The following is a 576,716-nucleotide window of genomic DNA, read 5'->3' as shown; positions in this document are numbered from 1 at the left end:
GATAGATAGATAGATAGATAGATAGATAGATAGATAGATAGATAGATAGATAGATAGATAGATAGATAGATAGATAGATAGATAGATAGATAGATAGATAGATAGATAGATATGGCATAGATAGGCAGGGGCGGCCACAAGCACCGTAGCGGAGGACTCCGGGCTGATTCTGATCACTCGGGTTTCAAAAGCGTACAACCAACGCGGTGCGCGCACATTTATGAATTTGGCCCCTCGCCTCACCAAGCTGTGGCCACCAGGAACGGGAATCGAACCGGTGACCTCGTGCTTAGCAGCAATACGCCACAGTCACCAAGCCTTCGCGGGGTCATCTAAAGAAAACATTTCGGCGTTCTATATTTACTATGCTGACACAGTAATCGATATTGGTCCCGAGCTAAACCGGTCGCTGTAAACGTACAGCGCATAACGCTGAAACAAAGTAACGTACGCTTCGCAGCTCCTGGTACTTGCTCGTCGATGCGACTTGTATAGTTGGCACGCGAAACATGTGCCTGTGGCAAGGCCTAAATGAAGAACTTGGCGGTTGAGCTATGCGGTCAGCCGAAAGGTTAGGCTAGTAAAATACTCTCGACCCGTAGGCTTCTTCTTCTTCTTCCCCGGCTCGTGAAAACCAGATATTATCGAGTGCGCCACCTTTGCATGACAGTCATGATGATGATAACAGCCACGACCATTTCAAAGGCTGTAGGGCAAACTCATTTCCTGGAATTCGCCGTTAATCAGGCGGCGATCGAAGCTCATTGGGCGGAACAACTAATAAAGCCATATTAACGAAAATTTTGGCAGAAACCATAGATGATTGTCAAAGCTGGTAATAGCTTTGTTACTTGAACTCCTGGGTCCAAACCATCCCACGGTTCACAGAAAGCATCACGCGCGCAATTTGATTATAGAAGTGTGTTTCGTTAGGGAATCGGGTGACGAAAATAAAGAAACTTACATAATATCGGCACGTCGAGCAATAGCTGGATAACATTTATTTTGAAAGCCATTGTTTGTCCAGGGAAACTTTGAATAAAAATGATAGCTTACTGCTTTTGCTTGATCCAAATCTAGAACAAACCTTCGAAGATCACAAAGAAACGTTCATGGGTTAACTGCTGCACTATTACGTTTGAATTTAAATGTGCCAATATGCGAAAGAGAGCAATCGAAAACTCCAGGGCGAAGCTAAACACTTAGAAATAGATATAAACTGTTGACACAAAAGAGCGCCTAACTGGGCGCTCTTTTGTGTCAAACACTTGGCTTAAACCGAGCGATGCGCTGTCTTCACGCAGATATTCCAGGCACGCAGGAGTTACGGCCGTATCCGTCGTCGAAAGGCACTGATGCTCCTCAACGTCCACCTTGGGGACGTCAGGAAGAAATGCGGCTCCGACGCTTTCAACATCCTCAAGCGGGTCTGTCAGGACACTTGACACATTCGCCTAACTGTGTGCATGTGCAACACATTTTCAGTGGCAGTAACCCGCTGCCAAATGTGTAACGCTATCTTTGGACGGTGATTCTCCGATGGGAATATGTTCACTTGACGGGTGTTGGCGTGCATCATCGGATCGCGCAGTGCTCTGTTGGGTCCAGTGTTCAATTAAAAGAAGACGCCGGCCTAATTCCACGTGCGCTTTATTGCGTTTTGTGTTTAAGGTTCACCAGCACATCAGCTCGGTAAATCGACGATGAGCAGGCCAACGGCGTCACTACCACCACGGCGTAGAACATTTCCCTCCCCCCTACTCCAGGACCCCGCTCCTTAAACAATCATTCTAAACTAATCACGTACTGTACAACAACAACACAAAATATCAGGGGCGATTTAGCGGTAAATGCAAGAAACGCTTCAGTATTACGCCTCGCCTCTTTGAGGTCCGGCATTCATGATTTAAAGTACGCTCGCCACATGGCTAAGCGTTGTGCAGGAGCTCAAATGACAGCGTCCTACCTCCTCGAGGAGCGAAGTGGAAGTGACGATGGTACAGAGCAGACCACCTTCACACACACACACACACACACGCACACACATATATATATATATATATATATATATATATATATATATATATGTATATATATATAGTCGCACCATGATGTACACTTTTCACCAGGTTCCCTTGTACTCCTTGGTACCCTTCCCGTCGAGTGGGGCTGTCGGAAAATTCCTTCCTTGCTACAAGGGCACTTACCGCGTCTTACGTCAAGCCACCGACGCCGCCTATGAGATCGTCCCCATCAGCTCCACCATGTCATCTGGCCTCACCTCACCTGATGTCTTTCATAACGCACGGCTAATACCTTACCACGCTCTTCCTGACGGTCCCGCTTGACACCCCAGGACGGAGCTTTTTTCGCCGGGGGTAGTGTTACGATGAGGCGAAGAATAGAATGACGACGTTCCTGAAGACGACGAAAAGTGGACACAGCCTGGCTGGACTCTTCTGCCTCGGCGAGCGCTTGCTCTTCGAAATATATTGAAGACAGTTTTATACGCGCTGACACGGAGGTCGCAGGGAACAAAGAGGCGGACAGGATATATCTCAAGAGTGCACTAATTACCGAGCGTCCGACGTCGACAGCCTTGAGGAACCCACGCCTGTAGACCGAAAGTACTCGGTCATTTTAGACAATTTCACAGGCAGCAGGAAGCAGTACCCCCCGCCGCACAAGTGCCTTAGCAGGTGTTAGAGAAAATACGGGAAAATACGAGAGAAAGACGGGAATGCGGGAGATGAAAATTCAAGACGATGAGCAAAACGTGAACAAGGTCAATGCAGGAGCCTGAGTGGCCTAACACCTGCAGGAGCAGGTGTTAGGCCGCTCATCTCTCGAACATGCAGAATGGGCGGTGTAAGGCTCTATGATTGTTTAGTACATACTTTCGCAGTGCCGTGAGTTTCCCACGTGTTTTATGAATAGGGAGGCGATCCGCCGTGGTTGCTCAGTGGCTATGGTGTTAGGCTGCTGAGCACGAGGTCGCGGGATCGAATCCCGGCCACGGCGGCCGCATTTCGATGGGGGCGAAATGCGAAAACACCCGTGTACTTAGATTTAGGTGCACGTTAAAGAACCCCAGGTGGCCGAAATTTCCGGAGTCCCCCACTACGGCGTGCCTCATAATCAGAAAGTGGTTTTGGCACGTAAAACCCCATAATTTAATGAATAGGGAGGCGTCCACTCCCCAGCGCGTTCGGGCGGCAATCGTTTCTGCATTTGAGGGGTCGGACGGCCCGCGTGGGTCCCGGCGCACATCGGCTTACCGGGCAACGAGGCGCCCGACGCCCTCGCTAAGGAGGCTCACTCCGATCCCTTCCCCATCGCCACCTCCGTCACCCCTTTCGACGTGGCCAAGACGACGATTCTGCGCACCCTCCGCGCGCAGCACCCGGACCCGCGCGTTGCGGCAGGTACGCCCCCTCGCCTCCTCCCCCGTGCCGACTCTCCCGCGAGGACCGCTCGTTCATCCTTCCCCTTAGGGCACATTCACACCGGCGACTTGAGGAGGTCGCGCGACCATTTGCGACTCGCAATCAAAAAGCGACCGAAGGCGACTGATGTTCACACCGGCAAGCCCGGCTGAGCGCGACCCGCAAGTCGCAATCCCGGAGATTATCGTTCGCAGCGAGAACTCTCGGAATCTACGCGGAATTTGAATGCGACGCCGGAGGAGGCCGGATGTAGACACACGAAAGATCACTTCCGGTGCGCCGCTGATTGGTTTAGCAGTTTTGCGACCACGGTCGCGCGACTGAAAAATCGCGCAGAGAGCGACTCGCCCAAAATGGTCGCTTTTCGAGAAAGGCGACCGTTTGCGACCATTTGCGACTGGTCGCAAAGCGACCAACTTGGTCGCGCGACCTCCTCAAGTCGCCGGTGTGAATGTGCCCTTAGTGTCGGATGCTACATGACGGCCGCCAGACTACACACTCTGCAGGGAAAATGCAGTCCCGTGTGCATCAACTGCGCCGATGTGGAGACGCTCGGGCACCTCCTACCTCACTGTCCTGCTTTCAGTGTGGAGCGCACGGACTTGTGTTTCTCATATCGGCGTTTGTGACTGCCTTGCGACAAGACCAACGCGCCGCTTTTTCATGTAGCCCACTCGTCTATCGTCAAGAGTGCGCTTGCAGCCCACAGCACGCCTTCTCCTTTCCTCTCTCTTCATCTTTTTCTCCCGACACCCCTTTCCCCGTGCAGTGTTGTTGAGGTGTCCTTTTGTGAGAGACAGTTACGGCACTGCACTTATCTCTTCCATTCTCTTTAACGGTCACTTCCCACACACACTTGTGTAACATGGCGCTCGTCCGCTACGCGAGATTTACGAAAGGGCCTGTGGCTAGGTTAACATTATAGACAAATATTTATGGGAAAAGCAAGCCATGGTAACGAAGAACCTCTGCATATTGAAATAAACTAAGTTTGTTGAGACGGTTCTCTACCAGCGCCCGTTTTTTGTGCCGAGTCTCTGTAGTGGGTCGAGCCGTTTGCCACAGCTAAACCAACTGGCACTGCCAGTGGGATCCAGCCGACACACCAACCAATTGGAGTGGACCAGGCAAACAATTGCGACGCACCAACCAATCATCTAGAACGAACCAGCCTATTGGAACGAAGCCGGCTGACCAACACGAACCGATCAAGCAGCTAACCGTCCCTCAGTTGCTCCTGTTATTCGACTCGGACGGTCATCGCTTCTCTGTCCTCTCAACTCTTGAGCTCATAGCCCTGACCCATCCAGCCCTCTTCAGCGCCCGCGTCCCAGCCTCACAAGGTGAGAATGCGCGTCCCATCGAGCTGTGCGGGACGCGCTTGCGTTGAGGAGACCTCGCAGAGGAAGATTCATACGCTGTGGTCGCCCACGAATCCAGATCCGCCGGCGGATCTAGGCCTACGGTCTAGATTCGCCGCGGTTCACCAATAATAGTGAACCGCGGCGCGTGCCTTTTTCCGGCGTATGAAATCCTCACAAGCGACTCCATGTTGTGCTTTATTTCCTTTTTTCCCCCGATGTTCCCGTCACGCTGCCAGCCACCACGGCTCGGAGAGCAGCAGTGCGAGGTTTGCTGAGCGCGACTAATGGCGGAGCACTTTCGCATTCGGCGGGCACGACCATACTGAGTTACGTCGGCATAGCGTGGAAGCGCGCAGCACGTTTTTTTTCCCCCAGCTAGCTGTTGATTCTTTCAGCGCGTTACAATGGCTGATGATATGTCCACCCGCCGGACAAGGCAGCAAGTCCCATGCTGCCTTGTCCCTTGTGGCAAGCAGTGCGGAATAAATTTATAGGCAGGAAGGGAAGACGGACACATCAGCCTTTCTTCCCTTTCGTATTTCCTGCGCGCGGCCTCAAGAATGGAATACGGGCTGGCCCAACGAAACGGCCTTCCATTTCTTTGCAGCTTTCTCGCCGACCAGCTGCGAAGGTTTAAAGCTGCTTCACTCGCTTCTCGTCGAGAGCACCGGACTGTTTCGGCTCAACCATGGGCGGTAAGTTCGTATAACTTGCTAAAACGAGTGTCTCTTGCGCGTGCATCACGTGATCACCACGCAAATTCGCGAGAGGACGACACCTTGCATACCTACTGGTTAGGATAGGCGCACAATTGCTAGAAATAGTTTGGGTTATTAAATGGGCCCCGTACAATTTTCCATCCAGGCCGAGCAATTTGCAATTAAAATAGGCTATTTCAGAAATGCTTACCGCGAACGAAAAGTACTTCATTGCTTTCAGCAGAAGCGGCGTTATTGGCGATCAAATATTGCCCATGATCCCCCATCGCGCTGCGCCCGCTCCTTCTTCAATACCCTGCACTCCGAAAGCTACGGCCGGGGCGGGGCTTGTTACCCACAATGCTATACGCCTACTGACGGTCACCGTGGCGCGCAGTTCAAATGTGATTTTACGCCTTACGGGATTTTGCGTGCCAAAGCCACTCACTGATTGTGAGGCCCGCCGTAGTGGAGGACTACGAAAAATTTCGAGCGCCTGGGGTTCTTTAACGTGCGCCTAAATCTAAATGCAAGGGTGTTTTCGCATTTCGCCCCCATCGAAATGCGGCCGCCGTGGCCGTGGTCGATCCCGCGGCTTCTTGCTCAGTAGCCCAACACCGTAGCGACTGCCACGGCGGGTTGCACTTACAAGCCTGTCCAGTACTTAACCTGATTTTCTTGCGTATCTTAGTCTTTCTGCTGGCATGAGGCGGAGGCTAGTTACATTTGTGACAAGCTGGTATGAAATAATCTGATGTTCGCGTTCCCGTGAAAACTGAACACGACTCCGACTCCCGCACTCAACGGCAAGATCCAATGGACAGCGGTGGGATTGTCCTCCAGACCCAATAGTAGTAACACCCGCCGAACTCTTTAGGCATCATTCAGTATGTGAAGCGTATACGATGCCTCTTTTATGTTTTTTTCTGCTAGTTTTACACACCTCAAAATGAATGTTCGTTAATACGTGCAATGTGCCTATAACAAAGAACAAGTCATTTGATCCGGTGAAAGTATATAACACAAGGACAGGGCAGCATGTATGAAGATTTCCCGCTAATTAACCCTGGCCAAGCGTTAGTACGAAATCAGGGTAAGTGCTTTCTTGCTAACGTATCTATCCGTACTATATATATATATATATATATATATATATATATATATATTCAGTTTTCACGGGAACGCGAACATCAAGATTATTACCTACCAGCTTCTCACAAATGTAACTAGCTTCCGCGTCATGCCAGCAGAAAGACTAAGATATGAAAGAAAATGAGGTTAAGTACTGGGCAGGCTTGTAAGTGCACCGGTGTTTTCGTTTGCACCCCCCACTACACAGTGTTAAATGTATAGACGCGGAAATATTCACGAAGCTCCCTTTCGTGATGGGAGCGAAAACCAGACTCAAGTATCGTTGCTCAACTTTTTATCGAATGACTGACCTGGCATTGTTGTCACCTTTTGTTATGGGTAGCTGGGAAAGTGTTGTGACGTGAGACGTGGTTATTGAACCGCGTTCCAAGCTATGCGTCTGTCTGTGCAATAAATTGCATGCTACGCAGCGCTCCCTTGAAGAATTTATTCGCATAATATTTAAAATTTCCACTGACTGTTTGCAGAACTGCATACTTTAGTTTCTAGCGCTCACTTATTAAAAAATAAGTGAAAATGTGATTTTTTTCAAGTATACTGACAGTGGTTGCTTTCAATTTTCAGAAGAATCGATGATGGAGTCCAGCGTCTCCAGCTCAATAGAGGGTAAGTCTTTACCGATATGCTGTTGCATAGAAAGTCCAGAAACATGTCCTAGCCATACGAGATAAACAATGTCATTCCGTAATAAGGATATCCAAATATTTCCGAACAGAACGGATAATTTTCTTTGGAAATTTCACATTGCATATGCGAATACAATGGGCGTAGGCTGTTCCATTAGTAGCCACTGGCTGCAGAGTGCGTTGCAGTCCGGGCTGGCAATCGCATTACTCTCTATGCATGGGATGTAGGGTTCTTTCACGCCTGCTAACGTTCTGCACACGGACAATGAAGCACCTAATGTGATAATTACGCGTTAAAGAGGAACATTGTTATCCACTCGACAGTACGTAACCGAACCTAGATAGGAATTGTATACAGGTGTCTACGAATACTAAACTCCGTGGTCGAAGAAAAATTCTAAATTCTCGCGGATCGAACCCAGGGCAAACGCCTTTCTGTGCGGCGACTCACCCAACCGAGGTAACTAGGATGCTAGGCGGTCATTGAGTTAACCAAGAAAGGCCGAGTCCTGGGCTCGAACCCCGACCAAGACGAATTTCTTTCTTTTTTCGACTGCAAGCTTTATGCTTTTTTTGTTATGAAACCATTCCGGTTTATTTCAAAAATTGGAGGACGCTTAAGCGCGATAGCGTCCAAACATCCCCGAGTGGCTCCCACGCTTCCCGGCAACTGCAGCTTATGTAACCGTAATGTTCGCCGGGAAAGGCTGGCGGCGAACGCTATGCACAAACGCGAGCTTTCTGGTTCTCTTCTTTTGGGGGGGGGGGGGGGGGTAGGGTGGTGGTGTGCAAGGAACCGAGGGGGCTGCGCCGCTCCTACTAAAACAGGCTTCGAAAGGCACCTGGGAAACTCCATCGCATTAAAAGGGCTTCGCGTTTAGTTTCCGCGTAACGGAATTGTTTTCTCCTATATTCAAAATACAATCCGACGCCATTATGTCTGTAGGCCGTATTTTCGGCGGCGGGCTCCCTAACGCTCTCTCGTTAAAATGTCGGTGTTTCTCTTCAGCTTTGGCAGCTGTCGGGAGGATGAGAAATTTTTCCGTTTTCTTGATTCTTGCTCCATGTATGCTGCAGGCTTCAGCAAAAGCGATTTGCAAGATTTCAATATTTAACATACTTGGTTTAAGGGGTTAAAATATTCTAGTGACAAACACTCGTTCTCTGACCATCGCCGTACTACGATCACTAGTGAACTATAGCTTCGCCGTGTAACCGCAGTCCATATGTACATAATTTGCGTTTTCGTGCCTTTCGTTTTTCAATGACAGAATCCACCCAAGTTGGTAAGTACGCCATCGGAGACGGCATCAGTTGCGAATCCCGGCGTAGAGAGCTGTCCGATCTGAGCATTGCAACGCCTCGTCAGCATTCGAGCGCATGTACCACAGCAGCTTCAATTTATAACAAGGGCATAGCGAACTATAGTCAGAGAACATTATGGCGGGTTACACATTTTCTTCTGCATATCACAACTAGAGCAAACGTTTTCGCGCTCACTACCCGTGCTCAAGTTTAGGTACGTGGCCACTTTCTTTTATGCGAAGCATATTACGAGGGCTCAACCCAGCTCCTCAGGCGCGGCGGTGACCATGAAATCACGTGACACCGTGACGTCACGACAGAGGAGAAGTGGCTTTGGCTCAACGCTTGCAAGACGGGCTGGGTGGGAATCGAACCAGGGTCTCCGGAGTGTGGGACGGAGACGCTACCACTGAGCCACGAGTACAACGCTTCAAAGCGGTACAAAAGCGCCTCTAGTGAATGCGGTGTTGCCTTAGAAACGCGCTGTTTCTAAGGCGTGCGTCTCTTGCTCAGGCGCACATTTCGTTGCCGCGCCGAACGCTGCTTTGCTCGACGCTCACCGCGTCCAATGCGGGGCGCGTAGTCGCTGCCCTGTAGCCCATTGTCTTACACCCCTTGGCGGGTCGACGGGAACGCTGTCGCGTTCCACTCTTGAAGGCGAAGAAGTAATGCATGAGTTGTTTCTTCGTCTAGCCGAACCAAATATAGCCAAGCAACAGCAGTTCACCAGGCTAAACAGTGGTTCAACAACTAAAATAAAGGCTAGTATGCTTCGCATCCTGGGCTTAACCTTACCTAAGCCACAGCCATTTTTTTGTCTACATTCTTCAAAATACCATTTTCTTTAGTTGCTTGCCCATACTACGTCTCGCAAGTCTTTTGAAACGAAGAGTGTGTGTGTGTGTGGGGGGGGGGGGGGGGTGGCTAGTTGCTAAGACATTTTTTTTTGTGAACTTAAACTGCGCTGAGGACGAGAAACCGAGGTAGATGAAGACAGGACGAACGCACGCTCACAACTGGTTTATTGAAATGACACGACGCTGCGTCTTCGAACTATGCGCATGCCCAAGCCAGAGCATGACCACGTGACCATGGAACACACCCTTTGAAGCGCCGCCGAATGTACGAGGCGTACGCAGGCGACATCCTTGCGCAACTGAATAAAGTTCTGGGTGTAACTATAGGATTAATGACGGGTTTAGATAGCTTTCTTTGGCTCGGTACACCATACTTTACAGTGATACGTGACATATTAATACCCTCGCGCGTAAGCTCGTATACCGTGAATTCAGCAGCCGCTGAGCAGAAGACGCGGCGCGGATCTCGGAGGGCATACAGCGTCCCCACGGGCTAAGGAGTCTTGCAGCTCCCACAGTGCTGGAAACGACTTGCGAGATGCAATGTAGATTGACCGAAAGAAAAAAAAAGTAGGTTTGACAAGTGCACACGTCGCACAAGAGAGAATGGAGCAGACAGAAGACAAGGGTAAGTATTATGTTCGGCATGTTAGTGCATAGTTTCTTGGCGCAAAAGCTCAGTAAAGGTATGAAGGACAAGGTCAGGAAGAGCGCCAATTTGACCTTTTCTTTATTTCCTTTACTGACTTTTTTACGGAACAGACAGACAGACAAGGCTTGTGCTTACTCGAAACTAAAGTTTATTTTTTAGCGCAGAAACGGTTTTTTCTCGACGCTTGCCACAAACTCGGGGACGCAACAGAAATAACGTCATCGTCAGAAATCACGACAGGGCGGGATCTAGCCCACTTCAGGCTAAACTACTATCCGCTTCTAACCCGACTGCTGGGCTAAGTGAATGGTGTAAGACTTTCGCTGAGCGTACGCTTAAGCGTTATCTCGAAGGTCTTCTTGCGATCGGTTCTCGATATTGAGCGATGAACACACAGTCCGTGGTCACACACCGGCAGCTCGCGATCTTTCCGCGATGGAACGGTGGCGCCATCTGTCGCCACTACGTCGAAAAAAGAAAAATGCACGCCCTAACACGGCGCGTGATGACAGATGACACCACAGATTCAATCAATAAATCAACCAATGAATGAATGAATCAATGAACAATCAATCCAATCCATCAATTAATCAATCAGTAATTGTTTATTCGTTTTCTTCTATAAGAAACTGAGGTTGGCGAGAGGAAAATCAGTCATAACGACTTCTAGACAAACCTCACCAACCCTAAGAGGAAAAACAAGGACAAAACATTGTTGGCAGCATGTAAACGATTGGTTAGAGTAGATTAAAAACTTTGTCACATTGTTACGCAAGTTTCAGATGAGTATTAGCAATGTGAAAGCTTGCGCATACACCATAAATATAACAAACAAATTGGATTAGCATAACAGACGCTAAATAGTTTAACACATAGGCATAGTAGCATGACACAGTTCACATGTTTCTACGTAAACACCAGAATCAGAATTAACACACAGTTTTGAGTGCACTCAGGTGGCAAGATATGCCGCAAGAAGCTGTAGTACAAGTTATTGCCCAGTTTTATAATGTTCGTGATTTTAAAGCAGTGACCAGATGTCGCCGTACGTACAATATAAACATACGCAACAATATACGCAACATGTAAGTTAGTGAAACAGAAGAAAACTAACAGGCTATGGTAGCATATTCTACTCAACAGTTATCCTGCGCAGTGCAGAAGGCACTCTTGATAGAACGGCAGCGCACTTAATGAAACATACACGAACCCTAAAGCTCACAGACCCACGGGGTCTGCGAGTTTTAATGTTTTCAAAAAATGTTTCAACCAATGTTTTTATCGATACTTTCAACTAGTTTCCAATAAAGTTTATTCTCCTAACGTCCTTCTGCATCTCATTACGTGCGCTGCCATTCAGTCAATAATGTCCCCAACCGCTAATTCCGCCAATTCCTCCTAAGCAGAAAAAAGTAATTCATGTTTATTGTTGATATAGGAAAGTATTGACATTTAGGCGGTACATAATTGTTCTTTTTTGTTGCACTGAATAAGATGTTTGGTGTAAAAGCAAACTGTAATTTTGTATTATTGTGCTTCTTTAAAAGCACGCAAATATGTCCTCAAACAAATCGTGTACAGGTACAATTTCATTATGTAAGCGTTTGGGACGAATTGGGATAACAGAGCCACATTTGTAACTGCGCGAATCGTTTTCTTTTGTATTATGGAAAAGTTTCTGGGTGTTAGATGCTGTATTTGTCACCCATCGTAAAGAACAGTAACTTAAATTAGAGTAAATAATTGGACACTCACATTGGTTTTGGTAGATAGGATATAACTTTTGAGATTTATGATGGCCGACAATTCTTGAGAGGATATCGCATAGTTTACTCTTATAATTGCTCCAAGATATGGTAGTGGTAAAGGTTACTCCAAGGGGCATAAATGTTTTAAGATATTCTATATTAGTCCTATTCGTTGCAGTGAAATCGGCACATCTTGAGCCGACACCCACTTTGCGTATTGCATTGAGTTGGCGCTGCTTCCGGCAGCCTACGCCAGCGTGTATGATGCACTCGATCGTGTATCAACGCTCAGACGTATCAAATTAGATTTTTAGACGTTTCATTAATTCCTAACGCATTGAAAATGCGGGAACGTCTTGTGGCCAAGACGTTCCAAGATGATCTAGGTTTGTACTTTAATGTTGGAACTTTTTTAAACTTTATTTCTGAAAGTTTATTCATTTGTGTATATCGCGAGTGATGGCTTCATCGACGGCAAATAATTCAGGGAGCACTCTAGACTGCACCGCCAGAGAAAACGTGGGACTGACAATCCAATAGGGGGGGCGGGGGGGGGGGCTTAGAAATGAGCACGGACGAACCAAGAATCTCTCGACGAGTCTAGTCTTTCTGCGCAGCCAGTGTTCTATTTCCGGCGCGTTGCCTTTCCCGTATTGTGGTTCTCGGAGAACTCACGTTTCTGGCATTATTGTTTTTTTTTTTGCAGCAGGGGGCCAGGCGTAAGTATTGCATTAACACTGCACTTTTTACCCAAGATTCAAAGTTAGTAATTGCTGCACACCGATCTTGATCAACGCCTCGGTGATCCCCGTATTAGCTACGTTCGACGCTGACCGGCATCTTGAAGTCCAGGCTGGCGCGCGCCTGATGTCACCGGTCAGACCATTGAGATGGACATGCAGGACAGTAGAGAGAGCCTGAAAGTGACTGATGCACCAAAACACGCGCAAGATGAATAACCTCTCGAAGAGCTTGCCAACCGGCTTAATGTGGCTCTACTGGGCCGCTTTGTTTCAAATCAAGTCAACTTTTATTTTCCAGCAACAGCTGCTGCATAGATTTCTGGGCTAAAAGCTGCAATCAGCAGCTGGACGAAAGCCCAGGAGTGACGGTACATGACAGCTGCAAGAAGAAAAGCATACTAGTTTTCTTCAAACATTTACCAATCCAGCCCAAGTTAGCACGTTAATAAAGAAAAGCATTGTGTTTGAAAGATTAGCCACGCTAAGTTCACACCGATAAAGAAATGAGAGAGAGAGAGGGGGAACATTAATGAGCACCAGCAGTTCAGTAGGCTAGGCCTAGGCCTCCCACGATCATAAAGAAATGAGCACAATATCTTTTCCACGAAATTTAACGCAGTGACGTACAAAGTATCCAAATAAAAAGTGGCAAATGCGTCACTTTGATTCAGTAGTTTAAAAGAAAAAGAAACAATGTCTAACGGTAAGTGGCAAAATACTCTGGTTACAACGAAGATTCCATCCGAAGAGAACCTACAAATGTAGAATACTCAAGCAGCATACAAATTTTGCGTCTAATGCTGGCAGAAAGAAATCGGTTGTTACGAAGAAGTGCATCAAACGGGGGCATACAACAATAGCACACCCATTTTACATAATCATAATTGAAAAATATAATCTGTAGCTGAGCGAAATAGATTCATATTTTTCTTTTGGGGCGAGGAGGGGCATACCCACTGTCTCGAAATTTATTAAGTGCAACTGCCAGATTATGTTTAAGACAACGCATTTTGTATTGAGTACGAAAACGTGGAAGAAACCACGCTTCAGGGTTTCGACTTACAAAATCACTAACACGCAGTTGCAGGAATGCTTTCAGGTACTATCCATCCCTTACGGTCCCGGACTGTGCTCTCATTGGCTGGCAGCACAGTGTCGAGCAGTTCAGGTCTGTCAGGGACGAATAATCGAAGAGGCCCCACTGGTGACGTAGAATCGATGTCGCATTGAGTGCTGTCAGGAAGCATTTGGTTTGTGAAGCGCCTACTAAAACACACGCGCACAAAGACACACAGACCATCGAGTTAATGTATCAAACTTTAAACGCACATCTCCCCATAACGCCCATGCTTTGAAATCGGTAACCCCAAAGGCGCCGCCATTTTTCTACGCTGTGCGTGCAGCGCTCAGCTACACTGTAAGATAATTTACACCCTGAAAAGTGAAAAAGGGTGTAAATGTGTCTATAACTCACACCCTCCGGGTGTTATCTATATAATAAACACCCTAAGGGTGTGAGTTTCGACACATTTGCACCCATTTTCACATTTTAGGGTGTAATTTATTTTACAGTGTAGGGTGGCTAGAATGGGGAGGTGTGCAGAGTGACGGGCCCCAAAAACGCGTTCCTGTCACGTGACGGGGCTGTCGGCACGGGCGCCGTTCACGGCGCCGCGAAAATCCGTGACCTGTACGATGGTACCAAAAAAAAAAAAAAAATGGCCGACGGCGCAGTGTAAAACGCGTCAAACGATCCTCTTGTCGATGTCAAATTTCTTAGCAAGCTTCCTTTAGACAAGGTAAATTAATGGCCTTCAAAAGGAAACTTGTTACCTTTCGGTTCTGGAGGGAATCGAACCCGGGCCTCCGGGTGCGAGGCGACCGATCACGCTTCTCCGACGCCACCTGTAGCTCCCCGGATTCCGGCTGACCGGAATCGGGGGAGCTGATTCCGGTCGGGTGATTCCGGTCAGCTGATTCCGATATGCCTGTAGAGCGTGCACCATTGCACATGTAACGTCGCAGCCATCTGGCTGACGACACGTGTTGCATATTGCGTGCGTCATTGGTCACGTGACAACGCCGGTTAATGGGGAGCAGGTGGCGCCACGTGATGACTGTATAAAATCAGCGTGTTGATGACGTTCCGAAGTCTATACAAACAATATGATGCTTTCTCATTCCCACGCGTAAGCAGTCTCTGCCGAATGCACAGTCACAGCCGTACGCCTGCGCTGTGCTAAAACTTTCGGGTGGTTGTTGGGTATAGGGTGTCCCGTTGATGATGACGGCGGATCCGGATCATGAGAAGGAAATAATCAGAAGAATAAGAATGGGCTGGGGAGCATTTGGCAGGCATTCTCAGATCATGAACAGCAGGTTGCCATTATCCCTCAAGAGAAAAGTATATAATAGCTGTGTCTTACCAGTACTCACCTACGGGGCAGAAACGTGGAGGCTGACGAAAAGGGTTCTACTCAAATTGAGGACGACGCAACGAGCTATGGAAAGAAGAATGATAGGTGTAACGTTAAGGGATAAGAAAAGAGCAGATTGGGTGAGGGAACAAACGCGAATTAATGACATCTTAGTTGAAATCAAGAAAAAGAAATGGGCATGGGCAGGACATGTAATGAGGAGGGAAGATAACCGACGGTCACTAAGGCTTACGGACTGGATCCCAAGAGAAGGGAAGCATAGCAGGGGGCGGCAGAAAGTTAGGTGGGCGGATGAGATTAAGAAGTTTGCAGGCACGGCATGGACACAATTAGTACATGACCGGGGTTGTTGGAGAAGTATGGGAGAGGCCTTTGCCCTGCAGTGGGCGTAACCAGGCTGATGATGATGATGATTGATGATCGTCATGGCAATAAACGCCTCGCAGGGGCTCCAGCAACAAGAAAATGTACGCGGTCATCGGCCTGTGTCTACTGCTGTCGGCTGCAATCGGCGTTATCGTTCTCGTCACGTCCGGGTCGTCAGCCCACGGTGAGCATATCTGAACAATGAATCTCGGTAATCAAGCTTGCATAGTGCCATGCAAGTTCCGTCACGTTCTGACGGTCCGTCGTGGTCGTCGTACGCTGTGTCGCGCTCCGTGTCCTACCATAAGCCGTTCAAATGCTATGCCTACTCCTACCAGCAAAAGCATCCAGCTAATTTAGAACCGGTCTTGAAAGGAGCAACAAGCTTCCAATACGACGTAATACGTGGCATTCCAACTATCATGGACGAGCATAAAGAAGAAAATGTACCATTTTACGCCAACAAAGCCGAGTGCGTTTCACTCAGTTATATATAGTTATAACTAACCAATCATTAATTCCTGTCTTAAACTAAAGGTGCCCATAACAGACCAACTGCAACTGAAGTCTGTATCGCGTAAAAAGCCGTTTCGAATAATTCAGACATTCAGTAGTCTGTGCAGGAAATCGTACGAATCAAATGCGAATAGGTTCGTCGGAAAAGGCTCGCAAAAGTCTATGTTTTTCATGGCCAAACTGTACAAAAGAAAATCGCCGCCATAACAACTCGACGGAAGTGACGTATCTTATACTGTAGAGAACCAGCGCCATGGTCGTCTGCTTCTAGCTTGCTTGCACACCGTTGCAGTGTATATCAGGGAACAGGTCCCGCACGTCTGCTAGCTAAACAGCTAGTATACACTCTACAAGCTGCTTCGTGCGCTCTGCCCCCGCCGTTGCACGCCCGTGAGGTTTATTTAATGCGAAGTTCTCTTGAGTCAAGCCGGTTTCCTGTATATATGCGGTGGTCTGCGTGTGACGAGCAGAGGCCTCGATGCGTTCTGTCACCGCTCGGAGAAGAGCGCATTGGGATGACCAAGCTGTAAACGGCGCCAGTATATACTCCGTCGTTGCGACACGATTCGCGTACGGCGCAGTTACGTTACGTCGACGAAATTTGGTCACTATATACAGTCTGGCGTGGCAATATAACATGTCCTATATATTTCGCATCGGAACCGCTGGAGCAGAGTTCATGACGAGCTAGCTTGGCTGACCATGCAGCATGTTGGCACATATACAGTTAGGAATTCACTTAGACAAGCGTGTTGGAGTTTGCGCCTTCGACAAACAACAAAGCGATCGCTTTCCGCGCGCTTGCACTGCGGTCACAGCTGATCGCCGCACTGTTGTGGGTCACGTGTAACTCGCGCGCGGTGAAATTTTAGGGATCTTGTCGCGTCCGCGGCATGACGTATCCGACTTCACCGGCCGCGCTGCCTGGCACGCTGTTAACAAGCGGACTCGTAGACCGATCAGGACTACTACCGCCATCTATCGTAAAAGCATGACAAGCAGTTAAGGCTCGGTCCCCCTAGCCCGGCCGCGGGATCGGTGCAAAGCGCGCATAAAGGCACGGCCGGACAGGCAGGACATTGTTTCGGCAAGTTTCTCGCGGTATTTCGGCCGTTTCGCTGTAGTGGTATCGCAATGCTGCATGGCTCGCCACCTCATCTACACACCGACGGCCGCCAGGTCACATTTTCCTTCGTGACAAATGCGGCATGCGTTCCGTGCTGACAGCGTTTCTGGTGCTGTGTGTCAGAAAGGCTGTCGGTCGTCTACGACGCGTCCGATGTAGAGGCGCTAGAAATTTCTCTATGCACCACCGAAAATGATCGCTCCAGAATGTCGCCCATGAACGCACTTTGCGTTTAGGGCACCACCGCGGCTTGCACTACTTCTAGTCATGCCGAGAAAGCGTTTGGCAAGCAGATCTTGCGTGGGCGCCCTAAAAGAATGTGCTCGTTAAATGTATACCCTGTGCATATTCAAGTGCAGTATGCGCGCTTTGTGCGCTGGCTGGTCCATGTTGCACTTGGTGCACGCTTCGGTTCTGAAAGCTGTCACGGGAAAGATGTGTTCGGCCTTCCTTTAAGCAGCGTTGCGTGCTAGGGTGGATTCTGTAAGAGTCCACCTAGTGGACATGTCCATTTCGTCTGCTACTGAAGTGCCTGCCTCTTTCTGACGTGTAACTCAGCTCAGCCAATCAGCACTTGAGCAGCAGGAGAAACGGACATGTCCACTAGATGGACTCTTACAGAATCTCTGCCCCGCTTCACCCCCCCCCCCCCTTGCAGTCATCGCTCGTGTTCAGGTACGTGTGCGAGCTCCGGGCGGCCAATCAACGAGCAGGCGTTCTCACAACACCTCCGATCATGACCAACGAGAAAGCACGCCGAGAGAGACACCCATGTTAACTTGCAAATGTTACGCCCAGGCGCAAGTGAGAGATGAGCAGTCGTGTACGGTTTCGAAACTTTTCGGCATATCCGCATCACTTCCGCCCATCGCCAGATGTACGCGTCGTCTGCTTGGGCGCTGGTTAAAGGCTGTTCATAAGAAAATTAAAATATTACCAGCCCAGGGGTTTTGTCGAGGTTACATTGATAACATATTGTTAGCGTTTATACGCAATTGAGCCCTAGTGAAATTCCGTTGCAGTTGGCCTTTTAAGAGGTTGCAGATGAGTATCAGAAAAATCAAACTGGGATGTTTTCACAAAGATACTATTTGAGTGTTAGTTCTTTTCGACTAGAAGATATCCCCTGAATCATGACAAACGCCACGTGAACACTCTCGCAGTCACACCATAAAAAGCCCCCTCTGTCTCTTTGTCCGTATGTCACAAGTATTCGAAGGACATCCCTACCGAAAAATGTGGCCAACGCTTTCCCTTACCGGAAAATTGGGGTAAGCGAAGCTTGTCCTGCTTGCACCTGACCTTCGTCGCGGTTAAGTAACCTACAGGTCGAGGTCGCGGGATCAAATGCCGGCCACGGCGGCCGCGTTTCGATGGGGGCGAAATGCGAAAAACACCCGTGTGCTTAGACTTAGCTGCACGTTAAAGAATGCCAGGCGGTCGAAATTTCCGGAGTCCTCCACTACGGCGTGCCTCATAATCAGAAAGTGGGTTTGGCACATAAAACCCCATAATTTAATTTTTTAAAGTAACCTACAGGTAACGGTGTCGGATTCCTTCGGTCCCGCGCTCCCTCAGCTTGGGATGGTCTTCTCGTTGCTGTCGGACTGCCTGGCCTCGGGCAGCTCTAAAGGCTGGATCGGCGCGCCGACGTCAAGCCCTTTGACGCACGCGTTCTGGCCTTCGCTCGTCGAACGCTGCCCGTTCCTCGGGGGAACCCACAGCGTGTGGGCGTCCCATCTGTTAGCCAAGGCTGAACTGAACGGAAACGAAGCCGGCGCGGCACGCGCGAAGCTCTTTCATGCAGTTTCCCTCCCCAGCGGCAGCGAAACGGCTCTGATTGGTTGGGCGCGTAGCGTGAGCGCGCGCCTATGCAGCTGGAATCCTTGCTAATGACTCACGCTCAGGCGCCGGCGAAGCTGTCAACTTATCAAACCGCCCTTGTCCGCAGCTGCGCTGCTCTGGGAGCAACTGGATTTTTGCATGACCACGACAACGCCACTTGTGAGCCAATAGAAGTCTCGCTTGAAAAAAGAAAAAAAGAAAACGTGTGCCCCATAGCTACCATATGAAATAATCCGGTATGAAACCTAGGGATCCCGCGTAAAAACCCGTTTCTCCTCCATGTAAGATGCTGTTATTTGTTGTCGGGGGGTTTTCAGTAGGTATGGTTATGGCGCCGAACAGCTTATTCCAATTTCCATGTCGTCACCTTGCAGACACAGCCGATGAAGGTGGCGACTCTGGTAGTGGCGGCGGCGGCAGCGGCGACGGCGACAGCAGCGGCAGCAGCGGTCCTTCGTCCTCTTCCTTTTCGTCGAAGTATCAAACCTCGCCACCGCGGACTACCAAGCCGACTACCAAGCCGACTACCAAGCCGACTACCAAGCCGACTACCAAGCCAACTACCAAGCCGACTACCAAGCCGACTACTAAGCCGACAACTAGTAAGTCCCTACATCGTTTTCAAGTGCACGTGGAATCCGTGATCCGTCACACATGCCTCGAAAGGCGCCTGCAATCACGTAGGTGGTGACGCTGTACTGCCGGACACCTCGCGGAATGAGCACGCTCGTGCTGGCCGGCGTTCGCGCCCCGGGCTTTATTGTCTCAGTTTATTTAGTAGCGCTATTTTCGTATCTGCTGCAACGCGCCCGTAGTTGAATGCCATTTGACAGCAAGAAAACGAGAGCTGTTGTTCGAGAAATAAGTGCGTGTGTACAAGTTTAATATGCCTTCAATCATAGTGCAGCGCGAATTACAACAGCGCTTGCTGATGTCAGTGCCTACAGTGGGTGAGGCAATTTGTCGTATACATCCACAGGGCAGAAAAAAATGCATATTTTTTTCTTCCTACAAGTCAGCTGTTGTTCAATGTCGCTCAAGGGAATTCGAATTGTGGTTGTGCATGTTGGCTTGTACTTGGAGAAGCCGTCGCAGCGCAGAAATTTGAGGGCTGTCGGTGAGATTCGTGCGACAGTAACGCGCGCAGAATTTATACTGTTTTGCCCTTTTTGAGCGGAATCGTAAGACGTGCTGGGCTCATCGTCTCACAACCTGGACATTCTTCCTTCGACGCTCTTGTGCAGGACCACTCGCACCACTCGTAGAAGGCGCGTTACCTTTATACACGAAACACTAACACAGCCGCTGACGCGACTGTCTGAACGCACGACATTAGTCCGGACTTCCCAGGGAGCAAAGTGCATCTACTGATGACCCAGCGCCTGATGTGCCGACGCCCCCTTTTCTTTTTCATTGGATCTGCACCAGGTGGAGCGCCACTCGCCTGAGTCCTAGTGTCCCTGTATTTGTTCCTAAAGAAAGCAGAGTTGTGCATATCTTTTCCTTTGTGCGCTCGCGCCGCTAGTCGCTGAGCGCAATCACGTGGACTAAAACGACGGCAAATGTTCCGCCGCGCTCCAGAGAAGCCAACTTCGCGGAAGCCGCATCACGTTTGAGCTCGCATCGCAGCCGACGGAGCCGCTACAGCGTATTTTCTTCTTTGTGTATGGTTACGTCGAGGAGCGACAATAACGGCAGCAAAATATTGCCGCTTGATTGTGAGCGCAGAAGCGCCGTCAGTTCTGGCTTTGAAGTGAGAAGGCTTGGCCACGATATCGGCGCCGTCGATCAGAGCCGGCTTTGCCATAGTGGCTCGAAAGCTGATGGGCCACGTTTCTCTACGGCTGCTGCACAAATGGGTCCCCGATACCATCCTCTGTACGGCGGCACGCCGTTACCGCATGTCTGTATACCGACGAAGTGTGTGTGTCAGCGCACGTCACTGGCATCTCCAGAATGGAGCACCTGATAGAGCACAGCATGCGTTGTGCGTACAAATGCATTGAGTTTTTTTCTTTCTTTCCTGAGAAGCAATTTACAGGGTGAGTGGGTTTGTTTGTGTTTGCAAGCTTGGCTGTACATGATGGCACTCAAGCGTTGTCGTAGGCACCACGGACAAAAATTCTGAAAGTCGAGTAATTACTTGCGCGTATAATGGATATCGTTCATTAATTTCAACGCGTGGCTCGTCATATATATTCCGCCTATTAATTTCGCGGAATTTTCTCTCGAATAGGCCTATATATAGTGCTGCCAGTGTGTGTAGTTCAATATGCAAGGCATATATACTTCAAAGTATTTAGGCTTGCGTTTCCGCGTCGCTTCACTCGATGACGTGGAGGCAAACATGGACGTGCAGTGGGAGTAAATGTTGTCGTTCGCCTTCCCGTTGCTCTCTTTCAGACCAGGGACTAAACACTTAATTTCCGAAATTTGCACACGGCACGCACATTCATGTATTTAATCCTTTGAGTGACGACAGCGCCCTTTTTAGGACTAACGGCCCAGTTACTCCCGCTTTCCCCGGAATTTTTCCTAGAGTGCACGAGATGACATGCATGACACGAATGACATGCATGTATCACATGGCACGCATGACATGTCATGGCAGGAACATTAATGACGCGTATGGAATGTGTGCATGACAAGCATAAGTAACTTTCGCAGGCTCAGTACATTGTCTGCGTTGCCCCGAATACCCTTCTGCGAATGCTTTTTTTTCCTTTCTCGCAAAGTGCACCAAGCGATGTCACAGTGATAATCTCATGTTCTTGCAGCGAGATAGAAATTTCTTTTCGTGGGCAGTGTGCACTTAAAAGACGTGCGCGTTGATTGTGCGACTTTTTTTCCAAGACAGCAGCATTCACCTTGCACTAGGACTGAGGGAAATTTGACGGCACATGTGACGGAGATGCAGAATTCAATGACGTCTCATTGCCAATGAAGGGTAGGCTACAGAATTTTCTGGCACGCTGGTCGCTTCCATTCAGTTCTATCAGGATTCTAACGCAAGTTGTAAGCATGACTTGGAGACGCGCGCTTGCAGGCGATTCGATGCCTACAAACACTCACTGTGTGCGGCACAGACTTCTTATCCACCGCTTTCGCTGGTCGCAGACGTACGCTCGCGTTCAGAGACGAAAGATAAAAAAATTGTTCCCAGTGGACAGTTGAAAGAATTGTTCGAGCATCCGACAACTTGGTATGCATTTCGAATCTGCGAATTAAGCACGCGCTCTGCTTCGCTGTGTGGGCAACAACATTCACGAGGGATGTCGTCGCGCCGCCCCGCATGGTGGCGTCACCATCTACTTGCACGTAAAGCCTCTTAAACTTCGTAAAGTAGTGCCATGCTTTGAAGAATGCCGCCTCCTCCTCGCGCGCTCTGGCCGAGGCCGGCGCCGCGCCGGTATTGGCCTAATAGCATCACGTGGGCCCTCGCGCCGTGCATCAGCGCCATTTTTGCTCGAGGAGCGTCTACGGAGTGGCGAGGATCGCATGTTGGCGCCGTTGCTAGCGCGAGCACTGTAGGTGCCGCCACGGTCGAGGAGGAAGCGTGAAAGAGAGGAGAAACGAGGAGGAGTGAAGGCGGAGGAGGAGAGTGTTGCTGCTTTACGAAGTCTTAGGGGTTCTACTTGCACGTAGGGCCCCTCGATACCAAGCCAGGTTTTCAGGATGGGGACACGGTCTTTGCCGGCGCCATATTGGTTCTCATCTCAGTCGGGCCTCCTTTGAGCGTTTACGAAAGCCTTCGTGATTCCGCTGAAGTCGTTCGCACTTGCCTGGGAAAATACACTTGGCATTTCGTAAAAGGAATTGTGTTCGGTTTCGTGATATATTCGCAAGAAAGCTGTAAACATAAAAGTAGCCATCTAAAAGGAAGATTAATGCATCAGCGCCTATCTAAATACACTTGAACGGAGAACTCATTTTTCTCGGCAGCTCCAGCGTCAATCTTGGAAGAGGTATGTTGCATGTAAAGCAAACTCTACCGACATTATAAATACTTATACACTCACACTTACGCAGGCGCACAGAAACACGTTGACAAACACACACACATGCTCACACATATGCACGTACACACAAACATACACATGCACGAACCTGCTCGAATCCAGCATCTTGTCAAGGAAGGGGGTCTCACTTGATTTGGTGATTGATGATGATGATAACTGCGCGTATGCTTACAAGCAATAATGATATAGTAATGCTAGGTTTGTTGGCGTTCCTGTGAGCGTCTACTAAGCGTTGTCACTCAACCATGCTGCTTTACTTCTGTGCTGATCCCGACGCATCTGACTCCATAATGCATGCAGAGACAGTAATAATGCAGGTCTGTAAATTTTGACTGTACGTAAAAGCAACAAAAATATTTAAGTTCAGAACGTTTTAAGGGTCCCTGAAACTGTTTACACAAATTTTGTATACACGTAGGGGTAAGCTACAGTAAGGGCTCATTCACACCGGTGACTTGAGGAGGTCGCGCAACCATTTGCGACTCGCAATCAAAATGCGACCGAAGGCGACGGATGTTCACACCGGCAAGCGCGGCTGAGCGCGACCCGCAAGTCGCAATCCCGGTGATTATCGTTCTCAGCGAGAACTCTCGGAATCTACGCGGAATTTGAACGCGACGCCGGAGGAGGCCGGATGTAGACACACGAAAGATCACTTCCGGTGCGCCGCTGATTGGTTTATCAGTTTTGCGACCACGGTCGCGCGACTGAAAAATCGCGCAGAGAGCGACTGGCCCAAAATGGTCGCGTTTCAAGAAAGGCGACCGTTTGCGACCATTTGCGACTGGTCGCATTGCGACCAACTTGGTCGCGCGACCACTGTCAGTCGCCGGTGTGAATGTGCCCTAAAACATTAGCGCCAAAATTTAAGTGAAGCGACCCATATTAAAAGAGCTACGGATGATTGCAAGTTATCCTCCTCCCTAGCCTAGCTTTTTCTCCTTAACTCGTTTGCCGAGTGACCCGGGCAAACTCCTCCTTCACTCGCTTTGCGTCATGATGTGACGTCATATCGTCTATTTCCGGTTGTTTTGGAGCCAGCGTACAAATCCTCTCCAACCTCTCCGCTAGATAAGGTGGAAGCTTGGGCGAGTTGGTGATTCAATATCGACCAGTTGCAGAGTGCAAAAAACACCCAGCCGCATGCGAGCTGGGCGTTTTGACGGATGGGTGGAGGCGTAAACTAAAGCTCCTCCATACTAATACCGCTGTAATGATGATGTGTAAACGCAAGCGACCTTATCGCCTTAAAGCCCCTTAAACTCTGTAACGTAGTGACACTCTCGTCCTCCGCCTTCCCCCCTCCTCGTTTCTCCTCTCTTTTACGCTCCCTCCTCGACCGTGGCGTCGCCTACAGTGCTCAAGCGTAGCAACGGAGCCAACATGCGCTCCTCGCCACTCCGTAGATGCTTCTCGAGCAAAAATGGCGCTGATGCATGGCGCGAGGGCCCACGTGATGCTATCGGGCCAATAGCGACGCGGCGTCGGCCTCGGCCAGAGCGCGCGAGGAGGAGGCGGCATTCTTCAAAGCGTGGCACTAGTTTACGAAGTTTAAGGGGCTTTAGATCGCCCTGCATGCTGCAGCCATACGGTGGCACAGAGCTTAACCAGCCTAACACAGAGCTACTATTGCTACAACCAAGTGTAAAACCTTTTTAAACATTGATAAAGGACAACGTGTTCGCGATTATGCTCCTGCCAAAAAGTTACACCAGCACCAAAGTAGAATACACTTGGTTACTACAGTATTGTCTGGTTGAGCTTTGTTTCACTAGGTGGCTGCACCATGCAGGACGTTCACGTGTGGGCCTCCGCTCATCCGGTAAAACGCCCAGTCCGTTTGCGCTCGCTTGACCCGAATACCGGACACGCTAAAACTCTATTGTAGTCGTAATCCTCTAGCGTGTAGGCCGCAAACACGTAGATGCTGGCACTGATGGAATACGACAGTGCAGTGTGCTGCAGCCACTCCTCCATTCGAATGTTGCCTTGCAGGGGGGGACACGATGTTGCAGCTTTACATGTCCCCGATCGCTAGATTTGCAGCACACAACGTAACAAGTGGTCGTGAAATGAAAGGTCGAGACCTACACTGACCGCGCAGCTCGGGTCAACGCGGAGAACAGAGAATACATCCAGACGACACTTTCTGTGTGCCGGAAATACTTGAATGTAATGATAAATTGTCGTTGTGTTTCCGCTTTCTGTCTCTTTTTTTATAGAAACAAATTAACCGACATTCCAACTAATACCCCAAAAAATTATCCATGACGTGGCCCTGGTAGCCAATAGGATAGCTCGTCCAACTGACGTCAGTTGGGCTAACAACGTCTATAGGGAGGGAGCGGCTGAAGAATGAAAGGAGAAGCGCCGCTTCGATCAGTGGCGGCGCACATTTTTAAAACACCGTAATAAATTACACGCTTAACGCGGAATTCTTGAACGCGTCGCTTAACGAATTATCAGAAGGGCGGATCCTAACGACGCAGTACCTTTCTAGAAGACAGCCAGATTCGTCTCAGGTCATAGCGTCCCTGACATTGGCAGAAAAGAAACTTCGGTTTTTGGACGCGTAATGAGCGCAGTGAGCATGTCAAGTGTCACGTGTTTAAGCATATACAAGTGACGACTTCACTGTTCAACAAAAAGTTGAAAGTTGCGATACGTGTCTCCTCTTTGCCTATCGTCCATGTCTTAGCGCATCTACGTCATGGGCTCTAGCAGCAACCGCGACTGCCCGCGGCACACTGTAAAAAACTGGAGGACGCTTAAGCTTCGCCTTCAAGAGTGGAACGCGACAGCGTTCCCGTCGACCCGCCAAGGGATGTGAGACAATGGGCTTCGGTGCAGCGACTACGCGCCCCGCATCGGACGCGGTGAGCGTCGAGCAACGCAGCGTTCGGCGCGGCAACGAAATGTGCGCCTGAGCAAGCGACGCACGCCTGAGCCTTAGAAGAGCTCGTTTCTAAGGCAACACCGCATTCACTAGAGGTGCGTTTGTACGGCTTTGAAGCATGGAACTCGTGGCTCAGTGGTAGCGCCTCCGTCTCACACTCCGGAGACCCTGGTTCGATTCCCACCCAGCCCATCTTGCAAGTTGTTTTTTATTCATGAAGGGCCTGCTGGGATTTATCGCTCACGGCCAACGCCGCCGACGCCGACACCGATGCCGACGACACCGGCTTTTCTGCGACACGAGCTCCTTAACGCTATTGCGTTAAAATCTCGGAGATTTCCTAGTCAAACGCGCTCCCTGCAAGGTGCGCGCGCCGTCGTATAAGTGTTGTGTTGAAGCCTCTAATAAAAAGAAGAGACAACATGCCTAGAAATGTTCATCCTGTCCACAACAAGGGCAGAAGGGAGGCCAGGGCCAAATGCATTCTGGGTAATCTGCACCAACAACAAAGCTCAGCTCTTTTTGTCGATGCAACTAGTTATGGATCGGGCAACCGCTACGCTATGGCCGTAGTCGATGAGATCGCTAAATTAATAAGCGCGTCGTCACTAAGAACGAGCTCCATTCATGCCGCCGAAGAAGCAAGCATAGCACCTGCAATTACAATGAAGAGAGGCTCCACGATTTCCTCCGATTCCCGTACACCTATTGGGAATTACTCAGCCGGCTTCATCTTAATGGAAACACGCAAGTTACTTATACACAGTCTTAATACTCATAATTACGAGCAACTGGATAGCTCACACATAGTCTGGTTTCCGGCTCATCAGGGCCACTCGGTCAGCCCCGATGGCTGCAATCCTAACGAGCAAGCTCACTCTGCTGTGCGAGATCTCACATGCCGCGCATCAGATCAAGAACTGCTCCAGGATGACTGCGGCTCCTATAAAGGCCCACTTACTACTTTTCGCGAGATCACCTCACACTACAGAAGCTCAACCGAGCTCAGACAGTCACATTAAGAATGATTCAAACTAAATCTTATCCCACACATTTTGTGCTTAACAAAATTGACCAGGATTTTCCCGCGGAATGTAAAAGTTGTGGACACACTCCGCGCCTACTTGGTCATATGTTCTGGCTGTGCCCCAATCAAAGGGATTCGGATTTCAACAGTGAGGAGGACTGGAGTCGGTGCATATCCCGCGAAGTCCTCCAAGATCAACTCCTGGCAGTCCGGAGAGCTCACAACATCGTGAATGCCTTTGGCCTACCGGTGCCTACGTGGGCGGAGCCACCGACTCAGCCTGGGGGCTTGTGCCCTCGGGCCCTAGTTTCCCTGGACCAAGATAATGTTCTTGACATGAAATGCCAATGACCAGCAATGCCGATTTGCTGAAACTGCTTCAAGAGCGTTTGCTAATAATTTAAAACCTTTTCAACCAAACTGGAATTCCTTTGCAGTAAGTTTCTAACATAAGGCCAACCATGGACGAAGGAGTGGAGATTGGCTGCACCAACTCGTTTCAGCCGTTCTGAATGCTTACTGCGAGGAGTCTACGCGCTCCCGCTCTTGTTGCCTGCGCAGCTCGTATAGGCTGCCTGGAACGGCCATGTCTTTGTAACATAAAATAGTGCATGGTGCGCACGCATTAGATGCCAGCAAAACAGAAACAAACGCGATGTACTAGCGATATGTACGATATGTACTAGCGTGGACATTTGTCCGAGAGCGACGTTAGACGCGCCGCTGCATTTTAGACAAATACTGCCTGTCAAAGGGTTAATTTTAATTCAACGTTAAGAACAAAGCGGAAGAAAATCGGCGCCCGTGTATTCGTACCTTCTTTGTCGCCTGCAAATTATGTCTCTTCCTGCCCCATCGCTTACAGGCATGTAGCGTGTCAATGGATTCCAATGTTTTCAGAAATCTTCTGCTTCGCGGTGGTACTGACGATTGCGTGTCCGCGTCTTCCTTACAGAGCTCGCGCCGGTGCCTCCGCGTACGATGACGCATGCGATGAAGCCTGCGATGACGCGTAAGATGAAGCCTGCGATGACGCCTCACATGCCGACCACGCTGGGGCCAAAAGGTAAGCGACAGACAGCCACTGCAATAATGCGTGAAGTGGGCTTTGGCTTGCGAGCAGGTTGTCTAAACAGCGGTGACTCGTAAGCTTACTTCATGAAATGCCGAAGGAAGTGACAAACTGTCAATAGAAGACTGCATATTCTTAGAAAAAAAAATGTCGTTGTAGTTGCTAAACTTCGGCTAAATGTTTGCTACAACTTTGACTACACGGTAACATATGCAGGTCATGACAATATATAGTGGTGGTAACTGTAATACTGAAAAATAGGTAGTAACCGTTACGAATGTGCTTGCTCACTTACCAACTACAAAACGTAGTAACCGCTACTAAGATAACTGCACTATAGTTACCAGCCAAATAGATAAAGTTATTTGGTTTATAAGCGCCATTTCGGTGGTGATATTAGGTGAATGGCATTATGAAAACACATCAAGGCAAACAAATGAAAAACGAGAAGTGTATTCTTTTGGTGCATTCATTTTTCATGGTACCTAATGGTTAAACTTACCAGGGAGATACAACTTTGGGCAACTATGCGCGGAAAGTCATTAACGAGTGATAAACAAGAACAGTCCACATACAGAACAACACATTTACTACGCGACATGTATGCATAGTTCAAGAAAGATTTTAGGAGTACATATAGCAGTACCCGGGGGGAGCACCTATGAATTTCGGGCCTAAATTTCATAGCTAACTGTCTGTATATATGTGCGCGACAACATACCACGTAACTGTTAATCAACATAATACGAAAAATTAAACAATGCCCATATTTTGCGTTAAACTGTCACTATTCGGCATATTAGACAGCGACCAAGACGAGGTGGTAGGACTTCGCTAACCTAGCCTCTATGCACCTGCATAGATTATTTGTGTTAGTGTATTTGCAGTAAAAATTAATAAATGTCGGACGGAAATAGTGACAGCCGCGGTTACTAACATTTTACTACCGTTTCTCTGAGAGCGTAGCTATGGGTCAATTCTTGGGCTGCTAAGCAGGAGGTCACGGGATCGAATCCCGGCCGCGACGGCCGCATTTCGATGGGGCCGAAATGCGAAAAACATCCGTGTACTTAGATCTAGTTGCACGTTAAAGAACCCCAACCGGTACAAATTTCCGGACTTCCCCACAACGGCATGCCGCAAGATCAGATAGCAGTTTTCGCACGTAAGACCCCATAATTTTTATGGGTCAGTTGCGATTTCCCTATTGACATGCACGCGGAACGCAGGCGGGCTCCCGACATAGGCCACCAAATGACCGATTCGAATGAAATTTCGTGCGTCAAATAGGGCAAGTCATACACAACTGGCAGTTTAGGCGGACCAGCTTTTCTGTTTGTGCTATATATATATATATATATATATATATATATATATATATATATATATATATATATATATATATATATATATATATATATAAGGAGTCCCACATAACTTGAGCCAGGAATTTCAAAATGAAAGGCGCGTCGGACGCGAATTGAGCCAAACGCATACTGTTTGCAATAGCCTATCGTATTTCGGAGAATTTTTTTTTTTGATTTCCCCATAACTCACTAATTACGTTTATTTACCCAGATATTTAGTTATTGGCTGAGGACCCCAAGTATGGCACTCAGATTTGCAGAGCACCTTCAGAAACCACTGATCGAGTTGTTTCCTTTGCGATGCGTCTCACGTGGTCATTTTTTCCGGGTTGCAAAAGAAAGGCCACGAAATATGAAAAAAAAAAAACGCCCCGCGACGGAGCGTTTGCGCAGTGGTATTGTGCTGCTATCAAGCGTGCGTTCGGTGAGCGAGCCCGGCTGCATCGTGTCTGGCGACGAACAAGCGGCAGGGCGTTGAATATCTCACCGAGAGCGCTGGGCCAGCAGCATGAATTTTCGCCGTCATCCGACCGTGTACTGTTCAGAGATGCAGCATGCGTGTCCCCGCATCGATAGATAGATTATGAGGTTTTACGTGCCAAAACCATTTTCTGATTATGAGGCACGCCGTAGTGGAGGACTCCGGGAATTTTGACCACCTGGGGTTCTTTAATGTGCACCTAAACCTAAATACACGGGTGTTTTCGCATTTCGCCCCCATCTAAATGCGGCCGCCGTGGCCGGGATTCCATCCCGCGACCTCGTGCTCAGCAGCCCAACACCATAGCCACTGAGCAAGCACGGCGGCTTGTCCCCGCATCGTAATAAACCGGAATAAGTTTCACTGGAGCACAGTCGCGATAATGTACACAGATAATAATAGGTCCAAAAGGTTACGAGCTTTTATAAACCTATATTGCATGAACACTTAATACATACATATATACCTTTTATAAGGTACACATGATGCCGGCTATCATTATACCTCTGATATAAGGCTGCGCCCGCCCCAGCTCACTGCAAGATAACGGAACTGGGGCTTCCATAAAAGCCGCAGCCGCCATCTGCACTCGTCGCCGTGTGCTTAGGTGCTGTTTAAAGGCTACTAACACTAAAACTATACCATTGCTAGCACTGTGGCGTTCCCAAGATCGCTAGTGGTATACACTGCTCATTTGTAAGATATTTAGCCATAATGAAATTTTGTTGCAGGTAGCCTTTTGACATTGTTAATGGCAGGAGTGTCTGAAGCAATGATCCAAATAAGACTTACGGCTACCTGGAGTACTGTTGTGTCAAACAGTTTATCACGTGCACTTAAAGACTAAAAAAATAAACATCCCATTATGAGACACCGTTGTGTGTGCGATATTTTGCAATCATGCCAAGTACATAGTTAACCGCAAGATGTTTCTAAACTTATTCAACTATAGCTGCAGCCCAACTGGAGCTAAGGCGCGCTTGACGTTAAAATAGACTGTTTAGGAAATACATTGCACGAAAAAGTACTTCGATGCGTTCAGCAGAAGCGGTGTTATTGGCAATCAAAGGTCGCCTTGATGCCATCCGCGGTGCTTCCGGTCCTTCTTCTATGCCTTTCGCTGCGAAAGACTACGGTGGAGCGAATGGTTCCAACGCCTCGTAGATAGCTCAAGACCTGTGCACTTCGATCCGTGACGTCATTCCAGCTCGCCCGACTATAACATGCCATAGAATCTAATGGCGATGCTCTCGAATAAGCTGCAGTGATATTGACGTCGCCGCTTTCGTCTCGCCGGCCCCGCCAGTGGAAATTTCGGCCCAAGCAGCACGACGTCATTAGGGCAGTGTGCACAGGCGTGCTATCTAGGAGGCGTTGCTGGTGCCCACAACGTAGCAGGTGTCTGTCGTCTGGTGAACGGCACCGTATCCCGCAGTTCAAATTTTATTTTTGGATGTTCACACAGACGCCACTGCTTCTGATTTTGGCGCCCTACGACACGCCGAAATCGGATGCTGTGCGTCAGTTTAAAGTTTAAGTTCGCGTGTTCAGTTTAGTTCGCGTTTTGTAGTGTACTAGATAGATATACGCGCGGGTATTCTGGCCCCGAGTGACGTGAGCAGCAAATTTCCTTTCGCACTTCCTTCCACGGCAATCAAACAATTTTCGGAAGTTCGAACGAAGTTCAGCACACACGTCGGCTCAGCGATGAATGCTGCAGTCCGGACTCGCGTTAAAAGGATTCCTTACGCAACGAGCTGCGACCAAGATGGCGGCCCACGTCGAGGATGTGCAACTCGGGAAGCAGACGACCATGTTCGTCAGATGTTTTGGCTCTCGGGCGTTGAGTCACGTCACCGTTCAGATACTGATCAGAGCACGTTGTTGTCCTCGGCGAGCTGCAGCGAGCTCAGCCACAACATGCCACTGTAGTGGGTGACTATGTGCGCACTAGTCCTTACGTGCTCCGGTCTAGGCGCGCTATGTAGTGCGGAACAGCCCTATGCTCAGTGGCGTACCTAGGTCGTCTGGTACCCGGGGCCCATAGGTCTTCTGTCACCCCCCTCCCCGGGTGTAGCCGGCGAAAAGAGGGGTGTCTTCAGACGTATATGACACCCCCCCCCTCCCTCGCTGGCTCCTTGCACCCGGGGCCCACGGCCCCCCGGCACCCCCTGTTGCTACGCTACTGCCTATGCTGCACCAGTTTGACCGCGATGGATAGTATAGCCATATCCAAATTGCGCATACTTGCGCAGTGGCTTATCAACACGAAGCGAAGTCTGCCAAGACATATCAAGCCAGGAGCGACCACGAGTCAGCGCCGCGCTGGCAAGCGTACTGTTACAGTGAACCAGAAGGCTTTCTGTAGTATACAGCTATTCCGACCAGAAGTTTTGCGTGTTTCGAGGCTAGTTGAATGTCGAGTCGACACTGATAAGCAGCGTGGCGAAAGTTGCATCCCTTCGGCGGCGGGTGGGGCTGCGTGTCTCAGCCTGTTTAATGAACTACGTCGATAATAACACAGTAACAGCGAGAATGAGTGCAGTGATGTAGACACCTTTCTTGATTGATGTCAGCTATGGATGGCAGCCGCGTTACACCTGCTACGTGACGAAACGTGGCAGTCGCGAAAAGAGTGAGCAGAAGGCGTCTCCTGAAAAGACAGTCTTCGTGAAAAAAAAAGAAATGTGACTTCGCACTGCGACTTCGAGCTACACGAGGCGCGCTCGACTGCAAAATTTGGCTGAGACGTTCGCAGCAGCGTATGCTATCCCCAGATCGCGTTTTGTTTTTCGCCAATCCTTAGGAGAGGTTCAGGACCCCTTCAAGAGAATGGGGCTGCACGAAAAAAAACAAAAAGCTATTGCGCAAAACAACCCATGTCGCAGAATCATGATAATGAAAAGAATCATGCGAGTCAGTCGTAGTCTAACTACCAAGCAACACGAGCCATGCTTCCCGGTTGTGTCATGTCGATCGGCTACCATGCCGTATGTATATGCACAATATTTAACGACTAGGCTTTGCAGCAGCCTCATTAGCATATGTTCACAGTGACAACAGCGACTAAATATGATCCTCGCTCTATATGGTATATACGCGTACAATGTGATGTTACTTCTGCATTTCGATTCCAGTGAGGACAGTCCTCTGCACCGTGGGAAGGGCCGCTGTCTTGCCAGTCATGTACCCGAAGGGGATTGCCTGCAATTACCTGTTCTACTGTGACGTAATCATCGTCAACAAAAAGATACGCGGCGCTGAGTTACAGACCAGCTGGATCACCTTCCAGATGATGGCCAATAACTACACGCAGGTTCTGCCCGGCATTTCCTTCGACTACCGGTGAGTCGATATATGCCGTATTTACTCGATGCTAAGCACCCCCTTTTTTTCACGATCGCGACGCCCAAAGTGAGGGGCGGGGGGTGCTTAGATCCGAAAAATCTAGAATGACCCCCCCCCCCTCCCTCTTTTCGCTGCGACATCACGACGACACGGGTGCGAGAAATAACATTTTATTTTGCAAACATTCAAAAGAAAAATCGGTGCACACAGTGAACCCACCGCTTGTGTCGGATGCTCAGTTACTATCACTGCCAATCGAGTTCATCGCACCGCTTGAACCGCCGCTCTCGGTATCCCACAGCAGGTCGTCTTCTGTTCCGTCGAAGTGTTGAAGTAAAACCAAGGACACCGACCAACATAGAAGTGCTAAAAAATGAAAAAATCTAAAAGACGTTTCGGCTTCGCTACGGAAGCCTTGTTCACAATGGGATGACGGAAGGTTCAAGGAAGCTTATGTATGCTTTAGAACGTGACGTAAGCAGCGCGTGTATGACGGTGGGAGGGTTCCCTCATTTCGATTAAGCGTGTGACGTGTTTTTTTTTTTGCTTACGTCACGTTCTAAAGCATACATAAGCTTCCTTGAACCTTCCGTCATCCCGTTGTGAACAAGGTTTCCGTAGCGAAGCCGAAACGTCTTTTAGATTTTTTCATTTTTCAGCACTTCTATGTTGGTCGGTGTCCTTGGTTTTACTTCTTCAATGCTTCATCCCGACCAGACGGGCTTCCGTCGAACCCTCGATTTCTTCCGTCGATGTGGTTTGTGATCGAACAGTTCTTAAATGATTTGACCACAACGTCCACTTGGACCCGCTTCCAAGCCGCCGAAATCCTCTTTGCTATGGTTGATGGGGACGCTTTATGTAGCTTTTGCCACACATCCGTACACAGTCAGGCTGTACGGCGCACTGGCGCCGCGGACGCCGTGCCACCTCGGGACTCCGATGGCTCCGGCTCGATGACACAGTGAGCAAGCGCCCTGAGGCCTTGGATACGCGCGCTTCCCGACAAATAGGGGGGGTGCTTAGATTCGCATGCAAACTTTTTTCCCATTTCTTTCGCGAAAATAGAGGGGGGGGGGGTGCTTAGAATCGGGGGGTGCTTAGAATCGCGAAAATACGGTAGGTTGCGAGCAATGCCACAACACATGCCATGGCTGCGCAGCCATGCCTGCTGCACGTCATACCTGCTGCACGTCATAGTGCTGCTGCAGATTCCACGGAGCCCGCAGGGAGCTCGAGATTTGTACGGCACCTTCCGCTACAGCCTTTCTGATGACCCCAGCGTTGCCTTGAAACGTTAGACCTCATTATTCAATCCTTATAGATGACGAACTTGTGCGAACAAGAAAACGGACCGAAAACGTATCGTTGTCGCTTTCGGAAGTAAATGTAAAAATATTGTCGGACGCTTAAGCTTCGCCTTCGAGAGTGGAACGCCTTAAGCCTCGCCTTCGAGAAAGGTTTCTGTTATTGTTTCGCACTTTTAATATTTTCAGTCTTAGAATATTTAGCTTAAGAGGCGTGCTCTGTCTGTGTGTTGTTTCATGGCATTTGTTTGTGGTCTGTCATTCTCCAATTCCAAGGAATAACTTTGTCGAGAAAGTAAGACAAGATATGAGCAACCATTTAGGGATAGAAGGGTGGTGCAGCTGCATAACCCGCATTTACCGCGTGTCGTATAGCGACGTGCGGCATCGGATTTCTTGCAACACGGGGCCCTTAGCGCTATCGCGTTAAAATCACCATGCAGCATGCACGCTGACACACACACACACACACACACACACACACAAAAAAAAAAATCTATAAATCTTTCTTTAATCCCATTTGCAAGGCATCGAAACGCACTTGGCCGTAAAGAGAATGTGACGTTGGTTTCACCATGTGAATCGAGTTTTACCCAGCTACCAATAACCACTTTTTTTTAAAATCGTTGGTTCAAGCCACGTGAAACACCCTGTTTAACTTAGAATAGGCATAGGGCGGCAAGGAATGCATGCATACATAGCATGATTGACAGTCATGACATCAATGACATCACATATGTGGGTGGCATGACATGTATGTCATGACATTATTACTATAAATTACATGATGTCGTTGCGATCGTTTCTTTTAACTCATTCAATGACAATATATGTCTGGATGTGAATGAAATGCATGCATAACCTCACACGCATGACATCACACGAGAAATGTCATGACTAATTGTATGAATGACATGATGATGTGGTGGTCGTTTCTTTAACCCGAGATGTACCTGGGTGTGAATGACGTTATATGACCATCATCACATGAATGCCATCCGTGTTAAAACCTGAATGCCATAAATGGTATGACATGATATTCATGATAAGACATGAGCATATCATTGGTGTCATGTCATGCACGCATGCCTCGCCGCACTTATTCTGATCCATATCGGGTGAAAAAAATTACCACGACGCCATAACTTAGTCAGTCAGTGAAAATTAACATGGTCTTTGCTTGTAGCGCTAAGTGAACATGGACACAGAAAGGAGCAGACAGGACGAGCGCTCGTCCTGTCTGCTCCTTTCTGTGTCCGTATTCATTTCGCGCTACAAGCCAAGACCATGTTACCGTACCAACTCGCCCAACTGTCTATCCTTTCGCAGTGAAAATTATTCAGTTATCACCTCCAGTCATTTATGTCTTTCATGACAATCCCTTCATGACATGCATGTGACGTCATTCATGTGATGCATGTCATGTCCTTCCATTCATGTCGTAGATATCATGATATTTGACTTGTTAGAAAGTGGAAGTGACATGAATGACATATCATGACATGAATGTCATAAATGAGATGCCTGTAATGGAGTGAATGACATGACAATCATTTCATTAAATTAGTGCATTCAAGATATGCGTGACATTCACGTATAACATTATCGACATGTCATGCCATGTATGTCATAAAATGATTAGCATGTGGATACCATGGTCTGTATTTCAAGTCATGACATGATTCCCATGAATTTCACGACCTGCAGGCACGCATTCGCGGCACGACGTTGTCCCGTGACAAAAGCCTACGCCGGCCTAGTGAAGACCAACTCGTTAACCAGTTTGGGCCGATGACTATACGCTCGTGTTGGTGATGCCGTGATGGTAGCTGTATCATAACTGCAGCTTCAGAATCCGACTCTCACTAGAACAAAGTGACACGCGTCACACGATCCCGGCATCTCAGCAGCAGAGCACCGGACAGTGGTTCCACCCGCTGCGACAGCGATTGAAAAGTTCGGCAGCATGTTGCACGCCTGTAACACGTGAATGAGAAAGTCTGCCGCACACTTGTTAATGCCTGAAGTTATACGAGCAGAGGGGTCAGGCTTGTAGCGAGACATAACAAGCCACAACGTGAAGTTACACCTGTGGTTGATCCCGTCAACGACACATGGGAGCGCTTAATGCACTACGTAAAGGTGCAACATGTTTGCCGCCAATAAGTGTTGCACACGTGTAACGCAAGTCGAACACAATTACGTTGCATCATCTCAGCAGGGCAAAGCAGCACTCGCGGTCCAACGCATTGCTCCCACCGCTTCGCACGTCGCACCTCGTTTCTCACTTGGCGTGCATCCTCGGCGGTCGGGTACTTCCGAGGCCTACCGCTCAATCCGTTATGCCCGGGGTCAGCCTCCTCCATCGCCGTCTCTCTCGCTTCGCAGTCGACTGTCGCCACAACCGCCGCCGCGTGACGTCAGCGACGCAACACGTGTTTTTCTCTCTGCGCACGCCGCTCGTTCTGATCTCCCTCAGCCGCTCGCGTGGAGAAGGCCACGTGGTTTTAAAGTGAAAGCTTTACTGGGCGCGAGCTTGCGATTTTGCCGTGGCCGTCCTCCGAGGAGGCACGTGACGTCACATCGCGTTCCTCGTCGTTGCGCTCGCCTCCGCTCGCTTTGCCAGCTGCGTCGCATGCCTGATAACATGTCGGAGGATTGAAAAGGAGAGCTCTTGTGCGCCGCAACCGCACTTGAGGTGGCAGTATGGACGGCGACAATTCTGATAAGCAGGAGGAGGTCTGGAATCGACATCGGAACGAGATGAAGAGGAAACGAATCGCCCAGGAAACAGACGAACAGCGCGCTGATCCACTGGCTAAACGTCTCAGCACAGCTAGACAACCAGACTAACCCGGACTTGCAATCAAGATTAACCAAGGCTAACCATGCTATGCCTTAGCTTTCGCTACATGTAGGCTAGCATAACCGAGCTAAGCCACTGCCATTTTTTGTACCACTCGACTAGACGCCGTGTTTTTTTTTGAAGGTCATCGCGCAGCGAGCCACTTAAGGCTTTGGAAAGTCTCCCACGAGCGTTGATTTCTGAGCACCGACGCACCGCCTCCTCCTATCGCCTGAAGGTCATACCGGACTTTCACGGCCCATCTGCTTTTTACAGGCCACATAATCAAACAAGGCCTGCTCTTTCCTGCCTGGTGCACGTAGTGTCCGAGTACGGCAACGCTGCATCGAATTCCACAGTGGCAGTGTGAAGACGGCTAGGCCAAGGAGAGCAGCCGCACGATGCCACTTGCTCGAATCGATGTAAAATGGCACATGTACTTCTATAGCGATGCTATAAAAGTACACGTGTCCTGTGCACGTATAGACGTGGTTGCGCTTCAGTTTTGCCGTCAAGTCACCCGCGTGTGTCTTACAAGTGATACCACGTGCTTCCGTCTATGAACATTTACTTTCCCCGTTTCTAGCCCGTCTCGCACATCTCTGGGCTGGCTCGCATCAGTTTTTCCGTTCTATAAAGTCGTGCGATCGTCGGTAGCGTCTTCGACATCTGGCTGTGGTCACACACTTACACACTGGCGTTAATTTTAGTACACTGCACTCGAGTAACAAACAAATACTGCACCTACACAAATATATGTCAACCTGGTAACGCTTTACAGAAACCCAAGACAACGCGGCATAGCCAGCTTCATGCAAAATGTTGCGCATAACGTCGATTTTTGCAGTGCGTGAGATGCACGCAATTTTTTTTCCAGCGAAAGTTGTATTGGCTCGCTATTGACGTGGTCCTGATCACGCAAAAAAAAAAGACTTGCTTCCAGAGCAGAGCACCTGTGGAGAAGGGTGGCTTGATGAGTTGACAGCTGCGCTGGCGCTGGAGCGTGATTCATTAGCAAGGATTCCAGCTGCATAGGCGCGCGCTCACGCTACGTGCGCAACCAATCAGAGCCGTTTGGCTTCCGCCGGGGAGGGGAAAGGCTATCACGCGCCCTGCGCCGGCTTCGTGTCCGTTCAGTTCAGTCTTGGAAAATGAATGGGACGGCCACGCGCTGTGCGTTCCCTCGAGGAAAGGGTAGTGTTCGATTAAGGGCGGCGTGATGTCGCCCGTGAAAGGGCTCGCGCCCGCGGCGCGCCGATCCAGCCGTTAGAGCCACCCGAGCCCAGGCGATGTGACAGCAACGAAAAAGTCCCAAGCTAAGGGAGCGCGAGGCCGAAGCAATCCGGCACCATTAACTGAGAGTTACTTAACCGTGACGAAGATCAGGTGCACGCAGGAGAAGGTGCGCTTACCCCCACTTTCCGGTAGGGGAAACGGTTGTCATTTTTTGTTGCTACTTTAGTGATCGAGGTAGATTGTCCCTGCTGCTGCTCTCCTGCCGAATAGCTCTCATCTACGACGACACTACCATCATTACTCTCCTTAGTAGTGTCCTGGTTGTCGGCATAAGTTTATAAAGAATTTAAAACAAGAATTACATTGCAAAAAATGCACGTAATCAAGAGAACCATTTCTTAAGGAAATCAAACCTTTGTATGACTACACTCGCCGGGTATTGGGTTTGGTTCAGCTACCGTGGTCACTCTTTCGCAGAGCTTATAAATACAGCTTAGTATTTCGCTATCGCCGGGATTGGCCCACTCTGTAGTGTCGCCTGGACTGCGGGTGCCGTCTTATGTAGGAAAGGGGATCGATTCCGGAGACAGCATAATGTGCAAGCACGGGACGAGGACATTCGCGTTTTGGACGTCTTCAAGGACAGGCACATAATCTCTATGGCGCAAGACACTGCGAACAATATAGTCAAGTGCATGACATTGCGTTAACCACTTCAATAGTATATATGTTTATCTTGAGCACGGACGATTGAAAGACGAGTGCATTGTTTTCGCCGAGGCTTACCAGTGGCTATTGCATTGCCCTACTGTTCTCGAGGTCACACGTTCGGATCCGGCCGCGGGGGCCACCCTCCTGTGGCGCCGGAATGAAAAATGAAATGAAAAAAAAAGCTGGTATACCGGGCATAGGGTGCACGTTAAAGAGCCACAGGTGGCTAAAGTTTCCAAGAGCCCCTCACTATATATACAGCGTACATTGTAATCACATCGCAATTTTGGAACTTAAAACCCCATAAATGTCACCGTTTAATCAATGCCCTTGGCCGCGTTGAGACGTAACAACGTCGTTAGTGCACTTCTGCCGAGCCCGCGAATGCCAAATATCTGGCGACGTAGCTCTCACAAGACTTCATTTATCCGTAATTTGACACTTCAGCTGAATTATTTTTCGGGATAGGGCTCACATCTGCTCGAATGCACTAGTAGCCTGAGATAAATTAATCGAAATTTCGTTAATTTGACTCCGCAGACTACGCACACAAATGTGCCAACTTCCACGACCTATCAAGCATCTCGGAGGTGCTTCTAAACATTATAGGTGTCTCGTCTGTTCAGTCCTTTCTTGCCTTGTCACCCTCTCTCAGTTCTTGCAATCACTTGCATCTAGAACACGTGCAACACCGACGACTCTTGAACGAGTTGTGCCGCCGGCCCGCACGGATCGGCAGCCATCCTACCGCTTTGGAGACAACGATGATGACTGCGGTGCTTGCAGTGCCGCGTCTCTCTCAGCATTGGCTTGTTTGACGGCGTGTCCACTACCTAGTATTACAGACTTTTAGCGTGCCCGCTGTTTTGGCAAACGGGGGCGGATTGCCGGATAGTCGGGGGCATAAATGTGAGCGGCCGGAGCGGTGCAGCCCTTTGGTGGTGTAGCGCTACACCATAAACCGTAATCGTGTTCAATCGTGTTCACAACCGCTTCCGAAAATTTACACCCCAGCGAAGGAGAATATAGCAATAGGCTCTGTGTTTGTGTGGTTGAGCTTTGCACCACCAACCGACGCCACCAATCTGGCCACTCACGTTGACGCCCCCGCTCATCCGGCAAAACCCCCCCGCGTTTGCCGGAGTACCGGACGCACTAAAATTATTTTGGCATGCATGCTACCGTAGAATGTGCAATATCGCTCACCCAAACTGGCTTTGGAGGATGTCTGGTAACGCTGCCTTACGCGCGAGCTTAACCTTTGTCTCGTTCGTCTGCAGGTACGTCACTGAATGGAAATTGAAGTCGGCCGAGGCTCACCTCAACGAGCTGCAGAAGAGCGGTAACATTAGGAGCTACGGCATTCTGAACCACATCACGAAACCGGATGAAGTGAAAAATGTGCATTCACAAAAAGAAGCTTTAATGGTGAGTGCGAAACTCGCTGAGTGGGCGCCGACACCGCACCACCCATCTCAAGCCAAAGTGGGACTGGGCTTTGGCTTTGGTCAGCACGCAGTTGCTAAGCTTGCCATAGCCGGAAGTTTCAGCAGTTCGGAGCAATAACGTATTCTTTTGAAACCGTGTGTTCTTTAATTTCGCGGTAATATGTTCGTTATAAAAAAGAAATTGAAAGTTGAACTTCCTAGTTTGTTTCTTTTGTTTTTCGCGCCTAATTGTCAACGCTTGACGCGAGTGGCGTCAGGCAGGTTAATGTGTATTGCCGTAGTTCAACTGGTTGCGCAGTAAAAAATTTGTTTAGCTTTTAAATACAGCGTAGCCTACTTTAACCGATAACCAGTTATCCAGGCCCGAGCAGACAGCGCCGAAGGTAATCACGTCACGATGTGCTGGTGTGGGAAAAAACAGGAAGGTGGCTTTTTCACCCATCTCTCGCTCCCGCGCGTTTTCTTTCTGACATTCCGAGCCGCTTCTCACAGAAAGAGTGGCGTATGTTTTTTTTGTATTGCAGAGGCATAACTTACTACTCCTACTAAAACTCTCTCTCTCTTTAGCGCGCCTTTGCACTCTGGCCATGCCGATTGACCAAATGCACGTACAACCGCGCTGTGGGCGTCATTACACGTGTACAGTCCTGGGGCTTGTGCACCGCCATGTCACGCCAGGATAACAATGTTCAACGAGGACAGTGTGTTATCAAACAATATACGATATAAATTTGGGTACAGCTTGTAATAAAGTGTGTTACATATGTAAAAAAAAAGAAAAACGACAGTAATCGTAGCTGAAATACACGAAAGCAACGCGACAAAAGGAAAATATACAATTGAGAACCTCAAGTCGGGAATTGCGCTAAATGACCATCCAGTTTTTTCCAGATTGATGGATACTGTACCATCGGGTAGGGAATTTCAGAAGGCTTTAGCGCCAGCGATAAAAAAAGAAGGGGGGGGGGAATTATAAGAGCTGATGCTCGGCCGCGGAGGCCTCGATTTCGTCATCATCATCAGCAGGGTATTTTTACGTACGCTGCGGAACGAGAGCGTCTCCCGGCGATCTCCAATTACCCGTCTCTTGCACATTCCGACTAGCACTTTTCTATCGTCCGCGACTGCGCTTGGTACGCATTCTGTGACTCTAATGCTGCATCGGTTACCTGCCCTACGCGTGATATAGTCTGCCCAGCTCCATTTTAGAGAGCAGCTTGAATGGGGCCGTTCCTGCTGCGAGTGTCGGCGGCATTGGCGGCAGTGGCGCAAACTATTTTAACGTTACGCCTGGCATCTTTCGTTCCATCGCTTTTAGCGCGTTCCTCAATTTGTTCTCGAGCTTAGTTGTCAACATACAAGTTTTTATCCCATATGCTAGCACCGATATAGTGCAACGGTATTACACTTTAGTTTTCAACAGCAGTGGTAAGCTTCCATTCCGCATTTGGAAATGCCTGCCGTATGTACTCCAAGCCATTTTTCTTCTTCTATAAATTTTGTTGTTATGCTAAGGGCCCTCTGTGAGTAATTGATCCAGACAAACGTACTCCTGCACAGGCTCTAGAGGCTCACTGGTGATCATGAATTTTGGTTCCCTTGCCCGACTTTTAAACATTACCTTTGTCCTCGGCATATTAATGTTCAACCGACCATTCACGGTTTCGGTTAAGGTCCTCAATCACCGTAATTCATCCCAAGTGTTGTTCAACAGCACAGTGTCATCTGCAAACCGAACGTTGTTGAGATATTTGCCGTTGATCCTCACTCCTAAGCTTTCCTAGTTTAACAGCTTGAATACTTTCGATAAACGAAGGGTCATTAAAATTAAAATGAAGGGGCATTAAACGGTAGGGGAAGGGTGACCAGCTTGTGCAGAGTAGAGCGGTCAGTAATGTCAATAATAACTGTTGCGGGGCCCCACGTAGCACGGTAATGTTGTGCAGAGAAGGTGCTCGACGTCAGAGGCGCAACGGAAACACCGAACACAGCACAGTAAACCCGGTACCGCTGCTGCGCAGAGAGCTAGGGGTTTCCGGCGAACAGGGCGAAAATCTATGGGCACTTCGCTGAGCTAAACCGCGATAGGCGAAAGCCTATCTATGACTGCCTCTGTTGCTGTTGTCTGAACTGTTCTGCGAACGGACGCCGCCGTGGCCGCGAGCATGGGATGCAATCACAGCCGTACGGCTGCAAGGTTTGTCGCCGATGTGCGCGCACCCCCAGGCGTATGTAAAGCCCCTTAAACGTCGTAAAGTGCTGCCGCGCTTTGAAGAATGCCGCCTCCTCCTCGAGCGCTCTGGCCGTGGCCGACACCGCGTCGCTATTGGCCTAATAGCATCACGTGGGCCCTCGCGCCGTGCATCAGCGCAATTTTTGCTCGAGAAGCGTCTACGGAGTGGCGAGGAGCGCATGTTGGCGCCGTTGCTACGCTCGAGCAATGTAGGCGGCGCCACGGTCGAGGAGGGACGTGAAAGAGAGGAGAAACGAGGAGGAGCGAAGGCGGAGGAGGAGAGTTTCACTACTTTACGGAGTTTCAGGGGTTTTAGGCGTATGTATGTGCGCACTCTCCCACGTGCCCCCTCGCACAGCGCTTCTGGCACGGCGCCTCCTCTCCTTGCTCCTCTCGCCGGTGATCACCGCTTTCCTGCGTCCACCGTGCACGTGCACTCCTTAAATTGCATAAAGCGCGCCCGTGGACGTCGCTGCGGGAGCATCGCTCCCCGATGCACGCAACTAAGGGGAAAATGTCCGCGCGGCTGTGCGTCGTAGTCTCGCGATTGCCTGTCTAGCGGATTACTAGTCTCCGGAGAAGTTGTATATATGAATGAGCGAGTATGAATGAAACTTGCAGGAAACGAAAATTGAAGGCCTAATCCACTCCGTGCAGGTGGCTTGCCAGCGGAGCTCTTACCATCCACTTAACCTATTCTATCTATATAGGCTAAGGAATGAAATGAGTACGTCGTAAAATGCAGTGTATAACTATTTACTGCACAACGACATTCACGACGGCTTTATTATCGCTGTGGTGAACACTGAGGTTCACCACGAAAGGCTCGTCTGTTGGTAGAGGTAAACAGCTTCGCTGTAAAAAACTTGCAAGTAAGGGCAATATCCTTCGGGTTGAGCTTTCTCGGAAGCGCGGCTAGGCGTACACTGTCAAATAATTTATGCTCTTAAAAGATGAAAAGGGTGCAATGTGTCTACATCTCGCACCCTTAGGGTGTCAGTCACATGAATCACCCCCTCAGGGTGGGAGTTACAGACACGTTTGCACCCTTTTCGCTTCTAAGGGTGTAAATTAGTTTACAGTGCTACACTGCAATCGCGATGGAAAGCCACGGGTACCGCTATCTAACTTAACCTTCAGAAATGACCAACACACCACAGGATACGTGTTAGCCGTAGGTACAAGGCGCCGCAGACTGGCTCCATTCCTGAGAGACTTAATTCAATGTGACTTGCTTAGACACTCCAGGCGTATTGCCGCCGTTGTCGTCCACGTCCAAAAGCGATAACATGGCCGCCGCGCGCCGTGTACTGTATGCGCGAGTGAAACCTTGCGAGGGTGAGCTGACGATGACGGCCCAAGCCAACGTGCGGATGGGAGCAAAGCGGGGTCGAAGTGCGCCTTATAACATCGGGTGTAAATAATCGGGGGGGAGGGAAGGGAGCGGCGGGCGCTCCACTCCGGCAGCTGCTGTGTATGGCACGGCCGCGCGGGCCGTATCTTGAAAGCGACCTGCGATGGGGACACAGTGCGCCGAGTGCTGATAGCTTCGTGTGCACTGTCTTTTTTTGCCCGCATACGTCGCGTTGAAGCGAAAGGCAGCACGAAGGTCATTTCGCTCGCTGCTGCTACCGCGCTTCCTCACTCCAGCGACCTGATAGTGACTTTTCCGCCGTCATCGAGTGAGATGTGTTCATCTTTGCAAGTTAGAGAGGTAACGAATGCTTACAAATTTACACGGCCGATAAAACCTCTATACTACAAGTTCGCCCTAACCTTTTGTTTCAATAAAATGCATCACGGAGATGCTACCTGCACTACAGTTGGAATAGCATGCACGAACTGCCAGATACGGCTCTAAAGTAGTCCTTAAATCACTATTTCTCTTCGATGGTAAACGTTAATAATATCGCTGGAATGGACTGTGAAATAACGAATTCATGCCGCGTTGCGTCGTTTCTGTAAATGTTGCTATCTCTATCATTTCCGTGCTTAAAATCCGACCTCACTCAGGAGTAACCCTGCTGCATGGAAGAAACGCGGCCTCTGCCGACGCAATCTTCACGCCCGCACGGTCAGCGTTTTGACAACCGACGATCTCCGCACCTTTTACTTCCAGCCGGCTGCTTTCGTTAGCAAAACGCGTAGTGTAATGCAACTTGCGCAATGCGTGGTAAAGCTATCTTCCGCATGTAACCAAAAGTTACATTCTTGGGTTCTGCACGCCAATAGCCATGATCTGATTGTGGGGTACGCCTTTCTGGGGTGAATGTGGTTTAACTTTTCGAGCACCGCTTGCGCGCAACCTTAGTATAAGTACACGGGCGTTTCTGCATTTCGCTCCCCCCTATTTCTTCCATCACGACACGGTTGCCATGGATCGGTATAGCTCGATCTCAGCAGTGTAACAGTACACATGATGCGCCAAGCATTCAGCGTGGGTACCCTGCGTTACCCTTCCCTACGCAAGGCCACGGGGGGTTTAGCGGCGCTCATCGGACAGGCTGATTTCTGTGGCACAAACTTCAGGCACTTGGTGTCACTGGTGCGAACTGTAGGAATATACGAGCTCATGTTGAAGTTGAATTTATTTTCAAACACAAGTGAAGTATGAATGCACAATCGTGGTTCCTGGAGTGAAAACTGCCAAGGGGGGTGGGAGGATGGGGGAGGAGGACCTCCTAGCAGGCAACAAATGGGAGTCAGTACAATTGTGGCAAAGCTCACTCTGTTTTGTCCTGTTCCCACAGGAACTGTCGAAAAGGACCTCGCATGACCCAGAGCGCATTGTCGTTCTCGCATTTGGATCCAGCGACTACAGCGGAGTGAATTTGCATAACTTCAAGAAAGAGTTCCAGAAAGTTGTCAAGTGGGTCAATGGCTTTCTTCCACGCAATGCGGAGCTAGACTTTTTTTAAACACATAACACCAGGTGCTCGTATATCAGGTGTTTATTTGTAGTGGTACGAGCACCGAGCGACATTCTTGTTTCTTGCACAGCACTGGCCGTTCACTTCCCGAAACGACCGTGGATGAAATTCAAGATAAACCAGACAAAAAATGAGAAAACGAAATAGAACACTATAGTACAGCGCAAAATTCGTGGGTTTCGCTATATACATGATATCGGAGTATAAGTTGAGATAACAGTTGAGATAACAGTTGAGTTACTGAAGTCTAAAAAAAATTATTTAGAAATCACTCATTACCGCACACCAAAGCACAGTATCTTAGACTTCAGAGACCTGCCGCGTGAGAACGACTTGCGCGAAATTCCGGGAAACTCGGAAGTAGAAGGCTGTATTAATGACGTCACTAATAACGTCACACACAAAGTGGTGGCATTACATTTAACCGTTTACTTGATGGAAAGCAGTTGCCTCCGAGCTCGGTTGGTGCGCTGCGTTATCCTAAAGGTGACCTAAACAACACCAGCGCCGAGGTGCAAGAGCCACTAAGAGACACCTAAGTCAAAGATTAGGGTCGCCTGCCGTTTTGTTTTCTTTGATACCTAACAGAATTAAAAGCAAAATTGAATTAAGCACCTGCGGCCGAGAACACAATTCTGATTCGTGATCTGGATTTCTCGAAGAGGTGGACGTTATTTTCATGAGAAATGTGGAATTCGCTAAAACACGAAATTAAATACATCTGTTGCGTTGTTCATTATTGACACACATTGCAATTTACGAATTGCAGCCGGCGAGCTTGCGTAGCAAATTGACGTGCAAGAAACGCTGCGGACACCGCTGGTTTCGAGATATGCGGCATCAAACGCGCCGCAAAAATGTCCGCAAGTTCGGTTTTTAATGCGAGAGCGTTAAGGAGCTCGTGTCGCAGAAAAGCCGGTGTCGTCGGTGTCGTTGGCCGTGAGCGATAAATCCCAGCAGGCACTTCATGATTAAAAAACAACTTGCAAGAAGGGCTGGGTGGGAATCGAACCAGGGTCTCCGGAGTGGGAGACGGACACGCTACCACTGAGCCACGAATTCGTTGCTTCGAAGCGGTGCGGTGTTGTCTTAGAAACGAGCTGTTTCTAAGGCTCAGGCGTGCGTCGCTTGCTCGGGAGCACATTTCGTTGCCGCGCCGAACGCTGCGTTGCTCGACGCTCACCGCGTCCGATGCGGGGCGCGTAGTCGCTGCGCCGTAGCCCATTGTCTTACACCCCTTGGCGGGTCGACGGGAACGCTGTCGCGTTCCACTCTTGAAGGCGAAGCTTAAGCGTCCTCCAATTTTTTACTTTTCTTAACGAAGCGCCGTTCCATACAATGATGCAACGCATCAAACGTTAGCTCAAGCTCTGTATCTCATCCAAATTACCCGCGGAAAAGGCGCATAAAAAATTTTTATTTTATTGTTTCAGCTCTTCGTTTTCAGTGCGAACCGCTTTCTGCCTCCGAAGCACAGAAAAAAAAAAGCTCTGGCGTTCGGAAATGGATTTCCTCACACACACACTGAGGATGATTTTCTCGAAACCAGTGCCGTACTCAGATGTCGCTCCTAGTTGATATGCATTAAAGCTCGCCGACTACAATTCGCAAATCGCAGTATGTGTTGCAAGCATTGAATCTGGAACGTTAGAAGTGAAATTTGCTTAAATGTTTGTTGCTCATCTTCTTTTCTCGTGTAAGTGCCGCCTCGTTCAATCCAGATCGAAGACTATAAGGCTTGTGTTGTCCGTCGCATGCGGTTGTTTAAAATTCTGTATGGTCTAATAGAGAAAAAGCCGGGCATACTTATCTGCGGTCGTCAACAGTGCGGTCATCTAGACGCTCAATGGTTTGTCGTAATTAACTTCAAACGAGTGTATGATTGTTAGGCACCGCAGTATCACCCGCACTTCTATCGACGGTGTACATACGTGCAACTCTTATCATAAAGGTAGCTAGCGAAGGCAGCGCCACCGCAGTTTCGTAGTTTTGTGTGTTCTACTAGCCGCATAGGCTATTGGTCCTATTTTTGTACGCATTCATTGAATTATTTAAATAAAGCTCACTTATAGATTGATTGATTGATTGATTGATTGAACCTTTGTGACGTTACGCTCTGCAGTTGGTCCGTGTTACGAGTGGGGCGCATAACGAAATTTTTTTTACGATGGTGCCTCAGCGTTTATAACTGTTTACCGTGCGAGGTTGGTTTGCGTATACGATACCAGAGCATCTGCACTGTTACCGGGATCAGAACAAGCTTTTAATGGGGCTTGTATTTCTACCTTCGTTGAGCGTTAGCTAGTCCAGGCGAGCCAACTTATTCTGACGCCTCCCCCGCCATCCTTAGACAAGGGGGAATGAAGGAGACAGCATTGTTTGATACGACTGAAACCAAACGTATCGTCCGATTTTAGTATCTACGACAGCCGAACAAGTGCGGAAGGGGTAAAAACTACAGGGAACCAAGCACACAGCCTAACCAAACCTAACCTGACCTAACGTATCATCGCCAAACCAGGCCGATTCTCGGGGGTCACGTCTTTGGAAGACAAGGCGAACTAAATAGCTAACTCAGTGGCCTCAGGGAGAGTTCGCTTGGTAAATGCTAGGTACATGACGTAATGCTCTATGCTAGTTTTTTTATTGCCTTACTCCAAGTCCTTAGCGGCTTACTGAGCGTCAGCGCTTGGAAAGCAGGTCCTCAATGGTTAACGGGCCTTTCAGCTAATTGCTTGGTTTCTGGTAGCATTTAGTGACACCCGCGTCACCATCGGCTCCCCCCATTCGCTCTCTGCTATGGTGTCCCCCATATATGCTCCATCGGTGGCTAGGAATTACCGCTTTCCCATCTCTGCGTGCGGGCGTACCCTCCTATGAGCTTTTATTTTGCACTTTTTATGGCCTGGCTCTAAAATTACCGCGTGACGCACCCTCCTCGTGTCGTTCTTTCCTCTGTGTTTGTGCTCGCCCTTTGATTACGTAGACGATGCAATGGCGATGAACGTTGGCGTGTTTCCTCTGCAGCGAGTTCGACGTTGACATTGTGATCGCCATAACCTCGGTGAGTAGGATGGAAGACAGTGACTCCTGCCACGCAGTACCGCCAAATGCCCTCCATACCCAGAACTATAAGTACCCAGACCTGGTGAGTTTTCGCCACGCAAAACGAACGCATTCACGCGCGATACGAAGTTGAATGGCGAGCGTCGACTGCTTCAGTGACAAAGCCGTAGCGAGGGCGTTTTCTGCGCGTCGGCGACGAGACAGCAGCTACCCAAAGTAGTGCGGTCTTGAAAGTGTAGCGTGATAGCTTTTCATTTTTTTTTAATGACAACGCTTTCAGTGGAATGACTGCTGCTTAATGTATTGCAACTAGTTGCGCACGGAAGGGCGTGGATTTATGCCTTACTCGCGCTCCTTTTATGCGAAGCATATTATGAGAGCTCAACCCAGCTCCTCAGGCGCGGCGGTGTCGCCTTCAATACCACGTGACACTGTGACGTCACGACAGAGGAGAAGTGGCTTTGGCTCAACTTTTGCAAGATGGGCTGGGTGGGAATCGAACCAGGGTCTCCGGAGTGTGAGACGGAGACGCTACCATTGAGCCACGAGTACCATGCTTCAAAGCGGTACAAAAGCGCCTCTAGTGAAGGCGGTGTTGCCTTGGAAACGAGCTGTTTCTAAGGCTCAGGCGTGCGTCGCTTGCTCAGGCGCACATTTCGTTGCCGCGCCGAACGCTGCGTTGCTCGACGCTCACCGCGTCCAATGCGGGGCGCGTAGTCGCTGCGCCGTAGCCCATTGTCTTACACCCCTTGGCGGGTCGACGGGAACGCTGTCGCGTTCCACTCTTGAAGGCGAAGCAGAGTAACGCATGAGTTGTTTCTTCGTCTAGCCGAACCAAATATAGCCAAGCAACAGCAGTTCATCAGGCTAAACAGTGCTGCAACAACTAAAATAAAGGCTAGTATGCTTCGCATCCTGGGCTTAACCTTAGCTAAGCCACAGCCATTTTTGAGCATCCAATAGGCGAGGTACACAAACAACTTCATTTGTCGAGAGGGCGTCAAGTGATGCGTTGTGGCCGCACGACCGTGTCACCGAAATCGTCTGGTGATAAATAGTTTCCCGTTGTGGACGCGTTTGATGTAATAATGGTGTCCTGTATTGCGACACCTGGGTATACGAGACGTCGTGCCAGATCGAGTTACGCGACGCGTACCACTTTCCTGCACATGTGACGAAATATATTCGTGATTAGTAAGGACAGTTCTCTCTAGCGTTCATACATCGTTGCCTTGTATCTATGACAAGGTGTATATCAAGACCAGCGGGGGTATTTTGTTGTTCCTGCTTTGTTCACACCGGAATAGCCGCACCTACGCTCAGCCGGGATGCAGACGCTATTGTCCGTATACCCCCCCCCCCCCTTTTTTTTTATCCGCGAAGCTGGTTACCTCTAGCCCCTGTGTGCATCCCCCGCACGCGTTCCCAATGGGGTCAGGGAGTGGGGGGGGGGTGGGGGGGAGGGCTGACTTAACGTCCGTATAGGTGACAGGAATGTGTGCGCTGATCCCGGAGATAGTGATAGTGCAACACCGTGCCGACCCGCGGCGGAGGGGAAGCAGGCTTCAAGCACTCCACCTACTTCCAAAAATAATGTAATATTTTGGTTGCAAATAGAGAAACAATATGTATATTACAAAATGTACTTAGTGTAGCCAGTTGTCCTTGCTGTTTGTTTTAAACGCTGTCGTACGAATAATGAGAGAGGAAAGCAGTGGCCACGGTGCCTGTGCGCGTTGCTTGCGCTTATGGGGTTATGACGTCACGCACGTCGGAGGTGCCGGCGTGGCTGCGGCAGCGGTTGCGGCAGATGCACGGGAGGTGCGCTGACCGCGGTGGCACTTTTGTCGCTGTGGTGTGGGGCCGTATAAAAGAAAACTATGATTTCAATATGTATGCCGCCCACATGCGCACCACAGTCAGCTTCGCTGGCAGTCCGTCCCCGTATGAACGTTGCGGCCCCACGATTCTTTATTTTTGTGCTAGAATATTTTTTTTTACTACCGCCAGGAAGTGTGGCAGCGCATTTTCTTTAAAGCACTTAGCAGCGGTTGCATCTCCTTAAATTACGTACGTGCAAACATTGGCGGAGTCGTAACGGTGTCTCCAAAATATTTCGAATCCGTCTCGGCGAAAGCGCAGGCCGCTGAAAGAAAGAGCAGATCGGTATGGCAGGAACCGCTAGTCTCGCCATATCTCGCGTCCCGGTAGTACCTCGAAAACGCCATTCGACGACATGGTCGCCCTAGCGGTCAATGCTGGCGTTGTGGTGCTTTACTCTACACAGCCTTTTAGTGCAACGCCTTTCGCTGTAAATATAAAATGCGAACTGGAGACTCGATCCTTTTGGAGAGCCGCTGGAAAGTATCCTGCTGTTTCCATCTTTGGCTTAGTTCTTCTAGAGCTCGCTGCGACCCTTTGTGAATTACGTTCGCGCTGCTGTGATAGGCGAACAGTACGCGCTGATAACAGAAAATGACAGCGAACGTGCTGCTCTGTGAAACGCGGTGACCGAGTGAGCGATGCGCAGTTATGTATGGGAAATAATTTTTTTTTCTTGTCTAGGGGTGTGCGAGTGTTCTAAATTTCGAGCGCGAATAGAATAGCGATTGCAATTAGATCCCTATGCGATATGAGTATATGTTATTTGTACATGTAAAGTCTTCGTTTGCGTCCCAAAATTCGGACTCCGAACCCTTCGGGCTTTTCCGAGGATGCAAGACCGATCCACGTGATGGCTGTGCCAAACAGTTTCGCTGCGAGAGAGCCGCTGCTGCAGCGCGTATAATAAACATCGGTTTCTCGCATTTCGCCCCCATCGAAATACGGCCGCCGTGTCCGGGATTCGACCCCGCGACCTCGTGCTCAGCAGCCGAACACCCCATAGCCACTGAGCAACCACGGCGGGTACATCAGTTTCTGTGCGGACGTGCAGGGCCGACAACTTGTGCTGAATAATGTGCAGTCATTCGATGAAAATGATCGTTCTACGAATAGAATGGTTGCTGCTATTCGGTCTGAATTGGTATGAACATATGGAGTCCTGCGGGGAAAACCGTGCTCCCTTGTATATTTTGGGGGCGTACCCCGTACAATACAGGACTATAGAACGCGTTTGCATTTCACGCAAGCTTCGCGACCGCCTGATACGCGTCGCTTTGGAATATAATGGCGGCATGCAGTGGCGTTATATCAACGGAATTCACAAAGCAAGCTGGGCGAGTTCGTACAAAGGCAGTACACGATACGTATCGTGTACTTCCTTTTGTCCTTCATCCCGGATGCGCTGCCGAACTCCTAGGAATACGTTATATCAACGCAACCTGACAAAAAGAAGCTGCGATTTTTCATTGCATAGGTGGCCTCTATCACGGGTCCTCCTTTCATGAGCAGCCCGTTTCAAAGTCTAGCTTGTCCGCAGTTTTCCCCACTTCACGAACGTAGGACTGTAACAGCGTGCGCTGACGCGACGTTTAGTAACCGAGTGTTTAGCGTTTAAGCCTTAGCGACGATTCGTTCGTAGTCGTCTATGTGACGGCCGTTGTCCCTCGGCGTGCTATGTGAAGCCGGTAGCACGCACGCGAGCCGCCTTTCTTGCCGCAGAGCAAGGACTTTCTTAGAAAGTAAGAAACTACGCTTTTGCCGAAGGTTAAGCACTTTGTCCACTTCCAACCGGCAACAGACAATCCTTAACAATGAGTGAAAAAACAAGTAGAACTTCGAGAAAATACGAAGAATTCGCTGGTCGCTTTTACGCGTCTGGCACACGGAAGCTGCCCGGCGCCACCCTCACGTCAAACTCTGCCACCAGGGGAAAGCAGGGCGCTGCGTGTTCCTCTGACGAGGGCTTCTTCTTTCTCGTATTTGCTCCCCCCTCCTCCTCGCGTCAAAGCGCGTCTTCCTCCGTAGTATATTATATATATACTACGGAGGAAGTAGTATATATCCGTAGTATATATATATATATATATATATATATATATATATATATATATATATATATATATATATATATATATATATTACGCAGATTTCTATCGCGACACGCGCATGCGCGCAAGAGTCCGCGCAGATAAGAGAGAGCCGCTCTCGAGTGTCCCTATATGCATGGCTCCCTGCAGCTATTAAACACTTCCGGAAACGTTCATTCGCGCAATGAACAGACGTGGTGCACGCACGCTGTAAAGCCGTAACGTTACCAGGGGGCGCTGCCGGCTTAGAAAACGACGGAAGCGCCACCTGAAAGCGTTACGGGGAAGAGAAAAATTCCTGTTCCCCTATCGCTGCAGACAGCGGCCTTTTCCCTATCTATTCAAAGGTTGCATATTGAGTAATGTACTTCTGCATGGTACACTCATAAGCCGTTCGTTCATGGTTTATCCAGTGGCCTGGTCGTAACAGTTGTACGCTCTCTTTATGCTACCTTTTTGTACAACTTTGCGCGTCGGTCTATGGTTTCGTGCAGGCGAACCATTGGGAACTGATAATCACCAAAAAGTCGTACAAGTACAAAGCGACGGTGGGCCTCTCTTTCGAGATGGGAACGATGTTGTACGAGCTCAAAGCCAATGTTACCAAAATCAACGAGAGCCTCTACGCACCGTGCAAACATTGGGGCATGGTTTTAAGATCGGCGGTAAGTAATTTCTCCTCCGGTATTTTGTCAATCGTGCAAGTGGGCGTGACTTCAGAAACGATAAATGCACAATGGTGAGCAATAATTATTCATTCCGAAACAACCTCCTCCCAATGTGAAATGGGTGCCCGTATGCAGCCGGCTTTGTAATGTCACAGAAGATGCGATACCGTCAGGACGACAGTTGCGCAACCTTGATAAGTTTCCTGCATCAGCTCGCCAGGGCGTCACTGATATTATAGCGTTTGCCGAAATTGATAAGAAGATTCAGAGTTCACGCAAACGACTCTTGATGCCCAAAGGTGCATTTGCACACAGAAAGCGCCCTGCCCTTCTCGAGTTATTTTCCCTCCCTGTCGTCCTTTTGCGTTACCTTTTGCGTCTTTCGTACGCCCGTAGGTTCGGGTACCAAAACTTTGGGTACACAAAATATAATACTCCCCATTGTTACGCGGTGCTTCTAAGCCGTGTTATATATGACCTACGCTGGTCACAAGCATTATTGTTTAGTTCTTATTTCCGTCGCGATATCATTTATGCTTATCGAAAAGTGCGCTGAGCGAAAGGAAGAAATGTTAGGAAAAAGAAAACAGGAGAGCCATACAGGACCGAGAGCACAGGCGTTTATTCGTTCCCAGCGTATGTGTGACCATGCACAATGTTTAGATAAGTTTGATGAGAAGCATTCGAGAATCTTTGATGCAATGCGCAGGCTTCTGCATGCTTTATGAATACCTCTAAGCTTGGCCTCCTGCTTATAGAATTTGTGGAGGGATCAAATACATTAATTAGTGCATTGCCATTGCCAAATATGCGACAGACGGGGCACATTATTTAAAAGTAGTCTCCATGAGCATTTAGACGCCTGTCCCACTGGGTACCGATTCACGTGATTCCCGTCTCATGAAACTCCTTGGGTTGCCGCATCGAAAATTCTGTAAGTGCCTCTTCCACGTCATCGTCTTCCCCTAATCTGGTTCCCTTGAGCTGTTTTTTTTTTCAGATGCACCAAAATGTGGAAGTCACAAGGCGACAGGTCTGGGCAGTATGGCGGATATTGCAGCGTTTCCCACTTGAACTTTGCCAGTTTTTTTTGTTAACCACATCAACGACGTGGGAACGGGCATTGTCGTGGTGTAAGGGAACCCTATTGCACAATTTTCCACGGGGTTTGCTTCTACAAGGCCCACACAGTCGCCACGCGATTTATTGGACGTTTTGGTCGAGGGAACCGCCGCTATTGCGCTTATTGATACTGGGGCTGCAGTTTCTGTTATCGACGAAAAGCTTTGTCGTAACCTCCACAAGGTCACAACGCCCTTGTCTAATATGCTTCTACGCACCGCGTCTGCGCAGCATATAGCCCCGCTTGCTCAATGTACTGCAAGGGTGGTCACAGAGGGCATTGTCTATGTTGTTGAATTTTTCGTGCTGTCTCCATGTTCACATGACATAATTCTCGGCTGGGACTTCTTGTCTCACCATCGTGCCATCATCGACTGTGCCCGGGCCGAAGTGGCCCTTTTCCCGCTTGCCGATTCCCCGCTGCCTGATCCTTCTGAAGACAAAGCCTCCAAGCTCACCGTTGTATCCGATAGGGACATACCGCCCGAACTGTCTGTGCTTGTGCCCGTTTCTTGCTCTATCGTGCCAAACGCTACAGTACTTTTTACACCATCGCCTATTTTTCTGCGTCGCAAGGCCCTACCTCTCCCGTTTGCTGTCCTCACCACTGTATCTAGATTATCCTCTATGCTTGTGTGTAACCCGTCTCACTACCCTGTGACCTTACTGCACGGCGAATCACTAGGTCGTTCGTGTTCAGCCCCTTGACGCGCTTCACATTCTCGACGCTTCCGACGACACGGCCTGTTGTGAGCTCGACGTCCTCACTGTCATCATCATCATTGTCGTCGTCATCGTCAGACGTTCTTGAATCTGTCGTAGACGCTGATATGCAACCTCCGTATCGCCGCCAAGCCGTCGCGCTTCTTCAGAATTTTCGCTCGTCGTTTGATTGTGAACAACCATCTCTGAGGCGTACGGCAACCGTCACTCACAGTGTCCACACTGGTTCCCATCTCCTTTACGCCAGCGACCATACCGCGTGTCGGCAGCCGAGCGACAGATCATTAACGAGCAGGTCGACGATATGCTGCACCGTGGCGTCATTCGCCCTTCCCACAGTCCTTGGGCGTTTCCTATAGTATTAGTACGCAAGAAGGACAAGTGAATACGCTTCTCTATGGATTACCGTCGACTCAATAAGGTCACTCGTAAAGATGTCTATCCGCTGCCTCACATAGATGACGCCCTCGAATCGGCTGTCCTCGTTAAAGGATGCATCAGGTCGCCTAGGCCGATGGGTACTTCACTTACAAGAATACGACATCCGCCTTGTCTACCGATCTGGCACAAAGCACGCTGACGCTGATGCGCTTTCCCGATCACCGCTGCCTTATGATGTGGCTTCAGTGTCTCCGCTCTTCGCATCCATGTCAGCCTTCAGCGTCGCTGATATGCCAGACGAGCAGCGTAAGGATCCCCTGCTTTCAGCTATGCTGAATTTCCTCCACGACCCATCTGCCACACCCTCTTCTCGAACACTTCGTCGCCAAGCCGCTCACTGTACTGTACGCTACAACGTCGTTTACCGCAGAAATTATTTGCCTGATGGTCGCAAATGGCTCCTCGTGATACCACGACACATGCGTTCTGACTTATGCGCTTATTTTCATGCTGCTCCTCACAATGGCCACGCCGGCGTTCCGAAAACGTATACTCGGCTAAGGCGGCGTTTCTACTGGCACGGCTTGTATCACTTCGTCCGCCAGTGCGCACGCGCTTGCACGCCGTGCCATGACGTAAAATTCCACAGCGCCCTCATGGTGAGCTACAGCCGCTGCCCTGCCCGTCTCGGCCTTTCGACCGCGTCGACATAGACCTATGCGGGCCACTTCCCTGCAGCTCCTCGGGTAACCGTTGGATAATTGTAGGGGTCGACCACTTGACGCGCTACGCCGAGACTGCCACGCTCCCGGCAGCCTCTGTGCGCGAAGTTGCGTTTTTCATATTGCAGAACTTCGTGCTTCGACATGGCGCACCACGCGAGCTGCTCAGCGACAGGGGACGTGTCTTCTTCTCCGAAGTAATCCAAGCCCTTCTCGCTGCATGCAGCATCGTTCACCGCAAGTCTACAGCCTACCACCGGCAAACGAACGGCTTGAAAAAGAGGTTCAACCGCACACTCGGTGACATGTTGACTATGTACGTCGCCTCGGACCACAGTAACTGGGACACTGTTTTGCCGTTCGTCACGTATGCCTATAATACGGCCACACAAGCTACCACTGGCTTTTCGCCCTTTCTTCTGCTGTATGGACGAGAGCCCTCGTGTACTATGGACGCACTGCTACCATACCGACCCGACGCTTCCGAATGCACGCCTGTGTCTGAAGCCGCCAAATACGCCGAGGACTGTGGGCAGCTCGCGCGAATCCTTACGACCGCTGCTCAAGGTCGTCAAAAGCTGCGGCATGACAGTGGCGCGCTTATACCACTTTTTCCGACTGGTTCCCTTGTTTGGTTGTGGGTCCCACCTCATAGCCCTGGCCTTTCAACTAAACTCCTTGCACGCTATGAGGGCCCCTACCGCGTCATAGACCGTACCTCCGCTGTCACCTACGTTGTAGAACCTGTGACGCCCTCACCCGGCCTTAGGCATCGCGGGCGTGACACGGTTCATGTCAACCGACTTAAGCCGCACCATGAGCCGCTCACCTTACCCACGTCGTAAGTCGCCAGGATGGTTCCTCTTCTCTCCCCAGAGGTCATTGTAGTCAAGAGGAGGACGAAGAAGACGGCTCTTGTGGTGCTGTGCGCGCGATCGGCGTTCGTGGACTGCCGGTGCAACTAGACTGTGCCTAATGTCTCGTCATATATCCACATATTACACATGGAACATTTCATGGAACATAACATTTCGTCCTCCTCGGGCCACACCGGCAAATCCATGCGTGTAAGATTTGTGTACATTAGCAGGATGCTTCGTTGGGCAAGTTGGTTCATTGTATTTGGAAACAATGGATGCGCTTTGTAGACAATCACAAGGAAGAAGACGGGACAGGCGCAAACTAACAACTGAGATTTATGCGAGGGAAACTCTTAAATATCAGTTCACGCCAGCGCAGGTACATTAGGGTATGAGCAGCACATAAGAGGAGAAAAAACACAAAATCAGAAAAAACCCGATGGCGGGGCTCAGCTGATCATATCTTCAAGGAAACGTGCCTCTCTGTTGTAAAGTATGATCAATGTGTCACTGATGCATACTTGCTCCTTCTTTTTTATATGGTATGTCTCTAGACGTTCCCGTAATTTTTCGTTACTGCACTTGCGGAGGATCTTAACCTGGTTGAGCAGAGGCCTGCATTTATGATCTAGGCAATGCATGGGTAAATTATGTTGCTACCGGTTTTTCATAGACCTTCCGTGTTCACGGATTCGCACGTTCAAAGAACGGCCCGTCTGGCTTATGTAGGTTTTGCCACATGTCAGGGGAATCTGATAAATAACGCCATCTTGGCTTCTACATGGGAGTTCTGGTGCTTCACGCCACAGCCACCTTGCTTCTTTCTGGCGTGAGGTCTCCCAATGCGGGCGCAGAGGTGGCTCAGCTTGCAGGGAACAGAAAAATGAGTAGGTCACTGTGCTTGGTTGCTATCTTCTTCAGATTGTGTGCAGTTCTATGAACATACGGGATTACGACTGGCTTGGTAGCTTTGTTGGCAAAATCAGTGTTTACTTTTTGAGGCGCTTTTAGCCTCTTTTAGAGCGATTCGACAGCTGCCAGCAAAACAACATCAAAGGAAGCCAGCCTCTTTCAGCCTAGAAATTTGTATGTCGAAGTTGGCCTGCATAGCACGTGTACATGACTTTTTCAGAGATTGCTCGATATTCTGTTTAGAAATCGCCCTTTTGGTGATTTTGGAGGGAGTTGAGTCATAGGGTAACAGTTTCTTTTGTCTGCGGGGGCAGAAACAGCAACAAACGCGCTATTTACCAAAGGTAAATTTGAAGTCAAGGAACTGCAGAATCTTATCGACAGGGAGCTCATGTGTAAAGGTTAGACCTAAGGAATTATGCTCAAAAAGATTTAAAATGTCTGCAATGGCATTGTCATACATAGAATCATTTCGTTCCTTCAGCAACGCACGAAAATCGTCAACATACCTAAATACATGTACTACTTTGTGTTTGCCAATTGCACGAAGCAAGGTGCGGTCAATACTCGATAAAAAGATATTGCATAAAACTGGCGCCACACACGACCCAATACACACTCCCTGTCACTGCAAAAGGGTTTGGTTGCCAAAGGTGATCAAAGTAGCACTGAGATAAAATTCCAAAAGAGCCAGGAAACTGTCTACCGAGATGCCTGCTGAGTTTTAGAAACGTATGACATTGTTAGCTTCAATGCAGCTGCGCACTGATTCAAAAAGTGGCTGGTGAGGTACGGAGTAGAATAAATCTTCGACATCAACGGAGAACCCAAATCCGATCGAGTCAACTGCCTACAGAAGCGAAATAACATCTTCAGAATTCTTAGTGGCAAGGGATCATCAATTCGCAACATGTTCAAGTGCTTCTGCAGAAAGATTTCGTGTTGCCATGTGCCTTTCTCGCTAACCATCGATCCGATAGAGTCAACTGTCTGCAGAAGCGAAATAACATCTTCAGAATTGCTGGAAAGGGATCATCAATTCGCAACATGTTCAAGTGCTTCTGCAGAAAGAATTTCGTGTTGCCATGTGGCTTTCTCGCAACCATGGCTCTAAAGGGCACACCAACCTTGATACCGCTTTCAAGTGGTACAATAAGCAATTCGCTGCGGTTGGCTTCAACTTACTTCCGCACAATAAATTATGTGCTCACATCAGACATAACCACCCGATCGGGCCAAGTATGAAGTCCTCACCGCTCTCGGTTTACTCATGCTCCTTTCAAGGATTGCGTATTACTGCTGCAGGGGCGTAGCCAGTATAGGGGGGGGGGGGTATTGGGCCTTAGCCTCCCCCCAGAAGTCTTAGCCTCCCCCCTTAGCCTCCCCCCAGAATGAAAAAAATTAGGGGGAGGCTAAGGGCCCATAACAACCCCCCCCCCCCTAAATTTTTTCATTCTGGGATGCGCAGCTCACCAAAACAACCCCCGCGGCCGGAAGTCATGCTGCATTATGTCTAGAATGTTTTTTTTCACGCTCGCAACGATATTTCAGCGCGAACATTGCAAAATTGGGCTGGATATCGCGGCAACGCCCATGCACCGGGAGTCGCATATCGAAACGCAGGGAGCCCCTTCCGAGCTCAATGTTTCAAGGGCGTATTGATCTTTGTTTCAAGGGATGTCATGGCCTTTACTTTTTTCAAATCAGCGCCATGCACTACTTCACTCCTTTCAAACTGATATAGTTCTAAAGTTCATTTGATATTTTATTTACTAATTAGGCTGACAGAAAACATGGAAGCATTGATATAGGCTATTTCGGGTAGAATTTTCGAGACATACTAGTATATTATTTTACGAAAAAAAATTACACATTTTACTTCTCTTGACAGTGCGTAGCGTTCAAGAATTCGTTTGCAGCATCTTTGGCAATGGCAATGTAGTTATTATTAATGTATTTGATCCCACGACAAGCTCGATAAGGAGGCGCTCTGTTCCTTAAACTGGCCGGCTCGGCTTGTTTCTTCCACTGTATGTTGCGCTGTACCAGTTTTAGAATGCAATAACGACTCGCCCAATCGTCAACCCTAGTGATAAGGAGGAGGTAGAGCTGCAAAGTGAGAACCCCCCCCCGAAACGATATATCTAGCTATGCGACTACACCGCTGTACCGCGCTTTAAATAACTGCATAAACACACGCACTTTAATGACCTTTTATAACCCACGCTCATCAGCCATGGCCGATTCTCTCATAAACGACGTTCTGTTTCAGGTCTGTGGCGTAAAGCAGAGGCCTGAGTGGATATATGATCCCCCCGTGATGATTTACGGGTCATTCGCCTCCAACGTCACAAAGTCGAGGATCGTCTTGGGTGAATATCTCGGATCAATCAGAGAGAAGGTAGGCAAAATTTGGAGGACTCATACGCTTCGCCCTTTAAGAGTGAAATTATATAGCATTCAAAGGTATCTGAGTGCTCCTTACGCTTCCTGGCAGCTACAGCGTATGTAACCGTAATGCTTACCGCGAAACGCTGGTGGCGAACGTTACGCACGAAGGCGGCCATTCTGGTCGAGACTCGGCCTCTTGAGTGGGCCGCGATGCGGTGGTAGGGAGCACCATCTGGACTTGCTGCAAGTAATTGGGCGCGTGCCGCTCCATGGCTTCCAAGATATTGTTACGTGAAGGAAGATGCGTACGGTGTACCCACGGATGGCTTTTAATGGCGGAGCCAACAAGCGTAGAGGAGCGATAAAACTAAGCTCTTCTTCGTCGCCTCGAAGGCCACCATCAGCGTCCTCTTCTTCCCACTTTACAGACTGTGTCATCACCCCCATCGGAAAAAGCACCTTATTGGTTCTAGAAAAACTGGCCAACCTGTATACGCAATGCCTCATGACTTCGAGCGTACCGGAATCTTAAGTTATGGGGTTTCACGTGCCAAAACCACTTTCTGATGATGAGGCACGCCGTAGTGGAGGACTCCGGAAATTTCGACCACCTGCGGTTCTTTAACGTACACCTAAATATAAGTACACGGGTGTTTTCGCATTTCGCCCCCTTTGAAATGCGACCGCCCTTTCCGGGATTCGATCCCGCGACCTCGTGCTCAGCAGCCCAACACCATAGCCACTGAGCAACCACGGCGGGTTACCGGAATCTTGGAAGAACGCTAACATAATCCGAATTCATGAGAGAGGGGACGCCAAAGACTTGAAAAATTATAGACCGATCAGCTTACTGCCCGTTGCCTACAAAGTATTTACTAAGGTAATTGCAAATAGAATCAGGAACACCTTACACTTCCGTCAACCAAAGGACCAAGCAGGATTCCGTAAAGGCTGCTATAGACCATATTCACACTATCAATCAGGTGATAGAGAAATGTGCGGAATATAACCAACCCTTATATATAGCTTTCATTGATTACGAGAAAGCGTTTGATTCAGTCCAAACCTCAGCAGTCATGGAGGCATTACGGAATCAGGGTGTAGACGAGCCATATGTAAAAATACTGAGATATATATAGCGGCTCCACAGCCACCGTAGTTCTCCATAAAGAAATCAACAAAATCCCAATAAAGAAAGGCGCCAGGCAGGGAGATACGATCTCTCCAATGATATTCACAGCGTGTTTAAAGGAGGTATTCAGAGACCTGGATTGGGAAGAATTGGGGATAAAAGTTAATGGAGAGTACTCTAGTAACTTGCGATTCGCTGGTGATATTGCCTTGCTTAGTAACGCAGGGGACCAGTTGCAATGCATGCTCACGGACCTGGAGAGGCAAAGCAGAAGATTGGTTCTAAAAATTAATCTCCAGAAAACTAAAGTAATGTATAACAGTCTCGGAAGAGAACAGCAATTTACAATAGGCAGCGAGGCACTGGAATTCGTAAGGGAATACATCTACTTAGGGCAGGTAGTGACTGCGGATCCGGATCATGAGACGGAAATAATCAGAAGAATAAGAATGGGCTGGGGTGCGTTTGGCAGGCATTCTCAGATCATGAACAGCAGGTTGCCATTATCCCTCAAGAGAAAAGTGTATAATGGCTGTGCCTTACCAGTGCTCACCTACGGGGCAGAAACCTGGAGGCTTACGAAAAGGGTTCTACTCAAATTGAGGACGACGCAACGAGCTATGGAAAGAAGAATGATAGGTGTAACGTTGAGGGATAAGAAAAGAGCAGATTGGGTGAGGGAACAAACGCGAGTTAATGGCATCTTAGTTGAAATCAAGAAAACGAAATGGGCATGGGCAGGACATGTAATGAGGAGGGAAGATAACCGATGGTCATTAAGGGTTACGGACTGGATTCCAAGGGAAGGAAAGCGTAGCAGGGGGTGGCAGAACTTAGGTGGGCGCATGCGATCAAGAAGTTTGCAGGGACAACATGGCCACAATTAGTACATGACGGGGGTAGTTAGAGAAGTATAGGAGAGGTCTTTGCGCTGCAGTGGACGTAACCAGGATGATGATGATGGTGCGGCTCATCGGTCTGAGAAAGGTATGGTTTGAGACGGCTGGCGTGGCTGGTGTCAGAGAGAGATGAAGGCACGGTGGCATCCAGTGGAGACACTTCACATGTGACAGGGGTCAACTGGCGAAGGATGCGGTAAGGGCCATAGTATCGCGAGAGGAGTTTCTCCGAAAGAACAACACGCCGAGTTGGAGACCAAAGTAGCGCAAGTGCACCTGCTTCGCACTCCACGTCGTGATGACGCTAGTCGTAACGGCATTTATGCGTGTCTGTGAAGCAGAATGACGAATGCAGGCCATGTGGCGTGCTTGGGTCGCTGTGGCTGTCACATCCCGAGTGACCTCTGTCGGCAAGTCGAGTGTGGTCGAAAGGTGAGCCTCGAAAGGCAAAGTCGGCTCTTGGCCGAAGAGGAGGTAGAAGGGTAAGTAGCCAGCTGTGTCGTGGAGCGAGGAATTGTAAGCGAACGTGACAAATGGTAGAGCAGTGTCCCACTCGCGATGATCGTAGGTAGCATACATTGCTAGCATGCCACTGTTCAGGCGTTTGTTTGAGAACGGTAAGCGATAGTAAGCTTGTGCTCAGTAGCACATGATCGAAGTAAGTGTTGTATAACTTCAGCAAGAATGCATCTTCTGCGATCTGCCAGAAGTTGACGAGGTGCACCGGGGTGTAAGATAACGTCGTGAAGCAAGAAGTCAGCGACGTCTGTCGCGCAACTGGTCGGTAGGCCTCTAGTAATGGCATAGTGGGTTGCTTAGTCCGTAGCGACGGCAATCCACTTATTTCCGTCATTTGGCTTAGGGAATGGTCCGAGAAGATCAACGCCAACGCAGAAGAAAGGGTCGGTCGGTATATCGAAAAGCTGTGGCAGACCAGTAGGATGCATAGCTGGCATTTTCCGGCGTTGACACGACTCACACGCTGCAACATAGCGTCGGACGGAGCGCTTTAGACGGGGCCAAAAACACTGTCTCAGAATTCGGTCAAAGGTGCGAGGGGCGCCAAGGTGTCCAGCGGTGGGAATGTCGTGCAGCTGCTGGAGTAGAATATGTCTAACATGAGACGGAATGAGGGTTAGGAGCTCAGGCTCATCGGGGTGCATGTTGCGGCGATACAGGATGCCATTTTGTAGCATAAACATGTGAAGGGATAGGCCAGATGGATCAGAGAGCAGGCGTTTGATAATGGGCCTTAATGATTCATCACGTCATTGTTCAGCGCCAATGTCTTTCAAAGCGGAGAGCGAAAGAAGGCACATCGGTGCGACATCCACTAAGCCGTCTGGTGCATCGACGGGATGACGAGACAGCCAGTCGGCGCGCTGATTCAGACTACCCGACTTGTAGACCACACTGTATGTGTATTCCTGCAGCAGTAGGGCCCAGCGACCGAGGCGTCCGGTGGCATCCTTCAGGGAAGAAAGCCAACAAAGCGCGTGGTTGATCGGTTGTGACTGTAAATGGTCAACCATACATGTAGGGTCGGGACTTGCGCAACGTTCAAATGAGGGGCGAGACACTCGCACTCTGTAATCGAGCAATTGCGCTCGGCTGGAGAGAGGAGGCGGCTGGGGTTGGCGATAACGTTGTTGTGCCCACATTGCGTTGAGTTAAAATTGTGCCTGCGGCGTAGCCACTGGTGTCAAAGCGGATTTCTGTCGGAGCGGAGGCATAAAAATGGGCGAGAACAGGGGGTGTGGTGAGCAGGGTGATGAGCTACGAGAGAGCCGACGCTTGTTCAGAGCCCCAGCAGAAAGAAACGTCTTTCTTGAGGAGGTCATTGGGGGGATGGGGAACATGAGCGAAATTTTCCAGAAACCTGCATAGGAAGACAAAGAGCAATGCAGTTTCAAACGTCTTTGACACAAGCTGGTACGAGGAAGTTCTGCACAGCATGAATTTTATCGGGGCCGGGACGAATTTATCAGGGCCGGGACGAGTGGACGAGATGTCTGAGTATGGCTATTTGACGATGACCGAAGTCACACTTGCACGAGTTGAGCTGCAAGCCATCGTTGCAAAAATACAAAGCACAGATGAAAGTATTTCATGATAGGTCGCAAAAGTTGGAGAGAATACGATGACTTGATCCAACTGGGACAGACAGATGGACAAGTTCAAGCCACGCAAGAGCATGCCCACCATCACTTCAAAGGTCGCCGAGCCATTGCACAGGGCCAAAAGGCATTACCCGGAACTGGTATAAGCCATCTGTAGTGACGAACGCGGACTTTTCACGGTTCATTTCATTCACGGCAATTTGCCGATATCCAGAGCGAAGGTCTATCGATGAAAAATACGTGGTACCGTGGAGACAATCCAGAGCACCGTTTGCGCGGGAAAGTGAATATACATTTTTCTTCGTGATCGTGTTTATATGACGATAGTCAACGCATAATCGCCAGTTGTTATCCTTTTGGACACCGGTATGGGTGTTGGCGAACAGGTGCTGCATCGCCGGCATTTATATGATGCTTCACGGCCGTAGTTTGAGCCGAAGGGCGATCGTTCAAGTCGAAAATGTCGGAGTAGGACTCCAGGAGGCCACGGAGCTCGGTGGCCTGTTGGGTTGAGAGGTCCGGTGCAATCATCTTTGTAAAGTCATCGGGCGGGGCAGAGGCAGAAGGCGCAGAATGAGCACTGGTCGAAGACGGCACAACAGATAGAGCGGAAATGTGGCACTCGTGCGACGGTGACTACGTGGCAAGAGACGTGCCTCGAGGAAGCGCCTGTGGGCACTGTTCGACATTTAGGACAGGAAGACATGTCTGATTGTCCCCTACAGAAACGATGGTGTGCGGGAAGGAGCCATTGTGAGATTCCAGCTCTGAAGTCGCGGGAGTAAGGACTCCGTCTCTATCAGGTGCAGGTGGGCAGAGTAAAATAGTGATGCAGGTTGGTGCTAGCGACGGAAGGCGAATAAACCAGGAAGGTCAACGGTAAGGTGTAGATGAAGTTGTGCAACACCGGCTGAATAGTCAATCAGGGCGTAATGGGTGGTCAAAAATGACACTAAACAAAACGGAAGTGTGGCAGCCGGCGACACTCACACGTGCAGCTCACATTCCAAGCACAGCCGGAGTTCACCGTCGGTTACCTGAAGCAGTCGAGTCGGAGCAGGAGTAAGTGCTTTCTTCGAGAGGCTTCGACGCTCCGCACTCACGATGGAAATTACCGCTCCAGTGTCGACGAGTGCTGTAACGGGCAAACCATCCACGTCCACGTCCAGAAGGTTCCGATCAGTAAGCAGGATCAGTAGAGAAATTTCAGGCCGAGGTTCTAGAGCACCGTCACCTTCGGGAGCTGCCCCAGTTAGCGTCACGTTGGAGAGCGGTGACAACAAGCTGGGGACGGGGAGCGACGCAGCTGAGGCGAACGGGAGCGGCGACTCTGTGGTGATGGCGAGCGGCTAGTCGCGATGGCTCGGGCGTTGTCATGTGCGCCTTCAACCTCGGTGGGGAGGGATGGCGGGCGAGCATTTAGTTGGGAGCGGCAGTAGGCGGGAAAGTTTCGTCCACAGTGTCGACAGGAATTTTGACAGTGGTGAGAGATCTGGCCCACACGACCACAGTAAGGGCAGATGGGTCTTTCATCATGTGTGCGCCATTCGGCCGGGTTGCGATAGCTCGGATATGAACCGCATTGGCTCCTGTGAACAAGGGCAGAAGCAGCAGACGCAGCAAAGTCAGCATGGTTGGCGGAGCAGATGGACTGATGAACCACATTGTCAAGTTCTTGGCGAATGACCGACTAAACGAGAGAAAGGTTCGAGCGGCCGGGAATTTCCAAAACACTTCGTCACTGGCGTGGCAGGAGACGCTGGTTCGAATTCTCGCCGGACGATACGTACGATGTTCTGCGGTGGGCTCACGCGTGGGACGAATGTCTTCGTACGTCGATGAAGCTGCGGTATTGGGTAGACGCGTAAACTGCTGAACTATGCGGCTGCTCTTCGCGTATTCAAAGCGGCGACATTCATTGGTGATCGTATTGACCGTTGTTGTGTTCTTGTAAACAAGCAGGTTAAACGCGTTGTCCGCGATGCCTTATAAAACGCGGCTGACCTTGTCTGCCTCTGCCGTATTATTATCCACATTGCGGCAAAGAGCCAGGACGACCTGGATGTACACCATGCAAGATTCAGTGGTTGAACGAAAAAACCAGTCAAAAACACAAAGGACAAGAGGAGAGGTTCACACCACAACGACTGGTTCAAGTATGTACCAACTGGCCCAGATTTCAACCCTTCTGCAAAGATTCATTGGACGTCTGTGTATTGGTCCAAGGTCCTTCTTAGCAGCATGTTGACGGCGGACGGGCTTGCCGAACAAATCTCTAAGTTTCTACTTGCACTGGTCCCAACTTGTAATATCTTCTTCGTGCGTCTCGAACAAAACTCGGGCTGTTTTCTTTCGGTAGAATATTATATTAGCCAGCATAAGCGTGTTATCCCACCTGTTGTGTGAGCTGACCCGTTTGCAATTCTGCAACCAGTCATTAACGTCAATGTTGTCAATCCCGGAAAACATACCAGGGTCGCGAGGCTGGGCCAGGATGAGCGTCGGTGGCGACGACTAGGCCGTGGTTGAAGACGGTCCTTCGCCTGACATGGCGGCCAGGTTACGTCCGATGCGGGGCTCCGTCTTGCGCAAGTGATTACTCAGTAACTCCACCAGTGATGTTACGGGAAGGAAGAAGCGTACGTCTATCCACAGATGGCTTTTAATGGCGGAGCTTACAAGCGTAGAGGAGCGATAAAACTAAGCTCTTCTCCATCGTCTCCAATGCCACCATCAGCGTCCTCTTCTTCCCACATGAGACTGCGATTATATTCCCGCGCAAATGGCCCACGACGCGACCGGTCTATGAATGGTAGGAACGCTGCAAAATGGGTTTGTTTGTGTTTTCGGGTAACAGCATTTCCGTTGTCTCGTATATTGAAATCGCAATACTACACTATCATGTCTGTAGGTTGTGTGTAAGCGCTATTTCAAGATTTTTCTACGTATTTTAGCTTAAGAGATTGAATTATTTCAGTAACTTCCTTGCGCACCATGGAGGGCCTGGGTAAGGGTGGTTCGAAAATCTCCTTGGAACGACGTCCGACCCTGGACGCCGGATTTTCTGTGACACTGTATGTGCCTGCCTTGAGTAAGACATTTGCGATGTGCACGATATGCACCTCCCGTCTTTCGTTAGTGGTTAGGCTTATATGTAACGTGGGCTGTGGTGTGAGGGCTCGTGTTTCATATGCTTTTGCCGCGGAGCTGTTTGACCTACAAGCCTCGAGGGCTTGTAGGTCGAGGGCTGTTTGACCCTTGCCGCCTTTAGTGTTACATAAGTACTTAGGCTTACCCGCAGCACATGGTTCTCTGACTTGTCCCACTGGCTTCTGTGGCGGAATTTTCCAAGTGTCCGTCTTAGAGCGAGGCCTGGTGTCGGCACAATCACTCTACCACGCATGCGCCCTCCATTAGTGCTTAGACTTACATAAACAATGCAGCGCTTATCCGCACGTATTTCTATAGCTGTGAAGCTTACAGAACACATGAGCTTCTGCCGCGAAATGGAATGTCCACCTTGAGCAAAGCGGTGATCGGGACGAAAAGTAACGGATGCACCCCGCTGTACCCCGACTGACTACTAAGGGACCTCGGGATTGCGTTTGCTAACTCGGCGCGGGGCTGGAAATGTGAAGTGGAGGCAAGGCTAGAGCACAGTGTGGGGTGGCTGTATATTAAACAATATTGCTCCCACTGGAGGTAGTAAAAATGTCACTCACACTGGACGAAGAGAACCAGAAAACTGTCTTGTAAATTACGCTAACATTGTGGACAGCGTCCGCGAAATTACTGGTAAAAGTGACTTCAGAAACGCGGTATAACAGTGTATGGCGATAGGAGCATTGGAGAGAAACATGGCTTTAGTAAATATAAAAAAAAAGTATAATAAAGGAAGGCGCCGTTCCGCCCGGAAATCGGAGCTTCGACTACGATAGCAAATTAGTAGCCAGCTATACGAAGTCTAGTACTTTTAGCGGTTGTATAAACTTGTAAAGGCGCGCTTACTAACTAAATTGACGAGCACGGTGCTACGCGAGCACAGGTAAACATGGACACATGTTTACTCCCTGACCACGGAAACTCGCTGCGGTAACGTTGGAGTGAGGAAACGCGGCAGTAGCAGCGAGCGATTTGACCTGCGTAGCTGCGTCTCGCTTCAACGCGAACCAAGCGTCGAAGGCACAGCGCATACGAAGCTACTAGCATTGGGCGCACTTTTTCCACTTCGCAGATCGCTTTAAAGATCACGGCACACTAGCGTGCCGATCTTCCGAGCCGGAAGATTGGCACGTTGGAAAGCGCTATCGCCATCGCCATCGCTATCGCCATCGCTATCGCCATCGCTATCGCCATCGCTATCGCCATTGCTATCGCCATTGCTATCGCCATCGCGTGTCGCGCCGCCAGTTCGCCGGCCTATAGCAGAGCCATCGTTGCTGCTGCTGTGTTTATGGCTGGCGCTTGACGAGTCCGATAAACCGTCGCCACAATGAACATATACATCTACCTACCTTAATTGTTACCGGCGTCTCATACGTCAGACACGCATTTATTTGACACTCCTAGTGCGTACTTATTAAAAGACTGAAGGCTAACCAAGAATAGTGACGAGACAGCTATTAGCGGTATTTGGCGCTCTGCAACTGTACTTTGCGCCACTTCAGGATTTCGCAGTTGAGCTTGCAGCGAACCTCGTTGCCGCAGCATCGGCTGCAGTTGCGCGTATCGTCGAAGGAAGGGTGCAGACGAAAATTAACCTACCTAATTATTTAAATATCTATTTAACTTTTAGCTTTTGGTGAGTCTGGTTAAGCTTGCACCATAGGGAACGGTAGCGAGCGAGGTCTTTGCAATGAAGCCACTCTGTATAACTAAGGAATTTCGCCCTCACAAGCGCTTAGTTAACCAAGCATTGGAATGTACTATGGTGATGAGTAATATTCTATACTAGCGGACAACATTATCTGGCGTTGAAGCGAAAGCTATACGCAGCGAAATCGCGCACAAGTGAGAGAGCTTCTGAAGAGTTTCATGTTCTCATCCACGTTAGCTTAGCCTGGGGAAGAGAAAACACGAACACCTTATTCGCAACAGGTAAAGAAGGTAATACACATCACTGAATGTAAAAGATTAATTATTTTGCTGCTTTTCCGCGTCTGAGCAAACTCGATACCGTTGCACGTGAGGCTGCGGAGACTCAGCGTATGTTCCGAGCTGCCAAAAGCCCTGTTAACACTGCCAGACTACTTGGCGCCGTAACACATGTGTAGCCGCCACGCCCCTGTAGCCTTTCCTTGATTTGCACAGAAAGTTGTCCGCGAATATAGTTGGCTGCCATTTCAAAGTCTACGATCGACATACGAGGACGCCAGTGTAGAAAAAAAAGGATTTTAATGCTCGGCTTTTTGTCCAACAATGCGTCGCAAGATGTTCGTGCCAGCGTTCATGTCAAATCGCTGGCACGAAACCTAATGAAAAATTATTTAACCAACCGGCTACAGTACACATACATTTGTCATTACAAATCAGCAACGGGTGAAATCAAATACGCTGTTCCGCAGGGGTCCATCCTAGGGCCACTTCTTTTTTTATTATACATTAATGACATCACAAACGTGCCTCTAACACCTGACATAATCATGTATGCTGATGACACCCATATCTTCTTTTCTGATGGAAACTTGCTTACTATCTAGCAAGAAGCAAATATTTGGCTCAGTAATCTTTCAGGCTGGCTTGGAGCAAATAAATAGGAATGACACACTAAAAAGACAAATACATTATTTTTTTGGCTTCGTAACAAGGGTATTGATGATAGCTTAGTATTAAAATTCCGTGATGAAATCATTATACTTTCTACGTCCCAGATGTTCTTTGGTGTTACGTTTGAAGAAAACTTAAACTGGTCCAGTCATGTCGGCAACATTAAAACCAGGGTTATTAAAACCGGTGTTATTAATAAATTAAAACGTATATTACCTTCTAGGTTAAATAAAAAAATTTTACTACAGCGTAGTGCATTCGCGCTTCCGATATTGTTTATCTGTCTGGGGTACCACGACGAAAGCCAACATCCATAGTTTACTAACCTTGCAGAAACGCATGATTCGGGTAATTGAGAATGCGCCGTATAGAAGCCACTCCACTCCCATTTTCAAGAAGAATTGTATTTTAACATTAGAAAACCTTATTAACAAAAAAAACAACCATTGCAATATTTAAAGACGTAAGATTCAATGGAAGCGCCTTTTTTAAAGCATACCTCCCGAACGAACATAAATACAACACAAGGCAATAAACCTACACCAAAGGCAAGATCCGTACCAATTACGGCATGCAAAAGCAGGCATTCATAGTTGAAGATTTTCTGAATCATCACCCTAGTTTACTCACTATAATAAATGAATCACCCTCCCTGAGCACTTAAAAAAAACTGAACATGTATTTGCTGTCGCTTCTGGTATGACGTATGAATGAACTGAATGCAAATGAATGAACAGTACTGTTCATTCATTTGCACGCAAATCGCATTCAGTATTTCTGTTACGTATTTCATGTACTTCATTTTTTTGTGTATGTATCCACTTTGTGTACCATGCTTGCCCTGTGTGCTTGAGTGTTTTGTGCACTGGCAACGGGTCAGGGAAGGGAACTGACATTAGTCAGACATTCGTGCCTTTTTGTCAGCCTCTTTAACAGAGATTCTCCATTTTTTTCTGTCAACATGATCATTCATTCATTCATTCATTCATTCATTCATTCATTCATTCATTCATTCATTCATTCATTCATTCATTCATTCATTCAAATGATAAAATCAAGAGTTCGACGAAAACTCGCCTGGTCGGGATTTCTCATAGTCAAGGGTCGCTAACCAAAAGTTTTGGTCGCCAACCAAAAATAATCAGATACCAAGACGTTTCGGCTCCCATACGGGGGCCTTGTTCACTATGTTTTGAATGTCTGATAGAGATATTAATGATCATTAGAGTGTGTAACTTCACTAATGCGGACGTACATGTGTTTCTTGCACACAGTGGAGGAAGTTCCGCACAGCTCGCGAAAAACTAGGCGAGATACTTCGGCGCCGTCTGGCGATGCTGCTCTACAATGTGCACCTAGATGACTTCGAGAGGATTTGCTACGCTCTCCCTTTCACAATCCTTCAGCAAACCTGTGCGGAGTTTACGGATCGCGAAAGAAAGTGCTTAGAATAGGCACCTGACTCGACGGCATCCTTCAGCCGCATGTAGCGGGCGATACGGAAGATGGAATTGTCATTAAAATATTTGGGCATGGTCTCGTACTCTTTCTTAAGACATCTTTTTAGACGATTTCGACGGATATAGCGCGTCTGGTAGCTGGTTGTCTTGTAACGACTTCTAGAATGAAACGGTCGATTATGTGACTTGTCTCGTATGATTATAACAGTGGCACGAAATGATAACTCGCTCGATGCTGTGAATGCGTAGCAAGTGTCAGCAGCCAAGGATAAAACATTTCGCAGCTTCGCCAGATAAGGCGAAGCATCGTATGCCATAGAAAATTATTAGCTATTCGAAATGAGGGTAGCAGTTTAATCAGTCGTATAAGCTTTTAAACATTCGTTAGGTTAACAGGCGCGGTGCCTTGCACACACAGGCGAAGATCTGTATGTGACCGTGGGCACTCGCTGTCAAAATCCTGGCGCGAGGAAAAGCGGCAGCAGCAGCTAGCGAATTGCCCTTCGTGTTGCCTGTCGCTTCAACGCCAACGAACGAGAACAAAGTGCACATGGAAGCATCAGTCTTCGGCGTGCCTAGACTCTGTACCGAACGCAGACGGCTTCCAAGATAGGGCCCGCAGGGCTTCGCTCAGCAGCGCCATACGCAGCGTCACCGCATAGTGAAACGCCCGCTCCACCCCCCCCCCCCCCCCCCCCCACCGTTCTCTAGCGCGCGACGGAAGACAGCTAGAGCGCTTCCTCCCCGCTTTCCTCCCCATCATAAGCGAAGGCGAGCGGCATGCAATAAGGGAAAAAAAAACTGAAATGACGCCCTATCCCTTCCGCGCGCCATGCGGAAAGTGTGGAGGAAATCACGTGGTATTTTTTGCTGTAGCGGCCATGTTGTCGGGGGCACAATGGCGGTTTTGTTATGGTGGTGTATGCACATGCGCTGGCTGCCCCGCAGGGCTTGTACCGTGAAAGTTGTCGCGTGCGCAGCATTGCTTTAGTCTCCGTATTTTGTTCCGCTGGGATATCACGACCGTGCTCTCCGGGCTGTTGTGTTCAGGTTGGGGTGGAAGACGTTGAAAGCGTGAAAACAGCCCGCTAGCAATGCCCTGCACCACGTACCATGCTACAGACGACCTGGGAATAAGTTCGCCGTCATCGGCGCATTCGTCCTAACGTTTCAGCGAATACTGAGACCTCTGAGCTTTAGAATATGTGCGATAAACGTCTTGCAGATCAGTGGCAACTGATAGCGGACTATCAGTGATTGATAGCGGACGATGCATTTGGAGAACGTAAAACTGCCATGTGTCTGTCTGTCTGAAAAACATTTATTTAGATAGGTTTTGCATCAACACTAGGTGGGCTCCCCCTTACGGGAGCCCGTTGGCGTCGGCCGCCGCCCGGGCCCGCCCGACCAAGGCCCGTTGGGCCGTCAGGTCAGAGCAGCCGAGCAGGGCTGCCTCCCAGTCTTCCCGGGAAGGGTTGGGTAGGGGGGTTAGAATTGGGGTTTTTTGACATGCCCATACCATGTGGAAAATGTCTGAGGACTTTTCCCCACAGTGCGGGCACTCCCCCGTGCAAGCGGGGTCAAAGTATTTTAAGGCTGCCGGGTACAGCAGAGTTTTGGTATAAAGGCGAAGGAGTATGCGCTCCTCCGCCTTTGTGAGGCCCTTACAGGGCTTGGGATAGATGGCATGGCCAGATTGGTAGAGCTGAACGATAGCATGGGAAAGAAGCGACTGCAGTGAACAATTAAGGCACTAACCCTCCTTACAGCAGATGTCGTTCCGCTCGAGTGTCGCAGAGAAGTGAAGGTCGGCGGAGGCGGTGCAAGAGTGAAGAAGGTGCGGCAGAAGAACGTGCGCCTTGGCGCATACCAAAGGGCTGATTTTCGCACGTAGGCCCGATCGAGACCCTATCCGCACGCATGCGCGCTCACTGGCCAGCAATATAGAACTTTGTTTCCGTGAAGCTTCATTTACCGGAAGAATCGTATTCCTCAGGCCACAGTCTGTGTACTTAGGCGCGTAATGCCTTCTCCTTTCCTGGCCTCTTTGTCGGCGCACTGTGGCATCGTCAAATCTCCGCGGTGCAGGGCTCTCCCGTAACTTAAGTGTTCAATAAAGCAGAAGGATTCTTATAAAACCACGACCAGCACGCGTGCTTGTTCTCATAAACTGCAGGTGGGCTGCAGCTATACGTCGTGATGTGCATAAAGTGTGCTGCCCGTCGTCGCCTGTGCAGTCTTGCGGCGCAGCGAGCATGCACATACATATTTTCAGCAACGCTGCCAAAAGTAGCGTAGGATTCGCCTCGCAGTCTAGCTCGCAGAATTTATTATAAAGTACTTTCAACGCTGGAGCACAATATTCGGACAAAATTACTTAAGCAAGGGTAACGCGATGTTACACACCGGTATTGGATCCGCTGGTCGGATCACTACGGCGTGTGCACGTCCGCGCATACGCGGTTTGCTTGCGCGCCGAAGGTGAGAAATGTAAACGGGAGAGGAGAATCTGCCCCGACAAGATGGCGGATCGACCACAACTTCCGGCGCCACCGAGCTCCACAAAGAAGGACTTTCCCTTAGTCTTTCCTTGCATGGCGAGCCACCGTGCTTCTCTGCATAATGGCTCGCCGCGCACGCTGGCACATCGCGACGTATGGATAGCCCATCTCGCACGCTTTCACTCGTACCCACAGCGTAACGGAACGGGGCCGCGATCGTAGAGATCCGATGAACGGATCCAATCGCAATGTACCAATATATTATGGGGTTTTACGTGCCGAAACCACTTTCTGATTATGAGGCACGCCGTAGTGCAGGACTTCGGAAATTTCGACCGCCCGGGGTTCTTTAACGTGCACCTAAACCAGAGTACACGGGTGTTTTGCCGTGTCGCCCCCATCGAAATATACGGCCGCCGTTACTGGAATTCGACCCCGCGACCTCGTGCTCAGCAGCCCAATACCATAGCCACTGAGCAACCACGGCGTGCCTGCTATGTACTATCGCGATATCGTTTCTAAAGTCATGTCGTCTGAGTATTGTGCTCTAGCACTGAAAGAAGATTCGTAATGAACTCCGCTACTTAGACCACGAGGCCGTTCTCCGCTACTTTTGCCGACTTTTGTGAATATAAATCTACGCTTTCATATTGTAAGGCAAGGGGAACCAGGCGATGACCTGCAGCACAGTTCACGTATGCGTGGATCACGACACATCTGTCTATGGCTAGCCCACCTGCAGTTTAGGAGAACAATCATGTGTGCCATTCGTGGCCAGCCGTGGCTTTTTTGCTTTTGAATGCGTAAACATTTCTATGCCTGCCCAACGAGACATTTTCCCTTCACGGAAGACAACGAATGCAACCAGAAACTGCAATGGCTTGTACCTACGTAAGGTGGAGGCAATTATTATTATTATTATTATTATTATTATTATTATTATTATTATTATTATTATTATAATTATAATTATTATTATTATTATTATTATTATTATTATTATTATTATTATTATTATTATTATTATTATTATTATTATTATTATTATTATTTGAAAACACATGGCAGAAAAAATAAAGCGAGGGCAGGCTGGCAACTGCCACCGGAAGGTGCCCAACGCCTGCCTACTCTTCAGAAAGGAGAAGACAAACATAGTAATGGAAGATAGGAAGGAGGGGAGCAAAGAGGAAAGAAAGAGAAAGATGACAACTCTCACAAATGAAGCGCTGATCACATACAGCACAGGTCACACACTGTACAGGTCACACACAGTAGGGCCAGTCACTGCAAGTCACGCTACAACAAAATATTAAAATGGAATACCGTCCGAGGTGCTGTCATTAAAAATAATAGAAGTATGCTGCAAACGCGACCCTAAGAACAGTGCTTAAATTATTTGAAATCGCTCACACAACACACACAACCGCATACGTTTCAGTCACGAACAGTTCAAAGCAAGCCTTCAGAAGCATGAATACAGCATTGCATATACCCACGTCAACAGATGTAGCGGTGGTTTTGCAACAGCGTCGCTAAATTAATCCTAATTCACCCGAACACCAAATGTCGAACTGTGTTTCCTAGAGTTCAGAGAAGTGCCAGGAGAAGTGCATCTGAGTGCGCATGAGCGCGCATATGCGAAAGGGGCACACCGCGGTCTCGCCGATGTCTACTCTGTGACCGGACTTAGCGCAGCACGCCATCCCATCTCAGAGGCCCATTTTCACTTTGTCAACGGCTGCAAAGCGTAAGTACGCAAATAAATAGAAACAAACGTCACTCACTATACGCACGCATTCGAGTATAGCTAGCAAACAGCTCCCACAGTAATGCTTCCAAAAAAAAAAAACATTAAAACTAAGAATCAAGTATACCTTCGAATTATTCTTGCAAACACCGGTTACGATAGCAGCGCCACCAAGAAAAGGAAAAAAAAAGCACAATGGACTTTCAATGGTAACTTAACAATTATTCAACAGTGAAGTACCCAATGGTGTTTCAATTAAATTTCAGTGGCCAATATTCAAAAGTCCTCAACACTCAACCCAACAATTCTCCAACAATCTCTCAATAATTCCTCAATAAAGAACTGAACATTGACCAACTATATTTGAATGCCTTCTCAATAATTTTTTGTACGGGTTATAGTGCGGCTTGTGACGATGACTAATCCTGAAGACCGTCTAACGCCGCAGTGCCAACACGCGTCATAGCCTTAACCAATAGAACCAACCATGAAGTGTCCCCTAGAAGCATACTTCAGCAGACACACCTGGAAAAAAATCTCGAGAACATCACGTGATGGTTTCATTCCAATTTACGCTAGTTGCCCATGTCCTTGATAATTCCTTCTTTTTTTCTTAAAAGAAAAAAAAGAATGTTCAGGGAAATTACTATAGACACGCTTCTAAACCAAGCTCTCTTACTAATTTTGTAATTTTTCTTTCTATTTACATTTACAACGAAATAAGTATTTTCATGCTGCCTACTTTTCATTATTGCTATAAATTTATTTTCGAACGTCGCTTTGGAACATCTAGCTGTACTTGCCGATCTCCCATAGTGTGCAACACCCACACGCTTAACAATAATAATATTTGATTGCACTTTATTCTTCCTAAAAATTATCTTTATATTTTGACCCCCCCTAGGACGTAATCTCCATTCGTAGCCCCACATTGGATTGCGTCCATTTGAGGTTCAACAAACTAACACGCCCTTTCTGTAGGCAAGAGCGAGCGCCTGCAACGTGCATGCGAGAATGTTCTGCTTGGGTGGCTACACAGCGGTAACGTTCAACCAATCTCCGCGAGCGGGTATCGTATGGCATGAATAACTTTATTTAGGTCCTGAGGGATCAGTCTGGGACTGATGCGGGCCGCTCCCACGTCGGTACAGAGAGGCCGAGCCCCTCTGCCGTCACACGGGCCCTCTGGACAGCCGAGTTGAGTTGGTCCGCCAGCACTTCACTGTGCAGCATCCCCTGCCACCACTGTTCGCCTCGAGAACCACCACCGGCCAACGCCAAGCAGCGCCGAAGCATGTGTCCTAAATCGAGCGAACCCCCACACTTGCTACAATAGAGTGAAACCCCGCAGTCCGGATTAATTTTGTTCATGATGACCGGGTTAGGGTACATACGTGTCCGCAGAAGCCTTAATGTAACCGCCTGTGGCCTATTTAATTTAGAATGTGGCAGTGGGAATGCCCTGCGCCCTAGGTAATAGTGCTTGGTGATTTCGTTGTAGGTAAATAGCTGGTCCCTGTACTCAGGAGCGGGAGATCCAGCCCGTCAGCGGGTATGTGCTCAAGACATTAACATCATTATCATCATCGTAATCGTCGGCTCGGCGGGTGATCGCTCCCACCTGCAGCCCCGCCCTGTATACCTCCTCGTCTCCTACCCTGCCGTGGCATCCTGCCTACCACGAAGTTCGGCTACCGCCCTCCGGGAAACATCGGTGTCAGTCCCTACGCCTCCTTGGGCAAGTCCCTTTGTCGCAACTCTGCTTGGTATAGACCCTGTTGGCTGCTTCATGCCCGCGGGTGCTGTTAGGCCTAACGTCGAAAGAACTGCGACCTGTCTCTTGAGCGGCAGCTGTTTAGCAACCCATCTCTGATAATACAGAATTTGCATCACATCTCTCAACATAGGCTCCGTTCAGATCGTAAGGCTAGCGAATGGCGTACACTGATGAAAATGTATCGTGCGTCCGGTTTTGAAACAGGGCATGTGTCATTTTGAAGCCTCACATGATATGGAAGATAATAAAGTGAAAATCGGTTCGGAAGCTATTCGCTTTACATGTAAGCGCCACGATAGACACTTCGCCTTTCTCCCAATCTCTGTCCCACAGAATGTCTGAAATTTATCGACAACTGTGTATGGTTAACGCGCAACGCTGCTCATCTTTTGCATTGCGTCAAGTTTTCTAAAGCTTCATCGACAAGAACTCTTCAGCCTTTTGAGTACAGCGCCTATCTATGCCAAAGCTGCTTCGATTTAATTATGCGATCTCCCTGACGCGCTACCGAATGTCGGAATAAATATCCCCAATGCTAGGTATTCGTCCCTAAAACGACTTGCGTGTGGGTGAATGAGATGAACAGCCAGATTCGCAGAAATTCGCTAAAGGCGACGCGTCTTAAAGCGTCGTCCCTGGGAGCCTAGCGCGCGACGAAAGACGGCGCGCTCCCTCCTCGCTTTCCTCCCTTCCGTGCGTGAGACGGAGTCGCGTTCGCCGGTTTAGCTTCGCACACACATCATACGGCACGCGGCATATTATATATATATATATATATATATATATATATATATATCCTCTCTCTCTCTATATATATATACATATACATATATATATATATATATATATATATAGAGAGAGAGAGAGGATACATATATATATATATATATATATATATATATATATATATATATATATATATATATATATATATATATATATATATATATATACACGGAACCTCACGGCGACGGCAAAATGCACCTGGAGTGTCCCTAATATTTCTATCGCAATTAAAGTCTCACGTATGCTGCTGTCTAGCTTCCGGCAGCGTTTCGCTTTGCCGCCTGCCTCGTGTTTTTGAATGAGGTAGCGTCACCACACCGTCGAAAATGAACAGCCGATTTGGCACTGATTAAAAGGGGGGGGGGGGGAGGAAGGGGAGAATTTTCGGCCAACTCGAAGTCTGGCGAGGCGAAACCTGGCCACATCTCCGTCTCACAGGTAAGCCGTCGGACAGCGCAGCAGCGGCGGTAAAAGCGGCCGCCTAAATCCGGACGTCTAGTCAGGTACAGTCGCGCCTTAGGGGCCATTCGTGCTGAGGTCGACCCAACGGAGAACGGACTGGCGGGTTTCGTCTGCGGGGGCGTCTGGCGAAGTCTTTCGAGCAGTCTTTATTCTTCTGTGTATATGAATTTCCATTGGGACAACAGTTTGGAGATATTGTTTCCCAAAGTGGTGGGACGAAATACATGGGCGTTCCAGTTACTTTCGTGCTCCAATGCCTAAAGGAGCGTTTTGCTAAAAAAGTAAGTGCAACCACAGTGTATCTTTAGGGGCAAGTTGATGGCGCATATCTCCAAAGTGGCGTCATTCTAAAAATTCCTTTCAACACCCCCTTCAAACTCACAGGCTACAATTTGTAAATTGCAACGCGTGCCGTAAAGTAAATAATTCAAATAATAATTGGTGGATTCCTGTTAGTATAATATGTGATTTGATTTCTCATGCAAGTAATGCCCGCCTCTCTGAATAATCCTGCTCATGGACTAGAGTAGTGTTATCTGGAACAAAGTATATTTTTTTAATTCCGTAAAACGGAAATATGATTACCGCGAAGATATCTGGATCAAAGCCAAATTTAGCAGAGTAAATTTTGGAAGGAACATACTTTTGCGTACGAACACCATAGGTAGCGACACATATCAGTTGAACTACGTTACTGCGCAGATTACATTTATGCTTTACCTGAGCTACTACGGAAGTCAATATAGCTAAATTTCCCAGTGCTTAGAGCAGCATGCTTAGGATAAAACGGACAAAAGTAGAGACACGCACGAGCGCTACTTGAGACAAAACGGACTTCTATCCCTTCAAATTTCTGCTCTGAGCACTAGATAAAAAAATGCACCGACAAGGCCGATACCCCATATTTGCAACGATTACTGTAGCTTTCTTCGTGGCACCTGAAGGGCTCAGATTCAGTCGTCGGTGTTTGGTGCATGGTTGGGGTCGGAATGTGGAGAGGAAGCGTGAGCATGCAGCTAGGAGGGACAAAGGAGCGGCGCTGAAAGATGGGAGGTGTGAGCAGAACTAGTAACGCACGCCGGTTGGGTGGAGCGAGGGATGACGTCATCAGGCAATGGCGGTACAGTGCAGACAGCACGCGCGCCATTGGTGACACGGTGCACCTACGCTAGGTTGGTCCCGGCTGTGGAGTGGACGCAAGTTCTTCGTTCACGTCGGTTCCCAGAGCACCATAAGTGCTTGCGATTTGTTTTTCTAAGCATATCGTTTGCATTCAGGAGACCGATATATTCAGACGACCTTGCGTGACACAAAGCACAAGGCTGCAAGCGAACTCGATGGTCCCTCCTGGAATTCTAGAGGTGTGCCTTCACCTTGAAATGCAAAGTTCTCGATTGGCAGCGTCAGCCACCATACAGCAGTCCTTATGGCGGTAGATTGCATTCTCTTTTTTTTTTCTTCGCTGCCCTACGACGTGACGCAGCACTGCTGTGTCGGCTGTGGGTAGGAGTAGCATTCGCCAACTCCTACATCTATCGTATTGGAATGGCCGATTCACCAATGTGCGCTAAGTGCAAGTGTGAAGAGACCATCAGTCACCTTCTGTGCCACTGTTCTCGCTTCGATAATCAACGTGAGACTCTCCAGTGTGCCCTAAATAGACTGGATGACAGGCCATTTACGGAAGCGAAGATCTTGGGAGCCTGGCCTCACAGTTCATTGGCCCAGAAAGCAGTTCGAGCGCTTTTTCGCTACCTGAGGGCAACAGACTTGAGTGCCTGACTATAGGCATCCTTCACCTAAGTTCTCTCTCTCTCGCCCTCTTTCACTCCCCATTCCCCTCCCCACGTGTAGGGTAGCAAACTGGACTCAGTCTGGTTAACCTCCCTGCCTTTCCGTCTTCCCTTCTCTCTCTCTCTTCGCTGCCCTCTTGGCAGCCGCGACGAAGTGAAGTCGGGCCAGCGTAGCTCCAAGTTTCGGAGACCCGAAGTTATTCCGATGATTGACCGGTGCACCTCAGATTGTTACTTTTTTTCTTTGCTCGTCGTTTGTTTTTCATAATTGAGAATACCGGTGAAACATCCTCGAAACTGCTGTGCTGCCCCTGCCCCGCAGAACCTCACAACCGCGGCTTTCACCCTCGACGGCGAATCCGAAAGCTCACAGAAGCCGCGGGGCCGATCTCGGCCCACGAAGTTCTGAAACCGTGCCTTACAAGCAGAGCTCCGTAATGGAGTCCACTGCGCCGTTGACAGAGTTGGATCCGCCGTTGACAGAGTTGGATCGTCCGGGGTCCCTTGCAGACGACGTTCCCCAGTCCCCAGAGCAGCCCATTGAGTTTATATCTCCAGGTACGTTACATCAGTCACGTGGTGAACCTTGACGCAACCCTAACTTTCATTTCTGCTTTTCTTTCAGAGGCTGGCCCCGAGTAAGTATCGCCTAGATTCCGCAGACACAGCTAACGCCGGTTCAAATATCGCGATGATATCCGTGATTTTTTGCGAACATTGCGGCCGCATGTAAACAAGTGTTTTGTTCCGTGGGCCTCCGAGATCAGCGAGTGGGTGCGTGGTCTCGGAGGAGAAGGTCACGTGTGCCCTTAACGTTTACTTTTCAAATCACTGAACCGAAATATGGCTCTGTTGCCATTCAGCTACAATCGCTATGACGCGTCACAAGTATATCCCTCCCCCCCCCCCAAAAAAAAATATAAGAAGCCTACTAGAGGGAGCTTTGCCGCTGTGATCGCCTGACCAAGGAAACTACGGTAGCTCACGAATTTGTCTAATCTTATTTCTGGCTTCGGGCCTCCTCCCGGCGTTATTTTTTACAATCGATACTTCTAAAATCAATCACAGTTTTCTGAAGACGGCAATATGATAAGCATAGGCGCACATACGCAATCACTGCGAACTTTTGTACTGATAAGACAATGTTCAAATGATGTTCAATGTGTAATGTTCAAAAGATAATGATCAAATTGCAAAGCGCCAACGCTGTTCGAGGCCACGAGGCCGATGTCTCCACCAATCCGTGTATTCTTCCTAATTCCCGTGCAGGCTGAACTGCCATAATTGTAGCTCATGGAAACTGTGATAGGCACAGTGCACATTAATTTTACTTCGGTTTGGCATGGCTTCATTAGTGAAGCAATTGCGTTTTTTTTTCTTTCTTTCTTTGTGGTTCATCCGTGTGTCACACTTGCAGTGGGCAGTCTATATATATCCTTCTTTGTAGTTGATTTGTGTTGCATGCATGTAGCTCATTTCCTAAGGAGCGCGGGGCGTTTTACGTTGTCTTATATACTTCGTTATGATATGCGATTTTGACTGCGTATAATTAAGTCGCTGCACTGTCGAGTGTGCACGCCGTTATACAATAATGGTTTCTGGACAGAGGCAGCTGCAATGGACGACCACTTCAGGCATTCAAAGGAATCTTTCTACGTGCACTCAAACGGGTTGTGTTGCTGTGTTCGATAGTTCAACTGGTTTACTGCGGAGGTCACTTAACCTTTCCTTTACATCACTTAACGGGTTTCCATTCCGTCGTGTTGGCGGTGGATTGATTGTAGGAAGAGAAATTACAGGAGGAGAGAGGGCGGCCCCGAGAGGAGTAGGGCGTGAGAAGTAGCAAAGCGCGCCGATTGGTCGGCGCAACTAAGCGATGACGTCATCAGGCGGCAGCGACGGTGTGAAGAGAGTATGCGCACCGGCAGAGACGTTATGCACAGGCTAACACGCGGGGGCAGAGGGGACTCGGAAACTTCGCTTACACTGATTTTCACACTGCCGGGGATGTGGATGGTTTTGAGCAAGTGAAAGGTTAAATGGTTCACATGTGAAGGTAACTGAAGCCAATCATCGATATACAACACACTTAATATGTCACCGTTAGGTTAAAACAAGAAACTAGAAGTTTTGTTCGAAGCCAGAATGATGAAGCTCGGACAAACGTTGCCCATCATTCCCTTGCTGCATGACCCACTGTAACTGCGGTATGGCGTAGACAATAGCGCCTGATTTCCCTCTTTATTTTGCTATGAAAGTCTATGCAGGCGCCCAGTTTAGGCGACAGATGACGTCATTGCGGTCGGCGCTCCTTCCTCTTTGCGCGAGTGTGGGCGCTCCTTCTGAACCAAAACACGCAGGGCACAACGACGACGCCGTGTTTGTTCCGGCGTTTGGCGCATGCTGTCTCCCGTGTGGCATTCTCCCCCGTACTCTTGGGACAAAGAAACGACAACACAGTAGTGCAAACAATCACAAGAGCATTTATGGCACCTTTCATAGATCAATGCCTCCTAGCCGAGTTGCTATCCCCAAAACATGCCGATGGGCGCGCGACAGCTGGCGGAAGTCCGACTCACTGCGACCGGATAGCGAGCGAATATGTTCGCCCCATGCCGGATCCCAACGTCTGGTCGTTCGCGCGTACGGTCACCCGAATGGTGGCGCGTTCGAACGAGGCCTCACGAGATGGTCTCGCAGACCATGGATCGGCGCAAGCGCGGAGCGTCCGCGCCGCTTGACGATTTCGAACCAAAGAGAGAGCGCCTTGTCTAACGCGCACCCAAGTAACCCGGCCGTGAGGCGGCGTTAGCAGCGCAACACTCGCGCCATCTGTCGCACTGCGCTTCAACCACTCCGACCGCCGCGGGCCCCAGGCCACGCGGCGAAGCCGTACTGCAGGAGACAGGAGCTGTGCGGGAAAACAAGATATCAGGGGACGCGTGAGAGTCACGCATCCCCACACACGTCAAGACGTACGGCTGAAAAAACCCCGCTCTCCATGCGTAAACTTTTTCTTTCCTGACTGGCGTTTGCAACAGCAGGCTCGCCCTAGCATTGGCAGGCGCACGAGCGCTGAATAAGACGCATGCGCAGCGCCGTGTCTCGACCCCAGACGCCTAACTGCTTCGTCACAGGGCGCAAGAATGCAGTTTAGTGCGCGCTCGCAGATGGTGCCAAAATTTTATCCTCGCCATTACACAGTGCCACCGTGTCCCATTTTGCATGCTGTAACGCGGCCACTCTACACCACTATCGGTGCCGCATTTAGAAATTGTTCACACTTCTAAACAGTCCCGCGATTGGTGAAAGCTTTAGGCCTCGCAACACGTTGTTTCATATTACCTTTATTTGGGCTAAACTATCTATCCTTACCCCCGTATATGTAAATGCATCTCAACTTGAAGCCCTTGCTTGACTTCATTTAACACCTGTCGTGGTTGCTCAGTGGCTATGATGCTGTGCTGCTGAGCACAAGGTCGCGGGATCGAATCCCGGCCGCGGCGGCCGCATTTCGATGGGGACGAAACGCGAAAACACCCGTGTTACTTAGTTTAGGTGCACGTTTCAAAAGCCCAGCTGGTCGAAATTTCCGGAGTCCTCCACTACGGCGTGCCTCATAATCAGAAAGTGGTTTTGGCACCTTAAACCCCATAATATCATTATTAACTTCATTTAAGTGACGCCTGTCGTGAACGCGCCGAAGGAAACGCGCTGGGCGTCTTGAGCACGCTCACGCCAGGCGTCATGTAAATCAAGTCAACCATGGGCTTCAAGTTGAGATGCATTCATGAACACGGAGGTTAAGGTGCGTTTTTTGGCGCTATTTAGGCCAAGAAGTGTCGTTCACTTACAAAGGCTTGAAAGTGCGTTCATTTGTAAATGTTACGGCGTCTACTTCGCGAACAAATTTACGGTTTAGTATCTCTGCACACCGTGAACAGGGCCTGCAATGCACGAAGTAGTATTACAAATGGAGTTACCACGTGGTTCAGGAACTCGCACATGGGACTCACGCGAAGTAGATTGCCAGAACACTATTTGTTTTTAGACTGTCCAGGGTGACACAACTCACCCGCTTGGGGCAAACTCTGTGTACTGTTGTCCTGTTCCCTATACGTTTGGCGCCTCCCGTGTGTGCGAGTATCGCTGAAAAAGTAACTTGCTTGTAAGCTGAAACGTTTACATTGCAGGCGAGCGGATCAAGCCGCCACGGCGGCCCTGTTCATCTCCCTGCTCATTCTCTGTGTTGGTCTAGCCATGCTTATCATCGTCGTCTGGGCTGGAGCGGACGGTGAGCTCAATTGTCGATGTAACGAGAATTGAGACAGACAGACAGACAGACAGACAGACAGACAGACAGACAGACAGACAGACAGACAGACAGACAGACAGACAGACAGACAGACAGACAGACAGACAGACAGACAGACAGACAGACAGACAGACAGACAGACAGACAGACAGACAGACAGACAGACAGACAGACAGACAGACAGACAGACAGACAGACAGACAGACAGACAGACAGACAGACAGACAGACAGACAGACAGACAGACAGACAGACAGACAGACAGACAGACAGACAGACAGACAGACAGACAGACAGACAGACAGACAGACAGACAGACAGACAGACAGACAGACAGACAGACAGACAGACAGACAGACAGACAGACAGACAGACAGACAGACAGACAGACAGACAGACAGACAGACAGACAGACAGACAGACAGACAGACAGACAGACAGACAGACAGACAGACAGACAGACAGACAGACAGACAGACAGACAGACAGACAGACAGACAGACAGACAGACAGACAGACAGACAGACAGACAGACAGACAGACAGACAGACAGACAGACAGACAGACAGACAGACAGACAGACAGACAGACAGACAGACAGACAGACAGACAGACAGACAGACAGACAGACAGACAGACAGACAGACAGACAGACAGACAGACAGACAGACAGACAGACAGACAGACAGACAGACAGACAGACAGACAGACAGGTCAGTCCACTAGGTGGGCTCTTACCGAATTACCCCCAGGTTTGTAAGACAGTGTATGAAGGTCGTAGTGAAGACGACCGCGACCAGTACAGGGCTCAGTTCGCAAGGTGCGCGGAGTGGCTGCTTCCAGAACACACGATGACCGAGCTTTGTTGTTGTTGTTGCTGCTGTTGCCTTAAAACGTCCGCTCTGTCTTGGCGCCGTGCAGATACCGACGACGACTTTGGAGACGTTGAAGGTGGCGGGAAAAAGAACGACGCAGACACCGAGCTGCCGAAACAGGTCTTCGTCCCCCGCTACGAAAATGACACTCCCGGAAGTACCACGGTGGCGCCCCAAGCGGCTGCCGTGCCAACCACTCAGCGTGCCTCAACCACTCAGCGTGCCTCCACGCGTGTCGGTAAGCATACGAAACCATCAGCGGGAAACACAATGAACCAGGCTTTGACGTTGTTTGCAGACTGGAACGGGTCCCTGAACACAACTGCCCTCCGTTGCATACATAGCAAGAAGCGCTTACGCCAAAGCTGGCGAGAATTTTCTCACTGCCAGCATTCACCACCAAAAAAAACACAGCGCGTCGCACATTAAAGAAGCGAAATTCGGTGCACCATCGAGTGTTTCGTGACGTTGCAAAAAAGATACGGTGCGATTATCATGCGCGGTAGGCCGTCGCAGATCCGCTTCTAAATACAACCGAACGAGCGGAATGGCAAGCTTACGCAACCGGCGTCCAAATTGGGCTACTTGCGCTCGCGACAAACACGCGGTAGGTCGCATACTGGATGCTCAGAGGTGATCAAAGAGCACGTGGTTTGACGTACCCTCACGTCGTCAAGTTGTAGTTGTAGTATGCGAAGCAGTTATTCTGGAGAAAGCGTCAGACATGAAAACTGTATACGCTGTAACGCGCGCGTATTGAGACTGCTGTGACCACCACGATAAGTTACCGGTGACAAGTTTTCAAGCGGGTCACTATATTGCAGTGTGTGAGCAGATCTCTCTTGTAGCGAGACCAGGAGCCATTCAAGCCGTATGTCGCAGGTCTGTCTGTGCACGCGGGACAATGTGCTCGTTAATTTATTAGTAAGCGAATGTCTAGTGCAATTTATACCGATGACAAAACCACCAACCTTACTTCGTGTACTTGTCTAATGTTTTACTAATGCGATCATTTTATCGCCCTTCGGGCGAAATTACAGCCTTCTTTTTTTCTTCATCCTTTTTTGTGTCTGTCGCATGATTCGGCGGCACTCAGCTACGTCATGCTTGTCACTGGCTGATTTGGCAATGCGTCCAGTCGAGTGAATTCCGCGGCCTTACGCTCGTATTATGCAAAAAAAAGGACATCGCTGGTTCGGTCCACAAGCGAGCGTGACGCAACTGAGTTGCACCGAATTCACCGCGAGTAGATTGCGAGCAGCACCCCTTACGTGCAGCGTAGTTCGGTGGCCTCACCGATCCATCTCACGCTCGTCCCCCGGAGTGAATCAGGAATAGGTTCCGTCGCGTGAACCCAACTTTATCAACAACGACTGATCGTAGATTTCCAGGGAGAAAGCGAATCCCTTACAACGACGCTGTCGCTTACACCGGCCCACTCGAAATCTTTGCGCCAGGTAACGACGTTCGCTTAGACAAAGCGACTTGCCTCGCCGGGGCCTCGTAGCGTGCATGACAAGTCTTTTTTGTTGAAGCGTTGGCTCCAGGATGAGGCAGTTCTTTTACTCGGCCGCGGTTTATCACCTCGAGTCTGCATCTTCCTGCGAACATCTTTCATGTCTGAGTTTCTTTTTTTTCGATGAAAACATTGATTCATCGGTAAATTTACGCAGAATAGCCTGGCGCTGAGCTATAGCCGAAGATCACTAAAGCAAACAATTCGCTGTCGTTTACTTGAGCGCTGCTGGCGACATCTTTTGTCACACTGATCAAATGGTGAGGACAGAGCACGTCGCCGCGTCACGGAAATCTTCTCTTCGAAAGCAATAACGCGCTTGTGATGATTATTTCCGCGCAAGCGTGCAAGGCCCATGACCAGCCCCCTACTCACAACCTAAATACGCCCCTAGTCGCCACCAGTGCTGCAGACCCATGTTGGCCGTTAGGGCGCCTTTTGATGTGCTCGCGTACGCGTTCAGCTGAGTCACCATGGCTGTGCTGAAGCCTTGTGTTATCGTGGGTGCTCACGTCTCGCTTTGTCTGCTGCGTTTGCAGCGCCACCACGTAAGGCCACTCTGCCGGCCCGAACAAGTGCCCCAGCGACGATTACAACAAGAACGAAATCAACTACTACTAGGACGCCACCACGTAAAGCCACTCGGCCGGCCCGAACAAGTGCCCCAGCGACGACTACAACAAGAACGAAATCAATTACTACTAGGACGAATACTAGTGCTACCACCACGACTACCCCCACCACCGCCACCTCGACTACCACCACCACCACTACCACCACCACCACCACCACCACAACCACAACCACAACCACAACCACCACCACAACCACCACCACAACCACCACCACTACCACCACCACCACCACCACCACTACTACTACTACTACTACTACTACTACTACTACTACTACTACTACTACTACTACTACTACTACCACGACTACTACTACGACGACGACTACTACAAGTACGACTACTACAACTACGTCTACGACTACTACAACTACGACTACGCCATTCCCTGACGGTAAGTGACAAACGACTAGCACGCTCTACGTTTCCAGTATTTCGTAATGGTACGCATGTATGGGAACGAGTTAAAAATGTTGTGCAGAAACCGTCTACAATGATTGTCACTATAACCGAATAGCCGACCGCTTCGAGAAACGTATTCGCTTTATGAAAGCGACAAATAACGGCAAATAACGCGCCAAATACAAGTCAAGCTCAAGGGATAGATTAATATTCGAAAACATCCGAGGCGCCAATATTATCGAGAGGCGAGCTTTATTGAGCTACGAAGTCAGGTAATGTAAGGCTATTTGAGACTCTGGCGGGATATTCTACGACTTAGCCAAATGACGTCGTAACCATTCTTTACACCAGGTGTTTCAGCGACGAACACTTTCAAAAATGTTTAAAGGTTGCCTGTGGCAGATAACACGATTCTAGTGCATGAGCTGGTCTACTCGATGAGGCGGCATGCACAAAAAAAATCTAAATGCACAATCGACTAATTAATCAAAATGGACTAATTAAACGTTTACCTAATTGCTCGCAAGGCGCATCCACTTGGAAGGATTCTCAGGACGACACCAGCTTAGAGATATTAATTCCCGCGGTTTGCGGAGAAATGCATTGGCGTTACAGTCACTTTTGCGCTTCAGTGCATGAAACGACGTTTTGCTTAGAAAGCGCCAAACCTGTGTGTGTCGTCTGCGTTCTTCTTCTGTCCTGTTTCTGATGCGATACGCCTTTTGCCTCTACACTGTTAAGTAATTTACACCTTTAAAAGCGAGAAAGGGTGTAAATGTGTCTATAACTCACACCCTTAGGGTGTGAGTTAGACACATTTAGTTATAGACACATTGAGTTATAGATACATCAATAACTCACACCCTTAGGGTGTGAGTTATAGACACATTTACACCCTTTCTCGCTTTTAAAGGTGAAAATTACTTTATAGTGCAGAGGCAAAAGGCGTATCGCATCAGAAACAGGACAGAAGAAGAACGCAGACGACACATTTACACTCCTTTTCCATTTCAAGGGTCTGAATTACTTTACAGTGTATTAGTGTGATGGTTCCAGCAGGTATGTACGCGAGCACAAGAAAGAAGAAACGCACGTGACAACGCTGCACTTACAGCGAAAGTATATTGCGAACAAATTCTGTAGAGGATGGGGCGTTGCGCTACTAAGCCCTAGGTCGCGGGATCGACTCCCGGCCGCGGCAGCCGCATTTCCATGGGGTGAAATGCAAGAACACCCTTGTATACCATGCAGTGGGTGCAGGTTAAAGAGCCCCAGGTGATCCAAATTAATTCGGAGTCGCTCACTACGGCATGCCTCATAATCAAATCGTGGTTTCGGCACGTAAAACCCCAAATTAGAAAAAAAAAGCCGTTTTACTCACTGACGGTGTACCGCAAAAGCAACGATGACGTCTGCAGCGTCACGCCACCTCACTCGTGGCGGGAAATTTGACGAGGGTTGCAATGTGGGCTTGTTGCTAATGCATATTCAAGGGGTGTACGGTGTCCCTGTGTGTCTTCTTTTGTCAGGTTTTTTAATCGCGCCACCGTACACCCCCTAGGGAAATTTGAATTGCGGTAGAGGAATGGGCTCTCTTCGGTCGCGGTCTTCTCTGCATGGAACTGTGTTTTCTTGGTAGGAGGCAAGTTCTGCGAGACTTCCGGAATGTATTTCCTCTCCCGCCGCAGGAGTCATTCTCCTACAGGACCAACAACACCTTATATGACGCAGCCCCGCAGCCGCGGGAAAGGGGGGGGGGGGGTAGGGAGAGCGGAAGGAGAAGACGGCTTTCCTTGCAAAGCGCCGCACCGCAGCATGTATACCTTCGGATGCCAACAAGGCTCTCGTGCAAGAACCTCATAACGCTATAACACTGGGCGGTCGGGAAGAAACATTCCCCGGACTGGTTGCGCCTTTGTATCGGCGACGAGTTTCTGACCACCGCGAATGATCGGGCAAAAAGGAAGCCAAAGACAGCCATTCGCTTTAAAAGCTCTCTCTCTTGTCCGGAGCCTCACAAATTTCGAGAAGCACCACTTACTACGCTAAAATTCGGGAGAGACAGAGAATGTGTAAAGTGTTTTTCTTTCATGGGGGTCGACCTGACTAGTTTTGTTCTGTTTCAGCGAAGGAAATACTGTGCACAGTGGGCCATACTGCCGTCACGTCTACTATGTACCCGCCCAAAGGGCCGTGCCAGTACGTCTATTACACGGACGTCGTCATCGTGGAAAGCCAAATACGCGCCTCGCTCGTTCAAGCCAGCTGGGAGATGTTCCAGACGATGGCCAAGAACTATACCACGGTCAAGCCGGGAGTCGCTTTCGACCACCGGTGAGTGGACCGAAACCTGTGAGGAACATCTGTGTAGAACAGTGCTCACAGAGTCCGTGAGTCCGTACAATTGTTCGACCATCGCGAGAATATGCAGCCTCGGCTTAGCGCATGCAACGGCCTTGCGCACTCGTTCGAGCAGCGCATTGACGGCTGCGCATGCTCACCTAGGAACCTATTAAAGTGTGAACCTGACGCGTTGAGTGCGCATACGCATGCACCTATTGCCTGCTGGCGCGCTTTGCAGCCTCTCGCGAAGCGCTCTCGCGAGATCCCGTTACCGGTACCGAGCGTCAGTGAGACCTTGCACATTGGTGGGCTCCAGGGTTGGCGATGCATGCGGTGGCGGTGACTGCGTAGTTTCGTTTTATCGTGATTCTAGAGCGCTTCACAAGATGGCGCTGAGGAACGCCGCTAGATCACCACAGAAAACCCTTGAGTGTTGACCGAATTGTAGCGCATACAGAAGGCGCTACTAAATGTGATCTGTAGAAACACACCTGTGTACGCAGCAGCTGCGACTGCTAAACCGAAACTTTGCAATCATGGGTACAGTGCAAGAATATTTATATGATTTGGCATTGCTTCACTGATAGAAAACGAACTGTGGTTTATTCCTTGTGGATCAGCTGTGTTCCGGACCGTTATTGCCTCAGGGCGTTTGTGCAGAGCAGTTGGGGGCTGTACGCTCAGAATTACGCCGTTCTATCACTTAATTATTTTATTAATTTTATTTGTACATACTGCAGCCCCATAGGAGGGCTGTTGCAGGAGTGGGTAAAAACAGTGTTGAACAAAAATAAAGTGAAATCAACAATGACTCTTACAACATCGTTACAATACAACATCTTACAAATTCTTTGCATCGATTCATAAAAAGCAACGACACAGCAATCCGCACACATAAAGTATAAACTAAAGCTGAGTTAAGTAGTTACACATACTGGTTTTCATGTAGAGTACTTTCGAATTCGCCTATCGGGAATGAACGAAGGCAGCCAGGTAAGGAATTCCCTACTTCTATTGTGCGGGGAAAGAAGCTCTACTTGAAAGTATTTGTACGGGCACAGAGAGGGTTAAGATTAAGCTCGTGGAAATTACGCGTGCAAGAAGGCTTCGTGAAAGATGTGCAAGCTGTGTTTGAAGTGTGATAGGACTTGTTAATTATGTTGTGCAAAAATTTTAATAATTCCACATCACGACGTAATGAAAGTAACGTTAGTTTCAGCGTAGGGAGGGCAGACGAGGGTGAAAAAATAGCGGTCACACCGGTGTAAAATGAAACGGACGGCTTTTTTTTGAACTGCTTCTAGTTTGATTATGCGGTTTTGGTTATGTGGTGACCAGACTGTTTCGGCATAATCGATAACAGGGCGAACAAGAGTTTTATAGATGTAAAAGTTTAATTGCTTTCGGAGCCTTTTGCATAGTACGACGTAGGTATCCAAGTTGTTTTAGTGCCTTTGAACATGTTTGGTTAATGTGTGTAGTCCATGAGAGATCGTGAGTAAATGTTTCGCCAAGGTATTTGTATTGTCGAAATCTGGTTAAAGCTGACCCATTCAAGGAATATGTCGCAATTACAGGTGCTGCTCTTTTCGTGAAGGACAAAACAACCGTTTTTTTTTATGTTCATTTTCCATTTTTCACACCAAGCAGTGAAAGAGACAAAGGAATCGCTTAATCGCTTAGAACTATTCGCACAGTCAGTCACGTCGTATAAGACGCAATCGTCAGCATAAAGACGAATATTGGAGGAAACAAGTTTTGGGAGGTCATTGACATAAATTAAATACAATAAAGGGCCCAGGACGGATCCTTGAGGAAACCCGTAGCCTACTTCAAGTAAGGATGACCTTGCAGAACTAATGTCGACGTATTGGGACCGGTTAGAAAGGAAACTAGCAATCCAATCGACCAGACGGGAATATTTTAGTATTGCATTTAATTTTTGCAAGAGGTGAGAATGAAGTAGTGAATCAAAAACTTTACAAAAATCAATGAAGATAGCATCAATCTGTTTACCGATATCCAGTTGATAAGCGATGTCATGGGTGAAGTCTGTTAACTGCGTGACAGTACTGAAACCACGTCTAAAGCCGTGCTGAACATTAGTTAGAATGTTGTTCGACTCAAGAAAATATATTATGTGTTTGTAAATAATATGTTCCAGCATTTTGCACGATGGGGAAGTTAAAGAAATTGGTCTCTAATTCGTTACATCTGTCTTCTTGCCTGATTTATACAAGGGTATTACTCTTGCAAGTGTCCATGATGAAGGAACGATTCCTGTATCTAGAGACTTATTGAATATAATTTCAAGATAGCGTGATGTCCATTGTGAATAGCGAAGTAAAAACGGATTCGGAATGTTCTCGGAGCCACTAGACTTTTTCGTGTCTAGATTTAAAATCAAATTAAGAACGACATTAACGTCAACTGAAATGTCGGAAATAGAAAAATCCTAATCATTATCAAAAGCAGGGTAGACATGAGAATCGTTTGCGTACACCGAATGGAAAGATTCATTGGATGCATTGGAGACGCGTGCAGGATCGTTTATAGTTTCATCACTGATAGTCAATGAAGGTGAAGAATCAGTAGTAGGCATGACAAAACGTCAGAACTTCCGAGGATAATTTCTTAGAAATCCTGGCAGCTCGACATGAAAGAAAAAAATCGTTGGCCGCATTCATATTCAAATCTATTTCCTCTTTGGCAGAGGTGAATCTAGCAATTGCATCAGTGTCATTACTGCGTTTTGAGCGTCTCAGTCTTCTAACGCGGCGTAATAATTGCAAAATTTATCTAATCATCCAAGCAAGGGAAGGCACAATTTCTTTTCTTACTTTTTAACGGAACAAAGCGTTGAATACACAACTTTGTAATGTTTTCAAATTCGCGAACCATTACCAGCTTTTCAAGAACGCCTTAGCTAATATTGTATGAGTAGACACACTTGATAACTTTGATTGCAATACTCCTATTCCTTGTATCACATTTCCTGTTTTCCTTGTTTTGTATGCCTGTAACCACTATTCACGTATTCACGTCACAATTATGAGAGCATTTTTAAGGGTTCGCCAGCACTTGTCATCATGCATACCACTAGGTCTATAGTAGATGACTATTGGACAGTATCATCAACCATGAGGGGTTGTTTTTCTATTTATACTGTTCTTTATTTGTAATGCTCCAAGGACACCGATGGAGCATGTGTGAATTAGAGGCTAAGTGACGATAATCATTCCCGTAAGACAAATTTGCAATGGGAGACTGTGTTAAAAAATAGCGATCAGGGGACGCCATTGTGCACGCCGTGAAATTCCGCCGTGTCGTTGAATTACGTCATGTCGGTATTTCGAGGCAAGGAAAGAAGCCCGTCAACCAATCAGACATCGGGACGAGAGGGCTAATTCAACAATACGACAGAATTTTGACTTCGTCCTGAATAGCACAAGTAACAGAAGGCTGCGTCAAGCCAAACGGACAAAATTTGCATAAGTCGACGTGTTATATGCCCACCACTGGCATGCTGGAGGAAACGCGTGTACACAACGTCGCCCGATAGCCCTTAGGCGGCCTTACTACGAAATTCTTCTAGCGGCCTCCGTATGATATTCTTAGCGACTGTAGCTTGCAAGGCTATTGTTCGCTTCATTCGCTCGGTTCGCTTCATTCTTTCCAACTATAACAGGACCGCTAGCATATCTTCAATGAAATCAAGCCTTAATCTACCATCCCTAGCCTCACGTCGCAAAGCGTTTCGTATCTGTCTGTTCCATAAGATGTTTCATCACCCACACCTGCGTAGCGAATTAATCCCTCCCCCACGTCACCTATCATCTCGATTAGATCATGCCTACAAGGTCGGTGTTCCATTTTGTAGAACTAACGCTTTCTTCCAGTCATTTATACCTCGTACAGCAGTAGAGTGGAATCACCTTCCCGCACTGACAGCCACCATCAAAGATTACCAGCTTTTCAAGAACGCCTTAGCTAATATTGTATGAGTAGACACACTTGATAACTTTGATTGCAATACTCCTATTCCTTGTATCACATTTCCTGTTTTCCTTGTTTTGTATGCCTGTAACCACTACCCTCTCCAATGCCAATGGCCCTGAGGGTACATGAAATAAATAAATAAATAAATAAATAAATAAATAAATAAATAAATAAATAAATAAATAAATAAATAAATAAATAAATAGCTTTTCTAAATAGACATCCTAGAGGGAAACCACTCACAGCGGTATACTGTATACGGACATTTCTCCAGAGATGGTTCAGTCACTCCATGAATGCTGGCGGTGTAGTCAGCGTAAAAAGTTTGCGGATCGTCGAATCAGAATTTCCGAGAAGGGGCGGTGGGAGGGGGGGGGGGGGTTGAGGCGTCCGGCGTACCCCTCTGGCTACGCCCCTGTCAACCTAGTGCCCATGCTCAACAGGTCAAGGTCGACGCAATTGCCCGTGAAATACAATAAGAATAAGTAAGAAATCAGTGAATAATGAACTTGAAAAGGAGACGCAATAGAGACGTACAGTCGACATTGAATCATCAAAATTTGGGCCACCATGTATGTCGACCCTGTCTTCTTTGGCGTGGACACTTGGTTTACACTTTTTCTTTTCTGTCGACAATAGTAATGGATCACAACATGCGACGATTTCCATCGTTACGACAGCAAAATTTTTTTTTGTTCCCCTTGCCAACTCGGAATCCACAATCCACCATCGCGCAAGACTGGCCAACTAGCTTGTTGCGGCACGCATGGCCTAGACAGTGGTGCCAACTTTTCTTCCTCGGCCAAAATTACGCATTTCATCCCATAGCATTCGCGGTCTTTTGTTCCAGTTACATCGCCGTGGAGCAGATACTTGCTGCCAGGCCGGCACTCGCCGCACTGGCCGAGAACAACATCCAACAGTACGGCTTGCTCAATATCGTCACAAAACCTAGTGAACTGCACACAATAGTGGCGGCCATGAAGCTAATTATCAAGGTGAGTGAGCGGTGTTGCGAATACGCTGTCCACAGCTTTGTATTAGTACGATGCAGTGAACAGTTGGTCCATGTACACATGCTTACTAGAGAAGTAAGTGTAGAAATTTCGAGTGGCAGCAGCCTGTGGAAAGCAGAAGCGCTTGTAGCGACATCCTTTGACGCTTTCTCCATTTAAACGGGGCGTTAGCGTGACCTTCGTGATTGCGACCGCCGTCACAATCTCGGAGGCCTCAGCGGTAGAAACGTTTATTATGTTGTTTGACACAGTACTCGCTGGAAAAATAAAAAAAAACAATTGCTTAGTGATTATGTTGTCATAAAAACAATTATGCCGGAAGGCAGAACATAGTCGTGGCGACGAAAGCCCCGTCAGGTCATGCGCTGGATCACATCTCGCAAGACGGCGGCCGCGTGTCTCTACCATTCCAGTGAATTCTGGAACGTAAGCATATTTATCGCGGGGTTTCTCGCTATATTACCTATAGAGGAAAACGTGGCGTCACCGTTTATGCGAGTTTTTTTTTTCTTCTAACGATTGCTGTGCTTTCATGGGGGTAACATAACTTCGACGGGGTGGCCGGACGGGAGACCTGCGGTATGAGGCCTAACGGCAGGGACTCGAAGCGCCGCAAAAGAAGAGCCAGGCTGCTGGAGTCGGGGACCAGACAAAGAATCCGTTTATTCCGAAGAGGGGAAAGGAAATACATCAGGGCACACTTACAGCGTTAGGCGCGCAACGGCGCCTGCGATCATAACCATTCAAAACCGAAACTGGATACCGAAACTGGATATTACAGTGGGGACGACGGCATATGGGTGTGGGGCGGGGAGGGGGAGGGGGGGGCTTGTGTTGGCCTGTATTGAGCGAGGCTACACCTAAAATGCGAACATGACTGCACAGACACGATGTGTTCTAAGAAATCAAATCTTTATAAAATGTGTTTCATTCACCCGTATTACGTCGTTTAATGAAGCTTATTCTCACCAGCTGCAGTGTGTAACCCAGTGAAGAAAAGCTGAAACAGATGAAAAGACTGAAAAGCGAACGCGGACCTTGTCGCCTGTCCGCCAACTTTAGTGGCCCGCCGATACTATTCAAGTTTCCTATAAATTGTACATCCAAGCACAAGTCCTGACGATCGAAAAAAAATGGCTGTGGCTTAGGTAAGGTTAAGCCCAGGATGCGAAGCATACTAGCCTTTATTTTAGTTGTTGAACCACTGTTTAGCCTGGTGAACTGCTGTTGCTTGGCTATATTTGGTTCGGTTAGACGAAGAAACAACTCATGCATTACTGCTTCGCCTTCAAGAGTGGAACGCGACAGCGTTCCCGTCGACCCGCCAAGGGGTGTAAGACAAAATGGGCTACAGGGCAGCGACTACGCGCCCCGCATTGGACGCGGTGAGCGTCGAGCAAAGCAGCGTTCGGCGCGGCAACGAAATGTGCGCCTGAGCAAGAGACGCACGCCTTAGAAACAGCTCGTTTCTAAGGCAACACCGCATTCACTAGAGGCGCTTTTGTACCGCTTTGAAGCATCGTACTCGTGGCTCAGTGGTAGCGTCTCCGTCCCACACTCCGGAGACCCTGGTTCGATTCCCACCCAGCCCGTCTTGTGTCTTGTGCACGTCACGGTGTCACGTGGTTTCAAGGCGACACCGCCGCGCCTGAGGAGCTGGGTTGAGCTCTCGTAATATGCTTCGCATAAAACCACGTTGTTGCGTGAGAGTAAAGTTAAAACATCTCTTTACGTGCTGTTTTAGTAGAAAGTAAACCATACTGGCAGACGGAACGTAGTCAGCCAGACGCGTCTTCGAGGTGCCCTGGCTGTCCAAGAACAATGCCGATTCGAAGACGCCATATCGTAGCATTCCGGTACATACGACGACAGAGCAGTGCCAGATGACCCTCCAGGTGTCCTAGCCAGAGACTATATGATAGGTGCGCACACAGGCTGAAGTAGTATTCATAACGTAACAATATATGCCTTATTATAGGTTCCCATTTCAACCACGTATCCATTCACAATGAGAAATAGCGCGTCTGTGCGACCTTGGGCAGTCGACGGGCACAACAACTGCACACGATGACCTGATTAACAGTAGCAACCCTCTTGAAAGCACCATAATATATACATGAGCACACGTGAGCAAGAAACGTAGGGAAGGGAACGAACGCTTTTTTTTTCCTCTCGCGTCAGGCACTCAAGGACATCCAGGGCGCCGATCCAGATAAGAAGACCGCCATTGCGATTGGATCGCTCGACTACAGCCCGATGGGTTTTATGCACGACTACCACCAGATCATCAAGAGTGTCGTCAAGTAAGCTCGACACGACAGGCACATCTAATTGACTTTGACTGATCCTTTAAGTGTCTTATAACCAGTCTCAGAGTGAATAACCAGTTAGTTTTTACAACTCCACCGTCTAAGCCAATGATAACTTAGCAGCTCAATCATGGCATCCTCCGTCGCGAATGGCATGTTGACGTGAAAATGACCTGCTTGTCTTCAATGCGCTGCTTAGTTTATTGCCTGGTTTAATCTCTTACAGCCCGAGTTGAGTGGCTCGAGAAAAAAAGAATTGAACTGCACCTACAAACAGCTAAAAAATCATTCCGCGTGTAGATAATTGCATAAACAGGCCTGGAGTGCCACCTCATCCCGGTGACCAGAACCGGTAACTCACTCCCTCACCAGAGCAGGATTGGCCACTTTGGTGCAGTACTTGGCCACAACCTCCTGTATGAATAAAACAATAAAACCCCGCCCTTAGTCCCCAGCAGCTGCGAAGCAACTGATCACGGCGGTGGTCAGACCTGTGACGACTCCGAGAGTGCTAAGAATCTCTGGGTCCGAACAGGCCGCCATTGGAATCTGAACCTGGCAACATTCAACCCTAGAACATTATCTAGTGAAGCGAGTCTAGCAGTGCTATTGGAAGAATTAGCGGGCAGTAAATGGGATATACTGGGGCTCAGTGATGTTAGGAGGACAAAAGCATATACAGTGCTCAAAAGCGCACACGTCCTGTGTTACCGGGGCTTAGCGCAGAGACAAAAACTAGGAGTCGGATTCATGATTATTATAGTCATAGCTGGTAACATACAGACATTCTATAGCATTAACGAGATTGTGGCAGGTCTTGTTGTGACACTTAATAAGAGGTACAAATTGAAGCTCGTACAGGTCTACGCCCCTACATACAGTCATGATGACCAGGAGGTCGAAGGCTTCTATGAAGACGTGGAATCGGCGATGGCTAAAGTAAAAACAAAATACACTATACTGATGGGCGACTTCAATCCCAGGGTAGGCAAGAAGCAGGCTGGAGACAAGTCAGTGGGGGAATATGGGTCTAGGAATAGCAGGGGGGAGTTATTAGTAGAGTTTGCAGAACGGAATAATATGCGGATAATGAATACCTTCTTCCGCAAGCGGGATAGCCGAAAGTGGACGTAGAGGAGCCCAAATGGCGAGACTAAAAATGAATAAACTTGATACTCTGCGATAACCCTGGCATCATAGAAGATGTGGACGTGCTCAGCAAGGCGCGCTGCAGTGACCATAGGATGGTAAGAACTCGAATTAGCCTAGACTTGAGGAAACTGGTACATAAGAAGCTGATCAATGAGTTAACGATTAGAGGGAAAATAGTGGAATTCCTAATCAAGCTACAGAAGAGGTATTCGGCTTTAACTCTGGAAAAGGACCTTAGTGTTGAAGCAATGAACGACAATCTTATGGGCATCATTAATGAGTGTGAAATAGACGTCGGTGGTAACTTCGTTAGACAGCATACCAGTAAGCTGTCACAGGACACGAAAGATCTGATTAAGAAACGCCAATGTATGAAAGCCTCTAATCCTACAGCTAGAATACAACTGGCAGAACTTTCGAAGTTAATCAACGTAAGACAGTTGACAAAAGGAAGTATAATATGGATAGATTTAAACATGCTCTCAGGAACGGAGGAAGCCTGAAAGCAGTGAAGAAGAAACTAGGAATAGGCAAGAATCAGATGTTTGCGTTACGAGACAAAGCCGGCAATATCATTACTAATATGGATGAAATAGTTCTAGTGGCTGAGGAGTTCTACAGATATTTATGCAGCACCAGTGACATCCACGACGATAATGGAAGAGGGGATAGTCTAGAGGAATTTGACATGCCAGAAGTAACGCCGGAAGAACTAAAGGAAGCCTTGGGAGATATGCAAAGGGGGAAGGTAGCTTGGGAGCATCAGGCAACAGCAGATTTGTTGAAGGATGGTGGGCAAATTGTTCTAGAAAAACTGGCCACTTTATGTACGCAAATTTCCTCATGACCTCGAGCGTACCGAAATCTTGGAAGAACACCAACATAATCTTAATCCATAAGAAAGGAGATGCCAAAGACTTGAAAAATTATAGACCGATCAGCTTACTGTCAGTTGTCTACAAATTATTTACTGAGGTTATCGCAAATAGAATCGGAAACACCTTAGACTTCTGTCAACCAAAGGACCAAGCAGGATTTCGTAAATGCTACTCACTAATAGATCATATTCACACTATCAATCAGGTGATAGAGAAATGTGCGGAATATAACCAACCCTTATATATAGCTTTCGTTGATTACGAAAAAGCATTTGATTCACTCGACACCTCAGCAGTCTTGGAGGCATTACGGAATCAAGGTGTAGACGAGCCGTATGTAAAAATACCGATATCTATAGCGGCTCCACAGCCTCCGTTGTCCTCCATAAACAAAGCAACGAAATCCCAATAAACAGGGGCATCAGGAAGGGAGATGCGATCTCTCCAATGCTATTCACGGCGTGTTTACAGGAGATATTCAGGGACCTGGATTGGGAAGAAATGGGGATATGAGTTAATGGACAATACCTTAGTAACTTGCGATTCGCTGATGATATTGCCTTGCTTAGTAACTCAGGGGACCAATTGCAATAAATACTCACCGACCTGGAGAGGCAAAGCAGAAGGAGGGGTCTAAAAATTATTCTGCAGAAAACTAAGGTAATATTTAACAGTCTCGAAAGAGAACAGCAGTTTACGATAGGTAGCGAGGCACTCGAAGTAGTAAGGAAATACATTCACTTAGGGCAGGTAGTGACCGCGCATCCGGTTAATGAGAAGGAAATAATCAGAAGAATAAGAATGGGCTGGGGTGCGTGTGGCAGGCATTCTCAGACCATGAACATTGCCACTATCCCTCAAAGGAAAAGTGTGTAACAGCTGTGTCTTACCAGTACGCACCTACGGGGCAGTAAGCTGGCGGCTTACGAAAAGGGTTCTACTTAAATTGAGTACGGCGCAACGAGCTATGGAAAGAAGAATGAGGAGTGTAACGTTAAGGGATAAGAAAAGAGCAGAGTGGATGAGGGAACAAACGCGAGGTGATGACATCTTATTTCAAATCAAGAAAAAGAAATGGGCATGGGCAGGACATGTAATGAGGAGAGAAGATAGCCGAAGGCCATTTAGTGTTTCGGACTGGACTCCAAGAGAAGGGAAGCGTATCAGGGGGCGGCAGAAAGTTAGGTGGGAGGATGAGATTAAGAAGTTTGCAGGGATAGCATAGCCACAATTAGCAAATGACCGGGGTAGTTAGAGAAATATGGGAGAGGCCTTTGCCCTGCAGTGGGCGTAGTCAGGATGATGATGATGATGCAAACAGCTTTCATGTGAGACAAACACGGATACTATTAGTGCATCATTTCCTAGCTCAGGGTAAAATGTGTGCGCTTTAATTACGAGAACCTGAAAATGCGTGTCTATATCACGAAAGAATTCCTGTATGTCAGCACACATTCGTAATGCGCGAGATTTGAATCGGCAGGCCAACCTAATGGCGGCAGCATGTGAAATAGTTTAGTTTTCGCACCTGAATGGAAGCAACCGCGGGAGTTTATTGTTCATCCTCGCTGGCAAACCCTGTATGCAGACTGCAGAGCATTATCTTCTAAGTCAGGGATGGGGACTCGCCGACATTTTCCTTTTATCTCTGTTTCACACCACATCAAAATGAGGCTCCTTAGCTGTCGCTTTTCTAATCGTCCCGTTGGAATTCATTTAGACGCTTAGATGTGGAAGCGGCCCGAGCAAGAACAGGTTGGGTTAGGTTAGGCTGGGTTAGGTTAGGTAAGGTAAGCTAAGGTAAGGTAAGCTAAGGTTATATTAGGTTAGCGAAGACAGGTTAAGGAAACCGTGAATAACATCTGTTGTTGTACGTGGTCGCGCTCTGCTGTCTCGTTGCAGCACTTTCGAGGTCGACATTGTCATCGCCATATCCTCGGTTAGCGCAATGGAGGGCGGCGACAACTGCTACGCCGCGCCACCCAATGTTGTCAGCGCACCGATGGCTAGGTTTCCGAGCTTCGTGAGTATTGTTCGACTTGTGCATCGTCACAAGTCGCATCGCGCAGCAATTTCCGAGAAGCCGAAGGACGCAAATTCGTGAACGTGTGGCAGAGTAGGCAAAGCTTGGTGCTGCGGAGATTCAGCCAAATCATATCATTGAATCCCATACACTGATTAACGATATGTTCCGAAGTACGCAGGTCAACAATGCGGGTCACAAAAGATTAAAGCGTGGGCAGAAAACAGTAAGGCAATGGGAGAGGTATAGAACGGTGACAAACAATCCGGTGTATGGACGATAACCTATTTGTTCAATTGGAGTTTGTATGCATATAGAAAGAGAAGAAAAAGATATTTTTACATAGCCTTCGTAGATATTTGTGACAGGTATGGCACGAAAACGTTGCGCACGTCCTTAAAAAATTGGTGTATGGTTGACGTCAGTATGACGTTACTAAAAAAAACTACTCGATAATAATAATAAACTGCTGATAGCACGTGATTGAAAAAAAAAAAACTGTCTGAGAGAGATCAGCGCTTGAGAAAACCTTGCTCTATAATTGCCATTTGTTGCCGTTGCTATTTATGAAATACTTGATACGCATAGGAACCAATAGAAGCAAATGATTTAAGTTAAATATGAACGGCATAAAGATTTATCTGAGGTATCATGAACACTAGACGAAGAGAACACACAATGGAAGTAGTTATTTAATTGCTGGACAAAAGGTTGCGTTGGTGAAGCAATTTCTAACAGGTTTAATGTATGCCCTCGACATTGTTTTGTTAGCGGAAAGCGAAAGAGATATTAGGCTTGTGCGGCGGGTATTCAGTGCAGAAGAGGGCGCAATTATGCTATAAATCTGACGGAGAAAAATCAGCATTGATGGCATTTATGGCACTTCTGATCAGGAAAGTGGAACTATCAGATTTAAGTTAAATGTTGAGAAATCACAATTGACGCCTCTTATCTCACCTATTATCATACCACGATTCGCCACGTTATCATGCCTATTTAGGTGTGATAACGTGGCACATTAAGAGCGAAGGTAAACAGCCACGTTTATTCAAGACAAATATCTAGGACTCTGTATCATATATTGAAAGAAATGCACAGAAGAAAACATGAACTACTCAAGGATAAGAGCAAGAGAAACTCTGGTTTAATAAAAGATTGAACGCAATGAGGGCATAACATGTGTGATTGACCGCGAGGCGGATGGAAAGTAGTCATGGTTCACGGGCTTAGGCACGGGAACTGGGTGTTGCGTTTAAACGGAAGTGGTCTAGAGACTTATCAAAGGATGGTTGGAAGGCCAGCTTAAGGTACGCATCAGGAAAGAATTACAATCGTGGCAGCACATGGAGACACAGAACGGGCGTCCTTCAAAATTCAGGAGACGCGAAGCAAAACATCCTAGAATATAACGATGCGTGAACACGAAGTAAAGTGGATGGGCACGTTTCTTTTTTTCTACTCGGGTTAACGTTAAGCATATGAAAAACATGAGCTCACGGTGCACAAAGAGTTGCCGGGTAACTAACCAGCAAACATGACCTAACGGACTGAGACAACGGCAGAGAAGAAAAGTCTGGCTAAACAATACGTCAGATATGCCGAAACACAATACTGGATCGGTACATCCCGCACGCAGGAGACCCACTGGCCGTTGGTGCGCCGGAACGCGACGTACGCGAACGAGAAGACGTTGGTGGGACTCTCGTTCGAGATGGGAACCATGGTCTACGTCTTGGAGAAGGACGCGTCCAGTCTGAACGAAAGCGCCTACTCCAAATGCACGGGCGTTGGCATGACGAGCCGCGACGCGGTAAGTTGGAACTACTACTGGGACCACCACTACTACTACTACTACTACTACTACTACTACCACTACTACTACGCAGTTCCCGCCCCTTCGTCGTCAACTGAGCCTGACTGGGGCAGAGGAGTACCGGGATAGCGGGACGCGCGAGAGAAACATTGAATCCACTTAGACTGGCGAAGTATTTTCCTGAAACGTCCGCTGTATCGGAGCAGCGGCGTTGCGCCGCCAAGCACGAGGTCACTGGTTCGATTCCCTGCCGCGGTGGCCGCAGTCTGGTGGAGGAGCAGGAATGAAAGAACTCGTGTATCGTGTTTTGGGGAGCACGTTAAAGAGGCCCAGATGTTCAAAGCTAATCCGCAGCACTCCACTACGGCCGTCCCTCGTAACCCACTGAATTTTCGGGACGTTAAACCTAACAATTATTTTTACTACCTTAAACTTTTTGCTTAATTCCTTTTGGTTTAGGAACAAAAACTGTCAATTACTGGAGGACGTAGCGCATTTCAGGAGACTAGTGGCTAGGAGACTAGTGGCACAGGAAGGGTACCACATTTCTAGAAACTGTGCTGAATGAACGATGTGGAGAGACGCCATAAGAAAGTACTATTACGTGTATGACGTTTCTATTATCCGTGGTTGACACTACTTACAGCTTATAAACGCAACTGGTTAAAAAAAGACTCTGCTCTATTGAAAGACACACTATGGAAATCGTGGGGATGTAGAGTGTCGCTTGCCTTTACGTAAGCATGCCATTGTATTTAGTGTACCTTTCAGATACGATGGCCAATTTGGAAGATTTCTTATTTAGTATCCGCATCCTCTAATTATGAACGACGTTAGGTCTATACAGCGCAAGCGCATCGCACTCGTATTAACAAATATGTCCACGCTTTCCTTTACTATACGCACTAGTCTAGCGCTATCGTTGTTGAGGCGTTTTTTAAAGTAGCCATGAAATGTGAATGTAGTAAACACGCGCAGCTGAATCTACAGCATGTATCAAGGTTTGCGGCGTCAAGCACTACATGTGGCTCCGTCCTCTGCTCTTTTTTTTGCCTTTGTTTTCCGTGCGTTACGTATCTGCAGCACGTTACGTATGCACGTTACGTTACGTTACGTTACGTTACGTTACGTTACGTATGCAGCATATGCTGCATGAATAGACGGGCTACTTGCGTTTTCGTGTTTTATAACTTCCACTCAGTATAAGCGAGCGAGATGGGAGCGCATAGTCGACCGGCGTTTGTTTCAGATCTGTGGCAACAGGTCGCGCGCCAAACCCGCAGAGCAACTCCTGAAGGAGCCGTACATCATATACGGGACGTTCTTAACCAACGACAACAAAACAACTCACGTCGCCTTCGCGGAGTACCACACCACGGGTCGAGACAAGGTGAGCACGTTCCGTTGCCTCAGAGATTCGTTCTCCGGTTGTGCTGCCTTCCAGATCCGATCTCGGAAGCCACGCCGCGATTCCGCCCGATCTCCGAGGCTGCCTTCATGCCATATGTGTACCTCAGAAGCTTTCCTTCGAGTGGTCTATAGTTTTAGAAGCTGTTTTAGAAGCTGCCGCCTCACCACCTTCTGCTGGAATCTACAGACATGACCTCCGAGATCGGGCGCTCGCCGCCGGATCCCGGAGGTCATGCTACAGTCAGAGAGTTTGTTTTAAGAAATTCTACAGGGAACTCTGGCACTATAGTGTCGACGTGAGCTTCAAGCATCGCGGTTCAGCCAGCATGGGAATGACGGTTATTGAGTGCATGAACTTGCCTAAATCTATGGCTTCAAGCGGTTTCATGACTTTGAAAAGTCGTCATTTTAATCGAGGTATTGCATTATATATGCAGGAATTCAGAGTGATTATCCATGGTCGGAACACCTTATCGCCTTCGGTGTTTAGAAAAACAGGATTGCTTCGAAATTTGGACCATTACAGGTAGACAGAGCGTAGTGAAATAAAGCCAGAAGAACGTCTGAAGCCGCAAGCACGAAGTTCAGACAAATCCATACACTAATCATCGATCGTCTTGCACCAGATACCCTTTTTATTATCTCTTAGAGGAAGATCTGCGGCTGTAGTCGTCCCTTTCCACTTGGTTTTCACCTCTGTGTATTGAGCGGGCAGACGGGCTGCAGTGCCCATGCACCCACTGAATTTATTTCGTTATTTTGAATACACTAAAGGCCCTGAAAGGCCTTTAGGGTATTCATAGGGGGGGGGGGATACAATTCACACATGATATATGTACCGCACCTAGTTCTTTGTCCATGGGCCTTTCCGTTAACGATTTTTCCTTCCCCTGCAATCTTTTCTAATAAATCAGTCGTTAGGAGCCCTTGCTCGTGTTTTTTGTTGTTGTCGTTGTTGTGTGTATGGCATAACACCGCGACTCTAGTATTTAATTACCCTTCATAACCCACTCTGCACTTGCAGGGGCTTTAAACCCGACATTTTATTTCTTATATGAAATTTAAATTCTGGAGTTAGATCTACGTGCCGAAACCACGATATTATTACGAGGCTCCCTCTCGTGGGGGACTCCGAATAATTTGGCTGACCTGGGGTTCTTTAACGCTCGGCCGATGGTCGGTGCATGAGTGTTTTTGCATATCGCCCTCGTCGAAATGCGGCTGCCACAGTCCAGGTTTGAACCCGCACCCTCGGTTTCACCAGCATAACACCCAAGTTACTGCACCACCACGGCGGCATTTCTCTCTTATCTTTTTTGTAAGTTGCCTTAACCACTTAGTGCCCCGAACGCAGTTACACATGGAGGAAAATAAAACTTGCTCACCCTTATTTCTGGCCACGGAGAATGCATTTCTAAAAAGAAAAAAGAAAAATAATTAAGTGTTATTTAAGTTATGACGTATTTAGGAGAGTACTTAAGGGCCCCTGAAACGGTTCGGACAAATTTTGTAGGCGCGTAGGGTACAGCTTAAGTAGAACATTCGCACCACAATTTAAGTGAAGCGTTACGTATTAATGGAGCTGCAAGCGATTAGAAGTTACCCTCCTCCCTAGCTATGCTTTTCCTCCTCAACTCGCTCGCCGAGCGAGCGGCGCTAAGCTCCGCCTTCACTGGTTCAGCGTCACGATGCGACGTCATATCGCTCACTTCCGGTTGTTTAGGAGCACGCCCCCTCCCGCGCGAGACCTCTCCGCTAGCCGCTTGGCCGTCGACCGAGAGCTATCGAAGCAGCGTCCGTTGCGAGCATTCTGTCGTAGCGCCGAACGTGTCCGGTACTCCGCTAAAAACAGGCAAGCTGGTCATTTCGGCAAATGACTGGAGGCATAAACTCAAGCTGATGAAGGAACTTTAGCGTAGACGTACGTGAGCAGCCTGATCGGTCTGCACGGTCCAGACACTTGCTGGCGCAGCGCTTAACCAGTCAAACAAAGCGCTAATATTGCTCTAACCAAGTGTAAAGCATTTTAAACATTTATAAATCAACGTGTTGATGATTACACTCCTGCGAAAAATACACACCAGCAGCAAAGAATACATTTCGTTGCTGCTACTGTGTATGGTTGAGCTCTGTGCCACCAGGTGGCTGCACTGTGCAGACCGTTCACATTTGCCCTTCTGCTCATCTCGTGGCTCATCCCGGCACAGTCAAGCGGCCAGACCCTGTCCCCTTGCGCTTGCGTTTGCCCTAATACTGGACTCGCGGTTTGCAGGTCGCTAGGTTTGCAGTCCACAAGGCAACAAAGTCGAATCATAGTGCTCGCGAAAAGACTGAGACCGACTCTGACCGCGGAGCTCTCGTCAAAATGGAGTACGTTGAGTACACAAGCAGACGACACTTGCTGTGTGCCGGAAGTGCTGAAGTGTACTAAAAAACTATTCTTGTGTATTCTCTTTAAGTTATTTTCTTTTTACAAAAACAAAGTAACTAACATTCCAACTATTACGAGCATCATTTGTTCACCATAAAGTTGGAAAAATTATCGACCACGCGCCCTGGTCAGCCAATCAGATAGCTCGCCCATGTGACGTAATATGGGTTATTTGCATCATATGGGTAGGGGCGGCTTAAAATTCCGCCGAGCAGTGCGCTGCGATCGGCAGCGATGTGTATTTTTAAAACCTTATAATAAATTACACGCTTTACGCAGAGCACTTAGATGCATCAATTAATGATCAGAAGAACCTACTCTAACGACTCAGTACGTTTGTAGAAAATCGTCAAAATCGTTTCAGGGTCCCTTTAATTCGTAGTCAGTTCACCATGTTAGCCACAACTCAGAACTCGCTCCGACATGCCGAAACGCCGACGTAGCCTATGTGTGGAATTCCCATGGCCTACGTTAGAATTTGGGGATATCTGTAGATTGCTTAAGCTTTGCAGAGTTATTATAACGAGAACTTGCTTTACGTTACCGTACAATCCCATCCTATATTTTCCTTAGAACTTTCATTGCAACTTTCCTTTCGCCTCAATAATCTGTGCCGAACTCCTAAGTTAAACTAGTATTACTTTACCTCGCATCGCTGTATGTTGATATGCATGCAAACTTATATTGCGTTTGGTCTCAACTTGCAACAACTGATACGTTCACTTTTGGCTTCTGCTTAGGTTACCATGATACCAGGTGTGTTAGCAAGCCGGGTTAGACCCCAGTCACGCGGGACAAGCTTTCCCTCATCTGCCCGACACAATTTGTCCACTACAGTACTTCCCACGTAAAGCACTTGGTGTAAATGCTGTGCGATTTTTTTTTTTTGTTGTTGAAGAGTTTGAACATAACCGAGTGAGACTCACGCTTTGGCACGCAGTACGTCAAGGCCCGTAGGAAGTACGGCTCTATACGACGCCGGGCGGCTTGGCTGCTCTTCAACGTCCACCTGGGAGACGTGAGAAAAAAATGCGGCTCCGACGCCTTCGGCATAGTGAAATTCATCTGCCAGGACATTCGGGGTTCCAAGAAGTGTGACTGATAGGGGACGCCCTTTGGATTCGGCCGGGCGGCCCAAACTACTGCGCCTGCATGGGCTCCGTCAACGTGCTATATACCGTGGTGGACATTTTGCTGAACGAAGATAAATAATTTGCGCTTCTTTATTTCCGCCATATTTCCCCGCGTTCTCTGTTTCACGCGAATGCACGCTGGGAAAGATGCCGAGGGGCGTCGTGGAATTAAAAGCCCTGAACGGGAAAGCCACAGAACCGCGATGAGTTGTTGCTCTGGCTTGCTGTGAAGCAGACACACACCTGCACCTGCACGCCGATCTCGCTTAGTTATAAAGTCCTCGATAAAGGTGCAAGCAACTACAGAAGATTCGTGGGAGGCCCAGCTGACAAGAGCAAGTCCTGATAGACAGCTACGGCTGGTGGACAGGCCTATAGACTATCAGCACAGAGCCACAGCTACCTGCAGCAGGGTGGCTGCCCACCTTCGGGCATGAGCAGCTTTGTCCCCGAAATAAAGCTTATTCACTCGCTCGCCCGTAGTTAACTGCCAAGTTTAGCCTTCTTAAATGTCCTGTCACCCTCGGCAGATGAGAAAGAGTGCCTGGGATCTTCTGTATGCACCGGCGTGCCTTATAAACTGCTCCTTTCCAAGATAAGTTGTAGCACAAGCATCAGTGGCACAATAAGGAAGGAAGGAAATCAACTTTATTCGAGGTCCTGCAGCCCGCGAGAGCTTTGGGCTCTCATGGAGTGGGCGTCTCCCACGACGGAACCGGGAGGTTGAGTTTCCTGGCGGCGTCAATAAACCTTAAATGTAATTACGTATGCCTCTTACTGCGCTGTGCATGCACATGTCATCAATATTCTTCCCTCGACAAGAGAAATACAATTTTTAATGGAAGAAAGTTGGAGAGGTTGAACCGAGTGAAGCATCGCCAGCCTGCTATTCCGCTGTCTGGAAAAGAATTGGGGGGATAAGAGGGATAGGGTGTGCAGGCAAAGGAAGCTGTTGTTGTTGTGAAGAATATGATAATGATGACGGTTGCACAGCGTATACCGTTTCTGTGCAACGCGTACGTACACACTTCACAGCGTAGCACAGTCCTCATCGCGGGCTGAGGCTACTCTAGGCTACTGCCACGTATACATAGGAGACTGTGTACAGCATGAAAGCGTTTGCATCTGTTAACGCCACTTGCGTATAAAAACCAGACAGTAGCAGCCGCGGGGCGTCGATTACTTGTCGATCGCCGCGGGGCTTTGATAACAGAGTCCGATGGTAATTTTTCGGTACGCTGTAGTTGCTCGCGCTGACACGTCAAGGCCCATGTGCGCGGTGGCAAGCGTGGCCCTACATGCGATTTCGGGCTTGCGCTTCTTGCTTGAAGCAGTGGCCAGGAAAAATTCGTCGATGCCGTTTCAACTTCCTTCTTCAGGACCTGCGACATCGGAGCCAGGAAGCTCTCGATTGGACCTACAGCTTGTCAAGTTCGGCAACGCCATCGCTCTAAACGGCGACAGCGTCAAAACTGACGCTGCCGCCTCTTCATGTGACATGATTTTCTTGCTCATTTGGTTCACTATTTTCATATCCCTTTTCTGTTTGAGGATGTGCTAGTGTCGTCTGCTACTGCTGCTACCTCGCTAACTCATACGGGTTTTGCGACATTTAGACATTGCGTTGCATCTCCGCGTTTTTAAAGTGAGACCGCCAATGACAATAGTAAAGGGGGAGTAAAATTTATAATAAATCCACTCGAACAACGTTGTCTACCATCTTTTTCCTACTTTGTTGGTGGTTGTCTTACAGAGTATATATACAACAACTGGGGTCATTGTATGTATGTTCCACTGGATATATGTTTAAATATATCACTTGAGTCATTGAGAATGTGTATAAGTGGGCATGTGCCATTGTGAACATTCTTGGCCAATCCCGTAGAGTGGGCATCTTCCGTTGGCTTAGGTGCCCGAATAGACAAGCAGAATTAATTAATTAATTAATTAATTAATTAATTAATTAATTCATTAATGAAACATTTCATTTTCACGAAGGAGGTATCGCGGCAAAGGTGGAGCCCTCAGTCCAGGGGCCCTGTGGCCTTTGCCATCTTGCGCGCTCTGTCGGTCAGCTACAGGCGGCTGCAAGTGCAGTCGGCATCGCAGAATGGAGAGGTTCGCAACACATAAGTGAAGAACTGGGCAGTGGAAGTAGCCGAGTGACGGAGACAGCTAGAAGACAAGTGTACAAAATGGAACCAGAGCCGCATTGGGCGAGGGGCACAGAGCTCCATAGAAGTGAAGATGTGGAGGTGAAGACATTTCAGTAAACATCAAAGGAAGCTTAGCTTTTAACCGCTTCAACCATATGCATGGGATCCACCCATTTCATCTCTCCTCGTTATTGTTGCGGTCTCCTTCAGCAGTGGTTCGCAATAGAAACAAAATATTAGGTCCTTCCTTCCCGTTAACATAGTGGTTCCAGTGCCCGCTCATCGGCGTATCGTTCGCTCTGTGTACGTGCTAATCATCGGAGTAATCATCGCCAACAAATAAACACGTGCTCTGCTCAACTTTAGTCATCCGGTAGTGGGTATATGTGAATTTTCTTTGAAATGAAGAAAGCACTACGCTCGGCATAGCGGTTACCTCTCGGTTTATCCATATTGAATCACGCGTACAAGAAGGTTTGCAATGCACATAAATCTTTACTTGTGACTACCGCTGACTGAACTGTTATCATTCCTTCGTTTTCTTCATCTCATTTTGTTCATTTAGAACACGGAAGCTACTTCGTTCTCATCTGACTTTCAAACTCATGTTATGCGGCTAGATTCATTTATTGGGCTTCAAAATCCAATTAATGGTTTCTTAAGTGCACCACTAGGTTCTTGGACAACATCTCCCTAAGAGGAATGCACTTTCATTTTATGATAATCGTCATTATAGTAGCAGTTGCGCGCTGACCCTGCTGTGACCTCTGTCCAGGCTCGTTTAACGTTTACGTCCAGACCTCGCAAGGCACGTACACATTTTGCCATACAAAGTCGAGCCATGGCAAACGTTCGCTCTGCGACGTAAGATGGCTGTAAAGCCACTGAATCTGTCTCCCAGGAGTCGTGTTTAGCTAGCTGCGTTGAAAGGACGAAACAGAAGAAGGCTGAATGATTACAATGGATTGACCACAGCGTGACGGCGACGGCGTGAAGATGATGGTGTGACGTCCACGGAAGGACGACGACGTCATTATGACGTCAGTGTGCGAATGACGACGTCAGCGTACGACGACAACGACGACAGAGGGATTAGGACAGCGCGACGGCGAAGTCGCTGGCGCAACGCCGACGAGCATGATACGACGAAGAAATGACCAAGACGACACCATAACAGAGGAGCATATTATTGGGGCGCGCGCCGTGAAGGCGAAATGTTACGGAAGCCGGGCGTTGTTGTTGCCCACCGAACGTGCAAGTCATAATCACTAGGGGGATTGGCCAATTAAGAAATGGGTGGAATATTGCAAGTTACAATAAAGAACACATTTTCAGGACTGCCGTGGAGCTAGTGCTGTTCCAAACACTGAACTACGGGTTGAAATAAAGCAATAACAACGGGAAACACCAATAATCAATAACTGAAAGGTAAACAAAGAAGACAGAAAAGGACACACATTTAACAAGGCGTTTGGTTCGCTTCCATAAGAAATTCCCGCAAAGCGGAGCAACATCCCTGTAGCTGAATCCCAGAGTAGAGGCCCCAAAACGAAAGAATAACAGGCACTGGTATGTCCAGGACAAATCTTCGAAGAGTTAGTTCCAATGCTTTATTTCTTGCCGCATCAGAGTGGCCACGAGATCGCAGGAAGCCATGAATCGTTTCTTTCTGATTACAAAAAGCGCAGAGAAGGGAGCGCACCAAACCTGATCTGTGTAAGAAAAAGTTTAGGGAGGGATTGCGGCAACATAATTTTGTGAGGCGCATGGCTGAAGGCGACTTCCAACCAGAACCTTCTCCAGCCCAGTACACATACGTCGCATCTATACCCCGAACCGTACCCAGATGACTTGTGTAAACTATGTAGGACAGAACACACCACCCTAGAACACATTCTTTGCTGGCCATAATTACCAACGGGCAATGAAACCCAATATGTCAATACTGCACAAATCAAACATGGGCTACCCGAAATCACATTCTTTGGGGACGCGAGGGCTTACCCCTTCCCAGGTCGCTCCTGCCAGCTCCATCACAACAGACTTGGGAGGAGCTGCTCAGAACGCCGGATCAAAAACTGCAAAAAGCCCTCGTTGTCTGTGCCGAAAGGGTCGCTCCTCGTGAGGGGCCATCCTAGGGCTCGGACCTGCCAGATCATAACTGAACAGAATCTTAACAAAGTTGTTACCACCACCACCTATGGGAATGCGCACATGTACAGGGTAAAAATTCAGTCTCTTCAGAAAAGCTAGGGGCGCGGTGGAAAGCCGCGCTGATCAGCTCAGGTCTGCAAGACCAACTATATGGGCCATCCAGGAAGCTCGAGAGGTGGCTGGGAGACAGGGACTCTCTGCCTCACCTGGCACGGCCTAGGCCCCAGGCCTCAATCAGCTGGTTTCTTCAATAAAGTTGCTTCACGCACTCACTCACACTTCAAGCATCGTTGTGTTGCAGAACTCGCTACGCCGTGGGAGTGCCAGGTGCTTATAATCTGGAGAAGCCGTGAGTACTTGGTCTTGTAAAGCTGCTGTATTTGAACGCATCCGGAATCTAGCCGCCGTGATGGATGCTGTCATGATTGCACTGACCCAGAAAACGTGTCAACGAGCGTTGCTTGCTAGCTAGTTTGCTCTTTACACACAATGGCACTTTCTCTCTGCGAGGGATTGGCCAAGAAGCCTGTGGTTAAAAGAGGAGTGGATATAAAATTTAAAGAGGAAAGTAAAGCAATATAACGGCGAACACCTACATATCGAAACAAACCAATTTTATGGAGACGGTTCTCGACGACCTGCCAATTCTAGGAGTATTAATACTCCTACCATACACACGCGCGTATACGCACGTGTGTATGGTAAAAACAGCCTTTTCCAATGTTTTCCTGTGGGAATCCAGCGCGTTTAGTTGACACCGGATTGCACTGTGGACGCTGGCGTTCGCTGGGAGTCAATGGCACACCGGTGAGGCCGCTGGAAAAGAGCTGGGTCACACTGGACGAGACGCTGGTATTACTATATTATGGGGCACACTGGTACGCGCGGTAAACGCGCTGGTTCTCGCTGGAGTTCGCCTGCGCACAGTGGAAGTTGCACTGATTGCGTTTCTGCCGCAACGGTTACATTGCGTATGGAGTAGGCGCTGTTGAATAATGAATACTTGATGCAGTTTTATCAGGAGATAAGGGTATACCTTGAGGCCAGCAGTGCATGTTTCGTGTGGCAGCGTGGAAAAAAAATGTGCGTGGGCTGTTCTGTTTGTAAATGCATATATGTGACAATGAGAAAAAGAGAGAGAGAGTTAGAGAGCCCTTATTTCAAGCATCGAGGTGATTGCTTGTGGCACTGAAGACAACTTTTTTTCAAGTCTATTTTGCCGCATTTCGATGGGAGCGAAGTGCAAAAACACCCGTGTATACATAGATTTAGGTGCACGTTAAAGAACCGCAGCTGGTCCGAATTGCCAAGAGTTTCCCAATACTGCTTGCCCCATAATGAGATCGTGGTTATGGCACGTAAAACCCCCTAATTTAATTTCAATTTGCTAATCTCTCTTTTGACTGTGCGGATAGCTATGCTCTTGGACGAAACCGCGCAAGCGCAGGTGAGGAGCCTGGTCGGCATTTGTTGATTTTCCGTGTTACGCCCGCAGTCTATAACAAGTATTGTTGCGTAGATTTGAGTATTTGCATGCTGGAAAACCCGCATTCGCTTGTGTACGTGGTATTGGTTCAAATTTATTCTTTAGTGCCCATCATCAAGCAAATTGAGAATTTTCATTTTCGCTAGCCGCCTTAAATAATTCTGAAGTTTTACGTGCAAAAATCATGATCTGATTACGAGGGATCCACATTTGCGTCCAACTTCTTTAATCATGCATGGTTACTGACGCAGTTGCTACGAGGGTGGCCCGGTCGTTACGAAGTTTTACACACGCAGCAATGCAAATTAGCCCGTTCCTTCAGCATGTCCTTTATGCATGCCAAAAAGTATATTCACGATAACGGTGGTAGTAAAGGAATAGCGTGCTAATTAAACTTATGTGATTCGATGCGATGACCTAAAACTATATCGGGCGATTGTTTCGGGGTCGCCTACGAGAAGACTGAACAGAGAGGACGCGAGAGTGTGCAGATGCACCCAGGGTGCGAAAACTAAAGAGATGTAGAACATGTGCAAGAAGAAAGTTTTACTGGCATGGTAAAATGTAGGAAAATACCCGAGAAGGGTCGAAATTCGGCCTTGTTGGTACGACATAGTGCAAGTGAGCGCATAAAACACAGACGACGGGGGACAGTAGCGCGTGTGTTGTATGCACTGTTTGCCCCTGAGTTTCGCGCTTCCCTTGCGAAAGGAAAATGCTGATATGCATTCCAACAGAGTACTAGACCACGCTTCGCTGTCAATTCATGGCACACGACTAGGTGATCGAAGCGTTTTTCGCACACATATATTCTGTCGGCTGAAGGGATCGAAACTTCCTCGGGATCGCACACACTGGTCAGGCGATCATCGTCTTTTGGGGAAAAAAAAAAAAACAAGAGCTTAGCTTTGCAGGACTTGTACCCCGTATTAGAATGCGGGACCAAGCAGTTTCTTTTTCGTTATGCGCCAAAATACTCGACACATTGCTGAGAAAGCGCGCGCAAACGGACCATGTGACCTCATTTTCCCCTTCCCCTCGAGGACCCGAACTACTCGTGCCTTTTACAGGCTGAGCGCCGGAGATGATCTCTCCACGGCGCCACCGCCCAGTTCATGCACATCTCACATTATTCCACCGTGGGCGCGAACACTGGCGAGCAGGCAGGCGGCAAACCTCTGCGCATGTTGTCCATGCTCTAAAGAAAAAATAATTAAGGCCACCTGGTGTTGGCGCCGTAGACTACTGGCAGCAATGGATTCGGAGCAACTGCGTGGGCATCGCAAATACAAGCGGATGTGGCATGGCCATATTTTCGAATCTCGGAAGCCATGGCTAAGTGGAGCGCTCTTTGAGGAACAGCCGGCAGATGACAAGAGTGGTCTGCGGCGTCGACAGGATGGATGGATGTTATGAGCGCCCCCTTTGGAACGGGGCGGTGGGTTGCGCCACCAAGCTCTTGCTATTATACTGCTTAATGTCCTACCTAAGTTAAAAAAATAATAATAATAAACACTATGAATTTCCACATCCAAATTTTCTGATCGCCTATTGCTAACTGTGCTTGCTAACTGTACGCCGCCAAACAGAGAGGACGCCCATGCGCATGGGATAAATATTATGAAGCCGAAAAGAGCTACGTCGACGCACTGCGTCACGCTAAACACTCCTTTTATCACAATAATCTACCAAACCTGTTAATCAATAACCCGAGGCAATTTTGGAGAGTTTCAAACGATAGCGAAACGCGCACTATTAAGATAACTAACGAATCGAACGAAATTATTAATGATTCCGATTGCGCCGAGGTGTACAATTCGGCCTTTGCTTCTGTGTTCACAAACGAATCTAATGCGCCTCCCATTTCGTCATCGCTTAGTATAAACTCGTTAATGCCAGCCATTGCTTTCAATGCAGACGGTATTTGTGCAATCATTGACAAAATCAAGTGTTCATATCTTCCGCCATAGACGAGATTAACCCAAAAAGTTTAAAATACTTATAAGCTTATTTCTGCAGCCTATTTGTCCTTGATATTTGCCCAGTCTCTTTCTTCAGGTTTCATTACAGATGACTGGAAAATTGGGAAGGTCGTTCCAGTTCACAAATCAGGTAACAGAAACTCGCCTCTTAACTACCGCCCCATCTCCCTAACAAGTGTCCCCTGCAAAATCATGGAACATGTCATCTACTCTCTTATCATGAATTTTCTTGACTTGAATCACTTTTTCCATCCCGCCCAGCACGGATTCCGCAAAGGTTTCTCCTGTGAAACTCAGCTGGCCATTTTCCTGCACGATGTTCACACTAACCTTGACAGTAACATACAGAATGACGCAATTTTCCTGGATTTCTCTAAGGCCTTCGATAAGGTTCCTCATCAACGGCGAATATTGAAACTGACAAGACTTAATTTGCATCCTGATATTTTGAATTGGATCATCGAGTTTCTTAGCAACCGCTCCCAATCTGTCATTATAAATAATCACCTATCTAACCCTGTGCCGGTAACATCAGGCGTCCCTCAAGGATCGGTTCTTGGCCCTCTATTATTTTTCATATATATATTAATGACTTACCTTCACGTGTGTCCTGTAATATCGGAATGTTCGCCGATGATTGTGTCATTTATCGAACTGTACGTAACACCAGCAATCAAACAGCCCTGCAGAAAGACCTCACCAACATACTAACATGGTGTGACGATTGGTTAATGAAACTTAATGCACAAAAATGTAAAGTTATGTCTTTCATTCGTAGCAGTAATCCCCTGGTATTTCCCTACCAAATTAGAAGCATGCCTCTCGAACTAGCAGAGTCCTATAAATACCTAGGTGTCACTGTATGCAATGATCTGTCTTGGCATAAACATATTTCTAACATCATATCATGTGCTAATAAAACACTAGGTTTTTTAAAACGTAATCTCCGCCAGTCACCTCAAAACGTAAAACTGCTTGCCTACAAGTCCCTTGTTCGGGCAAAACTTGAATATGCATCTGCCATTTGGAGCCCGCACCAAACATATCTCATCACCTCACTTGAATCTGTTCAGAACCACGCTACAAGGTTCATTCACTCACAACATTCATATGATGTCAGTATTTCCGCACGTAAAACACAATCCGGACTATCTAATCGCCGACGCATTGCAAGTCTTGAGCTCTATCACAAGTTCTTTTTCAGTACCCTTCATCATGCGCCATACATCGTTCCTGCGGCACGCTTCTCTCACCGCACCAGTCATCCGCAGCAAGTCGCACGGCCACGTGCCCGAACCACTCATCTTTCCGCCTCATTTATTCCTCCAGCAGCTAAAGACTGGAACGGCATTCCTGCTGACATTGTTAGCATCACTTGCCTGTCTTCATTCCTACAGCGTGTGCTTAATCACTTTGAATATAACTTTATGAAGTGTACCAAATGTGGAACTTATGTTAAACCCACCCCTTATGTAATAACATCATATTGCGAAAATTGCCATAGCACACTAGACGTACATCACTTGCTCTGGCCGTGTGGTCGGACCCACACAAACAAGGATCAAGACTCCGCCAGGCTACAAGAAGCATTACGCAGCACGGACCTGGCGGAGCAGCTATGGGCCGTCCAGCGAGCCCATGATGCGGCCAGGGAGTTACAACTCCCGGTCCTAACGTGGGAGTAGCCCGCTCTATGGGACCTTGCGTCCCGTAGCTCGCAGGACCTCTCATTAAAGTTATTCATTCCAAAAAATTATGTAATACCCCCTCCGGAGGTCTTTAAGGACAATAAACTGAACTGAACTGAATACCACGACACCTTATTTTCTTACACTAAATTTAAAAACTAAATTGTTGCCTTACTGTTTACAGATATTAGCCAGACGTTGCAAATCAGGACGCCTTGACAACAGCGCCGCAGTTCAAACGGAGAGAAGCGGTAGTATCGAGGCATCCTAGCGGCGCGTATAGACAGTAGACTTTGACGTTGCCTTCGGCTCCAAGCTCGGCGTCCTCAGCTTGTGGTTAGGGCGGGCTAGTGCCCTTCTAGTAAGTGCCGGCAGGTGGCCAAGGATGACGAGCTCCAAGCTTCAAGCGTTACGGCGCCGGGGGAGGCACGGTGCGGAAACTGTGGCATCCAGCTTGTGCAAGCAGAAAGTGGCCTTAAACAGCACGGCTCGCAGGACTGCCGGGGTTCACAGTCCTCGAAGTGTTGCCTCTGGGCTCCGTGACGTTAGAACGGCTGGCCGGGCATATTCAACGGTTCTGGGAACGGTGGTTTTAGGAGTATCACTCCCTAGCTCCGGGGAAACGTCACTCCCATCACATTGAATCAGAGCTTTTCGAGAATTTTGGGACCACCAGCACGGGCTTTCGTACCAAATTTCGAACACGGTGACCTTAACGCTGTCGCGTTAAAAGACAATGAGTCACGCCACAGTGAAGCGCAGAAATTGATTTTTTTTTGTTACATTTTTATCTTGCTCCTTTCAAATCGCCTGCGTTGTATCAGCATCCCTGGCCTGACGGAAGAAATGCTTTGCAGAAATTATCTTCGAGCTCGAAAGGCTCGAGACCGCCGCATGTCTTTCCCGTGTCTTCCAGGTGCACGTTGAACAACATCCATGCCACTCGACTGCGAAGGTTGTCGCTGCCAGTTCCGCCACTTACGTTCAAGAACTGCAAAAAAAAAAGACAAGGCATGCCGTGCGCTCCGCAAAGCGTGTACTCTTGAAAGCCGACTGTGACAAAATTTTTGGAATGCGTAGTATATTATGCCTAGTGTGAGATAGTGTCGATGTCGAGGAACCTCCGTGCAAAATTTGACGTTTGAAATACGAACAGTAGTGTCATGCAAAGCTCTAAAAAAAAAAATAGCCGCTTCCGATACCGAAACTGAAAAAAAAAAAGCCATCCATCACCACTTGCCATAAGTGACGGATAGCCTACAACTCGCTGCTTATCAGCGTGACCTCCGAGATTCGGGGCCGGCCGCGGCGGCCCGCGGTTTCCTGGGAAAATATCTGAGGCGGCTAGCTAGGATATACGTCGTAGTGGCAACTACACCAGCAGCACGCCCCGTCTGCTTGGGTGCTGTTTAGAGGCTGATAAGAAAAATGTAAATTGCCCTTTTTTGCGTTACAAAAGCACAATAATCCACCCTGAGCTCTTAAAATTCTTATGGAGTAGTAGCTGCGTGCCAGTCTACAATGAACATACAGCCGCAATAATATTTCTAAATGTGTTGGGGTAGTAGAAAAGATACAGGGATTTGGTGAACGACTGTACATGTCCGCCGCGGTTTCTGACTACACCGCAGTCAGTTTTAGGTGACAATTTTAGCTTGTCCGTAAATGTCATTACCGTTTGCGGTATACCGGGTTACCAGGGTGGTGTACGGCCGCATCAATGCCGGTACCGCGTTACGCAGAGTTTAACCAGATAGCGCACAAAGCTAATACTTCACTGACCTACTGTACTGTACACAAGTGCTGTTTTAAAGCGTTGGTAGCGGAAAATTCCGTAACGAGCGCCCCCTTTATGATTTTTTATCACCGAGAACACTCACGCGATACAAGAACAGTTCGCATTGTAGTTGAGCAAAGTGTCCCGCGATGTCGCAATCAGCATTGACGTTGTCGTCCACGGCTGCGGTAGCCCGGTAATCCGTAAGCGAAGAGAAGTTTTCGGACAAGCAAAAGCTTTGCAATATTAGAGAGCTTTAGCTTGCCTTGGAAAATTCTTAATGTTTGCGGTTTATCGGGTTACCGGTAAAGTGCGCAGACGCAAGAACGCTGGTAGCGACATCTACTGATGCTTCAGTTAACCTCAACACCTTAGACACGTGTCCGCGTAAGATGAGTTACTGAAAAAAATTGACTCGCCATTCCGCCTCTCCGAGAGTGAATGTCCAGCGAAGCTTTTGAATATCACCACTACAGCAGGTGAGGCTGGTGCAGTGCTTTATTGATGGCTCGGATGCTTGTTTTGTTTGAGCTTGTTCTTTGTTGAAATGTATGCTGTTCTCTTTGTTGTATGGGTGATATCAGTGACTGCACGCACTGTTCGCTTCACTTTGCTGAGGGATGGTGTCCTCTGCCTTACGGGGGTGCGAGCCATTGCATTTTTTGCGTGCTCACGGGGGGTATGATCAATTGCTGCTTACGATAGGTGCTTGTTTAGAGCTTGCTCTTCAGTGAAACGCTCGCTGTTCGGTACTTGTATGCATGATTAGACAATGTACGCAAGGTTCGCTACACTTTGCTGTGTGCTTGTAGCCTCTGCAATACGGGGGCGGGGGTGGGATGAGCGATTGCATTTTTGCTTGCTTAGGGGGTTATGCAGACTACCCAGAGGCTAACAGCTCCGCTGTAAAAAAAAGAGATAAAAAACATATGTTCACGATTATGCCGCTGGCGAAAATTTACACCACCTGCAATGCAGAGAAGTTACCTGGCTAGTGCAATAATTATTCTGTTCTTGTTTGAATAAGTTCTGCGCCACCAGTTGGCGCCGCCAACCGGGTCATCTTCTGTGTAACCCGGTAATCCGCAAAGGGTAAAATGTTTGCGGAAAAAAATTTATCCAGACGAATGACGACCTCACGCTTACGCTGCTATGTACTGACCCTTTCAGTGGCAGTGTGCAGGTAGTCCGTGAAGATGACTCTCCTCTTGTTACCGGCAGTCGGGAACACACCGTACGTGAGGTGCGGTGCGGCCAACTTTTGCTTGTCTTTGTCGACGACCTTCGCCGATCCGCAGAGCTAGAACGGAACGCCAGCAGTCGACGGCGAATCAGTACCCTCGAAGCCCATTAGAAAGCAAGAAGGCAGGTGCAGATCCGATGCACATGATGACATTTAATGTGAGGCGAAAGTTTTAATTGTAGCGGTTCGATAAATGCTGACGGTGTGCCAACATTTGAAACATTCCAATAACGAATCGAATGTTCCCCTATTCGACTGCGTCTTCCAATCGAATAGTCGCTATCCGCAATTACGAAGGCCTTTCGAGTAGTTTCCGAATATTTGAAATCGCCAACTGTACGGGATCAAGCATAACAGTGAACGAAAAGTGCAATAAATTTCATCCATGACTACAGATACATACGAGAATTTAGATGCAATGGAGAAGACTACGTCGCCCAGGTAACCAGAATTTTCCTGCTAAACCGCTGTCACACACACTCACCAATGAATCCTAAGCGTGCGAATAAACTGCCCATTCGTTCGGAATGCTCAACTGGCGCTTTTAATATAGAACGATTCATAATGCGCCATATTATGACAATCTTGCTAACGTTGATCTTATAGTAGTACGTGAAGCGCTGTTTATAGTAACGGTCAAAATGACCTGCTCAATATTCGGAAATTATTCGACATTAGACTCACTTCGCTTCTGGCACTTTTCGATTTGTATTCAATTTGGTTTCCAAACTTCCCCTTCGCGTACACTTCCATTACGCGCTATGTGCAACCAAATTCGATGCTTGCAATAATATTTATCGTCGATGCAGCGACGAAGTGAGGACCATAAGGTGATGTATGATGGTTGTCGAGGGCTGAATGGTGATGAGAGGTGTGTACAGAAGAAAAGTACGATAGGTACTACTCCTACCGTATACACAGATAATGATTAGAGGGGTATCTCAAACGGACAAATGTGCTAAATGAAATGTGTAAATTTTCCGTGGTATTTGTAAGGGTTTTGTAAAGGTCTTACGCACATAAAGTAGCGTATTTAAAGCAGTGTATATTCCATCAATTTTGTCCGTTTTAGCAGCGGTGTTAGATGTATGTGACTTAGTGTTGATCTTTATTGCTGGGTTACAGAGCTGTGAAGTTGGTATATTCGTTCTTGAAATTTAGCTATTTTCCCAAATATTTAGTAAGAAATTGACGGCATAAATGGCAACTCTGCTTCCTATAATTACTTTAATTCGACTTATTTTAAATGGAACAATTATCTCATAAAATTCGGCGTGGTGATTAGCGATAAAATATATTTCTCTGTTCCTATATATTTAGGTAGCAACCCCTGAGCAAAAGCTTCAAACAGGAAATACTGAGCACTTTCTCCTATTCTTTTCTTCTTCTCTCAGTATTTGCTGTTTCCCTTTAGGAGCTGAAAATGCGTGAAACGTCAAAATTTCAAGCAGTCCCCGCTCTCAGCCATGTCTGCCTGGCGGCAGGCATAGCATGCTCCTCCAGATGGGATATAATGAAAAAAAAAATGAAATGATATGTACAGTACACGACACACACCCAACCTATACAAAACGCAGGATTAATGTCGTGAGTGGATATTCAGTAGGATAAAAGGTACTGCTTGTTTGTGGTTCATTACTATACTGATACGGGAATTACGCGGACATCGAAGAAAAGGGAATGTGTTTATTTGCATACCATCTACAATGAGATGAAGCGGCCAAGCTGATTGCCAGCTCGTGCAGCGCTTCTTGACGATCGCGTTCAAGGAACCGCTGGAGCGTTCATGCGCAATAGCTGCGTTAAGAGAATTCTACTGCGTCCGGTATTCCAGCAAGCCCGGGCGGTTCGCCGGTTGAGCGGGGGCGTAAACCTGAGGGGCCAAATTGGCGTCGCCAGCTTCTGGTTCAAGGCTCAACCACACAAACACAGAGCCAGATAATATATTCTGCTTAGATGCTAGTGTGAATTTTCGACCGCAGCGCAATCGTATTCACAATTACGCCGCCGCCGAAAATTTGCACAAGCAGCGAAGCAGAATACAGCAGGTTACTGCAATTTCAGCTGCGTGTTTGTCTGAAGTTTATGCCACCAGGCGGCTCCACCGCTCCGGTGTCACCGGCGTCACGGCAGCCGCTGAGTTTGTGCGGCATTGGCGGAGTGATAAGGCTTCAGCCGTGGCACATACACCACGTCAATGGGTAGTGAAGTAGGAGACGATGCTTTAGGATAGAGCGGAGTGTTCACGCAGTTCACGGCGCTAATCTTGGGAATAACGTTGTATGGTCCCGTGTAGCGGTCGATGAGCTTCTCGCACAGGCTATGGACGTCGACAGGGCAACCTGAGCTAACACAGAGTTCCAGGAGGATAGTCCACGTCGCGGTGCCGGTTGTTGCAGCCTGCTTTCTGGGACACTTGCGAAGCACAGAGCAGCGCGTGAGCGACCTGTAGAGCCATTAGGCTCGCGCGACAATGACGTCGCGGAGATATGCAGCAGGAACGGAACGCAGGGAGCTGTATGTAGCTGTGTGTCGAATGGCAACACCGGGTGGCGGCGATATAAAAGGAAGAACCGCGAATAGACGGCGGCGTCATGGCGGGACGAAACGTACCAAACGTGAAGGCAGGCATAGGTTGGTGTCGCAGTCGCGGCGTTCAAGATATGCAGATGTGGACAGCAAATCGGTTGGGCCGTCTGCTATGGCCATTTGTTGGCGGATAGTACGCGGTCGGCAGCTCATGCATTGCAGAGCAAATGCGAAGAATGCCTTCGACAACTTTGGACACGAATGAGCGGCCACGATCCGTAACCAGCTGGTGCGAAGCACCCTGCTGAAGGATTGTGTCGTTAGAAAGCATGGCGACGTCTATTGCGCAGCTACTTGGGAGCGCGCACGATGATAGGAAATTTGATCGCGTAGTTGGTCGCGACGGCAATCCATTTATTGCCGAAGACGGATGTGGGAAAGGCCCCAGCTGACCAAGGCGGACACGAAAGAATGCCTCTGGTGAGATGTCTACTCGCTGCAGCTGACCAGCAGGTGCAAGAGAAGGACGTCTGCGGCTCTGACAGCGGCAGCAGGCGGCGATGCAGTCGTGCACGCAACGGTAAAGGTCAAGCCAAAAGAGCCGCCGTCTCACGCCGTCGTATGTGTTGGAGACGCTGAGATGCCTAGCTATCGGTACATCACGAATATCATGTAGAAGGGTAGAATATGCAAGCGCCGCGAAAGAAGTAGCAAATATTCAGGGCCACGTGGCAGAAGATTGCGGCGGTACAGAGTGCCACCGCGTATTGAACAGAGCGGCGGAGAGAATGGTCGGAATGACCAGAGCAGAGACTGTTCATGATGAATTTTGAGGAAACACTGCGGTGCTGTTCGGTGTCTATATTGTCCAAATAGGAGATAGCCAGTGCACAAGTATCGGCATCATGTTGAGGAGAGCCAGTCCTGTCCATCGGGTGACGTAAGAGACAGTCTGCGTCTTGGTGCATTCGGCCAGATGTGCATATTACAACAAACGAATACTCTTGGAGCTGAAGAGCTCAACGACAAATGCGGCTGCTCGGGTCTTTTAGAGAAGACAGCCGGCAAATGTCCTGGTGGACAGTAACGACTGAGAATTGACGGCGGTACGTGTACGGACGGAATCTTGTGACCGCCCAGACTACGACTAGTTTCGTTCCGGAGTATAAAGGTGGCGACTGACATATCATATGACTCCTTCCTGGTTATGCTGATGCTGGGCGAGGACAGCTCCTTCGTCATGTTCACTAGCATTGGTAAGAACTTCAGTGGGCACTGATGGCTGAAAATGGGCCAGTATAAGTGGTGAGGTCTGCCAGTCGATCAGCGCGGAGAACGCGGTGGCTTGTTAGTGCCCTCAAACCGCAATGGTGGCTCAGTGGCTATGGTGTTGGGCTGCTGAGCACGACGTCGCGGGATCGAATCCCGGCAACGGCGGCCGCATTTCGATGGGGGCGAAATGCGAAAACACCCGTGTGCTTTTATTTAGATGCACGTTAAAGAACCCCAGGTAGTCGAAATTTCCGGAGTCCTCCACTACGGCGTGCCTCATAATGAGAAAGTGGTTTTGGCATGTAAAACCCCATAATTTAATTTTAATGTGTTTGTTCGTGCCCTCATGAGAAATGCACGCCCTTCTTAAAAAGACCCATAAGAGGACGAGCGCTGTTTGCAAAATTTTGTACGAACATAATCTAACGAAACTCTGAACATAGTTAGCGGAACACAGTATTGGGAAGTTCTTCGGCGCACGAATCTTGTCAGGGTGGGGCTGGACGCCGTTGATATTTACAAGATGGGGGACGATTGTTATTATTTGCCGTCTGCCGATAATTACACCGGGACGAGTTCATTGAAAGGGCAGCTCAACCAAAGACAGAATAGCTGATGGACGGATAAGGGGACTCTCGAACATTGCGGAAAACACAATGACGAGGTCGCGGTAACAAAGGGAGATTGATCATCTATAGACTCGAAATAAATAGTCGATCATCCTTTCGAACGTAGCTGGGGCATCACAGAGTCCTAAAGGCATAACCTTAAATTGATAGATCCCGTCTGGTGTAATAAGCGCTGTTTCCTCGCGTCCATGTCGTCGACAGAAATCTGCCAGTATCGAGAGCGTAGATGTATAGTCGCGAAGTATTTGGCTTCGTGAAGACAGTCAGGGGCGTCATCAACGCGTGGCAGCGGGTACACGCGCTTGTGAGTTATCTTGTTCAAAGAACGATAGTCGACGCAAAATCTACAGCTTCCTTTCTTCTTCTTGATCAGGGCCACAAGAGAGATCCATGTAGTGGAGGACGCATCTATGACGCCTTTGGCAAACATTTTACCTACTTCACGCTGAATTACTTGACGTTCAGAATGACACACATGATAGGGATATCCTGCGATACAGGGCCCGATACAAAACAATGGTGGGCGGATCCCGGCGCCACTTTCATGTTCCTGTGCTGCCCTCTGACGCACGCCGCTGGAAACATTTTGGAAACGTGCCGCGGGTATCGCCAGTTGATTCGTGTACCAGCGCTCGTGTTCAGTGTGCGTCGGTTGTGCGTTTCATGGATCGCGATTAATTGTTAATGATTTCTCCGGGGCAGCATGGCGTTGACCCATCAACTGTTCTGGGTGAATAGGCCCGAGTGCGCTGTTGTGGTCACAGCGCGGTCAAAAAAGTCACGCTGAGTTCCGTCTGCCAACGCGGCTGCCTTGGAGTTCGTTGTCGCTGACGTCTGTGCTTGCACATTGCTTTTTGTATTCCTTTTAGGCATTCACTAAACTTTTTGCGTATTCAAGAAGCCTTCGAGCACATCCTTCCAAGTCGGATTGGCCAAAGCGATGCATTTGTTTACATGTACATCTCCAGCTTCAGATCGTTGTTAGCTTCGGATATTGTGGAAACGACGCATCGCTGATGTGAAATGATCTCAAAACGTAGCAAAACATAGATATCTGCACATATGAGCCGCTTTGTTCCTCCCCGAGATGAGTCAACATGAGCGGCCGAGCCACTTAAACAACTGCAACTGTGATCCAGACGCATATATATTACGGGCTGTTGCCACTGATTCTCGCTTTTCTTTAACTTCATCATACTTACATTTTGCGTGTGCCATAAAGTATGATTAGAGAAAACTGTGCTTGGCATAAGCCCCCACTTGTAGGGCGTGCAGTTCTCTCGCGAAAACGAGGATGTCATCGCTGACACCGTTGGTTACTGAGCGAGTTTATGCTGCTGTACCGAATGCACTCTCTCTTCTTTGCCGTTTGATGCAGAGGTAAACTGTGCTTCTGTGGAATTAAGAAATGTGTCAGCATATGAACACACACAGACCCACCATCTACGGGAATGCGACCGGCAGCGTTGGGGAACGGTGACCAAAGTGCAAGATGTTGGCACAGCGCTGTTTCGCCGCTTGCCGCTTATGTGCAAGTGCCGTGGGAAGTGAAGAGTAGTTATCAAATCGCCATGGGGCCACAACTGAACTATAAGAGTGGTTTCCGTCGTCCTGACCGCTTATTCTTTAGGTTCAGATCCATCGGTAGCGAATGCACGAACTCTACGGGGTCAGATCTAACCCAACCTTCGATATAAACAGGATAAACATTGACTCACACTTCACGTGCACGGCTTGAAAGGCCTGATGCTCGTGCATTTCAACTTCGAAGGCATGTCGGCGCATTTTGAGCGCGAATAATTATATTTACAACTTAATGAGCTGCAGCTATCGCGTTGCCGGTTCGACTGCGGATCGCGTAGGTTTCGATCGAACGATCACGGTCCGAACGCTGATTTTGTCGGTGCCGTCGTCGACAAGAAAGCCGGTCGCGCTATACGACAGTCGGCCTATAACGATCAAATGGTCTCAGTGACACAGTGCTGAATAGTAGGCCAATCGTCGGCGTCAGCGTCTTGTTGGTCTCGTATCGACCCAGTGTTACCACGCCTTAAACGAGTACGCGAAGTCAGGGACGCGCTGCCACCACCAGCAAGAGTGGGCCGATGCTGCAAGAAGACTGCGTCAGCAACGTGTTTTATGCGAAGCATATTACTAGGGCTCAACCCAGCTCCTCAGGCGCGGCGGTGTCGCCTTCAATACCACGTGACACCGTGACGTCACGACAGAGGAGAAACGGGGCTCCAACTCGCGCCGTCGCTCGCGGCGTCGCCTTCAAGGCTGACCACGTGACACCGTGACGTCACGAAAGAGGAGAAACGGGGCTCCAACTCGCGCCGTCGCTCGCGGCGTCGCGGCGGTATATAAGCAGCTGCGCTTGCCTCTGCTAGACACTCACGAGGTGAGATGCCTCCTGGAGACAGAGCTGCTCGTTGGAATGCGAAGCGGAGGTTGCGGCGAGCTACAGAGACTGTTTCTAGGTGGCTTTGCTACGGCGCAGCGACTACGCGCCCCGCATCGAACGCGGTGAGCGTCGAGCAACGCAGCGTTCGGCGCGACAACGAAATGTGCGCCTGAGCAAGTGCCGCACGCCTGAGCCGACGCCGACGACACCGGCTTTTCTGCGACACGAGCTCCTTAACGCTGTCGCGTTAAAATGAAGGCTAGTATGCTTCGCATCCTGGGCTTAACCTTAGCTAAGCCACAGCCTTTTTGAAGTGTCGCCCAAGTGTAACGTAGTGGTTTAGCGATAAACTTGACAGCCGTCAACGCAAGGCGGCAACTACGTGGCTCACGGCGCGGTCCGGACGGAGCCGTGGCCCTTTTCTGTTTTGGAGTTGCAGTCTTACGCTACGCACGTTTTCGGCACCGAACCGGCGTCGAGCTACCAGTAGAGTTTCAACGCGTTACACGACACAAGTGTTCGCTGCAGTGAGGGTACGCGCGCATTTTTTTTTTTTCGGGGTACTTTCCCCCGATATCCATGGCCGCGTGGCCGCGCGCGCGTCCCTTCCAAAACGTTTCGCGACTAATCCGCTAGGGAAGGGCGCATGCGCCGTCGCGCCGTGGAAGAAAGGCGGATTCAGGTCAGAGCGATGGTTCATACCGCCGTAAGGCCTACGCTACAAGCAGTGACTCATCAATGGCTCATACCCCACAAAAAGCGATTTGAGATTGAGTTTTCGCGTAAAAGAAATATGTTTTATCATGCGTTCAAATTATTTTCTCGCATATTCAAATTACAGTCCGACGCTATCATGTCTGTAGGTTGTGTGTAAGTCGGACTTTACGAATTTTCTGACGCATTTTTATGCGAAGCATATTACGAGGGCTCAACCCAGCTCCTCAGGCGCGGCGGTGACCATGAAATCACGTGACACCGTGACGTCACGACAGAGGAGAAGTGGCTTTGGCTCAACTCTTGCAAGACGGGCTGGGTGGGAATCGAACCAGGGTCTCCGGAGTGTGGGACGGAGACGCTACCACTGAGCCACGAGTACAACGCTTCAAAGCGGTACAAAAGCGCCTCTAGTGAATGCGGTGTTGCCTTAGAAACGCGCTGTTTCTAAGGCGTGCGTCTCTTGCTCAGGCGCACATTTCGTTGCCGCGCCGAACGCTGCTTTGCTCGACGCTCACCGCGTCCAATGCGGGACGCGTAGTCGCTGCCCTGTAGCCCATTGTCTTACACCCCTTGGCGGGTCGACGGGAACGCTGTCGCGTTCCACTCTTGAAGGCGAAGAAGTAATGCATGAGTTGTTTCTTCGTCTAGCCGAACCAAATATAGCCAAGCAACAGCAGTTCACCAGGCTAAACAGTGGTTCAACAACTAAAATAAAGGCTAGTATGCTTCGCATCCTGGGCTTAACCTTACCTAAGCCACAGCCATTTTTTTTTTTTTAGAAATTCAATTAGTTCGGTAACTGCGCCGCGCGGAGGGCCTGTGTGGCTGTTGTTCGGGATGATTTTTTTTTCTGACGGACAACGTCGCTGACGGCGGGCGCTGACGCTAGGTATTCTGCGGCACGGCGCCCTTAATGCTATCGCGTTAAAACTCGAAGTCGCAGGTACCGACACTTTTTCGAGGCGGCGGCGAAGTGGAGCACTCATTATAAGGAAATGCGGATACCAGCGTCGACAAGTGCAGGCACAGTTGTACCGTCGAACTTCAGCGAAGCTTCGTCATGTCGGCAATGCAAGTACCGAAATCGTGTCATGCATTTACCTCAGTCTCTCGCTTATACGAAAGCTCTGTTCGCGATTATATTGACGCCTTAGACGTTCTAGAGCATTGCTTTATCACCTGAACTCCACTTCATAGTAACCCTTAGTGTCCCTTCAAGCCACCGCTGTCGCATATATGCGCGAACTCCAAGCAACGACCGTGCGAGGAAGGCAAGACGGGCATGATGAGACGCTGGAACACTCCTTGACGTTTTATGTTGCTCGCGCTGACCATTTACCACAATAGAGACGTTTAGCGTTTCCGGTATTCGGGCAAGCGCGGGCGGTTTTCCGGTTTAGCGGGGGCGCCAACCTGAGCGGCCAGATTGGTGGCGCCAGCTGGTGGCGCAAAGCTCAACCACACAAACACAGAGCTAATTACTATAATCTGCTTAGCTGCTGGCGTAAATTTTCGACAGTGGCGTAATCGTGTTCACAATTACGCCGCTGCCAAAATTTTGCACGGCTGGCGAAGCAGGATATGGTGAGTTACTGCAGTTTTAGCTCTGCGTTTGTCTGGTTGAGCTCTACAACACCAGGCGGCTTCACCGCTCACGTTTACGCCCCGACCATCCGGTAATCCGCCCAAACCGCTCCCGTTTACCGGAATAGCGTACAAGCTAAAAGTCTCTAATATGTGTGTCGGATGCGCCCCCAAGACTGTGCACAGCTAAAAAAAAAAGCTCTCGTTCGCAGGCTGCTTGCCTCGATCCCTGCGAAGAAGATCACCCGCGCCGCCTCCCACCACTCACAGAGAGGAAGAGCGAACAGAAAGGCTTTCTGAGAATTACTCCAAACGTTTCATGTCGCCCCTAGGGTCGCCGCATATTCTCTATGAGCGCCCCTCCCCCCCTTCCCCTCATCTAGGCACCGAGCGGGAACCTATTGCTGTCATTCAGAAGGTTTTACTTCCGCCAACCCTCGCGAAATTGATTGGCTTGCCAGTGGTAAAGGCGGAACTTTGAAACTGCCATTACTTTGTTCGTCTAGTCTGTGGTCGAGAAATGTGTTCGATTCGAAAACGCCTTCGTCGTGCCTTCGCAGATTATTTTTGTCAACTGTTCCGTTAATAATGGTCTCTAGGTAAAAACACATAAAACACACACTTTAGTTTTCTTTATACATGTGCAACACTTTGGGGATACACGTAATAGCGGTACGGCTAATCGGCCACTTAAAGCATAACACTTGTCTAGTTGGGACCTGTCGTATGGCACTTGAAACTCGCATTTTAATGTAACGAAATCGCCGCTTTTGTAAGTAGGTCACATGGATAGTCAGATCACAGAAACGCTAGAAACAGAGAGAGAGAGAGATTGGGAAGAGGAAGGGGCTCTATTTTAACGCGATAGCGTTAAGGAGCTCGTGTCGCAGAAAAGCCGGTGTCGTCGGTGTCGGCGTTTGCGGCGTTGACCGTGAGCGATAAATCACGGCAGGCGCTTCATAAAAAAAGCAACTTCCAAGATTGGCCCGGTGGGAATCGAACCAGGGTCTCCGGAGTGTGAGACGGAGACGCTACCACTCAGCCACGAGTTCGATGCTTCCAAGCGGTGCAAACGCGCCTCTAGTGAATGCGGTGTTGCCTTCGAAACGAGCCGTGGAAAGTTATACTGCGGTGTATATCGGTAATTATGAACATGTAACGTACAGAAGTCACAATTACACGAGTTGCGAAGTGCGTTTCCGCTGCATTTCTTCTGCGCTTTCCGCACACGCAGAGCCATCTTGCGGCAAACACAGAAGACCCCCTCCTCTCAATGTACGGCGCTGCCCCGACAGGAGGCGCGCAGCGCGCGCATTGGGACCGCTGCCAGGCGCGTCGCGGGACTCCCTCTCCCCTGACGACGCTTCGCCGTGCTCCCGGTTTAGATTACTATCTATCTCTCTGCCCGTGCCGAAGGCGACGTTTGGCTGGCGTAGATCGTTTCCCCTCCGAGACACCGAGTTCTTTGGTTCGTTTCGTTCGCTCAGGCGCACGTTTCGTTGCCGCGCCTAACGCTGCGTTGCTCGACGCTCACCGCGTGATAGGTGGGCGCTAAGTCCGATGCGGGGCGCATCGTAAGTGATCGCTGTGCCGTAGCGCATTGTCTTATACCCCTTGGCGGGTCGACGGGAACGCTGTCGCGTCCCACTCTTGAAGGCGAAGCTTAAGCGTCCTCCAATTTTTCTGCAACCGTTTAGGGAGCATGGCGTAGCGCCTGAAATGCTAAGCCCGTACGACCCGTGCGGCCCATACGAAGTCAGCAAAGAAGTCCTTGTCTTCGAAAACTCACCGCTTCCCTGCTTGTCAGGGAAGTTGCGTTGCATTTAGCGTAGATGGCGCTAGCCAGATTGGTGTAGTCGCTGGTCAGCTCGTAGATCAGCGTGCCCATCTCGAACGAAAGTCCCAGCGTTGTGGTCTGTCTGTCAGTGGCGTTCCTTTTCAGCAGAGGCCACAGCTTGACCTGCAGACAGTTCCGCGCGCGTTCGAATATTGCTACGCAGTACGATTCCATCCGCTGACTACGCTCTGTTGCGGTAGTTCCGTGCAGCAGCGCCAAAGCTACGCCACCCGCGTGTGCAGATTCTTGCGCGGCGAGATGTAGTGCCACAGTTCGGTGTCCGTTGGACGGCTTAAACGGCCTTGACAAGTAGTCTCGTCAGCATGTGTTTACTGGCAATATTCTGTACAGGTTGCAGGGTGGTTTGTTGCGCGATTTCACTTATACGTTTTTAAGAAAAATATGTACTCAGGCTCTGCGATATCGAAAATAACGTCCTGCTCTTGTTCGAATGAAAACGCGCAGAGAAAAAGAAATTACTGAAATGTTGCCATACCGACATTAATTTGCATTCAAAAAGGACGAGTAATCGTTTCATTTGACACTGGTCGAATTTATACGTGTAGCCGGCACAGCCACAACACTGTGGACGACTCCCTTCTGCTTAGTGCTTCGTTCTTGGCGAAAATTGCGGCCATAGACTTGCTTGTCTCGTATCGTTCCAAGCTGCTGTTGTGCGCGAAAGGAAAAAATCGGCGTTGAACATCCTTGGAATAGTGCGGAAGGTGTGCAGTAAACGTGCACTAGTTCTGATTAAGAAAAAGGCTACACTTACGAATTAGGGATGGTCGATTAACTTTTTAAATTCCATTAACGATTAATCACTGATCATTTCAGCCTTTAGTTGGTTAATCACTTTCTATGCAGGATTTTTTTATCGGCTAATTGATTATTGGAGATTAATCGAGATACAAGATGAACTTCGTCTATACAACTACCAGCTACGCTCATCACGGCGGCTCAGCGGGGCGGCGCAAAGTGGCGGCGCCTAAATTAAGGTGAGGGAGGAATGCAGAAACACTTGTTACCGTGCTTTAGGAACGCTGTAACAGAAACAAATATATTTATTTATTCCATTTCAATATTTACTTTTAATTTTTTTTTACGAGCACTGGTTTCTGCCGCTCCTTCTATTATCTCTTTCAGCGACTCAATGGCCCACGACCACCAGACACGCCGGCTGACACACGGTTGTTGACACGAGATTGACAGACGGCCGTGTACCTGGCCTTGTGCACAGCAGTCCTTTATTCTCAATTCGACACCCTCGACGCTAACACACCTTCGCTCGTTGCCGCAACCACCCGCCTTACGCCTTATCCCCTTTAGAAGAACCCCACCTATATATACTGTGGCGAGGAATGGGTAAGTCGCCTTGAAGAAAAGTCCACTTCTCGAAACGTTGGTTCCTGCTTTCACCTTGTTCTCGTTTTGCTCATCACCTTGAATTTCCATCTCCCGCCTTCCCCCTGTTTTCCCTGGACCGAGATTAACGTATTACTGTGCAGACTGTAGAGGCTGACTGTCGATCTTGAATTCTTGTTTCCTTGCCAGGCTATTTAACATTACCTTTGTCTTGTGCATAATAATCATAAACTCCACTCTTACAGATTTAAGTTTAGGACCCTCAATCATTTGTTGTAATTCGTCCTGCTGAACAGGACAATCTGGCATGCAAAACGAAGGTTGCAGCAATATTCGCCGTTGATCCTGACTCCTAAGCCTTCCCAGTCTAATAGATTGAATACTTCTAAGCATGCAGTGAACAGGATTGAAGGGATTGTCTCGCCTTATCTGACCCCTTTCCTGATAGATAATTTTCTACTTTTCTTGTGCAAAACCAAGATAGCTGTGTAATCTTTGTAGACATTTCCCAATCTTTTCATGTATACCTCCTGTATTCCTTGATTACGCCATGCCTCCATTACTGCTGGCATATCTACTGAATCAAATGCATTTTCATAATTTACGAAAGCCATATAGAGAGGTTGATTGTACACCGCGGATTTCTCACTTACCTGATTGATAAAATAGGTGTAATTCACTGTAGAATTTCTGTTCCTGAAGCTGCTTGTTTTTTTTTGTTGATTGAAGTGTTGCCCTGATTCTATTGGAAGTTATTTTGGTGAATATTTAATGCAATACTGAAAGCTGGCTAGAATGGACCTATATTTATTTAATTAATTGACGTGACCCTTCTTATCTAATAGATAAGTATTATGATGGCATTCTTCCCGCTCTCTACACTACAAGGCAGCAAGCTTTTCAAGGATAATAACTCCCCCATCTTTCATTAAATTCTTTATTGTTCCATTGTCTCCTGCCGCTTTTCTCAAGGGACATGTCTTGCAAGGCCCTTCTAACTTCATCGCTAGTAAAAGAAAGAGCATTACTTCTAATGTAAGTTGCCTTGGTGCCTCACCTTCCACTTCAATTGCTGCTTCGAAAATGAGCCTAGTTATGGTTTCATCCTTTTCCTCTCTGTTATCTCCACTTTCCCGTTCGAAATCTGTATGTTCGTTTATGAGTACCAGCCCGAAATCACTTGCTTTTACCCTTACTGCGCCCAGGTTCTGTTTCATCTTCGCTGATTTTGAATAAATCTGTCAATGAACCTCGCACTTCATAGCTACCTGGGTCAGTGTATTCCTGGAAATGTAAATACTCTTTAGCACCCTTCACGTGGTTGGCCTTGGCCGTCGCCTCCCAAAGGAAGGAGGTCATTACGACCCACACGGTTGAGACCTGCCGTGGCTTATGCTTGCAAAATGTGATTATAGATGAACTCGACCCCAGGACGTAAATCGAAATTGTAGAGGTTGAAGCAAACGTACCAAGCTCGGGTCTTTCCCCTGTGGCGAACTTAGGAGAACGTTCGGAGGCACGGCGCGGCAGCTCTCTCTACTCTCCATCGAGCTCACTGAAGCTATGGCGATAACCGTGTCCACGGCGAATGAACTGCGGGCAACAGAGCGCAGGAAATCCATATTTCGCATCCTCCTTGTGAAGAGAGCAACCATGCCTTCACTCTTTAAAACCGTTTACGCCCTTTGGGGCTTTTTTCGCAACAATAACCGTCATCTGCCTTGCTTGCGTTTCTTTGAAACTCAGCGCTCGCTACTCGTGACCTGGAAGTACTCGTGACCTGGAAGTATTCGTGACCTGGAAGCACTGGAAGCCGCTCGTGACCTGGAAGTACCGGGCTCGCCGCGTTAAAGGAAATGCGGGCAAGACAGATGAAGATTATTGTTGCGTTACAAAATACGACTCAGAATGCGTAATCCTTTTTTTTAAGTGTTCCACTAAGGTACTGTTCGTGACGCCCTTCTTTACGGAAGTAACTGCACACAAATCCATTTTCGGTTTTGAGAGCAATACACTCTTAAACCTGTTTCAACCCTTTGGGGCTTATGTTGTGGCACAACAGTAATCGTCATCTACCTTTCTTGGGTTTCCTTTCATGAAAGCTCTGCGCTACTTTCCTGTCGAGAATGCTGTGTCACGCTGATAACGCGCAAGCCGTTCTTGACTTGGAAGTACCGGGCTCGCCGGTTTAAAGAAAGCAAATGCGGGCAAGACAGATGACGATTATTGTTCTGGGAAGAGATGAGACCCAAAGGATGCAAAGTGTTTTTAAGAGTGTAGTACTGTTCAATAGAGGAAAGTCGCCAGCAATGTCCTTCAGAAAGGGAATACTGGTGACGCCTTTCTTTGTGTAGTAGTAACTGCACGCATGTCCGTTTTATTTTTTATTCTTGAGGGCTTCGTACTTCGGCCGCATTATGATGGAGGATGAATGGAAAATTACAGCAGAAACTCCCTAGTGCGACTTCTCAGATAGCGAATCGGCATTATATCCAGTTGGTCTCGTTGCACTCATGCAACGAATGAGTGACTTAGTGACTGAGTTATGCACACCGCGGGTGACGCAACGCATAGGCGCCAAATACGGGGGTCAGGAGGGTCTCCGGGGCCTGAGCCTCCTCCACAGTTTACCGCGGAAAGGGGCAGCCTTCCCCCCCCCCCCTCCCATCGGCAATGTCGAAGCCTACACCCCCCTCCTAAAATGTCGTTACGAGAGTTTCGATACCCCCATCATTTGAGGGTACTTTTTAGTTGCCTATACCTTTTCAGTTAAAATATTATTGCGCCTAAATGCTTACTGCATCGTAGTTGGCGCAGACGTGCACGGTTAGTGATTCATACTACAGCTTTACTGCTGCACATCCTGACAATAGGAAGACAAGCGCATTAGGAGCAACAGTTAAGAAAAAATTATGCTGTGAACACCATGCACAGACACAATATATTTAAATATATACACAGGACTAAGCTTATTACATTTCTTTAAAAGAAACAGTTTGCCAACTAACAAAACTTTCTATTGGAAGGGATAGCCTGTGCCTAGAAAATGAATATCTTGCTGCATGTTCACCTTACTTCAAATTTGTTGTCGCGTTTTTACGATCCTGAAAAAAAATCTGCAGACATCAGTGACCCCTTCGGCAGAGTCTTTTATCAGCGGCCTGTGAAATGTGCGTGAATGATACGTGCCTCACTATTACTTCTTATTCCAGTAGGCAGCGCTAAAGATTCATGATCGCAAAAAAAAAACCTCTTCTAATAATTGAAAACATTTATTAGGAATGGAAACATTGCCACTTGAATGCAGAGGTAATAAATATATGTAGTTCACTCAGTAACCAAAATGCGGCCAAGCTGGGTTCAATAGAAATCGGAATCAATAGTAGTAAAAAAAATAAATTATGGGGTTTTACGTGCCAAAACCACTTTCTGATTATGAGGCACGCCGTAGTGGAAGACTCCGCAAATTCCGACCACCTGGGGTTCTTTAACGTGCACCTAAATCTAAGTACACGGGTGCTTTCACCCCCATCGAAATGCGGCCGCCGTGGCCGGGATTCAATCCCGCGATCTCGTGCTCAGCAGCCTAACACCATAGCCACTGAGCAACCACGGCGGTTATCAATAGTAGTCACCCGAAGCAGTACTAATGATTGCGAAGTGATACCCTCCTATAGGGTACTCTCTTTCACAGAAGGGAGTACCCGTGACTCCTGGCAGGCGTAACTGCCATGCACGGCAGTTACTGACCCATTCGAATCTGCCGTCATCTCTTTGAAACTTGCCATAATGCACGCCGAATCGTATACCGCGGGTCCCTTGCCCTTACAGTCGTATTCACAGATGGGCATTTGCTCCAGCGTTCCTGGACTGTGCACAGCAGTAGTCGTGTACATGAACCCAATGCAGCGGAGCCATGATTGCGCGACGGCTTTTCGCGTGCCTATCAGGCGCTTGCTTACTCGCTTAGCGCAATCACGTGGCCAAAAATTGGCTCCCTTGCGCTGCGCAGAAGCTTCGTTATCGGATGCGAGACCAACGCTCGGAAAGATTCGGCCGAATAAGCGCCTTAGACGTCGACTTCCGTAAGGAGCCATATACAATGCTAAACGAAGAGCAGCGCCACAGCGCGACTGAAAGATGCACTGTTAGATGTACCCTTGCCATGCACCGCACCGGCATGCACACGATACTTACTCTACAGCCAGCTTGACCGCCTGTTTGAAGCTGACCATGCTCGGAAGACTGTAGTCACGCACTCCGATCGCAATGACATTGTGCGAGCCATTATGGTTCTTCTTGATCTCCTGCAAGAAGAAAAAAAAAGAGTGCTCGCTCAACGTGGTGGGGACACATTTTGAAGAATGAAACCTGAGGACTCCGACATCCGTTTGAAAAGGTGCATTGGCTTTAGTTACGTGCTTAGCGTTTACAAGTCAACAAAAATGCACTTCCTTAACAAGCGACGTCTCTTTATTGTGTCCTGTTTCTTAAGCTTCTGTCGCCAACAGTTCAGGCAGATTTGTTTACCATTACTGTATCCGCAACCCAACCCTTATGAAAATGACTGTTGAAATGCTGATGGCAAATTGTTGATAACTTGTTGACTCAGTAGCCTTTCAGCAATACCTCAATAATTATTTAATCCACAGAGCAATAATTAAACAGTAAAATTGTTGGGTAGTTCAAAACAAATAAGTCACCTAAATTCTGTTGATATATTGTTGAATACTATAAAGTATTATTGAGCCAATGTTGAGTAGTTTCCAACAATAAAGTCGTTGACTAAAGTTTGTTGATATATTGTTGAATTGTATTGAGTATTATTGACCTATTGTTGAGCGTTCACAACAAACCACGCGCACATGTGTATGTGTGCGTCCTTTGCGCATATATGTATATATATATATATATATATATATATATATATATATATATATATTGTTTTACTGATCAGATGATCATCATTGTATATATGCAGGGTGTTCTTTCACGTTACATGAACCACAGACGTGTCTACCGAGTGACGAGAGAGACAGTGACCCCTGCCCAACATGTAGTTACGGCTATAGTTCACATTACATGACTTGGCCTCTCCCCCACTTCAGAGAGCGGGCGAGGGGATGAGCCCCATTCACTGTACTGGTTGGCGCCCCCTGTTCACTAAGTAGATACTTCTGTGGTTTAAGTTACGTGAAAGGCCCTGCACGTTTCTACACACACACAAACACCCACACATATGTGTGAATAAGACTTCATGAGAGAGGCATCTATGGCTGCCGCAAAGTTTTATTTGAAATGTTGATGCACTTCTTGAAAAACTCTCGGCCATGCACACGCGTTTTCTTTGCCGGGTGTCCCAGCTAACTTCAGCTAGAGCTTAAAGATATGGGAATGCAATGTAGCTGGATAGAACCAAGGTCATCTTGTTTGCCGTCGCTTGATGATACGCAAATTCTTTTTTCATTCAGCCTAATTGGAGAATTATTACTAACTAAATGTCTGGCTTTTCAAATATGATTAGATTAAAACTGTCAATGAGAAAACTGTGTAGCGACATGAAAAACCTCCCGATACAGCTTTCTGTTGCTCAACACGTGCTACCTAAAAGTTTTTCCTAGCGTGAAAGTATGCCGCAAATGCACGCATAGTTGCCGCACGACTGGCCGCTCTAGGCAGTTTCGTGTATGCGCGGGCTTCTTTCACGCTCGGAAAAGTACTTTTATGTGGCACGCATTGAGCAACACAAAGCTGTATCGGGAGCTTTTCATTTCGCTGTACCGTTTTCTCATTGACATGTCAAGTTACATAAGACACCCTGCGCGGCCACACACGCACACACCCACTCACACTCACACACACACAAACACACACACATATGTATGAATATGAGTTCAGGATAGAGGCAAGTATGGTTGCCGCAAGGTTCTATGTGAAAAGTCGATACACTTCTTGGAAAACAACTTTCTCTCTTTCACACGCATTCTTTCTCATAGCGGGTGTTTCAGCTAACTTTCCTAAGAGTTAAAAAATATGTCGATGCACTCTAAGACGACTCGACCAAATGCATATTGTTCACTGTCCTATGTTTCACGCTATTCTTTATTTATCTTAATTAGTTGATTAGACAAGAAAATTAGCCATTGTGAAGCAGCAAAGTAAGGCAAAAAATTCCTATTAGAAAGTTCTAGAGGACATTGTAAGACGTCCGATTAAGCAATTTCCAACTTTCTATCTATTAAGTGTTGGTGTTTTTCAGGTTACTGCGGATGCCCGCGAAATACAAAAAGAATTTCACGTGACATACCCGCTTGCGCGCCGTGCTTGCAGCGCTCCCAAACGAACATAGCATCTAGCAGGCTGTTCTGCCGCTTAGAAGGCGACAGGGCAGTGACGAAGGCGTTGGCTGTAGTATTGACGATAGCGATGTGCTTCCCTCGCGGCGGTTCATGATGGCGATAAGCAGACGGGTGGTCACACCGGTTAAATTAATGCTGTGTTCGTTAATAGCCTAATAGACGCTGGCGCGAGTTCCACACCACGTGACGCTCGTGCCTATTAGGAACACAGCAGCAGCCACGGGCAGGTAAAAGTGAAACTCATTATCTCCAAACATTGTGTAAAAAATATCAATAAATCAATCAATCATTCGGCAGTGTCCAATTGAACGACCCAGCAATGGCTCCGACCTAGTAACAGAAACCAATCTTGAAGGCTATGCTTTTGCTGGCTGTACGCGCCGGAAGCTACTGCAGAGGCGGAAACTCACCATGATCCATGAACGCCATGTTTTGGAATCTACCCACAGGCAAGTCGCAGCTATTAGCGCCGCCCCAGCTGAAGGGAAACATTATGTTGAGTAGTAGCGGGGAAGCTGTACATTACGCTCTTGGAATGTCTGTAGGTATATTTTTTTCAGAATTTGCTGCGAGACGGTGTTCACTGAAAACAGTCGCACTTACTCCGATGCGTTCTCACTTTTCAAAAAAAAAAAATAACAGAACCGCTGTTATAGGGTACTTTAAAAGGCCCCTGAAATACTCTCGTAGTAATCATAGCGTGGCCTCACTTTTAAAGGACAGTGGAGTTACCGCACCGATACCCGTTTGTTTTTTTTTATTTTCGTCTCCACTAGCGTGCTGGCAGTTGCACAACGGAGAAGCCAAGAGGGCAAAGACCCGGCTAAAAGTTGAGTATCGCCGTGGTGAAAGCACTCGTCGGGGCACCCCATGGTGGCCGCGGTAAACTACGCTTCACACCACATAATAGTTTCCTACAATAATCACCACAGGCAACTCTGGCGCTAGTGTCTGCGTGTGCTGCGAGCAGGGTGGTTCAGCACGCGTGGGCACGATGGGCAGTACACGGACTGGCCTAAACTTCGTCGTTCTGGCTTTCAGTGGCTTCGTGACAGTGTAAAGTTTTCATTGTTAATAAAGTTCTGCGTTGTAAATAATTAAAAGGACATTATTTAATCTGTCCGACGGCAGGATTCGAGCACAGGACCTTGAAGACGGGAGCCCGATATTGGAAGTCGTCATGTTACGAACCCATGGAAAAGCAGCAATCATGCAAATTTGTACCATCTTATTACCTTCTGCATTAAAAAAATTACGAATTGCATTGAAAATTAGAATAATTTCTGCCCAGATAAAGTGTAATAGACCTAGCGAGAAGAACGCCTGAAGTCCCAAGCACGAAGTTAAGACAAATCCATGTACTACCCACCATTGCCAAGCTGGCTGAAGGGTAGCAGCGCGCGAGTTCTTTCTGTGACGTAGTAAGTATGACGCAGCAAGCCATTGCCACCTCGGAGTCCACGCGCAGCTGACGCAGCTACGCGCAATGCAAACATGACGTGATAACATGGTTTTTCGGTCTTTTCGAGATCGCAAACATATTGTTGCATTTTAATTCCCATGCACTGTAAAATAATTTACACCCCTAAGGGTTTTTTTCGGTGTCTAACTAACCCCCTAGCACCCTTGAAAAAGCTGGGTTTTATAGGGAATTACACCCTTATGATGGTTATTTTATATTCCAATAACACCCTATCCCTTGAGGGTGTTTTGAACAACATATTACCCTTCGACCCATGGGGTGTATGGGTGTGATCAGGAATATATTACCCCTTCACCTATCGGGTGTAATGAGCAATATAATAGCCCTTGAAGTACGGCATGTGGAAGCGGGTACATATGCACTTCATTGTTTGTTTCTAAGTCTACAGTTAGGCTAGCACACAGAAATGTTATGTATGGTGTGCATACAATAGGTAATGTGTTTACAAATGCACTGCATAGCAACTTTGAGAGAAAACACATCATCACTTGTGAGTGTTCTGCGTGAAATGGTCCCATTTATCACAGATACAGAGTGACTGCATGGTGGGTCATTTATTCTAGCCTCCTGTACAATATTTTGAGCTTGCACTATGCCTTGTGGTGACAAGTCTTGCGGCCGTTCTACATTGAAGAACAGTCTCATTCAAACCAAAGTTCCAGGACACAGGCGAGGATGATGATGCCTTTTTGCAGCTCCATTCCAATGTCCTAAGGCGAGCCATCATAGATGAAGCCATTTCTTCATTGATCACTGTAGCCATCTGCTTCTTTTCTACCTGCAAAATGATTTGTTGCAATTTAATGTCAGGAAAAGTACACGAAACATGACTAGCAGCGCTTCCCTGCATCATTCACTTTAATATTTCAAGATCACATGAAGAGCAGGTTAAAGAAAACAAGCACAGATAGTGCTTACTTCCAGGAAATCGTTATTTCGAAAGAATAAGGCATTTAATCTGCCACATCATGAATGTAGGAGAGACAGGCTACACAACTATATGAGGGCAATTCAGAAATTATTGCCTCCAAGCCCACTACTTTGCCAATATTACAGCAAACATTTTGAACTTTTTATCATTGATGCACTTATGCTTAAGCTATCGAATGTCACATGCCTCGCCTTCCTATCTCTTCTCGTTCCAGAGTAATCGAGCAATTCATGGCATCCAGTGGTGACGTCCAGTTCAAACAACAGGCTGTAATTGAATTTCTGACTGTGGAAGGTTGTGCGCATATCAACATTCATGGCCATTTGACTGCAGTTTACAGGAATGCCTGTGTTGACGTCAGCACTGTGCAGAGGTGGGCAAAGACTGTGAAAGACCAAAATCCTACCACATCAAATCTCCCGGATCAGCACCGAAATGGATGGCCCACAATGGCTTCTGATGAGGGTCATGAACAACAGCAGATGAGTTGACTCGGTGCAATCGCAGGATCAAGCAACACCAGATTGCAACACTCGCCATTTCCATTGCCTCAGTGAACCACGTCATTAAAGACCTGCGTTACAAGAAGACTTGCGCTTGTTGGGTGTCACGGTAACTGACGACTGACATGAAAAAGTCGAAGCATAGCCAACAAGTTCAATTCTTGTAACCCAAGAGGTTTTTAATTATGTGGTTCACTGAACCAATGGAAATAGCGAGTGTTGCTGCAATGTGGTGTTGCTTGATCTTACGATTGACCCGATTCAACTCTGCCTGATGTTGATGATCCTCATAAGAAGCCATTGTTGGCTGTCCAGTTCGGTGCTGATCCTGGACATTTGATGCGGCTGGATTTTGATGTTTCTCAGTACTTGCCCACCTACACACAGTGCTGATTTCAACACAGGCATCCCCGTAAACTGCTTTCAGATGGCAATGAATGTTGAAGGGCGCAGAACCATCCGCAGTGAGAAATTCAATTACAGCCCACTGTTTCAACCGGACATCACCACTCGATGCCATGCATTGCTCGATTACTTTGGAACGTGAAGAGGAAGGAAGATGGGGCAAGTGACATTCTATAGCTTAAACATCAGTGCATTAAAGATAAAGAGCCAAAATGTTTTCAGTACTACTGGTGAAGTAGTGGGTTGTGCATCAGTGCACAACCCACTTTTGTGCCTCAGTGTATAAAAGAACATTTTGTTAAAAAAGTAAGTGGAACAACAGTGCATTTTTCTGGCAAGTTTGATGGTGCATATCTCCAAACTGACGCCATTCTGGAAATCAATTCCAAGTAGATACACCTTGTAATCTCACTGGCTATGATTCGTAAATTACAATATGTGCCCCAGATATGTGGTGGCGCTGGCAAACACTCCCAGCGTTCTACTAGGAAGCATAAATACCCAAGAAAGTGATGGGGAAACGGCGCCCGCAGTAGCTCAATTGGTAAAGCATCTAACGCGTAATGCAAAGACGTGGGTTCGTTCCCCACCTGCAGCAAGCTGTTTTTTCATCCACTTTCATTTCCATTAATTTATCATTTCTTTATTTCATTTGTTAATCACAAGTAATTTACCCTAACTTGTCCTTGGTGTCAGTGTTTGCTGGCTTCTTAGGATATGATTAATAAACATCGGGTTTCTTGGTTAAGCCCCTTTCTTTTCGGTTATATTAGCTATAATGTAATTCATTCGAAAGATAATAAATTTTTTTAATTAGTTTAATATGTTTCGATTTCTTGTGCTAGATATATCTGCGTGTTTGAATATTCCTGCTCAAGGACTAGAATTATGCTATATGCAACAGGACTATATTTAAAAATTCCACAAGACTGAAAATCATCGCCCTGCATAAAAACAGTGTGAATTTAAAAACAAGCTTCAGTGAACCTTATTGAATCAGCAAATGGCCAGTGTAACTAGTCTGATCATCCTGGAAATCTTTTGTAGCTTATAAGCATAGTGAATTTCAATTCCACATTTAGGAGTGCAAATTTTTCTAGAAGTCAGCTTTTTCTTTTTAACAGCTAGCATCCCTGCCAGTTTGCTTAAACATAATGTTGCATGACTTCAACAGTACTGCACAATCACTTTTTTCTGCTCACAGTGTCTAGTGATGTGTCTTTAGCATCTGAGATAATTAATGTTCATGCAGATAAACATCAGAAAACATTGCAATAACTGCCAAGGAAATGCAATCATGCGTTTTGTTTACAAAAGAGCATGTGCTCTACCTTCTGCCAGGTTTGTTTTCCGTGTCAGGCTAGAACGGAACTTGCACAAGAGGCACCTTTTGCATCCATGAAGATATTTTATGAGGTTATGGTGGTGTCGAAACATGACATCAACCATAACACTTTAAACTATTTTATGAAACAGGTATTTGTACAAAGATAGAAAAGGCACCAATTTTGAATTTATCACATTTGGTTTAGAGTACCATAGTATAAATGGCTCAACTAGTACAGGTACGCAAACGGGCTAGTTGGTATTGGTCGATGACGTTAGACAATGTGAACTCGACAAAGGATGGAGAAAGAGGCGATAGCATTTGTTCCATTTCTCGCCACTTTTGACGTCCCTTGTACAAGTCTGCGCTGTCTGTCGAACATCATGGATCAACTAGTACAGCCTGAAAAAAATATGTCATGAAAGAAAACTTGACTTTCAACCTCGACAATTCTGCCTGTTAGGTATTATGGTTTCTTTAGAACTTATTTCTTTATACAAAGTCAGACCCATCAAGTAAAGCTTACTGAGAAAGAAATGAAGAACAACGTCAACACCTCTCAAGGCACATGCATCAAAGGAGTCAGAGCATCATACACATTACCTTTAGGTGCAAGAGTATTCTCTTTCTTAGGCAAACTGCATTTCTAGTTTCTTAAAGCCTATATATTTATTTGCCACAGCTATGGAAAAGATGTGTTGGTGCAATTTCAACTATTATGTACAACAGCAAAAGGTAAAGCACAGGAAGTCTCACTGCTCCTCTGTCTAAATGACATTCAGTTTCATTTCTCATGTCCACTCCTATCCTGATGGCAGCAGAAACAGTAAGACAGCAACGTGGTTCAGAAAGTAGATGAAGGAGCTGATATCGTAGCTGACATAAAGAGTAAAAAAAGGGAGCTGGTCAGGCCATGTAGTGCAGACGTGAGACATCATTAACTAGCGCGAAAAAGACAACGGACGACAGCTAGAAGCACACAGGACAGAACTCTAGGCTTCAACTGAAATTTTGGCTACACAGAAACATAGGATTCAGGGGATGCGACCTCAACGCATGGAAGCAACATTTATCTTTCCTTTTCCCTGCCTGACACAGAAGGTATTGGAGCCAATCGATGGGCAGGTTCATTTCGAGATACGAACACTCTTTTTTGGCGAGAGCAAGGGAGGGGTGCTTACACACTTATCACCCGCTTTTCGATGCAAAGTGCTTCGAATATTTTCTTGTCGACCTGCCTCTAGAGCCGCGTGGGCAGATGAGTGCTTTGAAACTGCTCAGTGCATGAGCACTTACAGCAATGATTGGCCAGATGGCCACCAGCCATGACAGATGCCCTATCTTTGTTACCCCAAGCGGTCGTTTAAACACCAACCTGTTTTGCTTGAGGGCACATAGGGCAGCTTTGAGTGCCTTGGTGGCTGGTGGCCACATGGCCAATCATTGCCATATGTGCTCATGCACCAAGCAGTTTCAAAGCAATCGTGTGCTCAGGCAGCTCCAGAAGCAGGTACATAGGGAAATATACGAACCACTTTGCATCAAAAAAGTGGGGAATAGGTGTGTAAGCACCCGTCTTTGGCTCTTACCAAGAATGTTCGTAAGTGAAATTAACCTGTTCATAAATTTGTTCCGATAGCTCCTGTGTTGTTTCTGTCCGTCGACATTCTGTGCATTCCATGTTTCTGTGTAGCAAAAATTTCAGTTGAAGTCTAGACTTCTTTCTTATGTGCTTCTTGATGTTGTCTTTTTCACGCTAGTTATTGATGTCTCAAGTCTGCAATGAGCACCAACTAGCCCAAGTGCCTTCTTCAACCATGTAATGCATAGGGCAGATAACCGGTGGCACATTTACAGAATGGATGCCAAGAGAAGAGAAGGGTAGTCAAGGACGGTAGAGAAGTAGACTATGATGAAGTCAGAAAATTTTGCAGGCCTCACTTCGAATCAGCTAGCGCAAGACAGGGGTAATTGGAGCTCACTGGGGGAGGTCTTCATCCTCCGGTGAAAAAAATATGTAGGCCAATTGTGATGAAAAAAGTATACCTGTCGGGTCAGACGTCTTCACTGTCTTTTCAGCAACATGTAGGCCCAAGACAGCCAGTCGGTTCCCATGCAATTGCTTCATGCTGACTGCAACTGCATGGGCACAAGAAAACAACCCACCATTAATACCATTCGAGATTGACGACTCAATAAAAGAACCTCTCAAAACTGCAAATACAATTAAGCATTTACCAGCTTAATAAATACATATATAAAGGCCAAGAACAGTTACAATAACCAGACACTTTATAACTAGACATTAAAATAAGGTAGTGAAGCGTACAATAACCGTAGGACGCTAAGTGCAATTCATTTCAGAAATACTGTTGACAACTGACAGGACGCCTTAGGCAGGGTTCAGTCACACAACAAGAAAACAAATAGTAGTAATAATAAGCACGCCTGCGTGAAACCAAGAAACGAGTACAAGAACGAGAAAAAAATTGATTAGGCTCGGTGTGCTTATTTACACAAAAAGATAAATTTATAAACAAATAGCGCAACCACGCATTCATCCGCAACAGCACGACAGCTTCTATAACAAACGAGCACAACTTAAAGCGATTGATAAGTACGTAGCCGGGACGGTCGTGGTTCTTTTGTTTTGCATTAGTTCTAGTCATGAAACCACAAGCATTGCAAGCTGCCTGCGCCATTACCTACCACGGGACCTCCGACAAAAAAAATAAATAATAACAATTGAGTGAAAGTACACAAGCGACATTTAATACGGTTGTCACACTGCACACTGTTGGCCGCGATCGATCCTGACTGGAATCGAATTTCTGGACGCGTTTGGCCTCGTTGCACAATCGGTGGACGGGAGCCAATCGCGGTCGAAAATTTCGATCCAGAACGCGCTCAATCGTGCTCAAAAGTGGCCGTGTGACACCGGTATAAGTCTGTGCCCATCTTTGGTAACAGAAAGAACCAATTAGTCAAACCAAAGTATTACTTCCCTGCCTGCGCCGAATACTGACGCGTAGCAGTACTTAATTCTCTACAACTCTAGTTGAGGACACGTGAACAATGAAACATTCATTTTTTTTTTCTGTTTCACATTCGGTGCCCATAGGCTACGCCTGGAGTACATATACTACACTCGCATCCAACACACCTTGCGCTGTCCTTTAAATAAATTACGCGAAAATTACTACCACAATGACGCACCATAAAAAAAGCGACGCTGAACGTGGCTACGTACGTACCTTTTATATGAGCAGTTCATGCGCCTTGCAAAAGGTTTGAAGGCGGAGCGCTGTCACGATCTGTACTCTGGGCACGCCGTTTCGTTTACGTAGTGGATGGACCATGTTGACGATGCATTCCGCCGAAAAACAAAACGTCCACTTCATCACTGTTGAGGCCGAATGGAAGATGTTTTCTCCTTCGCCACGAATGACGGCCGTCGTAGGCGTAGTAAACACACTGTCACAAAGAAACACCGATGTCGTAGGCCACTGGTGCTCTTCTTTCTCACGCATAATCGCGTCGCCTTCACTCCGGACGCTCACTTCGCGTCGATGAGCACAAAAGTACACGAAAACAACGAGGTGGTACAACCTAAACGCAGCAAAAAACAATCTAATTACTCACAACTTCAAGAATGTCACGGAGGACACACACATGTGCTCCCGGCGGCCCGCCGCGAGACGCAGGAAATGACGCAGCGGCGACAGCGGCGACACCCGTCGGGGGAAGTTATTTCAATTTCGGTTTCGTTTTCAAGGCATAAAAACAAATATTCTTTTAAACTATGTGTGTGTATTACTTTCAAAGCTATTTATTTTATGCTACCTCTAAGCCATTTTCTGTGTTTACGGGTAGTTTCACTGGAAATTTATTTCCAGAAACATGAGCTGATATCAAATCAAATGGGGCAAAGGTGGGCTGGTAACTGCGTGTAAGTGAATTGATTTGTCGATGCTTTCTTTTTTGTTTGTTTGCTTGGACGTTCATTTGTAAAGAGACGTGGCCCTTCCTGATTGTATAAGATACAGAGGTACTTGCGAGTCTGTCTTTTCTTTTATGCACAGAGAAACAGAGAGAAAAAAAAAGCTTTAATTGGCATTTTCAAGAAGTTCACAATGCTCATATTTCTGAACTGGAGTGTTCACTCAAATTTTAAATAGCTTGGATTAACGGCAGATATAAAAGTACTTGCATAATAGCTTTCTACACGTATAGGCGACACCACGAAATTTCACATGTGCAGAATTACACGAAAACCTTAAGTTTCCAAGTACGAAAAGTCTTTCTTTGCCTGCTGTCGTGTAAGTGCAACCGAAGCGAATCCAGATCTCGGGGTTTTTTTTTCTTTGTTTTTATGAGCGGATGAGCGAGTGGGGCCTATGACCGCTCAAAAGAAAGAACAAATATAACAACGATTCCCCTCTGGTGGACAGCACCGTGAGTTGTCGTTGTCATAATCTGATGTCGGTCTTTGTCTTACTGCAGTTGCTTATAATAGCAGTTTGACGGGTAATGAGGAAGATGTACTCAAAATCGAGGTATTTTGTGCATGCGGTAGACAAGTCATTTTCGACCCAACTACGCTCGCCCTCAAACTACCACGAGCAGAGCCATTTAGTATTGTTCCCATTCAATAGCTGTGCCTATACCATCGCCGAACCCCTTTGCTCGGCGAGGGTGCAGCTGTGGTAAAGGCTATTGAATGACAACAACAATTTCCTGGCAAAGTGTGGGAACTGTGATGACATTTCGTCTGGGTGTTGGCTTTAAGCATTCTCTTGTCTCCCCTTAGTACCATACTGTCTCTCCTCTGCGCTGTTTCATGTGAGTACAAAAAAGTAAGTGCTGCAGCTTCTGCACTACTTTTGCGGTGGGTGGGGGTGGGCAGAAGGGGGCTAACGCGTAATTAGTCTTCCAGAGGGCATTGTGTCGATGGCCAGAGTGTTTCAGTGGGCATTGTGACGGCCAAAGAGGTCCAAAGAGCATTGTAGCGATGCCCATGAAGTTCTCGCTAAAAGGACTCGCACACGCCTTCCCCACGTCCCTCTCATGTTCATTATGCACGCTCTCAAACCACCCACCGACGCGGCTGGCAAGCCAGTGACAGCAGCAGCAGCAGAATTGGAAAAAGTGAGGGAGGAGGCATAGAAAGCTTCGCTTTAAAATCTGGCAGAGCGCCCCTGTGCACGCTGTAACCTGCAATCCAGAGCTCTGGTGTTTTGACAAAATTCAATTTCATTCTGCAAAGTATTTCTTTCCCGTATTCAGCATGTGCACCTGTCCTACCCGTCTCGCGAGGGGAGACGGGCGAGTCTCGCGCAGGTCTACATATGCCAAGACATCGCGAACGTACTTGGCAGGTGGGCAGTAGCGCGCACACTTGAAAAATGCCTCACCACTGTTCCGTGAACAAAGATTGGTCTGCAAATGCCCCGCCAATTTATGGAATCTTGTTATATCTACAATGATTGGCTTGATATCCTATTCATGCATTCAATAATACTGTCTCCAATTTGGGAGGGGAAATATTTCAGTAAATACCGTTGTTAGTCGGTGTTGTAAATACTTTATGCATCGCAAGTTGTACGTTGGTTCTCTATACTTTCTTAGATTATTCTCCCTTTCTTTTTGAGCACTCCGTTCAGGCAGCTGTTTGTAAGCCAGTAGAACGTTCCTTTACTATACAACTACAAACTTAATAGTTTTTTTTGTACAGCCAGCTTATTGACGCAGACGCGAAGCCATGAGCGTTTTGCACGGCTCTTTCTGCAGATGCTGCTTGAGCAAAGCATTGTGGTGGGTGAGAAGGCTCAAGTTTGCGAACGAACCTACCTTGTTTATAAACTTGAGAGAAGCAGAACGAATTGGGGTTATTGATTCGGCGAAAGAAGGTCAGGTGGGGTCAAAGCTTCTCGAATCGGCGTATCTTTTGTCCGCGTATGGTTCGTCGCACCCTTTTCTGCCTGTTTTGTCATGCTTGAAAGAAACCTAGACGACCGCACTGCTTTAGAGCAATTGTGGCGCGTCCAGCTGCATGCTGTCACGTGGCCTATTCATTTTGCTAGATTCCTGGCGTCCCAAAAGCAAGAGCTGCACTAGTTCTGCCTTGCTGAAAACATTTTGAACATTTTTCTTTTGGTTAAGTATTCAATACTAAAAAAAAGTAGGTGCGCGCTTTTGGATTCCGCGGAATTTGTGCGTGATGACATTTAGGAACTGTGTGCCACCTAGAACACTGTGACATAATAGATAGTAGTGCTCCAGCAACAGGTTTTTCCCAGGACATATTTAAAATGGCTTATCAAAACAGACAGTGAAACGGAGGGGGACTCTCTTCAGGAGTTTTGTCGGCTTTGAAAGCCCGACATGAGGGGGGAAGGGCTTGGGGTAAGGCAGGGCCCATTTCTGGACCCTCCACTGGTTTTTAGTGCCGTGGGACACGCCGTCTCTTCGTGCAATTGTATGTTTGTGAATGTGATAAAAACAAACAAAAACACCCTTGCACCCACCCCCAATATTCTTAGTCAGTGCACCCTTTCGGTGGGTAAAAGGGTGTTATGGCATCTAGAACTGCCCTATGCTTCGCAAAAAGTGATGATGATGGGATGTTTCTTGAATGAAAACACTCTTCAAGGGTGTTATGATTCGCAATTCTCACCATCAAGGGTGTAAATTATTTTACTGTGTGAGCAATTATGTATGGCCGAGAACGGTCTTCGCACTGACGAAATTAGCCAACAGCGTTCGTGGGCCAGCTCCTTGCCATGAAGTTGCATGACGGCATAACAGAAGCGAGAGGAAGTAAACTTTTACTGTCACCGGCACGCGAGTGTATATCCCCTGTTGCATGCCATGCACTAATAGTTGGTTGACACGTTCAGAGCAGCCTCAGCGACCGAGTGGCAACATTTTCTTATTCTGTCCAAAAGGTGTTTAAAGGCCCCTTTATCACGCAGGCGGCATGTATAGAAAGTGGCTTAACGGGGCGCGATATTGTAGCGATGCCTTATCTGAAAGTACTACCTTTTGGCGCTTTTCGCGTTCGTGAAGTGTCAAGAGCTGCTCTGCCTTGGATGGGGCGTCGAACGCAGCTACTCACGAACGCGAAAAGCGCCGAAAGGCTTTAGCGTCGACATAGATAGATAGATAGATAGATAGATAGATAGATAGATAGATAGATAGATAGATAGATAGATAGATAGATAGATAGATACACTTTATTAAAATAATAATAAACAAAAGACAGCTAATGGTAGGGGCCCTTAGTCCAGGGCTCCGCTGGCTTTTGCCATCTTCTCAGCTCTCTTTATCAGCTTGAGCTGGTCGTCGAGGGCCGAGCTGGACAGCAGTGCCTCCCATTGCTCCCTCGTGGTGTTCGTGTCTGGGTGTTCTATGTTGTGTAGTGCGCACTCCCACGTAATGTGGTATAGGGTTGGTGTGGCACCACACCATGGGCATTCGTCCCTGTAGGCTGTGGGGTGTATCCTATGTAATATGTGTAAGTTCGTGTAAGTGCCTGTCTGGAGCCTACGCCAGGCAGCGGCATCCTCTGTGTTTAGATTTCGATGGGGTGGTGGATATAGCAGACGACGCCCTCTGTGGTAGTTGACGATTGCTGGATACTCGAGGTCGACAGGGTCCAGGTCTTCTGCAGCCGGCGTGTTGAGTGCTCGGTTATGTACAAATTCTCGAGCTGCTCTGTCGGCCTGCAGGTTGCCCGTGATGCCTGTGTGGCCCGGTATCCAGATGATGGTTTGGATGGCGAAGTCCTCAGGATCCTCCTTGAGTATTCCGGCTAGGACTTGTGCAGCATGTCTTCCAATTCTTCCCTGTAGGAAGTTGCGGCAGGCCTGCTGGTAATCCGTGAGGATCGTCAGTGGTTGGTTTGCGTGTAGGCCCTCACGGATGGCTAACGCGATGGCCAGCTCCTCGGCTTCCGTAATCGTGCAGGGGCGGGTCGATGCAGCGGAGGTAACGTGGCCTCGGTAGTCGCATGCCACCGCAACTGCGCCCTTGTTGTTCGTGCCATACATGGCAGCGTCCGTAAAACGGGCCGTGGTATTGAATCTGAACACTTTCTCCATGTACTGGGCCCTTGCTCTCCTCCTGCCGGAGTGTAGGTTAGCGTCCATGTTGCGCGGTATCGGGGCAACGTGAAACCTGTCCTGAACGTGACGAGGTATGTAACAGGTTTCTTGGGTTCGTGTTGTTATTTCTGGGAACCCCAAGGTTTCTAGGACCTGCCGGCCCGTGCGAGTCCGCGCAAGTCTCTGTTGTTGCGAGACGTTAAGGGCTTCTGACAGTTCGCTGAGGGTGTTGTGCAACCCTAGCGCCGACAAAAGGCATCGCTATGGATTCGCGGCACAAGTGACCATTCTTCATGCCACATCTACATCACCGTACGCTGCCACAATGCATCGAAGCTGCCAAAGCCGAGACCTTTCGCCTCCTCGTAAGATCCAGTGACAAGGAACAAGTTTGCGACGGATTTTCGGCGTCGGCCGGCTTTCTCGTACGGGTGCAGGCGCTGTGGTACGGCACGGGCTAGGGTGGGTCGATATTCTCCACGCCAGAGTTGACACAACCGCGCTTTCTACAATGGCGTTGGGCGCGCGAATGGCGGACGCCGTAGTGTGTGTGTGTAGTGTGCGGCACTCGTGTGTATCCCCCATTCACGTGCCCGACGCCGCAGTAGACGCCCAGGTTGTCTCCACTCTGCACGGAGCGTCGCGCTCGGCGTCGCAAGGTTCTGCACGTGGTCAGCCAACGTCCCCTGACGCCCGGCAGGCGCGTCAACGCCAAAGATGCACCGCAAGCTTCTTCATTCTGGTTAAGGCGTTATTCCTATCGCTCTGTGCCAGTGTGTGTCTGCACAGAGCAGCAGCGGTACAAGTTTGCGAGGTACAACTGCGATTATGCGTAATGCCGCGGAAATGCGCGGGGCGCATCGGACGCACTCGGTGGCGCGTAGAGAACCGACGGGCCCCCGTACGTGGCATCGTTAACTGAGGGCAGAAGCCGACGGAATTTAGATTTGCGCAGCGATTACTCACGTCAAAAACCGGTCGCATGGACTCCACTTCTTTGACAATGTCACCGGACTTCGTGAGGACATTGAGCACAGCGAAGTGCCGAATTTTCTCATTGGACAGCTTGGCCAAAGCACCGGCGGCATTTTTTATCTTGGCCGCGGTGATGTACCTGAAACGGAAGCAAGACGGATCACGGGGTGGCGGCGCGGAAGCAACCGAAGGCCGCATGGACGATGGAATGTCAAAAATTACGGTATGAGAGCTCATGGAACGTTGTTTGCGATGCATTCGCCGTGTCGCCTGATGGAGATGATGGTACGAGCATTCCCTTTTAAATGCGGAGGCAGCGTGTTCTACCGATCTCGCTCTCTTGACCTCTACATGGTGTATCTTAAAGGCTTTATTCTCGCACCCCTTTATGAGGATCGTGCTAACATTTAAAATATGTAATAGGAATCTAATGAAATTTCATACTGGATGCATATTCAGTTCGAGGATTAAATACTCAATAGTGTCAAATATTATTTTCTCTTATGGTTTCTCGAGGAAGGAAAACCGACGAAAGGGGGGCTCGTTTTGTAGAACAACGGGCATACCATGTGTTCCACCTAACTAATGCAAGAATTTTATAATATGTTAAGTGCCCCGTATGTGGAGGAAAGCAATGTAACGCCGTTCGCCGTCGCGCTGTGGAAGTCAGGCTATTCTTTGTATTCCGCCTAGTTACCTAATTAGTTACTTTTAATTTTTCGACATGTCAAATGTAACAGTCGGAGGAAATTGTCGTCGATATAATTGTAGAAGATCCGGAAAAATTCCTCATCCAGCTTTCTGGTACTCAATACGTGCTACATATAAGTTTTCTTTGCGACGCCTTAAAGGAAGTGCGTGAAATACAAGAAAAAAAAAGGTGCCACGCAGAGTCGTGTCGAGGTCGTGTGGGTCGTTCCCACACAGGCTACATCGCACGTGGTTTCCCAATGCAGCTCTGAGGTGGGAATGCTTTCGGCTGGGCAAAAACACCCCATTTAGATCCGAGCGTTCAGGTCCCGTAACGGTCGACCACCTCCCTGGTTGTGAGGGCGCTTGTATTTATTTTACCGGCGGGCGCCCTGCGACAGCTCTAATACCCCTGTCATACGGGCACCCACGAACTCCGCTGAGCGTGAAACTCCCTAACGAAAATTGACGGCAGTGGAGTGTCGGCCGTGATACAAGGCACAGTGCGAGCTTTCGACGGACGCCGCACGGGGTAAAAACGGCGCTGCTGCGCTTATGTCCTCGTGCAACTCTTCACATAAACGGTCGCTGTTAAAGTAATTAATATAGGTTATTTTCTCAAAACAGTACGTATTAATACAAAATCACAGCGAGAAACTGTGCGGTACGTTAAGGCAAGACTTGTTTTCCAAGCATAGCGAAGTTGCAAGCGATGCTGGCCACACTGCGCTCTTGCTTTCGTGCGTGGGCAGTGCGGGTCACGTTGTTGGGCAGCTGCGCTTCGAGTTGGGATTCCGCTGTGTAATCGTGCGTGTCTGTGTGTTCGCGATGAACTCAACTGCTTCTAGATGAGTGACGAAACTCGGTTAGAACGACACATGCGGCTCGCGTGCGTATAAAAGCAAACGAAACGGCGGAACGACGTTTCCCGATGCGGCTTGGCGAAGTATTCGTGTAGAGGGTACAGGCACCGATGCCCTTAAAAAGAAATGAAAACTTCCAATAGGTGGCACACACTCCAAGGCAAAACGAAATAATGCTCAAATTTCTAAATGAACCAGTTACGACGATTTACAAGCATGGTTTTCTGCGGAACTGTAGCTACCTAGGAACGAGAGTACTCCATCCATCCATAATGGTCATTGCCCAACTCCCTTCGGCCTAAATCTCCATTTTACTTCCTTGGCGCAATGGATCGAGACCGTGTGACACGGAGCGCAACTCCATTGGTGTAAAGACGAAGAAGTTCAATGGAGTTCGCGGGTGCCCGTGTGACGGGGGCATAAGTCTGCACGTCACAGCCGCGTGGAAATGCTTGCCACCAAGGCCGTGTGGTGGGACAAGGGCCCACCCAGAGATCGCGCACACAACCACACAGACCTACTCCCCCCGCATTTTTCTTTTTTGTGGCGATGCGAATCCCCTCAAGTAGCCGAACAAAAGGATGGAGTGGGATTGGAAGGGGGCATCTCTACCCAATAAAAGGTAAAAAAGAAACTGCGTGTTTCCGGCGGCTTTGCGATATTAGCACCGTACTTCCGATGTACAACACGGACGCTCTATCACTGGGTCATTGCCGAGATCATCGGGCTACCTACATGGAATGCTGTACATCGATGACCGAGTCCTGCGGGCTAAACCTCAGGCTCGCTCGATAACTAAAAAAAAAAGATACCCGAGGCAATGCGAACGATCCAGCCTCTAAACGCAGCGTGTGTACGATCAATTTGCAGCTGCTGCAGTTGTGACTAATGCAAAGCACGCCTAACACCATGAACCGAAAGGAAAAGCAATATGTTCGTCGTCGTCGTCGTCATCATCATCGTAATCATCGTCAACCTGAAACCTAGCTCAGCCTTAGGCTTAGTCGTCATCGCCCTTCAATCGGTTTTAACGTGGCAGCTGAAGCCTTTCTCACCATCGCTCCTGCCTCTGGTTTCCACGCTGTTACTCGTAGCCTGCATCTCCATTCGTCGTCGCAATAATCGCATCATCACCACGATCGATTCTCTTCAGAGTGGTAGGCGTAGTCTGCGTTATCACAACCGCATCATGCAAGCCTCCCCTAGATAACTTTAGGCCTCATAATTGTAATCAGCGCCCTCTTCTGGTACGAGGTCGTGGTCCAGTGCGTGGTGGCATCATCATCGTCATCATCCGGTTCAAGGTGTTAGGCGTAGTCTGCGCCAACAGCGATTGAAGCGGAAGGTTACTCGTAGCATTAGCAGCCTTTCAAAGCACATGCTCCTCACCTGTGGTCGAAGGAGACTCCCATCTTGACGTGGCGGTATGACAAAGCCATGTACTTGTAACGCCACCAGCTTTCCTCCATTTTGGCGGCGTATATTTCGTTCCCGTCGATGATCACGTGTGTGTAGTACAAGTACGCACACATCCTGTCTGGAGGGTACATGGACTTTATGAATGCGCTGTCGCCCACTGTACACAGAAGCTCCCGGTCTGGGTAAAAAAAAAAAAAGAGAGGTTCTGAGATATTAAGCGCCAAAATCGCATTATGATTACGGGGCACGTGTTATTGTGGGACACAACGGATGATTACTGACCACACGGGGTTCTTTAGATTGTATTATAATCCGAAGTGTTCTTTCCCAAATTCCATTTTCGTTAGCTTAGTGGTAATGAGGTTGGTTATATTAGAAGAGGAAATGGCAGCCTATCTTCAATTTTTCGAATTCCTTGTCGAAACGAATTCGGCCCGCTGTGGTTCAGCAAACGTTCATGGAACTTTTGCTGTTGTGTATTCAGGCCCCTTTTTAGAGCACACTGCAACGTATATTAAAGCCCATAAAGAATTTAACTAAGCCTAAGCAGACGCTGTCCGAAATCCATGACGTGGCGACTAGCATGGTGCGGGAACTTAACAGTGACCGTCGCCACCAGTCTTTGGTTTTCACACCGAGGAGTGTTTTGGACATTTACCCTGCAGGCATCTGCCGAATTTCATGGCGTGGCATTTTGACAATACGAGTATATTTCAAAACGTCGCCCAAATTTCAAAAATTTTCAGCTAGCAACGACGCGAGGGCACGCGCCCTTCTGATAACACGCGGGTTTGAGGCACTTATTCCTAACTATATGCTGCTGCGGTGTATCAGTGTTTTAATCCTGGCCAAACAGACCATTGCTATAACGCATAAATGACGACGTTACGATTAAGTGTCGTAAATAAGCCATGTAATTAGGAGGGATGATCCGTAGTCGAAATTCGGGCGGCCTTCTGAAATTTCATTTACCTTAAAATGCTGCCTTTAATTTAGACTGGTGCACTGCGGTTAAGTTTTACAGATGACCGAAAGGTAAATGTAGAAAATTTCCTGACCTATGTGCGTGTTCAGGCTTGCCAAGCTTGGCACCATGGAAATAGTGGTTTTCTTGCTATTGCAAAATGTTATTTACTAGTATAGCTCGAGCGGTTATTTTCTCTCCCTTTAGTTTAAGCGACGGCAACTGGAGGGCCCATTCAGATGCACTTTTTGAGATGATCAGTGCAACTACCAACAATGCAGAAAAATACATTTATAACAGCATACGGGGCTTTTTTACTTCATAACCAAGGCGTTTACCTAATGCTTCAGTAAACATGACCTATAGGGTTACTGCCGCGACAGACTGTGTTCTCTATTTCTACGTCACACTGCCTACAGTTGTCTTCTTGGGATAGCACCGCAAGATTTATCAATAAAGAAATGATACGTGTCAACAATAGTCTCTAAGGTGACCATCGATAGAATAGGCGACCATATTTTGAGCCAAACAGGATAACAGGGTAAGTGAACGTCGACATTAATTACGTGCATTTCGTAATGCTAAATGTTACGTGCAAGCACAGTGATAGAGAAAAATAAGCAGTCGGTACATTTGTTCCAGTTACTCTCAGCACTTGCATCTGCAAATTTATTCGAGCGCTAAAAGCTGCTCGTATGAGCAGAACACACCGGTCAAATCGGTGGCAGGTCAACGAAGCAGAGTTCTCATGAAAGAACCGAGTCCAGCCATTTCTGACCCCGGGTCACTTAGCGTTCGGGGCAAGGCCGAACGTTAATCATTGTGCGAACGCTTTTTGTGCTTCCAAATTTACCTTGACCCCATACATGCAGGCTATCTTCTTCTTCAGGCTTGAACTTGTGTCTCGTTCACACTGGGACCGCCGGCGCCTCTATAGCGGCGCGGAATCTGTTTCCGCCGAAATACCGCGTCGTTCATATCACTCGCATTTCGTGAACACCGCGAAACACCGCGAAAGGTAGAAAAAGAAGAACAAAAAAGCACGTCTTATTTTACTACTAGCGTAATCTGCCAAGCATGAGCTTTATCTTGCACTCCCCCTTTCCAGCCACGGCCAGCCCCATTCCCACCCTCCCTAACACGTCCCCCTACACTGTCCTGCGCTAGCGTAACGTTCGCGCTTTCATAACTTTTCGCGCGAGGTCGTATTTCTCGGCATTGTGCTTGTGCTTGGCGTGGCGCTTGCCGTACAGAACCGAGCAATATTCTCGAAGCCTCCGTGAACTTCTTCACTTGCGCGCCAGCTGACGCGGCCTTTCGAGACAGATTGTGAGAAGACGAGATCAAACGCGATCAATGATTTGCGGAGTGGCGCCAGGCGAAGCATGGCGCGTCGTAACCAGGGCAATGCACACCGGGTACGAAAGTGATCAGTCCAATTTTACATGTAGCAGGGATCATCATCATCAGGAGTAGCAGCCTATATTTATGCCCACTGGCGGGGGGCTGTAGACGAATACCTCTCCCAGCGATCTCCAATTACCCTAGCCTTGCGGTAGGTGATTCCAGTTTGCGCCTGCAAATCTCCCAATTTCATCACCCCACCTAATTTTTTTCCATCACCGACTGCGCTTCCCTTCCCCTGGAACCCATTCTGTAAAACTACTGGCCCTCCAGTTGCCTGTCTTGCGCATAACATGCCTCCCTGCAGCTCCACTTGTTCTTTCAATGTTGAACCTGAATTTTTCGCTGTCGCCGTTTGTTCTCTGATCCACACCGCTCTCTTCTGTCTCTTAACGTTATCCCTGAGAATACCGACGTGTGACAACAAGCACTTCCCTCTCTTTTCTCCCGCTAGAAATAAATAAATGAAAATAAACAAAATAAAGAAACAAGGAAATTCCTGGCTACGTAACTCGCAAGGCATGAATCAGTCGCTGAGTCCAGTTCTCATTGGTCCACGCGACGAGAGACTCGGGTGGGGGCAGGAGCGGCGGAAATCGCTACATATAACACCGATCGGTGCGGCATTAGGATCCGCGCCCCTCCGAACGACGGTCGCCTCAGTGTGAACGAGTCATTTCGGGCGCTTTAGACCTACAAGAAGAAAAGTTTATCCACGCATTTCTATTTATCGAACGTGGCGGCGACTATTGCTTACATTTCGGCAGCTGCGTCGTCGTCGTCGGTGTCGTCGTCGGTGTCGTCGTCGGTGTCGTCGTCGGTGTCGTCGTCGGTGTCGGTGTCGGCTTCGGCTTCGCGGTCGCTGCGGGCGGGAAAAATCACATTGTGTCGCGTGTCGTCAAAACCGAGCCATTGTGAACGAGGTAAGGTACACGCTTAGAACGACAGAAAGTTGAGCTCGTTGGTGGGGATTCACAATGCAAAGAATGGATAAGACGTGCGGACACGGACAGAGGAGAAGTGGACAACCCGAATGCGGCGTTCGCGTTGTCCACTTCTCTTGTGTCCGTGTCTGCACGCCTTACCCTTTCTTTGCAATGTACACGCGTTGAGCGCGAAATGCGTCAGGCAATTCACCGTACACGACTCAGTCGTAACGAACAACCTAAATCCATTATTTAATGCGAAAGCGTTATTTGCCCCATTGAGCGAAAATATGTCGGCGTGACTGAAAGACAGTGCCAAAAAGTGTCCGTGCGACTGCACGGTTCTGGTTGACGAAACGTGTGCCGAGTTCATGCGTCATTGGTCACGTGAAGGCGTAGCGAATGGTGAGCAAATGGCGCCACGTCATGTGTGTATCAAATAAAAAAAAACCATTAATGCCCGATTGAACGCCGCTGAGTGGCCCTTCGAGCTATGAACTCATCGTGAGCAAGCGGGCTCGTTAAGACAGGGCGCATTTCGATTTGGCGCTACCGAGGCCGAATGTCTCTCTCGCCTTCGTTAGAACGAAGGCGAGAGATTGCGCCTATAAGGAACGCGTGAAGCAAAAAAGATTTCCCCAGAGGGACTGTATAATGCTTTCGCATTCCCTCACGTAGGCAGCCCTTAGTGCAGCTGCCGAATTTATGTTATCGAATGTTCCAGTACTACAGAAGCAGACATCGTTTCCAACTCATCGTACTCTGCGGATCGGACGGTTTTCTGGCTCGCTTGTCAAGTAGGAAGCGCATAAGCACGACAGCGGAGTGGGATCCGCGGGCGTACGAGATGTCGTACCGACAACAGCTAATCAAAGAAATTTTTTTCCCTGCAAGTTCTGACTGAGCATCGAGTCGGATCCGACGCGCGAGTCAGTTGAATAATGCCCACACCGGAACCTTGTTCTTGGCCGTTGGAATCTGTCGAAGACATGTTAGAGGCGGCTGTCGGTGTACGTGCGACAGGTCTTCCGTACGATTGCGCGCTGAGTCGTAAAAACACCTCCGTAGACGCTCTTACCCAGGTTCTGCGCAGGTTCGGCTGAATGAGTAAAACATTTTCTTCTTTTTTTTGGAGACACGTTAAACGTGCTTAGTGGAACCTTAGTGGAACGAGTTACGCACGGTACGACAGGTCATCCGTTTGTGGGATCGGCTATCGTCTGTCGGAATAATTAGGCAATTCTTCATTTGGATGTGTTGCGCAAGTAATATCTGGCTCTTATACAAATGCATTTCAAGATTTGGCGACTGTGCTAGCTGCCATGGGCAAATTTTTAAAATTTCTGCACAATAAAGAACAGTCTGCTGGTATGTCAGAACAATATGATGTCGAATATATATGCCTCTTCTCGAAAGTGGCGGCCAGTAACCACGTCAGCGACATGATCGAAAGCAACGGTACGAAGACATGTCGAAGTGCAGGCAGTCAGCGCAACAACGATCTAAGCGAAGTGGCCAGTGTGGCTAGGATATTTGTTCTTCACTACCGACGGCGTCGACAAAACTAATTGTGTTCGCTGATATGTGCTTATCAGAGTATCTCATACACCAAATACGCTGTATACAGGGAATTGCGTGTTTCTCTTAAAACCGCTGAAAAAAAAATCTTTTCGCCCTTAAAAAATTTATGTTGCTGCCTAAATTTCTGTATATATGGCATTTGACGGCCTGGATCGTTCGGTATGACACTTGGCATAGGCTTACATGCCTGGCTAGTCGCGAAAACGAACTTTGAATTTGCGTTCCCGCACGCCCCTGGCACTCTGCGATGATTAAAACATGGCGGCTCTAACTTCCGTCGTCTGCAATACGACAAAACGTGGCCTAAGAGTCTGGCTTCTGTTAATCCCTCAAGAACGCATCCAAAACGCAGACAAAGGCAACTTGGCAGCTCTTTTTTTTTTCCTTAGAAACCAGACAAGTAACATTGACCAAGTGCCACACTGAACAATCCTCACATTACAATATCTTTCTGCGAAATCGATCAAGATCATCTTTCTGTACTATTGTAAGACCAAAACGCACATTCCAGTACTAAAGGGAGCTATCAAACCTTCCCGAAACCCAACAACATGCCACTACGTCCGGTGTTACTGGACGTATCCGAAGCATGACGTCAACGACGTGTTTTCGGCTCCCGCGTCGCTTGCGGCGAATGCAGCGAGAGAAAGCATGCCTCCGAGATCCGAGGCAACCATCGGTGGAGCGAGGATTTGGACACAGCTCCTATTCGTTTGGTATGCCTGACTCTTCGGACGCTTCATCACATCCTCGTGAAACCGGAAGGCAACGTTCACACTTGGGAAGCGGAGAGCGGGCGGAAAGGCCAAAGCGGGCGGAAAATCTTTTCCGCGCGGGTCCAAGATGTTCACATTCGTTTCGCCACTGCAGCGCAAACCACGGCCGCTTTCGCCCACATCCATCTAGCCTTCGTAAGTTTGTCCGCGTGGTGGCGCTGTTCATCACACCACTTCAAGCAGTGTGTTAATTCATTGACTTATGAGTTACTGAAAGCTACCATTTCACACAACAACACAGCATCCGGTGACGCCGACCGGCTTTCCGCTTCCCCATGGCCAAAAAATCGGTCCGAGAACGATCCGACTGACCGCCTGGTTTTCCGCTCGTTTTGCCGTCTAAGCGGCCGGATATTGTGAAGTTTTTGCCGCTTTCGCCTCGTCCGATACCATGTGTGAAGGTAGCCGAAGACACCGCCAGAATATAATTGCTAATCAAGTCAGCTTGTTGTTACCAACTAATATGTTACGAACGTGAAACAAGAAGTGTTTTTTTTTTGTTTGAAGGCCAGGGTTATATGAAGATAACAGTATGTCTTCTTACATGTACAAACGGTCTTCTCATGTATGTTGTCACAGAAACAGATTTTCTTTGCCAAACTAAAAAAAAAATAAGAGTGTTACATTGTGCGGTGGATTGGAAAAGTGACGTTGCATCCTGGATTTTCAGCTCCTCTCAGAGTATTGGAAACGCATTTCGCGAGCCTACCAATTTTGACGTAGTTGGTGATGACTCAGTGGTCTCAATCGAAACAGTGCCAACTACTTCAGAAGCTGTTGGCAGTGATATCTATAAACCACTTGCACACAGTTTTCCATGCGTTCGACTTCATATATGCGGTGTCGTAAGTTTTGGTTTATCGAGGGTTGTATCTTCAGTTACGTCACAGAGGGCTCGTCTATTTGGCGATGTTAGGAAGTGTACGTGATGTCACCAGTGCTTTCACCCACGAATGTCAGCAATGCTTTCGAGAACACCAATATGCTATGCTTGCTGTCCCATCCGAGCCAGTTCTTGTCGTCAGCGATACGACTACGAAATTAGTTCAGATTTAGTTTTATAAAGGACTGACCTCAATGTGAAATTATTGTACAAGAGGTCTCAGGAGGATAGCCAAGCTTAGTATACTTCCAGCGCTATATCAGACTCATAATTATGTTTGCTTCGCCGCCTCTAAAAGAAGTTTGTAAGACGAGTTTCACATGACGAGCTGCGGCAAGGGACTTAGCGACGTCTACTGCGGGTCCGACGGCCATCGAGCTAGTCTTATTAACTACAGTGTTAGAATCAGTGGCTGTCAACGACGCTCGCAAAACGCGGCCCGCTCGTCGCTGCGTGGTACCCGTGTGTCTGCCAATGGCAAGCATGCACGCGCTTCAGTGATGCGGTTTGTACCGCAGCGAAGGAGCGTTGCGCGCAGTTGATTGGTTTGTAGTTTTCGACGGAAGAAAAGTATATGCGCAGGCATAGTGCGGCGCGAAATGTGCCTGCGGGGATACTGGACAAGAGTGGTCGTATGCCTGTACGAGTGCTCCGCATCTTCGTACACCGGCTGAATCCCTTCGTCCGATGACGTGTACAGTCGACGAATCGTACCGTTAATTGCACCATGTGTCTGCCGTGATCAAAAATTTATGAACGCGGAAAAAAAATGAATCAAGTGCTCACTCGGTGGCGCCGGTGGAGGAGATGGTCGCGTTGGTGAGGGAGTTGGTCCTACCGGTGGAGGAAGTGGTCTTGCAGGTGGAGGTACTGGTCGCCCAGGTGGAGATAGAGGTCCCCCAGATGACGGAACAGGGCCCCCAGATGGCGGCGCTGGTCCCCCTTGTGGCGAACCCGGTCCCCCAGATGGCGGCGCTGGTCCCCCTTGGGGCGCACCTGGCCCCCCAGATTGGGGAGCTGGTCCCTCTTGCGGAACCGGTCCCCCAGATGGAGGTACCGGTCCTCCCGGTACACTTCCTGGTACTACTAATGGAGGAGAGGTCGTCGAGGCTGGCGTTTTAGCTTCTATAATGACTGGTACCGGAGGAGGGAGGCTGCTACCGCCACCACCGCCACCACCGCCACCACCGCCACCTCCGCCACCACCGCCAACGCCGCTGTTGCCGAAGTCATCTTGTCCGTCTTCTACGGGTCACAAGGGCAAGAATGTGTCGTCATACAAATGCTTCTCTGACAGAGTATAAGAATGACGCAGAAGCTGCGCCTATATTGGCTTACAATTTTTTTCAGTTTTGCAGACACCTTAAAAATCGGCTGATGCTCTTGACGCAATTCTAGACCTTCAACAAGGTTATTGAGAAAAGTGGGCATTACTAGCACGCGAAATCGAAAAACACATTCAACTAAGTAACAGGCAGTCGCGAATTAACTTCTTGATTTACGGCACATGTGGCACTTTACAAATTGTAGCGGTTGCGTCTTCGTGACGTGTCTAACTCGATTTGATTTGGAGAATGACACCAGCTTGGAGATATCAGCCAATAATGTCACCACAAAAATGCACGGTTGGTCCACTCACCTTTTAACAAAACGTTCTTTTATGCATTGAATCACAACGCTAACTTGAATGCACGGTTGCAACAGCAACATCGCTTTTGTGGGTGACGGGATAAATTAGCGAGCAGGTCGGTCAGACTTGTACGTAACTAAAATACTGTACTCAAGTTACGCTATCTTAAACAATTTTCATAATATTTTGGTGTCTTGGAAATACATTGAGAGAGGAGTATTTCTGCCGTAACCTAAATGCGCTTCAAGGTTTCCTGTACAGAAGAAAGGCACAACACTGCCTTCCACAGAAACTTGTTCCACCACGCACCCACGTAGGTGTACCCCCTGGCTCTTATGTTCGTCTTTGATTCATGAAAGAATTTAACTACCCCGCAGGTGGGGAGCGATCACACAACCTTATGCAAAGGTTGTGGGATCGTTCCCCACCTTTTCCAGTAATTTATCGTTTATTTCACTTATTAAGCACAAGTAGTTTTCCCTATGTTGTCCTTGGTGTGTCAATGTTTGTTGGCTCCCCATGATTGGACTAATAAAACTGGGGCCCCTCAGTAACCTCCTTTCTTCTCGTGTGCGTATATATATATCGAAAAGAAAGAAAATACAGGCGCACCAAAAAGATTCTGGAACCATGGACGGTCATCCGCAGCTTCAAGTAAAAATTTTCTAATAGTTATAAGGGAGCCAAACTGTAACGTCTGCGATGGAGACCACGAGCTGCCGTACATCAAAGATGTCATTAGGGATAACTTGGACAAGAAAGAAAGCGTAGTACAGCCCCAAACAGGTGCAGGAACAGAGAAGCCTTAGAGACCAAAATGTATCGCAGAAAACAAGAGGACATGGACGACGATTTCGTGGAGCTGTTGAGGTACATACCTAGAGACAAAGGATTACAAATTGTAAAGGAAGGCCGGAAATACAATCACGTTGCGGCAACTCACTAAGCACTGATGCAAGGGTCTCATCTGTCTCCAATATTGTTCACGATTCATGCCACGGGCGTAGGAATACGACTGGAAATTAGTAAATTAGATTTTGATCTCTCACATCCATGATGGGCTAAAGGTGGAGCAGGATGTGGCTGGGCTGATGCATTCGGAGGACGTAGTGCTACCAGCGAGCAATGCGAGTTATTTACAGAAACTTGCTAATATGAGTGACAGTGCAGCGACGAATCTAGGCCTGATGTTAACGCAGATAAATCGGGGATTATGAACTTTGATAAAGAGACAAGTGATAACGTGGCACCAGCTCAACGTATAGTCAAGCAATATGTATAGCTCGGTGTATACATAAATGAATGAAAGGCCTACTCAAGCATTTACCAAAAATAAAAATATATGAAAGGGTAGCGGAATGCAGCAATAACAAAACATAGAGTGCTGTGACGCTACAAAAAACAGGAGGTGATCCGGGGAATTCGGAAAAAAGTAACCGTGCCAGAGCTAACGTTCGCAAAAGGAATCCTGTGCTGTAATCAGAAATCTTGCCGGTGTTGAAGATTAAACAGACGGTGGTGGGCCGACTGAATTTGGGGGTCTACGGTAAATCCCCACCTACAAAAAAAAAGCAGTGCAAGGTGGCTCGGGTTCGGCTTCTTTTGTACTTAGGGAAGCGCAGAGCAAGATTCGTTTTGAAAAAAGGCGAAGGAACAGGGATCACAAGAAATGGTCAGCTCAAGTGCACAAACATCTGTGCATCAAAAGCACGGACACGGAATTACGGAAAAGGTCAAGGAAGTCGGTAATGCAGTACACTGTAACTAAAAGCATAAATATACCAAAGGAGGTCGTGGAAAAACGTGAGAAACAGAAACAGTAAATTCGATGCGATGTACGGTAACAGACACGAAGACGGAGATTTACGGAAACGGCGCCAAATAAGCCAGGAGAGACAAATCTGTATGAGAACGCATAGATAAGTGCCTTGCTATTTAAGGCCCCAGCTGGCTGCCTCAACAAAAAATATACCGGAGCAGATATGCGTCACAGAATTAGGCATGAGTGGGCAGCAAAAAACGACTCCGCCCATGGTTATGGAATGCCAAGGTATCCACCCAACGAGACCCGTAAGGAGTGTCCACCTTCGAGAAGCGTTGGTGTTCAAAGAATACGGAAGAATTAAGTGGTCAGCAGGCGAGATAAGTAAGGGACGATTAAACTGTTATGTAAAGTACAATCAGGGAGAGGATTGATAGAACCGGAGTCAGGGCAAACGCTGGTAAAGTTAAGATCGAGATCAGATATAGACAAGAAGGTTAGATAGCCAGAGATGAACTAAAGTATGATGAAATCAAGCAAGCTATGGGACCACTTGCCCCCTCCCCGTTTCAAAAGGGATACTGATAAATGGCATCATCATCATCATCATCATCATCATCATCATCATCACCACCACCACCACCATCATGGACACATTTATCCCATCTGATGTTGTAGGTTACTCCATGTTCACAGCACCTCTGTTGTCACGCCTGACATGCACTCTTCGAGTCTTTGCATTGCCGGCCGTGCAGCTACCGGAGTATTGGGCCGAAGTAGCGCTCCCGACGGCAGATCATGTGACCCAGCAACATCGACGGTCCTCGGCTACTATCAGTAGTGAGTGATACTGCTGATGCATTTGTGCGCGGCGCCACAGCCGGAAGAGTAGTATGGGAGAGAACAACCATGTATGACATTTTAGGTACGGTATTGCCATGCCAGTTCTTGCAGGAGAGCCAGTCATCTATCTCACGACCCATTGTAGTGCAGCGGGTATTCGTTCACGCCGGAAGCCAAGCGAGCGAATGCCGTTGGGATCACACGCATCCACTTTATTCTCATCTGGTGACGTAAATGCGTTGCCCCTTGCCACTCCCGACACTTGCACACTGGCCATTGCAGCGAATAGAATTCGGCTAAAAAGAAATTCGGCATAAATTATTTCCGCTTAAGCAAGCGTTGTCGGGCGTTCATTGACGCCGAACTGAGATGGCTGTCCACTAGGGTCGGCCTTGTCGGAGCACATGCCATTGCCATGGAGCCTCATGTGGCACTCATACAGACCAGGATTATACGGTGCAGGAAATCTGTATAACCACCGACATTCGCCGTTTTGTTTCCCTGACAACGCGAGTGGCAGCTTTTAATGGACACCTTCACTTTAACCGGGCTTGCAAAAGGAGGAGTCTCATCCCTCGTTCTCTGCGACTGAACTGGCCTGTACCTTCCAAGTTTGGCCTGAGCGTCGCCGCAAAGGCAGAAAGGCTGTTGTGCAAGCAAGGAGACTGGACTGCCGGAACACAGTTCAGAAACTTGAAAGCGAGACGTTCTTTGCCCGATGTCGCCTTGAGTTCCGCTGTGCGGACCACTTTGCTGGCATCCAGCTACACGCAAATCATGAGGCCAATATACGGATACGCCATGCCGAGTTTACGCACGAAGTCAAACTTCACAGACTCTCGGACACAGCCAAACTCCATCGTCCACAGGGCGGGACTGCGGCGTTACATAATCTGTCTTCGCACAGACTTTTATCTTTCTGACGTCTCCGTTCTTGAGCTAGGCTGGAACTTCAATGTTGGTCTTGCCCTGGACGTGAGAAAGGTGGCTTGCACTGTGGAGAACGCCGTCATCCAAGTTCATCAGTCCCACCGGGATGAGGCCTGCACCCGCGTTATCGGTGTCCTCTCTCGGTTGCAGCAGCGGAAATTTGCTTCGCAACTTTCTGCTGAGGAACGCGGTGCTGTCTAGAGGCTTCATGACAACTCTGAGATCGCGGTTCCCGCTGCAGAAAAGGGGCATGCCACAGTTCTACTGGACACGGCCACGTACAAAAGAAAAATGCTGGACCTGCTTGACGATCAGAGCGCTTATGTCCAGCTCACCCGGGACCCTACCTTGAAGGTACAGTGAGAACTAATGAAACTCCAAGTGGAGGTGCTCCACTTTGTTTCTCCCAAGGACAAGTACCTCTGCTACTCGATTCTTTGCCGTAATGGTGCGCGCCCTGCGCTTTATGGCTTACCAAAGATTCGCAAACCTGGTGTCCCTTTGCGACCCATACTGTACTTTACCCGTTGCCCCCTGTACAAGCTATCCGGCTTTCTGCCCATAATTTTGTCCTCTCCAGACGGAAAAGGCACAACACATTTGCGCAACTCCACCGATTTCGTTGAAAAAGTTCGGGATCTTGTCCTCGACGACGACGACGAGGTGATGGTTTCGTTTGACGTTGTGTGTCTGTTTACTTCCATTCACACTGACATGGCCGAGGAAGTTTGCTGCTACTCTCGACGCAGATCCGGCTCTACCAGAACGGTTGCCATTTGGTGTCCCCGACCTGAAGAGTGTCCTCAGTTTTTGCCTGGGCAAGACCTACTGCTGTTTCGGTAAGACCGCCTAATAGCAAATGCACAGCGCACCAAAGGTTGCCTTAGTCTCGGTGACCGCTGCGAACCTGACGATGGCATGGCTCGAAAGTCGTCCGCTCATTTCTTTCAGCCCAACGACAAGAATTTGTCTACGCTACGTTTATGATTGTTTTTGCGTAGTCAAGTGCTGCGGTTTGGAAGCTTTCACCAGGCATCTAAACAATCAAGCAGATTCCATTCAGTTCACGGATAAGATGGAGACGGACCACAAACTGCCTTTTTTGGACGTATTGGTGAAAAGAAGCAATGGTGCGCTTTCTTTAACGTTTTCAGAAAGAGTAGACACACTGGCCGGTACCTGTACTTCTTGTCCGCGCACCCTGAAGCTCACGAGAGGTCAGTAGTTGCCTCCCTGTATGGCTGTGCGAGCCGCATTTGCACGAAACCCGAAGACATAAATTCCGCCCGCCGTGGTTGGTCAGTGGCTATGGTGTTGGGCTGCTGAGCACGAGGTCGCGGGATCGAATCCCGGCCACGGCGGCCACATTTCAATGGGGGTGAAATGCGAAAACACCCGTGTACTTAACACCAGGTGCAAGTTAATGAACCTCAGGTGGTCGGAATTTTCGGAGTCCTCCACTACGGCGTGCCTCACAATCATAAAGTGGTTTTGGCACGCAAAGCTCTATAATGTAATTTGTTTTTAAAGACTCAAATTCCGACGTGCGGATAATCCGGAAAGATCTTTCGTCAAGCGGTTACCCCCCTGGGTTAATGAATGCCGTGGAGCACCGTTTGTTTGAAGAAACGTTGGGCACTGCCGACTTGAACCCTTTCCAAGCCGGCATTGGCCGTTCGAAGAAACGAGGTTCCATTCTTTACATTCAGATAAGTTTTGCTTGGTTGGTGTACATCTTTCTTTGTGACGTCTCATCCCTACCAGACGGGCTTCCGTCAAGCTCTCTATTACAGCTTCTTAGAAACCTTCGATACGCTTGCTTTAGAAAAAGTTAGTAAATTCAATTTATTTCGTTTTGTGAAAGCAAAGAGTCGACTCATCCATAATTTCTGTCCTTACCGGAATCACTCGATCCAACGAGGAGGAAGATCACCAGGCCGGCTATCCCCAGGAATATCAGGCAGAGTACAGCAGCCACATATATGCTCCGGTTCTCGTCCTCCCTGGAAGGTATTTCGCACGTCTTCAATACTAGCGAAACAGTTTTACGCTTCGGCAGGAGATCATTGTGATCAGGTAAGAAGTAATGTCCCTTTCAATCAATCAATAATAAATAATAAATAAATAAATCGATGAATCAAATTTATTCCTGCATCAATTAAAATACAGGGGTAAAAAAAGTCGCAGTTTCTCGCCCTAAAGGCGAAGCACCGATTGCGATGGCAAATCAGTCAATAGCTGCGCGAAGTAAGGATGGTAGTTTTATCAGGCGTATAAACTTGTAAACATTCGCTGACTAACTAAATTAACAATGATATCATGCGTAAGCGTGAATGAACGAGGACGCAGAAAGGAACAGACACACAGAGAGTGTCTGTTTCTTTTTACGTCCTCGTTCAGTCGCGCTTACACACGCTATCATGTATCTAAACCAGCTAGCTCAGCAACGTGTTTTAACTAAATTAGCAAGCATGGTGTCATGCGCGCACAGGTAAGTGATGAACCCATCTAGCTCTATGAGTGCGGAAAATCACGGTCAGAATGTTGGAGTGAGGAATCGCGGCAGCAGCAGGGAATGAATCGACCGTGATACATCTCTCGCTTCAACTTGAACGAAACGTCGAAAGCACAACACACACGAAGCTACCGGCACTAAGCGCTCTCTGCAAACCTTGCAGGCCGCTTTGAAGATAGGCCCGCGCGGGAGCGCACTTCGACCACGTCGCAGCTCGCGTTCAAGATGCGGTGCCCGCTCGGCTGCGCTGCGAGCAGCATCCGCCGAGAAAAGAACGCCCCTCCACCACCCTCTCTCGCCTCACCCTCGTGCCTCGCCTGCGACTGGAGACGGCGCGCTTCCGGTCCTAAAAACCCTTAAGCTTCATGAAGTAGTGCCACGCTTTGAACAAAGCCGCCTCCTCCTCGCGCACTCTGGCCGAGGCCGAGGCCGCGTCGCTATTGGCCTAATAGCATCACGTGGGCCCTCGCGCCGTGCATCAGCGCCATGTTTGCTCGAGAAGCGTCTACGGAGTGGCGAGGAGCGCATGTTGGCGCCGTTGCTACGCTCGAGCAATGTAGGCGGCGCCACGGTCGAGGAGTGAGCGTGAAAGAGAGGAGAAACGAGGAGGAGGGAAGGCGGAGGAGGAGAGTGTCACTGCTTTACGAAGTTTGAGGGTCTTTATCCGGTTCGCCCTTCCTCGCTTGCACACGCGAGACTGAGCCGCGTTTGCCAACGCACCCTCGCGCGCTTTTACTCGCACATACAGAATGCGGCGCGCGGCGACGATTTTATCGCCCTTCGACTTTATACGTAACCTCACGGCGACGGCGACGGCAGAAATGCGCCTGGATTGTCCATACAATTGCTATGGCAGCAAAGAAAATGACGTGCCGATCAGGCACCTCGAGTGGTTCTCACCTCCGTGCGTTTGAGTAGCGACATTTCAGAGTACGCGAATTAGTAGGTATATAACATATAACGAACGCCATCGACAGAAATAAAAGTGCCACTCTTACCATTGGGCCCTTTGTTCCAACCATCTGACCCATGCGGGGAGCTTATTGACCGCTTCTTATTGTGGACCGAGAACTTACTATTCCTTTAGATGGCTACGACCTTAGCCAGTCGTTCCATAGCTCACGCGCCGCTTGCGCCTAGCTGTCGTTGATGATAATGGTTTCCATGATCTTTTACTTTATATATTTTATGACTATAGGCTTTAATATTGGGAGACGAAGCTCCCTCGTATTCTTTTTCCTTCCTCGATAGCCTGGAACCATGCGTCCAACCAAGTGCTGTCAGTGTGAAAGGAGAAATCGTTTGTCTAGCTGGACCGGGCCCCGCAGATGGTATTTATTTTAAAGAAGTGAAATGGGTTGCCCTGGAACACTTACAAAATTATATTAAGGGGTTTTACGTGCCAAAATAGCGACATGAGTATGAGATTATGTGGAATAATTTTGACCACACCTCGAGTTGTTTAACGTGCCCCCGATGCACGAGACACGGATGTTCTTGCATTTCGCCTCCATCGAAATGCGACCGCCGCAGCTGGGATTATAATGCCCTCGTTCTTCGCGCTTATCGTTTTCTGCTCATTTTTTGCATTATTTCCACATTAGCTCACCAGCAACGAGTTAGTGCTTGGAATGCTCAGCGGGCGTCAGGGGCCCTTCACAGGCCCATGGCAACCACTGGTTACCTCTTTCTGTTTAGTAAGAACCACCGCATCTTTCACCTTGCTCTTAATCTTGTTCATTCAAGGGTGGTCTGATAGGCGATTCCACTCGACACGGCGTGCGAGTGCTGCTACCTGACGGCGTCTTCGAGCACTGACTCTCTCTTACTAAGGGAGAGGTATAGTATTTATTCCTTGCAAGTGTCAATGCGTCTAGTAGTGGGACTTAATAAGCCTCCTGAACAGCTGAATCCGCATTACAGTAGACAAGGGATACGCTCGTACATGATCGTCCCCATGTAGCATCGAAATCAGGAACAGTACTGAGCTAACGTTATCCACTGTAGAGCTTATATATGCATAACTTGCATACTGCATAATATGCATAATATGCATATTATGCATAATATGCATATTGCATAACATGCGTAAGTTGGGTTAAGAGACACACGTGCCGAGCAAGGTGTCACGTAATGCTCATGGCGTTTTACGTTCCAAAATTTGAAAAAAAAAACATCAGCAATACATTTGGGATTATCGGAGCTACTACGTAGATCTTTAGGGATGGCACGCTATAGCCGTATTGATGGAGCGTCTAGGATCCGGAAACGGCAAGGGACCTCGATGTACGCGGACGGTGCAAGAGTCCTGATATGGTATCTGCCCGATCAGTAATGACTGTACGATTGCACAAGTCTCTGGTAAAACAACGTCACTAGGGCAACTCGCATAGGCAGATCACGCAATACTCTTGCGACAACTCCGTATTACGGCTTACCCAGGTTCCACAGCTAAAAGAATGGTGAAGAAAGGAGGGGAGAGAAAGGATACGGTATTTCAGAACGACAATATAGTGCGAAAGTAGGTAATTTTGAGCAAGATAAATTATTCCAACACCATGTTTTTCTTGATGACAAGGCAGGCGTTTGAAATGATGTACTGAACAGCTCGACACACACAACACAGTAAACATATACACAGCTTTCTTCTGGGGTGAGCTTTGAATGACTGACCGAGCCGCAACACCGTTGCTGTTCGTACTTCACGGAATGCAGCAGGGAATAGGAAGGTCGATTGCAATCGAAAGTGCACATTACAATTACAAATACCAACGCTTTTGCCTATTGAACCAGTGACAATAATTATCAGGGAGAAAGTGCGCAACCAACAATCGCAACACGTAGGGGCATATCAAACGTGCAGTCAATGACAGCCAGACAGCTGGGTCGTTATTGTTAGTGTTGTAAAGCAGGAAGCTCGTCAATAAAGATTTAGTCTTTGAATTGTTGAACATTCGCTCGTTTAACACGGAGGACATACGATCGGTACGAGGTGCCGTAATTTGTACGTGATGATTTGTTTGTGTAAGTATTTATTCCTGCCGAGTATCAATGCGTTTAGTGGCGGGTCTTAATAAACCCCTGCGGGGATAAAGTCTCATTACACCTATATAATTTCCTACACAAGCCATCCATACGCATCCTTTTCAACCTACTAAGTAGAATCAAAGCACCTACGGTTGACATGTCTGTTGAAACGTTAGTAACCGGTAGCCTATACTGGAAGAGTAATGACGAAAGTGGACCCGAATGTGAAATAGCAGTTCAGATGTAACCGTTGCTATGAAACCAGTGACTGCCTCACTAAGGATTTCTCAGAAAGAACAGAGCGCAGTATCCCCTTTTGGGGTCGGAAATGCGCGTCAATGTTTATGAAAGAATTTCCATGCTCTGCAGACAAAAAAAAAAAAAGAGACGGTAAAGCATTGTGACTGCTCTCTCTAGGAATCGCAATTCGAAACTCGATGCCTGGCGACATCCTGTATTTACACTTGGAAAATATCACTCAGTGCTTGTAGGGCGGTCCGTGATGTGTGCTCTAATCTGCCTTGTTTGTTCAATGAGAACCAGCTTTCTATTTTTGTCTTTACTATACCCAGCCCGGTCGTGTTATCGGCAAAAGTAAATTAATAAATTAACAAGCTACAATACTTACTCGACATGTCGCTGAGACCAATGCCTAAATGAAAATGGAGGAGAAATAATTAAGTGTCAAGGGATGGTGTGCGCTAGTATCAACATATCGATACGTTGCGTATCGAACCGAATTTATGGTACGAAGGCTCCACCCTTAAATAAAGAAAAATTATTAAATGGAGCTCTCGCCATATGAGAGCACGCTCTGAAGACTAATATCAATAAAAACAAATTAAAAACGCATCAGGCAGGGCGAAATGTCTTAGGCTTGCAGGACTTTCGCAAAGTAAACCTGCTCTTGTCAGTGGCTGCCCTGTGATTCTTGACAGACGACAGAACTGACACTGACAGAGAGACTGATCAAGACTCTAGATAGTGGAATGATGTTGCATGGAACCGAAGATAATCAAGCGGAGGTACTGGACAGCTGGCCCGCATTTAGTGCCACCTTTTGCAGATCTCCAGCGACACCACGTGACGACGTTCCACCTGGTAAATAAAAGTAGCACGGCAAGACTGACAGGGCCGCTTCTGTCGAGGATGGCGTTTGCATGAAAACATCGGCCAGCCTATCTGAGATGGCTAAACCTGATCGACATCCATTAGCAGCGAACAGTTGACTTCGTCAGACTCGGTGCTAATCTTGTCCGCGCCTGCCAAGGTTGCCGAGTTGCTATGGCGACCTGCTGCTGAGCGCGAGGTCGCGGGTGCGGCTCCCTGTCGCGGCGATCACTTTGCGATCTGAACGAAACGTGCGAGACGTTAAAGTCAGGAGAATTCGGCGCACGGTGAAGAGCCAACAGGCGGTCAAGATTATTCCGAAGCGCTTTACTCTATATGGCATTCCCCATGACTGACTGCGCGGTTTCGAAAACGTCATGGTGTAATGCTATCTTAAATGATATCCGGTTCGGATATAGTTCGCCGCGTGTCATCAGACGCGTATGTCGGTACAGATAACGATCAGTTAAAAGGGAAAATGAGACATCCACTTAATCGTAGCAATTGCTATGATGGAAACCTTTGTAGCAATTGGGTTTCCTTTGTAGCAATTGCTACGATTAGGTGGACATGTCATTTTCCCTTACTTCTCTCCACCTTGCTGGTTTCCGCAGAGCGATTGCATCAAACCCTTGCTTTTGCCTTGAGTTGACAAATTCGACTACGGCCTGCTATCTGCTAGCGGCATGTCTAGCTCAGATGATAGAGCGGCTGCCCCAGAAAGGCGGTGGTCCCGGGTTCAAGTCCCGGACCAGGACGAATTTTCCTTTAACTGTGAGGCTTTTCTTTCGAGGAAGCCGTTTGGGTTTCCTTCGTAGTGATTGGTACGATTAGGTGGATGTCTCGTTTTCCCTTAATTACTTCTCTCCACCTTGCGGGTTTCCGCAGAACGATTACGTGAGATAACGATCAGCCACTCATATCACAGTTCCTTCTGAACGTAATTCCAGTTTCCGAAATGAACGTCACGCTTACCCGACATCGCTGTACTATCCACAGTGCTTGACATGGCAGACTGGGAATACTCGATCCTAGAAAAATCTCCTGGAAACCAAAGAGAAGCGGGCAGCTCAGTGATGGTATACTTCGTGTAAATCGACGTAACATTAAACCTACCCATTGTTCAGCGTTCCTGGACGGACGTTCGTTGGGTGACGAAGAGTGGGCGCGGCTGTGAAATTAGTCGACAGCCCGTGGTCAGGCGACGTCGACTTCCGACAGATGCTCAACAACGGAGTGCTGCACAAATGGTGCGTTACTGATAACCCGCAATGTGTTAGGGACGCCACGTGCTAATTTTTAGCGGAGCGGTTGCATGCCTTAGCTGCGATGGCCACAGTGCGTGTGTACTTTGTTTGTAGCGTATGCTGGAAATAAGCCCGAAGCGAGCCGAGAACGGGACGATATGTAGTCGGTGATGGGATGAAGGTCGTGTACTACACATGCGAGATTAGCCGCGTTTGCAGGAATTAGACGGTGGCACATCGCACCACCTTTCTAACGAATCGAATTCGTGTGGAAGAGGACCGTGCTTTGGGGAAGACACGTCGCTCTAGTCGCCTTTGGGGAATTTGGCAACACCCGCTTTTGATGTCCTTCACCGCAACGTAAGTCGTTTCCGGGACAAACATTATTACGCCGGGACAATTTATTCCCAACGTTCAATAGCGCGAAGGAGCGACGCTATACGATAACTTTTTTTCTTGGGCGAGTTGATGTTTGCTGAACGACACGATATTGTAGCGCTGAAAATCCGGAGAAGATTCTAAGAGACAGACAAAAGAGAAGGTGTGAGAAGATGCGAGATGAAGAGAAGGTGTAGGGCCGTCTTCCCTTCTGTCTGTCTCTTAGAATTGTTCTTTCCCGGTTTTTCGCGCTACACTATGATGTCGCTGAGCTATGCTACATTTACACCAAATCGTTACAGGCGTTAAGTCGGTGCGATACTTGAAAGGCTGGAAATTTCTAGTCAGCAAAGTATCAGCTTCTTTGCTTGCACTGCGAAGATGAGCAGCGTTGCATATTAGCTACGCAGTTGTCAAGGAACTTGAGACGCTGTGTGCACTAGATATCGAGAGAAGAGGAGAGTGTCTAGTGTGGCGCAGACCTGTGCATCGAATAGCTTCTAAACCGATCTTATCTTCTTGACGTCTGATTTCATCCGCAAGGTTGCAAATGATAGACCTGCTTGTTTAAAACAGGACAACCTACACGTTCTTGTGAGTGCGCTAATTTCGTAACCTCGCGAGCCGAACGGAGCCTAAGTTCTGATACGTGACGCGTGTTCCGTACGATCAGCGATGTGTAGCTAAGCAGCTGTCGCTTGAGAGACGCGTCGGAGTTCCCTTGGCATATCGGCTTATCAGCGCCCACGGGTCAAGAAGCCGAGAACAGGGCCTGCAAAAGGACCGTCTCCATAAAGAAAGGACCCACCCTGAAAGCCACTGGGGCTCACGCTGACGTGTCCCGGTGGGTGGCAGCCGAATTTCTGCGCCGAGAGGGCACGACTGCAAGGGCGATAGCCGACGAGACCGGGTGGCAGGACTGGGCACGGGACCAGAGAGAAGGACTGCCGAGGTGCGTGACCGTTGCCGGACAGTAAGGGCCCAAACAGAACGCTTTCGCGTGCCTGTCTGCAGGTGCTCGCTCGTGCTAACGGAAAACGGCCCTGTGGGTTTCTTGGACCCCGGACGAAATGACGCAACCCAGTGAGGAAAGTTTACCATGAATCGCGGTTACTTTTAGGAGAGATATATTTTTTCTAAAGAATAATAAAACTCGACAAGCTGACGTAGTTGTTGGTGGTGTTGAGTCTGTGGGTCGCGCCCACTATGGCAGTTTGCAAATAAACAGTTGACGTTTGAAAGTGACAGTCGAAATGAAGAGAACCTACAATAAAACTATAACAACGGCCCTTCAATGCCCAAACGCAGTTCCCCACCAGGGAGAATTAGAAGAATTGGTTCATCTACGTTTCTGGATATGGGGAATGGGTCTGTATGAAAAACATAACTAAGTGGCATTTGAATTAAACATATTTGATATAGTAAGTAACTTTAGTAACTAGTGCGCTGAACTATCCACACCTGAGTATCTTCAGCGCATCAAAACGCCGTGGTATATGCTATAGATAACATTTTCCGTGCTTATAAATCGTAATGTTTAGTGTGTGCAATGTAGTGTAGCATATACGATGCATGGTCATTACAGTGGACAGCTTACAAATGCTTAGTTTTCCTGTTTCCCCGTGCATATTACGAAGAGGAGGAGGAGTAAAAATAAACTTTAATTTAGGACAGCAGATGCGAGATCTAGGCCTCTCTACCTAGGTGGCAGCTTCGAGCCCTTGGGCCCTGGCGGCATCTTCGGCCAGCTGAATTGCCTTAAGGTGGTCTTCGGGTGCACAGCTGAGCAACGCGGTCTCCCACTGCTCTCTGGCCTTGTGTATGTTGTTCTGTGTGGGTGTCGGAGGACAAGCCCAAACCATATGGCGTAGGTCCACCCCTTCTTGACAGACTCTACATCTATCCGTGTGAAAGTCCGGCTAGCAGCGGCGGTAGGCCACCGTGTTCCGATATGTATCTGTTTGTAAGAAGTGCCATATGCCGTCGCTTCCTGTCTACTTAGCGAGGAGTGTCCCTCGACGTAGCGAGTTCTGCAACACAACGATGCTTGAAGTGTGAGTGAGTGCGGGATGCAAACTTTATTGAAGAAACCAGCTGATTGAGGCCTGGGCCTAGGCCGTGCCAGGTGAGGCAGAGAGTCCCTGTCTCCCAGCCACTTCTCGAGCCTGCTGGATGGCCCATATAGTTGGTCTTGCAGATCTGAGCTGATCAGCGTGGCTTTCCACCACGCCCCTAGCTCTTCTGAAGAGACTGCATTTTTATCCTGTACATGCGCTCATTCCCATAGGTGGTGGCGGTAACAACTTTGTTGAGATTCTGCTCAGTTATGATCTGGCAGGCCCGAGCCCTAGGATGGCCCCTCACGAGGAGCGACCCTTTCGGCCCAGACAACGAGGGCTTTTTGTAGTTTTTTATCCGGCGTTCTGAGCAGCTCCTCCCACGTCGGTTATGAGGGAACTGGCAGGAGCGACTTGGCAGAGGGTAAGCCCTCGCATCCCCAAAGAATATGATTTTGTGTAGCCCATGTTTGATTTGTGAAGTTTTGACATATTGGGTTTCATTGTCCGTTGGTAAATATGGCCAGCATAGAATGTGTTCTAGGGTGGTGTGTTCTGTCCTACATAGTTTACACAAGTCATCTGGGCACGGTTCGGGATATGGAACATGGAGTATTGGCTGGAGAAGGTTCTGGTTGGAAGTTGCCTCCAGCCAGCCGCCTCACAAAATTATGTTGCCGCAATCCCTCCCTGAACGTTTTCTTACACAGATCAGGTTTGGTGCGCTCCTTTCTCTGCGCTTTTTGTAATCAGAAAGAAACGATTCATGGCTTCCTTCGATCTCGTGGCCACCCTGACGCGGCAAGAAATAGAGCATTGGAACTATCTCTTCGAAGATTTGGCCTGGACTTAACAGAGCCTGTTATTCTTTCGTTTTGGGGCCTCTACTCTGGGATTGAGCTACAGAGATGTGTGCTCCGCTTTGCCGGAATTTCTTATGGAAGCAAACCAAACGCCTCGTTAAATGTGCGTACTTTTCTGTCTTCTTTCTTTGCTTTTCAGTTATTGATGATTGGTGCTTCCCGTTGTTATTGCTTTATTTCAACCCGTAGTTCAGTCTTTTGAGCAGCACTTGCTCCACAGCATTCCTGAAAATTTGCTCTTTATTGTAACCTGGAATAATCCACCCATTTCTTAATTGGCCAATCCCCCTAGTGATTATGACTTGCACGTTCGGTGGGCAACAACAACGCCCGGCTTCCGTAACATTTCGCCTTCACGGCGCGAGCCCCAATAATATACTCCTCTGTTATTGTGTCGTCTTGGACATTTCTTCGTCACATCATGCTCGTCGGCGGTGCACCACCGACTTCGTCGTCGCGCTGTCCTAATCTCTCTGTCGTCGTGTCGTCGTACGCTGACGTCGTCATTCGTACACTGACGTCATAATGACGTCGTCGTCATTCCGCGGACGTCACACCATCATCTTCACGCCTTCGCCGTCACGCTGGGGTCAATCCATTGTAATCATTCAGCCTTCTTCTTTAGCCTCCTTTCAACGCAGCTAGCTAAACACGACTCCTAGGAGAGAGATTCAGTGGCTTTACAGCCCTCTTACGTCGCAGAGCGAACGCTTCCCATGGCTCGACATAGTGTACCAAACTGTGTACGTGCCTTGCGAGGTCTGGACGTAAACGTTAAACGAGCCTGGACAGAGGTTACATCAGGGCCAGCGCGCGACTGCTACTATTACGACGATTATCGTAAAATCAAAGTGCATTCCTCTTAGGGAGATATTGTCTAAGAATCTAGTGGCGCACTCATGAAACCATTAATTAAATAATCTTTTCAAGCCCAATGAATGAATCTAACCGCATAAAATGAGTTCGATTCAAGTCAGATGAGAATGAAATAGTTTATGTGTTCTAAATGAACAAAATGAGATGAAGAAAATGAAGTAACGATAACAGTTCAGCCAGCGGTAGTCACAAGTAAAGATTTATGTGGCATTGCAAACCTTCTTGTGCGTGTGCCCGAGTATGGATAAACCGAGAGGTAACCGCTATGCCGAGCGTAGTGTTTCCTTTATTTCAAAGAAAATTCACATATAGGCACTACTGGATTACTAAACTTGAGCAGAGCACGTGTTCTATTTGTTGGCGATGATTACTCCGATGAATGGCACGTACACAGAGCGACGGATATGCCGATGAGCGGGCACTGGAACCGCCATGTTAACGGGAAGGAAGGACCTAATATTTTGTTTCTATTGCGAACCATTACCAACGCCCCTCATGTGCCCGTGCCATATGCTGAAGGAGACAGCAACAGTAACGAGGAGAGAAGAAATGGATGGATCCCATGCATATGGTTGAAGCGGTTAAAAAAAAACGCTTCCGTTGATGTTTACTGAAACGTCTTCACCTCCACATCCTCGCTTCTATGGAGCTCTGTGCCCCTCGCCCAATGCGGCTCTGGTTCCATTTTGTACACTTCACTTCTTACTGTCTCCGTTACTCGGCTACTTCCACTGCCCAGTTCTTCACTTATGTGTCGGGAACTTCTCCATTCTGCGTTGCCGACTGCGCTTGCAGCCTGCTGTAGCTGATCGACAGAGCGCGCAAGATGGCAAAGGCCGCAGGGACCCTGGACTGAGGGCTCCACCTTCGCCTGGATACGTCCTTTGTGAAAATAAAGTTTTTCATTCATTCATTCATTCTGCTCGTCTATTCGGGCACCTAAGCCAACAGAATATGCCCACTCTAGATGATTCTCCACGACCTCCTAATTGTAGGAGTATTCCCTGTGGAACGTAGTGCCATTTGACTAGGATAAACCGAATAGACAACTAGTGGGAACCAATATCTTGTATAGCACAGTCCCGCGACATCAATGCGTTAGTGTTTACGTTTACGCTAACGACATTGTGCTTTTTTGCCTCTACTACTGACCTTCACTATCTTTTTCCAGAGTTTCCAGGCATACTTTGGTAGTCTTGAATCCTGGTTGTATTATTTGTACGTGACCTTCAATGTTCCTAAATGTTGGGTTCGCGGTACGCGTCCGTAACAAAAATCTCCACCGCGTTTCTTGTCACTTCGTTGGTCGTCACATCGTTGGTCGTCACGCTGTGAAGGATGACCCAGCTTTACCGAGATGACCAAACACTATAAATATGGAAGGGCTCATTCGCCCCCCGCCCCCCCCCCGTCACACTACTCGCTAAGTAGACGGCAAGCGACGGCATATGGCGCCTCTTACAAACAGATACATGTCGGAACCCGGTGGCCTACCACCGCTGCTAGCCGGACTTTTACACGGATAGATGTAGATTCTGTCAAGAAAGGGTGGACGTACAACATATGGTTTGGGCTTGTCCTCCGACACCCACAGAGAACAAAATACACAAGACCAGAGAGCAGTGGGAGACCGCGTTGCTCAGCTGTGCACCCGAAGACCACCTTAAAGCAATCCAGCTGGCCGAAGATGCCGCCAGGGCCCAAGCGCTCGAAGCCGTCACCTAGGTAGAGAAGCCTAAATCTCACATCTTCTGTCCTAAAATAAAGTTTATTTTTCCTTCTCCTCCTCCTCTTCGTAATTTGCACGCGAAAACAGGCAAACTAAGCATTTGTAAGAGTTCTACTGTAATGACTATGCATCGTATATGCTACACTAAATTGCGTATACTAAACGTTACGATTTATAAGCACGGAAAATGTTAGCCATAGCATATAGCCGGGCGTTTTGAAGCGCTGAAGATTCTCAGTTGTGGATAGTTCAGCGCACGGGGCCCTGGACTAGGGGCAGTTACTTACCATACCAAATATGTTTAATTTAGTTATATTTTTCATACAGATCTATTCCCCATATCCAGAAACATACATGAACCAAATCTTCTAATTCTGGGGAACTGCGTTTGGGCATTAAAGGACCGTTGTTATAGTTTTATTGTGTGTTTTCTTCATTTCGACTGTCACTTTCAAACGTCAAGCTGTGTATTTGCAAACTCCCATAGTGGGCACGACCCACAGACTTAATACCACCTACAAGCACGTCAGCTTGTCGAGTTTTATTATCCTTTAAAAAAATGTGTCTCTCCTAAAATTAACGCCGATTCATGTCAAACTGTCCTCACTGGGTTGCGTCATTTGGTCGGGGGTCCAAGAAACCAATAGGGCCGTTTTCCGTTAGCACGAGCGAGCACCTGCAGACAGGCACGCGAAAGCGTTCTGTTCGAGCCCTTACTGTCCGGCAACGGTCACGCAGCTCGGCGGGCCTTCGCTCTGGTCCTGTGCCCAGTCCTACCACTCGGTCTCGTCGGCTCTCGCCCTTGCAGTCGTGCCCTCTCGGCGCAGAAATTCGGCTGCCGCCCACCGGGACACGTCAGCATGAGGACCGGTGGCTCTCAGGGTGGGTGCTTTCTTTATGGAGACGCTCCTTGAGCAGGTCCTGTTCTCGGCTTCTTGTCCCGCGGGGGCCAATAAGCCGATATGTCAAGGGAACTCCGACGCGTTTCTCAAGCGGCAGCTGCTTAGCAATACATCTCTGATCGTCCGGAACACGCGTCACGTAGCAGAACTTAGGCTCCGTTCGGCTCGCGGGGTTACGAAATTAGCGCGCTCACAAGAACGTGTAGTTTGTCCTGTTTTAAAAAAGCAGGTCTATCATTTGCAACCGTGTGCATGAAATCAGACGTCAAGAAGATAAGATCGGTTTAGAAGCTATTCGATTTTCATGTCTGCGCCACAGGAGAGAATTTCCCCCTCCCTCGATATCTAGAGCACCCAGCGCCTCAAGTTCCTTGACAACTGCGTAGCTAATATGCAACGCTGCTCATCTTCGCAGTGTAAGCAAAGAAGCTGATACTTGGCTGACTAGAAATTTCCAGCCTTTCAAGTATCACGCCGACTTTGCGCCTGCAGTGATTTGGTCTAAATGTAGCATAGCTCAGCGACATTATAGTGTAGCGCGAAAAACCGGGAAAGAACAATTCTAAGAGACAGACAGAAGGGAAGACGGCCCTACACCTTCTCTTCATCTCGCATCTTCTCACACCTTCTCTTTTGTCTGTCTCTTAGAATCTTCTCCGGTTTTTGAGCGCTACCATATCGGGTCGTTCAGCAAACACCAACTCGCCCAAGAAAAAAGTGATTGTATAGCGTCGCTCCTTCGCTCTATTACCCGCCGTGGTTGCTCAGTGGCTATGGTGTTGGGCTGCTGAGCACGAGGTCGCGGGATCGAATCCCGGCCACGGCGGCCGCATTTCGATGGGGGCGAAATGCGAAAACACCCGTGTGCTTAGATTTAGGTGCACGTTAAAGAACCCCAGGTGGTCTAAATTTCCGGAGTCCTCCACTACGGCGTGCCTCATAATCAGAAAGTGGTTTTGGCACGTAAAACCCCAAATATTATTATTATTATCATTCGCTCTATTGAACATTGGAAATACATTGTCGTGGCGTAAGCATGTTTGTCCCGGAAACGACTTACGCTGGGGTGAAGGGCATCAAAAGCGGGATTTCCCATATTGGCCAACGGTGATTACAGCGACGTGTCTCCCCCAAAGCATGGTGATTGTCCGCACGAAGTAGATTCGTTAGAAAGATGATGCGATGTGCCACCGTCTAATTCGTGCAAACTTGGCTAATCTCGCATGTGTAGTACACGACCTTCATCCCATCACCGACTACATATCGTCCCGTTTTCTGCTCGCTTCGGGCTTATTTCCAGCATACGCTACAAACAAAGTACACACGCACTGTGGCCATCGCAGCTAAGGCATGCAACCGCTCGGCTAAAATCTAGCACGCGACGTCCCTAACACATTGCGGGTTATCAGAAACGCACTGTTTGTGCAGCACTCCGTTGTTGAACATCTGTCGGAAGTCGACGTCGCCTGACCACGGGCTGTCGACTAATTTCACAGCCTCGCCTACTCTTCGTTACCCAACGACCGTCCGTCCAGGAACGCTGAACAATGGGTAGGTCTAATGTTGCGTCTTTTTGCACGAAGTATACCATCACTGAGCTGCCCGCTTTACTTGGTTTCCAGGAGAGTGGCCTACGTACGATCCGTCCCAGTATGCTGTGCCAAGCACTGTGGAAAGTCCAGCGGTTTCGAGTAAGCGTGACCTTCATTTCGGAAACTGCAATTACGTACAGAAGGAACTGTGATATGAGTGGCTGATCGTTATCGCACCTAATCGTTCTGCGGAAACCCGCAAGGTGGAGAGAAGTAATTAGGGGGAAATGAGACATCCACCTAATCGTACCAATCACTACGAAGGAAACCCAAACGGGTTCCTCGAAAGAAAAGCATCACAGTAAAAGGAAAATTCGTCCTGGTCTGGGACTCGAACCCGGGACCACCGCCTTTCTGGGGCAGCCGCTCTACCATCTGAGCTAGCCATGCCGCTTGGAAATAGAAGGCCGTAGTCGAATTTCACAACAACTCGCAGCAAAGGGAAGGGTTTGGCGTAATCGCTCTGCGAAAACCCGCAAGGTGGAGAGAAGTAAAGGAAAATGAGATATCCACCTAATCGCAGCAATTGCTACAAAGGAAAAGCAATTGCTAAAAAGGTTTCCATCGTAGCCATTTCTGCGATTAAGTGGATGTGTCATTTCCCGCTAACTAATCGTTATCTGTATCGACATACGTGTCTGGTGACACGCGGCGAACCATATCCGAACCGGATATCATTTAAGATTACATTACACCATGACGTTTTCGAAACCGCGAAGTCAGTCATGAGGGATGGCATATATAGTAAAGCGCTTCGGAATAATCTTGACCGCCTGTTGGCTCTTCACCGCGCACCGAATTCTCCTGACGTTAACCTCTCTCACGTTTCGTTCACATCGCAAAGTGATCGCCACTGCAGGGAGCCGCACCCGCGACCTCGCGCTCAGCAGCAGGTCGCCATAGCAACTCGGCAACCGTGGACAGGCGCGGACAAGCTCAGCACCGACTCTGACAAAGCCAACTGTTCGCTGCTAATGGATATCGATCAGGGTTAGCCATCACGGATAGGCTGGCCGACGTTTTCATGCAAACGCCATCATCGACCGAAACGGCCCTGTCAGTCTTGCCGGGCTATCTTATAAACCAGGTGGAATGTCATCACGTGGTGTCGCTGGAAATCTGCAAAAGGTGGCACTGAATGGGGGCCAGCTGTCCAGTACCTCCTCTTGATTATATTCGGTGCCATGCAACATAATTCCACTATCTAGAATCTTGATCAGTCTCTCTGTCAGTCTCAGTTCTGTCGTTTGTCAAGAATCACAGGGCAGACACTGACAACTATAAGTTCAGTTTGCGAAAGTCCTGCCAGCCTATCTAAGGCATTTCGCAATGCCTGATGCGTTTTTAATTTGTTTTTATTGATATTAGTCTTCTTAGCGCGTTCTCATATGGCGACACCTCCATTTATTATTTCTTTTTTATTTAAGGGTGGAACCTTCTTACCATAAAGTCGGTTCGATATGTGACGTATCGAGATGTTGATACATGCGCACACCATCTCTTGCAATTGAATTGTTTCTCCTCCGTTTTCATTTAGGCGTTGATTACAGTAAGACGGCGAGTAAGTATTGCAGATTGTTTTTTTATTTTTTTTTGCCGATACGATCACAAGGGTGGGTATAGTAAAGAACAAAAATAGAAAGAAAGCTGGTTCTCACTGAACAAACAGGGCAGGTTAGACTCCAAAGCACGACAGCCCTATAAGCATTGAGTAATATTTTCCCAAGTGTTAATAAATGATGTCTCCAGGCATCGAGTTTCGAATTGCGATCGCTCGAAAGAGCAGTCACAATGCTTTAACGTCTTTCTTTTTTTCTGCAGAGCATGCAAATTCCTTCATAAACATTGACACGCGCATTTCCGACCCCGAAAAGAGATACTGCTCTCTGTTCTTTCTGAGAAATCCTTGCATTCACTGGTTTTCTCGCAACGGTTACATCTGAACGGTTATTTCACATTCGGGGACACGTTCGTGATTACTCTTCCACTATAGGCTACTTGTAAAAAATGTTTGAACAGACATGTCAACCGTAAGTGCTTTGATTCTACTTAGTATCTTGAATAGGATACGTATGCATCGCTTGTGTAGAAAATTATGTAGGTGTAATGCGAATTTAGCTGTGCAGGGGGTTTAGTAAACCCGCTAGACGCATTGATACTTGCCAGGAATAAATACTCACACAAACAAACCATCGCGAACAAATTACCGCACTTCTTACCGATCAAATGTCCTTGTTGGTAAACCAGCGAATCTTCAGCAACTCAAAAACTTAATCCTCATTAATGAGCGTCCGGCTGCACAACGCTAAGAATAACGATGCGCCTGTCTGGCTGTCATTGACTGCACGCTTGGTATGTCCCTCTGTTTTACGGTTATTGGTTACACGCTTTCTCCCTGATAATTATTGCCACTGGTTCAACAGCCAAAAGCGTTGGTATCTGTACTTGAAGTGTGCATTTTCGATTGCACTCTACCTTCATTTTTCCTGCTGCATTTCATGAAGTGAGAACAGCAATGGTGTTGCGGCTCGGCCAGCTCTTCAGCGCTCACCCTAGAAGAAAGCTGTGTAAAACTTTTTTTGTGTTGTGTACTTTGTTTACTGTGTTGTTCAATACATCATTTCGAACGCCTACCTTCTCATTACAAAAAAAAAAAGAAAAAACATGGCGTTGTAATAATTTCTCTTACTGAAAGTACTTTTTCACTTATTGTCGTTTTCGAATACCATATGCTTTCTCACCCCTCCTTTCTTTATTATCTTTTAGGTACTGTCGCTGGGTAAGCCTTAATACGGAGTCGTCGCAAGATTATTGCGTCTGCTTATGCGGGTGACCTTTGTGACGTCATAGCAGAGCCTTGTGCAATCGTACAGTCAATAATCATCGGGCAGGGTTTGCGACAGTTTCTGCTTGAGCTAGTTGGCCCGACGTACTAGTTAAAGTATTATTAGTTAACAAAACGAAAACGAAGTAACTTGCACTGGCAGGACGAACGACACCTACCGATTGATTTTATTCCCCGAGGAAGACGAACATTTATAACCACGATCATAAACGCCGAAGCTCCCCTCCCCCACCCCCCGGCGATACCAAAGCCTACCTCCCCACCCCCACGCCTAAAATGTCATTGCCAGAGTTTTGTCATTCACATCATTTTAGGTTTCTTTTGAGTTGCCTAGACCTTTCCACTTAAAATTTTATTGAGGCTAATAGCTTACTAGATCGTTGTTGGCGCGGACAAGCACGGCTCTTCATTCCTACTTTCGCTTTCTGCAAATCCTGGCAATAGGAGGGCGAGCGCATTAGAAGCACTTGCAGCCTGATCCGCATTTTCTCACTTCAGCGTTGTTCGAAATTTCCACTGTAACCACCACGCACATACACAATATATTTAGGTACACACACAGCACAGAGTTTATTATATTTCTGAAAGAGAAAGCGGTAGCCAATTAAAAATTATTTCTCGAAGTATGGATAGCCTATGCCTAGAGAATGAATATGTTGCTGTATGTTCATTTCATTTCGAATGGTTTTGCGCGCTTTTTTGACCTAGGATAAAACCTGCAGACATCAGTGACCCCTTTGGCAGGGTTTTATCAACGGCGTATGAAATGCACATGAATGATATGTGTCAGTATTGCCTTTCTTTACAGTAAGCAATCCTTACTACTCATAAAAAAATTCTAATTCACAGCATTTGTTAGGCATGGAAACATCGTAATTAACCCGCAGAGGTCATAAATATATCGAGGGTGTCCAGATTAACCATCGTGCACCCAGATTTTTAAAAGAGAGCAATTACATTACTGAAAAAAAAAAGCCTACTGCATGTTTTTTTTCCCGTTCACATACTTTAAGGGCGCTTTACGGGCACAACATAGGGGGAAAAAACCCAATAATGTGATCATATTGCGTGACACAGTGAAACTTCAGCAAAGCATTAACAAACATGTGCTCAGGAAAACAGGGAACATATCTGGATAAAAAAGTGTTTGAGAACACGCACACACGTGGACCACGATGCTCAAGACAATTTAAGAAAGAATACACTTCTGGTAATAATCTATTAAGGACCAGCACAGAGCATTCTTTTCTACAGTGGAGTAGCTGCCAGTAATTTTTTTCATTACTCAGATTTAATTAGCCACTTGCAATGATTTATCTAAATCGAAACGTACAATCCTAATTATCAAAGTGTCATTGAGGCATTCGTAGGCACAGCCAAGGGGCATCTAATTGCCGGATTTTCAACGACGTAATAATTGCGCACGTAACTTTGCGCGACTGATAACTGAACACCGCGAAATATGAAAAATACCACGTGACTGCGCTCCCGCTCACATCATAAGACGGAACCCTCGAACAAGCTCCCTCTGAGTCAGCCAGAACGGAATAATGGAAATAAAGAGAAACGTCGTGATCGAGCGTGTTCCTTATCTGCCGTGTCCCTGCTAAAGTAACAGGTTGCGTTTGGTGCTAGTTGGAAGCAAGTGGTGATAGCTGTTTTCTTAGCGTAGAGAAGGTGCAAGAATGTTTTTTTTTATGCGAAGCATATTACTAGAGCTCAACCCAGCTCCTTAGGCGCGGCGGTGTCGCCTTCAATACCACGTGACACCATGACGTCACGACAGAGGAGAAACGGGGCTCCAACTCGCGCCGTCGCTCGCGGCGTCGCCTTCAAGGCTGACCACGTGACACCATGACGTCACGACAGAGGAGAAACGGGGCTCCAACTCGCGCCGTCGCTCGCGGCGTCGCCTTCAAGGCTGACCACGTGACACCATGACGTCACGACAGAGGAGAAACGGGGCTCCAACTCGCGCCGTCGCTCGCGGCGTCGCCTTCAAGGCTGACCACGTGACACCGTGACGTCACGACAGAGGAGAAACGGGGCTCCAACTCGCGCCGTCGCTCGCGGCGTCGCGGCGGTATATAAGCAGCTGCGCTTGCCTCTGCTAGACACTCACGAGGTGAGATGCCTCCTGGAGAGAGAGCTGCTCGTTGGAATGAGAAGCGAAGGTTGCGGCGTGCTACAGAGACTGTTTCTAGGTGGCTTTGCTAGGGCGCAGCGACTACGCGCCCCGCATCGGACGCGGTGAGCGTCGAGCAACGCAGCGTTCGGCGCGACAACGAAATGTGCGCGTGAGCAAGCGCGGCACGCCTGAGCCGACGCCGACACACCGGCTTTTCTGCGACACGAGCTCCTTAACGCTGTCGCGTTAAAATAAAGGCTAGTATGCTTCGCATCCTGGGCTTAACCTTAGCTAAGCCACAGCCAGTTTTTTTTTTCTTTTTCACAAAACCTATCACCGCAAAAGCTAATCGACAACGTCAGGGCGAAGGTTTACAGGTGCACTTGTTTCGTCCCAGTCGCCATGTCTTTCTCCAATGAGCAGAAAGAAAACATTATCCTTTGCCTAGGGAGCTGCAATTGGCAAAAAGAGGAAAGCCGCACATACATGTCAGTAATGGAAGTGGGACGGTAGACCAAACGCATCGACTATCATCAGAAATTATGAAAACCTGAGACCGACCGGCAGCTTCCAGAAACAGAGGCGGCGGATTCCATCTTTGAGTCCCACAGCCTACGCACGTATTTTCTAGCATTCATGGCCTCAAACACCCATGCTAGCTAGCTGGACGTGGCCGCCCAGGTACCAGTTTCCAAGTCATCAGTTTGGATGATTCTAAATGACGCGGCCTTTCAGGCGTACCACGTTAACCTGCACCAGTGCTTCGAAGTAGGGACCTGCAGAAACGTCTAGATCTCTCGAGTTCAGTCATCGCAATGCCGATGAGTTACCGGACTTCTTGGGCGACATCATGAGCCCAGATGAAGCCAATTTTCGCAGAAACGACCATGTACATTTGCATAATTAACACTACTCGAGCGACTCCACTCCGTACTGAGTAAAGCGTACTCGGCACGAGTACCAGTGGCTGTTCATTGTGTGATTCGGAATTCACGCCGGTGCTGTAATCGGTCCCATCTTCTTCGATCGCACGCTGAACTGTAACACGCCACGTGAACGAAAACCATGTAGGAGTGGCGAATGGTCTCTCAGCGAAGGTTCGCTTTCACGTCTTCCACCTCTGTGGTATCAGCAAAGTGGGGCACCAGCACACAGCAACAGCCAAGCACTAAACTGGCTGCAAGCGAATTTTCATGCGCAATGTATTGGAAGGCACGGGCCTGTAAATTGGCCGTCGGGGTCACCTGACATGTCTGCTCTCCATTTCTTTCATTGGGGTTATGTGCAAGATCGTGCTTATATGATAGAGACGGACGTCAAATGAGCTCAAGGCGACGATAACGGACGTATGACGTATAGAATTACCACGTCGGTCATCAAGAAAGCGACCGAAGATGTGATAAAGCGGACTCATTACTGCTGTTAGGGTTGGCGTCTGGCACCATGTGCAGAAAGAAATTTCATCCGACCATCTTCGTCGAAATGAGGCGTGACTTCTCCTGCGTTGGTTGGCGTCCCGCACCACGTACAGAAAGAACTTTCTCTCACCCGACCTACTTTCACCAGTCCTCATCGAAATGAAGCGTGACTTCCTAATTCGCCATGTGTGTGTGTGTGTGTGCGTGTGCGTGTGCGTGTGCGTGTGTGTGTGTGTGTGTGTGTGTGTGTGTGCGTGCGTGTGTGTGTGTGTGTGTGTGTGCGCGTGTGTGTGTGTGTGTGTGTGTGTGTGTGTGTGTGTGTGTGTGTGCCGGCACGTTAAAGAACTCCACGTTGTCAAAATTATTCCCCAGTTCCCCACTACGACGTGCCTCATAATCATGTCGCGATTTCGGCACGTGAAACACCATAATACAATTTTGTACGTGTTCCAGGGCAATCCATTTGACTGCTTTCAAATAAACATCATCTGCGTGGTCGGGGCGAGGAAAACAAACTATTTCTCCTTTCACATTGACCTCGTTCGGCTGGATGCATTGTTCCAGTCCATGGACAACAAACAAAGAATACTAGGGCGCTTCATCTCCCGATAATAAAGCCTATAGTCATAAGATATATCAACTAAAAGCTCATGGAAACCATTATCCTCAACGACAGCTAGGCGCGAGCGGAGCGTGAGCTATGGAACGACTGGCTAAGGTCGTAGCCGCCTAAAGGACTAGTAGGTTCTCGCTCCTCAATAAGTGACCGTCAATAAGCTCCCCTAACGTGTCAAATGGTTGGGTCAAAGGGCCAAAAGGTAAGAGTGACACTTGTAGTTTCTGTCGACGGCGTTCGTTATTTGTTATATACCTACTAATTCGTGGGCTCTGAAATGTCGCTACTCAAACGCACGGAGTTGAGAACCACTCGAGGTGCCTGATCGGCAGGTAATTTTCTTTGCTGCCATAGCAATTGTATGGACACTCCAGGCGCGTTTCTGCCGTCGCCGTCGCCGTGAAGTTCTGTATAAGGTCGAAGGGCGACAACATCGTCGCCGCGCGCCGCATTCTCTGTGTGCGAGTGAAAGCGCGCGAGGGTGAGTTGGCAAACGCGGCTCAGTCTTGCGTGTGCAAGCGAGGAAGGGCGAACCGGATCATCATCATCATCAGCCTGGTTACGCCCACTGCAGGGCAAAGGCCTCTCTCATATTTCTCCAACAACCCCGGTCATGTACTAATTGTGGCCATGCCGTCCCTGCAAATTTCTTAATCTCATCCGCACACCTAACTTTCTGCCGTCCCCTGCTACGCTTCCCTTCCCTTGGAATCCAGTCCGCAACCCTCAATGACCATCTGTTATCTTCCCTCCTCATTACATGTCCTGCCCATGCCCATTTCTTTTTCTTGATTTCAACAAAGATGTCATTAACTCGCGTTTGTTCCCTCACCCAATCGCGAACCGGATAAAGACCCTTAAACTTCGTAAAGTAGCGACACTCTCCTCCTCCGCCTTCCCTCGTCCTCGTTTCTCCTCTCTTTCACACTCACTCCTCGCGACCGTGGCGCCGCCCACATTGCTCGAGCGTAGCATCGGCGCCGACATGCGCTCCTTGCCACTCCGTAGACGCTTCTCGAGCAAACATGGCGCTGATGCACGGCGCCAGGGCCCACGTGATGCTATTAGGCCAATAGCCACGCGGCGTCGGCCTCTGCCAGAGCGCGCGAGGAGGAGGCGGCTTTCTTCAAAGCGTGGCACTACTTTACGAAGTTTAACGGGTTTTAGGACCGGAAGCGCGCGTCTCCAGTAGCAGGCGAGTCATGAGGGTGAGGCGAGGGAGGGTGGGGGAGGGAGTTTCTTTTTCGGCGGATGCTGCTCACGGCGCAGCTGTGCGGGCACCGTATTTTGAAAGCGAGCTGCGAAGTGGTCGAAGTGCGCTCCCACGCGGGCCTATCTTCAAAGCGGCCTGCAAGGTTTGCAGAGTGCAGTGCCGGTAGCTTTGTATGCGTTGTGCTTTCGACGTTTCGTTCGCGTTGAAGCGAGAGATGCATCACGGTCGATTCATCCGCTGCTGCTGCCACGATTCCTCATTCCCCCACTCATAGAGCTATATGGTTTCATCACTTTACCTGTGCGCGCATGACACCATGCTTGGTAATTTAGTTAAGACACGTTGGTGAGCTAGCTGGTTTGAATACATGATAGAATGTGTAAGCGCGACTGAACGAGGACGTAAAAAACAGACATTCTCTGTGCGTCCGTTCCTTTCTGCGTCCTCTTCCATTCACGCTTACGCATGATATCATTGTCAATTTAGTTAGTGAGCGAATGTCTACAAGTTTATACGCCTGATAAAACTACCATCCTTACTTCGCGCAGCTATTGACTAATTTGCCATCGCAATCGGTTCTTTGCCTTTCGGGCGAGAAACTGCGACTTTTTTTACCCCTGTATGTTCGTTGATACACGAATAAATTTGATTAATCGATTTATCTATTATTTATTTATTTATTGAAAGGGAGATTCTTTCTTAACTTATCACAATGATCTCCTGCCGAAGCGTAAAAATGTCTCGCTATTATTGAAGACGTGCGAAATACCTTCCAGGGAGCCCGAGAACCGGAGCATATTTGGGGCTGTTGTACTCTGCCTGATGTTCCTGGGGATAGTCGCCCTGGTGATCTTCCTCCTCGTTGGATCGATCAATTCCGGTAAGGACAGACATTATGAATGAGTCGACTCTTTCATTTCACAAAAGCAAATAAATTCAAATTTACTAACTTTTTCTAAAGCAAGCGTATCGAAGGCTTCTAAGAAACTGTAATGGAGAGTTAGACGGAAGCCCGTGTGGTCGGGATGAGACGTGACAAAGGAAGACGTACACCGACCAAGCAAAACCTACCTGAAAGACAAGACGTTTCGGCTTCCATACGGATGCCTTGTTCACAATGGGGCGAAAAATGTTAAAGTGCCTGTTTAGATAGGCTTTAGCATGTGGCGCAAAAACCCCGCGAAAGATGGGGAGAGGGTTCCTTCGTTTTGATTGGACATGTGTTCTGTAGATTGTACCTCGAGAGACCCCAGGTACAGACGTGACTTCTAGTCTCTTTCCTGGCCCATTAGACTAGATTTCATTCCCTCAATATAGCGCGTAGTCGTTGCTGCGTGCTCTGCCAAAGCATTTGAAGTCAGTCTTCTTTTATCCACATCGTTTTGGTGTTGGCGTAGCCGCTGTTTAATGTCGCCCGCCTCCTCTATATGTAGACGCAATCGCAATCCGCACAGGGGATCTTGTAAGCAACGCCAGCAAAGGCGTCCTTCGGCACCTTGTCCTTTCCACTAACGAGTACGTGCCTGAGTTTGCGCACAGGCAAGTTAGCCACCTCGACGTCATATTTACGCAGCATGCGTGATAAGGTCTCGCTTATTCCGGGCACGTCAAGAATGGAAGCGCGTTTCTTCGAACGGCCACTGCTGGCTTGGAAACCCTTGGAAAGGGTTCAAGCCGGCAGTGCCCAACGTTGCTCCAAACAAACGGTGCTCCACGGCATTCATGAACGCGGAGGGGTAACCCCTCGACGAAAGATCTTTCCGGATTATCTGCAGGTCAGAATTTAAGTCTTCAGGTTTCGTGCAAATGCGGCTCGCACGGCCCAACAGGGAGGCAACTACTGACCTCTCGTGAGATTCAGGGTGCGCAGACAAGAGGTACAGGTACCGGCCAGTGTGTGTACTCTTTCTGAAAACGTTGAAAGAAAGCGCACCATTGCTTCTTTTCACCGATACGTCCAAAAACAGGCAGTTTCTAGTCCGTCTCCATCTTATCCGTGAACTGAATGGAATCTGTTTGATTGTGTAGATGCCTGCTGAAAGCTTCCAAAGCGCAGCACTTGATTAGGCAAAAACGATCGTCAACGTAGCGTAGAAAAATTCTTGTCGTTGCGCTGAAAGAAGCGAGCGCACGACTTTCCAGCCATGCCGTCATCAGGTTCGCAGCGCTCACCGAGACTGAGGCAACCATTGGTGCGCTGTGGATTTGCTATTAGACGGTCTTATCGAAACAGCAGTAGGTCTTGCCCAGGCAAAAACTGAGGAGACTCTTCAAGTCGGGGACATCAAATGGCGACCGTTATGGTGGAGCTGGGTCGGCATCGAGATCAGCAGAACACCCTTCCTCGGCCATGTCAGTGTGGATGGAAGTAAACAGACACACAACGTCAAACGAAACCATCACCTCGTCGTCGTCATCGAGGACAAGATCCCGAACTTTTTCAACAAAATCTGTGGAGTTGCGCACATGCGTTGTGCCTTTTCCGACTGGAGCAGACAAAATTTTGTGCTGAAAGCCGGACAGCTTGTACAGGGGGGAATGGGTAAAGTACAGTATGGGTCGCAAAGGGACATCAGGTTTGTGAATCTTTGGTAAGCCATAAACCGCAGGGGGGCGCATCATTACGGTGGAGAAGCGAGTAGCAGATGGACTTGTGCTCGGGAGAAACAAAGTGGAACACCTCAGCTAGGAGTTTTAGTAGTTCTCTCTGTACCTTCAAGGTAGGGTCCCGGGTAAGCCGGACATAAGTGTTCTGATCGTCAAGCAGGTCCAGCATTTTTTCTTCTGTACATGGCCGTATCCAGCAGAACTGTGGCATTCCCCTTTTCATCAGGGAGAATGGCGTTCTCAGAGTTGTCACGAAGCCACTCGAAAGCACCGCGTTCCTCAGCACGAAGTGGCGAAGCAAATTTCCGCTGCTGCAACCGAGAGAGGACGCCGATAACGCGGGTGCGGGCCTCATCCCGGTGGGACTGATGAACTCGGATGACGGCGTGCTCCACAGCACAAGCCAAATTTCTCACGTCCAGGGCAAGACCAACATTGAAGTTCAGGCTTAGCTCAAGAACCAGAATCCAGGAGAACTGTGCCATTCCCCTTTTCAGCAGAGAGAATGGCGATCTCAGAGTTGTCATAAAGCCTCTAGACTGATGAACTTGGATGACGGTGAGCTCCACAGTGCAAACAACCTTTCTCACGTCCAGGGCAGGACCAACATTGAAGTTCCGGCCTAGCTCAAGAACGTAGCCATCAGAAAGATCAAGTCTGTGCGAAGACAGATTATGTAACGCCGCAGTCGCGCAGTGTGGACGATGGGGTTTGACTGTGTCCGAGAGTCTGTGAAGTTTGACTTCGTGCGTAAACTCGGCATGGCGTATCCGTATATTGGCCTCATGATTTGCGTGTAGCTGGATGCCAGCAAAGTGGTCCGCACAGCTGAACTCAAGGCGACATCGGGCAAAGAACGTCTCGTTTTCAAGTTTCTGAACTGTGTTCCGGCAGTCCAGTCTCCTTGCTTGCAGCAACAGCCTCTCTGCCTTTGCGACGATGCTCAGGCCAAACTTGGAAGGTACAGGCCGGTTCAGTCGCAGACAAGAAAGAATGAGTCCCCACCTTTCGCAAGCCAGGTTAAAGTGAAGGTGTCCATCAAAAGCTGCCACTCGCGTTGTCAGGCAAACAAAACGGCGAATGTCGGTGGTTACAGCTTTCCTGCACCGTATAATCCTGGTCTGTATGAGTGCCGCATGAGGCTTCATGGCAATGACATGTGCTTCGACAAGGCCGACCCTAGTGGACAGCCATCTCAATTCGGCATCAATAAACACCCGCCAAAGCTTGCTTAAGCGGAAGTAACTTATGCCGAATTTCTTTTTAGCCGAATTCTATTCGCTGCAATGGCCAGTGTGCATTTGTCGGGAGTGGAAAGGGGCAGCTCATTTACGTCACCAGATGAGAAATAAGAGGATGCGTGTGATCCCAACGGCATTCGCTCGCTTGACTTCCGGCGTGAACAAATACCTGCTGCACCACAATGGGTCTTGAGAGAGATGACTGGCTCTCCTGCAACAATACCAGCAATACCGTACCTAAAATGTCATACTACTGTTCTGGCTGTGGCGCCGCGCACAAATGAATCAGCAATATCACTCACTACTGATAGTAGCCGAGGGCCATCGATGTTGCCGGGTCACATGATCTGCCGTCGGGAGCGCTACTTCCGCCCAATACTCCGGTAGCTGCACGGCCCGCAACGCAAAGACTCGAAGAGAGTGTGTCGGGCGTGACAACAGAGGTGCTGAGAACATGGAGTAACCTAGAACATCACATGGGATAAATGTGTCCATTGATGATGATGATGATGATGATGATGATGATGACATTTATCGATATCCCTTTTGAAACGGGGCGGGGACAAATGGTCCCGTGGCTTGCTTGATTTAAACAGATTTTACTGCATATCTCGCTATGTAATTTTTCTCTATATCTGATCTCTGTCTTAACTTACCAGCGTTTGACCTGACTCCGGTTCTATCAGTCCCCTTCCTGATTTATTTTTACATCAGTAGTCTAATAGTCCTTTACTTATCTCGCCTGCTGACCACTTAATTCTTGCATATTCTTTGAACACCAACGCTTCTCGAAGCTGGACACTCTTTACGGGTCTCGTTGATTGGATATCCTCGCATTCTATTACGATGGCCGGAGTCGTTTTCGCTGACCACCCATGCCTAATCCTATGGCGCCTATTTGCTCCGGTACATTTTTTGTTCAGGCAGCCAGCTCGGGCCTTAAATAGCAAGGCATGTCTCTGCGCGATATTATACAGATTTGTCTCTCCAGTCTTAATTCACGCCGTTTCCGTAAATCTCCATGTTCGTTTATGTTTCCATACTTCGCATCGAATTTACTGTTTCTGTTTCCTGTGGTATATTTATGCTTTCAGTTACAGTGCACTTGATTACTGACTTCCTTGACGTTTTTCGTCATTCCGTGTCCGCGGTTTGATGCACCTGTGTTTGCACCTGTGTTTGCAGCCGACCATTTCTTTTCATCCATGTTCCGTCGTCTTTCTTCAAAAGGAATCGTGCTCTGCGATTACCTAAGTACAAAAGAACCAGAACCCGAGTCACCTTGCAGCACTGCCTTTTTATTGGGAGGGGGGGGGGGGTTTACCGTAGCCCCCCAAATTCAGTCGACGCACCACCGTCTGCTTCATCTGCAACCCCGACAAGATTTCTGTTTATAGTACAGAATTCTTTTGCGAACGTCAGCTTTGGCACCGTTACTTTTTTCCGAATTCCACAGATCACCTCGCGTTTATTGTAGCCTCAAAGCCCTCTATGTTTTGTTATTGCTTCATTTGGATTGTTCGCTAGTAGCACTATGTCGTCCGAATACATCAGCCCAGCCACATCCTGTCGCACCTTTTGCCCAACATGGATGTGAGAGATCAAAATCTAATTTACTAATTTCCGGTCGTCTTCCTACGCCCTTGACATGAACCGGGAACAATATTGGAGACAGATGGCACCCTTGCATCAGTGCTTAGTGAGTTTCCGCAACGTGATTGTATCTCCGGCCTTCCTTTACAATTTGTACTCCTTTGTGTCTAGGTATGTACCTCAACAGCTCCACGAAATCTTCATCCATGTCCTCTTGCTTGAGAATATTCCATTACAATTATTTGTCTACGTTGTCGTAAGCTCCTTCAGTATGTTGAAATGCTATCCATAAAGTTCTAATCTGAGCTACTGAAATATGTAGGCCCACCTTAGCACAAAAATATTCCCTGCTAAGTATCGATCTGACCAGAACCCATTGTGTATTTCCAGAACTACTGACCAGAACTACCACTGTGTAGTTCAAGTAGTTGTTTATAGTTTCTACATCCATTTGGACAGCTATGATGTTATGGCTTTCATTTTCATTCTGTATATCACCCAGGTTACTGTAACTATCCTGTACGAGCTCCTCTGACCCGTATCCCGTTTTCCCTTATACATAAGGTTCATCCTGCTTTCCTGCCACCCAAATGGATTTCGCTTCTTTCTAATCACTTTGCTGCATGACATTAGTCAGCAGTGCCTTGCTTGTCGGACCCTAATGTTTGCTTAGCTGTATTGTGGTTTCATCGGATCCTGTGGCCGTGTTATTAGGTTCATTTTCTCCCCCTTTTTTTCTTAGTAAAAGCTTTCTACGATACATTTTGATCTCTAAGGCTTCCTTGTTCCTACATCTGTTTGTGGCTGTACTACGCTTTCTCTCTTGTCCAAGTTATCCCTAATGACATCTCTGATGTACGGCAGCTCATCGTCTCCATCGCAGACGTTAAAGTTTCGATCCCTTATAGCAATTAGCAAACTTTAACTTGAAGAACCGGAAGACCTTCCGTGGTTCCAGAATCTTTTTGGCGCGCATGTATTTTCTTTCTTTTTTGGTATATATATATAAACGAGAAGAAAGGGGGTTACTGAGGGGCCCCATTTCCATCAGTCATATCATGAGAAGCCAACAAACACTTGCACCAAGGACAACATAGGGAAAATTACGTGTGCTTAATAAATGAAATAAACGATAAATTACTGGAAATGAAACTGGATAAAGAAACAACTTGTCGCTGGTGGGTAACGATCCCACAACTTTTGCATAAGGTTGTGTGATCACTCCCCACGTGTGGGGTCGTTACGTTTTTTCATGAGCCAAAGACGAACTTAAGAGGAACGGGCGACATGTACGTGGGTTCTTCGTGGAACAAGTTTCTGTGGAAGGCAGTGTTGTGCCCTTCTTCTGTGCAGGATACCTTGAAGCGCATTTAGGTTACCGCAGAAATACTTCTCTCTCAATGTATTTCCAAGATACCAAAATATTATAAAAGTTATTTAAGATAGCGTAACTTGAGCAGAGTATTTCAGTTACGTACAAGTCTGACCTACCTGCTCGCTAATTTATCCCGTCACACACAAAAGCGCTGTCGCTGTCACAACCGTACATTCCACTTACCGTTGTGCTTCAACGCATAAAAGATCGTTTTGTTAAAAAGTGAGAGGACCAACCATACGTTTACGTGGTGACATTATTGGCTGATACCTCCAAACTGCTGTCATTGTGCAAATCAAATCGAATTAGGCCACTAACACGCAACCGCTACAACTTGTAAAGTGCCATATGTGCCATAAAGTACTTAAGAAGTTAATTCGCGACTGCCTGTTACTTAGTTGAATGTGTGTTTCGATTTCTCGTGCTAGTAATGCCCACTTTTCTCAATAACCTTGTTGAAGGTCTAGAATTGCGTCAAGAGCATCAGCCGATTTTTAAGGTGTCTGTAAAGCTGAAAAAATTGTAACGCAATAGAGGCGCAGCTTCTGCGTCATTCTTATACTCTGTCAGAGAAGCATTTGTATGACGACGCATTCTTGCCCTTGTGACCCGTAGACGACGGACAAGATGACTTCGGCAACAGCGATGGTGGCGGCGTTGGCGGAGGTGGCGGAAATGGCGGTGGTGGCGGAGGTGGCGGAAATGGCGGCGGTGGCGGAGGTGGCGGTGGTGGCGGTAGCAGCCTCCCTCCTCCGGTACCAATCGTTATAATAGTTGGAACGCCAGCCTCGACAACCACGCCTCCATCAGTAGTACCAGCAAGTGGACCGAGACAACCGGTACTTCCATCTGGTGGCCCTGTTCCGCAATCTGGGGGACCTCCATCTCCACCTGGGGGACCAGTACCTCCACCGGTAAGACGAGCTCCCTCACCAACGGGACCGGCGCCACCAGGTGAGCACCTGTTTCTTTTTTTTTCTGCGTTCATAAGTTTTTCATAACGACAGACACGTGGTGCAATTAACGGTACGATTCGTCGACTGCACACGTCATCGGACGAAGGGATTCACCCGGTGTACGAAGATGCGGAGCACTCGTACAGGCATACGACCACTCTTGTCCAATATCCCCGCAAGGCACATTTCGCGCCGCACTATGCCTGCGCATTTAATTTTCTTCCGCCGAAAACAACAAACCAATGAACTGCGCGCAACGCTCATTCGCTGCGTTACAAACCGCATCACTGAAGCGCGTGCATGCTTGCCATTGGCAGACACACGGGTACCCCACAACGACGAGCGGGCCGCGTTTTGTGGGCGTCGTTGACAGCCACTGATTGTAACACTGTAGTTAATAAGGCTAGCACGATGGCCGTCGGACCCGCAGTAGACGTCGCTACGCGCCTTGCCGCAGCTCGTCATGTGAAACTCGTCTTACAAACTTCTTTTAGAGGCGGCGAACCAAACAGAATTATGAGTCTGATATAGCGCTGCAAATATACTAAGCTTGGCTATCCTCCTGAGACCCCTTGTACAATAATTGTACATTGACGTCAGTCCTTTATAAAATTAACTCTGAACTAATTTCGTAGTCGTATCGCCGACGACAAGAACTGATTCGGAAAGAACTGCAAGGAGAGTATATTGGTGATGTCAAAAGCATTGCTGACATTCGTGGGTGAAAGCACTGGTGACGTCACGTACACTTCCTAACATCGCCAAATAGACGAGCCCTCTATGAAGTATCCGAAGACACAGCCCGCGGAAAACCGAAACTCACGTCACCACATATAGGAAGTCAAACGGATGCAAAGCTGTGTGCAAGTGGTTTATAGATATCACTGCCAACAGCTTCTGAAGTAATGGGCACTGTTTCGATTGAGACCGCTGAGTCATCACGAACAACGTCAAAATCGGTAGGCTCGCGAAATGCGTTTCCAACACTCTGAGAGGAGCTGAAAATCCAGGATGCAATGTCACTTTTCCAATCCACAGCACAATCTAACACTCTCATTTTTTTTTTTGTTTGGCAAAGAAAATCTTTTTCTGCGGCAACATAGATAAGAAGACCGTTTGTTTATGCACGATGAGATACTGGTATTTTCATATAAACCTGGTCCTCAAGCAAAACAAAAAACCCTTCTTGTTTCACGTTCGTAACGTATTAGTTGGTAACAACAAACTGACTTGATAAGCAATTATATTCTGGCGGTGCCTTCGGCTACGTTCACACATGGTATCGGAGAAGGCGGAAGCAGCAAAAATTTCAGAAAATCCGGCCGCCGAGGCGGCACAACGACCGGAAAACCAGACGTTGAGTCAGATCGGTCTCAGACCGATATTTTCGCCATGGCGAAGCGGAAAGCCGTTCCTCTTCACCGGGTGCTGCACTAGCATCTAAACATCCGGTCGTAAAATTTAACATCTTGCGTTGTTCATTGTTCACTCTTCCAGGAACTAAACAAAACTATCAGAACTATGTCTTCTTCCTCTTCTACGGTAGACGAAAGTTGATGACGACACGGGCAGTTGTGTGAAATGGTAGCTTTCAGTAACTGATAAGTCAATGAATTAACAAACTGCTTGAAGTGGTGTGATGAACAGCGCCACCACGCGGACAAACTTACGCAGCCTCGATGGACGTGGACGAAAGCGGCCGTGGTTTGCGCTGCAGTGGCGAAACGAATGTGAACATCTTGGACACGCGCGGAAAAGATTTTCCGCCCGCTTTGGCCTTTCCGCCCCCTCGCCACTTCCCAAGTGTGAACGTTGCCTTCCGGTTTCACGAGGATGTGATGAAGCGTTCGAAGAGTCAAGCATACCAAACGAATAGGCGCTGTGTCCAAATCCTCGCTCCCACGATGGTTGCCTCGGATCCCGGAGGCATGCTTTTTATCGCTGCACGTTTAACGTGCCTCCGAAAAAAAAAAAGAAAATGTTTTACTTATTCAGCCGAACCTGCGCAGAACGTGGGTAAGAGCGTCTGCGGAGGTGTTTTTACGACTCAGCGCGCGATCGTACGGACGACCTGTCGCACGTATACTGACAGCCGCCTCTAACATGTTTTCGACAGATTCCAACGGCCAAGAACAAGGTTCCAGTGTGAGCATATTTCAAATGATTCGCGCGTCGGATCCGACTCGATGCTCAGTCGGAACTTGCAGGGAAAAAAATTCTTTTGATTAGCTGTTGTCGGTACGACATTTCGTACGCCCGCGGGTCCCACTCCGCTGTCGTGCTTATGCGCTTCCTACTTGGCAAGCGAGCCAGAAAACCGTCCGATCCGCAGGGTACGATGAGTTGGAAACGATGTCTGCTTCGCTAATACTGGAACATTCGATAAAATAAATTCGGCAGCTGCACTAAAGACTGCCTACGTGAGGGAATGCGAAAGCATTATACAGTCCCTCTGGTGAAATCTTTTCTTCGCGCGTTCCTTATAGGCGCAATCTCTCGCCTTCGTTCTAACGAGGAGGAGGAGGAGGAGGTGCAACATTTATTAAAAAGAAAGGACAAGGAGGTGTTTTTCTGCTTGTGCGGGAGGCGCGCTTAGTCCAGGGCACCTGCGGCTCTTGCTGTCTCCCGGGCCCGCCGCACCAGTTGCTGCTGGTTACGAGGGTCCGAAGTAGTCAGCACGGCCTCCCACTGCTCGGGTGTGGGGTTGGGTATTTGCGGGGCCGCCTTCACGTTGGGGCACGCCCATGTGGTGTGATATAGGGAGGCGTATTCATTACAAAGGGGACATTTGTATGAATATAGTGCAGGGTGTATTGCGTGTAGTCTGCTTAAATGGGCGTATGTGTTGGTTTGTAGATGTCGCCATGTTACGGAATCTTCACGTGAGAGGGTCTAGTGTGGAGGCGGGTATTGTCGTCTGTTCAATCTGTAGTGTTGTAGTATGGCGTTGTATTGTAAAGGTACGGGCTCCATGGATGCGGCCGTGTCCCTCTCTTGTGGCGCCCGGGAGGCATGAACGAAGGCAGGAGAGACATCCGGCCTCGGTAACGCCAAATCAAAATGCGCCCTGTCATAACGCGCCCGCTTGCTCACGAAGAGTTCATAGCCCGAAGGGCCGCTCAGCAGTGTTTAATCGGGCATGAATGTTGTTCTTTTTTATTTGATACACTCATGACGTGGCGCCATTTGCTCACCGTTCACTACGCCGTCACGTGACCAATGACGCACGGACTCGGCACACGTTTCGTGAACCAGAACCGTGTAGCCGCACGGACACTTTTTGTCCCTGTCTTTCAGCCACGCCGACATATTTTCGCTCGATGGGGCAAATAACGCTTTCGCATTAAATAATGGATTTAGGTTGTTCGTTACGACTGAGTCGGTGAATTGCCTGGCGCATTTCGCGCTCAACGCGTGTACATTGCAAAGGAAGGATAAGGCGTGCAGACACGGACACAAGAGAGGTGGACAACACGAACGCCGCATTCGTGTTGTCCACTTCTCCTCTGTCCGTGTCTGCCCGTCTTATCCATTGTTTGCGTTATGAATCCTTACCAACGAGCTCAACTTTCTGTCGTTCTGAGCGTGTACCTTACCTCTTTCACAATGGCTCGGTTTTGACGACACGTGACTCATTCTGATTTTTCCCGCCCGCAGCGACTTCGAAGCCGAAGCCGACACCGACGACGAAGACGCAGCTGCCGAAATGTAAGCAATAGTCGCCGCCACTTTCGATAAACAGAAATGCGCGGATAAGCTTTTTTCTCTGGTAGGTCTAAAGCGCCAGAAATGACTCGTTCACACTGAGGCGACCGTCGTTCGGAGGTGCGCGGATCCAAATCGGCGGCGGCGCATTCCGCCGCACCGATCGGTATTGTTTATAGCGATTTCCGCCGCTCCTGCCGCCACCTGAGTCTCTCGTCGCGTGGACCAATCATTACTCGACTCAACGACTGATTCATGCCTTTGCGAGTTACGTAGCCAGCAATTTCCTTGTCTCTTTTCTTTCTTTTTTTTTTGCCGCGGTAAAGAGAGGCAAGTGCTTAGTGTTGCACGTCGGAATTCTCAGGGATAAGGTTAAGAGACAGAAAGAGAGCGGTGTGGAACAGAGAAGAAACGGCGACAGCGAAAAATTCTCGTTTAACATTGAAAGAAAAAGTGGAGCTCGGGAGGGCATGTTATGCGCAAGACAGGCAACCGGAGGGCCATTAGTGTTAGCCAATGGGTTCCAGGAGAAGAGAAGCGTAGTCGGGGATGGAAAAAAAAATTTGGTGGGGTGATGCAATTAGGAGATTTGCAGGCGCAAACTGGAATCGGCTAGCGCAAGACTGGGGCATAATTGGAGATCGCTGGGAGAGGTCTTCGTCTACAACCCCCCCCCCCTTCCCCCCGCCAGTGGGCTTAAATATAGGCTGCTGCTCCTGATGATGATGATCCCTGCTACATGTAAAATTGCATTGGTCACGTTCGTACCCGGTGTGCATCGCCCTGGTTACGACGCGCCATGCTTCGCCTGGCGGCACTCCGCAAATCATTGATCGCGTTTGATCTCGTCTTCTCACGATCTGTTTCGACAGGCTGCGTCAGCTGGCGCGCAAGTGAAGAAGTTCACGGAGGCGTTGAGAATATTGCCCGGTTCTGTACGGCAATCGCCACGCCAACCAAGCACAAGTATAATGTCGAGAAATACGACCTCGCAAGAAAAGTTATAAAAGCGCGAACCTTACGCTAGCGCAGGACAGTGTAGGGGGAAGTATTAGGGAGGGTGGGAATGGGGCTGGGCGGGTCCGGAAAGGGGGAGTGCAAGATAAAGTTCATGCTTGGCAGATTACGCTAGTAGTAAATTAAGACGTGCTTTTTTTTTTGTTCTTCTTTTTCTACCTTTCGCGGTGTTTCGCGGTGTTCACGAAATGCGAATGATGTGAACGACGCGGTATTTCGGCGGAAAGAGATTCCGCGCCGCTGTATACGCGCCGACGGTCCCAGTGTGAACGAGACACAAGTTCAAGCCTGAAGAAGAAGATAGCCTGCATGTATGGGGTCAAGGTACATTTGGAAGCGCAAAAAGCGTTCGCACAATATGCCAGCTTCCAGATTGGGCCTTGCCACGAACGCTAAATGACCCGGGGTTAGAAATCGCTGGGCACGGTTCTTTCATAACAACTGTTCTTCGTTGACCGGCCACCGATTTGACCGGTGTGTTCTGCTCATGAGAGCAGATTTAGTGCTCGAATTAATTTGCAGATACAAGTACTGAGAGTAGTAACTGGAACAAATGTACCAACTGCTTATTTTTCTCTATCACTATGCTTGCACGTAACATTTTGCCTTAGGAAATGCGCGTCATAAATGCGGACGTTCACTTGTTCTATTACCCTGTTTGGCTCAAAATATGGTCGCTTATTCTATCGATGGTTACCCGAGAGACTATTGTTGACACGTATCATTTCTTTATTGACAAATCTTGCGGTGCTTTACCAAGCAGACAAGTGTAGGCAGTGTGACGTAGAAATACAGAACACAGTCTATCGCGGCAGTAAACCTATAGGTCATGTGCACTGTAGCATTAGGTAAAGTCCTTGGTTATGAATTAAAAGAGCCCCGTATTCCGTTATAACTGTATTTTTCTGCATCGTTGGCAGTAGCACTTATCATATCAAAAAATGCATCTGAAGGGGCCCTCCACTTACCGTTGCTCAAACTAAAGGGAGAGAAAATAAATGCTCGAGCTATACTAGTAAATTAACATTTTGCAATAGCAAGAAAACCACTCTTACCGTGGTGCCAAGCTTGGTAAGCCTGAACACGCACATAGATGAAGAAATTTTGTCCATATGTCTTTCCGTCATCTGTAAAACTTAACCGCAGCGCACCAGCCTAAATCAAAGGCAGCATTTTAAGGTATACGAAATTTCAGAAGGCCGCCCAAATTTCGACTACGCAACATCCCTTTTACTTACATGTCGTATTTACGACACTTGATCGTAACGTCGTCGTTTATGCATTATAGCAACGCTTTATTTGGCCAAGATTAAAACACTGATACACCGCAGCAGCATAGTTAAGAATAAGTGCCTCAAACCCGCGTGTTATCAGAAGGGCACGCGCCCTTTGGACGTTGCTAACTGAAAGTTGTTGAAATTTGGGAGACGTTTTGAAATATCATTTTGTTGTCAAAATGCCACGCGATAAAATTCGGCAGATGCCTGCTGGGTAAATGTCCAAAACACTCTTCGGTCCGAAAACCAGACAGGTGGTGACGGTCACTGTTAAGTTCCCGCACCATGCTAGTCGTGACGTCATGGATTTCGGACAGCATCTGCTTAGGCTTAGTTAAATTCTTTATGGGCTTTAATATACTTTGCAGTGTGTTCTAAAACAGGAGGCTGAATACAGAACTGCAAAAGTTCCGAGAACGTTTGCTGAACCACAGCGGCCGGAATGCGTTCGACACGGAATTCGCAAAATTGAACATTGGCTTCCATTTTCTCTTCTAATATAATCAACCTCATTACCACCAAATTAACGAAAATGGAATTTCGGAAAGAACACTTCGGATTATAATACACTCTAAAGAACCCCGTGTGGTCAGCAATCATCCGTTGTGCCCCACCATAACACGTGCACCGTAATCATAACGTGTTTTTGGCGCGTAATATCTCACAACCTTTCTTTTTTTTTTAACCCAGACCGGGAGCTTCTGTGTACAGTGGGCGAATCCGCAGTCATAAAGTCCATGTACCCTCCAGACAGGATGTGTACGTACTTGTACTACACACACGTGGTCATCCTGGGAGACCGCATACACGCCGCCAAAGTGGAGAACAGCTGGTCGAGTTTCAAGTATGAGCCCTTGAAATACGGCAACGTCGACATGGGAGCCTCCTTCGACTACCGGTGAGGAACACGTGCTTTAACAGGCAGCTACTGCTACGTGTCACCTTTCGCTTCAATCGCTGTTGGCGCAGACTACGCCTAACACCTTGAAACGGATGATGATGATGATGATGATGGTTATGATGATGATGCCACCACACACTGGACCATGACCTCGTACCGGAAGAGGGTGCTGATTATAACTATGACGCCTAAATTTATCTAGATGCGGCTGGCACGATACGGTTGTGATAACGCAGACTACGCCTACCACTTTGAAGAGAATCGATCGTGATGATGATGCGATTATTGCGACGACGAATGGAGATGCAGGCTACGAGTAACAGCGCGAAAACCAGAAGCAGGAGCGATGGTGAGGAAGGCTTCAGCTGCCACGTTAAAACCGATTGAAGGACGATGACGACTAAGCCTAAGGCTGAGCTAGGTTTCAGGATGACGATGATTACGATGATGATGACGACGATGACGACGAACATATTGCTTTTCTTTTCGGTTCATGGTGTTAGGCGTGCTTTGCATTAGTCACAGCAGCAGCAGCTGCAAATTGATCGTACACAGGCTGCGTTTAGAGGCTGGATCGTTCGCATTGCCTCGAGTATCTTTTTTTTTAGTTATCGAGCGAGCCTGAGGTTTAGACCGCAGGACTCGGTCATCGATGTACCGCATTCCATGTAGGTAGCCCGATGATCTCGGCAATGACCCAGTGATAGAGCGTCCGTGTCGTATGCGGGAAGTACGGTGTTAAAATCTCAGAGCCGGCGGAAACACGCAGTCTTTTTTTAATACCTTTTATTGGGTAGAGATGCCCCCTTCCAATCCCACTCCATCCTTTTGTTCGGCTACGTGAGGGGATTGCATGGAAAGCGTATAAAACAGCTCTCCACCTCCCAAGGAACACATCCAACGACAAACTCATGCAACTTGGAATCAGCAACACTTTTGAAGAACTAAGGGAATGCCAGCTCAACGCACAAGTACGAAGACTCAGCATTACAACGACGGGAAGGGCGCTCCTGACAAAGCTAGGTCGGGAAGTAGAAAAACCACAAAGTAGCAGGGCCAATATACCAGACCCACTAAGAAAGAAACTACGCATACAACCTATCCCTCGCAACATGGACCCAAACCTCCATGCGAGTAGGAGACAGGCTAGGGCAGAGTTTTACGAAAAGACGACGGGACATCGGGACAATACAGTCTATACCGATGCATCCCTATACTCACACGCACACAAAAACAACGCGGCAGCGGTGGTAGTAAATAATCAAGGAGAATTAATCACAGGACTCACGGCCGAGGTAGCTAACATAACCGAGGCAGAGGAAATTGCTGTCGCACTGGCAGCGGAAGAAGGTTATAGAACAGGAATATCGCTCAATATTCTAACAGTGTCACAAGAGGCGTGCCGGAGCTACATAAGAGGCAGAATAAGGAACACGGCGCTCAAGATCCTCAGCAGAGTTCCAATCGCTGAGGGACAACCCACACATAACATTATCTGGATACCAAGCCACGCAGGGATCAGGGGCAACGAAGGGGCGGACTGCCTAGCTCGAGGGATGACCAGCCGAGCAGGAACGTTATACCACATTACATGGGAGTGTACAAGAAACCAGGCATTCCACAAACACAAAACACCAAGTGCGGAGCAATGGCAGAGCTGGCTCACCAGCCGCGAGCTAGAGACTCAAAGAGCTCTAATAGCGCACGCGTGCGAGGCGGCCCGGCTCAGTGGAGCCCTGGACTAGGGGCCCACCCATGGCTGAAGAGGACTCAAGCTTCAAGAATGAAGACTTCGGCTTCGACCCGCTAAAACCTTTAAAGAGTGAATAAAGTTTTCCATTCCATTCCATTTGCATCGCCACAAGAAAGAAAAATGCGGGGGGAGTAGGTCTGTGTGGTTGTGTGCGCAATCTCTCGGTGGGCCCTTGTCCCACCACACGGCCTTGGTGGCAAGCATTCCACGCGGCTGTGACGTGCAGACTTATACCCCTGTCACACGGGTACCCGCGAACTCCATTGAACTTCTTCGTCTTTACGCCAATTGATTTGCGCTCCGTGTCACACGGTCTCCATTGCGCCAAGGAAGTAAAATGGAGATTTAGGCCGAAGGGAGTTCGGCAATGACCATTATGGATGGATGGAGTACTCTCGTTCCTAGGTAGCTACAGTTCCGCAGAAAACCATGCTTGTAAATCGTCGTAACTGGATCATTTACAAATTTTAGCGTTATTTCGTTTTACCTTGGGGTGTGTGCCACATAATGGAAGTTTTCATTTGTTTTTAAGGGCATCAGTGCCTGTAGCCACTACACCAATACTTCGCCATGCCGCATCGGGAAACGTCGTTCCGCCATTTCATTTGCTTTTATATGCACGCGAGCCGCATGTGTCGTTTAAGCCGAGTTTCGTCACTCATCTAGAAGCAGTTGAGTTCACCGCGAACGCACAGACACGCACGATTACACAGCGGAATCCCAACTCGAAGCGCACCTGCCCAACAACGTGACCCGCGCTGCCCACGCACGAAAACAAGAGCGCAGTGTGGCCAGCATCGCTTGCAACTTCGCTATGCTTGCAAAACGAATCTTCCCTTAACGTACTGCAAAGTTTCTCGCTGTGATTTTGTCTTAATATGTACTGTTTTAAGAAAATACACCTATATTAATTACTTTAACGGCGACCGTATATGTGAAGAGTTGCACGCGGAAGTGAGCGCAGCAGCTCCGTTTCTACCCCGTGCGGCGTCCGTCGAAAGCTCGCACTGCGCCTTGTATCACGGCCGACACTCCATTGCCGTCAATTTCCGTTAGGGAGTTTCACGCTCAACGGAGTTCGTGGGTGGCCGTATGGCAGGGGTATTAGAGCTGTCGCTGGGCGCCCACCGGTAAAATAAATACAAGCGCCCTCACAACCAGGGAGGTGGTCGACCGTTACGGGACCTGAACGCTCGGATTTAAATGGGGTGTTTGTCCCCAGCCGAGAGCGTCCCCACCAAAGAGATGCATTGGGACACCACGTGCGATATGGCCTCCGTGGCAACGACCCACACGACCTCCACGCGACTCTGCGTGGCACCTTTTTTTTTTCTTCTATTTCACGGACTTCCTTTAAGGCTTCGAAAAAAAACTTACATGTAGCACGTATTGAGTAGCAGAAATCGGGATGAGGAATTTTTCCGGATCTTCAACTATATCGATGACAATTTGCTCCGACTGTAACATTTGAGATGTCGAAAAATTAATAGTAACTAATTAGGTAACTAGGCGAAATACAAAGAATAGCCTGACTTGCACAGAGCGATGGCGAACGGCGTTACTTTGCTTTCGTCCACATACCGGGCACTTAACATATTATAAGCTTCTTGCATTAGTTAGGTGGAACACATGGGCCCATTGTTCTACAAGACGAGTCCCCGCTTGCGTCGGTTTCCCTTCCTCGAGAAACCATAAGAAAAAACATTTGACAATATTGATTATTTAATCCTCGAACTGAATATGCATCCCATATGAAGTTTCCTTAGATTTCTATTACATATTTGAACTGTTCGCTCTAGCCTCATAAAGGGGTACGAGAATAAAGCCTCTAAAAATACACCACGTAGAGGTTGAGAGAACGAGATCGGTAGAACGTGCTGCCTCCCCATTTAAAGGGGAATGCTCATACCATCATCACCATCACCATATATGCCGCGAATGCATCGGAAATAACGTTCCATGAGCTTGCGTACCGTGATTTTTGACATTCCATCGTCCATGCGCCCTTCGATTGCTTCCACGCCGCCACCCGGTGAACCCTCCTGCTTCCGTTTCAGGTACGTCACGGTGGACAAGATACGAGGTGCCACCCGTGCTATGACCGAGCTGTACGGTTACAACCGCATTCGGAACTTCGGCGTGCTCAATGTCGTCGCGAAGGCCGGTGACATTCTCAAAGCAGTGCAGTCCATGAAACCAGTTTTTGACGTGAGTAATCGCTGCGCAAATCGAAATTCCGTCGGCTTCTGCCCTCAATTAACGGTGCCACGCACGGGGGCCCGTCGGTTCTCTACGCGCCATCGAGTGCGTCCGATGCGGCACGCGCATTTCCGCAGCTATATGCATAATCGCAGTTGTACCTCGCAAACTTGTACCGCTGCTACTCTGCGCAGACACACACTCGCACAGAGCGAGAGGAATAACGCCTTAACCAGAATGAAGAAGCATGCGGTGTATTTCTGGCCTTGACGCGCCTGCTGGGCGTCAGGCGGCGTCGGCTGACCACGTGCACAACCTCGCGACGCCGAACGCGACGCTCCGTGCAGAATGGAGACAACCTGGGCGTCTGCTGCGGCGTCGGGCACGCGAATGGCGGATACACACGAGCGCCGCCAAAGCGTCCGTACTATGGCGTCCGCCATTCGCGCGCCCAACGCCGTTGTAGAAGGCGCGGTTGTCTCCACTCGGGCGTGGAGAACATCGAGCCACCCTATAGCCCGTACCGTACCACAGCGCCCGCACCCGTACGAGAAAGCCGGCCGACGCCGAAAATCCGTCGCAAACTTGTTCCTTGTCACTGGGTGTTACCAGGAGGCGAAAGGTCTCGGCTTTGGCAGCTTCGATGCATTGTGGCAGCGCACGGGGATGTAGATGCGCCATGAAGAGTGGTCGCCTTTGCCGCGAACTTATAGCGATGTCTTTTGTCGACGCTAAAGCCTTTCGGCGCTTTTCGCGTTTGTGAGTAGCTGCGTTCGACTCTTTATCCAAGGAATCTAGAGCCCCTCTTGACCCCTCACGAACGCGAAAAGCCCCAAAAGGCAGTACTGTAGGAAAAGTCATCGCTACAATATCGCGGCCCTGCTCCTTAAACCACTTTCTATATATGTCGCCTGCGTGTTAAAGGGGCTTTTAGACACCTTTTGGACAGAATTAGAAAACGTTGCCACTCGGTTGCTGAGGCTGCTCTGAACGTGTCAACCAACTATTAATGCATGGCATGCAGCAGGGGATATACAATCTCGTGTCGGAAACACTCAAAGTTCGCTTCCTCTCGCTTCTGCTATGCCGTCATGCAACTTCATGGCAAGGAGCTGGATTGCATTCCCATATTTTTAAACTCTGGCTGAAGTTAGCTGGGACACCCGGCAAAGAAAACGCGTGTGCATGGCCGAGAGTTTTTCAAGAAGTGCATCAACTTTTCAAATAAAACTTTGCGGCAGCCATAGATGCCACTATCATGAAGTCTTATTCATACATATGTGTGTGGGTTTGTGTGTGTGTGAGTGTGGAAAGGTGCAGGGCCTTTCACGTAACTTAAACCACAGACGTATCTACTGGATCGACAGGGGGCGCCAACCAGTACAGTGAATGGGGATCATCCCCTGGCCCGCTCTCTGAAGTGGGAGAGGGTCCAAGTCACGTAATTTGATCAATAGCCGTATCTACATGGTGGGCAGGAGTCACTGTCTCCCTGGTCACTCGGTAGATACGTCTATGGTTCAAGTAACGTGAAAGAACACCCTGTATATATGCAATGGTGATCAGTAAAACAATATGTGCAAAAGACGCACACATACACATGTGCGTGTGGTTTTCACATATGCTTCCAAACTCAATATTGCTCAAGAAGACAATGTTATTGAACAATATATCAGCAGAATTTAGTCAACGACTTTATTGTTGGAAACTACTCAACAGTGGCTCAATAATACTTAATACCATTCAACAATATATACACAAAATTTAGTCGACTTATTTGTTCTGAACTACCCAACAACATTACTGTTGAATTATTGCTCTGTGGTTCAAATAATTATTGAGGTATTGTTGAAAGGCAAGTGAGTCAACAATTCATCAACAATTTGCCAACAACATTCCAACATTCATTTTCATAAAGGTTGGGTTGCGGATACAGTAATGGTAAACAAATCTGCCTGAACTGTTTGCGACACAAGCTTAAGAAACAGGACACAATAAAGAGACGTCGCTTGTTAGGGAAGTAAATTTTTGTTGGCTTGTAAACGCAAAACACGTAACTAAAGCCAATGCACCTTTTCAAACGGGTGTCGGAGTCCTCAGATTTCATTCTTCAAGGTCTGTCCCAACCACGTTTAGCGAGCAATCTTTTTTTTCTTTTTGCAGGAGATCTTTAAGCACTTTAATGGCTCGCACAATGTCATTGCGATCGGAGTGCGTGACTACAGTAGTCCGAGCATGGTCAGCTTCGAACAGGCGGTCAAGCTGGCTCTAGAGTAAGTATCGTGTGCATGCCGGTGCGGTGCATGGCAAGGGTACATCTAACAGTGCATCTTTCCGTCGCGGTGTAACGCTGCGCTTCGTTTGGCATTTTATATGGCTCCTTACGGGAGTCGACGTCTATGGCACTTATTCGGCCGAATCTTTTCGAGCATTGGTCTCGCATCCCATAACGAAGCTTCTGCGCAGCGCAGGGGAGCCCATTTTTTGGCCACGTGATTGCGCTAAGCGAGTAAGCAAGCGCCTCATAGGCACGCGAAAAGCCGTCGCACAATCATCGCTCAGCTGCATTGGGTTCATGTACACGACTACTGCTGTGCACAGTCCAGGAACGCTGGAGCAAATGGCCATCTGTGAATACGACTGTAAGGGCAAGGGACACGCGGTATACGATTCGGCGAGCAACCTGGCAAGTTTCAAAGAGATGACGTCAGATTCGAATGGGTCAGTAACTGCTATGCATGGCAGTTACTCCTGCCAGGAGTCAGCGGTACTCCCTTCTTTGAAAGATAGTGCCGGCGATATTACTTCATGGAACGGTACAACATCTCTTACAAAGAAGAGTTCAATATGGGCCGCGAGTTGCAGCTACTCGCGCAGTAATATGAGCCACTAGCGCTCCAACTGTAACAGACGGAGCTAACGACCACAATCCGTTGATAAATACGAAACTCGAACGCAAATTCTGGGATTTCACCTGCCAAAAGCACGATCTGTTTATGATGCAAGGGAGACTCCGGATTAATTTGGACCACCTGCAGTTCTTTAACGTGCACTCAATGCACAGTACACAAGCGTTTTTAACGCGTAAGCATTCTGGGGCCACTTCCCATGGCAATCTGTCCATCCGTCCGTCTGTCTGTAACATGTGTCACGACGCCCTAGTTAGGTATACATGGAGTCCTACGGGGATATTTATGAGAAGGCTAGATGACTGCCCATGACTACTAGATTTGTGGTTATGACTACATATAGTGAGTACTAAAGAAGTATTGAAGGGTTGTTGAAGGAAAATACTAAGTCGACTTGGACAATTCGATACCAGTGCGGAAACTTCGCAACGCTTGTTTCGTGCCAAGAAAAGATTGCTTACCAAAAAATTGCGTCTGGAGAGTCCACATATGTTTAGCGCAAGTCAAATCGCTTGCCCCGGAGCGGGAAGAACGTGACGTTGCGTATGCCATCACTGCCCTTCAATGCCGTCGGTGAGTAAAACGGCGCTCGACAGGGGGCGCTACGGTTCTCTGCGCAAAACGCAAACGCGCGGCCATAGGGAAACCGAGCCAACAGAGCGTTCGATTCGCCGCTGCATCTGCTCTTGGTCACGTGGCGTCGGACCATTCGGGAATCCCGAGACATCGCACGGACGCGGCAATCTCTGCTACTCGCAGGTTGTGCGAGTTTCGGGAGCCGTCAAAGATTGCACTACGCGATAACGCAACTACTCGAACACGAAAGCGCGGGCGGCGAGGAGAGGAGGAAACGCAATCTTTCGGCCGCCCGCGCCGGTGTCAAGGGTGACGTCAATGAGTTGTTCTTCTCTTTCCTGAACAATCAAACTGAACCGGACAAATACCATTTTCTGTCGACTTATAATGCACATCAACGATCTTTCATTAGCGAGGGCTGAGCACTAGTAACGTAATTACAATGAGGAGTGCATTCACCATAGGGCTATTACTTTAATGTCCCGAGGGAGTGTCGACTCCAATCCTGCATTTATTTCAATTTCCCAATTACTTTAGACCTTCTTGAGCACCAATCTTTCGCTTTAGCTTAACCTAATATTTGCTTTTACTGTTCTTTTAGGAGTAATTAGGGCTAATAACACACTAATAAGGTTAGCTATAATGACATTATGTAAGCCTTAATAATGCTCCTTGAGACTAGTGAAGAGCAACGAAGCGTATCGGAGATTAAAATGAAATTACTTAAGCGTAATGACGGGTAACTAAGAATAGTGATGCTAATCAAAATGATTTAGGTTATATAACTACTTAAGCTTAATCAAGATTATTTGAGGCTACTTTAGATTGAACAAGTCTGAAAGATTAAGAATAAGATCAACATTAAATGTACGAAAAGTAATCCGGGTTAATTAAGCCGACTTAAGTCTAACGAGCGACTGAAGCCCTGTCATGATAAATAAGCTTAATGGACGTCAATTCATATACATTGCTTAACCCTAATTCCGATTATCTACAATGACATTATTACGACCAATAAAGTTATTTCCGAGTATAATTAGGTTCACCAATTATATAACTGCATCAGGTATTTCGCAATACTTCCAGCACATTGTGTCATTCTCGATACATTGCGTCATAGGCAGAAAGTTTTCATCTTTCCGGGAGGCGGGGAAGTACTTACTAGCCATGCACGTCCGCGCCAACAACGATGCAGTAAGCATTTAGACGCAATAATATTTTTACTGAAAAGTAATAGGCAACTAAAAAGCAGCCTCAAATGATGGGGGTAACGAAACTCTCGTAACGACATTTGAGGAGGGGGGTGTAGGCTTCGGCATTGCCGAAGGGGGGGGAGGGGGCTGCCCCTTTCCACGGTAAACTGTGGAGGAGGCTCAGGCCCCGGCAGCCCTCCTGCCCCCCGTATTTGTCGCCTATGCGTTGCGTCTACCGCAGTCTGCATAACTCAGCGACCAAGTCAATCATTCGTTGCATGAGTGCAACGAGACCAACAGGTTATAATGCCTACGCGCTATCTGAAAAGTCGCACTAGGAAGTTTCTGCTGTAATTTTGCATTCCTCCTCCATCATAATGCGGCCCAAGTACGAAGCCCTCAAAAATAAAAATAAAAACGGACATGCGTGCAGTTACTACTACACAAAGAAAGGCGTCACCAGTATTCCCTTTGTGAAGGACATTGCTGGCGACTTTCCTTTATTGAACAGTACTACACTCTTAAAAACACTTTGCATCCTTTGGGGCTCATCTCATCCCAGAACAATAATCGTGATCTGTCTTGCCCACATTTGCTTTCTTTAAACCGGCGATCCCGGTACTTCCAAGTCAAGAACGGCTTGCGCGTTACCAGCGTGACGCAGCATTCTCGACAGGAAAGTAGCGCAGAGCTTTCATGAAAGGAACCCCCAAAAACGTAGATGACGATTAGTGTTGTGCCACAACATAACGCCCAAAGGGTTGAAAAAGGTTTATGAGTGTATTGCTCTCGAAAGCGAAAATGGATTTGCGTGCACTTACTCCCATAAAGAAGGGCGTCACGAGCACTACCTTAGTGGAACACTTAAAAAAAAAGGCTTACGCATTCTGAGTCGTATTTTGTCCCGCAACAATAATCTTCATCTCTCTTGCCCGCATTTCCTTTAACGCGGCGAGCCCGGTACTTCCAGGTCACGAGCGGCTTCCAGTGCTTCCAGGTCACGGCTGCTTCCAGGTCACGACTGCTTCCAGGTCACGAGTAACGAGCGCTGAGTTTTAAAGAAACGCAAGCAAGGCACATGACGGTTATTGTTGCGAACAACGCCCCACAGGGCGTAAACGTATTCAAAGTGTGAAGGCGTGGTTACTCTCTTCTCAAGGAGGATGCAAAATATGGATTTCCCGCGCTCTGTTGCCCGCAGTTCATTGGCCGTGGACACGGTTATCGCCATATCTTCAGCGATCTCGGCGGAGAGTAGAGCCGACTGCCGCGCCGTGCCACCGAACATCCTGTACAGTTCGGCAGAGGATAAAAACCCGAGCTTGGTACGTTTGCTTCAACCTGTACAATTTCTAATTACGTCCTGGGGTCGAGTTCATCTATAATCACATTTTGAAAGCATAAGCCACGGCCGGTCTCAACCGTATGGGCCGTAATCACCTGCTTCCTTTGGGAGGCGACGGCCAAGGCCAACCACGTGAAGGGTGCTAAAGAGTATTTACCATTCCAGGAAGAAACTGAGCCAGGTAGCTATTAAGTGCGAGGTTCATTGACAGATTTATTCAAAATTAGCGAAGATGAAACAGAACCTGGACGCATTAAGGGTAAAAGCAAGCGAATTGAGCCTGGTACTCATAAACGAACATACAGCTTTCGAACAGGAAAGGGAAGATAAGAGAGAGGTGAAGGATGAAACCATAACTAGGCTCATCTCCGAAGCGGCAATTGAAGTGGAAGGTAAGGCACCAAGGCAACCTACGTTGGAAGTAATACTGTTCCTATTAATAGCGACGAAGTTAAAAGGGCCTTGCAAGACATGTCCCCAGAGAAAATCTGCTGGAGACAATGGAACAATAGAGAATTAATTCAAAGTTGGGGGAGATATTATGCTTAAAAATCTTGCTGCCTTGTAGTGTAGAAAGCGGGAAGAATGCCATCATAATACTAACCTATAAGAAGGGTCACGTCAAAGAAATAAATATAGGTCCATTCTAGCTATCTTTCAGCATTGCATTAAATATTCACCAAGATAATTTCCAATAGAATCAGGGAACACTTCAATCAACCAAAAAAACAGGCAGCTTCAGGCACAAATATTCTACAGTGATATTCTACAATACAGCTATTCTACAATGTCCCGGAATAACGATCGTGGCAGTAGATATACAAGCAACACTTTTTTGCAGAAAAAAAAAACAAATCGCACGAAAGTTTTCTTTTTCTTTGCCAAACGACGTCCACTTCGATGGCGCCGCAGATGGGAGGGCCACTCACAGTGACGTCACACTGTTTCCACACACTGGGCGGTCTATTCGAGGCACACTATAGTCAAGCCAGTAATGTTTCGTCATGGCACTCCCGGTTCGCAACTGAGCGCCATGAGCAACATGAGCGCAACATGAGCGCCAGTTTGATGCATTTATCTGGCTTAGCGATGGTGTTCATGTCGATTGCAGAAAGTCTATGGCGTCCGAGCATCTACTTTCGCCGGACTGGTTGTGTGGCCATTCAAACAAGGCGTTGGCTTCCCCTTGAAGTCCCAGCCAACTGTCATTCCTTCGCGCTGTAGCACACATTCTCTGGTTCAAAATCGCAAACGTGTAATTTTCTTTTGCTTGGTGCATAATGCACATTTCTTGCACATTTCAGTGGGACTTCACATTTGAACACCTGACGTTTTCCTTATTTCTTGTTTAACTCTACTGTACAGAGATTCACTAGTGCCGTGCATCTTATTTAATTCTGCACGAAGTGCCACTTTAGAACGTACTTTGTTTGTCTTCTCGGAGGCCAGCAGTGCCAACTATTAAAGTTAAATATCATCCTTTATGAAACCTTTATACGCTTGTGTTTCAAAATTGCTGCTACCTCTCAAACAATGAAATAGGGTCCTGCAAGAGTAGACAAATGTGTTTTAACGTTTTTAAACGTGCCCGACAAAAATTACTATTAATCACTTCGACAATAAAAAAAATCCTGCATCGAAAGCGATTAATCCACTAAAGGCTGAAATGATCAGTGATTAATCGTTAACTGAATAAAAAAATTAATCGACCATCCCTAATTCGTAAGTGTAGCCTTTTTCTTATTTAGAACTCGTGCACCTTTACCGCACACCTTCCACACTATTCAAAGGATGTTCAATGCCAATTCATTTGTTCCTTTCGCGCAAAACAGCAGCTTGGAACGATACGAGACAAGCAAGTCTATGGCCGCAATTTTCGCCAAGAACGAAGCACTAAGCAGAAGGGAGTCGTCCGCGGTGTTGTGGCTATGCCGGCTACACGTATAAATTCGGCCAGTGTCAAATGAAACAATTGCTTGTCCTTTTTAAATGCAAATTAATGTCGGTATGGCAGCATTTCAGTAGTTTCTTTTTCTCTGCGCGTTTTCATTCGAACAAGAGCAGAACGTTATCTCAGACATCGCAGCTAGAGCCTGAGTAAATATTTTACTCAAAAACTTAAGCGAAATCGCGCAACAAACCACTCTGCAACCTGTACAGAAGCTCGCTAGTAAACACATGCTGACGAGACTACTTTTCAAAGCCGTTTAAGCCGTCCAACGGACACCGAACTGTGGCACTACATCTCGCCGCGCAAGAATCTGCACTCGCGGGTCGCGTAGCTTTGGCTCTGCTGCACGGAACTACCGCAACAGAGCGTAGCCAGCGGATGGAATCGTACTGCGTAGTGATATTTGAACGCGCGCAACTGTCTGCAGGTCAAGCTATGGCCCCTGCTGAAAAGGAACGCCACTGACAAACAGACCACAACGCTCGGACTTTCGTTCGAAATGGGCACGCTGATTTACGAGCTGACCAGCGACCAAAACGACCTGGCTAGCGCCATCAACGCTAAATGCTACAGAGGTTCCCTGACAGGCAGGGAAGCGGTGAGTTTTCGAAGACAAGGACTTCTTTGCTGACTTCGCACGAATCGTACGGGCTTAGCATTTCACGCGCTAAGCCAGGCTCCCTAAACGGTTGCAGAAAATAGTGCCCCTTCCCCGTCACAATCTCTCTCTCTCTCTCTCTCTCTCTCTGTTTCTAGCGTTTCTGAGATCTGACTATCCATGTGACCTACTTACAAAAGCGGCGATTTCGTTACATTAAAATGCGAGTTTTCCAAATGCCATAAGACAGGTGCCAACTGGACAAGTGTTATGCTTTAAGTGGCCGAGTAGCCGTTCCGCAATTACGTGTATCTCCAAAGTGTTGCACGTATATAAAGAAAACTAAAGTGTGTGTTTTATGTGTTTTTATCTAGAGGCCATTATCAACCGAATAGTTGACAAAAATAATCTTCGAAGGCGCGACGAAGGCGTTTTCGAATCGAACACTTCTCTCGACCACAGACTAGACGAACAAAGTATTGGGCACTTTCAAAAGTTCCGCCTTAGCCACTGGCAAGCCAATCAATTTTGCGAGGGTTGGCGCAAGCAAAACCTTCTGAATGACAGCAATAGGTTCCCTCTCGGTGCTCAGATGAGGGCAAGGGGGGAGGGGCGCTCATAGAGAATATGCGGCGACCCTAAGGGCGACATGAAAAGTTCGGAGTAATTCTCACAAAGCCTTACTGTTCGCCCTTCCTCTCTGCGAGTGGTGGGAGGCGGCGCGGGTGATCCTCCTCACAGGAATCGAGGCAAGCAGCCTGCGAACGAGAGCTTTCTTTTTTAGCTACAAACAGCCTTGGGGGGTGGGGTGGGGGGGCATCCGACACACAGATTGCGGTAAATGGTCAGCGCGAGGAACATAAAACGTCAAGGAGTGTTCCAGCGTCTCATCATGCCCGTCTTGCCTTCCTCGCATGGTCGTTGCGCGGAGTTCGCGCATATATGCGACAGCGGTGCCTTAAAGGGACGCTAAATGTTACTATGAAGTGGAGTTAAAGTGGTAGAGCAATGTTCTAGAACGTCTAAGGCGTCAATATAATCGCGAACAGAGCTTTCGTAACCGAGAAATTGAGGTAAATGCATAACACGATTTGAGACCCCGCCGCGACATTCCGATACTAGCCCCATGATACTAGCCCGATGATGGCTAGTATAGGAGGGCTAGTATCGGCTAGTATAAATTATGATGAGCTCTGCTCATCATATTTTATGTCACTAGTACTCAACTACACGTATTAAAAAAATCATTTCATCAGGTTATAAGACGGAAGAAAATGCTACTTGTCTACTTCTGTACGATTCGAAGAAAAAAATAACATTTTGACGTTACCCTCTAGTAGTATGGGCGGACGAAATGGTTTCGTTTTGAACTTTGAACTTTATTTGTATATATACAACGTACAGATAGCAGGGGCACAGACAAAAAGCCATAAAATCGGCTTGACTAGGTCTGTGTCCCTTGTTGGTTTCTTTGGCATCACGTAGCAATGCGTGCACAAGTACAAGATGAACAATAAAAAATATAAACAATACGTGGATAAATGGGACTATTTATACAAAGTTACTTCACACTGCGGCTGAAAAATTGACATGAATGCAGAAATAGTATTGTCATACAAGTTACTAAAAACACGAACAGGAAAACAACAATATGCAGACATTATGAATCCCTTTTCATTTACGGGTAACATTCACAGAAATACAAAACTAAATAGGTCACTGTGCAATTACAGCTTAGAACACATATACATCAGAACAAAACACAAAGACTCTGCTCGACTCTGCGCCGCTTGCCTCTGCACCGGGCGCGCTTTGGAGTTTCAGTTGTTTCGTTACCGTGTCGTGCTGCCCTGGTCCTGCTGGCTCGCGAAACTTGCATTTTTTTTCATAATATCCCATTTGGAGGAACCTGCTATTCCTGCCGCCAGGCAGTCATGGCTGAGAGTGGGGACTTCTTATGATTTAGACGTTTGACGCATTTACAGCACCTAAAGGGAAACAGCAAATACTGAGAGAAGAAGAAAACAATAGGAGAAAGTGCTCAGTATTTCCTGTTTGAAACTTTTGCTCAGGGGTTGCTACCTAAATATATGTTAACAGAGAAATATATTTTATCGCTACTCAGCGTGTATCGCAGCAGTTTAGCAGGAAAATTCTGGTTACCTGGGCAACGTAGTCTTCTCCACTGCATCTAAATTCTCGTATTTTTCTGCAGACATGGATGAAATTTAGTGCACTTTTAGTTCATTGTTATGCTTGATCCCGTACAGTTGGCGATTTCAAATATTCGGAAGCTACTCAAAAGGCCGTTCGTATTTACGAATAGCGACTATTCGATTGGAAGACGCAGTCGAATAGGGGAACATTCGATTCGTTATTCGAAAGTTTCAAATGTTGGCACACCGTCAGCATTTATCGAACCGCTACAATTAAACTTTCGCGTCACATTGACTTTCATCATGTGCATCGAATCTGCACCTGCCTTTCTGCTTACTAATGGGCGTCGAGGGTTCTGATTCGACGTCGACTGCTGGCGTTCCGTTCTAGCTCTGCGGAACGGCAAAGGACGTCGACAAAGGCAAGCAGACGTTGGCCGCACCGTACCTCACGTACGGTGGATTCCCGACTTCCGGTAACAAGAAGAGAGTCGTCTTCACGGACTACCAGCACTCTGCCACTGAAAGGGTCAGTACAAAGCAGCACAAGCGTGAGGTCGTAATTCGTCTGGGTAAATTTTTCCCGCAAACATTTTACCGTCTGCGGATTAACGGGTTGTATACAGAAGACGGCCGGGTTGGTGGCGCCAACTGGTGGCGCAGAACTTATTCAAACAAGAACAGAATAATTATTGCAATTGCCAAGTAACTTCTCTACATCGCAGCTGGTGTAAATTTTCGCCAGCGTCATAATCGGGAACACGTTTTTTGTTTCTTTTTGTTTGTTTTTTTACACCGGAGCTGTTAGCCTTTCGGTAGTCGGCATTTTTCGTGTCTGTCCGTGAACAAAAATTATCGTGGTCACCAATGGCTCATAACCCCCAAGGCAAGCAAAAATGCAACGGCTCATCCCCTCCCCTCCCTCCCCCCCCCCGAAATGCAGAGGCTGCAAGCGCTCAGCAAAATGCAGCGAACCGTGCGTACATTGTCTAATCATGCATACAAGTACAGAACAGCGAGCGTTTCACTGAACAACAAGCTCTAAACAAGCACCTATCATCAGCAGCAATTGATCATACCCCCCGTGAGCACGCCAAAAATGCAATGGCTCGCACCCCCGTAAGGCAGAGGATACCAGCCCTCAGCAAAGTGAAGCGAACAGTGCGTGCACTCACTGATACCACTCATGCAACACAGAGAACAGCATACATTTCAACAAAGCACAAGCTCAAACAAAACAAGCATCCGAGCCATCAATAAAGCAATGCATCAGCCTCAGCTGTTGTAGTGGCGATATTCAAAAACTTCGCTGGACATCCGCTTTCGGAGAGCCGGAATGGCAAGTGAATGACGAGAATGACGCGGACACGTGTCTAAGGGGTTGAGGTTAAGCGAAGCGTCAGGAGATGTCGCTACCAGCGTTTTTGGTTCGGCGCACTTCTCCGGTAACCCGATATACCGCAAACATTAAGAAGCTTCCAAGGGAAGCTAAAGCTCTCTAATATTGCAAAGCTCTGGTGTGTCCGTAAACTTCTCTTCGCTTACGGATTACCGGGTTACCGCAGCCGTGTACGACAGCGTCAATGCTGATTGCGACATCGCGTGACACTTTGCTCAACTACAATGTGAACTGTTCTTGTATCGCGTGAGTGTTCTCGGTGATAAAAAATGATAAAGGGGGCGCTCGTGAAGGAGTTTTCCGCTACCAAAGCTATAAAACAGCAGTTATGTAGAGTACAGTAGGTCAGTGAAGTGTTAGCTTTGCGCGCGATCTGGTTAAACTCTCCGTAACGCGGTGCCGGCATTGATGCGGCCGTACGCCACCCTGGTAACCCGGTATACCGCAAACGGTAATGACGTTTACGGACAAACAAAAATTCTCATCGGAAACTGACCGCTGTGCAGTCAGAAACCGCGGCGGACATGTACAGTCGTTCACCGAATGCCTGTATCTTTTCTACTACCCCAACACATTTAGAAATATTATTGCGGCTGTGTGTTCATCGTAGACTGGCACACAGCTACTACTCCATAAAAATTTTAAGAGCTCAGGGTGGATTATTGTGCTTTTGTAACGCAAAAAAAACGGTAATTTATATTTTTTTCATCAGCGTCTAAACAGCACCCAAGCAGACGAAGCGTGCTGCTGGTGTAGTTGCCGCTACGACGTAGATCCTAGCTAGCCGCCTCCGATATTTTCCCAGGAGGCCGCGGGCCGCCGCGGCCGGCCCCGAATCTCGGATGTCACGCTGATAAGCAGCGAGTTGTAGGCTATCTGTCACTTATGGCAAGTGGTGATGGATGGCTTTTTTTTTTCCAGTTTCGGTATCAGAAAAGGCTATTTTCTTTAGCTTTACATGACGCTACTGTTCGTATATAAAACGTAAAGTTTTGCACGGAGGTTCCTCGACATCGACACTATCTCATACTAGGCATATATACTACGCATTCCAAAAATTTTGTCACAGTCGGCTTTCAAGAGTAAACGTGTTGCGGAGCGCACGGCGCACCTTGTCTTTTTTTTTGCAGTTCTTGAACGTCAGTGGCGGAACTGGCAGCGACAACCTTCGCAGTCGAGTGGCCTGGATGCTGTTCAACGTGCACCTGGAAGACACGGCAAAGACATGCGGCGGTATCGAGCCTTTCGAGCTCGAAAATAGTTTCTGCAAAGCATTTCTTCCGTCAGGCGAGGGATGCTGAAACAACGCAGGCGATTTGAAAGGAGCAAGATAAACATGTAAAAAAATCAATTTCTGCGCTTCACTGTGGCGTGACTCATTGTCCTTTAACGCGACAGCGTTAAGGTCACCGTGTTCGAAATTTGGTACGAACGCCCGTGCTGGTGGTCCCAAAATTCTTCAAAAGCTCTGATACAATGTGATGGGAGTGACGTTTCCCTGGAGCTAGGGAGTGATACTCCTAATGCCACCGTGCCCAGAACCGTTGAAGATGCGCGGCCAGCCGTTCTAACGTCACGGATCCCAGAGGCAACATTTCGAGGAGTGTGAACCCCGGCAGCCCGGCGTGCCGTGCTGTTTACGGCCACTTTCTGCTGGCACAAGCTGGATGCCCCAGTTTCCGCCGTGCCTCCCCCGGCACCGTAACGCTCGAAGCTTGGAGCTCGTCATCCTTGGCCACCTGCCGGCACCTACCAGAAGTGCACTAGCCTTCCCTAATCCCAAATTGAGGACGCCGAGCTTGGAGCCGAAGGCAACGTCAAATTCTAGTGTCTATGCGCGCCGCTAGGATGCCTCGATAGTACCGCTCCTCTCCGTTTGAACTGCGGCGCTGTTGTCAAGGCGTCCTGATTTGCAACGTCTGGCTAATATCTGTGGACAGGAAGGCAACAATTTAGGTTTTAAGTTTGGTGTAAGAAAATCAGGTGTTATGGTATTCAACGAAAACAGTGAAGAGACTGCGGAGGTACAGGGCCAGGAAATACCTCGGGTAACAGAATATAAATACCTTGGTATATGGATAAACGAGGGCAATAGATAAATGGAAACACAGGAAAAAATAAGACTCAAGGGGAAGAGAAATGCAGCCATAATGAAACAAAGAGCGCTATGGGGATACAATAGGTACGAAGTCCTCGGAGGTATGTGGAAAGGTACGTGTATTGGTTCCAGGACTTACTTTTGGAAATGCGGTTGTTTGCTTTAAATCAGAGGTACAATCAGGACTCGATGGGAAGCAAAGGTCGGTGGGTCGCCTCGCATTGGGCGCTCACGGGAAGACTACAAATGAAGCTGTGCAGGGTGATATGGGCTGGACTAGTTTTGAAGTGAGGGAAGCGCGCAGTAAAATTGATTATGAAGAACGCCTGAGGAATATGGAAGAAAGTAAATCGGCTAGGAGAGTGTTCAGGTACAGGAAAAACACCGATTCACAGTGGAGGAAAAGAACTAGGAAGCTTTCCAGCATGTATGTACCCTGTCGAGTGGGCAACAGAGCAACAAAGACGGTCAAGCGGAAAGTCAGAGAGGCTGAAATAGTCACATGGGTGGCGCCAATGGAAAGGAACAGACACACAGACAAAGAACTTTATTAATGGTCCTGAGGAACCGGCGTTAGGGTACCTCCCTTTTCAGGGAGTCCCCGTAGCCGTCGCGGGCCGCACCCACGTCGGGGTCGGAAGATCGTGGTACTCCGCCCTGTCGCAGGCCCTCTGGACAGCCCGTAGTTGCTCTGAGAGGTCGCCGCTCTTAAGGGCTGCCTCCCAGTCGGTTAGAGTGGTTAGCGATGAGCTGCGTAACGCAGGTCATTGCCAGAGCATATGGGACAAGGAGCAGTACGCCTCCCCACAGTCTGGACAGTGGGGTTCTACATTAGGCGAGAAGTGACTGAATCTGCCCCTGGAGGGAAATGACCCCGTTTGAAGCATGCGAAACGCCGACACCTGCCATGAGTAAATACTTAAGAGGAAAACACGAAATCAGGAAAGAAACAATTCATGATAGCTCAAAGGGAAGCTCATTACTTTCCGAAGCGAGATCGGGATGCCTTAGAACATGCACCTATAAATCGACATATAAGAAGGAACAAGAAGCATGTGCTTGCTGCGGTAAAGCTAGGGAAACTATGGAGCATGTTTTATTAGAATGTGAAGACGTCTACCCAGCGGTCGATTTAGGCACCACTGGCCTCCTTGAAACCCTTGGGTTCAGCGGGAGCAGTGGAAAAGTAAACAGGTCCGCAATAGGCATTAGTAAGATGCGATAGGAGGGCGAAAAGTAGGGAAACGACAAAAAACGGAGACGTACAAAACCCCAGTTAGCAATAGGGGATCAGAAAATTTGGATGTGGAAGTTCGTAGTGTTTATCTTTTTTATTTTTTTATTGTTTAACTTCGGTAGGACGTTAAGCAGTATAATAGGAAGAGCTTGGTGGCGCAACCCACCACCCCGTTCCAAAGGGGGCGCTCATAACATCCATCCATCCATCCATCCTGTCGACGCCGCAGATCACTCTTGCCATCTGCCGGCTTTTCCTCAAAGAGCGCTCCACTTAGCCATGGCTTCCGAGATTCGAAAATATGGCCATGCCACATCCGCTTGTATTTTAGATGCCCGTGCAGTTGCTCCGAATTCCATTGCAGCCAGTAGTCTACGGCGCCAACACCAGGTGGCCTTAATTAATTTTTCTTTAGAGTATGGACAACTTGCGCAGGGGTCTGCTGCCTGCCAGCTCGCCAGTGTTTGCGCCCACGGTGGAATAATGTGAGATGTGCATGAAGTGGGCGGTGGCGCCGTGGAGAGATCATCTCCGGCGCTCAGCCTGTAAAAGGCACGAGTAGTTCGGGTCCTCCAGGGGGAGGTGGAAATGAGGTCACATGGTCCGTTTGCGCGCGTTTTCTCAACAACGTGTCGAGTATTTTAATCAAACTGCTTGGTCCCGCATTCTAATACGGGGTACAAGTCCTGCAAAGCTAAGTTCTTGTTTTACGACCGGGTCACCCTCGTAGAAACTGCGTCAGTAACCATGCAAGATTAAAGAAGTTGGACGCAAATGTGGATCCCTGATAATAAGATCATGATTTTAGCACGTAAAAATTCAGAATTATTTAAGGCGGCTAGCGAAAATGAAAATTCTCAATTTTCTTGATGATGGGCACTAAAGAATAAATTTGAACCAATGCCACGTACAAAAGTGAATGCGGGTTTTCTAGCATGCAAGTACTCAAATCTACGCAACAATACTTCTTATAGACTGCGGGCGTAATACGGAAAATCAACAAATGCCGACCAGGCTCCTCAGCTGCGCTTGCGCGGTTTCGTCCAAGAACATAGCTATCCGCACAGTCAAAAGAGGGATTCGCGAATTAACAATAAACTAAGCAGTTTTACGTGCCATAACCACGATCTCATTATGGGGCAAGACGTAGCGGGAGACTCTTGGCAATTCGGACCAGCTGGGGTTCTTTAACGTGCACCTAAATCTAGGTACACGGGTGTTTTCGCACTTTGCCCCCATCGAAATGCGGCAAAAAGGAGTTGAAAAAAGTGCTCGTCAGTGCCACAAGCAACCACCTTGATGCTTGAAATAAGTGCTCTCTAACTCTATCTCTATTTTTCTCAGTGTCACATATATGTATTTACAAAAGGAACAGCCCACGCACATTTTTTTCCAAGCGGCCACACGAAACATACACTTGTGACCTTAGGATATACCGTTATCTCCTGATAAAACTGTATCAAGTATATAATATTAAACAACGCCTACTCCTTACGCAATGTAACCATTGCGGCAAAATGCGACCATTGCGGCATTGCGAAAAGCTTAAGGCAATCCAGCTGGCCGACGATGCCGCCAGGGCCCAAGGGCTCGAAGCCGTCACCTAGGTAGAGAGTCCTAGATCTCACATCTGGTGTCCTAAAATAAAGTTTACTTTTCCTCCTCCTCCTCCTCCTGTTGGTAATTTGCCCGCGAAAACAGGCAAACTAAGCCTTTGTAAGCTGTCTGCTCTAATGACCATGCATCGTATATGCTACACTAAATTGCATATACTAAACGTTACGATTTGTAAGCACGGAAGAAGTTATCCATAGCATATAGCACGGCGCTTTGATGCGCTGAAGATTCTCACTTGTGGATAGTTCAGCACACCATTTACTAAAGTTACTTACTATACCAAATATGTTTAATTCAAATGCCACTTAGTTATTTTTTTCATACAGATCCATTCCCCATATCCAGAAACATAGATTAACCAAATCTTCTAATTCTCCCTGGTGGGGAACTGCGTTCGGGTATTGAAGGACCATTGTTGTAAGTTTTCTTCATTTCGACTGTCACTTTCAAACGTCAAACTGTGTATTTGCAAACTCCCATAGTGGGCACGACCCACAGACTTAATACCACCAACAACCACGTCAACTTATCGAGTTTTATTATCCTTAAAAAAAGATGTATCTCTCCTAAATGTAACCCATTTTCATGGTAAACTGTCCTCATTGCGTTGCGTCATTTCGTCGGGGGTCCAAGAAACCAACAGTGCCGTTTCCGCTAGCACGAGCGAGCACCTGCAGACAGGCACGCGGAAGCGTTCTATTTGGCCCGTTACTGTCCGGCAACGGTCACGCAGCTCGGCGGGCCTTCGCTCTGGTCCCGTGCCCAGTCCTACCACCCGGTCTCATCGGCTATCGTCCTTGCAGTCTTGCCCTCTCGGCGCAGAAATTCGGCTGCCGCCCACCGGGACACGTCAGCGTGAGCCCCGGTGGCTCTCAGGGTGGGTCCTTTCTTTATGGAGACGCTCCTTTTGCAGGCCCTGTTATCGGCTTCTTGCCTCGCGGCCGCTGATAAGCCGATATGCCAAGGGAACTCCGACGCGTCTCAACACATCTCTGATCGTACGCAACACACGTCACGTATCAGAACTTCGGCTCCGTTCGGCTCGTGAGGTTACGAAATTAGCGGACTCACAATAACGTATAGTTTCTCCTGTTTTAAAAAAGCAGGTCCACCATTTGGAACCCTGCGCATGAAATCAGACGCCATGAAGATAAGATCACTTCAAAAGCTATTCGTTTTGCATGTCTGCGCAACAGTAGAGACTTGCCTCTTCTCTCGATATCTAGTGCACACAGCGTCTCAGTTCCTTGACAATTGCATAGCTAATATTCAACGCTGCCCATCTTCACAGTGCTAGCAGAGAAGCTGATACTTCACTGACTAGAAATTTCCAGCCTTTCAAGTATCGCGCCGACATTACGCCTGCAGTGATTTGGTCTAAATGTAGCATAGCTCTGCGACATGATAGTGTAGCGCGAAAAACCGGGAAACAACGATTGTAAGGGACAGACAGAAACGAAGACGGCGCTATACATCTTCTCTTCATCTCGCATGTTCTCACACCTTCTCTTCTTTCTGTCTCTTAGAATCTTCTGTTGTTTAGCCCTATAATATCGTGTCGTTCAGCAAACACCAACTCACCCAAGAAAAAAAGTTATTGTATAGCGTCGCTCCTTCGCTCTATTGAATGTTGGAAATAAATTGTCCCTACGTAGGCATGTTTGTCCCGGAAACGACTTACGTTGGGGTGAAACACATCAAAAGCAGGATTTTTCAAATTCGCCAAAGGTGAATAGAGCGACGTGTCTTCCCCAAAGCATGGTCCTTGCCCGCACGAATTAGATTCGTTAGAAAGATGATGCAATGTGCCACCGTCTAATTCGTGCAAACGCGGCTAATCTCGCATGTGTAGTACATGTTCTACATCCCATCACCGACTACATATCGTCCAGATCTCAGCTCGCTTCGGCTTCGTTTCCAGCGAATGCTACAAAAACGTACGCACGCACCGTGGCCATCACAGCTAAGGCATGCAACCGCTCGGCTAAAATTGAGCACGCGGCGTCCCTAACACATTGCGGGTTATCAGAAACGCACTGTTTGCGCAGCGCTCCGTTCTTGATCATCTGTTGAAAATCGACTTCGCCTGACCACGGGCTGTCGGCTCATTTCACAGCCTCGCCCACTCTTCGTCACCCAACGAACGTCCAAGAACGCTAAACAATGGGTAGGTTAATGTTACGTCGATTTGCACGGACTGTGCCATCTCTGAGCTGCCCGCTTCTTTTGGTTTCCAGAAGATTCGTCTGGGTTCGAGTCGTCCCCGTCTGCTATGTCAAGCACTGTGGAAAGTGCAGCGATGTCGGGTAAGCGTGACGTTTATTTCTCCAACTGGAATTACGTTCAGAAAGAACTGTGATATGAGTAGCTGATGGTTATCTCACGTAATCGTTATCTCACCTAATCGTTCTGCGAAAACCCGCAAAGTGGAGAGGAGTAATCAAGGGGAAATGAGACATCCACCTAATCGTACCAATGACTACGAAGGAAGCCCAAACGGTTTCCTCGAAAGAATAACCTCACAACTGAAGGAAAATTCGTCCTGGTCCGGGACTCGAGCCCGGGACTATCGCCATTCCGGGGCAGCCGCGCTACCATATGAGCTAGCCATGCCGCTAGCAGAAAGCAGGCCGTAGTCGAATTTGACAACAACTTGAACCAAAGGCTAGGGTTTACGTACTCGCTCCGCGGAAACCCGCAAGGTGGAGAGAAGTAAGGGAAAATGAGATATCCACCTAATCGTAGCAATTGCTACACAGGAAACCCAATTGCTACAAAGGTTTCCATCATAGCAATTGCTACGATTAAGTAAATGTCTCATTTTCCCTTAACTGATCGTTATCTGTATCGACATACGTGTCTGATGACACGCGGCGAACCATATCCGAACCGGATATCATTTAAGATTACATTACATCATGACGTCTTCCAAACCGCGCAGTCAGTCATGAGGGATGCCATATATAGTAAAGTGTTCCGTAATAATCTTGACCGCCTGTTGGCTCTTCACCATGCACCGAATTCTCCTGACATTATCATCTCTCACGTTTCGTTCACATCGCAAAGTAATCGCCACGACAGGGAGCCGCACCCGCGACCTCGCGCTCAGCAGCAGGTCGCCATAGCAACTCGGCAACCGTGGCAGGCGCGGACAAGATTAGCACCGAGTCTGACAAAGCCAATTTGTTCGCTGCTAATGGATATCGATCAGGGTTAGCCATCTCGGATAGGCTGGCCGACGTTTTCATGCAAACGCCATCCTCGACTAAAGCGGCCCTGTCAGTCTTGCCGTGCAACTTTTATGAACCAGGTGGAACGTCGTCACATGGTGTCGCTGGAAATCTGCAAAGGTGGCATTGAATGCTGGCCAGCTGTCCAGTACCTCCACTTCATTATCTTCGGTGCGATGTAACATCATTCCACTATCTAGAGTCTAGATCAGTCTCTTTGTCAGTGTCAGTTCTGTCGTTTGTCGAGAATCACAGGGCAGCCACTGACAAGTATAAGTTTACTTCACGAAAGTCCTGCCAGCCTGTCTAAGACATTTCGCCGTGCCTGATGCGTTTTCAATTTGTTTTTATTGACATTAATCTTCATAGCGTGCTCTCATACGGCGAAAGCTCCATTCATTAATTTTTTTTATTTAAGGGTGGAGCCTTCTTACCATAAATTCGTTTCGATATGCAACGCATCGAGATGTTCATGCATGCGCACACCATCCCTTGCAATTGAATTATTTCTCCTCCGTTTTCATTTAGGCATTGGTTTCAGCGAGATGTCGAGTAAGTATTGTAGCTTGTTTATTTATTCATATATTTTTGCTGATAAAACCACCGGGCTGCGTATAGTAAAGAACAAAAATAGGAAGAAATCTGGTTGTTATTGAACAAACAAGGCAGATTAGAGCACAAACCACGGACAGCCCTACAAGCATTGAGTGATATTTTCCGAGTGTAAATACAGGATGTCGCCAGGCATCGAGTTTCGAATTGCTTTTCCTAGAAAGAGCAATCACAATGCTTTACCATCTGTTTCTTCTTTTTTTTTTTGTCTGCAGAGGATCCAAATTCTTTCACAAACATTGACGCGCATTTCCCACCCGAGAAGGAGATACTGCGCCCTGTTCTTTCTGACAAATCCTTATTGAGGCATTCACTGATTTCATAGCAACGGTTAGATCTGAACTGCTATTTCACATTCCGGTGCACTTTCGTCATTACTCTTCCAGTATAGGCTAGCGGTTAAAAACGTTTCAACAGACATGTCAACCGTAAGTGCTTTGATTCTACTTAGTATGTTTAAAAGGATACGTATGAATCGCTTGTGTAGGAAATTATATAGGTGTAATGAGACTTCATCTGCGCAGGGGGTTTATTCAGACCCGCCGCCCGGCAGAAATAAATACCTACACAAACAAATCATCACGTACAAATTACGGCACTTCGTACCGATCGAATGTCCTTCGTGTTAAACCAGCGAATCTTCAAGAATTCAAAGACTAAATCCTTAATGATGAGCTTCTTGCTTCACAACACTAACAATAACGACCCACCTGTCTGGTTGTCATTGACTGCACGCTTGATATGTCCCGACGTGCTGCGATTGTTGGTTGCGCACTTTCTCCCTGATGATTATTGTCACTGGTTCAATAGGCAAAAGCGTTGGTATTTGTAATTGAAATGTGCACTTTCGATTGCAATCGACCTTCCTATTCCCTGCTGCATTCCGTGAAGTAAGAACAACAACGGTGTTGCGGCTCGGCCAGTCGTACAACGCTCAACCCAGAAGAAAGCTGTGTATATCTTTACTGTGTTGTGTGTGTCGAGCTGTTCAATACATCATTTCAAACGCCTGCCTTTTCACCAAGACAAAACATGGTGTTGGGTTAATTTCTCTTGCTCAAACTTACGTACTTGCTCACTATATTGTCCTTCTCAAGTACCATATCCTTTCTCACCCCTCCTTTCTTTACCATTTCTTTAGGTGTGGATCCTGGGTAAGGCGTAATACGGAGTTGTCGCAAGAGTATTGCGTGATCTGCCAATGCGAGTTGCCCTAGTGACGTTGTTTTACCAGAGACTTGTGCAATCGTGCAGTCATTAGTGATCCGGCAGTTAGCATATCAGGACTCTCGCACCCATCGCGCACATCGAGGTCGCTTGCCGTTTCCGGATCCTAAACGCTCCATCAATACGGCTATAGCGTGCCATCCCTAAAGATCTACGTAGTAGCTCCGATAATCCCAAATGTATTGCTGATGTAATTTTTTTTTCAAATTTTGGAACGTAAAACGCCGTGAATATTACGTGACACCTTGCTCGGCACGTGTGTCTCTTAAACCAGCTTATGCATATATTGGCTCTACATTGCATAACGTTAGCTCAGCTAGCCTTTAACGTTAGCCCTCCTTTCGATGCTACATGGGGACGATCATGTACGAGCGTATCCCTTGTCTAGTGTAATGCGGATTCAGCTGTTCAGAAGGCTTATTAAGTCCCACCACTAGACTCACTGACACTTGCAAGCAATAAATACTATACCTCTCCGTTACTAAGAGATAGTCAGTGCTCGAAGACGCCGCCAGGTAGCAGCACTCGCACGCCGTGTCGAGCGGAATTGCCTATCAAAACACCCTTGAACGAACAAGAGCAAGAGCAAGGTGAAAGATGCGTTGGTTCTTACTAAACAGAAAGAGGTAACCAGTGGTTGCCGTGGCCTTTGAAGGCCCCCTGACACCTGCTGAACATTCGAAGCACTAACTCGTTGCGGCCGAGCTAATGTGGAAATAACGCGAAAAATGAACAGAAAAAGATGAGCACGAAGAACCAGAACAATATAATCCTAGCCGCGGAGGCCGCATTTCGCTGGAGGCGTAATGCAAGAACACCCGTGCCTCGTGCATCGGGGCACGTTAAAGAACATGAGGTGGTCAAAATTATTCCACATAATCTCATAATCATGTCGCCGTTTTGGCACGTAAAACCGCATAATATAATTTTGTAAGTGTTCCAGGGTAATCCCTTTCACTTATTTCAAATAAATACCACCTGCGTGGCCCGGTCGAGGCAGACAAACGATTTCTCCTTTCACACAGACAGCGCTCGGTTGGATGCATTGTTTCAGGTCATGCAGGAAGGAAAACGAATACGAGGGAGCTTCGGCTCCCAATATTAAAGCCTATTATCATAAAATATATAAAGTAATTGTGCATGGAAACCATTATTATCAACGACAGCTAGGCGCGACCGGCGAGTGAGCTATGGAACGACTGGCTAAGGTCGTAGCCGTCTGAAGGAATAGTAAGTTCTCGGTCCTCAATAAGAAGCCGTCAATAAGCTCCCCGTACGGGTCATATGGTTGAGACAGAGGGCCAAATGGTAAGAGTGACACTTTTATTTCTGTCGATGGCGTTTGTTATTTGTTACATACCTACGAATTTGTGTACTCTGAAATGTTGCTACTCAAACGCATGGAGGTGAGAACCACTCAAGGTGCCTGATCGGCCGGTAATTTTCTTTACTGCGATAGCAATTGTATGGGCAATCCAGGCGCATTTCTGCCGTCGCCGTGATGTTCCGTATAAATTCGAAGGGCGATAAAATCGTCGCGGCGCGCCGCATTCTGTATGTGCGAGTGAAAGCGAGCGAGGGTGAGCCGGAAAACGCGGCCCAGTCTCGCGTGTGCAAGCGAGGAAGGGCGAACCGGATAAAGACCCTTCAACTTCGTAAAGTAGCGACGCTCTCCTCCTCCGCCTTCCCTCCTCCTCGTTTCTCCTCTCTTTCACGCTCACTCCTCGACCGTGGCGCCGCCTACATTGCTCGAGCGTAGCAACGGCGCCGACATGCGCTCCTTGCCACTCCGCAGACGCTTCTCGAGCAAAAATGGCGCTGATGCACGGCGTGGGGGCCCACGTGATGCTATTAGGCCAATAGCGCCGCGGCGCGGCTTCGGCCAGATTGCGCGAGGAGGAGGCGGCTTTGTTCAAAGCGTGGCACTACTTCATGAAGCTTAAGGGTTTTTAGGACCGGAAGCGTGCCGTGTCCAGTCGCAGGCGAGGCACGAGGGTGAGGCGAGAGAGGGTGGTGGAGGGGCGCTCTTTTCCGGCGGATGCTGCTCACAGCGCAGCCGGGCGGGCACCGTATCTCGAACGCGAGCTGCGACGTGGTCGAAGTGCGCTCCCGCGCGGGCCTATCTTCAAAGCGGCCTGCAAGGTTTGCAGAGTGCGCGAAGTGCCGGTAGCTTCGTATGTGTCATGCTTTTCACTTTTCGTTCAAGTTGAAGCGAGAGATGCATCACGGTCGATTCATCCGCTTCTGCTGCCGCGATTCCTCACTCCAACATTCTGACCGTGATTTTCCGCACTCATAGAGCTAGATGGGTTCATCCCTTACCTGTGCGCGCATGACACCATGCTTGCTAATTTAGTTAAAACACGTTGGTGAGCTAGCTGGTTTGAACACGTGATAGCATGTGTAAGCGCGACTGAACGAGGACGTAAAAAGAAACAGACACACTCTGTGTGTCTGTCCCTTTCTGCGTCCTCGTTCATTCCCGATTACGCATAATATCATTGTTTATTTAGTTAGTCAGCGAATGTTTACAAGCTAATACGCCTGATAAAACTACCATCCTTACTTCGCGCAGCTATTGACTAATTTGCTATCGCAATCCGTGCTTCGCCTTTCGGGCGAAAGTGCAACATTTTTTTACCCCTGTATTTTATTTGACGCACGAATAAATTTGGTTCATCGATTTATTAAATTATTATTTATTATTGATTGATTGAAAGGGACATTACTTCTTACCTTATCACAACGATCTCCTGCCGAAGCGTAAAACTATTTCGCTATTATTGAAGACGTGCGAAATACCTTGCAGGGAGGACGAGAACCGGAGCATATATGTGGCTGCTGTACTCTGCCTGATATCCCTGGGGATAGCCTGCCTGGTGATCTTTCTCCTCGTTGGAACGAGTGATTCCGGTAAGCACTGAAATTATGGATGAGTCGACTCTTTCCTTTCACAAAACGAAATAAATTGAATTTTACTAACTTTTTCTAAAGGAAGCGTATCGAAGGCTTCTAAGAAGCTGTAATAGAGAGCTTGACGGAAGCCCCTCTGGTAGGGATGAGACGTCACAAAGAAAGATGTACACCAACCAAGCAAAACTTATCTGAATGTAATGAATGGAACCTAGTTTCTTCAAACGGCCAATGCCGGCTTGGAAACGGTTCAAGTCGGGAGTGCCCAACGTTTCTCCAAACAAACGGTGCTCCACGGCATTCATGAACCCAGGGTGGTAACCGCTTGACGAAAGATCTTTCCGGATTATCTGCACGTCGGAATTTGAGTCTTTAAAAATAAATTAAATTATAGAGCTTTGCGTGCCAAAGCGACTTTCTGATTGTGAGGCACGCCGTAGTGAAGGACTCCGGAAATTCCGACCACCTGGGGTTCTATAACTTGCACCGGGTGTTAAGTACACGGGTGTTTTCGCATATCACCCCCATTGAAATGCGGCCGCCGTGGCCTGGATTCGATCCCGCGACCTGGTGCTCAGCAGCCCAACGCCATAGCCACTGAGCAACCACGGCGGGTGGAATTTATGTCTTCGGGTTTCGTGCAAATGCGGCTCGCACGGCCACACAGGGAGGCAACTACTGACCTCTCGTGAGCTTCAGGGTGCGCGGACAAGAAGTACAGGTACCGGCCAGTGTGTCTACTCTTTCTGAACACGTTAAAGAAAGCGTACCATTGCTTCTTTTCACCAATACGTCCAAAAAAAGGCAGTTTGTGGTCCGTCTCCATCTCATCCGTGAACTGAATGGAATCTGCTTGATTGTTTAGATGCCTGGTGAAAGCTTCCAAACCGCAGCACTTGACTGCGCAAAAACAATCATCAACGTAGCGTAGACAAATTCTTGTCGTTGGGCTGAAAGAAGTGAGCGCACGACTTTCCAGCCATGCCATTGTCAGGTTCGCGTCGGTCACCGAGACCAAGGCAACCATTGGTGCGCTGGGCATTTGCTATTAGGCGGTCTTATCGAAACAGCAGTAGGTCTTGCCCAGGCAAAAAGTGAGGAGACTCTTCAGGTCGGGGACATCAAATGGCGACCGTTCTGGTAGAGCCGGATCTGCGTCGAGAGCAGCAGCAAACTTCCACGGCCATGTCAGTGTGAGTGGAAGTAAACTGACACACAACGTCAAACGAAACCATCACCTCGTCGTCGTCGTTGAGGACAAGATCCCGAACTTTTGCAACGAAATCGGTGGAGTTGCGCAAATGCGTTGTGCCTTATCCGACTGGAGAGGACTAAATTCTGTGCAGAAAGCTGGATACCTTTCACAGGGGGGAACGCGTAAATTCGAGTATAAGTCGCAAAGGGACATCAGGTTTGTGAATCTTTGGTAAGCCATAAAGCGCAGGGGTCGGACCATTACGGCAAAGAAGCGAGTTGCAGAGGGACTTACGCTTGCAAGAAACAAAGTGAAACACCTCCACTAGGAGTTTCAGTAGCTCTCACTGTACCTTCAAGGTAGGGTTCCGGGTGAGCCGGACATAACTGTTCTGATCGTCAAGCAGGTCCAGCATTTTTCTTTTCTACATGGTCGTGTCCAGGAGAACTGTAGCATTCCCCTTTTCAGCAGGGAGAATGGCGATCTCAGAGTTGTCATAAAGCCTCTAGACTGATGAACTTGGATGACGGTGTGCTCCACACTGCAAACCACCTTTCTCATGTCCAGGGCAGGACCAACATTAAAGTTCCGGCCTAGCTCAAGAACGGAGGCATCAGAAAGTTCAAGTCTGTGCGAAGACAGGTTATGTAACGCCGCAGTCCCGCCCTGTGGACGATGGGGTTTGGCTGTGTCCGAGAGTCTGTGCAGTTTGACTTCGTGCGTAAACTCGGCATGGCGCACCCGTATATTGGCCTCATGATTGGCGTGTAGCTGGATGCCAGCAAAGTAGTCCGCACAGCGGAACTCAAGGCGACATCGGGCAAAGAACGTCTCGTTATCAAGTTTCTGAGCTGTGTTCCGGCAGTCCAGTCTCCTTGCTTGGAGAACAGCCTTTCTGCCTTTGCGACGACGCTCAGGCCAAACTTGGAAGGTACAGGCCGGTTCAGTCGCAGAGAACGAGGGATGAGTCCCCTACTTTTGCAAGCCCGGTTAAAGTGAAGGTGTCTATGGAAAGCTGCCACTCGCGTTGTGAGGCAAACAAAACGGCGAATGTCGGTGGTTACAGCTTTCCTGCACCGTATAATCCTGGTCTGTATGAGTGCCGCGTGAGGATTCATGGCAATGACATGTGCTTTGACAAGGCCGACCCTAGTGGACAGCCATCTCAGTTCGGCGTCAATAAACGCCCGCCAACGCTTGCTTAAGGGGAAGTAATTTATGCCGAATTTCTTTTTAGCCGAATTCTATTCGCTGCAATGGCCAGTGTGCAAGTGTCGGGAGTGGCAAGGGGCAACGCATTTACGTCACCAGATGAGAATAAAGAGGATGCGTGTGATCCCAACGGCATTCGCTCGCTTGGCTTCCGGCGTGAACGAATACCCGCTGCACTACAATGGGTCGTGAGAGAGATGACTGGCTTTCCTGCAACAACTGCCATGGCACTACCGTACCTAAAATGTCATGCTTGGTTGTTCTCTCCCATACTACTCTTCTGGCTGTGGCGCCCCGCACAAACGCATCAGCAGTATCACTCACTACTGATAGTAGCCGAGGACCATCGATGTTGCCGGGTCACATGATCTGCCGTCGGGAGCGCTTCTTCTGCCCAATACTCCCGTAGCTGCACGGCCGGCAATGCAGACTCGAAGAGTGCATGTCCAGCGTGACAACAGAGGTGCTGTGAACATGGAGTAACCTAGAACATCAGATGGGATAAATGTGTCTATGATGATGATGATGATGATGATGATGATGATGATGATGCCATTTATCGGTATCCCTTTTGAAACGTGGCGGGGACAAGTGGTACCGTAGCTTGCTTGATTTCATCATATTTTAGTTCATCTCTCGCTATCTAACCTTTTTGTCTATATCTGATCTCTATCTTAACTTACCAGCGTTTCCCTGACTGCGGTTCTATTCAGTCCTCTCCCTGATTGTTTTTACATCAACAGTCTAATCGTCCCTTACTTTTCTCGCCTGCTGACCACCTAATTCTTCCGTATTCTTTGAACACCAACGCTTCTCCAAGGTGGACACTCCTTACGGGTCTCGTTGGTTGGATACCTTGGCATTCCATAACGATTGGCGGAGTCGTTTTTTGCTGCCCACTCATGCCTAATCCTGTGACGCATATCTGCTCCGGTATAGTTTTTGTTCAGGCAGCCAGCTCGGGCCTTAAATAGCAAGGCACTTATCTATGCGTTACCATACAGATTTGTCTCTCCTGGCTTATTTGGCGCCGTCTCCGTAAATCTCCGTCTTCGTGTCTGTTAGCGTACATCGCATCGAATTTACTGTTTCTGTTTCTCACGTTTTTTCACGACCTCCTTTGGTATATTTATGCTTTCAGTTACTGTGTACTGGATTACCGACTTCATTGACCTTTTCCGTCATTCCCTGTGCGTGCTTTTGATGCACAGATGTTTGTGCAGTTGAGCTGACCATTTCTTTTGATCCATGTTCCTTCGCCTTTTTTCAAAACGAATCTTGCTCTGCGCTTCCCCAAGTACACAAGAGGCCGAACCCGAGCCACCTTGCACTGCTTTTTTTTGTAGGTGGGGATTCACCGTAGACCCCCAAATTCAGTCGGCCCAGCACCGTCTGTTTAATCTGCAACGCCGGCACGATTTCTGATTTATAGCACAGAATTCCTTTTGCGAACGTTAGCTCTGGCACGGTTACTTTTTTCCGAATTCCTCGGATCACCTCGTGTTTTTTGTAGCCTCACAGCACTCTATGTTTTGGTATTGCTGCATTCCGCTACCCTTTCATATTTTTTTTTATTTTTGGTAAATGCTTGAGTAGGCCTTTCATTCATTTATGTATACACCGAGGTATACATATTGCTTGACTATACGTTGAGCTGGTGCCACGTTATCACTCGTCTCTTTATTAAAGATCATAATCCCCGATTTATCTGCGTTAACATCAGGCCTAGATTCTTCGCTGCACTGTCACTCATATTAGCAAGTTTCTGTAAATAACTCGCATTGCTCGCTGGTACACTATGTCCTCCGAATACGTCAGCCCAGCCACATCCTGCTCCACCTTTTGCCCATCATGGATGTGAGTGATCAAAATCTAATTTACTAATTTCCAGTCGTCTTCCTACGCCCTTGACATGAATCGTGAACAATATTGGAGACAGATGGCACCCTTGCATCAGTGCTTAGTGAGTTGCCGCAACCTGATTGTATTTCCGGCCTTCCTTTACAATTTGTAATCCTTTGTCTCGAGGTATGTACCTCAACAGCTCCACGAAATCGTCGTCCATGTCCTCTTGTTTTCTACGATACATTTTGGTCTCTAAGGCTTCTCTGTTCCTGCACCTGTTTATGGCTGTACTGCGCTTTCTTTCTTGTCCAAGTTACCCCTAATGACATCTTTGATGTACGGCAGCTCGTCGTCTCCATCGCAGACGTTACAGTTTGGCTCCCTTATAACCATTAGAAAATTTTTACTTGAAGCTGCGGATGACCGTCCATGGTTCCAGAATCTTTTTGGTGCGCCTGTATTTTCTTTCTTTTCGATATATATACACACACGAGAAGAAAGGGGGTTACTGAGGGGCCCCATTTTTATTAGTCCTATCATGGGGAGCCAACAAACACTGACACACCAAGGACAACATAGGGAAAACTACTTGTGCTTAATAAGTGAAATAAACGATAAATTACTGGAGAAGGTGGGGAACGATACCACAACCTTTGCATAAGGTTGTGTGATCGCTCCCCACCTGCGGGGTAGTTAAATTCTTTCATGAATCAAAGACGAACATAAGAGCAACGGGGTACACCTACGTGGGTGCTTGGTGGAACAAGTTTCTGTGGAAGGCAGTGTTGTGCCTTTCTTCTGTACAGGAAACCTTGAAGCGCATTTAGGTTACGGCAGAAATACTCCTCTCTCAATGTATTTCCAAGACACCAAAATATTATGAAAATTGTTTAAGATAGCGTAACTTGAGTGCAGTATTTTAGTTACGTACAAGTCTGACCGACCTGCTCGCTAATTTATCCCGTCACCCACAAAAGCGATGTTGCTGTTGCAACCGTGCATTCAAGTTAGCGTTGTGATTCAATGCATGAAAGAACGTTTTGTTAAAAGGTGAGTGGAACAACCATGAATTTTCGTGGTGACATTATTGGCTGATATGTCCAAGGTGGTGTCATTCTGCAAATTAAATCGAGTTAGACACGTCACGAAGACGCAACCGCTACAATTTGTAAAGTGCCACATGTGCCGTATGGTACATAATCAAGAAGTTAATTCGCGACTGCCTGTTACTTAGTTGAATGTGTGTTTCGATTTCTCGTGCTAGTAATGCCCACTTTTCTCAATAACCTTGTTGAAGGTCTAGAATTGCGTCAAGAGCATCAGCCGATTTTTAAGGTGTCTGCAAAACTGAAAAAAATTGTAAGCCAATATAGGCGCAGCTTCTGCGTCATTCGTATACTCTGTCAGAGAAGCATTTGTATGACGACACATTCTTGCCCTTGTGACCCGTAGAAGACGGACAAGATGACTTCGGCAACAGCGGCGTTGGCGGTGGTGGCGGAGGTGGCGGTGGTGGCGGTGGTGGTGGTGGTGGCGGTAGCAGCCTCCCTCCTCCGGTACCAGTCATTATAGAAGCTAAAACGCCAGCCTCGACGACCTCTCCTCCATCAGTAGTACCAGGAAGTGTACCGGGAGGACCGGTACCTCCATCTGGGGGACCGGTTCCGCAACAAGAGGGACCAGCTCCCCAATCTGGGGGGCCAGGCGCGCCCCAAGGGGGACCAGCGCCGCCATCTGGGGGACCGGGTTCACCACAAGGGGGACGAGCTCCTCCATCTGGGGGACCAGGTGTGCCCCAAGGGGGACCAGCGCCGCCATCTGGGGGACCAGGTGTGCCCCAAGGGGGACCAGCGCCGCCATCTGGGGGACCGGGTTCGCCACAAGGGGGACCAGCGCCGCCATCTGGGGGCCCTGTTCCGCCATCTGGGGGACCTCTATCTCCACCTGGGGGACCAGTACCTCCACCGGCAAGACCACTTCCTCCACCGGTAGGACCAGCTCCCTCACCAACGCGACCATCTTCTCCACCGGCGCAACCGAGTGAGCACTTGTTTCTTTTTTTTTCCGCGTTCATAAATTTTTGATCACGGCAGACACATGGTGCAATTAACGGTACCATTCGTCGACTGTACACGTCATCGGACGAAGGGATTCAGCCTGTGCGCGAAGATGCGGAGCACTCGTACAGGCATACGACCACTCTTGTCCAATATCTCCGCAGGCACATTTCGCGCCGCACTATGCCTGCGCATATACTTTTCTTCCGCCGAAAACTACAAACCAATCAACTGCGCGCAACGCTCCTTCGCTGCGGTACAAACCGCATCACTTAAGTGCGTGCATGCTTACCATTGGAAGACACTCGGGTACCCCGCAATGACGAGCGGGCCGCGTTTTGTGGGCTTCGTTGACAGCCACTGACTGTAACACTGTAGTTAATAAGGCTAGCACGATGGCCGTCGGACCCGCAGTAGACGTCGCTACGTCCCTTGTCGCAGCTCGTCATGTGAAACTAGTCTAACAAACTTCTTTTATCGGCGGCGAAGCAAACAGAATTATGAGTCTGATATAACGCTGGAAGTATACTAAGCTTGGCTATCCTCCTGAGACCCCTTGTACAATAATTGCACATTGCGGTCAGTCCTTTATAAAATTAACTCTGAACTAATTTAGTAGTCGTATCACTGACGACAAGAACTGACTCGGATGGGACTGCAAGGAGTGTATATTGGTGATGTCAAAAGCATTGCTCACATTCGTGGGTGAAAGCACTGGTGACATCACGTACACTTCCTAACATCGCCAAATAGACGAGCCCTCTGTGACGTAACTGAAGACACAACCCGCGGTAAACCAAAACTTACGACACCACATATATGAAGTCAAACGCATGCAATACTGGGTGCAAGTGGTTTATAGATATCACTGCCAACAGCTTCTGAAGTAGTTGGCACTGTTTCGATTGAGACCACTGAGTCATCACCAACTACGCAAAATTGGTAGGCTCGCGAAATGCGTTTCCAATACTCTGAGAGGAGCTGAAAATCCAGGATGCGACGTCACATTTTCAATCCACCGCACAATGTAACACTCTCATTTTTTTTTAGTTTGGCAAAAAAAATCTGTTTCTGCGACAACATACATGAGAAAACCGTTTGTGTATGTAAGAAGAGATACTGTTATCTTCATATAACCCTGGTCTTCAAACAAAAAAAAAACACTTCTTGTTTCACATTCGTAGCATATTAGTTGCTAACAACAAGCTGACTTGATAAGCAATTATATTCTGGCGGTGTCTTCGGCTACGCTCACACGTGGTATCGGACGAGGCGGAGGCGGCAGAAAGTTCACAAAATCCGGCCGTTTACGGCGAAACGAGCGGAAAACCAGGCGGTCAGTCGGATCGTTCTCGGACCGATTTTTTGGCCATGGGGAAGCGGAAAGCCGGTCGGCGTCACCGGATGCTGTGTTGTTGTGTGAAATGGTAGCTTTCAGTAACTCATAAGTCAATGAATTAACACACTGCTTGAAGTGGTGTGATGAACAGCGCCACCACGCGGACAAACTTACATAGGCTAGATGGATGTGGGCGAAAGCGGCCGTGATTTGCGCCGCTGTGGCGAAACGAATGTGAACATCTTGGACCCGCGCGGAAAAGATTTTCCGCCCGCTTTGCCCTTTCCGCCCGCTCGCCGCTTCCCAAGTGTGAACGTTGCCTTCCGGTTTCACGAGGATGTGATGAAGCGTTCGAAGAGTCAGGCACACCAAACGAATAGGAGCTGTGTCCAAATCCTCGCTCCACCGATGGTTGCCTCGGATCTCGGAGGCATGCTTTCTCTCGCTGCATGCGCCGCAAGCGACGCGGGAGCCGAAAACACGTCGTGGACGTCATGCTTCGGATACGTCCAGTAACACCGGACGTAGTGGCATGTTGTTGGGTTTCGGGAAGGTATGATAACTCCCATTACGTACTGGAATGTGCGTTTTTGTCTTACAATAGCACACAAAGATGATCGTGCTCGATTTCGCAGAAAGATATGATTATATTGTGCGGATTGTTCAGTGTGGCACTTGGTCAATATTACTTGTCTGGTTTTTAAGGAAAAAAAAAAGAGCTGCCAAGTTGCCTTTGTCTGCGTTTTGGATGCGTTCTTGAGGGATTAACAGAAGGCAGACTGTTAGGCCACGTCTTGTCGTATTACAGACGACGGAAGTTACAGAGTCGCCATGTTTTAATCATCGCAGAGTGCCAGGGACGCGCGGAAACGCAAATGCAAAGTTGGTTTTCGCGACTAGCCAGGCATGTAAGCCTATGCCAAGTGTCATACCGAACGATCCAGGCCGTCAAATGCCATATCTACAGAAATTTAGGCAGCAACATAAATTTTTTAAGGGCGAAAAGATTTTTTTTCAGCGGTTTTAAGAGAAACACGCAATTCCCTATATACAGCGTATTTGGTGTATGAGATACTCTGACAAGCACATATCAGCGAACACAATTAGTTTTGTCGACGCCGTCGGTAGCGAAGAACAAATATCCAAGCCATACTAACCACGTCGCTTACATCGTCGTTGCGCTGACTGCCTGCACTTCGAGATGTCTTCGTACCGTTGCTTTCGATCATGTCGCTGACGTGGTCGCTGGCCGCCACTTTCGAGAAGAGGCATATATATTACACATCATATTGTTCTGACATACCAGCAGACTGTTCTTTATTGTGCAGAAATTTTAAAAATTTGCCCATGGCAGCTAGCACAGTAGCGAAATCTTGAAATGTATTTGTATAAGAGCCAGATATTACTTGCGCAACACATCCAAATGAATAATTGCCTAATTATTCCGACAGACGACAGCCGATCCCACAAACGGATGACCTGTCGTACCGTGCCTAAATCGCTCCACTAAGGTTCCACTAAGCACGTTTAACGTGTCTCCAAAAAAAAAAAAAGAAAATGTTTTACTCATTCAGCCGAATCTGCGCAGAACGTGGGTAAGAGCGTCTACGGAGGTGTTTTTACGACTCAGCGCGCGGTCGTACGGACGACCCTTCGCACGTATACCGACAGTCGCCTCTAACATGTTTTCGACAGATTCCAACGGCCAAGAACAAGGTTCCGGTGTGGGCATTTTTCAAATGACTCGCGCGTCGGATCCGACTCGATGCTCAGTCAGAACTTGCTGGGAAAATTTTTTTTCTGATTAGCTGTTGTCGGTACGACATCTCGTACGCCCGCGGATCCCACTCCGCTGTCGTGTTTATGCGCTTGCAACTTGGCAAGCGAGCCAGAAAACCGTCCGATCCGCAGAGTACGATGTGTTGGAAACGATGTCTGCTTCTGTAGTACTGGAACATTCGATAACATAGATTGGGCAGCTGCACGAAGGGCTGCCTATGTGAGGGAATGCGAAATCATAAATACAGTCCTTCTGGGGAAGTCTTCTTTGCTTCGCGCGTTCCTTATAGGCGCAATCTCTCGCCTTCGTTCTAACGAAGGCGAGAGAGAAATTCGGCCTCGGTAACCCCAAATCAAAATGCGCCCTGTCATAACGAGCCCGCTTGCTCACGAAGAGTTCATAGCTCGAAGGGCCACTCAGCGGCGTTCAATAGGGCATTAATGGTTTTTTTTTATTTGATACACTCATGACGTGGCGCCATTTGCTCACCGTTCGCTACGCCGTCACGTGACCAATGACGCACGACCTCGGCACACGCTTCGTCAACCAGAACCGTGTCGCCGCACGCACACTTTTTGGCCCTGTCTTTCAGTCACGCCGACATATTTTCCGCTCAATGGGGCAAATAACGCTTTCGCATTAAATAATGGATTTAGGCTGTTCGTTACGACTGAGTCGTGTACGGTGAATTGCCTGACGCATTTTGCGCTCAACGCGTGTACAACGCAGAGAATGGTAAGGCGTGCAGACACGGACACAAGAGAAGTGGACAACACGAACGCCGCATTCGGGTTGTCCACTTCTCCTCTGTCCGTGTCCGCACGTCTTATCCATTCTTTGCATTATGAATCCCTACCAACGAGCTCAACTTTCTGTCATTCTAAGCGTGTACCTTACCTCGTTCACAATGGCTCGGTTTTGACGACACGCGGCACATTGTGATTTTTCCCGCCCGCAGCGACCGCGAAGCCGAAGCCGACACCGACACCGACGACGACACCGACGACGATACCGACGACGATACCGACGACGACACCGACGACCACACCGACGACGACACCGACGACCACACCGACGACGACACCGACGACGACACCGACGACGAAGACGCAGCTGCCGATATGTAAGCGATAGTCGCCGCCACGTTCGATAAATAGAAATGCGCGGATAAGCTTTTTTTTTCTGGTAGGTCTAAAGCGCCCGAAATGACTCGTTCACACTGAGGCGACCGTCGTTCGGAGGTGCGCGGATCCAAATCGGCGGCGGCGCATTCCGCCGCACCGATCGGTATTGTTTATAGCGATTTCCGCCGCTCCTGCCGCCGCCCGAGTCTGTCGTCGCGTGGACCAATCGGAACTCGACTCAGCGACTGATTCATGCCTTGCGAGTTACGTAGCTAGCAATTTCCTTGTCTCTCTTTTTTTTTGCCGTGGTAAACAGAGGCAAGTGCTTAGTGTTGCACGTCGGTATTCTCAGGGATAAGGTTAAGAGACAGAAAGAGAGCGGTGTGGAACAGAGAAGAAACGGCGACAGCGAAAAATTCTGGTTTAACATTGAAAGAACAAGTGGAGCTGGGGAGGGCATGTTATGCGCAAGACAGGCAACCGGAGGGCCATTAGTGTTAGCGAGTGGGTTCCAGGGGAAGAGAAGCGGTTGGATAAAAAATTAGGTGGGGTGATGAAATTGGGAGATTTGCAGGCGCAAACTGGAATCAGCTAGCGCAGGACTGGGGTATAATTGCAAATCGCTGGGAGAGGTCTTCGTCTGCACCCCCCCCCCGCCAGTGGGCATAAATATAGGCTGCTGCTCCTGATGATGGTGATCCCTGCTTCATGTAAAATTGGACTGATCACGTTCGTACCCGGTGTGCATCACCCTGGTTACGAAGCGCCATGCTGCGCCTGGCGGCACTCCGCAAATCATTGATCGCGTTTGATTTCGTCTTCTCACGATCTGTCTAGACAGGCTGCGTCAGCTGGCGCGCAAGTGAAGAAGTTCACGGAGCCTTTGAGAATATTGCCCGGTTCTGTACGGCAAGCGCCACGCCAAGCACAAGCACAATGTCGAGAAATACGACCTCGCGCGAAAAGTTATAAAAGCGCGAACCTTACGCTAGCGCAGGACAGTATAGACCTTTTTCATGCTTACACAAACAGTTCCCAGAAGACTTCCGGTTAAGCCGTCAGCAGCAGCAGAAGTTACACTAGCCTATAAACTTACAGGACCCTCCAGCAGGCACCAGCTTTGTTGGGGAGTTGGAGTATTTGACAATGAATTGTATAGTTAAGTGCAACAACAACAAAAAAAGCCCGCGCCTGAATACGACGCATTGCGTACGTTCTTTTATCTGAAAGCATGAAGAATATGTGCCTGCAGTGTAGTATGCGGCAAAATACTTCTTTTTTTCTTGGCTAACTTGACTCTCGTAAATGACTGACCGGAAGTTCTCTGGGGTCATGAACGCTGTGCTGCCACATCGCGGATGAAAAAGGTCTATAGGGGGACGTGGTAGGGAGGGTGTGAATGGGGCTAAGCGTCGCTGGAAAGGGGGAGTGCAAGATAAACTTCATGCTTGGCAGATTGCGCTAGTAGTAAAATAAGACGTGCTTTTTTTTGTTCTTCTTTTTCTACCTTTCGCGGTGTTTCGCGGTGTTCACGAAATGCGAATGATGTGAACGACGCGGTATTTCGGCGGAGAGAGATTCCGCGCCGCTGTAGACGCGCCGACGGTACCAGTGTGAACAAGACACAAGTTCAAGCCTGAAGAAGAAGACAGCCTGCATGTATGGGGTCAATGTAAATTTGGAAGCGTAAAAAGCGTTCGCACAATATGCCAGCTTCCAGATTGGGCCTTGCCACGAACGCTAAATGACCCGGGGTTAGAAATCGCTGGGCCCGGTTCTTTCATAACAACTGTTCTTCGTTGACCGGCCACCGATTTGACCGGTGTGTTCTGCTCATGCGAGCAGATTTAGTGCTCGAATTAATTTGCAGATACAAGTGCTGAGAGTAGAAACTGGAACAAATGTACCAACTGCTTATTTTTCTCTATCACTATGCTTGCACGTAACATTTAGCCTTAGGAAATGCGCGTCATAAATGCGGACGTTCACTTATTCTATTACCCTGTTTGGCTCAAAATATGGTCGCTTATTCTATCGATGGTCACCTGAGAGACTATTGTTGACGCGTATCATTTCTTTATTGATAAATCTTGCGGTGCTTTACCAAACAGACAAGTGTAGGCAGTGTGACGTAGAAATACAGAACACAGTCTATCGCGGCAGTAACCCTGTAGGTCATGTGCACTGTAGCATTAGGTAAAGTCCTTGGTTATGAATTAAAAGAGCCCGGTATTCCGTTATAACTGTATTTTTCTGCATTGTTGGTAGTAGCACTGATCATCTCAAAAAGTGCATCTGAAGGGGCCCTCCAGTTACCATTGCTCAAACTAAAGGGAGAGAAAATAAATGCTCGAGCTATACTAGTAAATTAACATTTTGCAATAGCAAGAAAACCACTCTTACCGTGGTGCCAAGCTTGGTAAGCCTGAACACGCACATAGATGAAGAAATTTTGTCCATATGCCTTTCGGTCATCTGTAAAACTTAACCGCAGCGCACCAGTCTAAATCAGAGGCAGCATTTTAAGGTATACGAAATTTCAGAAGGCCGCCCAAATTTCGACTACGCAACATCCCTTTTACTTACATGGCGTATTTGCGACACTTGATCGTAACTTCGTCGTTTATGCGTTATAGCAACGCTTTATTTGGCCAAGATTAAAACACTGATACACCGCAGCAGCATAGTTAAGAATAAGTGCCTCAAACCCGCGTGTTATTAGAAGGGCGCGCGCCCTTTGGACGTTGCTAACTGAAAGTTGTTGAAATTTGGGAGACGTTTTGAAATATCATTTTGTTGTCAAAATGCCACGCGATGAAATTCGGCAGATGCCTGCTGGGTAAATGTCCAAAACACTCCTCGGTCCGAAAACCAGACTGGAGGTGACGGTCACTGTTAAGTTCCCGCACCATGCTAGTCGAGACGTCATGAGTTTCGGACAGCATCTGCTTAGGCTTAGTTAAATTCTTTATGGGCTTTAAGATACTTTGCAGTGTGTTCTAAAACAGGAGGCTGAATACAGAACTGCAAAAGTTCCGAGAACGTTTGCTGAACCACAGCGGCCGGAATGCGTTCGACACGGAATTCGCAAAATTGAACATTGGCTTCCATTTTCTCTTCTAATATAACCAACCTCATTACCACCAAATTAACGAAAATGGAATTTCGGAAAGAACACTTCGGATTATAATACACTCTAAAGAACCCCGTGTGGTCAGCAATCATCCGTTGTGCCCCACCATAACACGTGCACCGTAATCATAACGTGTTTTTGGCGCGTAATATCTCACAACCTTTCTTTTTTTTTTAACCCAGACCGGGAGCTTCTGTGTACAGTGGGCGAATCCGCAGTCATAAAGTCCATGTACCCTCCAGACAGGATGTGTACGTACTTGTACTACACACACGTGGTCATCCTGGGAGACCGCATACACGCCGCCAAAGTGGAGAACAGCTGGTCGAGTTTCAAGTATGAGCCCTTGAAATACGGCAACGTCGAGATGGGAGCCTCCTTCGACTACCGGTGAGGAACACGTGCTTTAAAAGGCAGCTACTGCTACGTGTCACCTTTCGCTTCAATCGCTGTTGGCGCAGACTACGCCTAACACCTTGAAACGGATGATGATGATGATGATGATGATGATGGTGATGATGATGATGCCACCACACACTGGACCATGACCTCGTACCGGAAGAGGGTGCTGATTATAACTATGACGCCTAAATTTATCTAGATGCGGCTGGCACGATACGGTTGTGATAACGCAGACTACGCCTACCACTTTGAAGAGAATCGATCGTGATGATGATGCGATTATTGCGACGACGAATGGAGATGCAGGCTACGAGTAACAGCGCGAAAACCAGAAGCAGGAGCGATGGTGAGGAAGGCTTCAGCTGCCACGTTAAAACCGATTGAAGGACGATGACGACTAAGCCTAAGGCTGAGCTAGGTTTCAGGATGACGATGATTACGATGATGATGACGACGATGACGACGAACATATTGCTTTTCTTTTCGGTTCATGGTGTTAGGCGTGCTTTGCATTAGTCACAGCAGCAGCAGCTGCAAATTGATCGTACACAGGCTGCGTTTAGAGGCTGGATCGTTCGCATTGCCTCGAGTATCTTTTTTTTTTAGTTATCGAGCGAGCCTGAGGTTTAGACCGCAGGACTCGGTCATCGATGTACCGCATTCCATGTAGGTAGCCCGATGATCTCGGCAATGACCCAGTGATAGAGCGTCCGTGTCGTATGCGGGAAGTACGGTGTTAAAATCTCAGAGCCGGCGGAAACACGCAGTCTTTTTTTAATACCTTTTATTGGGTAGAGATGCCCCCTTCCAATCCCACTCCATCCTTTTGTTCGGCTACGTGAGGGGATTGCATGGAAAGCGTATAAAACAGCTCTCCACCTCCCAAGGAACACATCCAACGACAAACTCATGCAACTTGGAATCAGCAACACTTTTGAAGAACTAAGGGAATGCCAGCTCAACGCACAAGTACGAAGACTCAGCATTACAACGACGGGAAGGGCGCTCCTGACAAAGCTAGGTCGGGAAGTAGAAAAACCACAAAGTAGCAGGGCCAATATACCAGACCCACTAAGAAAGAAACTACGCATACAACCTATCCCTCGCAACATGGACCCAAACCTCCATGCGAGTAGGAGACAGGCTAGGGCAGAGTTTTACGAAAAGACGACGGGACATCGGGACAATACAGTCTATACCGATGCATCCCTATACTCACACGCACACAAAAACAACGCGGTAGCGGTGGTAGTAAATAATCAAGGAGAATTAATCACAGGACTCACGGCCGAGGTAGCTAACATAACCGAGGCAGAGGAAATTGCTGTCGCACTGGCAGCGGAAGAAGGTTATAGAACAGGAATATCGCTCAATATTCTAACAGTGTCACAAGAGGCGCGCCGGAGCTACATAAGAGGCAGAATAAGGAACACGGCGCTCAAGATCCTCAGCAGAGTTCCAATCGCTGAGGGACAACCCACACATAACATTATCTGGATACCAAGCCACGCAGGGATCAGGGGCAACGAAGGGGCGGACTGCCTAGCTCGAGGGATGACCAGCCGAGCAGGAACGTTATACCACATTACATGGGAGTGTACAAGAAACCAGGCATTCCACAAACACAAAACACCAAGTGCGGAGCAATGGCAGAGCTGGCTCACCAGCCGCGAGCTAGAGACTCAAAGAGCTCTAATAGCGCACGCGTGCGAGGCGGCCCGGCTCAGTGGAGCCCTGGACTAGGGGCCCAGCCATGGCTGAAGAGGACTCAAGCTTCAAGAATGAAGACTTCGGCTTCGACCCGCTAAAACCTTTAAAGAGTGAATAAAGTTTTCCATTCCATTCCATTCGCATCGCCACAAGAAAGAAAAATGCGGGGGGAGTAGGTCTGTGTGGTTGTGTGCGCGATCTCTCGGTGGGCCCTTGTCCCACCACACGGCCTTGGTGGCAAGCATTCCACGCGGCTGTGACGTGCAGACTTATACCCCTGTCACACGGGTACCCGCGAACTCCATTGAACTTCTTCGTCTTTACGCCAATTGATTTGCGCTCCGTGTCACACGGTCTCCATTGCGCCAAGGAAGTAAAATGGAGATTTAGGCCGAAGGGAGTTCGGCAATGACCATTATGGATGGATGGAGTACTCTCGTTCCTAGGTAGCTACAGTTCCGCAGAAAACCATGCTTGTAAATCGTCGTAACTGGATCATTTACAAATTTTAGCGTTATTTCGTTTTACCTTGGGGTGTGTGCCACATAATGGAAGTTTTCATTTGTTTTTAAGGGCATCAGTGCCTGTAGCCACTACACCAATACTTCGCCATGCCGCATCGGGAAACGTCGTTCCGCCATTTCATTTGCTTTTATATGCACGCGAGCCGCATGTGTCGTTCTAACCGAGTTTCGTCACTCATCTAGAAGCAGTTGAGTTCACCGCGAACACACAGACACGCACGATTACACAGCGGAATCCCAACTCGAAGCGCACCTGCCCAACAACGTGACCCGCGCTGTCCACGCACGAAAACAAGAGCGCAGTGTGGCCAGCATCGCTTGCAACTTCGCTATGCTTGCAAAACAAATCTTCCCTTAACGTACTGCAAAGTTTCTCGCTGTGATTTTGTCTTAATATGTACTGTTTTAAGAAAATACACCTATATTAATTACTTTAACGGCGACCGTATATGTGAAGAGTTGCACGCGGAAGTGAGCGCAGCAGCTCCGTTTCTACCCCGTGCGGCGTCCGTCGAAAGCTCGCACTGCGCCTTGTATCACGGCCGACACTCCATTGCCGTCAATTTCCGTTAGGGAGTTTCACGCTCAACGGAGTTCGTGGGTGGCCGTATGGCAGGGGTATTAGAGCTGTCGCTGGGCGCCCACCGGTAAACCACCTTTTGTCGACGCTAAACAAGCGCCCTCACAACCAGGGAGGTGGTCGACCGTTACGGGACCTGAACGCTCGGATTTAAATGGGGTGTTTGTCCCCAGCCGAGGGCGTCCCCACCAAAGAGATGCATTGGGACACCACGTGCGATATGGCCTCCGTGGCAACGACCCACACGACCTCCACGCGACTCTGCGTGGCACCTTTTTTTTTTTTCTTCTATTTCACGGACTTCCTTTAAGGCTTCGAAAAAAACTTACATGTAGCACGTATTGAGTAGCAGAAATCGGGATGAGGAATTTTTCCGGATCTTCAACTATATCGATGACAATTTGCTCCGACTGTAACATTTGAGATGTCGAAAAATTAATAGTAACTAATTAGGTAACTAGGCGAAATACAAAGAATAGCCTGACTTGCACAGAGCGATGGCGAACGGCGTTACTTTGCTTTCGTCCACATACCGGGCACTTGACATATTATAAGCTTCTTGCATTAGTTAGGTGGAACACATGGGCCCATTGTTCTACAAGACGAGTCCCCGCTTGCGTCGGTTTCCCTTCCTCGAGAAACCATAAGAAAAAACATTTGACAATATTGATTATTTAATCCTCGAACTGAATATGCATCCCATATGAAGTTTCCTTAGATTTCTATTACATATTTGAACTGTTCGCTCTAGCCTCATAAAGGGGTACGAGAATAAAGCCTCTAAAAATACACCACGTAGAGGTTGAGAGAACGAGATCGGTAGAACGTGCTGCCTCCCCATTTAAAGGGGAATGCTCCTACCATCATCACCATCTCCATATATGCCGCGAATGCATCGGAAATAACGTCCCATGAGCTTGCGTACCGTGATTTTTGACATTCCATCGTCCATGCGCCCTTCGATTGCTTCCACGCCGCCACCCGGTGAACCCTCCTGCTTCCGTTTCAGGTACGTCACGGTGGACAAGATACGAGGTGCCACCCGTGCTATGACCGAGCTGTACGGTTACAACCGCATTCGGAACTTCGGCGTGCTCAATGTCGTCGCGAAGGCCGGTGACATTCTCAAAGCAGTGCAGTCCATGAAACCAGTTTTTGACGTGAGTAATCGCTGCGCAAATCGAAATTCCGTCGGCTTCTGCCCTCAATTAACGGTGCCACGCACGGGGGCCCGTCGGTTCTCTACGCGCCATCGAGTGCGTCCGATGCGGCAAGCGCATTTCCGCAGCTATACGCATAATCGCAGTTGTACCTCGCAAACTTGTACCGCTGCTACTCTGCGCAGACACACACTCGCACAGAGCGAGAGGAATAACGCCTTAACCAGAATGAAGAAGCATGCGGTGTATTTCTGGCCTTGACGCGCCTGCTGGGCGTCAGGCGGCGTCGGCTGACCACGTGCACAACCTCGCGACGCCGAACGCGACGCTCCGTGCAGAATGGAGACAACCTGGGCGTCTACTGCGGCGTCGGGCACGCGAATGGCGGATACACACGAGTGCCGCCAAAGCGTCCGTACTATGGCGTCCGCCATTCGCGTGCCCAACGCCGTTGTAGAAGGCGCGGTTGTCTCCACTCGGGCGTGGAGAACATCGAGCCACCCTATAGCCCGTACCGTACCACAGCGCCCGCACCCGTACGAGAAAGCCGGCCGACGCCGAAAATCCGCGGCAAACTTGTTCCTTGTCACTGGATCTTACCAGGAGGCGAAAGGTCTCGGCTTTGGCAGCTTCGATGCATTGTGGCAGCGTACGGGGATGTAGATGCGGCATGAAGAGTGGTCACCTGTGCCGCGAACTTATAGCGATGCCTTTTGTCGACGCTAAAGCCTCTCGGCGCTTTTCGCGTTTGTGAGTAGCTGCGTTCGACGCTTTATCCAAGGAACCTGGAGCCCCTCTTGTCCCCTCACGAACGCGAAAAGCACCAAAAGGCAGTACTGTAGGAAAAGGCATCGCTACAATATCGCGGCCCTGCTCCTTAAACCACTTTCTATATATGTCGCCTGCGTGTTAAAGGGGCTTTTAGACACCTTTTGGACAGAATAAGAAAACGTTGCCACTCGGTTGCTGAGGCTGCTCTGAACGTGTCAACCAACTATTAATGCATGGCATGCAGCAGGGGATATACAATCTCGTGTCGGAAACACTCAAAGTTCGCTTCCTCTCGCTTCTGCTATGCCGTGATGCAACTTCATGGCAAGGAGCTGGATTGCATTCCCATATTTTTAAACTCTGGCTGAAGTTAGCTGGGACACCCGGCAAAGAAAACGCGTGTGCATGGCCGAGAGTTTTTCAAGAAGTGCATCAACTTTTCAAATAAAACTTTGCGGCAGCCATAGATGCCTCTATCATGAAGTCTTATTCATACATATGTGTGTGGGTTTGTGTGTGTGTGTGAGTGTGGAAAGGTGCAGGGCCTTTCACGTAACTTAAACCACAGACGTATCTACTGGATCGACAGGGGGCGCCAACCAGTACAGTGAATGGGGATCATCCCCTGGCCCTCTCTCTGAAGTGGGAGAGGGTCCAAGTCACGTAATTTGATCAATAGCCGTATCTACATGGTGGGCAGGGGTCCGTCTCCCTGATCACTCGGTAGTTACGGCTATGTCACTCACTCGGTAGTTACGTCGGTAGTTACGTCGTTACGTTACGGTTCAAGCAACGTGAAAGAACACCCCGTATATATGCAATGGTGATCATGTGATCAGTAAAACAATATATATATATATATATATATATATATATATATATATATATATATATATATATAAAAGTGAATGTACACATGTACGCACATGTGTATGTGTGCAAAAGACGCACACATACACATGTGCGTGTGGTATTCACATATGCTTCCAAACTCAATATTGCTCAAGAATACAATGTTATTCAACAATATATCAGCAGAATTTAGTCAACGACTTTATTGTTGGAAACTACTCAACAGTGGCTCAATAATACTTAATACCATTCAACAATATATCGACAGAATTTAGTCGACTTATTTGTTCTGAACTACCCAAGAACATTACTGTTGAATTATTGCTCTGTGGTTCAAATAATTATTGAGGTATTGTTGAAAGGCAATTGAGTCAACAATTCATCAACAATTTGCCAACAACATTCCAACATTCATTTTCATAAAGGTTGGGTTGCGGATACAGTAATGGTAAACATATGTGCCTGAACTGTTGGCGACACAAGCTTAAGAAACAGGACACAATAAAGAGACGTCGCTTGTTAGGGAAGTAAAAATTGTTGCCTTGTAAACGCGAAACACGTAACTAAAGCCAATGCACCTTTTCAAACGGGTGTCGGAGTCCTCAGATTTCGTTCTTCAAGATCTGTCCCCACCGCGTTTAGCGAGCACTCTTTTTTTTTCTTTTTGCAGGAGATCTTTAAGCACTTTAATGGCTCGCACAATGTCATTGCGATCGGAGTGCGTGACTACAGTAGTCCGAGCATGGTCAGCTTCGAACAGGCGGTCAAGCTGGCTTTAGAGTAAGTATCGTGTCCATGCCGGTGCGGTGCATGGCAAGGGTACATCTAACAGTGCATCTTTCCGTCGCGGTGTAACGCTGCGCTTCGTTTGGCATTTTATATGGCTCCTTACGGGAGTCGACGTCTATGGCACTTATTCGGCCGAATCTTTTCGAGCACTGGTCTCGCATCAGACAACGAAGCTTCTGCGCAGCGCAGGGGAGCCCATTTTTTGGCCACGTGATTGCGCTAAGCGAGTAAGCAAGCGCCTGATAGGCACGCGAAAAGCCGTCGCGCAATCATGGCTCCGCTGCATTGAGTTCATGTACACGACTACTGCTGTGCACAGTCCAGAAACGCTGGAACGCCCATCTGTGAATACGACTGTAAGGGCAAGGGACACGCGGTATACGATTCGGCGTGCAACCTGGCAAGTTTCAAAGAGATGACGTCAGATTCGAATGGGTCAGTAACTGCTATGCATGGCAGTTACTCCTGCCAGGAGTCAGCGGTACTCCCTTCTTTGAAAGATAGTGCCGCCGATATTACTTCATGGAACGGTACAACAGCTCTTACAAAGAAGAGTTCAATATGGGCCGCGAGTTGCAGCTACTCGCGCAATAATATGAGCCACTAGCGCTCTAACTATAACAGACGGAGCTAACGACCACAATCCGTTGATAAGTACGAAACTCGAACGCAAATTCTGGGATTTCAGCTGCCAAAAGCACGGTCTGTTTATGAAGCAAGGAAGACTCCGGAAAAATTTGGACCAGCTGCAGTTCTTTAACGTGCACTCAATGCACAGTACACAAGCGTTTTTAACGCGTAAGCATTCTGGGGCCACTTCCCATGGCAATCTGTCCATCCGTCCGTCTGTCTGTAACATGTGTCACGACGCCCTAGTTAGGTATACATGGAGTCCTGCGGGGATATTTATGAGAAGGCTTGATGACTGCCCATGACTACTAGATTTGTGGTTATGACTACATATAGTGACTGCTAAAGAAGTATTGAAGGGTTGTTGAAGGAAAATACTAAGTCGACTTGGACAATTCGATACCAGTGCGGAAACTTCGCAACGCTTGTTTCGTGCCAAGAAAAGATTGCTTACCAAAAAATTGCGTCTGGAGAGTCCACATATGTTTAGCGCAAGTCAAATCGCTTGCCCCCTAGCGGGAAGAACGTGACCTTGCATATGCCATCACTGCCCTTCAATGCCGTCGGTGAGTAAAACGGCGCTCGACAGGGGGCGCTACGGTTCTCTGCGCAAAAAGCAAACGCGCGGCCATAGGGAAACCGAGCCAAGAGAGCGTTCGATTCGCCGCTGCATCTGCTCCGCGACATCGCACGGACGCGGCAATATCTGCTACTCGCAGGTTGTGCGAGTTTCGCGAGCCAGCAAAGATTGCACTACGCGATAACGCAACTACACGAACACGAAAGCGCAGGCGGCAGGAAGAAGAGGAAACGCAATCTTTCGGCCGCCCGCGCCGGTGTCAAGCGTAACGTCCATGAGTTGTTCTTCTCTTTCCTGAACAATCAAACAGAACCGGACAAATACCATTTTCTGTCGACTTATAATGCACATCAACGATCTTTCATTAGCGAGGGCTGAGCACTAGTAACGTAGTTACAATGAGGAGTGCATTCACCATAGGGCTATTACTTTAATGTCCCGAGGGAGTGTCGACTCCAATCCTGCATTTATTTCAATTTCCCAATTACTTTAGACCTTCTTGAGCACCAATCTTTCGCTTTAGCTTAACCTAATATTTGCTTTTACTGTTCTTTTAGGAGTAATTAGGGCTAATAACACACTAATAAGGTTAGCTCTAATGACATTATGTAAGCCTTAATAAAGCTCCTTGAGACTAGTGAAGAGCAACGAAGCGTATCGGAGATTAAAATGAAATTACTTAAGCGTAATGACGGGTAACTAAGAATAGTGATGCTAATCAAAATGATTTAGGTCATATAACTACTTAAGCCTAATCAAGATTATTTGAGGTTACTTTAGATTGAACAAGCCTGAAAGATTAAGAATAAGATCAACCTTAAATGTAAGAAAAGTAATCCGGGTTAATTAAGCCGACTTAAGTCTAACGAGCGACTGAAGCCCTGTCATGATAAATAAGCTTAATGAAGGTCAATTCATATACAATGCTTATCCCTAATTCCGATTATCTACAATGACATTATTTCGACCAATAAGGTTAATTCCGAGTATAATTAGGTTCACCAATTATATAACTGCATCAGGTATTTTGCAATACTTCCAGCACATTGTGTCATCCTAGATACATTGCGTCATAGGCAGAAAGTTTTCATCTTTCCGGGAGGCGGGGCAGTACTTACTAGCCATGCACGTCCACGCCAACAACGGTGCAGTAAGCATTTAGACGCAATAATATTTTAACTGAAAAGTTATAGGCAACTATAAAGCAGCCTCAAATGATGGGGGTAACGAAACTCTCGCAACAACATTTTAGGAGGGAGGTGTAGGCTTCGGCATTGCCGAAGGGGGGGAGGGGGGCTGTCCCTTTCCGCGGTAAACTGTGGAGGAGGCTCAGGCCCCGGCAGCCCTCCTGCCCCCCGTATTTGTCGCCTATGCGTTGCGTCTACCGCGGTCTGCATAACTCAGCCACTAAGTCAATCATTCGTTGCATGAGTGCAACGAGACCAACTGGTTATAATGCATACGCGCTATCTCAAAAGTCGCACTAGGAAGTTTCTGCTGTAATTTTGCATTCATCCTCCATCATAATGCGGCCGAAGTACGAAGCCCTCAAAAATAAAAATAAAAACGGACATGCGCGCACCTACTACTGCACAAAGAAAGGCGTCACCAGTACAGCCTTTGTGAAGGAGATTGCTGGCGACTTTACTCTGTTGAACAGTACACTCTTAAAAACACTTTGCATCCTTTGGGGCTCATCTCATCCCAGAACAATAATCGTCATCTGTCTTGCCCGCATTTGCTTTCTTTAAACCGGCGATCCCGGTACTTCCAAGTCAAGAACGGCTTGCGCGTTACCAGCGTGACGCAGCATTCTCGACAGGAAAGTAGCGCAGAGCTTTCATGAAAGGAACCCCAAAAAACGTAGATGACGATTACTGTTGTGCCACAACATAACGCCCAAAGGGTTGAAAAAGGTTTATGAGTGTATTGCTCTCGAAAGCGAAAAGGGATTTGCGTGCACTTACTCCCGTAAAGAAGGGCGTCACGAGCACTACCTTAGTGGAACACTTAAAAAAAAGGCTTACGCCTTCTGAGTCGTATTTTGTCCCGCAACAATAATCTTCATCTCTCTTGCCCGCATTTCCGTTAACGCGGCGAGCCCGGTACTTCCAGGTCACGAGCGGCTTCCAGTGCTTCCAGGTTCCGAGTACTTCCAGGACACGAGTAGCGAGCGCTGAGTTTCAAAGAAACGCAAGCAAGGCAGATGACGGTTATTGTTGCGAACAACGCCCCAAAGGGCGTAAACGTTTTTAAAGTGTGAAGGCATGGTTACTCTCTTCACAAGGAGGATGCAAAATATGGATTTCCCGCGCTCTGTTGCCCGCAGTTCATTGGCCGTGGACACGGTTATCGCCATATCTTCAGCGATTTCGGCGGAGAGTAGAGCCGACTGCCGTGCCGTGCCTCCGAACATCCTCATAAGTTCGGCAGAGGATAAGAACCCGAGCTTGGTACGTTTGCTTAAACCTGTACAATTTCGAATTACGTCCTGGGGTCGAGTTCATCTATAATCACATTTTGCAAGCATAGGCCACGGCCGGCCTCAACTGCATGGGCCGTAATCACCTGCTTCCTTTGGGAGGCGACGGCCAAGGCCAACCACGTGAAGGGTGCTAAAGAGTAGTTACCATTCCAGGAATAAACTGAGCCAGGTAGCTATTAAGTGCGAGGTTCATTGACAGATTTATTCAAAAGTAGCGAAGATGAAACAGAACCTGGACGCAGTAAGGGTAAAAGCAAGTGAATTCGGGCTGGTACTCATAAACGAACATAGAGCTTTCGAACAGGAAAGTGGAGATAAAAGAGAGGTAAAGGATGAAACAATAACTAGGCTCATCTCCGAAGCAGCAATTGAAGTGGAAGGTGAGGCACCAAGGCAACCTACGTTGCAAGTAATGCTCTTTCTATTAATAGCGACGAAGTTAGGAGGGCCTTGCAAGAGATGTCCCCAGAGAAAAGCTGCTGGAGACAATGGAACAATAGAGAATTTAATAAAATATGGGAAAGATATTGTGCTTAAAAAGCTTGCTGCCTTGTAGTGTAGAAAGCGGGAAGAATGCCATCATAATACTAACCTATAAGAACGGTCACGTCAAAGAATTAAATAAATTTAGGTCCATTCTAGCTATGTTTCAGTATTGCATTAAGTATTCACCAAGATAATTTCCAATAGAGTCAGGGCAACACTTCAATCAACCAAAAAAACAGGCAGCTTCAGGCACAAATATCCTACAGTGATATTCTACAATACAGATATTCTACAATATCCCGGAATTACGATCGTGGCAGTAGATATACAAGCAACGCTTTTTTGCAGAAAAAAAAAACAAATCGCACGAAAGTTTTCTTTTTCTTTGCCAAACGACGTCCACTTCGATGGCGCGGCAGATGGGAGGGCCACTCACAGTGACGTCACACTGTTTCCACACACTGGGCGGTCTATTCGAGGCACACTATAGTCAAGCCAGTAATGTTTCGTCATGGCACTCCCGGTTCGCAACTGAGCGCCATGAGCAACATGAGCGCAACATGAGCGCCAGTTTGATGCATTTATCTGGCTTAGCGATGGTGTTCATGTCGATTGCAGAAAGTCTATGGCGTCCGAGCATCTACTTTCGCCGGACTGGTTGTGTGGCCATTCAAACAAGGCGTTGGCTTCCCCCAGAAGTCCCAGCCAACTGTCATTCCTTCGCGCTGTAGCACACATTCTCTGGTTCAAAATCGCAAACGTGTAATTTTCTTTTGCTTGGTGCATAATGCACATTTCTTGTACATTTCAGTGGGACTTCACATTTGAACACCTGACGTTTTCCTTATTTCTTGTTTAACTCTACTGTACAGAGATTCACTAGTGCCGTGCATCTTATTTAATTCTGCACGAAGTGCCACTTTAGAACGTACTTTGTTTGTCTTCTCGGAGGCCAGCAGTGCCAGCTATTAAAGTTAAATATCATCCTTTATGAAACCTTTATACGCTTGTGTTTCAAAATTGCTGCTACCTCTCAAACAATGAAATAGGGTCCTGCAAGAGTGGACAAATGTGTTTTAACGTTTTTAAACGTGCCCGACAAAAATTACTATTAATCACATCGACAATAAAAAAAATCCTGCATCGAAAGCGATTAATCCACTAAAGGCTGAAATGATCAGTGATTAATCGTTAACTGAATAAAAAAATTAATCGACCATCCCTAATTCGTAAGTGTAGCCTTTTTCTTATTTAGAACTGGTGCACCTTTACCGCACACCTTCCGCACTATTCCAAGGATGTTCAATGCCAATTCATTTGTTCCTTTCGCGCAAAACAGCAGCTTGGAACGATACGAGACAAGCAAGTCTATGGCCGCAATTTTCGCCAAGAACGATGCACTAAGCAGAAGGGAGTCGTCCGCGGTGTTGTCGCTATGCCGGCTACACGTATAAATTCGGCCAGTGTCAAATGAAACAATTGCTTGTCCTTTTTAAATGCAAATTAATGTCGGTATGGCAGCATTTCAGTAATTTCTTTTTCTCTGCGCGTTTTCATTCGAACAAGAGCAGAACGTTATCTCAGACATCGCAGCTAGAGCCTGAGTAAATATTTTACTGAAAAACTTAAGCGAAATCGCGCAACAAACCACTCTGCAACCTGTACAGAAGCTTGCTAGTAAACACATGCTGACGAGACTACTTTTCAAAGCCGTTTAAGCCGTCCAACGGACACCGAACTGTGGCACTACATCTCGCCGCGCAAGAATCTGCACTCGCGGGTCGCGTAGCTTTGGCTCTGCTGCACGGAACTACCGCAACAGAGCGTAGCCAGCGGATGGAATCGTACTGCGTAGTGATATTCGAACGCGCGCAACTGTCTGCAGGTCAAGCTGTGGCCCCTGCTGAAAAGGAACGCCACTGACAAACAGACCACAACGCTCGGACTTTCGTTCGAAATGGGCACGCTGATTTACGAGCTGACCAGCGACCAAAACGACCTGGCTAGCGCCATCAACGCTAAATGCTACAGAGGTTCCCTGACAGGCAGGGAAGCGGTGAGTTTTCGAAGACAAGGACTTCTTTGCTGACTTCGCACGAATCGTACGGGCTTAGCATTTCACGCGCTAAGCCAGGCTCCCTAAACGGTTGCAGAAAATAGTGCCCCTTCCCCGTCACAATCTCTCTCTCTCTCTCTCTCTCTCTCTCTCTCTCTGTTTCTAGCGTTTCTGTGATCTGACTATCCATGTGACCTACTTACAAAAGCGGCGATTTCGTTACATTAAAATGCGAGTTTTCCAAATGCCATAAGACAGGTGCCAACTGGACAAGTGTTATGCTTTAAGTGGCCGAGTAGCCGTTCCGCAATTAGGTGTATCTCCAAAGTGTTGCACGTATATAAAGAAAACTAAAGTGTGTGTTTTATGTGTTTTTATCTAGAGGCCATTATCAACCGAATAGTTGACAAAAATAATCTTCGAAGGCGCGACGAAGGCGTTTTCGAATCGAACACTTCTCTCGACCACAGACTAGACGAACAAAGTATTGGGCACTTTCAAAAGTTCCGCCTTTGCCACTGGCAAGCCAATCAATTTTGCGAGGGTTGGCGCAAGCAAAACCTTCTGATTGACAGCAATAGGTTCCCTCTCGGTGCTCAGATGAGGGGAAGGGGGGAGGGGCGCTCATAGAGAATATGCGGCGACCCTAAGGGCGACATGAAAAGTTCGGAGTAATTCTCACAAAGCCTTACTGTTCGCCCTTCCTCTCTGCGAGTGGTGGGAGGCGGCGCGGGTGATCCTCCTCACAGGAATCGAGGCAAGCAGCCTGAGAACGAGAGCTTTCTTTTTTAGCTGTAAACAGCATAGTGGGGGGGGGGGGGGGCATCCGACACACAGATTGCGGTAAATGGTCAGCGCGAGCAACATAAAACCTCAAGGAGTGTTCCAGCGTCTCATCATGTCCGTCTTTCCTCCCTGGCACGGTTGTTGCGTGGAGTTCGCGCATAGATGCGACAGCGGTGCCTTAAAGGGACGCTAAATGTTACTATGAAGTGGAGTCAAAGTGATAAAGCAATGCTGTAGAACGTCTAACGCGTCAATATAATCGCGAACAGAGCTTTAGTAACCGATAAATTGAGAAAAATGCATAACACGATTTGAGACACCCCCCCCCCCCCCGCGACATTCCTATACTAGCCCGATGATGGCTAGAACCGGATGGCTAGTATCGGCTAGTATAAATTATGATGAGCCCTGCTCATCATAATTTATGTCACTAGTACTCAACTACACGTATTAAAAAAATCATTTCATCAGGTTATAAGAGGGAAGAAAATGCTACTTGTCTACTTCTGTACGATTCGAAGAAAAAAATAACATTTTGACGTTACCCTCGAGTAGTATGGGTGGACGAAATGGTTTCGTTGTCACTCGACTCTGCGCTTTCGCCTCTGCACCGCGCGCGGTTTGGAGTTTCAGTTGTTTCGTTATCGTGTCGTGCTGCCGTGGTCCTACTGGCTCGCGAAACTTGCATTTTTTTTCATAATATCCCATTTGGAGGAGCCTGCTATTCCTGCCGCCAGGCAGTCATGGCTGAGAGCGGGGACTGCTTGGAATTTGGACGTTTGACGCATTTACAGCTCCTAAAGGGAAACAGCAAATGCTGAGAGAAGAAGAAAACAATGGGAGAAAGTTCTCAGTATTTCCTGTTTGAAGCTTTTGCACAGGGCTTGCTACCTAAATATATGGGAACAGAGAAATATATTTTTATAGCTAGTCACTGCGCCGAACTTGATTGGATAATTGTTGCATTTAAAAGAAGTCGAAATAAAGTAATTATAGGAACCAGAGTTTCCATTTATGCCGTCAATTTCCTAATAAATATCTAGGAAAATGGAAAATTTCAAGAACGAATATACCAACTTCACAGCTCTGTAACCCCGCAATAAAGATCTAACACTAAGTCACATCAAAGACCGCTGATAAAATGGGCAAAATTGATGGAATATACACTGCTTTAAATACGATACTTTATGTACGTAAGACTTCTACAAAACCCTTACAAATACCATAGAAAATTTACACATTTCATTTACCACATTTGTCCGTTTGAGATACCCCTCTAATCCTTATCTGTGTTTGTATACGGTAGGTGCAGTATCTCTCGTATTTTTTTTTTCTGTACACACCTCTCATCACCATTCAGCCCTCGACAACCATCATACATCACCTTATGATCCTCACTTCGTAGCTGTATCGACGATAAATATTATTACAAGCATCGAATTGGCTTGTACATAGCGCATAATGGAATTGGCATTGAATGGGAAGTCTTGAAACCGAATTGAATACAAATCGAAATGTGCCAGAAGTGAAGTGAGTCTAATGTCGCATAATTTTCTAATACTGAGCAGGCCATTTTGACCGTTACTATAAACACCGCTTCATGTACTGCTATATGTTCAACATTAGCAAGATTGTCGTAATATGGCGCATTATGAATCGTTCTTCAATAAAAGCGCCAGTTGAGCATTCGGAACGATTAAGCAGTTTATTCGCACGCTTAGGACTCGTTGATGATTGTGTATGCCAGCTGTTTAGCAGAAACATTCTGGTTACCTGGGCGACGTAGTCTTCTCCAGTGCATCTCAATTCCCGTATTTTTCTGCAGTCATGGATGAAATTTAGTGCACTTTTCGTTCACTGTTATGCTTGATCCCGTACGGTTGGCGATTTCAAATATTCGGAAGCTACTCAAAAGGCCTTTCGTATTTACGAATAGCGACCATTCGATTGGAAGACGCAGTCGAATAGGGGAACTTTCGATTCGTTATTCGAAAGTTTCAAATGTTGGCACACCGTCAGCATTTATTGAACCACTACAATTAAAACTTTCGCCTCACATTAAATGTCATCATGTGCATCGAATCTGCACCTGCCTTTTTGCTTACTAATGGGCTTCGAGGGTACTGATTCGACGTCGACTGCTGGCGTTCCGTTCTAGCTCTGCGGAACGGCGAACAACGTCGACAAAGGCAAGCAAACGTTGGCCGCACCGTACGTCACGTACGGTGGATTCCCGACTGCCGGTAACAAGAAGAGAGTCGTCTTCACGGACTACCAGCACTCAGCCACTGAAAGGGTCAGTACATAGCAGCACAAGCGTGAGGTAATTCGTCTGGATAATTTTTTCCCGCAAACATTTTACCGTTTGCGGATTAACGGGTTGTATACAGAGGACGGCCGGGTTGGTGGCGCCAACTGGTGGCGCAGAACTTATTCAAACAAGAGCAGAATAATTATTGCAATCGCCAAGTAACTTCTCTACATTGCAGCTGGTGTAAATTTTCGCCAGCGTCATAATCGGGAACACGTTTTTTTTTTGTTGTTGTTGTTTTTTACACCGGAGCTGTTAGCCTTTCGGTAGTCGGCATTTTTCGTGTCTGCCCGTGAACAAAAATTATCGTCGTCAGCAATGGCTCATAACCCCCAAGGCAAGCAAAAATGCAACGGCTCATCCCCTCCCCTCCCCCCCCCCCCCCCGAAATGCAGAGGCTGCAAGCACTCAGCAAAACGTAGCGAACCGTGCGTACATTGTCTAATCACGCATACAAGTACAGAACAGCGAGCGTTTCACTGAACAAAAAGCTCTAATCAAGCACCAAGCAGCAATGGATCATACCCCCCGTGAGCACGCCAAAAATACAATGGCTCGCACCCCCGTAAGGCAGATGATACCAGCCCTCAGCAAAGTGAAGCGAACAGTGCGTGCTCTCACTGATATCACCCATGCAACACTTCACGAGAACAGCATACACTTCAACAAAGCACAAGCTCAAATAAAACAAGCATCGGAGCCATCAATAAAGCATTACACCAGCCTCAGCTGTTGTAGTGGTGATACTCAAAAACTTCGCTGGACCTCCACTTTCGGAGAGCCGGAATGGCGAGTCAATTTTTTTCGGTAACTCATCTTACGCGGACACGTGTCTAAAGTGTTGAGGTTAAATGAAGCATCAGGAGATGTCGCTACCAGCGTTTGTGCTTCGGCGCACTTCTCCGGTAACCCGATATACCGCAAACACTAAGAATTTTCCAAGGCAAGCTAAAGCCCTCTAATATTGCAAAGCTTTAGTGTGTCCGTAAACTTTTCTTCGCTTACGGATTACCCGGTTACCGCAGCCGTGTACGACAACGTCAATGCTGATTGCGACATCGCGTGACACTTTGCTCAACTACAATGCGAACTGTTTTTGTATCGCGTGAGTGTTCTCGGTGATAAAAAAATCATAAAGGGTGCACTTGTTAAGGAGTTTTTCGCTACCAACGCTTTAAAACAGCAGTTATGTAGAGTACAGTAGGTCAGTGAAGTATTAGCTTCGCGCGCTATCTGGTTAAACTCTGCGTAACGAGATGTCGCTACCGGCGATGATGCGGCCGTACGCCACCCTGGTAACCCGGTATACCGCAAGCGGTAATGACGTTTACGGGCAAGCTAAAATTCTCATCGGAAACTGACTGCGGTGCAGTCAGAAACCGCGGCGGACATGTACAGTCGTTCACCAAATGCCTGTATCTTTTCTACTACCCCAACACATTTAGAAATATTATTGCGGCTGTGTGTTCATTGTAGACTGGCACACAGCTACTACTCCATAAAAATTTTAAGAGCTCAGGGTGGATTATTGTGCTTTTGTAACGCAAATAAACGGTAATTTATATTTTTCTCATCAGCGTCTAAACAGCACCCAAGCAGACGAAGCGTGCTGCTGGTGTAGTTGCCGCTACGACGTAGATCCTAGCTAGCCGCCTCAGATATTTTCCCAGGAAGCCGCGGGCCGCCGCGGCCGGCCCCGAATCTCGGAGGTCACGCTGATAAGCAGCGAGTTGTAGGCTATCCGTCACTTATGGCAAGTGGTGATGGATGGCTTTTTTTTTTTCAGTTTTGGTATCGGAAGCGGCTATTTTTGTAGAGCTTTGCATGACACTACTGTTCGTATTTCAAAGGTCAAATTTTGCACGGAGGTTCCTCGACATGGACACTGTCTCATACTAGGCATACATACTACGCATTCCAAAAATTTTGTCGCAGTCGGCTTTCAAGAGTACACGCGTTGCGGAGCGCAACGCGTGTACCTTTGATCTTTTTTGACCTTTTTGACCTTTTTTTTTTACCTTTGACCTTTTTTTTTGCAGTTCTTGAACGTCAGTGGCGGAACTGGCAGCGACGACCTTCGTAGTCGAGTGGCCTGGATGCTGTTCAACGTGCACCTGGAAGACACGGGAAAGAATTGCGGCGGTCTCAAGCCTTTCGAGCTCGAAGAGAGTTTCTGCAAAGCATTTCTTCCGTCAGGCGAGGGATGCTGAAACAACGCAGGCGATTTGAAAGGAGGAAGATAAAAATGTAAAAAAAATCAATTTCTGCGCTTCACTGTGGCGTGACTCATTGTCTTTTAACGCGACAGCGTTAAAGTCACCGTGTTCGAAATTTGGTATACGAAAGCCCGTGCTGGTGGTCCCAAAATTCTTGAAAAGCTCTGATTCAATGTGATGGGAGTGACGTTTCCCTGGAGCTAGGGAGTGATACTCCTAATACCACCGTGCCCAGAGCCGTTGAAGATGCGCGGCCAGCCGTTCTAACGTCACGGATCCCAGAGGCAACATTTCGAGGACTGTGAACCCCGGCAGTCCTGTGTGCCGTGCTGTTTGCGGCCACTTTCTGCTGGCACAAGCTGGATGCCACAGCTTCTGCGCCGTGCCTCCCCCGGCACAGTAACGCTTGAAGCTTGGAGCTCGTCATCCTTGGCCACCTGCCGGCACTTACTAGAAGGGCACTAGCCTTCCCTAATCCCAACCTGAGGACGCCGAGCTTGGAGCCGAAGGCAACGTCAAATTCTAGTGCCTATACGCGCCGCTAGGATGCCTCGATAGTACCGCTTCTCTCCGTTTGAACTGCGGCGCTGTTGTCAAGGCGTCCCGATTTGCAACGTCTGGCTAGTATGTGTGGACAGGAAGGCAACAATTTAGGTTTTAAATTTAGTGTAAGAAAATCAGGTGTTATGGAATTCAACGAAAACGGTGAACAGACAGCGGAGGTACAGGGCCAGGAAATACCTCGGGTATCAGAATAATTATACCTTGGTATATGGATAAACGAGGGCAATAGATAAATGGAAACAAGCAAAAACAAGACTGAAGGGGAAGAGAAATGCAGCCATAATGAAGCAAAGAGCGCTATGGGGATACAATAGGTACGAAGTCCTCCGAAATATGTGGAAAGGTGTATTGGTTCCAGTACTTACTTATAGAAATGCGGTTGTTTGCTTTAAATCAGAGGTACAATCAGGACTCGATGGGAAGCAAAGGTCGGTGGGTCGCCTCGCATTAGGCGCTCACGGGAAGACTACAAATGAAGCTGTGCAGGGTGATATGGGCTGGACTAGTTTTGAAGTGAGGGAAGCTCGCAGTAAAATTGAGTATGGAGAAAGCCTGAGGAATATGGAAGAAAGTAAATGGGCTGGGAGAGTATTCAGGTACAGGAAAAACACCGATTCACAGTGGAGAAAAAGAACTAGGAAGCTTTCCAGCAAGTATGTACCCTGTTGGGTGGGCAACACAGCAACAAAGACGGTCAAGCGGGAAGTCAGAGAGGCTGAAATAGTCACATGGGTGGTGGCAATGGAAAGGAAACCTGCCATGAGTAAATACTTAAGAGGAAAAAATGAAATCAGAAAAGAAACAATTCATGAAAGCTCAAAGGGAAGCTCATTACTTTCCGAAGCGAGATCGGGATGCCTTAGGACATGCACCTATATATCGACATATAAGAAGGAACAAGAAGCATGTGCTTGCTGCGGTAAAGCTAGGGAAACTATGGAGCATGTTTTATTAGAATGTGAAGACGTCTACCCACCCAGCGGTCAATGTAGGCACCACTGGCCTCCTTGAAACCCTTGGGTTCAGAGGGAGCAGTGGAAAAGTAAACAGGTCCGCAATAGGCATTAGTAAGAGGCGATTGGAGGACGAAAAGTAGGGAAACGACAAAAAAACGGAGACGTACAAAAGCCCAGTTAGCAATAGGGGATCAGAAAATTTGGATGTGGAAATTCGTAGTGTTTATCCTTTTTATTTTTTTATTGTTTAACTTAGGTAGGACGTTAAGCAGTATAATAGGAAGAGCTTGGTGGCGCAACCCACCGCCCCGATCCAAAGGGGACGATCATAACATCCATCCATCCATCCATCCTGTCGACGCCGCAGATCACTCTTGCCATCTGCCGGCTTTTCCTCAAAGAGCGCTCCGCTTAGCCATAGCTTCCGAGATTCGAAAATATAGCCATGCCACATCCGCTTGTATTTCAGATGCCCGCGCAGTTGCTCCGAATTCCATTGCAGCCAGTAGTCTATGGCGCCAACACCAGGTGGCCTTAATTCTTATGTTTTAGAGTATGGACAATTTGCGCAGGGGTCTGCCGCCTGCCTGTTCGCCAGTGCTCGCGCCCACGTTGGAATAATGTGAGATGTGCATGAACTGGGCGGTGGCGCCGTGGAGAGATCATCTCCGGCGCTCAGTCTGTAAAAGGAACGAGTAGGTCGGGTCCTTAAGGGGGGGGCGGGGGGGGGGAATGATGTCACATGGTCCGTTTGCGCGCGTTTTCTCAGCAACGTGTCGAGTATTTTAATGAAACTGCTTGGTCCCGCATTCTAATACGGGGTACAAGTCCTGCAAAGCTAAGTTCTTGTTTTTTTTTCCCAAAAAAAGACTATGATCGCCTGACCAGTGTGTGCGATCCCGAGGAAGGATCGATCCCTTCAGCCGACAGAATATATGTGTGCGAAAAACGCTTCGCTCACCAAGTCGTGTGCAATGAATTGACAGCGAAGTGTGGTCTGGAATACTGTTGGAATGCATATAAGTATTTTCCTTTCCCAAGGGAAGCGCGAAACACAGGGGCAGACAGTGGATACAACACACGCGCTGCTGTCCCCCGTGGTCTCTGTTTTATGCGCTCACTTGCACTATGTCGTACCCGCAAGGCCGAATTTCTACCCTTCTCGGGTATTTTCCTACATTTTACCGTACCAATGAAACTTTCTTCTTGCACATGTTCTACATCTCTTTAGTTTTCGCACCCTGAGTGTATCTGCAAACTCTCGTGTCCTCTCTGTTCAGTCTTCTCGTAGGCGCCCCCGAAACAATCGCCCGATTTAGTTTTAGGTCATCGCATGGAATCACATAAGTTTCATTAGCACACTATTCCTTTACTACCACCGTTATCGGGAATATACTCTTTGGCATGGATAAAGGACACGCTGAAGTAACGGGCTAATTTCATTGCTGCGTGTGTAAAACTTCGTAACGACCGGGCGACCCTCGTAGAAACTGCGTCAGTAACCATGCATGATTAAAGAAGTTGGACGCAAATGTGGATCCCTGATAATCAGATCATCATTTTTGCACGTAAAACTTCAGAATTATTTAAGGTGGCTAGCGAAAATGAAAATTCTCAATTTGCTTGATGATGGGCACTAAAGAATAAATTTGAGCCAATGCCACGTACAAAAGCGAATGCGGGTTTTCCAGCATGCAAGTACTCAAATCTACGCAAGAATACTTGTTATAGACTACGGGCGTAATACAGAAAATCAACAAATGCCGACCAGGCTCTTCACCTGCGCTTGCGCGGTTTCGTCCAAGAACATAGCTATCCGCACAGTCAAAAGAGACATTAGCGAATTAACAATAAACTAAGGGGTTTTACATGCCATAACCACGATCCCATTATGGGGCAAGCAGTAGTGGGCGACTCTTGGCAATTCGGACCAGCTGAGGTTCTTTAACGTACACCTAAATCTAGGTACACGGTTGTTTTCGCACTTCGCCCCCATCGAAATCAAAAGAGAGTTGAAAAAAAAAGTGATCTTCAGTGCCACATGCAACCACCTCGATGCTTGAAATAAGTGCTCTCTAACTCTATCTCTATTTTTCTCAGTGTCACATATATGTATTTACAAACGGAACAGCCCACGCACATTTTTTTTTCCAAGCGGCCACACGAAACATGCACTTGTGACCTTAGGATATACCGTTATCTCCTGATAAAACTGTATCAAGTATATAATATTAAACAACGCCTACTCCTTACGCAAAGTAACCATTGCGGCAAAATGCGACCATTGCGGCATTGCGAAAAGCTTAAGGCAATCCAGCTGGCCGACGATGCCGCCAGGGCTCAAGTGCTTGAAGCCGTCACCTAGGTAGAGAGGCCTAGACCTCACATCTGCTGTCCTAAAATAAAGTTTATTTTTTCTCCTCCTTCTCCTTCTCCTCTTCGTAATTTGCACGCGAAAACAGGCAAACAAAGCATTTGTAAGCTGTCTGCTGTAATGACCATGCATCGTATATGCTACACTAAATTGCATATACTAAACGTTACGATTTATAAGCACGGAAAAAGTTATGCATAGCATATAGCACGGCGCTTTGATGCGCTGAAGATTCTCAGTTGTGGATAGTTCAGCGCACCATTTACTAAAGTTACTTACTATACCAAATATGTTGAATTCGAATGCCACTTAGTTAATTTTTTCATACAGATCCATTCCCCATATCCAGAAACATAAATGAACAAAATTTTCTAATTCTCCCTGGTGGGGAATTGTGTTCGGGCGTTAAAGGACCATTGTTATAGTTTTATTTTAAGTTTTCTTCATTTCGACTGCCACTTTCAAAGGTCAAGCTGTGTATTTGCAAACTCCCATAGTGGGCACGACCCACAGACTTATTACCACCAACAACCACGTCAGCTTGTCGAGTTTTATTATCCTTAAATAAAACATGTCGTTCCTAAAAGTAACCCCGATTCATCCCAAACTGTCCTCACTGGGTTGCGTCATTTCGACGGGGGTTCAAGAAACCCACAGGGCCGTTTTCCGTTACCACGAGCGAGCACCTGCAGACAGGCACGCGAAAGCGTTCTGTTCGGGCCCCCACTGTCCGGCAGCAGTCACGCAGCTCGGCAGCCCTTCACTCTGGTCCCGTGCCCAGTCCTACCACCCGGTCTCGTCGGCTCTCGTCCTTGCAGTCGTGCCCTCTCGGCGCAGAAATTCGGCTGCCGTCCACCGGGACACGTCAGCGTGAGCCCCTGTGGCTCTCAGGGTGGGTCCTTTCTTCATGGAGACGCTCCTTTTGCAGGCCCTGTTCTCGGCTTCTTGCCCCACGGGCGCTGATAAGCCGATATGCCAAGGGAACTCCGACGCGTCTCTCAAGCGACAGCTGCTTAGCAATACATCTCTGATCGTCCGGAACACGCGTCACGTAGCAGAACTTAGGCTCCGTTTGGCTCGCGGGGTTGCGAATTTAGTGCGCTCACAAGAACGTGTAGTTTGTCCTGTTTTTAAAAAGCAGGTCTATCATTTGCAACCTTGCGCATGAAATCAGACGTCAAGAAGATAAGATCTGTTTAGAAGCTATTCGATTTACATGTCTGCGCCACAGTAGAGACTTTCCCCTTCCCTGGATATCTAGAGCACACAGCGTCTCAAGTTCCTTGACAACTGCGTAGCTAATATGTAACGCTGCTCATCTTCGCAGTGTAAGCAAAGAAGCTGATACTTCGCTGACTAGAAATTTCCAGCCTGTCAAGTATCACGCCGGCTTTGCGCCTGCAGCGATTTGGTATAAATGTGGCATAGCTCAGCGACATTAGAGTGTAGCGCGAAAAACAGGGAAACAACGACTCTGAGAGACAGACAGAAGCGAAGACGGCGCTAGATCTTCTCTTCATCTCACATCTTCCCACACCTTCTCTTCTTTCTGTCTCTTAGAATCTTCTTCGGTTTTTTAGCGCTACAATATCGTGTCGTTCAGCAAACACCAAGTCGCCCAAGAAAAAATTTATTGTATAGCGTCGCTCCTTTAGCGCTATTGAATGTTGGAAATAAGTTGTCCCGACGTAAGCATGTTTGTCCCGGAAACGACTTACGCTGGGGTGAAAGACATCAAAAGCAGGATTTTTCAAATTCGCCAAAGGTGAATAGAGCGACGTGTCTTCCCCAAAGCATGGTCCTTGTCCGCACGAATTAGATTCGTTAGAAAGATGACGCGATGTGCCACAGTCCAATGCGCGCAAACGCGGCTAATCTCGCATGTGTAGTTCATGTTCTTCATCCCATCACCGACTACATATCGTCCCTTTCTCGGCTCGCTTCAGCTTCATTTCCAGCGTACGCTACAAAAACGTACACACACACCGTGGCCATCACAGCTAAGGCATGCAACCGCTCGGCTAAAATTTAGCACGCGTCGTCCCTAACATATTACGGGTTATCAGAAACGCACTGTTTGCGCAGCGCTCCGTTCTTGATCATCTGTTGAAAATCGACTTCGCCTGACCACGGGCTGTCGGCTCATTTCACAGCCTCGCCCACTCTTCGTCGCCCAACGAACGTCCAAGAACGCTAAACAATGGGTAGGTAAATGTTACGTCGATTTGCACGGACTGTGCCATCTCTGAGCTGCCCGCTTCTTTTGGTTTCCAGAAGATTCGTCTGGGTTCGAGTCGTCCCCGTCTGCTATGTCAAGCACTGTGGAAAGTGCAGCGATGTCGGGTAAGCGTGACGTTTATTTCTCCAACTGGAATTACGTTCAGAAAGAACTGTGATATGAGTAGCTGATGGTTATCTCACGTAATCGTTATCTCACCTAATCGTTCTGCGAAAACCCGCAAGGTGGAGAGGTGTAATCAAGGGAAAATGAGACATCCACCTAATCGTACCAATGACTACGAAGGAAACCCAAACGGTTTCCTCGAAAGAAAAGCCTCACAATTGAAGGAAAATTCGTCCTGGTCCGGGACTCGAGCCCGGGACAATCGCCATTTCGTGGCAGCCGCGCCACCATCTGAGCTAGCATGCCGCTAGCAGATAGCAGGCCGTAGTCGAATTTAACAACAACTTGAACCAAAGGCAAGGGTTTACGTATTCGCTCTGCGGAAACCTGCAAGGTGGAGAGAAGTAAGGGAAAATGAGATATCCACCTAATCGTAGCAATTGCTACACAGGAAACCGAATTGCTACGAAGGTTTCCATCATAGCAATTGCTGCGGTTAAGTAAATGTCTCATTTTCCCTTAATTGATCGTTATCTGCATCGGCATACGTGTCTGATGACACGCGGCGAACCATATCCGAACCGGATATCATTTAAGATTACATTACATCATGACGTTTTCGAAACCGTGTAATGAGTCATGAGGGATGCCATATATAGTAAAGCGCTTCGGAATAATCTTGACCGCCTGTTGGCTCTTCACCGTGCGCCGAATTCTCTTGACCTTCACGTCCCTCACGTTTCGTTCACATCGCGAAGTGATCGCCACGACAGCGAGCCGAACCCGCGACCTCGCGCTCATCAGCAGGTCGCCATAGCAACTCGGCAACCGTGGCAGGTGCGGACAAGTTCAGCACCGACTCTGACAAAGCCAACTTTTCGCTGCTAATGGATATCGATCAGGGTTAGCCATCTCGGATAGGCTGGCCGACGTTTTTATGCAAACGCCATCCTCGAAAGAAGCGGCCCTGTCATTCTTGCCGTGCTACTTTTATGAACCAGGTGGAACGTCGTCACGTGGTGTCGATGGAAATCTGCAAAAGGTGGCGCTCGATGCTGGGCAGCTGTCCAGTACCTCCACTTCATTATCTTCGATGCCATGCAACATCATTCCACTATCTAGAGTCTTGATCAGTCTCTCTGTCAGTGTCAGTTCTGTCGTTTGTCAAGAATCACAGGGCAGCCACTGACAAGTATGAGTTTACATTACGAAAGTCCTGCCAGCCTATCTAAGACATTTCGCCCTGCCTAATGCGTTTTTAATTTGTTTTTATTTATACTAGTCTTCATAGCGTGCTCTCGTATGGCGACAGCTCCATCTATAATTTTTTTTTTATTTAAGGGTGGAGCCTTCTTACCATAAATTCGGTTCGATATGCAACGTATCGAGATGTTGATACATGCGCGCACCATCCCTTGCAACTGAATTATTTCTCCTCCGTTTTCATTTAGGCATTGGTTTCAGCGAGATGTCGAGTAAGTATTGTAGCTTGTTTATTTATTCATATATTTTTGCCGATAACACCACCGGGCTGCGTATAGTAAAGAACAAAAATAGGAAGAAATCTGGTTGTTATTGAACAAACAAGGCAGATTAGAGCACAAACCACGGACAGCCCTACAAGCATTGAGTGATATTTTCCAAGTGTAAATACAGGATGTCGCCAGGCATCGAGTTTCGAATTGCTCTTCCTAGAAAGAGCAATCACAATGCTTTACCATCTCTTTCTTCTTTTTTTTTGTCTGCAGAGCATCCAAATTCTTTCACAAACATTGACGCGCATTTCCCACCCGAGAAGGAGATACTGCGCCCTGTTCTTTCTGACAAATCCCTATTGAGGCATTCACTGATTTCATAGCAACGGTTAGATCTGAACTGCTATTTCACATTCCGGTGCACTTTCGTCATTACTCTTCCAGTATAGGCTAGCGGTTAAAAACGTTTCAACAGACATGTCAACCGTAAGTGCTTTGATTCTACTTAGTATGTTTAAAAGGATACGTATGAATCGCTTGTGTAGGAAATTATATAGGTGTAATGAGACTTCATCTGCGCAGGGGGTTTATTCAGACCCGCCGCCCGGCAGAAATAAATACCTACACAAACAAATCATCACGTACAAATTACGGCACTTCGTACCGATCGAATGTCCTTCGTGTTAAACCAGCGAATCTTCAACAATTCAAAGACTAAATCCTTATTGATGAGCTTCCTGCTTCATAACTTAAACAGTAACGACCCACCTATCTGGCTGTCATTGACTGCACGCTTGATATGTCCCTACGTGCTGCGATTGTTGGTTGCGCACTTTCTCCCTGATAATTATTGTCACTGGTTCAATAGGCAAAAGCGTTGGTATTTGTAATTGAAATGTGCACTTTCGATTGCAATCGACCTTCCTATTCCCTGCTGCATTCCGTGAAGTAAGAACAACAACGGTGTTGCGGCTCGGCCAGTCGTACAACGCTCAACCCAGAAGAAAGCTGTGTATATCTTTACTGTGTTGTGTGTGTCGAGCTGTTCAATACATCATTTCAAACGCCTGCCTTTTCACCAAGACAAAACATGGTGTTGGGTTAATTTCTCTTGCTCAAACTTACGTACTTGCTCACTATATTGTCCTTCTCAAGTACCATATCCTTTCTCACCCCTCCTTTCTTTACCATTTCTTTAGGTGTGGATCCTGGGTAAGGCGTAATACGGAGTTGTCGCAAGAGTATTGCGTGATCTGCCAATGCGAGTTGCCCTAGTGACGTTGTTTTACCAGAGACTTGTGCAATCGTGCAGTCATTAGTGATCCGGCAGTTAGCATATCAGGACTCTCGCACCCATCGCGCACATCGAGGTCGCTTGCCGTTTCCGGATCCTAAACGCTCCATCAATACGGCTATAGCGTGCCATCCCTAAAGATCTACGTAGTAGCTCCGATAATCCCAAATGTATTGCTGATGTATTTTTTTTTCAAATTTTGGAACGTAAAACGCCGTGAATATTACGTGACACCTTGCTCGGCACGTGTGTCTCTTAAACCAGCTTATGCATACATTGGCTCTACATTGCATAACGTTAGCTCAGCTAGCCTTTAACGTTAGCCCTCCTTTCGATGCTACATGGGGACGATCATGTACGAGCGTATCCCTTGTCTAGTGTAATGCGGATTCAGCTGTTCAGAAGGCTTATTAAGTCCCACCACTAGACTCACTGACACTTGCAAGCAATAAATACTATACCTCTCCGTTACTAAGAGATAGTCAGTGCTCGAAGACACCGCCAGGTAGCAGCACTCGCACGCCGTGTCGAGCGGAATTGCCTATCAAAACACCCTTGAACGAACAAGAGCAGGAGCAAGGTGAAAGATGCGTTGGTTCTTACTAAACAGAAAGAGGTAACCAGTGGTTGCCATGGCCTTTGAAGGCCCCCTGACACCTGCTGAACATTCGAAGCACTAACTCGTTGCGGCCGAGCTAATGTGGAAATAACGCGAAAAATGAACAGAAAAAGATGAGCACGAAGAACCAGAACAATATAATCCTAGCCGCGGAGGCCGCATTTCGCTGGAGGCGAAATGCAAGAACACCCGTGTCTCGTGACTCGGGGCACGTTAAAGAACATGAGGTGGTCAAAATTATTCCACATAATCTCATAATCATGTCGCCGTTTTGGCACGTAAAACCGCATAATATAATTTTGTAAGTGTTCCAGGGTAATCCCTTTCACTTATTTCAAATAAATACCACCTGCGTGGCCCGGTCGAGGCAGACAAACGATTTCTCCTTTCACACAGACAGCGCTCGGTTGGATGCATTGTTTCAGGTCATGCAGGAAGGAAAACGAATACGAGGGAGCTTCGGCTCCCAATATTAAAGCCTATAATCATAAAATATATAAAGTAATTGTGCATGGAAACCATTATTATCAACGACAGCTAGGCGCGACCGGCGAGTGAGCTATGGAACGACTGGCTAAGGTCGTAGCCGTCTGAAGGAATAGTAAGTTCTCGGTCCTCAATAAGAAGCCGTCAATAAGCTCCCCGTACGGGTCATATGGTTGAGACAGAGGGCCAAATGGTAAGAGTGACACTTTTATTTCTGTCGATGGCGTTTGTTATTTGTTACATACCTACGAATTTGTGTACTCTGAAATGTTGCTACTCAAACGCATGGAGGTGAGAACCACTCAAGGTGCCTGATCGGCCGGTAATTTTCTTTACTGCGATAGCAATTGTATGGGCAATCCAGGCGCATTTCTGCCGTCGCCGTGATGTTCCGTATAAATTCGAAGGGCGATAAAATCGTCGCGGCGCGCCGCATTCTGTATGTGCGAGTGAAGGCGAGCGAGGGTGAGCCGGAAAACGCGGCCCAGTCTCGCGTGTGCAAGCGAGGAAGGGCGAACCGGATAAAGACCCTTCAACTTCGTAAAGTAGCGACGCTCTCCTCCTCCGCCTTCCCTCCTCCTCGTTTCTCCTCTCTTTCACGCTCACTCCTCGACCGTGGCGCCGCCTACATTGCTCGAGCGTAGCAACGGCGCCGACATGCGCTCCTTGCCACTCCGCAGACGCTTCTCGAGCAAAAATGGCGCTGATGCACGGCGTGAGGGCCCACGTGATGCTATTAGGCCAATAGCGCCGCGGCGTGGCTTCGGCCAGATTGCGCGAGGAGGAGGCGGCTTTGTTCAAAGCGTGGCACTACTTCATGAAGCTTAAGGGTTTTTAGGACCGGAAGCGTGCCGTGTCCAGTCGCAGGCGAGGCACGAGGGTGAGGCGAGAGAGGGTGGTGGAGGGGCGCTCTTTTCCGGCGGATGCTGCTCACAGCGCAGCCGGGCGGGCACCGTATCTCGAACGCGAGCTGCGACGTGGTCGAAGTGCGCTCCCGCGCGGGCCTATCTTCAAAGCGGCCTGCAAGGTTTGCAGAGTGCGCGAAGTGCCGGTAGCTTCGTATGTGTCATGCTTTTCACTTTTCGTTCAAGTTGAAGCGAGAGATGCATCACGGTCGATTCATTCGCTGCTCCTGCCGCGATTCCTCACTCCAACATTCTGACCGTGATTTTCCGCACTCATAGAGCTAGATGGGTTCATCCCTTACCTGTGCGCGCATGACACCATGCTTGCTAATTTAGTTAAAACACGTTGGTGAGCTAGCTGGTTTGAACACGTGATAGCATGTGTAAGCGCGACTGAACGAGGACGTAAAAAGAAACAGACACTCTCTGTGTGTCTGTCCCTTTCTGCGTCCTCGTTCATTCTCGATTACGCATAATATCATTGTTTATTTAGTTAGTCAGCGAATGTTTACAAGCTAATACGCCTGATAAAACTACCATCCTTACTTCGCGCAGCTATTGACTAATTTGCTATCGCAATCCGTGCTTCGCCTTTCGGGCGAAAGTGCAACATTTTTTTACCCCTGTATTTTAATTGACGCACGAATAAATTTGGTTCATCGATTTATTAAATTATTATTTATTATTGATTGATTGAAAGGGACATTACTTCTTACCTTATCACAACGATCTCCTGCCGAAGCGTAAAACTATTTCGCTATTATTGAAGACGTGCGAAATACCTTGCAGGGAGGACGAGAACCGGAGCATATATGTGGCTGCTGTGCTCTGCCTGATATCCCTGGGGATAGCCTGCCTGGTGATCTTTCTCCTCGTTGGAACGAGTGATTCCGGTAAGCACTGAAATTATGGATGAGTCGACTCTTTCCTTTCACAAAACGAAATAAATTGAATTTTACTAACTTTTTCTAAAGGAAGCGTATCGAAGGCTTCTAAGAAGCTGTAATAGAGAGCTTGACGGAAGCCCCTCTGGTAGGGATGAGACGTCACAAAGAAAGATGTACACCAACCAAGCAAAACTTATCTGAATGTAATGAATGGAACCTAGTTTCTTCAAACGGCCAATGCCGGCTTGGAAACGGTTCAAGTCGGGAGTGCCCAACGTTTCTCCAAACAAACGGTGCTCCACGGCATTCATGAACCCAGGGTGGTAACCGCTTGACGAAAGATCTTTCCGGATTATCTGCACGTCGGAATTTGAGTCTTTAAAAATAAATTAAATTATAGAGCTTTGCGTGCCAAAGCGACTTTCTGATTGTGAGGCACGCCGTAGTGAAGGACTCCGGAAATTCCGACCACCTGGGGTTCTATAACTTGCACCGGGTGTTAAGTACACGGGTGTTTTCGCATATCACCCCCATTGAAATGCGGCCGCCGTGGCCTGGATTCGATCCCGCGACCTGGTGCTCAGCAGCCCAACACCATAGCCACTGAGCTACCACGGCGGGTGGAATTTATGTCTTCGGGTTTCGTGCAAATGCGGCTCGCACGGCCCAACAGGGGGGCAACTACTGACCTCTCGTGAGCTTCAGGGTGCGCGGACAAGAAGTACAGGTACCGGCCAGTGTGTCTACTCTTTCTGAACACGTTAAAGAAAGCGTACCATTGCTTCTTTTCACCAATACGTCCAAAAAAAGGCAGTTTGTGGTCCGTCTCCATCTCATCCGTGAACTGAATGGAATCTGCTTGATTGTTTAGATGCCTGGTGAAAGCTTCCAAACCGCAGCACTTGACTGCGCAAAAACAATCATCAACGTAGCGTAGACAAATTCTTGTCGTTGGGCTGAAAGAAGTGAGCGCACGACTTTCCAGCCATGCCATTGTCAGGTTCGCGTCGGTCACCGAGACCAAGGCAACCATTGGTGCGCTGGGCATTTGCTATTAGGCGGTCTTATCGAAACAGCAGTAGGTCTTGCCCAGGCAAGAAGTGAGGAGACTCTTCAGGTCGGGGACATCAAATGGCGACCGTTCTGGTAGAGCCGGATCTGCGTCGAGAGCAGCAGCAAACTTCCACGGCCATGTAGTGTGAGTGGAAGTAAACTGACACACAACGTCAAACGAAACCATCACCTCGTCGTCGTCGTTGAGGACAAGATCCCGAACTTTTGCAACGAAATCGGTGGAGTTGCGCAAATGCGTTGTGCCTTATCCGACTGGAGAGGACTAAGTTCTGTGCAGAAAGCTGGATACCTTTCACAGGGGGGAACGCGTAAATTCGAGTATAAGTCGCAAAGGGACATCAGGTTTGTGAATCTTTGGTAAGCCATAAAGCGCAGGGGTCGGACCATTACGGCAAAGAAGCGAGTAGCAGAGGGACTTACGCTTGCGAGAAACAAAGTGAAACACCTCCACTAGGAGTTTCAGTAGCTCTCACTGTACCTTCAAGGTAGGGTCCCGGGTGAGCCGGACATAACTGTTCTGATCGTCAAGCAGGTCCAGCATTTTTCTTTTCTACATGGTCGTGTCCAGGAGAACTGTGGCATTCCCCTTTTCAGCAGGGAGAATGGCGATCTCAGAGTTGTCATAAAGCCTCTAGACTGATGAACTTGGATGACGGTGTGCTCCACACTGCAAACCACCTTTCTCATGTCCAGGGCAGGACCAACAATAAAGTTCCGGCCTAGCTCAAGAACGGAGGCATCAGAAAGATCAAGTCTGTGCGAAGACAGGTTATGTAACGCCGCAGTCCCGCCCTGTGGACGATGGGGTTTGGCTGTGTCCGAGAGTCTGTGCAGTTTGACTTCGTGCGTAAACTCGGCATGGCGCACCCGTATATTGGCCTCATGATTGGCGTGTAGCTGGATGCCAGCAAAGTGGTCCGCACAGCGGAACTCAAGGCGACATCGGGCAAAGAACGTCTCGTTATCAAGTTTCTGAGCTGTGTTCCGGCAGTCCCGTCTCCTTGCTTGGAGAACAGCCTTTCTGCCTTTGCGACGACGCTCAGGCCAAACTTGGAAGGTACAGGCCGGTTCAGTCGCAGAGAACGAGGGATGAGTCCCCTCCTTTTGCAAGCCCGGTTAAAGTGAAGGTGTCCATGGAAAGCTGCCACTCGCGTTGTGAGGCAAACAAAACGGCGAATGTCGGTGGTTACAGCTTTCCTGCACCGTATAATCCTGGTCTGTATGAGTGCCGCGTGAGGATTCATGGCAATGACATGTGCTTTGACAAGGCCGACCCTAGTGGACAGCCATCTCAGTTCGGCGTCAATAAACGCCCGCCAACGCTTGCTTAAGGGGAAGTAATTTATGCCGAATTTCCTTTTAGCCGAATTCTATTCGCTGCAATGGCCAGTGTGCAAGTGTCGGGAGTGGCAAGGGGCAACGCATTTACGTCACCAGATGAGAATAAAGAGGATGCGTGTGATCCCAACGGCATTCGCTCGCTTGGCTTCCGGCGTGAACGAATACCCGCTGCACTACAATGGGTCGTGAGAGAGATGACTGGCTTTCCTGCAACAACTGGCATGGCAATACCGTACCTAAAATGTCATGCTTGGTTGTTCTCTCCCATACTACTCTTCCGGCTGTGGCGCCCCGCACAAACGCATCAGCAGTATCACTCACTACTGATAGTAGCCGAGGACCATCGATGTTGCCGGGTCACATGATCTGCCGTCGGGAGCGCTTCTTCTGCCCAATACTCCCGTAGCTGCACGGCCGGCAATGCAGACTCGAAGAGTGCATGTCAGGCGTGACAACAGAGGTGCTGTGAACATGGAGTAACCTAGAACATCAGATGGGATAAATGTGTCTATGATGATGATGATGATGATGATGATGATGATGCCATTTATCGGTATCCCTTTTGAAACGTGGCGGGGACAAGTGGTACCGTAGCTTGCTTGATTTCGTCATATTTTAGTTCATCTCTCGCTATCTAACCTTTTTGTCTATATCTGATCTCTATCTTAACTTACCAGCGTTTCCCTGACTGCGGTTCTATTCAGTCCTCTCCCTGATTGTTTTTACATCAACAGTCTAATCGTCCCTTACTTTTCTCGCCTGCTGACCACCTAATTCTTCCGTATTCTTTGAACACCAACGCTTCTCCAAGGTGGACACTCATTACGGGTCTCGTTGGTTGGATACCTTGGCATTCCATAACGATTGGCGGAGTCGTTTTTTGCTGCCCACTCATGCCTAATCCTGTGACGCATATCTGCTCCGGTATAGTTTTTGTTCAGGCAGCCAGCTCGGGCCTTAAATAGCAAGGCACTTATCTATGCGTTACCATACAGATTTGTCTCTCCTGGCTTATTTGGCGCCGTCTCCGTAAATCTCCGTCTTCGTGTCTGTTAGCGTACATCGCATCGAATTTACTGTTTCTGTTTCTCACGTTTCTTCACGACCTCCTTTGGTATATTTATGCTTTCAGTTACTGTGTACTGGATTACCGACTTCATTGACCTTTTCCGTCATTCCCTGTGCGTGCTTTTGATGCACAGATGTTTGTGCAGTTGAGCTGACCATTTCTTTTGATCCATGTTCCTTCGCCTTTTTTCAAAACGAATCTTGCTCTGCGCTTCCCCAAGTATACAAGAGGCCGAACCCGAGCCACCTTGCACTGCTTTTTTTTGTAGGTGGGGATTCACCGTAGACCCCCGAATTCAGTCGGCCCAGCACCGTCTGTTTAATCTGCAACGCCGGCACGATTTCTGATTTATAGCACAGAATTCCTTTTGCGAACGTTAGCTCTGGCACGGTTACTTTTTTCCGAATTCCTCGGATCACCTCGTGTTTTTTGTAGCCTCACAGCACTCTATGTTTTGTTATTGCTGCATTCCGCTACCCTTTCATATTTTTTTTTATTTTTGGTAAATGCTTGAGTAGGCTTTTCATTCATTTATGTATACACCGAGGTATACATATTGCTTGACTATACGTTGAGCTGGTGCCACGTTATCACTCGTCTCTTTATTAAAGATCATAATCCCCGATTTATCTGCGTTAACATCAGGCCTAGATTCTTCGCTGCACTGTCGCTCATATTAGCAAGTTTCTGTAAATAACTCGCATTGCTCGCTGGTAGCACTATGTCCTCCGAATACGTCAGCCCAGCCACATCCTGCTCCACCTTTTGCCCATCATGGATGTGAGTGATCAAAATCTAATTTACTAATTTCCAGTCGTCTTCCTACGCCCTTGACATGAATCGTGAACAATATTGGAGACAGATGGCACCCTTGCATCAGTGCTTAGTGAGTTGCCGCAACCTGATTGTATTTCCGGCCTTCCTTTACAATTTGTAATCCTTTGTCTCTAGGTATGTACCTCAACAGCTCCACGAAATCGTGGTCCATGTCCTCTTGTTTTCTACGATACATTTTGGTCTCTAAGGCTTCTCTGTTCCTGCACCTGTTTGTGGCTGTACTGCGCTTTCTTTCTTGTCCAAGTTACCCCTAATGACATCTTTGATGTACGGCAGCTCGTCGTCTCCATCGCAGACGTTACAGTTTGGCTCCCTTATAACCATTAGAAAATTTTTACTTGAAGCTGCGGATGACAGTCCATGGTTCCAGAATCTTTTTGGTGCGCCTGTATTTTCTTTCTTTTCGATATATATACACACACGAGAAGAAAGGGGGTTACTGAGGGGCCCCATTTTTATTAGTCCTATCATGGGGAGCCAACAAACACTGACACACCAAGGACAACATAGGGAAAACTACTTGTGCTTAATAAGTGAAATAAACGATAAATTACTGGAGAAGGTGGGGAACGATACCACAACCTTTGCATAAGGTTGTGTGATCGCTCCCCACCTGCGGGGTAGTTAAATTCTTTCATGAATCAAAGACGAACATAAGGGCAACGGGGTACACCTACGTGGGTGCTTGGTGGAACAAGTTTCTGTGGAAGGCAGTGTTGTGCCTTTCTTCTGTACAGGAAACCTTGAAGCGCATTTAGGTTACGGCAGAAATACTCCTCTCTCAATGTATTTCCAAGACACCAAAATATTATGAAAATTGTTTAAGATAGCGTAACTTGAGTGCAGTATTTTAGTTACGTACAAGTCTGACCGACCTGCTCGCTAATTTATCCCGTCACCCACAAAAGCGATGTTGCTGTTGCAACCGTGCATTCAAGTTAGCGTTGTGATTCAATGCATGAAAGAACGTTTTGTTAAAAGGTGAGTGGAACAACCATGAATTTTCGTGGTGACATTATTGGCTGATATGTCCAAGGTGGTGTCATTCTGCAAATTAAATCGAGTTAGACACGTCACGAAGACGCAACCGCTACAATTTGTAAAGTGCCACATGTGCCGTATGGTATTTAATCAAGAAGTTAATTCGCGACTGTCTGTTACTTAGTTGAATGTGTGTTTCGATTTCTCGTGCTAGTAATGCCCACTTTTCTCAATAACCTTGTTGAAGGTCTAGAATTGCGTCAAGAGCATCAGCCGATTTTTAAGGTGTCTGCAAAACTGAAAAAAATTGTAAGCCAATATAGGCGCAGCTTCTGCGTCATTCGTATACTCTGTCAGAGAAGCATTTGTATGACGACACATTCTTGCCCTTGTGACCCGTAGAAGACGGACAAGATGACTTCGGCAACAGCGGCGTTGGCGGTGGTGGCGGAGGTGGCGGTGGTGGCGGTGGTGGCGGTGGTGGCGGTAGCAGCCTCCCTCCTCCGGTACCAGTCATTATAGAAGCTAAAACGCCAGCCTCGACGACCTCTCCTCCATCAGTAGTACCAGGAAGTGTACCGGGAGGACCGGTACCTCCATCTGGGGGACCGGTTCCGCAACAAGAGGGACCAGCTCCCCAATCTGGGGGGCCAGGTGCGCCCCAAGGGGGACCAGCGCCGCCATCTGGGGGACCGGGTTCACCACAAGGGGGACGAGCTCCTCCATCTGGGGGACCAGGTGTGCCCCAAGGGGGACCAGCGCCGCCATCTGGGGGACCAGATGTGCCCCAAGGGGGACCAGCGCCGCCATCTGGGGGACCGGGTTCGCCACAAGGGGGACCAGCGCCGCCATCTGGGGGCCCTGTTCCGCCATCTGGGGGACCTCTATCTCCTCCTGGGGGACCAGTACCTCCACCGGCAAGACCACTTCCTCCACCGGTAGGACCAGCTCCCTCACCAACGCGACCATCTTCTCCACCGGCGCAACCGAGTGAGCACTTGTTTCTTTTTTTTTCCGCGTTCATAAATTTTTGATCACGGCAGACACATGGTGCAATTAACGGTACCATTCGTCGACTGTACACGTCATCGGACGAAGGGATTCAGCCTGTGCACGAAGATGCGGAGCACTCGTGCAGGCATACGACCACTCTTGTCCAATATCTCCGCAGGCACATTTCGCGCCGCACTATGCCTGCGCATTTAATTTTCTTCCGCCGAAAACTACAAACCAATACACTGCGCGCAACGCTCCTTCGCTGCGGTACAAACCGCATCACTTAAGTGCGTGCATGCTTACCATTGGCAGACACACGGGTACCCAGCAATGACGAGCGGGCCGCGTTTTGTGGGCTTCGTTGACAGCCACTGACTGTAACACTGTAGTTAATAAGGCTAGCACAATGGCCGTCGGACCCGCAGTAGACGTCGCTACGTCCCTTGTCGCAGCTCGTCATGTGAAACTTGTCTAACAAACTTCTTTTAGAGGCGGCGAAGCAAACAGAATTATGAGTCTGATATAACGCTGGAAGTATACTAAGCTTGGCTATCCTCCTGAGACCCCTTGTACAATAATTGCACATTGCGGTCAGTCCTTTATAAAATTAACTCTGAACTAATTTAGTAGTCGTATCACTGACGACAAGAACTGACTAGGATGGGACTGCAAGGAGTGTATATTGGTGATGTCAAAAGCATTGCTCACATTCGTGGGTGAAAGCACTGGTGACATCACGTACACTTCCTAACATCGCCAAATAGACGAGCCCTCTGTGACGTAACTGAAGACACAACCCGCGGTAAACCAAAACTTACGACACCACATATATGAAGTCAAACGCATGCAATACTGGGTGCAAGTGGTTTATAGATATCACTGCCAACAGCTTCTGAAGTAGTTGGCACTGTTTCGATTGAGACCACTGAGTCATCACCAACTACGCAAAATTGGTAGGCTCGCGAAATGCGTTTCCAATACTCTGAGAGGAGCTGAAAATCCAGGATGCGACGTCACATTTTCAATCCACCGCACAATGTAACACTCTCATTTTTTTTTAGTTTGGCAAAAAAAATCTGTTTCTGCGACAACATACATGAGAAAACCGTTTGTGTATGTAAGAAGAGATACTGTTATCTTCATATAACCCTGGTCTTCAAACAAAAAAAAAACACTTCTTGTTTCACATTCGTAGCATATTAGTTGCTAACAACAAGCTGACTTGATAAGCAATTATATTCTGGCGGTGTCTTCGGCTACGCTCACACATGGTATCGGACGAGGCGGAAGCGGCAGAAAGTTCACAAAATCCGGCCGTTTACGGCGAAACGAGCGGAAAACCAGGCGGTCAGTCGGATCGTTCTCGGACCGATTTTTTGGCCATGGGGAAGCGGAAAGCCGGTCGGCGTCACCGGATGCTGTGTTGTTGTGTGAAATGGTAGCTTTCAGTAACTCATAAGTCAATGAATTAACGCACTGCTTGAAGTGGTGTGATGAACAGCGCCACCACGCGGACAAACTTACATAGGCTAGATGGATGTGGGCGAAAGCGGCCGTGATTTGCGCCGCTGTGGCGAAACGAATGTGAACATCTTGGACCCGCGCGGAAAAGATTTTCCGCCCGCTTTGGCCTTTCCGCCCGCTCGCCGCTTCCCAAGTGTGAACGTTGCCTTCCGGTTTCACGAGGATGTGATGAAGCGTTCGAAGAGTCAGGCATACCAAACGAATAGGAGCTGTGTCCAAATCCTTGCTCCCCCGATGGTTGCCTCGCATCCCGGAAGCATGCTTTTTATCGCTGCATGTTTAACGTGTCCCACAAAAAAAAAAGAAAATGCTTTACTCATTCAGCCGAACTTGCGCAGAACGTGGGTAAGAGCGTCTACGGAGGTGTTTTTACGACTCAGCGCGTGATCGTATGGACGACCTGTCACATGTATACCGACAGCCGCCTCTAACATGTTTTCGACAGATTCCAACGGCCAAGAACAAGGTTCCGGTGTGGGCATTTTTCAAATGACTCGCGCGTCGGATTCGACTCGATGCTCAGTCAGAACTTGCTGGGAAATTTTTTTTTCTGATTAGCTGTTGTCGGTACGACATCTCGTACGCCCGCGGATCCCACTCCGCTGTCGTGTTTATGCGCTTGCAACTTGGCAAGCGAGCCAGAAAACCGTCCGATCCGCAGAGTACGATGAGTTGGAAACGATGTCTGCTTCTGTAGTACTGGAACATTCGATAACATAGATTGGGCAGCTGCACGAAGGGCTGCCTATGTGAGGGAATGCGAAATCATAAATACAGTCCTTCTGGGGAAGTCTTCTTTGCTTCGCGCGTTCCTTATAGGCGCAATCTCTCGCCTTCATTCTAACGAAGGCGAGAGAGAAATTCGGCCTCGGTAACCCCAAATCAAAATGCGCCCTGTCATAACGAGCCCGCTTGCTCACGATAAGTTCATAGCTCGAAGGGCCACTCAGCGGCGTTCAATAGGGCATTAATGGTTTTTTTTATTTGATACACTCATGACGTGGCGCCATTTGCTCACCGTTCGCTACGCCGTCACGTGACCGATGACGCGCGACCTCGGCACACGCTTCGTCAACCAGAACCGTGTAGCCGCACGCACACTTTTTGGCCCTGTCTTTCAGTCACGCCAACATATTTTCCGCTCAATGGGGCAAATAACGCTTTCGCATTAAATAATGGATTTAGGCTGTTCGTTACGACTGAGTCGTGTACGGTGAATTGCCTGACGCATTTTGCGCTCAACGCGTGTACAACGCAATGAAATGGTAAGGCGTGCAGACACGGACACAAGAGAAGTGGACAACACGAACGCCGCATTCGGGTTGTCCACTTCTTCTCTGTACGTGTCCGCACGTCTTATCCATTCTTTGCATTATGAATCCCTACCAACGAGCTCAACTTTCTGTCATTCTAAGCGTGTACCTTACCTCGTTCACAATGGCTCGGTTTTGACGACATGCGGCACATTGTGATTTTTCCCGCCCGCAGCGACTGCGAAGCCGAAGCCGACACCGACACCGACGACGATACCGACGACGACACCGACGACGACACCGACGACGACACCGACGACGACACCGACGACGACGACGCAGCTGCCGAAATGTAAGAAATAGTCGCCGTCACGTTCGATAAATAGAAATGCGCGGATAAGCTTTTTTTCTGGTAGGTATAAAGCGCCCGAAATGACTCGTTCACACTGAGGCGACCGTCGTTCGGAGGTGCGCGGATCCAAATCGGCGGCGGCGCATTCCGCCGCACCGATCGGTATTATTTATAGCGATTTCCGCCGCTCCTGTCGCCACCCGAGTCTCTCGTCGCGTGGACCGATGAGAATTCGACTCAGCGACTGATTCATGCCTTGCGAGTTACGTAGCCAGGAATTTCCTTGTTTCTTTATTTTGTTTATTTTCATTGATTTATTTTTTGCGGGGGAAAATAGAGGCAAGTGCTTGTTGTCACACGTCGGTATTCTCAGGGATAACGTTAAGAGACAGAAAGAGAGCGGTGTGGAACAGAGAAGAAACGGCGACAGCGAAAAATTCTGGTTTAACATTGAAAGAAAAAGTGGAGCTGGGGAGGGCATGTTATGCGCAAGACAGGCAACCGGAGGGCCGGTAGTTTCACAGAATGGGTTCCAGGGGAAGAGAAGCGCAGTCGGGGATGGATAAAAAAATTAGATGGGGTGATGAAATTAGGAGATTTGCCGGCGCATACTGGAATCAGCTAGCGCAAGACTGGGGTAATTGGAGGTCGCTGGGAGAGGTCTTCGTCTACACCCCCCCGCCAGTGGGTATAATTATAGACTGTTGCTGCTGCTGATGATGATCCCTGCTACATGTAAAATTGGATTGGTCACGTTCGTACCCGCTGTGCATCGCCCTGGTTACGACGCGCCATGCTTCGCCTGGCGGCACTCCGCAAATCATTGATCGCGTTTTGATCTCGTCTTCTCACGATCTGTCTCGACAGGCTCCGTCAGCTGGCGCGCAAGTAAAGAAGTTCACGGAGGCGTTGAGAATATTGCCCGGTACTGTACGGCAAGCGCCACGCCAAGCATGTCGAGAAAGACGACCTCGCGCGAAAAGTTATAAAAGCACGAACCTTACGCTAGCGCAGGACAGTGTAGGGGGACGTGGTAGGGAGGGTGGGAATGGGGCTAAGCGTGGCTGGAAAGGGGGAGTGCAAGATAAAGGTCATGCTTGGCAGATTACGCTAGTAGTAAAATAAGACGTAGTAAATAAGACGGGTGAGGGAACAAACGCGAGTTAATGACATCTTAGTTGAAATCAAGAAAAAGAAATGAGCATGGGCAGGACATGTAATGAGGAGGGAGGATAACCGATGTTCATTAAGGGTTACGGACTGGATCCCAAGGGAAGGGAAGCGTAGCAGGGGGCGGCAGAAAGTTAGGTGGGCGGATGAGATTAAGAAGTTTGCAGGGACAGCATGGCCACATTTAGTACATGACCGGGGTTGTTGGAGAAGTATGGGAGAGGCCTTTGCCCTGCAGTGGGCGTAACCAGGCTGATGATGATGATGATGATGATGATGATGATGAAAATAAGACGTGCTTTTTTTGTTCTTCTTTTTCTACCTTTCGCGGTGTTTCGCGGTGTTCACGAAATGCGAATGATGTGAACGACGCGGTGTTTCGGCGGAAAGAGATTCCGCGCCGCTGTAGACGCGCCGACGGTCCCAGTGTGAACGAGACACAAGTTCAAGCCTGAAGAAGAAGATAGCCTGCACGTGTGGGGTCAAGGTAAATATGAAAGCGCAAAAACGCGTTCGCACAATATGCCAGCTTCCAGATTGGGCCTTGCCACGAACGCTAAATGACCCGGGGTTAGAAATCGCTGGGCCCGGTTCTTTCATAACAACTGTTCTGCGTTGACCGGCCACCGATTTGACCGGTGTGTTCTGCTCATGCGAGCAGATTTAGTGCTCGAATTAATTTGCAGATACAACTGCTGAGAGTAGTAACTGGAACAAATGTACCAACTGCTTATTTTTCTCTATCACTATGCTTGCACGTAACATTTAGCCTTAGGAAATGCACGTCATAAATGCGGACGTTCACTTATTCTATTACCCTGTTTGGCTCAAAATATGGTCGCTTATTCTATCGATGGTCACCTGAGAGACTATTGTTGACACGTACCATTTCTTTATTGACAAATCTTGCGGTGCTTTACCAAGCAGACAAGTGTAGGCAGTGTGACGTAGAAATACAGAACACAGTCTATCGCGGCAGTAACCCTGTAAGTCATGTGCACTGTAGCATTAGGTAAAGTCCTTGGTTATGAATTAAAAGAGCCCGGTATTCCGTTATAACTGTATTTTTCTGCATTGTTGGTAGTAGCACTGATCATCTCAAAAAGTGCATCTGAAGGGGCCCTCCAGTTACCGTTGCTCAAACTAAAGGGAGAGAAAATAAATGCTCGAGCTATACTAGTAAATTAACATTTTGCAATAGCAAGAAAACCACTCTTACCGTGGTGGCAAGCTTGGTAAGCCTGAACACGCACATAGATGAAGAAATTTTGTCCATATACCTTTCGGTCATCTGTAAAACTTAACCGCAGCGCACCAGTCTAAATCAAAGGCAGCATTTTAAGGTATACGAAATTTCAGAAGGCCGCCCAAATTTCGACTACGCAACATCCCTTTTACTTACATGGCGTATTTACGACACTTGATCGTAACTTCGTCGTTTATGCGTTATAGCAACGCTTTATTTGGCCAGGATTAAAACACTGATACACCGCAGCAGCGTAGTTAAGAATAAGTGCCTCAAACCCGCGTGTTATTAGAAGGGCGCGCGCCCTTTGGACGTTGCTAACTGAAAGTTGTTGAAATTTGGGAGACGTTTTGAAATATCATTTTGTTGTCAAAATGCCACGCGATAAAATTCGGCAGATGCCTGCTGGGTAAATGTCCAAAACACTCCTCGGTGCGAAAAGCAAAGACTGGTGGCGACGGTCACTGTTAAGTTCCCGCACCATGCTAGTCGTGACGTCATGGATTTCGGACAGCGTATGCTTAGGCTTAGTTAAATTCTTTATGGGCTTTAAGATACTTTGCAGTGTGTTCTAAAACAGGAGGCTGAATACAGAACTGCAAAAGTTCCGAGAACGTTTGCTGAACCACAGCGGCCGGAATGCGTTCGACACGGAATTCGCAAAATTGAACATTGGCTTCCATTTTCTCTTCTAATATAACCAACCTCATTACCACCAAATTAACGAAAATGGAATTAGGGAAAGAGCTCTTCGGATTATAACACAATCTAAAGAACCCCGTGTGGTCAGTAATCCTCCGTTGTGTCCCACCATAACACGTGCCCCGTAATCATAACGTGATTGTGGCGCGTAATATCTCAGAACCTTTCTTTTTTTTTTACCCAGACCGGGAGCTTCTGTGTACAGTGGGCGAATCCGCAGTCATAAAGTCCATGTACCCTCCAGACAGGATGTGTACGTACTTGTACTACACACACGTGGTCATCCTGGGAGACCGCATACACGCCGCCAAAGTGGAGAACAGCTGGTCGAGTTTCAAGTATGAGCCCTTGAAATACGGCAACGTCGACATGGGAGCCTCCTTCGACTACCGGTGAGGAACACGTGCTTTAAAAGGCAGCTACTGCTACGTGTCACCTTTCGCTTCAATCGCTGTTGGCGCAGACTACGCCTAACACCTTGAAACGGATGATGATGATGATGATGATGGTGATGATGATGATGCCACCACACACTGGACCATGACCTCGTACCGGAAGAGGGTGCTGATTATAACTATGACGCCTAAATTTATCTAGATGCGGCTGGCACGATACGGTTGTGATAACGCAGACTACGCCTACCACTTTGAAGAGAATCGATCGTGATGATGATGCGATTATTGCGACGACGAATGGAGATGCAGGCTACGAGTAACAGCGCGAAAACCAGAAGCAGGAGCGATGGTGAGGAAGGCTTCAGCTGCCACGTTAAAACCGATTGAAGGACGATGACGACTAAGCCTAAGGCTGAGCTAGGTTTCAGGATGACGATGATTACGATTTTGATGACGACGATGACGACGAACATATTGCTTTTCTTTTCGGTTCATGGTGTTAGGCGTGCTTTGCATTAGTCACAGCAGCAGCAGCTGCAAATTGATTGTACACAGGCTGCGTTTAGAGGCTGGATCGTTCGCATTGCCTCGAGTATCTTTTTTTTTAGTTATCGAGCGAGCCTGAGGTTTAGACCGCAGGACTCGGTCATCGATGTACCGCATTCCATGTAGGTAGCCCGATGATCTCGGCAATGACCCAGTGATAGAGCGTCCGTGTCGTATGCGGGAAGTACGGTGTTAAAATCTCAGAGCCGGCGGAAACACGCAGTCTTTTTTTAATACCTTTTATTGGGTAGAGATGCCCCCTTCCAATCCCACTCCATCCTTTTGTTCGGCTACGTGAGGGGATTGCATGGAAAGCGTATAAAACAGCTCTCCACCTCCCAAGGAACACATCCAACGACAAACTCATGCAACTTGGAATCAGCAACACTTTTGAAGAACTAAGGGAATGCCAGCTCAACGCACAAGTACGAAGACTCAGCATTACAACGACGGGAAGGGCGCTCCTGACAAAGCTAGGTCGGGAAGTAGAAAAACCACAAAGTAGCAGGGCCAATATACCAGACCCACTAAGAAAGAAACTACGCATACAACCTATCCCTCGCAACATGGACCCAAACCTCCATGCGAGTAGGAGACAGGCTAGGGCAGAGTTTTACGAAAAGACGACGGGACATCGGGACAATACAGTCTATACCGATGCATCCCTATACTCACACGCACACAAAAACAACGCGGCAGCGGTGGTAGTAAATAATCAAGGAGAATTAATCACAGGACTCACGGCCGAGGTAGCTAACATAACCGAGGCAGAGGAAATTGCTGTCGCACTGGCAGCGGAAGAAGGTTATAGAACAGGAATATCGCTCAATATTCTAACAGTGTCACAAGAGGCGTGCCGGAGCTACATAAGAGGCAGAATAAGGAACACGGCGCTCAAGATCCTCAGCAGAGTTCCAATCGCTGAGGGACAACCCACACAAAACATTATCTGGATACCAAGCCACGCAGGGATCAGGGGCAACGAAGGGGCGGACTGCCTAGCTCGAGGGATGACCAGCCGAGCAGGAACGTTATACCACATTACATGGGAGTGTACAAGAAACCAGGCATTCCACAAACACAAAACACCAAGTGCGGAGCAATGGCAGAGCTGGCTCACCAGCCGCGAGCTAGAGACTCAAAGAGCTCTAATAGCGCACGCGTGCGAGGCGGCCCGGCTCAGTGGAGCCCTGGACTAGGGGCCCACCCATGGCTGAAGAAGACTCAAGCTTCAAGAATGAAGACTTCGGCTTCGACCCGCTAAAACCTTTAAAGAGTGAATAAAGTTTTCCATTCCATTCCATTTGCATCGCCACAAGAAAGAAAAATGCGGGGGGAGTAGGTCTGTGTGGTTGTGTGCGCGATCTCTCGGTGGGCCCTTGTCCCACCACACGGCCTTGGTGGCAAGCATTCCACGCGGCTGTGACGTGCAGACTTATACCCCTGTCACACGGGTACCCACGAACTCCATTGAACTTCTTCGTCTTTACGCCAATTGATTTGCGCTCCGTGTCACACGGTCTCCATTGCGCCAAGGAAGTAAAATGGAGATTTAGGCCGAAGGGAGTTCGGCAATGACCATTATGGATGGATGGAGTACTCTCGTTCCTAGGTAGCTACAGTTCCGCAGAAAACCATGCTTGTAAATCGTCGTAACTGGATCATTTACAAATTTTAGCGTTATTTCGTTTTACCTTGGGGTGTGTGCCACATAATGGAAGTTTTCATTTGTTTTTAAGGGCATCAGTGCCTGTAGCCACTACACCAATACTTCGCCATGCCGCATCGGGAAACGTCGTTCCGCCATTTCATTTGCTTTTATATGCACGCGAGCCGCATGTGTCGTTTAAGCCGAGTTTCGTCACTCATCTAGAAGCAGTTGAGTTCACCGCGAACACACAGACACGCACGATTACACAGCGGAATCCCAACTCGAAGCGCACCTGCCCAACAACGTGACCCGCGCTGCCCACGCACGAAAACAAGAGCGCAGTGTGGCCAGCATCGCTTGCAACTTCGCTATGCTTGCAAAACGAATCTTCCCTTAACGTACTGCAAAGTTTCTCGCTGTGATTTTGTCTTAATATGTACTGTTTTAAGAAAATACACCTATATTAATTACTTTAACGGCGACCGTATATGTGAAGAGTTGCACGCGGAAGTGAGCGCAGCAGCTCCGTTTCTACCCCGTGCGGCGTCCGTCGAAAGCTCGCACTGCGCCTTGTATCACGGCCGACACTCCATTGCCGTCAATTTCCGTTAGGGAGTTTCACGCTCAACGGAGTTCGTGGGTGGCCGTATGGCAGGGGTATTAGAGCTGTCGCTGGGCGCCCACCGGTAAAATAAATACAAGCGCCCTCACAACCAGGGAGGTGGTCGACCGTTACGGGACCTGAACGCTCGGATTTAAATGGGGTGTTTGTCCCCAGCCGAGGGCGTCCCCACCAAAGAGATGCATTGGGACACCACGTGCGATATGGCCTCCGTGGCAACGACCCACACGACCTCCACGCGACTCTGCGTGGCACCTTTTTTTTTTCTTCTATTTCACGGACTTCCTTTAAGGCTTCGAAAAAAAACTTACATGTAGCACGTATTGAGTAGCAGAAATCGGGATGAGGAATTTTTCCGGATCTTCAACTATATCGATGACAATTTGCTCCGACTGTAACATTTGAGATGTCGAAAAATTAATAGTAACTAATTAGGTAACTAGGCGAAATACAAAGAATAGCCTGACTTGCACAGAGCGCTGGCGAACGGCGTTACTTTGCTTTCGTCCACATACCGGGCACTTAACATATTATAAGCTTCTTGCATTAGTTAGGTGGAACACATGGGCCCATTGTTCTACAAGACGAGTCCCCGCTTGCGTCGGTTTCCCTTCCTCGAGAAACCATAAGAAAAAACATTTGACAATATTGATTATTTAATCCTCGAACTGAATATGCATCCCATATGAAGTTTCCTTAGATTTCTATTACATATTTGAACTGTTCGCTCTAGCCTCATAAAGGGGTACGAGAATAAAGCCTCTAAAAATACACCACGTAGAGGTTGAGAGAACGAGATCGGTAGAACGTGCTGCCTCCCCATTTAAAGGGGAATGCTCATACCATCATCACCATCACCATATATGCCGCGAATGCATCGGAAATAACGTTCCATGAGCTTGCGTACCGTGATTTTTGACATTCCATCGTCCATGCGCCCTTCGATTGCTTCCACGCCGCCACCCGGTGAACCCTCCTGCTTCCGTTTCAGGTACGTCACGGTGGACAAGATACGAGGTGCCACCCGTGCTATGACCGAGCTGTACGGTTACAACCGCATTCGGAACTTCGGCGTGCTCAATGTCGTCGCGAAGGCCGGTGACATTCTCAAAGCAGTGCAGTCCATGAAACCAGTTTTTGACGTGAGTAATCGCTGCGCAAATCGAAATTCCGTCGGCTTCTGCCCTCAATTAACGGTGCCACGCACGGGGGCCCGTCGGTTCTCTACGCGCCATCGAGTGCGTCCGATGCGGCAAGCGCATTTCCGCAGCTATACGCATAATCGCAGTTGTACCTCGCAAACTTGTACCGCTGCTACTCTGCGCAGACACACACTCGCACAGAGCGAGAGGAATAACGCCTTAACCAGAATGAAGAAGCATGCGGTGTATTTCTGGCCTTGACGCGCCTGCTGGGCGTCAGGCGGCGTCGGCTGACCACGTGCACAACCTCGCGACGCCGAACGCGACGCTCCGTGCAGAATGGAGACAACCTGGGCGTCTGCTGCGGCGTCGGGCACGCGAATGGCGGATACACACGAGCGCCGCCAAAGCGTCCGTACTACGGCGTCCGCCATTCGCGTGCCCAACGCCGTTGTAGAAGGCGCGGTTGTCTCCACTCGGGCGTGGAGAACATCGAGCCACCCTATAGCCCGTACCGTACTACAGCGCCCGCACCCGTACGAGAAAGCCGGCCGACGCCGAAAATCCGTCGCAAACTTGTTCCTTGTCACTGGGTCTTACCAGGAGGCGAAAGGTCTCGGCTTTGGCAGCTTCGATGCATTGTGGCAGCGTACGGGGATGTAGATGTGACATGAGGAGTGGTCACCTGTGCCGCGAACTTATAGCGATGCCTTTTGTCGACGCTAAAGCCTCTCGGCGCTTTTCGCGTTTGTGAGTAGCTGCGTTCGACGCTTTATCCAAGGAACCTGGAGCCCCTCTTGTCCCCTCACGAACGCGAAAAGCACCAAAAGGCAGTACTGTAGGAAAAGGCATCGCTACAATATCGCGGCCCTGCTCCTTAAACCACTTTCTATATATGTCGCCTGCGTGTTAAAGGGGCTTTTAGACACCTTTTGGACAGAATAAGAAAACGTTGCCACTCGGTTGCTGAGGCTGCTCTGAACGTGTCAACCAACTATTAATGCATGGCATGCAGCAGGGGATATACAATCTCGTGTCGGAAACAATCAAAGTTCGCTTCCTCTCGCTTCTGCTATGCCGTCATGCAACTTCATGGCAAGGAGCTGGATTGCATTCCCATATTTTTAAACTCTGGCTGAAGTTAGCTGGGACACCCGGCAAAGAAAACGCGTGTGCATGGCCGAGAATTTTTCAAGAAGTGCATCAACTTTTCAAATAAAACTTTGCGGCAGCCATAGATGCCTCTATCATGAAGTCTTATTCATACATATGTGTGTGGGTTTGTGTGTGTGTGAGTGTGGAAAGGTGCAGGGCCTTTCACGTAACTTAAACCACAGACGTATCTACTGGATCGACAGGGGGCGCCAACCAGTACAGTGAATGAGGATCATCCCCTGGCCCGCTCTCTGAAGTGGGAGAGGGTCCAAGTCACGTAATTTGATCAATAGCCATATCTACATGGTGGGCAGGAGTCACTGTCTCCCTGGTCACTCGGTAGATACGTCTCTGGTTCAAGTAACGTGAAAGAACACCCTGTATATATGCAATGGTGATCAGTAAAACAATATGTGCAAAACACGCACACATACACATGTGCGTGTGGTTTTCACATATGCTTCCAAACTTAATATTGCTCAAGAAGTCAATGTTATTCAACAATATATCAGCAGAATTTAGTCAACGACTTTATTGTTGGAAACTACTCAAGAGTGGCTCAATAATACTTAATACCATTCAACAATATATACACAAAATTTAGTCGACTTATTTGTTCTGAACTACCCAACAACATTACTGTTGAATTATTGCTCTGTGGTTCAAATAATTATTGAGGTATTGTTGAAAGGCAAGTGAGTCAACAATTCATCAACAATTTGCCAACAACATTCCAACATTCATTTTCATAGAGGTTGGGTTGCGGATACTGTAATGGTAAACAAATCTGCCTGAACTGTTGGCGACACAAGCTTAAGAAACAGGACACAATAAAGAGACGTCGCTTGTTAGGGAAGTAAATTTTTGTTGGCTTGTAAACGCAAAACACGTAACTAAATCCAATGCACCTTTTCAAACGGGTGTCGGAGTCCTCAGATTTCATTCTTCAAGATCTGTCCCAACCACGTTTAGCGAGCACTCTTTTTTTTTCTTTTTGCAGGAGATCTTTAAGCACTTTAATGGCTCGCACAATGTCATTGCGATCGGAGTGCGTGACTACAGTAGTCCCAGCATGGTCAGCTTCGAACAGGCGGTCAAGCTGGCTCTAGAGTAAGTATCGTCTGCATGCCGGTGCGGTGCATGGCAAAGGTACATCTAACAGTGCATCTTTCCGTCGCGGTGTAACACTGCGCTTCGTTTGGCATTTTATATGGCTCCTTACGGGAGTCGACGTCTATGGCGCTTATTCGGCCGAATCTTTTCGAGCATTGGTCTCGCATCCCATAACGAAGCTTCTGCGCAGCGCAGGGGAGCCCATTTTTTGGCCACGTGATTGCGCTAAGCGAGTAAGCAAGCGCCTCATAGGCACGCGAAAAGCCGTCGCGCAATCATGGATCCGCGGCATGGGGTTCATGTACACCACTGCTGTGCACAGTCCAGGAACGCTGGAGCAAATGCCCATCTGTGAATACAACTGTAAGGGCAAGGGACACGCGGTATACGATTCGGCGTGCAACCTGGCAAGTTTCAAAGAGATGACGTCAGATTCGAAACGGTCAGTAACTGCCGTGCATGGCAGTTACTCCTGCCAGGAGTCAGCGGTACTCCCTTCTTTGAAAGAGAGTGCCGGCGATATTACTTCATGTAACGGTACAACAGCTCTCCCATAGAAGAGTTCAATATGGGGCGCGAGTTGCAGTTGCTCGCGCAATAATATGAGCCGCTAGCGCTCCAACTGTGACAGACAGATATAATGACAACGATCCGTTGATAAGTACGAAACTCGAACGCAAATGTTGGGATTTCACCTGCCAAAAGCACGATCTGTTTATGAGGCAAGGGAGACTCCGGAATAATTTGGAGCAACTGCAGTTCTTTAGCGTGCACTCAATGCACTGTACACAAGCGTTTTTAACGCGTAAGCATTCGTGGGCCGCTTCCCATGGCAATCTGTCCATCCGTCCGTCTGTCTGCAACGTGTGACACGACGCCCTAGTTAGGTATATATGGAGTCCTACGGGGATATATATGAGAAGGCTTGATGAGTGCGCATGACTACAGAGATGTGTGGCTAGTACTAAAGAAGTATTGAAGGTTCGTTGAAGAAAAATACTGAGTCGACTTGGACAATTCGATGCCATTCCGGAAACTTCGCAACGCTTGTTTCGTGCCAAGAAAAGATTGCTTACCAGAAAATTGCGTCTGGAGAGTCCACATATGTTTAGCGCAAGTGAAATCGCTTGCCCCCGAGCGGGAAGAACGTGACCTTGCATATGCCGTCACTGCCCTTCAATGCCGTCGGTGAGTAAAACGGCGCTCGACAGGGGGCGCTACGGTTCTCTGCGCAAAACGCAAACGCGCGGCCATAGGGAAACCGAGCCAACAGAGCGTTCGATTCGCCGCTGCATCTGCTCTTGGTCACGTGGCGTCGGACCGTTCGGGAATCCCGCGACATCGCACGGACGCGGCAATCTCTGCTACTCGCAGGTTGTGCGAGTTTCGGGAGCCATCAAAAAATTGCACTACGCGATAACGAAACTACTCGAACACGAAAGCGCTGGCGGCGAGGAGAAGAGGAAACGCAATCTTTCGGCCGCCCGCGCCGGTGTCAAGAGTAAGGTCAAGGAGTTGTTCTTCTCTTTCCTGAACAATCAAACAGAACCGGACAAATACCATTTCCTGTCGTCTTATAATGCACATCAACGATCTTTTATTAGCGGGGGCCGAGCACTAGTAATGGTATTACAATGAGGAGTGCATTCACCATCGGGCTATTACTTTAATGTCCCGAGGGAGAGTCCACTCCAATTCTGCATTTATTTCTATTTCCCAATTACCTTAGACCTTCTTGAGCACCAATCTTCCGCTTTAGCTTAACCTAATATTTGCCTTTACGGTTCTTTTAGGAGTAATTAGGGCTAATAAAACACTAATAAGGTTAGCTCTAATAACATTATGTAAGCCTTAATAAAGCTCCTGGAGACTAGTGAAGAGCAAGGAAGCGTATCGGAGATTAAAATGAAATTACTTAAGAGTAATGACGGGTAACTAAGAATAGTGATGCTAATCAAAATGATTTAGGTCATATAACTACTTAAGCCTAATCAAGATTATTTGAGGTTACTTTAGATTGAACAAGCCTGAAAGGTTAAGAATAAGATCAAGCTTAAATGTATGAAAAGTAATCCGGGTTAATTAAGCCGACTTAAGTCTAACGAGCGACTGAAGCCCTGTCATGATAAATAAGCTTAATGAAGGTCAATTCGTATACAATGCTTATCCCTAATTCCGATTATCTACAATGACATTATTTCGACCAATAAGGTTAATTTCGAGTATAATTAGGTTCACCAATTATATAACTGCATCAGGTATTTTGCAATACTTCCAGCACATTGTGTCATCCTAGATACATTGCGTCATAGGCAGAAAGTTTTCATCTTTCCGGGAGGCGGGGCAGTACTTACTAGCCATGCACGTCCACGCCAACAACGGTGCAGTAAGCATTTAGACGCAATAATATTTTAACTGAAAAGTTATAGGCAACTATAAAGCAGCCTCAAATGATGGGGGTAACGAAACTCTCGCAACGACATTTTAGGAGGGAGGTGTAGGCTTCGGCATTGCCGAAGGGGGGGAGGGGGGCTGTCCCTTTCCGCGGTAAACTGTGGAGGAGGCTCAGGCCCCGGCAGCCCTCCTGCCCCCCGTATTTGTCGCCTATGCGTTGCGTCATCCGCGGTGTGCATCACTCAGCCACTAAGTCAATCATTCGTTGCATGAGTGCAACGAGACCAACTGGTTATAATGCCTACGCGCTATCTGAAAAGTCGCACTAGGAAGTTTCTGCTGTAATTTTGCATTCATCCTCCATCATAATGCGGCCGAAGTACGAAGCCCTCAAAAATAAAAATAAAAACGGACATGCGTGCAGTTACTACTACACAAAGAAAGGCGTCACCAGTATTCCCTTTGTGAAGGACATTGCTGGCGACTTTCCTTTATTGAACAGTACTACACTCTTAAAAACACTTTGCATCCTCTGGGGCTCACCTCATCCCAGAACAATAATCGTCATCTGTCTTGCCCGTATTTGCTTTCTTTAAACCGGCGATCCCGATACTTCCAAGTAAAGAAAGGCTTGCGCGTTATGAGCGTGACGAAGCATTCTCGACAGGAAAGTAGCGCAGAGCTTTCATGAAAGGAACCCCAAGAAAGGTACATGACGATTACTGTTGTGCCACAACATAAGCCCGATAGAGTGCAAACAGGTTTAAGAGTGTATTACTCTCTAAACTGAAAATGGATTTGTGTGCAGCTACTCCCGTAAAGAAGGGCGTCATGAGCACTACCTTAGTGGAACACTTAAAAAAAACGTTTACGCATTCTGAGTCGTATTTTGTCCCGCAACAATAATCTTCCTCTGTCTTGCCCGCATTTCCTTTAACGTGGCGAGCCCAGTACTTCCAGGTCACGAGCGGCTTCCAGTGCTTCCAGGTCACGAGTACTTCCAGGTCACGAGTAACGAGCGCTGAGGTTTAAGGAAACGCAAGCACGGCACATGACGGTTATTGTTGTGAACAACGCCCCAAAGGGCGTAAACGTTTTTAAAGTGTGAAGGCATGGTTACTCTCTTCACAAGGAGGATGCAAAATATGGATTTCCTGCGCTCTGTTGCCCGCAGTTCATTGGCCGTGGACACGGTTATCGCCATATCTTCAGCGATTTCGGCGGAGAGTAGAGCCGATTGCCGCGCCGTGCCTCCGAACATCCTGTACAGTTCGGCAGATGATAAAAACCCGAGCTTGGTACGTTTGCTTGGACCTGTACAATTTCGAATTACGTCCAAGGGTCGAGTTCATCAATAATCACAATTTGCAAGCATAAGCCACGGCCGGCCTCAACTGCATGGGCCGTAATCACCTGCTTCCTTTGGGAGGCGACGGCCAAGGCCTACCACTCGAAGGGTGCTAAAGAGTATTTACCATTCCAGGAATAAACTGAGCCAGGTAGCTATTAAGTGCGAGGTTCATTGACAGATTTGTTCAAAATTAGCGAAGATGAAACAGAACCAGGACGCAGTAAGGGTAAAAGCAAGCCAATTCAGGCTGGTACTCATAAACGAACATACAGCTTTCGAACAGGAAAGGGGAGATAACAGAGAGGTAAAGGATGAAACCATAACTAGGCTCATCTCCGAAGCAGCAATTGAAGTGGAAGGTAAGGCACCAAGGCAACCTACGTTGGAAGTAATACTGTTCCTATTAATAGCGACGAAGTTAGAAGGGCCTTGCAAGACATGTCCCCAGAGAAAATCTGCTGGAGACAATGGAACAATAGAGAATTAATTCAAAGTTGGGGGAGATATTATGCTTAAAAAGCTTGCTGCCTTGTAGTGTAGAAAGCGGGAAGAATGCCATCATAATACTAACCTATAAGAAGGGTCACGTCAAAGAAATAAATATAGGTCTATTCTAGCTATCTTTCAGTATTGCATTAAATATTCACCAAGATAATTTCCAACAGAATCAGGGAACACTTCAATCAACCAAAAAAACAGGCAGCTTCAGGCACAAATATTCTACAGTGATATTCTACAATGTCCCGGAATAACGATCGTGGCAGTAGATATACAAGCAACACTTTTTTGCAGAAAAAAAAAAACAAATCGCACGAAAGTTTTCTTTTTCTTTGCCAAACGACGTCCACTTCGATGGCGCGGCAGATGGGAGGGTCACTCACAGTGACGTCACACTGTTTCCACACACTGGGCGGTCTATTCGAGGCACACTATAGTCAAGCCAGTAATGTTTCGTCACGGCACTCCCGGTTCGCAACTGAGCGCCATGAGCAACATGAGCGCAACATGAGCGCCAGTTTGAAGGGTTTATCTGGCTTAGCGATGGTGTTCATGTCGATTGCAGAAAGTCTATGGCGTCCGAGCATCTACTTTCGCCGGACTGGTTGTGTGGCCATTCAAACAAGGCGTTGGCTTCCCCTAGAAGTCCCAGCCAACTGTCATTCCTTCGCGGTGTAGCACACATTCTCTGGTTCAAAATCGCAAACGTGTAATTTTCTTTTGCTTGGTGCATAATGCACATTTCTTGTACATTTCAGTGGGACTTCACATTTGAACACCTGACGTTTTCCTTATTTCTTGTTTAACTCTACTGTACAGAGATTCACTAGTGCCGTGCATCTTATTTAATTCTGCACGAAGTGCCACTTTAGAACGTAATTTGTTTGTCTTCTCGGAGGCCAGCAGTGCCAACTATTAAAGTTAAATATCATCCTTTATGAAACCTTTATACGCTTGTGTTTCAAAATTGCTGCTACCTCTCAAGCAATGAAATAGGGTCCTGCAAGAGTAGACAAATGTGTTTTAACGTTTTTAAACGTGCCCGACAAAAATTACTATTAATCACTTCGACAATAAAAAAAATCCTGCATCGAAAGCGAATAATCCACTAAAGGCTGAAATGATCAGTGATTAATCGTTAACTGAATAAAAAAATTAATCGACCATCCCTAATTCGTAAGTGTAGCCTTTTTCTTATTTAGAACTAGTGCACCTTTACCGCACACCTTCCGCACTATTCCAAGGATGTTCAATGCCAATTCATTTGTTCCTTTCGCGCAAAACAGCAGCTTGGAACGATACGAGACAAGCAAGTCTATGGCCGCAATTTTCGCCAAGAACGAAGCACTAAGCAGAAGGGAGTCGTCCGCGGTGTTGTGGCTATGCCGGCTACACGTATAAATTCGGCCAGTGTCAAATGAAACAATTGCTTGTCCTTTTTAAATGCAAATTAATGTCGGTATGGCAGCATTTCAGTAATTTCTTTTTCTCTGCGCGTTTTCATTCGAACAAGAGCAGAACGTTATCTCAGGCATCGCAGCTAGAGCCTGAGTAAATATTTTACTGAAAAACTTAAGCGAAATCGCGCAACAAACCACTCTGCAACCTGTACAGAAGCTTGCTAGTAAACACATGCTGACGAGACTACTTTTCAAAGCCGTTTAAGCAGTCCAACGGACACCGAACTGTGGCACTACATCTCGCCGCGCAAGTATCTGCACTCGCGGGTCGCGTAGCTTTGGCTCTGCTGCACGGAACTACCGCAACAGAGCGTAGCCAGCGGATGGAATCGTACTGCGTAGTGATATTCGAACGCGCGCAACTGTCTGCAGGTCAAGCTGTGGCCCCTGCTGAAAAGGAACGCCACTGACAAACAGACCACAACGCTCGGACTTTCGTTCGAAATGGGCACGCTGATTTACGAGCTGACCAGCGACCAAAACGACCTGGCTAGCGCCATCAACGCTAAATGCTACAGAGGTTCCCTGACAGGCAGGGAAGCGGTGAGTTTTCGAAGAGAAGGACTTCTTTGCTGACTTCGCACGAATCGTACGGGCTTAGCATTTCACGCGCTAAGCGAGGCTCCCTAAACGGTTGCAGAAAATAGTGCCCCTTCCCCGTCACAATCTCTCTCTCTCTCTCTGTCTCTCTCTCTCTCTGTTTCTAGCGTTTCTGAGATCTGACTATCCATGTGACCTACTTACAAAAGCGGCGATTTCGTTACATTAAAATGCGAGTTTTCCAAATGCCATAAGACAGGTGCCAACTGGACAAGTGTTATGCTTTAAGTGGCCGAGTAGCCGTTCCGCAATTACGTGTATCTCCAAAGTGTTGCACGTATATAAAGAAAACTAAAGTGTGTGTTTTATGTGTTTTTATCTAGAGGCCATTATCAACCGAATAGTTGACAAAAATAATCTTCGAAGGCGCGATGAAGGCGTTTTCGAATCGAACACTTCTCTCGACCACAGACTAGACGAACAAAGTATTGGGCACTTTCAAAAGTTCCGCCTTTGCCACTGGCAAGCCAATCAATTTTGCGAGGGTTGGCGCAAGCAAAACCTTCTGAATGACAGCAATAGGTTCCCTCTCGGTGCTCAGATGAGGGGAAGGGGGGAGGGGCGCTCATAGAGAATATGCGGCGACCCTAAGGGCGACATGAAAAGTTCGGAGTAATTCTCACAAAGCCTTTCTGTTCGCTCTTTCTCCCTGCGAGTGGTGGGAGGCGGCGCGGGTGATCCTCCTCACAAGAATCGAGGCAAGCAGCCTGACAACGAGAGCTTTCTTTTTTAGGTGTAAACAGCATAGTGGGGGGGCACATCCGACACACATATTGCGGTAAATGGTCAGCGCGAGCAAGATAAAACCTCAAGGAGTGTTCCAGCGTCTCATCATGTCCGTCTTGCCTCCCTGGCACGGTTGTTGCGTGGAGTTCGCGCATAGATGCGACAGCGGTGCCTTAAAGGGACGCTAAATGTTACTATGAAGTGGAGTTAAAGTGATAAAGCAATGCTGTAGAACGTCTAACGCGTCAATATAATCGCGAACAGAGCTTTAGTGACCGATAAATTGAGAAAAATGCATAACACGATTTGAGACACCCCCCCCCCCCCCGCGACATTCCTGTACTAGCCCGATGATGGCTAGAACCGGATGGCTAGTATCGGCTAGTATAAATTATGATGACCTCTGCTCATCATAATTTATGTCACTAGTACTCAACTACACGTATTAAAAAAATCATTTCATCAGGTTATAAGAGGGAAGAAAATGCTACTTGTCTACTTCTGTACGATTCGAAGAAAAAAATAAGATTTTGACGTTACCCTCGAGTAGTATGGGTGGACGAAATGGTTTCGTTTTCGCTCGACTCTGCGCCGCTTGCCTCTGCACCGGGCGCGCTTTGGAGTTTTGGTTGTTTCGTTATCGTGTTGTGCTGCCCTGGTCCTGCTGGCTCGCGAAGCTTGCATTTTTTTTTTTTTCATAATATCCCATTTGGAGGAGCCTGCTATTCCTGCCGCCAGGCAGTCATGGCTGAGAGCGGGGACTGCTTGGAATTTGGACGTTTGACGCATTTACAGCTCCTAAAGGGAAACAGCAAATGCTGAGAGAAGAAGAAAACAATGGGAGAAAGTTCTCAGTATTTCCTGTTTGAAGCTTTTGCACAGGGCTTGCTACCTAAATATATGGGAACAGAGAAATATATTTTTATCGCTAGTCACTGCGCCGAATTTGATTGGATAATTGTTGCATTTAAAAGAAGTCGAAATAAAGTAATTATAGGAACCAGAGTTTCCATTTATGCCGTCAATTTCCTAATAAATATCTAGGAAAATGGAAAATTTCAAGAACGAATATACCAACTTCACAGCTCTGTAACCCCGCAATAAAGATCTAACACTAAGTCACATCAAAGACCGCTGATAAAATGGGCAAAATTGATGGAATATACACTGCTTTAAATACGACACTTTATGTACGTAAGACTTCTACAAAACCCTTACAAATACCATAGAAAATTTACACATTTCATTTACCACATTTGTCCGTTTGAGATACCCCTCTAATCCTTATCTGTGTTTGTATACGGTAGGTGCAGTATCTCTCGTATTTTTTTTTTCTGTACACACCTGTCATCACCATTCAGCCCTCGACAACCATCATACATCACCTTATGGTCCTCACTTCGTAGCTGTATCGACGATAAATATTATTACAAGCATCGAATTGGCTTGTACATAGCGCATAATGGAATTGGCATTGAATGGGAAGTCTTGAAACCGAATTGAATACAAATCGAAATGTGCCAGAAGTGAAGTGAGTCTAATGTCGCATAATTTTCTAATACTGAGCAGGCCATTTTGACCGTTACTATAAACAGCGCTTCATGTACTGCTATATGTTCAACGTTAGCAAGATTGTCGTAATATGGCGCATTATGAATCGTTCTTCAATAAAAGCGCCAGTTGAGCATTCGGAACGATTAAGCAGTTTATTCGCACGCTTAGGACTCGTTGATGATTGTGTATGCCAGCTGTTTAGCAGAAACATTCTGGTTACCTGGGCGACGTAGTCTTCTCCAGTGCATCTCAATTCCCGTATTTTTCTGCAGTCATGGATGAAATTTAGTGCACTTTTCGTTCACTGTTATGCTTGATCCCGTACGGTTGGCGATTTCAAATATTCGGAAGCTACTCAAAAGGCCTTTCGTATTTACGAATAGCGACCATTCGATTGGAAGACGCAGTCGAATAGGGGAACTTTCGATTCGTTATTCGAAAGTTTCAAATGTTGGCACACCGTCAGCATTTATTGAACCACTACAATTAAAACTTTTGCCTCACATTAAATGTCATCATGTGCATCGAATCTGCGCCTGCCTTTTTGCTTACTAATGGGCTTCGAGGGTACTGATTCGACGTCGACTGCTGGCGTTCCGTTCTAGCTCTGCGGAACGGCGAACAACGTCGACAAAGGCAAGCAGACGTTGGCCGCACCGTACGTCACGTACGGTGGATTCCCGACTTCCGGTAACAAGAAGAGAGTCGTCTTCACGGACTACCAGCACTCTGCCACTGAAAGGGTCAGTACATAGCAGCGCAAGCGTGAGGTCGTAATTCGTCTGGCTAATTTTTTTCCCGCAAACATTTTACCGTTTGCGGATTAACGGGTTGTATACACAAGACGGCCGGGTTGGTGGCGCCAACTGGTGGCGCAGAACTTATTCAAACAAGAACAGAATATATATTGCAATAGCCAAGTAACTTCTCTACATCGCAGCCGGTGTAAATTTTCGCCAGTGTCCTAATCGGGAACACGTTTTTTTTTGTTTTTTTTTTAACACCGGAGCTGTTAGCCTTTCGGTAGTCGGCGTTTTTCGTGTCTGTCCGTGAACAAAACTTATCGTCGTCAGCAATGGCTCATAAGCCCCTAAGCAAGCAAAAATTCAACGGCTCATCCCCTCCCCCCCCCCCCCCCCGAAATGTAGAGGCTGCAAGCACTTAGCAAAATGTAGCGAAGCGTGCGTACATTGTCTAATCATGCATACAAGTAAAGAACAGCGAGCGTTTCGCTGAACAACAAGCTCTAACAAGCACCTATCATCAGCAGCAATTGATCATACCCCACGTGAGTACGCCAAAAATGCAATGGCTCGCACCCCCGTAAGGCAGATGATACCAGCCCTCAGCAAAGCGAAGCGAACAGTGAGTGCACTCACTGATACCACCCATGCAACACAGAGAATAGCATACATTTCAACAAAGCACAAGCTCAAACAAAACAAGCATCCGAGCCATCAATAAAGCATTGCACCAGCCTCAGCTGTTGTAGAGGTGATTTTCAAAAGCTTCGCTGGACATTCACTCTCGGAGAGCCGGATTGGCGAGTCAATTTTTTTCAGTAACTCATCTGACGCGGACACGTGTCGAAGGGGTTGAGGTTAAATGAAGCGCCAGTAGATGTCGCTACCAGCGTTTTTGCTTCGGCGCACTTCTCCCGGTAACCCGATATAGCGCAAACATTAAGAAGTTTCCAAGGGAAGCTAAAGCTCTCTAATATTGCAAAGCTTTAGTGTGTCCGTAAACTTCTCTTCGCTTACGGATTACCGGGTTACCGCAGCCGTGGACGACAACGTCAATGCTGATTGCGACATCGCGTGACACTTTGCTCAACTACAATGCGAACTGTTCTTGTATCGCGTGAGTGTTCTCGGTGATAAAAAGTGATAAAGGGGGCGCTCGTGAAGGAGTTTTCCGCTACCAACGCTTTAAAACAGCAGTTATGTTGAGTACAGTAGGTCAGTGAAGTATTAGCTTTGTGCGCTATCTTGTTAAACTCTGCGTAACGCAGTACCGGCATTGATGCGACCGTACACCACCCTGGTAACCCGGTATACCGCAAGCGGTATCGACGTTTACGGGCAAGCTAAAATTCTCGTCGGAAACTGACTGCGGTGCAGTCAGAAACTGCGGCGGACGTGTACAGTCGTTCACCAAATGCCTGTATCTTTTCTACTACCCCACCACACTTAGAAATATTATTGCGGCTGTGTGTACATTGTAGACTGGCACACAGTTACTACTCCATAAAAATTTTAAGAGCTCAGGGTGGACTATTGTGCTTTTGTAACGCAAAAAATACGGTAATTTATATTTTTTTCATCAACGTCTAAACAGCACCCAAGCAGACGAAGCGTGCTGCTGTTGTAGTTGCCACTACGACGTAGATCCTAGCTAGCCGCCTCTGATATTTTCCCTGGAAACCGCGAGCCGCCGCGGCCGGCCCCGAATCTCGGAGGTCACGCTCATAAGAAGCGAGTTATAGGCTATCCGTCACTTATGGCAAGTGGTGAAGGATGACTTTTTTTTTCAGTTTCGGTATCAGAAGCGGCTATTTTTTTAGAGCTTTGCATGACGCTACTGTTCGTATTTCAAACGTAAAATTTGTACGGAGGTTCCTCGACATCGACACTATCTCATACTAGGCATACATACTATGCGTTCCAAAAATTTTGTCGCAGTCGGCTTTCAAGAGTACACGCTTTGCGGAGCGCACGGCGCACCTTGTCCTTTTTTTTTTGCAGTTCTTGAACGTCAGTGGCGGAACTGGCAGCGACGACCTTCGTAGTCGAGTGGCCTGGATGCTGTTCAACGTGCACCTGGAAGACACGGGAAAGAATTGCGGCGGTCTCAAGCCTTTCGAGCTCGAAGAGAGTTTCTGCAAAGTATTTCTTCCGTCAGGCCAGGGATGCTGAAACAACGCAGGCGATTTGAAAGGAGAGGGATAAAAATGTAAAAAAAAAATAAATTTCTGCGCTTCACTGTGGCGTGACTCATTGTCTTCTAACGCGACAGCGTTAAGGTCACCGTGTTCGAAATTTGGTACGAAAGCCGGTGCTGGTGGTCCCAAAATTCTTCAAAAGCTCTAACTCAATGTGATGGGAGTGACGTTTCCCTGGAGCTAGGGAGTGATACTCCTAATACCACCGTGCCCAGAACCGTTGAAGATGCGCGGCCAGCCGTTCTAACGTCAAGGATCCCAGAGGCAACACTTCGAGGACTGTGAACTTCGGCAGTCCTGCGAGCCGTGCTGTTTACGGCCACTTTCTGCTTGCACAAGCTGGATGCCACAGGTTCCGCGCCGTGCCTTCCCCGGCACCGTAACGCTTGAAGCTTGGAGCTCGTCATCCTTGGCCACCTGCCGGCACTTACTTGAAGGGCACTCTATAGCCTTCCCTAATCCCAAACTGAGGACGCCGAGCTTGGAGCCGAAGGCAACGTCAAATTCTAGTGTCTATGCGCGCCGCTAGGATGCCTCGATAGTACCGCTCCTCTCCGTTTGAACTGCGGCGCTGTTGTCAAGGCGTCCTGATTTGCAACGTCTGGCTAATATCTGTGGACAGGAAGGCAACAATTTAGGTTTTAAGTTTGGTGTAAGAAAATCAGGTGTTACGGTATTCAACGAAAACGGTGAACAGACAGCGGAGGTGCATGGCCAGGAAATACCTCGGGTAACAGAATATTAATACCTTGGTATATGGATAAACGAGGGCAATAGATAAATGGAAACACAGGAAAAAATAAGAGTGAAGGGGAAGAGAAATGCAGCCATAATGAAACAAAGAGCGCTATGGGGATACAATAGGTACGAAATCCTCCGAGGTATGTGGAAAGGTTCGTGTATTGGTTCCAGGACTTACTTTTGGAAATGCGGTTGTTTGCTTTAAATCAGAGGTACAACCAGGACTCGATGGGAAGCAAAGGTCGGTGGGTCGCCTCGCACTGGGCGCTCACGGGAAGACTACAAATGATGCTGCCCAGGGTGATATGGGCTGGACTAGTTTTGAAGTGAGGGAAGCTCGCACTAAAATTGATTATGAAGAACGCCTGAGGAATATGGAAGAAAGTAAATGGGCTGAGAGAGTGTTCAGGTACAGGAAAAACACCGATTCACAGTGGAGGGAAAGAACTAGGAAGCTTTCCAGCATGTATGTACCCTGTTGGGTGGGACACGCCAACAAAGACGGTCAAGCGGAAAGTCAGCGAGGCTGAAATAGTCACATGGGTGGCGGCAATGGAAAGGAAACCTGCCATGAGTAAATACTTCAGAGGAAAACACGAAATCAGGAAAGAAACAATTCATGATAGCTCAAAGGGAAGCTCATTACTTTCCGAAGCGAGATCGGGATGCCCTAGAACACGCACCTATAAATCTACATATAAGAAGGAACAAGAAGCATGTGCTTGCTGTGGTAAAGCTATGGAAACTATGGAGCATGTTTTATTAGAATGTGAAGACGTCTACCCAGCGGTCGATTTAGGCACCACAGGCCACCTTGAAGCCCTTGGGTTCAGCGGGAGCAGTGGTAAAGTAATGAGGTCCGCAATAGTCATTAGTAAGAGGCGATTGGAGGATCGGTGGACGAAAAGTAGGGAAACGACAAAAAACGAAGACGTACAAAAGCACAGTTAGCAATGGCGGATCAGAAAATTTGGATGGGAAAATTCGTAGTGTCTATCTTTTTATTTATTTTTATTGTTTAACTTAGGTAGGACGTTAAGCAGTATAATAGGAAGAGCTTGGTGGCGCAACCCACCGCCCCTTTCCAAAGGGGACGCTCATAACATCCATCCATCCATCCTGTCGACGCCGTTATAGTTACTATATATGCTACCGCAGGTAGCATATATGCTACCTGTGGTAGCATATACAGTAACTCTAGACGCCGCGGATCACTCTTGCCATCTGCCGGCTTTTCCTCAAAGAGCGCTCCGCTTAGCCATGGCTTCCGAGATTCGAAAATATGGCCTTGCCACATCCGCTTGTATTTTAGATGCCCGCGCAGTTGCTCCGAATTCTATAGACAAGAACGGCACCGAGAGCGGCGCTGCTGCGCCGGCTTTGAGAGCGCCGCATGCGGAGCAAAATTCTATTAGCGGTGGTACCCCTCTCCCATCTCTCGTTCGCGCCGCCTTGATTGCCTCCTGCACTGCGCGTGTTTGGGCACATTTCGCGCCGCGCGCGGTGTGTGCGCGTGGACATTTCTTTCGAAGGGCGGTGTACAGTCTCTCTCACATTTAGGGGAAAACTCGAAGCGCAGCAGCTCGCGCAGATTCTCGAGGGGCGGGATCTTGAACGGCGTCGTCTGCTACGGCGGCGCACGCTGGCCGCATTGTCGAGAAACGTTCTACTGTCAGGTGCAGGGCGCTGATCACATCGTTACTGCGTGAAAGGAGCCGGTATTCTTTGCTAAGGGCCGATTTACGCTCAAACCGCCCATGGCCGCACGCCGCTCCGCAAGCGAGCGGTTCGCCAGTAATGGCCGACGTGACGTCACGAGAGGCGGTCGTGAACTTTCGCCTCCGTGCGGCGACCGCATAAACATGGCGCTGGTTCGAAGCGAAGCGGAGCGCGAGGCCTAGATCGCTAGGCTGCCGCGGCAGTTTGTTTTTTGTGTGGGTTATTGTGATCACTGCAAGAGCTATTCAGCACCTGCAAAGCTATTTGTCTAACACAAAAAGCAGCTGTACTCTTCCTGACCTCTTCAGTCCGTGCGATCGCCAAAGGAAACAGACGGATGTGTGTTGTGTTTACGCGAGGATCGGAAGGAATGAAGCCGCCGATTTCGTGTGTTTTAGGCCGTTTTTTGCATGTGCATTACAAACGTGAAGGCCATCGCTCACACCTGCATTCTAAGCATGACACTAGTTCGGTACGCACCAAAATGAAAAGACTTGCGATCGCCCACCTCAGCATATACTGTTCGTAGGTGTTGTGTGTGCGCGCTTCATCGATACGAAGATTGCACGTTTGTGCAGTGCTGGTTTGTGTTTCAGAAGTGATGACGCGATGTGTAGCGATGAGCTTCATTGTCGTCTCATTGCAGGCGTTCGTAATGTGCTGTTTGTGTCTTGCTTCGTGTGAGCTGTTTTGCCGGCTGCGATGCGCATTGGTGACCGCGAACACGTACAGAATGTTCGAGCGCTAGGGTTCTTACTTTTACGAAGCGTAAGTGTACTGTGACATGTACGTGCAATGTACGTGCAAGGCGTATAAGTGTTCGTTTCATGCAATATGCATATGTTCTGAAGTGAACAGTGCATAAGCGTTGCGGGCGAGTTTTGGTTCCGGCCCTTTCTGCCCCGTTCACGTATCTTGTGTGTTTTTCGGAAGTTATTTCTGTGCTATGAAGGTGTTTATAATCGCTGAGGGCAATATAAGGAATAGCTTAAAAGTTACATGAGTACATGCGCGCTGTCGTGAAATGTGGACGCGCGTGTGCACTGTTCTGATGTACGCGAATTTCGGGCACTCTTCATTTTTGTCATGTGGACATTGGTGTAAACAGCAGAAATCCTGAGGCGTATTTCTAGATTAAGCAATGTATACATTCTTATACGGAGATATGTGAGCGCCTTGCATGTGCAAGAAATTCAGCTGCTTGTTTCTTGTTAGTGTCCGAGTACACACTGTTAGTGCCAACACCAGTGGCACAGCATGATAAGCATATAATGTGTGAAAACTAGATACTTCATTTTGATTCCTGACAATTTGAATTTTTTGATAAAAAGCCATATGCATGTTTTAACAAAGCATGAAGATGACAACACAACTGGTATGGTCAATATATGATTCGAGGATTGTAGCGGAAGAAAAAGAATGCGGGCACAGAAGGAACGACTATAGTTGGATACAACTTTAGAAAAAAGGGGAGGCCCCGCCCAGATGACCAAAGCGCGATGTCTGATTGCTTCCGTGACCAAAAAAATTCCACTAAAAAAATCGTGCTTCTGAAACGCGCAATTATAGGTATAAATAAAGACTTTTGTATTTTGATAACTGGTTTAGTAGAGCTCTCATGTGCTACAGCACATGCCGGATCGCTACTGAAAAATAACCCCTTGCCTTATACAACGCTGCCCGTCGTCTGCTCTTTAGCTTCATGCAAGTGACAAAAGTAGAAAGAGCAGCTCTGGCTTTTGCACTTGTTTTCATGTACACGACACATTTACTACTCCTGTTCTGAGCTTCAAATGAATCAGCTGCTATTGAACAAGTACTTATATAAAACAATGAATTTATCGCAACCATTACAAACTCAAGATGCTCGGTGTAAGCGAAAGCACAGTGTTGAAGGTGAGTAGGGAGGTCAAAGCTTCGCATATTTCGGGTGGCAAACTGTCGACGCCCTCGCGAAAGTGCCCATGAAATGCGGAGAAAAGAAGACGCAGCACGAAGTATGACACGTTGTGCGCACCGAGGTTGTGTGCATGATTTCTTTCGCCGCAACGAGATACCAACGGTTGAAAAGATCACTAACGAGTTCTCAAAGCGTATATGGTGTTATGTTTGTGCCCTGGGATTTGTCTGACGGAAGTCCAGTGCTATGGTGTGTCGACTGTGGAGGCAGCATTCAACTCCGCATGGTCCCTGCTTCGAGCACACGACTACGTGCACGGCTCGGGTTTCCCCGTGGCTCCATGGTGTCCACGACGGAAGCAGCCACCGTATCACGGACTGCTATTCGGCCCCTCCCTGTGACGGCAGCAATGCAACCCCCCCCTCCTTTGTCCAGCAGTGCCCGCACCACGAACGACTCCAACTGTGTTTGGGACGGTTTCCAAAGGAGGGCTGTGTTTCAACCCTGTGCCTTACAGTTGGTTCCCTTTGTCCTATGCGGGCCATAAAACTTCCCCGGCGCGCCATTCTGACCGACCACCAGATCGGCCCGACGCCGCAGCGCAGTTTGCGGAAGTGCTGGCCACCGAGAGCGGCGTTAGGACCACGGAGGCTGCCCAGAGACCCTCTCTCTCTCGACCTTGTTTTGTCCTTACGGACTGTCTGGCGAATCTGTGGACTCAGGGGTGTTATTTAAGCAGCTTGCAGCTGCTCTGTTGGTCTCTCTCCTGATAACGACGACAACATGTAAACATTATATAAAGAATTCTTCACCGAGAAAGCTCTCCTCGTCTCTGACTCTGCGTGAAGTGGGGTCCAGACCTCCTGCCAGCCACACATACCTCGACACACGCAACAATGGATCTCCCATCACTGAAGCGGTGTACTGTGCGTCACCTGCTTGTTGAGATCTGATTCAAGCACGAGAAGAGGAGCTGCAATTCGCTGCTGACCGACCGGGATGACATCGCTGAATGGCAGAATCGCTACCTTCATGACGTGGAGCACTACGGGCAGAAGGCCGAAAGATCTTTTTCCTGAACGAGACATGGGTGACGGCGGTACACACTGGGTCGATCGTGTAGACAGACATCGTGGTGAAGAAGCGCGGACACCTTTACGCTCGAGCAAATGGCCTGCCGATGGGTCTGAAACAACCTTCTGGAAAAGGCCAGTGCCTGATTTTGACGCACACTGGCAGCGAGGATAGTTTCGTCGACGGCTGCTTAGATATATTCTGAGGCCAAAAAACAAGCGACTACCACGAAGAAATGGACGGCAATCACTTCGAGGGATGGTTTAGTGATGTTCTGCAGAAGTTGCCTGTTGGTAGCGTCATTGTTTTGGGCAATGCACCTTACCATTCCCAGTGAGAAGAGAAATTGCCGTCAACAGCTTGGAAGAAGGAAAAAAATACAGGAGTGACTCAAAAGCAAAAACATCACCTACAGCGAAAGGGTGGTTAAAAAGCAGCTGCTTGAGTTGGTAGCATCTGTAAAGCCACGCTTTCTGAGCTACATCGTAGACAATGCAGCTGAAAGGGCCGGTTGCATCGTACTCGGGCTCCCACCGTACCACTGCGAATTTAATCCTATCGAGCTCGTGTGGGCAAAGGTAAAAAAATGGCATAGCTGAGGACAACAGAGGCGTCAAGCTGTCCACGGTCAAAGACGTCTCGAGGAAAAAACTCAAGCACGTAACGGCGGAAGACTGGAGGAAGAAACTTCACCATGTGATGGACCTGGAGGCAAAGTTCAGACTTGATACGTCTAGAAGTGACCGCATGCAACCCATCATCATCCAACTGGGTGAAGATGACAGTGAAGAAAGCGACTCCGACTGCGGGCTGCCCGGCATTGAGCCACTCGAAGCATAACGGCTTCTTTTTAATGAAAGAACAGCCCTTATTAGAGCTACCAAAATATTGCCGGTGGGTTTGCAGCAGCCAAGCATTCTGCCGTGACCTCTCAAATAAGCAGTTCATTTGGTGACATATTCCTTTTAATGGAAGCCCAATTCTGAAAAAGCAACGTCCTGCACAGATCGTGCTCAATATAAGTATTGGCATGGAAACGTGCTGAAATGCTGGAAAATCTGAATGCAAATACAGTTGTTAACCCTGAATAACTATGCGGGGCCCAAAATGCCATTCGGGCAGCCACTGTCCAGCTTCACACGAAAAAGCAGTAGTCAACGTGAAAGTGACAGCCACACCAATGTGCACGCCAAAGCACATTGTGCTTTGCGTGCAGTTGTGCTGCCCCTACTGTTATTTCCAGCCCATTGAGATGAATAATGCCGACGTCAGAAGGCCCAAAATACTCTATTGGGCAGCCTCCTACGAGCATGACGGGCCCTGTGATGAGATAACAGTCGTCAGGGCATGCTTGAAAGGCACCTTTAGCATCTGCACTTCAAAGCGCAGCCATGTCGTAGACATTGTAGGTGAAACAGCAGCAGTCAACGCGAAATTGACCACCACTTTAGCAGTTTGCATGCAAAAGCACATTCATGTGGTCGCATTCTTTATTTTGGTTATATGGCTCAGGCAAGTAATATAGACAAGAGAACAATTATCAAACATCATTAGCTTAGTGAGGACCAAAATACTCATTTGGGTAACTATTAATAGCAGTAGTCGAGGGCACGCTTGAAAGGCACCATTAGCAGTCTGCACGTCAAAGCACAGTCAAGCTGTCACCACTGTCGGTGAAACGGCAGCAATCAACGCGAAAAGGACAGCCACTGTTGGCAGCTTGCATGCAAGCACACATTAATGTGGTGGCATTGTTTATTTTGGCTACCTGGCCCAGGCAAGTAATGCAAATAAGAGAACAATTATCAAACATCAATAGCTTAGTTAGGCCCAAAATACTCAGTCGGGTAGCTATTAATAGCAGTAGTCGAGGGCACGCTTGAAAGGCACCATTTGCAATCTGCACATCAAATCACAGTCATGCCGCAGCCATTGCTGTATATGTTTATCTGACTGGGCAAGTAACACCAATGTAAGCACAATTATTCACCCTAAATAGCTCTGCTAACATTGTTTGTACTAAGATATGCTGAGGGAAGTTGAATGTGTTTTATTGAGGCAATTAGTTAATTCACAAGCCATTGGCATAGCGATCAACGGCCAGGTTCAGACAATGACATTTGTGAAGTAATAAATGGTGAAAGTTGCAAAAGCTCTCAGTGCACTGCTTTGCCGGGCTCCATTCACTGAAAAATGTCTTTGCAACGACGAAAGCATCAGACAGGATATAATACCCCACTGCACAGTGTTATTCATGTTGAATATTTTTACCATCATATGTGATGGGCAGCGAAACCGTCTGTTTACTAAGACTGAATGCATGAAGAATGCAACAGCATAGCAAGGTGTTGTTTTGCAATATGCAGCCTTTCATGTGCATTTTTGGCGAGCTGCCATATGCACTGATGTATAAGAATGAACAGAGGTAAGAGGCAAAGTTACTGTGCAACCCTAATGACGCTTTTAAGAAAATGTATCTCTAGACCTTTCTGTTTTCATAGGCGACCAAATTTTTTTTTGAGCAAGTTGGTTAATCATATTGAAGCAACAACACAAGAAGCAAGGGCAGAAAACACAGCGAGTAGGCAGATTGGAAAGACGAGGTAGACCAATGAGACAGGTTTTAATGAGATGGAAGAGGCCAGCCCTGCAGTGTACAGGAGTTAGTGCTTTGAATGAGATTGGTTAATGAAAATGTGTAAAGACTTTGCTAAAAAAACTAGCAAGAACAAATGCTAATATAAAATAAAAGTACAGAAATAAGAGTAAGCGCAAACATGCATGGTAGCAGGCACGTGTTCACACACAAATGCGAAAACAGAAAAACTCGAATAGAAAGAAATGTGGGAAATTAAAAAAATATTGACAAACGCAAGAAAACACACATTTACGAACAGATGCGGGTAGAGGTAATATAGGAGTGGGTTCACAAGCTGCTTTGCCTACCTTCTTGTATGTTTTTTTTTTAACCGCTCTCTTAACACTGTCTTGGGAATTTTTAATTGCAACATATCACGAGAATCGAAAAGCAGCATGAAGCTATGTTGTGGGAAACCATATCGAGCGCTGGCAACACAACTTATGCGTGACTGTGCCACAGCACGCATTCTACAGCTTGCGTGCGTGGTGAGCACTGGTGGAAAGCAATCAATCGACAGTGCTACACAATGCTCGAACACCACCGTTAGACACTCGACTATCTCACTGCTGACAATGATCGTTCATGCTAAGCTGAGGGCAAGAAATCTTTGCGTTGGAGGCTTCTTTTGCAAATATTTTCTGTTGAAATGCTCGTAAGTTCGTTTCATGTGCGCACGCTTATCTCATTTCTCCCGAGAATGATTTTGCTCCTTCGCTTCACCCCGTCCGACGAGAAACACAGAGACACTACACGAACACACGCCGCTGACAGTAGGCACCAGACTTTGGCAAACTTTTCTTGTCGTAACTCGTAATTTCATGAAGTACAAGTCCTGAAAAGGAATGACGATAGGCTAACTCGGGAGATCCTTGAGGCATTCGAGATAAGTAAAACAGGAGCGTAATGTGTAAGCACACCGTCAGTGGCCTTGACAAGAAAGCAAGTCACCTTTTTGAGAGAGCCTCAGATGTATAAGAGAAGAGATATGGCGATGAAATAAATAATAGTGGGGATTTCATTCAAGAGATCAGTTGACAGTGCAGCTGCGTACTCATCTAGTCGTTCCTTCTGTGTCCATGTTCCTTAATTTCTGCTGCTACAATCCTCGAAGAATAACCAAGTAGCCCAGTTAAACACCCTTTTGTCCATATATGATATTCTGTTGGCTGCTGGAGCATGTAGTATGTATGTAAGTGTCGAAACCATTATTTTAAGCTGTTGTAGTACATAAGGATGTGTGAATATTTGCAAGTTTGTAATTATGCATAGAATAGTGCCCTATTCAATTTGGTGGTCACCTTTTGTAAATGTGTTCTGTGAGCTGTACTCCATCTCAGTAGTTCCTTACTGCACTGGGGAAGCTGCAGGGCTCCTTAGTTAATAGGAAGGCTGAATGCCCCTCAAGGTGTCTTCATTGCACCGCACCGTCTGCTCGGTGTCTGCTTTCCATCCTGTCAGTACATGCTCCATTGTTGGAGGATTGATGAAAAAAATGTTTTGATGCCATAACAAGAAGCTTTGTTTACGTGCATGCGACAGCAAAGCTTCGCTTCACCTGTAGACTTTCCCTCCATTTACCTTGCAGCCACCTTAATAAACAGCAAGTATGAACGCCCTCATAAATGTTCACTTGTGGCGCAGCGTCTGCTCGGCGTCTACTTGCTGGAATGAAAGCAGTTTAGGAAATAATCTAAAGCTCTATTTTACTGACTGCAGCATTTATCATGGGTGCGAAGAGGGTGTTGCGACAGAAAGCCTGTGGTGCAAATTCAAGGAAATGTACTAGGATGCTGATCAAACATTTTATAGTTGTATAGTGCAAAACCACATTTACATACAGGAATGACATGACACTGGTTATAACTTAAAGCAATGGTTCATGGGGCCCACATATATGGGCACATAAACATGATTCTCAATGCAAGTTTGCCAGTTGCAAGTTTGACTTGAAATGTTGGTCACTTTTCAGATGGAAGTGACATGATGACATACTGGTGATCAATGCCTGTTATTTCTTTATTCCCACAACAATCAGTTGTATAATACTTGTGCTCAGATACAATAACGCTTCTCTGAATCACAGATATCACATCCCATCTGCCCTATGCAGCTTTGCCTCATGAAATGGGAAACTCGTTGATATAATCAGTTACGGATTATGCCAAAGTGTTATGCTGTTTCTTGCAGTTTTGTCTTTCATGAGTATTTGCGTAATGTGAAAAATAGTACCCTGATGTTCTAAATGTTATGTATACTATATGACAATGCTGTTCTTTTTCCGTGATCAGAGGAGGCTTTTGTGTCAATATGTAAATTGGAAGTTTTTTAACAACGAATATGTGACAAGTACTTGCATGTGAACAAGCGTATGCAGCCTTCCAAAGGCAAGCACCGTAACGAATGTATTTTTAGCCATATTGGCACAAAACTTTTTCATAGGCTTTTTTTTGCCTAAAGCCAACCACGCATCTCTTCATTTAGCAGATTTATCTTTTATGCGACAAGTGTGTGTTGTTTTCCTTGCAACAAGTCCTTTTACATGTGTCCGCAAAACATTGGCCCTTCATTATGTTTGTTTTTTCTACAACTTTCATGTTTTTTTTGAACAATTTATTTTGCATTTTTGGAAGCTCTTCATTCAGCAGCCATTATTTCTTGGAAAGCTTCTTTGCAATGAGGCTCTAATGTAGTTCATACATTATTCAAATATTTTTTTTTATATAACATTAGTAGCCTTGCATTTAAAACTTATCCTTTGTCCCCAATAGTTAGCTCTATTTCACACTGGTTGGTTAAGACGTAGTACCTAAATATACGGAAATAAATATTGCTACTACAAGTACTCACGTCGTCGTGTCCCTATTCAATATTTGACACTTACTATTTTTGTTCAATTTCTGTTTGAAAAAAATTAACATTCGCCCACCTCACAATGTATCAAGAGGTGCCCAAGCCAATATATTTGTGATGCAAAAAAGAGGTGAGGCATGCAGACAGGACACAAGAGTAAAGAAGTGGTCTACTCTACTCTTGTTTCCTGTCTGCACACCTCACCTCTTTTTTGCATAATGAATCCTTATCAACTAGCTCAGCTTTCTGTCGTTCTAAGCCATATTTGTGCTTTCTAAAGCCTTACTTTGCTGCATATAATAGTGGCAAAAAGCAGCTTTTCAGAGAGAACTTGATTTTGTTGTTCTGTGTATTCTGTTCTTCTGCCATAAGTATAGTGAATTAATAACTATGTTGCACACAAATACACAGCCTCTCAATGGAACAGACATTTATTTGATACACATGAATTCGCACCCTGTTCATCTGGATTTCAAAATTATGCTGATTGTGGCCAGCCTCTAGTATGTACAGAAGCATGTCTATGATGTAGTCTAAGGGTATATGTGCAGTGCTACTGGGAAGCTAGCTATAGTTCTCACAGCAATGCACCAAGCAAGGTTGTTGCTTAATTGTTATAAAGAAAGGCAGCATGAGCTAGGCTGTAAGGGCGACAAAAATTATTCGTGCAATTCACCAAACATACAAACAGAATATAATATGACTATAATACCTTGTGCTAGTTATATCATAAGAAGCCAACAAACACTGACACCAAGGACAACATAGGGGAAATTACTTGTGCTTAATAAATGAAATTAAGCACAAGTAATTTCCCCTATGTTGTCCTTGGTGTCAGTGTTTGTTGGCTTCTTATGATATGACTAATAAAAATCGGGCCCCTCGGTTAACCCCCTTTCTTCTACTTGTGCTAGTTAGTATTTCAAGTGATTAAGAGAATGATGCAAGGGCTGTTGGGTTAATCTGGTTTATTCATCATGTTAAAACACAGGCTGTGAAGTTAAATTCAGCATGTCTAGGTTGTTAACATGTCTAAGTAATTACGAAATTGGGGAGGTGGCAGTGAGACTCCCTGGGGAAGCAATACCTCAGTTGTACTGATGGTATGGCTTGATTATATAATTTCATCATTGTTTGTTTAGAAATATGACGGTGAGTTAGAACCTATGAAATGCCACAACAGCAAGGCTGAACATCCATCCTTACTTCTCAGAGGCTTAAAGAATGATAAACAGTTATGCTTCAGAGAATATTTTGGTATGAAATATATGCCATGTTCATTTCAGTGCAATGGAAAGAGGTGATTGAGCACAGCCATGCTATTGTAGCATGCGTGAAGGAATACAGGAGAGCCTGGGGGCTAATATATGTTAATAGAGTGAACAAGTAGCTGTGACTTGCGAGGTTATTTCACTCCACAGAGGATGCTGCAGTAAGGTTCGTGCAACTGTAAGCAATACGAGAATGAGTGAAAGATTGCTTGTAGTATATGGATTTGCATGACAGATGAGAATGTGCACCCAATTTGCCACTACGCATTTTTCTCTATTTTAAGTTAAGCACAGAGTGCGAGTCACTATGGCTTCTTAACTGGAAATTTCTGCGTTCCGTTTCACAGTGTTTATGGGGCTTTCTGCATTCATTTGACTACTTATGAAGTGATTGCATAATAGAACATTCCCACATTACAGATTTACACAGAACATAATATAAATTCATCATAAAGCTCCACCCAAGAAACTGTCTGTTGGTTATGAAAATAAAAAAATGGCAACAAACATTCCCTTCCTGTCTTGTGCTGCCCCGCACATGCTGCTAATTAACTAATGTCTACAATGCAGACATTCTGTTCTTTCATTAGGGGTAGGTGCAAGTTGCCCTGACACAATGAACATGCATTCATTGCCTACAAGCTACTGCATGTTGGAATCGGTGTTACAGCAGGCATGGCAAATGTTCTCCCCTACTTGTGTCTTGTGCACCATATGAGCCAGCATTTCATTTCATTGTCGTGTACCTGTTTAAGCTGATACTGATTCAGAAAGGCAAATATAAAACGACTTACTACATCAACCATTTTGCATGCAAGATCACTGCACTCATTGCAAAGCTTATTAGAGAGGTTTAGATCAGGGGGATGCAATTATCTTTGAGGCTCGAAGTACTAGGGGGCCTCAATGCTTGCGTCCCCTTAATCTAGATCTCTATAGTCGCTTGATAATCTTGCTCTGCTTTGAGATGAAGTACACGTACTGTGCACCTGTTTGTTAGCCTATGCATTTCTCTTTCTTTTTAATGCGGCTGTGCATTAGCTAGCTAGGTTGTCACTACATGAATGACATTTGGGCCAAGCCCTACGCAATCAAATAACATTACTTTGCTATAGCTCACTGACTGTGCAAGCTTCTTTTTATCTAGGGAAAAGAATAAATAGAGAATGCATGCATAAATGATGTTGACAGCAGCAAACGGTCTCAAGGCAATCACCCTTGATTGTCGCCATTGCTGAGAGAGCAAGCATGCCTGTATTCACTTTGACCACAGGCTGTACATTGTTTAAATGCTGATAGAAGTATGGATAAATAGTGAAGGGGCAGCAGATTGGCCACCCAGGCCTTTATGCATGGGCATTGCTGCCTTGTGTGCCCTGTAAAGCTCTGTCATCTCTTAAGCATGAATGACATAACACTACTTCTATTGGCAGGGACATTTTTAGCACCAACAAGAAATGTAAACATTAGGTGAATTCACGCCTATATGTGGTGTCTTTTCAGCAATATGAATTATTTGTTTTCATGCAAACATTCTTCTCTTGAAAACATATCTGACAAGCATCTCTGCCTGAAGAAGTAACTGTGATATGTACATATCACTTTTATGTATGTCATAATTGTAATCAATTGCTCAAGACATGCTGATGGCTAGTTGTTTAGTAATGACTTAACATGGCAGTGCACTTTGAAATAATGACGTAACATAGAATGAACAAATGCTAGCTCTGTGTGCTCCTGTACGTTTATTCGGTGTAACATCATTGTTCAGAAGTGCGATGCCATATTACATAATGTAAGCAATTGTAGGCTCACTATTAACTAGACAGCTACTAAAGAGACCTCAGCAGCAAAGTGCAACTAAATCAACAAGCCACTGTTGATGATTCACGTGCGTGCTCGGTGACGAAGTGACTTGTCAATCAATACAGCTGTATTCCGTGATAATAGAACCATCTGTATAGGAGTATGTTAATAGATAATGCTGCGGCGCTTCAGCATGCTACGCTGTTGCCGTGACAGATCCCTTGCTCATTGGCTTAGATACACCTGTGTGTTCGTGTATGCGCGTTCTTCCAAGCTGTTACATACAGGGTCTGGCCCCATCCGTGAAAGGAATGCGCATTGGTTGGTGGCAGAAAACAGACCGAGTTTATTTTCTACAACGGATGCAGATGAGAGCCACATGTGTTCGAGGAGGCAAACTCTCGGTCCCTGTCTAGTGGCCAGACGTTGGGGGTGATGGAGCATTCTTGGAACTCGACTCGGAGCGGGGTCGCTTCCTGTTTCGTCTGCACTGGTGCCTTATCCAGCCGAGCAGTGGTGGTGCTTCGCTTGTACCCAACACTTGCCTCCCTTCTCAAATGGAGTTGCCGTAGTGATCCGGAGGGTGTCGTTCCCGCTGCGGGCATGACTCTGCAGTTGTGTTTGGCACAGTCTCAGGGGCAGTGCCAATCTCTGGTTTGGTCACCGATGATTGCGAAGGCTCCAGCATTCCTGAGAGAGTGGCCTCTGATGACGTGGAGTTATCTGCTTTTATCCCAAGCATAAATGGGAGCGGGACACTGCTCGCGGTTAGCGTACAGCCCTTATCCTGTGTATACCAGGCTTGATACCAGGCTTGATGTGGTCACATTGTCATCGCACTAACCTGTTGGGGCCTTTAATGAGCCATGATCTGTGGCCTAGCTCTTCCAGAACCGTTCCCTCTGTCCAGATCGGATTCCCTCCGAAGTTTCAAAAGAAAACTGCTTGTCCAACAGCGAGTACTCTCGACTTTGTGTCCCTGTTGCAGTTGGTATGGATTTTGTTCGCTTTTGCTTGGGGCTGAATGCACGTGAGAGCTGTATCCAGCTCACGCCCGAACACAAGTGCAGCTGGCATTTCACCCGTTGATGTGCAGATGGTGGTGTGTTGCTTTAGAAAAAGTGGGCCAGCCTACACGCGGATGTTTTGTCCTTGTTTTTGGCTAATGCTCGTTTTGTTTCAAAAGCCATCTTTTCTGCTTTGCCATTTGTTGTAGGATGGTACGGTGTGCTTGTTACATGGATCACCCCATTCTTCTTTAGGAAGCTCTCAACTTCTACTGAAACGAAGGATGGCCCGTTATGCATGCCTGCCCAACAAAAGTACCTTCGTGCACATGCCTTCATGACCACAATTATATGGTGGTTTGCAGGTGCGAGTTTAAGAAGGTAGTTTCTCGCCTTTGTTGGAGTTTCCATCCGGAAGCCTCTAACAAGGCACCCTCCCTGCGCTGAAAGCTCAGTCTCCAGTTTCCGGCACGATGAAAACTGTTATTTCAGCAGTTTATGAACTTAACCATTTGAAACAGCCTCCAGCACTTGGGACAGAACTGAGTCCTCTCGAGTCATTCGTGCTAGTTGACGCGGTGAAAGCCCGAAGCTGGGCATGGTAGCCAACATGAGCACGTCTCTTGGGGGATAAGGTTCATCTTGTGCCGGCAGTGGAAGTCAGCTTAGAGTGCCCACATTTTGGTGCAGTAGGCCAGGCCTGTACAGCAACTTGTAATCATACGTTGCTAGTTTAAGGCACCATCGCGTAATCCTTGATGAAAAGACCTGGGGTACTTGCTTTGTTTCACTCACGAATCTAGTCAATGTCTGGCGATCTGTTATGGTCACATGCCGGTCAGCTATGTACTTATGAAAATGACTGATGCTGTAGATTACTGCTGCACTTTCTTTGTTGAGCTGGAAGTAGCTCGATCTTTTCGGCACTTCCCAGTGTTCATGAACTGAATGCAATGGGCGCCTCTCGGCAAATAGCATCTTCCCGAGCGAGGATGGCATCAATGCCGTACGGCGATGCGTCCACAGACAAAAGAAGGGGCTTCGTCCCATCGTAGAGAGCGAGCACTGTAGATGCACGAATCATCTCCTTAAGTGCCTCAAAATTGGCTTGATGCTTGCTCTTTCACTTCCAGGGCGTGTTTTTCTCTAGGAGCCTATACAATTCCACCACGACCATTGTTCTGTTCTCCAAAATGCAGTCGTCAAATGAAATAAGGCCCAGAAAAGCCCTTAGGGATGTCTTGTCAGATGGTTTGGGTGCATGAAGTATAGCCTCAACCTTTTTCTCGGTGTTGCAAACACCATTGCCATCAATTTGATGTCTCAGAAACTAAACTGACGCAATTCCGAACCTGCACTTTTCTTTCTTGAGGTGTAAGCCTTTCTCAGGCTCGACAGTTAGGCTCGACAGAACCTGATTTAGACGCTGTGCGTGCTCATTTGCAGTATTCCCGTTGACAATGATGTCGTCAAGGTGAACACTCACCCCTGGAATTCCAGGTATCTTTGTCTCCCTCAGGCACTGGAAGATAGCTGGTGCAGCAGAAATTCAGAACGGGAGGCATTCCACCCTGAATAGTCGTTTTGTGGTGTTCACTATGAGCAGTGCTGCTGTTTTTTCATCAACTTTCAGTTGTTGATATGCTTGATAAAGATCCAACATTGAGAAGAGGGTTCCACCATGTAGGTTTGCAAACACTTCATCTGTAGTTGGTAGCGGGTAAGAGCCTTCTTCGCTGCTGCATTAACAGTAACAGTTTCAACAGTACTCCCGTAGTCACCACACACATTGAGTGTACCGTCGGTCTTCTGAAGACGTACCAATGGGGTTGCCCATTTGGTATACTGCGTTGGTTTTAGGATGCCTCGGTGCTGTAGATGGTCAAGCTTATGTTCCATAAGCGCCTGCAGCGCCACTGAAATCGGACGAGCCTTGCAAAACATTGCTGTCACACCGTCTTCGAGTTCCACGTGAACTAAAGGACCTGTATAGCTTCCAATGTCTTCCTTGAAGACATCTGGGTGTCATCCCACGACCTCTGTAATTTCTAGTGCTGGCTCTTCAACGTGGTTGATCCCCTTCACCTGAATTTGAAGTGCCAAAAACCAATCTCTTCCTAGGAGGTTGCACCCGGTGCCCATCATAACCAACAACGGCAGCAGATAGTCCTTTGATCTCAACATCACATGAACTTGTGCGGAGCCCAGGACGTGTAATTGTTTACCTGACCATGTGCACAAATCGAGCGGCTCGCATGAAAGCCACGGAGTGTTTTTCTTCCACCTTCTGTAATCCGTGTCCTCGCTTATCAGGGAGCATGCTGTACCTGTGTCCACCTCAAACTGGACTGGCTTTCCCTCCACTATCAAGTCCACGAGCAACTTGGGGCAGTGTGTACATACACTATCTGTGTGCAGCTTGTAGCAGGAAGTGCTGACAGGTGGTGGTTTAACAGTGTGTGCCCGTAGCCGCTAGTTGTCGGAGCGTGGTTCCGAATTTTTCTTTTTCTTTGAGATGCAGGCATGCTCGACGTGACCTTCCTTGGAGCAGAAACGGCACTCGGCTGTCTTGAATTTGCATGTTTCACGGTCGTGCAAGCCGTCGCATCAATAGCAATGTCACGCTGACGTATGCTTGCCTCCTGGCTTGATTTGCGACGTCCTGTTAATTTCCTCCGAGTTTGCCACTCCCTTGATATCTCGCTGATGCCTTGACGCACTTTCCGCTGACAAGGCTAAGTCCACAGCGCATTGAAATGTCAGGCTTTTTCTGCGAACAGTATCTGCGAAAGATGTTCGTCCCACATGCCGCGGACGAACCTGTCCCGCAGCATCACATCTTGGGGCGGCATAGTTGGGTTCGCCGCTGAAGCGGTCGTTTGGGTGTCAGGTGACGTCGCCGATATTGTAGCCGAAGGCAGCGCTCCGAAGTTGCAGTCGGCTGTCAAGGTTCCGAGGGCCGCAGCGTAGCTGCTGATCGACTCGTCTGGCCGTTGGTCGAGTCTTTGAAACACGTACCGGCTCTAAAGCTCGGATGTCCTGGTGTCGAAGTGCCGCCTAAGAAGTGTCACTAAATCATTTAAGTTGACATCGGCGCTATCAGCGCGCACACGGTGTTCGAAAGTGTCGGCTCCACAAAGCATGAGGAGAAGTGCCCGCTTCCTCGCTGACGTCGCTCGCCACGAAGTAAAAGTCGAGGCGCTGGATCCACGATTCCCATGATTTGGCCGAGAAAGGCTCGACAGCGCCGTGCATTCGTCCTGCAGCCATGGACTTCGAAAACTTATAGATCCGCTTCGCAACTCCTGCCTCATCGCCAGTGTTACGTACGGGGTCTGGCCCCGTCCGTGAAAGGAGTGCGCATCGGTTGGTGGCAGAAAACAGACTGCGCTTATTTTCTACAAAAGACGCAGGCGAGAGCTGCAGGTGTTCGAGGGGGCAAACTCTCGGTCCCTGTTCGGTAGCCGAGACGCTGAGGGCTACGAAGGATTCTCATAATCCTCCTTTGGAACACTGCACAGTGTTCCAAAGGTGGCTCACCACGTCAATGCCACACATGCAGCACAGAATATGACAGTGCAAGAGTTGCGTTTTCACCATGACGCGGAAGCTTCAACCTACATCGACAAAAATATGACAGTGTCGTCTGCTGCTGGCGATAGTTGCCGACTTCGAACAGTGTTGCTCTGCGCACTGCCGAATGTTTGCGAGCTTTCAACAGAGTCGCGTCCCCAAACCGAAGTGCGGATGCAGGCGCATTCGAACCGCTCGAGCTAACTAATAAAAAAATAACTAATAACACAGCAAACGTAATAACAATATCCTGGCACGATGCGAAATATTGCTGGTCGCCAGCACACGAGGCTGCCAACTCACTGATGCATGTTGCCAGTTGCAGGTTACCTATTTGGTCAACCAGAGGGCGCATGTGAACCGCACCGCACACATGCGGTTTCAGCGTAAATGCAATTTTGTGACCGATCGCGACGACCGCCCGTTTTTCACGATCCGCATGCATGCGGTGCGGCGTGCGGCGATGGGCGGTTTGAGCGTAAATCGGCCCTAAGCGTTGCGCGACGCCCACTGATACGCCTCGAATGTAAGTTCATCGCTGCATGGCAGTCATAGACGACGTACTGATTCCATACATTCTTGACTGCCCGTTTCTGGAAGGCGACTATATATTCTAACGCGATAGGACGCCGATCCACACTGCTCGTGCTGTGCAAGAACTGCTAGAAGAGCGCGCAGTCACTCTCTTGGAGCGCCCGCCTCAATCCCCGGGCGCCAACATCATTTAAAATGTCTGGGGCTCGTTGAAAGTATCGCTGGCGCAACATCCCCTCTATCAGTCGCCCGAGGATAGGCTTCGATCCACCATCGTCAGTGACTGAGACGTGCAGCGAATGAACACATCCCTGATCAAGTCATTCTACACTTCACTGCCTTCCAGGATGAGCGCTGTCATCGCTGCCGCTGGGGACATGACGAGATACTAACTGGAGTTCCGAGCGTGACGTGTCCAATTCCCCACCGACGGGCAGGGTCTGTCTGGTGTAGCGAATGATTATCGAGAAAAATCACTTCCAGCTCATTGTCTGAACCTAAAACGTTCATTTAATCGTGTCCGTTTGTTTCACCGTGTTCGACTCCCATTGTTGAGTGCTTTGTTTTCCTTTCGAGTCAAACAAAGACTGAGCACGTTGCGCGCACATCTTGGTGCGTTTTGTCGCTGCTCATTACGGTAGCACACACAGTGAAGAAATATACGTGCACACGCTCAGTACTCCGGCCCTTCGAAAGAACAAATGAACCATGTTGTCAAAAGAAGTTATTCGGCAACAGCACGTGCGTGGGGAGTGATGTATGCCATGAATCGGCTCTTTCGAGCGAACTCATTGAATCCGGTTGAGACGATATTTTCATGGGCTATAGGCTTGGGGTTTTTTTTCAATTTTTCGAGAAAATATTCTGTGTCTATTCGTTTATTTATCGCGTTATTCGGCATCAGCACGTTCGTGGGGAGTGATGTACGCCATGAGCCGGCGCTTTCGAGCGAACTTTTTGACTCGGGCCAAAACGATATTTTCATGGGCTATAGGCTTAGCGTTTTTTCAATTTTTTCGAGAAAATTATTCTGTGCCTATTCGTTTATTTATCCCGTAATTCGGCATCAGCACGTCCGTGTGGAGTGACGTGTGCCTTGAACCGGCGCTTTCGAGCGAATTTATTGAATCCAGTTGAGACGATAATTTCATGGGCTATTAGCGTTTTTTCAATTTTTCGAGAAAATTATTCTGCGCCTATTCGTTTATTTATCCCGTAATTCGGCATCAGCACGTCCGTGTGGAGGGACGTATGCCATGAACCGGCGCTTTCGAGCGAATTTATTGAATCCGGTTGAGACGATAATTTCATGGGCTATAGGCTTAGCGTTTTTTCAATTTTTTCGAGAAAATTATTCTGTGTCTATTCGTTTATTTATCGCGTTATTCGGCATCAGCACGTGCCTGGGGAGTGATGTACCCCATGAGCCGGCGCTTTCGAGCGAACTTCCTGACTCGGGCCAAAACGATATTTTCATGGGCTATAGGCTTAGCGTTTTTTCAATTTTCCGAGGAAACTATTCTGTGTCTATTCGTTTATTTATCGCGTTGTTCGGCATCAGCACGTGCGTGGGGAGTGATGTACGCCTTGAGCCGGCGCTTTCGAGCGAACTTCTTGAATCGGGCCAAAACGATATTTTCATGGGCTATAGGCTTAGCGTTTTTTCAATTTTCCGAGAAAATTATTCTGTTGCTATTCGCTTACTTATCACGCAATTCGGCATCAGCACATGCGTGGGGAGTGATGAATGCCATGAACCGGCGCTTTCGAGCGAATTTATTGAATCCGGCCGAGACGATATTTTCATGGGCTATATGCTCAGCATTTTTGCAATTTTTCGAGAAAATTATTCTGTGCCTATTCGTTTATTTATCCCGTAATTCGGCATCAGCACGTCCGTGTGGAGTGACGTGTGCCTTGAACCGGCGCTTTCGAGCGAATTTATTGAATCCGGTTGAGACGATAATTTCATGGGCTATAGGCTTAGCGTTTTTTCAATTTTTCGAGAAAATTATTCTGTTGCTATTCGCTTACTTATCACGTAATTCGGCATCAGCACATGCGTGGGGAGTGATGAATGCCATGAACCGGCGTTTTCGAGGGAATTTACTGAATCTGGCCGACACGAAATTTTCATGGGCTATAGGCTTAGCGTTTTTTCAATTTTTCGAGAAAATTATTCTGTTGCTATTCGCTTACTTATCACGTAATTCGGCATCAGCACATGCGTGGGGAGTGATGAATGCCATGAACCGGCGTTTTCGAGGGAATTTATTGAATCTGGCCGACACGAAATTTTCATGGGCTATAGGCTTAGAGTTTTTTCAATTTTTCGAGAAAATTATTCTGCGCCTATTCGTTTATTTATAACGTAATTCGGCATCAGCACGTCCGTGTGGAGGGACGTATGCCATGAATCGGCTCTTTCGAGCGAACTCATTGAATCCGGTTGAGACGATATTTTCATGGGCTATAGGCTCAGCGTTTTTTCAATTTTTCGAGAAAATTATTCTGTGTCTGTTCGTTTATTTATCGCGTTATTCGGCATCAGCACGTGCGTGGGGAGTGATGTAAGCCATGAGCCGGCGCTTTCGAGCGAACTTCTTGACTCGGGCCAAAACGATATTTTCATGGGCTATAGGATTACCGTTTTTTCAATTTTTTCGAGAAAATTATTTTATGCCATTCGCTTACTTATCAGGGAATTCGGCATCAGCACATGCGTGGGGAGTGATGAATGCCATGAACCGGCGCTTTCGAGGGAATTTATTGAATCCGGCCGAGACGATATTTTAGGCTTAGCATTTTTGTAATTTTTCGAGAAAATTATTCTGTGCCTATTCGTTTATTTATCCCGTAATTCGGCATCAGCACGTCCGTGTTGAGTGACGCATGCCGTGAACCGGCGCTTTCGAGCGAATTTATTGAATTCGGTTGAGACGATAATTTCATGGGCTTACCGTTTTTTACATTTTTCGAGAAAATTATTCTTTTGCTATTCGCTTACTTATCACTTAACTCGGCATCAGCACATGCGTGGGGAGTGATGAATGCCATGAACCAGCGCTTTCGAGCGAACTTAAGGAATCTGGCCAACACGAAATTTTCATGGGCTATAGGCTTAGCATTTTTTCAATTTTCCGAGAAAATTATTCTGTGTCTATTCGTTTATTTATCGCGTTATTCGGCATCAGCACGTGCGTGGGCAGTGATGTACGCCATGAGCCGGCGCTTTGGAGCGAACTTCTTGACTCGGGCCAAAACGATATTTTCATGGGCTTAGCGTTTTTTCAATTTTTTCGAGAAAATTATTTTATGCCTATTCGTTTATTTATCGCGTTATTCGGCATCAGCACGTGCGTGGGGAGTGATGTATGCCGTGAACCGGCTCTTTCGAGCGAACTCATTGAATCCGGTTGAGACGATATTTTCATGGGCTATAGGCTTGGGGTTTTTTTTCAATTTTTCGAGAAAATATTCTGTGTCTATTCGTTTATTTATCGCGTTATTCGGCATCAGCACGTTCGTGGGGAGTGATGTACGCCATGAGCCGGCGCTTTCGAGCGAACTTTTTGACTCGGGCCAAAACGATATTTTCATGGGCTATAGGCTTAGCGTTTTTTCAATTTTTTCGAGAAAATTATTCTGTGCCTATTCGTTTATTTATCCCGTAATTCGGCATCAGCACGTCCGTGTGGAGTGACGTGTGCCTTGAACCGGCGCTTTCGAGCGAATTTATTGAATCCAGTTGAGACGATAATTTCATGGGCTATTAGCGTTTTTTCAATTTTTCGAGAAAATTATTCTGCGCCTATTCGTTTATTTATCCCGTAATTCGGCATCAGCACGTCCGTGTGGAGGGACGTATGCCATGAACCGGCGCTTTCGAGCGAATTTATTGAATCCGGTTGAGACGATAATTTCATGGGCTATAGGCTTAGCGTTTTTTCAATTTTTTCGAGAAAATTATTCTGTGTCTATTCGTTTATTTATCGCGTTATTCGGCATCAGCACGTGCCTGGGGAGTGATGTACCCCATGAGCCGGCGCTTTCGAGCGAACTTCCTGACTCGGGCCAAAACGATATTTTCATGGGCTATAGGCTTAGCGTTTTTTCAATTTTCCGAGGAAACTATTCTGTGTCTATTCGTTTATTTATCGCGTTGTTCGGCATCAGCACGTGCGTGGGGAGTGATGTACGCCTTGAGCCGGCGCTTTCGAGCGAACTTCTTGAATCGGGCCAAAACGATATTTTCATGGGCTATAGGCTTAGCGTTTTTTCAATTTTCCGAGAAAATTATTCTGTTGCTATTCGCTTACTTATCACGCAATTCGGCATCAGCACATGCGTGGGGAGTGATGAATGCCATGAACCGGCGCTTTCGAGCGAATTTATTGAATCCGGCCGAGACGATATTTTCATGGGCTATATGCTCAGCATTTTTGCAATTTTTCGAGAAAATTATTCTGTGCCTATTCGTTTATTTATCCCGTAATTCGGCATCAGCACGTCCGTGTGGAGTGACGTGTGCCTTGAACCGGCGCTTTCGAGCGAATTTATTGAATCCGGTTGAGACGATAATTTCATGGGCTATAGGCTTAGCGTTTTTTCAATTTTTCGAGAAAATTATTCTGTTGCTATTCGCTTACTTATCACGTAATTCGGCATCAGCACATGCGTGGGGAGTGATGAATGCCATGAACCGGCGTTTTCGAGGGAATTTACTGAATCTGGCCGACACGAAATTTTCATGGGCTATAGGCTTAGCGTTTTTTCAATTTTTCGAGAAAATTATTCTGTTGCTATTCGCTTACTTATCACGTAATTCGGCATCAGCACATGCGTGGGGAGTGATGAATGCCATGAACCGGCGTTTTCGAGGGAATTTATTGAATCTGGCCGACACGAAATTTTCATGGGCTATAGGCTTAGAGTTTTTTCAATTTTTCGAGAAAATTATTCTGCGCCTATTCGTTTATTTATAACGTAATTCGGCATCAGCACGTCCGTGTGGAGGGACGTATGCCATGAATCGGCTCTTTCGAGCGAACTCATTGAATCCGGTTGAGACGATATTTTCATGGGCTATAGGCTCAGCGTTTTTTCAATTTTTCGAGAAAATTATTCTGTGTCTGTTCGTTTATTTATCGCGTTATTCGGCATCAGCACGTGCGTGGGGAGTGATGTAAGCCATGAGCCGGCGCTTTCGAGCGAACTTCTTGACTCGGGCCAAAACGATATTTTCATGGGCTATAGGATTACCGTTTTTTCAATTTTTTCGAGAAAATTATTTTATGCCATTCGCTTACTTATCAGGGAATTCGGCATCAGCACATGCGTGGGGAGTGATGAATGCCATGAACCGGCGCTTTCGAGGGAATTTATTGAATCCGGCCGAGACGATATTTTAGGCTTAGCATTTTTGTAATTTTTCGAGAAAATTATTCTGTGCCTATTCGTTTATTTATCCCGTAATTCGGCATCAGCACGTCCGTGTTGAGTGACGCATGCCGTGAACCGGCGCTTTCGAGCGAATTTATTGAATTCGGTTGAGACGATAATTTCATGGGCTTACCGTTTTTTACATTTTTCGAGAAAATTATTCTTTTGCTATTCGCTTACTTATCACTTAACTCGGCATCAGCACATGCGTGGGGAGTGATGAATGCCATGAACCAGCGCTTTCGAGCGAACTTAAGGAATCTGGCCAACACGAAATTTTCATGGGCTATAGGCTTAGCATTTTTTCAATTTTCCGAGAAAATTATTCTGTGTCTATTCGTTTATTTATCGCGTTATTCGGCATCAGCACGTGCGTGGGCAGTGATGTACGCCATGAGCCGGCGCTTTGGAGCGAACTTCTTGACTCGGGCCAAAACGATATTTTCATGGGCTTAGCGTTTTTTCAATTTTTTCGAGAAAATTATTTTATGCCTATTCGTTTATTTATCGCGTTATTCGGCATCAGCACGTGCGTGGGGAGTGATGTATGCCGTGAACCGGCTCTTTCGAGCGAACTCATTGAATCCGGTTGAGACGATATTTTCATGGGCTATAGGCTTAGCGTTTTTTCAATTTTTCGAGAAAATTATTCTGTGTCTATTCGTTTATTTATCGCGTTATTCGGCATCAGCACGTGCGTGGGGAGTGATGTACGCCATGAGCCGGCGCTTTGGAGCGAACTTCTTGACTCAGGCGAAAACGATATTTTCATGGGCTATAGGCTTAGCGTTTTTTCAATTTTTCGAGAAAATTATTCTGTGTCTGTTCGTTTATTTATCGCGTTATTCGGCATCAGCACGTGCGTGGGGAGTGATGTACGCCATGAGCCGGCGCTTTCGAGCGCACTTCTTGACTCGGGCCAAAACGATATTTTCATGGGCTATAGGTTTAGCGTTTTTTCAATTTTTCGAGAAAATTATTCTGTTGCTATTCGCTTACTTATCACGCAATTCGGCATCAGCACATGCGTGGGGAGTGATGAATGCCATGAACCGGCGCTTTCGAGCGAACTTAAGGAATCTGGCCGACACGAAATTTTCATGGGCTATAGGCTTAGCATTTTTGCAATTTTTCGAGAAAATTATTCTGTGCCTATTCGTTTATTTATCCCGTAATTCGGCATCAGCACGTCCGTGTGGAGTGACGTGTGCCGTGAACCGGCACTTTCGAGCGATTTTGTTGAATCCGGTTGAGACGATAATTTCATGGGCTATAGGCTTAGCGTTTTTTCAATTTTTCGAGAAAATTATTCTGCGCCTATTCGTTTATTTATCACGTAATTCGGCATCAGCACGTCCGTGTGGAGGGACGTATGCCATGAACCGGCGCTTTTGAGCGAATTTATTGAATCTGGCCGAGACGATATTTTGATGGGCTATAGGCTTAGCATTTTTCAATTTTCCGAGAAAATTATTGTGTGTCTATTCGTTTATTGATTGCGTTATTCGGCATCAGCACGTGCGTGGGGAGTGATGTACGCCATGAGCCGGCTCTTTCCAGCGAACTCATTGAATCCGGCCGAGACGACATTTTCATGGGCTATAGGCTTAGTGTTTTTTAAATTTTTCGAGAAAATTATTCTGTGTCTATTCGTTTATTTATCGCGTTTTTCGGCATCAGCACGTGCGTGGGGAGTGATGAATGCCATGAACCGGCTCTTTCGAGCGAACTTCTTGACTCAGGCCAAAACGATATTTTCATGGGCTATAGGCTTAACGTTTTTTCAATTTTTCGAGAAAATTATTCTGTGTCTGTTCGTTTATTTATCGCGTTATTCGGCATCAGCACGTGCGTGGGGAGTGATGTACGCCATGAGCCGGTGCTTTGGAGCGAACTTCTTGACTCGGGCCAAAACGATATTTTCATGGGCTATAGGCTTAGTGTTTTTTCAATTTTTCGAGAAAATTATTCTTTTGCCATTCGCTTACTTATCAGGGAATTCGGCATCAGCACATGCGTGGGGAGTGATGAAGGCCATGAACCGGCGCTTTCGAGGGAATTTATGGAATCCGGCCGAGACGATATTTTAGGCTTAGCATTTTTGTAATTTTTCGAGAAAATTATTCTGTGCCTATTCGTTTATTTATCCCGTAATTCGGCATCAGCACGTCCGTGTTGAGTGACGCATGCCGTGAACCGGCGCTTTCGAGCGAATTTATTGAATTCGGTTGAGACGATAATTTCATGGGCTTACCGTTTTTTCAATTTTTCGAGAAAATTATTCTTTTGCTATTCGCTTACTTATCACTTAACTCGGCATCAGCACATGCGTGGGGAGTGATGAATGCCATGAACCGGCGCTTTCGAGCGAACTTAAGGAATCTGGCCAACAGGAAATTTTCATGGGCTATAGGCTTAGCATTTTTTCAATTTTCCGAGAAAATTATTCTGTGTCGATTCGTTTATTTATCGCGTTATTCGGCATCAGCACGTGCGTTGGCAGTGATGTACGCCATGAGCCGGCGCTTTGGAGCGAACTTCTTGACTCGGGCCAAAACGATATTTTCATGGGCTATAGGCTTAGCATTTTTTCAATTTTTTCGAGAAAATTATTTTATGCCTATTCGTTTATTTATCGCGTTATTCAGGATCAGCACGTGCGTGGGGAGTGATGTATGCCATGAACCGGCTCTTTCGAGCGAACTCATTGAATGCGGTTGAGACGATATTTTCATGGGCTATAGGCTTAGCGTTTTTTCAATTTTTCGAGAAAATTATTCTGTGTCTATTCGTTTATTTATCGCGTTATTCGGCATCAGCACGTGCATGGGGAGTGATGTACGCTATGAGCCGGCGCTTTGGAGCGAACTTCTTGACTCAGGCCAAAACGATATTTTCATGGGCTATAGGCTTAGCGTTTTTTCAATTTTTCGAGAAAATTATTCTGTGTCTGTTCGTTTATTTATTGCGTTATTCGGCATCAGCACGTGCGTGGGGAGTGATGTACGCCATGAGCCGGCGCTTTCGAGCGAACTTCTTGACTCGGGCCAAAACGATATTTTCATGGGCTATAGGCTTAGCGTTTTTTCAATTTTTTCGAGAAAATGACTTTATGCCTATTCGTTTATTTATCGCGTTATTCGGCATCAGCACGTGCGTGGGGAGTGATGTATGCCATGAACCGGCTCTTTCGAGCGAACTCATTGAATCCGGTTGAGACGATATTTTCATGGGCTATAGGCTTAGCGTTTTTTCAATTTTTCGAGAAAATTATTCTGTGTCTATTCGTTTATTTATCGCGTTATTCGGCATCAGCACGTGCGTGGGGAGTGATATACGCCATGAGCCGGCGCTTTGGAGCGAACTTCTTGACTCAGGCGAAAACGATATTTTCATGGGCGATAGGCTTAGCGTTTTTTCAATTTTTCGAGAAAATTATTCTGTGTCTGTTCGTTTATTTATCGCGTTATTCGGCATCAGCACGTGCGTGGGGAGTGATGTACGCCATGAGCCGGCGCTTTCGAGCGCACTTCTTGACTCGGGCCAAAACGATATTTTCATGGGCTATAGGTTTAGCGTTTTTTCAATTTTTCGAGAAAATTATTCTGTTGCTATTCGCTTACTTATCACGCAATTCGGCATCAGCACATGCGTGGGGAGTGATGAATGCCATGAACCGGCGCTTTCGAGCGAACTTAAGGAATCTGGCCGACACGAAATTTTCATGGGCTATAGGCTTAGCATTTTTGCAATTTTTCGAGAAAATTATTCTGTGCCTATTCGTTTATTTATCCCGTAATTCGGCATCAGCACGTCCGTGTGGAGTGACGTGTGCCGTGAACCGGCACTTTCGAGCGATTTTGTTGAATCCGGTTGAGACGATAATTTCATGGGCTATAGGCTTAGCGTTTTTTCAATTTTTCGAGAAAATTATTCTGCGCCTATTCGTTTATTTATCACGTAATTCGGCATCAGCACGTCCGTGTGGAGGGACGTATGCCACGAACCGGCGCTTTTGAGCGAATTTATTGAATCTGGCCGAGACGATATTTTCATGGGCTATAGGCTTAGCATTTTTCAATTTTCCGAGAAAATTATTGTGTGTCTATTCGTTTATTGATTGCGTTATTCGGCATCAGCACGTGCGTGGGGAGTGATGTACGCCATGAGCCGGCTCTTTCCAGCGAACTCATTGAATCCGGCCGAGACGACATTTTCATGGGCTATAGGCTTAGTGTTTTTTAAATTTTTCGAGAAAATTATTCTGTGTCTATTCGTTTATTTATCGCGTTTTTCGGCATCAGCACGTGCGTGGGGAGTGATGAATGCCATGAACCGGCTCTTTCGAGCGAAATTCTTGACTCAGGCCAAAACGATATTTTCATGGGCTATAGGCTTGGCGTTTTTTCAATTTTTCGAGAAAATTATTCTGTGTCTGTTCGTTTATTTTTCGCGTTATTCGGCATCAGCACGTGCGTGGGGAGTGATGTACGCCATGAGCCGGCGCTTTGGAGTGAACTTCTTGACTCGGGCCAAAACGATATTTTCATGGGCTATAGGCTTAGTGTTTTTTCAATTTTTTGAGAAAATTATTCTTTTGCCATTCGCTTACTTATCAGGGAATTCGGCATCAGCACATGCGTGGGGAGTGATGAATGCCATGAACCGGCGCTTTCGAGGGAATTTATTGAATCCGGCCGAGACGATATTTTAGGCTTAGCATTTTTGTAATTTTTCGAGAAAATTATTCTGTGCCTATTCGTTTATTTATCCCGTAATTCGGCATCAGCACGTCCGTGTGGAGTGACGCATGCCGTGAACCGGCGCTTTCGAGCGAATTTATTGAATTCGGTTGAGACGATAATTTCATGGGCTTACCGTTTTTTCAATTTTTCGAGAAAATTATTCTTTTGCTATTCGCTTACTTATCACTTAACTCGGCATCAGCACATGCGTGGGGAGTGATGAATGCCATGAACCAGCGCTTTCGAGCGAACTTAAGGAATCTGGCCAACACGAAATTTTCGTGGGCTATAGGCTTAGCATTTTTTCAATTTTCCGAGAAAATTATTCTTTGTCTATTCGTTTATTTATCGCGTTATTCGGCATCAGCACGTGCGTGGGCAGTGATGTACGCCATGAGCCGGCGCTTTGGAGCGAACTTCTTGACTCGGGCCAAAACGATATTTTCATGGGCTATAGGCTTAGCATTTTTTCAATTTTTTCGAGAAAATTATTTTATGCCTATTCGTTTATTTATCGCGTTATTCAGCATCAGCACGTGCGTGGGGAGTGATGTATGCCATGAACCGGCTCTTTCGAGCGAACTCATTGAATGCGGTTGAGACGATATTTTCATGGGCTATAGGCTTAGCGTTTTTTCAATTTTTCGAGAAAATTATTCTGTGTCTATTCGTTTATTTATCGCGTTATTCGGCATCAGCACGTGCATGGGGAGTGATGTACGCCATGAGCCGGCGCTTTGTAGCGAACTTCTTGACTCAGGCCAAAACGATATTTTCATGGGCTATAGGCTTAGCGTTTTTTCAATTTTTCGAGAAAATTATTCTGTGTCTGTTCGTTTATTTATTGCGTTATTCGGCATCAGCACGTGCGTGGGGAGTGATGTACGCCATGAGCCGGCGCTTTCGAGCGAACTTCTTGACTCGGGCCAAAACGATATTTTCATGGGCTTAGCGTTTTTTCAATTTTTTCGAGAAAATTATTTTATGCCTATTCGTTTATTTATCGCGTTATTCGGCATCAGCACGTGCGTGGGGAGTGATGTATGCCATGAACCGGCTCTTTCGAGCGAACTCATTGAATCCGGTTGAGACGATATTTTCATGGGCTATAGGCTTAGCGTTTTTTCAATTTTTCGAGAAAATTATTCTGTGTCTATTCGTTTATTTATCGCGTTATTCGGCATGAGCACGTGCGTGGGGAGTGATGTACGCCATGAGCCGGCGCTTTGGAGCGAACTTCTTGACTCAGGCGAAAACGATATTTTCATGGGCGATAGGCTTAGCGTTTTTTCAATTTTTCGAGAAAATTATTCTGTGTCTGTTGGTTTATTTATCGCGTTATTCGGTATCAGCACGTGCGTGGGGAGTGATGTACGCCATGAGCCGGCGCTTTCGAGCGCACTTCTTGACTCGGGCCAAAACGATATTTTCATGGGCTATAGGTTTAGCGTTTTTTCAATTTTTCGAGAAAATTATTCTGTTGCTATTCGCTTACTTATCACGCAATTCGGCATCAGCACATGCGTGGGGAGTGATGAATGCCATGAACCGGCGCTTTCGAGCGAACTTAAGGAATCTGGCCGACACGAAATTTTCATGGGCTATAGGCTTAGCATTTTTGCAATTTTTCGAGAAAATTATTCTGTGCCTATTTGTTTATTTATCCCGTAATTCGGCATCAGCACGTCCGTGTGGAGTGACGTGTGCCGTGAACCGGCACTTTCGAGCGATTTTGTTGAATCCGGTTGAGACGATAATTTCATGGGCTATAGGCTTAGCGTTTTTTCAATTTTTCGAGAAAATTATTCTGCGCCTATTCGTTTATTTATCACGTAATTCGGCATCAGCACGTCCGTGTGGAGGGACGTATGCCATGAACCGGCGCTTTTGAGCGAATTTATTGAATCTGGCCGAGACGATATTTTCATGGGCTATAGGCTTAGCATTTTTCAATTTTCCGAGAAAATTATTGTGTGTCTATTCGTTTATTGATTGCGTTATTCGGCATCAGCACGTGCGTGGGGAGTGATGTACGCCATGAGCCGGCTCTTTCCAGCGAACTCATTGAATCCGGCCGAGACGACATTTTCATGGGCTATAGGCTTAGTGTTTTTTAAATTTTTCGAGAAAATTATTCTGTGTCTATTCGTTTATTTATCGCGTTTTTCGGCATCAGCACGTGCGTGGGGAGTGATGAATGCCATGAACCGGCTCTTTCGAGCGAACTTCTTGACTCACTCCAAAACGATATTTTCATGGGCTATAGGCTTAACGTTTTTTCAATTTTTCGAGAAAATTATTCTGTGTCTGTTCGTTTATTTATTGCGTTATTCGGCATCAGCACGTGCGTGGGGAGTGATGTACGCCATGAGCCGGCGCTTTCGAGCGAACTTCTTGACTCGGGCCAAAACGATATTTTCATGGGCTATAGGCTTAGCGTTTTTTCAATTTTTTCGAGAAAATTATTTTATGCCTATTCGTTTATTTATCGCGTTATTCGGCATCAGCACGTGCGTGGGGAGTGATGTATGCCATGAACCGGCTCTTTCGAGCGAACTCATTGAATCCGGTTGAGACGATATTTTCATGGGCTATAGGCTTAGCGTTTTTTCAATTTTTCGAGAAAATTATTCTGTGCCTATTCGTTTATTTATCCCGTAATTCGGCATCAGCACGACCGTGTTGAGTGACGCATGCCGTGAACCGGTGCTTTCGAGCGAATTTATTGAATTCGGTTGAGACGATAATTTCATGGGCTTACCGTTTTTTCAATTTTTCGAGAAAATTATTCTTTTGCTATTCGCTTACTTATCACTTAACTCGGCATCAGCACATGCGTGGGGAGTTATGAATGCCATGAACCGGCGCTTTCGAGCGAACTTAAGGAATCTGGCCAACACGAAATTTTCATGGGCTATAGGCTTAGCATTTTTTCAATTTTCCGAGAAAATTATTCTGTGTCTATTCGTTTATTTATCGCGTTATTCGGCATCAGCACGTGCGTGGGCAGTGATGTACGCCATGAGCCGGCGCTTTGGAGCGAACTTCTTGACTCGGGCCAAAACGATATTTTCATGGGCTATAGGCTTAGCATTTTTTCAATTTTTTCGAGAAAATTATTTTATGCCTATTCGTTTATTTATCGCGTTATTCAGCATCAGCACGTGCGTGGGGAGTGATGTATGCCATGAACCGGCTCTTTCGAGCGAACTCATTGAATGCGGTTGAGACGATATTTTCATGGGCTATAGGCTTAGCGTTTTTTCAATATTTCGAGAAAATTATTCTGTGTCTATTCGTTTATTTATCGCGTTATTCGGCATCAGCACGTGCATGGGGAGTGATGTACGCCATGAGCCGGCGCTTTGGAGCGAACTTCTTGACTCAGGCCAAAACGATATTTTCATGGGCTATAGGCTTAGCGTTTTTTCAATTTTTCGAGAAAATTATTCTGTGTCTGTTCGTTTATTTATTGCGTTATTCGGCATCAGCACGTGCGTGGGGAGTGATGTACGCCATGAGCCGGCGCTTTCGAGCGAACTTCTTGACTCGGGCCAAAACGATATTTTCATGGGCTATAGGCTTAGCGTTTTTTCAATTTTTTCGAGCAAATTATTTTATGCCTATTCGTTTATTTATCGCGTTATTCGGCATCAGCACGTGCGTGGGGAGTGATGTATGCTATGAACCGGCTCTTTCGAGCGAACTCATTGAATCCGGTTGAGACGATATTTTCATGGGCTATAGGCTTAGCGTTTTTTCAATTTTTCGAGAAAATTATTCTGTGTCTATTCGTTTATTTATCGCGTTATTCGGCATCAGCACGTGCGTGGGGAGTGATGTACGCCATGAGCCGGCGCTTTGGAGCGAACTTCTTGACTCAGGCGAAAACGATATTTTCATGGGCTATAGGCTTAGCGTTTTTTCAATTTTTCGAGAAAATTATTCTGTGTCTGTTCGTTTATTTATCGCGTTATTCGGCATCAGCACGTGCGTGGGGAGTGATGTACGCCATGAGCCGGCGCTTTCGAGCGAACTTCTTGACTCGGGCCAAAACGATATTTTCATGGGCTATAGGTTTAGCGTTTTTTCAATTTTTCGAGAAAATTATTCTGTTGCTATTCGCTTACTTATCACGCAATTCGGCATCAGCACATGCGTGGGGAGTGACGAATGCCATGAACCGGCGCTTTCGAGCGAACTTAAGGAATCTGGCCGACACGAAATTTTCATGGGCTATAGGCTTAGCATTTTTGCAATTTTTCGAGAAAATTATTCTGTGCCTATTCGTTTATTTATCCCGTAATTCGGCATCAGCACGTCCGTGTGGAGTGACGTGTGCCGTGAACCGGCACTTTCGAGCGATTTTGTTGAATCCGGTTGAGACGATAATTTCATGGGCTATAGGCTTAGCGTTTTTTCAATTTTTCGAGAAAATTATTCTGCGCCTATTCGTTTATTTATCACGTAATTCGGCATCAGCACGTCCGTGTGGAGGGACGTATGCCATGAACCGGCGCTTTTGAGCGAATTTATTGAATCTGGCCGAGACGATATTTTCATGGGCTATAGGCTTAGCATTTTTCAATTTTCCGAGAAAATTATTGTGTGTCTATTCGTTTATTGATTGCGTTATTCGGCATCAGCACGTGCGTGGGGAGTGATGTACGCCATGAGCCGGCTCTTTCCAGCGAACTCATTGAATCCGGCCGAGACGACATTTTCATGGGCTATAGGCTTAGTGTTTTTTAAATTTTTCGAGAAAATTATTCTGTGTCTATTCGTTTATTTATCGCGTTTTTCGGCATCAGCACGTGCGTGGGGAGTGATGAATGCCATGAACCGGCTCTTTCGAGCGAACTTCTTGACTCAGGCCAAAACGATATTTTCATGGCCTATAGGCTTAGCGTTTTTTCAAATTTCGAGAAAATTATTCTGTGTCTGTTCGTTTATTTATCGCGTTATTCGGCATCAGCACGTGCGTGGGGAGTGATGTACGCCATGAGCCGGCGCTTTGGAGCGAACTTCTTGACTCGGGCCAAAACGATATTTTCATGGTCTATAGGTTTAGCGTTTTTTCAATTTTTCGAGAAAATTATTCTTTTGCCATTCGCTTACTTATCAGGGAATTCGGCATCAGCACATGCGTGGGGAGTGATGAATGCCATGAACCGGCGCTTTCGAGGGAATTTATTGAATCCGGCCGAGACGATATTTTAGGCTTAGCATTTTTGTAATTTTTCGAGAAAATTATTCTGTGCCTATTCGTTTATTTATCCCGTAATTCGGCATCAGCACGTCCGTGTTGAGTGACGCATGCCGTGAACCGGCGCTTTCGAGCGAATTTATTGAATTCGGTTGAGACGATAATTTCATGGGCTTACCGTTTTTTCAATTTTTCGAGAAAATTATTCTTTTGCTATTCGCTTACTTATCACTTAACTCGGCATCAGCACATGCGTGGGGAGTGATGAATGCCATGAACCGGCGCTTTCGAGCGAACTTAAGGAATCTGGCCAACACGAAATTTTCATGGGCTATAGGCTTAGCATTTTTTCAATTTTCCGAGAAAATTATTCTGTGTCTATTCGTTTATTTATCGCGTTATTCGGCATCAGCACGTGCGTGGGCAGTGATGTACGCCATGAGCCGGCGCTTTGGAGCGAACTTCTTGACTCGGGCCAAAACGATATTTTCATGGGCTATAGGCTTAGCGTTTTTTCAAATTTCGAGAAAATTATTCTGTGTCTGTTCGTTTATTTATCGCGTTATTCGGCATCAGCACGTGCGTGGGGAGTGATGTACGCCATGAGCCGGCGCTTTGGAGCGAACTTCTTGACTCGGGCCAAAACGATATTTTCATGGGCTATAGGTTTAGCGTTTTTTCAATTTTTCGAGAAAATTATTCTTTTGCCATTCGCTTACTTATCAGGGAATTCGGCATCAGCACATGCGTGGGGAGTGATGAATGCCATGAACCGGCGCTTTCGAGGGAATTTATTGAATCCGGCCGAGACGATATTTTAGGCTTAGCATTTTTGTAATTTTTCGAGAAAATTATTCTGTGCCTATTCGTTTATTTATCCCGTAATTCGGCATCAGCACGTCCGTGTTGAGTGACGCATGCCGTGAACCGGCGCTTTCGAGCGAATTTATTGAATTCGGTTGAGACGATAATTTCATGGGCTTACCGTTTTTTCAATTTTTCGAGAAAATTATTCTTTTGCTATTCGCTTACTTATCACTTAACTCGGCATCAGCACATGCGTGGGGAGTGATGAATGCCATGAACCGGCGCTTTCGAGCGAACTTAAGGAATCTGGCCAACATGAAATTTTCGTGGGCTATAGGCTTAGCATTTTTTCAATTTTCCGAGAAAATTATTCTGTGTCTATTCGTTTATTTATCGCGTTATTCGGCATCAGCACGTGCGTGGGCAGTGATGTACGCCATGAGCCGGCGCTTTGGAGCGAACTTCTTGACTCGGGCCAAAACGATATTTTCATGGGCTATAGGCTTAGCATTTTTTCAATTTTTTCGAGAAAATTATTTTATGCCTATTCGTTTATTTATCGCGTTATTCAGCATCAGCACGTGCGTGGGGAGTGATGTATGCCATGAACCGGCTCTTTCGAGCGAACTCATTGAATGCGGTTGAGACGATATTTTCATGGGCTATAGGCTTAGCGTTTTTTCAATTTTTCGAGAAAATTATTCTGTGTCTATTCGTTTATTTATCGCGTTATTCGGCATCAGCACGTGCATGGGGAGTGATGTACGCCATGAGCCGGCGCTTTGGAGCGAACTTCTTGACTCAGGCCAAAACGATATTTTCATGGGCTATAGGCTTAGCGTTTTTTCAATTTTTCGAGAAAATTATTCTGTGTCTGTTCGTTTATTTATTGCGTTATTCGGCATCAGCTCGTGCGTGGGGAGTGATGTACGCCATGAGCCGGCGCTTTCGAGCGAACTTCTTGACTCGGGCCAAAACGATATTTTCATGGGCTATAGGTTTAGCGTTTTTTCAATTTTTTCGAGAAAATTATTTTATGCCTATTCGTTTATTTATCGCGTTATTCGGCATCAGCACGTGCGTGGGGAGTGATGTATGCCATGAACCGGCTCTTTCGAGCGAACTCATTGAATCCGGTTGAGACGATATTTTCATGGGCTATAGGCTTAGCGTTGTTTCAATTTTTCGAGAAAATTATTCTGTGTCTATTCGTTTATTTATCGCGTTATTCGGCATCAGCACGTGCGTGGGGAGTGATGTACGCCATGAGCCGGCGCTTTGGAGCGAACTCATTGAATCCGGCCGAGACGATATCTTCATGGGCTATAGGCTTAGCATTTTTTGAATTTTCCGAGAAAATTATTCTGTGTCTATTTGTTTATTTATCGCGTTATTCGGCATCAGCACGTGCGTGGGGAGTGATGTACGCCATGAGCCGGCGCTTTGGAGCGAACTTCTTGACTCGGGCCAAAACGATATTTTCATGGGCTATAGGCTTAGTGTTTTTTCAATTTTTCGAGAAAATTATTCTGTTGCTATTCGCTTACTTATCAGGGAATTCGGCATCAGCACATGCGTGGGGAGTGATGTACGCCATGAGCCGGCGCTTTGGAGCGAACTTCTTGACTCAGGCCAAAACGATATTTTCATGGGCTATAGGCTTAGCGTTTTTTCAATTTTTCGAGAAAATTATTCTGTGTCTGTTCGTTTATTTATCGCGTTATTCGGCATCAGTACGTGCGTGGGGAGTGATGTACGCCAATAGCCGGCGCTTTGGAGCGAACTTCTTGACTCGGGCCAAAACGATATTTTCATGGGCTATAGGCTTAGCATTTTTTCAATTTTTTCGAGAAAATTATTTTATGCCTATTCGTTTATTTATCGCGTTATTCAGCATCAGCACGTGCGTGGGGAGTGATGTATGCCATGAACCGGCTCTTTCGAGCGAACTCATTGAATCCGGTTGAGACGATATTTTCATGGGCTATAGGCTTAGCGTTTTTTCAATTTTTCGAGAAAATTATTCTGTGTCTATTCGTTTATTTATCGCGTTATTCGGAATCAGCACGTGCGTGGGGAGTGATGTACGCCATGAGCCGGCGCTTTGGAGCGAACTTCTTGACTCAGGCGAAAACGATATTTTCATGGGCTATAGGCTTAGCGTTTTTTCAATTTTTCGAGAAAATTATTCTGTGTCTGTTCGTTTATTTATCGCGTTATTCGGCATCAGCACGTGCGTGGGGAGTGATGTACGCCATGAGCCGGCGCTTTCGAGCGAACTTCTTGACTCGGGCCAAAACGATATTTTCATGGGCTATAGGTTTAGCGTTTTTTCAATTTTTCGAGAAAATTTTTCTGTTGCTATTCGCTTACTTATCACGCAATTCGGCATCAGCACATGCGTGGGGAGTGACGAATGCCATGAACCGGCGCTTTCGAGCGAACTTAAGGAATCTGGCCGACACGAAATTTTCATGGGCTATAGGCTTAGCATTTTTGCAATTTTTCGAGAAAATTATTCTGTGCCTATTCGTTTATTTATCCCGTAATTCGGCATCAGCACGTCCGTGTGGAGTGACGTGTGCCGTGAACCGGCACTTTCGAGCGATTTTGTTGAATCCGGTTGAGACGATAATTTCATGGGCTATAGGCTTAGCGTTTTTTCAATTTTTCGAGAAAATTATTCTGCGCCTATTCGTTTATTTATCACGTAATTCGGCATCAGCACGTCCGTGTGGAGGGACGTATGCCATGAACCGGCGCTTTTGAGCGAATTTATTGAATCTGGCCGAGACGATATTTTCATGGGCTATAGGCTTAGCATTTTTCAATTTTCCGAGAAAATTATTGTGTGTCTATTCGTTTATTGATTGCGTTATTCGGCATCAGCACGTGCGTGGGGAGTGATGTACGCCATGAGCCGGCTCTTTCCAGCGAACTCATTGAATCCGGCCGAGACGACATTTTCATGGGCTATAGGCTTAGTGTTTTTTAAATTTTTCGAGAAAATTATTCTGTGTCTATTCGTTTATTTATCGCGTTTTTCGGCATCAGCACGTGCGTGGGGAGTGATGAATGCCATGAACCGGCTCTTTCGAGCGAACTTCTTGACTCAGGCCAAAACGATATTTTCATGGGCTATAGGCTTAGCGTTTTTTCAAATTTCGAGAAAATTATTCTGTGTCTGTTCGTTTATTTATCGCGTTATTCGGCATCAGCACGTGCGTGGGGAGTGATGTACGCCATGAGCCGGCGCTTTGGAGCGAACTTCTTGACTCGGGCCAAAACGATATTTTCATGGTCTATAGGTTTAGCGTTTTTTCAATTTTTCGAGAAAATTATTCTTTTGCCATTCGCTTACTTATCAGGGAATTCGGCATCAGCACATGCGTGGGGAGTGATGAATGCCATGAACCGGCGCTTTCGAGGGAATTTATTGAATCCGGCCGAGACGATATTTTAGGCTTAGCATTTTTGTAATTTTTCGAGAAAATTATTCTGTGCCTATTCGTTTATTTATCCCGTAATTCGGCATCAGCACGTCCGTGTTGAGTGACGCATGCCGTGAACCGGCGCTTTCGAGCGAATTTATTGAATTCGGTTGAGACGATAATTTCATGGGCTTACCGTTTTTTCAATTTTTCGAGAAAATTATTCTTTTGCTATTCGCTTACTTATCACTTAACTCGGCATCAGCACATGCGTGGGGAGTGATGAATGCCATGAACCGGCGCTTTCGAGCGAACTTAAGGAATCTGGCCAACACGAAATTTTCGTGGGCTATAGGCTTAGCATTTTTTCAATTTTCCGAGAAAATTATTCTGTGTCTATTCGTTTATTTATCGCGTTATTCGGCATCAGCACGTGCGTGGGCAGTGATGTACGCCATGAGCCGGCGCTTTGGAGCGAACTTCTTGACTCGGGCCAAAACGATATTTTCATGGGCTATAGGCTTAGCATTTTTTCAATTTTTTCGAGAAAATTATTTTATGCCTATTCGTTTATTTATCGCGTTATTCAGCATCAGCACGTGCGTGGGGAGTGATGTATGCCATGAACCGGCTCTTTCGAGCGAACTCATTGAATGCGGTTGAGACGATATTTTCATGGGCTATAGGCTTAGCGTTTTTTCAATTTTTCGAGAAAATTATTCTGTGTCTATTCGTTTATTTATCGCGTTATTCGGCATCAGCACGTGCATGGGGAGTGATGTACGCCATGAGCCGGCGCTTTGGAGCGAACTTCTTGACTCAGGCCAAAACGATATTTTCATGGGCTATAGGCTTAGCGTTTTTTCAATTTTTCGAGAAAATTATTCTGTGTCTGTTCGTTTATTTATTGCGTTATTCGGCATCAGCTCGTGCGTGGGGAGTGATGTACGCCATGAGCCGGCGCTTTCGAGCGAACTTCTTGACTCGGGCCAAAACGATATTTTCATGGGCTATAGGTTTAGCGTTTTTTCAATTTTTTCGAGAAAATTATTTTATGCCTATTCGTTTATTTATCGCGTTATTCGGCATCAGCACGTGCGTGGGGAGTGATGTATGCCATGAACCGGCTCTTTCGAGCGAACTCATTGAATCCGGTTGAGACGATATTTTCATGGGCTATAGGCTTAGCGTTGTTTCAATTTTTCGAGAAAATTATTCTGTGTCTATTCGTTTATTTATCGCGTTATTCGGCATCAGCACGTGCGTGGGGAGTGATGTACGCCATGAGCCGGCGCTTTGGAGCGAACTCATTGAATCCGGCCGAGACGATATCTTCATGGGCTATAGGCTTAGCATTTTTTGAATTTTCCGAGAAAATTATTCTGTGTCTATTTGTTTATTTATCGCGTTATTCGGCATCAGCACGTGCGTGGGGAGTGATGTACGCCATGAGCCGGCGCTTTGGAGCGAACTTCTTGACTCGGGCCAAAACGATATTTTCATGGGCTATAGGCTTAGTGTTTTTTCAATTTTTCGAGAAAATTATTCTGTTGCTATTCGCTTACTTATCAGGGAATTCGGCATCAGCACATGCGTGGGGAGTGATGTACGCCATGAGCCGGCGCTTTGGAGCGAACTTCTTGACTCAGGCCAAAACGATATTTTCATGGGCTATAGGCTTAGCGTTTTTTCAATTTTTCGAGAAAATTATTCTGTGTCTGTTCGTTTATTTATCGCGTTATTCGGCATCAGTACGTGCGTGGGGAGTGATGTACGCCATTAGCCGGCGCTTTGGAGCGAACTTCTTGACTCGGGCCAAAACGATATTTTCATGGGCTATAGGCTTAGCATTTTTTCAATTTTTTCGAGAAAATTATTTTATGCCTATTCGTTTATTTATCGCGTTATTCAGCATCAGCACGTGCGTGGGGAGTGATGTATGCCATGAACCGGCTCTTTCGAGCGAACTCATTGAATCCGGTTGAGACGATATTTTCATGGGCTATAGGCTTAGCGTTTTTTCAATTTTTCGAGAAAATTATTCTGTGTCTATTCGTTTATTTATCGCGTTATTCGGAATCAGCACGTGCGTGGGGAGTGATGTACGCCATGAGCCGGCGCTTTGGAGCGAACTTCTTGACTCAGGCCAAAACGATATTGTCATGGGCTATAGGCTTAGCGTTTTTTCAATTTTTCGAGAAAATTATTCTGTGTCTGTTCGTTTATTTATCGCGTTATTCGGCATCAGCACGTGCGTGGGGAGTGATGTACGCCATGAGCCGGCGCTTTCGAGCGAACTTCTTGACTCGGGCCAAAACGATATTTTCATGGGCTATAGGTTTAGCGTTTTTTCAATTTTTCGAGAAAATTATTCTGTTGCTATTCGCTTACTTATCACGCAATTCGGCATCAGCACATGCGTGGGGAGTGATGAATGCCATGAACCGGCGCTTTCGAGCGAACTTAAGGAATCTGGCCGACACGAAATTTTCATGGGCTATAGGCTTAGCATTTTTGCAATTTTTCGAGAAAATTATTCTGTGCCTATTCGTTTATTTATCCCGTAATTCGGCATCAGCACGTCCGTGTGGAGTGACGTGTGCCGTGAACCGGCACTTTCGAGCGATTTTGTTGAATCCGGTTGAGACGATAAGTTCATGGGCTATAGGCTTAGCATTTTTTCAATTTTTCGAGAAAATTATTCTGTGTCTATTCGTTTATTTATCGCGTTATTCGGCATCAGCACGTGCATGGGGAGTGATGTACGCCATGAGCCGGCGCTTTGGAGCGAACTTCTTGACTCAGGCCAAAACGATATTTTCATGGGCTATAGGCTTAGCGTTTTTTCAATTTTTCGAGAAAATTATTCTGTGTCTATTCGTTTATTGATTGCATTATTCGGCATCAACACGTGCGTGGGGAGTGATGTACGCCATGAGCCGGCTCTTTCCAGCGAACTCATTGAATCCGGCCGAGACGACATTTTCATGGGCTATAGGCTTAGTGTTTTTTAAATTTTTCGAGAAAATTATTCTGTGTCTATTCGTTTATTTATCGCGTTTTTCGGCATCAGCACGTGCGTGGGGAGTGATGAATGCCATGAACCGGCTCTTTCGAGCGAACTTATTGAATCCGGCCGAGACGATATTTTCATGGGCTATAGGCTCAGCAATTTTGCAATTTTTAGAGAAAATTATTTTGTGTCTATTCGTTTATTTATCGCGTTTTTCGGCATCAGCACGTGCGTGGGGAGTGATGAATGCCATGAACCGGCTCTTTCGAGCGAACTTATTGAATCCGGCCGAGACGATATTTTCATGGGCTATAGGCTCAGCAATTTTGCAATTTTTAGAGAAAATTATTTTGTGTCTATTCGTTTATTTATCGCGTTATTCGGCATCAGCACGTGCGTGGGGAGTGATGTACGCCATGAGCCGGTGCCTTCGAGCGAACTTCTTGACTCGGGCCAAAACGATATTTTCATGGGCTATAGGCTTAGCGTTTTTTTCAATTTTTCGAGAAAATTATTATGTTGCTATTCGCTTACTTATCACGTAATTCGGCATCAGCACATGCGTGGGGAGTGATGAATGCCATGATCCGGCGCTTTCGAGCGAACTTATTGAATCCGGCCGAGACGATATTTTCATGGGCTAGAGGCTTACCGTTTTTGCCCTTTCTTACGCCGATTTGCACTATGAATAAATCGATTTGCGCAGATTTAGTTTCTTGAAAAAAAAAAAACACGTATACCTTATAGCTCATTGAAATGTCTGCGCAGCAGATCAACTCACTTCTCTGGAAAGTGTTCGGTTCGGTGCACATACATGGCTCTTCATGCTAATGCACGTGGTGACTCTGATTCAGGCGATGAATTAACTGATATCTGCAGGTTGTCTGACAGCAGATGAGAATGAAAACGCGCTGTTTGCTTGCAATCCTTACGTCCGATGTGGACCCTGTTGCTGCCCCAATTTGAACACCGTCATCGCATCCATGACCTCCCTCGCCACTAGAGGAAAAACAGTGCTAGAAATGGACATGAAAAACGTGACAAAAAAAATGGAGCCGTACGCCAGCCGAAGCTGATGTCAATTCAGTCATTTATTAGACGCTTGAGAATGAGTTGAGTTCATCGCAGCCTTACAACAACTGTACATCATAATTAGAAATGAGGAAGGCCGTGCCACCGAATGACATATATATAACTGATTTTAAGGCAATCTAGGATCCTAGGATTTCAGCTGTTGTTTTGAGTTCAGCTAGGTTCATCAACACATGTGGAATGCGAATGCGACTTTACAGGGGAACATGTACGTTGGCCGTTTACAATTTCGTCGTGGTTACCCATCTGAGCAATTCTTACTGCTTTCTCGCCTTAGTGTAGTAGAAATTCGGTGTACACACTCTAAAAATGTTTACACCCTTCAGGGTGTTTTTTTCGCACGGGTAACACCCCTACCGTTAGTGCCCTACAAAAATTTATAGACGACGACAACGGAGCTCTAACTAGACGTGTGATGACGAAAGACGTAGTTGAAAGCCATTAATCATTCTGCCAGCCTTGAGCGCATAGAAATATCCGATAAGAGAATCTTACAGGGCTGTTAGAATGATTATATAGTTTTCAACTACGTCTTTTGTCATCGCACGTCTCGTTAGAGCTTACAGCTCCGTTTTCATCCCCTATAAAGTTTTTTAGGGCCCTAGCGGCAGAGATGTTACCCATCTAAACATTTTATAGTTAAGGTGCCCACACTTCTGTCTTGAGCGTGTCAGCGGTACGCTACGAAGCAAATATTACGGTAATGTACGTTTGGTGCTTGGCCTGAGAGGTAATGCTGAGGGCATGCAGCGATGGCTGCCCGGACCCTAGAGTCACGTGGTATCCAGCCTGAAAAATCTTCAAGTTCGTAGCTGGCGTGATACAATTTCTTTTTTGCTCTGCAGCACAACACTCAAGCGCTCATGACATAAGTGTGAAGGTCTGTGCTTCGACAAGAAAAAAAAAGAACATTACTTTCATGAAACAAACGAAGGACATTACTGCGTCGTGCTGACAAACAAACGCGAGATTCATTAACATTGGTAGCCACCTAACAGTGCGGTGACCTGACACGCATGGCGCATCAGGGGCTGTATGCTCATGGGTCACTTTCGGAAGTATCCCTTTTAGTGCGCTCAGGAGTCGTTAACCCATTAGAGGCGATCAACAGTGGTCGACCAGTGCTTTTGTTGAAACGTTGGTTACGGAAAAATCGTTCGTTCGGCCCCTGTCGAACAATTCAAGTCTAGCCCAATCTTCCTCTGGTAATAGTATACCGATAGAACACTAACGGTACGCTAAAGTTATCTAATGCTAGGATCCCCTGCCACTGCAATTTGTGCGAAAATCTTCGCGCTGACATTACGTCGCGCCAAGGTGAAATTATTCCAGAAAGTGACCCATTGACAGCACGGGCCCAACTGGATCCTTTTTCTCTCGCACGTATTGGCACAAACCTGACGCCCGTCTGCCAACATGTTCCTTGGATATAGCTCGCGGTGCACTTTGCATATGTTGAGTGTCAGGCGCTATCGGAGGAAGATAATGAGAAGGAGGAAAGAGAGAAGGTATGGGATGGATGGGGGGAAAAGGGCACACACAATTGTATCATCGTGTCCACGACGTTGGAAAGATCAGCGCCGACGCGGTCAGATGCGTGGACCACATGCACTCGATAACGATGGGGGAGGGGGAGGTGTAGTGTCCGATCTATCACAGATCCACGACCGTGAACGACGAGTCAGCGAGCGATCTTCTCTCGGCACCGACGCCTTTGTTCACCAGCTTCTCGCGACCACAACACGGACTGGCTGGCGTCGGATGCGCCGAGCGCCTCCGTTGAATAGGGCGCGCACGGGAAACTGTTACCGGCGCGCGTGCCGGTGCAGTGCACTGCGTAAGTGCGTGTTCCGGTCTCGAACAAAGTCCGAAGCACTCTTCAGTCCAGGAGGTTGCAGCGGCTGGGCGTTGTACTCATAAATACACACACACACACACACACACACACGGGTGGCTGTGAGCGTTGGCCGCGGTTCGGGGGTCTTCCACGAAAGACTAGCTGGCATGCACGGTGCTCCTTGGTGGTGTCGGGCGCAGTTTGGTGCGGGCTTCTCAGTGCGTGCTGTGCGGGACCAGGTCGGCGCAGCCCAGGTTGTCGTCGGTGAGCGTCAGCACGTCCGTGCCGTGCAGTTGGGGCGGCGCGTTGCACCTGATGTCGTTGCGCTGCGAGAACCTCTCCAGGTAGTTGGAGTTGGTGAACGCCCGGCCCACCCACGTCAGGTTGCAGTCGCAGAAGTACTGGTTATCTGCGAAGCGATACAGAAAAGAAGGACGGCGTGTATAGTTGGGGCCCGAGGGCGGCGCTTATCTGGAACGAAAGCAAATTTCGGTTTCCGAGGTGTGACGTCATGAACGTCGCATTGCGCGGCGATTCACGTGTCAGATACCCCTTGCCATGTAGTTCCGTGCGAGAACTTAGCGCATGTATTCATCAAACGTCCCCTATTGCCATCCAGAATTGAACACAGCTACGGCGGCGACCAAACCGTTATAATGTCAGCCACTGTCACTAATGGCGCGCGCAAGAACATCGTCCAGCGAGGACACCCTATTACATGTACATACACAATTTTAACGCGACAGCGTTAAGAGGAAGATTCAGCCAGGGGCCTCCTATCTAAATACATGGGAAAGACGAAATCGTTTTTCTCGGCTACCACTGCAGAAATGAGGCTTGTTGCATTTAAAAGAAAAAGTTAGAACCTACTGAGTGTTTGTTGAGAATTTTTTTATTCAGATTGTCACTTTTTTAACAAGAATTGACAAAAATAGAAAATTTTCAGAAAACGAAAAATATCAAGTTTACGGCTCTGTAACTCAGCAATGAAAAAGATATAACAATTCTGTAAATTGAACCTAATAGTACATCTAAAGCAGACAGAATTGATATATACATGGCTTTCAAATAGACCACTAAACTGTGAGTAAGTGTTGTGCAGTACCTTTGTAAACAACATAAAAAATTTACGTAAGATGTAAACTGACATATCAAATTTGTTCGCTTTGAATGCTCTATAATGGATGGAGTTTATACATAACTGCGCCACGACGAATACGCGCGGTACGTGGACGCGGCCGAATACCAACGGAACCCCGCCTTCGCAGCGGTCGTCATAGAGGCGTCAACCTGCGCCACGAGGACGGCAGCGAGCGTGAGAAGCGCCGGAGCGGAGCAAGCGGAGGAGGTAGCCATCGCCCTGGCCATCGCCGACGCCGACTGCCACACGGTGCTGAGTGACTCAAGACAGGCGGTGCGAAACTTCGCCAAAGGGCAAATCTGCAGGGAGGCTGAGCGCGTACTGCGAGCGGTAAAACTAGACGAACGAAAAGTACGACTCAAGTGGTTCCCGGCGCACGCGGGCGACGCATCGGAACGCAATGAGAACCATATGCCCCGGCGACAGACCGTCCGACGTGGTTCGGGACCAAGGACCGCATGACGGATTACAATGAAATCACGAAGGCCTACCGCTTGGCTCGCAGGACTCTTCCACCCCCGCACCCGAGACTGAGTCGAGCGGAGGCGGTGGTACTGAGACAGCTCCAGACCGGATCGCTACCGAGCCCGAAACTGATGAATCGCATGTACCCCGAGACATATCCGACAGATATGTGCAGAGTCTGCCGGAGGGAGACCGCAGACTACACGCACATCTTGTGGGACTGCATTAAATATCCAGAAGACGCTAAATCAAGAACACTCCCACCGCGGCTCGAGGCAGCCGCGAAGAGCTACGACCGAGACGATCAGCTCTGGGCCGTCCAGCTGGTCCTCGAGGCGCTCGAAAGGCACGGACCCAGCGAGCCGGCAACGGCGAGCGGAGACCCGCGCCGAGTAACGGCAACTTCGAGGAGGACGTAGGCCCTCGTCGGGGCGGGCGAGCGCCCAACTGCAGGCATAAATAAAGTTTCTCTAATCCAATCCAATATACAGAACTGCGATATCCGTTCTAGGTGCAGAGTTAGTATTTTGTAAAGTTCGTGATTCAACTTTTTTTAGCTCACCCATTCTTAAAAATTCAATAGAAAAGAAATTCAACCCCTCAATCAAAATTACGCTTCGGCCAGACTCTAGAATTGAACTTCCTCTTTCAAATGCAGGAAATTTCATTAAAATGGGCACTGCAGTAGGAGGAGGAGGAATAAACTTTTATTTTGGAAACAGTTTTCCGGGGTAAGCCCTGGTTCAACTCTCGGTGGGAGGTCTCCTCATTCCAGGAACCCTCTGGCCTTCGCTGCTTCCTTGGCCCTGGCAACGAGACGTCGTTGTTGTTCCAGGTCCTCGGACACTAGCTTGGCCTCCCACGTTTCCATGAGGTCTTCGCTTTGTCTGGCGTTGCAACAGTCTCTCGGTGAAGGCAATGCGTCTTTGTTTATATGCCATGGACATTCGATGATCAGGTGCGCTAAGGTGTCCGGTACGCCGCACATTGGGCAGTGGTATCCTTGTAGCGTTGGGTACAGTCTATGCATGATGATTCCGTGGATATAAGTATTGCTTTGCAGTCTTCTGAGTGTAGTGCTTTCTTCTTTGTTGAGCTTTGGGTGAGGTGGTGGGTACACCCTGCGTTCCAGCCTGTGATGTTGAAGCATGCCTGAGTACGTGATGGGTACGGTCTCTGCTTCCGCTGGCGCAGACCGGGCGTCTCGAGAGTAGGAAGGGTTGGCCCGGCAGGTGTGGCCTCGGGCCGCGGCGTGTGCCGCTTCGTTCCCCTCCAGCCCCTCGTGCCCAGGAACCCATGTCACGCAGGTGTAGGGGATCGGAGTACTGCGGTGCTTCAATAGCTTCAGTGCTTGTGTTGACACGCGACCCTTAGCGTAGTTTCTGACGGCTGCTTGAGAATCGGAGAAGATGACAGCTGCGTCCATGCACGTGGTAGTCGCTAGGGCGATCGCTGTCTCTTCTGCAGTCTCGGGGTTTTGTGCACGGACTGTGGCAGACGCTAGCTCTCTGCCCTGAGAATCTACGACGCTCAGGGCGTAAGCGTTTCTTTGCGGGTATTTGGCTGCGTCGGTGTATCTGGCGTCCGGATCTTGCCTGTGTCTTCGCCGTAGAGCATCCACTCGGGCTTGTCTTCTTTCCTTGTGGTACGTGGGGTGCATGTTGCGTGGAATTGGGGCTATGCACAGGGATTCGCGGATGTTCGCAGGAATTTTTTCTTTTCGGTCCGTGGTGGCTATAAAGGTTTCACCGTAGCTCAGCCGTTGCAGCACTGATCTTCCGGTGGGCGTGAGCTTCAGTCGTTCTAATTGACTGGCTTTGTGAGCTTCAGCTAGCTCTTGCCAGGTGTTGTGTACGCCCATCTTGAGAAGCCTCGTAGTCGAAGCCGTAGATGGTAGGCCCAGGGCGATTTTGGTGGCTTTCCGTATTTGAATGTTAATTTTTTCTACCTCTACATTCTTCAGCGCGAGGTAGGGCGTGCCGTATGTTATTCGACTGGTGAGGAGTGCTTGCATCACGCGTAGCGTGTCCTGTTCTTTAAGTCCGCTTCTATGGCTTGCAACTCTCCTGACGAGATGCGTGAGCTGTGATAGCGTTCGCTGTAGTCGCGGGAGGGTGGCCGCCCCGGACCCGTCTTTGTGTATGTGTAACCCTAGAACTCATAGGGTTTCCACTTTTGGAATGGGCGTTCCATTGAGGGTGACGTCAGGATCGGGTTCATCGTAGCCGGGTGGTCTGCCTCTCGTTCTTGACTTGAGGACGAGGTGTTCGGACTTCTCGGGAGCACAGCAGAGGCCGCATTTGTGCAAGTAGCTCTCGATGGTATCTACTGCTTCCTGTAGGCATGTTTCTTGTGTTCCAGTGTTTGAGGCCCTTGTCCATAACGTGATATCATCTGCATAGAAAGCGTGTCTTACGTCTGGTATCGCGTCAAGGAGGCTGGGTAGTTTGATCATTACGACGTTGAAGAGCAACGGCGATATGACAGAACCCTGCGGATTGCCTTTGCTCGGTAGTCGGAAGCTGTCGCTGCGCAGGTTGTATACTCCAACGGTGGCCGTGCGGCCCGTGAGGAAATTCCTGACATAGTCGTATGTCCGGGAACCGCAGCCCACGTCTTCGAGGTTGCAGAGGATAGCTTCGTGACTGACGTTGTCAAAGGCTCCCTTTACGTCGATGGCTATAATCGATGATTTGCTTCTGGTACTCAGGTGATCGATGAGGTCTTCCTTGAGTAGAAGAAAGACATCTTGCGTTGACAGGTTCTGCCTGAAACCGAACATAGTGTTTGGAAAATATCCGTTGTCTTCGAGGTACGAAGTTAGCCGGTTGTGAATCATATGCTCAAAAAGCTTCCCTACGCACGAGGTAAGGGAAATTGGGCGCAAGTTCTCGATGCTGAGCTGTTTATTTGGTTTGGGTATCATGGTAATCTCCGAGTGCTTCCATGCAGCCGGTAGCTTTCCTCTCTCCCAGCATTCATTGAAGTACTGGAGCAGGGCTGCGGTAGCCTGCTGCGGAAGGTTCCGAAGATGCTTGTTCATGATCCGATCTTTGCCCGGGCTGGTGTTTCTTGTGAGCTTCGATAGTGCTGCAGAGAGTTCAGCATGCGTGAAGGGTTGGTCAAGGTCGGGGTTTGGTTTGCCACCGTAAACTTTGTCATATGCCGTCGTATTAACGGGTGGGTCGCCGCACAGCTTCTTCTGAATTTCGAGGAGGAGGTTCTCTTCTGATCCGGCGTGGTTGTGCACGAGCCTACAGAGGTTCTGTCGCTGCTGCGTCTTCGTAGGGGCGTTGTCGAGAAGGGCGCGCAGGAGATGCCACGTCGTCTTTGTGCTCAGGGTTCCCTGGAGTTTGTCGCAAAATGCGTGCCAGTTCTGTCTTCCTAATCTCTCCGCGAATGCCTGTGCTTGCTCGGTGAGGAGGGCAATTCGCTTCTTTAATTTCTTGTTTAGCCTCTGCCTCTTCCACCTCTTGAGAAGAGCTCTTCTGGCTTCCCAGAGGTGGAGGAGATGCGTGTCGACGGCTGGCACTACTTCATTCAGCTGTATTGTTTTCGTGTGTCGTTCTGCCGTGTCGAGGACTTTCTCCAGCCAGTCATCTATGTTCTCGATGGTGGTCTCGACATTTAGCACGTCTCTGAATGACTTCCACTCCGTTACCCGGGCCGTTCCAAGCCTAGCGGGCTTGCGAGTGTGAGCCACGGTTAGTTGGAGGATGTGGTGATCGCTGCCCAGGGTTTCTGGGAGTCGGCTCCATTCTGCCGAGGGCACGTTTAGCGTGAAGGTGAGATCGGGGTTTGTGTCTCTGGAGACACTATTACCTATCCTCGTTGTTTGGAGTGGGTCATTCCACATGGTGAGTCTGTGCTGTTGTGCAGTGTCGTGCACTCGGGCTCCTTTCTTCGTGGTGGTCTGGTATCCCCAGGCCGTGTGTGGGGCGTTGAAGTCCCCAACTATAACGACTTGGTGACCATCAGTGCGCTTCTTAATTTCTCGGACAAAGTGGTCGAAGTCTGAAAGGGCGTCTCTGGGAGGGCTGTACACACTGACTACGAAGACGCTCTTGAGCGATTTCCTCTCCGGTATGATTTCGATTAAGGTGTGTTCGATCGGTGTATTGACGGGTTCCAATTCCTGTACTGTGAGATTCTTCTTGGTGAGAATTGCCGTGCGTTTCGTTTGTACGTGGGCGTTGTACCCTTGTAGCCGGACGTTTTGTGTATTTGTTTCTTGCAGCGCTATGAGGTCGGGTGGGTCTTGTTTGACAAATTCTTGTAAGGTAGCATGCCGTGGTCGATAGGAACGACAGTTCCACTGCCATATGCGGAGAGTTGAAAGCGCATTTGTAGTCCTGTAATTAGGGACCGCCATCTTCGGTTGTTGCTGCTCCCTGCCGGCGCTCGCGGGTAGGTGAAATTGAACGAGAGGCACTTCGGTCGTTTGCTCGCGGCCGCTTTCTGTCGGGCTGAATGTCATTTAGTGACGTGTTGAGGTGCTGTTTTGTTACATACGTCTTCTTGATGTGGGCTATGAAGTTGTTTTGTTGCGCTGCGAGTCCATCCACCTTGGCGTCTAGCGTGTTGACCTTATTGGCTATACTTGCGGCGAAATTCGTTATGGCTGCCTGGACGATTTTCTCAATTGTGTCGTGGGTATTTTTCATGAGAGTTTCTTGGAGGATTTGGAATCTTGCGTCAACTACGGATTGAACATCTGCGTCGGGAAGTGAGAGTCGCGGCTGTGCAATGTTCTCTTGGCCTGTCGTACATCTCTGTTGCAGTTTATCAATGATATCTTTTTGCTCCTCGCACTTCTGTAGAAGCCTGTTTATGTTGTCTTGCTGTATCTGTTGACATTGGATCAGCTTGTCGATGAGAGCCTGTTGGCTTTGTAGTTGACTGTTTTGATTGTGCAACGTGTTTTGTTGAATTTGCACCTTATTTTCGAGAGCCTGAAGGGCCGCAGCTTCGGCCGACAAGAATTTGGAACTGCTCGTGGTTCTCGATCCACTCGATCCGCTTACCACATCCGCGTAGCTCACGCGTTTCGGCGAGTGCGAGCGTGAGCGTGATCGGGAAGGCGATAGGAGTATAGATCTAGATCTACTTCGTTTGGGGACGCTGCCATCACTGCCCCTCAAGCTGGTGGTTGAGCTTCCTAATTGTGGGAATTGTTCACCGCCTGAGATCCAGCGACTGTCTCTCACTTTGAGCCTGTCGATGCGTTGCTGTCGTATGTTGAATGGCGGCGGGTTGGGTTTCAGTCTTTTCTTGCAATCTTTGCTTGCGGTTTCGTGCCCTTCTCCACATAACTTGTATGCGGGTTTGCATTCGTGATCGGGTAGTTGATCGGTTTTGCCACATTTAGAGCAGAAGGCTGGCAATGGTCTCGGGCAGACATCCTGGCGGTGTCCCGTGTTGCCACAAGTTCTGCAGTATTGAACTGACTTGCGGTAGGGTCGGCATCGAAAATCGAGACTCTGGAAGCGGACAAGAAAATTTTTTTTTGCGTGTGGAATAATTCCCGAACCACGCATCCCCATTCATGCAGGCCCTACGCGTGGCGCACAGAGGTTAGTAAACTAATTGAATTTCTCAAAGCAAAATACGTCTGGAAATTCGTAAAGTACGGCTTAGAGGCAACCTCCAGAGATGTTAGCGTCGGAATGTAATCTGAATATACGAGAAAACATAATGCTATTACCCGGAAACTCAAACACAAACCCCTTTTGCGGCTGTCGTTTGAGACCTGTCTGAGTTGGCGCGGCGAGCACCACTCAGTTCCTTGCAACCCCATCCAGATGGCGCTCTCCTTCGCGTGGATGCGCGAAGGAGAGCGCCAACAGTATTAGAGAGTTTTAGCCCAGCGGGTTTACGGCCAGCGGAGCGGAGCGGGCAAGAGGAGACGCGACTGCGCATGCGCACCACGCTGAAGCGGCCAGCGGTTTTACGGAGCAGCGTTTACGCCCGCTGGAAAGCACTCCCCAGCGGAGGGTACGCAGCGCGCGAGCGTGCGTAAGGGCGCGCGGGCGTGTATGGGAAATGCAAGACGGCAGCCGCGAACATGAACGCCGGCAGCTCTGCTATTAGCCCCGAGAACGAACACGAGCGGCGCTGCGAGCGCCGCTCGCGTGACGTCAGGGCACGGACTCGCCCCTGTCGTCTGCTACAGTTCGGGCCTTGTCCAGGCGCTTTCTGCGGTGTTTTCGTTTGTTCACCCTCGTTCTCTCTGCTTGTATACTTATGGTGGTCGTCCCAAATATATTTTTACGACGTCTTCCTTTGTGAACATTTATTCAAAGAGCTAATTTCTTAGACAACAATGCAGCTCTCGAAGGCAACGCTACAGTGCCAGCCGAAGCGACGCAGACCAGCTCATTGCGGGTTTTTCATACGCGCATAGACAATTGCAAAAGCATAGCCTATAGGAATCCAGTTATGATACCATACCTGCCGCGCTGCAACAGGTATGTCACAAAGTTAGCTATATATGACTTCTACAGCAGTCACGTTGATTTTATTCCGCTAAAACAGGTTTGCTCACGACGAGTAGTTCATGGTATAATATCGAATTTTTGCATTTCCTCACAGAAACGCTCGGCAGTAGCACGGGGACTTAACTAATACTGGAGCTTAGATTCTACACGCCTCACTTGCTTCTTTATCTGCTTGTCAACATTAGGCGGTTCTTCACGTGTTTATTTTTTTTAAGCGGCGGAAACTTGAAGTAAAGTTAATGAAGGCTTACAGCTATTTACAGAGTACAATTAGGAATGTAATATATATTCCCTTTTCCGTGCTACACGTTCAACTAACCTCTTTAGAGAGCGTTTGTTAATGATTAATAATGTATGTTATGTTCCTCTTTTTTTGTCTATGTTACCTAGTGTATATCATTTATTTATTTCAATGCCGCAGTGTGTTTTGCATTGTTATTGTGGAAATATTTTACTGTTCTTTCATATATTGTATAACTGCAATGTTTTATGGCCACTATATAAATGTAATTTATATGGCGTTTGATGTGTTACCCAATGCAGCCATATTGTACCTAAGGGGGTGAGGTTACCTCAAGCCGCGTCTGTGCGGCTTTTTTCCCTCATCCACCTCCATTTACCACTCCTATGCACATGTGTGTGTGTAAATGAAAATTAATAAATCAAATCAAATCAAACTCACTTGAGAAATTTACTGGTGCTTGTTGTTTGAGGAATATACATGACGAATCTGTTTGGCGAACTGACACAGGCTGCTCGGCCCAACTTTTTTAGTGAAGCATGCCTGCTGGACCGCATAGCTGCAGCCAGAAAGACGTCGAAGCGTCAATGACTAGTAGTATGGGACATATTCAAGATATCGAAATTCCGCCGATGGAGGGTCAGAAATCAAGTGAAAGTATATGCAAGGCTTGTGGTGCTTTCTTTATGAATGTTTGCGGCTGGATTGGAGCAAACTTAATTTAGTCTTAATTTATGTACCGACGAAGCGAATTGTTATCCGTTTGAATAATTAAATAACGCTGGATCGAGACATCGTGAGACAGAAGGTGCTTGAATTTTCCTTTTGTAGGCAATCTAAGCTGCGGTGTAGTAGCTCGAGAATACTTTAGCCATTCCAGTTGGCGCTGTAAAGAATGTTTTATGGTTTTAATTCGAAGTTGTAGTGAACTGATGGGTTTCGCGAACATAGCGTGCCTCCCCATACGGACAATCGATTGCTACCGTTACGCGATCAGGGGTGTGCCATATTGTCGATAAAGGCTACTGAGGGCCACTATGAAACATTTCATCACTTTCATTTGAGTGGCTCTCGATCTTAACAACGAAACTTTTCTCTCAGGTGATTGCTACAATGGTGTTTGTGAATTAACTATGTAAATACTTTACATGACGCGCCGTCGTGTTAGCAGCCATGTGCAATTCGTTTTTTGGAGTCCTGTTTCAGAGGGGGATGAAAGTAGGAGCAAACTTTTTCATAAGAAATGCGCGCCTAACTATTTTTTTACGCAACAATGAATGGCCATATTTGAATAGAACAACACACCAGAGTAATAGGAATCGTGATGACAGCTTCGCTGGGCAGTCTTTCTAACATCGCATAGCATGTTGACGCCAATTACCAAATTTTTCTTCCACGTAAAGTGTAATGCCTCTCATAGCTAAATACTAAAGGAATGTTAAGTGTTTATCGAAGCATCATACACAACTTCGCGCGTTGAATTTGCAGATATTCTTTTTTTAGTCAAAATTTACCGATAGACACGGCGCATATATGCATTGCAAAACCTAGTATACCCCTTTAACGCTACTTAGCTTGCGATATCCAAGCCACAAAATTTCTCGAATCACACGCCTTTGAAGAGGAAACTGTGGTTAAGGTATGGCAGCTGAAAGAAGCCAACGTATTCTTCAATACGTACGGCTCGAGCCACCCATACCCCGAGCATACACGAAGGGAACGAGCGCGCGCGGCAGCCGAGCGAGCCGGAGCGAGCGGCGTCCTGGCCGTGACGTCACTCGCGAGAGGGCGCCACTCCTAATTCTCGGGACTAATAGCTCTGCATCGAAGACGGCGGCGACTGCCGCGCTGACCCGTACATTAGTACTCAGTACATTATTAACAAATAATGCACTGAGAACATGTAATATATCTTTATTCAACATTTCTTGCATAATAAAAGCAAGCGTAATTCAATTTCATTTCTCAGTAACTCCTATTCGAACCACTAGGTGGAGCAGCAGAGCGCCCACCTAGTGGTTCAGCAGAGCCGCTCCGCTGGCGCAACGGTGGAGACCGCACCGCTCCGCTGGCCGTAAACCCGCTGGGCTAAAACTCTCTATTACCTAGAAAATACCGTTTGCGTTGAATGGGAAGGGATGAGAAGCGCGGAGAAAGTTCAGATCAACAACGGACTGAGGCAGGGGTGCCCTTTATCCCCGCTGCTGTTTATGATGTACACGGTGAGGATGGAGAGGACGCAAGAAGGAAGTAATATCGGGTTTAATCTCTCATACAAACAGGCAGGTACAGTAATAGAGCAGCAACTCCCAGGTTTATTTTATGCGGACGACATTGTGTTGCTCGCTAACAAGCAAAGTGATTTGCAACGTCTGGCCAATATCTGTGGACAGGAAGGCAACAATTTAGGTTTTAAATTTAGTGTTAGAAAATCAGGTGTTATGGTATTCAATGAAAACAGTGAAGAGACAGTGGAGATACAGGGCCAAGAAATACCTCGGGTAACAGAATATAAATACCTTGGTATATGGATAAACGAAGGCAATGGATATATGGACACACAGGAAAAAACCATAACAGTCAAGGGGAAGAGAATTGCAGCCATAATTAAGCACAGAGCGCTATGGGGATACAATAGGTACGAGGTCCTCCGAGGTATGTGGAAAGGGGTAATGGTTCCAGGACTTACTTTTGGAAATGCGGTTGTTTGCTTTAAATCAGGGACACAATCAGTGCTCGACGGGAACCAAAGGTCAGTGGGTCGCCTCGCACTGGGCGCTCACGGGAAGACTACAAAGAAGCTGTGGAGGGTGATATGGGCTGGACTAGTTTTGAAGTGAGGGAAGCTAGCAGTAAAATTGAGTATGAAGAACGGCTGAGGAATACGGAAGAAAGTAAATGGGCTGGGAGAGTGTTCAGGTATCTGTACAGGCAAAACATTGATTCACAGTGGAGGAAAAGAACTAGGGAACCTTACCAGCAAGTATGCGGCCTGTGGGGTGGGCAACACAGCAACAAAGAAGGTCAAGCGGAAAGTCAGAGAGGCTGAACTAATCTCATGGGTGGCGGCAATGGAAAAGAAACCTGCCATGAGTAACTACTTAAGAGGAAAAAACGAAATCAGGAAAGAAACCATTTATGATAACTCAAAGGGAAGCTCATCACTTTTCGAAGCGAGATCGGCATGCCTTAGAACACGCATCTATAAAGCGAGATATAAGAAGGGAGAAGAAGCATGTGCTTGCTGCGGTAAAGCTAGGGAAACGACGGAGCATATTTTATTAGAATGTGAATACGTCTGCCCAGCGGTCGATTTAGGCACCACTGGCCTCCTTGAAGCCCTTGGGTTCAGCGGGAGCAGTGGTAAAGCAGACAGGTCCGCAATAGACATTAGTAAGAGGCGATTGGATGATTGGTGGAACAAAAGTAGGGAAACGACAAAAGACGGAGACGTACAAAAACACAGTTCGCAATAGGGGATCAGAAAATTTGGACGTGGTAGTTCATAGTGTTTGTTTTGTTTTTGTTTTTTCTTTTCTTTTTTCATTGGTTAACCTAGGTAGGATATTAGGCAGCATAGTAGCAAGAGCTTGGTGGCGCAACCCACCGCCCCGTTCCAAAGGGGACGCTCATAACATCCATCCATCCATCCATGCATCCATCCATCCATCCATCCATCCATCCATCCATCCATCCATCCATCCATCCATCCATCCATCCATCCATCCATCCATCCATCCATCCATCCATCCATCCATCCATCCGCGGCGCCCGCCGTGGGGGAAACAAAAAAAAATGATAGGTGACCCTGGTCTTTGAATTAGGTGTATCCTAGTGACACTCGCACCTCGGCGTTGGTGTTCTTTGGGTTAGGCGAGCGAACGTCTTTCCCCTGGCACAATATGCGGGCGAGGAGCGAGGGAGGGCGAGGAGGAAGCGCAGCGCGTGCCACCTGGCGGGGCTCGAAGCGCACCTTACGCGCCCTCTCCGGCGCAGACGTCAGAGCATGCAACGAGTACGCGCGCGCAGCTGTTGCAAGCAAGCGAGCGGGCGGGCGAGCAGGTGCGCATAGGGAGAAAGGAAGCGGGAGAGGAGGGAGTGACGTCACATGTGGTCTGCTAGGCAGATGTTATGTCTATGCCAGGCAGCTATTTTCTTGCGTCCCACATATTCTTGTGTGTGACGTCATTACTGACGTCATTACTTCCGCTTTCTACTGCCGGGTTTCCAGGAATTTCGCCAAAAGGCTGTTTCACATGCTACGACTGCAACGACGAAAATCGGTGCTGTCGCACGCGTCGCAATGCGATTTTTAGAGGGCTCATTTCACATGATTGCGATTTTAACAATGCGACTGGTGCGACGCCCAGGGTTGCTTAGTGCCAGGTTTCGTGGCACACGCTGCATAATTCTTTTATTGTAGTGAATAAAACGTTTACATTATAATATTATTGACTTCTGTTGATTATAAGCAAATAATATGTACGTTTACTCATTTAAAAACGTTAGTTAAGATTTGTCTTGGGGTGCGCGACGGCGGTTTCTGTAGTTCAGTGCGACATCGCGCACGTAAACAGCTGTTCGCAGGTGGTTCAGCGATGTGTGTTGTCTTACCTACCTTCTATGACCGTTTAGTTCTGCCTGTGCTACAACAATCTGCAAGATGACCTATCGACAAGTTCATATAGCTACCCTCACCGTATATGCAGTATTCGGAATTCGGCTGCCACGAAGTTGTCGTGTCAGCCCAACAAGATCCTCGCGCTACCCGTGCTCGGCGTCAGCGTCTAGAAAAATGTTGCGTGTATATTGCCTGTCATTGCGCATATGTGGTGCCTGCTCCTAGCCATGTTCTGACGCCAAACGCAACAAGAAGCACCAACCCGAACGCCCGCGTGTGCCCCTGAACGAAGCCTCAAACGATCTGTGTGATTACGACGTGGAATGAAAATTGTGTTGTGAAATTCAACCTTAGCGCTAGCCTGGTTCGTCCATCGCCGTGCTTGCGCTGTGAATATAAATATGGGAGCCCCCTCCCAATATTTCTAAAGGCGCAAAAGCCGACGCATCAAATGTTTCGAGCAGTTACCGTCACTTTTGTAGAAACCTGTACGTTGTAACATAGCATTCTAAAAGACACGGTTCTCGTCCACTTTGTTGTCCCGTGTCTCGCGCTGGTAGTATACTCGGAACTTCTAACAAGAAGACCATATCAATACGCGCTATTCATAATGCAGGATCGTAGGCCCACGGCAGGCGCACTTGCCGTAGAATTTTTCACCTTTCTGCTCAGCCTCGCACGCCTCTCACGGTTAGCCTGTTTTGTGGAAATAAATATTATTATTATATTATTATTGTTATTAGATATTATAGTTTCTTCACTGTAATTTATCGCAATCATCCAGATTTCTTAAGCTAGTCATGCATTTAACCTGTATTAGATCAACATTGTTAAGACATGCTTATGGGAGTCATTTCAAACTCGATTGCTCAGCCAGAGAAAGTACAATTGCAAGCCTCAATGTTTATTCCAATTTGGTATTCCTAAACATTATATTGGCAAAATTTTATGCCTGCTTGCATTTCCTGCAATTCAATGTTCAGAGCTGGAAAAACTGATTCCTTTTCTTGCTGTCGAATGGCTGCTTCAATGTCGATAGCAAGCTATAATTATTCATTTCGAAAGTGTTAAGCAATGACTATATGTCTAAGCTTATCAATGCGTTTTTGTTCCACGAACACAATAAAGTTTTCTCTCTCCCTCTCATTGACAGCCATGGAATGAAACCGTTCACTTTCATAAGTATCAGGATGCAAACATTCTGGAGATCGTCCTGAGCATTTGTCTGCATCCTATAGTGTGCATGTTTGTATTAAGTTCTCGTGTTACAATCGCAGTGATCTACACATATTGTTATATTGCAACAAACTAATTTATTTAACTTTGTTTTCAAATCTACCATGTGGCCATGCAGTAACGACTGCATTAATAAGCAAAAAAGAAAACTGCAGATTCAGTGTACGTGTTGGAATCTATGCGAAGTGAAGATTCTGTCAAGTGGTCAATTAAATGCTGTTAAAGTAACTGCGATATATACAATTTGTCTTATTTCCAACAATCCAACATGTCATCTTTTGCAAGGTTTGCTTATGCACCACATAGGTCAGAGCCTTAATGCATGTCATGTAATCTTTATGCATTACACTGTTCACAAACCATACCGAAACGCAAACGGCAGTTAATGTAGATGCACGCTGCGAGACATCAACACAGTGACGTTTGTTGAGCAAGGAATGGTGCGAGGTGTATGCAGATGAATGAATGATGTACTTATTTATTTATATACCTCGCAGGCTGCAAGGTTGGAGTATTATGCAAGGTGGAATAAAAAAGTTGTTACAAAAGGAAGAAGGGCACAACATTAAGAAAAAAAAAACAGCAAAAAAAGCAGTACCACTACATTGCACCAACTAGCCCAACATGTTTTACTGGCACAACATTATACAATACTTAACAAACAATAACAGAAAAAGTTACTGCCCATGCACCCTGTACAGACGGTAAACCAGCGAAGCTGAAATGTGCAGTCCCGGTTTTTATCACTGGGTTAATTCCAATGGCTTATTCAAGTCTTTCTATATTATTGGTTATGTCTGTGTTTCTTAATGAGGTTATGCACATGTTTGGCTTGGGTTTATCACATTGTTTATTTGGAATGCCGCACATTGCACTTTGCAAGATCACCATCTTCGAAAGTGCAATGAGCAGCGGTTCATTGTGTTAATCCAGGTGGTCCGTCGAAGTCTTTCTGAATTATGTTACGCATTTGTGTTTTGTAATGCGTTAATCATAATGTTTATGACTCAGTTATGCACTTTAGTTACCAAGTGACACACCGGGGCTGCACATTTCATTTAATTAAATACAGGGACACATTTTTGAACCTATAGGGAAGTCTGAGAGAGACTTCTGCAAGCGCGCTCTGCTGCTAGAGAGAAATGACGTCACTATCGGTGTAGCCAATGGCCCGCCACACCTTTGCTGCAAGATAATTATGACATCATGATCTTTTCTTAACCCCGTCCCACTCTGTGTCCCTTCCTTGCATAATGCGTAGATAAATGTTTATGTGTTAAATGCATAAGTATTTCTATGTCTACCCAACAAGAAATGTCTCCGTCCCTCATGTAAGACGAACAATGGCTCACAACCCCCGAAACAATGGCTCATACCCCTACGCTAGGGTTCTTGTGATCGGACCATGAGTGTTTCGCCTAGGCATATACAGCTTCACTCTAAAAAGAATGAACACCTTTCTGCTAGATACCAAGATAATCTCATGAGGTGTACTAACAAATGAAAGTTTATTGACCATGCCGAGTAAATGCTGGTCGACAAGCAATAAATCGAATTTACACAAAAAGCAGAAGCAAGATCTGATGCGTGTCCATACAGATCCCAACAGGAAACGCATCCATCTCTGAAAGTGTAACAGCAGCCATGCTGACACAAGATTCTCCCAGTGTATTTGCATCTACAGCATCCATAATTTCTCTAGGCAGCCGATCTCCACAGAATGCTAGCTTCTTCCTCTACAATGCACTCTCCACATCTGAGCGTGCATCGTAGAGGAAGAAGCTAGCATTCTGTGCAGATCGGCTGCCTAGAGAAATTACGGAAGCTGTAGATCTAAAAATGCTGGGTTAATCTTGTCATCACGGCCACCGTTAGAAATGGATGCATTTCCCGTCAGGAAATGCACATGAATTTTTGCTTCTCCTTTTTGTGTATGTTCAGTCTATTGCTTGTCAGCGAGCATTTACTCGGTGTGTACATTAAACTTTTGATTGTTAGATCATCACGGTTTTCTTGTTTGTCCTATGTGTTCTTTGGTGCCATTTGCAGCCAGGCTATTCGTTTTTTTTTTAGACTGCAGCAAGTCACTTTAATAGCCCTCATGATACCTTATAAAATCTTTTATTTGGCCAATGTAGCAAGAATTTACAGTGTGAAGCAGCAAGAACAGGGTATGCTAACTTCTAATTAAAAGGTTTATTGTGAAAATGCAGTGATCTATAAAGGTTACCACAAAGTAGTACAGCAATAAAACCTGATAAAGACTAGTGCTTGATGAAACCAAACATAAAAGCAGGAAAGGGGGAAAATACATATAGATATACAAGTCCAGGGAAAAAAAACAGTGATCACCAAGTGTGGAAGTGGCTACCTTCCAGGAAACTCATTTTTTCCCCAATGGCATGGAACTGGAAGAATGTGCTTGCATTGCATAAGCAAACTGTCAGTCTGCCTATTGGAATAACAACAGTGTTTCTTGAAAGGTGCTGGCATGCAGAATTGGCAATTGTAATTATTTTTTCCTGCACTTGGAATTTTTCTCTATTTTCTTTCTGTAGCATATTTATTTATGTTTGGCTGCATCAAGCACCAATTTTTATCTATCCTTCAATGATGTCTTTCTTTTTCTGGGGAAAACTCGGGGAAGGCAGGAGATGGAAATTCATGACGATGAGCAACATGAGAAAAAGGTGAAAGTAGGAGCCAACGTTTCCACACGTGGACTTTGAAGAAGACAAGTCCACTTGTCAAAACGTTGGCTCCTGCTTTCACCTTGTTCTCGTTTTGCTCATCGCCCTTTTACAACTCGCCACATTTTTACAAATGAACCTCAGTTGAAAGTTAGTCTTCATCCATATCTAGTGTCATCCTGTTGATACTGCTTCATGCTATGCACTCTTGCAACATTTGTGTGTGTATGTGTGCACACGTGTGGATTTGGATGCGAGATCGGGCCCTTGGGCAGAGGTATCATTCTTCTCCTGTGCAGCCTTATGAATTCATTAACTATACTGCAACAGAAATGCGATGGACAGGAACGAAGTGAACACACAGAGCACTTCGTTCTTGTGTGTTGTCTATCTGTTGCACTTTAGTTAATAATGAATACACACAAACTCATCTAGTTTTCAGTTATTATGTCAGGCTTATAAGCCCGCTTGTGTCCTGGAATATCTGCATGGCTATGTATCCTGTAATTTAATTTCTGGCCATGTGCTGGCAAGTCGCGTGTTAATCTCCTGATTTTCCTGACAATCTTGTGTGATGTGCAGGCCCAGACAGTTTCTGGTGAATCCATGCAGGGTGTTGTGCAGGGTGTAATCTGCATTACAAGTGCTGCTTTGATTGCTTTCCGTTCAGCTTTTCTAGGTGTAGGATGACCTAAAATGGTACTCACTTATATGGGGTTTAGTATTATGTAGTGTCATACTACTGTTACACTGCTATTGCCAGATCAGTGTACTATATGTGCCTTATGTTTGCTTGTATCTTCATGACTAGCAACCTCCTCTGTGTGTTTGGCAGTTGCATATAGTCTCCTGGCCTAATTGTTTGCCCCCATATTCCATGGTATGGGCCTGTTGTGTTTCAAGTTCAGGTACTCCCGAGGTTGTGTTTCTTAAGGGAGGGGTAGTCGTCTTTGCATCTCATATGCTAGCTGGCATAGTATCTTGCGATGAGGTTCTGAGCTCTTGAGACAAAGAATTTGTGCTGCAGGGTGCAACTCTACTCTGTCTAGGTGCTTGTTCGTTAGCTCTTTCTCATAGTGGTCTTCAAGCATGGTACAGTTGGAAAGACCTGTTATTACTACCCGATGCCTGTATTCGATGAGTTGTCTTTTTTGTGTGCTGTTGGTAATTCATACCGTACCATACCTTGGACACAAGCACAGCATCTGCGATTTTCTATAGTATCCGCTCGCCCACCCCCGTTATTTCGAGATTATTCTTTTCACCAGGTGTGGAAGTTGCGTCCAGGCATTGCATAATTGTTTCACCCACATGCTGGCTCTGCCGTCATGGGCTTACACTAGCTGAGGATTTGTGGGTGTTGACTTGCGGGCATATTTGTCCAGCTATGTGGATCACAATGTGCAATCTGGGGTAGTTCTTGATTCTAGTCTTTCTTTTTTTCTGACGTCGATATGAGCTGACTTATCAGAAAGCGAGAGGCCAGACTAGCCAAGAAAGTCTGCAGTGTTGTCGAGGGCTTGTTGCATCATTTTTTATTTCTGTATAAGATAGCTTTCCCACAGAGTGTAATACACCATAGGCTGTAGTGTTTCTTGTAGTATGCCCGTATTGTTGGTGTGTGTGGGCTAAACGTACCTCCAACTCTCACCTGGAATTTTCTGTCTTTCAGAAGGTTAGTTTAAGTGTTCTACCAGAAATGTTTTTGCACATCGTTCCTCTTATTAGAGCAGCATGAGGTACTGCTGTTAACCCTTTAATGACGAGACATATAAATACCGAGAAAACATGTTTATTGTTCTATCTAAATATGCAAAACGCGTCAAGAGTAAGCATAATCAACAAAAAGAAAAAATATTTTGCAGAAATTTTTCAGCAATAGAGGGAAAACCCCAGGCAGGAAACAGGAAGTGGGCTTCACCCCATTGAAGCCACCTAGCTTTATTTTCAATTTGTATAGACAGCTCTTATCATATATGAACCAGAGGTGCCCATTTCATTTGCTTTACATCAGATGTGCGACACCAATGCAGCTGCATACGTTGCATTGGCCTGTCTCCTCTGAACTTGCTTGCACAAGACAGTGAGTCGCGTGCCAAACTTCTTCTTCCTTGTCCAGTGTTCCTGCTCTAAACCAACAAATGACGCTTGCTGCTTGTCGTTCAGTGTTGGCCGAAGACATTTAGCTAGAAACTTCGTACTCGATACTTAAACTCGACAAGAGAAAAATTCTTTTTTGGTGTGTTGCCTGTAGGCAACACTCGTCAATAAAGGGTTAAAAGCCTCTTCACTCTGTTCATTTTTTCATAAGCGGTATTACACAATGTCCTGCAATAAGGTTTCTGCTGCTTATGGCCCCCTCATATCTGCCAGAAGAGACAACTCTTGAAAAAGGTTTTCTTTGTGCTATGTGTGCGACGTAGTATGAGCATTCATGCCTTGACATTTATACATCTGTAGAACCAGCTTCTTGACAGAGTACTTGCTATACCTGATCATGCTTACTTGTGCAGTGCTGTTGAACAATACATATTGATGCAATGAATATTTACACACTTGAATTATCACGAAAGATGGTTGTTTTACAATTCTGCGCTTTGCTTTCTATTGGTGTTAGATTTTGCATAAGCATGCCCCCCGTGCAATAGCATTTTGAAGTGTAAGGGTTCAATAAAAGGTGATGAACTAAATCTAAGTGCAAGAGCTTTTTTTCGCACCTATGACTCCCATCAAAATGCGACTTCCATGGCTGGCAAATCAATCCCTCGCCTTGTGTTAGCAGCAGAATGCTATAGCCACAGTGGCAGGTGAACAAATTGAAGAACAATATTTCTGTCTATAATTTTTTTCTTGCCTGTATGTAAGTAAAGTTTGGAATAAGTTTGTCATTGCAAAAAAGCCCAGTTTGTGTTCTTTTGTTGAATAAACCACATATTGTGTATAGTTGAAATGCAGAAATTTGTTCTAAAATCCTCAGGTGATATATGTTCTTGCAATTAGCATGGTATTTCATTACTTATAAAGATAGTAATCGCAGCGGATATCGTTATATGGGTTTACACACTAATATATGTGATCACAAACTTATTAGAAACTTGCTAGAAACATGTAAGGCATGAATGTTTCTGCACACTTGATCAGCTGTGAACGTGCAAGAACTGCTTGTACTGGCTGACTTCACTGCACAGTTTGGATTTACTTTTCTTCAGCGTGTCGTTTTATACTGTTTTATCCACACAAGAACAGGGCGTTTGCCTGCTTTTCGCATTGTTGCACGAGTTCTACATAATTGTGCAGGAGGGTACGTTGTCACTGTATTTACTTAATCTACTAGCTGTGCAGTTAGTTACCTTGCAGAGCAAGTGTTCATACAGATGCAGTAAGGATACAAAGTCCGCAACATAGTCAATGTTTATTGGTTTCTGTGCAAGAAAAAAAAAATTCTCCAGAGAAGAGGTGCAACTAAACGTCCATGTAATATTTTATTCAAGCCACGGATTTAATGCTATCGTAGCAAATTCATTACGATAGCCTACACTTTTGCTCTGTCAGATTTAATAAGAGGCAAGATAAGCTTTCAAGATGCATCGGGAAATTCGTGCTTGAAAACCGACAAGAAAATGCAACTGAACGGTACCGCGTTCAGCGCAACGTTGAAACTTCGGGTACTTTGCTATCTTGTCATTTGCCCTTGCCGAGGTTGAAATAATTCAAGTTGCTCCGTAAGCGCGATTTTTGCATGCTACTCAAAACATTGTAGCGACCTCGTCGTCTGCTGGGGATCGAACACCTCCTAGCACTGACAACTCGCAAAGGCGTACGAAGCAAACGTGAAAATGCACTTCATTTGCTGTGCAGAGTGTCAACAAACGCATAGAAATCGGAGAATGCAATCTGCGGTACAAGTTTTTTATTCTCCCTTCGCGTACGTACCGAATTCGACGATCCACGTCTCCGCGTATTGCACTTGTCGATCGAGACGCCATTTTCCAAAACAAACCAGCGAAATAGCTCCTGTGGCAGCTCTCCGCGCAATTTCGACGGAAAATCGCAGCGATCGGTGCGACGGTGCGACTGTGCGACCAACCGGTTGGTCGCAGCCGAAAATCGGGGGGTCGGCACTGCGACTGCGATTTTCATCGCAAACGACGGAAATCGCACTTCCGGTGCGACGAAAATCGCATCATGTGAAACAGGCAAAAGTCGTGTTCACGTGGCGGGTCTCGGGGTCTATAGACAAGAACGGCACCGAGAGCGGCGCTGCTGCGCCGGCTTTGAGAGCGCCGCATGCGGAGCAAAATTCTATTAGCCGGTGGTACCCCTCTCCCATCTCTCGTTCGCGCCGCCTTGATTGCCTCCTGCACTGCGCGCGTTTGGGCACGTTTCGCGCCGCGCGCGGTGTGTGCGCGTGGACATTTCTTTCGAAGGGCGGTGTACAGTCTCTCTCACATTTAGGGGAAAACTCGAAGCGCAGCAGCTCGCGCAGATTCTCGAGGGGCGGGATCTTGAACGGCGTCGTCTGCTACGGCGGCGCACGCTGGCCGCATTGTCGAGAAACGTTCTACTGTCAGGTGCAGGGCGTTGATCACATCGTTACTGCGTGAAAGGAGCCGGTATTCTTTGCTAAGCGTTGCGCGACGCCCACTGATACGCCTCGAATGTAAGTTCATCGCTGCATGGCAGTCATAGACGACGTACTGATTCCATACATTCTTGACGGCCCGTTTCTGGAAGGCGACTATATATTCTAACGCGATAGGACGCCGATCCACACTGCTCGTGCTGTGCAAGAACTGCTAGAAGAGCGCGCAGTCACTCTCTTGGAGCGGCCGCCTCAATCCCCGGGCGCCAACATCATTTAAAATGTCTGGGGCTCGTTGAAAGTATCGCTGGCGCAACATCCCCTCTATCAGTCGCCCGAGGATAGGCTTCGATCCACCATCGTCAGTGACTGAGACGTGCAGCGAATGAACACATCCCTGATCAAGTCATTCTACACTTCACTGCCTTCCAGGATGAGCGCTGTCATCGCTGCCGCTGGGGACATGACGAGATACTAACTGAAGTTCCGAGCGTGACGTGTCCAATTCCCCACCGGCGGGCAGGGTCTGTCTGGTGTAGCGAATGATTATCGAGAAAAATCACTTCCAGCTCATTGTCTGAACCTAAAACGTTCATTTAATCGTGTCCGTTTGTTTCACCGTGTTCGACTCCCATTGTTGAGTGCTTTGTTTTCCTTTCGAGTCAAACAAAGACTGAGCACGTTGCGCGCACATCTTGGTGCGTTTTGTCGCTGCTCATTACGGTAGCACACACAGTGAAGAAATATACGTGCACACGCTCAGTACTCCGGCCCTTCGAAAGAACAAATGAACCATGTTGTCAAAAGAAGTTTGTGGAACTCCATTAGCGCCAATGAAGGATCAGAGTGTGGCGACGCACAACGTTTAGTAAAGAATATCAGCTCAGTTCCCGCAGTACCGATGAAATTGGTGCACTGCCCCTGACAGTACCACGCTTCCCGAAAATGCGGCCAGCGCGCGCCGCCGTAGCAGACGACGCAGATCACGACACCGCCCCTCAAGCGTGTGCGCCTGCTCGAGCTGCTGCCGCCGCACGACTCCATTGCTTGCCGCATCGCGATGCAATACATTCCGAGTTTTCCCCTTAGTGTGAAACAAACTCCACACGCTATATTTGCCTTTAAGAAGATCGGTACGCTTGACGATTATTTTTATATGGCTGCAATGCGGCGAAAGGGCAGCGTCTGCTTAACCATGTAAGGGACGCTGAGCAGGTAATTGGAAACGACATCGTATGTGCCGCCGGAAAAATCGTCAGCACATACGATGCGGCACCTACGAGCTAAAGTCATTTTTGCAGTTTCTCACTTTATGTTTGCTACAAATCCGTGTTGTCTCTGATGGCGACAACGGACTTCTATCGACACTGTGCGGAAATAAACAAGATATATCGCTGCATAGCACAAGTACGACATGCGCACACAACTTTAACTAGTACGTCCCCTACAATATGGAATAGAGGCAGCAATGTAGACAGCTTGGTCATTTTTTAACAGTACTCAAGAGACGGAAGTTGAAAGTATTATTAATCATTCCTGCTTCAGCAATGCCGGCGCGAGCAAGACGCGGGTGTGTGTCGTCCAGTAACCCGATCGATCGGTGCAGTGGTGAAGCGGGAATGAACTCCGGTCATGTTCAATGCATCATGCACATATTCAATTTCTCGGCACGCGTGAACTTCGGCCACTGCTAGCGCATACAACAGACGTGGTTTCCATTCTTAGACAGCGCACACACAAACGAAACACGAGAAGACAGGACAAGCGCTCGTTGAAATTAAAGTTTTTATATGAATAAAAGGATTATGTACCGAGTAATTATTAATTTCACGTGGGTTACATATGGAAACCGTCATACACTCTGGAGTGATCAATGAACGAGCTCGCTTCGTTTGCCTGATGTTTACTTCGCTCGGCGCACCGCAGTAATCCATGTCTGTCGTCTGCTTCTTTCGTACCATTTTCATGTGAATCGGCAGAATTTCACTGGTGGCATCAACCTTTTCATGTTTACATTGCTGTCGTGACAGTTAACAACACAATAATAATTTCCGGTCATCTGAAGAGGCGCCGTCGCAAACAAGAGACGTTTCGCGCGCAGCGCGAACTGAACACGGGCGCGACCGCGAAGGGAAGCGGCGACGGAAACCTACACTAGGGTGGCTAGAATTGGGAGGTGTGAAGACCGCGGCGCCGCCGCCATTGCCGACGGAGGCCCCGCTACGCGTTCCTCCCACTGGGGTCAAATTTGGCGCTTCCGTCGGGGGCGCGGGTAGGGTGGCTAGCGCGGGGGCGACGTGAGCACAGTGGAAGAATAACTTTATTCTTCCACCGTGGCCGTGAGCTTCTCAGTCTCGTAGGCCACGGTGAAGTGCAAAGTAACTCTCGTGGTCGGTATAGTGCAGCTGTATTTTTCTCGCGTTTCCTATTTTTCGATCGCTCCACACCACAGCGAATCTAAGTGGCACAGAATGGGATGGCGTGAAGGTCAGAGTGCGTGAGTGCTTCAGGTCTTGGGGCAAGCTTCGAGCGCACGAGGAGCGTGGGGAGATTAAAATCGTCTCCGACGCGATCCTCCTGCTCTCGAGGCCACTGTCCGGCGGGTCTGGTGTTTCTTCGGCTCTGGCCTCACTCCGAAAGGAACTTCGGATTCTCCTGCAGCGACGCTGGGACGGCTTGAGGGCCACAGCCTGAGCAGAGCTGTGGGAAATGGAAGCGTGGTGCAGCAGAAACGTCCTACGTAAGCATCTTTCAAGGAAGAACACAACTCTCTTTTCCCTAATAGATCCAAGTGATGGTAGCATAGTCGACTCACCAGATGGAGTTCTTGCACTGGCGAGGCAGTTTTACATGACCTTGTGTGCCTCTCCAGCTGTCTTTCCGTTTGCTTCACCAGCTGAGCTGCCACAAGCGTGCGACTCAGCCATAGATGAGGACGAGCTATTTTCGACCTTGAAGTCTATGAAGCGCAATCGCAGTCCAGGATCCGATGGTCTGACAGTCGAATTTTATGTTAAATTTTGAACACTGTTAGTGAAGCCGTTCATATCGCTAGTGAACAGGCTACTCGGTGAAGGGACTCAGCGTCTCAATGAGAGGGGCTAATCACTTTCCTTTGTAAGGACGAGTCGAGGAGCTCCGATCTGAGAGCATGGCGTCCAATCACGCTTCTGAACTGCGATTATAAGCTCATAGCAAAGTGCCTGTGTACGCGACTCACGCCAGTGCTCAGCACTGTTTTGGGTCCATACCGGGCATGTAGTGTCCAGGGGTGCTCTACTCAGCTTCATGGTTTAGCAGTGAGGGACCTTCTCTTGGAGGGAAATACCAGGAAACTTCCCGGTATTCTTTGCTCCTTCGTTCAGGAGAAAGCTTTCGACATCATTAGCCATAGGTACAGGCGCCCAAATCTTTAACTGGCGTGCGCGAGCGGCGACTTTTCGGTGTGTCAGCGCCGTGTGACGGGGCGAGGCTAGAAACAGTCTGAAGCTAAGCGCATGCGGACAAAACCCGCTCAGCTGGGCCAATCGTCGGCTAGGCTGTTTCCAGCCTCGCCCCGTCATACGGCGCTGACGCCCGGAAAAGTCCCCGCTCGCGCACGCCAGTTAGCGATTTGGGCGCCTGTACTTTTCCGTGTTCTGGAAGAGGCTGGTTTTAGTGTGGGTGTTCGGCAGATGGTTCAAGCTTTGTATTCTCGACCGACTTCTGCTGTTGTCATACGGGACCGCGTCTCGGGAAGGGGGGGGGGGGGAGGGCCTCTGTATCCCTCAGCATGTCTATACAACCTCATTCAGCCACTCGAGGACAGGTTCACTCGTGCATTTAACACTACGCGACTGCACGCAAAAGTTGTCAAGAATTTCTTGTTTCTAGCAGCCAATGGGCCACAGATTGACTGCAGGAGGCATTCCGCTGATCTAACAGGATCGGTGTCTAGGTTTTATTGTATAACACGTATTCACTTTTTCCTCAAAAGCATAAATCAGTGTGTCATCCACAACAAAGCCAAGAAGGTTAAGCCCTGCGTTTTGCAAAAATGTGATGTTATGCAATAACTGTTATTTCCAACAAACATGTATTAAGTCGCAAGCGCTTTGTACTTTCTAGAATTTATTCACCACAATGCTGATACATTGCATGAACTTCCTCCATTTAAAGTAATGTTACAATCCCAAATATGACTTATGTGCGGGCGACACATTCAAGGTTATTCCAATGCGCTGGCCTTGGGCGGCAACTCCTATGAACTATATATTCAGTAACGCATAAGCGCGCTAATCTCGGCAAGAGGTGGTCGCAAAAACCGTTGCTGTGTCCGCAGCGTAGTCGATGCTCGCTGTTTCCATGTGGAATGAGAGCAGCGAAACATCATTAAATTCTCTCAGCATCTACAATGTAGAGAAAAAAGTCTGGTCTGATTTAACGCATTCAAACGCAAAAACTAAGCGCTACCAAATCATTTTCCCGCTCGGAGGTATGCAGACGACCCGAGAAACTACGGCGCCCTAAACGGCACCCCGGCCGGCAGCGCCATCACGTGGCAGGAACGCGTTTTGGGGCCAGCTTCCGGAGGCCGGTCTTCACACCTCCCCATTCTAGCCTCCCTACCTACACCACAGAACACCTATACAAACTTAGAGAAGGGAAACTGTACCTTCCACAGTGCTACGGAAATAAGCGTAGCGGTGGCGTCGTGAACTAAAGTATGTGACCACGGGTGGCACTGCACAACAGGAAACGGAAACGGGGTTTTGCACACGCTTTACCAGGTGTTCTGTGGCTTTACTGGGTTTCTGGCTTCTGCGCCTCGATCGTGCTCCCGCCAGTTTAGTTACTGTGTAGCAAACGTAGCGCCTGTATTAAGTGGGCGCTACGTTTGCCACACAGCAACCAAACTGGCGGGAGCACGATCGAGACGCAGAATACATGTAGCGCTGAGTCATATCGAGTTAAGGCACACTCTGAACTGACTTTTAAGGGCATCCCGAGCGGTTTTTCGTTTATTACGCCGCCGTTACGCCGAGTTGTGCCGCCGCGCTCCAGCTGTTGCATTTCGTGTAGGGCTACTGACAAAATGCGGTTTCCAGGTGGCACGATGGCCTCGACTGGAATAAACGCACACGACACCAAAGATTGAGTAAGCCTCAAAATATTTTATTTGCATTTTACAAGTACAACAAAAAGCACACGTCTACGCATCCACACAAAACGCGTTTACATAGTCAAGAACATATGCAAGAAATGGCTCATTAATAAGGGTAGCACAAATGCACAAGAAAGAAGACCTAAGCTACAAAACGTACGGTCGGCTGCTAAGTATAATAATTTCCCTGTCACCGCGTGTCACTTTTATACAACATCTTTACAGCACTACCAGGCCGGGTAGTTTGGCGGAAAGAATGCAACAGCTTACGGCCGTCAGCTGCCTCTGTCATAATTATCCTAATCTCCGCATCAACGTCGTGCAAGTCCGCATACAGGCATCTGTATCTGAACCATATATGTGCCAGCTTAATACATGTGTAGTGAAATTATGACAACCACTGCGTCTTATCAAACGTATTGGTTTTGCAAATGCGCATTACAGCTGACGGAACGACATACTGTAAGTGAAGCACAAGAGAACAAGGACAAAAGGAGGATACAACACTTGAAGAAATGAAGAATTAGTAGGCGTACAGCAAACAAGCGATGACGGAGAACACACAATGATCGGGTGTTCTGTGACATCGCTTTGCGTATTTACGGTGTTATGGAGATCAACAGGCATAAAAACGTACCTTCAAGCGTACTCCCTCAACCTCCGCCGCATTCATCATGATAATCAACACCTAAACAAAGTGAGGTACTATTTTTTGCCAAGAGTAGACCTCTTTACAGCAAGTCTATGTAATGACTCGCAGACGAAACCAACATGCTTTCGAAAATGTTTTACCGCCGTAGTATTCGAACGCCAACGGCCAGGAAACACATCGATGCCAATAGGCTGTCGGCTGTCGGTGGTTCATCAAGTACAAAAACCTTGACGCTATAACTAAAAAGCAGCTTCAACATTCAAATTTTATAAAAAATCAACTGCCTATTTGAGTCAATGCCACGTACAAAAGCGAATGCGGGTTTTCCAGCATGCAAGTACTCAAATCTACGCAACAATACTTGTTATAGACTACGGGCGTAATACGGAAAATCAACAAATGCCGACCAGGCTCCTCACCTGCGCTTGCGCGGTTTCGTACAAGAACATAGGTTACCGCACAGTCAAAAGAGAGATTAGCGAATTAACATTAAATTAAGGGGTTTTACGTGCCATGACCACGATCTCATTATGGGGCGAGCGGTATAGCGGGAGAGTCTTGGCAATTCGGACTAGCTGGGGTTGTTTAACGTGCACCTATATCTAGGTACACGGTTGTTTTCGCACTTCGCCCCCATCGAAATACGGCAAAAGAGAGTTGAAAAAAAAGTGATCTTCAGTGCCACAGGCAACCACCTCGATGCTTGAAATAAGTGCTCTCTAACTCTATCTCTATTTTTCTCAGTGTCACATATATGCATTTACAAACGGAACAGCCCACGCACATTTTTTTTTCCAAGCGGCCACACGAAACATGCACTTGTGACCTTAGGATATACCGTTATCTCCTGATAAAACTGTATCAAGAATATAATATTAAACAACGCCTACTCCTTACGCAATGTAACCATTGCGGCAAAATGCGACCATTGCGGCATTGCGAAAAGCTTAAAGGTACGGACACACTAGCGGCAAGACGAACGCGGCACGCCGCCGGTGGCAAGAACGCCGCACGGCAGAGAGGCCACATCGGTTGTGCGCGCGGCGGCCGCCGCGGAGTCACGTGACAGCGCTGATCTCGCCTTGTCTCGAACTGCGCGAGCATAGGCGCGATATCGCGGTTGTCGCGCGCTTTTTCCTTGCTCGGTTATGGTACGTCCACACTAGCGACAAAAACGCGCGCGACACAACGCGCGCGGCGAGCGGTGCTGTACCGTTGTCAGATGGGAGGAGGACTTGGCACCTTTGAAGGCACCGCGTCCATGAGCATACATATCTCATCAACCCATCATCATCCGATACGTCGACCCCGGTACGGTGCTGTCGCGCGCGGCAAGATTCACGAAAAGCGGCAGCAACGCGCGGCAAACGGGCGAATGGGTGCGAGACCCATTTTTCGCGGCAGACGCGAAACGTCCACCAATCAGAAGCGAGCCGCTTTACGAGCCGCGCTGTTGTGGCGCCACCTGTCGCATAAGCAAAGAATCATAATCTATGGGCTCTGAGACTGAACAGTGACACGCGCGCCGTAAAATCTCAGAGGCCATTTCCAGTCAAGGGGGCTGTTTTTGTTAAGCCTTACCACACCGCCACTGAGGCGTCGACGAAGAATTCGCCTCGCAATGGAGGCGTTTTTGGAAACCGTTCGCGGATATGCGTACCTCTATGATAAATCGAGCGTCCGACAAGGAGCTGCGCGCCAACCGCTGGCACATTATGGACAGCAGTTTGGCATGACAGGTGAGTAATTGGTGAAGGCGGGGAAGCAGAGTGTGCGCCTGGCCCTCAGTGTCCCTGTACGGCACTCAAAACTTTCTCGTCCGCGGTCTGGCACGTCGGCGTCGCACAAGTAAAGAACAAACAAGTATTATAGTGTTCACAGTCACCAGTAGCTCCTCGTCCGTATCCGACATGCCTGAGCGTGGCCGGCAGTGGCGCAAAACAACACAGACACTTCCGATGGAAGACGAAATGGGCAGAACGGACAGCGCGTTGTCGCGAGAAGTATCGAATGGAACGAGACAACGCGGGACTCCACGGGCCGCTGCCGCGTGCCGCAAAACGCGACTGTGGACTTGCCCGCACGCGTCTGCCGCGCGGGCGCTTGCCGCGTGCGGCGTGTCGCGCGCGTTTTTGTCGCTAGTGTGGGCGTACCATTAGCAGACAGCGCACTGATCGCGTTGATTCCTGCAATGGCAGATGCAGACGACGATGTTCTGACAACGATGAGCGTTTTGGTCATTGTGTGTTCTCTGCTGTTGCGACGGCGGCGCGCGCAAAAGGCACGCAGACGAAGCACTAGTGCTGTTTGTTGCGGCTGGCTCGGAGCGCTCGGTCGTCGATCGTGGTTCCGCCGCCGCCGCTGGAAGTCAACTTCGGCAGTAGCCAAGAGGTGGCGCTTAGGAGAAAGCCCGGACGTCTCTCATTGGTTCGCGGCACGCGGCAAGCCGCCGAAAATGGGTCCTGGACCCATCCTCTGCGCGGCAGACCAAACCGGTTCCGCGGCAGGTTTCGCGGCACGCGGCGCGCCGCCGGCGGCGCGCCGCGCGCGTTTTGCCGCTAGTGTGTCTGTACCTTAAGGCAATCAAGCTGGCCGACGATGCCGCCAGGGCTCAAGGGCTCGAAGCCGTCACCTAGGTAGAGAGGCCTAGATCTCACATGTGCTGACCTAAAATAAAGTTTATTTTTCCTCCTCTTCGTAATTTGCCCGCAAAAACAGGTAAAATAACACTTTGTAAGCTGTCTGCTGGGATGACCATGCATCGCATATGCTACAATAAATTGCATATACTAAACGTTACGATTTATAAGCACGGAAAACGTTATCCATAGGATATAGCACGGCGTTTAGATGCGCTGAAGATTCTCAGTTGTGGATAGTTCAGCACACCGGTTACTAAGGTTAGTTACTATACCAAGTGTGTTTAATTCAAATGCCACTTAGTTATTTTTTTTCGTACAGATCCATTCCCCATATCCAGAAACATAGATTAACCAAATCTTCTAATTCTCCCTGGTGGGGAACAGTGTTCGCGTATTGAAGGACCGTTATTAAAGTTTTATTGCAAGTTTTCATAATTTCGACTGTCACTTTCAAACGTCAAGCTGGGTATTTGCAAACTCCCATATATACTATAGTGGGCACGACCCACTGACTCAATACCACCAACAACCACGTCAGCTTGTCGAGTTTGATTATCCTTTTAAAAAATGCGTCTCTCCTAAAGGTAAACCCGATTCATGCCAAACTGTCCTCACTGGGTTGCGTCATTTCGACGGGGGTGCAAGAAACCAACAGGGCCGTTTTCCGTCAGCACGAGCGAGCACCTGCAGACAGGCACGCGAAAGCGTTCTGTTTGGGCCCTTACTGTCCGGCAGTGGTCACGCAGCTCGGCGGGCCTTCGCTCTGGTCCCGTGCCCAGTCCTACCACCCGGTCTCGTCGGCTATCGTCCTTGCAGTCTTGCCCTCTCGGCGCAGAATTTCGGCTGCCGCCCACCGGGACACGTCAGCGTGAGCCCCGGTGGCTCTCACGGTGGGTCCTTTCTTTATGGAGACGATCCTTTTGCAGGCCCTGTTCTCGGCTTCTTGACCCGTGGGCGCTGATAAGCCGATATGCCAAGGGAACTCCGACGCGTCTCTCAAGCGACAGCTGCTTAGCAACGCATCGCTGATCGTACAAAACACGCGTCACGTATCAGAACTTCGGCTCCGTTCGGCTCGCGAGGTTACGAAATTAGCGGACTCACAATAACGTAGAGTTTGTCCCGTTTTAAAAAAGCATGTCCACCATTTGGAACCTTGCGCATGAAATCACACGCCATGAAGATAAGATCGCTTTAGAAGCTATTCGTTTTGCATGTCTGCGCCACAGTAGAGACTTTCCTCTTATCCCGATATCTAGTGCACACAGCGTCTTAAGTTCCTTGACAACTGCGTAGCTAATATGCAATGCTGCCCATCTTCGTAGTGCAAGCAGAGAAGCTGATACTCCACTGACTATAAATTTCCAGCCTTTCAAGTATCGCGCCGACGTTACGCCTGCAGCTATTTGGTCTAAATGTGGCATAGCTCAGCGACATGATAGTGTAGTGCGAGAAACCGGGAAACAACGATTCTAAGGGACAGACAGAAGCGAAGACGGCGCTACATCTTCTCTTCATCTCGCATGTTCTCACACCTTCTCTTCTGTCTGTCTCTTAGAATCTTCTCCGGTTTTTTAGCGCTATAATAGGGAGTTTTAGAATAGGGGCCCCAATATTTTGGGGCCCCAAACAGCTTTGCGGGTGTTAGCGTTGGGGCACGCAGTAGTGAACAGCTTTAGAATAGGGCTTTTCGTTTGCGGATAGCGTCTTGCGCTGACAGCGCCACTACGGCGTCTAACAAAAACGATTAAACATAAATAAATGGAATATTCCATTTTATGATATGAATAGTAATTTTGACTTGCGTGTATTTGCGTTTAATTACAATTTAGAGGTTATTCTTCAAGCAGCAAACAATTAGTTGTTCTTAGTATTGAGCAACAAAACCAACTTTACGTGCCTTCACCAGCCAAGCTTAGCCGTGTTAGGCCTACGAGCCTTAAAATCCACACACAAATTCGGAATCAGCGGCGTCTAATGAATCAATCTTCATAACATACGCTAGTTGAAAAAAAGCGATAACTGCAGTCACTTCTCCTAGCTTGCGAACTTCACGCGTTACCGCGAATCGAACTCAGTTTGGTGCTACGTCAGAGCCGCCATGTTTGTTGACGCAAAGCTTTTGGGAACGCTATTTGAGCTCCCGCTACATCGGTGAAATAGCGTTCCCAACGCAAAACCCAAACGCAGTTTGCGTCTCGCGCATGCGCAGTGGCTTCGACGCTATTTCTTTGGGGCCCCAAAACGTTTGGGGCCCCTATTCTAAAACTCTCTAATATCGTGTCGTTCAGCAAACATCAACTCGCCCAAGAAAAAAGTTATTGTATAGCGTCGCTCCTTCGCTCCATTGAATGTTGGAAATAAATTGTCCCGACGTAAGCATGTTTGTCCCGGAAACGACTTACGCTGGGGTGAAAGACATCAAAAGCAGGATTTTTCAAATTCGCCAAAGGTGATTACAGCGACGTGTCTTCCCCAAAGCATGGTCCTTGTCCGCACGAATTACATTCGTTAGAAAGATGATGCGATGTGCCACCGTCTATTTCGTGCAAACGCGGCTAATCTCGCATGTGTAGTGCATGTTCTACATCCCATCACCGACTACATATCGTCCCCATCTCATCTCGCTTCGGATTCGTTTCCAGCGTATGCTACAAAAAAGTACGCACGCACCGCGGCCATCACAGCTAAGGCATGCAACCGCTTGGCTAAAAGTTTGCACGCGGTGTCCCTAACACATTGCGGGTTATCAGTAACGCACTTTTTGCGCAGCACTCCGTTGTTGATCATCTGTCGGAAATCGACGTCGCCTGACCACGGGCTGTCGACTAATTTCACAGCCTCGCCCACTCTTCGTCACCCAACGAACGTCCGTCCAAGAACGCTAAACAATGGGTAGGTTAATGTTACGTCGATTTACACGGACTATACCATCTCTGAGCTGCCCGCTTCTTTTGGTTTCCAGAAGATTCGTCTGGGTTCGAGTCGTCCCCGTCTGCTATGTCAAGCACTGTGGAAGGTGCAGTGATGTCGGGTAGGCGTGACTTTCATTTCGGCAACTGGAATTACGTTCAGAAAGAACTGTGATATGAGTAGCTGATGGTTATCTCACGTAATCGTTATCTCACCTAATCGTTTTGCGAAAACCCGCAACGTGGACAGGAGTAATCAAGGGAAAATGAGACATCCACCTAATCCTACCGATGACTACGAAGGAAACCCAAACGGTTTCCTCGAAAGAAAAGCCTCAGAATTGAAGGAAACTTCGTCCTGGTCCGGGACTCGAGCCCGGGACTATCGCCATTCCGGGGCAGCCGCGCTACCGTCTGAGCTATCCATGCCGCTAGCAGATAGCAGGCCGTAGTCGAATTTGACAACAAATTGAACCAAAGGCAAGGGTTTACGTACACGCTCGGCGGAAACCCGCAAGGTGGAGAGAAGTAAGGGAAAATGAGATATCCACCTAATCGTAGCAATTGCTACACAGGAAACCAAATTGCTACAAAGGTTTCCATCATAGCAATTGCTACGATTAAGTAAATGTCTCATTTTCCCTTAACTGATCGTTATCTGTATCGACATACGTGCCTGGTGACACGTGGCGAACCATATCCGAACCGGATATCATTTAAGATTGCATTACACCATGACGTTATCGAAACCGCGCAGTCAGTCATGGGGAATGCCATATATAGTAAAGCGCTTCGGAATAATCTTGACCGCCTGTTGGCTCTTCACCGTGCGCCGAATTCTCTTGACCTTCAGGTCCCTCACGTTTCGTTCACATCGCAAAGTGATCGCCACGACAGGGAGCCGAACGCGCGACCTCGCGCTCAGCAGCAGGTCGCCATAGCAACTCGGCAACCTTGGCAGGCGCGGACAAGATTAGCGCTGAGTCTGACAAAGCCAACTGTTCGCACCTAATGGATATCGATCAGGGTTAGCCATCTCGGATAGGCTGGCCGACGTTTTCATGCAAACGCCATCCTCGACAGAAGCGGCCCTGTCATTCTTGCCGTGCTACTTTTATGAGCCAGGTGGAACGTCGTCACGTGGTGTCGCTGGAAATCTGCAAAAGGTGGCACTGAATGCGGCCCAGCTGTCCAGAACCTCCACTTCATTATCTTCTGTGCCATGCAACATCATTCCACTATGTGGAGTCTAGATCAGTCTCTTTGTCAGTGTCAGTTATGTCGTTTGTCAATAATCACAGGGCAGCCACTGAGAAGTACAGGTTTACATTACGAAAGTACTGCCAGCCTATCTAAGACATTTCGCCCTGCCTAATGCGTTTTCAATTTGTTTTTATTTATATTAGTCTTCATAGCGTGCTCTCATATGGCGACAGCTCCATCAATTATTATATTTTTATTTAAGGGTGAAGCCTTCTTACCATAAATTCGGTTCGATATGCAACGTATCGAGATGTTGATACATGCACACTCCATCCCTTGCAACTGAATTATTTCTCCTCCGTTTTCATTCAGGCATTGAATTCAGCGAGATGTCGAGTAAGTATAGGAGCTTGTTTATTTATTCGTTTATTTTTGCCGATAACACCACCGGGCTGGTTATCGTAAAGAACAAAAATAGAAAGAAAGCTGGTTCTCAATCACCAAACAACGCAGATTAGAGCACAAATCACGGACAGCCATACAAGCATTGAGTGATATTTTCCAAGTGTAACTACAGGATGTCGCCAGAGGCATCGAGTTTCGTATTGCGATTCCTAGAGAGAGCAGTCACAATGCTTTACCATATTTTTTTTGTCTGCAGAGCATGCAAATTCTTTCATAAACATTGACGCGAATTTCTGACCCGAAAGGGAGCTACTGAGCTCTGTTCTTTCTGAGAAATCCTTAGTGAGGAATTCACTGGTTTTCTAGCAAGGGTTGAATATGAACTGCTATTTCACATTCGGGTCCACTTTCGTCATTACTCTTCCAGTATAGCCTAGCGGTGAAAAACGTTTCACCAGACATGTCAACCGTAAGTGCTTTGATTCTACTTAGTATATTGGAAAGGATACGTATGTATCGCTTGTGTAGGAAATTATGTAGGTCTAATGAGACTTTATCTGCGCAGGGGGTTTATTAAGACCCGCCACTAGACGCATTGATACTCGGCAGGAATAAATACTTACACAAACAAATCATCACGTACAAATTACGGCACTTCGTACCGATCAAATGACCTCCGTGTTAAAGCAGCGAATCTTCAACATTTCAAAGACTAAATCCTTATTGTTGAGCTTCCTGCTTCATAACTTAAACAGTAACGACCCACCTGTCTGGCTGTCATTGACTGCACGCTTGATATGTCCCTACGTGCTGCGATTGTTGGTTGCGCACTTTCTCCCTGATAATTATTGTCACTGGTTCAATAGGCAAAAGCGTTGGTATTTGTAATTGAAATGTGCACTTTCGATTGCAATCGACCTTCCTATTCCCTGCTGCATTCCGTGAAGTAAGAACAGTAACGTTGTTGCGGCTCGGCCAGTCGTTCAACGCTCACCCCAGAAGAAAGCTGTGTATATCTTTACTGTGTGGTGTGTGTCGAGCTGTTCAATACATCATTTCAAACGCCTGCCTTTTCATCAAGAAAAACATGGTGTTGGAATAATTTATCTTGCTCAAAATTGCGTACTTTCTCACTATATTGTCGTTCTGAAATACCGTATCCTTTCTCTCCCCTCCTTTCTTTACCATTTTTTTAGCTGTGGATCCTGGGTAAGCCGTAATACGGAGTTGTCGCAAGTGTATTGCGTGACCTGCCTATGCGAGTTGCCCTAGTGACGTTGTTTTACCAGAGACTTGTGCAATCGTACAGTCATTACTGATCGGGCAGTTACCATATCAGGACTCTTGCACCGTCCGCGCACAGCGAGGTCGCTTGCCGTTTCCGGATCCTAAACGCTCCATCAATACGGCTATAGCGTGCCATCCCTAAACATCTACGTAGTAGCTCCGATAATCCCAAATGTATTGCTGATGTATTTTTTTTTCAAATTTTGGAACGTAAAACGCCGTGAATATTACGTGACACCTTGCTCGGCACGTGTGTCTCTTAAACCAACTTATGCATATATTGGCTCTACATTGCATAACGTTAGCTCAGCTATCCTTTAACGTTAGCCCTCCTTTCGATGCTACATGGGGACGATCATGTACGAGCGTATCCCTTGTCTAGTGTAATGCGGATTTAGCTGTTCAGGAGGCTTATTAAGTCCCACCACTAGACGCATTGACATTTGCAAGGAATAAATACTATACCTCTCCCTTACTAAGAGAGAGTCAGTGCTCGAAGACGCCGCCAGGTAGCAGCAGTCGCACGCCGTGTAGAGCGGAATCGCCTATCAAAACACCCTTGAATGAACAAGAGCAGGAGCAAGGTGAAAAATACGGTGGTTCTTACTAAACAGAAAGAGGTAACCAGTGGTTTCCATGGGCCTGTGAAGGCCCCCTGACACCTGCTGAGCATTCCAAGCACTAACTCGTTGCGGCCGAGCTAATGTGGAAATAATGCAAAAAATGAACAGAAAAAGATAAACACGAAGAACCAGGGCATTCTAATCCCAGCCGCGGCGGCCGCATTTCGATGGAGGCGAAATGCAAGAACACCCGTGTCTCTTCCATGGGGGGCACGTTAAAGAAATCGAGGGGGTCAAAATTATTCCACGTATTCTCATAATCATGTCACCATTTTGGCACGTAAAACCCCATAATATAATTTTGTAAGTGTTCCAGAGCAATCCATTTCACTTATTTCAAATAAATACCATCTGCGTGGCCCGGTCGAGCCAGACAAACGATTTCTCCTTTCACACAGACAGCGCTCGGTTGGATGCATGGTTCCAGGTCATGGAGGAAGGAAAAAGGATACAAAGGAGCTTCGTCTCCCAATATTAAAGCCTATAGTCATAAAATATATAATGTCATAGATCATGGAAACCATTATCATCAACGACAGCTAGGCGCGAAAGGCGCGTGAGCTATGGAACGACTGGCTAAGGTCGTAGCCGTCTAAAGGAATAGTAAGTTCTCGGTCCTCAATAAGAAGCCGTCAATAAGCTCCCCGCACGGGTCATATGGTTGAGACAGAGGGCCAAATGGTAAGAGTAACACTTTAATTTCTGTAGATTGCGTTCGTTATTTGCTATATACGTACTAATTGGTGTACTCTGAAATGTTGCTACTCAAACGCACGGAGGTGACAACCAGTCAAGGTGCCTGATCGGCAAGTAATTTTCTTTTCTGCGACAGCAATTGTATGGACACTTCGGGCGCATTTCTGCCGTCGCCGTGATGTTCCGTATAAATTCGAAGGGCGATAAAATCGTAGCCGCGCGCCCCATTCTGTATGTGCGAGTGAAAGCGCGCGAGGGTGAGCCGGCAAACGCGGCTGAGTCTCGCGTGTGCGAGCGAGGAAGGGCGAACCGGATAAAGACCCTTAAACTTAGTGAAGTGGCGAAACTCTCCTCCTCCGCCTTCCCTCCTCCTCGTTTCCCCTCGTGGCGCCGCCTACATTGCTCGAGCGTAGCAACGGCGCCAACATGCGCTCCTTGCCACTCCGTAGACGCTTCTCGAGCAAAAATGGCGCTGATGAACGGCGTGAGGGCCCACGTGATGCTATTAGGCCAATAGCGCCGCGGCGCGGCTTCGGCCAGAGTGCGCGAGGAGGAGGCGGCTTTGTTCAAAGCGTGGCACTACTTTATGAAGCTGAAGGGTCTTTAGGACCGGAAGTGTGCCGTCTCCAGTCGCAGGCGAGTCATGAGGGAGAGGCGAGAGAGGGTGGGGGAGGGCGCTCTTTTTCGCCGGATGCTGCTCACAGCACAGCCATGCCGACACCGTATCTCAAAAGCGAGCTGCGCCGTGGTCGAAGTGCGCTCCCGCGCGGGCCTACCTTCAAAGCGGTCTGCAAGGTTTGCAGAGTGCGCGTAGTGCCGGTAGCTTCGTATGTGCTGTGCTTTCGACATTTCGTTCGCGTTGAAGCGAGAGATGCATGACGGTGGATTCATCCGCTGCTGCTGCCGCGATTCCTCACTCCAACATTCTGACCGTGATTTTCCGCACTCATAGAGCTAGGTGGGTTCATCACTTACCTGTGCGCGCATGACACGATGCTTGCTAATTTAGTTAAAACACGTTGGTGAGCTAGCTGGTTGAAATACATGATAGCATGTGTAAGCGACTGAACGAGGACGTAAAAAGAAACAGACACTCTCTGTGTGTCTGTCCCTTTCTGCGTCCTCGTTCATTCCCGATTACGCATCATATCATTGTTAATTTAGTTAGTCAGCGAATGTTTACAAGTTTATACGCCTGATAAAACTACCATCCTTACTTCGCGCAGCTATTGACTAATTTGCTATCGCAATCCGTGCTTCGCCTTTCGGGCGAAAGTGCAACATTTTTTACCCCTGTATTTTAATTGATGCACGAATAAATTTGATTCATCGATTTATTTATTTTTTATTTATTATTGATTGAAAGGGGCATTACTTCTTACCTTACCACAATGATCTCCTGCCAAAGCGTGAAACTGTTTATTTGAACACGTGCGAAATACCTTCCAGGGAGGACGACTACCGGGACATAGGTGCGGCTTTTGGACTCTGCCTGCTGTTCCTGGGGATAGTCGCCCTGGTTTACATCCTCCTCGTTGGATCGAATGATTCCGGTAAGGACAGACATTATGGATGAGTCGACTCTTTCCTTTCACAAAACGAAATAAATTAAATTTACTAACTTTTTCTAAAGCAAGCGTATCGAAGGCTTCTAAGAAGCTGTAATAGAGAGTTTGACGGAAGCCCGTCTGTTCGGGATGAGACGTGACAAAGAAAGACGTACACTGTCGAAGCAAAACTTATCTGAATGTAAAGAATGGAAGCTCGTTTCTTCGAACGGCCAATGCCGGCTTGGAAAGGGTTCAAGTCGGCAGTGCCCAAAGTTGCTCCAAACAAACGGTGCTCCACGGCATTCACGAACCCAGGGGGGTAACCACTTGACGAAAGATCGTTCCGGATTATCTGCACGTCTGAATTTGAGTCTTCAAAAAATAAATTAAATTATAGGGCTTTACGTGCCAAAACCACTTTCTGATTTATGAGGCACGCCGTAGTGAAGGACTCCGGAAATTCCGACCACCTCGGGTTCTTTAACGGGCACCTAAATCTAAGTACACGGGTGTTTTCGAATTTCACCCCCAGTGAAATGCGGCCGCCGTGGCCGGGATTCGATCCCGCGACCTCTTGCTCAGCAGCCCAACACCAACGCCACTGAGCAACCACGGCGGGTTGAATTCGACTCTTCAGGTTTCATGCAAATGCGGCTCGCACGGCCACACAGGGAGGCAACTACTGACCTCTCGTGAGCTTCAGGTTGCGCAGACAAGTACAAGTACCGGTCAGTGTGTGTACTCTTTATGAAAATGTTGAAGCAAGCGCACCACAGCTTTTTTTCACCAATACGTTCAAAAAAGGCAGTTTCTGGTCCGTCTCCATCTCAACCGTGAACTGAATGGAATCTGCTTGATTGTTTAGATGCCTGGTGAAAGCTTCCAAAGCGCAGCACTTGATTAGGCAAAAACAATCGTTAACCTAGCGTAGAAAAATTCTTGTCGATGGGCTGAAAGAAGCGAGCGCACGACTTTCCAGCCATGCCATGGTCAGGTTCCCAGCGGTCACCTCGACTGAGGCAACCATTGGTGCGCTGTGCATTTGCTATTAGACGTTCTTATCGAAACAGCAGTATGTCTGAGGAGACTCTTCAAGTCGGGGACATCAAATGGCGACCGTTCTGGTAGAGCCGGATCTGCGTCGAGAGCAGCAGCAAACTTCCACGGCCATGTCAGTGTGAGTGGAAGTAAACAGACACACAACGTCAAACGAAACCATCACCTCGTCGTCGTCGTCGAGGACAAGATCCCAAACTTTTTCAACGAAATCGGTGGAGTTGCGCAAATACGTTGTGCCTTATCCGACTGGAGAGGACCAAATTCTGTGCAGAAAGCTGGATACCTTTCACAGGGGGGAACGCGTAAATTCTAGTATAAGTCGCAAAGGGACATCAGGTTTGTGAATCTTTGGTAAGCCATAAAGTGCAGGGGGCGCACCATTATAGCAAAGAATATAATAGCAGAGGGAGTTGTGCTTGGGAGAAACAAAGTGAAACACCTCCGCTAGGAGTTTTAGTAGTTCTCTCTGTATCTTCAAGGTAGGGTCCCGGGTGAGCCGGACATGTGTTTTGATCGTCAAGCAGGTCCAGCATTTTTCATTTTTTCTTTTCTACATGGCTGTATGAAGGAGAACTGTGGCATTCCCCTTTTCAGCAGAGAGAATGGCGATCTCAGAGTTATCATAAAGCCTCTAGACTGATGAACTTGGATGACCGTGTGCTCCACAGTGCAAACCACCTTTCTCATGTCCAGGGCAGGACCAACATTGAAGTTCCGGCCTAGCTCAAGAACGGAGGCCTCAGAAAGATCAAGTCTGTGCGAAGACAGATTATGTACCACCGCAGTCATGCCGTGTAGACGATGGGGTTTGGATGTGTCCGAGAGTCTGTGAAGTTTGACTTCGTGCGTAAACTCGGCATGGCGCACCCGTATATTGGCCTCATGATTTGCGTGCAGCTGGATGCCAGCAAAGTGGTCCGCACAGCGGAACTCAAGGCGACATCGGGCAAAAACGTCTCGTTTTCAAGTTTCTGAACTGTGTTCCGGCAGTCCAGTATCCTTGCTTGCAGCAACAGCCTTTCTGCCTTTGCGACGACGCTCAGGCCAAACTCGGAAGGTACAGGCTGGTTCAGTCGCAGAGAACGAGGGATGAGTCCCTTCCTTTTGCAAGCCCGGTTAAAGTGAAGGTGTCCATTAAAAGCTGCCACTCGCGTTTTCAGGGAAACAAAACGGCGAATGTCGGTGGTTACAGCTTTCCTGCAACGTATAATCCTGGTCTGTATGAGTGTCACATGAGGCTTCATGGCAATGACATGTGCTTCGACAAGGCCGACCCTAGTGGACAGCCATCTCAATTCGGCATCAATAAACACCCGCCAACGCTTGCTTAAGCGGAAGTAACTTATGCCGAATGTCTTTTTAGCCGAATTCTATTCGCTGCAATGGCCAGTGTGCAAGTGTCGGGAGTGGCAAGGGGCAACGCATTTACGTCACCGGATGAGAATGAAGAGGATGCGTATGATCCCAACGGCACTCGCTCACTTGGCTTCCGGCGTGAACGAATATCTGCTGCACTACAATGGGTCTTGAGACAGATGACTGGCTTTCCTGCAACAACTAGCAGGGTATTTTTTGGTATCTTTTGCGGCCCATTACCTTACCTTAAATGTCATACTTGGTTTTTCTCTACCATAATACTCTTCAGGCTGTGGCGCCACGCACAAGTACATCAGCAGTATCACACACTACTGATTGTAGCCGAGGGCCATCTATGTTGCCAGGTCACATGATCTGCCGTCGGGAGCGCTACTTCCGCCCAATACTCCGGTAGCTCGCGAAGCACGCAAAGACTCGAAGAGTGTGTGTCGGGCGTGACAACAGAGGTGCTGAGAGCATGGAGTAACCTAGAACATCAGATGGGATAAATGTGTCCATTGATGATGATGATGACGTTTATCGCTATCTCTATTGAAACAAGGCTTGGACAAATGGTCCCGTAGCATGCTTGATTTCATCAGGCTTTACTTCATCTCTCGCTATCTAACCTTTTTGTCTATAACTGATCTCGATATTAAATTACCAGCCTTTGCCCTGACTGTAATAGAGTGATCTTTTTGGGTGACCCAAAACCCAAAAAGATCACGTTCTCGTGAAGCCTGCGGCAAAAAGGACGTTTCACGTCCGCCGCCAAGGTCTGTGAGTGGTGGCGCTTGCTAACACTCCCACGGTTCTATTAGTACACATAAATACCCTAGAAAGTGGATGGGGAAACGCCGCCGCGGTAGTCCAATTGGTAGAGCATCGCACGCGAAATGCGAAGGTTGTGGGTTCGGTTCCCACCTGCGGCAAGTTGTTTTTTCATCCACTTTAATTTCCATTATTTATCGGTACTTTATTTCATTTATTAAGCACAGTTAATTTCCCCTATGTTGTCCTTGGTGTCAGTGTTTGTTGGCTTCGCATGATATGGCTAATAAAAATCAGACCCCTCGGTTAACCCCCTTCTTTCTCGTTTATATATATATATATATATAAACGAGAAGAAAGGGGGTTACTGATGGGTGCCATTTTTATTAGTCATATCATGAGAAGCCAACAGACACTGCCACCAAGAACAACATAGGGAAAACTACTTGTGCTTAATAAATGCAATATACGATAAAGTACGGGAAACGAAAGTGGATAAAGAAACAACTTGCTGCTGGTGGGGAACGATCCCACAGCCTTTGCATAAGGTTGTGTGATCGCTCCCCACCTGCGGGGTAGTTAAATTCTATTGACACGTGTACTTATCTTTATCGGGCGACCACGTTTCGCCGCTTGACAACTGTAATCGCACAGCGAGGGACGCGCTTGAATGTATCCGATGTTTCTGGAAAGTTATCGATGCTTCTACCCGGCTGTCTGTTGTCTCCGAACCTTGTGTTATCTGATTTCATCGCGTAACGCGAATGGTGTAGAACTTTGTGGAAGGCACACGGGTCCGAACGATTAATCTGGAACATTCGACGACTGCTCTATAAAAGCCGACGCGCTTGAACCGCTGATCAGATTTTCGACGATCGCCGACTGTGTTCGCCGCTATCGTTGTGCTTTAAGTGTAGCCTGTTTTGTGGGCACAGGTTCGCCCAATAAAAGCTAGTTTTGCCTTTCACAGTACTGCTACTGTGTTCTCTCTTCACCGTCACTACCACGTGACATCTGGTGGAGGTGCTAGTGCGTTCATGTACCGAACGCCCCCGCAAAGCCGCGATCCAAGCCCGAAGCCCGAGGACCAAACTAACATCGCCGAAGACCAGCGTGCTAGCCGCAGACTGCAAGGACTGCCCCCAGAGCACGGACTTCTACCTGAGTCGACAAAGAAGATCGTGGTCAAAACAACTCCAATGGCTGCCCCAGCGTCCCCCGTTATCCTACAGCAACCTCGGGACCCACCAACTTTCCATGGAGCAGCAACTGAGGACCCGGAATACTGGCTGGAGACGTACGAGCGAATCGCGACTTTCAACAACTGGGACTCCGACGACAAGTTGCGGCACGTATACTTCGCCCTAGAAGACGCCGCCAGAACGTGGTTCGAGAACAGGGAGTCGACACTGACAACATGGGACCTGTTCCGTACCGGCTTCATGCGCACCTTCACAAGCGTCGTGCGCAAGGAAAGGGCCGAAGCCATGCTGGACGCCCGAGTGCAACTACCGAGCGAGAACGTTGCCATATTCACGGAGGAAATGAAGCGACTCTTCCGCCACGCCGACCCGGATATGCCCGAGGAGAAGAAAGTCCGCCTTCTCATGCGTGGTGTGAAGGAAGAACTTTTCGGCGCAATGGTACGAATCCCACCGAAGACCGTAGAAGAGTTCCTTCGCGAGGCAACCAGCATCGAAAAGACACTCGAGATGCGAAACCGGCAATTCGACCGCCGCACGAACGCGACAAACTACGCCGGACTTCAGTCACTGGCCACCGACGACCTGCGCGAGACTATCCGAGCTGTCGTGCGGGAGGAGCTACAAAAGCTGTTCCCATCATCACTGCCTCAGGTGGCTTCGATTGCCGATGTCGTGCGTGAGGAACTCCAACAACAACTTGGAGTAGCCCCTGAATCGCCGCAGCCTGAGCCGCAAGCAATGACCTACGCCGCCGTCGCACGCCGTCAAGGCCCCCCTCGGCGACCGCGCCAGGGCCCTGTCACGCCACAGTTTCGTCGTCCGCCGCCGCCGCCGCCAGCACGACCACCCGTCGCCCAGCGCACCTACGCGAGGAAGACGGACATCTGGCGTGCTCCTGACCACCGCCCGCTCTGCTACCACTGCGGAGAAGCGGGTCACGTATACCGACGATGTCCGTACCGGGAGATGGGACTGCGAGGTTTCGCCGTCAACGCGCCGCGTCCACAGCTTGGCGAGCGCCCACGTGACATCGCCGATTACCTCGCCGCTACTCAGTGGAGCCCTCGACGGCCGTCCCGTTCGCCATCACCAGGTCGCTACCTGTCGCCGCAGCGCCGACCATACACTGGCCCAGCCCGGGGCCGGTCAGCGAGCCCATATCCGGAAAACTAAAAGCAGCAACCGATGGAGGTGCGGTTGCTGTTCGTCGAACTGACGAAGATCCTCCGCCGCCGACGAAGACGACGACGAAACGATCTCGACGACATAACAACGACACGCCGCCGTCCCGACGAAGTCAGGAAGGCAAGACTACACCGACGAACGACGACTCGACGACGCGACGTTCCAACTTCAGTTCAACACGACGCAGCCGTGATCCGACGCCACGACCTAACTGCAACGCCAGACAAAGAACCACCGACCTCGACGTGCTTCTAGACAGCCACGCAGTCACTGCCTTAGTCGACACAGGGGCTGATTACTCCGTCATGAGTGGACACATCGCCGCCCAGTTGAAGAAAGTTAAGACTACGTGGGAAGGCCCTCAAATTCGAACCGCTGGAGGACACCTCATCACGCCGTCTGGAGTCTGCACGGCAAGAATTACCATTCATGACCGGACTTACCCTGCCACCTTCGTTATCCTCCAACAGTGTTCTCGAGACGTCATTCTCGGTATGGACTTCCTGAACCAACACGGCGCAGTCATCGACCTGAAGTCGAAGTCAATAACGCTGTCGGAAGATAAAGCGATACCGCCAGAGAGCCCTCGTAGTCACCACGCCTTGAGTGTGCTCGAAGACCAAGTGAGCATCCCGTCCCGCTCCAGCATTGTTATTTCGGTCGGCACCGAAATACCCGCTGACGTAGAAGGTGTCATCGAAGGCGACCAACGTCTCCTGCTAGACCGTGAAATTTGCATCGCAAGAGGGATCGCTCGACTGCATGGAGGGAAAACTGACGTGTTGCTGACAAACTTCAGCCCGGAGTTCAAGCACGTCAACAAGGGCACGACGATCGCGTACATCGAGGAAATTCTGGAAACCGGTAATGCGTTTGTCCTCTCGGATTCCGCCGTATCTACCCCGACGACCATGGTTCCCGAACCAGACTACGACATTAATCCAAGTCTCCCAGTGATTAAGCAACAGCAGCTCAGAAGTCTGCTTCGACGATACAAAGACTGCTTTTCGACGTCATCGAGGATTCGACAAACCCCAGTCGCAAAGCATCGCATAATAACCGAAGAGTGCGCTCGACCACTCCGCCAGAGCCCTTACCGAGTTTCGACGCGAGAACGCGAAGCTATAAGACACCAAGTCGACGAAATGCTGCGCGACGACATCATCCAGCCGTCGAAAAGCCCGTGGGCGTCTCCAGTTGTTTTAGTGAAGAAAAAGGACGGAACCCTACGTTTCTGCGTCGATTATCGTCGATTGAACAAAATCACGAAGAAAGACGTATACCCCCTCCCACGGATAGACGACGCATTGGATCGGCTCTGCAATGCTAAATACTTCTCATCGATGGACCTCAAGTCTGGCTACTGGCAAATAGAAGTCGACGAAAGGGATCGCGAAAAGACCGCCTTCATCACGCCAGACGGCCGCTACGAGTTCAAGGTTATGCCATTCGGGCTGTGTTCGGCGCCTGCAACGTTCCAGCGCGTCATGGACACAGTATTAGCAGGATTGAAGTGGCAGACCTGTCTCGTTTACTTGGATGACGTCGTCGTCTTCGCCGGAAATTTCGACGATCACCTTAGGCGGCTTGCCACAGTACTAGAGGCCATCGAGTCATCAGGGCTCACTCTGAAGCCAGAAAAATGCCGCTTCGCTTACGACGAGCTTCTGTTCCTAGGCCACGTCATCAGTAAATCCGGAGTACGCCCCGACCCGCAGAAAACAGCTGCCATCGCAAAGTTCCCGCAGCCCACCGACAAGAAGGCAGTGCGTAGATTCCTTGGCATGTGTGCCTACTACAGGCGCTTTGTCAAGGACTTTTCACGCATCGCCGAGCCGTTGACACGTCTAACTAAATGTGATGTTGAGTTCAAGTGGGAAACGCCGCAGGCCGACGCATTTGAAGAACTCAAACGACGCATGCAGTCGCCGCCGATACTTGCGCACTTCGACGAGTACGCCGATACAGAAATCCATACTGACGCCAGTAGCCTAGGCCTCGGTGCCGTTCTAGTCCAGAGGAAAAACGGAGTCGAACAGGTGATATCTTACGCTAGCCGGTCGCTGTCAAAAGCGGAAGGCAACTATTCTACGACCGAAAAGGAATGCCTCGCCATCGTTTGGGCTACAGCTAAATTTCGCCCTTATCTTTATGGCAGGCCATTCAAAGTCGTCAGTGACCATCACGCTTTGTGTTGGCTAGCGAGTATAAAGGATCCTTCAGGACGACTGGCGCGGTGGAGCCTCAGACTACAAGAATACGATATCACTGTAACCTACAAGTCCGGACGAAAACACTCCGATGCCGATTGCCTGTCGCGCGCCCCCATTGACCCGCCGCCGCAAGATGACGAAGATGACGATGCCTTCCTTGGCATGATAAGCGCGGAAGACTTCGCTGAACAGCAACGGGCAGACCCGGAGCTAAAAGGCCTGGTGGAATATTTGGAAGGGCACACCGACGTTGTCCCCAGGGCATTTAAGCGCGGACTATCTTCCTTCACGCTTCAAAACAGTCTCCTCGTGAAGAAGAACTTTTCACCAGTCCGCGCCAACTACCTTCTTGTTGTCCCGTCAGGACTTCGTCCAGAAATATTGCACGCCCTACATGACGATCCGACTGCTGGACACCTCGGTTTTTCCCGGACACTCTCGAGGATACAACAAAAGTATTATTGGCCGCGCCTGACCGCCGACGTCGCCCATTATGTCAGAACATGCCGAGACTGTCAGCGACGTAAGACACCGCCGGCAAGGCCAGCCGGATTACTACAGCCAATCGAGCCTCCTTGCCGACCATTCCAGCAGATCGGGATGGACTTGCTGGGACCCTTTCCGACGTCAACAACCGGAAATAAGTGGATCGTCGTGGCGACAGACTACCTCACCCGCTTCGCTGAAACTAAAGCACTGCCGAAAGGTAGCGCAGCCGAAGTGGCGAAATATTTTGTCGAAAACATCCTGCTTCGACATGGCGCCCCAGAAGTCCTCATCACCGACAGAGGAACGGCCTTTACAGCGGAGCTCACCCAAGCCATTCTGAAATACAGTCAGACAAGGCACAGGAGGACCACGGCCTACCACCCGCAGACGAATGGTCTTACGGAGGGCTGAATAAGACCCTCGCCGACATGCTAGCGATGTACGTCGACGTCGAACACAAGACCTGGGATGCCGTCCTGCCGTACGTGACATTTGCTTACAACACGGCGTTGCAAGAAACAACACAGATCACGCCGTTTAAGCTGGTTTACGGCAGGAACCCGACGACGACGCTCGACGCCATGCTGCCCCACGTCACTGACGAAGAGAATGTTGACGTCGCTAGCTACCTCCAGCGCGCCGAAGAAGCCCGACAGCTCGCCCGCCTACGGATCAAGAACCAACAGAGGACCGACAGCCGACACTACAACCTCCGACGACGCTTTGTTGAGCACCAGCCCGGCGACCGTGTTTGGGTTTGAACACCGATACGCCGACGAGGACTCAGTGAGAAACTACTCCGACGCTATTTCGGACCCTACAAGGTCATCCGACGTATTGGCGCTCTGGACTATGAGGTCGTGCCAGACGGCATTTCGCATTCACAGCGGCGCCGCGCACGATCTGAAGTGGTCCACGTGGCGCGCCTTAAACCCTTTTACGGACGCTGACGAAATTCTTTATTTTTTGTTGTTTTCTTTGCTACGGGTGTTTTTATTTCGCTTGTATGTAGCATCGGGTCGATGCTTTTTAAGAGGGGGGTATTGACACGTGTACTTATCTTTATCGGGCGACCACGTTTCGCCGCTTGACAACTGTAATCGCACAGCGAGGGACGCGCCTGAATGTATCCGATGTTTCTGGAAAGTTATCGATGCTTCTACCCGGCTGTCTGTTGTCGCCGAACCTTGTGTTATCTGATTTCATCGCGTAACGCGAATGGTGTAGAACTTTGTGGAAGGCACACGGGTCCGAACGATTAATCTGGAACATTCGACGACTGCTCTATAAAAGCCGACGCGCTTGAACCGCTGATCAGATTTTCGACGATCGCCGACTGTGTTCGCCGCTATCGTTGTGCTTTAAGTGTAGCCTGTTTTGTGGGCACAGGTTCGCCCAATAAAAGCTAGTTTTGCCTTTCACAGTACTGATACTGTGTTCTCTCTTCACCGTCACTACCACGTGACACTATCATGGGTCAAAGACGAACGTAAGAGCCACGAGGGACACGTACGTGGGTGCTTGGCGGAACAAGTTTCTGTGGAAGGCAGTGTTATGCCCTTGTTCTTTACAGTATACCGTGAAGCGCATTTAGGTTACGGCAGAAATACTCCTCTCTCAATGTATTTCCAAGACACCAAAATATAACGAAAATTATTTAGTATAGCGTAACTTGAGTAGAGTATTTCAGTTACGTACAAGTCCGACCTACCTGCTCGCTAATTTATCCCGTCACACACAAAAGCGCTGTCGCTGTCGCAACCGTGCATTCCAGTTACCGTTGTGCTTCAATGCAGAAAAGAACGTTTTGTTAAAAAGTGAGTGGACCAACCATGCATTGTCGTGATGACATTAATCGCTGATAACTCCAAACTGGTGTCATTCTGCTAATTAAATCGAATTATATACGCCACGAATACGCAACCGCTACAACTTGTAAAGCGCCACATGTCCCATAACGTACTTATTCAGGAAATTAATTCTGCGACTGCCTGTTTCATAGTTGAATGTGTGTTTCGATTTCTCGTGCTAGTAATGGCCACCTTTCTCAATAACCTAGTTGAAGGTCTAGAATTGCGTTATGAGCATCAGCCGATATTTAAGGTGTCTGTAAAACTCAAAAGTTGTAACCCAATATAGCCGCAGCTTCTGCGTCATTCTTAAACTCTGTCAGAGAAGCATTTGTATGACGACGCATTTTTGCCCTTGTGACCCGTAGATGACGGAGAAGATGACTTCGGCAACAGCGACGGTGGCGACGTTGGCGGAGGTGGCGGTAGCAGACTCCCTCCTCCGGTACCAGTCCCTATAAAAGAAAGAACGCCAGCTTCGACGACCACGCCTCCATCAGTAGTACCAGCAGATGGACCGAGAGGACCGGTACCTCCATCTGGGGGACCAGTTCCGCAACAAGGGGGACCAGCTCCCCCATCTGGGGGCCCAGGTGCGCCCCAAGGGGAACCAACGCCGCCATCTGGGGGACCGGGTTCGCCACAAGGGGGACTAGCTCCCCCATCTGAGCGCCCAAGTTCACCACAAGGGCGACCAGGTTCGCCACAAGGGAGACCAGGTTCGCCACAAAAAAGACCAGGTTCGCCACAAGGGAGACCAGGTTCGCCACAAGGGAGACCAGCTCCCCCCTCTGGGGGGCCAGGTGCGCCCCAAGGGGGACCAGCACCGCCATCTAGGGTACCGGGTTCGCCACAAGGGGGACCAGCTCCCCCATCTGAGCGCCCAAGTTCACCACAAGGGCGACCAGGTTCGCCACAAGGGAGACCAGGTTCGCCACAAGGGAGACCAGGTTCGCCACAAGGGGGACCAGCTCCCCCCTCTGGGGGACCAGCGCCGCCATCTAGGGGACCGGGTTCACCACAAGGGGGACCAGCTCCCCCATCTGGGCGCCCAGGTTCGCCACAAGGGAGACCAGGTTCGCCACAAGGGGGACCAGCTCCCCCCTCTGGGGCACCAGGTGTGCCCCAAGGGGGACCAGCGCCGCCATCTAGGGGACCGGGTTCGCCACAAGGGGGACCAGCTCCCCCATCTGGGCGCCCGGGTTCGCCACAAGGGGGACCAGGTTCGCCACAAGGGCGACCAGGTTCGCCACAAGGAAGACCAGGTTCGCCACAAGGGAGACCAGGTTCGCCACAAGGAGGACCAGCTCCCCCATCTAGTGTACCAGTTCCGCCACCTGGGGGACGAGTTCCGCCACCTGGGGGCCCTGTTCCGCCATCTGGGGGACCTCCATCTCCACCGGGGGGACCAGTATCTCCACCTGGGCGACCAGTTCCTCCACCGGCAAGACCAGTTCATCCACCGGTAAGACCAGCTCCCTCACCAACGAGACCGATTCCCCCACCAACGAGACCGGCTCCCCCATCAACGAGACCGGCTGCCCCACGGACGACACCATCTCGTCCACCGAGCAGGCGATTTCCCCTACGGGTGAGGCCATCTCCTCTACCGGCGCCACCAAGTGAGCACTCCTTTCTTTTTTTCTGCGTTCATAAGTTTTCGATCACGACAGACACGTGGTGCAATTAACGGTACGATTCGTCGACTGTACACGTCATCGGACGAAGGGATTAACCCGGTGTACGAAGATGCGGAGCACTCGTACAGGCATACGACCACTCTTGTCCAATATCCCCGCAGGCATATTTCGCGCCGCGCTACGCCTGCGCATTTACTTTTCTTCCGCCGAAAACTACAAACCAATTAACTGCGCGCAACGCTCCTTCGCTGCGGTACAAACCGCATCACTGAAGCACTTGCATGCTTGCCATTGGCAGACACACAGGTACTCTGCAACGATGAGCGGGCCGCGTTTTGTGGGCGTCGTTGACAGCCACTGATTGTAACACTGTAGTTAATAAGGTTAGCTCGATGGCCGTTGCACCCGCAGTAGACGTCGCTACGTCCCTTGCCGCAGCTCGTCATGTAAAACTCGTCTTACAAACTTCTTTTACAGGCGGCGAAACAAACAGAATTATGAGTCGAATATAGGGGCTGGAAGTATACTAAGCTTGGCCTTCCTCCTGAGACTCATTGTACAATAATTTCACATTGACATCAGTCCTTTATAAAATTAACTCTGAACTAATTTCATAGTCGTATCGCTGACGACAAGAACTGATTCGGATAGGACTGCAAGGAGAGTATATTGGTGATGTCAAAAGCATTGATGTGACATCACGTACACTTCCAAACGTCGCCAAATAGACGCGCCCTATATGACGTATCTGAAGACACGACCCGCGATAAACCGAAACTCACGACACCACATATAAGAAGTTAAACGCATGCAAAACTTTGTGCAAGTGGTATATGGACATCACTGCTAACAGCTTCTGAAATAATTGGCACTGTTTCGATTGAGATCGCTGAGTCTTTACAAACTACGTTAAAATCGGTAGGCTCGCTAAATGCGTTTCCAATGCTTTGAGGGGAGCTGAAAATCAAGGATGCAACGTCACTTTCTCAATCCACCACACAATGTAACAGTTTCATTTCTTTTTGTAGTTTGACAAAGAAACTGGCTCCACTAAGGTTCCAATAGGCACGTTTAACGCGTCTCAAAAAAAATGTTTTACTCATTCAGCCGAAGCTGTCCAGAACGTGGCTGAGAGCGTCACGGTGGTGTTTTTACGACTCAGCGCGCAATCGTACGGATGACCTGTCGCACGTATACCGACAGCCGCCTCTAAGATGTTTTCGACAGATTCCAACGGCCAAGAACAAGGTTTCGGTGTGGGCATTCTTCTAGTGAGTCGCGCGTCGGATCCGACTCGATGTTCAATCAGAACTTGCAGGGAAAAAAATTTCTTTGATTAGCTCAGCGCGCAATCGTACGGATGACCTGTCGCACGTATACCGACAGCCGCCTCTAAGATGTTTTCGACAGATTCCAACGGCCAAGAACAAGGTTTCGGTGTGGGCATTCTTCTAGTGACTCGCGAGTCGGATCCGACTCGATGTTCAATCAGAACTTGCAGGGAAAAAAATTTCTTTGATTAGCTGTTGTCGGTACGACATCTCGTACGCCCGCGAATCCCACTCCGCTGTCGTGCTTATGCGCTTCCTACTTGGCAAGCGAGCCAGAAAACCGTCCGATCCGCAGAGTATGACTAGTTGAAAACAATGTCTGCTTCTGTAGTGCTGAAACATTAGAGAAATTAAATTCGGCAGCTGCACTAAAGACTGCCTACGTGAGGGAATGCGAAAGCATTATACAGTCCCTTTGGTGAAATCTTTTTCTTCGCGCGTTCCTCATAGGCGCAATCTCTCGCCTTCGTTCTAACGAAGGCGAGAGAGAGATTCGGCCTCGGTAGCGCGAAATCAAAATGCGCCGTGTCTTAACAAGCCCGCTTGCTCACGAAGAGTTTATAGCTCGAAGGGCCACTCAGCGGCGTTCAATCGGGCATTAATGTTTTCTTTTTATTTGATACACTCATGACGTGGCGCCATTTCCTCCCTATTGGCTACGCCGTCACGTGAGCAATGACGCACGAACTCGGGACACGTTTCGTCAACCAAAACCGTGCAGCCGCACGGACTCTTTTGGTACTATCTTTCACTGACGCCGACATATTTTCGCTTAATGGGGCAAATAACGCTTTCGCGTTAATAATGGATTTGGGCTGTTCGTTACGACTGAGTCGTATACGGTGAATTGCCTGACGCATTTTGCTCTCAACGCGTGTACATTGCAGAGAAAGGGTAAGGCGTGCAGACACGGACACAAGAGAAGTGGACAACACGAACGCCGCATTCGGTTTGTCCACTTCTCCTCTGTCCGTGCCTGCACGCCTTATCCATTCTTTGCATTATGAATCCCTACCAACGAGCTCAACTTTCTGTCGTTCTAAGTGTGTACCTTACCTCGCTCACAATGGCTCGGTTTTGACGACACGCGACACATTGTGATTTTTCCCGCCCGCAGCGACCGCGAAGCCGAAGCCCACACCGACACCGACGACGACACCGACGACGACACCGACGACGACACCGACGACGACGACGCAGCTGCCGAAATGTAAGCAATAGTCGCCGTCACGTTCGATAAATAGAAATACGCGGATAAGATTTTTTTTTTCTGGTAGGTCTAAAGCGCCCGAAATGACTCGTTCACACTGAGGCGACCGTCGTTCGGAGGTGCGCGGATCCAAATCGGCGGCGGCGCATTCCGCCGCACCGATCTGCATTATTTATAGCGATTTCCGCCGCTCCTGCCGCCGCCCGAGTCTCTCGTCGCGTGGACCAATCAGAACTCGACTCAGCAACTGATTCATGTCTTGCGAGTTACGTAGCCAGGAATTTCCTTGTTTTCTTTCTTTATTTTTTTTTTGCAGGGGAAAAGAGAGGCAAGTGCTTGTTGTCGCGCGTCGGTATTCTCAGGGATAACGTTAAGAGACAGAAAGAGAGCGGTGTGGAACAGAGAACAAACGGCGACAGCGAAAAATTCTGGTTTAACATTGAAAGAAAAATTGGAGCTGGGGAGGGCATGTTACGCGTGAGACAGGCAACCGGAGGGCCATTAGTGTTACCGAATGGGTTCCAGGGGAAAGGAAACGCATTCGGGGATGGAAAAATTTAGGTGGGGTTATGAAATTAGGAGATTTGCAGGCGCAAACTGGAATCAGCTAGCGCAGGACTGGGGTATGATTGGAAATCGCTGGGGGAGGTCTTCGTCTACGCCCCCCCCCCCCCCTGCCAGCGGGCATAAATATAGGCTGCTGCTCCTGATGATGATGATCCCTGCTACATGTAAAATTGGACTGATCACGTTCGTACCCGGTGTGTATCACGCTGGTTACGACGCGCCATGCTTCGCCTGGCGGCACTCCGCAAATCATTGATCGCGTTTGATCTCGTCTTCTCACGATCTGTCTCGACAGGCTGCGCCAGCTGGCGCGCAAGTGAAGAAGTTCACAGAGGCGTTGAGAATATTGCCCGGTTCTGTACGGCAAGCGCCACGCCAAGCACAAGTGTAATGTCGAGAAAGACGAGCTTGCGCGAAAAGTTAAGCAAGCGCGATCCTTACATTGTAAACGAAAATAATTGCTCGGTGGGAGTATAATGCTTGTCCTATAGCGACCCCCCGGTTCGGAGTTTATTATGCTCCGTAAGATCGGAGTAGAATTTTTACTCCGTGCGAGCGGAATTTTTGCGTGGAATTAGGGGAGTTTTTTTTCTGTCTTTTCTTTATTCTTTGCTTTGTAATTGACGGCGTTTTTTCGAGGTGCAACGGGTGTATAAAAAGAGGCTCCGCGTGAGTTTGCGCGAACATCTTTACATGCAGCGGCTACTGGTCAAATTTCGAGATATGCACACGTGACCGCGTCAAATTCGACGAAACAAGTCAATGAAAGCACATATGTCATGACACACACAAACATTTCAGAAACGCCCAATGCAGGAATTTGAAAAACATCCCACATACACGCGACACTCAAGAATCAACGCTGCCAGTATATATAGCCACGATATTGTGTGCCTCGAAACCGCCTAGGGAGCAGCTGGGCTTTTTTCAGAATTACGACTCACATGCTCGTTCATACGAGATCTGCCTCCCTGCAATTTACTGAATACCTTAATCAACACAAAACTGTTAATTCAGAATAGTTAGAGAAAAAAGTTAACGGCGTAATTTTTCAAAATTAGCATGCCATTCCGTGAGTGCTGAAGCGACTTCGCACACTGCCGGCGTTCGCGGCCAAAAAGTAGTGCGTTAGTTACAGTAAGCAAGAAAAATGTAAGTGCGTGTGCTTCACAGCAATATTACATTTAGCGATATAGTGGTAGCGTAGCAAGAAATTATTACGTGTGAGCATGACCCGCAGCAGCCGACGTAACACCGAAAAATGCGCAGTCATACATTTTATACACCCGCACTACTTGCTCTGCGTCCAAGCAATCTTTCTCGGTTGTGAAAAGGAGCTACATCGCTGATCTATTGAGTGAATCCTTAAACTCGGAGCCAGCAGGCATGTGTCTAAATCAGTGTCTGGGATAGAGCATAATGTTAATGCAATATCGGAGGCAACGACGAGACAAAAACCTATATGCGCGATAACAATTCAATTCACATCGTTCAATAAGATGCTTTATTTACAGTACGCATACTTATGTCCTACCATTTTTCTTCGGGCGAGGATATCCGTTCACAGATACATAAAAACAGTAGCTTGCACTGCGGTATTTCTCAGTGGAAATACAGCAAAGCAACGAACATGGGGTACGCCATTCATGTGCGACTAGCGCGGACGTCGTCGCTCGAACAGTGGCTACTGTTGCCATTGCTGCACGGTTCTTTCAAACATTACACCGGACGTCGTCAGCATACACCGGACGTCGTCAGCAGGACATAAAAGTCGTATTTCACGTACTGAAGAACACAAGCCAGGGTAACGCATCACGAAAACACAGTCAGAACCTGAGCCGACATCACGAGCCAGTGAGCAGCTTCGAGGTATAACTAAGCTTTTTTCCGCACTTGAAAACGTTGCTCGTGCATTCATCGTTGTCAGCAAAGTGATCAGAGCTAACGTACTTGAAGCTAAGATACAGTACGCTTCAGGCATGCCTATAACACTTCCTGGAAGGAAATACGGGAAACAAATTGACGAAACGCTGTCACGGAACCACACTTCACAGATGCAAACAAACAGCCAGCCATGAGCACTGCCGGCTCCGCCGAACGCACCCGGTCGCTGGCGAGGCGCACAGCCTCATGGGAAGCGCCACGAGACCAATTTTTTTCGGTGGAGGGGAGTTTCACGGGAGTTTCACGGGAGAACAACATTTTGAAACGGAGTAAAATCGCGTCATGTCGCCTTAATACCGCCGCAGCTAGCCAGCGGAGTGAAACAAGGGGATGGCGCTGTTTTGCTCCCACACATCGGAGTAAATATTTGAGGAGGGGGAGGTATTAGGGCACATCACCTGTTAAATACTCCCAGGTTTCGTTTACAGTGTACGCTAGCGCAGGACAGTATAGTGGGACGTGTCAGGGAGGGTGGGAATGTGGCTGGGCGTGGCTGGAAAGGGGGAGTGCAAAATAAAGCTCATGCTTGGCAGATTACGCTAGTAGTAAAATAAGGCGAGCTTCTTTTTTCTTCTTTTTCCACCTTTCGTCGTGTTCACGAAATGCGAATGATGTGAACGACGCGGTTTTTCGGCGGAAAGAGATTCCGCGCCGCTGTAGACGCGCCGACGGTCGCAGTGTGAACGAGACACAAGTTGAAGCCTGAAGAAGAAGATAGCCTGCATGTATGGGGTCAAGGTAAATTTGGAAGCACAAAACGCGTTCGCACCATATGCCAGCTTCTAGATTGGGCCCTACCACGAATGCTAAATGACCTCGGGTTAGAAATCGCTGGACCCGGTTCTTTCATAACTGTTCTTCGTTGACCGGCCACCGATTTGACCGGTGTGTTCTGCTCATACGAGCAGCTTTTAGCGCTCGAACTAATTTGCGGTCACAAGTGCTGAGAGTAACTGGAACAAATGTACCAACTGCTTATTTTTCTCTATCACTATGCTTGCACGTAACATTTAGCCTTACGAAATGCACGTAATCAATGTCGACGTTCACTTACCCCATTCAAGTTTCAAGTTTCACGTTTTATTGCTTCATTCATTAGTGGTACATATATGCAGTAGAAGTTATACAGAATTACCCTGTTTGGCTCAAAATATGGTCGCTTATTCTATCGATGGTCACCTTACAGACTATTGTTGACACGTATCATTTCTTTATTGATAAGTGTTAATAAGTGGCATTATTCACTCATCTTGTCGCCTCTCCAGTAATGAATATATCACCTTTGCAAAAATCTCTTCTAGTAGGAGACATCACGCGCTTAACATTACACCATTTTTTGCACGCACTAATACTTTTAAGTATAGCTTTTTCCCTAAAACAATTGAAGCCTGGAATTCGCTACCAGGAACCAACCATTCTCTCCCATTAAATGAATTCTTGTCTGTACTCCCTCAACACTGCGCCTAAACTTTCTTTGTTGCCTATTGTATTTCGTTCATGTATTGTATTATCCACTCCTGCTATAGCCCCAGCAGGGGCTGCAGTATGTGTAAATAATTAAATAAATAAATAAGTGTTGTGGTGCTTTCCCACGCAGACAACTGTAGGCAGTGTGACATAGAAATACAGAACACAGTCTATCGCGTCAGTACTCCTTTAGGTCATGTGCACTGTAGCATTAGGTAAACTCCTTGGTTACGAAGTGAAAAAGGCCAGTATGCTGTTATAGAGGTATTTTTCTGCATTGTTGGTAGTAGCACAGATCGTCACTAGAAGTGCATCTGAATGGGAACTCCAGTTGCCGTTGCTTAAACAAACGGGAGAGAAAAGAACTGCTCGAGCTATACTAGCAAATTAACATTTTCCAATAGCAAGAAAACCACTGTTACCGTGGTTCGAAGTTTGGTAAGCCTGAACACGCACATAGGGCAAGAAATTTTGTATATTTACGTTTCAGTCATCTACAAAACTTAACCACAGTGCACCAGCCTAAATCAAATGCAGCATTTTAGGGTAAAAGAAATTTCAGAAGGCCACCCGAATTTCGTTACGGAACATCCTTTCTAATTACATGGCGTATTTACGACACTTGATCGTAACGTCGTCGTTTATGCGTTGTAGCAATGCTCTGTTTGGCCAGGATTAAAACACTGATACACCGCAGCAGCATAGTTAGGAATAAGTTCCTCAAACACGCGTGTTATCAGAAGGGCGCGTGCCCTTTCGACGTTGCTAACTGAAAGTTGTTGAAATTTGCGCGACGTTTTAAAATACAATTTTGTTGTCAAAATGCCACGCGATGAAATTCGGCAGATGCCTGCAGGGTAAGTGTCCAAAACAATCCTCGGTGCGAAAACCAAAGACTGGTGGTGACGGTCACTGTTAAGTTCCCGCACCATGCTAGTCGTGACGTCATCGATTTCGGACAGCGTCTGCTTAGGCTTAGTTAAATTCTTTATGGGCTTTAAGATACCTTGCAGTGTGTTCTAAAAAGGGGGGCTGAATACAGAACTGCAAAAGTTCCGAGAACGTTTGCTGAGCCACAGCGGCCCGAATGCGTTTCTACACGGAATTCGCAAAATTGAACATCTGCTTCCTTTTTCTCTTCTAATATAACCAACCTCATCACCACTAAATTAACAAAAATGGAATTTGAGAAAGAATACTTCGGATTATAATACAATCTAAAGAACACCGTGTGGTCCGAAATAATCTGTTGTGTCCCACCATAACACGTGCCCCGTAATCATAACGTGATTTTGCCGCGTAATGTCTCAGAACCTTTCTTTTTTTTAACCCAGACCGGGAGCTTCTGTGTACCGTGGGCGACACAGCAGTCGTAGTGTCCGTGTACCCTCCAGACAGGATGTGTACGTACTTGTACTACACACACCTGATGATCCAGGGGAACAACATATACGGCGCCAAAGTGGAGAGCAGCTGGATGAGTTACAAGTATGTGGCCTTGAGATACCGCAACGTCAAGATGGGAGTCTCCTTCGACCACCGGTGAGGAGCACGTGCTTTGAAAGGCTACTACTGCTACGTGTCACCTTCCGCTTCAATCGCTATTGGCCCAGACTACGTCTAACACCTTGAACCGGATGATGATGATGACGATGCAGCCACCACACACTGGACCACGACCTCGTACCGGAAGAGGGTGCAGATTATAATTATGACGCCTAAACTTCTCTAGAGGATACTTGCGTGATACGGTTGTGATAACGCAGACTACGCCTACCGTTCTGAAAAGAACCGATCGTGATGATGATGCGATTATTGCGACGACGAATGGAGATGCAGGCAACGAGTAACAGCGCGAAGACCAGAGGCAGGAGTGAAGGTGAGGAAGGCTTCAGCTGCCACGTTAAAACCGATTGAAGGACGATGATGACTAAGCCTAAGGCTGAGCTAGGTTTCTGGATGACGATGATTACGATGATGATGACGACGACGAACATATTGCTTTTCCTTTCGGTTCATGGTGTTAGGCGTGTTTTGCATTAGTCACAACAGCAGCAGCTGCAAATAGATAGTACGCGCGCTGCGTTTCATATAGTGGATCGTTCGCATTGCCTCGAGTATAAGCGCAGCAGCGCCGTTTCTATCCCGTGCGGCGTCCATCGAAAGCTCGCAATGTGCCGTGTAGCACGGCCGCAACTCCATTGCCGTCATTTTCCGTTAGGGGGTTTCATGCTCAACGGAGTTCGTGGGTGTCCGTATGACAGGGGTATTATAGCTCGCTGGGCGCCCGCCGGTAAAATAAATACAAGCGCCCTCACAACCACGTAGGTGGTCGACCATTACGGGGCCTGAACGCTCGGATCTAAATGGGTTGTTTGTCCCCAAGCCGAGGCCGTCCCCACCTAAGAGGTGCATTGGGATACCAAGTGCTATATGGCCTCCGTGGGAACGACCCAAACCACGCCCACGCGACTCATTGCGTGGCACCTTTTTTTTGTATTTCACGGACTTCCTTTAACGCTTCGAAAAAAAACTTATATGTAGCACGTATTGAGTACCAGGAAGCTGGATGCGGAATTTTTCGGGATCTTCTACAGTTATATCGACGACAGTTTGCTCCGACTGTAACATTTGAGATGTCGAAAAATAAATGGTAACTAATTAGGTAATTAGGCGAAATACAAAGGATAGCCTGACTTGCACCGAGCGACGGCGAGCAGCTTACTTTGCTTTTGTCCACATAGGCGGCACTTAACGTACTTTAATATTCTTGCACTAGTTAGGTGGATATGGTATACCCGTTGTTCCACAAAACGAGTCCTCGCGTGCGTCGGTTTTCCTTCCTCGAGAAACCATAAGAAAAAATATTATTTTACAATATTGATTAGTTAATCATCTAACTGAATATGCATCAAATATGAAATTTCATTAGATTCATATTACATATTTCTAATGCCTCATAAATGTCTAATGCCTCTAATGCCTCATAAAGGGATACGAGAATAAATCGTTCAAGATACACCACGTAGAGGTTAAGAGAGCGAGATCGGTAGAACATGCTGCCTCCGCATTTAAAAGGGAATGCTCGTACAATCATCTCCATCAGGCGACGCCGCGAATGCATCGCAAACAACGTTCCGTGAGCTTGCATACCGTCATTTTTAGCATTCGACCGTCCACGAGGCCTTCAGTTGCTCCCACGCCGCCAACCCGTGAACCCTGCTTCCGTTTCAGGTACATCACCGCGGAAAAGATAAAGAATGCCGCCAGTGCTTTGGCCAAGCTGTCCGATAACAACATTCGGCACTTCGGCGTGCTCAATGTCGTCGCGAACGTCGGTGACATTCTCAAAGGAGTGGACTCCATGAAACCAGTTTTTCAGGTGAGTAATCGCTGCGCAAATCGAAATTCCATCGGGTTCTGGCCTCAGTTTACGGTGCCACGTACGGGGGCCCGTCGGTTCTCTACGCGCCATCGAGTGCGTCTGATGCGGCACGCGCCTTTCCGCAGCATTATGCATAATCGCAGTTGTACCTCGCAAACTTGTACCGCTGCTACTCTGTGCAGACACACTGTCGCACAGAGCGATAGGAATAACGCCTTAACTAGAATGAAAAAGCTTGTGGTGCATTTTTGGCGTTGACGCGCCTGCCGGGCGTCAGGCGACGTCGGCTGACCACGTGCAGAACCTTGCGACGCCGAGTGCGACGCTCCGTGCAGAATGGAGACAACCTGGGCGTCTACTGCGGCGTCGTATTAAACATTTTAATGTAACATATTCAGATGTCTTCTGTGTATTAAAACCCAAGCAACTTCAAGTGTTCATGTGTTCAAAGTTGGTTGTTACAAGGCTACGCTTAAGCCTTGCCTTTTGTGTCGCTTTGCCTTCTAGTCAAAAACTTAATTAGAAAGTGAAGACCACAAGGATCGTTTCGATTTAATTCATATTTATAGGTTTTTTCAGATGTATTTACACTGCTAGTGCTGAGCCTATGTCTCCAGGTTCGATGTAGTGGTGCCTTATGTACTGTAATAATGTATCATGTGCACGCATTTGTCGTGTAAATAAAGGTAGTTCAAATTGATCAGTCTCTCCTTTGCTTTTGTTTGTTTGGGAAGGTTAGGAGCAGGCACCGGGGCATGCAAGTGTGGACAGCAAAGCAATTTCAATATATGAATAAAAATCCACTAGCCCAACGAAACGTCAATCATATTTCAATGGCATTTCCACTAGGCCACAATGTACTTTTCAGTGCTGTGGCAATAACAACTCAACAACAGGTCAATAGAGCTACCATAACGTCAATTCAACGCAGAATCAGTGGTAGCCCAACAGCCATTCACTAAAACGAACACAACGGGCCGTCAAAGCACAATGGTCTTTCAATGGTAACCTAATTATCCAACCTTGAGATACCCAATGGTTTCAATTAAATTTCAGTGGCCAATATTCAAGAGCCCTCAACACTCAACACAACAATTCTCCAACTCTCAATAATTCTTCAGTATAAACTCAACATTGGCCACCAATATTTCAATACTTTCTCAACACTTTTTTGTATGAGATACGCAGGGTGTTTTTGCTAACTTTAGGCCGAGTTTAAACCCTGTGCACTCTATGACGACGCGACTAAATGCATGTTGCTGACTTTTGTATGTTGCGTGTCTCGCTATGTTTCTATTTTGCTTAATTAGCTAATTAGTCAAGGATAATTAACCAAATTCTGAAGCAAGGAAGTTGCGAAAGAAATTCCAATTAGAAAGTTGCAGAGCAGTCGGAAACACGTCCGAATAAACAGTTTGTCTTTCTATCTATTGAGTATTAGTGTTTTTCAGCTTACTGCGGATGCCAGCGAAATACAAAAAAAACACCACGTGACATGCCCACCTGCGAGTCATCATTGCACTGTTCCTAAGCCTTCCACGCACAAACGAACATAGCATTTAGCCGGTTTGAACACCCGTCTGCTTATCGCCATCATGATCCACCGCGAGGGAAGCACGTTGCTGGCGTCAATACCACAGCCAACGCGTTTGTCACTGCCCTGTCGCCTTTTAAGCCGCAGCACACCCTGCTAGATGCTAAGTTCTTTGGGAGGGCTGCAAGCACGACGCGCAAGCGCGTATGCCACGTGATATTTTTTGTATTTCGCGGGCATCCGCAGTAACCTGAAAAACACCAACACTTAACAGGTAGAAAGTTAGAAATTGCCTAATCGGACGTCTTCCAAATGCTCTGAAACATTCTAACGGGATTTTTTGCCTTAGCTTTGTTGCTTCAGAATGGCTGATCTTTTTCGTCTAATTAACTAATTAAGAAAAATAAAATATAGCGTGACACATACAAAAGTGAGCAACATGCATTTGGTCGCGTCGTCTTAGAGTGCATCGACATATTTTTTTACTCTGAGTAAAGATAGCTGAAACACCCGGTATAAGAAAGAATGCGTGTGAAAGAGAGAAAGTTGTTTTCCAAGAAGTGCATCAACTTTTCACATAGAACCTTGCGGCTTCCATACATGCCTCTATCCTGAAATCATATTCATACACATGTGTGTGTGTGCGCGCGTACGCGCGCAGGGTCAATGAGAAAGCTGTATAGCGACATGAAAAACTCCCGATACAGCTTTCTGTTGCTCAATGCGTGCCACATAAGAGTATTTTTCCGAGCGTGAAAGAAGCCCGCGAAGACACGAAAGTGCCTCGAGCGGCCAGTCGCGGGGCAATTTTGCGTGCATTTGCGGGACACTTTCACGCTCGGAAAAACACCTTTATGTAGCACGTGTTGAGCAACAGAAAGCTGTATCGGAAGCTTTCCAGGATGCTCAACAATTTTCTCATTGACACTTTTAATCTAATCATATTTCAAAAGCCAGACAATTATTAGTAATAATTATCCAATTAGGCTAAATAAAAAAGAATCATTTGCTTATCACCAAGCGGCGGCAAACAAGGATGACCTTGGTTCTTTCCAGCTACATTGCATTCCCATATTTTTCAGCTCTGGCTGAACTTAACTGGAACACGCGGCAAGGAAAACGCGTGTGCATGAACGAGTTTTTCAAGAAGTGCATCAACTTTTCACATAAAACCTTGCGGCAACCATAGATGCCTCTATCATGAAGTCTTATATATATACGTGCAGGGCGTTTCACGTAACTTGAACCACAGACGTATCTACTGTTTGGACAGGGGTCGCCACTCAGTACAGTGAATGGGGTTCATCCCCTCCCCCGCTCTCTGAAGTGGGGAGGGGCCAAGTCACGTAATTTGAACAATAGGCGTATCTACATGGTGGGCAGAGGTCACTGTCTCCCTGCTCACGAGGTAGATACGTCTATGGTTCAAGTAACGTGAAAGAACACCCTGTATATATGCAATGGTGATCAGTAAAACAATATGTGCAAAATACGCACACATACACATGTGCGTGTGGTTTTCACATATACTTCGAAACTCAATATTGCTCAAGAAGGCTCAATGTTATTCAACAATAAGTTAACAGCATTTAGTAAACGACTTTATTGTTGGAAACTGCTGAACAATGGTTCAATAATATTCAATACTATTTAACAATATATCAACAGAATATTGTCGACTTTTTTGTTGTGAACTAGCTAACAACTTTATTGTTGAATTATTGCTCTGTGGTTTAAATAATTATTGAAGTATTGTTGAAAGTCTATTGAGTCAACAATTCAACAATATGCCAAGAACATTTCAACAGTCATTCTCATAAGGGTTGGGTTGCGGATACAGTAATGGTAAACAAATCTGCCTGAACTGTTCGCGGCACAAGCTTAAGAGGACACAACAAAGAGACGTCGCTTGTTAGGGAAGTAAATTTTTGTTGGTTTGTAAACGCGAAACACGTAACTAAAGCCAATGCCCCTTTTCAAACGGGTGTCGGAGTCCTGATAGATTTCATTCTTCAAGATCTGTCCCCACCACGTTTATCGGGCACTCTTTTTTTTCTTCTTGCAGGAGATCAATAAGCACTTTAATGGCTCGCACACTGCCATTGCGATCGGAATGCGTGAATACAGTCGTCGGAGCATGGTCAGGTTCGGTTTCACCGTCCAGCTGATTGTCGAGTAAGTATTTGTGCATGCAGGTCCGGTGCATGGCAAGGGTGCACCTAACAGCGCCTGTTTCCGTCGCGCTGTGGCGCTGCTCTTCGTTTGCCTTTGAATATGGCTCCTTACGGGAGTCGACGTTTATGGCGCTTATTCGGCGGAATCTTTTCGAGCATTGGTCTCGCATCCGACAACTAAGCTTCTGCGAAGCGCAGCGGAGCCCATTTTTTGGCCACGTGATTGCGCTCCGCGAATAAGCAAGCGCCTGACAGGCGCGCGAAAAGCAGTCGCGCAATTATGGCTCCGCTGCATGGGGTTCACGTACAAGACTGCTGCTGTGCACAGTCCAGGAAAACCGGAGCCAATGCCCATTTGTGAATTCGACTGTAAGCGCAAGGGACACGCGGTATACGATTCGGCATGCAATCTGGCAAGTTTCAAAGAGATGACGCCATATTCGAATCGGTCAGTAACTGCCGTGCATGGCAGTTACTCCTGCCAGGAGTCACGGGTACTCCCTTCTTTGAAAGAGAGTGCCAGCGATATTACTTTGTGAAACGGTACAACAGCTCTCCCAAAGAAGAGTTCAGTATGGGCCGCGAGTTGCAGTTACTCGCGCAATAATATGAGCCACTAGCGCCCCAACTGTAACAGAGAGCTAACGACCACAATCCGTTGATAAGTACGAAACTTGAATGCAAATTCTGCAATTTCACCTGCCAGAAGCACGATCTGTTTATGCGGCCGTGAAGACTCCGGATTACTTTTGACCATCTGGAGTTCTTTAGCGTGCATTCAATGCACAGTACACAAGCGTTTCTAACGCGTAAGCATTCGTGGGCCACTTCCCATGGCAATCTGTCCGTCCGTCCGTCTGTGTGTAACGTGTGACACGACGCCCTAGTTAGGTATACATGGAGTCCTACGGGGATATATATGAGAAGGCTTGATGACTGCGCATGACTACTGAAATTTGTGGCTATGACTACATATAGTGAGTACTGCAGAAGTATTAAAGGAGCGTTGAAGGAAAATACTAAGTCGACGTGGACAATTGAATATCATTCGGGAAATCTCGCAACGCTTGTTGCATGCCAAGAAAAGATTGCTTACCAAAAAATGGCTGTGGCTTAGCTAAGGTTAAGCCCAGGATGCGAAGAATACTAGCCTTTATTTTAGTTGTGGAACCACTGTTTAGCCTGGTGAACTGCTGTTGCTTGGTTATATTTGGTTCGGCTAGACGAAGAAACAACTCATGCGTTACTCTTCTTCGCCTTCAAGAGTGGAACGCGACAGCGTTCCCGTCGACCCGCCAAGGGGTGTAAGACAATGGGCTACGGCGCAGCGACTACGCGCCCCGCATGGGACGCGGTGAGCGTCGAGCAACGCAGCGTTCGGCGCGGCAATGAAATGTGCGCCTGAGCAAGCGACGCACGCCTGAGCCTTAGAAACAGCTCGTTTCTAAGGCAACACCGCATTCACTAGAGGCGCTTTTGTACCGCTTTGAAGCATCGTACTCGTGGCTCGGTGGTAGCGTCTCCGTCTCACACTCCGGAGACCCTGGTTCTATTCCCACCCAGCCCATCTTGCAAGAGTTGAGCCAAAGGCACCTAGAAAATCAGTCTCTGTAGCACGCCGCAACTTTCGCTTCTCATTCCAACGAGCAGCTCTGTCTCCAGGAGGCATCTCACCTCGTGAGTGTCTAGCAAAGGCAAGCGCAGCTGCTTATATACCGCCGCGAAGCCGCGAGCGACGGCGCGAGTTGGAGCCCCGTTTCTCCTCTGTCGTGACGTCACGGTTTCACGTGGTATTGAAGGCGACACCGCCGCGCCTGAGGAGCTGGGTTGAGCTCTCGTAATATGCTTCGCATAAAAATTCCGTCTGGAGAGTCCACATATGTTTAGCACAAGTCAAATCGCTTGCCCCCGAGCGGGAAGAACGTGAACTTGCATATGCCATCACTGCCGTCGGTGAGTAAAACGGCGCTCGAGAGGGGTCGCTACAGTTTTCTGCGCAAAACGTAAATGCGCGGCCATAGGGAAACCGAGCCAACGAAGCGTTCGATTCGCCGCTGCATCTGCTTTTGGTCATGTGGCGTTGGACCGTTCGGGAATCCCGCGGCAATCCCTGCTACTCGCAGGTTGTGCGAGTTTCGCGAGCCATCAAAGATTGCACTACGCGGTACGAAACTACTCGAACACGAAAGCGCGAGCGGCGAGGAGAGGAGGAAACGCAATCTTTCGACTGCCCGCGCCGGTGACAAGGGTAACGTCAATGAGTTCTTTTCTTTCCTGAACAATCAAACAGAACCGGAGAATTACCGTCTTTGATTAGCGGGGGCTGAGCACTAGTAATGCAATTACAATGAGGACTGCCTTCGCCATCGGGCTATTACTCTAATTTCCCAAGTGAGTGTCGACTCCTATCCTGCATTTATTTAAATTTCCCAATTACCTTAGACCTTCTTGAGCGCTTTAGCTTTACCTAATCTTTGCATTTACTGTTTTTAGGAGTAATGAGGGTTAAGAAAAGATTAATAAGGTGAGCTATAATAAAACTATGTAAGCCTGATAAAGCTCCTTGAGACTAGTGAAGGGTGAGCAAACGTAACGGAGATTAAAGTGAAATTACTTAAGCGTATACAATGATTGGTAACTAATAGTGAGGCTAATCAAAATAATTTACTTTAGATAACTACCTAAGCCTAATCAAGATTATTTGAGGCTAGTTTTGATTGAACAAGCCTGAAAGATTAAGAATAAGATCGAAATGAGATGTATGAAAAGTAATCCGCGTTAATTAAGCCAACTTAGGTCTAATGAACATTACTCGCCTACACATGATTTAAGCCCAGTCATGATTAATAAGCTTAAGGAAAGTCAATTCTGATTGCATTGCTTATATCTAATTCTGATTATTTACAATGACATTATTATGCCCAATAAGAATAATTCCGAGTCTAATTAGGTTCACCAACTATATTACTGCATCAGGTTTGTTGCAATACTTCCAGCACGTTGTGTCATCCTCGATGTATTGCGTCATAGGCGCAAAGTTTGCAACTTTCCGGGAGGCGGGGCGACCAGCTTTCCAAACCCTGCCCACACACGTGCGTGTGTGTGCATGCATACATATATACATACATATATATATATATATATATATATATATATATATATGTGTGTGTGTGTGTGTGTGTGTGTGTGTGTGTGTGTGTGTGTGTGTGTGTGTGTGCACCCAGAAGTCGCACTAGGAAGTTTCTGCTATACTTTTGCATTCCTCCTCCATCATAATGCGGCCCAAGTACGAAGCCCTCAATAATAAAAAAGTGGACATGCGTGCACCTACAACTGCAGAAAGAAAGGCGTCACCAGTGCACCCTAAGTGAAGGAGATTGCTGGCGACTTTACTCTGTTGAACAGTACTACACTCTTAAAAACACTTTACACCATTTGTGGCTCATCTCATCCCGTAACAATAATCGTCATCAGTCTTGCCCACAAATGGATTTGTGTGCAGTTACTCCCGTAAAAAAGGGCGTCACGAGCACTCCCTTAGTGGAGCATTTAAAAGAAGGTTTACGCATTCTGAGTCGTATTTTGTCCGGCAACAATAATCTTCATCGGTCTTGCCCGCATTTCCTTTAACGCGGCGAGCCCGGTACTTTCAGGTCACGAGTACTTCCAGGTCATGAGTAAGGAGCGCTGAGTTATCAAGAAACGCAAGCAAGGCAGATGACGGTTATTGTTGCGGAAAAAATCCCGAAGGACGTTAACGTTTTTAAAGAGTGAAGGCATGGTTACTCTCTTCACAAGGAGGATGCGAAATCTCATGCATTTCCTGCGCTCTGTTGCCCGCAGATCTTTCATCGTGGACACGGTTATCGCCATAACTTCATTGAACTCGCTGGAGAGCAGAGAAGACTGCCGCGCCGTGCCTCCGAACATCCTGTACAGTTCGGCAGAGGACAAAAACCCGAGCTTGGTACGTTTGCTTCGACCTGTACAATTTCGAAGTACGTCCAGGGGTCGAGTTCATCTATAATCACATTTTGCAAGCATAAGCCACGGCCGGTCTCAACCGCATGGGCCGTAATCACTTGCTTACTTTGGGAGTCGACAGCCAAGGCCAACCACGTGAAGGATGCTAAAGAGTATTTACCTTTCCAGGACTAAACAGAGCCAGGTAGCTATAAAGTGCGAAGTTCATCGACAGATTTATTCAAAATTAGCGAAGAAGAAACAGAACCTGAACTCAATAAGGGTAAAAGCAAGCGAATCCTGGCTGGTACTCGTAAACGAACATACAGCTTTCGAAAATGAAAGTGGAGATAACAGATAATGGATGAAACCATAACTAGACTCATTTCCGAAGCAGCCCGGAAGTGGAAGGTAAGGCACCAAGGCAACCTACGTTGGAAGTAATGCTCCTTCTATTACTAGCGATGAAGCTAGAAGGGCCTTGCAAGATATGTCCCCAAAGAAAAGCGGCAGGAGAAAATGGAACAATAGAGAATTTAATCAAAGATGGGTGAGATATTGTGCTTGAAAAGCTTGCTGCCTTGTAGTGTAGAGAGCGGGAAGACTGCCAGTATAATACTAATCTATAAGAAGGGTCACGTCAAAGAATTGAATAAATATAGGTCCATTCTAGCTAGCTTTCAGTACTACATAAAATATTCACCAAGATACCTTCCAATAAAATCAGGGCAACACTTCAATCAACCAAAAAAACAGGCAGCTTCAGGAACAGATATTCTACAGGGAATTACATCTATGTCATCAATAAGTTAAGTTATAAATTCGCGGTGTACAATCAACCTCTCTATATGGCTTTTGTAAATTATGAAAATGTATTTGATTCAGTAGATACGCCAGTAGTAATGGAGGCATTGCGTAATCAAAGAATACAGGAGGTATGCATGAAAAGATTGGGAAATGTCTACAAAGATTCCTCAGCTATCTTGGTTTTCCACAAGAAAAGTAGAAAATTATTAAGAAGGGGATCAGGTAAGGAGAGACAATCTCTTCAATCCTGTTCACTGCATGCTTAGAAGTATTCAATGTATTGGACTGGGAAGGCTTAGGACTCAAGATGAACGGCGAATATTTCTGCAACTTTCCTTGCGCATATCAGATTGCCCTGTTCAGCAGGACGATATAGAACTGAGGACGAAAAACAACAAATGATTGAGGGTCTTAACCGAGAATCTGTAAGCCTAGGGTTGAATATTATTATGCACAAGACAAAGGCAATGTTCAATAGCCTGGCAAGGAAAGAAGAATTCAAGATCGACAGTCAACCTCTACAGTCTGCACAGCAATACGTTTATCTGGCTCCAGGGAAAACAGGGGGAAGGCGGGAGATGAATATTCAAGACGGTGAGCAAAACGAGAACAAGGTGAAAGCAGGAACCAACATTTCGAGAAGTAGACTTTTCTTCAACGCAACTTACCCTTTCCTCGCCACAGTATATATAGGTGAGGGCGTGGGTGAGGGCGTGGGTGAAATGGGTGAGGGCGTAAGGCGGGTGGTTGCGGTAACGAGCGAATGTGTGTTAGCGTCGAGGGTTTCGAATCGAGAATAAAGGAGTGCTGTGCACAAGGCCAGGGACACGGCCATCTGTCAATCACGTGTCAACAGCCGTTTGTCAGCCGGCGTGTCTGGTCGTCGTGGGCCATTGAGTCTCTGAAAGAGATAATAGAAGGAGCGGCAGAAACCGGTGCTCGTAAAAAAAAATTAAAAGAAAATATTGAAATGGAATAAATAAATATACTTGTTTCTGTTACCGTGCTCCTAAAGCACAGTAACAAGTGTTTCTACATTCCTCCCTCAGCTTAATTTAGGCGCCGCCACTTTGCGCCGCTCCGCCGAGCCGCCGTGATGAGCATGGCTGGTAGTTGCGTAGACGAAGTTCATATTGTATATCGTTTAAAGCTACAGTGTAAGTGGGGCGCGAATGAGTACCTTCGAGGCAATGTAATGCAAATGACTTGTCCAGTCATTTAAGCGGAATATAATTTCGGCACCGTCAAAAAATGTGCATCATCTTTGACAAAACGCTAGCTTTCGAAGAGTAATAAATTTTTCTTGTGGCAGGTTGATCTACGGAATAGACACACTCTTACGGAATGGCTCCATGCAGACTTAAGGAACCATGCACACGGCCACAACGCTAAGTTGCGGTGCCGGTAAAACGGGGACGATTATCTTTGTAAGCACAGTTCGTAGGTTATGTCACTGCAAAAAATAGCAATATGCCGGAATTACGATCGCAGCAGTTCATATACAAGCAACGCTTTTATGCAGAAAAAAACACTAATCGAGCGAAAGTTTTTTTTTTTTTTCGAACGACCTCCACTTTGGTGGCGCGGCAGATGGGAGGGGCACTCACAGTGACGTCACATTGTTTCCAAACAAGGAGAGGTCTATTCGAGGCACATTATAGTCAAGCCAGTAGTGGTTCGTCACGGCACTCCCGGTTCGCAACTGAGCGCCGGTTTGAAGCATTTCTCTGGCTTAGCGATGGAGTTCATGTCGATTGCAGAAACTCTATGGCATCCGAGCATCTATTTCCGCCGTGCTGGTTGCGTGGCCATTCAAAGAAGGCGTCGGCTTCCCCCAAAAGTCCCAGCCAACTGACATTCCTTCAACATCAACATCATCAACATCATCAGCCTGGTTACGCCCACTGCAGGGCGTAACCATATTTCTCCAACAACCCCGGTCATGTACTAATTGTGGCCATGCGGTCCCTGCAAACTTCTTAATCTCATCCGCCCACCTAACTTTCTGCCGTCCCCTGCTACGCTTCCCTTCCCTTGGAATCCAGTCCGTAACCCTTAATGACCATCGGTTATCTTCCCTCCTCATTACATGTCCTGCCCATGCCCATTTCTTTTTCTTGATTTCAACTAAGATGTCATTAACTCGCGTTTGTTCCCTCACCCAATCTGCTCTTTTCTCATCCCTTAATATACCTATCATTCTTCTTTCCATAGCTCGTTGCCTCGTCCTCAATTTTAGTAGAACTCTTTTCGTAAGCCTCCAGGTTTCTGCCCCGTAGGTGAGTACTGGTAAGACACAGCTATTATACACTTTTCTCTTGAGGGATAATGGCAACCTGCTGTTCATGATCTGAGAATGCCTGCCAAACGCACCCCAGCCCATTCTTATTCTTCTGCTTATTTCTGTCTCATGATCCGGATCCGCAGTCACTACCTGCCCTAAGTAGATGTATTCCCTTACGACTTCCAGTGCCTCGCTGCCTATTGTAAACTGCTGTTCTCTTCCGAGACTGTTAAACATTACTTTAGTTTTCTGCAGATTAATTTTTAGACCCACTCTTCTGCTTTGCCTCTCCAGGTCAGTGAGCATGCATTGCAGTTGGTCCCCTGAGTTACTAAGCAAGGCAATATCATCAGCGAATCGCAAGTTACTAAGGTATTCTCCATTAACTTTTATCCCCATTTCTTCCCAATCCAGGTCTCTGAATACCTCCTGTAAACACGCTGTGAATAGCATTGGAGAGATCGTATCTCCCTGCCTGACGCCTTTCTTCCTTCGCGCTGTAGCAAAAAATATCTGGTTCAAAATCGCAAACGTGTAATTTTCTTTTGCCTGGTGCATAATGCACATTTCTTGCACATTTCAGTGGGACTTCCCCTTTAACTCCTGCCCTTTTTTCTTATTGCTTGTTTAACTCCACTGTACAGAGATTCACAAGTGCCATGTATCTTATTTAATTCTGCACTAAGTGACACGTTAAAACGCACATTGTTTATCTTCTCAGAAGCTAGCAGTGCCAACTATTGAAGTTAAATATTATCCTTTATCAAATCTTTATACGCTTGTGTTTCAATCTTGCTGCTACCTCTCAAACATAGAAATAGGGTCCTGCAAGGGTGGACAAATGTGTTTTAACGTTTGTAAACGTGCCAGACAAAAATTTCTATTAATCACATCGTCGATAAAAAAAATCCTGCATCGAAAGCGATTAATCAACTAAAGGCTGAAATGATCAGTGATTAATGGTTAACAGAATAAAAAAATTAATCGACCATCCCTAATTCGTAAGTGTAGCGTTTTTCTTAATCAGAACTGGTGCACGTTTACCGCACACCTTCCGCACTATTCCAACGATGTTCAACGCCAAGTGATTTGTTCCTATCGCGCACAACAGCACTTTGGAAGGATACGAGACCAACAAGTCCATGGCCGCAATTTTCGCCAAGAACGAAGCACTAAGCAGAAGGGAGTTGTCCATGGTGTTGTGGCTGTGCCGGCTACACGTATAAATTCGGCCAGTGTCAAATGAAACAATTGCTTGTCCTGTTTAAATACAAATTAATGTCGGTATGGCAGCATTTCAGTAATTTCTTTTTTCTCTGCGCGCTTTCATTCGAACAAAAGCATAAAGTTATTTTATATATCGCAGAGCCTGAGTAAACATTTTACTTAAAAACTTAAAAGCGAAATCGCGCAACAAACCACCCTGCATCCTGTAGAGAAGCTTGCCGGTAAACACCTGCTGACGAGACCACTTGTCAAGGCCGTTTAAGTCGTCCAACGGACATCTAACTGTGGCACTACATCTCGCCGCGCAAGAATCTGCACACGCGGCTCGCGTAGCCTTGGCTGTGCTGCACGGAACTACCGCAACAGAGCGTAGCCAGCGGCTGGAATCGTACTGCGTAGTGATATTGGAACGCGCGCGGAACTGCCTGCAGGCCAAGCTCTGGTATCTGCTGAAAAGGAACGCCACTGGGTCACAGGAAATAACGCTGGGGCTTTCGTTCGAGATGGGCACGCTGATTTACGAGCTCAGCAGCGACCACAACAACCTGGCTAGCACCGTCAACGCTAAATGCAACGGAACTTCCCTGACAAGCAGGGACGCGGTAAGTTTACGAACACAAGGACTTCTTTGCTGACTTCGTACGGGTCGTACGGGCTTAGCATTTCAGGCGCTAAGCCATGCTCCCGAAACGGTTGCAGAAAATAATGCCCCTTCCCTATCACAATCTCTCTCTCTCTCTTTCTGTTTCTAGCATTTCTGAGATCTGACTATCCATGTGACCTACTTACAAAACCGGCGATTTCGTTACTTTAAAATGCGAGTTGCAAGTGCCATAAGACAGGTCCCAACGAGACAAGTGTTGTGTTTTAAGTGGCCGAGTAGCCGTTCCGCAATTACGTACATCCCCAAAGCGTTGCGCATATATAAAGAAAACTAAAGTGTGTGTTTTATGTGTATTTAACTAGAGCCCATTATTAACGGGATAGTCGCCAAAAATAGTCTGCGAAGGCGCGACGAAGGCGTTTTCGAATCGAACACTTTTCTCGACCACAGACTCGACGGACAAAGTATTGGGCACTTTCAAAAGCTCCGCCTTTACCTCTGACAAGCCAATCAATTTTACGAGGGCTTGCGGTAGTAAAACCTTCAGAATGACAGCAATAGGTTCCCTCTCGGTGCCTATAGGTGAGGGGAATGGGGGAGGGGCGCTCATAGATAATAAACGGTGACCCTAGGGGCGACATGAAAAGTTCGGAGTAATTCTCGGAAAGCCTTTCTGTTCGCACTTCCTCTCTGCGAGTTGTGGGAGGCGGCGCGGGTGATCGTCCTCACAGGGATCGTGGCAAGCAGCCTGCGAACGAAATGGATGGATGGATGCAAAACTTTACTGAAGGTCCTGAGGTACGCGACGCAGCGCACTGCGGGTCGCTCCCACGTTGGGACAGTCAGGCCATGCCCGGCCGCCTCATCCTGGGCCCCCTGGACAGCCCATAGTTGCGCCCTGGCATCGGGACTCTTGATAGCGGAGAGCCACTTCTCCTCATTGATTTCTTCTGTGCCTCGCAACGAGGGGCAACGCCAGAGCATATGGTCTAGGCTAGCGATGTCATTGCAGTGCATGCGAGAACTAGCGGCATAGGTGTCGGGATAAATTTTGTGGAATAGAGCCGGACTGGGACATGAGCCTGTTTGCAATAATCTGAGCGTCAATGCCTCCGCTCTATTTAACTTCTTGTGTGTAAGGGGAAAGTCTCTCCTGCCGAGATAAAAGTGCTGCGCAATATCATTGTATGTGGTCGTTGACCTCTGTTCTCCACCACTGTGGGCCGGCGTTGGAGTTTTTTCTTGTTTTTATTGCGATAAAGACTTGCCCTTAAGGCATAATTCTTGGAGCGTATACGTCTCCATGGTCGCGGAAAGCGAGACCTCGCGCCTTGGAGTGGGCCAGCTCGTTGAGGTTCGTGGGGCGAACGAGAGCTTTTCTTTTTTTTTTCAAGCTGTAAACAGCCATGGGGGGGGGGGGGTGAGGGGGACATCCGACACACATATTGTGGTAAATGATCAGCGCTAGGAACATAAAACGTCAAGGAGTGTTCCAGCGTCTCATCATGTCCGTCTTGCCTTCCTCGCACGGTCGTTGCACGGAGTTTGCGCATATATGCGAAAGTGGTGCCTTAAAGGGACACTATATATTACTATGAAGTCAAGTTACAGTGATAAGGCAATGCTCTAGAACGTCTAAGGCGTCAATATAATCGCGAACAGAGCTTTAGTAACCGAGAAATTGAGGTAAATGCATGACATGATTTGAGACCCCCCAGCGACATTTGAGACCCCCCAGCCCGATGACGAAAGCACTCCTCATCATAATTCATGCCACTAGTACTCAACTACTTGTACTAAAAAAATCATTTCATTGGATTAAAAGACGGAAGAAAATGCTACGTGTCCATTTCGTCGCGACCGACTACGCGAGTAAATTTGCTATCATCGTGCGCCCTCCCAAGTAGCTGCGCAATAGACGTCGCCAAACTTTCTAACGACACAATCCGTCAGCAGGGTGCACCGCACCAGCTGGTTGCGGATCGTGGCCGCTCATTCGTGTCCAAAGTTGTCGAAGACATTCTTCGCATTAGCTCTGCAATGCACGAACTGCCGACCGCGTACTATCCGTCAAGAAAAGGCCATAGCAGACGGCCCAGCCGAACAATAACCGATTTGCTGTCCACATCTGCATATCTTGAACGCCGCGGCTGCGATACCAACCTTTCCCTGCCTACACGTTTGGTACAATTCGTCCCGCCATGACACCGCCGGCTATTCGCCGTTCTTCCTTTTATATGGCCGCCACCCGGTGTTGCCATTCGACGCACTGCTACCTCTGGCTCCATGCGTTCCGTTCGTGCTGCATATCCCCGCTACGTCGTTGTCGCGTGAGTCCAATGGCTCCATAGGTCGTTCACGTGCTGCTCTGTGCTGCGCAAGTGTCCCAGAAAGCAGGCTACAACAACCGGCACCGCGACGTGGACTATCCTCCTGGAACTCTGGTTTTGCTCTGGTTGCCCTGTCGACGTTCATAGCCTGTGCGAGAAGCTCATCGACCGCTACGCGGGACCATACAAAGTTATTCGCAAGATTGGCGCCGTGAACTGCGTGAACACTCCGCTCTATCCTAAAGCATCGTCTCCAACTTCACTACCGATTGACGTGGTGTATGTGCCACGGCTAAATCCTTATCACTCCGCCAATGCCACACAAACTCAGCGGCTGCCGTGACGCCGGTGACGCCGGAGCGGTGGAGCCGCCTAGAGGCATAGAACTCAACCAGACAAACACAGAGCTAAAATTGCAGTAACCTGCTGTATTCTGCTTCGCTGCTTGTGCGAATTTTCGGCAGCGGCATAATTGTGAATACGACTGCGCTGCGGTCAAAAATTCACACCAACAGCTAAGCAGAATACAGTATCTGGCTCTGTGTTTGTGTGGTTCGGCCTTGAACCACAAGCTGGCACCGCCAATTTGGCAGCTCAGGTTTACGCCCCCGCTCAACCGGCAAACCGCCCGGGCTTGCTGGAATACCGGACGCAGTATAATTCTCTTAACGCAGCTATTGCGCATGAACGCTCCAACGGTTCCTTGAACGCGATCGTCAAGAAGCGCTGCACCAGCTGATAATCAGCTTGGCTGCTTCATCTCATAGTAGATAGTATGCAAGTAAACACATTCCCTATTCTTCGACGTGCGCGTAATTCCCGTATCAATATAGTCATGAACCACAAACAAGCAGGACCTTTTATCCTATTGGATATCCACTCACGACATTAATCCTGCATTTCGTTTAGGTTGGGTGTGTGGTGTACTGTACATATCATTTCATTTTTATGCGAAGAATACTAGCCGCACAACCACGCTCTTCCTTGATGCGCCGCGCGCGGCCGCGTAGCTACCATCTGACGTCATAACAGCTGCAAAAGCGGAGGCTCAACTCGTGCGCTCGCTTGCGGCCGCGTAGCTACATAGCCGGGTCTCAGCTCGTGCGCTCGCCTGCATGAGTTGTTTCTTCGTCTAGCCGAACCAAATATAGCCAAGTAACAGCAGTTCACCAGGCTAAACAGTGGTTCAACAAATAAAATAAAGGCTAGTATGCTTCGCATCCTGGGCTTAACCTTAGCTAAGCCACAGGCGTTTTTTTTTTTTCATAATATCCCATCTGGAGGAGCATGCTATGCCTGCCGCCAGGCAGACATGGCTGAGAGCGGGGACTGCTCGGAATTTTGACGTTTGGCGCATTTACAGCTCTTAAAGGAAAACAGCAAATACTGAGAGAAGAAGAAAAGAATAGAAGAAAGTGCTCAGTATTTCCTGTTTGAAGCTTTTGCTCAGGGCTTGCTACCTAAATATATGGGAACGGAGAAATATATTTTATCGCTAGTCACCGCGCCGAATTCGATTAGATAATTGTTGAATTTAAAAGAAGTCGAACTAAAGTAATTATAGGAAGCAGAGTTTCCATTTATGCCGTCATTTTCTTATTAAATATCTTAGAAAATAGCAAAATTTCAAGAACGCATATACCAACTTCACAACTCTAACTCAGCAGTAAAGATCTAACACTAAGTCACATCTAACACCACTGCTAAAGCGGACAAAATTGATGGAATATACACTGCTTTAAATACACTACTTTATGTGCGTAAGACTTTTACAAAACCCTTACAAATACCCTAGAAAATTTACACATTTCGTTTAGCACATTTGTCCGTTTGAGATGCCCCTCTAATCGTTATCTGTGTTTGTGTAGGGTAGGTGCAGTATCTCTCGTACTTTTCTTTTGTACACACCTCTCATCACCATTCAGCCCTCGACAACCATCATACATCACCTTATGGTCTTCACTTCGTCGCTATATCGACGATAAATATTATTGCAAGCATCGAATTTGGTTGTACATAGCGCATAATGGAAGTGGACGTGAATGAGAAGTTTTGAAACCGAATTGAATACAAATCGAAAAGTGCCAGAAGCGAAGTGAGTCTAATGTCGAATAATTTTCGAATATTGAGCAGGCCATTTTGACCGTTACTATGAACAGCGCTTCACGTACTGCTATATGTTCAACGTTAGCAAGATTGTCATAATATGGTGCATTATGAATCGTTCTTTAATAAAAGCGCCAGTTGCGCATTCGGAACGAATAAGCAGTTTATTCGCACGCTTAGGAGTCGTTGATGAGTGTGTATGGCAGCAGTTTAGCAGGAAAATTCTGGTTACCTGGGCAACGTAGCCTTCCCCACTGCATCTAAATTCTCGTATTTTTCTGCAGTCATGGCTGAAACTTAGTGCACTTTTCGTTCACTGTTATGCTTGATCCCGTACAGTTGGCGATTTCAAATATTCGGAAACTACTCGAAAGGCCTTCGCATTTACGAATAGCTACTATTCGATTGGAAGACGCAGTCGAATAGGGGAGCATTCGATTTGTTATTCGAAAGTTTCAAATTTTGGCACACCGTCAGCATTTATAGAACCGCTACAATTAAACTTTCGCCTCACATTAACTTTCATCATGTGCATCGAATCTGCACCATCCTTTTTATTTACTAATGGGCGTCTAGGGTACTGATTCGACGTCAACTGCTGGCGTTCCGTTCTAGCTCTGCGGATCGGCGAAGGTCGTCGACAAAGGCAAGCAAACGTTGGCCGCGCCGTACTTCACGTACGGCGGATTCCCGACTGCCGGTAACAAGAAGAGAGTCGTCTTCACGGACTACCAGCACTCTGCCACTGAAAGGGTCAGTGCGTAGCAGCGCAAGCGTGAGGTCGTAATTCGTCAGGGTAATTTTTTCCCGCAAACATCGCGCTTGTCCTTTTCTTTATTTTTGCAGTTCTTGAACATCAGTGGCGGAACTGGTAGCAACAACCTTCGTAGTAGAGTGGCATGGATGTTGTTCAACGTGCACCTGGAAGACACGACAAAGAGATGCGGTGGTCTCGAGCCTTTCGAGCTCGAAGATAGTTTCTGCAAAGTCTTTCTTGTGTCAGGCAAGGGATGCTGAAACAACGCAAGCGATTACAAAGGAGGACGATACAATGTAAAAATAATCAATTTCTGCGCTTCACTGTGGCGTGATTCATTGTCTTTTAAAGGGGTGGAGACATCAAAATTTTCGTTCATGCGTTTGTTGATTCAAACGTTGCGTCATGCTTCAGGGAGCACGATACACACAGCGGGATTCATATATATCCGATAAATAATTTAATAATAGCATTATTATACCGAGCGATTTCGGTTTCGGTTTCTGGGCTCCGGGGGATGCTATGACGTCACAGAGGAGGAAACGCAACATGGCTTGGTCACGTGGGCCACAAAAAATAGTGACGTAAAACTATGCTGCGTCGTCTGCTCGCGCATACGCGTGCTCTGCCAGCAGAGGTCAACTGGCGATTAGAAGTGCATGTCGCGATTATCATAATTATTGCGAAGAGCGACAACAATGGTAAGAAAATATTGCGGCTTGTGAGAGTCGGTGATTCATTCCGAAGCGCCGTAAGCTTTAGCTTCGAAGTGAACCGGAAAAGGCCTAGCCACGATATCGGCGGCGCCGAACGATCAGAGGCGGTGAAGCTGCCGTCGGTGCGCAGAGTGACCACTCCTTGGACGCTGATTGGCCGCTTCGCCGTACGGCTGCCGCACAAATGGGTCCCGGGCCCGTCTGTCTACGGCTAGGGAATCTCGCCGTTCGCGAGCAAAACCGCCGTCGCACGGGGGCCCGCGAACGGCAAACGGCGTGCGGCGAGTTTCCGTGCCGGTAAAGTGCACGGGCCTTCACACTGAGAAAGGCCAAGCGAAGGAGAGACCGCTCCAAGCTGCCGAACTATGCGACTATGCGAGGAGAAAAGCGGACAGCACGAACGCCGCATATCCTGGTCCCTTTCGGAGTCGGCCGGCTACTGTTTTACACTCAAACGTGCAAAGGCCCGTCGGCACGGCAACTCGCCGCACGCAGTTTGCCATTCGCGGGCCGCCGTGCGGCGTTCGTGTTCTCCACTTCTCTCCTCCTGTGTCCGTGTCTGCACGCCTTACCCCTTCTTTGCATTAAGAAAGGATTTCTATATGCCTGTAGCTCGGTCATAGTGGAGGCTATGCTCGGTCGCTCTGCTCAGCAGGCTCCGTAATCGGCATTTCATCACTACTCATCATACGTCACGTTTTGGTGCTGGTGTGCTATGACGTAAATATTTTCGTTCCTCCTCTGTGACGTAGTAGCTGCCGCGCTAGCGATGGGTCTCGACTACGAGAAGGAGTTTTTAATGACTTTTTGGAGCTGAATTAAAATTATTTTGAAATGTTTGCAGCGTCCAATACCTCGTTCTGGGTGTCCTTGCATACGGAAGCAGCCTACAACATGCTTTTTATAGCCTGAAAATTTGGCGTCCCAACCCCTTTAAAGCGATAGCGTTAAGGGCCCCGTGTTCGAAATTTGGTACGAAAGCCCGTGCTGGTGGTTCCAAAATTCTAAAAGTTCTGATTCAATGTGATGCGAGTGACGTTTCCCCGGAGCTAGGGAGTGTCTCACATATACTCCTAAAACCACCGCGCACAGAACCGTTGAGAGAGAGAGAGAAACATTTATTTCATTTCGGCCCCCTGTCCGGGGCTACTGGGAGTTAGGGTGGTGGTGAGAGGCTGCCGGAAACGGGGGCGAAGGTGCGACGTTGGTGGCGTCGACTCTTGATTGGGCTGGGTCCGCTTCTTGGGGTACTCCAATCCCAAGCGCCATGGTGAGCTCCGTTAACGCGGCCACATTACGTGGTGTTGGGTCAGCCAGCCACTCCTCTAATGTGTGTGGTCTTTTTGGTAGCGTCCTAAGTATAGACTGTAGTGCGTGTTGACTTCCCGGGCAGTACCAGAGTGTATGGGGTGTATTGGGATATCCTCCACAATGTGTGCACTTGGGGGAGCCGTCTTTTCCAGCTATGTAGTGTAGAATGTTTTGTGTGGGTAGGCAGTGTGTTTGGGCTTGGCGCCAAGTGGCAGCGGCCTCGCGTGTTGAGGAGTGTGGTGGAGCTGGGAGAGTAGTATCTTGTTCATGCCATTCCTCTAATTTTAGGCGGCGCATGTTTGAAGATATTTGTTTTAACTCTGTAGAACTGGGTGCGTCTGTCCACTGAAGAGGAGGTCCCGGAATATTTGCGCGGGATAGAGCGTGGGCCTTTTCGTTTCCCTCGATGTTACAGTGGCTAGGTACCCATTGAATAGTGATGTGGTGTGCAGGATTATTCGTCGTATATCGATGCAGGATTTCACGGATGGGGTTGGGCAGGTTTCCGGTGAGGAACGCTCGGCATGCTGCTTGACTGTCTGTGCGAATGAGGATGCTGGTGTGTGTGTGCTGCGGTACTGTGACTGCTTCAGTTATTGCCACTATTTCAGCCGTTACTTGGCTAGGAAGGCCTGCGTACAGGCCTTGGGTATACGCATTGGTCGCGGCGTTGTATGTCGCCGTGCGGTGTGTTGTGGGGTCTGTACCCGGGGATGCGTCTGTGTAGTACACAGTGGTGTCCGGAGGATTATGTTGGGTGCGTTTTGCGCGTGCTTGTCTTCTTCCTTGGTCTGTTTGCGGGTCCATGTTTCGGGGAATCGGCAACGTGTGAATGTTGTTAAGCGTTTGCCACGGTGGAGGTGGCAGCATTATTTCAGGCATGTTGTCTTGAGAATGTCCGAGATCTTTAAGCAGAGCTTGACCTTGGTGTGATCGTTTTAATCTATTTATTTGTGATTCTGTGTGGACGTCCAATAGTCTGCTAAGATTTGGAAGTATGTCGGTTTGGCTTACTCTGTGATTTGGCGCGTATCTTGGAAGTCCTAAAGTGATTTTGGCGAGTTGCCTGTACAGGTTATCCAGTTTCGTGCGCTGCGTTTTTGTGAGGTGAAGGTATGGCAGCTGGTATAGAATAGTGGGTACTGCAAATGCTGTGACTATTCTGCATAGATGGTGCTCGCGAATTCCTTTGTTTCTCCGTGTGATGCGGTATAGCAGTTGTTTAAATTGGTGAAGTTTTTGTGTAGTTTTTTGCATCCAAGTGTCGGCCTTGCCATCATCTTGGATGTGGAATCCGAGAATGCGAATTGTTTTGCGTCTTGGAATTGGTTCATTTTCAATTCGGAGATGGATGAGGTTACGGTAGTGGTTTGCTGAGTGACCTCTTTGGTTCGTAACTACGATATATTCTGATTTTTCCGGTGAGATGGAAAGACCAATTTCTTTGAGATGGGAGTGGATGACGTTGATCGCTTGTTGTAGTGTTCTTTCGATGTCACCTGGAGACCCTATATGTGCCCATAGTGTAATGTCGTCTGCATAGATGCTGTATCCTAAGTCAGGTACGTTTTGCAGCTGCGCGCTGACACTGTCCAAGGCCATGGAGAAGAGAATCGGGGATAAGATTGATCCCTGAGGTACTCCCCGCGTGAGATAACGCTTCTGATATTCCTCTCCATTTACCTTGACGCTGACCGTGCGATCGTGAAGAAAATTGTGTATGTATTGTGTCATACGCGGGCCTGGTTTAAGTCTTCGGAGGCCTTCTTGTACGGCAGTGTGGGCGACATTGTCGAAGGCGCCCTTGACGTCAAGTCCCACAACTGCTCTGATTTGGTTGATACTTTCTGTGGCATATACATCTTGGTATATCATATACATAGCGTCTTGTGTGTTCATATGAGGGCGGAATCCTATGACTCTCGGGTCTGATGTTTGGTCTCGTTCTTGGAGCCAGTGAAGACGTGCTACAACCATTTTTTCCATGGCTTTGCCTGCGCATGAGGTCAGTGATATAGGTCGGAAATGTTTTGGGTTGTTGGGTGATTTGCCAGGTTTAGGGATTGGTATAACAGAGGCGTGTTTCCAGCTTGGTGGAATCTCGCCTGTTTCCCAAACTGTGTTTATGTATTCGAGAAGTTTTTTCTGTTGTTTCGCCGGTAGATTGGCCAGCATCTTGTTAGTGATGCCGTCTGTTCCAGGGGCTGTGTTGCGTTTGGTGTTGTTAATTGCCGTGAGAAGCTCTTGCATTGTGAACGGCGCATCTGCTTCGTGCGGTAGGTTGTTTTGTTGGGTTTGTAAGTGTGGTGTTTTTGGCTGTGAGCTGGCCGTCGGAAAAAATACGTCTGCAAACTGTTTGGCAAGCTCTTCATCCGTTATATTGTGAGTGAGTTGGATTTCGGCAAGATGGTTCTTTCGCGGGGGTTGCCCCAGAAGCCTGCGAAAAAGTGTCCAAGGATTTTTTGTGTGTAGTGATTCCCCTGCCTGTTCGCATGTGTGTATCCAATTGGAGGCGGCAAGGCTATCGGCATATGTTTCAGCTTCTTCTGTGAGTTCCTGTATGCGTTTCTGTAGTTGCTTGTTGTGTTTGTTTCTTTTCCACTGTTTCACTAATTTGTGTCGTTTGTCCCAGAGGGTCAGAAGATGACCATCTACTTCGGGGAGCTCTTCTGTCCGTTGTATGGCGGCGGTATGTTTGGTGCAGGTTGAGGTTACATTCCGCGTCCACTCATCCCACGTGGATGATGTAAGGTTTTCAAGAGTAGCTCGGAATTTTGTCCAGTCCGTCAGTGCAGCAGGGCCAATTGGGCATCCTTTATTGCTTGTGCGTTTGCGTTTCTTTTTTGGTATTGTGATGCTTGTAGTGATGATGCAGTGGTCACTACCGAGTGTTTCCTGTTTGTTTTCCCATTCCGGTTCGTGTGTTATTCGTGTCCAGGTGAGATCTGGGTTGGTGTCGCGTTCTACTGAGTTTCCCGTGCGTGTGTGTTGGGTGATGTCATTAGCTAGGCTGAAGTGGAATTCTTCGGAAAGTAGTAGGAGTTGTTTTCCATTGGGTTTGTTACAGGTGTAGCCCCATTCTATGTGTTGGCTATTGAAGTCTCCCAACCAGATGGTATCACATTTGCTGTAATTGTTGAGGTGTTTGCGCCATTGTGGGTTATACCTCAGTGCTTTTGGGGAGCGATAGGTGTTTATTACATCTAGGTTGTACGATCCGTAGAAGCAGCTGCGAGTGTGTACTGTTTCTTCTGTGGCCGTGTTGATGGAGTCTGTGGAGATTTGGGTCGTAGGGTGTTTGTTCGCTATAAGTGTGGTTGTCATAGTGGGCGTGTGAGTCGACGGTGTTGTTTCCATGCCGAGAGAGCGTTTTCTTAGTTTTTGTGTAATGCTTGGGCTCGAGTAGGCGGTGTATCCTGGAAGGGTTATTGGGCCAACTGTTTCCTGCAAGGTGATAACATCTGGTTTGTGTGGTGCTGTGAGAATGAATTGAGCGAAGTTGTTCTTTTTTCGACGAATGCCTCTACAGTTCCATTGCCAGATTGTTATTTGGGGTGACACGTGGTTTGAGGTTGAATTGAATGTGTTGGGGGGCGTCTCTGTTTTAGGGCTGGCCATATTCGTGTGTGGATTCACTGTCGGTGTCATGTGTGGCCTTCTTGCTGGGGCCCTCGGTTGGTGTTGTGTCTGTACGCTTGCGAAGGTGCCGTTGTTGTGTTTCGAGTGCGTGTATAGATTGCTGCATGCTTTCTACCGTACGTCTGAGAGTACAAATGCTCTCTACTAGCATATTCATTTGTGAAGTTAGTTCGGTATAAGGTTGCTCAGAGCGTGAGGTCAGTTGTTCTATGCTCACTGTGAGTTGGTTTGTGATGAGTTCATGTGCGTGTTCACGGTCGCGTTCCCGTTTCTCTACGTTGTCGAGTCTGCGCAAGATGTCAGTAATGTAGTTGGGAACATGGCTGTCGTGTGGTGTCGGAGTGGCTGACTGACTTACCTGCGTGGGTTGTGGCCTGGGCGGTTGGTCGGTCGGGCGGTCCTCACTTCTGTCTTTGGATGTTCCTTCTTGCATGGCTGTTTGGTGCGGCTGTCGAGCGGACGTTGGCCCTTTCTCCAGTGGCTGTAATGGCCCTGCGGTTTTTGGTGTTTGAGGCCGTACGATGTCCCCTTGCACGGGCTTGAGCTTTATGGTCCGGGCTGCCATGGCATAAGTTTTGTCGTGTTGTTTTGTTCTTTCTGCTTGTTTTGGAATGTTGTCCTGTGTCCGCGCGTCCACTTCGATGGATTGTTTGATTTGTTCGATTTCTTCCAGCGCTGCGAAGCGGTTGTGCGTAGTTATGTGGGGGAAATTATCTTTTGTATTGTGCGGCGGCTGTTGTCCCTTTGCCTGCAATTGATTTCGCTTGGGCTTTGGTATAGAAGATTCTGGATGATCTCTCCTGTAGGCAGCTGTTCGAGTGGCCTTGTCGGCGGCTTGTTTTTTGGGGCAGGTGGGGTCTCGGGAGCTGTGTGCGCCTTCACAATTTAAGCATTTGGTGTCACAGTCGTGGGGTGTGTATTTAGGGTCAGTTCCTGGGGTGAATTGGGTGCCGCATCCTTCACATGCAATGTAATCTTGTGCTGTGGGGCAGACGTCCGTTCGGTGTCCTATGATGTGGCATAATGCGCACTGTACCGCGTTGGGCCTGTAGGGAGCCACCGATGTGACTACCCGTCCCACTAGTGCGACGCGCGGGAGCTTTGGGCCTCTTACTGTTATCAGGACGCATTCACTCTTGCCGAGGCGCCGTGTTCTGAGAATTTCGGCGTCCCTGACGGTGATGTACGCGCTAATTTTGTCATCCGGGATTTCTATTGGTAGTCCTCGAACTACTCCGCGAGCGTTTCCTGGCTCGCTGGCTTTGTAAGCTGTGGCTTGGTGTTCAGTGCCGTTGTGAACGACTGTGTGCAAGGCGAGAATTTTCTGCAGCGTTGATTCTCGCTTCGTGGAAGCGATGATGAAGTTCTGGGTGCGCCTAATGTGGATGTCGAGGTCCTTGGTTTCTGATGCAGTCAGTGCGGCGGCCGTGACTATGTCGTTTGTGAGGTGGAATGCCGATGCGGTAGCTAGGTTGATGCGGTTTCCGAGACGGAGGACAACGTTCTGTGTTTCTTGCGTGCGTCTGATCGAAGTGACCAGCGTGAATGCAGCTCCTGATTCTTCGGTGTCGCCCGTAGGCTCGTCTGTGTCCATGCTGTGCACTGACTGACCGGGCCTACCGAGCCGTGGTGTCTTTTGTCTTAGCTGCTATTTCGAACGCAGTGATTAGCGATGTGGTCTCGTTGGTTAGAGTACAGATAGCAGTAGTACTCACTCAGGTGACGCTTAACATCCGATGAAAATGCACGGAGCTGGGGAGCCGGAGCCGCCGGGGTCTCGAGGCCAGCCGTGCCGCTCGCGGTGCCTCGGGGGCCCCCGGCTGGGGGCGGCGGTTCGAGTCGAAGTACGTGCCGTGGAGCAGCGGTTAGGCACGTCTGACCTCGACGAGCGTGCGTGGTGTTCTCCAGAACCGTTGAAGCTGCGCGGCCAGCCGTTCTAACATCACGGATCCCGGAGGCAACTCTTTGAGGACTGTGATCCCCGGCAATCCTGCGTGCCGTGCAGTATACCCCCACTTCCTGCTGGCACAAGCTGGATGCCACAGTTTCCGCGCCGTGCCTCCCCCGGCCCCGTTCTACAACACATGAAGCTTGGAGCTCGTCGTCCTTGGCCCCCTGCCGGCACTTACTAGAAGCGCACTAGCCCTCCCTAATCCCAAATGGAAAATGCCGAGCTCAGAGGCGCCAGCAACGTCAAGTTCTAGTGTCTTTAGGCGCCGCTAGGAGGCCTCAATAGTACCGCGTCTCTCCGTTTGAACCGCGGCGCTGTTGTCAAGGCGTCCTGTCGATGCCGTAGATCAGTCTTGCCATCTGCCGGCTTTTCCTCGAAAAGCGCTCCACTTAGTCGTGGCCTCCGAGATTCAAAAATGTGGCCATGCCACATCCGCTTGTGTTTTAAATGCCCGCGCAGTTGCTCCGAATTCCATTGCAGCCAGTAGCAGGCCTCCGCACACTCTCAAGTTCAAGAAATGGCCACAGAGAGCGAAAAAATCGACCGCGCGCCGCTGCGAATGAAACATGCATAGTAGAAACACTCAAGGGTTGCTCGAGTTAGTTTTAATATTTCCCTCTAGGGGCGCCGTAACAAGCGCAATTTTTTTATACAAACTTTCTCCTACAATTACCGAAGCATGTTTATTACATAAAATAGGCCATAGAATTATAATTACTAATTAGATACCGTACCTTTCACTGGTAAGTTTACTGTTTTTTTTGTCATTATAAACGCAAATAGCGTTCAGCATCATCGATCTTCCACGTGACCTCTGGCGTGGATTTAAAATTTTTATAGGTATTTTCGAGTGCATGGCGGCACGATTCATTCGTTCGTACACTCAGACTGGTTTATTGCTCTTCGATGTCTCCCGCTATTTAACTTGTGGTGTAGGGACGTGTTTGCAAGCGGACATGCAAGCCCGAAAGCTACGTTTCGGTCGTGAGCCATGCATCTGCATCGAAACAAGAACCGTATTCTGCGACTGAGGACAGCAGTACCGGTGAGTCGTTTAATATTTCTGCCTGAATCCTTACGTAATATTCCTCTCGTTAACGTACAAGTGGAGACGAGTTAACGAACCAGATGCTGCATTACATATGGGCAGTCATGACCCCCCGTTGCTGTTTGCGAAAGTTTTAGTTGCGAATTCATGAATGAGACAGCGATATCGGAACGCGCGTCACATTTTTATCTCGTTCTAGCCGTAGCAATGAGTGACAGAGTAGCCTTGTCAGTGTTTTTTTTTTTTTCGAGTCCGCCTGCAAGTTCTTTCGTCCACAGAACAGAATAACCCTTTGATAAACTGAAGCTAAAGTACTGAATTTAATGTATGAAACAGTTTCACTCATAATTCACCCATACTTCGTACCTGTTGGTTCCAAATGTTCTTGCTATTCAGTTTGGTTTGCCTGAGGACATTTATTTTTGCAGTAGTGAAGCGGTGCATCTCGTCCATGCAGAAAAAGAATGCATCATTTCTAATAGCTTCGTTTTCTTCACAATTTGCTTGTGAAACCAGCAGTGTGATCTCTTCCAGTGCATAAATGAGCGCACAAATGTTCTCATTTGTGATCTTAATAATACTTAAGCTGTTGACATGCAGTGTAGTTAGGCAGACATCAATTTTATGGGGAGTAACAATATTTATTTACCATGGTGCTAAGCACCCTAGAACAAACAGTGTACATTTGCATGTGCTCTGTAGTCACAAACCTTACATTGTATATGTCACACCTTTTCGCATTTCATATTGCTAAATTTGCTTACTCAATTTCTGATGCAGCAAACATTTCTGTTCCAGACATGCAGTAATCAGGACGGCACCAGTATAAAACAACAATCTCCACGCACTAAAGAAAAGTTGCTGCCTGCTACAGCAAGGTCATTGTGTGGACTTTGGCTGCTACCACAAGCTAAACAACACCTGGTTCAGAAATAACTATGCTTTATATATGCTGTATTGGCTTGCTAGTCTTTATATACATGTAACTTGTTTTTAGCAGATATTGTCACATGGTAGTGACGTTAAAGAACACAGTAGAAATACTGTGAAAGACAAAACTAGCTTTTATTGGGCGAACCTGTGCCCACAAAGACAGGCTACACTTAAAGCACAACGATAGCGGCGAACGCAGTCGGCGATCGTCGAAAATCTGATCAGCGGGTCAAGCGCATCGGCTTTTATAGATCAGTCGTCGAATGTTTCAGAGCAACTGCTGGGACCCGCGTGTCTTCCACAAAGTTCTACACTATTCGCGTCGCGCATACATGCAATTAGATTACACACGTTGCGGGGAAAGACAGCGGATGGAACCATCGATAACATTCCAGAAACTTCTTTTGCATGCAGGCGCGTCCTGCGCTGTGCGATAACATTTGTTAGGTAGTGAGAAGTGTTCACCCGATAAAGATAACGAAGTAGACGTGTCATTACCCCACTCTTAAAAAGCATCGTCCCGATGCTACAAATCTAAGAGAGCGAAACACAAAAGGACACTTATTAAACAAAAGTGACAAACTAACGAAAACAAACACAGTCCAAAGGTCAGTTACGCGAAGTCCCAAAGTTCATTAACGCTGGTAGTATGGCTTGAGTCGCACAACGTGGACTATTTCAGGTCGTGAGCGGCGCCGCTTTGATATCGAAATGCCGTCTGGCACGACCTCATAGTCCAGTGCGCCAATACGTCGGATGATCTTGCACGGTCCGAAATAGCGACGAAAAAGCTTCTCGCTCAGTCCTCGTCGGTGTATAGAGGTCCAAACCCAAACACGGTCACCGGGCCGGTACTCGACGAAGCGTTGTCGGAGGTTGTAGTGTCGGCTGTCGGTACGCTGCTGGTTCTTGATCCGTAGGCGGGCGAGCTGTCGGGCTTCTTCGGCGCACTGGATAGGTCGCGACGTCAAGATTCTCTTCGTTGGTGACGTGCGGCAGCATGGCGTCGAGCGTAGTCGTCGGGTTCCTGCCGTAAACCAGCTTAAACGGCGTGATATGTGTTGTTTCTTGCACCGCCGTGTTGTAAGCAAAGGTTACGTACGGCAGGACCGCGTCCCACGTCGTGTGCTCGACGTCAACGTGCATTGCTAGCATGTCGGCGAGGGTCTTGTTTAGGCGCTTCGTGAGAGCGTTCGTCTGCGGGTGGTAGGCAGTTGTCCTCCTGTGGCTTGTATGGCTGTACTGCAGAATGCCTTGGGTGAGCTCTGCTGTAAACGCTGTTCCTCTGTCGGTGATCAGGACTTCTGGGGCACCATGTCGCAGCAGGATGTTCTCGACGAAGAATTGCGTGACTGCGGCTGCGCTACCTTTGGGTGGACCTTTAGTTTCAGCGAAGCCGGTGAGGTAGCCCGTCGCTACGACGATCCACTTATTTCCGGATCTTGACGTCGGAAACGGTCCCAACAAATCGATCCCGATCTGCTGAAATGGTCGGCGAGGCGGTTCGATCGGCTGTAGTAATCCTGCTGGCCTTGTCGGTGGCGTCTTGCGTCGCTGACAGTCTCGGCATGTCTTCACGTAACGGACGATGTCGGCGGTCAGACGCGGCCAGTAATACCTTTCCTGTATCCTCGACAGCGTCCGGGAAAATCGAGGTGCCCAGCGGGTGGATCGTCATGTAGGGCGTGCAGTACTCCTAGACGCAGCACTAACGGAACAACAAGAAGGTAGTTGGCGCGGACTGGTGAGAACTTCACGAGCAGGTTATTTTGTAGCGTGAACGACGACAATCCGCGCTTAAATGCCCTAGGGACAACGTCGGTGTTCCCTTCCAAATACTTGACGAGGCCTTTTAGCTCCGGGTCTGCTCGTTGCTGCTTAGTGAAGTCTTCTGCGCTTATTATTCCGAGGAAGGCGTCGTCATCCTCGTCGTCATCCGGCGGGGAATCGATGGGGGCGCGTGATAGGCAGTCGGCGTCTGAGTGTTTTCGTCCGGACTTGTACATTACCTGGGCGTCATATTCTTGCAGTCTGAGGCTCCACCCCGCCAGCCGTCCTGAAGGGTCCTTTAGGTTAGCTAGCCAACACAACGCGTGATGGTCGCTGACGACTTTGAATTGCCTGCCATATAGGTAAGGGCGGAATTTTGCTGTAGCCCAAATGATGGCGAGGCATTCCTTTTCAGTCGTAGGATAATTGCCTTCCGCTTTTGACAGCGACCGGCTAGCATAAGATATCACCCGTTCATGTCCGTCTTTCTTCTGGTCTAGGACGGCACCGAGGCCTAGGGTACTGGCGTCAGTGTGGATTTCGGTATCGGCGTCTTCGTCGAAATGTGCAAGTACCGGCGCTGACTGCGTGCGTCGTTTGGGTTCTTGAAATGCGTCAGCCTACGGCGTTTCCCACTTGAACTCGACATCACATTTGGTTATATGTGTTAGTGGCTCCGCGATGCGTGAAAAGTCCTTGGCAAAGCGCCTGTAGTAGTCACACATATGCCAAGGAATCTACGCACTGCCTTCTCGTCGATGGGCTGCGGGAACTTTGCGATGCCAGCTGTTTTCTGCGGGTCGGGGCGTAATCCGGATTTGCTGATGACGTACGTGGCCTAGGAACAGAAGCTCATCGTAAGCGAAGCGGCACTTTTCTGGCTTCAGAGTGATGAGTTGATGGCGTCTAGTACTGTCGCAAGCCGTCTAAGGTGATCGTCGAAATTTCCGGCGAAGACGACGACGTCATCCAAGTAAACAAGACAGGTCTGCCACTTCAATCCTGCTAACAGCGTATCCATGACGCGCTGGAACGTTGCAGGCGCCGAGCAGAGCCCGAATGGCATGACCTTGAATTCGTAGAGGCCGTCTGGCATGATGAAGGCAGTCTTTTCGCGATCTCTCTCGTCGACTTCTATTTGCCAGTAGCCAGACATGAGGTCCATCGACGAGAAGTATTTAGCGTTATAGAGCCGATCCAATGCGTCGTCTATCCGTAGAAGGGGGTATACGTCTTTCTTCGTGATCTTGTTCAGTCGACGATAATCGACACAGAAACGTAGGGTTCCGTCCTTTTATGCGAAGCATATTACGAGTGCTCAACCCAGCTCCTCAGGCGCGGCGGTGTCGCCTTCAATACCACGTGACACCGTGACGTCACGACAGAGGAGAAACGGGGCTCCAACTCGCGCCGTCGCTCGCGGCGTCGCGGCGGTATATAAGCAGCTGCGCTTGCCTCTGCTAGACACTCACGAGGTGAGATGCCTCCTGGAGACAGAGCTGCTCGTTGGAATGAGAAGCGAAGGTTGCGGCGTGCTACAGAGACTGATTTTCTAGGTGGCTTTGGCTCGACTCTTGCAAGATGGGCTGGGTGGGAATCGAACCAGGGTATCCGGAGTGTGAGACGGAGACGCTACCACTGAGCCACGAGTACGATGCTTCAAAGCGGTACAAAAGCGCCTCTAGTAAATGCGGTGTTGCCTTAGAAACGAGCTGTTTCTAAGGCTCAGGCGTGCGTCGCTTGCTCAGGCGCACATTTCGTTGCCGCGCCGAACGCTGCGTTGCTCGACGCTCACCGCGTCCAATGCGGGGCGCGTAGTCGCTGCGCCGTAGCCCATTGTCTTACACCCCTTGGCGGGTCGACGGGAACGCTGTCGCGTTCCACTCTTGAAGGCGAAGCAGAGTAACGCATGAGTTGTTTCTCCGTCTAGCCGAACCAAATATAGCCAAGCAACAGCAGTTCACCAGGCTAAACAGTGGTTCAACAACTAAAATAAAGGCTAGTATGCTTCGCATCCTGGGCTTAACCTTAGCTAAGCCACAGCCTTTTTTTTCTTCACCAGGACAACAGGAGATGCCCAGGGGCTTTTCGACGGCTGGATGCTGTCGCAGAGCATTTCGTCGACTTGTTGCCTAAAAGCTTCACGTTCTCGCGTCGAAACTCGGTAAGGGCTCTGGCGGAGTGGTTGAGCGTACTGTTCGGTTATTATGCGATGCTTTGCAACTGGTGTTTGTCGAATCCTCGATGACGTCGAAAAGCAGCCCTTGTATCGTCGGAGAAGACTTCTGAGCTGTTGCTGCTTACTCATGGGGAGACTTGGATTTACGTCGAAGTCTGGTTCGGGAACTATGGTCGTCGGGGTAGATGCGGCAGAACCGGAGAGAACAAACGTATTATTGGTTTCCAGAATTTCCTCGATGTACGCGATCGCAGTGCCCTTGTTGATGTGTTTGAACTCCTGGCTGAAATTTGTCAGCAACACTTTAGTTTTTCCTTCGTGGAGTCCAGCGATCCCTCTTGCGACGCAAATTTTATGGTCTAGTAGACGTTGGTCACCCTCGATGGCGCCTTATACGTCGGCAGGTGTTTTAGTGCCGACGGAAATGACAATGCTGGAGGTTAGGTGGAATGCTGACTTGACTTTCGAGCACGCTTAAGGCGTAGTGACTACGAGAGCTCTCCAGCGGTATCGCTCGATCTTCCGACAGCGTTATCGACTTCGACTTTGACTTCAGGTCGATGATTGCGCCGTGTTTGTTCAGGAAGTCCATGCCGAGAATGACGTCTCGTGTACACTGTTGGAGGATAACGAAGGTGGCAGGGTAAGTCCGGTGATGAACGGTAATTCTTACCGTGCAGATTCCAGTCGGCGTAATGAGGTGTCCTCCAGCGGCCAGAATTTGAGGGCCCTCCCATGCAGTCTTAACCTTTTTCAACCTGGCGGCGATGTGTCCACTCATGACGGAGTAATGGCCCCTGTGTCGACTAAGGCGGTGACTGCGGGGCCGTCGAGAAGCACGTCGAGGTCGGTGGTTCTTTGTCTTGCGTTACAGTTAGGTCTTGGCGTCGGATCACGGCTGCGTCGCGTCGACCTGTGGCTGGTATGGGACGTCGTCAGGTCGTCTTTAGTCGTCGTATTCTTCGCTCCCACACTTCGTCGGGACGGCGGCGTGTCGTTATGTCGTCGAGGTAGTTTCTTCGGCGTTTTCGTCGTTGGCGGAGGATCTTCGTCAGTTCGACGAACAGCAACCGCACCTCCATCGGTTGCTGCTTTCAGTTTTCCGGATATGGGTTCGCTGACCGACCCCGGACTGGGCCAGTGTATGGACGGCGCTGCGGCGGCAGGTAGCGGCCTGGTGACGGCGAACGGGACGGTCGTCGAGGGCTCCACTGAGTAGCTGCAAGGTAGTCGGCGATGTCACGAGGGCGTTCACCTTCCCTCGGGCGCTGTGCGTTGACGGCGGAGCCTCGCAATCCCAGGTCGCGGTATGGGCATCGGCGGTACACATGGCCGGCTTCGTCGCAGTGGTAGCAGAGCGGTCGGTGGTCGGCGGCGTGCCGAATGTCCGTCTTCCTCGCGTAGGTGCGCTGTGCGACGGGTGGCCGTGCTGGCGGCGGCGGACGACGGAGGGGGACCTTGACGGCGTGCGACGGCGGCGTAGGTCATGGCTTCTGGCTGGGGATGTGGTAATTGAGGTTGGACCTCAGGAACTCCCAGCGATCGCTATTATTGTGTCGTAACTATAATTTTACCTATGCTGTTTCTGTCACCTATTTGAATAATATCATTGTAGGTGTTCGAATTTAGCAATTTATTTGCCCTGCCACATTTGACTTTTCACTAGGTTGGCAATTATTCAACATGAACCATTACTTGAATACAGCTTTTTGTGTGCAGTGGCTTCTCAATTGCAAGTCAAAGTAGATGCTCAGAACTACCTGAGGCCAGGCACGTACGCAGGATTTTTTTTCGGGGGGGGCCCGCCACCCCCATCATCATCATCATCATCGTCGTCGTCGTCGTCATCATCATCATCATCAGCCTGTTTTATGTCCACTGCAGAACGAAGGCCTCTCCCTGCGATTACCTCTGTCCTGCGCCAACCGATTCCAACTAGCGTCCGCGAATTTCCTAATTTCATCGCTCCACCTAGTGTTTTGTCATCCTCGATTGCGTTTCCCTTCTCTTGGTACCCATTCTGTAACCCTATTGGTCCAACGGTTATCTAACCGGCGCATTACATGACCTGCCCAGCTACATTTTTTCCTCTTGATGTCAATTAGAATATCGTCTATAGCCGTTCGATCTCTAATCCAAACCACTCTCTTTCACTCTTAACGTTATGCCTAGCAATCTTCGTTCGATCGCTCTTTGCGTGGTCCTTAACTTGCTCTCAAGTCTCTGCCCCATATGCACTGGCAAAATGCACTGGGAAATGCACTGGCAAATGCATTGGCACTGGACATATTGCACTGGCAAAATGCACTGATTGCACACCTTACTTTTCAATAATAATTGTAAGCTTCCAGTCAGGAGCTGGAAATGTCTGCCGTATGCGATCCAATCTATTTTTATTCTTCTGTGAATTTCCTTCTCATGATCAGGCTCCTCTGATTAATTGACCTAGGTAAACGTACTCCTTCACAGTCTCTAGTGGCCGACTGGCCATCCTGATCTCTTGTTCGTTTGCCCGGCTATTTATCATTATCTTCATCTTCTGCATAGTAATATTCAACCCCACTCTTACACTCTCTCTGTTAAGGTCTCCAATCATTTGTTGTAACTCGTCTGCATTGTTGTTGAATAGAACAATGTCATCGGCAAACCGAAGGTTGCTCAGATATTTGCCGTCGATCATTACTCCTAAGCCTTCCCAGTTTAATAGCTTGAATTCTTCTAAGCACGCAAAAAATAGCTTGGGATAAATTGTGTCTCTCTGTCTGACCCCTTCCTCTATAGGTATCTCCTTGATTTTTTCCTGTAGAATTAAAGTAGCTCTAGAACCTCGTAGATATTCTAACGCGAAAGACGAGTCAGTAAGACGAGAAACTATTTACAGATTATATTTACAACAACGGTTGCAGCACTGACCGGTTAGATTCACAGCGCGAGCCCAGTTCGTTCTTCCTCCTCTTTTCTGGAGTGATGGCGCCTACGCGCCTCATTCAAACAAACAGATACCTCACGCATGTAGCAATATTTTCCAAGCTCTTTACGTAAGCGTTCTGTATTCCTTGATTACGTAGTGCCTCTACGATTGCTGGTATCTCTACTGAATTAAATGCCTTTTCGTAATCTATATAAGCCACATAGAGAGGCTTATTGTACTCTGCACATTTCGCGATAACCTGGTTGATGACATGGATGTGATCCATTGTAAAGTATCTTCCTGAAGCCAGCCTGTTCCCTTGGTTGACAAAATCCAGTGTTAACTTTACTTTATTGGATATTATTTTGGTAAATATATTATATAGTACTGGGAGCAAGGTAATGGTCCCATAATTGTTCAATTCTTTAACGTCTCCTTTTTTTGTGGATTAGTATAATGTCTGCATTCTTCCAGTTTTCTGGGACCCTTGCAGTCGATAGACACTTCGTATAAAGAGCCGCCAGTTTTCCAAACATTATGTCTCCTCCATCTTTGATTAAATCGACTGTTATTCCACCTTATCCTGCTGCTCTTCATCGTTTCATGTCTTGCAGGGCCCTTCTGACCTCATCGCTAGTTATAGGAGAGTTTCTGTATCCCATTCATTACTGTTTCTAAGTGAACTATCGTGACTCCTCTGGGTACTGTATACAGGTCAGCTTAGAATTTTTCCGCTGCTTTTACTATATCTCCGAGATTGCTGATGATATTATCCTTCTTATCTTTTAGTGCATACATCATGGTTTGTCCCATTCCAGGTTTCTTTTTTTACTGATTTCTGGCTGCGTTCATTTTTTACGGCTTTTTCAGTCTTTCTCGTGTTATAGTTTCGAATATCAGTTATTTTCGCCTTGTTGATCAATTTTGACAGTTCCGCGAATTGCGTAACGCTGTGCGGCCGCCAGTCCCATACAACCACGTAGAGCGCAGGACTCTGCGATTCTAGATGTACTGCGTTCACTGCGAAAGGTTAGAAAAACACCCACATAAGCACAGCAGAGAAGTGGCTACGTGAGGCGGTTGGACCGATAACTGTAGAAGCGTCATTCAAAACAAGTAATTGTTCTCCACTTCCGGCGGCCTTTTCTCTACTTCCTTTTTAAATAAAAAGATGTTGATCCCTAAATATTCTCATAAAGAACGGTTAACTTTTTTATTATTCGCTTTTGCTTGAAGTTTGGTTATTGCCTTGGCTCTCTCCCTTAGTAGATCGCTTAATTTCTCAACTCCTTGCGATTTTTGTTTCCAGTTGCCAATTTTGCACGAGAAGTGCTATATACTTAGGCAAAAACAGACAAGGTGACGGGCGACAGTCATCTTGCTAGTGGGTTTAAGGGTTATTGCAGGGTTTCATGATGGACGCTCTTTCACATCATTCTATTTCCCACCTTATCTAACCCATATCACGTGTATATGGTTCCGGGCATCTGCCAGCGTCGCGGCGAGCCGTAACTCAAGGAAACAAGGAAGCTAAGGGATAAGTTAAACGCAATTGGCGTTTTCTACGGCCGCAACTAGTTCCATGAGAGTGCAGACCAGCTGAGTAACAGCCGCATCCCTCTCCTAGTCCCAGGATCAGCCTAAACAAAGAAGGTTGAACTAACAAAAGCAACAGCTATGCGCGTGATGGTTGAATAGATGGTGACAACTGAACGCATCTCGAGTTAATCGCGCGGGTGCGGAGTCTACGAGAAAACTTTCCTTCACTTTACAAGAGATGCCGATAACTATCGCCATCTTAAAGGAGTGAAAAGGGCAGCATAATGCTGACCGATGATGAACTGCGAAGTCTCAACATTAATCTGGCGGCGCTTTAGGAATGTGTGAGGAGTGGTGGCTTTGGTGGGTAGGGGGGGAGGGGGGGTATGCCACTTGATTTCGGGGGGGGCCCGGGCCCCCCCGGGCCCCCCCCTGGGTACGTGCCTGCCTGAGGCTATAGATGTACTGAAGAATTTGCTACCTATACGAATCACTTTGCACTCTCCAGCGCAAACAGCATGTTAACACTTTCAAGACAGTGGGCAATGTTATCGTTTGATCACATCATGAGATACTTTCAATATTGTATGACGCATCAGCCAAGGTGATGCATCATTGGTGTGAGTTATTGCCCTAAGCCAATTAGGGTAACATGAAAATATATCAACGAAAGTGATTGACCCAGCTAGGAGTGTTGCTTTGGAACACTACTTTGTTACCAGTCCTCCTTTGCATGCTACCTGCTTACTCCGTACTGGGTCATGTTTAAGTTTGAAAAAAAGGCAACAGCTAGACAGTGCAAAATGTCAAACTTTCTTTTAGTTTAACAATATAAAACGCTATTGTAACTTTTTAACTAAATTAGTACATCATTTACCTGCAGAGTGCATTCCTGTTTTAAAGTGATTATATTTTGTGGGAAGCTTCTCAGACTTGTTCGACAAGTTGATAAGTGCATTTTTAGCCACAAAACACTGTATATTAATTTCAAGGCTGACTTTGTCTGACTCTGCTCAACAATTTAATAACTATATGCCAGGAAAAATACTAGTAATCTTAAAAATAATCACCTACATAGCTTAAGATACCCGTAATTTAAGAGAAAGGAGTGTTTAAAATTATTTTAATGTGAGCCAAAATTCTTACTTAGCACATATTGCTAATTGAAGTTCCAATTTCAACATTCCCATTTCCTCTCTCGCCTTTTTTCCCTCTTCTGTGCAGGTATTGCTTGCCTATGTCTACAAGAACTGTTGTGTCGAGGCACAAGAACCTTCACGCGTGGCCTGTGACAGCAAGCTTTTGTGGGCAGCCAGTGCTCTCCTGCTCTGGCAGCGGCAGCAATCATTTCCGAGATTTATCCATGATCACCTTTGCGGCTATTCGTCACTTTTTTTTAATTACACTTTATGCATCTTTTTTTAATTTATTCGGTAATAAAGTATGACTATCTGACGTGTTCTGAAGTTGGTGTCTTGCTGCATTTTCGCTTGCAATCATCCTTTATGCGTGAAAAACTCGTTGTACAGTGTACGACAAAAATAACAGCATATTGTGATTTATCTTTCCGTTCCTGTAACATGCAACGTGCAAGGTATTCACTAATGGATGGTATGCCGAAGAACTGGCCATTATTTCTGCGTGATGCTGTGCAAGTCATGTGGCGTTACCTTACAAGGGGCACCCACAAAGTCAGTTACAATTTACTTTTAAATTAAGCATGGGAAACAGAAAAAATATATTAATATTGCCAGTTAGATTGGTTCGCAGAATGTTTTTCCAGATGTGTGCTATCCTTTATTTTTTAACAATTCATTGCAGCACAGCGTTCTGTATCGTCTACTGGTGTCAGGCTGTTGTGTCCCCTGTAGCTGAAACCAGGATGTAATTTTGCCTGAACCGCGCAGCATCACTGACAAATTTTTCCCTGCTAGAAACTTTTTCAATTTGATGGAGACCCAGCAGGGCGAAGTTTTGTCAATATAGACGTGTTTAATGCAGAGGTGTTCTTGTTTAGGTGAATGGGCGAACATTGGCATGATATCAGCATACAATACAGATCTTGTTTTATTTGCAAAATGATTCTGACAGGCGGTATTCGATTGATTGATCTAAGTAAAAAGCACTAATTGACCAATGAGGCTTTACTACACTATCCCCATGGTTCACATCTGGAAAAACTACCTGTGCATCACTCTATCCTACAATATACATATTTTTTTCTGATGTCCATGCCTCGTTTAAAATAAATTGTAACTGTGGGCGAACGTCGGGTTACTGTAACAGCTGCTGCAAAAATTTGAGGGAATGTCTAATAAAAGTCTTCAGTTGTTCTTGTCAAGCTGTCCATTAGCCAACTTTTAGCGTAACGTTAGCAGGGCTTACTGAAGTACTTCTAGACGTCCATGGCTACAAAATGTCTTGATCAAGACAGCTACCATGCTTTTGAATTAGCCGTTCAAGACATCTTTTAGACATCGAATAGCTGCTTGCGTGTTTCGTGGGTAGTTGCTGAGTATCGTCTTGTAACAGGCCAAACTTTCGCTAGCTTCCAGGAAGAGGGTACAACACCACTCGACACAGATTTTTTTTTTAATGATTGATATGTTTTAGCAGTCCATCAGGAATCTCGCACTAAGAAAGAGTTGGGAATATTATCGGGGCCAGAAAGTTCTTGGCTCTCTATTTCAAGGACAAGGTTCAGAAAACGTTTTGCTGAAATTGTGACGGAAGCAATGGAGCAAGGAGAGGAAGTGTGTAACAAGGGTATCTTTGCGTTGTCAGTAGCGCAACGATACCCTTCTGTGTAACCCTGTGTTCTGAATTTCAATTCAAAACACTGTTGATGGCCCGCTCGGTTTTCCTTGACTTCATTGTCTGTAGGCTGATTTGGCCTCCTCGTATGGCTGTCAGTGTCGAAAGGCACGCTACTACTATTTATGCGGCCGTCGTACATAAACCACAACCCTTGCTGCGCGTCAGACGCCCGTTCGGGCCTTGAATTGCCGTTTTCCGCGTTCATATTTTCGCGTTACGGAAAAAACCCCCTTGCACCAGCGTTCGCTTGCCTTCTGGGAAATTTCACGTTTTTCCCGTCCTCAGTGTTGTGCGCATTCGCCCCCAGATGGCGCCACCGACCTAGCCAGAGCGTTGATCGGAAACCCTCCAGCCGCCGTGGCCGGCTCAGCCGCTCAGCGGTTTTGGCGAGAGAGCGCACCGTATCCTCGCCAGCAAAGCGTTTGCGGATAACTGTTTATTTGTACAACAGCTGGTGCGCAGAGGCGCTTTATACAGTGTCCGTTCTGAAAGGACGATTTATCGTGCGCACTGTTGCGGCGTGAAGTCGTCGACTTTGTGACTTCTGCTCCGCGCGCGGCTCGTGCGCTGTAGTCGCGCTAATGAAACTGTTTTGTCTAATACCCCTATCGCCGCGCAGACGCAGATGCTTTCGTTAAACTTGTTCGGTGCCGGTAACGATCGTCTTCGTCTAAAAGTGTTAGCCGTGTCTGAATAAAGCGATTGCCGTTGCCTGCCCAGGGGTAACTGCGTCGTGTGTCCTGAATGCTGATGGCGTCTAGCGGATCAACGGCCGAACTGTGGCTGCTGCTTCTACTACAGATTCCAATGGGAAACGTTCGTGATTGCGTAGTTACTACGATGCATGCACTGCTGCAGCGGCTCTTTGATATGTGTCAAGTTCCAGTTGGTGTGTTGCCATCGCAAAACGTGTGCGCACCGTTCGTGTGAGAATCTAAAAGAACTCTTCACAGGGGAGTCGCGACATAGATGATGCGATGCGACGAATCGGAAGCTTTACTAAGCATGATTCTATGCTTCTGATGAGAAATTTACTGGGGTCATTTAGCCAGCCGGTAGTCTTGGTAAACGCGCACGGGTAAGTTAGCCGCCGGGACGAGATAACATTTTTCCTTCTTTGGAAACTGGATCGGTCACGCAGTGTCGACACCGAGCATACCGACCGTACATGCAAGCTTTGGAATTCGTTTTGCGCATAACGGCATTTCTTTAATTACAGTGCAAGCAAAGGCGGCCACTGCTGTTGCGGCATCTTGTTGGCGTGCCAGCTTGGAGTGCCAGTGCGACCGCAAAGCATTCCATTACTGACTCTTCATGTTTTAGTGCACGCCGAGCACTTCCTGCTTTCGTGGAGTTACAGTGTAGCAGAATCAAGAGTCAGATGATCAGGCACGAAGTGGCGTGTTTGATTTAGGTAGAAGAAGCTAAGAGGGCCGTGAGTAACCGAAATAGACCACCGGCAACGGCGTTCCCTTTTAGGCCGAAGTGGAGCCAAGGCACAGAGAGACTTGGCTAATAATACCACAAATCTAATCTTACTGATATCAGGGAAGTTCCTGAACAACCGTCTATAATGAACGCCGGACGGCTGTTCGTGACAGCCAACCAGAGCGGACAGCCGAGACGCTGGTCAGGTCTTGTTAATCCGGCACCAGAGCTTTTCGTCATGCCTAGTAGACGGCACGGTTATGACTGCGGCGCAGATTACGTGGTTAAGGAGTCAAGGTTAATTTTCGACTCACCTTTGTTCGGTTTCGCGCCAACTCGTGCGTACGGCAACTCAAAGCAGGCGACCGAAAGTCTTTTCCGTTGCGTTGCTCCTTCGCCTCATCGGCGCGTCAGGTGACTCAGGTGTCGTCACCACATGACGTCAAGTTGCGCGGAGGATGCGCTGAGGCTTTCCTTTCTAAAGTTCAACCGGGTGAGCCTGAAGCGCAGCGCGATACTTTCACTCCCAATGGCACAGTGTTGCCTGGGGGAGCGATGGACACACTCTAAGAAAAGTTTACACATTTTGAGTCGTATCTTGCCACACAACGATGAACGTCATCTTTCTTGTCCGCATTTCCTTTCTTCAACGCTGCGAGACCGGTACTTCCCAGTAACGAACGGCATGCGCGTTATCAGCATGACATAGCATTGCCTACAGGAAAGTAGCGGGCGCGGCGTTTTCAAGAAAGGAAGCGCAAACCTAGTGGATGGCGATTATCGCTGTGTGGCAGAAATACACCCCAAAGGGTGTAAACTTTTTTTTTAGGGTGCAAGCCACACGTTCGCTGACAGACAGACTTAGTGCGGTCGAAGTGCGCCGACGCCTACGCCGACGTCCTCTCCACTGTCAGCCGCGTTCCAGCGGCTATATTTGCCACTTTGGGCGCCTCTATTCACCTCGCCTTTTGGGAATATGCGCGCAACTAAAGTTTGCGCTTCTTTTTTCTCCGCAAGGAATGTGACGGCAGCGCCACCGCATCTTCGTGACGTCACGCAAAACAACTTGTTTCTAGAGGCTTTTTCGTTTCAATTTAGACCGCATGGCCGGTGATGGAGCTCGTTAAAACGGACATTTGGGCGAGCTGGTAAGCCATTTTAAACAAAACAGCGCGTATTTTGACAGGGACAATGCCGTTGCCCGTGTCGTGTCTCCCACCTTGTCCCTGTCAACATGCGCGCTGTTCTGTTTAAAACAGTGATGGAGGTTGTAGAACGAGGATACATAAGATACAGTTCGTGACTACAGCTAAAAACGTTCGGCTTGGTTTGCGTGTTGAAGTCATCACGGTGTTTGCAGCGTCATTTGCGATCTCGAGCGATGGCCGAACGTGCGCAGAAAAACGAATCGCTTTGGGCCGTTTCTTGCCTTGGTGGCGGAAATGCAGCGTTCTTGTCTTGTCTTGTCCTGTCTTGTCTTGTCTTGTTTTGTGTCCTAGACAGTGGCGCATACCCATTATGGGGGATTGGCCAAGAAGCAGACGGTTTTTCGTATGCTTAGAAGTAAAGCCAAACTAGATTTAAATTGTGGAGCGTGAGACTAGAACTGTGATTTAGACGTGTGATGAAAATATTGTTCTTAACCAGGGAAACTAGACACAGAATCGATGGCAACGTCTTCCTTCTTGCGGTTTCATGACATGTGTTTGTTGCTGCGTGATAGAAAAAAAAAGAAGAAAACTTCATGTAGCATTGCTGCAGCCAGCAAATGCTGCTGGCTAGATTTCGCCTCCGTACATCGGCAACTCGCTCTGCAGACTCTCGTAAATGTGAAATAAGGGGAGTTTTTTTTGCAAATATTCCGCAGAATCTTCATTATACGAACATTCGCATAATTCGTATCCTTGCATAACAAGGGGTGTAAGGTAGCGCAATTAAACACACAGCGTTAGAAGAAGACAGACAGTCCCCGTGCGTCTTCTTTTGTCCCGTCTTTTAATCGCGCTACCGCACAACCCTTGAAGATGCATTACCAACAAGCCCACATTGGAACCCTCGCGAACTTTGCATAACATACGCTATTAAAATATCAAGGAGTTTTTGCGAGTCAGAACCACAGCGTGACCATGGTGCGCGTGGTAGTGGAGGACTCCGGATCCATTTTGACGATTTGGGATTGTTTAAACTACATCTCTAGGTGCACGAGCCTTAATCTTCCACCTCGCCTCCATCGAAGTGCTGCCGCCAAGGTCAAGATCGAACCCGTGAACTCGAGCTCCGCTGCGAGCTTATAAGGAAAGTTAGGCAAAGCCCCAAATATTGCTGAGATATACATATTTCTTTTCTCCGCCAGGTGCGCCAATAGCTTTCGTTCAAAGGCTCCACTGATGACTCTGGACATTCATACATCATTCGACACTATCCGGGAGGATATTCGAATCATCCCGAAAGACAACGCATACTACTCAATACATTCTGGCTGTCACCTTTTTGAAGTTTGGTCCGAGTGATCGCTTACTCGAGATTCGATTGTAGCTGTTTTGGAGGAATGACACCGAGCATTTTTCATGCCAGAGCATCGACACGAATCGGAGCTCTTCCTAGTCTAGCATCATGACCATGATGATTTATTGGATTCCCCTTTGAAACGCGGCAATAATATATAGTCACCTAGCCTGCTTGATTTAATGAGCTATATGCTATACATGTTTTTCATTCTGGTATCATTGCGTACATCTCCTTCATCCTATTTTTTTCCTTCCTCGAAATTTCTTTATCTACCTTGTACCGCTGCATATGACTGTAACGGATCGAGGCGCATCTCGTAAATATCTTCCCTGGTTTATTTCCACCATTACATTAAACATGTCTTGCTTATCTATACTGTTGACCTCCCGATGCTTCCGTCTACTTTAAATCCAAAGCGTTACTGGAAGGTGTACGCTACCTACGTGTATCAATGGGTGAATCTCTTCGCATTCCGTTATGGTATGTGCCGAGTGGTCTCCGGATTTTTGATACAGCATGCACATGCCTTATCTTGTTGAGAATATTTCCACCGGTATGTTTTTCTCCTTAGGCAACCAGCTCGACCCTCAAATAGCAAGGTACTGAAATTTGTGTTAGCGTGCAGATTTTCCCTACCAATTTCTTTCTTCCAGTTCTTGTAAATCTTCGCGGTCTTCTTTCTTTTCATTAATTGCGTCCAGTTCGCTTGATGAGCACACCATGTTGTGGGCAGCACCGCACTTCGACCACGAAGACATTGCGCATTTGTAACCACGGCCTCCGAGATTAAGTGCGCCAGAAATCTCGGAGGCCATGGGTTAACGCTTCTCGATCATTTCTACGACCTGCTACTGCTGGATAAAGACACCTTCACTCATTCGAGTGCACTCTAATAAAGATTTCCAACTCCCTGAACCAGAATTTTGCAGCTCTTGTGGGGGCACCCATCTTGTTTCTTGGGACCGCGGGAAAAAGTGAACCAGCGAGAAAGATACACGAGACGTTCATTTCCGGGATCGCCAGCCGTTTGTGCGCAGGCGCGAGTACGAGCGGGCGCGAGAGAGAAAATCTGGGGGCTTTTGCTCCTTGAATATATGACTCTGCCTAGGCACTACGGAGGAGGTTTCTTAGCGCGTGTTGTAGGCGTGCCGGCATTGCGGAGTGGGGTCGAGTGTGCGCTCGGACGTTGGCCGCCGGCGCGGTAAAATAGCTGAAGCAGGGGGCACCTACACCCGGGCCCGCTTGCACAAACGCCAGCCTCTAAGTCTAGACTTAAATCCGAACCTTGTCTTATTGTAATCTAAAATAAGACTGGACTTTCCGGCCATCATGTTTCGCTTGCACGAACCGACGAGACTGAACTATAGTCCGGACTTATTGAAGACGTTAGGTACCTTTAGTACCTAGGTCTGATATCGCGACCGCTGTATCGGGCAGACTGTCTCGCACTTGCGACGCTCGTGCTAAGTGAGTCGTGGCGGATCACAGCTTTGTCGCGCCTTACGGCAATGTGCCTTGTAAATAACATTACAGATGTTTGTTCGGGAGTAGTAGCTACCGTAGTAGAGCCCGGGCCGCATATATTGAAAATCCAGAGGGCAGAGCACTTTAGCAACCGCAGTGTGACGCAAGTGGCAGAAAGGCCGCCGGTGACGATGACTGATTCAACACCCGCGCCGCAGGTGCGAGAGAGTCTGTCCGACGTACCTTCAGAGGCAAATTTCTGACTGGTGCTGCAGAAGTCGCGGGGCGCGGTAGCGCTAAACTTAGCGTCACAAATTGGCGGCTGGGCGTAATGATATTTATTCAATCGTGTTTTTTACTAACTGTAACAACGTGTCATTATTTCGCATTACAGCCGGCGCCTAAAGGACACCAAAGCCGCAACGGAAACAGCAAAGCTAGAACCCGCACTGGTCCGCGAGTTGGGGCTCGCCTAGGCCTGCGCTTGAGAGGGAGTGCTCGCATAAAGAAATTGGCTGTCCGCCATAGCGGACAGCCGATCTTATACACCCCTGGCACGCGGAGGCCTAGGCGAGCCCCAACCCACGGGCCGCCCTGCTTCCAGCTTTGATCCCCCCGCTAACGCTTGGTGCACTGGATATCCTGCGCCGCCTGCTTTATTATAACCTCAGGTGCTCTCCCGAGGCCTCCGTTTGCCGGTTACATGTGCCCTTCTGGAGCACTGCCTGCAAAATATGCAATCTATCGTCGCGACGAAAAAAGCGACCCGCGACTTATACAACTCCAGTCGGAACCTTGCCCCTTCAGATACAGCGATCACCGAATGGGGCGTACGTGCCCACTGCCTCACCGCGCGGGCAGCCAGCGGCGGAGCGTAAACAAACTCGACCGCATTGTCTAGGGGACAAACGCATACAACACGCGCTAAGAAAGCTCCTCCGTAGTGCCTAGGCAGAGTCATTCAAGGAGCAAAAGCCCCCAGATTTTATCTCTCACGCCCTCTCTTACTCGCACCTGCGCACAAACGGCTGGCGATCCCTCAAATAAACATCTCGTAGAAGGATGCCGTTCACCATGTTTTTGTGTGGCCCGACGTCACTGCGCGTGTCTTGCATGCGCAAGAAGCAGGCTGAGCTTTAACCTTCTCGCAGGTTCACCCCCTGTTGCCGCAGTCCGCAGGAAAACATGGCTGCTCCCTGCAAGTACTGTAGCATTCCGAGCTATAGGGGTTCATCTTGACCCCAAACAATATTCGTCATCCGTATTGCCTGCTTTTCATTTCCTAGCGTCGGTATCGCGAATCATCTGGCGGAGTACAATGTCATATGCTCCCATTCTGTCTGTGAGCAGATGATGACTTCCTTGTACGTATCGACAATTTTCAGCACCTGTCACATCAAACTTGCGCACGTGCAACATATATTACGCCTGTAAAAGTGATGGTGGTTATATGCATTTCATGGCTGTGAAGACCATAAGGTGATGCCTTACTTTACTCTGAGCACTAAGTTGCGAGATGGAATACCGCCCTCAGCGACGTCATCATGACGGAGGCAGAATATAATAACCGCTTGGTGCCCAGATTTAGGCGCTCGTAAACAAACATCATCATCATCAACACGCGGGAAGCCGAAATTATTCCCGAAACTTCATGAAATTATTCTCCCCAGACACTTCTTAAACAGCCCACCGTGAGGCTGTGAGATGCCCTAAATGATTAAGAACGATCGCAATTACAAGAAAAAGCATCTTTCAATTTGTCCTAGCGCTATTGAACAGTTTCACAGCAGTGAAAATATTGAATGGGGTTAGAACGAGTTGAAGCTGCGAATTTGACTACCGAACGTCACGGTATATAGCGGGACATTTCACTACATCTGTGCCGTGGAACTTTTTTCTGAATACAGGTATAACGATTACATGTGAGTTCAGTATTACTTGAATAAGAATAATACGGGAAGCCTACGGGAAGTTTCGCTCTGCATCGGTAACAGCTGGCTGCGTTCTACCTGCTGCGTCATCGCGGCCACATTCCCATGCGTGGCGTCAACAAAACCGCCGCGTCTGGACGTTTACACCTTTAAGAGATCCCCCGCGACTGTGTCCATACAACGCCTCAAAACTCTGCAACCGTCACTTGTCGTCCCCTGCCCCCTCCCCCTTATAAGAATGTTTCGTCCCTTGTCGGGTAAAGGTAACTAAGTTTGTTGCTTTGTTTCTACCTTTTGTCTTTCCGTTCTTCTTCGTTTTTTCGCGCTTCTGTGCACAAAGTAACCTCCTCGTTTCCAGCAGGCAGTGGCCGCGATGTCTCATGCTGTGGCGCAGCAGGAGCGACCGTGCGCGCCACCGCACAAACAGGTTTCTTTTCTTTCTTCTCTCTCTCAAACCCTCCTTCCATCTCGGTCCCTCCAACTTCACGCGGACTCGAAGAAGCCGGGTTTGTTTTGTGCCGAAAAACAATGAAAACGGCTTTTGGCGAACCTCCGGTCCCGTCCTCTCCCTCACCGGCGTGCCAGCCGCCCCGGCCGGCCATTAACAAAGTCTGCCGTGGTGGCGGCTCCCCCTGCATACGTGCTGCCGGGCTGTAGTTGATTTCGTGAAAGAAAGCATGTATGCATGTTGTGCGTATGTCGTTATCGCCATGTGAGGCACGCCGTGCATGTCACGTCATTCACGTGAATGCATGTCATAGCTAAATATATTGGCACATATCCCGCTAAATAAATGACCGCGACGGCGTGACGACAGCGTAATATACTAAATCATGTCATGAAAGTCCTACACGTCATGTCATGCACGCAAGTCATGCATATACTGATTAAATACGTTTAAGTTCATCCAGCTAAGAAAATGGGTAAGGAGAAGGGCGGACGGACGGACGGACGTACAGACACACAGACAGACACACAGACTCAAAGTGCCTATAGTAGGCAAAGAATGAAAAGAGCGCCTCGTACCTTGAATTCGAATTGACGAGCTGTTGCTACGGCAAAATAAACAGCATTTATAAATTACGTTTCTACTTATAGCAAAACAGCCACTTCCGCGAATATGGGCTTGGCAACTTCTAATAAAAAATACGAAAGGTGAGTCCCGGCTCTGTCTGAAGTTCCCGTACCAGCTCGTCGTGACGTCATGATTACGACAGGGTCTACAAACGTCTACAAACAAATTGGACGGTAAAAGCGGACTAATGAAACCAAAGGCTCAACAGGTAACAAGGTTCGAGAACTTGCGCCAGTGGCCAAAGTGATGTACTTTAATATCCCTGACGTCACAACGACGTACTGGCTTTCAGGTGTGAGCCTGAAATCGAAAACGATAATGCTTGGCTTTACATATCTTCCACTAGCAACCAACCTTTTTCCGCAAGAAGAATTTAAATAGGGTGTTCCGAAAAACATATTTCACCTCCTTTGAGTAATTTAGTGTTCCTGTGTTACTTCAGAAGAGCAAAACAATTTAGCTGTTGCTACGGCGTCATTCTGTGCAGCTGTTGAACAAACTATTCGTGAAATGGTTATGATCATGCTCCTGCTGATGGTACTCCTTAACTATGACACGTGATTACAACGGAGGCGACGCGGGTGAAGCTTAACATCGAGCGTCATGACGTATAACTCAAAAGTGTCAACTATGGTGATCGAGCACGAGTAGATATATAATATTATAAAAAATTTTAAATTAAATTATGGGGTTTTACTCACCAAAACCACGATCAGATTATGAGGCACGCCGTAGTGGGGGACTCTGGAAATTTGGACCATCTGGGGTTCTTGAACGTGCACCTTAATCTAAGGACGTGGGTGTTTTCGCATTTATAATATTCTATATTTTAGATTTAGAAAAATAAGGTGAATGGTGATGGGATGGAGCGAGGACTTCATTATTACTCCAGTTTGCCGTGTGGTTTCAGCGCTGCTTTTTCGGTCTTTGTGCGAGTTGTTGCACTTTCTCGAAGCTCTTATATGCGGCCCACTCGCCGCATGATCGAACTCCTTTATAGTTGTGCACCATTAATTAAAGATAGAGTGACATCAACAATGCTGTTTTCTGAATGTTCTCACCGCGAAGGCCTGGTCGATTAATTTTTGTATTCTATTAACGATTAGTAATTCATCATTTTAGCCTTTAGTTGCTTTCGATGCAGGGTTTTTCATCGATTAATTGAATAATAAAGATTTCTGCAGCGTACTTCTAAAAAGGTTGAAACGCCGTCATCTACTTTTGCACGAAACTAGTTTACTGTTTGAGAGGTAGAACCAAGTTTGGAACAAACGTGTATAAACGTTTGATAATGCATAATCTTTGACTTTCTAAATACTAAATATAGTTCGCACTAGTGGCTTTTGAAAAGATAATATGTGTTATCAAAGGGCACTTAGTGCAGGATTAAATAAGATACATACCACTAGTGGATGCCTGTACAGCACAGTTAAACGAGAAATAAGGAAAACGCCAAACGTGAAAGGCGAAGTGCAACGAAAGTATGCAATCGATTGCAATATGCACATGGGGAAAAAATTACTGGTCTGGGAGCCTAAACCATACGCCATCTTTTACGGCGCTAAGTAATGTCAATTTAAATTAACGGGTTTTGCGTGCCAAAACCACTTTATTATTATGAGGCACGCCGTAGCGGAGGACTCCGGAAACTTCTACCACCTGGGGTTGTTTAACGTGCACCTAAATCTAAGTACACGGGTGTTTTCGCATTTCACCCCCATCGAAATGCGGCCGCCGTGGCCGGGATTCGATCCCGCGACCTCGTGCTCAGCAGCCCAACACCATAGCCACTGAGCAACCACGGCGGGTAGTAATGTCAATTGGCTGGGATGTTTGGGTGAAACCGACACCTTCTGTGAATGCCACGCAACCAGCGTGAAAGAATAGACGCTCAAACGCTATAGATCTGCTGAAATCGACACGAACTCCATCGCTATGTCAAATACATGCTGGAAACCGGCGCCCATGCCGTACCACGTCTCTAGTGTAGGACTGGGGGTGGCGCGATGATCAACGGCTGAGTTGCTATCATCATCATCATAATCAGCCTGGTTACGCCCGCTGCAGGGCAAAGGCCTCTCCCATACTTCTCCAACAACCCCGGTCATGTACTAATTGTGGCCATGCCGTCCCTGCAAACTTCTTAATCTCATCCGCCCACCTAACTTCCTGCCGCCCCCTGCTACGCTTCCCTTCCCTTGGGATCCAGTCCGTAACCCTTAACGACCATCGGTTCTCCTCCCTCCTCATTACATGTCCTGCCCATGCCCATTTCTTTTTCTTCATTTCAACTAAGATGTCATTAACTCGCGTTTGTTCCCTCACCCAATCTGCTCTTTTCTTATCCCTTAACGTTACACCTATCATTCTTCTTTCCATAGCTCGTTGCGTCGACCTCAATTTGAGTAGAACGCTTTTCGTAAGCCTCCAGGTTTCTGCCCCGTAGGTGAGTACTGGTAAGACGCAGCTATTATACACCTTCCTCTTGAGGGATAACGGCAACCTGCTGTTCATGATCTGAGAATGCCTGCCAAACGCACCCCAGCCCATTCTTATTCTTCTAATTATTTCTGTCTCATGATCCGGATCCGCAGTCACTACCTGCCCTAAGTAGATGTATTCCCTTACGACTTCCAGTGCCTGGCTGCCTATTGTAAATTGCTGTTCTCTTCCGAGGCTGTTAAACATTACTTTAGTTTTCTGCAGATTAATTGCTATGGTATGCCTTGAATTTTCAAGCCTCCAGCTTCGTGTGGCGTGGTGGCGTGTGCAGTGTGGGGAAGAGAGGGGAAGCGCTCGACTTGGCTCGGCTCGGCTCGGAAAAACGGCCGACAGTCGCTTTACCACAGCCACAGTCAGTTTTCATGCGCCGCCATTCCTGTACGATTTCAAAACTTACACGCTACTCCTGTCAGAGTCTCGAAAACGATTCGTCGAACAAATCTAATCGATTAAGTCGATTAAATGAATAGTGGACATCGATGAAGATTGTTTTGCGGGATACATTTAATCGATTAATCATTCATCGATATTACCAAGCCCATCACCGCAGGCTGTGCTGCACAGCAGCACTCTCGCTTACTCACTATGGAACAAGTGAAACTTTTTTTTCTTTCCAAAGACAGTAACAAACTAAACACTATCCGAGCATCGTTCCAACGCGATGTCATTAACGCTACAGTACGTAGCGTACATGGCGTCAACTTTGACCTTCGGCCAATGTATAAGCAGTAATGCAATCACATTTGCGCAGTGATTGGGTTAGACGTACTTACTTCAGAATAAAGCTGGGGGAGCAATCACGAAATTGCATCGCCAAACAGCCTGTTTTTCGCTCGCTAAAGGTTGTGACACGTCGGCATAATCAAGGGCCGCGAGATGAGAACAGCTGTTTTCACTGTGTGGGTTTTTCGTTATTGTCTGTGACAATATTCGTTAACGCGTTTGTATACTAGCTCTTTTTCCATTGCTGCTCAACCGCTCAATTTGTTTTCTCTCGTGGCACCTGTCAGTCATGCCAAGTTCAATGTTTTGGCCTTTTCACGATTGTTTTCTAGGGGTCACTGTTATGAAGGCCGACTTCAATATACCACAACACGTCCTCGTTAAACAGAACACGATTGGAAGTGTATGTCGTAAGGTTCCAAGGCTAATGGAGCTCATTTCTTCAGTCAACCATTTTTTGGCACTGTTCTTACTCCTGTTCAAGATGAATCATCCATTTCAGTGCAATGCGTCGCTTGACATTCACTGCGTCGAGTGAATGTGAGTGCGGAAAGTTAAGAAAATCTCTTCTTTCTCGCAAGAAAATTGCTGCGTTCCTAGGTGGGCACTTCCGTACACGAGAAAACAGTGAGCAAACAGAAACCTGTATTCAGGACCGATTTTCTAAAACAAGCACGCGCAAACCGTGCCTCAAGTAAACGAACTGCGGTAACAAAACAGGGCCACGACCTGTTCAATGCACGTGTGGCCCTCCAGGTATTTGTACTAGCTGTGACGAATGCCCTAACGTCTCGCAACGCGAGCGTTTGCACCCATAATATATATACGTTCACTAACAATAAATGATGCATACATATACCATACATCAGTATGTACACACAGTCTGCACATTAAATGCAAGTCCAACGATGCCCTCACTGCAGGCGACCATGGGAGCAGAATGGGGACACTGTGCAGAACGCGACAGTTCAGATGAAAAACTGACTAGTTCTAAATTGCAACGCGAGGCCGTATTTTGGCTCTGCTATCCCTGAAAAAAACGCTCGCTGTTTCATTGTACAGTTTCAGCAAATAATGTCCTGAAATGGAGCAGTTGATTAAAAGACGACTTGGAAAGCGCTGCTTCGATGGACAAAACTAAATATAACGCACGATAAAACGAAGAATAGTCCACTACCACACGGACACGTGACTGCTATGCACCAGTCAATGGCGTCTCATCGAAAGGGCACATCCAAGATCGGGCCACAAGTGTTCCCTATATCACGCAACAGTCGTCGGTGATTGCGATGCCACTACGTCTTTGTTCCGATCACAGGCACTGGCCACAGACTCCATTCACATGCAGGTTTCACCCTTTGAGAATCTCCGGACACTTGCAGAGGATCTCTGGACACTTGCAGAGGATCTCTGGACACTTGCACAACTGCCGCCGCCCCGGTAGCAGTTGTGCGTATACTTGCATTCGAAAGTTTATGAAGAGTGTGGGAAGTTGTGGACAGATATGTAGAAGATTCCATGAAGCGGTCGTCAACCAAGGCACATCGAAAGGTGAGAAGGGCCGGAGAAGAACTGCGAAGTTATCGACGAGCCTGAAGTCGAACACACGTGAATGGTGAGACCCTGGAGTCTCAGTGCAGGGCGGGCAGCGAAGGTCCCGTGAAGCCCGACTGCACAGCGGCACAATACCCAGGCTGCACACCGCTGAAGTCAGAAGCCGGCCTCCTCTTCGTGCTCGAACAGCACCTGGTGCATGGCATTTAGCGCCCTGAGGGCCGCGCCCCTGGGGAGCCGACGTAGCCTGTCGGCGACCATCATGCCGAAGAAGTGGAACGCGTCCTGCTGAGACCCGGCTGTAGGAGACGCCGATGTGCTCGCCATCGAGGTATCCGCAGTGTTCTCCAACGTCGCCTCCGCACGATGCTGCTGCGCCTGGGCCTGGTTGCTGCTCAGCGACTCACCGTCCACACGATCGTCGATGCTGTCGTTCGTGTCCCACGACACTTCTTCGTCGTAATGGGGCTCCTGCTTTATTTTCCTGCGATAAAGGCAGATCATTAACAAAGCTTATAGTCGGTGCCAGCCTAAGAATACCGTGGCTAACACACCGCTATCCAACACCATGGATTCAACAGCCAATCAGGTTCGTTTCTGTACGGGACATTTCGAGGGAAGCCTCTCCGAAACTACGTTTCGCGGAGGAACACAAGGCCACTGCGGTGGTATATTGTGAGCGCACCTCACACTGAGTTTCTTTCGTCGCTGACTATATTTTGTACGACCACTGACTGGGGCAGCAAGAAGGAAAGCTAAATAAATAAACCCTGCTCGATTGTTGGTTCAAACATCTATACGGAATAATTTTGACAAAGTTAAATGAATTGCATATGCATGAATTGAAGACATACTTTTTATTTGTGTGCGGAGAAGCACGGACCTCAGGTTTTTATGTTTCCTCAAAATGTATTGTCAGTAATAGAACTCAAGCAGTACAATATATAGGAGAAAGCACGTAGACGCATGCTTACAAATCCGTCCAAATAAAGCACTTTTTCTAATCTCTCGTGAGCTGTAAGTTGGCGTAATTTGAAAGTGATACTAGGGAAAAGCGCACAGGCCCGTTTAACGCAGATACAGAAAGAGTGATTTCTGAAACAGGTTGCCCATTTCGTTCACGGGTAGTCCTCAGGTTGCAGTGTTCATATCTTAACATCCCTGCGTAACCTTGCACGGGTCTTTGTCCCATGACTCGTCCAAAGTAGATTATGCGCATCAGCCGCAGACGCAAGCATTTTATACATTGGAGATCACCTTCAGGTGTTTCAAACTCGGGTACAAGTGACAGCAGCTGTACGGATGCGTTCACACTGGTGGGAATTTTTTCCGGATGCGCGACGTAGGTTTTCGGGCGCGACTGAAAGAAGCCTCTCGTTGCTCCATACGATTCAAAACAGGTTTTCTTCGCCAGAAAAAAAAATAAGCATCGCTTGTCTCAAGCCAATCGCGACGCGGATTCTTGTCTTGATGGCTCATGAGAGCTAGGCTTACCCGATTCCCACAGGGCGTGTAAGCTGCGCATTTTTGGGATTCCCACCGAGATCAGATACTCTCTCACTAACCATGATTTTGGAAGAAACCTGCCAGAAGTGACTTTGCGAGTTTCCGTGCCCACACAGCGCATCTCGCGAGAGTTAGGGGGCGGCAATGACCACTTCGTCACGCGATCGGAAAAAAGCCCCATCAGTGTGAACAGGGCTAAAGAGCCGCTCTGAAGTTAAGACTTGAGCCGTGAAGTATGCCTGGACCATCCATGAGTTTGGCGGGTTCTTGCTCCGCTGGATACGCGGGTAACCGAAGTAACAGAAGACGAACTTGTACGATGGCGAATCAGAAAGTATTTGCCCCTATTTTTTTAGCTAAATTACGGGTGTAAATACGGAGTCAATATATCCATATCCAGCGGTGGACCTTTCTTGGACCGGCCCGGCCTTATCTGCCGGTAGCTCTGCGGCAGGGCGCTGCTGTCGGTTGTTGAAGATGGCGGTTGCGTTTTACACATCCACGGCGTACGAGCAAGGAAGTGTGATTCGTTTTCCATGGAGCAAAGGACGAACGCCCATCGAAATCCTCAGGGAATGCAGCCCACGTATGCGGAAAGCTGTCTCGCTTTGAGGAGTGTGAAGTAGTGGTGTTGCGAGTTCGCAAAAGGCCGACTGTGGTTCCACAGTCAGTTGGACGAATTCTACCACAGGGCATCTCAAATTTGGTGCTGAGATGGGGTAAATGTATGAACAGGTGTGGGTACGATGTGGAAAAATAGAGTAAATTACGTAGAAGTACGTATATAGTACGTAGAATAGTACGTATATTTGTAATTAGCTGAATGTAACTTATTTTGGCCAATAAATAATAGAGGTAACCACTTTCTGATTCGCCTTCGTACTTAGCTTTAGACCAAATAGAGATATTACTATCGCTTGAGGCGAGCAAGACCGGGCTTTCTCAGAAATGTACCTAAGATGAAGCCTTAACTCGGGACAATGGGACGTAGACATTGTTTCACCTCGGAAACTATTACACTGATATTTATAAGGTTTGCTGCATACAAAGGAAAGAAACGTTGAAATTATCGCAGGTTTTCAATTTGAGCCATAAATGCTTTCTTTTTATTTTACGAAATTGAAAAAAGATCGAAAAAATTTTATAGCTCCGTAAGTCCGCAATAAATACAATAAGACAAATCTGTAAAATGCACTTAATAATAGATTTACAGCGGGGAAAAATGACCAATTATATACCGCTCTGAAATATACCAAAATTGTGAGTAGGACTTTTGCAATAACCCTCGTAAACTTCGTAAAAATTTCACGTTAGTTGTAAACTTATATATCCAATTTGCCTGCTTAAGATGCTCTAAGAGAATCAGTTTACGATATTTCTATACGTATTCTTGGCGCAGAATTACAAATTTGCAAACGTCGTGCTCCAAATACATACATACATAAATATATATATATATATACATACATATATATATATATATATATATATATATATATATATATATATATATATATATATATATAAAGCGTGTAAAAGTAATTCTGCGTCTCACATGTATTTGAATAGGGAAATTGTAGCTGGCCGCGACCTAATGCTTCCCCTTCAGATCTGCTGCTGGGACAGTTGGTTGCATGCGCCGCCCGTCCTGTATATATGTGTCTGTTCCTTTTGTGGCCATGTGGTTCGCGAAAAAATCTTATCTGACTCCAAGAAAGATGAAGACCCGAAGTGATCAACCGTAGATAATCAAGGGAAGCCTCAGTCCTCAGCCAACGATACCCAAAACGACTTGTTCTTGTCGAGGCATCAAAAGTTGCCCCGACGAAAACACTTTCTTTGTCAAAAGGCTGGCTAAAGCTTGAGAAACTTCGCGTGTTCGGCAAGAGTTGATCACTCCGACGCCTCAGACTTATTAATAAACCATGACTGTGCTGAAGGGAGCAGGTTCCACTCACTTCTTTTCGGGTCCGTCGCTCACAGATTGTTCGGAAGGCCATCTGCGACAAGATCATCAAAACAATGAGTTACTCAAACTTGAGGACCCAGTCTAGCGCAGAGCGAAGTCTCTAACGAGACACTGCATTTGTACAACATGAGAGGAATAAGAATCGAAGCACAAGAAAAATAATAAATTAGAACGGGTGTCGGTCTTCATGTAGCCGTCAACGCGCGCAACACACCTCGTCATGATTCACGGCGGGTACAGGTATGCAAACCACATCGATCCCCACAGAAAACTGCCAACAATTACAACCATTATTCCAAGAGCCTGCAAGGAACAGTCGAATGCTCAGAATTTCGCGTCTGCCGAAACAGCATGCACACACATTGTACTCCATGTAAGGTTCTATCGCTTCTCGACGGAATGCTAGAGCGCAGGTGTAGACATCAGTAGCTTTTATTTCTACTGATGTCCTAAGTATGTATGTAACGTACGTATGTACGTACGTATGTATGTATGTATGTACGTATGTATGTATGTACGTATGTATGTATGTACGTATGTATGTATGTACAGTGCTCACGGAATGAAACGCGTGAATTTAGGGCACACTAATGCCCATACTTTCGTTTCCACTGGCTGCAGTTCGTGTCACATCGACGTAACCTTGGTGTGTACACTTAGAGCGGAGTCAGAGTCACCTTTAGTGACCAGATTCATAGCGAAATGACATGGTACTCTCGTGTTCTCTGCACATATGCTGGGTTCTACCAAATGCTCGCTGTCGCGTTTCATTCCGTGAGTACTGTACGTATGTGTGTGTGTGTGTGTGTGTGTGTGTGTGTGTGTGTGTGTGTGTGTGTGTGTGTGTGTGTGTATGTATGTATGTATGTATGTATGTATGTATGTATGTATGTATGTATGTATGTATGTATGTATGTATGTATGTATGTATGTATGTATGTATGTATGTATGTATGTATGTATGTATGTATGTATGCGTGTGCGCGTGAGTGTGTGTACGATCGACGGCACAAAACAATATCATGGTAGCTTCGCAGACACTCAAAGAGCTAGCAAGGTTTAGCGCTGAGCTCGAGCGCTTTAGCTGTGGCTCTATGAATTAGAGGAGAATTTAAGGGGCGGCATGACGCGACGCGACAGGTCGGCCAACTGCTGCTAAGGACCGGGAATATTGCCCCGACAAGATATACCACGCATGTGACAACGCTGACACGATGAAGGACGCCCGGTGCGGGGTCACAGCTGTCCCACCTCGATAGTGCACACACGATAGGGCGCCTACATATGCAAATACACGTGCGCATGGAGGAAGCCCACGAGACCGACCGAAAACTGTAGGCGTTTGTGAGCGACCAATGAAAAGTTTAGATTGATTCATCCTGACGTTCACTACGCCTTCCGCTCGGACCAGTGTGTGCACCACGTGGTGATAGACGCACAGCTCCTCAACCGGAACATTAAGGTGTGAGCACGCAACGCGCACATCAGCACCATACTGCGAGAACTCTGCCATGGCTCCGACAGAGAAATGACGCACGCAGGAAGGATGAAAACGCTCCCTTAAAGCAGAACGAAACCGTGAAATCAGGGTGGGAAACATGATGTTAAGACTTGAGCCGTGAGGTACACCTGGACCGTGCATGAGTTTGGCGGGTTTTTCTTCCACTGGAAATCAGGAGTGATTGAAGACGATGTCACCGACTCGCACATCCGGTCAAGCTGTGTAAGGAGGGCCGAATTTACGTACGCGGAATAGGAGCAAGCATGACAGAAGCCACTTCGTGATCACCGCGAAAAAAAAGGCTCGTGTTCAGGCTTCGCCCGGGAAGAACGGTCACACGGTTCCACCGTACCCGTGCGATGAGCTGTGCAAGTACCACAATATCAGGTATGCACTAAATGCATGAATAAAGATGACCTCGACCTCTCTCAATAAGATAGTTAATGAAGAACATTTCAGCGTACTTTCATAGAATTCAGAATATTTAATAAGAAAGTATACATATCGCAAGTTCGCTGGACTTGTCTTCTTCAAGGAGACAAGTCCACTTGTCGAAACGTTGGCTCCTGCATTCACCTTGTTCACGTTTTGCTCGTCGTCTTGAATTTCCATCTCCCGTATGCCCCGTCTTTACGCCTAGTGTCATTTAAGTAAAAACAAAGGCAACTGCCCATTCAAAGAGCAAAGCATGATGGTTTGATGTTTTGATGTATTTTCCCGCTTGCGTACGTAAATTCACAAATTCGATTAAACGATAAGTTAATTGATTAATCACTCTATTAACGGGCACCGATCAATCGGGTTAAGATTGCTTAATCGACGCCCAGCCTTAGTACCCGTTATTGCAATTTCTCGAATGCGACTGCGACTCTCACCACTAAATAACGCGAATACAGCACAAAAGATCGTCAAATTGACGACAAAAAGAAAACAGAGTGCCATTACACTTTGCGAAGCTATGTATAGTGATGCCCGTATTGTTTCAACATAGGGTGATTGCTATTGATTGGACCCGCCGTAACTGCTCAGTGGCTATGCTGTTGGGCCGCTGAGCACGAGGTCGCGGGACCGAATCCCGGCCACGGCGGCCGCATTTCGACGGGGGCGAAATGCGAAAACACCCGTGTGCTTAGATTTCGGTGCACGTTAAAGAACCCCAGGTGGGTCGAAATTTCCGGAGTCCTCGACTACGGTGTGCGTCATTACCAGAAAGTGGTTTTGGCACGTAAAACCCCAGAATTTTCATGTACTATTGATTGAATAAAGACACATAAAGGTCCTCCACGAGGTATCCGGGGTGCCGAAAGGCATCGCGCATATGCTTGGCGTTGGCTGCCCGTTCGTCGTCGCTGGGCGATGTTGACGTCACAGTAAGGAGGCGACTCATAAAACCATTTTCATGCTTGCAAACAGCAGTGCCAAGAACTTTCGGTTAATCCCTCAGTAGCAGCAAGTGTTACAATAGCCTGTAAACTTATAGGGCTTTCCAGCTGGCACAAGTTTTGCTGCAGAGTTGGAACGTTTGACAAGTGAATTGTAGCATTAAGTGCAACAAGAAAAAGCTCGCACATGAGCTCGACGCTCGGCGCACGTTCCTTATATCTGAAAACATCAAGAATACGTGCCTAGAGTATACTATGCGATAAAATACTTCTTTTTTTCTTGGCTAACTGGGCTGTCGAATATGGCGGACCGGAAGTTCCCTGGGGTCATGAACGCACTGCTGCCACATCGCGGATGCAAACGCGCTTTGGCGTGTATGTAGTCCGACGTTATCGGCGCGCAGGGGGAAGGGGGGGGGGGGTAGAGCGTCGCTCGACGCCAGGCGCGTCGGAGTGCTCGACTTCGCTATATCGGTTTCTCGGTCTACGCGAACCTCTTCTACGCACGCAGAAAAGAAACGGGAACCTAGCCATACACAGCTTCGCTGTGAGAAGAAACGTGACGGTAGTACGGTTACAAAAAACGAAAGAATGACTCCACTCTTGCCTCGGCCGTTTTCGCTGGTTTGGTGAGGGAGCACTGAAAGAGAAAAAGAAAGTAATAATGGCGGGCTGCTTAAAGGCCGGCATAAAGGCCACCCCTAAGGCACAGTATACATTGCCAGTATGTCGACACTCCATTCTCGTGCGTTTGCTTGAAAATATTATTACCGCAAAAATAAAATACGTGTTCCCAAAATTCTTTTTTTCTGCTTTCGCGCCATAACCGTAGCGCAATACTTCCGTGCGACGTCACACATTTCCAAATGCCTCCCGATACTTAGCTGATTCTGACACGGAGAGAACATTCTGAAGACTTGTCCTATCGAGTCTATCTGTTCGTGTTGTGTGCGCACGGTACACAACTTTTACCGGTAAGCAATTATCCATGGCCCTAAGATGCTGTCAACATCTGTGACGTCACAGCATGCCGGTGCTGGAACATCACACTCTTAAAACATGTTTGCACCCTTTTGAGCTTATCTCATATAATGCCCAAATTAATGCCCCAAATATAATGATCACTTGCGCGTGGCATTCTCGTCAGGAAAACAACGAACGCCGCGTTTTCAAGAAAGGAAACGCAAGCAAGGCAGACGACGTTTATTGTTGTGGGATAAGTAGCAAACGGTGCAAACTTTTTTAAAAGAGTTTAACGGCATCGACATCCATATTTATTTATTGCGTCTGATGATAATAATAATAACGATTCTATTGGCATCCGCTTTGAAACGGTGAGGCCACCAACCGTCACACTGCCTGCTTGACCTAATAAGACTTTACATCAATTGCACCTAGAATGTTGCCACTCTCTTCTTGGTTACTTCTTTGTTTATTAACACCTGTACATATACGTATTGCAGTTATGCTTGTATCGATTCCGGCTATACCAACCTCTTCCGCATTGTTTATTTTTTTTTTCATGAATACCATACCATACAAGCAGGATACCTGCTTGTCTCTTCTGCTGACCTGTTAATACTTGCATTCCTTTCAAATCCCAGCGCTGTGTTCGACCAATACAATGTGTTAAACCAATTCTGGGACGCGTAGCTGTACTTCAACATTATATATATATATATATATATATATATATATATATATATATATATATATATATATATATATATATATATATATATATATATACACTACGGACTTTTGCTGCAACCGGAGACGTCTTATCCCTGTTGCGAACGTTTGCTCCGGAGTATTTTCGACCTCGGGCAGCCAGCCGCTCAGGCCTCAAACAGCAAGGCACTTACTGCCCTCCGTGTTATCTGACAGATTTTCTCTCCCGACTTCTTTCCACATCGGACTATTTTGTTTCCATCGATTCCGTACAACTCACCATCTCTGTCCCTGTCAATTTATTTTTGGATGACTCCGGTTTAATACCCTGAACCTGAGTGCCGACTTTCTGGACTTCCTGCATTCCGCGTCCACGCTTTCGAGGTACAGGTAATTGTGCACTTTGGCTACGCATGTTTTTTTTTTCTTTTTTTATCCGTGTTCCTAAATCTTTCTTCAAAATTAATTCTGTTCTACAATTCTCCGACAGCAAATGAGATGCAAGCCATGAAACCATGCACTGACTCATTCGTGGTTTTACTCTGGGCCACTTATGCCAACAACGAACATTCGGAGCTAACAAATAACTTGCGACCTATCTCTACGCTTACAGCCTTTACGGTAAGGCCGCCATTCTTCTGAATCATGTAGGCTTTGATTAACATTTTACTGTACCAGAAGCTAAATACTCAAACCACTAGTCTAACTATATCCTCATGATGTTCAGTTGTATGCCCAAGAACATACGCTGCGCAAGTGCCAGAACATCCAAATGAATAGTTAATTTCAGCTTTACGGCAGCCTCGTTGTGTAACCACAGAAATCAAAGATGCAGCTACGCTGTTATCTGCACCGTGAAGACCTTTTTACGGTTTTGAAGGCTGAGTACCTGAAAACGCTGCTCAGAAATTTGCAATGTATCCAGGATGCAGGAAGGCACTGTCAGATAAGCACACTCGCTGCCGCTGTCCTTTGCTATCGCGTAACTGTGAGATTTCAATAAGTACTCTGGGCAATCTTCAAAGACGGTCGGCACGGCATTGGGGTGCAGACGGGGGGCCGGCAAGGCGACTTCGATTTTTCTCCCTGTGCGGAGATCGTCGTAGACGGACTTCCTCACAATGAAGCACTCCAGGAAGTGAAGCTCACACACCTGTGACAAGACAAGCGATATCACCGCCATTGTGAGCAAACTAAAGAAAGAAACAAACCGTATAATGACTAGCGTAAAAACGTTGAATAAAAAGTTACGCGCAAATAAGGTATTAAACACTAACGCACAATGAATATGGTAGAAATTTGGGGATTAATTATTTTATTAGTGTAAGGCTGCGGTAGTTAGTTTCGGCTTGCTTGCAAAGAATGTCGTTTCGCACGTCGAAGTTCCAAGTGAGCACAAATTTATGCCCAAGACCTTCGAAACATGATCGGCGAGATGCACGGAGTAACGCAAGCGACAAACACGGCATGCTTTACCGACCCGAGAATACGCGCAATGCCAAATTGTACTACTCACCCTCGAATAGCAGGTTAATGGATGGGTGCGACGCGGTAACGCCTTAACCCATCTGCTTCTTCGGCCCTCATCTCTCGGGAAGGTAAACATGGACGCCTTGGGACCTCCGCTGCGATTGGCGCGACATCCCGGCACGCAGCACTTGAACGGCATGACGTCCGCCACGTCTCGTGGTGGTCGAGATAAGTACGAGAACTAGCGCAACGTGACCAGACAGGAAGAGACGCAGCCAACGACGATCACCGCCAGGGGTTCAGAACGCGGACAAAGCGACGCGAAGGGTTCGAGCCTCATCGCCGGATCTTGCGATGAAAATAGCCGCGACCACGCCGGCAAACACGCGTACACACACGCGTAGTACATAGGGTGGGGGTCACACCTTTCCTGTTCACTCTTGAAGCGCGGTCGGTCTCCAAGAGCCAAAGCGAGAACATGTGCACGAACCACGCCGCCTCGAAATCTACGCTGCGCCGAACCTCGCTGTTCATCAAGTGCTGCCCTCTGGCGTCGGCTGGAGGGAGGGGTGCTGCCGGCCTGCTCAAGGTCGCGCGACTGACGTCTGCGCTCCGAGCGCGCAGGCAGGCTTGTTGTTGGTTTCCAGGATGTTGCGCCGATAAGAAGGCAGTCGTCGGGCGCGCGGAGACGGTGACGCGAAAGAGGAAATTGATGGGCGAGGGGACGAAGCGAAAGTCGGGTTTACCCGCACGCTGCCGGTCAAGCAGCGGGGCGTTCGAGGTCGCACAGAGACGTGTAGCAGGAAGGCCTACTGCGGCTCTCACAGTGAAAAACAGTGCGCGGAAGAAAATATGATCTCCTAGCTCCGCGTCGCCGCCCGCCATGTAGGAAAGGAAGGAAAGAAATCTAGGAGGCAGAATGACGTCTCCCAGGTAGCCTCAGCAAGAAAAAACTGCCGTATTTTGCTGTTCGCACAGTACGGAAATCGGCAGAAGAGAAGCGCATTGTGATAGAAAGATCGGCACATCGTTAGTGTATGTCGAACTAGTGAAGTTCTCACGGTTTCCACAATTTTTACAAAACAGGCAAAACACATGTCAAAAGAAAGAAAATATTTATTCATGTACGGAAACGTCTAAGACAGCGTTTTCTATAATGCAGTTGTAGGGTTCTTCAATGCAATAGATAGGCAAACATGACAATGCGATACAATGGAAAAAGCTTTAGATGTGTAAAGCAACGAGACACAGCACACATTGTACGTAATTCTGCATGGTATATATAGCAAATGACACATTATTGTTGATAACACGGGATATAGTGAACCAAATGCACGAACAGTAAACTCATTGCTACCTCGTTGCTTCCCTAACTCCTCTCGTGTTTTCATAGCGGCCCAGAAAAATATGGTGGACATGCAGGAAATATCGCCGGCACCGGACCAGAGCGCACACGTGACACTGGCAATGACACTTCGAGCAAGTTGCTTGTTGTTGGGTCTGTGAAAGATGGCGTTCGCTCCACGCAGGAAGATGAATAATGGTCAGCGCACACCTGCACAGACGTGGAATGTGTGTTTAGTGCCACAGTAACAATAATGAGAAATGTCTGCTCTCCCGTTCACGCGTGACACGTACGTTAACAACAAAACAAATGGCGCGAGGAGATTTTTTATTATTATTTTAACATTTGCTTTATGAGATCAAAGTTCTGGCGGGCGGTGAAGAATGAACACAAGAAGGAATAAGAAAGAAGAATCATACCTTAGTTTACGCAGTCCGCACAAAGTTCCGATTTCTCGAAATCTCTCAGATCCACTTCTGCCGCATGTTTCCATCCTTCGGGAAAGAGGACACTTGAACCTTGCTCCTTCTGTCATAATTTGCTGAACATCCCGGCACACAGCAGTTGTTCAGCGTTTACCCCGCAGTCGTATTTGGCTACACCTCAGCAAAACACGCCACACAAACCCCCCGAACATCAAAGCCCCTTTCTTAAAGAAAGGTGGCTGAACGCGAAGCTTTGTGCCAGTGCAAACAGAATCAAAGTCCAAAGCCAACGACCACGTAACGAACCCAAGAAATGCTGAGCGAGCCGTCTGTCCAGGTGGTTCCGCGTCCAGTCGCTGGCGTTTGGCCGCGTTCTCCCGGTTGCCAACCTCGGGATCAGCGCGGCTACAACGTCTGGCTTCCGTCTCGTTGATGCGCTGTAAGATATGGGGCTGTTTCCTGCGCCTACTTCGAGTTCCTCAGACCTCATCGAATCGCAGCACAGCTAATTGAGAAGTGCCGAAAACGCGGAAAGCACATTCCAGAGGAGCGCTCGAGCAAACAAGTTGAAGGCCCCCACTTCGTACGCCGCCGGTGGAGCTATTCAATGCTTGGTTCTTCCAGAAAGCGAGGGGATAGCCCGGCACTGTTCCAGGTAACGTGAGCCCCGAAGCCAGACGGCTGTGATGTACCGGGAAGGCCTGACAGCGTCGCACCGGTCGCCTTTGAAGAAGGCATTTGCAAGCCAGCGGAGCCGTACCGCCGGGAGTAGGTGGGCCCTCGGACAATGGGGCCCAAGCGTCCCCCTCGTCCGCCTTTGAAGAGCGCATTGCAAGTCAGCAAGGCAAGACCGCAGAGAGCCGCCGGGTGTGACACCGCCGCACGGGCGCCTACCATTGGCCGAAAATGGCGTCATCTGAGCGGACTCTCCCATTGGCCGAACATGACGCGACTTCCAGTCCTCGAAGGGTTTAAAAGAAGCATTCCAGAGAGACCAGGGCAGTCCCTGATTCACCTCTCTCGAACTTCTTGCCGCGGGCCGCAGCGTCAGAGTTGCTGCCGGCCCGTAATGACTGTACGACGGTTACTTGACTCTCACCTCTCTGTATATAATGTAAAATAAACCCTCCCAAGTTTGTTTTCATCACCGAAGTCCGTCCTCAACTCCTACAGCGCACGCTCGGATCGGATTGTCTGCGGATACTCATGGCTTCCGCGTGCCGCTGCCGATACGCGGAATCGGCCTTACGGGCCCGCTCGCGCTTACGTTCGCGTAGGGCAGCCTCTTCTCCTGCCGTGCGCTGCACCCGCGGCCTGCCCATAGTGACGGCCGGGAATGCATTGCGTGACCTGCGTATCGGAATTGCAGATATATACAGTTCGTCCGGGGCAGCGTGGCGTTTGCCCATTGGTCGAGAGCACGACATTGTTCCCCCATCGTCACCCGCCGTGGTTGCTCAGTGGCTATGGTGTTGGGCTGCTGAGCACGAGGTCGCGGGATCGAATCCCGGCCACGGCGGCCACATTTCGATGGGGGCGAAATGCGAAAAACACCCGTGTACTTAGATTTAGGTGCACGTTAAAAAACCCCAGGTAGTCGAAATTTCCGTAGTCCTCCACCACGGCGTGCCTCATAATCAGAAAGCGGTTTTGGCACGTGGCGTTCCTGAGACTTCATATCCTCTGGACGGTAAGCATACTTTTGTTCTTCGGGGCGCTCGAACATATGACGTGCTATAGGAACTCCCCGAAACAGCCTGTATAGCCAGCCTGGGGTTCGCAGGAAACTGAATTCGCATACTCTTGACAGGAAACGCACAAGATGCTGGCTCGAACTTTCTATGAACAACGCGCGAATGTGATCCGACTTTCATTTATGTCTTATTTCATTATTCTTTGTCTGTTACTGTTTTGTTTGTTTGGCTGTTCATTTGTTTGCTGTCTGTATGTTTGTTTGTTTGAGCCAGCCTAACACAGTTTGAGTACATATCGCGAAACATCTCGCAATAACCGTAATGCACCGTGCCGTACTCTATAATATTCTATAATATGTATTGCTGTCTTATAACTAGGTTTCTTACCTTTGTATGCATTACATTCGTTGCCTTTGTATTTGATGTAACGTTCCTTTTCTCTGTTCTGCATAATGCGTTACCTCTCTGACTCAGTGCCTTGTCTAAGGTATCGTGAATAAACAAAATTATTAACTAAATATGTGCTCCCCCCCCAAAAAAAAGCTAGCCGGCATCACAATTGATGCCAAGCTTCCCTAAGCCCACACATAACAAGAAAAGTTAGATCGAAGTATTGAGTTAACCTTCAGATGTTATGAACTGGACGCCTTCATGAAATAATGGTAGCGTCTTTAGAGAGTGTAGACAGCCCAGCTTGGTGGGGTATACTCACAATTCTGGCACTATCGGAGCCTCGCTCTCTGTGACTGCCACGGCGGGGGACTGCTCGGCGACGGAGTAAATGTTCGAGATGACCCTGCACGAAGGAAGAGCCGCTTGGTGAACAACGGTGTCCTCCACTGATGGATCGCGCTGTTATCATCCACACAGAGTACCCGCACGTGGCCAGTGTCATCGCAAACTATCACATCCATCTATCCTCTCAAGCACACCTGCATTTCGTGCATGAATTACCTATAGCTAGTGAATGAATTACCTACAGATCGGCTTCTAATCGAACAACGATTACCACTGTTGTAAAAACAAACGGAAACGGAGCAACAGGCGGCTATATATGTATTCGCAATAGTGATATATTTTTCCTTAATTAACTTAATGCGCGCTTAAGTGTTACAGAACGTCATGCACCGCATGTGAAGTTTTCGTTTTTGCTGTGGTAATCTTTTTTTTTTTCGAATAGTTCTGGGCACTTACGGCGCTTTCGCTCGTAATTTATAAATGAAATGGAACAGCAGCAAGTTCTTGCTTCCACGTGGTCTACTGACTAAATCAAAATAGATGGTGCCCAGAAAACGGTGGTCATGACGTATTTCCTGCTTCGTGATCACTCCCGGCATGCCTTTGAGATTGGTACCTTTTACTAAGAGAGAACCGTTGCTGGAGCGTCGATTTTAAACGCCACTTATTCTCATAGTTTCTCAAAATAAACGATCATTTTTCCACTCTCCAAATACTCGATATTTTATAGTAAATTCTAAGTTCCCCATGCTATAGTATAGGCTAGCACTTATCGACACAACACTTTAGGCAGCATTGATAACTGTTAAATAGAAAACCGATGCGTTGCGCAACAAATTTTGAGGACGTAGTTCGCTATAAATTTGGGCTAAGAGCAGAATTTCCTGCCACGTGGATGCGTCGTTTAAGTGGGGCTCGGATTCCACTCTGAATTGAAGTTATTGAAGCTCCGTTATTTAGCGAACATCACATGCAGCGATGTCACTCGGACCTGTTTCCGGCGCTTTGACTCGGCGTCGCTTAGACGATTCGAGCGGCTGATCTTACGTAAGTCCCTCTATGAAAATTACGGCAGAATCCATCTTCGACGATTATCTAAGTCTACGTGCAGCGCTTTTGAAAGTAAACGACGCAAATGCGCACGTGTTGTGTGTTCGACGAACGTACAAGTGAGCGCTCCGCGAGTGCCGGTCTTCCGATCCGTGCCGCTCTGCCTCGGCGGCCGGCCGCTTGGCGCGTCGTTGTTGTTCGGCCGCTCGTCGCCTCTCCTCTTTCTCGAGCAGCCTGGCGAGGCGCCGCTCCTCGGCCGCACGCTGAATCTCTCGCACCTCTCGCTCTCGGGCCGCGCGTATCCGTTTCCTCTCTTCCCTCGCCGCCCTCGCCGCTTCGGTACGCGTCGCATACCTCTGTCGCCTCTGCAGAGCCTTGGCACGCTTACGCTCCTCTTCCGTTTGATACTTTCGCGGGGGCATTGCGTCTGCGAGTAGTAGTGTTCCCGCGCGCAAACGCAAGCGTACTAGCAAGCCCAACCAAGCCACGTTGGGCGCGCAGCTGGACAGGCGAGTGCAGCGAGGAGGCCAGAGAGCGAGCGGCCGCACGGGGGCGCCCGTGCATCGGCGACAAAGGCGACAAACTCTGCGACCTTGGCTTGAGTTCCACAGAGTGGCCCAAGCGGCGCGCGAATACGCGGGGGAGCGTGGCGCTTTTCCGGTGAGCAACCGCCAGAGGCGCTGCTGTGGGAGACCCGGCGGCCACCATGTCCGGCGGCTGTCTCCGCTCGGTGATGCGGCAAGCGTCTGCTACGCGCTCGATGTTTTGACAATTATCACCTAATGTGATGATGCAGGTCCTTTTTAAAGTTGACACCACGGCACAATAGACAGCTTTAGTTTAGCGTTTGCAACCGAACGTAAACGCATTACGTACGTAATGAAATAGCGTCGTCCTCACTGCGCGTGCTCGGAACGTTATTGGGTTTGTGCGGTTTACGCACGCTATGATAACGTGCGTTATTTGGCGAGTTTCACGTCCGTAATGTTTACGGACGCTAAGAAATGGCGCTGTCGAACATGGCGGCACCCAAGGCTCCGGCTTCAACGTGAATTCTCGTGACGGCTGCGCTCTCCCTCGCGTTGATCGCCAGTAAATATTGTAATGAGACTGCTGTAATGAGATAGCTCTTTCAAGTGGCTGACGAGTTCTATAGAGATTTATACAGTACCAGTGGCACCCACGATGATAATGGAATAGAGAATAGTCTATAGGAATTTGAAATCCCACAAGTAACGCCGGAAGAAGTAAAGAAAGCCTTGGGAGCTATGCAAAGGGGGAAGGCAGCAGGGGAAGATCAGGTAACAGCAGATTTGTTGAAGGATAGCGGGCAGATTGTTCTAGAAAAACTGGCCACCCTGTATACGCAATGCGTCATGACTTCGAGCGTACCGGAATCTTCGAAGAACGCTAACATAATCCTAATCCATAAGAAAGGGACGCCAAAGACTTAAAAAATTATAGACCCATCAGCTTACTGTCCGTTGCCCACAAAGTATTTACTAAGGTAGAATAGAATCAAATAGAACATAGAATCAGGAACACCTTAGACTTCCGTCAACCAAAGGACGAGGCAGGATTCCGTAAAGGCTACTCAACAGTAGACCATATTCACACTATCGGTGAGGTGATAGAGCAATGTGCGATATAACCAACCCTTATATTAAAAAAAATTATGGGGCTTTACGTGCCAAAACCACTTTTTGATTATGAGGCACGCCGAAGTGGAGGACTCCGGAAATTTCGACCACCTGGGGTTCTTTCGCGTGCACCTAAACCACGGGTGTTTTCGCATTTCGCCCCCATCGAAATGCGGCCGCCGTGGCCGGGATTCGATCCCGCGACCTCGTGCTCAGCAGCCTAATACCATAGCCACTGAGCAACCGCGGCGGGTAACCAACCCTTATATGTAGCTTTCATTGATTACGAGAAAGCGTTTGATTCAGTTGGAAACTCAGGAGTCATGGAGGCATTACAGAATCAGGGTGGAGACGAGTCGTATGTAAAAGTACTGAAAGAGATCTATAGTGGCTCCACAGCCACCGTATAGTCTTCCATAAAGAAAGCAACAAAATCCCAATAAGGAAAGGCGTCAGGCAGAAAGATACGATCACTTCAGTGCTATTGACAGCGTGTTTACAGGAGGTATTCAGAGACCTGGATTGGGGAGAATCGGGGATAAGAGTTAATGGAGAATACCTTAGTAACTTGCGATTCGCTGATGATATTGGCTTGCTTAGTAACTCAGGGGACCAACTGCAATGCATGGTCACTGACCTGGAGAGGCGAAGCAGAAGGGTGGGTCTAAAAAATAATTTGCAGAAAACTAAAGTAATGTTTAACAGTCTCAGAAGAGAACAGCAGTTTACGATAGGTAGCGAGGCACTGGAAGTGGTAAGGAAATACATCTACTTAGGACAGGTAGTGACTGCGGATCCGGATCATGAGACTGAAATAATCAGAAGAATAAGAATGGGCTGGGGTGCGTTTGGCAGGCATTCTCAGATCATGAACCGCAGGTTGCCATTATCCCTCAAGAAAAAAGTGTATAGCAGCTCTCTTACCAGTACTCACGTACGGGGCAGAAACCTGGAGGCTTACGAAAAGGGTTCTACTTAATTTGAGGACGACGCAACGAGCTATGGAAAGAAGAATGGTAGGTGTAAGTTTAAGGGATAGGAAAGGAGCAGATTGAGTGAGGGAACAAACACGAGTTAATGACATCTTAGTTGAAATCAAGAAAAAGAAATGGGCATGAGCAGGACATGTAATGAGGAGGGAACATAACCGATGGTCATTAAGGGTTACGGACTGGATTCCAAGGGAAGGGAAGCGTAGCAGGGGGCTGCAGAAAGTTAGGTGGACGGATGAGATTAAGAAGCTTGCAGGGACAACATGGTCACGAACCCATGAGCGGGGTAGTTGGAGAAGTATGGGAGTGGACTTTGCCCTGCAGTGGGCGTAACCAGGCTGCTGCTGCTGATGATGATGATGATGATGAACTATTGTAATGTGCTTTCGCTTTCTCTAAGCGTACCTGAATGGTTAGTTATGAGCGCACATCACGTCCATTTTCTGAGATCGTTCGGCGATTCTGACAATCGTACGCCTAACGAGACGCGTCCACATAGCAACAACGTGATGGTTGCTAATGGACCGTCTTGGCTTGAATACGTTTGGCACGAGGCACCAGGCGGCACCCTTTTTTATATCGTTTTCTTTACGACTACGGGAGGGTCGACAGGTCAACAGCAAGACGCTCTGCAAGAAGCGGTTGACACTACGGAAAAGTACCTGGAAGCATGTGGACTGACGTGCGCACCTGAAAAATCGGAGCTCTTGGTGCTAAGGAAGCGCACAAGAGGCCGACAACCGCAGCAGATACCAGACCCGGTAGTAAAGGTGGGAGGCATCATGATTCCGCAGGTTACGACGCTCCGCATCCTCGGACTCCTGATTCAAAAGGACGGGGCCGGGGGAGCAGAGTTGGAAAAAATTCAAAGAACAGTGCAACAAATAACCCACCTTATCAAAAGAGTGACGAGCAAAAGCCACGGACTCAAGGAAGAAGACTGCACGAAAATGATACAAGCGCTGCTCACGAGCATCGTCACGTACGGTACCCCATACGTTGACATGAAGAACAGTCAACGAGACAAAGTAAACGCCCTCATCAGAAAATCATACAAAATTGCCTTGGGTCTGTCCCCCTCCACGTCCACAGCGAAATTACTCAAAATGGGAGTCCACAACACGTGGGAAGAGCTCGTGGAGGCGCACAACGTCAACCAACTGGAAAGACTAAAGCTGACAAGGACGGGAAGAGCCCTGCTGCAAGATCTGGGCTACCAAGTAGAGGATGAAAGGCACCTACCTCAGCGTATCCCACACGAGATCAGAGACAAGCTACACATAAGTACCATTCCCAGAAACATGCATCCCGAGTACGACAAGGAAAGGAGACAGGCGAGAACACAGGCGCTCAAGCGCATACTCGAACGCACCAACAGCAAAGAAGAAAACGTCAGATATACAGATGCAGCTGCGTACAGTACCAACGACCGATTCGCAATCAGCGTGGTCGACGAGAAGGGCGAACAACTTACAGCCACATCCATACGTGCCAAGGACGCGAGCACAGCGGAAGAGGTGGGCATAGCCCTGGCCATCGCAACGTGCAAGAAGGCCATGGTTACCGTGGTGACGGACTCACAAGAAGCATGCCGAAGGTATATGAACGGAAGGATTGGAAAGGCAGCGCTTCAGGTCTTGAACACCACCAAGATAGAGGCAGCACAAATCCTCTGGACACCGGGGCACGAGTCTCTCACGGGGAACCAGGCGGCGCACGCCGCGGCTCGAGATCATGCACGCCGAGCCATCTCCGACGCGCAGAGAACGCGTACCGACGACTGTGAAGAGGATGAAGAACGCATATCCAAGAAGTACTCGGATATCTTGGCGCACTACAGGAAGCAGAGGCGTCGCTACCCGCCCGCGCATAAGACGATGAGTAGGGACCAAGAGGTAACCTGGAGAAGACTACAGGCTGGAACGTACCCACACGGAACACTGCTGCACGCCATGTACCCGGGCATCTACGGGCGAGACTGCAAGTTCTGCCCGCCGGACACGCCGAACACCTTGCGCCATATGGTGCTGGAGTGCAGAAATAACCGCGAAGTACCACCATCATCATCGCCACCAAGCGATAACAACCAGGAAGAAGCGGATATGGAGGAAGAATCGAAAGACCAGTGGGAGGCTCTGCTGGTGACGCAAGACCTTGACAGCCAGCTGCGGTTGGTGAACAGGGCTCGGGCGGCGGCAGCGAGCCATGGCTACCTGGACTGAGGAGGCCACCCACCTTTGGGCTCAAGAAGCCTGGTCTCAAAATAAAGTTTATTTCTCTCTCTCTCTCTTACGTTTGTGTTTCCGCAAGGTAAACTAAAGGACTTGAAAGGACACGCACTGCAACGTCCCGCACAGGTGCTTATACGTTTAGCATAGGTAAGGCGACAAACGTTATTCTAAAACTGTCTAATAATAGTGCAGCGATTCGCTATCTCCGAAATGCATCAACGTCACAGCTGACTCTGGAATTGCCAGTCGGCCTCGATCCTGCGATATCCGATGAACTCGAAGGCTCTGAAGGCCTACACTTGTCAGTTTTCTTGCGTTCGCCTATCCTGTGTCTCGTCAGCTGCAGTAACGGCTTCGTAAGATGTATCTGTATGTAATGTACCTTTGTTCCTATCTGTGTGTGCGGCACGTTTCTGATAATTTGGTCGTGCTTCAAGTGTGTAAACAACTTCATACATCATTGTGTTGATTGCTGCGCTTCAATGTCCTTGCACTCGATGTCGCTATTTGCTAACGTTTCTGCGGTTCGTGCCGCTGTCCTTGTCATTTTCTGCTTTTGCATTTATTGCTGCTCTCTGTTGCTAGGAGTGTGACCTTCTTCTATCCTAATATTTGTACGCGTTGCTTGGATATATGTTTTTTTACTTTTGCCTCTGCTGCTTGGGCCCTCTTTCGGGCCTGAAGCGTTCTGTAAATAAATAAATAAGTAAACTGTTAATCAGAAAATTGCAGAGCAACATGAAAAACTTCCGATACAGTTTTCTGTTTCTCAATGCGCGCTACACAAAAGTATTTTTCCAAGAGTGAAGGAAGCCGGCGAGGACCCGTAAAATTGCTGCGCGCCGCAATCTTGCGTGTATTCACGGTCTCCTTTGTTGCGAGGCAACCATTTTCCACCACACAAATTAAAGTAGTTTTGAAAGAATACATCACCATATAACCGGAGTAAATTGAGAGTAAGTAGAGAGATATAAGGGTAAATGAAAGGCAGTGAGGTTAACCATAACTGAGCCTGGTAGGCTACCATGCATCGGGGAAGGGAGGGAAAATATTAGGAGAGAAAGTCAGAAATTTATGTACACTCGAGTCGCCGACGTACGATGGGTGCCGAGTCAGAGGTGGTCGTTCAAATTCGGCTGTCTTTCTTTAGGAATTGCAGTGGCGAATCTAAGTAGGCTTACGAGCAAGCCAACGCAGCTGTTATTCTAGTCGATAATGATGGAGTATTGACATGACATTTTTGACTGTTCATCACGTTTTCTTGCGTTAAGTGAAGTTCCAAGGCTCTGAATGCTAGCAAAATATATCCCCGCGCCTCAGAGCGACCTAAATAATTTATTATAATAGAGATTTTTACTTTGGCCACCAACATCTTACGTCTGCGGATTGCCAGGTTTCCGGAGACGTAAACGTGTGCGGCCGGGTTGGCTGCTTCACCCGGCAGCACAGGGTTCAACCATGACAAACACACACTTATTACTGCATAAATCAAGTGTGTGCTACTTCGCTGCTGGCGTACATCTCGGGTAGCAGTATACATGATCATTAACACGTTGCCTTGCTAAATTTCTGTTTCGACAAGAACACTGGCGTAACACGAAAACACGTCTAAGCCAACGTGGTCGAAGCATCACAAGATGTCACTGCCCACGCTTTTGCCGCCGTAAACCCTATAGGGTAACCCGGTAAACCCGGCATGTGGACCGGGTTTACCGGGTTTCTGGACAAGCTAAAACTGTCTAATAGCTTTTCTACACCCACCACTGGAAAAAAATTTGGAGGCCCAATCCACTCTGTCAAGATGGATTGCCAGCGAAGCTGCTACCATCCGCTTAACCTATTCTAATCTAACGAATGAAATGAGCACGCCGTACAATGCAGTGCGTAACCGTTTGTCGGCGTGGTACTTGCGGCGTCTCGCCTCGTTCTCCGCTTCTCGTCTCTCGATGCAGCTCAACCGAACGCGTCGCTTGCGGTCCGCTTCTTTGACTCTCGCCCGACGCACGGCCTCTTGGTTCGAAGGGTCCTGCCTACGACGTTGCTTCGAGAGCCTGTATTGCTCCTTTCTACGGGCATCGTATTCCCGTTGCTCCTCGGGAGTTCTTACTTTGCGTGGCCTACCCATAGCTCGTGTTCTAACTAAACCACGTGCATACGTTACGTACAATGCGTGGTTTTATACTGCGGTAACCCATGAACATGACAAGCAAGCTATTTCCTTCAGTGCGCATGTGCGCACTCTTTCTGTCACACCTTCCCTCTCCCCTTATCTTTTCTTTATATTTTCGAGCGTGAATAAACCCGGCGTTCTTCGGCTGGAACGACTGTCTCGTTCACTACGGGAGGGGCGTTGCCTCCACCCGTCAACCATCGCACCATATACGTGAACCGAGACATACGTATTCAGACGCACCTCGCATTAACGCCACTCGCTTCTACGCAGGAACCTCATAACAGCGCCAACCCATTGTTCGGCGACCTCTCGCCACGATCCATCACGCACGGTGACACCATGCCGCCTGTGTGCGCGTGCGCTACATGTGTTTTATTGCGCTAAATCGTCCATTCCTAGAAAGCCGAGTTTTGTGTGGACCGCCACGAAAGAATCTCCGGCTGGCAGAGGTAAACAAACATATGGCAGAGCGATGACTACGACTGTTAACACGCAGAGTGTACACATTGGCATAAAATGATGCCGCCCGTGTGTCACACGGTATCACTTACCGGTGTCACACGGTAAACTTTCGATCCGATCGGGCCTGATGTGGGTTATGCACGACTGGGATCGGGTGCTGTTACACACTAACTTTTGATCACAATTTTGCTCAATCCGAATCCAGAAAATAACGATATGTGCATCGCGATCGAGCCTCTTGATCGCGATAGTAGGCTGACGACCGCTGACTTCAGAGAGTTGCAGATGATCAGCAGACGATAACTGCCTTACTCGCAATGACAAACAAAGTATTTTCTGGGAAAAAGGTTCTATATTACAATTTCTACGGCACATTGGACAATTTTGATAGATGTTTTGGACCCCCTAACGACACCCGGTGCGCTTGAGCTCACCAAAACTCCATGCTGATCGTTGGATCATGAAGCAGCGATCATTGTCGATCGCGATCAAGAAATTCGATCCGGATCGCGCTCCGTCGCGATCGAAATTGGGCGCGTGACACCGAGATAAAACTCTCTGTTGCCTCATCGGTGGTTTTCCATTACCGCTATTACATGTTCTAAGCCATGGTATATGAGACTATATGAGACGGGAAGCTCACATGACTGGTGCCGAGGAGTGCCTGGGGGTCTCGTCGCGCCCTCGCATGAAGTCATCCATGAGTTCGTAGTAGCGCCACCTGGGCCGAGTGACGGGCCTCCCGTGAGCGCGGGCTACCTCGTGCATCCGCTTCAGGTCCTTGTATTTGGTCTTCATGGTGCGGAACTTTTGTGCGGCGTGGTCACCTGCGAGCGATGATTTCTTTGAGCGAGCACCGACGACATTAAATTTATTTACGTTGCAGCCATTATGTTGAGCATATAATTATTTTGTACCAATTATTTGCTGACTTCATATTCGAGCAGTGACTAGTCTCCCTTTTTAATATTGCCTACTGTCTGAACCTATGTCTGTCTGACTGAACTTTGTTGATGTATTTTGTCTGTGTATATTGTGCAAGGGGGCCGGGGCCCTTGTCAGGCGCTCTGTCGCCTTTAGCCTCCGCCCCCTCTTAGACTGTGTCTGAGGAAATAATAAAGAAAGAAAGAAAGAAAGAAAGAAAGAAAGAAAGAAAGAAAGAAAGAAAGAAAGAAAGAAAGAAAGAAAGAAAGAAAGAAAGCGCGCACGAAGGAACAATATACATGTATTGAATGAAGATGCCTGTGTGGTCGCTTTCACTCCAATGGGTGACCATCCTATAGGTACTGGACAGTGCTTTGACTGGGCCTTGAACACACACTCTTCTTGTGCTCATGTTCACGATTTGTCTCTAATGAGATAGATGACCATCCTATAGGTACTGGATGATGCTTTGACTGTGCCTGGACCACAAATATACAGGCACTCTTTTTGTGCAACATGTTCACGATTTGTCTCTATCGTGATGGGTCACGATCCTATAGGTACTGGGCGGTGCTTTTTCTGTGCCTTGACCACAAATACACAGACACTCTTTTAGTGCTCAAGTTCACGATTTGTGTCTGATGTGATAGGTGACCATCCTGTAAGTACTGGACCATGCTTTGACTGTGCCTTGAACAGAAATGTACAAGGACACTCTTTTTGTGCTAATGTTCATGATTTGTCACTAATGTAATGGGTGACCATCCTATAGGCACTGGACGATGCTTTGACTGTGCCTTGAACACAAATACACAAAGACACTCTTGTCGTGCTCATGTTCACGATTTGTCTCTAACGTGATGGGTGACCATCCTATAGCTACTGGACGGTGCTTTGACTGGGCCTTGAACACAAATACACGAAGACACTCTTTTTGTGCTTATGTTCATGATTTGTCTCTAACGTGATGGGTGACCATACTATAGGTACTAGGTGGTGCTTTCACTGTGCCTTAAACACAAATACACAGACATTCTTTTTGTGCTCATGTTCATGATTTGTCTCTAATGTAATGGGTGACCATCCTATAGGCACTGGACGGTGATTTGACTGTGCCTTGAACACAAATACACAGACACTCTTTTTAAGGCGAAAGCCTTTCTAGGCTCATGGTGAAGTTTGTGTCAGCAGAGCTGACCGCTGGAGTGTCCGTCGAAGCGTGATCACGCCATATGAAGACAGATTAAGGACGTATTAAAGAATGAAAAATGATTGATAGTGACTGTTCGTGAATGATAACGTTTTCAGAGAGATTAGTAGAGGTTAACAATGGCTAGTAATGACTAATAATGACTTGTAATGACTACTATAATGATGCCGAAATGGCCACTATGTCTAACGACGGCTTGTAATGACCACAACTGATTATAAATGACCAGAAATGTCTAGTAATGCGTAGTAATGGCTAAAATGACTACTAATGACTACAAAATGACTAATATGTCTAACGATGACCTGTAATGACCACAATTGATTACAAATGACTAAAAATGTTTAAGAGTGAGCAGTAATGACTAATAATGACTGAAATGACTTGTACTGACTAGTAATGAGTATGAAATGACCAATATGTCAAACGACAACTTGTAACGACTGCAATTGATTATAAATGACTAAAAATGTTTAGTAATGACTAATAATGACTGAAAGGGCTTGTAATGACTATTAATGCACATGAAATGACCAATATGTTTAACGACAACTTGTAACTACTACAATTGATTAGAAATGACTAAAATGCTTGGTAATGACCAGTATTGACTAATAATTACTCAAATAACTTGTAATGGCTACTGATGACTAAGATGTGACCAACATGTCTAACGATGACTTGTAATGAACACAATTGATTACAAAGGACTAAAAATGCTTAGTAGTGAGCAGTAATGACTAATAATGACTGAAATGACTTCTAATGACTACTAATGACCAATATGTCTTACGACAAATTGTAGCGACTACAATTGATTACAAATGACTAAAAATGTTTACTAATGAGGCGAATGATAAGAGGAGGAACAGTAGGCTTTCGCCGTTCACCTCTTAAGAGAGATCTTAAGATACCCTGTAATTTTCGCACTCGTGTTCATGATTTCCCTCCAATGTGATGAGTGACCGACCTGTAGGTAAAGACGGTGCTTTGATTGTGCCTTGAACACAAATACACAAAGACACACTTTTTGTGCTCGTGTTCATGATCTCTCCGCGCAACAACTAGACTAAGACGAAAAAGAAGAGACGGTCACAGGCGCTGTCTGTCAACAGAAATTTCAATGCAAACACGTTTTGCAACCAAACCTGGAAAAACAAAAACTAACAACAACAACTTTTACGTACAACAGCGTATGCCACACATATCACTCGTGATCAAACTTAATTTCAAAAGTTAAATTCATCCTGCGTTAGTCTCACGGAGGGCTGACTTGCGCATCCGTGTGCATGCTTATGCACATGCTCGTGTAAGAGCCTCAGCTATCTGCTGCTCTCTGTGCCTCATAACGATATCGGTAATATCGGAAAGCGATAAGCAATCGCGGGCCCTATAATGTAAAACTATTCCAATATATATGCTTTTTATTCCGAACTCCCGGCGTCAAATTTACGTAAACGTTGACGCAAGCATCGGGTGGTGACACCCAGCGTTGTTTGAGCCAACTAATCAAACGCTCTCCTAGTTTATAGGAGGGTTCCTTTGTTTGTTTTCAAAACGAATAGCACTGGCTATCTTGACAGGTATTTTCTGGTGTAATTGGCTGACAAGAGGCGAGGAGCACGCAGCAGTGGCGAGGTTACGTCAGGGCCGAGCTAGAGCAGTGAATGTGGATAACCGAATGAAAAGGGTGGTGCCGGTGTCTGCGATTGGTCCGCTTCCGCGGGCTTAATTAGCTTGAGGTGGCTGGTCGAAAATTGCCACGGCGTGCAATGAATGTGTAAAAAAAATGCGGCTAAAACAGATCATCAGTGAAGGAGAGGTGGTAGAGGAATGCTGTAAACGTGCCGAAAAGGCTAGACAACGCTATACTGTCATGCGAAAAGGTTCATTATATGGAAGTAAATGCATGGTCCCCGGCAGCTGCGACTAGTGATCAATGTCCGAGTGATCGGTATAGGCACAAATCTTTTATTCCTTTCTCAACGGAGCAGTCTCCGGCTATCGCGAAAAAAAAACGCTTTTGTTCAGCATGTTAACGCGCCTTTACGGCGTACACGTCACTTTGACGTGGTGAGATTTTGAGATTTCAGAGTTCTGTGACGTCGCGTGCCAAGCAGGCGAACTGGCTACAGCCCGAAACCTCTTCACCAACAGAGGTAGGCTAACGGCAAACTTGAAAGGTGCAGACTTGTAAATAAATATTTTTGTTTTGTTTGATCTAATCGTGCGTGATCACCGCGTAACACGTCATATCAGATGGGGAGTTCTCGCAGTTTTGCTGACATCGCGGGGCAGACAGGCGAAGTGGGTGTGGCCCGAAAAATGTCTGACCAATCGTGGAGGGCTGATTGCAGAAACGGAATAGAAACAGTTTGAGATAGCTTAACGTTCTATAGGGCCCCGCGAGTGCGACAGCGGCTAGATAGATGAGAGCTGCGTATACACCCTTCAACGAAGTGCGCTGTGCTTTGAGGAACATGCCGATGCACCGCTCGGTCTGGACAAACGTATACTTTACCACAAGAAAGTGGAACTTTGCACACAATGCCAGTGTCACTGGGCGGGATCGAGCTTCATTAGGGTGCCTCGATACTACGCTTGTGGAAAGCGGCGCTGACATCGAGACACCCTAGTGCTTGATGGAACAGCCAGCGTTAAGAGGCGCAGTCCCTGCCTCCGCCCTACTCGGAACAGACGCTCAGACGTTGCCAAGTTTCTTTATCGTAAAAAATAAACAACATCAACGTCTTACTTAAAGGGTCCCTGAAACGATTTTGGCGATTTTCTACAAACGTACTGAGTCGTTAGAGTAGGTCCTTCTGATCATTAATTGACTCATCTAAGTGCTCTGCGTAAAGCGTGTAATTTATTATAAGGTTTCAAAAATGCACATCGCTGTCGATCGCAGCGCACTGCTCGGCGGAATTTTAAGCCGCCCCTACCCATATGATGCAAAAAACCCATATGACATCACATGGGCGAGCTATCTGATTGGCTGACCAGGGCGCGTGGTCGATAATTTTTCCAACTTTATGGTGAACAAATGATGCTCGTAATAGTTGGAACGTTAGTTCCTTTGTTTTTGTAAAAAGAAAATAACTTAAAGAGAATACACAAGAATAGTTTTTAGTACACTTGAGCACTTCCGGCACACAGCAAGTGTCGTCTGCTTGTGTTACAACGTGCGCAGTCTTTGACGAGAGCTCCGCCGTCAGTGTCGATCAGTCTTTTCGTGAGCACGATGAATCACCCTTGTTGCGTTGTGGGCTGCAGACGTAGCGACTGGAAAGATGTGAAGTTGCGAAATCGTGTCTCTCTGCAAGGCAGCCTACGAGCGAACTGGGTGCTGCGCATCGGACTGCGGCTATCCGATAGGCGCCAGGATTTGCGCGTTTGTGGCCGTCACTTTACAGCGGAAGATTACTAAAGCAATAGCGTTTCGCAAGTCCGGTATTAGGGTAAACACAAGCGCAAGGGGACAGGGTCTGGCCGCTTGACTGCGCCGGGATGAGCCATGAGATGAGCAGAAAGGTAAATGTGAATGGTCTGCACGGTGCAGCCACCTGGTGGCACAGAGCTCAACCATACACAGTACCAGCAACGAAGTGCATTCTTCTTTGCTGCTGGTGTGTATTTTTCGCAGGAGTGTAATCATCAACACGTTGTTCTTATAAATGTTTAAAATGTTTTACACTTGGTTAGAGCAATATTAGCGCTTCGTTTGACTGGTTAAGCGCTGCGCCAACAAGTGTCTGGACAGTGCAGACCGATCAGGCTGCTCACGTACGTCTACTCTGAAGTTCCTTCATCAGCTTGAGTTTATGCCTCCAGTCATTTGCCGAAATGACCAGCTTGCCTGTGGTTACCGGAATACCGGCCACCTTGGGCGCTACGACAGAGTGCTCGCAACGCACGCTGCTTCGATGGCTCTCGGTCGACGGCCAAGCGGCCAACGGAGAGGTCTCGCGCGGGAGGAGGCGTGCTACAACAACCGGAAGTGGACGATGTGACGTCGCATCGTGACGCAGGACCAGTGAAGGCGGAGCTTAGCGCCGCAAGCTCGGCGAGCGAGTTGAGGAGGAAAGGCATGGCTAGGGAGGAGGGTAACTTCTAATCGCTTGTAACTCCATTAATACGTAACGCTTCACTTAAATTGTGGTGCGAATGTTCTACTTATCTGTACCCTATGCGCCTACAAAATTTGTCTGAACCGTTTCAGGGGCCCTTTAATGCCAATATCATTGATACGGTGCGCAACCGAATGCAGGTGCGGAATAACTACGTATTTGAGCCTTTTCAGTGTTTGGGCAAGTTCTTCGGGGCACCTTCTTCCAGCGACTTTCCTCTTTTCAAGAAAACTGCGAGGCAGGCACAGACACAAAAAAGTATCTAAAGACATTGCACTGAGTCCCTCTAAATGCGTGCACATTAAAAGTAACTCCTTCTTCTTCTTTCCTTCTTATTGTTGCTTGAGCAACAAATTTGAAATTTTGGGAGAGCAGGATGGCTCACGTAGGGATAGCAGGTTAACGTAGCACACACCTAGCCACGTTTCTATATCAGAAGCTAAGAAACAAAGACAACAGAAGACCGCAGGACGGGCGCTTTCCTGTGTATTCTTGTATTGTTTGTCCCTTCGCACTTTTTCCCAAGAATGAATCTGCAAAAAGTAATTTGTTGACATCTGTGACTTGACACCATTCTGTTCACAGGACATTTTCGACTTACTAAGACGAAAGCTATAAGTGGCTCATGGGTAGAAAAATCCGTTGGCCGGCGTTATCGAAAGATTGACCGTCCGGCGTTATGGTAGCGAAATTCAATGGCACCAAAATTGATGGTGCTACTATTGATGGTCGAAACCACGGCCTTTGATGTTACTTAAGGCAAGGTTAATAAAGACAATTAATTAAGATAGAGTTAATTCATGTACTTGAACCCACGGCCTATGGTGAGAAAAAGCGATAATAGGAAGTAACGGCGCATTTGAATCAGAATGTGAAGTTAATTAATTAATATCTCGTGACTGCGCCGGCTTTCGCCTTCACCCTCTTTAGCGTACGTTGAACTGACGGTGAACTTTTGCTTCATTGCTTGTCTACGTTACGTGGACATATATACCGACTTAACCTTGGAAAAAATATTAACCAGCACCAGAGCGGCTCCCCAGCTAAATTAGTTTACACCACAAAACTTCTTTCTGCGAACGTCTGTGGCAGAATCCACAACGCTCTTATTTCGTAAATGCTATTTGCCGCTGGCGAGCCACCTTCGCTAATAATATGTCGAGCGTAAGGATTGGATGGAAATCGCTCTTACGAAGAATTGTAGCGTAAGGGCTTTTTGTGAGTACGGACACTGCTTCGGGTTTATAGGTATAAGTGGATGCATCATGACGTCACTTGCGCGCAAGCGCTAAAGTCCGGCAGTGTTAGACAACGTTTTCTGTTTCCGTTTCCCCACGGTAAAAGCAAATAAACTAACATCCTAAAAGAAAGTTGGTTGTAGTTAATACCGAGATGTCACAGTATTCATTACCACGACATAATTGCAGTTAGCGGCACAGATAGTAACAATACGGTCTAAAGAAGTCACTGTTACTACAATGGGTGTCAGCTACCACTTCTAAATGCAATTAGCAGTATGTCAAGTTACAAGTGCAGTACCGGATACAAATTTTCTATACTTTAAAGCAGTTATAGCACCCCCTCTGACATATTCCAGAGCGGATCCGATAAATGCGTTATATATAGGTTAGAAACTTTGTATCCGGTGATAATAAGTGCGTTTGGAATTGGTACCTGAGTACCATAATTAACAATGACTGCCTCGGTTAGACAGTATTGTTACTAAATCTACCTTTAACGACGACAATTATACGCAGGTAATAAATAGTGTGCGAACTATGCAGTAACTAAAACGGCTATTTTTTGAAGAGCGTGAGGTGAGCATTGCATCACGCCGCCAGCTTGGGCAAGCCAACTTTCCGTGAAGCCATTTCCCCAGAATTTTGAGAACCGCAGCCCAAAACAAGTGTGATGGAAAAAACACCGACAGCGCATGGCCTTTATCTTCGCTCTTCTCAAACTGAAATATTAGAAGTGCGAAATAATAACAGGAGATCGACCCACACAAGAGGCCGCGTATCTACCAGAAAGCTCGCCTTTATGCATAGCCATCGCAGACAGCGTTTCCCGGTAAACGTTACGGTCACACAAGCTGCAGTTGCCGGGAAGCCTGAAAAGCAGTAAGGGGTCTTTGAACGCTATCCCGTTCCACTCTTAAAGGCGCAGCTTAAGCGTCCTCACAATTTTTTCGGCTGCTCTACCCGCACAGCGCGGACGGACCGCGAGCACTAACGTGACGCTCCGACGTGACGGTCACGTGATGGAGCGACACTTTCGGCTTCAATCGTGTTGCACAGTGCTCCATGCTAATTTCCTTCCTCCGTGTGTCTTCCTGGGCAGACGCCAATTCGGCGTGGCCTGCAACTTCCGGCGATTTCGCATCTGCCAAAAAACGCGGAAGAGCAAAGCGCCAATAATTCCGCTATATAACTAAGTGGCGCATTTTGTGTCTTATGGTAACACCCGCGCTGTACAGTAAGTGACAAAGGTTATGTTCTCCCCTGCCCGGCTTAAACAAGTGCGAATAAGACCTTGGGAACATATCTTGCAGCACCGTCCCGCTCGTCTGCTCCACTTCCGCATAGCTTTCCCTCCACTGCCACATAAAGTTGCCCGCGGGTGCTGCAATCTCGGTGTGAAACCCCATGCGCCTGCAGACACATCGCCGTCACTTCTTTTGTTATCGCGCTCCTTCCTCTCCCCGTCCGAACGCAAAGCAGCGCGCTGCAGGTGCTGCAACTAGGGTGCCTCGATGCCAGCGCCGCCGTTAGCTGCAACACTGGCGCGGCGACACCTAGCGGGAGTCACCGGCACGACGGGCGTCGATGCTCGCAGCTGCGCCGAACGCAAGCTATTTCCGCTGCTGCCGGCGCCGCCGCCTCCGCGCAACGGAGCGCAGCCAGAGCAGCAGCCAAGCACCCGCCGCCACGGGAAGTCGCCATGTTGTGGCCCTCTCGACACGCGAACTCGTGAGGAGGACTCGAAACATGAGACAAGGCTTGAAGTAGTAAAGGCAACGTGCAGAAGACCAGGACCGGCGCCGGTCTTGTCGTTTGTGTTCTTCTTCCTGAGTGCCGGTCTTCTGCGCCTTGCCTTTGCTACTTCAAGCATGAACCAACTAGCCCAAGCAAGAGTTTTACACGAGACAAGGCGCAAAGAAAGAAAAACTGCTGGGAACGAAAAGACATCAGATGAAAATGAGTGTCCAGGACCACAAATATACTTCGAGATCGCCGTGTCCTCCACGAAAGTTCTCTATACTGAATGCCGCCATGCTTGTCGCGTCGCACAAAGCTTGCCCGAGGCGCCACTAATATCGGTAACAGTAACGCGGTTAAGAAAATGGCAGTGTCGCCCGAAGGTCGGAGCGCGGACAGCGATAGCGAGTTTTTAGCGTTGCGTTTGAACTCCTCAGTAGGTGTTCTAAGCACACACGGGCGCAGCGTGTTGGCACAACGCAACACGCAAAGGCTACACTGTAAAATAATTTACAGAGTTAAAAATGAAAGAGGGTGTAAATGTGTCGACAACTCACACCGTTAGGGCGTGATTTATGTAACTGGTACCCCAAAGGGTGTGAGCTATGAACACATTTACCCCCTTTTCTTTCGCTTTTAAGGGAGTAAATTGTTTTACAGTGTAATGCTGCTGGGCCGAAGAAACAGCACCCCGGGAGCTACCAGGCGTCTCACAACGCTCGCGTGATGAGAGCCGCTAGTGACGTTGCGGGCGTTACACATTGAAGGTGCACGAGATGAGAACGATGGAGAACCGCTGGCGTTGGTCAGCGCCCCCAAGATATTGTTACGGGGAGGAAAAGACGTCTAATATATGTATATATATTACAGGTTATATTATACAGCCTGACATCAATAATGAATACGGCGAATGAATTGCTGCCGTGCGGTGTGGTTGGTACTGCTGGCTGTCGGCCAGGGCAGTGAAGCCCGAAGTCAGACAGACATCATTCGTGAAACTGTTTGTCCGGATGTACACTTGCTCAGTGTAGACAAGCGCTCAGGTGTAGCGCAGACACACTGTTACGGGTGGAATGGAGCAGTGTACCAAAGTGAAATATTCTTTTTCAAAATTGGAGGAATGCCAAGGGAATGTCACGACATGCTGCGCCAGCTCTAGTGGTGCAAGCGCTTATGTGACTGAAATACTTATATGAACAAAGGTTCTCGCAAACTGCCGACACCCAACATAATGTGCACGCTGAACTCAACCCCATCCCACAGGTTGGCTCCGGTCAAAGTATATGAGGGACCTCTACACTCGTTCTCAAAAGTGCATAACAATGGTAGGCGATTATTTTGAAGGAGAATTAGCTGTATTCTTGCATGCATGCACCGCCTTTCCCGCATACAAATCACGAAATCAATCTTTCGCCGTATTTATTCATCAGAGGTTGTATATGACGGCTAGACGTTATTGCTCAGAACACAGTAGCTCAGGAGCAGCACTCATGCCAGCAGCAAAAGCTGGAACAGTTGTCAAAGAGCTCGCATTTAGTCTACGAAGCGCGTTCCAATGCGCTTTGCTTGCCGCAACAGCCCAACGAAACAAGGGGGGAAGGGGTTCTAAAGGAGCCTTGTGTACGAATCGTACGAAGCGCATTCCCCTTGTGCTTTGCACAGTATTGCCGGCATTCGCAGCTACTGGAGCCAGGAATATCGCGACTTTCATTATCTCTAAGTAAAATCATGGCTAACTTTTCTAGGATCGAAGCGCCATTTCCGCAAGTTTTCCAGAAGCATCAATTTCGCTTAGAAATCCTCGCTTTTCTCGGTTGGTATGCCCCGTGTACTTCTCTTTTTCTCTTGCACGCAATCTTATCGTGCAGTCAGTATCCCTCCAAAGCAAGAAGCGACGAACATCGCCCGTTTGACGACAAGGATAGCCCCTGGGGTGGAAGCTACGAGGCGAGCTTTGGGTGGTCGAGACTGTGCTCGAGGCTGCTTTGGAGACGACGCCATCGCGCCGGCGAAGGACACGTGGCACCAGAGAGAACACTTGCGCGTTCGCCACGATCGTGAGCTCCATGCACACTGGCGGATGACAGCTGCAGAAGCTTTCACTCCTGCGCCGAACGTAAACAATACCTTTCGCGCGCATACTTCAAGACCTTGCCTGTGATGCCAAACTCGGCGCCGATGAGCTGCCATCGGTGGTTCTTGAGCGCCACGTCCTTGAACTCCGGCTCGTTCCGGTCGTAGAGGTACGGGAAAGGCCGCACGAGCTCGATCAGCCGCTCGAAGTCTATCGCCGGCATCGGCGCCGCCGGCTGCATGTTTGAGCCTGCTGATACGGACGGCGCAGGCGACTACGGCGAGCGGGAAACAAACAGCGCCGGGCTGCTGCTGCTGCTACGCCGAAGTGCTCCAGCGGAACGTAGCGCCGCGCGCTGCTCCATGCTGTGGCGCTCCGATCGCCGCCGCTGTGACGGCGAAGCGCTGCTTCGAAGCGCTGCTGCCCCCGCTGCCCCGCCAGCCTTCGGCAGCGGGCGGCCGCTCTCGCTTCTTTCCTTCTCCTCCTTTGTGGCGCTGGCGGCAGCTGTTGCTGTAGCGATGGAGGGCATGCTGCTGCCGCCGCCGTCGCCGCTCCTGCTGCTGGTGGCTGGGCTCGTTGCGCGTCGGTCTGCTGAGCAGCAGCTTCTCCGGCCGCGGCTGCCGCAAGCTTCGGGGTGCGTAGCGCGAAATATTCGTCGCCGTTATCGGGACGGCGTTTCCGTCGCGGCGCCGCCAGCCCGTGTAGGCACAAGGAAAAGAGCCGGAGACCCCAACCGCGACCGCCGGAGCGAATCGCCGTCGCACTGCCGCTAACTGCGAAGCGCTCCAGCACGGTTCATCGAAGCGGTTTGAGAGTGGTGGAGGGCGAGGTAGCGAGCTGCGTACTTTTTATCGGCATTGTGGAATAAAGGCTAGCGCAGAGAGGATACGCGCCAACGACGTTCGGAAGGAGAGTATAATCCACAGCACCGAGTTTGGAACACAAAGTCTGTTCACTCGTTTCTTTTTCTTCTTTTTTTTCGACGAAACCATAGCACATAAAGGCGTCGGCATTGTACATCAAAGTTGTGAAGGGGAGTTTCACAGCGGTTCTCGTGTGGCGGATAAGGCCGGCGTGGGAACTCTCCTTAAAACGTGACAAGTAATTAAAACATAAAGGTTACCTTGCGTATATGTTATTCTGACAGAAGCTATACGGCGATTTTTTATCTAATAATCTGTTATTTTGTACCTCGTGTCGCTTTGTACTGACTCCAGGTTGGAGGCAGGATTTTGTGCTGGGAAAGCTAACGATTGGTACTGCCACATCCTCTCAGCTTTCATTGTCATCTCAGTTCGAATAAGGGCTGAACTAAGACAATAAAATGCAATTATAACTTTGTTATCGTCCGGGTGGAATTGCGTCGTGATTGTAACTTAGTGTTCGTGTGCTCTCTTGATGAAATAAACGTTTTCTAAACAAATATGTTATAAAAAGGAAAGTTACATCGCGTTTACTTCGCTGTAACGTAAAACTATCTTGCACGCTTTTTCTTAAGCCAGTGATTTGTCACTTGAATCACGTCACAAGATCAAGACGGCTTTCGCCATAATGACGCCGGCGGAGACCGTGTCGCTGCACTGAAAGCCAGTTTTTGTGTCGGGGAACTCTACAGATCACTTCAATGATGCTTACATGAATGCAACAAGTGGCGCATCGCATCGCATTCATGTAAAGGAATGTAGCCACGCTTACATGGTTGCGGTAGAAGCGTATCGTATTAGTTTACCATATCGCATATATCCATATGCCACCGCTTCAATATAAGTGCGTTCTCCTGATGATGATGATGGTGATGATTCATTGGCTCGTCCAGCAAGCTAACGCCACCTAGTGTCATATCTGAAAGTTAGCGCTCTCACTTCCGATCAACCGGCTTTTGGTGTCGCGTTGTGAAGCGCGCCGAAAGTATCTGCAGGGTGTCGGCTACAATCCGCGATGTTCTCCTTCATTTCTCGGCGTGGACAAATTTGACAAACTTACGCGTCGTTTATTCTGCGGAAACGTCGTACCGTGTTGGATCGGGATACTAAATTTCCCAGCGTCTGCACAACTGTTGCCATGTCCAGTGGCAGCCGAACTCGGCCACCTCGGCTTCTATCTCCCCAGGGGGGTGACCTGGCTGCGTTAACGCTGCGAATCAACTAACATTCTCATTGGTTAGCGATACATAGCATACTGTTTAAACGCGCCTACTGTACTCACGATTCGAAACAAATCGCCATTTTTGTTTCGACGTCCTGCAGTGCGACAGCAGCAGCCGTCGGTTGGTTGGCTGGTTGTCATCCCGCAGTGAATGCGTTCCCATAATTGCTGATACGGCATGCTTCTGTTTACAAGCAGCGCTAAAATGCGATGCCATCTCAAGCTATCCCTGTTTGGTGCATTTGATGCGATACGCCTTCGTGACGCGCGATACGCTTGGAGGTTGATACGACACGCTTCAGCTGGTAATTCGCCAGGGAGGCGAATCGCATTGATGCAACAGGCGAGGGTAGTTCGTGTAGGGTAGTATACGTCTGACACGTGAACGCTGGTGCATCTATTGAGGGAGAGAGACAGTGGGCTTCATGTGTTCGCTGCACTCCTCGTCAGAACTCGAATCGACGCGAACAAGTTGCAGCTTATTTCGGACGAAAGAGGAAGTGACACGTGTAGGCATTGTCGCATAGTAATTACCATGATGCGCTAAAGAGTGTGACATGCTGGTGTCGCGCCCATGTAAACGTGGCTTGTGAGGTACACGGCGAAACCCACCAATTGCCGTCGATTGCGTCCGCAGTATCGTGGACGCGCAACGAAACCACGTTATTATTTTGCCGTGGCGATATTTTCGGTTGGCTTCACACTGTGTTGACTAACAAATAAATTGACCCATCAGTTTCTTTCATTCTTTTAACTCCGCGTCAATTATGTTTGCTCTTTTTAATCCCCTTGCACGCACAGTGCCATCCATCTTAATTCAGTTATGGACAAATCACTGTGACGCCGTTTTGTATTTTCCGCTGGAACTTTGCGTGTCACTGGTTTTGGAAACGTAGAGCCTAGCGCAATTGACCCTTTTGTAATGACCGTGGGTTATGTTGTAATCCTTGCAAATGTGCAGTCTTTTTCTCCGCAGTAGAGGATAGAAATTAACACGACATTGCAGAATCACTGACATCATTAGTTGGGCCATTACGTATGCGAAATCTACCTGAAAAAGAGAGATGATGCTTGGTGTTCACCGTCTCCATTAAGGCAGAAGCTTTCTTTTTTATTAATGTCGGCGATAATTTTGCACGAGTAATCTGCCGCCCCTAACCGCTTAGGCGTTTCGGTTTAGTGACAGTTTCAATTTATTCAAGGGGTAATGATGCGGTGACTTTGTGTCTATATGTAGCGAGACGCGTAGCAATAAATCACAGGCAGGCGCAAAGTGGAGAACCGGGGAGTCATACATCACCAGCGCACACTTGGCTGTCGCAAATACCCTGCGGAGGTCTTCTTGAATGGATAAATTGATGGATGTACGTGTTAATCGGGTTGTTCGAGTCTCCATCATTTGCGCCGGCTCTTCATGCGGCCGAAGTTGAAGGCTTGTTTTGCATTCATGAGCTTCAGCTAATACTCGTAGCGAACAGCTTCAGGAAAGAAACATGCGAAGAACAATTCCTCTCAGTCGTGGCAAACACATCTGTGTACGCGACCTGTTTTTGCCATTTCTGTAAGTGGAAGCAATAAAAAACACGCACATCGAACTGCGCGTAAGTTCTACCATCTACATTCACTGTAAATTAATATAATCCCACATGGGAGTCTTAAAAAGTGGTGTGCCCTAAAAACTCCCCATTCTTGAATACTTACTCTGATATACGGGAGCGATACAGCGGCGCTCCCTCAGTTTACTCTGATCGCTAGCTGCGGTAGGATAAAGGCGACACGTGATTTTATTCCACCTCCAAAATAGTCTTATGTTGTGTAAACTCTGCAGAGGGAGTTTTTAAAAAACTCCCGCCACCGACACAGTTTGGTCACGTGAAGCTTCCCCTGAGGCTGTGCGCGACGCCAGCAACCGGCCTCGTGCGGCGGAGTCGGTAGTTGGCGGTTTGTTTACATCTGTGAACTGATGTTCCGTGCCGGCATTCCATCGTTTCCTTTTCTATACTGCCTTCCAAAAAGTCTTACAGGCTCACTGTATCTCTACTTCATGTGCCTTATAGCTGTCATTATTTTGCTGTCAACGATGAGTGCAAGAGCAACATTTTCAAGCACACAAAAAAAACTTAGGCATGACCTGGAGGTTGACTTGTCATGTCGGCTCAGCTTTCTTGTTGTGCTCTTGTGTTGCGTTACCACGGCAGGTATTTTTCAGTGTATGAAATGCGAATGTTATGTCCTTGTGAGTGTATGCAAACAACGTCCTCTGTAATGCTTGAAAATGATGCGTAGCAATGACAACAGCAGCCACAGTTCGAGTGACGACGTCCGTGATATAACACTTTCTGGAAGGAAATAAGGGAAACAAATTGACGAAAAGCTGTCACGGAACGCCAATTCACAAAGGTAAACAAACCGTCAGCCATAAGCACTGCCGATTGCGCCGAACGCGGCCAGTGGCTGGCGCGGCGCACAGCCTCATGGGAAGCGCCACGTGACCAACCTGTTTCGATGGCGGAGTTTTTTAAAACTCCCTGTGCGGAGTTTTCGCAGGTGAACAACATTTTAAAGCGGAGTAAAACCGCGTCACGTCTCCTTAATCCTTACGCAGCTAGCCAACGGAGTGAAACGAGGGAATGCCGCTGTATTGTTCCCATACATCGGAGTAAATATTGAAGGATGGGCAGATGTTAGGGCACATCACCCGTTAAAAACTCCCAGGTTTCGTTTACAGCGTAGTCGCACATGAATGCCATATTCTGACTTCATCGCGGTGCTGTGTTGCCAGTGAGAAAGACTGGAGTGCAAGCAACTGTTTTTCATGTATCTTTGTACGGATCTCCTCGCCCAAGAAAAACCGTAGGACGTAAGTGCGTACTTTAAATAATACTTCTTACTGGGCTATGTGAATCACATCGGTTATCGCGCAGTTGCGTTTTGATTATGTCGTTGCCTCGGATATTCCATTCACGTCATGCTGTATTCTAGACACTGATTTAGGAGCATAGCTGCCGAGTCCGAGGGTGAGCGTTGGTTCGACATATCAGCGATATAGCTACGTTTCACAACCGAGAGACGTTGCTTGGACGCTGAGCAATGTCTCTCGAGCTTTTCTGTGTTACATGGGTTGGTATGGGCCATGCTCACACGTAACGAACTCTTGTTACTTTACCACTACGAAGTTAAGTTCGCCATGAAGCAGGTGTATTTACATTTTCTTTGCTTTCACTTACGCAGTCCAGTTTGGCCGCGAACGCCAGCAGTGTGCGAAGTCACTTCAGCACTCGTAGAATGGCATGTTAGTTTTAATAAAAATTCTGCGATTAGCTTTGTTTTTTGCTTATTCTGAATTAACAGTTTTATCTTGATTAAGTCTTTTCTTAATATCCGCAAGCCATATCTCGTTTATGCGATCCTGTGAGTCGCAATTCTGAAAACATAGCAGCTGTTCCCTCGGCTTTAAGGGTATATGCTGGCAGAGTTGCTTCTTCTTGTGTGTCGCATGCATGTTGGATGTCTCTCAAAGTTCTGCATTTGGCGTTTCTCGAATGATAATGTATGCCGTGGCTTGTCAGCTTTCATTGACTTGTTTAGCAGAATTGGACGCCGTCTTGTGTGTATATTTCGAAATTTGACGCGCTGTTTCTACGTTCATGAACATCTTCGGGAACTGACGTGATACCACTTATTATACTCCCGATGCAGGTCGAAAAAGCTCCGTCCAGCGCGAAGTAAAAAAAAAGGCAGACACCCCTATGGCTACACGCGAAAATTCTGCCTGAACGGAGTAAAAGCTATACTGCGATCATACGGGGTATAATGAGCTCCCGGCTGGATTTTTGGGAGCTTCAATCTATCGTGTTGGGAAGTTTCAATCAACGACGTTGACTAATGCTATACACAACCACTTTGGAAAAGGTATTATCATGTTTAAAGAGATATTCGACCGGATATTCGACGTGTTGCTGGGTGGTGCGGCGGAGCTTCGTTAGCGAGGTCGAAAGGATCATTTTTTCCTTTCTCGCCATGCTTGCAGCCAATGCCTAATTTGTCCGTGTATTTTCGAGCCGGTCAGGGCTGTTTTATCCAAACAATTACGCCCGTTTAACGCACATGTTTGAATCTATGTGAATCGAACCTTTCGAGTAGCGGGTAATTAAATGCTACGAAACTGCAACTTCTGCGTTTGCAATAAGGCGAACACGGGCGTTCCCAGCAAGACGAGCCCCTATGATACCCGTGACAGTGAATTACGCTGTTTATGGGACCTGCCTAGTTTTCCAAATGCATGCACCGTCACCAGGATTGGCCAACCCTACCCGGCCAAAAGCCGACCGAGCACGAGAGCCTAACCTCGAGAGCGAACGCATTGAAAGCTTCGTTCTAATAAAGTAATTATGTCCTTGAAGGCTTACAGTTTGTGAAGTGAGGATATTCAGGTACCAGTGTATGTTTACGTGCGTAATTACTCCGAGGATAGAGCCGATCACTGACACATCAGTAGCGGTAGCACACACGCCTAGCGATATGTATTTGGCAAGGAAGCTACTGCACCTAGCGGTAGCACAAGCAGTTAGCAAATTCCTGGGACAGTTGGCAAAGAAATCATCGCTTTAAAATGCACCATAAAGTATTGTGCTCTGAACTGATATTTATTTACTCAGTAATTACGAATGTACTGACTAGAAAAGATGAATTGTCATCCTACTGCCCTAAATTTATTTCAGTGAAGTCTGCAGCACCTTGGAACGAGATATGCATCTTTGACACGTGTATCAGTAGCCTATCAAAATTCGCCACTAAAGAGGATAACGAGGCGTTATCCTTGTCACGCCCGGTGCTGACGTAGCACCAAAGTGGATCGGATTATGAGAGCGCGATTCAGTCTATCCCTATTCCACTCAAAAGCCGGTTAGTTGGAGCATGTTATGCAGATCAACGAATTATGGCCTCCTCACATGGCCTTCGAGATTGCCACCGAATCTCGGAGGCCATGTTTCTCGTGTCCTTCATTAGGCAGGGCTAACCTTGTTTTGGAAACGTTGGAACGCTACGCATGACAGGGGAAAAGCAGTTGCGTAAGACGTGCCATTTCCCGGACTTCGTGGAAGAGGTTGAGAAGGATTGTCAGTAAATGAGCTGTCTGTACACAGGCCTAACAAGTTGTCAAAGTGCTGAATTGGACATGTGAGATGCTCGTGCAAAGGCATTTATCAGAAGAAACGCGCAAAATTTCCTCGGTTATCGTCATTATACTTTAATTAGCTTTCACACACAATGTCCCATAGCTTTCTTTCTTGTTGATCAATATTCAGATTGATTTACATGTCGCTGAAGCATATTGCAGGTGCATTCAAGCATTCATGGATTTATGCCTGTGCCCTAGATGCTTCATGTTGTATATTAATGCAGAAACCATTTAATTTGATTCCCTGCTTCTCTGGTGGCGTCATCGCTGGTCGTTGACAAGGCACTGACGAACAGCGGCAAAAACAGTTTTGACTGCCAGAGTGTCCCCAAAAATTTTAAACACACTAATGAAGTATGACTGCAGTTACGCAGAGCTCAATTGACATGTTGACCCCGGCGATGCCAAAGGCGGGTCATCCATGCACTGTACGTTCTTTTATGCCGACGTTTGTGAACCCTCTGCTGAGTCGAGTCAACAAGTCACCACAACCTCTGTCAAAAACCGTCTGGAGGTATAGATGGCAGTGCCCAAACGCATAGTAAACTAGACAAGGGCCCCTCTGTTATGTAGACAGTAAGATGTCTAATGTTGACGCTGGTTGGTTGTACACGGTGAAGTGAAACGCGCTACTAAGCTACAAGAGCAAACTACTGAAAAGACACACACGATACCTCAAGGTACCGCGTGTGTTCTTTCGGTTGTTCCTTTTTGTTGATCAGTATAGCACGTTTCCATTTCTACGTGTAGACAATGCTTGGACCTTGTTCGAAGAGTCAGCTGCAGCAAAAGGGTATAACACATTTTTAGACCGGCCTGGCAGGTATAAGACGAATCGGATGGCTTGCACGCACATGCGTTTCCTTCGCGACCAGCGCTGACGGCAGCTACGTGAGCGCGCGTCTTTGGATGCGTGCTGGATTGCTGCATGGAGCAGAGAGAGAGAGAGAGAGAGAGAGAGAAGTGCCGAGCTGCGGCCTTCCGCGACGAGGACGCGGAAGGAGCCCGGCTATCCAGCTTCCCTGGACGGCGCGGCAGGACCGGACCCGATTGAGGCCACTGCGCCGCCAGAATCCAGGGCCCTCTCCCAGAACCTCCTCGGCGCCCCCAACCAACTTTGCTTTGCCTGTGCCGGACGTCGACCAACGCCCACCGTCGTGCAATTGCTGCAGCAGCGCATAGACTCGATCGTCTGTGCTGCAGCTTCCTGTTGAGGCCGGTGCTGAACCACTAATAGCGGCGTACGTAGTTAAGAGTGTGCAGAAGCACAATAACCGCACTGCTTGCCTTGGAAAACTGGCTGCAACGGAAAGCCAGCGAAACTGTATACCTGCGGCCGGTCTTGTCAGTGGAGAAAAAGAAAGGGAAACGCCTTTTGTTTCGCGCAAAATATCGGCCACTTGTTGCGTCAGCTCCTCAAACACCGGGGTTTTGTATAGTGGGTCTATTCTCAGCATACAGAAGGGACGCGCTACAGTCGTAGGAATTGTGGTCGAGAGTTCGGCCAAATGCCGTTCACGTAAAATCATTGTTCGCGCGCGTGACTGTGAGCAAGATTGAATGTGAGCTCATAAATATGAGGGATCCGGCCCCGTAGGCAAATCTTGCTGGCATGGTATACAATATATCCCGCGCGCCGACCGCAAATGGATGTAGATTAGTGATAATTAAATTGGTAAATTTATTGTAATTCGGCCCTATTCCGGAGGTTTTGCCCTCGTGGATCACGGCCAGAGGACTGCAGGTCTCCAGCCAAACTGGGGCAACGCGCCTATCGTGGGGACAGAGAAGAACCCGAGAACGAGGCTCAGTCTGGAATCTTCAATCGTACAAACCACCGGAAACATAATGAACTGGTTCATCTGGTACTATCAATCACGCGTATTTCTGAACTGATGCGCTCAGGGCTTTAGAACGTCCTGCCGAACCAGCTTTCCATAATGAACAACGGATGCACGCGGTTCTCGAAACGTAATTTTCAAGCGACACTTTCTTTGCCTACCCTCCGGGGTTTGGCGTGGCTGTCTGCTGGGAATGGCTCATTGTCTTGATGAATATATAACAGTTTTTTTTTAATTGCCGACAGAAGAAGGCATTCGCTTCGGTATCTGCACGACGAGAATGACAACTCCTTCACACAAGCGCAACCAAATAGACCCCAAGAACGCACGGTTGCATCTTTATTAAAGGGACACTAAAGTGAAAAATGATTTCTTCTGCATCAGTAAACTACGGTTCTACAACACCAAAAACACCACTCGTACAACGATAAGACGTTTGGTAAGCTAGAAAAAGCGCAACAACGAAATACGGGTGGCGACGCCTACTTAAGTTCCCACACCTGGGGCCTGTGACGTCATGGATTTTGATGGCGTCTTCTAGGGCCTACTAATTATATATAGTGGTACGGATTAACTACATTGTGTTCTAAAGGAACCAAATATTAAACATGGCAAGTTTCGGGAACCTTTATTCAGCCAACGCTGCCCAAATGCGAAAACATACTTTGGAATCCCTGACGTCACGCTGACGTACCGGCGCTGGGGTTTCCGTGCGAAACTCAAATACTGATACTTGGACCTTCATTTTCTCACCTAATAATCAAACTTTATTTTTTGAAATGACTGCCTGCCGGGTTCTCAAACAATGGTTCATAAGTCTAAACTGATTTATTGTTTCGCTTTAGTGCCCCTTTAAGGATCACCGTGAACACTAATCAAAGGACCATGAAAGAGTAAAATAATTCGAGCACTCTGTAGCACCAACAAAGGCACTATTACCAAGAGGCTCGGTTAGGTAGAAAAGGTAGAAAAAATAGAAATGGAAAAAGACGGATGGCAACGAAATCTTGAAGTTCCTGCAGCAGCTCGCCGTGACGTATGGGAAGCTCAGGTTTAGTAAATGTTTTCGTCAATAAATATGGACTGCATACATCGCATTCTAATGGAGCCGAACGTTAAACGTGGCAAATAAGACGAACTACTGCAAAACTGAACAAATACAAGAAAATACATTGAAAGCCATGACGTCATACTCACGTACCGGCGTTAGGGTTGCCGTGCAAAATTTGAAGAATCAAATTTTGATTTTCGTTTTATGTTCCTATAGTCAACCTACCCTATCATAAACGTATATATGCCCTATATTCAGTAATCCTATATGAACATAGTGGGATCCCACCTAAAAACCCATGCGTTTCCATTTATCGCGTGGGGCAGGCCCCATACGAAATATGAAAGTTTTGGAGGCCCCTTATGAAAACTGCTGCGCTCGCATACATCATATGGGGACCCCATATACAAACGTGTATGCCGCCATATGATATAATGAACACACGGTTTTTATATATGACTGCCGCATGTTAATATATGGGACTCTTGTATACGGGGCTTATGGTTATTTTGGTAGGGCATTACAGTGAAGTTAACGAGAAGAGAGTTTTGGGGGATACGTTATCACTCTATACTGGTTAAGTATTTGTCTTTAGTGTCCTTTTAATAAAGGCGGCACATGTAAATATTCGCGCATTATGAAGAAAGATGTGGCTCAGTTCTTCGGCAGGCACCGGTTCATGTGGAATTTGTCAGTGCCCACATGTTCTTGTGGGCACTGACAAAAGTGTGGCATAAGCTCCTCGATGACCTTCTTGAAATGGCTGGTGGGCTCAAAGAGCTGATTCGATCACTCCGGACTTCTAATATAAACTCCGAGATTATAAGCGTGAGGGGGCGCTGAAAATCTCGGAGGCCTTGCTCCTGACAGTGCTGGAAGACTAGTTTGCAAGTGGTTTTGCTAGCCTGGCTCGGCTACACACTTGTGACTGTCACTGTGTGCGGGCGGCGTCTACCCGAAAGTAATCGATAGTGCTCTAGAAATCTATCTTAATATTATCGAAAAAAAGATAAAGTTTGACGCACGTCACCATAAATAAATGATAATTATGGGCAGTGTTTTAAGCATTTGTGCACTCACTTCTCACGTTATGTCCTTTACCATGTACAATATGTTTGTGCATATTTTTGCATGCACTACAACCTATGTGTTTGCAATGGTCTATATAATTTGAGACTTATACGCTTCGCGTTTTCTCTGTTCACATGTACGCACGTACACATGCACATACACCTTGATAAGTTCAAGCCCTGAATGCCTACGTTTACGTGTTCATTTCCAAGTTGTCACTGGCCTAATGACCTTGCTCCCGGTATTCACGCTCCTAGTGCTACAATGCCTATGTTGCTAATGCGCCTCACGTCCCCATTCTTCAAGCGCCAAGTTATATCCATGCTCACGAATGTCTAATCTCCACGTAATCGAAAAAAAAATTATTAAATCTTGCAGATTTAACAGCAGACCTCCATGAAAAGTAGGAAATTGATTAAATATATGTGAAAGAAACTAAATTCGAGGATACCACAAAATAAGATTAAAGGATGCGATTTCATAAAAATCAGTGCTTCGGGGCCTCAGATGGTTATTTCACTCGGCTCGCATTCAACCTTCTAATGCAGTGTACAAAGCCCTCTAAATTGCTATCGCCGGAACACGGCCCTGACATTGCGAACAAGAGAAGGACGAAGTAAACGAGAAACACATGGAGGCTAACCAAACAGAATATAGGGTTTGCTACCCTAAACTGTGGGCGTTGGGAGATGAGATAGAAAGATAAATAGAAAGAGATGATCACAACATCAGCTCGTGTAGCGCAGTGAGCACCAATGAAGTCTATTGTGAATTTTGTAGGTTTGTTGTCCTTAAGAGTTGTAGACGCGCAAGCATCGTCGTCATCAGCTGCGATGATTCAGTGAGGCCGGCATTCGAAAACGGTTTGTTCCGGCAATGGTCTGTGATCAACTCCAGCTAGCGCAGACTCGAGCGATCGTCTCTGTACACTGTAGAAATCTCACTCACTTGTAACCTGTTCAAGGGTCTCGAGAAGAGCAAACATGATCTTGTGGGCGTAGGAAAACACGCATAGCCCGAACAATGTCATCAGTATTGGTCTCCATCGCCTTCCCCCCACCGGAAGCGCGAACAACGAATCATTCGAATTGAACGGTCGGTTCAATACGCTAGTCACACGTGCCCTAATAGACAAGACAAGCTTCATAACACACGGAGGGACGAAAGCGATGCTAACGCAAGACAAATGTCCTCTCTCTCCGCTCTGTCAGAATTATACTTCACTTGTAAAATAACACATGACAGTTCGTAGCACAGTACGTGATAAGTTGGACTACGTTGGCCCAGTATTGGCCCACTTGCAGTATACAACTTACGTGTATGGTCGGTAATGGTGTCATATTGAAAAGTTATCGAATAAACGTGCAGAGGGCCACTCAAAGTTAAAGGTAAAGTCTCACCGACAGCAGCTATCTAAGCGCTGAATTTGAGTTACCATTTACAGGGGTAGCTACGATGGTAACGACTCACTTCAACGAAGGCTCACGTGTACTCCTTCTCGCGGAGTGGTTTCCTCTAGAGGAACGAGATGGCGCTTTTGGCGACGCGCCACATGTTGCCTCAGGGAAAGTGCTAGAATACGAAACTATTATCGTTTCTGCTTTGCTTCCGTGCAAACAGCTGTCGGAAATGCAACTGGGTATTCGCTAACGTGTTCACTCTGTTCCATTCACGCTCCAAAGTGTGGAGCAATGGTGTGATGACATGTACAGTATAGCTGGCTGCAAAAAAAGTGACTTGCATATTAAGTAATGGAATTGATCTGTGTGACCAAACCCGCCGTAGCGGCTTGGCTGTGGTGTCGCGCTACAAAGCACGAGGTCGCAGGGATTGAATCCCGGCCGCGGTGGCCGCATTTCGCCCCCGGCCGGGGCCGGGGGCGAAATGCAAGAACGCCCGTGGCCCCGTGCATTTGGGGCACTCTAGAGATCCTCAGGTGGTCAATATTAATCCGGAGTGTACCACTACGGTGTGCCTCATAATCAAATCAGGATTTTGGCCCATAAAACCCCAGACTTCAATTCACTTCTCTATGATTAAGTTCACGGACCGCTGCTACAGAAGGACTGCCTGTATGGGGGACCCTTCGTGATTCACGGCTTTCCTCGATGGTAAAATAAAACCACATTCACCATCGTTTCTTCACTCGCCTTCAAAGCAAGGACTTCAAACCTCGAACGTCGTTAAGAGCGAGTACTACTCGTTACACAATGACAAAAGAAGTAACGCCACTTCCTTGCATAGTAAGCTTCTCGCACCTTGTTTACATATATCCAGCCCAACTCACGCGTGGACTTACGCTCACTCTGTCACCAACGTACGAATTATAAGTGAATGGGCGCACACTTGAATCAATGCGTCGAAGCAAGGGTGACGGCGACTGCACCAACAGCACACGAATGTTCGAAGCTGAACGTTTCGTGATGGTCAACACAGTAAGCGAGTCACTAGCGATAATACGTCTTCTCTACAAGCTATTATACAGAAGATCTTCGTTCCAAGCCATGTACGTAGCAAGAATAAATCGCAACTGAGCACACCGCGAGCAATTAAGAAGGAAACAAACGGTCAGATATGATCGCATCGAGGAACATTACTCAGACATAGACCTGACGAGCCACTGCTTCAAAGCATTTGGCAAATAAAGAACGAAGAGTGAAACACGTTGATCCTGATTCAATTCAAAGGCGGAAATATTGGACTGCTTGGAATACATCTTTAGTTCCACGTTCAGTACAAGCACCATATATACACTGCTCGCTTTGTTTGGACAAAGCGTAATTAGCCCTGAAAGCGCTTACATTTCCTCTGAAGCTGGGACCAAAGCTTCGTGTCATCCACCCAGCCACCATCGATGATATCGGCCGAAACGAAACTTTGCTGAGGGGCACCAGCGTCATGCACATCCAATAAACACGGATGCAATGGAAAAAGCTCAGGAAGGCAATGGACACGCCGTCACGTGACCAGTGGCGTAGCCAGAAATTTTGTTCGGGGGGGGCTGCGGCACTGGCCCCATATATATATATATATATATATATATATATATATATATATATATATATATATATATATATATATATATATATATATGGGGCCAATGGCCTAGCCAGAAATTTTGTTCGAGGAAGCTTTAGCTCGGGTGCTCCTATTTAAATACATGTAGAAGGGGAATTCGTTTTTCCCTGCAACCACTTCACCAAATTTGAGGAGGTTTGTTGCATATAAAAGAAAAAGTTTAATTCTAGTGAGTACTGGTTTCGAATTTTTCATTTAGGTGGTCAATTATTTATTAAAAATTGGCCAAATCGAAAATATTCAGAAAACGAAACTATCAAGTTTAAAACTCCGTGACTCAACAATGAAAAATGATATCACAATTCTGTGAATTGCATCTAATAGTAGATCTACAGCGGACAAAATGAATTTGTTCTCATGAATCTAAAAAAAATTTAGTATTGTGGAAATACGGCTTGTGCAGAACCCTTGTACACCACGTAACCAATTCACGTAAGATACAAATTGACATAGCAAACTTGTCCGCTTTGACTGTTATAATAGATGCCGTTTACAGAACCACAATGTCTGTTCTTCATGCATGGCTATTAGTTTGTAAACGTCGTGCTTCTATTTTTTCAAACTTTCGAATTTTTCAAAATATTTTAAACAAAATTCAGGCCCTAAATCGAAGTTGTGTTTCCAACAGAACTAGGATTTAGCTTTCTCACTCAAATGCAACGAATTTCAACAAAAGCGATTAGCAGGATCATCTAAGAAAAGTGTTTCTGCGTTTTACAAGTATTTGAATAGGCCGCGTCGGATTGGGCCCGAGCTAAAGCTTCCTCTTAAACTATTTGTCAAGGGGTCAAATTCATGAATAATAACTGCATTGTCATTGTCAAAGATGCTGCAAACGAATTCTTGAACGCTACGCACAGTCAAAACAATAAAATATATATTTTTTCATAAAAGAATATACTCGTATGTGCCAAAAATTTTGCCCAAAATAACTGATATCAATGCTTCCATATTTTTGTCTATTTAAGTAAAGAACATATCACACGAACTTTAGAAATATATCAGTTCGAAACCAGGAAAGCAGTGCATGCCACTGATATGAAAAATTAAAAGGCAATGAACTGAACAAGTTGACAAATATGTTAACGAAACTTTGTCATTCAAGAACCGTGCTTACATTCTTGTATATATGCAATTGCCAGTGAAAAATCTCAATGACGCTGTAATTTGTTTTAATGTATTACGCAGGAGCAGCTGTCACCGGTCGTGTATCGTGAGTAATTGCACCGAAATCATAGTCGCAACAGAGGGCACGTATAAAAAGCAGGAATTCTGCAAGACATACGAGGGCAAGTCAAATGAATGCGAGCCAACAACGGGGTACTTTATTTAAAAGTAGTCTTCATGAGAATTTAGACATTTGTCCCATTGACTAACGAGTCGCGTGATTCCCGTCTTATAAAACTCCTTGGGTTGCTGCTTCAAAAAGTCTGTATCTGGTTCCCTTGAGCTGTTTTTTCGGTTGCCCCAAAGAAGTTGCAAGGTGAGAGGTCTGAGCTGTATGGCGGATGCTGCAGCGTTTCCCACTTGAACTTTGCCAGTTTTGTATTAACCACATAAGCGACGTGGGGACAGGCATTGTCGTGGAACAAGATGACCCCATTTGTCAATTTTCCACGTTGTTCGTTCTTGATTGCGACACACTGCCGTTCTGGCGTTTCACAATATCGGAAACAATTGGTAGCCTCTCAAGATTTAGCAAATTCTATCAGTAATGGACCCTGACGACCGAAAAAGTCAACAACACCTTTCCAGCGGAAATGATGGCCTTTGCGTTCTTTGGGCGTGGTAAATTCGAATGTTTCCACTGTAAGCTTTGCCGTCGTGTTTCAGGCTCGTAGTAGTGGCACCAAGGTTCGTCCCCGATCACAAATGCAAACAAGAAGTCTTCCTCCTCATTGTGATACCCGATCAGATGAGTCAAGGCAGCGCGAAACTTCGTCTTCTCGCCTTCTCGCGATGGATCCGTCTTCTCGCGATGGATCAAAACTCCGTCTTCTCGCGATGGATCAAAATCATGGGGATCCATTGCGCACCAAAGAGCCGATAACCGAGAAGCTCATGAATTATGGCGTGAACCAAACCATGACTGATGTTCAGACGGTCTGCCAGTTCATCGATGCTTATCCTCCGTTCTTGTTTCCTCAGCTCATGAACCTTTGAAATTGTGTGGGCGGTGATTGCATGATGGTTTTGGCCCGGTCTTGGAATATCTTTACAACGTCCTTTAAACCGTTTGCTCCAGCGCTTCACAGTGGTCAATGAAATGCCGTTTTCAACGTAAACAGCAGCCATACGGCGATTAATTTCTGTTTTGGAAACACCTTTAGCTGTCAAAAACTTCGCGACACCAAGCTGTTCTACTTTTGAAGTGTCCATTATTTGACGCAACCATATTCAACCCAGTGTATGAGAGCATTATCTTCACACCTGCGTGTCACTTTTGTAAATGAGACATGCCGTTCTCCTACGCGCATGCCTCGCAGTATGAACCGTATGAACCGACCCATTATTGCGCGGTTAGGGTAGGCGTACTTTCATTTGAGTCGCCCTCGTACATTAGAAATGCAGATACAATGGGATATACAAATGCGAAAATACGGCTTGATAAAGGACAAAAAAGTGTCACTGGAAACAAAGTTCACTGCATGTATACACAAAACCTCGTAACAAGATATTTAAGTATACGTATAAGTCTCCAATGAGTCTATGTATGTAAGAAAAAGTAACTGTATGTAAAGCGTCAAACAAGGCAAATAAACATGCTGCACAATCATAGATTCATAGAATCCTAGATTCCGCCCCCATTCCATCCACTCCCCCTGATGTATTGCGCGCGACTGAAGGCGGCGCGCTTGCTCCCCGCTTTTCTCCTTTGCGCACACAAGACTGAGCCACCATCGTCGGCTCACCCATTCCACCTCCCCGCCTACGCTTTCACTCGCACATACAGCATGCAGCGCGTGGTCACGATTTTATCACCCTTGGACTTTATACGCAACATGAGGGCGATGGCAGGAATGCGCCTGGAGTGTCCATATAATTGCTTTCGCAATAATATAATAAACGTATCCGGAAACTGAAGCGTCCCGTCGCCTATTACTTTCCGCAAAAGAAGTACCAAAATCGAACTTTCACCATGCGACTATTCGCTGCGCCGCAACAATGTATTTTTTTTTCTGTGGGGCGGAGGCACCGAAATGAAGAAAAGAACGCATAGGAAGCTATGTTGGCCAGAATCCAATGCCTACATTGGGCACCTAATGGGGCTACGGAATTAATGCCGAAGCAAACATGAGACGCTAGGCCCACTGAGAACCATACGCATACTGCTCAGTATCCTACACCGGCGAAACAAGACTTTCCGGAAAGGTTCCGCTCAAGGAACGCGGTGCAGTCTTTCGAGTCCCCACAGTGATGGCGGCGAGCGACCATTGTTTTTTTTTTCTCGTCTGCAAGCAAGAAAGCTTCCAAAACTCTGTCAGGTGAAAATCCACTCGGCCAGAGCAAACCGAACGCCCACCGAAGTGCACCGTGCGGTGGTCGGGGCCATACAAGAAAAACATATGTGCTCTGGCTCGCCCTGGCAGCCCGCGGGTAGGGTAGCGAGAACAAAAAAAAATTTAAGGGGCTGAATGTGTCCTCGGCGAATAAAAGTCAAAGTAGAAAAAATAAATAAGTACGTAGTTACTTTGGCAGGCTTTAGTGTCTTGACATGGATGTTCTGGCGTAAGTAAAAAAAAAATGTTGATATTTTTTTATTTGACATGACGGCACAAATGAACCACCCCAACGCATCGTCTCATTGTACCGCGCTGCGTGCTTTGTCAACTCGTCTGCTAGTGTGTTGATTTGGCTTGTCTCGTTGTATGTTCCGATGTAAGACTTTAGAAAAGTCAATGGACCTTTGGCGTCAAATGTTTATAACAACATTAAACCCACAAAGTTCCGCAGTTGAAAATTGAAAGCACAACTTTGGAAATGTCAACGCACGTTTCACATCAAGAGCTTATGAGATTTATACCGATAAAGTTTCGCAATTGATATCCATGCGCTCCATAGATTCCGTGGTCTCAGTGAGATGCCGCGGCGAGCCCGCTCACAATCAAAGTGCCCTTGAAACTTTGTGCTCGGATGGGACTGCTTGGCGTTATGTGACTGCCGGTGTATGGGCGTTGCCACGAAATCCAGCCCGAGTTCGCAATCTTCGCGGTTAAATGTCTTTTCGAGCGTCAAAAAGACATTCTAGACAAAATCCAGAGTGATTTCCGGCGCCGGGGGTCGCTTTGGTCGGCGGTGCATGGACAGCACGAAAAGATTTCGGGGGGGGCTGAAGCCCCATAAGCCCCCCCCCTCCCTGGCTACGCCCCTGCACGTGACCGAACATGGCAGCGCCCACGGGACCGCCGTGAAAAGCGTCTATAACCACGCGCTCGGGTACACATTCTGGGTGCAGTGCAGGCAAGCGCACTTTACCTTAAGGCAACTCTTGCTATCATGATAAAACGAAAACACTATATGAAGATGAAAAGATTATTCCTGCGAGGGTTGCCACACAATCAAACCAAATTACATCAACAACGCTAACGAAGTAAAAAAGAATATAAAGCTATCTTGTGACGCTGTAGTGACGGTGAGGAAATAAACACTGCCAGAAGCATGGGATCAGAATCAAAACGTTTATTGAAAAAAAATGTTTCCCAGAAAGGCGAGCAACATTTAATCACAATGGTAGCTGTGAGCGCCGTCATCAGTCGTTTAACCTAATCGCACGGGTAGAGTCCATCAGCTATTGACACACGTAATCCCGGCCACGGCGGCCGCATTTCGATGGAGGCGAAATGCAAAAAAAAGATGTCCCATGCATCATTCATTGGGTGCACGTTAAAGAAACCCCGGTGGTCAAAATTAGTCCGATGTCCCTCTACAACGACGCGCCTCCTTGTCAGATCGTTGCTTTCGCATGTAAAATATACAAATTTAAATGTTTGGAATTTATTTATGCACGTTAACCATACACTCCAGAGTAAGTTCTGGTTCCCGCGTGCATTCAAGAATGTACAGCACTATTCACGTCACGTACGTAATCCGATTAGCCAAGACTCTTTCGCTTTATAATCGGCAACAGTATTAAAGAAATGTCGGATACAGTAGGTGCGTCCTCTGTTGAGTGACGATTGGATATTAACGATAATACAATAAAAAACGGAGACTGCGACAAAAAAGTGCAAATAACGTTCGCGTGAAAGCTACCTGACGACTCGCAGCGAGACCAAAAAGTACCCGCACACCGCAGAATTAAAGCAAGCGTATCCAGTAACGAGGCCGTCACCTCGACTCGAAGGCGTTCGAACGCACAGCTTCGACCGTTACACGACCAGGTTAGTTATCGCGGAGGGCTCGAAGCGCCAAGTGGCGTGACCCCAGCGTTCTCGAAGTGGACTTCTTCAAAAAAAGTGTTCCCCCTTCGCTAGCCCTTTTATAGCACTGTTGTCGGGGGGCGCAGCGAAACCGCTAACACGCTTTCATAACGAAACACTGTCATGATCTGGAGGACCTCGCGAGACGGCGAAAGCGAAACTAAATCCAGCCGGTGAGCGGAGAATGAGGTCCCGTATTCTCCAACCTTCCCTTCCATATCCTCGCTCCCGACGAACGCCGAGGGGAGATGGGGAGGGAGAACGTCTGACGAGGAGGAAACGCGGTGAAGCTATGCGCGGTCGGTTCTCGCATGTTCCGTGCACTGTTGCGATAGTGGAGGATTCTGTCGGTTCATTCAGCCTAGTGGGGTTCCCGAGCGGTAACGTTTAGAGGGTTTTAGAGGGTCGTTGCTTCTTCATACCGACAAAGCTGCCACTTTGGCGACCTTTCAGCTTGACACGTGTATGCTGAGCCAAGCTTCGCATCCACAGAGAGCAACCTTACTTGCACGCGAGCAGCTGGCAGACGGTGCGGACAATAGCGGCGCGCCAAAACTCTCTAAGAAATACAATCTTGCGATTTTCCGAAAGGGAAAGTGCGGATTGATGTTTATTAAGCCGCGTTGACTTTCGCCAGCGTTTCTGCAACAGCCTACGCTGACGCGTGGAAGGTTATACAGCCACTGGAAACAGATCGAACCAAACCTAAGAACAGGAACCAAAGTATAGAAAGATGGAAGTTCACGAGTATAACGAGAGAAAAGCGCCGCTTAAGAAGGGTAAGTAAATGTGATCAGCGGTGTATAAAGTGACATACGGAAGTCTTGGTGTTTTAGGAAGCAAACGTGTTCTTTAGGACGGATCTAAAGACTGCTCTAAAGTCGCTTCTGACTGTTCTAATATTCCTTTTGCAAACCAAAATACAACGAACATTTATTTGCTTTATGTTATCAATGTTATCCGTAATCGTGCATATAGGTTTTTTTGGGTAACGCGATACTTATATTTGACAAATTTTGTTCCTCGACTCCTACAGGTTATCGTGGAAATTCGTATTATGGGAGGCATTGTTGGTCCGTTCCTTATTAGTTGTTCCCCAATACGCACACACATCTTATGTATCCGCAATTCAGCACGCTAAAACATTGACTCACCCAACACCTCGTCAGCGACCTTGTTTCCGTATCGCTGACACTTTACAAACGGGACCTGAAGGCGTGATCAAAGCATCGGTACTATGGGGAATTCTGCCACATTTATTGTGTAGTTTTGACTAACTACGAAATTCAACTGTTTAGTTCCTTAGTAACGAGCACAGTGTAAGAATATTATGAATATTCTTAACCCGTGAATGCGAAGAAGAGGATGAAGTTTCCTGTCGGTAGCCCATACCTGTAGGGGTGGATGAAACAGCGGGCGTGTGCTGTTTAGTGCCAATGTCAATGAAGGGATTCTTGATATGTGATCGAAACCGTGGATAGGAAGTCCTAATGATTGCAGCTGTAGTGTTTTACGTCTTTGGTTCTTAGGGCTTATGAAGCTCGAGGTCAAACACATGTACAGCTCACATGAGGGGCTGCGCGTGTAGCAACCACCCATGAACCGTGGCTTCGCCGCTCTTTTTGTTTCACGCACACTGCACCGAATTGATTGACGGCATCATGCGCGCGGCGGGGGGAAGAAATCGAGCCTCGCGGCTGCCACTGGAAAAGAAGCGGGACGGACGGCTTTCGCGCGAACTTTTCTGAGAGGAGGAAGCACCCTATGGAAAAAAAAAGAAAGAGGCGAGGAGGGAAAATGGCGGCGGTTCACTAGGCAGGCGGAGAAGGAAGGGAGTTACGAGAGACCGACGAGGAAAAGAGAAGAGCGAATGAAGGGAGAAGAAGGAGTCGAAGAGGGGAGACGATGGGAATATCGCCACCGCCGCCGAACGAAAATGGAAACGAGCCCGGTGGGTAGCGAAGGGCAAGAAGAATATCTCACGATGGCAAGAGAGGAGGAAGAGGAGGCAGGAAAGTTAATAGAGAGAAGCGAAGGAATAAGGGACGGGCGAGTTGAAAGAACAGCAAAAACGGGACAGGCGTAGCGAGAGGGAGCGAAAAAAAAGATGAAATAATGAACGTAAGGAAGACAAGGCATGATGTGAAAGGAAGAAAAGAAAGTGAAGCAGCACATGGGAGGAAGGGGAGCGTACGTTATATAGTGTGGGTGGCTGGGGATGTGCGAGGAGAGGATGTGGCGGTAAGGAAAGGAGGAGGGCAGAGTTGTCGGTGTGTGCATGTGCGGGACGGAGGATGCACACACATACAGCAGTCTGTACGACGGTCTGTCTACTTCTGCTTTTAAAGCTTGGCCGCTCAACGACGGGGTGACGGGCACGGGCAACGCCGTCGGCGCGATCGATCGCTGCCGCCTCGCTAACGCGCGGCGCCCCCTCTCCTGGAGAGTGGGCGCAAAACTGGTGGGAAGAGCTCAGACAGAACGCGGCGAACTCCCGAAGAAGCGAGCCCATGTAGGAAAGGAAAGAGCGAGTAGCACCAACACCCGCTAGAATTTTGAGAGGGTGCTGGTACCACGGGCTGGGCCTTTCACTGCGCATGCGCCATATATCGCGGCATGTTTCCACGGCAACGACGGGGCCGTTGCGCGCGCACGGCGACCGCGCGCCTTGGCAGAGTAGGCGCTACGCCAGTAGAGGGCGCTTATGGGGAGAGAGCTTTTTCTCTCGCTTCGCCTCCTGCCTGCGCTCTTCTTTCGGATCTAGTTTTCCTCGTTCTTCAACCCCCTGTCCCTTGCTCTCATCATCTCTCTAGGTCTCCCTCGCTCATTGTCTTCTCTTATTGGTTTGTTCCTTCGTCTCTTTCCCTCGTGAAGCCAACGACATCCTCCTCTCTACTGGGAGCGTTCCCTTCGCTTCTAATGGCGGGGCTGGCTCGTTTCACCGGCCGGCGACCAGCGGGATCCTACACCTACCGCGCGCCGTGAACGGTTCAGGCTTCTGTTCTCCCCTTGAATGAGTGGAAGGAGGTTTCAAATAAACAAAGAAAAAAGAAAAGTAGCAAAAGACAGATTATGCCCTTTTCTTACGGTACAGACGATAAATAAGCAACAAAACGTGGCTGATAGTCTCCGAATCTGGAAGCGCAACAGAGTAGTGTGCGCGTCGAGAGCATGAGCTTTCCGCAGACGCCAGCTTCTACGTACCGCTTGTGTGTGCCAGGCAAGAAGATGTCTTTGTAGCCCAACAACGGTCGTTAGTCATCGTCAGTAGCGTCGTCGCACACAGACGATGAAGCTGACGTCACGAGCTTAAATTGTAACGAAAGTCGTTGGGATGACGATTGGGGTGCCAACTTCTCTTCACCCGCTCAGCTGCAAGTCGCCCGGCATTCGTTATCTTGCGCAGCGTCTGTCCAGATCATCACTCCTTAGTTCATGGAATGATTCCGTTGCATGCTGTTCGTTCATAATGCGATATTGTAGGGCGTGCGTGTGCTTGATACGTTAATATCTGTAAGTAGGATTCATAAATATAGAGTGCGGGTTTTCACATTATCATTTTTCGCTGATATAAAAATTTAGCTGTGCGGAAAAGCCTGTCACACGCTGTACGTACTGCCAATATTTTCAACTCGTAATAAATAATTAAATCAAGCAGCATTATCCGCCTTGTCAAACAGCGCCGCATGTTTAGCACCGTAGCCAGCGGCGTTCGAAACTCTAGTAACGCACGTACCAGCAGCTTTTTGCAGCAAGACTAACACAAACCAGGATTTACTGTGAACAAATTTTTCATGTCATCATATCAGAACCCATGGTGGCATGTTCCGGTACGACCAATGGGGTCCATATAGACTTGCTAATCAGTGATATGAAATGCAGAGCCATTCACGAGACGTAAAGTAATACAACTATATCCTATATTGTTAGGAAACCCGCATGTCTGAAATCAACTTTAGTACTCAAGAAGGAGATGCTTGTTCTGCTCTTCTTGCATCGCTTGTGGTGCTGCGATTCGTAGGCTTCCAAATTCCAGCCTACTGAGTGTTCCACATGCTAGGCTTGAATAGCTTCACTCGCCGATTGCAAAAACCGTCGTGCAATCCTGTTCCGAAACGAGCTTACTGCCCCTGTTATTTCTTGTTCTCGTTTTCGTATCGTTTCTGAGCTTTCCAGTCACATCAGTGCCTACCAGTTCAAACAGCGCGCCCCGCTCAGGCGACGACCGTCAGCCCTCCAGCCTGTCCCGAGTTGTCGAGGAAAGGAGGAGAGAATGCGTGCCTTACGCAAGCACGCTTCTTTCGCAACGTATTTTGCGCGCTCCTCCGTCCGCCGCTTCTGACTTTGCGCAGCCGCAGACGAACACCGCCCGCTTCACCGAGGGCGCTCCGCCTGAGACAGCGTCTCCAGCGTCTCAAGCTGTAGACGCTCGCGGACTTGGTACTATCGTGGCGGAGTGACTCGACACGATCTGCTCGAACCGGCATGCGCGTAATGAAGATAAGGAATACGCCCTCCCGTTCAGTGTGTTGCTGAACGGGAGGGCGTATTCCGGGTGTAAAGAGTAACGGACGGGTGTAAAAAGTAATGCAAGTCGTGAAAAGTGGCGTAATCAAAATCTCCCGCGGTCTCTGCTGAGAACCCCGCTGCTTTTCATTGAAACCGCGCCACAAGGACTTTGCGATTTCAAGAAATTCGTGTCGTAAGACAAGGAGCACAACTGTTAGCTTTTGCATCACCTTCAAGGCACATCCCCAGAGTGGTATGTCCCTGTAACGTTCATCTTTGAGCCCCACGCTCAAATAGGAAGCACCACCTGTCACCAACCTCCCACAATCACACAGAGATCCGTTCAAGGTGCATTCAATGTCCGTGTGTGTGCGCGCGCGTGTTCGCGTAGTATACAGCAGATATGGCCTTGCAAACCTGCCGCTGATTTTCCTCACTAAATTCCAGTGCAGAAACCGCAAGCTTTCCACATAACCAACCGGAATGCCTGGCTGTTTCGTCGTAAAGGAGCAGAAGTTTCGCCACTATTTGCACATCCACGTGCCCATAAAACTCCGAAGGTATATTTAAGCCTACATCGGTGGCGAGACCTCCCGAAAGCACTATACTGTAAAAATCTCTCCAACGAGAGTAGAACATACTAATTTCACCACAAGCGTACGGACGCTTCATGGGTCACAAACACGAAGTGTCTGTGCATGTAGCTTCTTTTGCGTGTGTGTGTGTGTCACAGGGTGTGTCTCCTACTATTGTAACCGGTCGCTTTACAGGTTTAAATTGGGGGCGTCAAAAGAGTGTCGTGAACGTTTTTTACGCCCTTTCCTTGATTCGCTCGCTTTCTGGTTCGGCGTGCGGCCGGTGCGTGAGCTGCCCCGACGCTTGTTTTCACTTCGCAGAAGTCGATGAGCCAGGAAACTGGCCTGTTGCTCGCGCGCGCGCGTGCACGGACGGCGTCATTCTAGCGGAAACGTCCTTTGCGAACTCTCTCTCACTCTCTCACCCGTACGCCGCCCCGCAGACAGCCGCAGCTCCCTACGTTCGCGCTGACTGCGTCCGAGGACGCCGCTAGAACGCCGCCGGTTCTCCTTTTTTTTTCTCCCTTTTCTTTGGGTGTTTCTTACTTCGCCTCCCCCTCTCTCTGGAGTTGCTTGGTTTTCGCTCGCGTTTCCGCTTATTCTGCGGCGTTTCAAGGGAGACTTAAAGAGGAGTATTAAGAGAAGGCTTTACCTCGGGAACTCCTATCTAAATGCACGGGAACAGAAAAATCATGTCATTCGTCGTTTACTACGGCGATTTCGATGAAGTATGCTGTATCTACCGGGGGCAGGGGCGGGGGACTTAGCAAAAACAAAGAGTGCTTTTTTTTTTTTGCAGCGAAGCTGTTAGCCTCTAGTTAGACGGCATTTTTCGTGTCAGGGTGCGATGTTTTGCTCACATAGAACAGCAGCTAGAAGGCTTTGTGTTAGAGTCTCGGCGTAAGAGAAATATGTTTGAAGTAGAATTACGTATGTTAGAATTACAACCCGATGCTGTCATGTCTGCACGTTGTGTGTAAGTCGTACTTTACAGATTATGCGACGCATTGTAATGTGAGAAACTTAATTAGTTGAATAACGCACTTGCACCAGGCAGAGGGCCTACTAGAATTCGCATGTATGCTGCAGTTCCGCGCACCTGCCTGCGCGCATGACGAGCGTGTGCACAAGATGTATCGTTGCTTGATGCGTCGGGACTCTCCCCGTTGCATCGGTTTCACAGCGTGTGCTGCGACCTGAGCCAACGTTACGACAAGCACTGTATTACAGTGACGTTTCGCGATGGCGCGACGCCTTGGGTTGGGCTGTCCTGTAAGGGTCCATTTAGTGGATTGTCCATTTCGGTCGCTGCTGATTGGCTAGGGCCGCTCGTTTCCTCCTCGCTCGTGCAGTTTCATCCAATCAGCAGCGGCCGAAATCGACAGTCCACTAGGTGGACTCTTACAGAATACCCTCCCCCCCCCCCTTAGTGGGCCACCGGGACAGCGCATATTGCTACACATTCAAAGAAGAGACGCCGTGAACATTCTCAGCAGCCACTGCAGCGCCAAAGCACAAACGGAGATGGCACCACCGCGGTCGCCGACACTGCATTTCGTCAACAGCTTCGCTGTGCATCCACTTGCACAGGGTGGAATGCAGGGGGATTTTTTTAACTACGCAATCATTTTATCTCACAAATTATGTAGAAAATCGCAAAACGCTAAACAGTGAACCGTCGTGTTTGCACCTCTGTAGATAAACACTAAAACGAACGACATCACAATTCTGTAAAGTGCATCATTCAGACGTCTGAAAGAGGACGAAATTTATGCATCGATAACCGCCCTCAAATGAGCCACCAATTTGTGAGCAAGACTTCCGCGAGACCTTCGTGAGCACTGTACCGATTTCACGCAGGATGTAAACACATGTACCACATCTGTCCGATTTAGATGCTCTAACCGATGTAGTTTCCAGGTCTGCGATAACTTCAAATGAGAGCTTAATGATTTTTGACAGCGCGTCTCAAAAATTAAACGTCATACACTCTAAATAATGCTTCCTATGCCTAGGCGGAATGCCGCTTTTTCACTCTTGAATGTAACGAAATTCATCTTTAATTGACAAGCGGTTTTCCGACGAGAGCATTTCTGCATTTTACATTATTTCAATAGCGAAATAAGAGTGTGTCCTTAAGCGGAATCAAGCTCTGGCGCTACTCTTATGCTACCTATTAAAATACATGTAAAAGGCAGAAAAACCTTCCTGGTATGACCCCTGCACCAATTTATGACGTTTGCTGCTATTGAGAGAAAAAGTGAAATTCTAGTGACTATAGCAAGCGATATTTTGATCCAGGGCCTGCTTATTTTTGTATAAATATTGGGAAAAAATCATAAGTTTAAAAAAATCTGCTGTGGCTTAGCTCTGGTTAAACCTAGTCGAGTAGAGATAGCTACTGACCCCCGGCTGCGCTTAGGCTTCGCTTCTAGTTAGATATGTTGTGTACACACTACCAAACGGATTGTTGGTGAAACAGCGGTGAAACTCACGGATAGCGGACTCGCACTCACTCAGTCCGTTCGTAGAGGCAGCCTTGTGTTGGTCGACCCCATCAACGGTTTGTGAAAGCGCTCTTCTAACCATATCTCTTGTCCGTCGTTTGTCGAGTCGTTCGGTACGCTCCTCTTCGGTCTCTCCGGCACGACGTTTCTTCAAAGTTTCAGCACGTCTTGCAAGGCGGGCTGCCTTCAGAGACGCAGAACTCGAGCAGCATTCATCATCAGAGGTCGCCGCTGTAGATCCATCGTTAGAAGAGGCTAAGCGAGCCCGTCTAGCGGCATCGCTTTCACGGCGTTTGGCCAACCGTTCGGCACGCTCCTCTTGAGTCTCTTCAGCGCGCCGTCTCCTCTTCACTTCATTTCTACGGCGATCCCTGGCCTCCTTCAGGCTGACCGACTTCTCACTATCCATACTGCGGCCTCAACTGTGGCTGCGGGGAAACGCGAGCTCTCCCCTTCTTTACTCCCGGTTATCACAGCTGCGGAGCGCGGGGTGTGACATGAAACAGAGGGCGCAGCGAGCGCCCAACGGCCAAGAGCGGTGGCCGCGCGGCGACCGCGACGAGGCGTGTTGCCGGATAATCGAGGCCGGTGGTGTGACGTCAGACAGAGGGCGCGGCGAGCGCGCCAGCTGTAATGTGACTTTAGCCAGCTGTGGCGGTTGCCAGGCAACGGCGCTGGCGCGTCTCCCCCGTTGATCGGTGGCCGCGCGGCGACCGCGACGAACCGAGTCGCCAGAGAATCGAGGCCCGCGGTGGAACGTTACACAGAGGGCGCGGCGAGCGCCCAACGGCAGGAGCGGTGGCCGCGCGGCGACCGCGACGAGCCTAGTTGCTGGAGGATCGAGGGCGGTGGTGTGACGTCACAGTGCGGCCACGGCTCAAAGTGCGGCGACGGCGAAGAGGCAAAAACCTGGCGTAATGTCAGTAATGTGGCTATCGCTACAAAAAAATAGAAACGCGAACGTTCCCAATCCATAACACTGCACCAAGAACAGATATCGCAGCAGTGTAAGCTGCACCCGTAAGAGTATCTAAAGCAGAAAAACTTCGCACATTAATTTACACCTTGAATGAATTTGTTACAATGTTCGCAAGAGTTTGAAAAAGTCATATTAAGAAATTTGTTATATGTATGACACTGTTGTGTACCAGATGAATTCAATTCAATCTAGATGCGTAAATAAATGCATTTTTCAGAATTGTGATCTATTTATTGATTGCTGAGCTACAGAGCTGTAAAGGTGATACTTGTGCTTCTTTTCCTAAATTTCTAATTTCAACATTTTTATAACATTTTTTATAAAAAGGTGGACAGCCTAGATGAAAAATCCACTTTCAAAAGTCACAATATTCTAGCTCTTTCAGTGAAATGTAACAAACATCGTCAAGTTCAGTGAAGTAGTAGCCAAGAATCATTTCTCCTTTCTCATGTATTTTGATAGTAAAGCTTTCTTTGAAAGGGGACCAGCAACAATGTTGCACACGCCAAGTTCTACATCAGAACGCGTTCCTTGTTTTATACGGAGGTGGTCGTAACAAGGATTACGAAAACTGATGCAACCAAGTCAAAGTTATTTCATTACGAATTCAAAATGAAAGTATAGATGGAAAGTGGCATACTGTTTCACCTTTTGTTCACTCAGCGAGGTCTTATGCTCCTTAAAAAAAACGCTGCTTACACATCCCGGGATACTGGAAGTTTTCTACCCATTGTGGCCTGCCCTTCGTACCATCGCTTAATATAGTGGCGCCATCTACAAATTCACTTTCACAGGCCTCCGAACGCACCTTCCCCGGCACAGTAAATCTTATTATAGCAATTGGACGTTTGTCAAAGACACGGCTACACTTTACGCACTGTCAATACGTACTTGCTATGTGCAAATGCTTATTTTTGCACTATATTTCAATCGTAGACCGTTTGACAGTGTACCTGTGTTAGCTGCAAGCTAAATTAATATTTATTACACAATTATGAGTCCTCTTCGTAGATTCAAAGACCATAAACTCGTCCTTTTAGATCGTCATATTATGTATAGCATAAACACACGATATATACTTGATACCCAACCAATCAAAACGGACAGCCTAAATCAGTTGCCTTCGCTTCACATGCGCTGCCAAAAATTGTTGATATGTGAAGTTTCACCAGCCGCGAAAGCTGATTTATAATAAAAACAACATGCAAAACGTTGGGACGATGGGCGCCCATGAGAGGAAGCTCTAGCTCGGGGACTCCTATCTAAATGCATGGAAAAGGAGAAATTGTTTTTCTCGGCCGCCACTGCACCGAATTGTGTTGAAATTTGTCGAACTTAAACAAGGCTAATATGCACTCACTATAGCAAGTCGATTATTAATCCTATCAGTATTCTTCGCCCACTTCGCCTGGAAACATTAGGCGATGTTCGAGAAGTGGGACGTCCATTTCTTCGCTGAGCTCCCTCACACGCAGTAAGAAAAGCTGTCTCACGGAGGGTCGATTGTGAAAACGTGTAGCATACGAGATATTATTGACTGTAGTATAACAAGGGTGTTCGCGTTTGCAGTAAACATTTAGAAAGTATGTGCAGCTAAGTATGTTCTTTGCCGATTAAGTGACCACTCGTTTGATTCTACGTATATACTTTCAATGGGATTTGTTCTAAAGGTGCCGATGGCCAGGCGGATACCTAGATGGTGGACGGGATCTAGCATGATTAACGCACTTGGCGTGGCGGAGTGATATGCCACGGCACCGTAATCCAGTCGTGATCGAATGAGGCTCCTGTAGAGGTTCATTAAACAATTTTGGTCACTGCCCCATGTTGTTCGTGATAAAAATTTTCAATAGGTTCGTTGTTTTCAAGCACTTTGCCTTGTGATATGTGCGGTATGAAAGTCAGTCTCGCATCAGGTATTATGCCCAAGAACGTGTGTTCTTTGTGCGCGGGTATTTCTTATCCTATACAGTTCTAAACTTGGATCTGGAATCATATCTCCCTCTTTTCTGAAAAGAACACATGAATTTTGTGACGGTCAACTCTAAACCCATTTTCGTCTGCTCAATTATATATCTTGTTCAAGCCGTGCTGTACTTGTATCTCGCACACTGCAACAACATTTAACACAACAATAACAACAACTGTTACAACATTTGAAACCTATTTGCATGTCGTCTACGCAGACGGAATAACATATAGCTTGAGGTAATGAAGCCCGGAGTGTGTTCATCTTAATTATAGAGAGTGTGCGGCTGAGCACACTTCCCTGACCTACACTAGTTTCTTGTATGTATTGACGCGACAATACGTTGCCGATTTTAACGCGGAAGGTGCGATTGGACAAATAGCTTTCTATTATGTTTAGCATATTTCCACGGATGCCCATTTCCGAAAAGTCTCGCAAGATCCCGTAACGCCACGTTGTGTCATACGCCTTCTCCATATCGAGGAATATCGATAAGAAAAACTCTTTATGAACAAACGCATCCAGGATATATCCTTCCATGCGCACAAGATGATCAGTTGTGGACCGCCCTTCTCTGAAGCCACACTGATAGGGATCAAATATATTGTTGAGTTCAAGGAAATTTATCAGTCCACGATTCATCATTTTTTCAAAAAGCTTACACAGGCAACTTGTAAGAGCTATCTGGTGATAACTTGACGCCAAGGCAGGGTCTTTACCTTGCTTCAAAACATTGACCACAATTGCTTCTTTCCATGTGGATGGAAGGTATCCAGGAGCCCAAAAGTGTTGAAATAAGCCTAAATACACATTAACTGAATATCCTTTAAACAATGACTCGTTTGAGCAATCGTTTTTTGCACTTACGATAGGCGTATGGAATCTGTTAAATCCAGATGTCACGGACGCCGAAACAGTGTCCGTTATCGCTGCAAAGTTAGAACATACATGTAACGCCTAGTACCATCGCCATTGCCTCGCACACTCTCCTATTTGAACGCGTGTTCCGCTTTCTTAGATTCCTGCACTTATACAATGTATTTCCTTTCCTAACTTTTGCTGGTGATAGCCGATGAAATGTGTACAAGTTGTTTTGGTGGAAGATATTGCTTATGCTATTACACATAACTTTGTTCTTGTACTATCACTTGCTTGCTTATTTATTCCATTCCCATTTTTGTAACAGATTGCTCTCTTGTGCCTGGTTGTGCTTCGCTCTTTTATTTTAAATATTATTTGTTGGTGTTTGCACATTGCGCGTGATCGATACGGCGTTGATTCTCTTTGCATGGCAAACTGGTTGTAATCCTTCCTCGGGGTTGGGATTCATTTCCTGTGCACAGCACGCATGTTTTTGTAATGTTATATTTGAATTTGTGGGCGTTCTTTGCTTTAAATGCTCTGTATAGAATGTTGCTTGCTTTTCTTTTTTCTCGAATATTTTTTAAGCACAATGTGCTTGATTGTGCACTGTTAAACTTTATTACACTATTGATGCATTTGCTGGAAAAGCTGCTTAGATCACATTTATTGCTTTATTGCTATACTAGTGGATGTGCTTCGGTATTTCCTTCTCGATCTTTCTTCTTGTGTTTTTGATTTTTTTTCTTATTTTTAAACATAATTGTCTTTGTAATGCCCACCTGCTATGCTCTCAACTGAGATCGACATGTTTGCACAGCGCAAAAGACGAGGACTGAAGGAAGAACACAACACCAACTCGCCCAAGCTTCCACCTTCTCAACTGAGAGTGGCAGCATTGAAAATAAATAAATAAATAATATACCGCGATCTTGCCAGTAAGGCATATTCTCGCGCTTCTAAGTCAACGGCGTCGGCCTTATTATGCCCGCGACCGCCGCCGCGTGCCTAAGGTCGCGTATAGTGCGAACGGCCAGTTACAAGGCCGGCAAGCGACGACATAATGAAAAACAGATAAATAAATGCTTAATAACACAATAATAAGCTCCACGCGCGCACGTAGGTTGCGAGGGAAGGCATGCCGGGTTGCTGTGCAGCGGATGAGCAGAGCGAGTGCACGATGGAGTGGGGGGGGGGGGGGGCAGCGAGCATGGGTAAGGAAAGACAAGAAAAGGAAAAGAAAGGAGTCAGCCAATAGGGAGGCTCGGCAATCTCAGGTGGTGCTACGTCACGCCCGTGACGTCACTCATTCGTTCGAGGCAAGCAGCGCCGCCGGAACCTGCGCTGCCTGCGTCCGAAATGCGCGCGCGCTGGCGTGCTCGCTCGCTCGTCGTCTTTGGTCGGCAGCACCGACCCGGGTTTGAACAATCGCGCCGCCGCCGCAGCCAGCCGTTCAGCGGCCTTGGAATCCGCAGTTGTGCGCGGACTCTGCCATTACTGTGCAATGTTGTAGACGCCGCAACGACGGCGCCTGTCAGTCAAACCCGACTCCAGCGCTTGCTAACAATTGTGTTCGTCCGCGACTGCGTCGTCTGCTGTCAGAAAATAAGCAGACCATGTGGCAGATCAACTCAGATCTATTGTCTGTAAAAGAGTCCACCTAGTGGACATGTCCATTTCATCTGCTGCTGAAGTGTTGATTGGCTTTGGTGCCTGGTTCCTGCGGAGGCGCAGCCCAGACCATCCAACCAGAAGTTCAACAGCAGACTAAATGGATATGTCCATTAGGTGGACTCTTACAGAAAACTTCCCGTTTATTAGTGTCAGAAACGCACAAAAAGTTCGAAGAGGATAGCGAAGGTTGCACGAGCTGTGCAAAGCAACCATGGGCGCCAAAACTGATTGAATCAATCATACAATAACTGCGCTTCTAACTTTTTTGCTCCCTTCTGCATTTTCCAGTGCGAGGGCTGAGAACAAGCCGCTTCGCTCTTCCGCCTGATAAATGTAAATGCTGCATAATGTAGGAATATGGAGGGCAAGGGTTTCGTGTATTTCTATGTATCTCGCAGTTGAAAACACTGAGCTTTAGTATGCCTAATTTTTCACATTCTTGCCGGTCATGGCGCTAAACGCGCTCGACTTTTACTTGCTTATTTGTTGAGACCACAAATGAGCCGTGTTACAAAGCGCTGGGAAATATTCAGCTGAAGTAGGGTACCATATAGTAAGCGCTTAATAGAACAACTCATTGTATTTGTCTTGAGTTAAGTAGAATAGCTCTAGCAGAACCTACAACACCTATTGAGACATGGTAAATTTGTCTCCAAAGTAATGAACCTTAATGAGCTGCCCAGCGATGAAAACGACACACGAAATAAAAATAGCAACATTTCCGTTAAGCCGTTCACGAAAGATGCCCCTAGGAATAAAATTGAAGAGGTGTCATAGCGGCTTACAAAGAAAAAAACGTCGAACTATTTTCTCCTGCGGAACTGAGAGTGCCTGAGCACGCAATACTGGCAGCTGCTGCGAGTGTGCTGCACAGTTTTATTAGAGGAAAGGGGCGCGCGAACTGCTGGCTCGACCTGGCTAGGCTAGGCTCAACAAGCGTCACGGCACCTTGTGGCGGCGGCGCTGCGTGCGCTATGAATGTACGGTTCTTTGTGTTGCTTCTTCCGAGACGCGCGCCGGGTGGCGCTGAGCTCAGTGCGTGCGTAATGCGTGCAGCTTCCGCCACGAATTTTTAGCGTTGACGTCGCGCGCGCGCGCGCCTCGCGACGTAGTTGCCGCTTCCGCCGCCGAGCCGAGAAGTTTCGTCACGCGCCCCTCGGCGCCGGTTTCGCAAGTCTTTTGCGCACGTGAGGAGAAACACGGGGCCGGCGCGCCCGTGGCAGTTTGAGACCCGCGATCTTTGTACGCTGTTCCCACCGCGCGCGCTCCAGTCTGCGGGGACCTTTTGTAATGTGCGCCGTTGCTGCCTTCACGAATGCATCTTGGGGAATCTACGAGGGAGAATACATGAAGCTATGAGAAACATTAAATGAGTACTGACACGACATTTCGGACTTGTCATTTTCTTTCGCTTCAACAGATGGTATGGATGGATGGATGGATGGATGAAAAACTTTATTAAGGTCCTTTAGGACGCGCACTGGCGCGCAGCGGGCCGCTCCCACGTCGGGACAGAGAGGCCGAGTCTCTCCGCCGCGTCGCGGGCCCGTTGGACAGCCCATAACTGTTCTTCGAGGTTGGGGCTGGGTAGGACCGCATCCCAACGTGAAGAAGTGTTGTTTTTATCGCTATGTAACGCGGGTCATCGCCAGAGCATGTGAGGTAAATTCGCTAAATCATTGCATAGTGCACATGCATTTGTTGTCTGAATTTCGGGGTACACCTTGTGAAGAAGTAGGGGGTTTACCTGTGGAGAAAATACGACAGAGAAATACTGACGAGTGTCCGTAGCCCTGTAAATAATTGAGTATTGCACTTGTTCCTGCGGGTAAGTTCCCGTTTCGGCACACAGTGGGTGTGGTAGGTGCGCGCGTCATGACGTCATGCTACGCTGGATCACACTGTTGCTGCGTTCGCTGCGGCTACCACAGCGGAGCGCATCCGTAGGAAATGCGCACAACACTTATGCTCGTTTATGTTTTCAAAAGCAACATCATCATAGCTATCCAAACAAGGCAAAGTTCAGAGGAAGATGGAGGCTCGGAAGTGACTAACCCCCGTATGCAGAAATGCAACTTAAGTCGAAGCACATGCTTGACTTGATTTAGATGACGCCTGGCGTTAACGTGCCCAGAGACGTTCACTGCGTTTCCTTCGGCGCGTTCCCGATAGGCGTCACTCGGATCAAGTCAAGCATGGGCTTCAACTTAAGTTGCATTTCTGCATACGGGGGTTACAGGGGTCTAACAAGGAATGTCGCGGAAACCAACGTTTCGACAAGGTAACTTGCGCTGGACCAGCGCCTTTGTAAGGACGTTACCTTCAACGGCATTCCTTGTTCGACCACTCTTAATCTCACCATTATAGCTAGCCTTATTGCTACGCAGCGCCGGTAAACGACACCACCGGTACGCCGACGACACCAGGTCCGGTAATTCAAGACCAAATTTAGCATCAAATTAAAATATCTTATAAGAATTTAATAGCCTTCATACGTGCTAAGTGCTGTCTTTTTACGTGCGAGAAGCGTCTAGCAGAGTTTCTACAACATTATAAATAAGTGTCAGTATTCCTTCAAAAAACGGCCGTGGCTTAGCTTGGTTAAGCCTGGTGATTGCGAAGCAATAGAAGGAGACTCACTGTCGGGCAAACTCATAATTTCTTCCTTTGCTTCTGCTGTCTCCACAGAGGAGGTTGCACGTTGTCGCCGAGCTGCATACTGGGCACGCCGCTTAGAAAGTCGTTCTTCTCGTTCTTCTTCCGTCTCCGTAGCTCGCTGATGCTTCCTCTTTGCATTCTGCCGAGCTGCCTTGTTCGTAGGCACCATCGTAACATCTGGCTGTATGACTGCCTTGGCGAGAGGAGCGGAGCTGTTTTACACAGCTTGTGTGACGTCACTCTGACAGTAGCGCCCCTGGTGAGAGGAGCGGGAGTTAGGCGGCCGTTGGTGGCTACCGCCTCGCCTCGTGACGGCGTGAGATGGGGCCCCGTTTTTACACAGCTGGTGTGACGTCACACCGACCGTAGCGCCCCTGGTGAGAGGAGCGGGAGTTAGGCCGCCGTTGGTGGCTACCGCCTCGCCTCGCGACGGCGTGAGATGGGGCCCCGTTTTTACACAGCTGGTGTGACGTCACTCTAGGTCACGTGGTGTGACGTCATGCAGCGAGGTCACGCTAAAGGTCGATGGTGCCTACCACCGCCTCGCCACGGAACGGGCTGAAGTGCGACCCTAAAGTAGTATTGCTTCGCAATAAAAAGAAAGAAAGGCAAGAGACCGACTCGCATGGACGGAGAGGCACTCTACTCGTGTAAGATAAGGACTGATTTCGTGCTGGAAGCTGTTGCCAGTGGGCTCCATCTGCCTGTGGGAGCAAGCGCTTTGTCGGCATTTCATTTATTGACCGGCTTTTGTTTGCATCTCGTACAGTTTCCCGTTTGCTGATCCTATTGACCTTTCGATATTAGACCTTGCGTTCGTCTCTATTCCTGGAACCGCGAACCTCTCTTCCCTTTCTCGTTCGTTATGGAAAGGGTGCGAACTTTTTCCGATAAGGGCATGGTGCGAAATATATACTGAGCGTTGCATAAGCAGAAGAACCAGGTTTACGTAGCACTTCCAGCTAAAGCTCTGGTAGATTTAGTTCAAAATTTCCCGCAGAGGTAACATTTCAAATTACGCCAAGTTTATAATATGTTACGTTTGAGAGCATTATTTGCCTCCACTCAGAAGACGGCCGCAGCGCCCGTAGTCAGTGGGGATGCCACTGAAAGAAATGCCACTGTTGCCTCGACGGAACGGTGTTGCCGTCTGTTACCGCTACGGTGAAATACGCGTTTCACTATAGCAGTGACAGATGGCACAACCGTTTCATTGCAGAGAAATCGCTTCTTTAATGGCGTCGCCGAATTAAAGGCCTTGTTGTGGACGAAAGGCGGTACTATAATGCTCTCCAAACGTGGTATTCAAACTGAACCTACCCCAAGGTGGTGCCGCTTTGTGAGATTAGAGGTGGAAACAGCCAGGTGTTAAGCGAGAAGAGTTAGGCATATCTGGCGTTCCCACTTATTCGACGCTCAATGCATGTAACTATGGTCCGAAACTAGGCTGCAGCAGGAAAGGGCAGATTGCGCGAACACAGAATAAGCTCCGTGTGCACTCTTGTCCAAAACTTTCGCGTGCCCATTGCCAGGACCACAGATGGGACGCGTTTTAGGAGCACGCCGTATCCAGCTTTTCTGGACACAAGGGTTTAGTTCGCGTGAATGCCACCACGTGGCGTACTCACCTTAAACTTTTCAAACTTCCCGCGGTGACGCGTGATGACGTCAACCAAACAAAAATAAAAAAGAAAAAGCTATCCCTGCGCATTGAACTTCGCCACAATGCTTGTCCCGCCGGCGTTATCAGTGTTCTTGATCAAGCGTATTCGCTCGTCGCCTGGAAATTACCCGTCATCCAGCGTATACTCGCGACGAGCAATTGTTGATTCTGGGCTTTTGATTCGGTTCTTTTTTTTTGTTCTCTTTTCCTTTTCTTTTTCATTTTTTTACATTCTACGGAGTAAAGAAGCTAGCCTAACCGTCAGAAGCACTTCGGGGCAGCCATTCTTCAATCGGCATACATTGTTAACGTCGGAACATCGCACAGCGCCTACTAGAGACGCCGTCGTGCATGGATTTTGATTTTCCCTTATCGAATTCGTTAAGGTGCACACAATTATTTCACTAGCGACTTTGCAATGCGCACTCATGGGCTAACGCCGAAGCTGCAAACCTAGATGTGCTTAAGTATTAAGACATATACATGGGTTTGTTGGTTTTTCACCTTGACACAAAAGTCACGAAACAAGAGTTGAGCAAACTGTCCCTGTGTCGTCGCAGGGTGTGAGAGGGGGCTAGTTGGTATTTCATGCTAAAGTGACTAGCGCAAGAGTGGACACGGGACACTAAAGAGGCGACAAGGATAAGCGCAAACTTCCAACTGGGCGCTTGTCCTTGTAGCGTCTTTAGTGTCCCCTGTCCACTCTTGCGCTAGCCACTTCATGTCGTCATCCGTCAGCATGCTATGGCCGAAGCTGCTCGCAATATTACGTCACATTTACTGGCCACCAGGCCAGGTACACCCTTGGGTACGACATATACAGTACTTGCAGTTAGCTTCCAAAGTAGTCTCCTATGGCGGTTATCCACGTGCGTGAAGCAAGAACGCTATTTAAAATTATTGTGCAGTAATATATGCGGGATTTGTATGTTCTCCACATTCGCTACCATGTTGCCGTTCCGCCTTTATTATTATATAGCCGCAATGTAGACTAGCTGCTATCGAACGCCATAAAGGCTATCCACATATTCAACCCCTAATCACCATTGGTTATCTTCCCTCCTCATTACTTGTCCTGCCCATGCCAATTTCTTTTTCTTGATTTCAACTAAGATGTCATTAACTCGCGTTTGTTCCCTCACCCAATCTGCTTTTTTCTTATCCCTTAACGCTACACCCATCATTCTTCTTTCAATAGCTCGTTGCCTCGTCCATAATTTAAGTAGAATCCTTTTCGTAAGCCTCCAAGTTTCTGCCCCGTAGGTGAGTACTGGTAAGACACAGCTATTATACACGGACTGGATTCCAAGGGAAGGGAAGCGTAGCAGGGGGCGGCAGAAACTTAGGTGGGCGGATGAGATTAAGAAGTTTGCAGGGACGACAATGCCACAATTAGTAGATGACCGGGGTTGTTGGAGAAGTATGGGAGAGGTCTTTGTCCTGCAGTGGGCGTAACCAGGCTGATGATGATGATGATGATGATGATGATGATGATGATGATGATGATGATGACATATACAAAGACCTCGCGCGCAACTCCTGACACTTAATTGTATTCAAGAGTTGTGCGACTGCCCAGGACATCCTTAACGAATGTTACATAACGCATTATGAGGATTTGCTTGCCAAAACCACGATTTCATTATGAGGCATGCCGTAGTGGACGATTCGGGAATAATTTAGACAACTTGGGATTTTTAACGTGCGCCTAACCCTAAGTATGCGGGTTTTCGCATTTCACACCCATTGAAATACGGCTGCCGTGGTTGGGATTCGATCCTGAGACCTCGTGATTAGCAGCCGAACCCAATAAAAGCTAAGCAATTACGGAGGGAAAGGAATGTTGGCAGTAGGAGGAAGGTGACAGCCGGCACGTGAGACAATTTGTTCCCATCCTCATTGCGAGAGAATGGGTACCATCTGTCCAAGAATGCACTGTATTCAATGTGATGGAGTCCGCGTCCAATATTTCAGACCCGAATCATACTGTAATTACTGACGACCAGGCATCTCGCTAATACGTGCAGTCGTTTGACAGCTGCCGAGCGCTGGCGTCGGCCACAGGACCTAGTTGACCTTTCTTCAACACTTGCCGACATTCTCGCCTTATTTCGCACCATTGCGTTTCAGCTGAACTGCTTCAACAGCCGATTTATTTGTGCCAGAATTTGGCCACCCTGTCAACGTTATGGTTTCTTATTTTTAAGTCATCTTTTATATTTAGGCTAAGGCTGTCGTGAAATTTCCAGCGGTTTCACCTTTCCCGAAATTCGCGCATTTTTGTCGGCCTCTATTAATATTTTGGAGGATTTTTAATAGACGTGGAAACCATTGCATGGCCCCCTGACCAAGCTGCTCAAAAAGTCATTTTATATCCCTGAGGTCTTGTGCAAGCTTCCGCCTTCTTGCCGTTCATCAACCTCCTGATTTCCCTGTCACCTGTATTCAATTTTGACGACTCCATTCCCACGGAAGTTGGCGACGATATGTCCATGGGATTAAAGCCATTTAAATCAATTCTACTGTGGATACGACAGCCGCTTTTGCTCACTGTGGATGGAAATATTGGGCTAATGAGCGCCATTCTGAAGCATCTAAACTGATAGTCACAAAATTATGCGTATCCCACGTATGTGCGAATCGATGTAAGCAAAGCTTTCTGTGTTTGTTGTCATTGTTAAACGTAATCTCCACAGACTAGTCAGGCACCCTCTAATGAAATGCTGTCAATGTTTGCCTGATTACGCCTGCCATTGTGATGCAAATAAACGTAACTCCAACTCATTTTCTCAGAAATAAACGCTGAATGAAACGCTGACGTCATCCTGAACAACATCAACAAGCGCCCTAGTGCTCGATCTTACGAGGCCCCTATTTGTAAGCCTATATTCCTGATTTAGTTATTGGGGGGGGGGGGGGGGGGAGGGGGCGAAGGCGATGTGTTCTTATACCGTAGAAACATCCCTCGGACGTCTCTGATGTGCTCGTTTTTATTCTCAAGTACCCAATGAAAACTGTCATCGCTGCAACTTCATGGTGTCCTGGTGGCAGGCCACCATGGCATGTCGCGCAAGTATGACCACGCTGATTCATTTGGATTGGCATATACTATTTGGTGCGTCATACTTCTCCACATTAATTTTTCAAGCTATACCAGAGCTTGAAAAGGGCAGCCAACTCACTACGTGCCTTTCCTCTGTTTACTTCCGCAAAGTGTGTGTCTATCGCTGTGGTTACCAAATACGCCCAGCGGTATGCTACCACTCAAGCCTTTCTGTCGGCTGAGCAACTGAAGTCGCAGGCTTTCTTCAACACGGCGTCGACGTTCAATATGGCTATCCTCAATTACTTTTCGCGGACTTCGCTCACCGCCTTCTCTCCAATGTCATCTCTTTTACTACTCGCTCCTGCAAGACACAACACAAACACGCAACGACCTTAATGAAGTATCAATAACACGCTAGTTGAAATGCTGTCGACATATATTTCCGCTGAGCACCGGGATTGGAGCATGGTCCTGTCTATGGTGACATTATCGGTCTACAGCGTCGCTCAACAATACCGCTCCTTATTCATCACTTTTTTTTTGCCGACAAGGGTATAGCGTATCTCCTCTGAATGTACTTTCGGCTTTAAGTGGGACCTTGCACGCCCGCTTATTCTGTTACGTTGACGGCGACCGTTGTCGTCAGGCTGCCGCCTAATTCTGAGCGTCGCAGTCACCAGAGTGCACAGAAAGCTGTCTTCGCAAACAAACCACCGGGATTCGAGGCCATCTCCCAAATGCAGCAGCTTGCATTTGGGAGATGGGCACTCTAACCATTACGCTACCACCTGCCTCCACCGATTTCCGTTTATCTGCCTTCCCACTTCTCGTTTTTGCCGCAGACGCAGGAAGAACGGTTGCAGAAACGAAAAAAAAAGTAAAGATTGCTTGAGCCGCCAGTGACGCATGACTTTAACTTTGGCAGGTTACCCTCATTGGAGCGAATGTGGGCTTGCGGCTTCGTGCAGATGGTGGGTCGCCTTAGCTTTATTGCTAATTTGCTTTCACCAACTCTTTTCAGCTAGAACTGAAACGCCGGACAAAAATGAGACCTACCGTTGGATATTTTTCTTGTTTTCTAGGTTTAAATAAAAAACGCTCATTAACACAAATAGTGATTTTTTTAAGAAATGGCACAAGGATACTATATTTCAAGGTCATGTTTTGCCAATACGGCCCGGCACCACGTATCGACGAAAGGGCATCACAGTGCCGATCCACGCGGCAGGTTACTGAATGAAGAAAACAGGAAACGACTGTTTTTCAGTTCTCGCAACATACTGTACACAGAACACAAGGCACCCACCACCATGACATTCTTTTTTTTTTTTGACAACAGCGACACACAATGCCGGACTGATATACTTCCTAAAGGGGTCTCATTTCATTTTTCATCGCACAACCGCAAGCACAGTTGCGTCGCGCGTGCTTGCAGCCACGTACTGTAACCGTGTTCCTTTTCCTCTAACAATATGGCCGCCGGCGGCTTCAAGCGCTCCCGTAGGTGGCGGATTGGACTGTCACTCCAGAAGTTTAAATACATAACCTCTTTGCAAAGAAATGACGGCATGATTGTTAACATCATTGCTCTCCAGACTGATCTTGATGAGCTAACTCATTGGTGCGGTAGGGCAGATGGTAATTAACGCAGACACAACTATACATCTGAAGTTTACTTCCGCTGCTAAGGCGATTCCTAATGCCCACACATTTAATAATACTATCATTGAAACTTCAGCGTCGGTAAAATACCGCGGTGTAAATTTTAGCTCGTATTTATCCTGGAGCACTCATATTGAACTGATTACTACCAAACACTTAAAAAAACTTGGTCTTCTTAGACGCCGACTACACCAAGCCAACCAGGACACAAAACTACACGCATTCAACATGCTAATCAGGCCTGTGATAGAATACGCATCCGTGATCTGAAACCGTCATTATACCTATCTTGTTAACATGTTGAAATCTATACAAAACAAGGCCGCTCGATTCATCCGTTTCCGTTACTCTCGGTATCAAAGTGTAAAAATACTGAAAATATCGCTCCATCTCCCGCCTCTGGTCATGTGCAGAAAACACAGCCGTTTATCCTTTTTTCCATACTCTATACCACAGCAACACACCCTTCGCAAGTTCACATCTTCTCCCGGTGCCGCACACACCGGCTTGTGTAGATCACATGAAGAAGACTAACCCATTTTCGCTCGGACAGAACGATACAAATACTCACTTTTGGTCCTGGCTATTGAAGAGTGGAATTCGCTTCCTTCTAGCATTGCGGCTATCACTGGAACATCATCATTTCAAACAGCTCTCATGGTCATGCTTAGAAAATTCCACTGTAGAATGATATGCGGTTTTTTTTCGTTTTTTTTTTTCATTGCGTGCGTGTGGGCCGTAACGTTCCGTGGAATATTAGATGACATGTTTTGTAACTTCTGAAGGTGCGATTTTTGTTTTGTTTTGTGGGCTTTGCTGCATGTGCATTATTTCAGTACCTGTTCCTAGCTATTCTTTCCCCTGTCAACTTGTACCTGGCTTATTAACTTGTTTATTCCTGTCTTCAGCCGTTCATATTCTGTGTTGTATATTGTTAAGTTTTCTTTGATGAATCCCCCCCTACGTAACGCCCACATTGGGCCTTTAGGTTATTGAAATAAAATAAATGTTGTTGGCTTGGATATGTTTGGCACGAGGCCCAAGTCGGTACCCTGTCTTCTAACGCGTTCTTTTGTTTTCATCTCTGTCTTGAAGGGACGCGCACCGTAACATACTGCAATGGTGCTTGCGTTGAGCGTATGTAAGGTGAGAAACGCGGTTCTAAAATGTCTGTTCACTAACTTGTGCAGTAAACCCATGTTTATAGTATTCGCGCAATAGTAAGAGTCACGAGTATGGCAACCGTAACCGCAAGCGTCACGTTATAGTCGTAACTTGTCGCGACAGCGTAGTTGAAATCCACTGACCCTGCCACTAAGAAATACGTGGCGAGGTATGGCTGATGAATAATTAATTGCGAAGATTGGTTTTCAGTAAACGTTTGTTACGAAGAACGGCGGGTGCTTATACTACCGTAAATGACGGATGCTTGGCGGTGACTCCAATCATTTAGTCGCCACATCACAGATCTACACTAGAATTCAACTGGTTTCACCAACTCTTGCTTATATTCTTTCGCCCCTAAACTGCGACTTTGCCTGCCACCCGACCTCCAGCTTTTCCTCTTTGTCCCCCGCTTCTTTCCCAATCTGCTGAGACGTGCTTCCACTGATGCTTGCTCTTCTTTTTTCTCAATAAATGAAGGCATTCATTCATGCATTCCTATGTTACTGCAGAAAATAGCGTGTCTTTATCTACATAACCACCCTCTCTCTCACCTGGACTCTCCAATCGCAAAACAAAGTTGCGGTGTTGCAAATGGCTGGGCGTCACATATACAATTTTCTACGAATGGCCAGTAGCACGGCGGGCAATTTTCGGTGGGTGACGAGACAGTATATAGAACACCTTCTCTGCAATATCCACACTCAGTGCTCTGCTTCGTGAGCTACTATTAGCCGCTACTACGAAGTACGAAATGAAAGAAACCTAGCTGGGCTGGTCACGGGCAGCTCTTTTTCGATTCGCGATGCGTCGATATAAGATATATATATTTCTTATATAAGCTTAAATGACAGCGATATAAGCGAGGTGAGTTACGCTAGTTCGTTGGTTTTGACTAACGACGCTCTTCATGCAGCACTTTCGTCTTATGCATGTTTGCGAACGGGAATGAAAGACGGGAGGGTAACACGCCTTCCTGAAATTAAACATTCGGAGTAACTGTTTGTTTGACGGTTAGACATATGTTGAGGGCCCTCGATACGAACCACCTGCAAGTCTGTATCAGCTTGCAAAGAGGAACTCAGATTAAACGTTGTCAAGAGGATAGGCTTTTAATTATCATAAAGATATCTTTATTGAAATTCCTTACCATGAGGTGAAAGCCGACTAATAAGCATTTATATTTTCTATGTTATTAAAACGTCCTGTTAATAAAAGGTTGCTGTGTTTTACAGCCTCCTAAATTAGGTTATAAAAAAATAAATTGATGCGGTAAGTGTGTAAACGCAGACACAAGAAAAGGCCTAGTCCGTTCCCAAGTATTCACTCAATGAAGATGGAGCGCCTCTATACTCTCACATTGTAGGAATGTCAAGAACAAAACACTTCCAAAGAGTGAGTCACGAATATATCTCATTATAAGGTGAGCTTGCGCTGGAAAAGAAAACGCTCAAAGCGCAACGATGGCTGCGCGCAAAGTGCTTCCTCTGATTCCGATCTACGGATCAAGGCGTCAGTTCGTCAGACTGAAATGCTCGTACATTGCAGCGCAATCTCGGGTCCTCAAATGTGACGGCGAATGTAGGCCAGTATTCGCTTCACGCGCGCAATCTGATAAGATAACGCTCTTTCGCTATTGAATCCGTGACAACATACTGGATATTAGAAACACATGTAGGCGCATCTTGAGCTAACTGATAACTTTGGAACTGTGGTTAGACACTAAAAAAAAAAGCTCCCCTCTCCTAAAAAAGGAATACAGTTGCTTTCAATATTAGCTGAAAAATAGTGCTTGTCGTTTAAAAAGGGCCTCCAACACTGCACAGCGGCGCCGACATACAGAAAATTCAAGCGCGAACTATCAAACCAGCGTATCGTGGTTCAATGTATCCCAATAGTCCAGGGGCCAGTTCCACCACGGCTACTGTGTCGGAGCTCATATTTCATGTCAGCATTATTTGTCACAAAATCACAGTATTTTTTCTTTAGATTTTATCATTAGACAGCTAAAATACATCCAGCGAAAGCCTCTTCTTAATATTTCAGTACTTTTCGTTCTAACGTGCACATCCGTGCTGATCTATATGTTACAAAGTACTGAAAATGTACCCAATGCTTTCCTCCAGGCAGCAGTTTTTATTCCTTATGATGCCAAGAAACCGAGCCTGATGCCACCAACGCTCAGGCACTTAATCGGGAGCGCACACAATGTTCTCGCACACCTTGTGGGATGTACCGTAGCGCTGAGGTGCTTCTTGTATAATATATAAGAATCGGTTGTAAAGGCAGTCGTGCAAGGTTGGGCACATGTGCTTAAGCTCATGAAGTTGATTTGTGCCAAGATAACCTGTCCGAGCTTTCACACTTACTTTATAAGAAGTCTGCAACACCATCAATATGCCGGCTGCTTTTAACTGCACGAAACAAAACTATTGAAATGATACAAACAATGTTAACATCATTTTATCATTCGAGTGTTCAGATTGGTAATCTCTAGATCCGGAGTAAGTTGAGAAGTTGTTTGCGTAATTAACAAAGCTACGTTAATTAAATTTTCAGAAATGGTTCTAACGTGGCTAAAGAAAATGAGAAGTTTGGAGCCCGTCCTCGAGATTATGCAGCCAATCGAAAAACTTTCGACTAAACATGCTTCTGTAAGAGCCATGCAAACAAACATTTTCCAAGTAAACACTCTTGGAAGGCGTAACTGACGCAGAAAAGGAACATCTGTAAAGCCACAGAAAGAACAGCAGTTCACGACGGGACACAAAGGAGGAACCACACACAAACTGCGCTAACAACTTCAAGCGCTGTTTATGTGATAATGAAGCAGCTAGACCGTCAGTCATTCCTTCCAAACCTGCAGAGTCAACCTGACCACATTATTATTTTATTTAGAAATACTGTCAACCCTCAGTTGAGGGTCATAACAGGGAGGGATGTTACATATACGTTCATACAAAACAGCCAGATACAAAAGAAATATGCACATACACTACAGTGTCCTACGGATACAATACAAGGTACTATACACAGACTGTAAGGCATGTATTCAAATGTTCAACCAGCTGCCGCACGCACACAAAGAGAAAAAAAGGAAAAAGAGAAAAAAAGAAAAGAAAAACAATATCCACATGGTACAGTTTTAGTAAAGAACATTGATTGCATTTGTAAACAATGCAGTATCAGAACTGCGAACAATTTCTGCAGGCAGCTTGTTCCACAGCTCTATTGAATCGGGGAAGAACGAACAACGAAAGGCATTGGTTCGGGACAAGTACGGTTTAATAGCTTCACTATGACTTAAGCGGGAGCTCAGTCTGCCTGGAGGTTTTAAATACAACTCTTTATTAATTTTTAGTTCACCATGAATTATTTGAAATAACGTTTTTATTCTCTGCTTCTTGCACCGATCTTCCAACAGTTCAAGAACGCAAGACTTTAACATCGCCGAAACTGAGTCTGTCCTATATTTCGAGCAAATAAAGCGCGCCGCCCGGCGTTGCACCTTCTCTATTTTGGCCCACATTACCTTTTGATGGGGCGCCCATGCTACTAACGCATATTCTAGGGATGGTCGTATAAGAGATCTGTAAGCCAGCAGTTTAACATCTTTTGTTGCCCTCCCCAGTTTTGCTCTTAAAAAACCCAATTTCTTCTGTGCCGCAGAGCACACTCTTTCTACTTGATTGTGCCATTTTAAATCATGCGAAATAGAGACACCAAGATATTTGAAACAAGGAACATTAACTAGATTGTAGCCTTGAATATCGTACTGAAAAGTAAAAATATTTTTTTTTTTTTGCAGTGATATGCGTGTATGTGGTCTTATCAAAATTGATTCGCATTTCCCACTTGTCACACCAACTCCCAAACGCCTGAAGGTTTCGGTTGAGCTTAATCTGATCCTCTAAACAAGATACCGGCGCAAAAATCAAGCAGTCATCTGCAAAGAGTTTTATCTTAGCAGAACTATCTAAAGCGGTTGCTACATCATTGATGTAAAGCAGGAAAAATGTTGGCCCTAACACGGACCCCTGTGGTACTCCTGAATATACATCTACAAAACCAGACCATCTAGCCTTTCGGGATGCTGTCATCAATAGTATGGCCCCGCGAACATATTCCACGTGGCCTTATAGTCGCCTTCCATTTTTATTCATGCTGTTTTCTCGAAAGCAAGCAGTTTAAAGTTTTGGTGTCAATGCGGCAGTGTACGTGTGCCGCCGAAAGCTTGCTTGGTCGCAGAAGCGATGCATGACGGAATGATGGTGCATATTTAGCGCGCCGCTGGCATCAAGACAATGCGCGGCCGCCGAGGGAAGGAAGATAACGAAAGTGAACAGCTTGGTAGCTGCTCACGGAGCCGTGCCGATGGGGACGGTGCCATCATGACGAAATCTGAGCCGGCGATATTGATGGATGCAGCGTTTTGTTTTCTTTTATTCTTTTTTTTTACAGTGAAGTCGTTAAGAGGAAGCTTTAACACGGGCCCTACTCCGACTCGGCCGATTCAAATAGATGTAAAACACCTAAACGCTTTTCTTAGATAACCACTGGACCGATTTTAATGAAATTTGTTGGATTCGGGAGAGAAAGGTAAATTCTAGTGACTATTGGAAGCGGAATTTCTATTTAGGGCCTGAATTTTGGTAAAAGATATTCAACAATTCGAAAGTGCGCAAAGTACACAAGCACGAAGTTTACAAATTATTAACTCCAGATCAAGAACTGATATCGCGGTTCTGTAAACAGCATCCATTAGACAATTCCAATATGCCGATTTATATCTTACGTGAAGTCGTTACGTTGTGAACAAGGGTTGCGGAAAAGCTGTATTTCCATATTACTAAATTTTTTAAGATTCATGCGTAATATATCAATTTTGTCTGCTTTAGATGTGCTGTTAGATGCAATGTACATGATTTTGATATCAGTTTTCTTTGCCGAAAGAGAGTTGTAAACTTGATGGTCTCGTTTTCTTAAGATTTGCAATTTTGGACAATTTTGAATAAACAAATGATGACCTAATTCAAGAATTCGAAACCAACAGACACTAGATTTTAAGTTCTTGTTTTAAATGCAACAAACCTTGTCAAATTAGATGCAGTGGCTGTCGAGAAAAACGAATTCTCCTTTTACATTTATTTAGATAGGACCACCAAAGCTAAAGCTTCCTCTTAAGGGCTACTTTCTCCACTATCGCGTCCGCGTGTAGAGCCAAATCCTGAAGGTAGCGTAATACCGGCCCGACCCGCAGCGGTGGTGAAGCATGCGTTCAGCGCTCCCCATATGTGGGCTGATCCCGAACGTAACGCCATGCCGGGGAGACCCGCGGCGGAGGTGAAGCAGGCGTTAAGCACTCCCCATACGTGGGCCGATCCCGAAGACAGTGCAATGCGGGGCCGACATACGGTGGAGGTGCAGTTCACCATTAAGGGACCCACATACACAGCTTTGCAGGTCATGTTTCTTCACAGAATGGAAGGGCACTGAGATTTTTTAGTTATCCGCGTTTATCCTGCATGCGTCTGCGATGAAAACAAGAAGCAGGTATGCCTGGAAAATCTAAGGTGGTGGAAGCAGGTGGTAGCGGAGAGGTTACTATACTCAGCCCCTGCACCTACTTATATCTGCATTGACATGGGTTCGTGGTAGTGATAGCGACCAAAGCTCTACTTTTTCTGCGTACTCTAGTCATTGTGAAACTAAGGATGTGCTTAGCATGCCCAGTCACTGAATGCAAATTGCAGCAGTGACGAGTGGTGGAATCCCGCTGGGGCTGATTGTGAAGAAAGTTTCCTTTCTCTGTCCACTCTCGCGATGGTGAAGCTAAAAATGAGGAGGAGGCCTGACGGACACAATGTTGATCGTCACCATAACAGAATGGATGGACGACCTGCGGAAAGGACAAGCCACACCAAGTTTTTAGCACTTAATTTGTCCTACAGTAAAGCGCTACAATGGCTAGTATGCCCTCATGGGAATGGTAGACCGAACTGCTTCTCACTGCTAACACTGGACTGATACTAAGAAAATACTCCGTCCGCAGGCACCACGCTACACTGAAATTAGCAAAACAATGTCAGTTTATAAACTGATATTGTCAATTATCTGGTGTCCTTCTTGTGTGTGTGGAGGGCATAAAGGTCCTGGCAATGAAATGGTAGTATTTTCGTTTTTGCTGCAGTTGCACACAAACAAAATTCTTTGAAGTAATGCGACAGCGATCTACCGGCGGAGTAGACCAATCCACAAATTAAAAATAATTGCTGGTTTCAGATCTTCCAATTTACTTTGCGCTTAGCTACCATCTATTATATTTTTCTTTTTGTGCTCTTATAAAGAAGAAAACTCCACATTACTACAATATCAACAACCGTACACAAAATAGACTGGCTTTGAAGCTGTGACCACGCACCGCACTTTTCTACATTTAGCACATTTAATATTGGGCGACACGTTTGAGCAAAATGATTAGGTTTTCGGTCAAAGCACTGTGACAGGCGGGAAAAACTCGTTGTCATGCCCGGTTGAAACAATACCATCTGAAATCTTATTTACTTATATTCAGTTTTGAAAAATCACTATAACCGTTTATACATTTGCTTCGTATGAGTTATATACTAGCTTGCCTCGTCAATCTCAAAAATCTATTCTCTTTTCGGGAGACGGCCTTCGTGAAAAACGACGCAACATGACAGTAAAACATCCAGCCAGGCTCTATCCAATGATTGGCAAATAGTGCGCTGAGAGCGTGTCGACTAGCGTGCGAGTGAAAGTCGAATTATGATAGTTGTCAGCTTGTGTTGCTTCTAGCACGAGCGAGTAGTGTTAGCAATGACATTGGTGTGAAAATGGTCAGCTCAGTCTGCGATTTGTTCATGTGATCTCCGCATTGAACGTCGCAGTTGTCACGATGAGAGTACTTCTGTGACATTATCAGCCCAGTGGGCTGGGAAGGCTCGAGTGGTAGCTCACCTTGAGGAGTATTAGGTAACAATTATTAATATACATACTTTGCGATGATGAAAAAGATGCAGAAACACCACTGGTGTTGTCTAACTATTCGTAAACAGGCCCCCCAAATTTCAATCGGCCCACCTCCAAACATTAGATAGGCCCACCCCCAAATTTCAAGTTGGCAGACCCTCAAATTAAAATTGGCCCACCCCCCAATTTTAAGTCGGCCACGCCCGATTTTTTTTCGCCCAGCCTTAAACTTGGAGTTGGCCCATCCCCAATTTCAATTGGGCCACCCCTAATTTTCAAGTTGGTCCACCCACGAATTTCCATAAATCGTCCCCCAAAATTCCAGTCGACGCACCCCAAAATTTAGGTTGGCCCACCCTCATATCGCCCCCAAGTTCAGATTGATCGACCCCGAGATTGCCCCCACATTTAGGTAGGACCAACCCCATATCACCCCGAAATACAGATTGGCCCGCCTCCACAACACTGCCAAATTTATATTGGCCCACTCCAATACCACCTGCAAATCGAGGTTGACCCACCCCCATATCAGCCCCAAACTAATGCTGGCCCACCCCTCGATCACCTCAAATTTAGGATCATCATCGTCATCATCATACCCCCATATCATCCTCAAATCCAGGTTGGCCCACTCCCATATCAGCCCCAAACTTAGCCTGGCCCACCCATCTATCACCTCAAATTTAGGATGGCCCACCGCAAATCCCTCCCAAATTTAGGTTAGCCCCCCTACCCCCCCCCCTCGATTCAGCTTGGCCCAGCCCCATATCACGCCCATGGTTAGGGTAGCCCACCCCCCATATCCCCCCCCAAATTTAGGTTCTCCCACCCCAATGTCATCCCCAAATCCAGGCTGGCCCACCCCCATATTTCCCCAAACTTAGGCTTACCCACCCCATATCACCTCAAATTTAGGTTGGGCCACCCCCATATCAGCCTCAAATTCAGCTTGGCTCACTACCATTTCGCCCAAATTTAGGTAGGGCCACTCCCATATCACTGCTAAATTCACCTTGGCCCAAATTTATGCTGATGCCACTTCCAATTTCAAGTTGGTCACCCCAACCCTTTTTATGAAGACCTATATATTTATATGGGAAATGCGTCAAGCTTTTGGCGTTACAGGTACGATATTGCACGATTTTGCTACCAAATTGCTGGGGTACTCGACAAAGAATGCTGCGCATTAAAAGCAAATGCACCAAACGAAGGTCATTTATTCAAATGGTTTTTTACGGCCACACCTACGGATTGATACCACTTGGCTGTAGGGAACACATTAACAGTAGCTACTAATCCAGACGCTGCACATATCCTAGTTGGTGCATTTCTTATTTGGATGAATATTTAGAAATAATTAACGTTCGGGCAGCGACTCAGCCTAGCAGACCCTTTGTTCCACATGAATGTTGCATAGGAATGGCACTGGCCACCGGGTAACATTGTGGCACAGCTGGACGTCATTCGCTCGGAGTCTGTGCCATTAAAGACAGCCGAAAGTCGAAGAAAACGGACCTTCCAGAAGAACGCAATAAGAATAGCCATCTTGTTCTTGCAGGTTCCACGCTACAAAGCACGAAAGCTTTTTTTTTTTTTTCATAACACAAAGCCATGCGCAAGCTTCTAGTTATGTTGTCCAATGAATAAAACCTTCACAAAAGCGATGACTTAACAAATGAACACGATACTGCTACGTTTTATGAAGGAAAAACACAAAGCATAATATTTCAAGAGCACCACTGGAAAACCAGAACCGAAAGCAATTCTTGAGTTTTGTGTTGATGCCATTTGGTAGGAGACTATAAGCCCTATGCGGCTTTCAAAAAATGCACTGCTGAAAAACCAAAACCGAAAGCAAATCTTGGGTTTTGTGATTCTGCCATCTAGTGAGAGACTACAAAACTAGGTCCTATGCTGCTTAAAAAAAAAAAACGCTGCGAAGGGGGAATCGAACCACGGCCGCGCGTGATTCGGGACGCAAGGTGCTCGCTATTCTACCACTCGGCCACGGCTACCGAGGCTTCGCCACGGGGTACGCTTATGTTTTTATAGATACCACGGCAATTTTCACGACAGTGTTACAAAAATCGCTTTCGGGAACAGTCTTACGCCATATGTGGAGAGTCGAGAGAGGCATCAATCGAAAGCTGAGTCTCCGGACTACATACGCTGCACTGCGTATTACGATAGACGGGATAGTTTTATTACAGTCATCGTTCTTGCCTCAAGAATCGAGCACAAATTTTCGTCGTTTCCATAGGCTTCCATTGCTAAAACTTTAAGTGCTGTGGGAACACAATTTTTACGTGCCATAGTGTGATCACTGCATTTGGCTCGTGTGGACTGTCATCCAGAACACGTTTGTCACCTGCGTTTTTCAATAATCGGCCTGCAGCTTTTGTTATTCGCAAAAAACCCGCTCGTTCCATTGAAAACGCGCTAGCTTCGTGCCGGGCCCGCTTGGGGCGCTAGTTGGTACGTGTCCAGAAAAGCTGGATATGTTCAGACCTGTACAGAATGAATCATAGATTCATAGGCATGGATTCTATTCAACAATTCCGCGCAATACTGATTAAGTTAATGTCATGCTATATGGAGTTTCCCGAGTACCCGGTGCTCTACTTTGTTTCAAGAGATGCTTTATATGCTTACGGAACGCCGAACCTCTCGCCTATAACACCGGTTTCAAGAAATGTGGACCTTAAATGTGTCCTGAATTCGTTGCTGTTCCACTTACATATTTCTTTCGCGCATACATTTCTTTCCACTGAGCAGGAACATATTAACTTCAGCATCAATGCATTTCGCCGCAGATTTTGAATGCCTAATTCTCCAAAGATACCCATACCAAAATTTTGAATGCTTGCTGACTTCAGTTCTGCAGTTACAGCATTCTCATTAAAATCATTATTATACAAGTTAATCAGTAAAACATTGTTAATTAATAATCGCATGAGCCATTATACGGGAAAACAATGTGCAGCACTGCTATAAAGTTTCGTTTCCGATATTTATCGTTTTATCTCGAATGCACTGTTTAAAAAAAATATGAGGCAGCCCTAACACTAGGGGCTTGGAAGTACAAATGGCGATAAAGTTCCTTCTCTTCCTCCTCCTTCATCGGTAAGGAGTACACGCTCTGATTCGCCGTACCGATCACTCGTCGTCTGAGGTATACGCTAACAGAGTCACAGTACTCCGAAAGGCCTTCATCGACGCTTCTGAACGGTACCTTGAATAGTCCTGCGTTCCCCTTTCCACTCGACCAGTGCGAACGGCACGAGAAGGCAAAAGAAGCCTTCAAACGGGTTCCTTGACCGAGCAGCGGAAAACCAGCGTGGCGAGCAACAGCGAAAGGCCAAGAAAGGCGGAGAAAGTATCGTCCCCATATTTATTGCGCCTCATTAATCATCACGGTTTCCTGCGTGCGAGCACCAACTCTCTCCTCCGCGCACGAACAGCCAACTACGCCTTCTCAATTCCCTAGATCAAGCCACGCCGCGCTAAACACCGCAGCTCAAAGCAGCCAATGCTTCAGAGATCACCAGGAGCTCACTCCCATGCCGCGTATAATTCTCCGTAGACGCAGGGTTCCTGACTTTCAAGCAAGAATGAAAGGCTCACCTCACTTACAAATACAAAACAATAACTTACAAACTGTCGCCCCACCTCTGGCTGAAAGAGTAAACTAAAATATAACGTATTTATTCTGTGTTCAAAAGACCAATTAGTTTAAATATTTACGTAAAGGTGGCGCATAAATCTGTTAGCTCCACTCGCGTCCGCAATGGATGTTCTGGTTAGGGGCGAGTGGCAACGGGAGTTGCCAAGCAATGTACGAACAGGATTCCATCCCACAAGAGGCGCCTGCGCGCCCTCTCGCGTATCCATGGGAACGATCGCGCGTTGAAACACGTCTCCGCAAGCGCGCCGAGTTTTGAAACGGGCAGAGCCGCGACCCGGACGGCTGGCTGGCTGCCGGCTTCGATCGGGTCTTTCGACACGACAGCGCGTTCGCTCTCCGCGACCCCTGCCGCAGATACCGCTCGCCGGCTCGGCCGAAATGTCATCTTCACCCCCCCCCCCCCCAAAAAAAAAGAAGGCAACAGTTTCGTAATGTAGGAACGTCAAATCCGCTCGTCACGGAGGTAAAATTGACAACACTCAAGGCAACTGTTTAATAAGTGCATGTGATTATCTTCTCGTGCTGATTCTGAATGTACAAGTTGAACGTACCGCGCCGTAGCTGCCTATCCAGGCGCGCCGACGCGAGCCAGCTCAAGCGCCCGATAACGGTGAGGAGCTATTCACGGACGCGTCGCGCCGCGTTTCGACGCGTACGAGCCGTGCCGTAGTGCCTGCGCATGCATTGACGCGCGCGGGCGCGAGCTTGCGCGCGTCGGCAAGCGTACGTGTGGTCTGGGTTTTACACTGTTGATGAAATTTCTGCGGTGCTGGGTGGATTCAAACCCTCACGAGTACATCTTAAGTGAAGATCGATTGCGAACAATCGACAAAAACGACGGTTAAGTATCGAATCGACTACAGAAATTGGCTATTCATGTGGAGTCTGTTTGTTAAAAGCATGAGGCTTCTTTACGTTGTGTGGCTAGATCCGTATATTGCTGTTCCCGACAGAAATACTGGTCAGCTGAGGCGCTTGTAAATGAGAAACGAATTTTGGGTTACCTGCCGCACTATGACGATGACAGTGATAAAACAGACGGACAGAACGTCACCAAGCCCATGCAAAGTGTTGTGTTTGCTGAAGTACAGAACTACGGTATGGTACCACAGTGCCACGTATTCCTTTGAAGCAATTCAACAATGATGGTACTGGCTAAACAATACATTTATTCAAGATACTATAAAGATTTTTATATGGGATATCTAAATGCGAGGCATTCTTATTTATGACTGAGGATTACATGGAAGAAGTTATCTACACCATGCCTTTGGTTAGAAAGTGGGGCCTTTAACTGCGAATCAAACGTGGCTCTCGTGGGGAAGTACCATTCGGAACAGTCGTCACTTGCGTAGGTCTCTCTCTCGGGAGATACCGACATATTCTGTTCGCCCTTATATTCAAACAAGCACGCATATTCGACAATTTCGAATTCTGAACTCAAAGTCTAGTCGATTCGTATTCGATATTTCGAATATTCAGGCATCTCTAACTAGCGAAGGCGACGGAGCGATCGCAAGGCGCAGTTACCAAAGAAACGCTTCGCTAAATAGTCAGCTGGTCCACAGAAACCAGTATGAAGTAAAATACTTAGGGCGCTAGCTCTGATGTTTGCCGTTATTTTGTCTAATGTTTAGAGAGGCGAATATAAATTACGCGAGTCGGATATATATATATATATATATATATATATATATATATATATATGGTGCTTATTCAGGAATAACAAATAGTGTAAGTCGCTCCATTAGAAGCAGCCGATAAAGGATCTGTGATAACTGTATCTGTAGGCTAAAGGTCGTTTACACCTGGCTATTTTTCTGCCACTGGTTCCAAGACAGAAAGAAGTTCACTAGAAAACGTGGGCAGAGGTGAACTGTGAAGATGCAGCGTCTCGCTGCTGTTAATCTCGACAACAAATGTATTTGTCCCCGACATCTTGCGTCGTAAGTCCCACAGTACATCTTTTGATAGACGTCATCTACGCGAGCCAGTCGTCCGGTGCTGCGTACGTCATGCATTACTCCGATGCGCGCCGCATTTCAAATAACTCAACCCGACTCGTTTATGATTGCCCTAGTATAGCAGATAAGCACCGAAGTGAAGAGAGGGGGTAGGAGAGAGATAAGGGCATACATGGCGGTAAGTGCTTGTAAGTTTTTTTAAAAGTCGGAGTGTGCCATTCACATCGTGTCCGACGCTTCGCTTAGGTGTTGGTGCTCGCTGCGTACTGAATTCGCGTTGCGTTTTATTTTTCACTTGGGTCAGCGTCCAGCGCTCTTGGGCAATGAACCTCGCTCGTATCGAGTTCAGTACACTTTGTAACGTATTTTTTCTCGTTTCTTCTTCCATCCGGCAACAAAAATTATGAAAATATGGTGCCTAACGCTGACCTGTATGAATGTAAGCTTATCCCGCAGTCTCTGATGCAAAATTTAATCAGATGTGAGAGCTTGAATACTATCGGGTATTTCTCCTAAATATAGAAACCTACACATTCGATGTTACAGGCAATCGTTGGTGATATGTTGACCGATTACGGTGCGTGGAAACATTTCTCCTGGCCGCGCTAAAAGGTTATCGGCCATCATGACGTCACGTTATCTTTCATATCTGCGATGAACCGCGTGTAGAGCTCCATACGTGGCTCCCAGTACTAGCCGCTAGTGTTGCAAACATGACATGGTGGTGTTGTCATTAAACAGAGGACTCACAATTATTTTCAAAGGGAGAAATTCCTAGTCCCACAAGTGACTCCATTACTGGGAGCTATTACTCTCTAAAAGGAAGCGGAGTACTCAGAACTCATTTGTCAAGGAGTAATTTCTTGCCTCACAAAGGACTCCATTTTCCGGGAGATATCTCACTCACCTGTGCTGTACAGTTCTTCGGCTTCTGTGGCAGCCTCGAAGGAGCTAACTAGTGCACCATTTTCGGCTGAGTCAAGATCTGCATGAAATGAGTAAACAGTAATTTCTATTGAACTGGTTACCATTTAGGCTCAGCTTATCACACACAGGTGAAATAACGCGAAACAGTACGTTAGAAATGTTGAGAGAGAGAGAGATTGAGAAGAATACAGGAATGCAGGGATGTTAACCAGTCAAGAGTCTGGTTGGCTACCCTACACTGAGGGATGGGAGAAGGGGAAGCGAAAGAAGGGAAAGAGAAGGTGTAGATACGTGTACGAACAGCACTGAGTTAAAGCCGCTCGAGCAAACCAGAAGTGCTCACAAAAGTACAAATGACGTAAAATATCACTATTACCATTGCTTGTCCAGCACATACAGATCCCCCATGCTAGCATTGGTGGTCCCGGACTCGCAACTTTAGAATCCTCCGCTAAATGACGCAGTAATTTATCTTAGTGGCTTCAGTCATGACCCCGTCTCAAACAGGGATCTTCATACACCCACCGATCGCTCTATCCATCCATCCACTTCTTGTAGTTCTAGACAGAGGACAGCATTAATTTGAGGAACCAGGCTTGAACTCTTTGACATAAAAACTTCACGGTCTTTTTTCCTCATTTCTGCGATGTGTTGACTACAGATCATATTTCAGGAAAATCCCGCCGGATCATATGCAGACAGTCCATTGATCAAATGTCTACCGACGGCGAGCCCGATAAATGTAATTCAAGTTAGCAAACAATGTCACTCTTGCTTATTAATATATTCATATATACATGTATCAATTAACTGCTTGAAAGCGCATTAAAAAAATGGCTGTGGCTTAGCTAAGGTTAAGCCCAGGATGCGAAGCATGCTAGCCTTTATTTTAGTTGTTGAAGCACTGTTTAGCCTGGTGAACTGCTGCTGCTTGGCTATATTACACACGTAGCCGAAAGGATTGTTAGTGAAACGCTTGTTAAACTCACGAGTTGCACTCTCAAACTCCCGAACTCTTCTCACATGTTCTTCACAACGTTCCGCCTCACGTTGTTCTATATCGGCATCGGTGAGGTATTCTTGCGTCTGTAGTAAAACCATCTGTTCTGCGAGCTGCTCCTTTCGTTTCTCGCTTTGCCTCTTCCTGTAAGCACGTTCCTTTTCGAGACGCTGTTGCCTCTGTTCCGGAGTTTCTTCAGCACGTATTCTCCGCTTGGTTGCATTTCGCCGCTCCGAGCGAGTAGAAGTACTCCCAGATACACTCGCAACTTCATCCTTTACCTCGGACTCTGTGGAGGAACGCTGCTGTTTAGCTGCGTAATGTGCACGTCGCTTGGCAAGCCGAACTTCTCGTTCTTCAGCCGTTTCCATGGCTCTTTGTAACTTGCGCTTTGCGGTCTGACGAGCGGCCCTTTCCTTTCCCGCCATCGCACTATACAACTGGCCTCGCCAAGAGCGGACTGTTATGTTGGCTGTTATGACGCCAGTGCCCTAGCGGGAGGTACGGGAGTTAGGCCGCAGCACCGGCTGTGCGACCGCAGGCGAGCGCAAGAGTTGAGCTCGGCTTGCAGCTGTTGTGACGTCAGTGCCCTAGCGGGAGGAGCGGGAGTTAGGCTGCAGTACCATCTGTGCGACCGCGCGCACGAGCTGAGACCCGGCTATGTAGCTACGCGGCCGCAAGCGAGCGCACGAGTTGAGCCTATGCTTTTGCAGCTGTTATGACGTCATATGGTAGCTACGCGGCCGCGCGCGGCGCAGCAAGGAAGAGCGTGGTTGTGCGGCTAGTATGCTTCGCATACTACGAATTTTGATTGATCAGTTAGTAAATCCAGAGCTTCATTAGTGAGATCACGTTGTTTACCATTCGTCAGAACGGTACATGCTGAGCAAGAAAACGAGGAATGCTTTTCGATTCTTCACAGGAACGAGTGAGAATAGGAATAAAGGATTATTAAACACAATTATGATCATATACTGCAAATACTAGTATCAGTAAATGCCCTAATTACGACCCATGTAGCACCGCAATATCTGAACTTGGCAAAATAGTGTTGATACTCCTTAAAATTTATCACTGCATAGAAACCCAAACAAAAGGAAAGTACAGGCGTCTACAGCAAAGCTATTTATAGCGTCACAGACGTACGAAACACTCGGCACGATATGAATAAAGAGAAAAAGAAATACTTCGGGGAAATGGCAGTGGTGCACATAGTACGACACTTGTCACGCCTGAGAAATCAAAAATGTTAAAATCTGGAGCTTATCGTTCAGCAACTGAGCATTCGGTCATGGGGGACGACGTAGTGGAGGGCTCCAGCTTAAGCTTGATCTTCTCTTCTTTAACTTGCACATAAATCTAAGTACACGAGCACATTTGCATTTCAACCCCATGTTAGTACGGCCGCCGCGATCAGGAACAGAATCCGAGACCTTGCGATTAGTAGCTGAACTCCATCGCCACTGAAAAAAATAACAGGTCTTTCAGTAAGCGCAATCTTAAGGCGCCAGGAAGAACAATGTAATGAGAAAAGTGGTGGCGATACCACGTCGGAAGTGCAGCGCCTGTCCTAAGTGTCAACAACGTTGGCAAGGGGATAATTCATTGCTTATGTTAAGCAGTTCATGAATTTAAAAGAAAAATGAGCTTCATTAGATTGCGAAGAAAGCGAGGAATGAACGTATCAAAACTTTATCCACTTTCCGTGCCATAATGAATTTCCAGTACTCGAATACAGTGGGATGTTCGTGACGTCAGATTGACGTCATCGACGCTCGCAGTTCGGGCGTGAAGTAAAAAGAAAACCGAAAGTGAATTTCAGCGTTAATCTTTTCTGTTAGCAATGAATTTTTTACAGAAAAATCTAAGATAGCGTTTTTAAGGCCAAAGCCACTGGTGCAAAGAAACTCACAATTTATCTTTATGTAGTGTTTGGTTCAGGAGAAGCGGCTGTTTGTACAAGTATTTAAAAGGAGACTTCAGAGGAATGAAACTCAAGCTGAATTGCTAAATTCCACTCCTGAAATGCGAAAGATTGGTCTTGCGGCTTGTGGAGACTTAGCAACGAGAAAAGCGGGGGAAATTGAAAAGGTCAGCAGACGATAATTTTGAGTTCCAGTACTAAGTCGCCATGCATGACGTCAGGCCTACTTGTTTCAAGTCATCCTCATCACCAGCCTATTTTTATGCACACCGCACGACGAAAGCCTCTCCCTGCGATCTCCAATTACCCCTGCCTTGCACCGACTTCAACTTGCGCCTGCGAATTTCCTCATTTAATCAACCTACCTAGTTTTCTGCCGTCCTCGACTTGGCTTTCCTTCTCTTGGCCCCCATTTTGTAACTAATAGTCCACCGGCTATCTCTCCTGCGCATTACATTCCCTGCCCAGCTCCATATTTCTAACTTAATGTCAATTAGAATATCGGCTATCCCTGTTTTCTCTCCGATCCACACCGCTCTCTTCCTGTCTCTTAACGTTACGGATAATATTCTTCGTTCCATCACTCTTTGCGCGGTCCTTAAGTTGTTCTCGAGCTTCTTTGTCAACCTCCAAGTTTCTGTCTCATATGTTAGCAGCGTTAGAATGGATTGATTGTACACCTTTCTTTACAGTCTAGTGGTAAGCATCTAGTCAGGATCTGACAATGTCTGCCGTTTGCACTCCCACTTTTGTTCTTCTGTAAATTTCCTTCTCATAATCTGGGTGCCCTGTGAGTAATTGACCTAGGTAAACGCACTCCTTTACAGGCTCTAGAGGCCGACTGGCGATCTTGAACTCTTGTTTCCTTGCCAGGGTATTTAGTATTACCTTTGCCTTCTGCCATATTAAACTTCAACCCCACTCTTAGTTTCTCTGCTAAGGTCCTCAATCATTTGTTGCAATTCGTCCCCACCGTTTCTGAACAAGACAACGTCATCTGCAAACTGAAGGTTGCTGAGATATTCGCCGTTGATTCTCACTCCTAAGCCTTCCGCGTCTAATAGCTTGAATACTTCTTCTAAGCATGCAGTGAATAGCATTGGAGAAACTGTCTCCTAGCCTCAGCCCTTTCTTGATAAGTAACTTTCTACTTTCCTTGTGGAGCATCAAGGTAGCTCAGGAATCTTTGCAGATATTTCCCAAGACATTTACGTATGCCTCACACTCCTTGATTCCGAAATGTGTCTATGAGTGTTGAATTCTACTTCCTCCAGTTGACCATAACGATTACTCCCTTTTCACCGACTAACAATATTACACCGTATTCAAAAGAAACTAATACTAAACAAGCCAGCTTTCACGATATTTTCTCCAAGAAAAAAGAAAGCAACAGTCCATACCCGCGATATCCGTGACGTCACGGTGACGTACAGGCGCTCAGGATAAGTGGAATTCAAGAAAGGAAACTTCGGCCAGTAACATCTTAAAAAGTTACCAAACATTCCTCGACAAATAAAATTAATGTTTCCGGTTCTTGAAATAATATAATTTAAATATTTAAACTCGCGCAACACTGCTCTTTGGGGTCTCCCTCAGAAGTCACGAATGTAGGAAAGGAGAGAACACGATAAATGAAAGGCGGGCAACCAGGACAGAGGAGCCCAGTTGGCTACCCTGCACGAGGAAAGGGGGACAAAAAAGATTAAGTCAAGGCGAGAAGAAAGTCAAAAGTCGATGTGCACTCCGGAGGTCGCCGACAACGGAATTCTCATCGCTCTGTCACAGAACCAGGGACGGTAATTAAGATTTCCTCCAGGAATGGTCGGATTACGCTTACTATAGACGAACAGTCAAGCCAAGGTCTTTAATCAGCAGGAGCAAAACAGAGAGCGTCGGGTCGAGACCCCCGCGGCTTGAAAAACACGCACGCGCGGAACACGCCGCGCCGGCGATCGCGGTCGGCCCAGTCGACGGCCTCGGATTGGGCGCCGCCGCCGCCGCCGCGGCCCCGGCTGACGTCATATCGCTGCCGTCCGCTCGACCGCTGCAAGAGCGCGCGATCGGCTCCCGGAATGCTCCGCTGCTCGCGTGGGCGACGTAGGGCGACGCCGTCGTCGGCCGCACGTCGAAGAGAGCATGAGTGGGGGAGGGGGGACGTCGGCGGCCGACGGCCGGCGCGGGCGCGCGCTCGGGTGTTGCGACACGGAGCGGCAAAGGCCCGGCCGAGCAGGAACTCCCTTGCCAAAGGGTGTTTTCTCGTCGCGCTGCCTGCTGGCTCCGCTTCTTCTGCAGCCGACGCCGCAGCGGCGGCCGTAGCAGTGAAGTACGACTCCACTTAATCCAGCCTCGAGAATGGAGTCAAAACTCGGCATCGAATAGACACCGAAGTGAAAGTATTCGACAGTTTGCACTGCGGAATAAAACGTGTTTGGAAGCATGGATGTTTTTTTGTACATGAACGGTTAGTTGTGTTAAATGAAGTTCTACAGGGTACTGGGGTTTGTCCGCGTAACGTCAGAACATGAAAGCTTGCGCTTTAATTTATCTTCCAGTAATCAGTCGTTTACCGCAAGATGACAGCGGAGGTTGAAAAATAATTTGTTTGACTAAATCGATTTGGTTTTCAATTTCACGTCACTTTGAATGGGCGCGGAGACGTGCTCCCTGTAGAGAAGCAGAAATAGTGCCCTTTCCCATCAAGCCTCTTTTGCTCGCGCTTTGAAATAGTGTTGACACATATTTTCGGTGTTGTAGAAGCTCCACCACTCGCTTCTCCCACACAAAAGGATGACAGATAGTACGATGATTCGGAAACACCTGTAAGGTATTTTAATTAGATACCAAAGTTCGTTTCAAAATGCAGGCTACATTGTCGTGGACGTTATCGTGACGTCTTGACCCAGAGCAACACTTCCAGACGTCGTGTAGCGAGTATAAAAGGTAGACATGTTGACGTTGCTCATGAAGAAAAAATAAGCTATAGTCCTGCATGGGACAGGCGCAGCATTTGCGGGGATGGAGCGAGGATTCGTATCGCGACGTCATGGCATATCCATCTCCTGGGTACTGAAACCGAAACTCGTTATTAAATACAGGTGCTATAATAAATTCTTTATGGTGCTTTGATGATTGCCAGTTTCTTTAATGTGGTGCCGAGGCTTTCGACCTTCGTTTGACGCAAAAAAATTATGAGTCGAACATGCCACATCGCAACTCGTCAACACTGTAAGACCCAGTGTATCGCACGTGCTACACTCAGCCTAATGTCTCAAAATTTTGATTGAAACATGCGAAACTTCGTGAAAAGCCCATAGTTGCATTTATATGCTGGAGTGGAGTTTAAGCTTTGTATAGTTTAACAAACCAATCACAGATAATTAGGTAGTAGTTCAATTCAGTTATCCCAGAAAATAATTAGTATTTTCTTTCTGAATACTTCATTTCCATAGCCAGGAATAAATACCAACAATTTGTTGCAATTTTCCTTGACGTGGAACTGTGTTTGGGCATAAAGGGGTTGTAATAGATTAGATTAGATTAGATAGATAGATAGATAGATAGATAGATAGATAGATAGATAGATAGATAGATAGATAGATAGATAGATAGATAGATAGATAGATAGATAGATAGATAGATAGATAGATAGATAGATAGATAGATAGATAGATAGATAGATAGATAGATAGATAGATAGATAGATAGATAGATAGATAGATAGATAGATAGATAGATAGATAGATAGATAGATAGATAGATAGATAGATAGATAGATAGATAGATAGATAGATAGATAGATAGATAGATAGATAGATAGATAGATAGATAGATAGATAGATAGATAGATAGATAGATAGATAGATAGATAGATAGATAGATAGATAGAGTGTTTGCAACAGGTGTCAGCTTGCCATGAAGGGAATTGATGTGAACCGCATTTCCTTGATGCCCTAGCGTATATACTGTCCCACCATTCGCATTCTTACATCCGCCTCTTATGTATCCCTTGTTCAGGTTAATTTCCGCGAGGCTGTTTTTGAATCTCAATGCTACCTAGATAGCCGCGCTTGCCTTTTATAGTTATAGTGTTCCGCAATGTCACAGCGCCCTCCAAGTAGCTCACGAAGTGGCGCCAGGTCTACTTCTAGTGTCATTATTCCTACGCTGGCTCCCTAAGACAACACTCCAAAAGTGTTCTCTAATATCCTCACTACGAAACTACACGATTCAGCATGGGTTATATATATTCTGGCGTCGTCACCTTCAGCGCACGGCTTTGAGAGGCCGGACATCGTACCATTCCGGCCGGGAGGAGAAGTTCGACGATAACCAAGAAAGAAATTACATGCAACAAATGAATGTTTTTTTTCTTGCTCCGTTACTGCAGACACAGTTTCTCGTTAGTCTGAGCAGCGAAAAAAAGAAATGAAAAGAAACCTAAACCCGAATCGAGAGCCAAAATTTTAGTATCGCCCACTCCTTCTGAGTGTGGCACGTGCGCTTTGAGTGTCTCGCTGGAGTTCGATCCACGCGGCGCTCGGTGTTCGATCGAACGGCGCGCGCCGCGCTGCCGGCCGTTGCGGACCGCGAGCGCATAGCGCCAGGCAGACGGGGTCACGGCGGTCTCTAGAAGCTGGTGCTGTCCGCGGAACTTGGACAAGGACCGCTACCGACCTCTTGAACTAAACAACGCGCGGGTCAACCGAGAGTGTATAGATCGCGAGTGATGCTGTTGCTGAATCGCATGCGTTGCTGAAAGCTGAATATCGTGCTGGCTTAGGTTCACCACCAGAGAGAAAGAGAGAAATAACCTTTTTTTTCGTGATGAGGTGGGGAGGCTTTCCTGCAGGATGGAGCCTCTACTTGAGGGCCCCATTGGCTCGCGCCACAGCGCGCGCCCGCCGGATCAGCCATCCGCTGCTCTTGCGGGTTTGAGCTGGTCAGCACAGTCCCCAAGAAGAAGGCGATGGGGAAGGAATAAACCGGAGGGTGTGGGCATTCCCAGGCGCAGTTATATAGTGTGGGCTTTACTCCGCAGTAGGGACAGTATGAGGGATATTGCCTGGGTTGGAAGTTCACCGTCAGAAGCTCATTGTCACACGAGTCAATCCAACACTCGTACATGAATCTTCCATTTTCATTTCGGAACTTCAGACTGTGTGCCTAAAGTTTGCGGAGAAACACGCATATTCAGCATCACCGCTGACAGTTTCTTAATGTCATTGCGTCGTTCCTTGTCAAAGCAGCAATAGGCAGAGGTTTCTTCGCGTTCTGAATCTCTCGAAGATATTAGCCTACAAAGGTTAACAAATCGCAAAGGCCTAAATTAAAACGTTCTCTGCGCGGCCAGAAAACCATGAGTTTTGACTATACACGTACGGATACGCAAACATACACGCAAGATAAATATTTGGTTAGCCTTGGCCATAAACAACTAACACACGTCAATATACGACCGCTGTGAGTCCACAATCAAAAGACAGCGGTCATTCTGTAACACCCTTTATGTCGGAATCATTGCACTAATCGCACCTAGCTCCACTTGCAAGAGTTGCTTTTCCATTTTCTTCTACAAGGGAAACAACCGCACCCGTGTCTACCATAGGGGCAAGTTAACTGTAGTAAGAGAAGGAACAAAGGGAACTTCTCTCGCATGGGTAAGTTCATGACTCGTATTTAACTCCATTTGAGAGATTCGTACACCCCTTCTGCTCTAAGAAAAGGAAAAGTAACACCGATGCGTATCATCAGTGTGACTTGAACCATAACTAAAAAAGGGAAACACTGATAACTCCTCTATGCGGGAGTAATTGCTTGACTGGCATTTAACTCTCTTTGCGAGCGTTGTAGTCGCGTGTTGACCTAATGAAAAAGCAGCACTCATCAGGTACGATCGATGTAAGTCCACTCTAAAAGGAGAATGAGTGCTGTATAAGCTCCTTTAAGCGGGCGTAATTACACGCCCATCTTTTAATCCACCCATGGGAGTCGCCTCACTTCTAGAAGGAGTACGCTTACTGCGCTTGTAGTCCATCAGGGAAAAAGTACTTCTTTTGAGGCGTACATGACCACTTTCTTACCGCACTTTTCAAGACGTTTGCACCCTTTCCGGCGTATCTTGACCTAACACAATAATCGCCATCTGCCTTGCTCGCGCTTCCTTTTTTTGACGCTGCGAGCCCGGTACTTCCAGGTCACGAACGGCATGCGCGTTATCAGCGTGACATAGCACTCTCAACCGGAAAGTAGCGAGCGCGAATTTTCAAGAACGGAAACGCAAGCAAGGCAGATGACGATCATTGTTGTGGGACAAGCTAGTCCCCAAAGGGTGCAAACTTATTTAAAAGTCTAACTCTTCAAAATGAGTTGACAGGCGAAACAATCACCTATAATCCCACCGAAAGGAATTGTCACGCCCTTTCGTCCGGTGGGGAGGAGGGGAGAGGCAGCATGCGTGTAAGACGTTTTAGGAAGTGCTGTCACTGTAGGGACTTTATAAAAATTACAAAACGAGTAGCCGCTTTTGACAAGGCTCCTAATGAGATATTTGTTTTCCAGGGGTCTTGGATTTTGATCAGCGGCGATTCCATATAAGGAAGTGAAATATTCTGCAGTTTCAACGCATATCTTGGAATTTGTTTGAAGCGATACTGTCGTGAAGCAGTTTACGAAATGCTGTAAATTTCCCAAATCATTCCTGCGTCTTCGGCGCAAACGGAACTGGCGCTTACGCATGCGCACCCGCCCTATGCACCCACGCAGTGATCATTTCAAACGGCTAGAGCATTCGGCTACTGTACTGAGGAACCGAGGTTCTATGCGACCACCGGGCATTTATTTCATTTCATTAATGTCAGATATAAGCAAGACAGCAGCGGTATACCCAGCAGTCGTGGTAAGGAAAGTCCGGCAGGGTTCGCAAGATGAAAAGCTTCGCATTAAAACGCAGCTTCTCCGTTGGCGACCATCATCGTCAGCGAGCTGCAGAGCGCCCACGCCATCTCGGGGCACATTGGCAAAACTTGGACGTCACGTGCTCGCGGGTTGCGCAACAGGCACGACTACACTGCAACGTACGGCGGAGACAGCGCAGGGGCGCTAGCCGCCGCTGCCACAGATCGAAATTCGGGACGCCTCGGTATGCGTGCCTCATGCCCGCGAACATCGAACAACAGTTCTGTAGCGGAAATTAATTTACCACAATTTGTTCTTAAAACGCACATGCACTTGAAAGAGAGGAAAATAATGGCAAGAAGAGCACACCCGCAACTGCCACTGGAACGGGCTCGACGCCTGCCACTCCTCTGGATGAAGGGGCCCGAGACATAGCATGGAAGGTAGGAAGAATGGAATGAAAGAGGGGAAAAAGCGGACCGATCACAAAGTCTAGAGTAAAAGAAGGACAAAGAATAGAGTACTGCTATACAATCAGAAATATTTTTACTATTATTTTAAAGTTAACGTGAACGTCAAAATAATACTAAGAAAGGCGGAAGAAGCTTTGCTTGTGATGCGCTGAGTACAACTGAGTAAAACTAATAACCACGATAGGGTATACCAGACAAGAATGACAAAGAGCGATTGGACGAGGACAACGAAGACAATTGCGTTTTGTGGTCCTTGTCTGGTGCGTCATATGGCGGTTATTAGTTTCACTCACTTGGGCTCAGTGCATTACAAAATAAAACGAACACCAACTAGCACAATTTCTCATTTTATGCTCATGAAGAAGTCTCTGGTCTCCACACTCGCGAAGAAAATGTACGTAAAAGTTTGGTAACTACAAAGCATTTCAACATCTGAGATTGCGAGATTGTAATATCAGATGTAATATTAGAGATAAAGTTTACTGCTTTCATTCCACGTCGCTATCGAGGTGGTCTTATTCACCTGTGGTGTACAATCTTCGATGAATGCTTGTAGGTGCTCGACATCATCAAACTCATCGCATTCTCGTTGCTTTTTATACCACTTTTAGTCTGCGGGTGGTTTTTATCACAGAGTTTCACACTATAAATTCTTAAAGGAAATCTGTGGATCGGTGTCTGCATGCACCGTCAGTATGGCTTTTGTTATGACGTGGTGAGAAGTAGACCACAGGAAGTTAGCCTCGGGTTTCTGTAGTCGAGGAACAGGGCAGAGCCAAGGCACTGCTTAACAACACCTTACAGAATATTTACATGAAGAAAGTCTCATACGAGGGAGATTAAGAAACTGGACGCCATGTGATTTATACATCTTCCAGGCACTCGAAATTTTCCTAGATTCCTGGATATTCTTAAGGCGCAAACAAATGCGGCGCTAGTCAGAAGACGACTATATAATGTGTAGAGGTGCAATCGGTTTCGACAGCCATCTTTGTTATACATCATTGTCTCTCGTGTAAATATTGTAAATACACCTTTATATGTGACTTCTGCAACGTAACACTATTATCGAAAGTTCTTTATTCGAATCCATCAAACTCGTGGATTAGCTATGCGTGCTGTCACAGTTTCATGCATATCTTGATGACGACTCGCACTTTCTTGTGCTCAGGTCGATTCTCTTTTTCTCAAGGGCAATAACTTTTTTGACTTATCCGATCTGAGTTCCGTCAGGCTGAATCAAGCAAACAAAGTTTAATAGTTGAGACAATGTAGGCAAGCGGTTCCAATCCTAGCGTGTTTCTGGCACGAATGTATTGGAACACCATTTAGGCGAGCAACTTAGTATAGCGGCTTTCATTTGCTTTTCAATACGAGGCGAGTTATATGTACTGGGAGGATCGAAATACGTAGGCCTGAATTTTTTTTTCGCATATTCGCCAAGATATGTACGAGGCGAGAAATACTCTGGTTGAATTTTAAGAAAGCTGCAACGTTTTCTTTTTAAAGAGACGTTGAAAGTAAAATAACATAGACTTAAGCATGCGGAACGCCTGTGGGGTAAGCAAAAAGCACTCAACGAGCAATTGTAGTTGGCCTTGCGCTCCATATCTTCCACAAATATCCCAAAGTGTCCCAAACGCAAGAGGCATAGAACAGCTGTGAATGTGTTAGATACTTTTCTAACTATTGTTTTGGTGAAGCTGCAGCAATCAGTGCTACGATAACACGGGGAAAGCCATAGTTAGACTTTTCTTATCGTATATCTCGTATGTTCCAGCAAATATTATTAGTAGCATGGACAGCAAAATATCTTGCGAGTCAGCGCATGTAAAATCCATACGTAAACAGCGTTGCAAAGCCTGTGAAGGTCAGCCGTAAGGTGCTGTAAAAGGGCGAATATCGAAATGTGCTGAAAGTATTTTTATCAAGAAAAGCCAGCGTTCTTACCAGTTGTGTAGACTTGCTGAATGAGGTTTATCAATTGCCACGGCAACCCAACACGTTATGTACGACTGCTTCTGGCATAAATATCATATTCAGCACCGAAATGCTGCAAAATTACTGTCATCGTTGACACGCACAGAAGGGATTTAAGAACAACGAAGCGCGACTCGTTATTCAAGATAAGCATGAAAATACGCACGTGTTCGATTGATACAATCTTTCTCAATATCTTAAATGGCTACCTATGCTCACCTTGTTTGGCAACGAGTATCCTTATTTAGCCTCCGATTCCTTCCACAATACGGCTTTCGGAGCATTAGAAACAAGAATAATTCCATAAAATGTCGACAAATATTCCGTTCGGCTACTCGATATTGTCTGGTTACTTACCAAACATCATCCATATTTAATGACACGCAAACTAGAAAGTGTCGTGTTTTGTTCATGCACTGAAGATTTACGCGATTGGGTGAACTGAATCTGCGCGTAAATCATTCAGCTACTTTAGAATAATATGGTGAATGTAGAACGCAAAGCAAGTGACCCACAGAGAAGAGCAAAAAAAAATTTTCTATGTGCTTTGTACCGTTGTCAAAATTTGTGCCATATGACAGAAAATTTTACGTACTACCCAAGATATTTATGGTACCTGAAAAATGAACACTATCAGACATCTGTCAAGAAATCCTAAAACTGCATGATATGCATGGACTTCTCATAGACTGTAAGACATAGACAAGTGAGAACAATAGGTGACGTCTAAATCGCGTTCCTTAGCGACGGCTCTCTAACAATAAGAAAGGCTAATCTCGAAGGTCATGCTTTCTTGTACTGCAGGCGCCGGAAGCGATTGCAGGAACCGCAAGCACATCACGAGTTTCGTGTTCCGCACACCGCCTCGACGGACGGACCATCAACAACAAATGAAACGCAAGCGGGAGATGAAAGATCAAAACACCTTTTACGCGTGCTTACGTAGCAGTACAACGTGTAATCGCTGTGTAGACGGTTTATAAGCATGGAATAGTCATAAACATACGTTTCAGAGTCTCAAATAGGCAACTGCTGTAGATGCAAGTGAAGCTGTAAACGGAGCAGCGCGATCAAATATGTTGAATTCCAATGGCGGTGTCGGAGCAGCCGACGGACTCCGCGAGCGAGCACTCGACTCTGGCGTAGAGAACGCCTCCAGATCCGCGAGTGGAACACAACCTGCGCCGCCGGAGCAAGGCGGAAGCGGAAGTTCTATGAACGAGTTACCCAGGATACCTTGCGTGTTGTAATTTTCTTCCGCTGTTTGCTCCCGCACCGCCCCACCGGTCACTTGTCTCTTCAGCACCGTTCACCTGTGGTTTTTTAAAAGTACGGAATGAATATCTCGCCAAGCGTGCAGCATCTTTTGATTCCTCGTGAGTCGTGGCCGGTGGCGCCTCCCAGCAGACAAACGTGGTAAAGGAAATACGTCACGCAGAGTTCCAGTCCACTCCGCCGATTTTGGCGGAGCATCTTTTTCTGCTCCACAGAGTGACTTCCGCTCTGAATCCCCTCCGACTCTCTCATTGGAACACCTTACTCCCACCCTCACTCTGTGATTGGAACAAACTTGCTCCGAAACGAGCAGAAAAACTTGCTCCGACTGCGCCATTGGAATTCAACAATAGTTTCGGAATTGCTCGAGTTTTATGCTGATGGTGCGTACAAGTACAGGAAAAGAAGTGGGACATCTACTGCGCTTGCTGCATAAATGAAACAGCATATTACGAGCAATAAGAATTGCAGTGTTTCAAGGCACATGCGGGCAATGCACCCATAGGGGCGCATTTGCCGTCTAGCTTTGCATAGGTGTGGGGTCATCGACGTTTACGGGGATACCTCTTTAATACAAGAGGCTTCACGGCTAGTCACTTCAATTTGAAAAGATCACCTGCACACCAAATCGGAGTTGGTCATTCATGCACATATAGACAACCGCGTGACACCTCACAACGGTTACATTGTAAAAAGAAATCAGTGAAAGCGTTGCGGTTCTGTCAGACCGATTACTAATGAAGTAGTACTATTGGGGGGAACAAAATACAGCGTTCCTCTACCTGTGGAGAGCCAACGTTTATAATAATGGCGATGGCGATATCCACAGGAAATGTCATCCTGCCTCTGATAAATTCCGTATACTGAATAGCACTTTTCATTCATCTTTGCCTTCAGGTTCTTTATTATTTGACCACCGTCGACCATCCTACCGGTTTTGATAAACCTATTCCCCTTATGTCCTCATTGGCTATTCCTTGATGCACGAATAATAACTGACCCGTCGGCAATCATTGCTGCTTTTGGCAATTCTACTCTGTCTATGCCGTTCAGTTATATGGCTATTGGCCTAGAAGGAGAGAGGGAGAGACACGAATGAGATGAAAGGCAAATAGGTTAACCAGAGTAACCGTTCCGTTGGGCTACTCTGCTGTGGAGGGAAATGGAAAGCGTAGAAAAGATGACAGAAAATCTGAAAGAATCTGTACGCACAAGCACCATGAAGGCGCCTGACGGTGGTTACAGCCTTTCCTACAAACCCGCTGCTTTCATAACATTGCGATGTATGCATCCTTTAGTGGGGATGGCCTACTTTAATGTCATTAACATTCTATCTTACGAATAATGCTTAACTGTTGCTTATATGTTTTATATTATGAATATTACAATTAGCGGCACGTACCCAGTGGTACATAACTTGTGACCCCGGTGTGAGTCGAAGAGGTTCGTCAAGGAAGCTTGAAAACAAGTACCGCACAAAGAGCGATGGAACGAAGAATGCTAGGCATAACATTGAAAGACAGAAAGAGAGCGGTTGGGATCAGAGAGCAAACGGGTATAGACGATATTATAATAGACATCAAGAGGAAAAATGGCTGTGGCTTAGCTAAGGTTAAGCACAGGATGCGAAGCATACTAGCCTTTATTTTAGTTGTTGAACCACTGTTTCGCCTGGTGAACTGCTGTTGCTTGGCTATATTTGGTTCGGCTAGACGAAGAAATAACTCATGCGTTAGCGGGAGGAACGGGAGTTAGGCCGCAGCACCGGCTGTGCGACCGCAGGCGAGCGCAAGAGTTGAGCCCGGCTTGCAGCTGTTGTGACGTCAGTGCCCTAGCGGGAGGAGCGGGAGTTAGGCCGCAGTACCATCTGTGCGACCGCAGGCGAGCGCACGAGCTGAGACCCGGCTATGTAGCTACGCGCCCGCAAGCGAGCGCACGAGTTGAGCCTCCGCTTTTGCAGCTGTTATGACGTCATATGGTAGCTACGCGGCCGCGCGCGGCGCAGCAAGGAAGAGCGTGGTTGTGCGGCTAGTATGCTTCGCATAAAAAATGGCGCTGGGCAGGTCATGTAATGCGCAGGTTAGATAAACGTTGGACAATTAGGGTGACAGAACGGGTACAAAGAGAAGGGAAGCGCAGTAGACGACCGCAGAAGACTAGGTGGGGCCACGAAATTAGGAAATATGCGGGTGCTAGTTGGAATCGGTCGGCGCAGGACAGAGGCGATTGCAGATCGCAGGGAGAGGCCTTCATCCCGCAGTGGACATAAAGATGATGATGGTGATGATGATGATGATGACGATGATCAGCGGCCCATACCCATTGACCCCCCAGTGACCCATGTTGGTGGCAGCGAGGTTGATTGCAGAGATGCATATAGCCAGTGACTCAATTTACCGTCGAAGATGTTAATTGAAGAGCAGCACATACCCATTGACCCAAGTTCCCCAGACGGTTGTTTTTGAACCCCGTTCCATGAGCACAACAGCACGATCCTCTAATGATTCGACAGCGGGCTATCCAGCGACACAAGTTGGTGGGAAAGAGGATAGGTGCGCACATGTACACATAGAGGTATAGGATATTCTACAAACTGGCTGAAATTCCCAAAGAATGCTAATAGCATTAGAGAAGAAGCGTTGTATAGTGCCTTCAGAGGAAGTTGAGCTGACAACGGTTGGGGCCAGGGACATAAGAAATCTGTTTTAGTAAATACCGCCATTACTAAATGTACCAAGAATATGCCTAGTCTATCATGATTCATGACTATAAACTGGGGACAACAACAAACAGCCCCCTAAAGCTGCCACGAGCTGAAAATGTGCGTGGTTTCCGTGGGAAAGTGTGACTTTATGACGGATATAGCTAGTGGCAGAGGCCCTCATTCACAACTGTTGCAGTCGTTAACGCCGTTTTTCTATGGCTATAACGGCAATTATTCGCGGCTATTACGGGAGATGACGTTGCTCGTGTTGTCAGCTTCTGTTGTTTCGCTATCTGCTTCATTGACGTCCCTGAATACTTTGTGATTATTGTTGATTAATACGATGCTAGCGCAGTTGCAGCAGTTTCTGTGTATCTGTTTTGTTGCTGTTGTAGTTTGTGTTACGTTTACTTTTACCTTTAGCATCATTGTTTTTTAAGAGACCTTATCGATTCTTTGCGCTAAAACATTGCATCTCAACCAAGCTGCTTTGCCGGTTTCTTTGATCTTCGCTTGCCTCAGCTTCCCTGCTGAAAGCGCGCGCATTGGCGATTTACGAACAAAGGATTACAACCAGGGCAATCATGAAAGAAAAACAAAGGTGAAGAAGAGTTTGAAGAGCCAGTAGCACGGGTAGCGCAATATAGGTAAAATCATGAAGAAGAAGTATTTTAATTATTGGAAAATGTAGAAAGGTCGGCCGGATAATGGAGCATCTGGCCTGCTACTCTACGTAAGGGAAGGGGAAGAGGGGAAGAAAAAGGGTCACAACGGGAATGATAATGGGAGGAACGAGGTGAAGGACACATTACACAACTGGTATCACAGGCGTGGGTCCAGGCCCGTGTCACCCCAGGAAACGTGAAAGTGCACGCATTGTCTCTGTCGTCTGCCAACTCTGTGGCCATGTGGCCACGTTCGCGGATGGCTAGGGAAGAGCGCTCTCCTGCAACGTTCGCAGCCCGCCCGTGCGTCGGAAAAGCACCCAGGGACTTTCCCAACCGTGCGGCTCGGCCGAGTCGCGGCCGGGCCTTGCTGCGCTGGAGCGAAGTCGCAGCCGTACTCGTACGTTCCGGCAATCTCGGCAGGCAAAGACGGAAGTACACTCGCGCTTCGCACGCCCGTCAACTTTAGCACGAGCGAAAGAAACTCAGAGGTCAAGGCCGAGGTCGTGCGGGATGTCACACCATGGAGCCTTCGATTTTCTTTGTTCCTTTTCCAGGGAAGGAATAGGGAACGGGAACACTCAAAGACAGCGTTGAACGTCAAGAGAGGTGTTACAACTCACAAACCACCAAAATATTACCACTTTTGTTATTGCAAGTTCTTTGTGTGTTGGATGTTTATCATCATCATCATCATCATCATCATCATCATCCTGGCTACGCCCACTGCAGGGCAAAGGCCTCTCCCATACTTCTCCAACTGTCCCGGTCATGTACTAATTGTGGCCATGTTGTCCCTGCAAACTTCTTAATCTCATTTGCCCACCTAACTTTCTGCCGCCCTCTGCTACGCTTCCCTTCCCTTGGAATCCATTCCGTAACTCTTAATGACCACCGGTTATCTTCTCTCCTCATTACGTGTCCTGCCCATGCCCATTTCTTTTTCTTGATTTCAACTAAGATATTTATAGCGACTACTTAAAAGCAATGTTTAGTTCACCAAGAAACTTTCGGTCAGTTTTTCGGGGTTATAAATAACGAACATATGAATATCAGAGCATCAGGCATCGCTTTGGGCTTTCTCCAAAGATGAGCTGATCTTAGTACAGATCATTTCGGTCCTCTTAAATGGCTAGCCGAATAGGCAAACAACGTAAACATTGAATAA

General features: G+C 47.6%; 8 protein-coding genes and 2 long non-coding RNA genes across 24 annotated transcripts; 6 read left to right on the top strand and 4 right to left on the bottom strand.

The window, feature by feature from the left end:
- The first annotated feature begins 4,565 nt into the window (after positions 1-4,565).
- LOC135905699 (uncharacterized) lies at positions 4,566-72,078 on the top strand. 2 transcript variants are annotated; one of them, XM_065436676.2, is made up of 15 exons: positions 4,571-4,789; positions 5,418-5,505; positions 7,225-7,266; positions 8,558-8,572; positions 12,555-12,567; positions 15,476-15,579; positions 19,257-19,484; positions 27,780-27,890; positions 32,882-33,089; positions 40,472-40,619; positions 45,623-45,741; positions 48,830-48,950; positions 53,334-53,504; positions 60,500-60,628; positions 71,810-72,078. In XM_065436676.2, the coding sequence occupies exons 2-15, from the start codon at positions 5,499-5,501 to the stop codon at positions 71,987-71,989; spliced, it is 1,596 nt and encodes a 531-aa protein (XP_065292748.1). In that variant the 5' UTR covers positions 4,571-4,789; positions 5,418-5,498; the 3' UTR covers positions 71,990-72,078. The 2 variants fall into 2 exon arrangements, with proteins under 2 accessions (XP_065292749.1, XP_065292748.1); XM_065436677.2 differs by lacking the exons at positions 45,623-45,741; positions 48,830-48,950 and having other exon boundaries at positions 4,566-4,789.
- Positions 72,079-77,937: 5,859 nt separating this feature from the next.
- LOC135905714 (uncharacterized) lies at positions 77,938-110,072 on the top strand. The gene is made up of 13 exons (XM_070521198.1): positions 77,938-77,959; positions 81,384-81,619; positions 81,687-81,699; positions 85,255-85,355; positions 86,297-86,488; positions 88,306-88,794; positions 90,929-91,136; positions 95,995-96,142; positions 98,342-98,463; positions 102,402-102,522; positions 104,159-104,332; positions 105,585-105,725; positions 109,117-110,072. Exons 2-13 carry the CDS (start codon positions 81,499-81,501, stop codon positions 109,276-109,278), a joined length of 1,992 nt encoding a protein of 663 aa, XP_070377299.1. The 5' UTR covers positions 77,938-77,959; positions 81,384-81,498; the 3' UTR covers positions 109,279-110,072.
- Positions 110,073-119,467: 9,395 nt separating this feature from the next.
- Positions 119,468-178,906, bottom strand: LOC135905704 (uncharacterized). The gene is made up of 12 exons (XM_065436684.2): positions 178,869-178,906; positions 175,062-175,085; positions 170,791-170,894; positions 164,513-164,971; positions 160,318-160,422; positions 157,163-157,370; positions 154,212-154,359; positions 138,330-138,439; positions 135,602-135,725; positions 132,720-132,890; positions 121,715-121,852; positions 119,468-119,766 (listed from the first exon to the last, which is right to left on the bottom strand). The coding sequence occupies exons 1-12, from the start codon at positions 178,904-178,906 to the stop codon at positions 119,596-119,598; spliced, it is 1,800 nt and encodes a 599-aa protein (XP_065292756.1). The 3' UTR covers positions 119,468-119,595.
- Positions 142,547-148,792, bottom strand: LOC135905715 (uncharacterized). Its single transcript, XR_010565453.2, has 3 exons — positions 148,395-148,792; positions 147,187-147,279; positions 142,547-142,752 (listed from the first exon to the last, which is right to left on the bottom strand). It is a non-coding gene; the product is annotated as an uncharacterized lncRNA (long non-coding RNA).
- Positions 178,907-183,276: 4,370 nt separating the features above from the next.
- Positions 183,277-225,522, top strand: LOC135905701 (uncharacterized). Of its 2 annotated transcripts, XM_065436681.2 has the most exons (15): positions 183,277-183,575; positions 185,024-185,146; positions 185,218-185,286; positions 186,725-186,748; positions 187,954-187,966; positions 194,184-194,287; positions 200,839-201,177; positions 204,837-204,887; positions 207,869-208,076; positions 211,890-212,040; positions 214,195-214,304; positions 217,911-218,034; positions 220,433-220,603; positions 223,151-223,288; positions 225,289-225,522. In XM_065436681.2, the coding sequence occupies exons 2-15, from the start codon at positions 185,143-185,145 to the stop codon at positions 225,457-225,459; spliced, it is 1,677 nt and encodes a 558-aa protein (XP_065292753.1). In that variant the 5' UTR covers positions 183,277-183,575; positions 185,024-185,142; the 3' UTR covers positions 225,460-225,522. The 2 variants fall into 2 exon arrangements, with proteins under 2 accessions (XP_065292753.1, XP_065292754.1); XM_065436682.2 differs by lacking the exon at positions 187,954-187,966 and having other exon boundaries at positions 183,287-183,575.
- A 3,540-nt stretch (positions 225,523-229,062) lies between these two features.
- On the top strand, positions 229,063-434,756 carry LOC139047814 (uncharacterized). The gene is made up of 14 exons (XM_070521948.1): positions 229,063-229,100; positions 229,754-229,987; positions 389,084-389,206; positions 389,277-389,345; positions 394,887-394,990; positions 405,484-406,737; positions 409,204-409,296; positions 414,609-414,816; positions 416,509-416,656; positions 420,259-420,368; positions 424,211-424,334; positions 429,080-429,250; positions 434,304-434,441; positions 434,535-434,756. Exons 1-14 carry the CDS (start codon positions 229,063-229,065, stop codon positions 434,703-434,705), a joined length of 2,985 nt encoding a protein of 994 aa, XP_070378049.1. The 3' UTR covers positions 434,706-434,756.
- Positions 231,274-269,162, top strand: LOC135905700 (uncharacterized). Its single transcript, XM_070521230.1, has 11 exons — positions 231,274-231,277; positions 231,348-231,416; positions 242,797-243,384; positions 247,479-247,643; positions 250,960-251,167; positions 255,003-255,153; positions 257,447-257,556; positions 261,105-261,228; positions 263,632-263,802; positions 266,747-266,884; positions 268,939-269,162. Exons 1-11 carry the CDS (start codon positions 231,274-231,276, stop codon positions 269,107-269,109), a joined length of 1,899 nt encoding a protein of 632 aa, XP_070377331.1. The 3' UTR covers positions 269,110-269,162.
- LOC135905716 (uncharacterized) lies at positions 273,764-311,753 on the top strand. Of its 2 annotated transcripts, none has more exons than XM_065436695.2 (15): positions 273,764-273,901; positions 275,095-275,213; positions 275,284-275,352; positions 276,805-276,828; positions 278,028-278,040; positions 280,922-281,025; positions 286,724-287,311; positions 290,330-290,446; positions 293,749-293,956; positions 297,770-297,920; positions 300,076-300,185; positions 303,757-303,880; positions 306,264-306,434; positions 309,377-309,514; positions 311,516-311,753. In XM_065436695.2, exons 2-15 carry the CDS (start codon positions 275,210-275,212, stop codon positions 311,684-311,686), a joined length of 1,992 nt encoding a protein of 663 aa, XP_065292767.1. In that variant the 5' UTR covers positions 273,764-273,901; positions 275,095-275,209; the 3' UTR covers positions 311,687-311,753. The 2 variants fall into 2 exon arrangements, with proteins under 2 accessions (XP_065292767.1, XP_065292768.1); XM_065436696.2 differs by having other exon boundaries at positions 273,834-273,901; positions 275,163-275,213.
- A 32,757-nt stretch (positions 434,757-467,513) lies between the features above and the next one.
- LOC139047802 (caldesmon-like) lies at positions 467,514-560,053 on the bottom strand. 12 transcript variants are annotated; one of them, XR_011507380.1, is made up of 7 exons: positions 559,623-560,053; positions 558,614-558,691; positions 491,337-491,520; positions 482,120-482,203; positions 477,363-477,626; positions 471,909-471,950; positions 468,834-468,928 (listed from the first exon to the last, which is right to left on the bottom strand). XR_011507380.1 is itself a non-coding variant. In XM_070521892.1 (6 exons), the coding sequence occupies exons 1-6, from the start codon at positions 560,002-560,004 to the stop codon at positions 468,601-468,603; spliced, it is 1,098 nt and encodes a 365-aa protein (XP_070377993.1). In that variant the 5' UTR covers positions 560,005-560,030; the 3' UTR covers positions 467,514-468,600. The 12 variants fall into 12 exon arrangements, 8 of the variants coding, with proteins under 8 accessions (XP_070377993.1, XP_070377996.1, XP_070377994.1 ...); XR_011507379.1 differs by having other exon boundaries at positions 477,481-477,626; XM_070521892.1 differs by lacking the exon at positions 477,363-477,626 and having other exon boundaries at positions 467,514-468,928; positions 559,623-560,030.
- LOC139047375 (uncharacterized) lies at positions 479,042-479,837 on the bottom strand. The gene is made up of 2 exons (XR_011507133.1): positions 479,708-479,837; positions 479,042-479,498 (listed from the first exon to the last, which is right to left on the bottom strand). It is a non-coding gene; the product is annotated as an uncharacterized lncRNA (long non-coding RNA).
- Positions 560,054-576,716: the final 16,663 nt, after the last annotated feature.

Source organism: Dermacentor albipictus, chromosome 7 (assembly GCF_038994185.2).
Source record: "Dermacentor albipictus isolate Rhodes 1998 colony chromosome 7, USDA_Dalb.pri_finalv2, whole genome shotgun sequence".
Classification (NCBI taxonomy): domain Eukaryota; kingdom Metazoa; phylum Arthropoda; class Arachnida; order Ixodida; family Ixodidae; genus Dermacentor; species Dermacentor albipictus.
Note: the sequence above shows the minus strand (reverse complement) of the source record. Positions and strands in the feature narration are given on the sequence as shown.

Bases quoted from the DNA above. Each gene is read 5' to 3' on its own strand.
- LOC135905704 (XM_065436684.2), bottom strand. From the start codon at position 178,906: ATGCCGCCAGGGCCCAAGGGCTCGAAGCTGCCACCTAG. The intron at 175,086-178,868 runs GTAGAGAGGCCT...ATTTTCATTTAG, and splicing joins GGCTCGAAGCTGCCACCTAG to GCATTGGTCTCAGCGACATG. The intron at 157,371-160,317 runs GTAAGCAATAGT...TTTTTTACCCAG, and splicing joins GACGACGCAGCTGCCGAAAT to ACCGGGAGCTTCTGTGTACA.
- LOC135905699 (XM_065436676.2), top strand. The intron at 15,580-19,256 runs GTGAGCATATCT...GTCACCTTGCAG, and splicing joins GTCCGGGTCGTCAGCCCACG to ACACAGCCGATGAAGGTGGC. The intron at 60,629-71,809 runs GTAGGCAAAATT...TCTTGCACACAG, and splicing joins TCGGATCAATCAGAGAGAAG to TGGAGGAAGTTCCGCACAGC.
- LOC135905716 (XM_065436695.2), top strand. The intron at 275,353-276,804 runs GTAAGCGTGACG...GTTTTCATTTAG, and splicing joins GGAAAGTGCAGCGATGTCGG to GCATTGGTTTCAGCGAGATG. The intron at 303,881-306,263 runs GTACGTTTGCTT...AACTGTCTGCAG, and splicing joins ATGATAAAAACCCGAGCTTG to GTCAAGCTGTGGCCCCTGCT.
- LOC135905700 (XM_070521230.1), top strand. The intron at 251,168-255,002 runs GTGAGGAACACG...CTTCCGTTTCAG, and splicing joins GGAGCCTCCTTCGACTACCG to GTACGTCACGGTGGACAAGA. The intron at 255,154-257,446 runs GTGAGTAATCGC...TTCTTTTTGCAG, and splicing joins CCATGAAACCAGTTTTTGAC to GAGATCTTTAAGCACTTTAA.
- LOC139047802 (XM_070521892.1), bottom strand. From the start codon at position 560,004: ATGGAAACGGCTGAAGAACGAGAAGTTCGGCTTGCCAAGCGACGTGCA. The intron at 482,204-491,336 runs GTGAGCTTCCCG...TCCTTCGTGCAG, and splicing joins CACTCCTCGGCACCAGTCAT to GGTCATCTCGAACATTTACT. The intron at 471,951-482,119 runs GTGAGTATACCC...ATCTTGTCGCAG, and splicing joins GCTCCGATAGTGCCAGAATT to ATGGCCTTCCGAACAATCTG.
- LOC135905701 (XM_065436681.2), top strand. The intron at 194,288-200,838 runs GTAAGGACAGAC...TGTGACCCGTAG, and splicing joins CGTTGGATCGATCAATTCCG to ACGACGGACAAGATGACTTC. The intron at 208,077-211,889 runs GTGAGGAACACG...CTTCCGTTTCAG, and splicing joins GGAGCCTCCTTCGACTACCG to GTACGTCACGGTGGACAAGA.
- LOC135905714 (XM_070521198.1), top strand. From the start codon at position 81,499: ATGGAGTCCACTGCGCCGTTGACAGAGTTGGATCCGCCGTTGACAGAG. The intron at 86,489-88,305 runs GTAAGCATACGA...CTGCGTTTGCAG, and splicing joins GCGTGCCTCCACGCGTGTCG to CGCCACCACGTAAGGCCACT. The intron at 104,333-105,584 runs GTAAGTTGGAAC...CGTTTGTTTCAG, and splicing joins GCATGACGAGCCGCGACGCG to ATCTGTGGCAACAGGTCGCG.
- LOC139047814 (XM_070521948.1), top strand. From the start codon at position 229,063: ATGCCGCCAGGGCCCAAGGGCTCGAAGCCGTCACCTAG. The intron at 229,101-229,753 runs GTAGAGAGTCCT...AGAAACCAACAG, and splicing joins GGCTCGAAGCCGTCACCTAG to TGCCGTTTCCGCTAGCACGA. The intron at 229,988-389,083 runs GTGGGTCCTTTC...CTTTTTGCGCAG, and splicing joins GAGCCCCGGTGGCTCTCAGG to CACTCCGTTGTTGATCATCT.